At 38.4% G+C, this 521,731-nt stretch overlaps 4 protein-coding genes and 2 long non-coding RNA genes across 14 annotated transcripts; 3 read left to right on the top strand and 3 right to left on the bottom strand.

Moving 5' to 3' along the window:
- Window positions 1-230,456: 230,456 nt before the first annotated feature.
- On the top strand, window positions 230,457-434,065 carry ADCY2 (adenylate cyclase 2). Of its 2 annotated transcripts, XM_053936034.1 has the most exons (25): window positions 230,457-230,750; window positions 249,631-249,828; window positions 292,966-293,127; window positions 328,212-328,361; window positions 361,923-362,071; window positions 363,156-363,267; window positions 364,350-364,477; window positions 369,250-369,408; window positions 369,794-369,926; window positions 370,256-370,432; window positions 371,743-371,786; window positions 374,056-374,136; window positions 378,250-378,319; window positions 380,644-380,741; window positions 386,399-386,483; window positions 398,390-398,527; window positions 407,160-407,279; window positions 410,968-411,152; window positions 412,641-412,725; window positions 418,404-418,562; window positions 422,806-422,952; window positions 423,948-424,055; window positions 426,089-426,203; window positions 430,590-430,714; window positions 431,242-434,065. In XM_053936034.1, the coding sequence occupies exons 1-25, from the start codon at window positions 230,523-230,525 to the stop codon at window positions 431,392-431,394; spliced, it is 3,309 nt and encodes a 1,102-aa protein (XP_053792009.1). In that variant the 5' UTR covers window positions 230,457-230,522; the 3' UTR covers window positions 431,395-434,065. The 2 variants fall into 2 exon arrangements, with proteins under 2 accessions (XP_053792009.1, XP_053792017.1); XM_053936042.1 differs by lacking the exon at window positions 249,631-249,828.
- LOC128784468 (uncharacterized) lies at window positions 426,874-439,638 on the bottom strand. The gene is made up of 2 exons (XR_008429499.1): window positions 439,326-439,638; window positions 426,874-427,206 (listed from the first exon to the last, which is right to left on the bottom strand). It is a non-coding gene; the product is annotated as an uncharacterized LOC128784468 (long non-coding RNA).
- CFAP90 (cilia and flagella associated protein 90) lies at window positions 439,626-447,455 on the top strand. The gene is made up of 3 exons (XM_053936075.1): window positions 439,626-439,820; window positions 443,512-443,628; window positions 447,137-447,455. Exons 1-3 carry the CDS (start codon window positions 439,668-439,670, stop codon window positions 447,281-447,283), a joined length of 417 nt encoding a protein of 138 aa, XP_053792050.1. The 5' UTR covers window positions 439,626-439,667; the 3' UTR covers window positions 447,284-447,455.
- Window positions 447,456-450,414: 2,959 nt separating this feature from the next.
- On the bottom strand, window positions 450,415-457,583 carry FASTKD3 (FAST kinase domains 3). Of its 2 annotated transcripts, none has more exons than XM_053936060.1 (7): window positions 457,519-457,583; window positions 455,676-457,136; window positions 454,491-454,576; window positions 453,920-454,082; window positions 452,857-452,926; window positions 451,461-451,575; window positions 450,415-450,698 (listed from the first exon to the last, which is right to left on the bottom strand). In XM_053936060.1, the coding sequence occupies exons 2-7, from the start codon at window positions 457,105-457,107 to the stop codon at window positions 450,600-450,602; spliced, it is 1,965 nt and encodes a 654-aa protein (XP_053792035.1). In that variant the 5' UTR covers window positions 457,108-457,136; window positions 457,519-457,583; the 3' UTR covers window positions 450,415-450,599. The 2 variants fall into 2 exon arrangements, with proteins under 2 accessions (XP_053792035.1, XP_053792026.1); XM_053936051.1 differs by lacking the exon at window positions 457,519-457,583 and adding an exon at window positions 457,426-457,513.
- A 55-nt stretch (window positions 457,584-457,638) lies between these two features.
- Window positions 457,639-486,451, top strand: MTRR (5-methyltetrahydrofolate-homocysteine methyltransferase reductase). Of its 6 annotated transcripts, none has more exons than XM_053957155.1 (16): window positions 457,639-457,742; window positions 458,558-458,672; window positions 461,482-461,643; window positions 466,092-466,245; window positions 469,338-469,455; window positions 470,393-470,765; window positions 473,650-473,772; window positions 475,424-475,577; window positions 476,364-476,452; window positions 478,141-478,321; window positions 479,688-479,730; window positions 480,148-480,334; window positions 482,585-482,703; window positions 484,149-484,241; window positions 484,329-484,508; window positions 485,443-486,451. In XM_053957155.1, the coding sequence occupies exons 3-16, from the start codon at window positions 461,500-461,502 to the stop codon at window positions 485,585-485,587; spliced, it is 2,103 nt and encodes a 700-aa protein (XP_053813130.1). In that variant the 5' UTR covers window positions 457,639-457,742; window positions 458,558-458,672; window positions 461,482-461,499; the 3' UTR covers window positions 485,588-486,451. The 6 variants fall into 6 exon arrangements, with proteins under 6 accessions (XP_053813130.1, XP_053813120.1, XP_053813111.1 ...); XM_053957145.1 differs by having other exon boundaries at window positions 457,639-457,786; XM_053957136.1 differs by having other exon boundaries at window positions 457,639-457,786; window positions 458,539-458,672.
- Window positions 486,452-494,997: 8,546 nt separating this feature from the next.
- LOC128800414 (uncharacterized) lies at window positions 494,998-502,506 on the bottom strand. 2 transcript variants are annotated; one of them, XR_008434969.1, is made up of 5 exons: window positions 502,436-502,506; window positions 502,015-502,340; window positions 497,510-497,607; window positions 497,298-497,411; window positions 494,998-495,096 (listed from the first exon to the last, which is right to left on the bottom strand). It is a non-coding gene; the product is annotated as an uncharacterized LOC128800414 (long non-coding RNA). The 2 variants fall into 2 exon arrangements; XR_008434968.1 differs by having other exon boundaries at window positions 502,015-502,500.
- Window positions 502,507-521,731: the final 19,225 nt, after the last annotated feature.

The raw sequence follows: 521,731 nt of genomic DNA, 5'->3' as shown, positions 1-521,731 counted from the left end.
TGCTGGTGTTGCATTGGACTTCCCCTGTAACTCCATCCTTGTGCACTGAGGCAGGGTAAGAAGACAGAAATGTGACAGCTGGTACTGTGCCCCTGATTCAGCACTGTTTCTTTCCATGGGAGCAGCCTCTTGCGAATGGGCATAGCAATACTCAGAGTACCATTGGAAAACAGCCTATCTTCAAGCAATGTGAGCTCTTCATCATTTGTTGGTAAAAAGAAAAGCCTAAATTGTGAGCTAACAGGCAACTGATCACTTGGTGTATATGTGTGGGGAAGAAAATGTGTCAGCTTCTGTGCTCTCAAAGACAGGACGCTGCCTACTTGCTGACTGCTGCCGGTATAATCTGATTATAAGTTTAGTAATGCCTGGACTAAACCAAAGTTATGACCTGCATTCTTCAGCTGAAAGATGTGTCAGAGCAATCAAGTAGATGGCTGCTCTTGTGCACTTACACAGTTTTGATTGGGGTTTGAAGTGTTGTGGAAAGCAGAGGTACCAAAAAAGGAGGATTTTGGAAGTAGCCTTAGAAGCCTGAAAAGTATCTTGGATGACATGAAAATGTGTGAAGAAAAATACCAGAGGGTGCCTTAGAACCTTAAATGATAGTGCCTGTCTGAAGCTCTGCTCACAGTTTTCAGTGTTGTGCTACTGCAAAAGTTTTGGCTTAGAGCTGCCTATGGCACAGTAGCCTTTTGGTTTCAAATCAATTAAGAATTCTCAAAAAAGTATTTGCTTTTTTCATAATACTTTTCTATTGACAGATTGTTGCCGGAGTAGAAAAAGAAATTATGAATGGCCCATGTGCAGTGCATACTGATGATATGCATGGCTGTGTGTGAGGTCAGGAAAAATAAAGGGGGCATCTCGTCCAACACCAGCTATTTTTTTCCCCTTATCCATCAAAATGTGACGTGTTCTTCTGACGTGAATTCTTAGGAAGCAGCAAGCTGCTTCCTGCTTCAGTAACTTAGGAGAGGTGAACAGTAGGTAAATTTATGGATTTACTAAAACATGGCTTCACTAAAACATAAATACACATTTACTAAAACATAAATACTTCACTCACTCATATTCAGACCTAAACCAAACAGGATTTAGGAGCTCCTATTACAGGATTTTGTGTGTCACAGAATGAAAGTGATATTTAAACTGTCTATAACCTCTGTGCTAAAATTACCACTTTTTATTAGTGAAAACTTTGGCACTGATCCTCGATGGATGTTCTGTTGAGAACATTTTTGTCAGAAAATTCCTTGCTTCATGCTCCTCCTGTCCAGAAAAGAAAAGCTGAATCTTCAGATAGGCTACATCCACTCCTTCAGGATTGCCATTGGACACATCTGGCTAATTTCAGGAGCCAAAATGAATAGATGCAATCTCACCCTTGTTAAGGTTTGCATGTCCAGGTTGTAAAAGTCACTTGGGTATCGATTACTGTGTAATTGTGGGTGAGATCAACAAATTATCTTTGTTCTCTTAGGGAAATTTCTTAAGAACAGACAAGAAGATCATTCTGTCAGTCATTCATACATGTGTATGCAGTCTTCTGTAGATGAGCAGAGCAGTGTTGAGGTTCCCAGCTGCAAGAACAGGATTTGTTCTGTCCTCACAAGGGCCCTGGAGGGAGGCAAGGCAGCCCAGCAGGTTTGTTTGCCCCTCAGATTAGGGGGTAACAGCAGGTCTGTGCAAGAGTTTTCTGACCTGTTCCTTAGACAGTGGTTGAACAAAATTATTTGCTGTTTTCCTCCCATTCCTCTGTTAAAAAGGAATAGTTAGGGAATGGAAGGTTATGGGAAATGTGCTGTGTGGGTGTGAGCATTAGTAATTATGAGTGGTTAAGCACTGGAATACAAGTGCTCTAGTCTGGTAGTAAGATTTGAAGTTGTAAAAACCTGGCTGGACAAGGCTTCAGGTAAACCATTCCAATTTCAGTCAGTCCTGTTGCACCACTTCACCTCTGTAGGGCTTTTCCTACTTAAATTTTTCTCTGATACCACAAAAAAAGATAACTGTTTTTGGTTTTTTTTTTTATTTTTACTTTCTCTCAGCTGGATTTATGAAGTTTTTTAATGAGGACATAAGTCAGGTAGGTATTGTTTGGTTTTTTGCTTTGTCCTGCACTTGTGAAAATATATCTACAAATTCTAGGACCAATAGACTGAAACAGGTAAAAACCTAGTGATTTCTGAAGTTGATAATCTTCAGAATGGAAATGAGTAGTCCCCAGTCAGAAATTACTAATCAAGAAATACAATTTTTTGTATCTTCTCTGTATGATGATGATTACTACTGGTAACAATTTTTGACTTTTCTGACTTCAGTCAACTTGCATTTGCAATGGTAACACAGTGAAAAGGTGTGTGGGAGTAGTAGTTTGTGTAGGACATCAGCAAAATATTCCAAATTGACAAGTCCTTCACCTTTTTTCCCAGGGAGTTGCAAAGATTCATCATGGAAACTTTCGATAATTAAAATTAACTTATTTGTCTTTATTCTGCAATTCATGAGTACGTAGATTACTTACACTCCCTGAAAATTTGTAAAACATTGCTGATGGAGCTGGAAGCATCATGAAAAGGCTTTTTTAGCGGTAAGATTTGGAAGCTGCTATTAGCCTAAGTTTTATCTAAATAACTAAAGGTTGTGTCTGTCTAGGTCAGAGTTGCTCCTTACAATGCACCATAGAAGTGTGAGACTGAACAATGTTTTTTAAGAGTGGATATGTAGAAAAGAAAATTTCCACCAAGAAAAAGGAAACAGAATCCAAGACTTTAATGATCTTTACCTGAAATATAAAAGAACCATTTCAGCAGAATGGAAATTGTGACATGCCAAGCTGCAGATCTATTAATAAGAACTTAATCACCCCCTACGACTGTTAGTGCTACTACTAGTTGTATGGAGCACAGCACCAGGATGCCTAAGATACTAATAAGGGCAAGATATGTCAAAAGTCCTTATCTGGAAAACTCATATCAGTATTTAATTTTTATGTCTGTCATATAACAGACTAGGGCTAACTAGAAACAGAGGCAAATTGTAACACTGATTTATCAATTTTTTTAAATGCCTAACCCAGTATTGCTGCTATTAATATCTATATATTTAAATTGTTTGGTAAAGCCTGTGGTGTGGTTCAGTGCTAGGTGGTGACTGAGCCAGGGTGTTCTTAACCCGGAGAGCATCAATAGATGGCGCTGAGTGCAAATTTTTGGGTCAAAGTGGTGCAGTTAGTTGAAAATTAACTTGGGAAACAGATTATTTTATCTGTGTTTACTAATGATTGTGACACAAGAACTGCTGTGCATGAGCTGAGTGTCCTAATGTGAAAAATATGGGAAACATGACCTGTACACAGAGTTGGAGTTTTGTAGTACTGAGTAAATAGATATGGGATGAAATATAATGCACAGGGCTGGAAAATGAGAATTTATAGCTACTTCCAAACAGTGAAAGCTGATGGGTTAGAAATTACGAAGAGGAGAGACACATGGACATATTTATTAACAGTATGATTAAATTCACCAGCTTGTTTTGCAGAGTTGATAAGTGAACCAAACAGATGAAATGTTTCCATTAGCATTAATGATTTCCTTTTATTGCAAGTCCAGAGTTTTACTGGTTAAATTACCTGTGGCTTTCCTCATTTCAGGGAGGAAAAAAGAAATGGACAAAAAAGAAAAGAAGCATAATCCTCTTGTTTTCATTATTCAGTCATGGCAGCAGCTACAGACACAGGTTTAAAGAATTTTCTGACACCTGAGAATCTACTTCAGCTGGAGATTCATCAAAGCACAAGCTAGCTTTTATGATGCCATGTCAAAATGCTGTGAAGTACTAGAGATGACAGATACCATCACCCAGCTTTTTGCACCCATTTGCACTGTTCTTGTATTGACAAACTTTTGATCTTTGGCTTTGGTGTAGGAGTGACTTACCTCCTGGGGATGGCTGAATGTTCTAGCTGGCTGTCACTTCAGAGCTCTGGTGACAAGTAGATCAGACTGGATGTAATCTGTCTAGGGACTGTGGTATGACTGAGGTAGTTGGCCTTCCTTTCTCAATTTTGTTGGAGAAATATATGTGGTTTTATTCTAGGTTTCCTGTTAGATGCTTTTGTGGTATCTGGAACAAAAAGGAATGCAACATTTCAGACCGCTCCAATAACCCTGATCACTTTTGTGGATAAAATTGGATGTGAATTTCATGACACAATTTGACCTAGCTTGGCATCCTAGCTTAGTCCCTTATAGCTCCTGCTTCCCATTCCTGATCATTGGCCTACTGGCACAGATAGGCCTGAACTCAAAAGTAAAGAAGGGGGCAGGGGAAGGCATCTGACATTTTGAGGAATGTAATCCTGTAGGCATGAAAAGTATTAAAATTCTTATTATGTGGCACCTGGCTGTCTGCAGTGGCTTGAAAATGGCTAAATCTTTATCAGTGAGAAGGGTCCTCCCACGGGGAAGAAGAGGTCTACCCCAGGACAGCTGTGTCTAAATGGAATAAATGTTGCTGCTACTCCCACCTACTTGTACAGTCTGGTCTTAGTGTCATGAAAGAATTTTCATCTCCACTGTTTTAGTGTATTTGCTTTCACTTGGAATCAATAGCCCTAATATAGTCTATACTGTCCCAAAGGGGACAATGACTCTGTTAGGCTGACTTTACTTATTACTTAAGCTTTGACATTCTCAGATTTATGCAGGACATGGTTGAGGTTTTTTTTTTTTTTTTTCCCCTTTGTACATTCCCTTCAGTTCTAAATTTGATGCTTAAAATAAAAATCTGTCATCAATGTGTCCTTAGATTATGGCATGGTCTTACAGCTTTATGTAGCAGAATTTCTAGCAGTTCTTACCACCAATGTCTCTATCTCCAGTGGGTTCAGAACAGCCAGATGGGTTGTCCAGATGTGTCTTCATCAAACATTGTGGAAATGCTGAAACATCTAAGTGTACAGCAGCATTCTGCAGGATAGTGCTGAGATAGCTATTTAATTGGAAGACTTGGAAATGCCTGGGCAGACCCCAAGATTCAGGATACTGCCTGGAGTATCTGAGGCTGTAAACAGTCATGGAAGCCAAACTTTAAAGACAGAAAAGGTTTATAAACACTTCTCAAGATGACCCACCTGTTCATCCACCTCACAGCTTCCTTCTACTTTTACCTGCAAGCCTTTATGTTCTGTAAGAGCTAAAAACCTGTGGTTACTGGCTCTGGTAAACTCCTGAGAGGAGAGGGGACCGTGGGGAAGGAGAAGCAGGGAGGCATCTGATTGTGAGGACTGTAATACTCCAAGCATGAATCCTATTTAAATTATCAAGGCAAAATGCACTATTCATTATGCATTTAAATTTCAGAGACCCTTTTGATGCAGGAGGTAAAAAGAGGCTCAGCAGGATCTTTCTAAAGATGTTTTATGAAAAGGATTGTGGTGAACATGAATTAATTTTCCAGCATTGTTTGAGTAGATTGCTGTCGATAGTTACTTCACAATTAGTTTGTCCTTGTGTTTTTCTAGGTGAGTATTGCATCTGGAGGGAAAAAAGCTTTTTTTTCTGTGCATTTTGCAGAGTTTGGGTTGTTTTATTATTATTATCTTATGTTTAAGTGAAAGTCCCTGTGGAGTTGGGAAAGTGAATGTTGCTCATCTAGCAATAAGACTTTAAATTTACTTAAGCATAGGATTTTTTTTAAAGTTTATCTTCTTACAGAGTATTACAAGATTTTGCTGCTGGTAATCAGGAAAATGCGATTTGCTAAATTCAATTTGCTCCAGCGACAGGGAGGGTGCGCTCTTGCATCACTCTTATTTCCCACTGCAAAAGCAACAGCTCGACAGTCTCTGGTTTGGAGGTGGTGCTATCTTGATGGGAAAACCTTTCCTTAGGCACAGGGTAGCTTTAAAGGTAATTTTGTTTTTTTCATACTGATAAAACTCAGAACACTTTACTTATAATCAGTAATGGATGTCTGAGCAAGGTAGTTGTTTTTCTGTCTATCAAAATTGTACTTGGGAAGCCCACGTTTGATTTGTGCTATGCAGCTGTATCAATAGAAAAATGTTTAATTCTTCCAGAGGTTAAATTGTCTTTTCCTTCTTATGGTTCTCTCAGTCCCTTAACTACGCTCATCCAGCTCAGGTGCATGAGCTCCTAATTGTTTTAGCATGCAGAAGAGGTTCTTTTTTCCTAAGTGCTCTTGGAAGTGGAACTGGGATGCTGACAGGTTTTCTCCAGCTAGCCTGAAATGGCTGTTTCAGGTTGGTTTTTTTTTCCCCCTCCCTTCAACTTTAAGATGTTAGCTAAAAACATAATATACTCAGCATGGATATAAAAGATGCTCTTGAAAATAGCTCCAGGCATCATCCAGTTTGGGGATTCTTGGATTTGTGCAAACCGGTAGCTGTGTTCAGATAACACAGCTCCTTGTGTTACCCAGCTTTAGTTCAATGGTTAATTTACCATTAAAAAAGTTTTTTAAGATTAGAGTAGGTAGATCCAAATCTTTATTCAGTAACATAATATCAGCAATCACCCTGGCAAACAGGTTTGTGTTCACTAACTGTGCACGGGAAAGAATAAATAGGAGTAAGATTTCTAACACAGAGCAAAGATGTGCAACCCAGAACTTTATTCAGTTCTTGTGTGCAGTTCAGGCTGAATGCAGGGAGTCTGTGTTACCATCGACTTAAGAGTGAAATTTGTGCTTTTAAAGAAGAATTGGAATTGCAAGTGAAACAGGCTGCATTGGTAGGCATTGTATTTAAATAGGATCTTATGTTTAGTCGAAGAACTTCTAAACACAACTGTGTTTGTTCACAAGGTTAGGTCATTCTTGCAGATTAGAATCAGAATTATTTCAATCAAGGTTTTGGTGCTGGTTTTCTGTTTGGGGTTCCCCATCCCAAAAGCTTCCACCCCACTTCTCCATGGAAGTAACTAGAGATAGGAGTACTGATATTCCTGTACCATTTGCTGGGGTAGTGCCTCCATTTAGACTCACATTCAGAATGAGCATCTAAGACTTCAATTTGCTTGTGCTTATGTTAATGCTGTGAGTAATGGGAGGGGCGTTTGCAGAGCTTGGCTTTCACTGTCAGAAATAAGCATTTGTTTTGCCATAGCAGAAGGACTTAATCTTTCCTAGAGCCTGTATCTTTCTCCAGCAACTTCATATGCTGTATAATGAGTAGTCCTTTAGAAAAAATCATGGCTTGTCAGTCCTCTGTATCAAACCTTCTGTGTTTTACCAAACTTTTGTATGCTGAATGTTCATAAAATATTTTAGATTTCTAGTTTGGTTACTGTTTATCTTAATTTGAATTCAACACGCATTTTAAAAAAGCTTTCAGCATTGCAGCCTAGAGCAGATGTCTTTTTTTTTACCACATAATTATATATAGTTCCCAATAATTACATGCATGCTTCAATTCAGATGAATTTAAGAATCTAAGCCATCTATTCAAATATGGCCAGATTTGGAGATGCCAAAAGTAATACCCTGTATAGTTTCTATGTAAACTAGAATAAACTTTTTTATTCTATCGTTTCCACATAAGACTGCATAGGATACACAGATAGGACTTTTCACCTATGACAAAGGATAAATGAAGATGGATTTGACAAAGGTCTAAACTATCAGGTGAGGTAACAGTTGCCAGTCTATTCTGACAGCAGTTGAACATCATCTAATAAATCATGTAGGTGCAGGTTGAAAGAGAGCAAAGGGAACAATATTTGTAACTCCTGGTTTAGTTGCAGAATTTTTTCCTGAAAGATTTTTGTATGTGAAATCTTGAGCTTGAGGATCAGTTGGACAAATCCCAAGAAAAGAAGCCCATTCAGGCGTTATCTCACTATTAAATGTGAGATAACGCCTCTGGATGCAGCTGCAAAGGAGTTGCTTTGGAAAAGGAGCTGTGTGGTGCAGATGGAAGTATCTCTTTTCAACCCCCTCCAGAGGCAGGCAACTGTTTCCAGAGCTTTGTCTGCCTTCAGGTTGAGGTAAACTGTCTCCAGATAAACTGAAAGTGGTTTGTGTGGAGAAGGAACGGGACAGACAAGAAGGAGTTTTTACAATGAAAAGGATCCAGGAAAAAACATAATAAGATTAAATTAAAGAAAATGGCATTAGAAGAGTCTGGTGATACTGACTTCAACCGTACAGGAGAGTGGAGAGCAGTAAAAGGCTTTAGATTGAAGAGAAGAGAAAAATTAAGAATAAGCTAATTGCACAGAGGTGCTGGAGGGGGGAGGTGGAAGTGGGGAGGAGATAAGCGGAGCTTGTGAGGAAAAAGTGGAAGAATAAAAAGAGAGAACATTTGCAGCTGTTTATGAGGCTTAAATGCTTTGTTTGTCCACTGTGCCCCAATTGCCCACCTAGCAGGAAATGCTGTGTGGTTCTACAGCCTCCGGCTACCGTTTCCTCTGCCATTTCTCTCTTCTCTGGATTGTCTCTGTTGCCACCACTCTGCTTGGGTGGCCAAGCTCTGCTCTTTTTAGCTCTGCTCCTGGCCACCTGTGGGATTCACATCAGCAGTCTGGGGTGAATATTAGTAAGGCTAATACACTAATGTATATGAAAACAAGCTCTCTGTAGTAGAAGCCTCTTTAGTATGAGTCTGTACCTTATTCTTTCAATGTACCACTGATTATTTTAATTGCATCAAATTTTTGAGTGTTGTTTACTGGGTCTGCCCTCTGGCTTAGGCTGGTGTCTGTTTTGATTTGGCACAGGTTTGGGCAGCCTGAGAGCTTCTGTAACCTCTATGGTAATCCCTTGGTCATGCTTTTAAAGAGTTTTTTTGATTTTAAGACTAAATATGTTCCCTCTTTCTATGTATTTAGTCATGAGGTATGCAGCAATACTCTCAACCCTTGTGCTTAACAATGTCTGCTACTAAACCAGTTTCCTTCCAATGATTTCACATGCAGGGAATGACTTCATTTTTATTCCATAAGTACTCTGTCTATACATGGACTTTGGGGGATGAAATCTAGATGACTTATTTTTTCATTATAAAAACATTTAGTATACTCCTGTACAGAAAGAAGAATTATATCAGATAGACTATTTAATGCATCAGGGTAATTCTTTTCTCCTTAGCTGCAGTGTTTATTTTTTGTGGGCATTCTTCCTCTGTTGGTGCATGTCAGAATGCCACTGTTACAGCAGCTAAGAAAGGGCTCTTAAAAATTTGAATGCAGGATATAGTGTTTGTAAAATGTCTTGAGAAGTGTAAAATACTGAAATAATCAGTAAATCCTTATAAAAATCTGAAAGGGTGATAGTAGGATTTAAAAATCAGCATCTTGTCAGTGGTTGACAAACGGTGTGTGGAAGCTGAATTCTGCACTTTCCCTTCCCAAGAAGGCTGCTGTGATCAGCTGTGCTGTGATTCACTCCTGTGAATTTGAGTAGCACGATTATCTTCTTGATATTCACACCTCTTCAGCCTGTCTGAAGTTGGCCAACAGAATCAAATCTTCTAATAGAAGATATGTAGCTGGATCAACTACAAAGTGGAATTGCATAAACTTTGTTTTCTTAGGAAACTTCCCTAAAAATATGGCCTTTTAGACCTTTTCATGGGTCTTGCATCCCATCCTTACACCTTGAAGTGCAGTTTTTCTTGTGTGACAGATACCAAGATTTGGAAGCAGAGAACAATTTGATTAAATTTGTCTCCTTTGTTGCCTCAGGTACATTCTGTGGTGGTTTAGAATATAAATCCTGCTGCTAATTAAGTTGTTCTCTATTTGATATGATTTCCTTAAAAAAATATAGTTCACCTCAGGGAATCTCAGAAAATAAAATGTCCATACACAGGATTGTAATTTACCAGGAATAACTACCGTGTATTCTTTCACTGGAAACAACTGGAGCTATTTTCATTTTCTTATAAACTCTTTTCAGTTTGCAGAAGTTACTTTTATTCTCAAAAGCTGGAAAACAATCATAATTCTGAGAAAGTCACATACTGATTATTTGAGTTGAACAATGGAGAGTAAAATTGTTCAAGCTGATCTCTGCTCCATGCTCCATTTTAACTGTAGAGAGGTGAACAGTGATTAAATATAACATTTATGCAGAAGCAACATGCTCAAAGGGTAACAGCGAATACAAATCTTACATAATGAGTTTGAATTAATTTTGTTTCTGAAGAAAACAAAACCCAATAGAAACAGGTTGTTTTACGAGCAGCAGAACTAATCCATTCCAATCTGTCTGTAATGTTCCTGTTTCTGTTCTAAACACCAGGTTGGAGAATACCTTGGGGATTGTTTTGCTGGTCCTATGTTGATCAGAGGTTGTATAAGATGACCTTCAGAGGCTGAAGTCCCTCCCAGTCTGTGTTATTCTATGACCCTATTTTTCTGTCCAATTTGGTTGACTTAGTGAGGTAGCTGCATGGAATATATAGGGAATAGCATAAACAGGAGAGTGTTTTCCCTCTTAAAAAGACCCCTTCATTTTGCTTGTGATAAAAATAGGTATAAATTTTGTTTTTCTTCTTCACATCAAGCTCATAATATTTGGAGGGGAAGCCCTTCCTTCACCACATCCCACACCCTCAGCAGGTGAAGTGAGGAAAACTTCCCTGTTTAAACAGGACTGTGCAGGGTGAACTAAGAAAGCTGTTTTCTATGCTTTGGTATTTCAACTTCTCTGCCAAGGAATTTCAATGGATGTAAACCTCTCTGTTCCCACCTACTTAACAGTTCAAATATTTATTTATATAATTTGCCTTTAAACCAATAGTTATTTTATTCATAGTAGGAATAAGAAACTAAAGTTCAATCCTCTTATAATCCTCCTTCTCTCAGTAGGAGTGTTTGCTGCTTTCTAGACTGACACCTTACTGAGCCTTTTTACTTTTACAACCACTCTTGCAAGTGTGTCCCAAATCATAAAATATAGGAGTCAGCTTAGCTAATTAGGAATATTCCCCATATTTCTTGTCTATTTGCTTCATTTAAATATGGAAAAAGTCTCAGAGGCTGACTGTGGCTTTCTCTTTGAGGTTATTTTTTATTGTATGAATCTGCTACACCTGTCTTGAGCATTCTTGAGGTGTGGTGAATGCTGTTCTTTTTCATATCCTGTTTTATATACCCATTCCCTGCTCCTCTGTGGTTTTACCCCTGTGGATATGCTGGGTGCTATGATGAGTTGTTAGCAGCTGATGTCCTTTGCCAGGAGGAATATGATGTTCACATTGATAATTTTGTCTTCCTCCTCCGAGGAACTACTTGGGGTCATTTCTGTTTGCTCTTTAACGCACCTTTGTCTTTCTTAATTTTTCTCCAGCTCAAGTGTTACATCAAGATTTGCTGCATCTCGTGTCTTTTATGTATTGCTCTTAATAAATGTATTATTGTTCTACTATCTTATGAGGCATATATTTCTCTATACTTCATGATTATGTTACAGGCATAAATATCGCATTCTGCTTAGAATAACTTACTACTACTTCTAGCTACATAAAGCTTTGATTGTACAATACAAAGATAAATGAAAATAAAACAAATTAGCCATAGATACGTCGTAACCAAGTAAACTAATTTATAACAACCAAGTAAAGCAAATTTACAGGCAGATCAGGAAAGCTGAGCCAGAACTGAGCCATCTGAGAAACTTGAGGTCTAATGCCTTTTAAACTCATTACAAAGCTTGTGGCCTGTCAGTGACCATGGCAAAATGGTGTAACAGGTTACATGGTCAAACTATTAATAATTTTATTCCAGATTTTCTAGCTTTGCATCAGTAAATTGAGATTTGGTTCAGTGTCTTCAGATCTGTTGTTTCTCCCACATGAATTATGCATGAGAAACAAGAGTTCCTAAGTATAGTAACTGGCTGGCTTCTAACATCATCACATTTGGATGCTACACTACTTCTGCCATAATGAACTAGCCTGTTTGGTTTAATGGCCATGATGTCAAGCTCCAGGAAAAGCCTATTATATAGCATTAAATCTTTGAGATGAAAATTATGCCAGAATCATTTTTTCTTATGCATAATAGTTCTTGAGTTGTAGCAGTACTTTCTGTACTTGGACTGTATAAACACCGTGAAGTGCTTTTCATTCAACCTCTTTACTATAGGCTGGAGAACATCTCACCTCTATATATCAAGAGAAGCTTCTTGCATTACTACTTTTGAGGTCAAGGTTTTATAGTGCTCTTAGTGTCAGAAATAAAACTGTTTGCATTTTCTCTCTTTTGTCTTTTTGCCCTTGTTAAACACCAGGTAAAGAGGAGTGCAGGTGAGCTACTTAGTGTTTACATTTTCAGATTATCTGCACATTCTAGTCACTCTGTATTTACTCTTTGTCTTGTCTAGGGGAAGAGCCATTCCCACGGGTATTCTCTGATAGGCTTTGAGTGTTTCAATATCTTGTCAGTCAATTAACATTCATTAAAGACATAGCCTTCAGGAGAGTCTGCTGGGAAAGGTCTGCTACTGCCTGCTGCATCTAGTTGTGGACCTGAATAGAAATCTGTCACTTAAGAGCAGGGATGAAGCTGGATAGGAATAGAAAATTATCTCTAGAGGTTGTTTAAGATGCACTTTTAATATAAATTTAGATGCAAATGTCTATAAATAGAATAATATGCCTTTAATATACCTTTTAATATAAAGGTAGTTAAACATATTTTAAAATGCAAATGGAAGACTCCATTTTCTGAGAGTTTTCTTTAGCTTGATTCTTTCATTTCCCGCTTCACAAAGTCCATTCTCATGAGTTTAAATTATTTCATTTTCAGCTTCAAAGTAATTTACAGACAGGGAAACATCCATGAAATGTGCTTATGGTCATACCCAAAATGAGATTGCCCCTGTTAATGGAACTTTGTGAGCAACCCCTGGGTGGCCATATCCATCCAGATGTATTGCAAGCATGAGCTTACTAAGACAAATTTTTTAACTCTTTGAGGTTTTTGATCTTGCTCTTATAAGAATCTGTTTTCAGAACATGATTGCATCAATAGTGTAGATATCCTACTCTTATTACAAATGGGTTTTATTCACAGCTCATTAAGAGTCATTTGTTCTTGTGCATAATAGTTCATTTCCTTCCCTAACGTTTGCTGAAATATCTGCCATTCTGTTTATAGGTATAAATGCTAGAATACCTTTTTGCCTTTTAGAGAAGGATTGCATGGAACCCAACATCAAATACTTTCTTACAGTTTCTCTTGAAACAATCCCCCTGTGCCTTTCATCTCTCAGGCAGGCCTTCTCCACATGCCTTCTAAGATTCGTCTTTCTTGAGTATAGGTCATCAGTCCTGGATCTGCAATTGAGAGAAATTGGCAATCTACTGGCAATACCTCTGGTGACAGACTTTGTTTTATTCTTGGTTGTTTTAGGGTTTTATAAGTGCTGTATTATACCAGGCATTTATGTGGGCATACCTAAACAACGTGTCCCAGTACTGTGTATAGAAAGAAAAGCCAGCATGAGGCTGGCTTTCTGCTTATAAAACCAGAGCAGCTGTGCCTGGTCTGTAATATGCACTGACCATGTTCAAAGCAAAGCTTTGCACCAATCATCTTCAAAGCAAGCCTTTACCTACTGCTTCTTCACAGTGTTGGTACTGACAACAAAGTTCTTCCAAAATCATTTGCTGTCTTTCATAAAAGCGAGAGGAAGTGAAATGAAAATCTTACGTAAAGCATTTTGCCAGCAAAAGCTCTTCTCTCTTGCAACAATGTGTTGCAAGAGAGAGGAGATTCTGCATCTGAGAAGATTCTTTATGATAATGATATTTCCTTGTTCATATATTCAGAGTTCTATTTTAAATCTTGCTTGAAAAGTTTCTGTACAGTTTGTCAGTTTTATGCATTTACTTGTGCCAATATGCATTGCTATACTCTAGGATAGCAGATCTGAAATGTAGTTTGCAAAATTCTAGTTAGGGGAAATTTGCCTCTAAATTCTTACGTAGGAGAAAATAATCATCTGACTTGGACTGCACTGTCAAATCAGTTTCTTTCATGTCATTGCTTTTTTTAAAAAAATTTTATTTTATTATAAAATATGTAAGGATCTGGGTAGTGTCCCTTACCAAATGTCTCCCTTCTGGGTGTTTTATCATATCCATCACAACAGTACCTGTGTCTGCCCTGAATTTAAAAATCCATGACCTTTGGAAGAACATGGATTTCAAAGGGTAACAACAGAAATTAATCTTTTGGGTCATATCTGAAAAGCAACTGTCTGGTTGTAGATTTTCTTTCTGCATTGTCACCTGTAAAATTAATGTGATATTTGGATTCTTGACAGTGCCTGTAAGGGGTGAAAGCTGGGTATGAAAGAGTATGGAAGTTCCAGACAGAGAATTTTAAAAATTATTTTTAAATGAATAATTTAAAAGAAATATGTGAATACTTAACAGTAATTTCTTATTAATCAATAACTACTGATTCAATTAATAAGAAACAATATTATTCATAGTAGAATATTAAAAGAAATTCTTAAAATGCACATCATGTTTATCAACATACTGTTACAATTTTACTTACATTCATGCATACATACACAATTGTATGCATAGTTATTGTCATATGTTGTAGTGATCCTTTGTCAGAAGCTGGCTTTTGTCAAAATTATTTGCATCTATCCCCAGCGAATCTCCCCCTGTGAATGACTGGCCTTGTTCATGTAGAGTGGCACTTGGAGATACCCATGCCTCAGAGAGTGCCCTGCAGATTTTGCACATGATTTTTTGCTGGTCTGCAGTGCTTGTTGTGCTCAGCATTCTTGTGCCTCACTTTGCAGCAGCCGGCAGCTCATTACTGTGTTTGTTGCTGATAGCTGCTGCTGCTGGCATTCCTTAATTGCTGTGTTTGCTCCTGTGCTCGAGTAGGCTTCTCCCTGTATGACACAAGCAGGGTCATCCATCCCAGGGCACCTGGTCCAGGTTGAAGGACATTTCCAAACCACCCAGTCCTGTAATAAGCTTACCCAGATGTAATTCAGTGGAGGCAAGTGTGAAGCAATGCGCTTTGGGGGAAGATAGATGTCATGTCAATTGTAAACTCTGGGCTCAGAGCTCACCTGCACAACTCAGGGGCAAGATGGTGGGTTGTGCTAAATGATTCCATAAAGACATTGGCTCAGAACCCAGTAATGGTCCAAATAGAAACCAAATGGGAATATTTAGGAAAACCATTCTTCCATTGTATAATTCTATTCACTTACCATGTAACTTGACAGCCTAGCAAACATGGGGGATATAATAGGGGAGTACAAATCTCTTCATTGCTCCACAATACAAAACCTAGAGGCTTAAACTTCCAAAGCTAGCAGAAAACCAGTTCAAGAGCAACAAAAGCATGTTGAAAGAGTGTTGGAAAGGACCATTCCTACCATTCTCTGCCCTGCCTGGGCAGAGCAGACCGTTAGGTTGGACCTTTTCTTCCCTGAAAGCGTGGCCAGGAACTGGAACAGGCTGCCCAGGGAGGTGGTGGAATCCCCATCACTTGAAAGCATTTAAAGGATGAGCAAATGTGGCACTTGGGGGCGTGTTTTAGAGATGGACTTGGCAATGCTGGGTTAATGGTTGGATTTGATGATGTTAGAGGTCTTTTCCATCTGTAATTATTCTGTGTTTCTGTGACTCTGAAGCAGAGGATTTACCTTCCCTCATCTCTGCTGTGTCCTGCTTAACCCACCCCCCGTGTCACACGGGGCCTCTCGGTGATGTGCTGTGGGTGACAAACACCATGCAAAAATGCAAACTCCAGCAGCAGGGAGGCTTCAGCAATGGTTTGTGTGTGCATCGGTGGTTTTGGCAATCTGCTTCTGGAATAAGCTATTACCAACTGTTTGTCTATTTAGAAATGATCAGTTTGACAAATGGTGGCTATAAAATGAAGGCTCTTAAATTGCTGACCTTAGGAAGGCCGAGTAGGAGGCAGCTTTAGAAACTATGAAAACTGAAGACATCTTAAAATAGACAAAATCATATTTACCATCATGAAGGTTATCCATCAAAAAACAAAATAGAAATCAACTTCTTTTCCTTTTGAAATTCAATGCATACAGAGAATTTGCAGTTATATTTAAGAAAATAAGAAAGGAAATGAACATCATGAATATATCTCTATGGATTTTATGTCAAATGACTGCAAATCTGGTAAAAATACTTCTACTGAATTGGAACCAGACCTCAGACTAAGCTTTAAGTTTTATACGAATGTAAAATAGACATGAACTTCTAGTGCATTTATCACAGTTCAGGAGAAACCACAATTGAGGAGTTTGAATTTAGAATGTGTTTCCATTTACTATTCAATTTGCTGTTTTGTGTATCTCCCAAATATAGTACAGCTGGTGTGATTTTATTAAACCATGACTTTATTTAGTTGGTGTGGTCCAGCTGGTCAGCTCACAAAGAGAAAATGCTCAGAAGTTGACTTTGCCCAGACTTTGCCCATCTTTCTTTATTATTTATTCCTTAAGTCTGATGAAAGAACTGTGGTTCATTTTGAGGACAATGTTTAACAGTGTCTACTCTGACACTCTCATAATTTTCCTGAGGGATTCCAAATGTATGCTATTAGTTATGAAGATGGCATAAATGGCAGAGATTATATATAATAAGCTGGCAGTAAAGTAAGACTTTAATGGACAGCTGAGAGATTGTACATTTAAATTCAGATGGAGATGAAAAACTGTATAGTAATAAACATTTAAAATAGTGGGGAAATGAAAAACTGTACTATTCAATTTTAAAATGAAATGTTCTGCTTCTTATTAAGGACCACAACAACCTTCTGGTTTTCCTCTGCAGTGAGAAAAGATGGGAGACACACAAAAAATAACTACTGATTTACTTCAGTCACTCTCCAGTGTACATGCCAGGTACCCGTGTATCCACAAATAATTTTCCAACTTCCATGACTACAGGTGTCATTTGTCATGACAAGGTACCGATTAATAATAACCAGAGCTAAGATTGTGTAATTTCATGCTGTATTTTTTCCCTGCATACATTCTAACATAAAGCTTTGTACAAACTGAGAATATACTGACCCAGCATCCTGTAAAATCTCACTAGTTACACATCCTGAAGTACATCTATTCCAAGAAACCAGAACTCAGTAATGAGGCATTTTTGAGTGTTTCATTGTGTCCTACTGCTGAATTCCAGATTTATTGCCCATTAAAAAAGTCAAGTGTTGCCCAAATCAAAATGACAAATTTTTAACACTGCAGTCACTTCCTATGAAGGTTTTTGCCCTCAAGAAAGAGCTACAGTGATCACATCCTTCTCCTTACAGGAGGGGGAAAGAAAATATGGAAATGACCCCTTACCAAGGGGTAAATATCTAGTGGTCTTTAGAGTTGGTATAAGTAGCAAGAAAATCTGAGTTCAATTATTGAAAAACTTATTCTCCTTGAAAATAAATATCAAGAAAAACTGCAAACCAGAGGAATTGAATTCCATCATGACAACCCCATCATGACTAACACCTCTTGTACAGTTTCACAGGTGCTGTGCAGAACCAGTGCTTGGATCAGGATTGTATCTGCTGTGGGTTACAGTGGATAGCCATTAAAATGGATTCACTGGTACTATAAACAGTCACTGGGGAGAAGCCACCCAGAAAGGAGGGAGAAATCTCTTCTCTTTTAACTGGGGGGAATAAGGGAGCCATAATTGTTCCCAAAATCCAGCCAAACACTTTGAATTTGAAGGTATAAGACTCTGAATCTCAAGTCTCTGGTTGCCTAAGTAGCATTCAGAGCTTTGCATGGAAAAAAACTCATCATCAGGTACAAGAAAGCTTAAAATTGAAGAAAAAAATATTATGCTTTGTAATTTAATGCGTAGACTTTGCTTGAATGTCTTGGTTTTCAAGCTTTATACTGTAGGTCCTTTTTCCTCCTCTGGATGTCGGGGTGGTGTCACCTGGAAACCTTCTCTCATCATTTCTAAAAAGAGTGCAGCAGATCTAAGGCTTAAGCATCAAGGCAGGCCCATAGAATTTGTGATTGTGGAGTCTGGTATTAGAGGGCAGAGGTAATACAGGTGGAAGAAGAAATAAAAGGGATCAAACACAACAAATCAGTGGTATGTCCAAGCTCAGGTTGCTCTTTGCATCCAGTTTCTGTAGTGAAAATCTAGATGGCATTGCATATAGTCTTACTGCTTATGGCCTTTAGTGCTGCTTTGAGGATCGGTGCATGGCTGGGTTGACTAGGAGCAGCCTTTTGGGCAAGAATGAACTTTGTAGGTCCAGATTCTCAGGTGCTTTTGCTTCTCTGTCACCATCTTCTCATGGAAAAAGATTGGGAAGGGAGTTTATTTATCAACGTGTCAGCTGGGGTGTGCTAGAAAAGGAAAAAAATTAGATTTTTAAAAGGATAAAAATCACCAAATTTACTGAGCAAAGAGGGTGTATTCTAAAGGCAATCATATTGGGATGATTTTGGATATAGGAAGATAGGACAGCTGAACATCCAAATAAGCCATAAAAAATAGTTTTTGCAAGCATCAACCAGAGCTTGTGAATTTTTCAAAGTACATATCTATAGAAGAAAGAAATTAGGATAATAAAGATGAAAAATATGAACAGACGTGAAATAGCAAAGGAAGTACTTACAGTGCTTCCAGAGTGTATTGGCAGTGAAGAGCTAGTAGAGAAATCATTCAATGGAGTTCAGTGTTCTGGTTTTGAAAAAGTAAACATTTTTTTGGCTAAAATTGGGATTGCTCAACAGAACAGAATTCATTGAAAAGTAGGTTATAATAATTAGGACAAAAAATTATTTCTTTGTTGATTTTTGTATAGTTCAGTCTGAAAAAATTTCAGTGAAAAAAATAGGAAAACATACTTGGATTTTTAAACTGTACTCAATAACAGATTACCTTTACATCATGCAGCCAATTTTGATAGACCATTTGTATTATTCATCCATTGGTATATTGCTCCTGCACATGTTAGCACCTCTTGGATGGATATTCTCTATCTATTTCATTTAATTTGTTGGTTGTAATAAATCACAGTGGGTTTGCTTGTGTGTCCCTGAAGTAAGACAAATAACTTTGCCTCACTGCACTTAGCCCCAGGCTTCCTTGTGGGTGATATGTATGCCTGGAAATTTAAGTCAGAAGCAATACTTGTTTTTTCATTATCCAGCTGCTGTCTGTACAGCCCTGGAGAATGGAAAATTAATACTTCAATTTTCAAATATTTGGGACTGAGCTGCAAAAAACCAACTTCCAAGCTGGAACCTCATTGAAAAGATTTCACAAACAAGTAGATAAGACCTATTCTGAAAAAAAACAGGCTTGAAATATGAGGGTAGTACAGCCACTCACTAACAACTCTCAGTGTCTAAAGAGCCATGGTCAAAATTAATTGAATTTAAACAAGCTAATTTTGTGGTAACCCTATCATCATCCAAGCTGTCTGTCTGTATTTAGGGCAGAACTGAGTAATTTTGAATATGGTTTTAAATAGCTCACTTGCTAAAATATGCATGTGTAAGAGACCTCAACATAGCCAAAAAGTTGTGTAGAATGGTTTTGTCTGAAAATGTTACCTAAACCTGAAGAGAAAACAGTGTTCTCCTCGCTACAGGAAGATCTGGTATTTTGGATGTTCAAGACCCTGAGAGCACCAATAGGCTTTGATGGCCCCTGCCAGCCTCACCCAAGGGACTCCACTCACCTCTTTGACCAGGGCACCCAGGCCCTCATTTAAGCTGAAGCTTGGGTCCTCTGTTCTTGCCTGAGCCATGTCATGGACATAATGGTCTCCAGTTCCTCCTCAGAACAGACCCTGGACATATGCATCAGGTAATCCTGCCTGTGGCCCTGCCAGTCCGAACTGGACCCCCAAACCTGACTGAGCACTTTCCTTTTTCTGGGGCTGCTGAAGGAGCCCATTACCAGCATCCTGCCCTGTCCACTGTGTGCAGGTCCTGTGGTACTGTGCCCTGCTTGTGAGGATACTGCCCGGGCTGTGGTCGCCCTCACTTTCTGGTTTGTTGCCTCTGAGCAGTCCCACTCATGTTACTCCTTGGCACTGCTTTGGCATAACCAAAGTACAAATCATTCTTTGCCTGTTTCAGAGATGGTCCTTCACAAAGCCCTTTTGTTTTCCAGGATAAGCTCCTGTCTCACAGACTCATGGTATGATGTCAAGAGGAGGATGCTACAGGATGCTCTGGGTTGCAGTGTTTTGAACATTTTCTCTAGAAGACATTTAACTGTGCTGACTCTAATGTGGTCACAGGTGTAAAGAGCAGTCAATCCTGCTGTACCTCATTAAGTCTTTATTTAATTGCCAATTCATATGGAACTCTGTTCTCTGTCCCTCAGTGAGGGCAACCCACTACACTTAAATGCTGTTTGGAACAGAGCAGGGCACTGCTTGTTACGTGCACTACATCCATGAGACTTCAGAGACCTGCTCACTGCCTTCTTCACGCAGCCAAAACTAGCAGGATGCTTGGTGACATGCCACCTTTTGGTTTGCACCTTTAGCAAAGCAAGCACTTGGGACTGGGTGCTCTGTCACTGACAGTGACTGCTCTGGCTCTGGAGGATAAAGAAGGGATGCAGCACTCCGTCCTCACTGTCTCTCTGAATGCTACCTAACACTGCTCTGATGGTTTGCTTTAAGATTGCTTCTTTGTGACTCTGAAGGGGACAAATGGAGTATGAGATACCCATACAGACAGAGACGACGATGCTACAGGTTTGCCAACAAGGTGCTCTTATGGTTTGAAACCTCTTCTAAAGAATAAGAAAGATAAAAGCAGGGTTGATGGTCATTTTTCAGGATAGAAAAGTATCAGCAGTGGCATCCCAGGCATTGCTACTAGACCAAGATCTGAGATTTGTCCATCATTTTCATCACTTTCATTAGACATGGCTGTGCACAGCGAAAACTTGCAAGTGATGTATTTTGGTATTCAAAGACTGTTTAAATTGCAAAGAACTCCAAGGCAAATTCATAAAACAGAGGAAGTGAATACCCATGCCATTTTGACGGGGAAATGTGAAGAGGACATGGACAAACCTCTCTAGGTGATGTGGAATTCCATGAAAATCAGTATGTGATTGTCTCTGGTGACATTGAATCTGCAGAGGATGAATCTTGGTGCCAAGTGGGCCAGTCCCTACAGTTGCAAAAGACAGTACCCAGTGAGCTTGGGATGAACATCAGTGAGTGCAGGGCTCTGGGATGTGAAGTCCCCCCTCTTCAAGATATGACCACTGGTGGCTATTTTGGGACAATCACAAGCAACCCAAACACCTGAACTTAAGGAGTTTAGTATTATTCAAAAACTCAGAGATTTCATTGTGGATTTCATTCTCTAAATTGGTTATAAGCATATTGAATAGAATAAGTCCCTCTACTGATTCCTGCTGGGAATATAAACATAATTTTGGGAGGACAGACACTCAGACTGTGACTATACTAGTGAATTAAACTGTGACTAAAAATATACTCCGACACAGTTTGGGCCAGGAAATGTGCCCAGCTCCCAGGATTAATGACATCATGCCATCTTGGCAAAAATCCCTCAGCTTCAGTCATCCATCTCTTTCCCATTAGGTCTTGTGTTCCCATGTAGATCTGCATGTCATAAAAAACACCCTTTGCATTGTGTTGTGAAAACCCTATTCACAGAGGCTGTTTTTTTAAGCCTTTGACAAGAGAAACAGCTTAGAGCTATGTGGGATCCTGAAGAAGTGAAAATCTTCATTTTGAGGACCCTGTGTGGGAAGATGGACCAGGAGTGTGTGTACATGGGAGGGGGAAGGTGTGTGTAACATGAAATGAATGTTCCCAAATCTATGTGAAGTGCCAGTGTGTCTATCTAGAGATAGAGATCATCAGTGATTTTCCACCCGCTATAACATGTCCAATACTGATTGTGAAAACCATATTCTCAGAGGCTGTTTTTTTAAACCTTTGGCAAGAGAAACAGCTTAGAGCTCCAACATTCATTGGGTTACAGGCAAGAAGAGAGGTCCAGTGAGCATTAATGGGGTTCCTACACTTGCTTTTGGGGTAGAACGTGGAGCCTTTCTAACATCAGCTGCTTGGTCACAGTGGACAACATATGCAGAAATTTGGCGTGTGCTTTTGCGGGTGGTGGAGAGCTACCATCTCCTCAAATGACAGTCTCCCATGGCAACCAGAGCAGGCATAGCAGCAGCTGCTGGGGATTATGGATAAACCAAAACCAGCTACCTCACAGACCGGAGCACTGCCTCCTGAGAAATGATAACGCAGCATCTGTAAAGATGTTCAGATGCTTGTCTTCCTAACCATACTGACATGGCTGTCCCTGCCCAGGGACTCCAGCCAGCTCCTTTACTGCTGGAGCACACAGGACACCATTAAACCACCAAAACTGGTGTTTTGTAACTTGGCCACACAGCAAAATTCACCTCTGCACTCCTGGAAGCAACTTTTGTGGCTAATCTGTGGAGCTACTTCCACCCAGTGGAGGACCTACCATGGCAAATACCCTCTCTCTCCCTCTTCTCACACCCAGAGAGGACCCAACTTGCAGATTTGGCATAGTCCCAAGGCAGCCTTGGGCATCATCCTCAGCTGGTTTTGCCTGTTCTTTCCTCATGCAGCTCCTTCAAATAACTGCTACCTTCCAGTACCCCTGCTTTACTTTTCAGCCAGCCCTCTCTGGGGTCCAAACTGTCTCACGTGCTGTGTGAGGAGGTTTGTGTCAGAAGTGTGAGATGGACTGTCTCAGCTCCTCATGCAGGGGAGGTGCAACACCCTTATCAGATGCTTGATTTGATCTACTCCCATAGATGAAACAGAGAAGCATCTTTCTCATGCTGACCCTCTATCAGCATGGGTTGTCGCCCCTTCCCAGCTGTTGTTCCACTCAAGGTGTTGTTAGAGACAAACACAAGTTCCTTTTATTTGTTACTAATTAAAAATCTAATGAAAATACCACAGACTGGTTATTATTAGTACAGTTACAATATTGCTTACTCTTGAATACAGGAAAGCTTCATTAAAAATTGTACCCCTAAAAGGGGGAGCTGGATAGAAGAAAAAGCTTTTTCACCATGAGGACAAAAAAAATCAGTGGAAGAGGTAGCCCAGAAAGGCTCTGCTGCTTCCATTCTTGGAGGTTTGTGAAGTCATGTGGTAGATCAGACCAAACCCTTGGCAATGCAGCCTGGTCTTATGGCTGTCCTTTGAGCAGGAGGTTCGACTGCATGAACCTCTGTCTTCTCCTCCAGCCTGGATTATCCTCTGATGATGAGGCAGATGGCACTCACAGGAAGCTGCTGGGTGATACCCAGCAGGAGCTCAGGTGCCCTGCTGCAGGGTGGGCTGCTCTGATGCTGGGGGAATGGGTCAACAGGAACCGCATCAACTGCACAGATAAAAGCTGGTCCCTGCTCCAGAAGCAGCATTATCCCATGGAACAAGAGAGTTTGGGCTCCTATCAGCTGGGCAGCAGATTTGCAAAACTGGTAACCCAAGTACAAAATCAGCCAGTGCTGGGCTGCTGTGGCAAAGACCATCAGTCTGTGGTCTCTGGAAGAGGAGAGGAGCTCCTCTGCAGAGGAGCTGGTTGGCTGAAAAAAATTATTCTTCCCCTCTCTCTGACAATCATTAGATGCCAGCAGAAGGACCAGGCTCACTTGGAGGCACCAGTGATCAAAAAGACATCTATAGGCAAAAGAAGCAGCTACAGGGTACAAAGGATGGCTTTTGAAATATTCCCCAGGAATGCAGGGATGGTTTAGAAAAGTCAAAGCTCAGCTGAAGTTGAAACTAGTGAAGGACATCAAGGCTGCCATGAACTTCTAATCCTACTTTAGTAACAAAACATGGCCCACTTGCTTGGCTCACAGTGGTTTTAATAAAATAGACACAGGCTAAGGTACTCAAAGCCTCACTCTTCACCAGCAATGTCTGCCAGTCCTCTATGCTTAGTGAAAGGGTTCAAGGAGGAGAGGAACTTCCAGTAGTAGGTGAAGATTGAGTCAGGGACTGTATGTGAGAACTCAGCTGCCACAAGTCCAAGGGACCCTAATGGGCTCTATCTGAGGATACCAAGGCAACTAGCCAATGTCTTTGCATGAACAAGCTCCACAGTTTTGAAGGTCTGGGAGATAAGGGGAGATTCCTGATACAACTGAAGTTGCACCCAACTTCAAAAACTACCAAAAAGTCAACACAGAGAAACAGAACCTCACTTTGGTTCTGTAAAAGTCATGGAGTGAGTCACCTTGGCACTTCTCCAAACATGCAGAAGATCACTGGAAACAGTGAGTATGGAATTACTTTCCAAGGGTAAGTCATACTTTACCCACAGCTTGCCTGCTGTGATTGAATGACTGCATGTGTGGAATTGGGTGGGGGGAATCAACAAATGTCATCTCTCACAACTTCAGGAAAGCTCTCAACACTCTCTCCCACAGTACTGAAAGGTAAAGGACAGGTTGGAAGTTTAAACTCAGAGGGTAGTGGTTAATGGATTCCCACATCCCACCACATTTCTCTTTTGGATCTAATTTTTCTTATGATCCTGTCACAATCTGGTGGTTGCTTAAGGACCCATCAGATAAACTCCAGCTTCACTGCTCAAATAAAATGCAGGAGAGAAGAAGGAGGGAGTGCAGCTCATGGTTGGTATGGAATATATATGTCAGTGGGAATTAGCAGTTCAGAAATTTAGGGCTAGGGAACAGTAAGAACAGTTAAAGGAATACAGATTTGGTCAGGCACTGTTTCGCTGCTTATAAAGTGGTTGTGGTAGGGGGAATACATCAAATCTTTGAGCATGGAGTCTATGATTGGTGCTGTCCTGAAGTTGTCAGCATGCACAATTTTTTATTCTGCCCCCTAATAAATCTAAGCACTATGAAGACATTTTTTAAAAGGGTCACTAATCTGCATATTGGTAGGGTGGTTTTTTTAAACCACTTTGTGTTTGACTTCTACTGTTGTAAAAGCATTCAGGATACTGTGGGCAGTCTATCCTCAGTTCTAAGATTATTGACAAGTAACAGGAACACTAATATCAGTTTTGCTGCTAGTTTCACAGCAGTGACAGATCTGACAGCTCCAGAACTTTCTGACTTTCTGAGTGGTACAGAAGTTCTACATGACTGGTGGGGTGGTCCATGAACTGGAAAGGCACACAGAGTAGTATTCCCTTGCTGGACTATCTGCTATATGTTAATGTCATAACTTTGTGTGACAGGAAAAATGGTGGTGGGCTTTCTCAAGTCTAATATCCCCAACCCTATTTCCTCCTTTTACATAGTGGTCATTAGGGCTAAGGTGTCAGGAAGGATTTTGGGCCGAGACATTTTTGTGAAGTTTGTCACTCATTGTACAAACATGTCTAAGATTGTCAATATTACAATTAGCTCTACCTGCTGAGTGCTTGTAAGGATAAGATGGGCACAAGAATAAGGTGTCCTCACCCAAGTGCTTGGAAGTCCCCAGACCCAGCACTCATTTTTTAGACTGTTTAGATATTTTTCATTCATTAAACTAAACAGCCATTCCTAAGCACAGCAGTCCTAGACCTGTGAGCATCACTCCTTGTTCTACCCTTTGTTTAACGCTGTTCAAAATGAAAATTATACAATCCATTCCTCAACAGGAATATTGTGTGTGTCAGGGAGCACTGATGACAGGCTTCTTTCTCAGGGAGGATGAGCTGAGCAAGACAATGGAGTCAACAGGGCTGGTGCCTTACTTTCTGTATCACAGTCCTGCACTACCTGAGCAAGATGAGCAAGGCAGCCCCAGAGGTAGAGACCAGGTGGGACTGTGAGTCCAGATCATAAGGGAAGACAGGTCCAGGGCTCAAGTCAAAAGAGTCAGGTCCAGGTAGAGGCAGGAAGCCAATCTGCAGGCCAGGGTTAGGTTTGGTGAGGGTAATCAGGATCAGTTACAGCCCAGTGATTGTTGTCTGATGAGAAGAAGCAGTTCTTGGAACAGTCCATAGCAATGAAGGAGAAAATTTTGGTGTGCAAGTATCAGTGCTGGGATCCCCAATGCAGGAAGAATGATATGCAGAACTCCATGGTATCATAAGGCTAATTAATTACTTTACTATATTATACTAAAACTATATTACACTAACAAGAACTATCACTAACTAACTAGAAAACCTGTGACTCTCTCTGCCAAGAGTCCCAACACAGCTGTGACCTCATTGATCAATCAATCCAAAACACCATCACCGGAATCCAATTAAGAAATCACCTTGGGTAAACAATCCCCATAACACATTCCACATGTGCACAACAAGAGCACATAAAATGAGGTAAGAATTGTTTTGATTGTCTTTTCTTTGCTTCTCTCACAGCTTCTCTTGAGAAATCCTGAGAAAGCTGTCTCTCTCTATTCAGAGGACATGTGAATACCACATGCATGGACTGCTTTCTCTCCTACAAAAGGCAAAACTTTTGAGAGGCTACAGGAGTGAGACAATGGTGAGGATTATCTCCCATGCTATGAGAGACATGGTGATGAAAATGTGTGAGTAGAATGCCGGATGGAAAGCAATGCTGCATCTGGATGTTCTTGTTTGTATTTCTCATGCTTAAGACTGAAGGCCCAATAGGTAAAAGTATAAAGGCACATTTCAAAATAAAATTCGAGTAGGAAGGTGTTCAGTGAGCTTACAGTGGCCTTCCTCATTTCATGTGGCTCGTGTACATTTTTGCCAAAACGCTATTAAAAGTTAACTTTGTCTCAGACCATATGGGCTCTGTTTGCCCCCAACCTGAATTATATCTTATCAGTTAATAGGTTCCCATATTCCTAGTCTTTTCCCAGATTACTATACCAAATGCATTTAATGCAAATTATAACAGCTTCTATACTTGCCTCTGAGGCTGTTTTTTTTTTATAGGGTGTCAGCCATCTCACTGAGGCTGGCCAGTATGAAATAGCATCTTGTTTTGATTTTAATGGAAATCCCCTGCAAGCACAATGTTCCAACATCTATAAACTGCATTTGCACCACAAACTGTTTCATTGCAGAGCAGCTAAAAATACTGGTGCACTCTCCTGCACTTTGTGCCTGCTGTCTCCAAACAGCAACCACCACATGTAGATACTGAAATAAACAGAGCTGGGTTTTGGTTGGTAATTGGACTTAACATTTTTTACATTTCTTTTGTGCAGTTTGGGGTGACTCTAGCAGACCTAGTCAGAAGACTATTGTCCATCAGGAAAGTGGTGATCCACAGAGCAATTGACCTGAGCAGGCACAAGCCTGTGTTCTGAGCAATGGGCCCAGGCAAGGTTAACAAGACAGGTTCAAGGTCAAGCCAGGAAAGACAAACAGCACTCCAGAGATAAGGCTAGGGACAGGCACACTTAATGCATAGCTATGGAAGGGGCTGAGAGCCCAGAACTGAGCTTAAAGGGAGCACCTGGGCTCTGGACGTGAGTGGAGGCTGTGGATATGCTTGGAGGAATTAAGGATTACTTGTGCCTTCACAAATTAGTCCCTGAAAAATTCTTGGCATGTCACACAGCCAGTAAGGAGGAAATGTGTGACCTTCAAAAAGAGCTGAGTTGCCACTGCTGCCGATCCCTGGGATGTGCTTCTGACCAGAGGGACTTGTGCCTTTTCTCTGTATGGTGGAGCAGACTGGTGAGAAGATACATTATTTAGATTTTACTAATCATCAGCACTTCCTCAACAGAGCAATACTGTTTTGGACACCCCAAAGTTATTTCTGAGAGTTCTAATGCCTTGATGGCCTTTTGGGCTGGTAAGAGCAAACACTATTGCTATCAGTGGGGAAAGAACGAGATGAATTGTTTAAGAATGGTATTCTCCAATTTGGTATTCACACTGAAAGCACTCTAAACCACGTGCTGCTACCTCCCTCCCTCCTCTCTCCTGCAGAGGGCTGGAAAGGAGAACTGGAGGCACAAAAGGTGAAGATCACAGGTTGAGATAAGAACACTTTACTGGAAACAGCCATGAGATAAGAAAATTAACAGTAACAGCCACAATATGAATGACAGAGGGTACAAGAAAGAGGTGAATGATTCACATGAAAACAATACCTGACCATTCCCTATGCCACCCTGCACTGACCCAGAAGAGATCCCTTCCCCAGACCCAGGAAAAGATGTGAGGTAGTACAGAGTAGCTGCTGGGTCCTTGTCATGGCCTCTCCTGGCTACTGCAAAAATCAACCCTGTCCTGTGTGGAACCAAGGAGACTGCCTCTTTTCTTCCACTTTCACTGTGTTCATTTGTGGTTTTGTTAATGAGGATGTGCATGGCAAAGTGTCAAGAGGGATGTGACCCTAGAACACAGGTATCTTGGTAACTTGCTTTGCCCCTGCACACATATACTTAGAGCTTTATGACATCTTAGGTTCCCTCCAATGACACCAATTTTATCATAACACAGCCTCTGAAGGTTTTCATGAATTGTTTAGGGGACCAAACACACTGAACTTGGTGACTGATAAAGTGACCTGATGAATGAGCTGCTGCTAGACAAGCACTTTACTGTAGAGTTTGTGGCATCAGCACTCAAATCCTATGGTTGGCTGTGATGTGTATGAAAGTTAGAGGCATCACTCTAAATGAAACAAAGAGAAAACATGAATTTTGAATTGCTGAGGGATCCCATCTTGGACTATGGCACAAATACAAACAGTGAGGCATCCCAAAAGATCTTGAGAGCAACAGTGCTGTGTTGTCAAGAACAAGAAGTGTGTCATAGGAGCAAAGCACCTTCTGAAGATGCAGAGATAATATGTGTCAAGAAGGTAGTCATGAATTCAAAATATTGACAGCCTTCCCAACTGTTTTGGATCACTTGTCATTTGGTCACTGTTAGGAACATTCTTTTGCTGCTATTCTGGCAAGGCACAGCAGCTGTGGAAAAAATTGCTTTTTACAAAGTCCTGGAGAATGCCAACTGTTTGCTTTGTGCTCTGCCTGATAGCCTCATGTTTAGCTGAAATTGCTGGCAACTGTTGTATCAGAACAGCAAGTCAAAGAAAAAGAAAACCCTACATCTACTCTGCAAATATTTTTGTAATTAAATTTGTGGATGATTTAGCTGAAGATATTAGTGACTCAGTATGGGGAGAGGCTGAGAGAGTTGGGATTGCTCAGCCAGGAAAGGATTAGGCTTAAGAGTACTAAATGTGTATAAACACCTGATGGGAGAATGTGAAGGAGATGGGGCCATACTCTTCTTGGTGTTATACCATGGATGAACAAGAGACAATTGTCACATACAGAAATAAGAGGCTTTTAGTAAAAGAATTTTTTTTTCTGTCAGTGCATCTATTTATTTACTGACTGAAAAAAGCTACTGCCATTTGGTGCTAAAGAGGAAGGACCAAGGCCAACATCCTCAAGGCCAACATCCACAGCCATTTCTAAAGTCAAGCTGCAGTGGTTTCACTAGGGTTTGTTCATGATCCACATATAGAACCACAACATTTATATCTTACCATTTGAAGTTGAAAGGGTTCTAAGCATAATTACTGCCAAAAGCCTTGTTATCTGTCACCATAATACCAAGAAGCTCAAGCAGCTGTCTCAGAAACAAATCTTCCTGGTTGCTGACATGGCTGCCTGGCCATTTTGTTGAATCCTTTCATGACAACCTGGTCAACCAGGTATTTAATGCTGGCTCTGTGTAAAGACTCAGAATGTCCCAAATGCATCCTCTGTGCCACCCACGCTCTCTTCACACAGAGCAGGCCATGGGTAATAACTGGCTTGCAGGTCCCTGTTGCCAAGGAGCACATCAAAGAAATGCTGATTTTGCTGCATGAGCCTAATTTTTCCATGTGTTCAGATCTCTCTAATCTTCCCTAGTCCTGGCTATGGAGAAGCCCAGAGGTGCAGTCTGCCTTGGTGGAAAGTGGAGTCACTGTCCCAGTGCTTCAAAGAAATCCAGCTTTGATTTGCTGTACTACTGTTCCTGAGGAGGCTTAAATGTAACTCATCCCTAAGTTATCTATCTCCTTTACTAGTCATAGAACAGCTATTTTTTTCCTAAACTTTCAATTTCTTTGGTACCATTTGGCCTGGGTTGTTATTTTTCTTCACAGCCAGACTGCTGTCTGATGCCTCCTGTCCTCAGTTTTTTAAAGGACAGAAATAGGCTGTCCCATGCCAGAAGGCATGAAAAGTCTCTCTTTCTTTTAAAGTTTTCCTGTAAATGTAAATAAGCCACAAGGCCTCCTTGATTTTCTGCTGCTTCCGACTTCCCCAACACAGACTAGGAAATTAATCCAAACATATTTTCTGCAGTACCTTGAGTGAGACTTGCAACATGTGACTTTATAATTCTCAAAGCCTTTTAAAATGTCTGGCCTTTCTCCAGCTGAAGTGTATGGAATTCCACATGGTATATGGAATATACCTTCTGTGTATTCTTCATACACAGAATACATGGCAGGCTGCAGAGCTTACCACCTACACGTGGCATACTTAGCAGGAATGCTTGGAATACCAGGTACACCATGGCTAGCCTGGTCAATATAGTTAATTTACAGCACTGGATCCCTGTAACAATTTGCTTCTGTCATGTTGGTGTGGTTTATTAAAATACCAGAGACTTACAGGGCTGCAGATTCTATGTTACAATCAACTTTCTAAAACAAAGTGTGTTTGTTGTGGTCAGTCTTTATTTAAACCCTGACTGTGTCATCTCATAGCAGCAGGTATCTGGCAAACAGTGCAGTTATAGGTGTTTATATGGCCTGATAATATATTTTGTAGCAAAAAATGTTGTGCACTATATGGTTTAGAGTGCTCAGTTAAAGTGCTCTATGATGGAGGCTTTTACTTCACTAATAGTAGCAAGTGTTAAAGGTTATACAGCTTTTATACAGCTTTAAAACCCTTTTTTGAAGAACAACTTAAAACATCTTTTCCCAGTCAGTCTGTAGCTTCTGAGGTGGTGTGCCCACTGTAAAAATGGTTCTAAATTGTTGTTCCTGGCTATTATGCAGTGGCCTGCAGAATGTACCTGTCACCTTGAAGATGCTCTTAATACCAGCCTTGTATTTGGAAAATTGTTGCAACATTCACCAGGGCAACCAATGTACCTCTACATCTGCCACAATTACCTTGTTTACTTTAAAGTTCTTGCTGCCTTACCAATGCTTTAATCTTGTTTGCAAGCCGCATGATGCTTTACCTACTCCAATCACATGATTTATCCCGCCCAAGGTCCCCATTTTACCAGGACCATAGTGTCTTCTAACAAGGGTTGTGACATAAACATGTCTTTCAACACACCATTACTACTCATGTTAAGAAATGAAGCACTGGGCAATGTCATATGCAGAGGAATTTTATTAACTGGGTATGAGGAGCAATGGCTGCTGCTCAGGCTTCTCCAGCCCCAGCACTGAGAAGCCTTTCCTGTGTGTTCCTCATCATCTTTCCTGTTAAGGATTTACATCACAGTTTATAATGGGTATGGCTAGAAGACACCAGTGTCTTTCCATTACTTAAAGCTGAATTACAAAGAAGCTGCTGTAGTAAGATGGACTTCTCTCCCTTTGTTGATTGAGATGAGTATTTTCCTTCTGTATCTAACAAGCTACCTCCAATGGGGTCAGTGGAGTATGTATTCAGCATTTTGGTAGCTACAGTGATTCACAGGAAAATTAGTTGTTCATTTTGGGGGAAGCAAAAGGTAAATTGTTCCCAACTTACAAACAACAGCAGAGAATATGGTCCCTAAATGATGTGCTCAGAAGGGAAGTTGAACACATGACTGTAAGTCCTAGACCTTGTTTGTTTTAAGGTTTCAATGCAGACGAAAAACCTGAAGGCTTCACAACTGGTTTTGCAGATGAGTGCACTGAAATTTTCTGTTGTTCTCTTTTGATGCTCTGTTATTTGATAAGCTGTAATCATACTTATGTTATCCCATTTGTTCTCCCAAGCTAGCATCCTAACGACTTGGATAATGAAATATGTAAATCCTATATTTGGCTCAGCAAATGTTTTAAAGAAGGAAAACACAAAGAAATGAAGCCAAGCAAAAGTTTGAATTCTGTGTTTTGATGTATTAATTTCAATATCAATTTCATGCTAATTTTTAATATGGATTGTTTTTTTCTTTTTGAAGTGATCATTTAGCAGGCTAGTAATGAATGACTGTGGTTTTAGTTTAGATCTCTAACAGATATCCAGAACATGTTTTTTTTTTTTATCAAGACAATTTAAAAAAATAATTAAAAATCTTTGCAATCAGCAAGGTGAAAGAATTTCTATCACTTGGTACTATCACATCACTGTGATATTGAGAAAGAGCTTTTTAGCCAAGCTAAGTGTTTCATTCCTTTTTCTTAGATTTTCCATCTCACACAATCTCATTCACTACTGGACGGTGAAAACAGCCTTTCAAATCTGATTGTTTAAATGAAAACTGAGATTCATATTTTTTCACCTTCCAGCTGCCATATTAACCTTGGTTAATGTCAAGAATGAGAGAACATCACTACAGCTCTGTATCTGCTTTTTAGTGACCACACTTCAGCCTACTACACAGGCAAAAGGATTATTCCATTATAAATGGAATGTTACTTTCTTGCCTTGAATGGCTTGTCTAAGCCTGCAGTAAAAGAATGAAAATATGCATTGATTCTCAGCAACATACTTTGTCCGTTCTGGGAATAAATACAAAGGTCCAGTCTGTGAGTTTGTAATTTCACGATCTTACATGAGCATTCAATTGACATGGATTTCACAATGTAGTCACACCACTAGAAGAACTACAGTGACAATGTTAATTTTTTTTGAAATTCATTTGAAATTGACATTCATTTTATTATGCCCAGCCTTTCCTGCTGCAGGAGTGAACTAACTGACATCTTTAGAAAGCTTTTCTATTTGATCACGGCACTTCATTAGGTGAAGATGAGGGTCTGCTAGAAGATGGTATCCACCTAACAATGAGAAGATCCCTGTGAACAGACTTAATAATGAAAGAAGACATTCTTGAAGTATGCTCAAGAAGAGAGACCTCGACATGGAGTCAAGTAAGAAAGTGCTGCTTGTGGCGGAGGTGGCATGAGAGAAGATTACAAGGAGGACTTTTCACTTCACTATTCAAAATGAAGGACATTCAAAGGACATATCTCAAATGTGTGGATACTGATGCTCAGAGTTCGAGGCACAAGCAAGAAGCAGTGGAGTCAAGGATCTTCTTCAACATCAGAGCAGTGAATATCCATGTAGCTGATGACAAGACACTTTCACTCATATACCAACTTCCTCAAGAAAGGAACTGCAGATATAAAGACATTTTGCCTGTCTTATAAGTGTAATTGCTGTAATAATTTTCTCCATTATTTTCATCCATTATTTTGCTGGATAAGTGTACCTACCACATAGGGAAGAAGAGATCTCTCTCTTTTTCAACCTGATACATTGCCATTGGAAGACTCAAACTGAAGACACCTTATATCTCTTTTTACATGAGTTCTGTACGTGGAAAATCAAATGAAAGGTAATACCCCCAATCCATTTCTCTCCTGATTTCCTGTTAATTTTCTTTTCCCACATTTCTCTCTCAAATTTGCATGTGCTTTACCAGATCTTAGAAATGACAGGGAGAAAGAGCTGTTATCACTATTCAGTAGATTTCACTGAGCTCTCTCCCCTTTACTTGATTACATGGTGCTCTAAACCTAAATTTCTCCTCACCCATGCATATATTTTCCTTTGGGAAATCAGAAATTTTATGCAGAAGAAGTCTATGCTTTCTAAAAGAGCAGCCTTGTACTGATGAAAAGAAAAACAGTGTTAAATGCAGTGTGGTGGGCTGACCCTGACTGGATGCCATGTGCTCATCCAAGTCACTCTGTCATTTCCCCTCCTGAGCTGGACAAGGGAGAAAAAAAGGCTTGTGGATCAAGATAGGGATGGGGAGAGATCACTCACTAGTTACCATAAAAAGCAAAACTGACTTGATGAAATTATTTGATTTTAAATAATACAATCAAATCAGAGTAGGATAATGAGAAATTAAACCAAATCTTAAAACCTTCCCTCTGACTCTTCCCTTCTTCCTGGGCTCAACTTCATTCCCAATTTTCTCTCAGTTCTTCCCCCACAGCAGTGCAGGGGAATAGAAAACAGGGGCTGCAGTCAGTTCATCCCATAGTGTCTCTGCTGCTCCTTCCTTCTCATGAGGAGGACTCCTCACACTCTTCCCCTGCTCTAGCATGTGGCCCTTCCCATGGGAGGCAGTCCTCTATGAACTTTTCCAACATGAGTTCCTCCCATGGGCTCCAGTTTTTCCTGAACCGCTCCAGTGCTGGTCCCTTCCATGCCTGGAGCACCCTCTTCCCTTCCTTCCCCTCCTTTCTCACTGACTTCAGTGTCTGCAGGGCTGTTTCTCTCACATACTCTCACTCCTCCATTCCCTGGCAGCATTTGCTCTTGTAAAACAACGTTTTTTACCCTTAAACATGTTATTGCAAAGGTGCCAGCAGCATCACTGCTGGGCTCACCCTTGGCCAGCAGCGTGTCCATCCTGGAGCCATCTGACACTGGCTCTGTTGGATGTGGGGGAAGCTTCTGGCAGCTTCTCACAGAAGCCACTACTGTAGCCCCCACCAAAACCTTGCCACCCGAATGCAACACATGCACATATTTATCTTCAAAGCTAAATACAATTGTTGGTTATTTTTAATGACCTGGACAAATTCTAGTTAAATACGTCTCGAAACCAAGTTTTACTGGAAGAAATCTGAATGACTGAAATTGAACACAATCTTTTTTCTTTCCATTGAATCTGCTGCTCTTCTATAGCTTATATATCCAGAATGAAATAAAATTGTGGTGTACTTGAATGTCAGCTAATGAATTTTTAATAGGGAATTAAGCTTTTTAAAACTAAAGAATGTGTTTTTTTAATTTAATCATGGACCAGATCAATCATCTTCAATTGTTAGTCTTGCTTGATTAAGGTTTTTAAGATGTGGTTGTTTAGGTAGAGTGTGGTGGTCTTCTATGTAGGGCTACATGTCACTATGCACTAACATAATGTTGACTTGTTACTTATACATTTCACCTCCTATTCACAATGATTACAACTTCATGCTTTCTCCTAGCTTAGATGAGACTTAAGCATGGCAGAAACAAGACTAAGATCCATTTTGGGTGAAGTGGAAATGATGTTACTTTGAAATATCAGTAGTAAATCAAAGCAAGCAGGGATTATTCCACACAAACCTTGTATCAAATGTTTTTTTTTATGCTTTAAACTGCATTAGTAGCTACAGCACAAAAGGCACCCATGGGTCCCTTAGTCCTGTCTGTGAGAGACACCTAGGATATTCAATGCATCCAGGGTTTTCTAATATTAAATTGAGTAGGCATGGGTCAAAGATATTTTGACTGAAATGTGAATGTACTTTAGATCAGGATTTTGGTTTCAGGTAGGCAGATAAAGTGCACAAGCATTTCAAGTGCACAAAGAGTATCAGTTATCTGACTGCAGTTTTTATGTACTTATTTCCATTGCTAGTTTCCTCTTTCTTCAACAAAATCCATCAAAAGAAGTGGCTCTATGCAGGTTTCTCTAGTTTTACTACTGTCTCTTGAAACTGCAAACACAAAAGATTTTGCACAACGTCACTGCTAATATGAAACACTTCTCAGATTTTTTTTGTCACAGGAATTCTACTAGGAATGAGTTGCATGGATACCCTTTAACAGTTAAATTTTAATCCTGGCCTTGCAGCTGATGGACCTGGGGTGATGGAGGTGCAGCAGTGTCACTGCTTTAGGCAATTTGGTTCTTTATTCAAAATTTGAAGACTTTGTTTCTAGATTAACACTTGGATCTCTTGACTTAATTAATTTATCTAGATAGGTCAATGAACAACATATTTGCGATATGAGATGAAGAAACCATGGTTTGAGATGAAGAAACCATGGTTTAGTACATCTCAATTTTCACGTAAATTTTCACGTAAATAGAACAAGCTTAGCATCTGAGTCAGTCAACGACTGAGCACATTTCTTTTCCTGGCTATAATAAGGACATGCTGGTATGAATGATGGTTTTTAGACCTAAAGTTGCCTAGTTCAACTATTTAACAATAAAGAATTTCATTAAATTTTGATGTGGATTTTCTAACTAAATCCTTCAGGTGTTTCTGCCTTCTTCATTAATATTGCCATACATTTATCTCTATTTGCTGTGATATTTTGGTAATTTAGTGACTAAACTGATTTTGTCTTTTTCCTCTAAGGCAATATATTTACCTAAACTTTTTTTTTTTTACCTTCTCATTCTTCAGTATTATCTTCATTCATTTAAATGAACAAGATTAGGAAATCAGTACATGGAGAACTGAAATGCAGCTGTTTATGGTACCTTCTATTCACACAGATCTGCATGGAGTATCTGCTTCTTGTTTTGATGAAGATTGCTCCAAGGATGCAGTTACAGCTGTTTGATCCCACTAGAGACATAAAGACCCTACAGCAAGAAGACCTGATGGTTCATCAAACATGGGACAATATTTTGGAGGGTTCAAGAGAAAATAATCCTTTCAAGATAATGAATTCCTCCTTAAAAGGATATGAAGGAGCTTGGTGTCAGAAACCATATTGGACAGTAATTGTCCCAATGTTAGTAAAAAATTCATTCACTTTCAGAAATGTGTTGGGAGTTTCTTCTCCATTCTTCTCAAAAAAGAAGAGTTCATCTCTGTTATAGTTTTCTATATGCTCTAATCCCAGCAGCAGTGTTTTTTTTTGTTTACACAAGCTCATGTGCAGCTGTGTATTGATGGTGTTCTGATGATCTGTATGCTGTAAGATGTGTTTATGACAACAGTGCTTTTTCTTAAACAAATATGCCATTATTTTTGAAGTATTCAGCTGTTTTCTGTCTATATTTGGAGTTCATCTGTTTGTGAAGTTATTTGTGAACTGAATTAATTCTATTTTATGTTTGGAAGTGTTAATTTAAATCTTCTTTTAATAGAAATATTATTTTTAGGGTGAAACATTTAATATATTCCCTTTATTGTCCTTTAATGTTTTTCCCAAAGTTGCTATCAGCCAAAGGAACATATTGGTACAGCTACAAGGCAGCCTATGCACAATTCAAAAATAGATAAGTTCAAGTGAGCAAACCAGTGTGAGTTCATGAAATAGTGATGTTATTTTACTTACTGTATTAATGGTTGTTCTCTTGACTATCATTCTATCTGTTGGACTGAAAACAGATACAGATCTGTGCACCTGGTTTCAAACCTGTCCCTACACTGCTTATGAGTAGCACTCCGCCCATCCAGCCACAACCTACTCACACTGATATCACCAGTGAAAGCAGAAGCTATCCCAATGAAAGTTCTCTCTAAGGGCCTTGTTTATTCCAGTACTCTCCCACCAAATGAGGCCATTTGCTTCCTGAGAGATGACTCCTTCTGAAGGACCATCTCTATCCACCATCTCCATGTGGTTGCAATTGACGTAAGGGCAATAAAAATCATAATCGTATTTTAATGCATACAGTGAGCCAAATCTGGGCATTTTAGTCATTAGTTGAACTCAATGCATGTGTACAAAATCATTTTGCATATCTTCATGGGTTATGCTGTATCTTAAAATGTGTGGAGTGTTGCCATCGACATTTGTCCTGCAGTGAAATGCTAGCTGGTTAAAAAGAGTTTTGAGGAGATTTTTTTTTTTTTAATTACAAGGTTTAATAAAGTTTTAAAAAGTATTTTACCAATGCTTCAGAAATTTGCTGCATGCAAAAGCAGTGAATAAGTCTATAGAACCCTTCTGTTTCCACAATATTCAGTTATCAGTGAAGTCAACATGCAGGGGAAATCTGTGGAGCAAATGAAAATATGAGGAGGCATACCCACACAATTTCTCACTTACCTAATGCAGGAAATGAGAGTAATGAGGACATGATCAGTTCTAGCTTGGATGCTGTAGTGCAGACAGAGTTTTATGAGCAGTCTAAGCTGATACCCGATTGTTGTTGACGTCGGCGAACCCAATGGGAAGAATGATGATGTCTAACTCCATTTCAGAAGGTTAAATGATTGCTTTATTATAATTATGTTATAATACATTAATATGCTATATAAAAGAGGATACTAAATACTACATGCTACTTTCTCTAACTATCATATCTAACTAACTCACAACTCGTGACCCTGTTCTCCAGAGCCCAGACACAGGTGGATCTGATTGGCTCTCAGGCCCAAACAATCCACCATGATCCAACCAAGAGCTCACTCCAGGTAAACAATTCTCCAAACACATTCCACAAGAGAAAAACATGGAGCAGAAATAGAAATTGTTTTCTCTTTCATTTCTCTCTGTGCACCTCAATAAAAAATCCTGAGAGAGAGAGAAATGTGCTTGCCACACCCGATATCTGCAATACTGCATATTCTGTTCAGCTAATAGGTACTGAATAGATAAATCAAGCTAAAGTCAGATACAGTGTCAGGGCAATAATCTCTTGAACTACTTCAGTAAGGTCTCATCTGCCACAATGGCATTTCTGTCATTACGTATTATTCTTACTCAAGCTAGAAGGAATGATTCTTCTTGATTGCTTCTTCCTATCCACACCACCAATGTTAATTTCTTGACAGTGTTGTCACTTGTACCAGTTGCATACTGGGATTAAAATTTAACTGTTAAGGGTACCAGTAGAAAAATAAAGCTTCTTACTAAGTCACTAGGTATTTTTGTAATAATTTATTCTGAGTAGAAGTTGACAAAGTCACAGTAGTTTCTGTGTGAATTTAATATGCTATTTCCCTTGTTCTCCTAAAAGAAAGGCTTTTGGGTTAAGCAATTTACAGTTCGCTAGGCAGAAATGGAAAGAAAAGCAGAAATGGAGAAAAAGGCACTAGAAAAGTCCATGTTAGGAAACGTACCCTATGTTTGTATTTCCTTTAGAAATGTCAGTGTTAACTTGAAACTCAAGTCCCTCTGGAAGCTTTTATACCAAAATTTTCTTGTTTCCAGGTTTCTTCATAGTATAATGTGAGGTTAAGAAAACTCCCCTTTCCAACATCAGCTGATGTTGTGTCTTGTTCATGTCTGAAGCATACACTGGAAGGGAGTTTTTATGTTATACTCAAGTAGTACACATCTTTAGAGATGATGAGGACCCAAAGGTTATATCATAACTACATTAAACCATTCTAGAAAAAAGTCACATCTTCAGCAGTGCTATTGAAGACACAAGAAAGTGAGGGAAAAAAATACTCCTTCCCACTTTCAGTTTTCAGATATGTTTTTAGGAACTTACAGCAGCAGATATATTGAAAAATGAACAGTTATGTAATGAATTATACCAGGGACAATGCTTTGTTGACTTGCACAAGCATATAAAGGTTTTTCACTGAACTATGGATAACTATTCCTTCAGGTGTTTTTATATTATCACTTCTGAGCCCCAAATCTTTACTTTGTGAAAACAAGAGGATACTTTTAATGATTATCACTAGTTTTGCTCACTGATTTATTGTGAAATTAGTGTCCTTATAGATCCACTCATGGCCTCTATTCTCTATTTTGGAGAGCCAGACCTCTTAATGTTACTAAAAGTAAGGTAATTATACTGAAGCATATGAAGGATTTGATGCTTTCAGCCCTCTCCTAAATTCTCTGTCTCTATATCCACCCCTGGGACTGAACTTTACCTTATAAATGAGGGAAACAGCGCTTATGGTGTGCCTCTGCAATCTCCCTGCAGGGAATCTGGAAGGTGGGTGCTGGGGACTGTGGCTGAACCCAGAGGAGGCTGCAGAAAACTTGGGACAATCCAGCCACACTCCAGGGCTGCCCTGGATGAGCACCATCAGTGTATCCCTGAAGTGCAGAGGGGTCTGTTTTGGTGTAAGTCCTGCTGCTAGGCTTGTCTTCAGGCTGGATCTGAGCCTGGCTTTGCTCTGGATCTGCCCATAACCCTGGTGCTAGTCAGTGCAGGGCTGTGCAGGTGCCTGCTGGGAACACCTGCTCAGCCCTGCTGCTGTTGGACATGGAGGCCTGGGGCTGTGTCTGCCATGCCCACGTACTGCTCCTGCCATAGCTCCTGTGGGACTCACCAGAATTCCCCCATGCTCCCAGTGCCACTGTAATGTCAGTTTGCCTGCACAGGGTGGTCCAGAGATCTGGTCTTCCCCTTATCCTTGCCATGTAGAAATTAGTTCATCCTCCTCATCCAGTACAAAGCAAACCAGTGAATGGGGGAAGAAAGGCAAGTGCAAAACCTAATTTACTTAAGTCTTTATATAGAGATGTAGAAATGAACTTCCATTATCCAACTAATTGCTGTATGGGAAGACCTCTTACACACTAAGAGATCCCTGTAATAAATCCCGGCATTGGAACATGCACCATGTTCCAGAGCTATGCTGAGCTGCAGAGAGAACCTCTCACTGTTCTGCCTTCTGTCCTATTAGCTGCAAAATAATGAGGTAGCAGGAGTAGAAGAGGATTTAGCTGGGGGCCTGAAGATTCCTGGTCTCCAGCTGTGACAATCCTGATGACTGGCAGTTTAAATGGGAGCTCAGTTGTGCAGGTGATAGTAAAGAGTGTGATAGTAGGAAGAAAGGCAGCTGGAAGGTAAGGATGTAAGAGCAGGATTGGCAGCTCCTTCAGGGGCTGTTCAGACCCATCGGTACCTGAGATTCCCACTGCAGCCATCTGGGGAATTGGCTGAGGGACCAGGGCTTCCTCATGAGTGCAAATCAGGAGAATTGGTATCTCCTTCTGTTTGTGGGTACTCCCAGGATAAGCATCAAGACCATTTTCTTGATACCTACAGGCCATCTTCTCCTGCAGTTAGGAAAGACATGCAGACCATTTTTTTCTGCCTGGTATTGTCAACAGAAGGCTCAGAGAGATAGCTGAGGGCTGCCTTCCTGCAGCTGATGTTTGCTTCAGAGTTTTAAATAAAAGTTGCAGTGGATTTCCTGACCCATACCTACCCCAGAAAACCAAGCAGAAGTCTCTAGAAGCAGTCCTGATGATGCTCCCAACTGTAAACAGTGAGGGTAGAAACTGTTTTAGTCTCTAAATCATAGTCTAAAGGAGATCATGTGCAGCCATGATGCTTCTTTTTTTTCAGTTCCCTGCTGTGAAATTACATTAAAAGGAAACTAAAAATACAGTTTCTATTACTACTTTTTATGCAAACAGGTGTTGTACTTACTACAGGGATGTTATTTACCTGTCAGGCTAAAGACAAGTTTGGTAATGGGAAATCCTGAACACGTTACTTCTACTTTTAGGGGCTCCAAACTTCAGTGTTACAATTAGCACAATTAGGATTTACAAGCTGAAAATTAAAATTGTGATTTTTTTAAAGAGACTTCTAAAAAAAAAGACATCTAATTACTACATAATAAAATGAAAGTACTGGCAATCTCACTGGTTATTTGTATTTAGAATTAGAATAGAAAGCATACTAAAAAGGAATACTGGGAGAAACTGTCCTGTCCTTTCATATTTTCTTCAGATATTGGCAGACTAAAAAAAGCCTTTTTTTCCCTGGTTAGATAATTAGAGCAATTCAGACATTTGCATTCAGGAAAGCAGTCACTTTCAAATGTGCTCTACAAAGCCATTTTCTGAAAAGAGCCATTTCCAAATCATGCTGTTCTTCTAAGTGCGCTAAAGCATAAAGTGTAATTAGACTTATTGCCTTAGAATTTAGTGGGAAACGTTTAAAAAAAATTTAGCCCTCCTTAAAACATGACTCATTGGCTTGCTGGGGCCTTGAAGAGCCGCAGCACAGTCCTCCATGGCTTTGTTAGAAGGGATGCTGGTATAAGAGCTTGCCCTTACAAAAAAAATCTAAAAAGACAAAACCAAACATGTTTTGCTGGTGGTATTCGCATCTGTCTGCAGAGAGATGCTGAGAATCTGTTCCTGTCTCTGCTCCTGGGATTCTATTCCCATTACAAAAAGGACCACCAGAGGAAAAGTCTGGCTCTCCTTAAGTACTTTGCCACTGGAGGGAGTCCTGGGGGACTCAAAGAAGGCCTTTCTGTTTTGTCTGTTGTGGGGAGGATCAGCAGGCAATGTCCTTTCAGCCCAGCACTGAAGGGAGATGCCTGAGGATCTGCTCAGTAGCTCATGGAGCAGTTGCCATTTGCTTAATATGTAAAAGAGCAAAGGAGTGGACAATCCTCAGTGAAAGCCCCATCTTTGGTAGCCTTTGAATGTATGTGAACTTCTGATTTCTCATTTCCAAAGGATTATCATTTTAATGTAATTAGGCAACCTCAAGAACCAAAAAAGCCTTCTTTTTATGTATGTAGTGACTGTAGCAACTCCTTCATCTGCAAAAGTACTAGAACTTCTAAAAGAAAATGGAATAAAAGGGATTTTTCTTCAGATTGGGGGAAAATATGTTTTGGCACATTTGTCTTGGAAACATCTGTATTAAACGAGCTAAAACCCAAAAAGGTAACAGCCAATTGCAGCAAACACATAAATGAGGGAATTCAAGCCCAAACAACTTAAGACTCACAAAACTGTAATTAGCAGAGACCTAGTCTTACAACAAAAAAGTGTTAGGCAATCTTAACTGTATGCTTAATATCCAATTTGAGGCTTACTTATGAGCATAAAAATTTTAAAACACAGCCTGCCCCCACTTCCAATAAAGTGTTAGTGGATGCATTCAGTGTGTAATGTGGTAGTCACGACTTCAACAGGAACTCTAATTTTCACTTGTGCCATTCAGAGTAGTCTCTAGAGAACACCTCACACTCAACTCTTCTCAGAGTCAAAGCAGTCTCTGCCAGCCAGTGTAAACTCACATGGAACATCGTTGGGTTATGTATCAGAGGATGAGCTGTTTAATACCAGCCTCCTCTCACCTGCCTCCTAGATTCATGGTAATGTGACAATTTAAAATACTGAAGAAAGCAAAAGCGTGTGCCATATGTTTCAATCAGGAATGCCCAGTAACAGACTCCACTTTTCTTTGAGGCCTTTTCTAACCTTGGTGCAACTTTCTGTTCAGGTTCAATTCACTGGAGTGCTGCAATATATTGACTAAGAAGGAGAACCCCAGAAGCATCACACAGAGGTAAAACAAAATGGTGACCTACAGAGGAGTTACAAGCAAAATTTATAACAACCCCTTAACAGTTTGGAGATTTAGGCAAGGTGTGCATGTACCTTTCCAAGAATTGGGGCTGTTTTATTTATAAGAGAAATAACGTGTGCCCAGACAATGCATAAAGATGGCGTACACTTAAATAATGAAGGAAAATATTTTGTAGTGACATCTTCATTTTTTCAAAAGAGGGATGTTGTTTAACATTTTCATGAGGTGGAACACTGGCTAACCAACTGACTGGTTAAATTTTTCATCAAAGATAGACAATCCTCATGCTGGTATTTCGTTCTGACAAAATGCTTTTTGCACCATTAAAGTTAAGTTCTGCTGAATGCTTATTTATTTAAAACAATCTGTGAGCATTTTCTGTAGCTGACTGAGTGTGGTTTTAATAGTGTTTTACCAAAGAGTATAAATGGAGGCTGCAGCATACATAGAAGGGAAGCATGCTGTGGAAAGATAATAGAGTCTAGATGTGCATTTAGCATCTCCATTCTATTCAGCTGTTAGCTTTATTATGTCTACTATCAGAGCCTGTATTTTGGTGTTATTTCTCATCCAAAACATTATCCATTTTTTAAAGTGTTCTGCTGTTCAGTGAATATTTTGGATTGACTCTGCAGCAAAAGACAAGTTACCAGCTGCTTCTGGCAACTGATTATATTCTTATTTATTATGGTCATAATGCATGCAATATGCACTAATCACAGTATTACTTTAGCTTTTGAATCAGTCTAATAAGCTTAATGCCATTGAGGGTTTTGCCTCTTGTCAGATCAAATTTTACAGCTTATTGTACTAAAAGGATCAGAGTTTCTGAAGCAGAGAAAACTTTATCGGTGAAATCCTGATTTTATTGCAGTCAGCTGGAGTTTTCCCCAAAGCTTAGATGACAGCCAGCTTTCTAGCAGCTTTCTCATTTTTGAGAAAGAAAAGGCAAGAAAGGTGTGCCAGCCATTTATTTACATCCCTGACATAACACTTAGCATAAGATAGAGTAGCTGGCTGCATGATAATTTTAGATAAATATGATCAGTGGCCCATAACAAGTGACTTAAGGAAGCATATGACATTGTTGAGACAAAGACAAGACTGATGAAGGAGCTAATTACTCTTTATATCATAGTGGGCAATTGCAAAGTGGATGGAACACTTCTTGTTAGTGGCAAGTAATAAAACAAGAGAACTCTCTAGAGATATCATGTGAGTGCTTTGCACTTTGCTTAGTAGCTGACCCTTTCTAGCCCCAGGAGCATTCCAGGCTGATCCCTTGTGCAGACAGGATTGATGACTCAGCTTGTTTATACCATAGCAGCAAAGTTTTCCAAAGACAGCTCATTTCTGTTTCAGCCAGCTCATTGAAAGAGTTTGAGACTCTTTCTCCAATGTATGTTCTGTGCTGTAACCCCTCCTGAGGAGACCACCCCAGCAGGGTGACAGCGTGTGCCACTCTGCATTTCTGGTGTGCCTTCTCTGACCAGCCTGTGACGACCCATCTTGGAGTAGGATGGCCTTGTGTGGCACAGCTGGAGTTACTGCTTCGGCACCCTTGTGTTGATCCCAGTGAACCTTCTGCTCAGCACTGTAAAGGTGAAGCATGCTCCCAAGCCACCTGTGACTGTGTAGCCTCCCCAGCACACATCCTGCATGATGCAAGTCTTGCTCCTCCCTGTGATTCAGAGATTTCCCTCTTTGCAGGCACTGCCTGCAGGTGTGATGAGCCTCCTGTGTGAGCAGTACCTACTATCCATGCTAAAGAGTCTTTGGAAAAATGAGTTGCCTGTTAGATGGAAATATCCTGGGGACATGAGAGGATGTGAAAGTCACATTATCTTTGGGATATTTACTGGAGAACAGATCTGCTTCAGCATTAAATATTCAAAGGCGAGAATCAAGGTCAGAGTCCAATGGCTCGAGACACTCCAGAAGGCACCACAAAGGCCAAGCAGCCCCAGCATTTCATCAGAGCACGCTCACCATCCTTGTGAGCATCCTTTGAGACCAAGCATGCTGCTGCTGCTTGAAGAATTTAGATATATTGGTATTGTGTGGCATGATGAAAGCATGAGGTATTGCAATTGTTTGTCATCCCCTTTGAGCACTTTAGCCCGTTGGTTATATGTACTATTAACATGCTCAAAGTCACTGATGTCTGATTCTTTGTAAACCTGTACCTCACCAAGTTATCCACATTTCTGCTGGTGGCCTGGCACAAATGCCTTAAGGCTGAAACTGTTATGCAACTAAAATGTAAAATGCTGCTTGGTGGCCTTGACATGCCTGAGGGAGAATTCCCAAAGGCTGTTTCTCCTACATAATCTGTCAGTGTATTTTATTGCTATGACATGTAAGAGATGATGCCACACAGAGTGGAGGTGTCATGTTACAGTATTGTATTGCTGGATGTCAGGAACTCCTGTGTGAATGGAGTCAGATCCTTTCTGCATTAGGAAGTGGGGCAAGCTCAAAACTAAAAAAGGGTAAAATAAATCCACAACAGCCAGTGACTTTGTAATTAACCTCACTGTTCAAATATTCGAGCAAAATTCTTACTCTCAACCCCTTGAACATTTCAGTTGTACTGTTCCATTTTCATGCTGCTTTATGTGCTTCAGTCCTTCTAAGATAAAATAGCTTGCAAGGCATGTTTTATTACGGTACATGTTTTCTTTTCACACTTCATTATATATTTCTGTTTCCATATTCCATTATGCATCTCAGCTACTGTACCTCCTTCAGCAATTCCCATGCCTTGCTGCATTAGCATTTCTGTTCTTGTTTTTGCTTGTCATTATGAATGATTGTTATCGCAAATCATTTTATTTCTGATTTCACATCTCATTACTCATTTTCCAGACCCTCACTGTGGATTTTAGTGCTCATATTACAGTATATACCAGAGGGTTTGCTTTCCATCAAGCACTGATTTTACATAACCTGTTACAGATTTTTCTTTCTGTACTTCTTCATGGATTTAATCTTTTTTAATTCGTTCTGCATTTTTCCTACTGCATCACAGGATTCACTACTTAATTTTGAAACTTATTTAATTTTTCCTCTTTGATCTTAGAGGTGCATTTCTGGTCTTGCCTATCGTTACTCTCTCTGATTTTGTATTTCTTGACTTACTAAAATTTTTAAACTTATTATATACTACTGATGGCAAATCCTGTTATGAGTTTTCCTTTTCACATCTCATTACCCACTTTATTTTTTTTTTTTTATTCTGGATCTCTATATGAATGTTATTTTGCATCTTGTTTCCAGTTTTGATTTTTGACGTGCATGTTTATTTTTATTTCACTGCTCGGTTTTGTTTCAGTGTCTCATTATGTGCTTTTAGATCTAATTAGGAATTTCATGTATCATTGCTTATTAGCCAATTTCCTTTTTGCTGCCCATTACAGACTATGTATCGTATTCTGAGTGTAAGCTTTCAGATTTCCCTGTGCATTTTTCTTTCCTCACATTTTTAGTTAACTTTTTACATCTTCTGAGAAATTTTATATATTCCTACTAGCATCCTACTATGATTTTTCAAGACTGTAATTTTTGTTGCTCCTGTGTAAACTTTCTTTTGCACCTCAAAAATATATTCTTTTAATATCTCATTAACATTTGACTATCATATTGCAAATTTTAATTTTGTATCTCATACTTCCATCTTTGTATTTTTTGAAACTTGAAGATGCAGGTGATGCCACTTAGAATACATTTTCATATCTGTAAATCCTGCTATGTTTTCTTTTCACATTGTTCACTTTTTCTGTGTTTTCTTTTTCAGAGCTATTTCTGCACTTTCCCTAATGTCTGAAATTTCATGGCTTGATTTATTTCTAGTGATATTTTATAGGTCATGACACATTTCTGATTTTGAATACGTCAAGCTTTCCCTCTTTATTTATTTATTAGTTTTTATTTTTGCATTTTTTATTAATTTCCTCTTTCAGATAAAATTTTCCCTTTATGTTTGTTACCAAATGTAATTTTTCTTATAAGTTTTCCTGAATGAATCACCTGGTTTGATTTTTTTAACTTATATTCTTAGGTGTGTAAAATTACCAATTTTAGATTTGTGTGTCTCCTCTTTTAATGTTCATAATTATACTGTATTCATTCTGCAGCTTCATTATTCACATCTTGTCCCCCATTTCTCTTTAAAATGCCATTACACATTTCCATTTTACAAGTCCCTATGTGTTGCTCATATTGCGTTTTTCTACTTATGAGTATTTGTTTGTGTTTTTGAGAAATTTTGTGTGCACCAGATGTGATTTTTGCCCATCTCACAATCCATGCCTCAATTGTCTCATTATGTTTTTTCAGGTTTTTCTTTTTTTATCTACATTCTTACTGCATGTTGGGTTTTTTTTTTTTAATATAATTTATTAGGTCTCAAATTGCACCACATCTCATTGTATTTTTCCATTCACCTCTCATTGAAGCATTTCACTTTTTTGACTCAGTATGTATTTTCACCTCTAACACAGCCTCTTTAAAGACATGTTGAGCTCTGTAGCTCAACATTTATTTTAACTTTCTTATCACATGGAGTCATATTTCCCTGCATGTATTCTTGCACCTGTTGTTTCCCACTTGCCATTATGTTGCTTCATTTAATTTTTATTTTCAAAGAACAATTGCCTTCTTTGTATCACATTGCAGCTTTTCTTTTCTACCTCTTTTTTAATCTCATATTTGTCACCTAATTTTGACTATTCTTTTCCCTGGGATGTTTTAATTAATTTTTTGTAACATTATGTGTCTATTTATTTGAATTTCCTCTTGTTTACATATTTTTTATTACATATCAATGTGCAATATTTTCTGCATTTTTTCCTCTGCTTACATGCTTGCATTTTGTCATGATTTTTCTATTTCATAATGAATTTTCCTCCTCACTTACGACTTTTAAAGGTTTTACTTTTCACTTTTACATATGCACTTGTTTTTACATGTCATCTTTCATTCCACATCTTGTTGGTTTTGGTTCTTATTGAATGTGCTCCTTTCTGCAGCACAGTAGGTTTTGTCAGTAGAACTCATATACTCCTCCTTTTTCACTTGAACTTGCCTGCATCTCATCATGTCTCTCTTTCTGCCCCTCATAATGTGAAAATTTTCACGTGCCATCACAGATCTGGTTTTCACATCTCATAATTAGTTTTCATGCCCTCTCTCTCACAATGATTTTGAGTAGCTGATCACTCAGAGGTAGTTATTTTGCCTTTGTGTATAGCTACTTAATGCTGAAAACAAAGTTTACTTCTCACATGTTTTTCTTGGTCCTTCTCATTTTCTAGTTGCTACTTGTGTATGCAAAACCAAATAAATTGATACTTTCTTTTCTTTCTACTAAGTTCCTTTGGCTCACACAAAAAGTCAAAATGAAATATGACAGAAAACAGATGTCAGCGCAAAACATACATTGCAGACACCATGGGAACACAGAAAAGTTGAGGATGAACATCTGCTTAAAAGTGTACTTAGGGAACTTTGGTCAGGTTTTTTCATTAAAATCATACACATTTTGAAATGCTGATTGCATTAGCAAGCACTTGCTGCTTTCAGAATCAGATTTACTTTATGAAAAGCAGATCAGGCAGTCTCTCTGCCCTCCAGCTTATCTTGGGGGATAGGAAAAAAAAAGGTAAAGGAAATCTGGTTCTCCATCTTTCTCCATGGATTCAATAACACAGATGAGGAGAACAGTGGTGGAGGTTATGCAGCTGCTGGCCCTGATTAACTGAGCTCCATCTGAAGAGCCCCAGAAGTGCTGACTGGAAGACACCTCTGGAGGGCTCTAGTTCCTCATCCCATCAGAAGTGTGGGTGCTGTCCAGACTTCTGGCCCTGACCAGCCCCTCCTGGGGCCTCCCCTCCCCTGCCTATGGCCCTGGAGCTCCACTTCAAGCTGAACTTGCTCCTCGACCTCCTCCTCTAGTGCAGAACAAGAGGTTGTGCCAGTCGGGGGATTTCCCAAGCCCCAGCTTGAGAGCCTCCAACTGTGCATCCTGCACCTTTCCCTGGGCAGCCTGCTCAGCTCTCCTGCTCTCCTGGAGAAGCCCCAGGGTGCTGGATGCAGCTGTTTCTGTGGATGACATGGCCTGGCATTATGATGGGATTTTTTTGTGCTTACCTCTGTAGCTCCCTCTTTAAGCAGTGTAGGCAGTGATTGTGCAGTCTTCCCAGTGTCTTTGCCCACTCTTGCTTAGCTGGAGAGGGGAGCAGGACAGGGCCATTGGTGCTGGCTGTGTGTGCCTGTCTCTGCTGACGAGCTGTGGTGTGGCTGTGCAGCGGTGTCTGTGTGTGTGCACACGTGCTGTTCACCTGTGTGTGTGTGTGTGTGTGTGTGTGTGTGTCTGCACTTGGCCAAAACCTGCTCAGCCTTCATACCAGTTGGTCCTGCAGGCATGAAGTGGCAACAGAAATCCATTCCTGGACTACTGAACTTGGAAAATCCTAATAGCCATACCCCTGGTCAGTGTGCTCTACAGATGTGCTGAAGATGGACTTTGCCACCATCCAGGCCACAGATGGAAATGTAGGGCCACAGGGGAACAGGTACAAATCTCTGCTTCATTCACTGTCATCTTCCATATGGAGCTAGTGAGCAATTTAGTCAGACAATTTAACAGTCTTACCCTTTACATTCAGCTTTTAAATGAGAATGCTCTTGGAGGAAGTACCTCAGGCCAAGGTACATCACATCCACCTCTCTTCTAAAGTTTTGTGTCCTTTTCCACTTCCTCTTTCTTCTGTCTCCAAGAGGCATCTTAGGAAAGAAAGCCTCACTCTCTGATTCGAGACCTGCCTCTCTGATCCCTAGACCTTTCCTGTGGTGGAAGTTCCAGACATGTTCATATTAAATGTTTATCACACTAATTATTATTTCCATGCCTGACACAAGGTGCTACAAGCTGTAGTTGCTGAGATACATATATGGTCTCCTGTATCAACTATATGGGGTTAGAAGTTTGGAAAGGAGTTGTTACTCTGTTCTGGCAGTTAGGAACTTGGCAGCATTGTTGCAGAAACACATTAGAGGGAAATTAATTGCTTTGAATCCACAATAATTTGAACCCACCCCAGTGGAACAGTTTGATCAAGGACTGTGACTTTTTACAGTTTTCTGTTATCATTGCTACTAGTTGTCTAAATATTCTTTTAAAGTAAATGTAACTGAAAAATTATATTTACAAGAGAGAAAACAAAAGATGTCATTCCAAATAAACTTGCTTATTGAAGATAAATAATATTTCAAGCTGAAAAGGGAAAGAAGCAGGAAACAACCAAACTGTTACTTTAATTTATCATTAAAATGAAGATTTTATTTTGGTTTCAGTTGTGAGAGTGCTGTCTCAGCACAGGACTGATATTCTTGCTTCATTCCATGGGCGTGTAGACTAAATAAATTCACTTACGTATGCAAAAATTATAAACCAATGTAAATACAATACAACAAAGACTTCTGGCTCACGATAAAAGTGGGTCCAAGATCTATCCAGCATTCATCCTTTTTTTTTTTTTTTTTGCATAATTTCTGAAATTCTTCTTAGAGAAGATGCTAAGTCTTTGAACATTCCTTTGTATCTGCCCTTAATTCCTGCATTTCTGAGTGCTTAAGACCAACATGTTACTTCTTTACATACTACTGTTAAAATGAAAACCTAGAATATCCAATTATAGCAATTTAAAGGGATGTGAATAAATGAGATTATGAGGGAAATTTTTGTTCCCAAATACTTCCTATATTGATATTATCTTCCCTAATGACAGTTCATTTAGTTTCAGACCATGCTAGGAAATGTGTGTTTGTCTGGACAGCAGTTTCCTGTGAATCTGGAAGGCACTTGGTTGCTGCTGTGCATAATTTATTTCCTGGCTGGCACTTGTAGCACTGATGTGTAACCTGAGTATGGCTGCATTCGCATTTGCTCTGAGTGAAGGTGAGCAAGAACAATTACAATAACTTTGTTTAACCTCTGACCCCTTTCAAAAGAGCACAGAAGATCAACAACCTTTTCGTCATGTGTTCCTTTTGCAGTTTCTTGCAAGCCGTTAAAAAAAAAATTAGTTGTATGAAGAACATGTGGAACTTGCAGTTCCATTGTGTCTTCCACTATATCCAATATAAGAATTATTTTCCATTTTCATTCACAGTATGTTAGAAAAAGAATACCTCCACTTGCTAACCGGCAGATAGTCTAAGTAAGGCAACCAAGAGATCCCTCAATTGCAGATTCGAATTCTGGATGCTGCACAGTCTGGGTTCTGGCGTTGAGTGCTGGTTTTATATTCACTGATGGCCAGATGTTTAAGCCAGCTGATGACTTTTACATATGTACACAAAACAAAAGGGAGTATTTCAGATGCTCAAGGTCAGCCTAAGCTGGCATGTCCTGGGATCAGTGCCTAGGATCAGTGTACTGTGCTAGGCTATTATCCAGGGTAAATATATTTGGGAAACATTAGGTCATGATCCAAAACTGGAGATCTGGCATCCCCTATGGGTGTAAAAGACCAACATCAAACAAGCAAATCCAAAACAAAGTATTGCATTTTATTATAAACATGATGGTCTAAAGATATCATTAGAATGAGACCTATAAGAAGCAATAACTTATTTAACTATGTAGTATGGTATAATGAGGAGAAAAGCAGACAAGTTCTGAGAGGACAATCCAGTCCCCAGGACATCGTTAGGAATTAATTCCCTTGAGGTGAGTTATTTATCAGTAAGTTATCACTTATGAGTGAATTATTTGTCTTTACAAGGAAAGGCATCTGCAGTCTTTGGAGCAGACAGGATATAAGTGTTAGTGGGGAAAGAAAGAGGGAGAGAGAAGTTTTGTGTTCTGTGGAGTACAAAATATTTGCAGGGTGAGGAAGTACACTATAATGTGCCATAAAAAGTCTTTATTGAGTCCATAGCTCCAACTGTCTGTCACGCCTTGGAAGGAAGAATTTGCAGCAAACATGCATATGCCAGCTTGGTGCTCTAAGGTGGCTGAAAAGCAAATGGAGCCCTAGAAGCGGGGCAGGCGGTCCTCCAGCTGTCCTCTCTGGGGCAGGAGAAGCAAGATACTAGAATAAGCACCAAGAAGATGTATTTTAGGTTTGACCCAACATAATCATCTTTGTATTGATGATTCTGTCACATCGCAGTGTTAGTGGTGTTCTGTTGACAAACTTTTGTTTGTTTGCAGCAGATTTCTCTCAGTCTAGATCCTTTTGCTGTATTTTGTAGAGTGGAAACGTGCTGAATTCTACAAATTTGGGAGGCTTCTCAGAGGTTTGTAGGAGGGTTTCCTAAATGTTCCAGGGAAAGACCTTTGTGTTCAAAATCTGTGTCATATTTCCAGCTTGGTCACTTGGAGCAGTGGTCGGTAATCATGGGACTGAGGGGCCAGGACTGAGTAAAAGCCTTTGGTTCAACACTGATCACATGCATCACATCACAGGTGTGCATCCATCATGCAGCAATGCAGTTCCCAGCACATGGCAATCACATACCCATCATGTGCCAGGCACCTGCCAATCAGATGCCTGTCAAGTGCCTGGGTGTCTGTTTCATCTTAAACTAAAATTGTCCTTTTGGAAGAGATGGCCTTTCTACTGTGTGGCTTCACTGGCATTTGTGGAGTGACACAGTGAAGGGAGTGGGGCAGGGATGCAAATGAGACTCTGGGGTTGAATTGATTATTCAGGGAAAACAGGCTGGTAGAGAGCTTTAAGTAAGAGGTTAATGGGTATTTTAGAAACCTCTCGTGGTTTCTAAATGGTGAGCTGAAGTGCCTATATGTTCTTTTACTTCCACTTATCTCCATTTAAAAAAGGTTTTTAGAGTTCTTTACTTCATCCAGTCAGTCAATTGCTCTTGTCTTTACCTTTCCTGAGTGCTTCAAGGTACAGAATAAAACCAGAGTAATTTAATTTGAATGAAGCCATTGGATACCACCTAGGCTGACCTCCTGCTTCAAGCAGGGCTAACTTCAAAGCTAGATGTGAGATACTCCTTAAAATACATTCTGCAATTTGTTAAGATGTTAAAAGCAGTTCATTTTAATTTCTTGCTTCTGGGCACTCTGTGCTGTTTGAATGCCAAATGGTATTCTAGTAATAAATTCTGTGTCCATATGCAAAAAAACCCTCAAAAAACGACTGCCTTGCCTGCTCTTTGTTAGTTTGTGACAGCAGTTTCACTGTGTTTTTGCATCCAGAGAGCCATCTTTCAGCTGCTGCTGTGTGAAGAAATTCCTAGTTAATCCAAACGTGGATTTGGTACTAGCCATTTGGGATAGAGTCACATGCAGCCACTGTATATTGCCATTGCCTACTGAGCTGAACTCCCACTGGGGAAGATGGTTAGGAGGCAGGAGCATGTCGTGTGTGTGGAGAGGCTGAGGGAGCTGCATTTATAAGTCTGGAGAAAAGAAGTTTGGAGGATGAGGGGGAAACCTCACTGCAGTCTTCCTTTATCTTAGGGAATGGCAGGGAATATGGAACAAGATTCCTGGGGTGTGAAACAACATAAAGGTTAGTCCTGTGTCAAAATTTTGTTTACATTAAAAAATTCTTTGGACTGTCTATCTCTGACTATTGCCTTCATGGAATCCATAGAAACAAACTGTTTTTTCTTAGCAAAACTTATGATCTTTTGCCTATTTTTACCTTTCCCTAAAAAGAAAAGATTTAAATAACAAAATGTTCTTGTTTGTGGGCGGGCTATGGAAGCTGTCTCTTTTACCTTGTGTTCTTATCCCAGCCAAGTTTCTGCAAGGAGAAATAAATTATTAATAGTCCACTTTTCAAATTATCTGATAAGAACAAAGTTCCCTGTCATAGAAATACACATTCTGTGCTGGATGAAGTATGAGCTGCCTGTTGACTAGATTTGCAGCTATTGTGAATCATGACAAATGACAGAATAAGTGCCCATAACAATTTAAGAAAACCAGAACCCAGCCTATTAATTTTCACTAATTAGATACTGTTGGATTGAGACACAAACACCAGGATTGAGTAATATTAAAGTTTGGATCAGACCCTTGTCTGTGCTTGAAGAACACTCCAGTTTCATACAGCACATTTTCAGATAACGTGCAAAATCTTCAAAGCCACAAAAGTAAATTAACGCCCCTCCCTGGGGAGATATCTCTTGCTATCTTCAGAAGTCTAATCTGGAATTTCCTGACCCTTTTAAGGTTTGATGTGACTGATGCATCTCTCAAGGAGGAGTATTTTTCCATCCAGTTCAATAAAGGGTACTGTGATACAAAGAGGTCTTAAGCACAAATAATTTTTGAGACCCAATGTTGTTTTCATTCTCAGATCTTTCCCAATCCCCAAGAAGACCATGTTTTCCTCAGACTTGAAATTTGAAGCAAAAATCCAGGACCGCATTTGAGGCAAGACAAGGAGTTATCCATGAATGTAGGCCAATGTTACTTCTTGTCAGATCCAGCCCAGCAGTTCTGAGGCAGGTGACAAGTCTGAGATCAACCCAGGCAGTCAGTCCAGAGCTCAGATTCACAGCAATCGGGTTCATGGACAGGCACACAGTTGTGCCCTGAAATGGCTACATACAGGGGAACCTGCAGCACAGGTCAGACTGACAGGGACTAACAGCACAGGATGGGCCCTAAAAGGGCCTGGACTCATGAGCAGAATGGGTGGATGGAGCCCACTGGTGAGGCTGACCAAGGCTTCTTAGTGCCCTTAGTGGTCTGACACATCTTGGAACTTTCAAGGACTGTCAATAACATTTTGCAAACAGAAGAAAATGAGATTTTGGGCCATGAAGCTTTCTCTGAGTTCACCATGAGCCTTAGAACTTCTTTAGATATCTTCCACTGTCATCCTCCGTCTTTCAGTGTGCAGTCTAGGTGGAGACAATTTAAGCAATTGCCTTCATTACCTGCTTTTTCTCCTTATTTTTCAATAGTATCTTGTTTATTATGTACCATTTTCTCTGATAAAAACCCAAATAGTTTTTATTCATATATTATTGTCCTAAATGTATCACAGTATTATGAACGTGTATAATACATTGCTATTGTATCTTCACAGTACCCCTGACGGGAAGAAAATTCTCATACAGTAAGAGACGTGGGATGTGCCCATGGGGAGGACAGTGTGGGAATGCCATGGGAAACTACAGTTTTAGCATAAAACATAAATCTGTTTAGAAACTACAGATTTAGCATAAGGCATTTCTCCAGAGTCCTCTGCCCCCCAATGCAAATGAGCACATGCCCATCACCTGTCAGTTTGTGGTTGTCATCTCCCCAGGTTCCGGAAAGTTCCCCGTTCTCATTGTTACTAATGGTTCCCTCTGTAAACCACTCCTTCCCTTTTCCCTCAATGGCCCAGTTTATGTTACCCCATCCCTGCTCCTCCCTTATACCCTCTTCCCATTGGATCATTTGTACCCTAGTTACTCCTTCCCTCCCCAGTTATATACTCTGGCCCCTCCTTCCCCGGAGCTCTCAGAGTCTGCTTCCCCAAGTGTGGTTGTCTCCCTGCTCCTATTTCTGCCTCCTTACTCCATTGATCAATCCTCAATAAACCCACTTGGATTCCAGCAGCTCAAGAGTCCTTCTGTCTTCCTGGTGGGGATTTTAATTACGCTATCCAGGCACCTGTTGACCAGACAACTGAGGGTCACCCTGTGGGACTCGGTCCGGGGCAGCCTATAGAGACATTGTACAATTAATTTCATTTAAAGCTATAAGTACTTGGTACAGTCACAAATCAGAAAAATATATTTAAATTAGACAATAGAGCCTCAGTTAAGGAATCAGACTCTAGAGGAACATAAATGAGTTATTACTTTCAGGTAACTTAATTTACTAATTTAACAAGTATCCTTACATCAACACTGAAGAGGCAAGACTAAGGCTACTAATCAGCACTTAATTTCCTTAATCAGGAGACCAACGTGGTCCCACACAGCCCTGTGCCTTGATGACACCATGCCTTCAAACTCTGGCAGTTCTACTGTCTCTGTTATACTGTTCTGTTTTATCCACCAGTCAAAGACATCTAGTGTGCTGAACTGGATATTGAAGAGAAGAAGAGGATTTTTGCACTGAATATAAATGTTCATGCTTCTGAACTTTGTGTGTGAATCTACTACTTCCTTTGTGTGACTTTTGGAAGCCTTTCATTTGTTTTTGAAGAGCACAGATCCCATCAGAGAAGGGACAGTCACAGAGCCCATCATAAGCAGATCTCTTGAACACCTGTGTGTCACTAAAGATAATGGAAAGACAAACATCAACAGCTGCTGTTATCTTCTACTTAAATCAGCCCTGATTTCACAGATGTTTGTTGACACCAGAGGAATGATAAAACTTCAGAGTTGTAGGCACCATTAGACTTTCCAGAGTGGGAAGACACACTATTTGCCACTAGCTGTCATCTCAGCACAGTCTTTTTTTTTTTTTCCAGTTCTGTTTTTTTTCTTGTGTACCTTTTTCTGTCTTAGCTCCCCAAGGAATGAAAACAAGAAATACCATTGCATTTTGAGGTGTAGGGAAGACATTATGTTCAAGAGACAATGATCTTCATAAAGCCCTGACAGCCAAACTGTATCTTTGGCTTAGTATATCTGTATGTTTGCATGAGCGACTGCTGCATAGCCCCAAGGATATAGCAGTGGAGGGCAGATGTATTGAGGCATGCTCTGGTGGGCATAAAGAAAGAGAATTTTGGAGAAACAAATGTCAAAACAGGATGAATGGTTTTGTTTCCTATACTAAGTATGAGGAGACATGGTACTGGGTGTGAATGAACCTCTCCACAGGTAGGATCATACCATGGCCCTGTCTGGTGCAGCAGAAGAGTGGGATTTCCAGCACCTGAAAAAGCATAAGGTTTACTTGCTAGCTTGTATTTCTCTTCCTATTTCTGTTGTGGGTTTTTTTTTTTTTTTTTTTTTTAATTATTATTAAAGCAGTTTTGTTACACCATAGGAAAGGCTGCTGTGCCTTTCCTACTGAGATTCAGAAAGAATGCTGTGCCCCTCCAGGAGCACAGCAACTGTGCAGCTGAGTGAGGAGGAGGGGAGTTAGCAGCTCCCTCATGAAACAAAATTAGTTCATACTGTTTACATTAAGAACTTGGATGGGGCATGTCATTTAAGGCTTTGAGGGGTAGAGTGCCTCCTGTAATATGGAGTTGTTAAACTGTACAGTGAAGGAATGGTGAGAAACATATGTGTTGTCATGCCACTCCCCCGTGACACTTTGCATCTTTTTGCATACTGAAGAGGAATAGCTCAAAGACATTATGGGGAGGTAGCATCATACTTCATGAAGAAAGCATTTCTGCGTTTGCATCTAAGCTTAGAATTGTGTACAGCTCTTTAAATAATTAAAAAAACAAAATAGGTGCAAAACATTTTTGCTGCACTCCCTGCCTGATTGTTTTATTCTTCCTGTCACTTAGAAAGACCTTTCAGGATGGATTACCTGATTTTGTACTAGTAGAACATGAAGTTTTACTATTATGTTGAACTCCAGTGAATACGAAGCAAGTCAGACATTTCACTGCAATCCTTTGTTCTGTTTCCAGGGATATCATCAGTGGAGTTCATTAAATACCTCTTTCAGTTCCAGTGAAGACTATCTTCACCTTCTCATCTGGAGAGAATACTACATTCCTCAGCCTGCTAGATAAAACAAACAGGAAAAAAAAAAAGCCCAGAGAGACTGAATTATTGCTTAAAGGAACTTTCTCTCTCTTTACCTCTCTTTATTTTTTGCCTAGATTCTCTGTTTTTTCCCCTGCTAGGGAGAGACTTTTGATTGGGTGGTGGGTTGTTCTCACACTGAGCTCTCATCATTGAAGAGATTGGATGATGCAACATATTGGCATCTCTGAGCCTTAGCTGATTGTTCTCAGTCTTTTTTATTCAGACTGTGCTTTCAGATTAACCAGGAAAAAAGGAAATTTTCCCTGGAATTTAACCTCTCTTTTAGTTCCTTGTCAATAAAGAGGAGAAATAAATCAAGGAGGTAAAAAGTCTTAGATAAGCTCTTAGATAAGGTGAAGGTGCACTTGAGTTCCCTGAAGTCTTGTGTCTTGTTCTGCAAATTCCTACCAGAACTGAGTTCAGCAGGGTTGAGGACTCTTACACCAGGGTCAGAAGACCATATCGTGTCTCCATGGAAATGATGGAAATTTTTTACTTTTCTTCTGAGATCAGATTGTGGTCAAGTATTCTGCAGAGTAGCTCAGCAATTAACTAGTCTTAAAAAGCAAACCTCTAGTATCCAAACATTCATGAAGCTTTCTGGAAATAAATGTCAGGCCTGGGAATGTACAGCATAATTTCTTTAGAGAAGTCAGATGCCTTTTTGTTTGGACAAGCTCATACATTTTCATGATACATTTCGTTCAGACATTTGGATAGTGTAATACTGTGCGTATAAATACATGTTGCAAATTATTGTATCCTCTTAAGAAAATACATAATGCAAAGCAGGAGGGGTAATTTTGCCAGCTTCCTATGTGGTAGACTATGGTGCAACAATGACTCTGAATGAGTGATTCACTCAGAGATTTGCAAAACCTGTAGAAAGTTAACAGAAAAAAATATCACTTGTAGAACAACTCTTACCTGAGAAATCAGAATTAGTGACACTAACAGGGACTCCTATGTTCCAGATATTTCAAGAATAGTATATTTTTCTATATTTGTTTTCACCCTGCATGAATGTTCCAGTTCTTGTATCACCCAAAGGGTTATTAGAGAAAACAGGAGGTTTGAATTTTCACAAGTACAACAGAGCAAAGGAAAGAAGCAGCACTTACAATGAGAATTTTGAACAGATGTAAGGAAGAAATTCTTCAGCACAAGAGCATTGAATCACTGAAATACATCGTTTGGGGAGGCCGTGGAATTGGCATCCTTGGAGGTGTTCAAAACTTGTGTGGACAAGACCCAGAGAAACCTGAATTAGTTTTGAAGACAGTCTGGAACTGTGCTTGAGTCAGAAGACTTTCAGGGTTTTCAATTTAAATGCTTCTCTTATCCTATGATCTCAGTTATGCCACAAAGTGATGAATAATCAGAAAACAGCAGGACAAATTACTGGATTTTCTGAGAAAAAACATGGGACTGCAAGAGTACGTAAGGATTAAACAGCAGAATGTGTTGCATCCTGAAAAGAAAGACTGAAAAGGAGTAGAAGAGGGAGCATATTGTGGCAATGATGGCTGCTGAATTCAGAAAAACATGGAAGTATTTCACATGCTGTGGATGAATGTGTGGAATTTTCTTCAATAGGAAGTCATGATGTAAATTATTGAGGTAAAACAATGTTTAGATAGCTGTATAGAAAAATGACGACATTTGCTTTTCCATAATGCTAAGCAAGGTCCATTCCAATATTTACATTTTGAGATACAAACTGATTACTTGCAGCACCTTCTGTATTTAATACACTAAATATTAGCCCAGATGCTTTTAGATATAAAGGTGCTTAAATATTTCAGTTCTGCAAATCTCTGTAGTAGAGGAGAGCAAGAAAAGCAGAACACCAATGTAAGCAAGTCAGTGGTAAGATCCTGTCAAATTTACTGCTATCTTTCTTTTTCTTTGTCTCTGCAGATTAGATGCCTGTAAGCAAGTCATTTGAGACTCATGGGAAAGCTTTCTCCAAGCCCTGTGATAAAGGTGGGTCTTGTTGCTATTCAGATTTTTTCTTCTACACTTTCTTCTACACTTTTTTCTTCTTCTACACTTGCAGAAAAGGAAAAAAAAAAAAAAGAAAGTTAAAAGATGCAAGTAGCAGTTTATAATTTGGAAAAGTGTCCCTGCCTGCAGTACTCTGTACACTGCTATGACTTGTTTTTCTGAGCATGGTGTGTGGCTGTTATGTCTTGCTGCAAACTGTCAGTCTCTTGGGTTGGCAAAGCCAGCAGTTTCACTTTCTTCTTCTAAAGAGGTGTTTTGTTCTGTTCAACATTTGGAGAATTGTAGTACAGGTGAGCTAATATGACTGTAATTTTGTAATAGACATCACTGATTCATGGCATCAGAACATAACACGTAGACTGGAAGGAACCACAGCATTGATCAAAGATAATAAAGCCATAACATAGAAAAGAACTATTCAAATTTTTTAAATCTGGGAATGTCTGTTAAGGTAGACTGCTCATAAGTTTGCTTTTACATTAATAGCATAGATACTCTATCTTCTCTTTTCTTAGTTATAATAATTTTAATTATGAATGATTGGACTGCATTCAACGAGATATTATAAATGGCTTTGATACTCTGAAAGTCTTTTGGCACAGAATTTGAAACAATATAAAGCCTCTCCTCTGCAGTGTGCTCCAGAGCCATCTTTCATTGCAGTCATTACTTGAAGCATTAGAAGATCTGGAACCAGTTTTTGGAGCTGCAAGAAACTGAGAAACACCTGTCTTACAATGGGACCCCAGGGTCATCCAGCCTGCTTCTCCCATTTGGTTTGTTACTTGGTTTTGATTTTTTCAGTTGGTTGGGGGGTCCTTCCTTCCTTCCTTCCTTCCTTCCTTCCTTCCTTCCTTCCTTCCTTCCTTCTTCCTTCCTTCCTTCCTTCCTTCCTTCCTTCCTTCCTTCCTTCCTTCCTTCCTTCCTTCCTTCCTTCCTTCCTTCCTTCCTTCCTTCCTTCCTTCCTTCCTTCCTTCCTTCCTTCCTTCCTTCCTTCCTTCCTTCCTTCCTTCCTTCCTTCCTTCCTTCCTTCCTGCCTTCCTGCCTTCCTGCCTTCCTGCCTTCCTGCCTTCCTGCCTTCCTTCCTGCCTTCCTTCCTTCCTTCCTTCCTTCCTGCCTTCCTTCCTGCCTGCCTGCCTTCCTGCCTGCCTGCCTTCCTGCCTGCCTTCCTGCCTGCCTTCCTGCCTTCCTGCCTTCCTTCCTTCCTGCCTGCCTTCCTGCCTTCCTGCCTTCCTTCCTGCCTTCCTTCCTGCCTTCCTGCCTTCCTTCCTTCCTGCCTCCCTCCCTCCCGCAACTTCCTTCCTCCCACACCAGGAACCCAACCCCAGATTCACCACCTACTACTAGAAGCATTCAACTTTTGCCTTGAATCTGGAGCCCAACAAGCCTTCCTCCCCCACCTACAGTGTGCTCTGCCTCAGCCAGTGCCACATGCCAGGCCCGGAATGCAGACACCAGGTAGGATCAGAGCAAGCCCCACTAGCTGGGACCTCACACAGCAGTGAGCATGGCTTGTGTTCTCATAGCATTTTCAGAGATGCTTTTCTTTAAATTCTAGATCTTACTTACACGATACCTTACCTGACACTGACTATGTCCGGTCCTAGTTTTACTCTGAAAAAGACTCACTCAAATCTTCTCTATGCACAGCAGAAACAAAAGCTAAGCAGGTTAGTACTGAGAAGCCTTAGGCACTCTCTCCGTGTCCAAGAGCAGAAATCAAAGGAGCATAATAAATCAGCAGAAGCTGAAGCAATGCGACTGGTAGTTTAACAGGGGTCTTGAGGGATTCAGGATTGCTTCTGTACTGTAAGTGCTGATGATTCTCTTAAAATTACTATTTCTGGGGTTATAGCATTTTGTCAGAAGTCAGTGGGCACACTATTCTCTCTTATTTCCTCCAACTTTTTCAGAAGTGTCACATTTGAAAGTGATATCTGAAAAAGCTCTTGTGGTGCCAGGAGACATTTTTATTTCCAATTCTGTGATAACATTTCTGGAAATAAATTCTGCCAACAACAGTAATTAAAGAGACCTTCCAACTGTGCCTTAGGCTGCCCTTTCGTGTTTGTTTTCTGTTCAGGCAACAAAACTGGTCCTGACAGTTAAATATTCTGCTGGCATATCTTAGAGGCACATGTTCAGCAAAAAGCCTTGCTCAGTTTCTAGATCCTCAGCTCAAATAATTAGCAGCATTTTCTATTAAACCTGAAATTGCTGAAATTTATAACTCCATTTCAGATGTTTAAAGAGTGTATATTACAAAGGTCATGTCATACATCCAACCTTACTACAACACTTTCCCAGGGAACACCTTTTTTCCCCCATTTCTGGCAGATCACTGTGCCTGTCTTCACTAGCTAAGACAACAGTTTTAAAAAGCTTCTAAGCTTCAGGAGTGGGAGCAAGTGCTGTGCCTTTTCTGCACTCTTTCAAGAAATAGACACCTTTTCTTCTCACTGAACTCCCTTGAGAGTATCCCAAATTATGATCATCCTTACTCTTCTCACCTCAGGTCTTCTCACTGTGCACCCCTTTCTAACAGCTTCCCTTGATTCTCTTAATTTTGCCTGGTAGTGACTCTCAATCTAACCAGTGCAAAGCAGAGCAGCAGACGTTCATTAAGATTTTCTTGTTTCAATTTCAAATGCCATGGCCTCTATTAGAAACGAATAAGCAAAAATATATATAAAAAAAAACAAACCCTCAAACAAATCCCAACACCATCACAACCAAAACTAAAACCAAAAATCAACAAAGAAAAAAGAGAACCCAAACTAAATCAAAACAGTCATGCAAATAAAGAAAAACCCCAAATCCCAACACATATATATTTTAATACTGTATGTGAAGTTTAGATTAAACTATAACGAATCCTATTTCAAGAAAGATGTTTGCAAAATAAAGTTTTACAATTCAAGTTTTCCATAATTCCTGATATTACTCCTGTACCTTGGTAATGTGACAGAAAGTAGTACAGAGCCCAGCTTTTCAATTACATTCTTTCACTTCTCTTAAGATCTTTCTAAAGAAATCTGAAACATTATCAGTAGAAAAAATGCTATTTGGTCTGCATTTAAAATAATGATCAATATCAGGAGTAGTCCAGAACACTTTTTTATACCTTTGAGGACCACATGCAACAGCCAATGTCTTAACTGAACAGCTCAAAAACAGATTGTGTAGGTTCAGTTTAAAGTTTGAAATTTATCATGTACAGCTGAGAACAAAATTCTGAGAGATGAAGTAATCTCTTCAACATACTCTAATTGAAGCAGAGCAGGAAAACAAGTTCAAAGCTGAGAGTTTTTAAATAATCAGAAACACAAGGTTATTTGCATAATGTTTGACTAGTTCCTTAAAATGTAGCAGAACAGAATATCTAAAAGATGATGCGTGCTGCAAGGTCACCACTGATAGCAACTGTTTTCTTTAATACCTTTAAAGCTATTTAAATCAATTAGCATGACTTAGAACTGACTTACAGAAATAAATAGTGATACATTTTCAACTTCATACCATGGGGAAAAATGACTAATGACGTATCTGTGAAATACAGAGGGCTTGGATGGGTGATTTATATAATGGATATTAATTTAAAATAGCAGTTAAAAAATAATCTGAAGTTTTACTCTTGCTTCTGAAAGGAAAGATTTTGTTGAAAAAAGAATAGCAAAATGAGATTCTAGGACTGTAGGAAAATTCAGTCTGGAAGGTGACTCAGGTAGTCATCTAGTTGACCCTCCAGCTCAAAGAAGGGTCAGCTGTTTTTTTCTCCAGTTTGACCTTAAAGATCTCCAAAGATGGAAATTGCAAAAGCTTGGGCAACTTATTCTGCTACATGACTCTTTGTGGTAAATAAAGTTTGCCTTTTAGCTATTTTGAATATCTTTCATTTTAACTTCTGCCCTTTACTTCTGGGCCTCCTATAATGCAACACCATGAAAAGCCTGGCTCTATCTTCTTGTCTTCTTCAGAACTTGTGTCAACTGTCAGTAAAACATTTGTCTCAGTCAGCAACACTTCTTTGTCAGTGAATATCAGATCCAACTGTGCATCACCCTTGTTTGCCACAAGTGTTTTAATGAATAAATTATCTTTGACACACACCAAGAATTTCCTTAACTGCTTGCATCCTACCATGTTGCTACTCTACCAAGGATCTGCAATTTATGGAGTTACTGGAGTCATTAAAAAAGGCTTCTCTGCAAAGCTGTTCTCTAGTCAACTGTCTCCCAGCATATATTGGTTCATAAGGTTATTTCTCACCATGTGCAGAGCTTTCAATTCCCTCTCTTAAAGTGCATGAGGTTCCTCCTCACTGATTTCTCCAGCTTCTCAAAGTCCTTTTGTATGGCAGCACAAACAACCACCGGGTGTATTGGCCACTCTTCACAGGTTTGTTTATTCTATGAGCTAGTCTGTCCCATTATCCAGGTCATTGCTAAACAGGATTGGACCCATTACCAATGCCTGGGCCATGCTGCTAGTGAATGGCCTTCAGTAGAACTTCATGGTCCTGATCACAACCTTTCTGAACCTTGCCAGTTTTCAGTACACTTCCCTGTGTACTTAACTAGCCGCTCCTTGTTGGGATGTGTGGTTGGTTGACTCTACCTCAGTGCAGGTGCCCACCAAAGCCAATCTGTTTCTCCCCTCCTCAACTGGGCAGGGGAGAGAAAATAAAACAAAATGCTTGTGTGTTGAGATAAGGGCAGGGAGAGTTCTTTTATCAGTTGCTGTCATGGGCAAAACTAACTCAGCTTGGGGAAATCAATAGAATTTTTTGCCAGTCAAATCAGAGTAGGGTAATGAAAAATAAACCCAAATCTTAAAACCATCTTCCCCCCACCGTGCCCTTCTTCTCAGACTACACTTCTGATTTTCTCTCCCTCCTATCCCTCAGAGGTGCAGGGGAATGAGGGCTGTGGTCAGTTCATCACGTTGTCTCTGCCATTCCTTCCTCTTCAGGGAGAGGACTTCTCCCACTCTTCCCCTGCTCCAGTGTGGGATCTCTCCCACAGGAGACAGACCTCCATGAACTTTTCCAACATGAGTCCTTCCCATGGACTGCAGTTCTTCCTTAACTGCTCCAGCACTGGTCTCTTTCCACGAGGTGCAGTCCCTCAGGAAAAGGGATCTCCACGGTGGGTCCCCTGCAGGGTCACAAGTCTCGCCAGTAAACCTGCTTCAGCATGGACGTCTCTCTCCATGAGTCTACAGGTTCTGCCAGGAGCCTGCTCCAGCGTGGCCTTCCTGTGGGGTGACAGTCTCTGCCAGGTATCCCCCTGATCTGGCATGTCCTTCAGGGGCTGCAGGTGGATGTCTTCTCCACCATGGGCCTCCATGGGCTGCAGGGGGACAATTGCCTCACAATGGTCTGCACCATGGGCTGCAGGGGAATCTGGAGCACTTCCTCACCCCTTCTTCCCCGCTGGTTTTAGTGTTTGCAGGGATGTTTCTCTCATATATTTCCACTCCTCTCTCTGACTGTAGTTGCGCAGGTGTTGTTCCTCCTTCTTAGATATGTTATCCCAGAGGTGCAGCCACCATCGCTGATAGGCTTGCCCTGGGCCAGTGGCAGGTCTGTCCTGGACCTGGCTGGCATTGTTTGTTTAATATGGGGGAAGCTTCTGGCTGCTTCTTACTGAAGCCACCCGTGTAGCCCCCCTGCTGCTAAAACCTGGCCAGACAAACCCAATATAAGATACTATGGGAGGCAGCACTGAAAGCTTTGCTAAAGGCAAGGTAGACAACATTCACTGATCTCCCCATACCCTCCAAACTCATCATCTCATTGGAAAAGGTTGATTAAGCATGACTTTCCCCTCATAAATCCACACTGAGTGCTCCTTCTTCTTTTTCATCTGTCTGGAAATGGTTTCTGGAATTAGTTGTTCCATCACTTTCTTGGTGAGACTGACAGATCTGTATCTCCCTGGGCCCTTCTTGTTGCTTTCTGGGTGACTGGAGTGACATTTGCTGTCTTGGCATCTTACGAAGCTTCTCTGATCATCACAGCCTTTCAAAGGGAATTGAGAGTGGCCTCACAAGTATGGTATTATCATAACATCTGCTGTTATGAAGTGTGTCATAAAAGGGGAGAGCTCTTCCGTGTTATATAGGCTCTAGCTTTTCTCTCTCTGTTAAGTGCTTTTTGATTTTAGACAATATTTTCAATACTTTTTTCGATGAGATTGTAAGACCTGGAAATGTATTGTTTTTTTTAAAGAAACGAAATCTAAAATAACCTCAGAACTGCATGCAATCAAGCAAAAGGACCTTTAATCTCTGTGTCATGTATTGTGATAGTTTGATGAAAACTTGAGTTCTGACATTGCTACTGCTGCACAAGTCAAATATAAGAGTTCTCATTCAGCCAAAGTGGAAATTAATCTTTAGCACGTTTATAATTTTTTCTCATCATTAAAATATCTGTTATTCAAACATAATATTTAATGAGTTCACAGAAAAAATTGCATTCTAAATACTTTGAGATGTGATACTTAGACACTGCCTTTTATTCAGATCTTTTTGAATAGTTTAAAAAGTAATCATATTTTATTGTGCTAACTGCTCGCTTTGAGCTCATCTAAATGGTAATAAGGGAGAAAATGAATGAATTTTTTTCATTAATTTTTCATGGTTTCCCTAAGTATTGAACCATTTCCCTTAAAACTTTTCTATTGATTTGTGCACTCATTTCTGTGGATCATCACCTCCCATGTATTGAATTAATTAGCTTAGCAAAGTAGCTTTTTCTTAGAGGAAAGTCTGAAAACTTCCTGGACTTTTCATATCAATGAAGAGCAAAGCTGACTTTTAGCCTCCTCTCTGAGATCATCTTCCTGTAAAATCTGCTTTCTCAGATTCCTCAGATAAAACATTTACCATGCCTAATTTTGTACCATGTACCTTGCTAGTTCTAATGCTAGAAAAATGCTTCCAATTTTTATCAACTCCAGTCCACTTAATTGCTAAAATACCACTTCATTAATTCCTTTGCTCTTTGAGTAAGAACCATGGGAATCTGTGGCAATACCCATTCAATTTTGAAAGCTCTTTTTAAGAAGCAGTCTGAGATGCTATCTCAGAGATGCAACTGGGCCTTTTCTCACATAAAATAATGACTAATATACCAATCTAAAATATCAACAGTGTTAATTATGAAGTAATTATGATTGTCAAGCTCATCCACCACCATCTCTAGAAGAGCACCTTTCAATAGCTGTCTCCAATATTAGTAAAATTCCTGACTTTCCTAACTACACAGCATGGTTGCACATTTTCCAAATGAAATCATTGCAAACAGTAGAGCATTATGGCCCTTGGTAGGCCTCTGGAAGGGGTTTTGCTTGGTGGAAAGAAAAGAGTAGAGACCAAGGACAAAACCTCTTTTGAAAAATCTATTTTTATCAGCTTGCTGAAGAGCCAATTTCAGAACAGGGTGAAAGGCTTGCCTCAAAGCTGACCTTTCTGAGATGAGATGTCATGGATCATAGGGGAGCACAGATGCTTTGCAGTTTCAGCATGGGTTTACAGGAGCTTCTAGGAAGTAGTCCTTTCTACAGGAAAGTAAAAGCCAAAAAAAGAGTAAAATGTAGTATATGTGTATCACCTGGACTCAGTGAGAATATCACCAAGCTGTAAGGAGAGATCTCCACAGGCAGCAGAAGAAAGAAAACATACCTGTGAAAGCCTTATATGGATATTGAAATGACAAACACTCTTGTAATATGGGGCAATGCAACCCAGAGTAGAATCATGTAAAAACAGGTTCCTGCAGTTCAGCAAAGTCACTACACATCATCTGGGAGGCAGTAACTGGCTGTTCATGTACCCACATTCAGTTCATAACCTTAGGCACCCAGAGAGATTTAAGCCAGTATGTTGAGCATCGCAGCTGTAATAAGCTAAAAATGTATTTATGGTCTGTTATGAAGCATTGAATGACAAGTGATGCATTCTTGATCAAGTGAGCTTGATCACTTTCTGGTAGGTGACATGCCCATGGTGAAATATTAGGCAAAAAAAATAATTCTTTAAATCTTTAAATCAAAATATTCTCATGAACTTTCCAGAACATTTTTATCCTTTTTGGAAGAACATCTTCACAGATTGTTTGTAATTGCACTGAAACCTGAGGGATTTATTAATATAGAAATTGAGTTAGGTACAAATAGCTTAGCATATATTTTGGATTCTTTCCTATTCTAGACAATTTGGAACCTGATAGATTAAATTAACAATGAGGAATGACAGAAGAAACAATCTTAAATCACTATGGGAATTCAGTTACTAAAATGATGTAATAGTCTTATGAAAATGTGTATCATAATGGGAGCATCCTTTGAGACAGTTGCATGCAACTCTGATATGATTCATTCACCATTTAACTTCTTCAAAATATTTGATTTGAACTTGGAGTTCTTTCACATTTGAAATATTTCTGCCTACAGTTCAGGTGATAAATACCATTTCTTCAAAATTAAAGCATTTGGTTAAATGTGAAATATCATGTTAATAAAATATTTCAAATATATTTTATGTCATGGCTGTTAACTGATAAAGAAATCGAGGAAACTTGGAACTATAAAAAGGAAATGTTTAAAACTATTTTAAAAATTAAATTTAAAAAATCTTAAATATGGTTTCCAGTTGGTAGGGAAAATAGTCCTTCCAGGGAACTGACAGACTTTCTGAATACAAAAAAAAAAAAAAAAAAAAAAAAAAGGTAAGCACTACAGGGAAGTGTGTGTCACAGAACAGACGCGTTATATAAATTGGATTAAATTAGGTGAATGGGCAAACAGAATCTGTACTGTAGATTACAAGGATAAGTAATGATAAATATGCTAGTTTTTCTCTGAAGAGTTTAAACAATGTCTAGCATTTTGATATTGAAAAATAATAAGAGCTAGGTATATGTGTAGTGTACCTGCAGTGTACACTCTCCTTCATTGTCTGCAGCTAAATGCAAACATTTAGTCTACATTTATACTATTTTCACTGTGTACACAACACAGTTCTTGGATCAGATCGGATAGAATTTCTCATAACTATCCTTTTTATCATGTAGAGAGTCCTGACCAGGACTAAAGAATTTACTAGAAGCCTTTACAGTAGAGAATTTCACAAATATATGCTTGTATTTGAAACTATTTTGGAAAAGGGCTGATGCAGCTTGCTGAAAGTGAAGGCATGGCAAAGTTGCAGCTTTTGCCTGTTCAGTGGTTCTGCATCTTCAAATAGGCCATTTTAAATTCTTAAGTTTAAAGTAGCATTGTTTGGTGCTGTGCTGGGAACTGGCAGTGCTGAACTGCCCAGCAGGCTTTTCACAGCGCTGCCAGCATAGCCTCATGATACAGCAGAGCTCTGGCTGACAGCAACTCCTTTGCAATTGCATACCCTGACTCCTGTCCCTTCTGGATTACAAGATTTTTTGCCCTGGTCCTATCACAATTAAGAAGTACAGCAGTACACATAACAGGAGTGCAATTTACAGTGTGCCAGACTTGGTGTTTCTCAGCCCAGTGACAAGCACATGGCATGTTTATCAGGGCATGGCATAGGCTCTGAGCACAGAAGACATCACTGGGTATCTTAGAAGACTGCATAACAAAGAAGAGGACAATCTGGGACCAAACTGTAAAACAAGGACCATGGCAGAAATCATCTTGGCAGAAAACACCCATGTTTCCCCGTGGAAAGAATTAGCTGGCTTGGTCCAAGTCAGAGCTGTGTGGATAACTAGACGATTAAGTGACCAAACAGGGAATGAATTAACTTGACAAACAGATTTGAACAATTGCACAAATCATCTTAATTTTGAACACTGGCATTCCCAGGCTACGTAAGCTTGGGCTTCTGAGTGTGCCTTGATCTGGAGAGAGAGGGGAAGGCTTGTGCACCTGATATGATTCTAAACCAAGGTCAGTTCTGCTCAAGCCTCCATGGAACACAGAAAATTACACATACTCAAGGCCCTGTGTCGTGGTTTGACATGGAAGTGAATTTTTTTCCAGGAAGTTGGGTCAAACCAATCAGTGGTCAGGTTTGGATATTGGCACCTGGAGTGACCACTGGAAGTATGGACACGCCTCTGAGAACACAGGGGGTTAAAAGCAAGAACTCCCAGGGGAACTGTCTCTTTGGTTCCTGTCTTCAGAGAGTGCAGACTCTCCCCTGCCCAGCTACGGGCTGGGTGGGGGAGGGGAAGCCACGCGGCCTTGTCCAGGTAGGCCAAGGGGCTGAGGGTCTGGAACCGAGCCAGCTCCTGTGGACGGAAGGGTGGAGAGAAGCAGAGATGCCTTTGTTCCCCCCCAGAGGGAAAGAGACAGAGAGCCTGACGGCACCTGGAAATTTGCCGGCAGAGGAGAAGGAGAAAGGGGGGGGGATGATGTCCAGCGTGGGAGACAGGATGCTGGACCGAGATATCAGCCGTCCAGGGAGTCTGAACTTTTAACCCTTTCCAGGAAATGAGGGCTTTGTAAAATATTACTCCTCCTTGATTTGTAGTGGAAGAGAGACAGTCCGGGACCTGAGATGTTAGAAGAAGAAATATTTAGGTGGGAGGAGATAATGAAGTAGCTTTTGGCTGGACTTTTCTTGTTAGCCATGGACTGAACCAAAATCTCCTGCAATAGAGACTGCATTTTAGGGGGATGCAGTGGTGACCCAAGGAGACCTGCTTCAGCTTCTAAAAGCACAGGAATGGCAAGAACAGAAGAAAGCTGAGGAGGGAATGGTGATGCCCTCTGTCTTCGGGAAAGAAGATGATCTCTGTTCTTGGACTCTTGGCCCCAGGGGAAAATGGGGGGGACTGTAGTCCCAAGATGAGAAGCTGAACTGTTGTATCTTTGGGTCTGTGGCAAAGCATCCTTAAAGGAGCCCTATGGGCAGTCTGTCCATGCACGGTGGTGAGAGCACTGTGACATGGAAAGGAGAGTGTCACACTGGTAGATTTTCTCCAGGCGGTTGCCATGTGTGACAGGGAAACACAGGAGGTGGCACCTGTGTTTCCTGGGGGGTCTGTGGTGCAAGAGAGACTTCTCTCTCCCTTGATAGTTTAAGCATAGATTACCAGAAGGGCGGTAATTTGATCAGGAATCCCGGGTGATGTTTCATGGTGGGTGTTTTAGGAATTGGTGGGAGGAGGAGTGTTTTAAAAGGTCTTCATCCTGGATTTAGTTTATGTGTTTTCTGTAGTAGTAGTAGTTTAATAAAGTTTTTTTTCCCCTTTGTTATTAAGCTTGGGCCTGCTCTGTTCTGTTCCTGATAACATCTCACAGCATTTATTTGGGGAAGGTGCATTTTCAAGGGGTGCTGGCATTGTGCCAGTGTCAAACCATGACACCCTGCGTACTCAGAAGGTTTTCAGCTCACTTAAAACTAGATTTTGATGCTGCAAGTAGCATTTTGGTGTAATTATCAGTTGTCATTTAAGAAGGAGGAACATTAGGTTCTATGCTTTACTAGTTTGAAGATGGTTGAACCACACTCTTTACATTCCAGGAAACTAATTTCTTCATTTCAAGGACCTTGAAGTGCTCCCCGTCCACAGATATATCCACAAGAGTCATGACCCTAAAGAGAGATAGAAAAAAAATTTAAAGAATGGAACATGACTCAGGCAAAAAGAAAATTCTTTCTTGGAGATAACTGTGAGTTGCACTTGTTAAACTATTGTTATAAGACATAATACCTTCAAGTATAAAATCACCCATGAAAGAAAATGAAAAACACAGATTAACAAGAGTAAAATGTTAGAGAAATACAACACCTTATGGATTATCCTTACCTCAAGAACTGGAGAAAGTTATGGAGATTTAAAAGGACTTTATTTTAATCCTAACCAAAGACAGGTGGGTTTTCATAATTACTTTCTGATATTTGATCCCTCTCATCTAGCTCCTTCATCCTCTATATTAGTATTTCTATCCATTCTTACATTAAAAAAATATGCTTAATTTGATTATTGTCACAGTGAACCAGCCATGACAAACCAATAGCTTGTCAGATCTATTAAAAAATCATGTGACTTTTTAAAATATAAAAAAAATCTCTTTTTCACTTCTAATGAGCAGAGAAGTCAGACAAAATTAATTCACATGCTGCAAAAGCCAATTCTGATAATAATTATGATTTTAAGTTGCTTTATTTGCATGCATATATTTCCTCTCATCTGGAAGCATTCCAATGTACTGATTAATTGAGTATAAAAATCTAATTTTGAATAGACATGGAAGGAATTATTAAAAAAAAGCTAACCTTGATGCCCTCATGTAACATTAATTACAGTTGAAACACACTAGTTATGCCTATTAACAAGTAAAAATTTTATCATTCAAAAATCCTTGTGCATTGCAACATTTTGAACTCAATCATTATTTTCAACATAGAAAATTTTAGATAAATCTTTCTGTGCTGAAAGTAAAGAAAAGCAGTTCCATACTTTTAAGGCAGGGATCACAAAGTTGGTACATTTTCCTCATATGAACTATTTAATCTCTTAAGCTTAGAATTCACTTGAGAAAACAGTTATGAGTATACCAACTATCTTTGTCAATTCATGTATTTTGGATGAAATTAAAAATATCAATGTATGTATCTGTAAACCCAAACCCCTTCAATACAGAAATGTTCTTCAAGTTTTCTTGTTAGAAACAAGTACAACACTAGGGATATTAAAGAAAAATGTAGTGAATGAATTCCTCTTTCTATTCTGCTCATATATGCAGCTTTCGCTTCAGTCATTAAATGATAGTGTCTTGATCCATGAGTTTTCTTTCCTTCCTTCCTTCTGCTTTCTGCCTGTCGTGGTTTGACATGGAAGTGAATTTTTTCCAGGAAGTTGGGTCAAACCAATCAGTGGTCAGGTTTGGATATTGGCACCTGGAGTGACCACTGAAAGTATGGACACGCCTCTGAGAACACAGGGGGTTAAAAGCAAGAACTCCCAGGAGAACTCTCTCTTTTGGTTCCGGTCGTCAGAGAGTGCAGACTCCCCCCTGCCCAGCCTTAGGCTGGGTGGGGGAGGGGAAGCCACGCGGCCTTGTCCAGGTAGGGCGAGGGGGCTGAGGGTCTGGAACCCAGCCAGCTCCTGTGGACGGAAGGGTGGAGAAAAAGCGGAGATGCCTTTGCCCCCCCAATGTGGGAAAAAGAGACGGAGAGCCTGGCGGCACCTGGAAATCTGCCGGCAGAGGAGAAGGAGAAGGGGGGGGGGAAATGCCCAGCGTGGGAGGCGGAATGCCGGACTGAGATATCGGCCGTCCAGGGAGTCTGAACTTTTAACCCTTTCGAGGGAATGAGGGCTTTTTAAAAGTATTACTCCTCCTTGATTTGTAGTGGAAGAGAGATAGTCCGGGACCTGAGATGTTAGAAGAAGAAATATTTAGGTGGGAGGAGATGAAGAAGTAGCTTTTAGCTGGACTTTTCTTGTTAGCCATGGACTGGACCAAAATCTCCTGCAATAGAGACTGCATTTTAGGGGGATGCAGTGGTGACCCAGGGAGACCTGTTTCAGCTTCGAACAGCACAGGAATGGTGAGAAACGAAGAGAGCTGAAGAGGGAATGGTGATACCCTCTGTCTTCGGGAAGAAGATGAGTCCTGTTTTTGGACCCCTCGGCCCCAGGGGAAAATGGGGGGGACTGTAGTCCCAGGATGAGAAACTGAACTGTTGTATCTTTGGGTCCGTGGCAAAGCATCCTTAAAGGAGCCCTACGAGCAGTCTGTCCATGCACAGTGGTGAGAGCACTGTGACATGGAATGGAGAGTGTCACACTGGCAGATTTTTCTTCCGGGCGGTTGCCATGTGTGACAGGGAAACACAGGGGGGCAGTTGTGTTTCCTGGGGGGCCTGTGGTGCAAGAGAGACTTCTCTCTCCCTTGATAGTTTAAGCATAGATTACCTGAAGGGTGGTAATTTGATCAAGAATCCCGGGTGATGTTTCATGGCTGGGTGTGTTTGGAATTGGGAGGAGGAGGGGTGGTTTTAAAAGGTCTTCATCCTGGATTTAGTTTATGTGTTTTCTGTATTAGTAGTAGTTTAATAAAGTTTTTTTCCTTTGTTATTAAGTTTGGGCCTGCTCTGCTCTGTCCCTGATAACATCTCACAGCATTTATTTAGGGAAGGTGCATTTTCATGGGGGTGCTGGCATTGCGCCAGTGTCAAACCATGACACTGCCTCATGGGAGAGAGGAGTGGGTGACGGACTGGGTGGGTGTTTGGCTGCTGGCCAGAGTAAATCCAACACAGCAGCCAGAGAGCCACTGGAAGTGTGCACACTTAACTGTGGTCTGTATCCCAGACTTTTGCATAAAAAACTTCCAGCTTTCCCTGTTAAACTGTATTACTGAGAGGGGTTTTTCTTGGCAGAACCAGAATTCTGTGCCTTGTTTTCTGGTTGTGCCTGGAGATGCTGCTTGCAGGGGAGCCACAAGCAAAGAATATGGACACACATAAGGCCCCTCACTGATCTGTTCATGTCCCAGGTGGCCCCTTGGGCCCAGTGCTGTTCTTTCCCATATAAAGGCAGAAGAGTTGGGTATTAATAAAGCTCATTTACAGCCTACTACACCTGTGGCTATATACCAAATCAGCCAATTGGTTCTCTACAGGAAACACCTCAGGAGTGATCTACTATCATGTGGACTTATAGCATAGTGCTAAATATGTTAACTGCATTTTGGTTTGTGGACAACCATATTCTGGGCTGCATCAAAAAAAAAAAAGCATAACCAGCAGAGGTGATTCCACCTCTCTGGTCTTGTGATACCCCACCTGGAGTCCTGTGTCCAGCCCTGGGGACCTCAATATAAGTACATGGACCTGTTGGATTGAGTCAAGAGGAAGGTCACAAAGACGATCAGAGGCCTGAAGCACCTCTCCTATGAACACAGGCTGAAGTTGGGGCTGCTCAGCCTGGAAAAGAGAAGGCTCCAGGTAGACCTTGTAGCAGCCTTACAGTACCTGAAGGGAGCCTAAAAGAAAGAGGGAGTTTTTACAAGGGCATGGAGTGACAGGACAAGGGGAAACATCTTCAAACAAAAAGAGAGTAGGTTTGGATTGGATAGTAAAATAAATTCTTCACGCTGAGGGTGGTGAGGCACTGGAACAGTTGTCCAGAGAGGTTGTGGATGTCCCATCCCTGGAGGTGTTTAAGGCTAGGCTAGATGGGACTTTGATGAACTTGGCCTCGTGGAAGGTTTCCCTTCCCATGGCAGAGAGACTGGGTCTAGATGATCTTTGAGGTCTCTTCCAACACAAAACCACTCAATGATTCCATGATTTTATGACTATGACTCTGAAGGCAAAGTGCAAGCAAATCACAATGATTTAGTGATACACACACACTAACAGTAGCTTCTGTTTGGAATATTTGCTTCTGTAAATTACTTAAAGACTTTATGTTATGGTATCTCTACTTCAATTAGTATATTGCTGAATAAATTTTAGCGCCAGCAGAAAAAAAAAGAGCTTTATGTTTGTTGCTCTCTGGGTAGCACTTCAGGTTGAAATATGCTATAAAAATTGTGCTGAGGTTTTCACGCCAAAAAAGGAGACAGAAATAACAAAAAAAGGGAAATCCTGCCAGTCTGAATTTAGCAACACTCCTTGATCAACTTCTTTCATCAACATATAAATTTTAATTCAGAGCTTTCAAGCTATTCTGAAATTCTACTATAGGAAGTGAAAATTGACTAGAACTTTTAATTCAGTTATTGATTTTTGAATGTATAAGAAAGCGTAAAATTGTCAAAAACAAAGAGTTAAGTTCCATTACTAATGTCTGCTGGTGACAAAATTGTCCTTTCTATAACTATGTAAGAAAGTTGGGCAGGGAGAACTAAATGTTGAAACAGTCAGAAGCTTCATATAACAATGGCTAGTAGGGTAGTGGGTGAAACAAGCTGCTGCAGGGATGCACTAGAGCCAGTCACCCAGTACTTCCAGCCAGGACAGTTTTCCTTTAGGTTCTTCCTAAGTCTGCTAAACTATATGTTCTCTGTAATTTTGTGCTGTTGTTAGGATTTGGGTGGCTTGAACAGTCCCATGGGCAGGAAGGAGTCCATACACCTGCATCCTCTAGGAGGGATCTGCTCCTTTTCAACACACAGGGTCAGCTGCATAATAATGTTACCGAATTAACAATAGATTTTCATATATCAAATTGATACACAACAGGTCCTTAGAAACCAGTTAGAGATTGTTATTTAGACACAGTATTTGTTTTATTGTGATGCTTTAGCAGAACATATCTGTTCTCTAGGATGAAGACCTTGGTAGAAATAAAGTATCTGATGTATGGTTCACACATCCCCTGCCCCCTAGTTATTCTGGAAAATCCTTATGCCATTTTGAGAGACAATAGGTTTCAAAATTAAAATCTAAGTAAGAAAAAATGTCAAAGTATCATATTAGGACATAAATAAATGCATAAATATTATATGTAAATACAAGAAAACAGTGTAACAGTTTGATGAGGAAGTTCTAGTCAAATCAAACCTACAAATATGAATTATACACCTTTTTTGTTTGTTTTTCAGAAGAAAATCCTTATTTTTTCCTCTTGAAATGCCAAGACTGAAAATTTTTTTGGTAGTCCGCCTAAAGCGAGTTTGATGTTGAGGAACTGAATGGAAATGCACCTGCAGTTCCTGCCCCAGCTCTGCAGCACCTAGCTGTGAAAGGAGGTGACGCCTCTGCTGCGATCGCAGAACTCCTCCTGCTGGTGAGAAACCACCCGAGCGGGACGCAGCCCTAAGACAGACTGGGACAGACTGATGGTGCAGGAGCCAAGTTTCTAGAGAAGACTGGGAATAATTGCCTCATCAGGGAGAGTGAACCTGTGAAAAATCCAAAGGGTGTGGGGAAATGGGAATAAAATGACAAAAGAGTTACGTAGAGATGAGAGGAGAGCCTTAAGTAAGAAGAGGTTATGGCCCAGAGGATAACAACACCAAAGGACAAAGGTACAGAATGGTGAAAGACTGAACAAGACTTAAGATCTCTGGCCAGTATAACTCACCTCTGTCGAAATAGGTGTAAAGTCCACTCGTTGAGCCTTCCTTTTCAGTGGTTAAATAAAAAAAAAAAAGAGGAAAATGGTTTTTTTCTTGCCAGTCACTTTTTTTGAGACAATTAAAAGAGACCTCTGAAAAAATTCTAAACTTCAAAATCTGTTATCACACAAGTTACTAAATAGATATCACAGTTCTGATACTATAAAAGAAACTTCACAGTGAAGCTGTTTTAGCAGTGGAGCAGCTTGCCAAGCGAGACAGTGAAATTTCTATCATTAAAGATGTCAACGATGTCCTTGTTTGCATGTGGCTGTGAGCTACCTGTTTTAGCTTCAGTAGTGCACTTGCTTGTAGCAGAAGGCTTGATAGAAGACCAGCAGAGGTCTCTTCCAATCTTTATCATCCTGTGAATGCAACATGCATTTTCTGGGGGAGCTTCTGGGGGAGTTTCTATTGGAAGAGAAAAAAATCTAAAACTTGCATGCACCACTGTCAAGCAGACAAAAGTTTGCCTTAGTCCTGGCATTCCTTCTCTTCACAGCCTTGGTTTGATAACTTCTAGTAAGAATTCTTTTAGACCCTTTTCAGTCACAGCCTTGCACTTCAGCAACGTGATCTCTGCTTCCTGTAGGTATTGAGCTGACTTGGGCTGTGCAGCAGAAAAAGCAGTTTTGTCAAGCCCGTGTTCTGATTCGTTGCAGCTACTCAAGTCAATGAAGAAAGCTTTGTAAGAAGAAAAGAAGTTTCCTTGAGGCCCAGAGAACTGGAACTTATCCATGCTAGTCTCACTGACATCAACACACTGCCTACTCAGGGTAAATTTTTGACAAATTCTTTTCTATTTTTCAATATGTACAGCTTCCCATCCAGGATCTATTTTACGGATGTGCTGGGCACAGGACAAAAAAGCAAACACATGTAAGAATTTTTACACAAGCCGAGATTAAGTGAATTTAGAATCATTGAATATAGAAAAGAAATAATTGCATGAGGTAGTATAACAAAGTCTATAATGTCATGATGCCCTAAAAAAGGTGAATAGGGAATGATTCACTATTTTCAACAAGAACTATAGTAAACATCAAAAGAAATTATCAAGCTGCAGATCAGAAGCAAGCAAAGGACTTCTTCCACAAAAGCTGTAATTAAACTATAGAATTCTTTACCCCAGAAAACACCCCAGAAAGCCATACTTGCCCAAATATATATATAATTCATAAAAGTGATTAGACAAATCCAGACAAGGTCATCCATCAAAGGTTATTACAATGAAAAAGGCAGATACAACCTTTGACTTGGAAAGTCCTCCAAAGAAGTGTTTTAGCATGACAACATCCATTTTGCCTGTTGACTTAAGTGCACCCATGCTAAACTTTATCATCTATTCACAAGGACTACACGAACAGTCTGGGCAGAAAACAACTGGCCTGTGCCTGAAAAATAGCAGTGTCATCTGCTTTGACCAGATGCAAAGATAGATCCTATGATTTAAGTGCCCCTTCGCTTTACATAAAGGATATGACATGTTGCAAAACAGACTCACTGCATTGCTGTGAATCCAGTCATATTAAAGCCCAGGCCATGGAATCCTGGAGCAGAGCCAGATATAATGTTAAAAAAAAAAAAAAAAAAAAAAAAAAAAAAAAAAAAAAAAACCCAAAACATGGAAATATGTTATCAAAATAGAAGTACCAGTTTTGGGAGACTGAATTTACCACTGCATCCAAAGCATTTCCTGTTCTTTCTTTTACTGAAGTTACTGAAGCTTGGCTAAAGCTTTTTTATTCACAATAAGTGTAGGATAATGAAACTTGGTTTTTTTTCACACAACAAGTGGGTTTCCTAGTATTTGACAGAACAGTATCACTCTGTACTAGCCCTGTTCTTATTCTCTTTCCCAAACTTTTAGTTCTGGCTGCTGATGTATGTGAAACACATTTTTGTCTTCACACTTGGAACAGTAACTGTCAGTTTTACTGAGGGTTTTCCATTACCACTTTAGTAAAAAAATTATTAACATTGCAAAGAAACAATTAAAATGCTTTCCCCTAATTTTCCCTCTTGTATTTTGGCATGAGAGAAGTATTGTTTTGCCTAAGCAACCACAGTTTTCCACATATGTAAAAGCTTTTGCAGCTTCAAATATATAAAGTTTAAAAATTCCCATAAATGACTTGGTTTTCTGATATCATATTCAGTGCTCTTGCTGCTACTTTGAACCATTGCATTGCACTGTCTCCCCATCTCAGCAGCAATATTCCTCTCAAAGTTGTTCAGGGACAACTGGGCTGTAGGAATTAATGAAACCAGAATGTCTGGGACCTAACAGCTGAAGAAAGAATCTAGACGGAGTCCGTGTCTCTTCTCTGAGGTATAAGGATTGCTTTTAAAGTGGGGTGGGACTGTGGATAGATGCACAATATCCCTCTTACTAGTAAGTAGTGAGAATTGAAAATCTATCAAAGGAACAAGAATGAATCCCAAGAGGTGACCATTTGCATTTTTGGACTCACATATCTTCTTGTGAGTCTAGCATTAGGTGACAAAAGGGCTGATTTCTGACACTGGCTGTTCAAAAGGTCACAGAGGTAACACATTAGAGAGACATGCACCCCCACACAGGGGTAGTCCAGATCTATAGCAAACCAAGCGTGGTATTAAGTACATCAATGAAATCCCATCGTGCTGCTGACTGCAGTGCTGCTTCTCCTGCCATGCTTTTCTCCCTGGCAATCTCTTCCAAATGCCAAAGCATCCAAAGAATTTGCTGGATGTTCCCAGCTCACGGATTTCATAGGACCATGGGCCAGCAGTGTTGGAAGCTGTGTCGGAAAAGTTTTTCTTCTCTTCACTGGAGCAAAGGTTTCTCCACTGGTCTGAAGCTTTCCAGGCAGTTGTTACACCTGCCAGATTCAGAAAAGCCAAAACCTGGTGATATTGGTGGTCTCATGCAGAGCAGACAAGACCACGGCTGACTCAAGAACAGTGCCTCCTTCTGGCTCGGATGTGAACCCAGGCATTACTGTACAGCATATTATCTGAAGAGGGTTTCTCATGCTAGCTCCTAGGACCCAGAAAATGCATCCCCAGAGTCCTGATGGAATTGGCTGACGTAGTTGCCAAGACACTTTCTACAATACTCAAAAATCATGGTGGTCAGAGGAAGCCCCGGGTGACTGAAAAAAGGGAAACATTTTTAAGGGAAGAAAGGAAGACCCTGGGAACTACTGAACTGACAGCCTCACCTCTGAGCCAGGAAGATCATGGAACAGATCTTCCTAGAAGCTGTGCTAAGGCAATGGAGGAGAATGAGGTGGTTTGAGACAGACAGCATGGCTTCACTAGGGGAAACTTCTGTCTGAGCAAACTTGTGGCTTTTTATGAGGGAGTGACTGCATCAGTGAACAAGAGAAAGGCTACAGAAGTAATTTCTCAGTGAACAAGAGAAGGGCTACAGAAGTAATTTCTCAGGTCTTCTGTAAAGCCCCTGACATGGTCCCCCACAAAATCCGTCTCTCCAGACTGGAGATTCACAGCCAGACGGTAGTGGTCAACAGCTCAGAGTCCCAATGGGCATCACTGACAAGGGATGTCCCTCAAGGGGTCATACTGGGACCAGTGTTATTTAATATCTTCATTAATGGTATAGACAAAGGGATTAAGTGCACCTTCAGCAAATCTGCAGATGACACTGAGCTGAGTGGTGCAGCTGCCACACCTGAAGGATAGGATGCCATCCAGAGGGGCCTGGATAAGCTCAAGAAGTAGGTGCATGGGAGTCTCATGAGGTTTAACAAGACCATGTTTAAGGTGCTGCACCTGGATCAGGGCAACCCCCAGTATCAGCACAGGCTGGGGGATGAACAGATGGAGAGCAGCCCTGCCCAGAAGGACTTGGGAGTGCTGGTGGGTGAGAGGCTGAACATGAGCTGGCATAGTGTCTTTGCAGTCCAGAAAGCCAAACATGTCTTTGGGCTGCATCCAAAGCAGCGTGGCCAGCTGGGCCAGGGAGGGGATTCTGCCCCTTTGCTCTGCTCTGCTCTGGTGAGACCCCACCTGCAGGGCTGCATCCAGCTCTGGGGGCCCCAGCACAGGATCTGTTGAAGTGAGTCCAGAGGAGGCCATCAAGATCAGTTAAGGGATGATGCACCTCTCCTATGAGGAGAGGTTGAGAGAATTAGGATTGCTCAACCTGGAAAGGAGAAAGCTTTGAGGTGACTTATTTTTGGCCTTCTAGTACCTGAAGGGAACTTACAGGAAAGATGAATCAAGACTACTTATAAGGGTATGTAGTGACAGGACAAGGAAGAAAGGACTGAAAGAGAGTAGGTTTAGATTAGATATTAGGAAAATTTCTTTGCTGTGAGGGTGGTGAGGCACTGAAACAGGTTGCCCAGAGAAGCTTTGGATGCCCTATCCCTGAAAGAGTTCAAGGCCAGGCTGGGTAAAGCTCTGAGCTACCTGGTCTAGAGGAAGATGTCTCTACCCACAGCAGTCAGGGTGGAACTAGGTGATCTTCAAGGTTCCCTTCCAAACAAAACCATTCTATGATTCTATGTTATACTGCATTTTGTCTATTTAATTAAGCTATAATTAAGACAGACAGTAAAAAAAGAATTATGTTAACAGCAGGAATGAGATAAACTAGCTCACTGTTAAAAACAATTGAAAACAGATACTCTTTTTGGTAGACTGTAGCCTAGGTAGCAAACTGTTGCTTATAACACATTTTCTATTATTCTCTGAATTATCTGAATCTACAAGAGTGTAGATTTGTGTGCAGAAGCTCTCAGGAGGAAAACTACTTGGATTACAGTTTCTTATTCAAAGAATATTGCTATAAAATACTTAAAATTTTATCAGAACAGCTATTTGAAACCAGGCAAGCAATCTAAACAAGTAGAGCAATTGCTATTCTCTGTAGATTGACAATAAATTTATTAAAGTGTCTTTTGATGTGGTCAGAACTCCTTCCATAAAACCTGTTATCCCCTTAACATGACAGATGTTCCTCAAGGAAGGCTGAGGAACAAGAAAAGCTGAGAATCCTGATTTCAGTGCACCACTGAAGAGTTTAGTGACTCTGCACTTCCAGAGCAGGTTCTGCGAGAGCCAACCCTTAGATTATACCAGCTCCTGGTGCTTATCAGGTGGCACAGGAGAAAATTTGTTCAGGAAGGGCTCTGATTTCTACTTATGCTTCCTCCAACCTAAATGAGTCCTTTGGACCATTATGAGTTAGACTCAAATGATGAGTAAATCTGACTGTCAAAATATTGTAGAAAGTTAGAATGAAGCTAATAAAGAAGTTAAGGTATCTCTGCAGTTCAGCCTATTGTCCTGTAGATAGCAGGGCTTCCTGAAGAGTTTGTCAGAACTGGGCTTTAACTGCTTATGGCAGACATTTCCAGAGCCTAATTTCTCATTAACCGGAGAAAAAAGGCAATGAAAATAACCATTAGAGAAGAACAAAAAAAATAACCATGGCCTCAGGCACAGAAAAACTGTGTGGCTCTGAGACATAACTCTGTCTCTGAAGCTTGAGAGCTGTCAGAAAATAAGCTAAATTAGAGCTTTTGTAGTGCAAGAAAACAAAATTATGTGCCATTTTGAAAGATTTTTTGTTAAATGGATAAGCTGCCTTCCATCATTATTTTCTCTGTCTAAACCAACATAAACAGTGTGTAGAGGCCCAAATATTGGCTAAGTACTTAGGTCTACTAAAGTTAATATTATGGACCAAATGTTTCACTTGATGCAATTATAACACCTGATGGAAGTTCTCAGATCAATACAATGTTATTGTTTCAAAGACACAAGGCAAAACTAAATTCTCTAAGAAACATTTTACTTTGGGAAAACTATATTAACACACCCTGTTCCCAGTGCAGAAATAAATACATAAAGACAGTCAGACAAACATATCCTGTTTTATTTGCACTAATTGCCTATAGCTTATTTTGTAATTCTATAGAACATTTTCTGAGGACCAATTTATATACAAACATATGAAGTATGCAAACACAATCTAAAATGCAAGAGCTTTCAAGATAGCTTTAAGTATCATTCCTTTTGTCTGGTGATTAAAAGTAAAGCAGAATTAATAGACAGGAATATACAGCCTGCTCTATCACATACATTTTAAATAGATTCTTCCTAAAGAGATCTGGGATGGGATGCAAAATTTACTGAAATCCACATCATTGTCTGCAATTTAAAAGTGAGCAACCCTCATCATAACAGACAAGTAAAACTGCTACATCTTTACATTAAGTAAGCTTTTTTTTGTGGCAAACTTTTCAGTTAAAGAAACTAAGGAACAGCTGACCTTTAAAGGACTTTTTGGTTAGTTTTGCTGACTTCTCAAACTAATTTTGCACTTACTTTATTGAAATCTAAGGTCTTGTTTATTTCTATGGACCTTCACTCAGACATCTAAAAAACTAAAAAATATATTTAAAGCAAATGAACAAGTATATTCAAAGGAATATACTGAAACAAACAACAACAACAAAAAAAAAAACACCCCACAAAACCAATAACAAAAACCTCCCAACAAAAGAACAAACGTCTTGTGACATTCTTGTTAGGATAAAAGCTGCTAATTATCTACATGTATAAATAGATATCTATTCAAAGCAGTACAAATATATCACATTAATATGCATTACTTATTTAATGCAAGTTGTAGATAAAATGGGCACTGTAGTGACCAAACCAACACTTCCTTAAGGGCTTTTGACTGTTCTCATAAAATGAATTAACTAACACTGAGGAATAAAGACATCAAAGTGCGATTTTTTTTTTTACTCAGTATAGAATTGATATTTAAGGTTATGTCTCCTTTAATCAAGAGGATTCTGGTTTTATGACCCTTCACCTTCAGCTCCCAAGAATTCACTATCAGATTTTGCCAATTCTGCAATATACAAGTGTTTACAGATAGAGCTTGTATAAAATTCTGTGACAAAAAAAAAGGGTAAATTTCACATAAAACACAACAGAAGGACAATCACTGCTGTCTTAGGATAATGTTTGTTGTAGTAAAAGGTGACACCGGCAAATTGTTTCAGTGCTTGTGTCTTAGTTATCAGCAGTGCCCATGACTTGACTTATCTATGTAAGCAGAGGCTCAGTTCAGGGATACAGTCAGATGGATTTTTTATAATCAGTAGACAATGTGATAGCACAGAATCATATTCTTTTGGGACAATAAAAAAGGATGAGGGTCTGGCTGTAAGAATACCTCCCTATAAATATGAAATCACAGGATAACTACTGGACTGTGAGCAAATGTATACAAATGCTTTTCTTCAAACCATCTATTCTTCTTACTTGGTTTCCTGCTTGAAATACAGATTACTTCTTACCCCACCAGATCTAGTTTTCAGAGGATGAACAATCTTGTGTTTAGTGAAAGTGCTTGTGGCCAAAATTCTATAGTGAATACACAGAATCATAGAGGAAGGGAAATTTTTTATTCCATTCACTTGGAATTTTCATTCTTCCAGCCTGAGTATTGTCTTCACTCCTTTCTTTGTACTCCTTTGAGCAGAATAACACAATTGGATTCCCTGAGCCCCTCTTTAGGCTAAACAATCAAATTCCCAGCTTCTCACTTTATATCATGTGTGCCAGCCCCTTAGCCATCTCATTCTGGCCCCCTGCTAGGTTAACTGCAGTTCTGTAGTGCTGCAAAGTCTATAGCAGCCATTGCCTTTTGATTTATTTGTGCCTCTCCTACTATCCAGCTGTGCAACTCTGAGATGACCAAACCACAATATTTTTTTTTTTCTCTTGCCACTTTGTTAACTATGTCCTTTTGGACAAGTAGGAATTGCTTCTACTACTTGTATGTACCAAGTGTGTTCCAGATTTATCAGGATTCTGTTCTCTGTTGGCTTCTGGGCATTGCTACAATAGAAAAAACAATAGTACTTATCCACAGTAAGCACAAAGGGGAAAAATATTGCAATGGGACAAAAAGAGAATTACTTAACTGTAAATAAAAGCCAAAGTATGAAGTGGGGAATGATTTATTTTATTGATCCCAGGTGGTTATTTCACAGAGCAAAAGCAGAAGTCCATAGAAGCTGGAAAACCCACCCATTTTTACTTCACTACATGAAGCTGCCCTAATTGTACCTTCCATAGCCACTGGACAAAGATGTAGATCTTGGGAATCACATCTCCCAGTTCCTTTACCCTGGAGTGCTCTCTGCAGGATGGGTTTCACCAGAGTCTCTCTCTGGTTTTATGCCAGCTGATCTTACCTGAAATGTTGGTGTTGTGTTGTCGTAAGGATAATGGCTGAAGACAAAATCAGGCTGTAGATGTGACATGTCTTTCAGAAGGTTCCTGGGATGCCAGATTTTTTTTTTTTTAATCTCATTGTGAAAAATCTGGCCTCTCATTTTTTCAGTCGACTCACTGAATGCAGATGAAACCCAATGTTTCTCAAGTCCAGGCAGGATATCTGGGTAGTTATCCATGTTGTTACGCAAGTGATATTGCTAATCTCATTCGTGTAAACGGTGGCCAGCTGAAGAATATAAAATGCCATTAAGTGGAGGTTAATGTTCCTCACTGTATTGTTCAAGGGTAAACAAACTTTTATCATTAAATGCAACTTTATCTACATTACTAGTCATTTAGAATTTTTATAAGTGTATTTATTTCATATTTCTGAGTGAAGCAAGCAGAAATTGTGTACAAATTCAAAGCACAGTGAATGAGAATATTGTTAGGTTATGTTACCAAACTTTTTCTCCCAAATATTTTCCATAAAGTTTTCTTTTCCTCCAAAGGGTTCAAGTAAATTTTCTAATTTTCAGTTTCTAAATGAAGTTTTAGAAGCATATTCTGTTGTTTATTTCCCAGTTTTTCAGGGTTAAAAATGGAAAAAAAATGTTGAAGAAACATTAGTGGAAATGCACAGGAACAGAACATTAAAATTACTGCTGGTAGAAAAAGGTTTGTTCACTTTCATTTTTTCCTGTGTTTCATAAATAAAAAGCTTGGATCGTTTCAATTACTAAAGTCATAGAAGTAATTAAATACTCATCCTCCATGCTGGAGTTCAAAGCCCAAATTCTTACTTTCTCTCATAGAACTAACATATATTTAAGCCAGTAGATTAAAAGATACGGAAAAATAATGAAATTTTCCTGGAACAAAATTGAACATCAAATTACTAAAAGCAAATGAACACAAAACCCAGAAGAAAATCCCCTCCAATTCAATTTATTTGCTGTTGAGATTGTCTTGGGTGAATTCAGAAAATGTGACTCAACTTCTGCCTATTTTAAATTATAAAGTTCTATGTAATAAGGTAAAAATGATCTGTGAGGTTTCTGAGTTTCTTCCTCACAGTGTTTTTTGACACAAAAAAGTACAGGATTTCTGACTTTCCTAATCTGAAAATTTTGTTTACAGAATTTTCCTTTTTGTCTGGATAAAAACCTGCAGCTTTTCCTTCCAGAAATAAATAAAACCATACAGCATTTTTTCCCCTTGGAATTATCTAGATTGCTCTAAAAATTCCATTCACATACAGCAGTCTCTTTTAAATTAACAACTTTTAATGCTTCTTTGGTATGCATATGATAGAGTTGCCTGTTCTGTGAAATGAATAGTTCCATGGAAACATCAGATCAATGCTCAGTAATGGCCAAAATCCATGGTAAGTGCTGGTAAATTACTAGAAAAAGAATAGAGAATAAAAGATACTGCTACTCTACTGCCATGCAGTTCTCAAACAGTTCCTTGCCAACTTCCTCCTCTAAACAACTTAACAGCAAAAAAAGGCAAAACAGGATTGGAAAACATATGGACATGGTCAACGGTGAAGATAAAGGGTATGAGAAGCCTCTGTATGAGAACAACTTGACAATAACTCCTCCATTTAGGTTGGAGATGACCAAGGTAATGGAAAGTACCAAAAAAAGCGTACAAAATCAAAAGTGCCCAGGGAGAGAGAGAGAGAGGGTACAGGTCACTGCTTCTACCAAGAAAACCCTTAGGAGCCATCAAATAAGGCTAGTAAGTAGCAGGTTCAAACCAATCAAAGGAGGAGGTTCTTCACCCGATGTTAAACTGTAGAACTCTCTTGCCAGCTGCTGGTGAGGACTGGGTTGCAAATTTGGTACAGTATTTAGCACTCATTGAGTGAAAGAGATTGCAATTTATGGTTAAATAAGATTGTTGGCCCAGCTTTGAAGGGAGAAGGGATAGTGTAAAAGAGATACATCCATGGAGTGGTAAAACACAGAGATTTCACTTCTGTACTGGCAAGTTTCCAAGCTATAATTCCTTGAAGCTGGAAAAGTATTTGGGGCATTTATCACTCGATTAGTATATTCCTTCCCTGGGTATCTTAGCTGCTGATAGGGAAGGCAGAAGCATGAGGCCTGTCTGGCAGTGGCCAAAGAACTCCAATTCCTGCATAAGAACCCATGACTTTCAATCTTTCCTTGTATCTGTGGGTTTTCTCTGCCTTCTACCAGCCACTGCCAAGGCAAACGTTTAGCCCTGGCCAAGTTCACTGCATTTTGACTTTCCTTGGATTCTGCATTATTCATGGGTTTGTACCAGCCATGCAGAGTCTCTCTGCACACTGAATTTATGCAGCTCCAATTCATCCTCTTGGTCTTAGTGTTGTTTAGAAGCCAACTCAGAGCTTTTTACACCTGCCCCAACTACCACTGCTGTCTGTCTGTGCTGTCTGTCTGACGTAGCAGAGCAGCTGAGCCTTAGGGGCCCCTTAGTAGGGTGCTACAGATTCTGCAGGTGCCATTGGGAAGAAAGAAAAGGCAAAGATGAAGGGAAGGGAGGACATTTATTGTTATTGTGGCCATTTTGTGTGGTCTTGCCAAGCTCAAACTGGTCCTTACTGACTTGTGGAGGGCTCTCAGAAGCGGGTGTGCATGTGCCATTGTGTGTATTCCACATGCCAAGGAGAAATTCACTCTTAGACTTCTGTGGGCCCTGGCTGGAGCAACGACTATAACTTATCTCCCCAGGCCAATGCCACCGGTACAAAATGGCATTCAGATTTTTCTCATTAATGTGACACAAAGACTGAAGTAACGCTCATTTCCTCCATCTGGAGTCACAGAATCATGGATTCATAGAATAATACTGGTTGGGAGTCACTTCTGCAAGTCCAACATTCCTCATCTTCCTGAAAAAAACCCCATAAATTAAGCCAGAGAATTCAGGCTCCAAGGTCTCATCACTCTTCCTGGCATTTCTTGCCAGCTCATGAAAGTTACTTCTGGCTTAGTGTTCTGGCTTCTGTTAAGATTTCTCAGGTGCACAATGCTGCCCACACATTGCATGGCTAAGCCCGTATCTAATTCAGATTTGAGAATTCATTTGAATCTGAATGGTACAACAGCCAAAGAATTTCTGTCATAAGGAGGTTAAGGAGTGGATTGCAAAATGGTGAATGCAGAGTGTGTAATGCCCACATGGAGACAGGCTCACATCCAAGCAGAAAAGTCTATTAAATCATTTTAACACAGCGATATTTACAGCTGTGGAAGGCATAAAATATTTATTTAAATACTATTCCAATAATAGGGAGCTAGAAAGGATTCTCTCTGGTTTCTTTATAAGAAAAATTGAAGAGGTGTTTATAACATAAATTTATTTTTGAAAGCTCAGTAGATCACATCATATGCAGTCTAACTGTAGTCTTCATAAGCTACAGATTTTCTCAGACACCATATATTTTCTAAAAGGATTTTGCACCATCCTGTGTTATTTCTATCTTCTATTCCATGTTATTTTTCACCTTTTATGATGGTTCATCTGGTGAAATTTAAACTTGTAAGTGTGTTATTTCAAATGAACGTTCATGCCTATGAACGTTACACAATGTAATTTGATACTTTTCAATACCATTGAACTAGAGAGAATAAAATAAATTGAAATATAAAACATCTAATTAATTTCTGCTCTTATGTGTCTTGTGTGAGGTGATACATTACATGAAGGCAGGATGGGGAGGCAGAGTGATATGCAGATGCAGGTGCTTTGGTTCCAGTACCATATGGAAACAGCAGTCCTAAGTTCCTCAGACAGTATTGGGTTGCAAATTTGGTACAGTATTTAGCACTCATTGAGTGAAAGAGATTGCAATTTATGGTTAAATAAGATTCCAGAAGTGTAATGAGAAGAGGAAGAAACAAAAGGGGGTTAAGTTGACCAGTGCTGTAAACTTGCATTTTTGAAAGATACTATTACTCCAAAAGTAAAAATACACATTATTTAGTCCTTCAAGAAAATAATAATAAAAAACCTTGCTCATGACTTTTGCCAGCTAGCTGGTGACTCCCATTGGGAATGAGCACGAGAACAGAACAGAAAAAAAACATGTCCTGTGTGTGGTTGTATGGATGGGAAGGAGTTGAGTTTAAAGTTCCTGGTTCATTCTGAAGGACTGAAATGTGAGTCTGAATGGCTAAGTATACAGGACAAGATAAAGTGACACTATAATCAGCACAACTGGTATGTTTTCTTTGTGAATGGCAAGTACCATAGCAGTTCATACCACAGCAAGGTTTGTTTTTGTCTTACAGACCAGAAATTTTCTATTTTCTGTTAATTCTTTTGTCCAGGAGAAACGATGTACACTATCAAGGTATTATTTGATAGCTTACCTGCTATGGATATTTCATTGTGTTTAGTCTCAACTCAGGACCTGCGAGTCTGAAAATTCTCTGGGACATCAGACTTAAGCAGCAACTAGCTAAGTACCACAATGTACAGATTTATTTATTTATAGATTGATTGATTTATTTATTTAAATTGAAAATATTTTGGAGAAAGCCTATAAAAAAAATGAAAGTCTACACTGAGCTAAAATTACTGGATGCTGATCCTTGTCCACTTGTCCATACAATTATCTATATGCTTTGGCAAAGAAAGTCCACCAAAAAAAACTGGCTGGTAGATAGCATTTTGAATTTGTTATTTAATAATCATGTTCAACCAGCTCAATCCAATATATAACATTCCTTTTGGAAGTTTCCTGCCACTTGTTCCCCTCTTATTTATTTTTAGCTCCTGTGTCAGACTGCCACAACTGCTCCAAGGAGAAAATGATCTTCAAGTTAAATTGGTTGTAAACTTTCATGTTGATGAAAACATTAATGACATTTGTCAGAAGACATTACAACTTGAGTTTGGTATACCATTACAAACTCACCCAGTGTTATTATTTTAAAAATACATAAATGCATTCATACATAGATACTACTAAGTTTCATGAATAATAATTTTTATGATTCTTTTATCTTCTATTTTTTAGTACTGAATGGCTTCAGGATAAGAAATTTCCTATAATTCTTTTTTTTTTTTTTTTTTTTTGTGGCACAGAAATGAGGTATTTCACATCCTGTCTACTCAGGTGTGAAGGATGAAAATGGCTTTTAAAGAGGGCAGTTATTTCACAGAAAAAGCATATGGGATTTAGATATGCTTTTAACTGAACAGTTTTACATTCTTCATTTTGCATTCACTTGTCACATTTGTTGTGCCAAGAGATGGTCTGAAAGCTCGCTTTAGCTAAGCATGTGTTGGTTCCATGTTTGTTATTTCAGATGTACAATTTTCCTCTTTTTTTTTGTTATTAAGTTACACTGTTTCTTTTCCATTTTACACACTTCTACCACAAATAACATTGATGGGAAGTAGCTGGAATGCCTATGGATCCATACCTGAGAAGGGTAGCAGAATCCAGCATCTTTGACATGCTCAAGGGTGGAGCTAGCATTCAGTAGAATTTGGCAGGGTTCAGGGAGGGTCTGGAAGGAACCTTAAAAGATTCAACAAGTCCTGTATCTGGGAAGAAGGAACTGCTTGCAACAGCACAGGCTGGTGATGTTCTGGCTGGGGGAACAGCTTTGCTGGAATGGGAGTCTTGGTAGCAGCAAGCTGAACATGAGCCAGCAGGGTGCTACAGCAGCCAAACAGGTCAACTCTACCAAGGAGTGTATTAATAGGAGTGTAGCTGTCACATTGAGGAAAATTGCTGTTCCTTGCTGCTCAGCCTTCATCAGACTGCATCTCAAAATCTGCACTCAGCGTTGGGCCGCACTAATGCAAGACCTTGACGAGTTGAAGCACTCTGCAGAGGCCACCTGATCAGTGAAGGGATGGCAGCATTTGCTCTCGGTGGAGAGACTGAGGGAACAGAACCTGTCAGCCTGGAGAGAAGAAAGCTTGGGGTGGGACATATGCCTAATAGAAGCCTTCTAAAACCTGCAAGGATGTCATCGGGAAGATGGAAGAAGGCTTTCCACAGATGTGTGTGCCAGTGGGATGAAACAAGTTGTGTGAGTTGAAAGGACAGAGATTCAGACTGGATGATAGGAGATGCTTCTCCAGCATGAGGACAGTCAAGCAGTAGATCAAGTTGCCTAGAGAGATTATGCAGTTTTCATTCTTAGATATTTTCAAGGCCAGTCTGGGTAAAGTCTTAAATAGCCTGGTCTGACCACAGAATTGATACTTTTTTGAATAATAGGTAAGACTGGATCACCTCCCGAGGTCACTCTTGACCAGAATTTTTCTATCATCCTATGATCAATCTAGAAACCTTCCTGAATTTGCAAAAGTGCAAATAAGGTTCTTTTTTTCCCCAGTATTAGCACTGTTCTAAATATGGCTATTAACACTGTGCAAATAGGTAATTTCCTTTTGCACATAATTTTCCCCTGTATAATTAGCTTCAGAGACTTTGTAACTCTTGGGCTATATAAAACAAACTATATTCACTACTTTCTCCATGTGCATTTAGTAACAACATTACAAAAACTATTAAAATTAATTCCTGTGAATCTATTTTTAAAAACTACTTTGGCTTCTGTTCTCCAAGAATGATCCACAATTTTTAATTATATTTGCCAGAGGAGGAAAATTGGTTTTGTGTTTACAGGCATTCTGGAGGAAATAAAATGTATTATTTGGTTCAACATCTAATGCTTAATGATAGAACAGCAAAGTTGTTTTTGGTTTTTTTTTTTTTTTGGGGGGGGGGGAATTGCATGCTTTTTTGGTTTAGTTTTAGGTTTTTTGGGATTTTTTGAGACGATTTTAACATAAATATCTAAAACGTATTTCCTACCCAGATTCTATAGCTACGATGGCAGAAGAAGGAAAAACATTCAGTCTCATACTAGGCAATTCTACTTGAAATGTCAAACTTGAGTGTTCATTAACTAAATACATGTTAAGAGAAAAAAATCTCTTTAATTTTATAAGATAAAAAATTATAAACCTATTGGTTATGATATTAATTTAGAAGACTGTGCAAACAGACATCAATACTTATTCCAGAGGTGTTACTTTATAGAAGGTGGATCAGGTTCATTGAAACAAATGGGTAGCACCATTCTCCCCCAGTATAAAATGCTGGCCATTAACACATCTTTAGGGATGTTGCAGATGTAGAAGGATGTCCTTAGAAGAAATCATGAAACTGGAAGGTGGGTCTTCTAGTGAATGCTCTGATTCTTGACCTGCCAGCAGACACCAGCTCTTCTGTTTGCACTGCTTTTTTGCTTCACTTATTATTTTTCATATTAGATCTCAGATTTTTTTAATCCTATCCCAAGTAATTTCTCTCTGGAAGTTATTTTAACCATTATTTCTAAGCACCAATGCAATCCCAACATAGAAAAAGAAAATAAAAATGTACAAATAAACCCAAGCTAATTTCTAAAGCATGAGTTCAGGAAACTAACTTGAAACAAGGCAAATTGGGCAAAAATATCCAAGTTTCTAAGGCAGATCTTTGATTTGCCAAAATAGCTTTGTTCACCTTTATTCTAAAACACAAATAAATTTCAGTAAAATCCCATATTTTAATACCTTCCATTAAAATGCTAGTTCTTCTATGGTGTATTACCTCATACTCAAAACTGTGGTTCTCTTTGAGAGCAACAGAAAGTCTGCACAAGATAATCAGGCAATGACACATTTATAATGGCTGTAACTTGCAGTTGAGGGATCACAGACTCTCAGAACAGTTAGAAATGTAAGCACATGGTGGGTTGACTCCCACCAGCAGCTAAGCCACCATCCTTTTGCCTGCTCACACAACACCAGTGGGATCAGGGAGAAAATCTTAAGGGCAAAAGCAAGAAAAACTTGTGGATTTAAATAAAGACAGTTTAGTAAGTGAAGTTAAAAAGAAGAAAACAAGTGCTGCACTAGCAATCACTCAGTATCTCAGCACTGTCATGTCAATGCCCAGCCACAGTGGTTAGTTCAGAAAAACTCACACATACGCACACACACAAGTTTGAGCACAGTGTTATGTGTTGTGGAATGTGGTCAGCCAGGGTCAGCTGTACTGCCTGTGTCCCCTCCCAAGCTCTTCCCTACTCAGCATCCCAGTCTACTCACAGTCTAAGAAATAGAGGAAGCCTTGTTGCTGTGCAAGCAGTGCTCAGTAACTGCTGGAGCCTTCAAAGTTGGGCGATGAACTCCACCAGTTCTGAAGAGGCTGACACACGTGACTAGCTATTTTAATGAAAAATATTCCAGGATGTTCCAGAACAGGCATGATTTCTATGAAGAAACGGTCCTGACAGAAATAACTTCAATCATGCTGAAACAGAACAAAGTTTTTAATAAAGAAAATCAAAAAGTAAATACATAGACGTTTTCAGAAGCTCTATGCAAAGTATTTGTCATAATACACAAAAGAAAGTAAAACAATTAGTACCATGCACAATCTAGACTTAACTCAGTTTCACAGATCATTCCTTAAAGCAGAATGAAACTATGGATTCTATGTAAATAAAAATCGACCTCAGTACATGAACAGTAATTCTGAATACTCACTGGAGAATTACTTGTAGTACGGGAAGATAACATTCAAAAATTAAAACTAACTCATGAAGTATTGATAACTTGATATCAAATAGCAAAAGGAAACATATAAGAGGGAAGCAGTTATTTGTTCTTTGAATAACTACATCATTCTAAGCTTTCTATATTTTTAATAATTTTTCTGTCATTCTATCTGTGATGATGATGACAGAGATGTAGTCCCTGTGTCCCTCCTATAACTAACACCCCCTACATTCACAAACAGTGGAATTCTAGGACAGGTTTTTTTAACATTGCTCTCCTATTCAGCAAAATACTTCAGAATCCTGCATGTGAAATGACATGACACAAACAACATCAAAAGTGAACCCATTAGCAAAAGGAATCAGCCATTATTTGATAATCACTAAGCAGTGCTATGCAATTCTCAAGTGGCCATAACGCGCCCTCCCTTGCTGTAGATAAAGAAAGGCAATCGTAATTTCCCTGAACAAAGTGGCTGGTTATCTGGGAGTGCCTGCCTAGAACTCTCAAAAAGAAGGAAATGTTCCTTCTTTTATGGATATGTGTTTTTGAGCAAAGTTTTGAAGCTTCAAATGCACCAAAAGACCAGGTGACTATATTGCTACACCAAAACCCAATCTTTCTTTATCACTTTTCCAACTGGATATGGAAGTCTATTTTGAATAAAGCTTTCCAGACTTCCAGACTTGCAATGGGATTGTGATCATGTATCACATAATGTTGAATGTACAGTCTAGAACTTGGCTATAATTTCAGAAGTTACCCTTTATTTATATACCTTTTATCATAGGCTTCAAGGGTTCTTTCTTCAATTAAAGAAATATAATGTCATCACAATTAGCATAATTCATCATTTGAATTGAGTGCTTGGTCTCAGTTCCTGATTTCAGCATGCAGGTTATAATGCCCAAACCTGAAGTTCCTCAGAATGTCAACTTTGTTATTGACAGCCACAAAAAATGACTGAGACAAACATGAAACTAGAATGACAAAATACCACATCAACTTTTCCATGATGATGCATTCTTTGTTTAGAACTCTTTGTCTGTCAAAAGTGAAGCAGAGACATTATTTGTTGCACATATACTTTTGTTATACAGAAGCACAGAACAATTTCTCCGGTTGTGTTATGTGTGAGTCAGTAACTGCACTAAAAATACTGTACCTTTACCAGTAAAGATTCTTTGTAATGCATATGATACCCATATGCAAATACTATCCACAACCATCTCAAAAGGTTTGGTTGACACTTACTGCCCTCTAAGCATTCCTTGTCTGGAGCTGCAGCTGTCAGCTCCATCATTTCTAGATGGGGATAGTTTGAAGTTAGCCACTGACCTTTTAAGGTCATTCAGCTCAAACTACATTTTAGCATTAAAGGGTAGAAAGAGGTTGAAAAGGTTTGTTTCAAATAGTTGCACAATGCTGCACCTGAAGAAATTAAAGAATAAAAAAGTTTAATTTTCTTATGCAAAAAGGTGCCTGTCCTACTGCCCCCACTGCCTTACTTATTTTATTCTTGAATGTAAAATCTAATGCTAATGTAAGCAACTCAAGAACTAAGTTGGGCTCTGAGAAAATTATGTGACTCTCCTGTGAGTGAAATAAAGACATGCCACGTTTTAAAAATAAGGATTCACAATGGGGTTACTTCTTTACACAATTCAGGGAAAAAAAATCATGTTTGCAGATAATTTTGAATTGCTGTTCAGTTTCAAAGTAGTCTGTTTCATCAGAGCTAAAAAATACTAAATCTAAAACCACCTCCTCACCCAAATTTCTCTAAAAGCCTAAACAGCTTTTAGACAAGAAGAAAAGCCTTGGAATGATGTAATTGCTGTGTTCTTCTACCCAAGGGGGTGCTAAAGAGAAAACAGAGTCAGACTTTTCTTAGAGATACATGAAGTGAAGAATAGAGACAATACTCAGATTGAAGCAGGGAAATTCCAAGCAGACAGAAAGAAAAATTCAACTCCACAAGAGTGTGTGAGCACAGTCACAGGCTGCCCAAAGAGAAAGGGCAGTCTCCTTCCTTAGAATTTTTCAAAACACGCCTAAATAAATTCCTGACCAAGACCTACCTTTGAAGTCCATCCTGCCTGAAGCAAGAGCTAGAGTCCAGATGACACTATTTATTTACTGTGGGATTTTGGAGAACATTCATACCAATACCTTAAACTCTAGGTCTGGTAGGGAAGAAAAATAGCTGAATTTCCAGCAGAACCAGGGGAAAAAGCAAGGTGCTTTGGGAGCAAAGCAGCTCTACATATTTGCTTGCCCTCCACTGTCTTTTATTGCCATGGTATTTCAATTCATTACAAACATGAATGCTTTTACCTCTTACTAGCCAAATATAACATTATCACCACTTCCCAGACAGTGAATTAACACGCAAAGCAAAGCCCTAATTATCTTGGCCAAGGGTCAAATGCAGAAGCTATAGCAAATTCAAGAGCAGAAACAAGTCTTCTAAATACTATCCTAGAACCTTAAGTTTAAGTATTCATTGTTTGAAAATTATTTATTTAAACTATTACCTCAAAATGGTGAAGTAGTACCTGAGGTCACAAAGCGTGCAAAGTACTGTTTCGCTCCTACTTCAGGTCTTGTAGCATAAAAATGTGTTATTTATGTTGGTAATGTGATTTAATTTGAAAGCTAATACTACTTAACAAGCTATAACTTCAAATAATCCTGCTGATTCTATTCACTACAGGCTACAAGTAAAAATCAGATATAACATTTACAATATTAAAATATTTACACTGTTCACTAGGAACCTTTGCATGAAGCTAAATACTGAGTAGTGGACCAATTAGCACCTATAAATGTTTTATTAAAGCCCACACTTTGAAACAAATTTGGAATCAGAACTTAGCTCTGCTACCTGGTCATAACTGATAAGGCAGGCAGGGATTCTGTAGCAATTTTTCACCAGTATACCATGACAATAAACTAAACGGATTGGAAGTGGGGGGAAAAAAAAGAAAAGAAAAAAAAGAAAGAAAATTTAAAGAGTTAGAAATAGTTTTCCAAGAAAAACGACAAATTAGTTAACTTGCAGAAATTCAAACTCCTATTTAGGTTTTGATTTTGACTAGAGAAAGAAGCCTAATCAATAAAAACAAAGGAAAACAAAAAATAGTCACATAGCTTTTCCATTATTTCATTTAAAAATATGTAATTTTTTATTTTCTTTCAAACCAAAGTGTTCAAACATATTTGTCCCTTAAGTGACAAATCAACTGAAGCCTGTTTTCCTGAGGAAAAGCATCACATCACATCCCCCACAATATTGCTGTGTACCTCCCCTGTCCCATCAGACAGCAGCCTCACCATCACATCCCCACCATTTCTGCTTCCTTCAGCTCACCCGTTGCCCTGGCAGCGCTCTCAGCCCCTTCTGTCCCCCTTGGCCACCAGAAAAGGTGGCTGCTGGTCCTTCCTGTGCCCTTCAGACCCACACACAGATGCCCAGTGTGGACATCTGCCATGAGGAGCACACTGCAGCTCTGCTGCTGGTGCCTCTCTGCTCACCTCTCCCCTAGTTCCACAACACTTGAAGCAGCTGTCTGTCTTTGGTAACTCTATCATCCTGTCCAGCCAGGTTTAAAGGGGATCAAAAGCTTGTAGGATTGAATGGAAAACTAAAAGGTCACTCAAATAAAATTTGTTAGGAAATTAGGATTTAAACACACAGTACTATAAGCAACATACTATTATTTGTATTTTTTTATTAACAAGAACAAAGTGATATAGAGGGAGTGTAGGATTTTAGCCAGCTGCACTGTGTATTTTAATTAAAAGTTACACACAGAAATCCAAACAAGGCAGAAAATCTGTTCCCATAACGCAGTCACTGGGAACTTTAAAATGAACAGAAAGGCAGTACTGCTGCATCTAAAATAAGTGTGGGACATCCTGATCTTACAGAATTTGAAGGGTGAATGGAAAATGTGACTAAACCTTTTCTGGTTTACCTGGTGGAAAAGAGACAAATGTATATACTGTTGATTATAGTGCTAAATTCATTGAGGACAGCAGAGATGTGTGAGTCATAATTGTCTACATGCTGCAAGCTTATGCTTTAAAGCCAGTCTCATAATCCCCTTGCTGCTGCATTTCCTCACATCAATATTTAGGAGTTTTTTAATGACTTCTCGCTAACAGCTTTTTGTACCAAGGAAAAGAATGCTTTCAGGAAAATACTGCATGCAGAGGAGGGGCCACACTCACCTGGTCCTTTTCAAACTGTCTTCAGCCAGGGAATTTATTTTCTTCCATATTTGTTCACAGTAGACTAGAGTCACTGAGAAAAATTTGTAATTTTCAGAGAAAACAGCAGCACAAGAATCTGGCAAAGTGCACATGTGTGGTAGTGTGGGATGGTTTGGGTTTTTTTTGTGGTTTTGTTTGATTGGGTTTTTTTTTAACCTGATAGAATTATACCATAATGGAAATACATATGAGCAAGAAAAGTAAAGATTACAGAAAACCAAAAATGGCATAAGAGACAGAAAGAGAATTTTTGTTGAACCAATTCTTAAAATACTTCTGCTCCAGATGTTAAAATCAACCTCTTCAGGGAGGTCTTTGTCTTCAAATGCTCATTTACAAATATCCCTCTACAAGACCTCTTGTCCACCAAGAGAGTCATACCCTATCCACGTCTACTCCTATCTAACCACTTTTCCTGTGATGGTGTCTACATGCATAGAAAATGAGGACTTTGTGCACAAGACCCTCTCATTATTCATTAATATTGATTGTGCAATTTAATATTTGAAAAATATGTACTTGTAGAAATGGTTTGTCTGGAACTAGTTTCAAACTGTGCCTAAATGAGACAGAGGTCAAGAAGGCAGGTTACAAGGTCATCTATCTTCTCAAGAACAGAATCATGTCCTCAGTAAGGACAGTATGAATCCCATATTCAATTTTTTGCCTAATTCTTCCTTGAATATTAGATGGAGAGGAGCATATCTACCAGCTGTTTACAGGCCATAACTAAAAGCTTCTGCTCAGCTTTTTGCATAAAATTACATGTCGTGCTTTAAGGTGGTAGGCAGCTCAACACCACACAGCCATTCATTCATTACCCCACAACAGTGGGAGAGGAGAGAGAATGAGGAGGGTAAAAGTGAGAGCACTTGTAGATAAAGACAACCAACAGGGAAAGCAAAAGCCATGTATGAAAACAAAGCAGAACAAAGAATTCATTCCCCACTCCCCACGGGCAGGCAGGTGCTCAGCCATCCCCAGGAAAACAAGGCTCCATCACACGTAACCATGACTTGGAAAGACAAACAACATTACTCTAAACATGTCTTTTCCTTCCTTCTTCTTCTCCCAGGTTTACATGCTGAGCATGATGCCATATGGTATAAGATGTCCCTTTGGCCAGCCAGGGTTGGCTGTCCCACTCACAAATCCAAACTGTGACCTCATAGTAGATGCTGTGAAAAAACTCAACTCTATCCCAATCCAAACCAGCACACTTCACAAAGATGAAAGAAAATGAGACAATAAACCTTTCCTTCCTTTTGTCTATTGTTGAAAAGGTACAAATATTAGAAACTCTGATTTTTGAAAGTATTCAGTAATGTTGCACATCCAGCTGTGGTTTTGTGGACAAATATTACAGCACTTTCTATTATGCACCCAGCTCCCATCCTTAAAAATGCTCATCCTTTTTTCTTTCTTGAGATATCCTAATTATTTTATTCCCCTCCAGAATCTCCCGATTCAGAGCTCAGCCACAGTTTCCCTCTGATTCTCTGCCCCTCACTCTGTGACTCACTTTCAGAGTCAGCCTTCTGTTGCTGACTGCCTTCCACATCTCCTCTGCCTCCACACTGATTTACAAACCCAGCCCCAGGTTGCCCAGCAGGTCTCAGTCTCTTCATGGAAATTCAGCTCTGTGTTCTTGACACCTCTGCAGTGAGAGCCCTCCCCATGGCACAGTTGCTTTATTCCTGTATGAATTGCATTAAAAATGCCTTCCTTTCAGCCTAACAACACTGTGTAACAACTCTGGAAGAAGAAAATAATTTAGTTTAAAGAAGAAGAGTAGTATTGACATTACTGCCTCTTATATATGAGGATTCTTATATCACTTTTCCAAATATACAAACAAAATGGTCTCAAATTTCAGCATCATTAAAGATGAAGGCTTGCAAGTACACCATTATCTTGTGTTTTGCTATCATTTATGGGCTCCACTAGGCTGATGAAAGATTTCTTGACAACATTTTTTCCCCCTTTTGTTATGGTGTGCTTGTCTAGAAAAGCAGAGGTTTAAAAAAAATGAATGGTTATCCCTTTTCTACATTCTGGGAGCTGTTGTCAAGCATCTCAAAGAGCTCTTTGTTAACTATTAAATACTATGGAAGAGTGGTTAATTAATTGTAGTGATGTAAAAACACTTGGGAACATTTAGTTATGAGCAGCCCTATAAAGTCACCACTTGTGTTGCCTGTTTATGTTTTCTCCCAGCAGAGTATTTGCTTTTATGCTGTCTTCGCATATTCATTGTTTTAAATCTGTTTGCACATTCACCTTTTGTTCCTTAATCCATGATCTGAAATTTTAAAATGAACATGGGAAAACTGTGTTGTGTGAGTGTTACAATATTTACCTGTGATGTTCTAGAGTGAAACTATTTTGTGAACAAAAATCTGTGCTCATTAGCACAGCCCGCTTTATGTATTTCCAATGACTGCAGATTTTACCACTGGAAAAATGAGAGTATCTCAAGAGTAACTGTGTACAATGTGCCACGTGGTAAAGAAAATTGCAGAATGTAAGTCTAACTTGGTCATCCATGTCCCCAGCATAAAAATATAGCTCTTATCTCTGTTATAATTCTGAACAACCACATTCTTCCCTCCTGCTGGAGGATTAAGAATCCAAGTATTGGGTTCTTAATTTACTAGTATAAACATACTTCCCAATTCAGTGTGAAAAGAGAGAAAAAAATAGAAGTAAAATCTAAACCAGGAGGGGTAAAGACCTACGGGATCCTGACACATGTGGGTTTTTTTTACTTACATAGCTGTGCTCCAAGATATCATTCTGAGGCAAAATGCAATAGCAGTTTATTGTATCACAGGGAAAAGTCACTTAACTCTTCTTCTACCACACTTATTCCTCAAGATTGCTGATAAACATTATTGTCTAATTTTAGCTCTGGACATATATCTAATGATTTTATTTCAAAACATGTTAATGGCTGTCTCAGTGTCAGATCAGCTACAGTCCACGCTACAACAATAACCATTGTAACACCATTGACCACTGACATCACTGTCTCAGCCAACACTCTTAAGTAAAGAATGGTAGCAATATACCAAATCAATATTTGCACCTTGTTCTTTATGGCTGCTTAGATATTGAAAAAGCATATTTCTTCTTGTCAGAATCAATAGCTTTGATTCCTCTATACTATAGCATTGTGATTCAAGTTCCCAAGCTGTACAACAAGTAAAAAGCACATAACCAACGACATCAAAAAAATTATAGCAAAGTATGAGTTGGTATCATGAAGCCTTTATCTGCAACTGCACTTAATTCCTGGGAGATTAATACCACGAAAGTGTGTGAAAGGGAGACTCCATCCTCCCTACCATTCATGTGTCCTTGACACAGATTTTCTTCTGCTTAATTAAGGGGAGCACTGTTTCTTATTTGAGCAAGAGACAAAACAGAAAATATGGATACAAATAAAATAAATGGATGAAGAAAGAGAATGAGAAATGTAACACAGGAAAAACACCAAACAAACAAGCAACAAAACAAACAACAAAACCCAAACCCACAAAAGTAAACTGGGGAGAAGAGTTGGCCAGGGTGCAGTGATAAGAAGATGTCAGGATGGAAAAGACTGACCCACAAGGGACTGATGCAAAAATGTGCTCTGAGTGGAAACAAGACTTCAAGCAACCAAAAATGTGAGATACAGTGGAAAAAGGAGCAGGAACAGGATGAGTTATATGAAGACTGAAGTATAAGCAGAAAAAGACTACCCCTGTTATGTCCTTACGATCTCCTTGACAGACAAATGCCTTCTCTGGCAATTGTTCCAAACAGATCATGTCTATCCCATCCATGGCTACTCCCAATTGATGTGAAATGAGCACCTTCATGTTGCAGAACACCTGGAACAAATTCCAGTTTGGTATCTGTTGCAAAGGCCTTTGCATCTACTCACTCACAGGCTTATCTACAAAGCTATACTTCATGTTCAGCATGCATTTGTTCTACACAGGCTGTGTGAGAACATCTCTCTAGATTTAGCTGGCCTGCTCAGAGTTATATTCAAAAAACATTAATGAGAAGTTTTCCTGGCCCTTGCTTGTTCATTGGCAGGGGGATTTTTTTGGTTGAGAAGAACTCCAGGTTCAATACAGTTTAAAAAATAGCATGCAGATACCCTGGCCTCCAGTTTGCCTGTCTTTCAGCTTGGGGTCTTTTAAGGTGTTTAAGGTTCAGTGTGTCTTTATAGGTCACTGTCCTGGTTTTAGGTCACTCAGAATAATGACAGAATAATTTTTCTCTCTGTTACTCTGGGTTCTCAGTGCTTTCTACTGAGGATATATGTTCAATGGACATATGTTCTGTGCAGAGGGTCCTGATATGCTATAAAAAACATTGATAATCATATGATAATAATGGCTACAATTGGGATCTCTGATTGTAACTACATATCTTCATTTAAATCTGATCATACTTTGTGTTTTGACTATTGAGGCTGTGTATTCCTTGGGACAGAAATATACAGGAAGAGTGTGCTAGGCTCACCTAGAATTTACTCCATAAAACCATCCAGTGATTCTTGCTCCAGTTACTTTCATTCACTTCCACTTTTGAGCAGACAGGAAATCCTTGTACGTTGTTCATAGAATAACTGGAATTGCATAGGTATCATGAAGACTATATACTTGACATCTAATATGGTAGATGAGGTTTTCTGGGAGGTGTTCAGTAAGAAGAAGTTGAAAGTTGTGCTAACAAAACCATATGATACAAATGGTAAACAAAGGGATAAAGAAATTTTCATATATATGTTCTCCGATTAATGAAACTTGTGGAAAGCAAAGGCAAAGATAAGTTTCTTAAGTGGACAATAAGCCTGCACATAGAGTTTCATAGCATGAAAGGAAATGTTCAGGTTTTAATGCTTGATTACCCACTTCTTCAGGGCAGCCTTCTCATTATCTGTACAAAATTCTAGTGTTTCTCAATCTTTTTTCTACCTCTATTCCCAACACTGCAGTCTACTACCTGATAAAACATTCTCCTTCATATCCTTGCTTACCACCTGATAATACATTCTCTTTTATATCCTTACTTGCAACAGTAAGAAGATACATGTTCAGCTCAGAAGACCACAGGAGTGGAACAGGTATATATCAGGTCCTTGCTGACTTTAGGAACTCCCAAAAATTGGTCAATGACTCACCTTCAGAAGAGTTCTCTGGTTAGATGCTCTGACCAGGCTGCAATGGTTTGAACTGGTGAAGCCTATGGGTACTTTACTGTTTTGGCTTAGTACAGGAGAGTGTTCTCTAAGAAAATTAGCCAGTAGTCACCACTTACCTCATATAGACCCATAGAAATCTAAAATTGGAAGATCCTCTTCAAGTGCTTTACCAGGTAGTCCCCATTTCCTGAAGTGGGATGAAAATCCAAAAAACATGTTGATCACACTGAGGTGAACTACTCCAGAGTTTACAAACCATTTAACTATTAAAAACTCATGCAACATTCATGCAGTGAATTTCAGCCAATGTTCACGTGCCTTCATATTTACTGAGGAATCACAGCCTACAGTTATTTACAGATTCATTGCTCCTTTCTCACCTATCTATCCACCTTCTGTTTCAAAATACTTTCTCATCTTTACCTAACATACCTTCTTTTACCATGCCCTACCAAATCTTTCATCACCTTCAATTTTCATCAGTAGGAGTAACACTAGTATCTTTCTCCATCTTCTGTTATCTGCTTCAATGGGATATCAAAATTGGAACGAATATGAAAAAAAAATAAAGGGATAGGTTGTTAATTCAGGTGGCATTTGGATGGAGAAAAATTACTGCAAGAGCTGTGAGAAAGTCCATATAATTCAGGAAAAAAAAAGGAATATAAGGCATAAAATTGTCAGAAGGCAATCTTAAGGCAACTCTCTGAGAGTAGCAATGTGGATGCCTACAAATGATATTGATACTGACCAGCAAATAACACCTCTGGAACTCTGTGTTTCTGAACTGGGCACTTGTGTGGACACCCTCATTCCCAGAATCACCAACTCTTTCACTACCCAATATAGGTATGTGTACAAATAACTTGCCTACACTTCATCTGCTTAAATGTAGAGAGTAGATTATGATACATTTTGAGAATCCCTCTGTATATCTGTAACTGTAGTACCTGAGTCAGTAATTCTGATACTCGTCATATTATAACAGTAGTCATATTTTAATTCCCAAATATTATTGCTTTGCAGAACAAATTACAGTTTAAATCTGAAATTTGGTAGGTGAACTAACAGGAAAATAAGAAATATTAACCAAATGCATTGCTGTGGTATCTTTCTCAGTTTCTGTTCAGTAGGTTTCCTTTTCATGTGTCTTTAAAATAAATGAATGTGTAGATATAACAGATGAGACAAATAATGCCTTTCTTTATAAGTGTGGTTTAGATTCTGAAATTCTTAATTCTTCCTATTCAGTTCAAACCCCATACATACAAACTTTTCAACACATATTCTTTTGCCTCTCACTTCTTAAGAAAAAAAGAGAAGAGCAGTAAACATCAGATGATTTTATTTTGTTCTCCTTTGTGCCCCCTCAGACTCCTACCATAATCTGAATAGTCTCCATTGCCAATGCAGATGTGTTGTGTGGCAGGAAAAATTAAAGTTCAAAAGAAATTCAAGAACCACATATAAGCAGTGAAGATGAGCACATCCATGAGACTGCTTACTTTATTGAATTAAATTCTCGACATATATGCAATATCTGTTCTGAGTTGATATGGAGTAAATAAAACCAGACCTGACTCTTTGATACAGACTACTGAGCTCATTCCATCTTGTGACAAAATAACACTTTGGTGACAACTTCTCTTGTTTTCCCATCAGAGCAGTGTTACAGTAGACTGTGAAGTCAGAAGTATATTTTCTTCTCGCATCAATACTTCCAAATGCTTTTTCTCTGAGTGAATATACACTCCCTTTAGCACAAATGGTCAAGGGCATTTAGTGTGGGAAAAGTGGCATATTTTGCCAGTAATTATTTATTTGTAACTAGCAGTTGAGAGTGGGGTTTTTCTGTATCTGTTTAAGTGACTTGGTTAGTAGGTTTCTGAAAAACGTTGTGTTGTTTTTAGTAATTTGACATTTGCAAAGAAGCCATTATTTAGTTCCCCAAATGATTTCTTTCTATTTGACATTTTAGGAGCTGAAATTCCATTTGTGTGCAACCTTTTGCATAATTAATATACTAAAAATGATTATTTGAAAGATGAGTAAACCTGCCTTCCCATATCATGACTCTGTAACTGAGGTCATAATTATCATCCAGCTATTATTTATCCTCTATTCAATTTCACAACTCCTTACACAATGAGTCCCAGCTCCAAAAAAAAGACCTTTTGTCATTTCTCTTTCTTTATCTGGTCTAAGCCTCTGACATGCTTCCAGTGTCAGTTTTGCTAAATCAGTTGTTTCAATAGCTGCAGTCATAAGAATTGAAGACACAAGCAGTATGTTACCGCAGATCAATCATTATAGATTTCAGGTTTAGTACCTGTTGTAGGCACTGTATATCTGTTTCTGAGGAAGAATCATCATTTAACTCTACTTTGGCACTTGGATACTAATTTCAGTAATGTCAATGAATGCTGTACTTGATACCCAAGGCCACTATGAAGAAATGGGTATAACATATGAAAGCATAGGATTACTAGAGATATTATCATTTGCCAAATGATATGTAACTATTATATATTATTATGACAATGGGAAAAAGACCAATGCAGGGAAAAAAACTTATTAAAATTGGAACTACTAATCAGAATCATGTGGTGTATATTGTATTTAGGCTTCTGGAAAACATTGGGTACATTTTGAAGGGCTGTTTAATCAGCACTGTGTAGCCACACCTTAATCTGCGATAAGTAGTTTAGCAAATATTAGCTAGAGCTTAATGTTGAGCCTTTGGTATAGAACGTTTATCTAGGCAGAACAAATTATAAACATCTCTCATGCAGAGCAGTGTCTCACCCAAAGAATATGGCTCAGGGACAGAGCAAAGGATAAAGCAGTAGATTGTTTTAAAGGATTTTAGTACCACCGATATTCTGATCTTTACTTGTAGGTGACTAGGTGGTACTGTAGGACTCCATTCTAAACCAAAAAAAAACCAAGCAAACAAAAGATTTAAAAAAACCCATCACAATGCATAATATTTGAGTATGTAACACCCTATGAGTAATAATTATTCATTGATTATATTTTTTGTCTGTGTAAAACAATCTAGAAAAGGATTTTGATGATTCAGAACTGGGGCAGTCATGGAATAAATGGAATCTGAAGAGAAGATAAGCAATTCCCTTAAACTGAAAGACACAGAAGCAGTTTGAACTTTCAGTTTAAAAATAAATAGGTAAAAGGGAGATTCATAAAGACAAGGACAAAAATGTCCTGCATTTCTGAATTCCATGATGCTTTTCTAAGATAAAGAGGTCTTTTAAAACAAACAAAAAAAAAAATTTAAACTCATGTCAGACTTTTCCTTACATTTACTTCCAAAGTGTTAAAAAGGTTGCTTTCAGAAAAGCCCTGGGCTTGCACTGAAACTGTGGTCTTCTGTGAGATGCTTGGATGCCTGAGGAATGGGAATGTTTTAAAAGATATTTCATAAGACCCATGCCATTTCATTTCAATTTCTTGCACCCTTGGCTTGCTGTTGGCTATCAGCCATCACTGTCAGAAGTGAAGCTTAGAGCCCTAGAAAACAAAATATAAAAAGAATATAGAGAAGCAGGAATCCTACTGAAAGCATAAAATGAATCAGATTTTTAAAGATGAGAAGAAAGAATAGGTACAAAAGGTTATTAACAGAGTTAGAAAAATTAAGGCAGAGCTAGAGAAAAGGGTAAAAGAAAGTTAAAAACTAATGAGAAGTAACATCAAGAAGGCAAATCTGCTAAGGATCTTTTTTGTCTGTTAGTCTATAGCCAAAAGACTACCTTGTATTTATATAACTAACACCAGCTTGGACAAGAATGGAAAGACAACAGGTTGGAAAGTATCAGTACTTGATTACTTGAAATGGGCATAAACAAATGAAATTCCGCTTGTGATACATTGAGGATTTGGTCTAAGAAAAGCAGTCAGTTAACTCTGAGAGCTGTTGAATGGATGAAGGAGGTTTTGGAAGATTAGATATAGTGAAAGGGTTTGTTTGTTTTTTTTTTTTGTTTTTCTTGGGGTGGTGCACCCCATGAGCTGTCACCATATGAGTAAGAGAATCTGAGTCTGATTCCCAAAAAGCTGTTGAAACTGATAACAGTTTTTGAACCAGCTAGGAATTAACACACTGAAAAATATCAACATGGCCTTGTCAACAATGAGTTATTTCAGAATAAGCTAGCTCTTCTCATATATGAAACCCTATCTTACAATTTTAGCAAAAATCTTCCATGATGCTGTTAAAAGGAAGTTAAGGAAAAAAAATACAACTCAAATGTGAAGAATTGAAGGACAGATACAGCTTACTAAAAATGCTACAGCTTACAGGAAAGCTATATTCATGGCTTAACATCAAATTGGAAGAGATGTATTGTGCAAGGTGCCACTACAGCTTTTCTTTAGGTAGGAATCTAGTCAGTGCATTCATAAATGTTTTGGCTGAATAAAAGTAATATTTGGTAAGTTGCATATTAGAAAGCAGGTTGAAGTAGTTTAGAGGAAAGGTTTGTAATTGAAGAGGGCAGTGATGTGTCAAGAAAGCAGCCTGAAATCAGGTGAAAACCAGGAACTATGCATTCAGAGTACATTCTATCAGGGTGATGCAAGTGAGACTTCCACCTTCCACAAACAAACCCTCCCGCCTGTCTAGGAGCAGCAAAGGTAAACCACTCCTTCAAGGACATGAAAATATGGTCAGCAGAGCAGAGGCCACTCCAGCCAGTGCCCAGTCCCACAGCATCCAACAACGTGATTAAAGAAAATATAGCTGCCACATTCAGCCAAGAGCCCAGATCCTCAGGCATGTCTGGTATTGAGACAGGAGTAAGGTCAAGCCAAAATGTCAATCTGCAGCTCAGGTTTAGTGGCAATAACCATGGCTGGGTACCAGCACCAGCAAGATGCCACCTCTTATAGGTCTGGGCTCAAGGGACCTTGATACAAACTTATTTAATTGCTGTAGGGTATCAGTGGGCTGAATCAGGGCATATGGAGCTGAGATAGGAAACTGAAAAAGGGATGTAGCAATGTGGCACAGCATGGCTTGAGAAATTTCAAGCTGGATGGGGTTTTCAGGTGTGAGAGCTCAGGCACCAGTGGGAGACTTGAGGCCCCAGGTGCTCTCCATGCTGGGTCTGGTCTGCTTTTGATTGGAAGGAGTTTTGGAGAGGATAGAGAACATTAATTTTTCAGTTACTATGGGTAATATTTCTTCACATTTACCCAATGTTGCAAAGCAAAGTGCAAGAGACTCATCCATTCTGTAATAAAGTTACGCTTGAGCTCCTGCAGTAAAACAGCTCAGATCCAAGTCTTTTTAAGATTTTCTATTGTACATGTATTTGTGATTGCATCACTTGTGATTTCAATAACCTACTGACTCTGAGAAGACTTTGCTTTAGAGGATGTCAGGAATTAGGTGAAGTTTTGCCTGTGCCATGGTTTTGGTAGTTACTTGAAAGCTGGCAGTAATCTAAAAGATGTGGATGTCTAATTAAAAACATAAGTGTTTCTACTCTTCTTGTGAAGAACAGCTCATAGCAATGACACACCTGAGCCTACCTGGTGGCTGAAGGCAGTTGCCCAAAATTGGACTCCATTTCAAGGTACACAGTTGATCAGTCTCTTCTTTTCATTCCTCTGAGGGGCCACAAGGTAGGATGGGATAAAAAAAGGAATGTGGACTTGGACCTTCCCCTTCAGAGACCTGGACACCCTCTGCTTCTGCAGCTTGTTTTTTGTGTTAGCCTCTAACTCAGGTGAAAGCACAGGGGAAACTACATGCTCCTCCATTGTTTTTTGTGAGAAAAATTTTAGGATGGTAAGTAAAACCATTAAGCTCTATTTTGAATGTAGCTGTGCCAAAGTAAAGATTCTGTAACCATATTGGTTCAGGCTAAGGAGCATTTTAGTTATATAACAAATGTACAATGCAGCGTGCCAAAAAATAGCATACAGTCATGTGGAGCTTCCCTTTGCCTGTTGATAATTTAAAAGACTGACACTAATGAGGTCCCTTGATAAGCAAAGGCAGAACTAAAAGCATCCTAACTTCAAAAGGATTTTGTTCCTCAAGTATTAAAGTGATGCAGAGGAGAGAAAGGGCTCATAGTTGTGGAATCCCATGAGTTAAGTCAAACTGCTTGAAGATTAAAAGCCGTATCTGACCTTGTATCTCAGATACATAAATGATGGAAAATCTGTTCAGAGATTATTGTCCCAGTTTCTATACGATTTCTAAGGGAACTTCCCACAGGGGACAGTGTGGCTGAAATTTGATAAGGCCAGACATTCCTGAGGATCATGTGAAGGATATGTATGACTTTGTGAGCATCAGGCAGGAGTTTTTCCCACATGTAAAGCCTCATAACCATCAATGAGGAAAAAGAAAAAACATCAGTCACGCTTCAGTAAGGATTTTATGGAACTTGCAGGGATCATGATAATATCCTAAATATAAAGCCATAGGAAGATTTAAAGTTCTATACCAAAATATTTGATATAGAGTATTTGATAATATAAAAAAGAAAGATAGGCCAAGAAAAATAGAGTGATTTCCAAGGTGAGATTTTACTGCCCTAAAATTACTATGTGTTTCTCTCTGCCTCTCTAAATTTTTGCCAGGCTATGGCTACTGCGAGCGTCTAATATCCAAAAGTCCTGGCTGCTTATGGGTGTCTGATCCTGGGGACAAGTGCTTCTGTGCAGGTACATCACTCATTCAGGTTACCTAAACCAGGTGACTGTGAAGGACTTAGTGTTCTTTGTTTTTAGCCATTGAATTTCTTCTGCTGTGTTTCACAGTCCCTGCATGAGCCTGGCCAGGTACCAGGAGTGCCTTCCTCAATAGTTGAATGTTTAGGCACGGGACAGAAATAGTGTAAGGGTGGGAGAACAGAGTTGGTGAGAAGGTGTATATGCTAGATGTGGGAAAGAATGGGAAGCTTGGTTGGCACAGGGAGAGGAACAGAGACAAGGTGCTGGTTTTCAGTAGTAGGCAATAGGTGGGGGGAGTAGGTGTGGCAGTGTGGGGCTGGGGCTATGCTCTGGTGCAAAGGGCAGGAAGAGCATCATCATAGAATAATAAGGGCCAGAAGGGGCCTCAGAAGGTCCAGTCTTTACTAAAAGCAGGGTTAAATTACATGTTAAGACAGACTGCTGCTGAATTCTCAGAGACTACAGGATTCTCATCCAGGCTAGGGGAAGGTGTACAGATCCCAAAAGGCAAAGGGCTGAGTTGGCTCCACTCTGCAACTTGCCATGCAGTTGGACATTAACAGAAACTGAGCATATGGGGCACACATCTTCCCTAAGTGGGTTTATGAGCTGTCATGGAGCCAGCAGGGACTGACCTTTAACTTCTAGGCAAGTAGAATAAGAAAGCTGGCTAAATTTCTGAAAATACACATTTGCTAATCAGTTTTGGGAAAAAAAATTACTCCTTTATGAGGGAAAATAAAATATAGAAGAAATTAAGTGTTGTGTTCAGGAAGATTCTGATCCAAAAGTGGAATTTTGGAAAGTTTGCTTTTGAAAATCACGTATTGAAAAATCATAAGCAATTTGGAGAAAAACAAGATTCCAATTCTAGGCAAAATGTAACTCTATTCTTAAATCTTGAGTATGTCCCTTGGCTTCTTTTGAGGCTTCTGAAATTTACTTCAGTATCCAAATCTTTGTTGACTTGTGTTGTGAAGTCATTTTATGAAGCTGACCAGTGTGTTGCTCAAATTGGAAGGAAATTTTTGTTTTCCTGAAGGGGAATCAGAACACATTTTGGTTAGGTATATAAAAACAATTTAAAAGACCTCCAAAAATACAAAATATTAACTACTTTCCTGGTAATTAAAGGCAGATCTGGGTAGCTCTGATGTCCTAGATTTAGTTACCACATCAAAGGGACTTGAGGGGTGTTAGCAACAGATCATTAAGTGTTTTTTGATACTTATTTTCTTATAAAATACAGATAACTTAGATACAATTTTCATAATTGTCCTTCTGCCATTATAGTAATTGTCAAATGACTTTGTCCTTAAAACTTTTTCACTCTTACTTATATAAAACTCTCATATTTGAGAGTCCTGCAGATGATTGCAAATGGACAAAAATGAAGAGTTTGCACACCTTTTATGTCTTTTCTTGGGAAGCCAGACTGCAGAGGAAGTGGCTGTAGCCAGCTGCAGGTCGTTCTCTTCTCCCAAGCAGCTAGTGACTGGATAAGAGGATATGGTCCTAATCTACCCCGTGGGAGGTTTAGGTTGGACATCAGGAGGAATTTCTTCACATAAAGGGTGATTAGATGTTGGATTGGGCTGCCCAGGGAGGTGTTGGGAGTCACTGTCCCTGGACTTGTTTAAGGAAAGACTGGACGTGGCACTCAGTGCCATGATCTAGTTGCCATGGGGATGCTGGATCATAGGTTCGACTCAATGATCTCAGATGCCCTTTCCAACCCAACTGATTCTGCCATTCTATGGCTAAGATGTCTCTAAATATGCTACCCTTTTTATGAGAATGGACTAATTACATGCTGAAGGACTGGCCATAATGTTTAAAGGCACTAAAACATGAAAACCTCACGTGTTTTCTTGCTTTGTAGTTAGTTGTCAAAACCAATGCACAGTTTTATGACTTAAATTTTGAGGAATTATTGTTCGTCAATTTTTGGTTCCCATTTTTACAATTATGTATTTTTAATTTGGAAGGGAAACAAATGGAATCCAGAGTTTTAAAGTTTAGCATAAATGGGTAGGATTTTTACTGCTTGGAAAGTGCTAAATGCCGCTTTCAGGATTAGAGTTTCCTTGCAGTTTGGAAAATCTCAGTATCAAACAAAGAATTTAATTTCCAAGAATGTATGTGGCAAACAATATTAACATGGAAAATCTGTATATAACTAAGCAAAGAACCTGTGCATAGTGATAGATTTAGCTTTCATGTTGATAGCAAATTTGATTAGGGAGAAGTATAATCAAGGGATGAAAAAAATGGGACATAAAGTGAATTAGAATTAGAAATTATATGAATAATTGAAAATTATGATTACAATTTATTATATCTCTCAATCACAAGGAAATTCACTTCTCCTGACCTCTGCTCCATCTCTTCTTTCTGTATAAATAGAGGGTTTGGATTCTAGATAAAGAAACAGCCATGAACATACTCACAGTAGCAGCAATAAACTTATATAGTATTCAACAAATTGAGACAACCCCTGCTCAGTGGAGTAAGGGCTTTTATTATATAGTCAGTGTTGGCAGGTAGACATAAAATGCTCTTCCAAAGGACATGGATTAGATCTCTAATGGGCTTCAGAGAGGTCTTCCTCTGCAGCCCTCATATCTGCATCTGTGTGCTTACCTCCTAACAAGAAGAGAAGGGAAACAGAACTCCATGTAAGTAAAGGAAACCTTTTTCTTTGACTTGGTATTAATCTCTTGCAAAAGTCCATGTACATTCTTGCTGGAATGTTTCTGCTTCCAAAGGAGGCAAGCAGTGCTTTTTGATTTTCACAGTGAATTGTGATCATACCGTGATCTTTTTAAGACATCACATGATGCAGCTACAGAATCTTCCTCTCTGATGTGAAATATTTGTTGCATTAGCACATTATTACTCCACAAACCAGAATACTGCTTTCTTTAATCATTGATATTGTAATTAAAAATAAATTGAACCTTAGCTATACCTTTCCTAAAAAAATTGAAGGGGTGCACAGTTTTTTTTTTTTCCAAACCCTGTTTTCATTTAATAAAAAGAGAAATAAATAGCTGTTTACATTTGCATTTTGAAGCCAAGCATTTAGTTTTATAACAATTTCTTTTTATTTCAACATTTATTAAAATAGTTTCATTTGCTAAAAGCCTTTGTGCACTTATGTTAAAAAAAATTATTTACTTTTAATTATGCAATGATGCCAGAAACTAACTTCCCAGAAAAAATGTCATTTAGTCTTAGTGTTAAACATTGTGTGTGCATACTCCAGAAGAGAAATGCAATACCTTGATTTTCTGAAATGTGTTATTGGCTTAGGGGAGGATAGCAAACTGTTTGACAAATGAGCTCATTATTAATGCAATAATAAGATAAATATACTATAAAAAGATAGAAAAAAATATTATTTAACATAACTATTTCTGTCTTTGTAAAAAATATTGTTATAGGCATTAAATCTGACTTTCACCCCCTCTACATCTCCCCCAGTTTCTTAAGGATCAGGCTTAGATACTAGGAACTGAAAGAAAAGAGACATTGAAAAATAGATTTGTTATGCCTGGGATAGTGGAAATGGACTAATTAGTGAGGTCACTGTCTGAACTGAATTATGGCCTCCTTCTCTGCTACTTGCATTAGGCTCTCTAGTTTATAAGTGATCACTGCTAAAAGCTACAATCTAATAATAATAGCAGTAACACTAGTACTAGCACTACAAGCTTCAAATGATGTTCCCTTTGTGTTAGGTATTACAGAAACACAGTCGAAAAATAGATGCTATTATTTTTCCCATTTCTCATCAATGAGTCACAATACATTTAAGAAAATATAAAATGTTCTCCTGAGACAGGGTTTGCTACTGGAGTGAGGCTTAGAGCACCCTGACTACATCTGAATGACTCTTTACTTGCACCCTGCACTTTCCCCTGTCTCCTTGCAGACATTTCTGGTAGCATGTGCAGGACACATCCCTGACTTTCTTTGAGAAAGGGGGTGCAGGAAAGGGAAAAGGAGGTTGTAATCTTTGTGGCTTCACTTAAAATGGAAGAGGATTAACAGGAGAGCTGTCAAGGATTGAGTGCAGCTGTGTTTGTTCAAAGGTCCATTCACAGCATCTCATCTTCAGCCCATGATCAGTGGGAGGTGCTAATGGTGGAGTACAAGAGCAGAGAAGCACACTCCAAATAGTCACTTTTTTCTTTTAACACAATTAACATCTTCTGTATTTCATAGTTACTGGTGGTGTTTTTCTGGTTTGCCCCACACCAGAAAACATTCAATATCTTTTAAACCTCCAGGGTCCCTAAAACCTCATCAGTTCTTTTGGGAAGGAGCTACATATCATAAAGCTACCTTTTGTGAAGTATGTGGGGGTTTCTTGGTTTTGATTTTGAAAATTTTGTTCTGAAAGCATTGCACTAAATTTCCTTTGCTAATCACTGTTGTTACTGAGACACATAAGAGCTTTCTATTGTCTGCAGGGCATGATTGATTGCATAGCTGTCTAACATATTTTGTCCACAGTCACTTCTGCAACTAAAAAGAAAACAAAATCAAATCACATTTTATTAGCTATTCATGGACAAAATCAAAGCAATATTCTGATAATCCTTATCTATCTATTATTTTTTCTTTATAGCTTCTTTGAGCAATTTGAACTTCACAAGTTTCTTGTTGGCTCACTTTTCTGGTTGTCATGGTCTCTCTGAGTGGGAGCCCTGTTTCTTGGAAATGCAATATTGCTTGCTCTTCCTAAGAACTGCTGGCTCAGCATCATCTGCAAGCTTGTTAAGTGTGCACGCTGTCCTATCATAGGGACTGTTTATAGAGAAGATCAAAGCTGTTCAGTCACTTTTCCTCCTCTCCTAAAGATTTTCAAAGATTCAGAAGGTGTTTTCTTTTATCTTTCTCAAATATATCAACATTTAAAGTTGTTTCAGGTGATTCTCTCTGCAGTCTGCAGTGGAATATTAAAACACTTCCATATGTTGGAAGATTTTTGTATTTTATCTATCACCCAGTTGCAATTTTCATTGTAATAAAGATGGAGGTGATGGAGCACAGTCTTTCTGTTGAGCAAAGGTTTGGATGTGGCTTGTCTTTCTGAGGTATACTGCCTGAGAAATTCAGTAGAATGTAAAAACATGTTTCAGATCCTATATTAGAAAGTGGGCTCATACTCCATATCAGTATTATACTCTCAGTTTTAAAGTGTGTTATCTTTATTATATCTGTTTTATAGGAAGAAAAAGAATTATTTGCTGCATTAGATTGGAAAAATAAAGGTATGTTGAATTAAAAAACCTCAAATAATTGAATTAAAATTATTGATGCATATTAAAGAAGAAAAATAAATAAGAAAAGTATTATAAGAAAAAAATCAATATAAGTAAACATTAATAAAATATTATAAGAAAAATATGATAAATTGAGAGACATGTTTCCTTAAAATATTCTTTGAATGTCCTTTAGTCTTCTTGTGTTCATCCATTTGTTTTATATTATAACAGGATCTTCTAACTATTGGACTAAACTTACAGATTGCTACTCAATGTTCAAATGATCTTCCACCAACAGAATTAAGTTATGTCACAAAGAGCTTCTCCCTGTTGTTTACTGCTCTTATATTTTAGTTTTCTGCCAGCCTGTATCTTCTTAGGCTCAAACCAATTTTTCAAGAAACAGAATAGAGAGCAGATCCAGTTATGTTGCTAAATACATATAATAAAAAATAGATGAATTGAAATGGGTGGCCAGAATTACAGCAATATTCTAGATGAGCTTGTACATAATAGTATCTGAAGAAGAAAACTGGAAATAGTTTGCTAAATACATCTTAGCTTTTTACTTGCCTCTTCTATAACTTCAAGCTGATGGTTCACAGTTTCACTAACCATAACTGTGAACCAGTTCACAGACATTTTCTTTGTCCTACAGCTAGTTTCTGAGGTTTTGCTGTTGCTTCACCAATATATGATGGGAAACTGCTGTACTTTGACATTCAACATATTGTTGCATTTCTATTCATCTATTGTCAAACCCTTGCAGGTTTTTTTGTTCCATTTCAGTGCTTTTACAAAGTGTTCCTGGTGACTTTTAAGACTTTCTCCTAGTCCCTGCTGTCCTGGCAGATCAGAGCAAGAAATTGCTCATTCCCCTGAGGACCAAGCTGACAGCTCTGAATACTCCACTCTACTCTGAAAATCTAGGTCTCTCACATTCATTCCCCTTGGTTTGACCTCTACTTTTTATTTTTTCCTTTAATTTTTTCCCAAATCCAAAGTTCTATCCCATGACTTTCCTAGAAAAAGGTGAAAACAAAGCAAATACTTAAAGATATATCAGGCTTTCTGTGGGCTGCACTGTGCCTAGAATTGGCAGGAAAGTGATTTCTAGGAGCACAGGAAGTTTAGCCCCCCAATTCATTGTTGTTGTTCTGAGATAACACCAAGAAAGAGCCAGAGCAGGGAGGGTGAGTGATAGCAGAGGGTGGTGGTAGTGCAGGTGGGGTTCTGTTCTCCCAGTGAGGTTACAGACCCCCCATATCTGAGCAGGATGGGTCATAGCAGGGTGACACCAAAGCAGAGTGATTCATGAGGTCTGCTGTCCCATCAGGGATTGCAGTTAGGGGGAGGTGCACCCAGAGAAAAAGAAGGCAGGGCAGAAAACAAGTTAATAGGTCTGAAATCAATCCACAGACAGAGCCAGAAACAGAGAATAAGATATTACAACTACAGGTATCACAGACAAAGCAGAGCAAACAACAGCCATAGCAGATCCAGGGGTTATTTAAGGAAGGAAAAAAAAAAAAAAAAAAAAAAACAAAAGACAAGATAATAGATTTCTTACTCTATTTGATGAATACATACTTGGTGGCTTCCCTTGCAGGGTTGTGTTCACCAAAACCTATGCAGTCTACACACAGGTGGTTTTGTCTTGCGTTCTTTCACTAATCAATAGATTCAGAATTTGCTTCTTTGGTTTAGATCAATTTTTACCAAAACTTACAAGAATCATGTGTTTGCTAGCAGGTTCCTGACAGAAAATTTAAAAGATCAATTTCAGCTAGTCATCCACAGCAAAGTATCTGCAGCCTCTAAAGCATTAGTAAATTAAGTTATATTTGTCACCTACAAAAGCATCACAGCTCAGTCTAGAACTGAGGGCATAAGCCTGAGCTTAAATGGAATTCTGGGACCAATCTGCAGAGCTTGTGTGGGTGGAGAGCCTAAGTGAGGCTGGTCAAAGCAATTTAAGCCTATTAGTGCACTCATGGCCCTGCATTTATGTATCACCTAAAAAATTGTATAAAATTCTTCAACTCAAAATACTATTGGTAAGCTAAAATTTTCTGCTCCATTTGACCATTACTTTTAATGTTCTCTTCCTATGAGAATTTCTTCCTGAATTTTCAGCTCTATCCATCTATCTAAAATGAAGAATTAATCTGCATATATTCTAGAGTAAACACTGGCTGAAGTCACCACTCGCTTCTTGGTTTTACACGTGACATAAAAGTATGCTGTATTCCAAAATATGCTGTAGCAAGGGATTCCAAACCACAGTCAATTGGGGTAGCCAAAAGAGTTTTAGTAGACCTTGCAGCTTAGTCAGCTGCAAATACACATGGCCTTGAAGGATCTTCCTCTGAGTTCATTTTGATCTGGTCAGATGCAAGACACTTCCCAGTCAGACGCTATGTAGGTGCAATGCACTGGGAGTAATGGCAAAGCAATTTATCTGTGCATGATAAACTAGTCTGGAAGTAATTTTTTTTCTGAAAGTATTCCCTCCTCTAGGAGATGCTGATACTAGATTTTCCAATCTAGTAAATATAGGAAGACAAGGTGCTCATTAAAAGCAATGCTCCTTTCACCTTGGCCATATGCTGTTTATAAGCAACTGTAGTGTATTATTATGCCAGTGACAGCAGCAAATCCTCTGGGAAATGTTCCTGTGAAAACACAGTCCGCCTATGTCTGCAAGACTGGCAATCACTGCAGTGATTAACATAGAGATACCCTTATGCTAATCCCTCAGTATAATTTTTATTGCATCAATCTGCCTCCAACTCTGGATAAATGTTGCTTATGTATTTGTCTGAAAGAAAATAAATAAAACCAATAATGTCTTAAAAAAAATAAATGTTCCATTTCTAAAAGGAAAATAGGAGAGTGCTGTGATTTCAGCTTTACCAGGCAGCTGATGGAATAATTTCTGCATGATGTAGGATCCACGTGCAGAGTACAGCTCAGTAAGCAATACCTTAGGGTGACAGATAATTTATGTTGTTTGGCTCAGCATCAGCTGAGAATTGTGATTCTTAGCTGGCTGGCCAATTAGAGTAAGCATATTTCTAAGTGGCTAGTTCACTCCTTCCAGATGATAAGCATGCCAAGACACTTATCTGTTTTCCATTTCCTGCTGTTTCAGGAAGTGCATGTGTAGGATCTTATCTCTGTGCAGGTCTGTTGTGGTTTTGCAGGCAAGTGAGCCTGTCAGTCCATACAATACTAGGTTAAAAAGACTTTTTTTTTTTTTTTTTTTTTTAGTTATTTGGGTAGAGAAAAGGGACAGAAGATTCTGGGGGGAAGGGAAGAAGGAAAGCACACTAGTAAAAAAGATGGTGCTGCCCACTGTGGATAAATTAAATATATTTAAAAGTTCACCCCCTTGTTCTATTTGACATGTGTGGGCTAAATTCATGCAGCTGTCCCTTCATTAGCTATAGATGGGTGACAAACAGGCAATTATTTCAGAGTAAAATAATTTCAATCTTTAGATAAAATAAGGAAACAGAATATATCTTATCCTGCCTTTCTGAACAATTTTAGCCATTACACTTATAATATTAGAAGGTCATTTCCCTTTATAATTGCAAATCTTTGATATTGATTAAATTCTGTCTTCTTGTTAAGAAAGCAGTTTTATCCTATTGAAATGGTTGAGAAATTATAATTTTGCCACTCTTTAAATGTTAAAATGCAAGCATTGCTATAAATATGGCTGCTACAGACCTGGTCTAATGCAGTGATTTTTACAATTCAGCTTAGCTGTTCTTAATACATTCAGTGATACTTTAAGCAATCAACTTTACATGGCCTACAATATTCTTGTGCATAGAGAAGAAAGATTACTGTTTTAGAATTTGCAAAAGCAATAGCTGATGAGAAGATGTCACAGAATCATGTAATCACAGGATAGTTTGGGTTGGAAGGTACCTTTAAGTTCACAGGGACACCTTCCGCTAGACCAGGTTACTCAGAGTCCCATCCATCCTGGCCTTGAACACTTCCAGGGAGGGGTACTCACAGCTTCTCTGTGCCTCACCGCCCCCACAGTAAAGAATTTCTTCCTAGGTATTAATCTAAACCTACCCTTTTTCAGTTTGAAGCCATTGCCCATTTTCCTACCACTGCATGCCCCTGTAAAAAGTCCCTCTCCAGCTTTCTTGTTGATCACATTTAGGTACTGGAAAATGCTCTAAGGTTTCTCCTGCACCTTCTCTTTTCCGGGCTGAACAGCCCCAACTCTCTCAGCCTGTGCTGACAGGAGAGGTTCTCCAGCTCTCTGATATCTTCTTGGCCCTCTTCTGCACTTGCTCCATCAGTTCCATGTCCTTCGTATGCTGGGGTCCTGAGAGCTGGACACAGCACTCCAGGTAGGGTCTCACAAGAGGGAAGATATCCTCTAGCTGCCCTCTCTTACAGTTTTCATTTCCTCAGCACTTGAATATGCACCTTGCCATATCTGTATTTGGCATAATGGATGGCAGAAACCCCTGTCAGGACAGAGAAGATGGGAATGTATACGTAGGTGTAGACAAAAGACATAGTATAGAAATGAAAAAAAAATGGGGGGAAAAGTCATGATTGGTTAAGCACTGGAACAGATTGACCAGAGAGCTGATGGACTCTCTGCCCTTGGGGGTTTTCAAGAATGAGCAGGGCAAGGCCCCAAACAAGCTGATTTAACTTAGGAGGTCAGCTTGCTTGGTGACAGGGTCAGAATGGATGGCCTCTGGAGGTCACTTTCAGCCTAAGTCTCCTGCTGATATTTCTGAATCAGCATTGTCAAACAGTAACCTTCTGCAGAAGTAAACTATCTTCTTCAGCAGACTATCTGGCTGCTTGTTTTATCTCACTAGCTCCTAATGTGGTTCCTCAGTTATGTCAAATTAGCAAAATTAGCATTCCTTTGACACAAAATTAGCCTTATTCATGTGCCATAATTATTTTCACTTCCCACCTTGAAATCTAGGCAGACATCTCAATGATTAGATGTTATCGCTCTGTTTTTAGTGTCTGACTGCTTTTGAACATCTTTGTTTCAAGGACAAGATATTGACTTCTTGTTTGTGGAACATTGCAGAAGCATGTAGCTTAGTCTAGGGGCATTTCCAATGAGTCGGGTTAATGGGAAACAGGAAAGAAAGCAATTTTCTCTTGCTCCTTGTCTTGTCTCCATTTTTCTTTTTCTCTTCCCCCTCCACATTTTGTGTCATCTGCGGGCTTAAAATCAGCCCCTAACCTCTTTGTTCTCTCTTTTCCTAGAAATTCCTGACCCTTGTTTCATTTCTGGGGCTCGATGTTTTGCTCTGCAAGCTACAGTTCCCAAAGGCAGCAGGAAAATACGAAAGTTTTACAATGATGATGCAATTCGTTATAAAGGAATAGATCCAACTTAATTCATTCAGAAATTTCCTTGGCAAGCAGTAATGTCAGCTATCACATGCAGCAATCTCCCAACATCTTGCATTTTAATTCTTTTGGTGCTTGTTTTTTACTGAAAGGCTCTGGATGAGTTTTTTTTTCCATAATACATTTCTGTGTGCTTACCCTCAGTCTACTGCAATCTATGCAATTTTCGAAACTACCCACATTCTATAGACAATTGGGCTAATCAGAGATTTCAGATGAAAGGACTAAATCTTGACAGTATGAATAAGGTTTCCTTCAACTACTAGATGCAAATTCATGGGAATCAGAATCCAAATCCAGAGTGTTTTCCTAACTGAGGGTATGTTTTTCACCATCCTGATAAATTCCACCAAGTATTTTTGTAGTATACAGTTATATATGACAACTGCATCATTGACATAAATTATGTTTTTAAACTGTACAGGTTGCACATCCTGGTCACCTGCTCCTGAAATCCCTCCTGTGAGAACCAATACAAATGTTCCCTTATAAGTGACTGCTGAATGGAATCACTCTTAGAGTGCTTAACAACTCATACTTATAAGAAGACAATTTGCAGTCTTGCAAATTCTATTTTATTGAATAGAATATGTCTCTATTGAAAATGGATAGGATAAATGGGACTGTTAGTCCTATATTTTCAGGTTTGGTTCACAATTGGTAGAGCCTGTAGTTAATGAAAATTCAGTCATTGTATGAATGCTGCTCTTTAGCTTCCCAATACAAAGTGTTATACTTTGTCAATGGTGTGCTGTATGAATTGGGGCGTTCTTCATATCTGCCTATAAAGATGTCTCAAGTTCCAGGAGAGTGTCAGGGCCCTGACAGGCTTCCCTTGTTCTGGGAGTTCAGCTGACTGCCCTTACGTCCAGCTCACCGATGGGAGTTGCACTGAAGAAACAGCAAGACTCTACATAGGTGCCCACTGCTTGCCTTAAGACCTGCCTTCATGCTAAAACTCTCTGTCTTGTTTTCCACCAGTCCCAGAATTTTTAAGATTGATTTGTGCTTAACTTGAAGAGCCAAGGAAAAATACTCCTTGTTACCTGGTCCATGAAATAAAATGGGGAATTGTGACTTCAGTGCGCACTCTAGGGCTCACCCCTTTAAGAGAGATGCGCTTTTAAAAGTCATGCAGACAACAATGACACTGACATGGTCTTTAAGCAAAACAAAAGCATTTTAGTATTATGTAATTTGGATTGCATGAAAATCAGCTCTTTGCACTAGTCACAATTTGTATGTTAGCCCTTATGTCCCAGCAGTGCCATTGGGTTTGTTTTTGCTAGTCACTGTGAGATGTAATTCTTGTGCAGCCACTGGAAAATCCAGCAGTTATAGAAGACATTTTAAAAGTTTCTGTTTGAACTCTTCTTTTCTGTCTTCTTCTATCTGTTTGTAACTGGTAATTATGAGTTCATGCTGATCTACAATTTCAGTTTCCACAGCAGTACTTTTCAAAAGTTATTTGGTTTTAGTCTGTCTCATTCTTCTCCAGTAATATATTTCAAGGTTTGGGTGTAGCACTAAAATATTCATAAAATTCTTAACCAGTTGCAAATTTTTGGACTGTATTATAGTAATGGAAGCTGCCTGAATGACAAATGAGGCACAACAGAGCAGAAAGAGAGGTGAAAGAGAGCAAGAGAAAAGAAGGGGAAAAAATATACAAAACTGAGCACAAAGGAGCAAGAGACGTACAGATTGTGTCAAAAGGAAACCAGAATAAGGAAAGGTAAAAACCATTGAGAAGAGAGAGGCATAGAAACATTAAAAATTTAGTATAATTCTTTGGTCACTGCCTAACAAAATAGGTTAGAAAGATGTCAATTTTTATCCAATCTCATACCCATATGTTTGACACACTACAGTAGATGAAAGACTAACATGCCAAGTGTGATACTTAAGTTTCTGAAGAAAACAAAATACTTGAGGTCAAATACCAGATGTTAAATGAAAAAACTTGTTGAGAGACTGCCATCAAAACAATTACAGGAGCTATCTGAATGCAAATTATTAGATACTAGAGCTCACACTAGTTGAATTTTAAGAAGTGGTGGAGGAGTACTTTCTTTAGGATCTGTTGCTTTGGATAACCACTCCAAACTGAATGGCCTGCTGTGTTTGAAAATCAACTTTTTATTGATTAACAGTTGCACTTGTGTTAAAGACTAAATCAGATGTGTTTAGTAACACTTGCCTTTCTTCGCAGCCTGTTTATCAGCATTAATGTTACTTCTATTCTTCAATTTCTCTGCTGTTGTATTCCATGGTTTTAGGGGCTTCATTTGTGTGTTTTCTCTCTGGGATTATTATCACCTCCTAGGTTTTGTCAGCACAAATTCACATGGAAGATCTCTCTCTAAGATAGAGAAAGGATCCTAAGGATTTTTGAACCATTGAAAACAATAATAATTGAAGCATTTAAGTGAAGGAAAAGGTGCTGGTTGCTGTTATTCCTTAAGCAGCCCCACTGGAGTCAGAATCTTGGTGTGTTTTCTTCTTACAGTTAGCACTGCCATTTTAAAATGCTGGGAACTGGATGAAGGATTTCTTACATCTTACTAAGAATTTAGAAATAAGATGCTTGTTGCAAATTGCATCTGCCTCTTGGGTTTAAACCTAAATCCAAGTGACACATTTAGGAGGTTCAGCCTTGAGACAACTTGATTACATTGAAGAGTGCTTGTAATTGCAGGGCTGTTTGACTATGTGTCCCTACTTAATAGCCTTTTGGTCCAGCTATTAGTAGTGAATTTCTGTGAGAACATAGCACTTAGTACTCACTACAAAAATGTGATGTAGAACAACTTTGCTACATGATTTTGAACTTTGTGTCATATCAGAATTTTGTCTACCAGATCATAAATAAGACAGGAGGTAGATCCTAGATGATGGACTTGCATTCATAGAGACACAACTGTATAAATTGTGACTTGACAATCTTCATTCATATTTAGATTAATACCACTGTAATCCATGTTTGCCCCCAATAGCACAAAACTTTGCACCTCCAGAGAATACCAATGTGCTTTTACTAACAGTAACTCAGAGGTTTAGCTTATATGATAGAGTTCTGAAACAACTGCTGATTGAAATTTCTGATCCATTTGTAAGCTCTGTGTGTGAATTTGTTTTTAAATCAAGTCAAGGAACAGGAATAGCAGAAAAATTCCAGTTTGCTTTTTTTCCACATTCACTGCTGTCATATTCTTCTCTGGGAGAATATGGATATCAGTGAACAGAACTTCTTTCCTGAGTCAGAATTAAAGACTGCAATCAAAGGACATCATTGCAAGTGGCTGGCAGTGGAGCAGTCAGTACCTCAGTACCCACAGTCATGTGTTCCTTAAGCAGTGCATGGGAGAAGTGGAGATCCCAGGGTGGGCTCCAATCTCAGAGACTGCACCCCAGTAGCAGTTAATGGGAAAATAATAAAAAATAATGTCATTACTTGAATTCTACTCCATTTCCTTGACGACTAACTCAGGGTCACAGAAAGGTCTTGACCACTATATCATGTCCCCTTAAAATAGGCCATACAAGCTTGAAATAAACAGGGATCGCCCTTTTATTTCAAAAAGAGCTAGTTGGAGGATGGCAAGCTATTATTGTCCTGAGCACTCTCTCCTACCCTCTCTCATTTCAGTCTTGCATATATGGCAAAGCCAATCTGCTTTCCTTCCTCTTTGCAATCTCACACTCCTATTTCTGTGTCTGGTTTAGTGTATCTCTGTTGTGTAAAGAAAGGGGCAGGATTGGTCAGAAGAATATTCCCTTTCTGTTGTCACTAGTTCGCCATGAACTTGTACACACTGAACTCTTACTGATCCAGAGACAACAGGAACATCTTGTATTATGTATTTAGGAAACTCGCTGGGAAAAGAAAGTAGTCAGTTGCAGTCCTTTAGTAGAGGTAATGTATGACCTTACTCAGAATTAAATACTGCCAATGAAACACAGACTAGAGACCAGGTCCTCTTCTCCCATGAGTACTGAATGTTAGCGATTCCATTATTTTGGCCAAGAAATTTGGAATGTTTCTGCAAAATGGGATCGTATCAACAAGGGTTGTTTTCCAGTCTGCTCTGACTAATGCTTCAGGCATCTTTTAGGGGGCATGCAATGAATAGTAGAATCCCTTCAACACCATGCTACGTACAGAAATATAGTGGACCTAGGGCTCCCACACTTGCTCTGAAAACCTGAAAAAAACCCCACCATATATATATAAAAAGGATGAAGGGAGAGGTTTTTTGTCTTCTCCTGAACCCACAAGGAAAAAAAATCCACTGCAAGAAACCCTCTCTTGCATATTAACAAGTCTCAGATTGCATCTACTTTACCAACTCCTAAGACTTTTAGAGGAACATTAGTCTTTGTGTTAGCTACATTCTGAACTGTTCAGATGCGTTACCTCTGAGGCATGTCTAGCATGCCAAGAAGAAAAAATGTAGAGAACTGGGAAATACTAAAGTAAAAATAAACACAGGACTAAATACTAAAGGAAAAATAAAGTGTTACAGACTTTTTGTAGTTCCAATAGCAGAAAGCAAAAAACCAAAGATTTCATTAGTTCAATTTTGGCCATAAATAGCTGCTACTTATGCCTTACTCCACAGAATCACAGAATAAGCTGAGTTGGAAGGGACCCTAAGGGATCATTGAATCCAGCTCCTGGCACTGCATAACACCATCCCCAGAATCACACCCTGTGCTTGAGAACATTGTCCAAATGCTTCTTGAACTCTCTCAGGCTTGGTGCTGTGACCACTTCCCTGGGGAACCTGTTCCAGTGCCCAGCCACCAAAGGGTGAAGAACCTTTTTCTAACATTCAACTTAAACTGCTCCCCTAAACAACTTCAGGCCATTCCCTCAGGTCCTGTCACTGGTCACCACAGAGCAGAGATCAGTGTCTGCCCCTCCTCTTCCCCTCATGAGGAAGTTGTAACTGCAGTGAGGTCTCCCCTCTGTCTCATCCAGGCTGAAAAAACCAAGTGCCCCCAGCCATTGCTCATATGGCTTTGACTCAAGGCTCTTCACCATCTTTGTTGCCTTCCTCTAGATACTCTCTAAAAGTTTAATGCTTTTTATATATTGTGGCACCCAAACCTGCCCCCAGCACTCGAGGTGAGGCTGCCCCAGTGCAGAGCAGAGCAGCACAATCCCCTCACTTGCCCAGCTGTCGATGCTGTGCCTGATGCACTCCAAGACACACTTGACCCTCCTGGCTGCCCACTGCTGGCTTATATTCAATTTGCCATTAACCAGGACCCCCAGGTTCCTTTCCCCAGCACTGCTTCCTAGCATCTAATTCCCCAGTCTGTACCGACATCCCGGACTGTCCCATCCCAGGCACAGAATCTGGCAGTTTCCCTCATTGAACTTCACATGGTTGGTGATTGCCCAGCCCTCTAATTTTTCAAGGTCTCTCTGCAGGGCCTTCCTGCCTTGGAGGGAGTCAACAGCTCCTCCCACACTGGTATCATCCACGAATTTGCTCAGTATCCCATCCGGTCCTGTGTCCAAGTAATTTATGAAGATATTAAAGAGCACAGGGCTGAGAATGGGGCCCTGAGGATCCCCACTAATGACAGATCCCCAGTCTGATGTCACTCACCCCATTCACCGTAACCCTTTGTGCCCGACCTGTGAGCCAGTTGCTCAACCATTGCATGATGTGTATGCAACTGAATGCTGGGCATTGTCCAGAAGACTCCTGTGAGAGACAGTATTCAAAGCTTTACTGAAATCCCAAAAGATTACATTCAACTGGCTTTCCTTGATCAACTAGACTGGTTCACTTGTTATAAAATAAAATTCAGGTATGATAAGCAGGACTTTCCTCTCATGAAGCTGTGCTGGCTGTGACCAATGACTGCATTGTTTCTCAGGTGTTTTTTGATACCTCCCAGAATAATCTCCTGCATAACTTTAGCAATCACTCAAGTGAGACTGACAGGCTTGTAGTTTCTGGGTTCCTCCTTCTTGTCCTTCTTGAAAACTGGGATAATGTTTGCCAGCTTCCAGTCAGATAGGACCTCTCTGGATTCCCAAGACTGATTAAAAATAATAGAGAGATGTTTTGTTGTGCCCTGCTTCCTGGAGTTATAGTCTGATGCTTTATCTTTGTAAGATTTGGTCCTATGCTTGACAAGTCTTCTTAAAAATGTTTCTATAGTAGCTTTTTAAAAATGATTTAATACATCTACTCTAAAGTCTTTGGATCACAGCTTCTGTGGTTTGGATGAATCTTATATGCTCAGCATGTTTCTTAGTCTATTCTGAAAGGTGAATTATTCTACATTAGTTTTTCATGGAACAAAGAGACACTGTTTGTTTCCATAGCAAAATCATAGTTTCTTTTCCAGTAATCAGTTTGCATATTTGTACTCATGACAATCTGTTTAAAAGCATAAGAAATAAAGTGTGCTAGCCAAAATAAAAGTGAAGGGCAGTCAAACTACAAATAAAATTCAGAAGATACAGAGGAGAAGGTACAAAGTAGGCTTTAAGTAGGTGGATTTTTTTTTAAACTGATCAGTTATTTTCAGAGAGAGACCAAGAACTGTCTGAAATACAAATAGAATCATTGATCTTATCCTTTGTGTAATTGTATTGTTTGAATTAGTGCGACACTTCAGAACATGTAGCAAACCAACACAGGCATTTTACTTTAATATTCCTCTGAGCAAATCTTCTTTCACTGTAACTGTTGAATCTCTATTTGAAGAATCATAAATTTTGAGCATGATTATGAGCAAATAATGAAAGTTAGAGGTCATTTAACCCTTCAAAACCTTAGAGCACCTGCTCTCAAGTACAACCATCAGGTAACCATCACCAGCTTCTGAGAAGGAGCAACTGACAACTCCAAAATGAGATTTGAGGTTACAGGTAGCCATGACAGATTATAACATTATTCATTGCAGTCACACAAAAGACAGTTTTTGAACAGTGATGTCAGCTGAAATTTGCTGTTTTACAAAATGAAAAGCCAAACAAAAAGAACCCCAGCATGAAAGGATCAGACTGCACGAGCAGAGAGTGCTGTGCTGAGGGTGATACAGGCAATCTGTTAAAGCTTTTGCAGCCAGCTGGCTTGCTTCAGGCTTGGCTTAAATTTACTGCAGGGCTGATTTAGTTCTGGTTTTGGGAGACCACCTGCCCTTTAGTTGGGAGATGAAGAACATATTTATCTGCTTTATCCTTTCTTTTGAATTGTATTGTAACACATCAAGGAGAGGACTGAGGTAAAGCTCCTGGTTTAGAGCATTAGAGTAATGGATTTTTATAAAACACATTACAGTACATCAAAATAAAAGCTTCAGAGGGCAGGAGAATGGGCTGGAGTCTCAGCTAGTTTGCTAACCTCCACTCACACAAGCTACAATCAATCTTCCCTTGAGGCTATTACAAGTACAATTACTCTTATAATTGCTACAGGGATGTATGTGACCAACCCACGCATGAACAAACAAATGTGGAAGGACACATCCAAGGTCAAGTAAGCAATAATAATGATTTTATTAATTACTAAATTCTAAGAAAGGAGGGACTAGAGGATCACAGGACTGGAAGGAATCTCAAGAGATCTTCTAGTCTATCCTGTTCCTCATAAGAGCTCAATAGCTAAATCTAGGTCACTCCTAAAGACTATCTCCCTAACCTCTTTTCAAGGAAGATCTGTCCTGCAGCTTCAAATGATGAAGATATTCCTGTGCTATCTATCACAAGATGCTTCACTATTGTGGTCATTGCAAGATGTTTTTCCATCCTGAATATTCCTTGCTACAGTTTACTTCACTGTCTCTTTCCTGTGCTCTATTTATGCAATTTGTTATTCCTCTCTCAAAAGCTTAATAGTTACTTTGTAGTCCTGAGAATTAAGTAGCTGATGGATTTGAGCAAAAATATAAGAACTGTATCCACTTTCCTCAATGCCGAGAACTGCTACCATAGCAGGAGTGGCTGCCTACCAGTAGCATATGCCTCCTCCACATTTCCTTAGCTGTGCTTTACATTGGAAAAGACTCCTCTTTGATACTTGCAGCTGCAGAAGCAAGCAAGCACACAAGATTCAGATGCATGAGTGAGGAAGTAGATCAGAGGAAATAATCACAGGCTGATTAGATAGCAGCAACACATTGAATAGAGAAGAGGAAAAAAGTTCTGGGTTTTTTCTCCAAAAGATCCAAAGATGATAACATTAATGTTGCAAAACATGACAGAGAAATATGATGTTTTTCTGGAAAACATCCCATCAAAATGCAGGGATTGCCTGCTTGTTTCATCACATGACAACCCAAATGATTCTATGATTCAGTGAAAATGTCAGTCCTTTCCTATGAATTGACATAAGCCTTGCATGATTAATGTTCAGTTTCTTGTCACATGGGCAGGCAGGACAGGGACTGGTGGAAGTCAATTCCTATCTCCGTGGTGATTCCTGGTAACATGAGTAGGAGGAATAGAGCACGACCATTACCAGCCTGCTCAGAGGAGTCTGTTGGCAAACAATTGTCACTTGTTGCATTGCACAACCAAAATCATAGTAGATCAGTAGGATTTTCCAGAGTAGGAGCCTTGCGGAACAGGTTGCACTGATTTAATAGTGGCTTTTTCCAAATCTTGATCTCCAGGTACTCATACCTGCAAAATTTATTCAATGTGACACTCAAGATTTCTCTAACTCTTCATATTTTATTTGGTTAATAGAGACATAAAGGCAAAGCATATATTCTGGGGAGACCTTTTTTCCTTTTTTCAATTCTTATATGGAGCTTATAAGAAAGAGGGGGCCAGGTGCCTGTAGCAATCAAACAAGTTTTAAACTGGAAGAGGGGTGATTCAGAGTACATATAATGAAGAATTTTTTTTTCTGATGAAGGTGATGAAACACTGGAAGTGGTGTCCTAGAGAAATGGTAGATGCTTCATCCCTGAAACAATCAAGGTCATGCTGGACAGGGGTCTGAGCAGCCTGAGACAGTTGAAAGATGTTGCTGATCATTGCAGGGGACTGGATATTTAAAAGTCTCTTCAATCCCAGACCGCTTTATGATGTTTCACAGTGGAAACAGACTTTATATTAAACTAAATCATATTATCATAATTTTCCCCCAACTGATATAAACCCATCAGCTGAGAGACAAAACTTTGGTGGTTCCTACATTTGTAAATGAAACAAGTCCTATGCTAGTAAACCTTCTGTCTTCCAAAACAGGGTCCCTGTTTTCTGGTTACTCATTTGATTTTACATGAATCCTTTATCACACTCTAGTCCAAAAAGCCCTGCTTTCTATGCACTTATTTTATCATTTTTTGGTACAACATTGTGCCACAGGATGTTGCCTGTGATTGCTGGCTCACCTCGAGATCTTTTCATCCTGTTCTAGTTCTCTATGGTCATGCCAGACAAGATTAGATGACTGCTCAGGTTCCTGAGCACCCTGCTTATTCAGGCTGACACCTGGATTTCGGGTTCAGCTTTCATTTGCTGAAATAAGATGTTAATCTGAGTTAATTTCAAGAGATTCTAAGTGAGAGGTATGATCACCTTTCTTCCTGGATAAAATAACAGTAGAAGTCAACTTTTCGAATCACTAGGAAATGACATACGCTGCTGATAAATTAAATTAAGTGCTCTCTTAATTTAAGAAGAACTATTTAAATTCTGGTTTATGTGTGTGTGTGAATTATCTTTGCAGTTCTTATTATGCTATCTTTTATTTATATTCTAGCAGCAGGTCTGTGTTGCAAGTGCTCTCTGACTGTCATCAGGGCTACTTTTCAGGTGCTTCATACCAGCCAAACTGCAAGGCTACTCAATTTTTGCAAAGCTGTTGGTGGACTAGCCCTATTTTTGAACCTGGGGCAGCAGGAGTATAAATACTCAAATAAATACATTCCTATGCACTAGAAGGTGTTTGGTTTTTTTTTTTTTGTATTGTTGCAAATCAGCACAGTGTATAAGTCATCAGGCAGTCAGAGTATCATAAATACTGAACTCCACAAATCTGATGATGTACAATTAATACAGGACTGTTTGACATCTCTTTGCTGAGTTAACCCTCTTTCTTATTGCCTGTCAGAAGTCTTTGGTTCAAAACATTGAAAACTCAATACCTGTTTATTTTTCCAGACAATAATGCTGAAGCAGGTACACTCAGAGGCTGTGTTCAGCTTTCTGGTAGAGGAATGTGTTCTACGGAATAGCTGTGAACATATTCTACTGCTACAGCAATTGTTTGACAGGATCCTTTCAGAACAAAGGGTTTTTACAAATATCCTAGTCCTCAAGGATGTGTGTTACCTCTCTCAGCCCAATTCTTGGCAAGAAATTGATAACGGGAAGAAGATCCTTGAAATATAATTTCTTTGTTCAGGAAAAATTGAAGTCTTCTTGGATTCCACTGTTAAAATAAATTGAGATTAAATTTTCTGTTAGTTTTGAATAACTGTTGAGTAAAGCTATTCATAGTCTATGTTTACTATTTTTAACCTTTTAAAGAATGCAATATGCTATTTCAAGGCTAGCAGCCCTTTTTTTCCAGCACTGACCTGTTACAGATCCCTCACATATCTATCAGAAAAATCAGGTTTTTTTCCCAAACTTTGCTTGTATACAACTGACCAGCAGCACCATGTATGCTCCTCTATCACCTAAACCAGATTTCTGCTCTGAAACAACTACCAGCTCCATTAAAAATCATTACTTATTGCTAATATCTAGGCTGTCATTTCCTTAAGGAAGTATTATTTCTGTGCTCAAACACAGCCAGCATTAGCACTAAGTCCTTCAGGCATGACTTATTCTGTGGAGTTTCATCAGTGAGAAACTTACTCACAGAAGGTAGTTCATTTTCCATTAAATAATCTCTACATCCTTTACTTCCAGGTTTTTTAGATGCCTTGGGAGACTCACTTAGCTGATTTGTCATCTGTCAGTCAGACTATTTGTTCGCAAAAACTAGATTATAAAAGTATCATGGTTTAAAAAGACCCAGTAAACAAGCAAGAAAACCCTCACCACAGAAAAACCTCCACAAGAAAAACTGAAGAGGATCACTGCTCAGATAAACCAGGGTCCTGATCATTCCCTACTGACATGAGCTTTGAGGCAAGACACTACTATAAAAACATAAGTTTTGATGACTTTGAGCCACACTGGTATTCCATCTTGCTAAATTTAATTAAGTGGATTAGTGACATATACGACCAAAATTAATTTATTTGCCAGGGAAATCACTATTGAAATGAGAGATTTTTGTATTGTGACTATGTGAACAAGTTCCTAAATAAGTAGGAAAAGGAAGGAACTCAATATTATCACTGCAGAAGCAGGCAAAAGAAAGAGATGGTGGTGGTGCAGAACTTGACAGATGACTCCATACAGACCAGTTAATCATGCCTAGTCTGGCTCTCTTTGCAGAATGCTGTTTTGTAACCTCCAGTGAAAATGTGAGACCAAGTCACTTTTTTAGGGACCCAAGAGACTGAGGACATAACTCAGAACTCCAAGACCCCAAGCAGACAATTCCTACTGTATATTTAATAGTTATCATACAACATAACTCACTGCTGTGAAGTCTTGATCTTACAAGAATACTTGTTGAGCATGAAGCTCACGAGTCTCCATATCAGTTTAATTGCTGGATATTAACATTTCTCCTTCAGTAACTGTGCCTGAAGTAGTTTACAATGATTGTTACATTTAACAGAAAACAGATCCACTTTCAGAGACCCACAAGGTGACAAGTGCTAATAACTGTATCCAAGGGATCTTATTTCATGCTTCTTGTTTTAAGAGATATCATGAATTCATGCCAGAGTAGTGCCACCTACTCTTTCTCTTCCTTATGGGGTCAAATTTCAAAATAGATAGGATATCTACTCGTATTGCACAACAGTATTTCCAAGACTTTCATCTGCCTACAGCATGAAAATTCTGGCTTGCAAAACTAAACACACACAGACTTTGCTTACTGATGATTTAGCTCCTATATCCCAGGGCTATCAGGTGGGGAAAAAAGGAATAAAATAAAAATAATGAAAGTCCAGGTGCTGAAATGTGTTTATATTATCAGCTTTGCCTAATTAGTTCAATTTAAAAAGTGTCTATGTTTGAGAGAGAATAAGGGAATGCCGAAGCAGTGTTTTATTAATTTTTTTTTTTACTTACTCTCAGATTAAGTCTTTGAAGCAGGGCTAAGTACCTAATTTTATTTAGCAGTACACTGGAAATTAAACCTTAAGGAAATTGCATGTAAAATACAATTATAACTAGGTGTTAATACGTCTCAGTAACCTTCAAAGAGGATAGCCATAGATTTTCTTAGTTAAATATTGTAAATAGTATTGAGAGATGGGAATGCATTACAGATTGCATAAAGCATAATAATGGAATCTGAATACTATGAGTAATTTTTAAACAAGCTCTTAGAAAACCTAACATTCTTTAGCAAAAATCTGTATGTTACACTGTTCAATAATAGGTTTCAAAATAACATTTACATTTTACCTTAGAAAGTAACAATATATATTCCTTAAAACTCGGCAAAATACAGTGCCTATTTTACTTTACTTCCCTTCTTGTTATTAACCAGCTCCATATGTTTATGCATGATCACATTTTCAATGGCAAACAATCCAAGTATTTTGCAGGCTCAAGAATACTGGAATTGATGAATTATGTTATTGTATTTTGGGACATGGCTGTCCCACAGGGAAAATAAAACATCTGAGACTCTTCCTGGCTTCTTCCCAGCCTTCTGATGGAAGAGGGAGAAGAATCACGTCTGAACAGTCCCACTGGGCATGTAGAGCTCTAAGTTAGAAGTCCAGAAGGAGGTAGGGCAATCTCAGGACTCAGAACAGTTTTATACCCACAGTCTTTGTGCATCTTGCTCCTGCTGAAGGCCTACAAGGATCCAGAAGACAGACAGATAGGCAGAAGAGCGATCCAGAAGTGATCCAGAAGACAGGCAGAAGAGTGTTGCTTATCCTAAGTTCCCAGTTCAGGAGGATGTTTAGGCTTCTCTCAGCACAAATTCAAGTCTCACTGCTGGAACTCCCTCAGCAGTAAACAAAACTAACACCTTGAGAAGATGCCACATGCCGTCTTCATAAAAGTTTCCAGTTGTGAGCACTTTCCTGAGTCCTATAACCTCATTCCTGTGCATAATGTATAGGTGGCACATCAATGGAGCCAGCTGCCCTATGGTAAGATCTAGGAACAAAGGACTCAGTCTTCAAGTGTGTGTACCTCTACTGGCAAGGCAGGCTGGAGAAGTTTTCAGTGATGCCAACTTGTCTCATTAGCCATTTGGGCCACTAGTTGGGTCTCATTAATTGGGCATCGTGCCTTGATGAATAACAGGGAGCCATTACAATCTGTATGTGTTTCTTATTGGTTCTCTATAATTTATATAAAACTTTTACCTTGCAACTGGGATTGATTACATCAGGCTGCTCTACTTTGTAAGCTTCAGGGTTGATACAGAGCTCATGAATTAATTTATGCTATACTAATTATTTTCACACCCTTGATTGCTCATTAACTTTAATTAATTTACAAGGTTGATGGCTTTTCTCTGCACACATACAAATACAAAATATATTACATACAAAATGCGCATCACTCCTGAATTTTTTCCTAGCATCAAGTCTCATACTTATTTTTTTAATTACTTCACCTACACCTATATTCATATCTTTTAAACACCTAAGACATGAAACCAGACTATTCAGTCTGTAACTAAACCTTACTTTAAATTTCTTACATGTTAGCAATTTTCATTTGTTCATTCCAGTGCCTCTCTCTTCCCCCTGCTAAGGAAGTTTAGGTAAACATATTTGGAATATTTAATCTATTTACAAAATTTTGCTTTGCACCAAGAATACTGCTGTAATAAAGTATGATCTTGTCACTTTAATTGCATGCTCCAGGGATGATGACTAACTTTCTGACACTGTATATGGAGCTATCAACATATATTCAGAAAGCTTTTGTTTAGTCAGTGTTTTTTACCCTTAAATACAGAGGCCCAGAGATAGCTTCACGCTCAACAACCATAAAGTCCATTTCAAGCACATATTTGGAGATGAACATTTAAATTTTTTTTTTGTTCTTCTTCAAGTGTTCATAGGCCAGGATTGTATCATTTTTACTTAAGAGCATTTTTAATTTACCACTACTTTACAAGATTTTAGGGCACTACTTCAAGACTGAATCTCTGAAATAAAAATTCGGCCACAATTTTTAAAAAAATATTTGTGTGTGCTGAGGTTATGATTTTCTTGAATGACAGTTTTGACTTTAGTACCTTTTTGTATCTTCCTTTCATCTTTTTCAAACATGTCCTCACAATACACATATCCATTGTTATTCAACAGCTCTCATAAGAGCACCTTGCTGGCCTTTTTCTGAACATGAAAAGAAGAAAAGTCACCATGGTACGAGTCTCATTTCTTCCTTTCCTTTCAGTGGATCTGATTCAGCATTTGTCTAAGAGGCTCAGATACATCCAGTATTTAAGAAAGGTGTGTGGGCTAGGCCTGCCCATTTCAAATTCTCATTCTTCTTACTCTTCCCAATCATTGGCTAAAATACTTACGGACAAGAAGAGTTTAAAAGCAATATAAAGGACTCCCTTTTCATAATTTACAACAAATATTTGTTTTTCAACACAAAGATTTTGCTGTTTATTTCATTGCTTTTTCAATCTCATGCCCTTGAATTTGTTTTAACTAGGAAAGATCACAGATCTCCTTCCCACTAAATGCCATAATCTCAACTAGACATAGAAAAAATGCCAAGTTCGGCATTGTATTGTTTGAGAAGTAACATTTGGGTTATTCACACTTTTGAGCAGCTTGGTCCTCTGTAGGAATAGAGTCAACTTACAAAAAGACAAAATCTCTAAGAATGTAGACCATCACCTCCACTTCTGTTCCTCACCTACCTCCATGACCATGACAGCACTATACATAAGTAGCCCCATAAATACTGTTTTACCCTTTAGCTGTAAAGCACCACAGGCTTTGTACTGAGCTCTCAGTACAGACTCTGCATCTATCTGGTTAAGCCTTTTTTGACTTTAGCTGGTGTTAGCTGTTACACCAGTTGCCTGATGGCCACGTGCCTGCTGCCTTCCTGGGTTGGCTCCAGCCTGGGAGTGCCGAGGGCTGGGGGCTGGGGGCTGATCCCACTATGTAATCAATGCAGGACAAACTGCCCCCTCTGGGGTGAGGGGGCTGGGGGAGGACTGCATTTAATTTTCAGTGTTTAGTTCAGAAGAAGTAACAAGGCTATGCCCTACGATAAGGAAACATATAAACATAGCCAGTTAAACATGAATTGGCCCAAAAATACAAAAAAAAAAAAATCCTAGCTCTACCCTAGTTTGTATACCTCTCTGCTCTGGACAATATTTTGAGTGTAACCATCTAGCACACTGTGGCTATGAGAGCCACAGTTCATGTGTGCAGATATTCTAGAGATAAAAGCAGCAGCTCAGAACTATTAGAAGTTGTCAGGCTCACCTGAGAAAGGACATTGCTGAGAACTACCCATGTTGTACTCAAACAGAGTTAGCAACTAAAACTTATCTTTAACCAGCAAATAATCTAACGATACTGAATATTCCCAGTCACACACTGATTCCTGGGAAAGGAATCAGAGAAAAACCTGAACAGAGGCAGAAGACCTGTCTGGCTAGAACAAACACAACTTAAAACTGAAATATTACAAACTTATTACTTGCCCCTTAGGCCCCAGAATTAAAGGACATCAAACAGAAAACTTACTTTCAGATTGTAAGAGAGTGACTTTCTTCCCCTCATGACTTTGAGGAAAAGCTGAAAATTTTAACAAAGTATTAACAACGCAGAAATGTCTGGTTTCCTCCAAAGAGCCCATGCCATGCTCCTGAAAATGGATCTGATACTCATCCATCATTGTTTTGGATGTGATACATGAGTATGTAGTACCTACCTGTTTTTTGTACAGATATGAGATTTTTTGATAGCTCTCTTTTTATCACCAAGATACCAATGCCACAGTTCCATTTTTTTTTGTGATTGGAAACAGCTGTAGTAGAATAAACTCTGTCATTATTACCCGTGTCTTTGAAAGGGATGAAAAAACACTGTCACACAATTGGTAATAGAGAATCAATAAATGCAACAGAATTTAAAAGAAAATTCAGTTTCTATTCTCTATTCAGGTTTCTTTCTGGTCTGTCAGGGAAAACAAATACCATGGATTGAATAAAGTGAGAAAGACAGAAATGGTTGGCAAGAGTAATATTATGAAATAGAGTAATATATTATTAAGTAATCCATGTTTAGTGGAATATTTGCCATATTTTAAATCTCTGGTCACCTAAAATGGTGAATTTGGGCTATCAATAGCAGAAGAGTCTGTAGTCAGGGAATTTTAACTGAAGAAGTCAATGACCAAAGGCAATTGTTAATCACAACTTTGCAAAGTTCTTTTGAACAGGACAAACAGGTGTAAGGCACACACATTTTGGACACAACCTGGTATTTTCTGAGATTTTGAAATTTCACTGCCAGACCCTCAACTGGTTTAATACTGCTTTGACAAACTACTTGGTCTCTCATTGATGGTAACTGTGTCTTCCTGAGCACATGTAGGCAGAAGATATATCATCTATTTCAAAGACACAAACCATATTTTCTGCCATTTTGATTGCTTTGACCTCACAATTTGTGTGTGTGTGTATGTAATACATGTATATTACATTATATCCCAGTGCCAGTGCAATATAAAGCAAAAAGAGAACTTTGAATAGAATACAGAATTGCAGTAAGTGTATGTGGAAAAGCTAGAAAAGAAAAATTTTTAAAGATTTCACTATAATCCCCAACACTCACATAACAAAAGGGAGATTTTCCAACAGCGCTGTGCATTTTTACTAGTTTATGCAATGGACTCTAACTCTTTTACAGGCTCTGTATTTTTAACATATTTTAGTTTTATTTTGATTGTCTCAGGTTTTAAGGGATTGTATATGAGATACCCGTACTTTGCACCACTTAGAGGGAACAAGAGGGAGAGTGTCTTACCCTGTAAGTCTGTTTACAATGGTCAAGAGGATAAATCCCAGTGACAGCAGGGGCATCAGAGCAGTAGGTGCAGGGGTACCAATATCACCTATTTGAACGAAAGGCTTCTTCCACTGGAGTCAGATACTTCTCTCCCCAGAGCCTGCCTGCCACATGCCACAGCCCTGAGAGGGGTAACTACCTCTGTTTTGCATAGGGAGTTGCTCCTCCCACCAGCAAAGAGTGTGTGTCCAGCCTCCAGCAGCTTTTGGTTTCTTTAGGAACTGTGTTTGAGCAGGGACACCATGTGCCTCTGATTGGACAAAGTTTCTGTGTGTGATAAATAAAGTTTTATATATTATTTTTTGTTTTCCACCATTGTTTTCATGCACTTCAGGGTTGGCTGAATTGTCTCACAGACTGTAATGTAGGCTCATTCCATAGGCTCAGTTCCTCATGTCCTATGTCCCATGTTCCCATCTTGAAAATAGTGATTTAACTCTTCTATTCAGGCTAAACATATACATACATATATATATAATACACACACACATATATATATGGCATATGCAATGCAATTTACTGAATTTCACATCTCTCTTGACCATTTAGGAAAACATATAATATTCCACAATTCAACAAAATTACTTCTTCTGTACTGATATGTTTGTCTTCACTTACAATCATCAGTCAGTGCTCAGTTTTAAGGAACACATTGGAACTGATTTTCTCTAATGTTTGCTTGGGCAAGAGAAGGATTTTTCACCAGTTTGAGTGTGACTCAGTGTTTGGTAAAGATTTTTATAGCTGAGATTTCTGGCAGTATTAATTAGAGACAATTATAATGTGATAGACAGGTTTTGCCAGTTTAAAATTCTTAACAGAACTCCCTCTGTCTCTTAAAAACCAAATGGAGATTTTGATTGCATTTGCATGCCTGAATTGTTAAACTCCTTGAATGTTAGACTCCATGAATATAATAGGATATATGAAAAATTAAATAATCAGAACGTTACTTCAGTAAATAATAAGATGCCCGTGTGTATGTGTATATAACATCAGGATTGAAACAATATTAATAAATATTTGAGACTGTTACCCATGTCATTGTTGCTAACAATGATTTTCAACCAAAGCTTAAAATTTTCTGTCCAGACTTCCTATTATTGATACTTAAGTAATTTTTCAATTATTGTAGTTGGTAATTTCATGTTTCTATTTGATTGGAGTTGGTGCTAAGCTATTAATTGGAAAAATAAGTATATTTTAAATGAAATATTTTCTGTCATTATCTGCTCCAGTGGCTTCCTAGATCCAAACAAAGACACTTAATTAGTGTTTCATTTTCTCTCTGGTCCAATAAATATTTTAATCAAATACAAGGAATAAGAGCCAGCAAGAAAAAGTCAAAAATCAGCCAGCATACATTCTTAAAGTACCTCATTACTTTGGTTACTTTCTCCACACACAGCTTCTTCATGAAAATCTGGTGTGGCAGGGTTTTTTGAAACAGATGTCAAGAGCTATTTTTTGTGTAACATTGTTTTCTGGCCAACCCTATTACTAAATTACAGCTTCCAAAATTCACTTTTTTAAGATGAAGTAATCTTTAACACTGTCTTATCCCAATATGAGTGTGTTATCCAGTGAATCATAATATGTTTTTCTAGAAAATTCATTTTTTCATATGCAAAGATATGTTCTTTAACCATGTATGGCATCTACCAGGGTCACACAGTGACTGGCGTGCAGAGTGCTATGTATGCTTTCTTCATCTTCTAAATGAAATGACTACAACAAAACTCTTGTTAGACAGCATATGTAGACATAACATTAATTATTCTAAACCAGTTTTCTATGCAAAACCAGTGGAACTCAGATGACCAAAGTGCACTTATGCACTCTCCTTAATTAAGCATTAAATTATTATTATTATTATTTATGTCATCTATTGTTAATTAGTACATCTTTTTAAACATGGATCATCTGCTAATTTGACCTTGAATTTTTTGTATACTGATCTTTTTTTTTTTGCAATTTCTGGAGTTTCCAAATCATCATGTTGAGCACAGATACTGACTATTTTTCCTAATTCACCATATACATTTCATCATATTCCATGAATGCCATGGCCTAAAGGCTCAGTATGCATAGACCAAAGCTGGAATAATTAGCCCTGTGTTTCTTCCATTCTTTTCAATCTGCCAGGGCATATCTATTTCTCTACTTCTCCTGATAACTGCAGATGCAGGGAATAGGTAAGCTTTAGTATGACAGCTCTTTGTTAGTGAAAGTCACTCGTTTCATCCACTATACTATTGATTTTAAATATATGAACCATTAACTCAGCTATAGAAACTGATATCAGTACTGATTTTTCATGGTCTCAAAACAAAAAGTACTGTTTTTCTTAGAGTTTATTCCTTGTGGCATTAAGAACAGGGGAATTTGCTCTTAGATTTTAAATAGCAGGCCTGACCAAAACAGTTGATCTATTTTTAATTCTGTTCTTGGTTTATATTCCTGAGACATTTTTTTAAACTCCTTTCTTCAGTGACACTTGTCAAGTGAATGTATTCAGGAATATCAGATCCTTGGTTTCACATTTTTAGAAGCTTATTGAGACACCAAATTCTTCCTGTGAATACCTTCAAAAGTGCAACCAGCACTACTGGTCTGCTTGTTGCTTGATGAACATCGTGGTGAAAATCACAACTGCAAGCCAAAGGCTCTTCAGGAGGAGAGAGCTGCTGTTCCCCTGGTAGTAGAGAATTTTCTTGAAAACATTTGCTAGAGCTCATACAAAGTATTATCTCTCCTACCCTTGTAACCTGCTCATCATCACAGTCCAGTAATGTCCATGATCCCCTTCATTCAGATTGCTCACTGAAACATGTCCTGGGAACATGACAACACAGTGGAGAAGCAAGGTAGGAACATGAGCAGTTTGGTTGAGGTACTGGAGACAGTATATACAATTCCTGCCTGACTGAAGTTGCAGGAATGCCCCAAAGGGCACAAAAATAATTCTGCCCCTTTAGAGTTAGGACCTACTCAATCACTGGTGTTTCTCCCACCCTTTAGACTGCCTTTTCTTCTTGTACTTCCATGCCATATTTAACTGTAAATCCTTGATCCAAAACCTTTGCTGAGTTTTGCAGTACAGTTCTGTATCTTGGGTTTGGTGTGAATTGCAAAGACTTTCTATCCAGATCCATGCCCTAGATTTAGGCCTAGTCATGCTGTTAATTTTTGAAACCTGAATCTGATCTATCCTTTTTAGCAAAATGTATCTCAGTGGGAAGCCCATGTATAGAAACCTCCTTTTACTCTCTTTATCACATGCAGCAGGTGAACACATTGTAACTGGACATTGAGCATTCACCACAGGCATACCTATATTCAGGGTTCTGCAGGACTCTCTGATTCTGTGCACCCTGTAATCCAGGTGTAGATTTTACTTTGCATTTATCCTTCTCTCAAACATCTGCATGAATTATTCCAGCCGCACATTCCCCATGAACTTGAACAAAGAAGGGTGAAATGCAGTTCTGCAGCTGAACTCCTTGTTGCCAGTCTGCAGTCAAGGATGGAAAACACTGACTGAAAAAGCTCATGCAGACCTGAGGGGCAGACTGCACGCATAATGGAGCATTGTCTTGCATTTGTGGTTTTGCTCCAGAGGCTTTCTGTGTTTCCCCTGAAGTAAGACTGTTAATTTACTGCCTATATTACTTCAAAGGCTAAGAATAAATCAGACCTTTCTAAATGGGCTGCAATCTGAAATTCAGTATGAAAGAGCCACAGCTGAGAATTTTTACCTTTCACAAACATAATTTCACTCCTTCATCTCTCTGCTTCATTATATTTTGCAGACAAGTCCCTTTAAATAATACAAAGCCACTGCTTACAAACACACTCCTTTCTCCAGATATAAGGGGCTTTCATCATCTTCCCTCAGTATTTCATCAGCTTGCCCAATATTAAGAGTAGTGCCCCCCAAGCCAACAGGCAGCTCTATGAGAAGTACCCCTTTGAGTGGCAGAAGCATCACTGGAGTGACATAGATGTCATCCCCACCGGCCCCGCTTCCTTACCTCAGTGAGTCAAGAATTCACCAAGTAGTTCTGTAAATCTGTCATGCTATTTGCTACTCTTAAGTAGTCTTCTGAGGAATGTCTGGCAGGACTACAAAGAACAGTGAGATCTGAAGCCTGATTCATGATTTATTGGGTGGTAAGTTGAAAGAACTCCATACTTCTGAAACTACGTTGGCTTCTTAACAAACCCTGTCATAACTGTGTCCCAACAGCAGCAGTTATGTCCTCTGAGAAAAAAATAAACAACAACAAAATGCCAACATATTTTTGGATGCATTTATTGGTGCCTCTTTCCTCTTGCACTGTGTTTCTCCTGCTATTTTCCATGCAGCTCACTAAGATGTCTAGGATGTTGCTTTAGGCAAGACAGACCATTCTTCACAGAGTTAGTTCCCCTCAGTGACTTCAGACCTTTCATAAATTTTCCTTCACCACTTTAAGGGAAAGAATTGTACTGGTTTCTATTAAAAATACTAAGATTCTCCTGCCATCATCCAAGCTCAAGAATTGAGGCCTGATGTATGGGAATGAGCCAATGCTTTTATCTCACTATGGTTGCATCCGACGCAGTTCCACCCATCCCTATTCTTCTCTGAGTCCTGAAGATGTTGTCTTGGCCTCAGTATTTTGTCCTCCAAGGCTTAGTTGGCTTCCTGCAGTAGGCATTGTTTGCTAAGAGGACATTTCAGGAAAGTGAAATGCAGCACTGAGGAAGCTTAAGATGTCTGGCTTTGGGGATGCTGTAAAGACTGCCATGTCTTGACTATATGAAAAAATTTTCTGTGAGGCTGTGAGAATTTGAGAGAAAAGAGATAAACAGGCAGAGGAACTATTTCTTAAGCCTTTTCTTTTACATGTCTGCAATATTCAGCCCACTGGAGGCTGATCTCTCTGGAAAAATTCAGAAGCTAGAAGTAATTCAGAAGTAGTAATGCAGTAATGAAATATTAATAATAATTGAAAAATTGAGAGAAATCAGGCACAGAAGATGTAGGCACAATCAGGTTTCCCAGTAAAAGAAGCCTGGTGATTGACTTTTTTCACTGATATGCCTCCCATGATGTTCTTAGAAAGAATTCATTTGTCCCATTTACACAATGTCTATCACAAGGAACTGCTGTGCTAATAAATCCCCGCCTCTCAGAGAAGATAAGATATATCTATCATACAAATAACACTTGAAGTGAGTTAAAGCCACAGGAGGTTAAAAAAAGAAATTAAGCCAAGGGAAAACTAAAAGCTCAAGAACAGCAAATCAGCATTGGAATGCTCATCATATGTCTGGGTAAAAACTGTTAAAGTGGAAAAGAGGCTGTAGGTTTGGGATTTTCCTGTCAGATTCACTACAAACAAGCTTTCAAAAAATATACTGCTACTGGCAAGTATAGCAAATGATATTTTGTTTTGTTGTTAAAGCTGCTGTGTTACAGTCAGTGCAATGAATATTATCTTAAGTTTCCTTTCAGTGCACAATGTTTTGAACTCTGTGGCATATGATTACAAGAGCAGGAACTGCATATCTCTTTGTGTGTGTATGAAAGCAGGTGAGTCTGCTGTCAGGGTATGGCAGGCACAAATGACCTCTCTAACAAACCTAGGTCAAGTAACAAAAAATCTGTGGTCTCAACTGCAAAAGAGGTACCAATTTAGCTTCTATGCTTGTCACTGTTGTGTAATAGAAGCGGACAGTTATCTAGTTCATCTGTCCTCAAAACAGAAATGGGAATAGCATAATGCAATTCTCATCTTTCTCTGCCAAATACCCTGGTTCTTAAGTTTCCAGTTCCTGAGTGTCAGTTTACAGCACCAACCTTCAAGTGTTCCCATCTCAAGTTCCCCAAATTTGAACTTCCATACTGCAACTATACTAACACTCTTCTCCTAGAGTCACTTTCCTGCCAAGATTCACAGTCACAGAAGGGACCTTGTCAGGGACCTCTAGAGTTCATCTTGTCCAGCTTCCCATTCAAGCAAGGTCCCCCAGCAGGTTGTTCAGGACCATATCCAGACACCTTTTGAACATCACCAAATTTGGAAAGTTCACTATATCTCTGGGCAACCTCTGCCAGTGCTTGGTTGTCTTCGCAGTGAGAAAGTGTTTCCTGATGTTCAGAGGGAACCTCCTGTGTTTCAGTTAGTACCCTTTGTTTCTGGTTCTGCCACTGGGCATCACTGAAAAAAATCGGGTTCCATCTTCTTTGCACCCTCCTTCAGGTATTTATATACATTAATGAAATCCTTCCTGAGCCTTCTCTTCCCAAGCCTGAGCAATCCCATATTTCTCAGCCTTTTCTTATATAAGCAGTACTCCTGTCATTTAATCATCTTCATCACTAGACTCTCTCCAGTACCTCAGTCACTCTCTCATGCTGGGGAGTCCAGAACTGAACACAGGACTTCAGGTGTGGCCTCAGCAGTGCTGAGGAGAGGAGAAGGATCAGCTTCCTTGACCTGCTGGCAACGCTCCCCCTGCAGCCCAGGATACTGTTAATCACCTTTACCCCATGGGCACATTGCTGGCTTATATTCAACTTGTTGTTCACCATACCCTCAGGTCCTTTCTTCACAGCTCTCTTCTATCTGGTCAGCCCCCAAGATGTACTGGTGCACGTCCTTCTGACTACAGGGCTGCATCCTTTTCCTCACCACAGTCCCCACATTCATCCCATTATCTTGTCTCACCCCTCGGCTTCTGCTCCTACATAGACCTCCCTCCTCCCCTTCACTCCCAGCCCCCATCCTCAGCCCACGTGTCTACTGTCTGCAGTTGCTCTGCAAACCTCTTTCTTTCTATTTTTAAATAGCTGACAATTCTTCTTTCCTCCCCCACCTCTGGACTCAGATTACTCTCCAGCATCCATTTGTCATTGATTCCACCTCCATTCCTGACTTTCCCCACAGGAAAAACAAAAGCTGGGTACAGGCTGCAGCTATCAGAAATCTGCCTGGATGTATTCAGAGGAAAGAAAAAGAGCAGCTGTCTGAGAAAAGAAAAAAAAAAAAAAAAAAAAAAAAGGAATGATGTATGATAGCCTGTATTATACAAGCAGGCTGCTTTTTTTTTTTTTTTTCCGAACTTATAATTATTGTCATCAAGGCAGAATCTGTACAAAACTGACTGGAACTCTTTCAATTAAGAATGAATGCCAACACAAAGTTTGAAACACTCAGAGATTTAATATGATTTTATTGCTTTTGTCCTGTATCTATTCCTACAAATAATTATTAATGCACTTGGACAAAAGTGGGAAACATTGCAGCATTTTTAACCAGCTTTTCTCTTCTTCTGAAGCAAATCCTGTCAGTCTCTTAAGCAGGGTTAGCAGATGTGCTATCTTAGCTGCCTCTTTGCCAAATGAGCAAACCTCTCATCCCTGCAATTCACTTCTTCCCCAGCAGTCTATCCAAGAATACTGCTTTTAACACGAAAGCAAAGCATTCTTGAAGAAAAGTCAAACTCTTCTAAAGTTTAGGATTCTTCAGTTTCACTACACACTCCAAAAAATACAGATACTTTTCATTCAGCTGGTATGTTATTTCCATTTCAGTTTAAGAACAGGATGATTTTCCAGACAAAAATAATCTCTCTTAAGCCAATTGGCTTAAGAAGTTTAAAATACAGAATTCAGAAAAAGTATGTTGCATATGATTTTGATTAGAAAAGAGCTTTTTCATCAAATTCTATTAAAACATGCAATGATTGGCACAAAACTGTCAAGGATAAAACAGCCAAGGAAATTGCCCAGAAAACCAGCAAATTTCACAGAGCAGTGCTGTCAGATCACAAGACTGTGAGTGAATTATAATATACAATGAAAGGGCTGTTTCAGTCTCTCTCCCTTTGTGTTTTTTCTTCTCTTGTGCAGACCTAAGGAATGCAGAAGGCAATATGAAAAGCAGAGGAGAGAACAAGCAGGAATAGATATGATGACTTAGCAAATGTCTGCAGATTGAGTTTACAGCAAACCTTCAGAGCAAAGTGAGAAAGAGGCAGTGACAGGGAAAAGGCTGAGGGACAAGATGCACTTGTACTTGACAAATATATATGACTTAGGCTCGTGTGATGACTGAAACCGAGCAAGTGGATAAAATCAACAGATGATATGCAGATGAGGATAAGAGAACTTGGGAAGACTTGATAGAATAGAAAAATAGTGCAGAGGTTGGGGTCTGGCTGCAGAGGCACAAATAAGTCCAGAAGCAAGAGGACAAACAGAAATTAATATACGTAACTTTCCTCATGTAGTCACAGAAAAAAAATTACTGGCTTTTATAGGAGATTAAAGCTCCTTCATTAGATGAAAATACATTGAGTGTTTTTGCAATGTTTTGAGTTTTAGATTGTCATTGAAAATGTTTACAAGGTGTTCCTTTGTCTTCCATGTTTTCATGTCTTCTTTCTTCATGTAAACTCCACCAAAATGAGATCTTTCAACAATGAATTACTGTTGCTTGTTTAACACAAAGAAAATAGTTATGGAAGCAAACTGGTTACAGTATTTGATTCATCCTAAATCAATAGGTAAATGAGATTATTTTAAAAATCTTTTGATTTCTAGATACTCCCCATTTCCCTCACATCTATTTAATTTTATATCATGGGTGCAGACTGAGCTTTCCTCTATGAATGCCTGTCATCAATCAGGATGATGCTCTCTTCTTTTCCTGCACTCTATTTTTAAAATGGAAAGCGTTACGTTTGGGAAGAAGTAAACAATTCCAGTAATCATAGCCTCCTAAAATCTCACATCACAAAATCAGTGCCAGTACCATCCACAAACATGTATAACCAGCACAATGACAGTACACATGACCATTTTAAAATTTAAAGTTTGTGTGTGTTTGGTGCATGTGAAAAGGAGCACTGAAAGTGTTGGACAGCTTCCATTTCTCGATACAAGGGTTGGATGGCAGGAGATTGAGCACAGGAGCCTTAACAGTGACCTACCCATTCTTGGATGCTGATTTCCTGCTGTTCCCATCTTGCAGACAAGATCGCCTTCAAACTGAGGCTATAAAGACACAGGTCTTTCATTTCTACCAGTATTGGACAGTGAGTCTCTTCATGGACATCCCAGAGCTGCAGGCTTACTGTGATGATCCAAGCCCCATGCTGCAACACAGCTGTCCAGAATGGCTCAGGAGAAATAGCAGCAGAACTCTGGAATACACAGCACCTCTTATGTATCCCCTTCACCACCACAATAGTGTGCTTTGCTAGTGGGATAGTTGTTGAGAATATATCCCGTATGCTTGATGCTTGGGGGCTTCCTGTAAGTGGATGCAGACTTCCACACGTGTGGAAGTATAATTCCTCAGTATAATTCTTTGGGCAAGGAAGGGACAAATCTTCAGCTCCTTGAGCATTTCTGTCCTCTGCCCTCTTGCTTTGTGAGGAGACATATTGACTCCCTGGAGGGAGAAGTTCTGTGCTTGTGCAGGAGTCATTCCAGGGGTGACTGATAGAGATCACCACTCCTTGTGGGTGGCATACAGCCAGGAAGCTGAAATGCAGGATTTAGTCTAAACACACACACAGTCTCTAAAGGTTTTGAAAACTAACTTTTTCCTCCTCAGAGCAAGGTTTAAGGGAAAGGTAAGAAATTAGAAAAACATATAACAAATGGGGACAACATAACCTTTTTTAAGGTGATACTTTTCTCAGCACATCTGTTTTGATACCCAGGTTCAGGAGCAGCACTCAGCACATCTCTTTGCTGCCCACTGCATTTTTTCACAATTATAGGGTTCTGCTGAAGAACTGCTGATGTATGTTTCATTTTTCTCATTAATTCACTTCTATGAGGACAAATTTGAAATATTCATTTGAATGTTAGGAGGTTAAAAAAAGATTGAATTCGCTATTTATCAATAAGCAAAATTGAAGAAAGCAGTCCCATAGCTTTTCACTCATCTTCAACTCTGTCAGTTGTGATTCAAGATGTCTTACCTAGCAACTGAAAAAAATCCACTTACTTTAAGAGCATAAACAGTCAGGGATTCAAAAATATGAAATAATGTGCCATACAGTAGGGGATAAAACAAGTGGATGTATCTGGAAATCTAATGTTTTAAATTGTTTGACAAAATACTGAAGAAATATTTAAAACTGGGTCATGAAACTTGACACTTGAGTGCCAAATTAATTTTGTTTCTGTTTCTTCTGTTTCGTCTGTTTCATAGTTTTGGATCCTTTCTTGTTTCATAAAAGATTTTTCTAATGCCTGTTCAGTGATCTGTATTACTCTGAAAGATGCTAGAACAGTCTCACTAGTTTGCTTAGCATTTAATTTATGTGTGGTATGTCCTACTATAAAAACTGTGTTTCTGTTTCAAGGCAAGAGAGTCTCTCTTTGCTTTTTAGTGGCTGCCTTGCTCCAGATTGAGCAGAGACTTGCAGAGAGGAGGAAACACAGCCTCCCTCAGAGCTACGCAGCACACAAAGCACAGGGAGGCCCCCACCTTATTGGAAAGGGCGAGATCTTCAACATCGCAGAGGTACTGGGAGCCTGGAGAGAATGGAGAGGGAAAGAGGGGTAAAGTCTCCTCTTTGCAGCACAAGACAGGCTCAGGCCAAGCTTAAGAGCAGACCTCAAAGAAGAGGTGCTCTTAGAAATGCAGAAGTGATTATGCATGGTGTGCTCCACCCAGTAGGCTGCTGGAGAGGAGCTGGATGGCAAAACACAGCAGGAAAGGCTTCCCCAGCACACAGAGTGCCAGAGGAGGAGCTGAGTTCTGTGCCAGGCAACCAAGCAGAGCGGTGTTTAGTATTTTTGTCCTCTAATGAAATCTGACTTAAAAGTTCAGAGGGATTTGACTTTTAGGTAGCACCTTTATGGGAATGTTTCTGCCTCCAATTGATGCTCCATCATGGCTAATTTACTTTCTGCTCCTGGCGTGCACGCTCATGGAACTGCATCTACATTATCGAGAGTACAATAATAGGAACATTTACTTGTCAGCTGAACAAAGTCAAAGGATTCAATAGATGTGAAAACTGAGCATGTTGTAAATGTAAATAAGGGCTGAAAAGGTTTGATGCACTGCTGGCATTTTGTGCCTAGCCAGATATAGTCATAAAGGGACTATTTGGGCAGAAGTACTACATTCACAATACAAAATTAAATCTGAATGCATTTGTCCTAAAAAATTAAACAGACTCCTCTTATTTTCTTTGCCAGAAAATCATGAGGGACAATTCTACCTCTGAGAAGATGATGTCCCTGAATGGCAGGAAGGGAAGGCAGGGTAAATGAGTTTGGAAAGTATAAACTATTTTATCAATGGAGAGGATGGAGGGAAGGCAGCAGTTGTAGGCAGCAGGGAAACATGGTGCTGTGAAAGAAAGGAGAGATTTGATACATGTAAACACTCACAGATAGGAAGAGGCTTGTAAACGTGCTCATTGTAAAGTGTCCCTCACTAGACATATTCAAGAACTGTCTGGCCACCATCCTGTGTCATGTGCTGTGGGATGACCCTGAGCAGGGAGCAGGGAGGTTGGACCAGATTACTGCTGTTGTCCCTTCCAACCTGACCCACTCTGTGATTCTGTGCTGCTGTGACTTTTACCTGGTATGTCAAAAGGTGTGTGAATAGTGGAGGGGTGGCAGTGACATAGTTACACGTGTGTGCTTGGAGGACAGTGTACAATTGCTCATTGCCATTGGTGATAGTTTCAATTAAGCTTTCCTTTGAGGTCAGGATAGCTTAAAGTAAATCCCCACAATTATGGAGCTCAGCACAAAGGACCCTGAAATTGGATGCTTCTAGAGACTGTCAGAAAGCAAATCACTACAGTAGTGAAACAATGTAATAAAAAGTTTTGCAAGCATTTCCCCAGTAGAGCACAGCCAAATATGCTTTTTGCTACGTCTTCTGACAGCACTACCATATCTGTCACTGAATTATTGGGGCGCAATGAAGTTAGGAACAAGGAACTAAGATTAAAAGCTGTGTATTAAAATACCTCCTCCTTTAGGAACATGAAATAAATTGTGATTTGACAGGACATTAGAAAATCATCTGCAGAATCTGCAGTAACCACTAATATTTATAGTCCTACCTAAAGGGACTCAGGGCTTAAATTCTTTATGCTACAATATTATTTTCTTTGCTTTAGCTAATTATTTCTCTATAAGGTCAAGAGACCTTTTTCTGTCTGTACTAACGCTAAGGATGCCTACAAGACAGTTGCATATTCCAAGTTCCTTTTTCATTTTCTTTATGAATATAGCAAAGGACTGAAACATGTTAATTAAATATTTGGCATCAGCCAACCTGTTAAGAAAAATGGGGACCCTTTGACAGACAAAAGTCAATCACTCCACAGGGACAATGAATTTTTTGATCAGAAGTGCAGTTTTCTCATTTCTTTCTTTCTTTCTCTTGTTATTCAAAAATAGAGTTGTAGAGCCATAGAAGAATTTTATTTGAAAGGGTCTCTGGAGTTGTCTAGACCCATTCTACCTTTGAGCAGAACTAAGTGAAAAGCTATGTGAGGTTGTTTAAAGCCTTGCTCAGGTGATTTTTGAAACATCCTAAGGATGGTGAGTGCAAAAACTTTCTGGATGACCTGACTGTTACAAAGATACAGAAACTCTGAAGAAGAAATACAGAAAAAGATTCCTCATTTACATGAAATGGAATAAATAATTGCACACTAATATCACCAATGCCACCATTTTATTAGTTTTCTGATTCTTAATACTTAGCTAAGCATAATACTATTATGATATCTGAAAAAAAAATTGAGATTAAACCTGAAGCAATGCTTTTTTTCTCTTTTAAACAAAATTAGATGTATCTGTGCTTCAGCTTTAACAAGTCTTCGGCTCTGCTTGGAAGAGGCTTTTCCTCATAGCAGCATAGGTCCCAGTGAGAGATGGGCACTTTCTAAACAATCTCAGATTTTCTAGACTTTTTAGCCAAGTAGCCAGCTCTTTTTCTTGCTGATAGTCCTGATAGGCCATCATTTGTCCTTGCATGTGCTCTTCATGCTAATTTTTTTCTGAACATGGGGCAAAGTCTTCAGTCAGTTCCTTCCATCCTAGCCTATAAATAGAACACTTACCCAGTTATCTGGAAAATTTTGACATTGTAATTTATTTTATTTCAATATCATATCTTACATTTTTATGGTTTTTTCTGCACTGATTTTATAGGTATGACATTTGTCAACACAAACACACAGATGAGAGGATACCATATATCTGTGATAGATGGCTTATCTCCTGTTTATTTGTAGACATTCAAATACAATTCTTGAAGAGGTCTTTCATTTTATAGATGATCAAGACAGGTTTTTTTCTCCTGTCAGAAAATCCTTTGCAACTGGAGCTCTCAGATAGCTGAAATTCTCCTTCCTGACAGAAAGAGTGGTGTCTAGAATGAGAAACCCTCCTTAAGAGTTTGTCTGAGATCCCAAGGGAAGATTTCCAGGTGCCTGCTGACCTGGATGTGCCACGATTTGAGCAGGAAGGGTTTGCATGGTGCATGACCACTTTCCCAACTTAAAAAAACCAATCAAGCCTCAGCTGGGCATACTCTATTGAGTTATAGATAAACAACCTCATTTTCACCGCAAACAGAATTACTACACAGAATTATCTGTGATTTTTTTTTCCAGGTAGGTCATTTTGAAAGTACTTAATGATCCTGACACAAAGATTGAACTGTAAATTGACACAAAGTGTTACCAGACATAATTGGATACAGAATGGCTTCTGAAACCGAAAGCCTGCAGGTCATTAGGCTGTGAATTCCAGACACTTTTTGTGACATCCATCATGTGCTAAATAACGTGTTCAGCTTGGGCTGCATATGATCTGTTGAGAGGAGTTAAAAGGGCCTGAGAGCTGGCAGCTGCAGGCACCTTAGGTAACAGGGAAAATGAAGTCAGTAAAACTGACAATGTTTTATTCCTATAAAAATTAGGCTACTAATGAAAAAAGCTTTGCGAAAATGCATGTTGTTGAGGTTAATGTTTTTTACTCCAAAACAGATTGCTAAATCATTGAAAATGGTGGGGGTTTATGATCTGCTATCTATACGCCATGCAAAAAGATATTTGTTCATGAAGGTCACTATGTTCTCTTTTCTCAGAATTAAGAACAAATTATTCTGTTTATGCTTGTTTGCTCCTCCTTTAGTAAAGAATTGCTACTGATGCACATTCTTTCTCTTCAGACAATTGATCTTCATGTGGTGTCTCTCTCTCTTATATTTATTACTCTCTTCTCCATTCTTGTGAGTGATGAGTTTCCTTCCTCAGACCTTGTCAACGTTTAGATTGAGAACATGCAGATTGTGCTAGTGCATCAGGTTAGAAAACTTTATTTTGACAGAACAATCAAGTTGGTTAATTTTGGAAGAAGACATGAGTGCTGTCCCAACCACCTACGTTTTGGCAGAAATCCTGATGTCAAACAGGCAGTCTGATTTGTGTCAAGATTTTTGTTTGTTTTGTACCATATGGAGAAAATTCAAATAATTTCACTTTGCAGTCACTTGATAGTTCCTCCATATCTTGCAATATTGATTCAATGCTGAAACAAATGCCTAATTAAAATGTTCAGGGGGAAAATGTACATAATTATTTGAGTTCTGCTATCTGTTATTAACTTAGTCCCATATTTTTTTTCCTCCTTTTGAATGCTATTTAAAATATTCTATTTAAAAATCACAATGTTCTTTTGTTTTTGTTTTTGTTTTGTAAAAAAGAAAGACTGTGAAAAACCATTGATCATACCTGTGGAGATTACATTTTCCATGACATATTTTACAGATATGCACTGTAATAATGAACATCAGTTTTTGTCTAGATTAAGAGAAACAAATAAAAAAGAACTGGCTGAAATAGTTCTGCAGTACTCTATTTCACAGAATTTTAATGACAATTTTCATTTTCAATTAATGCTTTATTATAATGCTTCTAATATCCTAATCCTTCAAAAGGAAATAAAGATGCATAAGCTAGAAATACCATTAAGATAGAGTTCTGTTTTCTTTGAAAAAAATTTCATTTCACAATCAAATCAAGGAAGTTCTGAATGATAAAATTAATCTTCAGGAAAATGCTTAAAATCAATTTGGTTGGATGATGCACAAACAAAAATGAATGTATGTGTTTCTATATACAGAACTGTAGAACTCACAGGTCCTGTGATTTGATATTTTTCTTGAGATAACTTGATATCTCAATTTCTGGTATTTGAATTTTCTTATTTCAATCATCTATGAAAACCTTCCTTCTGTAATATAATAATTTCAGAGAAGAGGTCTGCAGAATCAGGACAAATGGCCAGTTATGAGACACATACAGCTTGATTTTGTTCAGCCACTCTTTTGTACTTTCATGTTGGGAGAGTCAGGCTCTGGTCTGACACAATAAATATGTGCTCAAACCAGTCTTAGAGCTTTTCTGTTTTCCAGTGGCAATAGTGGTTCACAGGGACTGTGCTGGCTGACCACTTAAACACAGTGCATGTCAGTCATAATTCATTCCCACCCCACCTTATCTGGTGAGTTCATTGAGCAAAATGAGGTCAAAACCAGATGATACAGAGCCAACAGCCTTCTTATATACAGCACCTGGAGGTGTTGCTTCTATAGAGGAGTTTGTTGTTGACTCTTCAGGACAATTCCAATTTTTTATAAACTGCTTAGCATACAAGGTACAACTGAGGAAGAACAAAGCCAGGTTCATGGCTTGTTGTTAATATAACTATTTGAAAGGTTCAGGCTTTGCATTACACAATGCATCTATAAAGCAGGCCTTCAGAAAATATATTCCATAAAAACACTTTTACTAGTACAAGCTGAAGGATGGTAAAAATAACGAAGCTGTTCCTCCAGTAAGTGAACAGCCAAAAACAAAGTCTTCATTTCCTGGCTTTTGTGTTGTCTATTCCCCCTTCTGCCTCTCTCCTTGTTTCTGCTGTAGTATCCATTGTGGTGCTCTATAGCATGCCAGCCCCTTTTCTCATGGCTCTCCTTAAATGGAATCTTCCCAAATCAGATTTTTCAGCTCTTCCAACAGATGTCTAAACCATTGTAGAACCAATTGTCTTAAGTTTAGAGAAAGTTCTGCAGTTTAGATGACATAAATATTATTGCTAGTATTATTAGTGTCAGACAGCTGAATGACATCACACTACCTAGAAGGTTATGCAGTTATCTTCCCTCAAGAAGAAATTATCTTTATTCCCTTACCAGGATTCACAGAATATCCTTAGCTGGAAGGGAACCAAAAAGATCATCAAAGTCCAGTTCCTGCCCCTGCACAGGACAGCCTCAAGAATCACACCATGTCCCTGAGAGTGTTGTCCAAATGCTTCCTGAACTTTGTCAGGCTGGTGCTGTGACCACTCCTCTGGGGAGCCTGTTCCAGTATTCAGCCTCCAGGTGAAAAACCTCTTCCTGATATCCAACCTAAACCTCCCCTGACACAACTCCAGGCCATTCACTGAGATTGTGCCACTGGGCGCCACAAAGAGGAGATCAGTGTCTGCCCTCCTTTCATCTCATGAGGAAGCTGTAACTGCAATGACATCTCCCCTCAGTTCTCTCCAGGCTGAACAGACCAAGTGACCTCAGCCCCTCCTCATATGGCATCCCTTCAAGACCCTTCACCATCTTCATAGCTCTCCTTTGGATGCTCTGTAATAACTTAATGTGTTTTTAATATTGTGGCACCCAAACCTGTCCCCAGCACCCGAAGGGAGGCTGCGCCAGTGCAGAGCAGAGCAAGACAATCCCCTCCCTTGCCCAGCTGGTGATGCTGTGCCTGCTGCCCCCCAGGACACAATCCTGAACAACCTTGCATAGCTACGAAGCTGGTCCTGTTTAGAGTACATTTAGACTAGAAGACCTCCAGGCGTCCTATTCTACATGAATTTTTCTATAATTCGTACCATACAACCTTAACATGGAAGACAGACACCGTCCGTATTTGTGACATTAACAACATCATGCAAAACAGCAGTGTGGAGGGGGAGGACTGTTAAAAGGCTTTGACAACTGCATAGGAATTATACCAACTGTGCAGGCCTCTCTTTTTAAGCGTGTTCAGATACAATTCAGTTAATTTTGATAATGTTATTGTGTTCCTGGTATAGACATAACTATGTTAAGGCATGTAGTTAGGAAACTGCAAGAGACTAATGCAAATCTTTGCACCTGTGGCATTCAGAATCATTTACTGCTTTATAATTACCAAAGTAAGCAATATGCCTTTTTTCAAATATTTTCAGCAACAATGAAAAGCGCATAAGCAAAAGAAAGAAACTGAAGCTTTGAAGTCAGACAACCACATGTACAGCACTTGCTTAATGCAAAGAAACATATTGCTTCTCTAAAACAGATGCTATGGGGAAAAAAAAAGAAGAAAAATATTCTCAGATGAGCAATAGGAGAGCACTAGAATTGTGTATTTGAGACAAAAATTAACCCCACAAAAACAGCAATATTCCCTAAACATTGTGATCTTGTATAATTAATTGGAAATGTGGTTAGAACCCTTTTTTTCTTTTGTATATATATATATATACACATAGGAACAACTAAGACAAGTTCAACCCTACCTTAGTGTCACTAATAATTAATAGGCGAATTTTTTTATACTTGTAGGCTAATTGCAGAGCATGTATTGGGCAGTAACTCTTTACCTGGAGTTTACAGATGCTCTACATTATGTTCCCTTAAAAGGGTGCTAGGAGGACAGCAGGGAAAAGCATGGTTTCTTTCTCTGGATTTTTATGGGGAAGGAAGGGAGTTGGGAGTCTGCAGCACAGTGTACACTAAGAAATTGCTGGAAAACATAGGGATGTTTCTTACACACCCACAACTGGAAATCTGATGAAATCTGTCTGAGCAGGACCGGAAAGGTCAGTAAAAGGAGACAGTAGGTAGAGGGGAGGCAGCTTTGTAGAACTTTTTGTTGAAAAGTTATTTTGCTCTAGTTGTGCTTGTACTAGCCTAGCATCTACAAGTACTGTAGGTGTTCAGAAGAAGAAAATGGTGAATGTCAGAAGTCTGGCCAGTTCACACACAGATAAGAAACAGTGTCAATCCCTAAAATAACTGTGTTCCACTGGATATCTCTGGAGTGCTGTGTGGTGCCTTACTAGCAGGGAAATCCTACCATATCCACCATATCCATGCACTCCACCATATCCATTTCAACAGGTTGCTTTTGTGACAGGTGAGAAGGTAACAAAATGCATGAGCAGGAATGCAGTATTTGTGTGACCTTGCCCGCGTCCTCCGAGAAGCATGTCCAACTCAGCCTGCAGGACAGAATTTATCACCTTTTCTGATGTAATAATTTTACCTTTGAATTGGCCTCTGATATATATGTTAGTGAAATTAATTGTGTTTGAATAAATAATACATTGATACTTGATAAATAATACATTTCTCCATGCAACTAAGTGGAAAGAACAAAGATCAGACTGGATCAGAATTCCATTAGAAAGACACAGCATTAAACCTACAGCTTCTTTCCTCCCTTGTTCCTCAAAAGTAGGATAAACCTCCAGAGGACCTCACTAATATATGAGCTCTTCAAAGACTTCATCCTCTGAGAAACCATTGAGCGTGGAATATACAGCAACATCTTGGCTGCCCCTCTCTGGACTTGCTCCTACAGGTCCATGCCCTTCCTGTGCTGAGACCCCAAAGATGGATGCAGTGTTCCTGGTGGGGTCTCACTGGATTGAGGAAAAGGATCTTTTGTGTGTAGATGTGCTGCATCAAAAGAATTACAAATTCAAATAGGAACCTTCAATTTTGTATGAAAAGCACCCAATGAGTCTGGCTTGATATGGTAGAGAAAAAAAAATTCCTAAAGAGAATGACGTTTTAAGAAGTGAAATACCAATGCTTCTTATCTCAATTGGTTTACTGATACAGAAAAATGGATTATTAAGCAGAAATCAGCTGAAACTGCAAACAAACTGAGTTGAGATATTTTCATTCTTTCCTAGGATTTTATTTCCTTCTACAGCCTTGGGAGCAGCTATGCTTTTTATCTCTATACATATATCTTGCAGACGTAAATAGGTGGTGGGCTAGTCTTTGTTAACAACCAAACTCTCATCCAGCTGCTTAATTACTTCGGCACTATGCTCCCAATGGGATGGAGAGAGAAAATAAGAAAAAATAAAAAATCAGGAATGAGAAAACTCATGGGTGGTGATAAGCTCAGGGACATTGCTTTCCAGTTATTGGCACAGGCAAAACAGACTTGACATGCCAAGAATTAATTTATTGTCAATCTATTTTACAGATTGAGGTGATAAGAATCCAAACCCCAAACACTGAAACAACCTTTTCTCTCCTTTTCCCCAAGAAGCTCTTAATTCCTTTAGACCCCTTTATTCCTTTACACTGGTCTACCCCACCCAGAGCCACAGAGGGATGTGAAGGATGCACAGAGGGATGCTATGTACAGCCAGTAAATAGCAATAGCTCTACGCTCTCCTTCCTCTTCATTCTTTTCCCCTGCTCTGGATTGCAGTCCTCCACAGGCTGACATGTGGATTTCTGTTTCTCTCTATAGCTTCCCTTTCTCATCCCACACTTGGAGCCTTCCACCACTAACACCTCAACATCTACATGCAATATAAAACATCAAAGACATGGAGAATGCTTTTTGAAGAAACCAAGACAGAATGGTGGGCAATTGTGGGTTGAGCAGAAGGCAAACTCTGTGATGAGCAGAAGCTGCCTGAAAATTGTTCTGGAAATTTGCATATCAGCCCTCTGACAGCCTCCAGCAGAGACCAATACTGTGCCAATAAGTTCTGCATTTCTCAGAAGCTGACTGCATTTCCCATGGCTTTGATTCAAGTTTTCAGGGAAAAAAAAAAAAAAAAAAAAAAAGTTTGAGGATATTTGGTACACATTTGGCCATATTAATCAGGCAAAATCTTACTACTGGGAGAGGGCTCTATGTCCACCACTGGTGTAATCACTGCTGCAAATAAAATGACAAGTTATCGTGTCATGGTATGGTGATGCCATACCTGGCAGTGCTGAGCTCTGTGGCTCTGAAACAACAGAAGCATGCACCTCTACTCTCTTTGGGAAATCATACCACTGCTTATAGCAATTGCCTTCCATTCTGTTGTTCTTCTGCTGCAAAACCATATAAGGCGGGATGTGCCATGGGACTGCTGGTCGTGCCTGGGTCAATGGCTGCAGATCTTGGTACCATCACATGGTCCTGGAGACATGGGATTACTTCAGTGTCACACAGTTACTTTTGGCTGTCTTGTTCTTAGAGAGGGAGCTACAGCCCCAAAGTCTGTTGCCTGACACCAAGTCAGAGGCCGTAAATAGGGGATCCACAAATGCAGTATGTCAGGGGATCTCTGGGATAGGCACAGGCTGTATCTTCAAATTTCTTCTGTAAGACTGAAAACAAGATGAAAGAAAAATAATTTATAAGTATGGTAGAGAATAAATGAGATGCAGTGACTGAGCTGCTCAGTAGTTGATAGTTGTTGGATCCTGGAGGATTTTCCTAGTGACAATTTAGTTATTGGTGGACTTGAATTTGCAAGTAGTAGGAACAAATAAAGGGAATTCTTAAAACACCTTAGCAATAAAAGCTTTTTTCCTAGCAAGGCAGTCAGCTGCCCAATATCTTTCAAGAACACAAAACAAATTCTGACTTCTCTCTGTAGTTGGAAAAGTTAGTTCTATAGTTCATAATAGTGATGTAGAGGTGTACCTTATTGTATTTAGTGTGGTCTTAAATAGTCACTCATAGTATTATGTTCAATAAGAAGCAGTACAGTATTATTTCAATAAGAAAATTGTTAGGGCAAAATGCTTAATTTTCTGCAAGACATTTAACATAGCAATTGCCTTCCATTCTGTTGCCCTGCTAAAACAATGCTGTGCACAGTCAGCATATAAATAGTTAAATAATGTCTGCAAAAATAAATGTGAATTAGAAACAGCCACTTATAACAGTTCTAGTGAATAACAGTTCTAGTGAAATCCTGCAGAGGTATGTTTAGTAGGGCTTGTTGAGTTCTAGCCTTGCCTTGCATATGCACAAAATCTGACAATCCTCCTCCGAAGCACATGAAATTTTATTTGTAAAAGGAATAAATACTGGGAATAGACTGACCTTCTTTTGGAAAGGTGGATCAGGATTTCAGTGCTCTGATACTTGCTACAGACCTTTTTCATCCAGGTACACTTGCATATCGACCACTTTTATCCATTTGCTTTTATGATAGTTTTACCATTTTGATTTTCTCTCCTTCTGGTACTAAATACTCTCCTCTATTTATAGAAGGAAATTGTTTCAGCTAAGTCTTTATTTTACAATATTAGGAAGAAACAAGCTCTTTTAGTCTCCTTTAAAGGAATCTTTTTCCAGGTTCATTTGTGTTACTCACTAGCAATATTGATTTTATTTGCATTTTCATTATTTCGGTCCTGGTCATTCAGTTACTGCAGAACTCTTTTATGAGGACTCTCTCATGCAGTCCTCTTCTATGCATCTCAGCCTAGCACGTTCCATATACTTTATAGGGCATGTACTTTTGCTTTATGACAACATCATTAATGAAAATATTGGAAAAGCTTAGTTTCAGGGGCAGTACTTGAAAAACTCCACCAATCACCATCTGCTGGCATGGTATTTATTCTTTCAGCAGTACCTGTTGTAGTCACCCCTCCAGCAAGCACCTCACCTGCCCTGCAGCTCCTGTACTAACTCTCTAATTCTGTTACTCATTCCGATCTTTTTGAAACAGAGTGCCTCAAGTGAGACACACATCCATCTTGTATTTGGTACTTCTGGGAAAAAGAGAGGGGGAAGCATGCCAATGATCATGGAAGATAGATAGACGTCTGCCAACCATTAAGTTAAATCAGCTGTATAAATGAATAATCTTTGAAATGCTGTTTTGTCTAAATTGTTTCTATTTTTTTTTTCTGACAATGAATTAATTTAATAGCTTTGATTCTATGTTGTATTTAAAGATACTACTCCTTTTTAATGTTAACTGCACTATCTTTTAATATAAAATTTCATATTCAGTATATGATGAGCACTTTTCTCTACATCACCATTCCTAAAACAGATTATGTCCCATATAAACTGACATCCACTTTTGCAAAATTTTCAGTCCAGAAAATCATATATAATTCCAAGTCTTTCACAAATAAGGGACACACAGAAGATAGAGGTGCTAACAGCCACTATTATCAATGTTTTTTTCAAAATATTGTCTCTAACTTGTTGTTTGATTTTTCAGAATTCTGATCTTAATGCACATGTAGTTGGTGGCCCATTTAAAGCAGGAGACACTTATGTCAACTTCAAAATTAAAGAAGATAAATAATTTTGGATATTCACACTTTTTTTTTTCTCAGAGCAAAGTAAATTAATGAAAGAAAATATGTCAAAACAAAGTTCATAATAAACCTGTGCAACCTGCTGCAAAAAATAAAATAAATCCTTTACTGAGATGAAGAGCTTTGTTGAATTCAAGGCTGGTACATATCCGTGAATTCATGTGGGGCCCCTCTAATTGTCACTTTGTGAAGTCAAAAGTTCTTACTCCACTAATGTTTGACAGCAATCTGAGCTGCTCAACTAAATAGAAATAATCCCCTAAGGGTTTTTCTGACTGCCCTCTCTATCTCTCAGCTATCTCTGACAGATGCTTTAGAGGGCTTGAAATTTTAAAATTGCCTCTTAAACAATGAATGAAGCAGGGATTTGCATGGTCAGCTATCTCACACTTCTTTCTCTAGTGGGCAGTCTATTTCTGAAGCAATTAACATCACACACAGAAGATAGAACTTCTCAAAATCATTCCTGGATTTGTAAAAATATCTGGGAAAAGTGAGTGCACAGAGAAATAGGCATATATTCTTTAATATATCATGAGGTGGCACATTGTACCAGCATCTCAGAATTGCAGCATCTCCAGTTTGCCTGAGGGAGTAGAGGGGAGATCAGCAGATTATCATGTTATGCAAATGGATCTGGAAATGCTTTCTATGTGGTTTCAGTAGGTACAATTTTTTAGTATACAGCCAAGGCACTCAACAACTTAATCTTCTACTGAAGTTATTTTACCTGTCCTCAGTATTAGTTGGATTAGTAAAAACTCTATTTGTGACTGACAGATGATGCTCATGCCCAAAGTCATCAGAGAGATGTCCCAGGGTTCTGCCTGCCAAAGAAAAATGCGTGTTTGGTAGCATTGACTAAATACATTTAATTTAAATGGATTGGAATGCATTTAACTTCTAAGTATTGGCCTTATTTGTTCTAGTAGCATGGTTAAAGCCAATTTGAGATAATGTTCCTTCCAAAATGTAACCATTACATCCAGCATATTAAAGTCAATCTATTGTCATTGATTTTGGTTCTGTGCCACACTGGGAAACACAATAGTCACCATTTCAGAAAGTATGACACAATTCTTTGATATAATTTAAAGAGCTTCTCTCAATCAAAATTTTTAACATGGTATGTATCTATTTCCTTAGCTCACCACTGCTATACTTGAGATTCAGTTAATTATATAAGGGTATAGTAAGATGTTTCTTAAAAAAGAAAGGAAGAAAAGGAGATAGTTTATTTTCTTGCAATTGCATGCCAATACAAAATAAAACATTAATTTAACAGGGAGTGAAGTGTACCTACTTCATCTTTCTTGCATTCCTGACACAATGCCCACTTGTCTTGCTGGGTAGAGAATTGATTTGCAGGCTTGGGATTCTGAATACTTGGAGACATCTTACCAGATGAAGAAATTCCTCTTCAAGTTATAGTAGAGAATCTTATCCAAGGGTTGATGCAAATAATTCAGAGCAATAAAAACATGCCTGTATTCCGAAAAATACGCTGAGAGGAACAAGAGGTGGCCAGGTGGGGCAATGAAGCATGGGAGACAAAGTTCTATCTGTATCTGTACATGCGGTGTGCCAACAGTGGGGCAATGACTGTTATACTGCCCAACTAGAAGAATTAAATTGAATGCTGTTACCTACATCAGACACAGGTTTTACCTTTGCTCGTTTTTATATTTGTGTAGCAATTCTTTAACCTCTTCCAGAGCGCAGCTAGGGTGCCAGCTATCTCCCAAAAAGCCCCTCCTTAAGCAGACTGACTGACCAGGCAGGCAATGTGATCCTCTGCCCTAGAAAAAAGGCTGCTCCTTCCTTGCTTGCATCTCCCTCGGATGTGCAAGTGGCCTGTGCAGTGTTGGTGTGTTGGCTGCATGGCCAGCTCATGGCTGATATCTAGGTGTGTGTTCAGGAGTCCAGTGACACTGACTGTCAACACTATGGATTCTCCTCCAGCAGCACCTCCTGTCCTGTCCTGAGCCTGTGCCTGCCCTGGTGTGTTTATGTATCCTTCCAATGATGTGCCAGCACTGCGTAACACGCTGTTCAGCAGAGCACACTTATCTTGCTCAGAGCTGGAGTGTCAGTGGTGGTGCTGACTTGTCTCCTGTAATGCCAGCTCTGAAATGGTTCTCTTCCAGGTGGGCTTCATTGGGCCTTTAGTGGGATAGGAAGCTTTCAGCAGTGTTGGATAAGGGAAATCCCATAATGTCTGAACTGGCTACATTTACTGTTTGATGGAGTTCATGGTACATGACTTCTCTAGAAGCAAGGATTGGGAATGCTTGCAATATCTTTTGGAAACTCCAAAACATGAAAGAGAATGACAGAATAGAGAGTGTCATGGTGTGAGGAATCATGCATGTACTCAAACTGTAGTACAGATGCCTAAGTATTCAACTGAGATTAAGGGTTTTTTTCACATGGAATGAGGCACTGGTTGTTTAGGTTAGAGTTTGTCAGATATTTGGGGAACTTGCCACCTCTCTCAGGGCATCTTTTCTTCATCTTGATGCAACACTAGAAAATTTAAGTCATAAGAATCAAATTGAAAGAGCAAGAGGACTATTTTGGGAGCTATGTGGGTCGCCATTAAGACCCCTGTACAGTTCTTATTTTACTGTTAAAATTAATATTGTGCTTTAAGCATCAAAAAAAAAGATATTTCTATGTGGAAATACTAAATATGTAGCAGATATTTGCTACCATCTGTCTCTGGAATCTCTACTAGACTCTAATCTTTTATGCTTTACCTAGCTTTTAGGAAATAAGAAATCAGTGGTAGCTGCAAAATTAATAAGCAGGTGAATTGAGAAAGAAAAAAATCCTGTATGCTTCCACTAATAGAGAAAATTCACTTTGATAATTTTTTAGATATTCAGAACTTCAAAAATCTAAGAACAAGTTTGTTCAAAGGGGCCTACATATACTCCTTTAAAGACAAAACAATGAAGATTGTGAAAATTGTAGAGTGCAAATATCAGCAGGCAAATTTGGGGCTTCTTTAAAAATAAATAATGCTACACTAATGACTACTTTCTGACTTTAAATTTTCCTTTGCTCCTATAGTTGTGTCTGGTATATGAAAGATCTATTTATGCCAGACTTACTTTCAGTTCACCCCTCTTTGAACTTTAAAACCATTAAATTATGAGATGATTTCCTTGGATTTCCTACTCAGTGTAGTTCCCCAGCTGACTTTTAAGGTAACAATGCTCTGCATTTCTAAAGGAAAATGTCCATATTAAATTTTGATTTTGACAATCATAAAAGTGCATGAAGCCTTCCTTCTTCTAGCCAAAATTCACATTCTGCATTTCCAAGTCTTTACTTGGAGATAGATAGATGCCTGTGAGTAGTGGATAGGTGCCTGTGAATCTCTGTTCAAGCTGAGGATATGCTCTAGGTTCCTAAAGATGCTGTTGGAAGATGGGACACTCCAGATTCCCAAGGCCTTTCTTCTTCAGATCAGGGAAGCTTATTGTCTCAAGTCATAAGCCTATTCTGCCAGACAATTTTGGTTCACATTTCCCTCTGGGGTTCTGCTTCTCTTCTTATTCACATATTTTGATGCAGCCTCAGGATGTATTTTGGAGTGTATAATTTTTTTGCATGCAGAACAAAACCCAGCTATGGTCCTGGGACACATCCCAGCCTGCAGTAAGGATGAGCAGTGTCAATGCCTGCTACCACGTGCAACACCTCAGCCTCATCTGTCATAAGCAATACATCGGCCTTATCTCACAAGAGTTTGTGTCTCAGTTGTAGGATGTGTCTTCACTTTCACATTAGAAAATAACAGTTCTGCTAGGCTGCAGCACAGCCTTTGCTTTGTTACTACCAATGTCACAATGCCATGGGACAACAGACAGGCCAACAGAGAGAAGTTGCACAGCCAACAGACACAGTCAGAGTCCTCTAGAAGGAGATAAGGCTTGTGGGCCCACTTGGACAAGGGCCATAGTCTCCTGCTGAAACTGATGCATTTAGCACTGAGAAGAGAACAGATGTCTGTATCCTGTAGCTCTGGATTAATCCCATCACCTGAGTCACTCCAAACTATACATTTCTTGATGTCCATCCTTTGGAAATGGCTAAGGCTTCAAGCTTCCAAACTGTTTGCCCCAGAAATATTAGCACTGAAACCTGAAAGATCAACAAGGCCTCTGGTTGAATCAACACACATACTCATTAGAGCTCATAAACTATGGATCCTGGTTTCAAGAAAAGATGCCTTTACACATATGTCAGCACTCTTAGCAGAAATAATATTTCAGACAAAAAGCTCTGAGGTTCTTGTTATTCAATGTTACTGCAAGAATTATAAAGCTATGCTTGAACCTGAGCTCAGAAATATTTCTGACTTACAAAAATTAAGATCTAAAATATTCCAGGATACTTGTATGTTTCATGAAGGTTCCATTATAGAAGAGCTACAGTTCTCACTGTCACAGGGTTAGGCTGTGCTCAGGGAGGTAGGAGTTGAGTAGTTGTTAAAGAGATAACTCTAGGATACGTGTGCAATACCCATCTTTTAACGAACATTTCACCTTGTCAGTTAATAAATAAGCTATTGTGTTGCTCTTGCTGATGTATCTCTGCTTTGCATGTATCCTTGATATCAAAGTCCAAATTACGATGTTCAAAAGAAAAAAATTAAAATAATTAGTCAGTAATATATGTTTGATTAAGTGTTTTCCTTGGAGTGCCCTTGAAATGCTTTTTTGCCTAAACTCATTTCCTCTTCGTTTATTCTATTTCATCATGCATAAGTTGCTCAAGCATTGCTCACTGGATCTTTGACAAATGGCTTTTATTATTAGAATTAGAAATAATTCTTTGAAAGTTAGAAAAAAATTCCTGAAGAGGTTCATTATTTCTTGTCACAACTTCCCAACTTGATTTCATAACAGTTTTCAGAGATGCAGCAGGAAAGGATAATGTTTATTTTACTGATAGAGGAACCATAAAACTTTATATATATATGTATGATATATGTGCACTGATATATACACTATGTAAAGCTACAGTGTTTAAGCTTTCATGACCAAGACCAGGTATTTAAAAATCAAGTGATCTTATTTTTCAAGACACTAAACACACAATTTTCTCGACTTCAGTAATACCTACTTTTATTAAAAAGAGATCTCAGAGTGCAACTTTGGGCACCCCTCCCTAATATATTCAGATAATTTCATTTGTACAAGTTTTAGCAGCGTCAATGGCAAAGAAATTTCATAACTCATGAAGCTCCTAAATCCAGTTGCAGGTACTTATTTTAAAAGTCACAGTGAAACTGTTAAACATTCAGCACTTCTGAATATCAAGTCAGGTACATGTCTAATTCTTGCATATAGCAGTGATTTTCTTGTCAGGGTCAATTCACTGGCTTAAGTGAAGTTATACTTCCAGGAAATGTGTTTGCTATGAATTGAACTGTCTTAGTTGATAGTGCTGTTCATTCCCACACACTGTTGTCATGTCACTAAGCCTCAACTTGTGTTTCCCAGTAAAAAAACTTTAGTATTGATGGGACTATCTAGTCAAAGCAGTATTTCTCATTGATAGCAGGACTTTCACATAGAAATTGCAATACTGCATAAACAACTAATCTAGGCCTAGCTTCACATCTGATTTCTTACCTCCTCCACCTGAGTGGCACACGGAAATAGAAATGGGGGTTGTGGTCAGTTCATCTCACATTGTCCCTTCTGCTCCTTCCTCTTCACACTCTCCCCATTCCAGTGTGGGGTCCATCCCACACTGATGGGGTTGCGGTGTTTCAGGAACAGTGTGCTCCATCTTGGGGTCACAAACCTTTGGGGTCACAAGCCCTGACAGCAAATCTGCTCCAACATGGTCCTCCATGGGCTGTACAGACAGCCTTTCTCACCGTGGTCTTCACCACAGGCTGTAAGAGCCTCTCTGCTGCAGTGCCTGGAGCATCTCCTCCCTTTCCATCTTCACTGACCTTGGTGTCTGCACAGCTGCTTCTCTAGTATATTTTTACTCCTTTCTTTGGATGAAGTTGTGCAGCTTTCTTTTCCCATCTCCTAAAATACATTTTCTCACAGGTGCTACCTCTGTCACTGATGGACTCAGCCTCGGCCAGCAGTGGGTCCACCTTGGAATCGTCTGTCATTGGCTTTGTTTGACATGGAGTAAGCTTCTGGCAGCTTCTTTCATAGAAATGGAGTCATCTGGATTGAAAAAAACCCTAAAGATCATTGAGTCCAGCCTTTAACCCAGCATTGTCAAGTCCACTGCTAAACCGTGTCCAAAAGTGCCACATCTGGACATCTTTTTAATAACCTCCAGGGAAGGTGACTCAAGCATTCCCTTGGGCAGCCTGTTCCAGTGCTTGACACCCATTTTGGTGAAGGACCTTATCCTGATATTCAATCTAAACCTCCCCTGGTGCAACTTGAGTGCATTTTCTCTTGTCCTTGTTACTTGAGAGAAGAGACCCATGCCCACCTGGCTACATCCTCCTTTCAGGTATTTGTTGAGAGCAACAAGATCTCCCCTGAGCCTTCTCTTCTCCAATCTAAGCCATATCTCAGACCCTGCTCTACCAAAACCTTTCCACATAAACCTAATACAACCAAGAATAAGTCAAATGTGCTGTACATGTTAATTGCACACAAACACAGATTTACTGCTGCTGAAAATCATCTTTGCCATGATGTTTTAATTTTGCTGGTTTTAGTTGAACATTTAAAATCAGATTGAAAAATTACTTCCGTGCTCTAAAGCTATATCAAATCTTGTTGATACATGTTAGGAATCATAGTTTCATCTGTCTTTCCAGAAATACCAATTTGTTGACTCAAGTGTAGCATAACATATGCTGTATTTCCAGAGGGATGAATTCCATCATCTTGGGATTTTTGCATTTCTATCTCAGAATGTTCTGTACATCCTTACTAGATGCATAGCAGTGGCAGATGCATTTTTAAAAATCAAGGGTTTCTGTGATACTTCCTGCATATTTTTTCTGTATATAATTACTTAAAATGAAGTAAGATTTGCTTGTGGTCTGTTTCTGTATATTAGTGATATATGTGATTCAGCATCCAAAATTATCATATAAGTTGTGAAATTTAGTATGAGATCACAGCTTTTGAAAAATACCTGTCACTGTCAAAATCCTTTTATTTGAAAATCCTAAAGGTTATAAAACTGTGTTTACTTCTTGTGTTAGGGTTATTCTCTGAATTAAGGTTATTCTATGATGCATTCTAATTGTGCTTAGGAACTTGATAAATGTCAAACTAGCAGAAACTAAAATGTGTGGAATTTGACAGCTTTAGAGGCAGAGGCTAGGAAACCATTACCAGGATGAAAAGTGCAGGACTGCTCTTTTTTATCTACAAATGATCAAAGAAAGACACCTAAATGAAGACTGATCCTGAAAATGTGGCTGCTGCTTTTATTTCAACTATAGTCATCCATTGACCACTACACAAAGGTTTCAGATAGATGTAGACATTCTTTCATAGTTTTAGATTCTGGTTTTTGTCCATCCAAATCTGATAGAAGACTTCAGGATACATAAGCAAGTATACTGCATAATGTTAGACATGAAGCAAAGAGCATTTTTTAGATTCTATGGGAAAAGAGAGAAAAAGTAGGTTTAGTTGATACCATTTGCTCAAACCACGTGCTGAAAAAAATGTTGAGGTGTTCCAAGCCCCAGACAGTGTAAATGGGAGCAAGGGTGCAGGTAGGAAAGAAAAGTTATCAAGGATCTTTCATTCTTCCCCCTGGATTATACAAGGCATGGTGTCTTTGTGAAGGAGACATTAGTAATTTCCTTAAGAGCCTTTTCTGCTGAAATAGGTTGTGTTCACTCCTTATAAGGTCTATTTTCTTTAGTTTGAGTTGCCCTCATAATTAGCAATTAAAATGATAAAAAGGAAGAGTGTCTTTCATTAACAGTTGTGGATATATAGTCTCTCTATCACAGAGATCAGGTAGATCTAAACGCTACAGTGTATATTTGTAGCATTAAAATATGTATTTTTCCTTCAAAAATATCTCAATTGACTCATTTTTTTTGTCCTTGCCTTTTTGCTAGCAAAATCTGTGGAGTTTTTTCACACCATTTATTTACAGTCTAAGTAATCCACCATGTTTTATCCAGCATTGCATAAACAGGCACATCCTTATTAGTGATTCTACAATGGGAGGAAAAATAAAAAGAATGCTTGGACTAGACGCCTATTTTTGTTTCATAGTTGTACAAAGAAGGTACTAAATCACCATCCAATTCAAAGACGCTTCAGGCCTATCCATGTGAACAATTACACAATTTTTGAGATTGTTCCTGGGTTCACACTGTCCCTGAAAAATGTATTTCTTCAGAGGAAAAGAGTCTTTTAAGTAACACTTTTGGAGCGATTTTATAAATCTCCTTTTTCTCTTGTTTTAGTGGTTGTTGTTTTTCTTGGCCTGTGAAAATATCTGTCATTTCCTGATGAGCGTGGGATTCAAAGTGACAGAGCAGAGTTAGACAAGTCAGGTAGCAGTAAAAACCCAGAATTCTGCCATATCTCTCCTAGATGTTTCTAAAATTGGGAAAGAGTTGTTAAAAGGAAAATCAAGTTCCTGTAACTTTATTCTTGTGGGAACTGGGTTTATCTGCAATATTTCTCCGTAATAACATTGTGCTTCAATGCTTACCATTTTTTAGGTTTAATTGATTTGAACTATTACAACTTTTGAGTAACCATTTGTTCACTGTATATCATGTCTCCTAACATTTTATGACCTTTTAAAATTCTAATCACTAAAATACAGAAGGAAAGAACCATCTTGGCGTCATCATAGATAAGGAGGGATCTGTGGGTCCAAGCAAGGATCAGCGCTCGCTTCAGCTGCTTTCTCGCAGTTTTCACACCCAGATCTGCACTTAGAGACCCTCCCAGCTCTTGCTCAGGGACAATTTCACCAGCTCAGTGACTAGCCTGGATTGACCTTCACTGGCCACCTCTCCCTCTCATGCACACACCTGCATTGACAAGCTCCATGGGCACACCCGTGGTCTGACCTGTGGCTGCATTCACACACCCTGCCCACACACAGGTGCCCACAGCATCCACTCCTTTCACCCAGGATACGCTCTAAAAAAGCTGGAGAGGCATTTAATGGCAGAACAATGAAAATTCCTCTTTTTCTCTTGCTCCAGAATACAAGAAAAGCAGTAGCCTTAACTTATACCTAAAAGAAAGTACACAGGTCAAATTATAATGGGCCCTTTGCAAAATGAGGCAATATGTGGTGCTCCCATACAGCAAGCACCATTGGATTGCTATGCTGGATTTTATAATAATACTTCTGTTGTTTGAAAAATGGAGGAAAAGGGCAAAAACATTTGAGCTGTGAAGTTCTTTACGTTTAATTTAAAATAACACACACCTCCAACCATATTGCCTATTTTTCTTGACTCTACCATCCAACTTGCATTTTTCTAAGTGAATGAAATTCACAGTTTGAAAAAAGAAAAGACTCTTTGTTTTTAAGGTGCTCTCTCTCTTTATTTACATTATGCTTTTAACCCAGTTCCTGTTTTAATTCTGTAGTGATCCAAAAACCCTAGGCACATACATAGACACCGGGGCTTCCAGAGGAGAGGAGACTGAGACGTGGCATGGGAGACAGGAAGGGAAAGCAAAAAAGAATGTTTATCTAAATTAGACTAAAATCAGACCTTACTGGATTGGGATATGAGCCTAAACAAGCAAAAGATGAAGACTTTTTTGAAAAGTGGTGTTATTATTTTCATTCTTACTGTTTTGTAGGTCTACTTTCTATTTGTTCTTGTACCTGTTTTTTTTTTTTTTTTTTTTCACAAACCTGAGTTTCAATGTAGTTTGAGCTGCATGAATGAGAGGCTCCACAATTTTACTGCTCACTCGCATCTTGGAAATGAAAGATGGCTGCAGACTGTATGAAAGTAGCAATTAAAAACCTACTATTTTATATGTTGCATATATACAGTATGATTGTGGCACAATTATGACATAATTACTAATTTAATTAACAACATGTTCAAAGCTAATCATTTTTTGAGTCAAGAAAGTACTGGAAACAGCACCTACAGAAATTACTGTACTCCTGCACCAAGCTGCTCCAATCAGAACCCCAAAGCATTGTAAGTAATTAGAGAAATATCTTGTGTACAAGAAGTGACATCAGAGTACTGTTAAGAGCCATAAGCAAAGATTTGCCTCTCATATTTTCAAGGCTTGATATCATGACCTTCCACTGAAAACCTTCAAAGGCTCAGAGCAGATTAGATTTGGTGCCTTATGAAAAAACCTTGGAAGAGAGAGTGCCAAATTTATGTTTGTGAAAATAACAGACATTGAGACTGTCTAACTGGTACAGAAGAGGAATGGTATTTTACCCTGAGCAGCAGTTGAATGGCGTGAAGATGTAGCTGAAACATTTTTAAATGTAGTTGCAAGTGAAAAATACCCCTTTTTCTGCTATGTTTCAGCCCAGTTTCTGTTTAAAACTCATTGATTTCTATGAAGGTAAATGACACATGGAAATGTCATCTTAGTGGACTAGAATAACCTACATCATTCTCTGAAAAAAAATATATATATATATATAATCTGAAGCATCAGTTTTTCTCCAGTTATTTATTATTTCTGTTAAATCAACTTACAGCATCTGGTTGGAAATCTAAACAGTGAGTCTTCTGCAATTATGTTGATTTAGACCTAAATTTTTAAAGGTTTTAATACTGACCCTGCCTTTTATAGGGTAAAAGAAGGCCATTGTAGGGATTTCAGTAGCAATTAAAGTTATTTTTTAATTTTCTTTTTGTTTTGTGAGAATTTTTTTTTGCTCTCCAATTTTCATTCATTTTCAAGCTTCTCTAGGAAATTTATCACCATTTAAATGATAGAAGTAATCATCTTAGTAAGTATCATGTTCTAGATCCATTCCATCCAATCTATCTAAAATCCAAAGAGATTTTTTTTTCTGACAGAATTGAAGCGTCTTGGCAGCCCTGCTAAAGCATGCAGAGCATCCAGGAGTAATGTAAAACTTGCACAATGAGCTGTAGACACTCTGGTTTGCCAGTCCAGCTGACACAAATTAAGAACATGCAACATGATATAGTAAATATTTTCCCTCTTAGAACATGAAACATAGTTAGTCCTTGTACTGGCAGTGAAAGTATACACCAGTATGTTACTGGATGTGTCCTAGAAAAAATTTTTAACATGCAAGAAAACTCAAGTTACATCCTACAAAGTGATGTTTTGGCACAGGAAGAATAAAAGGTAGATTTGGTTAATGCACTGAGCAATCAGAGCCTTCTTATTCAATTTGTAACAAACCAAAATACACATCTGTCCAGGTCCCAATATTGTCCTAAGTATTATGTGCAGAAAAAAAGAAAATAATAAAAGTTTGGCTGAATTGTTATACAATTTGATTTTTTTTGTGTAAATATGCTCCACAATACCTGAAGACCAGAATGACAAACACCAGGATAATTCTAAGCATGCTTGCCTTTGGAACCCATAGTTTGCCCAAAGAATTAAGTAGCTCAAGCCATGCAACGCTCCGCTACACCCAGCACAGCTGCACGAGTGCTACACACCACAGGGTCACAGGGCACATATCTCACCCTGCTTGCAGCAGAATCACACAATACAAATGCCAAAAGCAGCCCAGGATCTCACACTCCCTCCTCCTGTCTGTCAATAATGCTGAGCTCAGAATCCATCTGATATCCTTTTATAGAGAGGAAATAAATATATTTTAGTGCAAAGCTTGCACCTTTATCATGGCTCCTGGACCAAGTCTAAAACCCTGGTAGAACCAGCTAATATTCTTCATCGACATCTGTGGAAGGTGCTTCTGGGGAAAACAGTTCAGGGATGCCCTGGGAGATTGCATTTGTTTAGGACACTTTCCCAGAATTCCCTGCTTCCCCATGTCTATCATCTGTCAGTACATGCTTGTCATCTCTCCAGTTCTAGAAAGTTCACTGTTCTCAATAACCCACAACCACTCCCCACAAACCACGCCTTCCCTTCTCCCTCATTGGTTCAGTTTATGTCACCCCACCCCTGCTGCTCCCCTGTGCCCTTTTCCAATTGGACAGTTTATACCCTGACCACGCCTACCCTTCCCCAGTTAAATACCCTGGCCTCTCCTTCCCCAGTTGCTCTTGGAGCTGTCTCCCCCTGCATCTGGTTGTCTCTCAGTTCCTGTCCCCGTTTCCTTTGCCCTTCGACTTGCCTTCAATAAACCCATGTGGATTTTAGCAGCACGAGAGTCCTCCTGTCTTTTGGTGGAACTTCATTACGCCATCCAGGCACCTTTTGACCAACCAACAGTGGGTTGCTCTGCAGGACTTGGTCTGGGGCAGCCCACACACATCAGTAAGAGCTTGAAGGGCTGCACAAAACTGCTAATTTTTTTTTTTTACGAGGATGAAGAGAGGCAGTTAGTATATCACATTTGATATCAATAAGATATCTCTATTCTGTCAATACATAATTTCATTTATTGGTGGAATTTTTTTCTTTACATACAAAAGAAACACTCCCAACCTCTGAACCCATGCAAGAAGGAGGAATAAAAGGAGGTGTATCTTGTTACCATAAAACAGAAGTGTTAGTACAGAAGGAGAAGTTCTGTGTCACACCATGCATTCACATTATACTTATACAAGCTGTAATTCTTCTGAGAGTCATCCTCCACATTCCCCAGAGGAGATGCCTGTGTGTAGCTGCAATTTATCTCTGGGACAGATATCTTCTTCCCTTGTTTACACCATAGGAGGCTTTAATGGCTTCTGGGCTCATTGGGAGAGTGATTAAGCTCACTGACTTTCTACAAGGCATAGAGTGGTCACCATATCCAAAGTAAACTCACCACACCCATTCTGTGCATCTGTAGCTGGTACTCGTAACGCTCTAAAAAATCCCCCACACCTGTTATGAGGAGGAGGTGATGAATTAAGCAACACCCCAGTGACAAAAGGACTCCTGGGACAGTAGTTTCCCAGCTTTCCATACTAAAGAAGAGTCTGCTAAGGACAGTAGGTCCAACATGCTGCTTTTTTCTCCAGCACAAGCCAAGAGGGTAGCAAATAAAATAAGTCATTACCTTGGTAGAGCCTTTACCTAGTCAGAGCAGCACAAATCCCATCCTGCTTGGTGTACTTCAGATGAATCACAGCCTGGAACTACTGTCTTATACACTTAATCAGATGAATAATTCCTGAAAATTTATGTATCCCAAATGAAGTTGAATTCCCCCTTTTTATTTATTTATACATTGTTCATAAAATTAATTTTAGAAAAAGAAGTTTGTATTACTCATTAATCATTAATCTAAAATAGTCTGCTCTAGGTAATTGGGGATCATCTGTAACTAGTTGTATTTAATTTTTTCCATGGACAAGACTCAGTATAAACTCAGTAAGAACATTGTTAATAAAGTATATAATGCATTTAACACTTAGTTTTGATATAAAGCAACATGGTACAATATTTTCCTCTCCCATTTTCTTTCTTTTAAGCTAACTTTGTACTAATTTTTGAACAGCATGAGGGGTGTTGTCTTTATACGGATTGTCCTGAAGCTGATGTTCACATAAACAAGCAAAGATTATCCTCCTTGGGTAGAGGCTTCAGGATAATCCATATAAAAGTGACCAAACCAAAATCAACACATCAGATGTAAAATGGAAATTAGACTCCTTCCTGGGGTTTTGCTAGCTTAAAAATCTTGCCATTCCGGCTTTCTTAAACTGTGGTGCACAGAATATTTATTTGTTTTTAACTTCACTGTACTTCTTCCTTTTCTAGGTCATGCATTTCATTATTTCCTAGCTTTTTCACTCATTTCTTCCTGCTTTGATTATGTAAGGAAGTAAGTCTGGTGCCACACACCAAGGACAGAATTAAAAGCATTTCTTCTCTGGTTTTAACAAGAGGATCCCCTTTATCAAAATGCTTGTGGATATTGCAGTGTTTGCTTTCATCTCAGTTCTAATAAAAGGGTGACATAAATCATATTGTACAAGAGTAATAAAATAAATTATTTGAGTTAAAGGTATGGGACTTTTACCAGGAGTATAACCTGAAGTAAAACAATATTCACAAGTTCCTGGAACATACTGAATCCAAAAGAGACAAAGCAGGCAAGAATAAAAATAATATTGTCATCCAAAGGAATACCTTTGGGGACAACAGGCGAAGTGTATGTGTGCATCTTCCAGTTTCTGAATGTATTTGAGCATGTGGACCAGCACCATGAGCTGTCATGAGACTGGAGGGACAAATTGCAACTATGTCAAGCTGGTCTTCCTCTCTGCTGGTAAAACAGTATTCCTAAAAAGAGACTTGGAGGTATCACAGCAGGTTCTCGTCAGTATTCAGTGATGTTAAAGATTATCTGTCCTGTTGGTTCCAGACTGTGCACATTGTATTTCAGTGGCTTTTTTTTTTTTTTTTTTTTTGTGGTGTGCAGTGGTTCTGGTCAGGCAAAGGACAGGCTGGTTTAGATGCAGCCAAAAGGATGAAGCAGATTATGTCTCTAGGCCCGCCCAGCTGTGAATCAGGAACCTGCCATGCTCCGTCATAGCACCCCCAATCAGTCTGACATAAACAGGAATAGTGCTTTTGCATGCAGAATGCATTTAATAGTTACCCTTCTGTCTGCTGTGGCCACCACAATTTTTCTTGTTGGACTGGAAGAAAACACCTATAAAGAAAGATGCTTCCTATACCCCTCATCTCAAGCAAGATCTATACACAGCAAATGCTGGCCACAAGACTCAATCTAATTACATGACATGCAACTTTTATGTAGCTATTGTTGGTTACTTGAAATGTCAGATAGTTTGATCTCCATGTATGCTACTCCACAGTACATGAGATACAGCTTTTCTCAGGGACATAGAGAACAGCTAGAAAAAAAAGTTTACTGAGGCTTTTGTGTGTAAACAGAGCAAGTTATGCCTAGAAAATGATTAGATTTCATAGTTCTAGTTTCTCCTCCATGGAGCAACAGACTTGCTGACTTCTACAGCTGTTTATTACTTAGCTGAAAAGCAGACTCAAATTAAGCCCCATGATTTGAGTGAACATTTAAAACTTTTAGCTACACTCCCCATCTTTCCCTTTCAAAACGCTACAATTTCTGTAGTGTCTAAAATATGGTCAGGAAACTCACCTGATCACAGTCTGAGTATCACTACTACTGTTTTATTTTGTGAAACGTGAAGGAATTTGAGCCCTTGGGCCATTCCTACAAAAATATGTGCTTTCAGTTCTGGTCACTGGTGATGTATTCAGCAGCCCAGAGAAGGAAGGAAAAAAGCCCAAAGAACTGAACTACATTTTGCTTTGTTAAGTGCCCTTTCCTGCTAAGTACTGAATCATAATGCAGAACAACATGTGGCACTTTGCGGTGTTGTTTTGCGTTAAATGTTCTTTCTACAGAGAAGGCTAGTCCCTAAGTTTTTCAAGTAGTCATTGATGTGAATGATAAATCTGAAACACCCAAACAGAACTTAGAAAACCACACCATTATTTTCAAACAGACTGATATCTAGGTAAAATACTTTGAGAGCAAAGCCAATATGAAGACATTGTAAAAGTGGGTTACTATATTACATTGGTTGTATATGGGAAAAAAATTGGTTGTGTATGGAAAAGTATATTTTCTTTTAGCCTTTTCCACTACTATAAAGAATAATTAATCATTAGACTTGTGTGGTATGAACTATTGCAATGCTAATGATTCAGAAGATTAGTTCAAGATTGTTTCTCTTATCTATAGAGTCATTTTAGGGGCTGCTGTCCTTCCTTCATCCTTCCACATTGCTTCTCATTTTCGCTTCTTATCTCAGTTTATGTTGCTGCAACTCAGGGCCAGTGGTGTGTTTTCATTATCGTCCTTCATTAAATGTTTATTGCATTATGGCCTTAACAAAACAGTAGAACAACCAGCAGACCTAACCAGGGTTCTTATCTAAGATTAAAACAAAATCAGAGAAAAAAGTAATTGGCAAGCAAAGGTGTTATAAGATTAGCATGATGCTGCATAAGTTCTTAAAGCGAGATTTATTTTATTTCAAGGTGGTTTTGTTTCTTAAACACATGAAAAAATACAGTAAGACATTTCTGAAACGAGTTGTTTTATAAAGCTAGAGGGTTCTTTGAAGGTAAAATTAGGGTAGAACCCTGAAGACATAAACAGCAAGCATTTTAAGAAACAGGTAAGAGATGGAGACTTTAATGTAAGTGCATCAAACTGCCCTGCAGGGAGGCAGGGTAATGGAATTGTACTGATTTTCTGTAGCACTGAAGAATGTCACTGTATGTTACTGCCCTGACCAAGATAATCACTGTAATGCTTTTCTGCAGTAATTTGCTTTGGAAGAGACAGAACTTTGATTTTTATCTTGGGACGATGTGGTACAATGCACTTCAAATCTTTTTGCATTGCTTAATTCTTTGCTACGCACCACACTGCAATGTCATAGTCTAAAAAAAACTACATGTAATTTATTGTTTATATATGTAATAATATGTGTACAACTCTCTAGCATTTTGTTAAACTTCTTTAGGTTTGTCATCCAAATATTAAGTTATATCTAAAACATATAATCTCAGATACAAAATATTGCCCTTTGTTTTTGTAGTGTTTGTCCACTCATGGTAGACATGTCTTGTGCAATTAATTTAAAGGAAAATAGTATTTTCACTCAATTTTTAAATTAGGTGAATAGAAAAAAATTTTTTCTTCTAAATGCTTTAGATTTCCTCAGCCATGAAGGTGCTACCAACAAGAGATTTCAAAACCATAACTACTGATTGCAAAAGCCTTTTAAAATAATTTGAACAAATAGGCTGTAGAAATATTATTATTATTATACATGTTGAATTCTATCAAGTGCATATTTAATATATGTAAGCCACTTTCAAATGAGCACAAGGCCCTTTCTTATTAATTTGACAAAGTTCTTTTGTTAAATATGTATCTGGACATGATAAATAACCTGTTAAGTTTAGCACAGACAGAGGTTCAGGACTCTTCACAAACATTTGTAGATCAATTTGTGACACTTTCTAGCTCAGTCACAGCCTCAGCTACATGTCCTGCTGGCTCAGTATGCCTGCTCCCCAGGAGGGCAGGGAAGAGATTAAGGGGAGGCAAGGAAAAGAAAGGAAAACACACCCTTGGCATAGGGAAGACACTGGATGAATCAGGAGAGGAGTGAGAGCATCCCAAACCTCCCCAGCATGGAGAGCAACAGCAGAGTGAAGAGCACGAGTTCTCTGGAGCTATGAAACAAGGGAGCTTATGAGGGAAGTTAATGGTAGAAAAGAAAGTCCAGGACTCAGCTGGGCTAAGCAAGCTCTTTCCCAAGCGGGCCTAGTCCCAGAGCTGGGTGGAGCAGGGAGCTGGACTGAACCCCAGGCTGGGGGTGCTCCAGGGACTGCAGCGTGGAGCAGGGTGCTGCCGAGCACACCGCTGACCGCCTGGCATCCGCGTTAAGTCTGCAGGTGTGCAGCAACGCTGCCATCAGCTGTGTCCCTCTGCACTCAGGAGGGGTTTCTCAAATGAAGATGGGCAGCAAATTAATTCTAAAGCTGCCATATATAAAGAGCTACTCTCAGCATTTTCTCTAATACTTTAATCCTTATAATCAAATTCCCAAAGTGTAAAAAAGACCAAACTTTGGCCTAGGATGAAAACCCAGTTTCACAGACACAGTCCATGCACAATTAATGGCTGACAAATCTGTCAAGCACTGTGAACAATTTCAGTTCTAGGTCTAAGGTTCCCACTGAAGCTCATTGGATTTTAATGCTAAACTGAAGTTAGAATATGAAGCTAATTACTTGCATCCACTTAGATATGAATTCTCACAGAGGATTTAAAATTCTTATTAGCGGAGGACTTGTAAGAATCTAATTTTTTGGTATAATAATTTAATATTATGCTTATTAATACAGCGCCATGTAAAAAGAGGCAGCACTCTAATTACAGATTTTTATACTGCATGTTGGTACATGTTTTAGAAATTAGTATATTAGTAAATTATATTAGGTACAGTGAGGAGCAAGAAGCTTACTCACTGTTTAAATAACAGACATAAAAATAATATTGAAGCATGAGGTCTTCCATTAATGACCATAGGATTTTGCCTAAATAATTACCAAACTAAGACCTAAAAAGAAATAATTAACTGAATAAAATAGAATTCAAGAAACAAAAATCCAAGATTATTAGAAGGAGAGACAGAAGCATTGAAGGAAATGCAACTAAACTATTTTGAAGTTCTAAACTAAACTAGTTTGAAGAGAATAGTTTTAAGAATTGCTATAAGAAATGAACTAGATATTTGAATTATGTTTTCACCTTAAAAGCAAGGGCTAAAATTTAAAGGCATGAAAACAGACATAGTGATTTTGTTGATATTGTGGATTGCTAAGTAAAAAAATGAATAAATAAATAAAGAAATTCAATTATTTCAACTTAAAATTTGTGACAATTTCTCCAAAACCTATTAAAGGAATATTTTAAATTCTGTTATTTTAGGAGATTTTTAGCATGTACTCTGTATTAGAACAGTCCCCATTTTATCTGTGCTGAATTCTCTATTCTTCTCCAAGACCTGCACAAAGAATTGAAGAATAACATGTTCTTGGTTTCTTTTACACAACAGTAAGCCCAAGAATTGAGACTGTCACCAATGTGCTGGTTTTGCATAAAATATAAAAACATAGGCTTGATTGCCTTTGAAGAAAATTCACTGCCCAAAAAGTCACACCTCTCATCATTGTTCTGTCTACTTTATGTCTCGTATGTGGACCTTCATATTAGTTCATAAGGGCTCTTTTTCTGTTTTTCAGAAACAGATAATTTAAGAGACATTTTTTAAATGCCTGACAGATGCTGAGGTTTTCCTGTAATTACTTTCTTTGGTTTGGTTTAGTTTTTGAACTGAAATACTGAAGGCAAAGAGTCTGCATTTGGCATTGCTCTGTAGCAAAGTTAAAACCAGTTAATACCCCCAGACATACCTCTCCATAATACCCTCCAGCATAACAGATAACAGATCTAGGTTTCACATCATAACAAATCTTTATTCTTCCTGAAAATTAAACCTAAGCATGCAAAAAAAAAAAAAAAAAAAAAAAAAAAAAAAAAAAAAAAAAAAGCATCAAACCTAAGCCTTTGTAAGTAGGAAAAAAATAATTGAGGACAAAAACAGATACATGTTAAAAAAACCCTCCATTTTTGTATAGTGTGTGAAACAAGCATGAGCAAATGAGCAAATGAGGCAAATGAGCTTCAAGTTGATATGTCCTGATTTTTATGTGCATTTAAAATATATTCTGCTTGAACATCAGCAGTCAGAAATGTGCTGTATCTATTTCATGATTTTTGGATGCTGCTGTGATTGATACTGCTGACACAGACTAAAAAAGGCTCATTTTTCATTTTTTGGCTATTTACCACCAGCAATTGACAGCACTTTGAGCCCACTCCAAAATCAGTCAGAGCCATGAATAATCCATCTCCTTTCCCAGTTAATAGCTTATTCCCTTTGTCCTCTCTTGTACCAATTCATATGCAAACCAGAGTAGTGAGGTAACTTCAGAAGCAGCAACAACAGCACCAGAGGTGGCCCATTTGAGGTCTAGTCACCTCCAGATAACACCTGGAAAGAGCATCCTCTAAGCCCACTCTCCAGTTTGCAAGGTCCCAAAGTGTCTCTAAATATCATAGCTGGAAGCAGACACAATGTAAGAAAGCATTCAACTTCTTTCTGTCCAAGCTGTTAATGGAAGCTGAAGAAAAGCCAAAGGGCAAGGAAAAGCAAAAATATAAGGTTCTCTCAGCAGATCAACCTGGTCAAGGAAAACAGAGAGAAGAAATGCTCCCTGCTAGCCCCAGGAAGAGCTGTGAGCAGAACTTCAGATATCTAATCTGGAAAGGGGTTTGTTTATGGCTGAAGACCTGAGGATGCTTTTCAACAATTTGTTCGAAATCCTAGCCTACAGCATTTGTAGCAACTGAAATCCTGTTCCTGTGTCGGGAGCTTTTCTTTAAGATCCTTTGGAATGCACTATTACCATCTGTTTTCTGTTGTTAACAGATCTACCAAGTTCTGTGTGGCTCCACATGGGACAGTTTCTCAAACTCATTGAGGCATGTTGCAGATTGATATGTGCCAAGTGTTCGCCTTTAATTAACTCAACCTGCAAGTGCAGTGTTAGGGTAGGATTCAGAGAACGCCCATAAGTGTGGAACAGGAAAGCTGGTAGCTGCCTTCCTTGGAGAAATGGGCAGACATATGGGGAGTAGACCAGTAGGTGGTTGGTAACATGAGTTGCTACAGGTGTGGGATGTATCTGGCTGTGGGAGGCAATCTTTGCTAGGCTTGCTTGGTAGCTGTAGGATGAAGATAACTTGGAGTAACAGAATGCTCTGGGAATGGGAAAAATCTCTTGGACGGACTGGGTGCTGCATTTGTTTGGCTTCTGGAGAACTTGGAAGTGGTGAGAGGAAGTGTTTTGCAGCTCAGGTAACATCGCAACCACTGCCACAAAGACTGCTCCTGTTTCATGCAGCCCCTTTGCAGCTGTGAACCACAAGAAAAACATCACTTTTGAAAAAAACAGCAGTTAGAAAGCAATTCTTCAGCCCAGCATAGGAGTTAAGATGTATGGCAGGCCATGTCTGTCACTTGAACATCACAGCAGGAACAGAGCACTGCTGCCAGTTTCTGAGCTGCAAAAAGCAAAGAGATTGAGAATCTTGCTGGCACTGCTTCCTCACTACAGTCATAAGAGGTTGCTTCTCTTGCTGCACAAAGACAAATGCATGAGCTGCCTGATCAAAATTTTTGGCCCTTTTCCTGAATATTTATAAAACATATCTGAATGTTAGGTTTTATTTTGCTTCAGAAAATGTGTAGTTATTTCTCATTTTGAAACCAGTACACAATTTCCCTATTTTCTGACAGTTTCTTTTTTTCTGAATAAATTAGGATCATAGTTTCATACATTACACAGTTATTTTCCTTTTTTTTTTTTTTTCTTTCCCATCCTTAACAGCTCCAAAACAGAGTCAAAAGCTTGATAGACAATTCTTTGCACCCACTTAGTTCCATCAAGTCTTCCTAACTTGTGCAGTTTGCAAGTTTAAGTCCAGCCTTTGAATTTTTGACTGGAAGAAGGTGGCAAGTAGATTTGAATGGCATGGACACTGTGTGTCTTTAGCCCTAAATTAGATCTCTGGCTAGAGAACAGAAAGAGCTCTAACCAGTGCAAATGTCTCCAAGGTCCCTCCAGTGCTGCAGGGGCTTTCCAGCCAGAAGCTTTCCTCCACCAAGATCCCTATGACCTGCTGGAAGGACTTAAAGAAAATTATTCCTGAGCCCTGAAATATGACCCATAATGGCACTGGTGGATCTACAGATATATTATCTTTAAAGTAACAGTGATGCTTTGCTTATATATATTTGTCTTTTGGATAGGTTAATATGGAAGTTTCTGTACTTTGGAAAGATAAAGAAATTAACTTCAATAAATCTCTTCTTTTATTCTCCCCTCCCCCAGCAGCAGTGGCTTTATTAAAAAGGGGGGAAAAGGATTATTTTTAATTTATATACTTGAGACACTTTTAATGATCAGGAAAATTTTCAGACTTGCAATTTAAACCAGTCACTGATATTTGAGCAAAATGAGACTGTAGTCATACTGCTAAAGTGGGTACTTACTATAATAATACAGTCTTGATTTCTGATTTATCTCTCATATTTGGTAGAAAAGTTCTTATAGAAAAGTATTTCATAGAACTTCAAATACTTAATGCAGACATTGTTGCTCATTATGAATGATTGTGCTGCAATTGTTGTTTTCTTTCTTGGTGCTTGGGTCACACAGTGTAAAAGTTAGCCTGTGAATTAAGGTCTCATACTGTTTTTCAGGTCTCAGTTGGCTTGGTGTATTCTGATTTTACATCAATATATTACTCCACCCACTTTAGGAAATGCCTGTGTAAATCTGCTTTTCTGGCAACAATAAGTGGCTATATTGCATAACTTTCCATTACGTTTTCTGTTGGGCCAATTTAGACATGATTTATCTGTAGGCGTTATGTCCAGATGGGATGCTCAGCCCTGCAGATCAGGTGTAAAATGTAAAAACATAAGTTAAAAAAAAAGCAAAAAAAGAAAAATCCTCAACCAATTCTTCAGAAATGGTAAGATTTGCCTGAAAATAGGAAAAAAATCCAACAAAAATCAAATACCTTATGGATTTGTAATCCTTTTTATCATAAAGAAATGTTTTTTATTTGGAACGTCTAACCAAGTTCCTCAAGCAAGAAAAAAAATTAATCCTACTGTAAGAGTTCTATTAATCCAGGCAGTAATTGCATTTTCGCAGTTTCCCAAATTCTGTGCAAATAATTTTCTGTTGTCCTCACCTTCTGCAGTCAAAGGTTAAAAGGGTTAATAACCTTCACATATGCTTTCCTAGTATTTGCCAAGAGTTTTCTCCCTGTTTCTCATTGCAGACCTGATGCTACAAAGGCGGAATGGGTGAGTGTTATTCACTGAAGATGGTCAGCTCTGCTTTCACCTCCACTGCTCAAATAGTTCTGCATTCCTGAAAGGATGACACGTACTGCTCTCTACAGTAAAGTGCCCTAGGAAGAAAAAAAAAATTTGGAAGACAACTTTTTAGATTGGATTCTCCTTTTATAAATACAGCAAATTTCTGTGGGGGAATCTAAAGAACTTGATGGAAATTTGTGAAAAGTTTAAGGCAATAAATGTCAGCAATTTCACTTCAAAGCTTTTCAAAATCCTTCAAATTGAACTACTTCCTCCTGGCTTGGTAAAATGACCTGAAGTGCTTAATGTGAAGTTATTTTAATGTTAATTTAAATTTAACATTCATCTGTATCTTCCCTGGTGGAATATTACCTTGAGAAGGGAAAGGACTACTGGATGAAAATAGAGATTTCCAATGTCTCAGGTATTGTGGCCAGCAAACTCTGTGTCCAATGCTCACTATGCACCGAGAATCCCACCAGTGGGATCTAAAAATGTGATCTAGATCAATGATGATCTGAAAATGTTGTAGCTTAACCCAAAGAAAAGACCAGAAGGTAGAAGTACAGAACTAACAAGGCAAAAAAGAAACTATTCTGATTAGAATCAAATCAAGCTGAAATGAAGTATTTTGCTGTGAGCTTTCTGATGGAAAATCAGGACTTAAAAAATTTACCAGGATGAACCACATTGGGTACAAACAGCTTGTTGCATTAGTAAAACATTTCATCAGAAAATCTGAGCTGCCTCTGATCACATCTGCTACATATATTTTCTTTGCTTTCCTCAAACACAAATTAGACTGTTTATAAGGAGATGGACTGTTAAGTATGCATAGGAATTTTGGAGGACAACTGGAAGACATTTCTGCATTATTAATGACTAAAATTGTTCCAAAAAATGGAGATTAAACATTGAGCCCTTTAGTCTATGTTTAGGTTTTTGTTTGGTCCATATTTAGGCACGTTAGTGCAGAATCCAATTTTCTGTATATGCTGGATGAACATTAAGTTGTTTTTATTAAGGCCCCAGGTGTGGATTTCATCAAGATGTTGTTTATAATTTTTTTCTTTTTGGTAGGTCAGAAAGAATCCCTGCTTAAAAAACACTTTGTATTTCTCATCATTGTGAAAAATTGTTTATTACAATCCATTCCCAATGAAATTACATTTCCATAATTGATAGAATAATTAGTCATAACACAATACAAAACTTATTAAGCACAATATGTCTTCATTGTCACAAGTCCTTCTGAAAATGGAATAGAAATTAAATGCATTTTTACTAAATTGCTGGCTTTTAAAATCTGTATCATTTTAATGAAGAAAATAGATTTTTTTAGTACAGTTAACATTTGATAGTGTTGGTGATCTAACATAACTGTATGTTACCAAGAGATGTGCTAAATAATAGAATTACTGTAATTTCAGAAGCAGAGATATTCGTATCATCCAGAAGGTCAAGTGTCACAGTAGACTGGATTCACAGGTAGCAGAACCACAGCTATTTGTATGAAAACTAAAGACAAAGAAACAGTTTTTAAATTTGCCACATTTTCTAGGGTTTTTTTAAGAGAAGTGTTCTCAATATAGCAAAAGAAGTTATATCCAATTTACTTCAGTTTAAGTGGACTGAGATAAAACAGCTTCAGAAATAATAACTAAATGTATCAGATGGAGAATTTAAGACTCTCACAGGCCTTCTTTCATGTCTAACTGAGTCTATATTTATCATGTCTGTTCTTTTTCAAGTAAAAAATACATCAGATTTGAACTGTAATTTTTCTTATTCAGCTCTAAGAGAAGCAAAGCACAGATGTGGTTCTGTGCAGAGCCTCTCTCCAGGGCCAGGTCATTAATATTCACAAGAAGAGAATTAGTCTTTAGAAAGAGTTTGTTTCTTCTGACAAGGCAAGCTGATAAGAAACATTCCAGTAAAGAAAAGACAAAAATAAATGAAGGAGAAAAGATTAGATGGTGACATTTCATCCTTGAAAGCAGCATATTTTTACAGGGTAGCTATTATCATTAAGTTACACCCAAATAGGAATGGCTATTAACAAAAGCACTGAAAGTTTAATTAAAGGCTATGGAGAGTTTAATTTAGCAAAGGTAGTATGCAATTCTTCTCAAGCCAAAGGAGAAGTGAACTGGGAGGGATATGATGGGAGAGAGGGAGAGGGAGGGACAGCTGTGCAGAAGCACCTCTCATCTTCTGCACTGTAAAAATCACAATGCATTAGCTTCCAAAGCAGGGCTTTGCTATGAAAGAAATAGGAATAAAAAGCAGATGAGAATAAGCTGTGCTTTTACTAGGCAGGAATGAGAGCTTCAGTTGCAGCTGGTTTGAAGGTTAGAATATTGGCTAGGAAAGAGGAGATACTGGCATTTCAGCAGACCAGAGCTTTCCAAGACATGTCTGTTTACTACATCACTTGTGCTGTCAGTAAAATACTCAGATGCTGACAGGAACTGATGTTTCCTGAGCAAATACACACTGTTGACACAGTGAATACATCATAAACTGGCAAGACTGGTAAACACCCTGGCAGTCATAAGCTTCTTTATTACAGCATATGTGTATTTATGCCTCCAAAACAAATATATATTAATATTTCATTTTGTTGTGGGCTTCTTCTTTTTTTTTCACAATCAACAATGTATATTTCACAATAAAACAAAAATTTAATTTATATTAATGTCCAGGTAACACCTGGTCTGTAAATATTGGTTTACACTTCAGATGTAGTTTTACTAAGATATGAAAAATCACACCTTTTAATCAGACCAGCCAAGATAGTTTTCAGACAGAATTTTCCTCTTTCTGGAAAAAAGAGACATTTCAAAGAAAATAATACACAGGGATTGTTGGCCCTTGGGTATTCTGCTCCATGTGGTGTTAGCTTGAAAAATGCAAATATCATGATTAATTTTTCATAAAAATGTGTGTATTGACACCGCCTTGCTTCATCACTGAGACAAAGGATTTTAAACTATTTCATTTGTTAATTGCAAAGTTTAACATCTGATATTTGTCTTAATGCCTGGGTTATATGATTGCCTGAGAATATCAGCTTTTGCAGGTGGGGATGAATCTTTAAATTAAAATTCTACAGGTTTTGGACGATGAGATAGCATATTAAATCTTTGAAAAAATATTATCAGGTAAGCAAAAAAGATCTTATTGTTCTTGTTACAAAGACATAGTTTCAATTGCATTTTAGAAAAAAAAATCATAATTAAAATTCTTACATATCTGGAAATAGTGTGGGCATGGGTGCTCCAGACTGAGAGAAAAGAACAAGCTAAAAATTATTTGGAGACAAGCTTTCTCCAGGACACTCCCAGAGCAAGATTTATTCAAAGGTGACTAAGAGAAAATGGAAAACTTGACTTTATTTTTTTTTAATCTTCTGTCTGCAGTATAAATAGAAGTGGTGACTTTGCAACACCAGCTAAGAAGCATTATATCATTCTGTGAAAGATGTTCTATGAAAATTGATAGTAACAGTCATATTCAATCAACTTAAAGATTTATTTGTGTACCACGAGGATGGCACAATCTTTCAGTTGATTTTATTTTTGATGCATTCAATCCTTATGAAGGAAGAAGTTATATAAAGAGAACAAAGCATATCTAGCTGTGCACCTTGACCCTGGCCATTCCTTGGAATTTTTGTTGCTCCCAGTGGTGAGTAATTTCCTGAAGACCTATGTGTGGCTGGTAGGTCACATAGTACATTCCTTCCAGATTGTCCAGGACCATTTGGCAACCTTTTTCATTTGTTCCAGCTACTGTTACCTCACAAGTGTTGCAAATGGAAAAATTGCTCTGTGTAGCTATTTCTATGACAAAGCCTCTTTCATGACCTGAGGATAACTTTTCAAACAGTTCTCGTTTTGGCAACTAATGTGCTAAGGGACATTAGTTGTGACTCACAGGCTCAGCAGAAGAGCCACAAAGAAGTGCAGGTAATTGTGGGATCTGACCTGCAGCAGCACTATTGTATAATATGTGATTTGAAGGCAAGCCTAGTTTCCTTTTTAAGATGATCTGACAGATCAAAGCAAAAGATCTAAACTGTGTTCACAAAGTCTGTGAGTATTTATACATCCACACAGAATGCAAAAAATCCACACAGCATGCAAAAGTTAACAAGGGGCTTCAGAACTGCTGTTGTGCTTGACTTGTCTAACTGTGGTATTCTTCTGGGTTAAATTCTAACTCTTAATGAAGCTAACAGGATTTTGCCACTCACTTTAAGGGAAAAATGATCTAAATATCTGAAAATATTATTCACATTTCTTCACTTGTTTAGTTTTAAGAATTCTAACATTCTTATCCCGTGGTCTAATTCTAACAGGTTTTATCAATTTTGAAGCTGTTAGACGGTCAGTTACATTCTGCTGTTCCAGGTATTATAATATGTTTTCCCGTATATGCTTAAACCAGTGCAATGTGCATCACAGACTAGAGTGGATGTATATTTTTATTTGGGAAACAACAGAGAAGAAAGAAAATTTAAAACAGATCAACAATAAAAAAATGTAGTCAATTTTTTTCACTTCATTTAGAGAATGCGCAGAACATTTCAAACATTTTAAACAAGAAAACTGACAAAGAGCAATTACTACATTTGTTGAAATAAAATTATAAAACTGCATCTAGAATTTAAAAGAAATGTAACATGCTGACAACAGCAACATGAGGCTTTCTCCACTTCTCCACCTGAAACAACCTATTTTTCACTTCCAGCTTATCATTTCTATGTAGTGACTGTCCATATCCTGCACCAGACACAGAAATTCTGCCACCTCTTCTGCTCCAGTTGGGTTTCAGCTGCAGGAGCTAATGACTGGCTTTGGCAAAGTGCTTGTGTAGCACCCCAGATCTCAATGTTGTGCAAGGGGCACACAAGAAGGAGCTGTAAGATTTTCTGGGGTCTCCATCCGTTAGTTTGGGAGCTGCAGTTTGTCTTAGGCCCTGAGCTATGTTACAGCTGCACCTGTGTACCTTGCTATCCCTGCCTTGATGGCATGACTTCCTGGCTTGACTTGGCCCTTTCTGATTGCTACAGCCTTGTACTGCAGCAACAGGTCTGTCAGCTGAACCTTTGTCACTGCTTTTGCACATGCTTTTCAGTGTTGGTTGGTGTGAGACATACTCCTGTAAGTGAGGGGACTACACCTGTCCCCCTTGCTGCCTTGTCACCCTCGGCTCACAGCTTCTCTATGGAACAGCCCCACTCTTCTGCTTCTCAAAATGAAGTTTGTCTGTTTACATGGGCATTAATACCTTTATGCACTAGCCCTTGGTGTTGGAAGATGAAAGTCAGTGTAGTGCAGTCTACCACTTCCTCATGACAGGAGGAGGAGGGGCAGACACTGATCTCTTCTCTCTGGTGGCCAGTGACGGGACCCAAAGGCATGGTCTGAAGTTGTGTCAGGGGAGGTTTGAGTTGGACATTAGAGAAAGGCTCTTCACCCAGAGGGTGGTTGGGCACTGGAACAGGCTCCCCAGGGAAGTGGTCACAGCACCAGCCTGACAGAGTTCAAGAACTGTTTGAAAAATACGCTTGGGCACATGGTGTGACTCTTGGGGATGGTGCTGTGCAGGGCCAGGAGTTAGACTTGATGATCCTTGTGGATCTCTTCCAACTCAATTTATTCTGTGATTCTATGATTCTCTGAAATCAATTCTGCTCCTCATCTCAAAATAATAAAGTAGAAACAGTAAAAGGTTATACAGGTGATCAAAGGTGTGGAGTAATTTCTATACAAGGAACAACCAAAAATCCTGGAAAGGATCCTTTATCCTGGAAAGGAAATGACTGATATGAAACTTCAAGTAGTGAATGACCTAGAGACCTTCAAATAAATGTAGTGTTGATGGATTTAAAAGACATAGAAGGACATGGCTCATGACACATAGTGTCACCAGATTGTGGAAATACTTGACAATAGGTTGGAGAGTCTGAAAGCTTATTCAAAAGAAAACAAAGTATGAAAAAAAAAAGCTGGAAAAAAAAATCTACCAACACTCACTTACTTACTTCCAAGACACTTTTTTCAATGATAAAAATCTCTGTGCTACAAATCACCAGATGTTTGAAGCATCATTATAAGCTTCTGTTCTCATATACTTTCCTAGGCATCCGCTGAGGCACCACCAGACAGGATGCTGGGCTAGACGGATGTCTGCTCTGACCCGATACAATTGTTCTAATGTTCTTAGCACCCCCGGTTGACACTGAGGAGTCATCCGTGCCGTCAGGATTTGCCTGTGAAAAAAGGACTTAGCTGTTTTGAATCTCTGGGGAGGAAATTTTCCCATAAAGAATTCTGCCCAGCTTCTTTCAGTTCTGCAGTACCTGGGGGCTGAATGCAGAGGGCTCTTTTTTTAAACTCTTACTTATCAGTTTTGGGGGGGTTAATATGAGTTTTAAGATGAATATTTTCAACACTTCAATTTTGGAAAATGATTCCTATTTTAGAGTAATTTCTGTATATGAGAAGAAATTTACAAAGTTTCCCATCAATGACCTCAAATCTATCCAGGGTTCACACTATTTGGAGTATCTGAGGTCTGGAAAAGAAGCATAGATTTTGTACTGAGAGGTAGCACTTGCTCTTGGCCCTTTCCCTGGAGTTCCAGCACTTCACTGGGCAGACTGGACACAGGATGAGAGCTGAGCTGGTCCAGCATATTTGTCACTTTATTCTTTCAGTGTGTCCCTGTCCACACAGGAAACAGAAGAGAAAGTGCCTGTAGAGAGGTGAGAATGAGAACCACCAGCTGTGTCATCACCACTCCATTTTCTGTTCTTTGAGTGGAGTGGAATGAAAACTCCCAGCTTCCTTCTTTTTCAACTAAGCCATCCATCCCTGTGGGAGAGGACACGAGCATTTATAAGGCTGGGTGAAGCTCATTTGAAGAAATTATTAGAGACCAGATGCCAGAAAAGTATTTCAGTGGGGGGAGGGAGGGGGGAGTTATAAAAATAGAGCAAGCTATCCAGGCCACTATGACAAATATAATGTACAGAAAGAGGCAGAGAAGAGGAAGAAGGCAAAAGAGCAGTGTGAGTTAATTTAAATGAACTTTTTAGAACATTTTGACTAGGTCTTGCAACATGACTTCAATAAGATGGTACCTACAATGGTACTCAAATCTAGACTAACATTTCCATATTTAACATACAACTTTCCTGCAAATTTTCTCTTTTTGCATTCTGTAAATTTTTTCTATTCTCATTCAGCCCTATGAGGTCAGGTTTTCTCATTACAAAATTTTATAGTCACCCTGAGGTTTCTATATTCTGCCATTTGCCTTTCCACCATTGCTGATAAAGAGCACAAACTACCTCTAAAAGGAGAATTTTAAGTTGCAGTGATAAGTTCTATGAAAATATATCACACCTCCAGAAAACTGAGGAGAACCCAAAATAAAGGTCCTTATCATAATGTTAGGACATGCTTAGGAGATTATTGATTAAAAAACCAGCTGTACTGCTTTAGACTAGCTGAGTGTCCAGCTCAGAATGGTTTAAATACATTGGTTTATCTGTATTCAAAGTGTAAGAGCTCGATTAGCTGTACTTCCCATTCACAAATGGAGATTGCCTAGCTGAACATGTAAGCAACCGGTAACTTGAACTTGCTGTTGTAGCTCAGAGACTTGTACTCCTTTCTATAAAGACAAAAAGAAAGATAACACCTATCCTTAAGTAGTACACACATACACACTGTTTAATTAAAACACCCCACACACTGTTTAATTTAAAAACTTCAACCTGATATAAGCTTCAGCCTGATATTCTGTAGTCCAATTCCACTGGGTATATTTGCAGCTGGAAATTTCAGCAGTATCTGCCATCTCTATGCTATGGAGTGATGTCACATTAGTCTTTCTCATTAAAAAGAAATGGACAATAAAAACACCTTACAAGTGAGAAGTATAAAATAAACCTTACTAGATATTGTGGCAAGGAGACATTTTTAAAAGAGCTGCATGAATCTCCATTGAGTAAACAACAGTAGGAAAAACTAAGTAAGAAAAAGATGCAAGTAAAAGAACTTGTGATGATGAAAAATATGAGGAAGAGAGAAAAGAAGCCCTAGACATCCAAAGGTTGAGAAAATATGTGTGAAAGCATCAATCTTGAAACCCAGTGGGGCACAGCATGGCAATTTTACCATATTTGAGAGCATCAGTTTAATACCTGAAAATTAAGTATAAACTGAGCATGAGCACATCAGTTGAGTACAGCTGCCTCATCCAAATGCTGGATCACAGTCCTCAGAGAAAGACTAGGCAGGAAATTGTTTATCTTAAAAGACACTAAATAGAGACATGGAGAGGAAAGCAGGATTCAGAAAGCCCAGGCTTATGTGTTGGTTTAGAGCCTGAATCTCAGTGTGGGAGCAGCAAGCCCAGCTCAGCCCAGCTCAGCCCTGAACCCAGGCCAGGTGATGTGCATCAGTGGCGCTGCAGCATGTGTAGATGCCAGTGGCTACACTGCCAACATGCTTGACCTGTGCTGGGACAAGGAGTCACCTTCTGTAAGGATCTGAGCCTCATTAGGCATCCCTGATTTACCCTTGTAAGTGCATTACTCAGTTTATCTGGAGTTTGCATTGAGAGCAAGCATCAGCTGACACAATATTGCAAGTTCAAACTTGAATGTAGAAGGCAATTCTGTGAAAGACCGTGAATTTCCCTGCACCCAGTGGAGAGTTCATGCTGGAGCAGGGAAATGTGGGAGGAGAAAGGAGCAGCAGAGAGGAGCTGTTATGGACTGACCACAGGCCCCCATTCCCCATCCCCTGTACCTCTTGAAGAGGAGAAAGTAGAGGAGTTGTGAGTGAAGGGCTGAAGCTGGACCTCGGAAGAAGGCAAAGGATAGGGGGAAGGTAATTTTGTTTTTGCTTCTCACCATCCTGATCTATTTTTAATTGGCAATAAAGTACATTTAGTTTTTGTCCCAAGTCTAGTCAGTTTTGCCAGCGACAGAGGTTGGTCTTTCATCCCATGAGCTTTTCCATCTTATTTTCTCCCATGTGCTGTTCAAGAGGTGGAGTGAGAGAGCGACTGGGTAGGGTCTGGCAGCCAGCCAAGGTCAACTCACCCCAGTAATAGTAAATTAACCCCATATTTGGCATGTCTGGGTTTATGACATCTATCTCAGATTCTGAGCATAACTCAGAATTTGTTGAAAGAAAGCATGAGGAAGCTCGTTTTTCACTGGACTCTCTCATTGTTGCACTGTCACCTAAGAGGTAGTAGAACAACGTTTAGAAGACTTTGCTGAGAGTTTCATGGGGTTAGTGGAAGAAGCTGCTTTGCTCGCAGAATACAGGGTTTAACCTTAGTAGGGTGCATAACATAGGGCCACATGGCACACAGATGCGACATTCCCTGGCAGAACTTTGAGCGTGTATTACCAGGTAAAAGTGTTGTGGTACTCATAATGCTTCAGCCACAGTTTCACTTTCTTTGCTTCTAAGCTTGTTCATGGCAAGGCAAAGTTAGCACAGCCCTTACTACAATCAGAACAGGAAACAGTTTACTGAGGAAACATATGTTAATTTAAATAAGCTGTTCATAGTTTCCTTTACTGGTACAGTCTCGTTGCTCGTTCACCAACTGAATGAGTCATGAAAGCCAGTTAGAATCAAGAGTTAATGTCAAAATGCTTTGGCATTTCCACTTCCACATCTCATACATGTCCCTTTTTCTTAAGTTACTTCAAAATCTGTCTTAACTACACTGTATGAGATCAGATTGCTCATGGGCACTGGTCTGACATGCAAGAGAACAGACTGATGGCTGATACAGAGGAAATAAATCTTAGGGAGTAACTTACTTAATTTTTTTTTTAAGGCTTAATTTGCCAGAGATGACAGAGAAATAATTTCTACTCAGGAAACAATCAAATAATGAGGAAAGGCCTGAGGCTTTTTAAACACGGCACCTCTCCTTCCCTCAATGAAATTGAGAGCAATGGTAAATTTCTGGCAAGTGGTCTCTTGCAGGAACATTTCTGAGTCTGGAGGTGGTTTATTTTATTTTTAAGACAGTTTTAAATAATTAGTAAAGACCCTCGAAATAATTATTAAATAATTAAATAATTAATAAAACCACTACTTCTATGGGCATCAGGTTCTGTTTTCAGCACTGATTCCTGCTCCTGACCAGGAACCCACATCTTCCCAGCAAAAGCATCAGCAGCATCCTGCTGAGGTCCCCCCGGCAAGTTAGGAAGTGTCTTTGCAAGAATCACTGCAAGCAGTCCTGAGCTTGTCCTGTAAGCTATCAAAAAGTGCCCTGTGTTGGTATAGCTCTGGGCTAGGGTACTAAATCAGGCACAGACAATCCTGTGTGGGACTCTGTGTCATCCAGACATGAGCTCTTCCAACACCAGATGTGTTTTACGGCCTACTCATAAAGACTATCCTCAAATATATGTCTTGAGGGACTTGAAAAATGCACCTCTTTTGAAATTCAAAGGAGAAAACAAAGGAAAGGGAAAGGGAAAGGGAAAGGGAAAGGGAAAGGGAAAGGGAAAGGGAAAGGGAAAGGGAAAGGGAAAGGGAAAGGGAAAGGGAAAGGGAAAGGGAAAGGGAAAGGGGAAGGGAAAGGGAAGGGAAAGGGGAAGGGAAAGGAGGGAAAGAAGGGAAGGAAGGGAAAGGGAATTTATATTTCTACAAGGTAGTACTGTAGGATTTTGCAATCAAATAGCCAAAAATTGTAAAAGTTGTAGAAAATCTCTACAAATGATAGAAAAAGAAGTAATTTTGTTTCCTTTAAGAATATGATTGTTGTAAACTTTAAACACATGTCAGATGTGGAAACACATTTCCCCAAGCTTCTTTAAGTCATAAAACACACTCCATTTTATAATATATTTTCTGTATTCTCTTTAGTAGATTGAAAAGTTGACATTTCAGTCAATTTTGGCTTTCAATACTTGCTGTCAGGGAAAGAAGAGCTGTTTCAAATAAAAGACATGAGATGAAAGAAGTGAATCAGAAGTGAGGTTCTTTAGATAAATGACCTTTCAACTTATGACAGACATGATTATTATTTAATTGGGAAAAAAGGTAGCTTATGAATATTTAATCAATAAAACTCCAGTGGAAACCAGAGACTGAAACAGGTAGATCTTTGTGATGGTACTGATTTCTCCTATTAATTAGAATTCTACTCCATGCTCTTTTGTTGTGTTTGTATTAACTCTTGTGGTAATTGTAGTTTGGCTTTTTCTGTGGAAATTTAATTTGCATTTTGTAATGTTTTATGCTTTAGCCATTCATCTCTTGTAGATCCCAGCTTATAGATTTTGAATTCAATTCATCTATAACTGGATGCTATAAGTCTGTTGGAGTGGCTATAGCCAGAGATATATCCCGGTATTTTTGATTATGCTATCAAGGTTTTCTTGATAAAACTAATAATTCAGCACAAGTTTCTTTAAAACAGTGGAAGAAGAAAGGGATTGATTTGGAAGATGGAGAACCCTTATGAAGGTAACATTTATTGCTTATCTGTTCTTTTATAGTGAGCTAATCTCCAATTCCACATAAAGCTAGTGCTAGTCCAATATCAACAACAATTTGTTGTCTCACCAACCAGTGGAAAAATAGCTGGTATTTTTGTGTAGAGTCCTTTTTCATGTAAAGTAGCCAGACATTTCAACAATTAAAAATGAAACACAGCACAACAAGGAACATAAGTTAGCACTACAAGTGGCTTCAAAATTTGTTTCCAGTTCAGAATGAATATGTTAGGCTTCAGAAAATTGACATCTTGCTCGTTGCTGATTCCCCTATGCAACAACTATCTTTAAAGGTATTGGGCTGCTTCTGTTCTCTTTTCTTATGAGTATCTGTCAGCTGCTTGTAAAGTTTAATCAAGTAAATGGTGAAGCCTTCCAACTGTATTCCTAGGATTTTTGTACAGCAACCTGCTGCTCCAGAAATCTCACACATGGGATGGAATCACTCTGCAGCAATACAGGCTGGGCACCTGCTGGATGTTTGCAGAGGGGATGGGGAATCCTGGTGTACAACAAAGACTTTAAGTGAACATGGGCAAGCTGTCTGCCTCTGCAGGGAATGCCCAACAGCTGTGGCAGCAAGAGCATAGCCAGCAAGCCAAAGGAGGTTTAAAGTTCCCCTCTGTTTAGCACCAGGGTTTCACAGCTGGACTGGTGCACCTGCCTGTGGGCTTCCCAGTGGAAGAAATACATCACTGTCCTGGTGCAAGTCCAGTGGAAGGTTATCAGGAAACTCAGGGTACTGAATTAAAATCAAAATAACAGCCCATGATGGAAAGCAGAATTTTCAAAGGAGATCCTTTCATGTTTAGCATGGTTAGAAAAGCTTTATTTTATGGCACCTAAGAACGTTTATCCAAATTCTGGAGTTTTTGCTGTTATTTCTCTCAAATCTCAAATAACAATTGTAAACAAACTTGGATGTGGAGGTATTCAAGAACTGGCTGGGTGCAATCCTCTGCTATGTGCTCTGGTATGAGCCAGCTTGAGCAGGGAGGTTGGACCAGATGAGTCCAATGGTGGTCCCTTTCAATCTTACCCATTCTGTGATTCTGTGTTTCTGTGAGAGGTTTTGAATAAGACCTGGTCATGAAAATATCTAGAACCCAGAACTTCTATGCCTTTAAGTATGTGGAGATAGAGGTAAACAAAAACCCATGAAAAAGCAAAAAAAAGCAAACAACAAAATGAGGGTTTGACTACACTATGGTATAGGCAACCTGTATTTACAACATTGAGATATGCTATTGAGGGGATCACAGAATTCCAGATCAGTTCATTACAGTATTTAAAAACTGTAATAATTACACAGGAGTGACCTGAAGCCATACATTTTCTAGAGAAAGACAAGCTTGTCTTGATACTTGTAATTCACAGGAAGTACAAAAAAAGAAAAGATACAATGCTTGGCATTCTGAATATTCTGGAATTACATATCACACCACCTTGGGTGGAAGAGATGGTTTATATAAACCTATTTCACAGGTTATGGGCAATTACTGCCTGCCATAGCTTTGGACAAAAAGATTGCTGTGACACCGAGTGAAACATTTCAAAATAGGATGACATATGAAGGGAGGAGTCAAAATACATATGTTCCATGGTTGCAGGAGCTTAAACAGTTTGTTTTCTAAGATATAAAACTTGGAATCAAACAAATTGAATCAAAGCAATATTGGGGCATTGCTGCAGAAAACCCAGGAAACATAAGCAATATTGTTGTCATAAGCATTAGTTCAATACATCATGGTTTAATTGCTTGCACAGTGAATGAATGTGATCTCGAATATTTTTGTAACTGTAATATAATTGCTATGACTTTTATTATTATTGTTATGTTCCAGCTCCAATGTTCATATAGTTAAAAGTGATAATATTAATAGCACTGGTTTACTTGTATCTATGCCAATAATATTTCATACATAGTTATGCTTTGAAATGTTTTTATTAATGGTCTGAAATGCCAGACTGGGAGACAGAGATGCCTAGGATGAAGACTGAACCATTGCTGGCAGAACATGGCTCAAAGCAGTCTAAGCCACAGTGACATGAGAAACATTCAGAACATTTTTTAAATGTTCCAGAATCATATTATAAAGTACAAAATTTAGCTGCCTACAGTTATTCTAAACATTCCAAGCAAACTGGCCACTGAGGCAAAATTAGTGAATGATTAGATAGCAAACCAGATAAAAAGTCCTCTGGAAAAATAAAAGTTGGAGGCAGATATCGACAATTTACTACAAAAATTTTTTTGTACATTTTCCACAGAGATCTGAACATTTCAGAGTGAAAGCCAGAATGTGAAAAGACTAATGTAAAATCCTGGCTGCTTTTGCTTGAATGAAGGGACACCAGCATTGGAAAGACAGCAAAACATAAGAAAAGACAATTAAAAATAGGGAAATATTTTACTATGTCTCAGAATAAGAGGAACAAAAGCAAGATATATTTCTCTCAAAGCAGTTGTTTCAGCATTTGAAACATAAAATAGAAAAATGCAGTCAGTACTCATCTTGTGCACACTTTATTAGCTGCTGTTGCACATTTCACAAAGAAAATTCATCTCTGATGGGACATGTTTCAGGTTATGACACTAGCATCACTTCATTTGCTGGCACTTGATCTGTACGTCTTTACAAGAGGCTGAGGAGACTGGTGGAGGCTGTCTGGAGCTGGGAGTGCCTCGGTCTGCTTCTCAGGAATCCCAGAGCTGCCAAGGCTGGGAGAGAGGGAACAAGCAGCTGGCAGTTTGTAACCCACACAAGCTGCACATCTGTAGAGCCTTACAGGTGTGTGGCAGGTTTATTCAGAACTGAAAGCTGCATACTTTTCATCACCCTGCACTGCTTTCCACTTTATTCACCCTCACTTCACGGCTCTCCTTGGGATAGGAGTCAACCCAAACATCCCTCGCTTTTGCAGCTGGCCATACAGCACACGAGCTGTGCCTGTGGGAGTCAGTGTCATCTACAAGAGTTTCCCATGGTCTTACCATTCTCCTGGAAAATGTTCGTAGCAGTTGCAAAATGGACAGCACATGTTTCCAGAGCTTTTTTTCTGAAAACAAAGGGAGTCTGAATAGTTTGACTGCATGAGAACATCTGAGTCCATTTGATTATTGATTCTTAATCTCCAATGCCCTTTGGATCTAACTGTGGAAAGCTTAGGGAGGGGTGTGATTATGGACAAAACAGCAGAAAGAAATTAATGAAAATGACTATGGAAGTGAAATCCCAAGGAAGTCCCAAACCAGACATCTCCTTCCTCGTGATTTGCAGACAACGTGCTTCTGCTGTTCTGATTCACCAATAATTATAACACTTCTCCCTTTCAGAGTGTTGTGGGAAAGGAAAAATGTTTGCTGCTCCTTATGTCACTTGAGTTCTGCTCACTACAAATCAGTTCTAGATGAGACAGAAAATAATACAAGGACTGAAACTTTGGGAAAGAAGAAATGGCACTTCTCATATTATTTCCTCCACTGCTTCATATTGTTTGCTACCTGCATAACAGGGTCTGTTTAGAATCTGACAATATTATCTTTACACAGAAGTCTTTATACTATGATTTACGTGATGTAAAATGTTTACAGCTAGAAGTAGCAGAAATTTTTTAAAAATATGATGATTGAACATTCTTGATAACTCAGCCATAAATCTACATCCCCATATGTTGAGTAACAGAAGCAGAACTCTTAGTCAGTATGCCCTGTACACAGACTGGAAGCACTACCAGCTTTACCATATGACTGAATGCTTAACTTGCATTAAGACCTTTCACCAAAATGCATTCATTTACAAGTAAAAAGAAAAAAAGTATAAAATACCCTTCTGGAAGATTTAATACTCTGACTTAAATATTATATGATACTCTGTAAATTACCAGAAGTAGTAAATTTGACAGGTATTTTGGTATGTGACATATGAAAAATATTTGCCCCCATGCCCCCAAGAATATGTAACAGAAAAAGAAAAATTAGCTGAATTTGTCAGCTATCCCAATAGTTTTTCAAAGGTTTTGGGAGAACTTTCTTAATATTTTCAGAAAATATGTGCTCTTCCTTTAAAACACTCCAACCCATGAAATATGAAACTCAAAGACTATACATAATGATCGTTATTTTACCCTCAAATAGTTGGCAGAAGTCCTTATTTTCTCTTTGAAAGCATTCCTGTGTTCATTCAGCCTCTATATAATAGATAATGAATCAAAGAAATAAACTTCTGAAATTTAGAGAGATAAGTATGACTTTCTTCCCCATACCTCATCATTAAATAGAAAAATGCAGTGCATAACGAGCATCTTTATTTTTTGTATGTGAGTTGCAGACAGCAAAAAAATGGGAGGGGAGGAAGGGACCAAAATACAGAACTTCTTTTGTCTGAATTTAAAATTCTGCTAGAATAAGAGGGAAAGACAAAATCTGGGATTTTTCCTCTCTCCTCCAAGCCCTTCTGAAATCATGACTTCTAGCTTTGATCTTTTTTTGTCTCCTTAAGCATACAACTCTACAAAATAATTCTGTTTTTCGTGTCTGAAAATATGGAAATACACCTGATGAAGTTATGGCAAACAGTATGTCCTTTTAGAAACTTTTAAGAGAAAAAAAGTTGATTTTTGAGTCTTATATAGATCACCTACCTAAACTTTTATTAGTATTCAGAAATTAGTATTCAGGTGGCTGAAACAAAATCTGATGGTGTCTAATATGTGTAATATTTTTCTATTTTCAGACAATATCTACAGAAAAATAAGTGCAAAAGGGATGCTGTATCACAAAGCTAGTACACCAGGAAAAATCTAGATGCAGAACAAGGACCTTTGATTAAGACTCTATGATACTCTACTCCCCAGAATGTACTGCAGTGACAGGTCTGTGCCCAGAATGAAGACAGGTCTTTAGCTTGCCAGTGAAAAGATCCTCTTAATTAAAGATTTTTCTCTGTATTTTTCTTACGCCCTTTTTTTTTATTTGAGAAAATGTGTGGAATTGCTCTGTGCAGTATTTTGTTATTTAATATTTGTAGCTTTTCTGCAATTTTTACTTACTTTTTGTTTATATGCATGTTACAACTCAGTGCATTTTTAAAAGAGGCAAGTATTTTCTTATTTATTCCTGAACAGAATAAAGCAATATTTTTTCTAACCGTGAGGAAAATATATGCACTACAGTTTGTTGTTCCTTCACTGTGTCATTCACTGCCCTAAACAAATCTATGGATTTCCAAATCCATGAAAATAACCCCTTCACGCTGCTGCATACGTTTCAGTAATTTATTAGGCTGTCCTTATTTGTTTAGTATTATGTCATTTGTTTGTCCTATAAGCTGTCAATTATTTTTAACTGTAGCCAGTCCAGTACATTGATTTAACTTCTTGAGTGTAAAGGCTTAAGAAAATTTCTTTTCACAGAGAAACAAGGCTTTGATGCTTCCAGTGTTTGACGCCTATTTCAACTGAGGCAGATGCTTGGAGCCTGTGAGTAATGCTTCCTTTTACTTGAATGCATTTAATTTAGCAGTCTTTCACAGTAGTTTAATTCATTCCAGCTAGTTAATGAACATTCATACCACCAGTATAGATTTATTTTTCCTCTAAAAATCAGTAAAATGAATATAATAAAAATCATTTCACCAACACTTGCCGCTAAGAGTCTTCAATGGAACTTGAAAATTAGTTTGGGAGTGAGCCCATGTTCAGAACCAATATAAAAAGGAAAGTACTTTATAACAAAATATATCAGTCAGCAAAATCTGAAACAAAAAGAGAAGGCTACAGACTAGAGGCAACTCTAAATAGTAAACTAATATTTGTTTTTAATATGCTGTTCAGTCTGCATGTGACAGTCTCACTTAGGTTCTCTTCCAACAAAATCTTGAAATTCCATATCTGTTATTCAGTGTTCAGTGTTTTTTAACTGAACATTAATGACTGCCATATTTTTTCCAGCGATACAGCACAGCTCAATTTAAAACTCAGTCTACCAAAGAATGGGTTATACAAACAGCCTTTTGGGAAATAGGTTTTTTGAGCAGGGATGGAGATCTTGGTGATACCAAGGATGGGTGTTCTACCTCAAGGACATCTGTGACACAAGCTCCCCACTGAGCAAGCACAGCTTCTGCTGGGAAAGGCTTGCTGAATTTCAGAAAGAAAGACTTGGCAGTGTCCATTTCTATATAATCAGTAGGCCATTCTCTGAGGGATACCCCACTATCAAAAACCTAAAATTATTCTTCAGACAAATTACTGTAAGACAAACAAGGAAAAGTTATTTGTGATCTCCAAAGTGCTCTGATTTCTGCATCCATCAAAGTAAACATCGTAACTGGAAACATCTACATTATTGGTGAAATAAAGGGAAACAAAAAGAAAAGAAAGCTACTTAAAGTGAGAATATATATGAGACTTTTTCTTGTTCTGTCATTTCTACCTTACACACCTCAGGGATTTCCAGTCTGCCCTGTGATATGCCAGGAAGAAATTCTCCCTGAAAAGGAGCACCATATTAGCTTTTTATAGCCAATGTCAGCTCTGCTATAGCATCCAGACAGGTAATCTCTCTTTATGAGACTAGTTGGTCTTCATTGTTCATGACATGGCTTTGCCTTGTTAAGTCAAGATTTTTCTGATATGACTTCTATGTTTTATACAAGTGCTGTGGGGAAGGAACAGACAATCAAAAGAGGAAGGATGAATCTGGAGCAAGATACATGGCTATGCTGCCATACTGCAGCTCATTAAACATCTTTCTGGGTTAAAATATGGTCTTGCTGGAAACACCTAACTTAGGTAACTTTGTGGTTCACTATCTGCAGCTAGGTGCAGTTAAAATCATCATGAATTATCTGTCTTAAAATTATAGTGTGATTATAATAGAATAGAATAGAACAGGCTATTTCAGTTGGAGGGACCTACAACAATCATCCAATCAAACTGCCTGACCACTTTAGGGCTGACCAAAGTTTTAAAGCAGGTTATTATGGCACAGTCCAAATACCTCTTAAACACTGTCAGGCTTTGGGTTTTGACCACCTCAGCAGGAATCCTGTTCCAGTGTTTGGCCACCCTCTCAGTAAATAAATGCTTCCTAATGCCATCTGAACCTCTCCTTGCACCACTCTGAACCATTGCCAGGAGTCCTATCACTGAATCCCAGGCAGAGGAGCTCAGCACCTCCCTCTCCCCTTCCCTCTGCAGGGAGCTGTAGAGAGCAATGAAATCACCACTCTGACTCTTTTTCTCCAAACTATAAAAGCTCAAAGTCCTCAGCCGCTCCTCACAGGACATTCCTTCCAGCCCTATCAACAGCTTTCTTATCTTCCTCTGGGAACATTCAAGGGCCTTTATGGCCTTCTTAAATTGTGGGGCCCAGCACTGCACCCAGTGCTTGGGCTGAGGCTGCACCAGCACTGAATGCATCAGGATAACCATGTCTCTTGGCCGGATGGTGATGCTGTGTGTGATGCTCCCCAGGAGGGGGTCTGGGCTCTGGGCTGTCACAGAATGCACTGCTGACTCATACTGAGCTGCTGATGCTGACCAGCACCCTGAGATCTCCCTTCCTACAGGGCTGCTCTTCAGCCTCTCCTCTCCCAGTTTATTGTTGCGTCTGGTGTTACTCCGTCCTAGGTGCAGGATCCGGCACTTTGACTTGTTAAATTTCATCCCATTTATCATATATAGCCCAGTGTGTCAACCTACCTGTATCCCTCTGCAAGGCATCTTGTCCTTTAAGACAGTCAAAGGCGCCTCCCTGTTTGGTCTCATGAGCAAATGTGCTAGTGGTGCATTCAGCTCCTGCTCCCAGGGTGCTCACAAGCATACTGGGCAGAACTGCCCAAGAGTGGAACCCAGAGGAGCACTGCTGGTGACCGAGTGCTACACAGGTGCAGCCCCGTGCACTACAGCTCTGTCAGCCTTGCCCTTTGACCAGTTCTTCATCCATGCACTGTGCTCATCCCACAGCCAGATAACTTGCCCAGAAGGATGCTGTGAGGAACAAAAAAACTTATTAAAATCAGGAAAAATCACATCCACTGCCTTCTCTTCACCCACTAAGACTTATCATAGAAGGATATAAAATTAATTTTATTTTCCTGTTGTGAATACATGTTGACTTTTATTGCTGGTGGCTGGCTCAAAACCACTTTTCTAAGACTCAATAACACATTCTTTGCAGTTGATGATCTGGTGAACCTAGACTTGCACTCAGAATTCCAATGGTGATGTTTTTTCAAACTGGCAGCAAGACCAAGTTGATGAGTTATTCAGGCTTTTTCCACCTCTCAGTTCATAACACTAAAGTGTGGTTTTTAACATATGCTTATCTCTGATTATTTAAAAAAAGGGGAGGGAGGAGGAGCATATGGCCCCTATTTTTTGCAGCTAATCAAAATAAAAAACATGTAGCAAGAAGCCTGTGGACATACTGGAATGAAAAAGAGACTCATAAGGACAAAGAAAATGTTATACACGCACCACACTTTTGAAAGTTCATAAAAGTTAGTGATCTCACTCTACATGACTGAGCCAGATACAAAGTACTATTAATTAAAAGGGAAATATAAGCTATCTTGATAGATCCAACATAGGGAATATGTGTTGAAGGAGCATAAATGGTAAAACTCCTCTGAAACACAGATCCTAGTTCTCATTTGTCCTTAATGGTGTTGTTGAGTTATAACTATGTAATCATAGGTTTGGTTATTTAGTCAAATAAAATATATCAAATTACATACCATTTTCTAATCATTACTCATCTTCTTTTTCCTTATGAAATTTCTACAGTGGGCATGAATTGCATGAAGAGTTTAATGGTGGTCTGATGTTACTATTTTTCAAGCCAAACCTATTTATTTGCTGGAGTTTTAATTCTTTCTATTTCTGGATTAACACTGTCTTATAAAAACAGATACTCGAATATTTCAAGATAACTGCGCTTCTTTTTTTGATTCATGCTTCTGTATGGTACTTTGACTAACAGCTGTCACACACCAGCTGTTAATTTCTTGATGTTGTGTACTGGCACAGTTATTTGGAGGATTTAGAAGTTAAAGATGTAAGACAAGAAGTTAAAGATGTAAGTTAAGATGTAGAAGTTAAAGATGTAAGACAATTTCTTGATGTTGTGTACTGGCACAGTTATTTGGAGGATTTAGAAGTTAAAGATGTATGTTAATATTTTCTATTTACTCAAGTCACAATTTCAGGTATTTATGTCTGCTTTATTACATTTCTTGTACCTCTCTTGCTCAGCAGACACCCCTGTGCTGCAAAGTCATTTTGCTCGTTTACATTTCCTTGAGTACTTAAAATGCCATTTATTTTACACCACTGCTCTCCTGATAGAGCTCCTTGTGATAGTTCTGTCTTCTCGGGTTTAGGTTAACCTCTCACATGCAAGATAAAAGCTGACCTGTGACGGCTTCTGTGAGGTTGTTCAGATCCTGCAGCTGTTTCATAAGCAGAATGTCAGTGGGGTGGGAGAAGGGAAAGAGGAGTGTAAGTTTTTGTTGTTGTTGCCAGTACATAAAACCATTTCTTCAGTTCAACAGTTTATTAGCAGCAGTCCCTGGCACTCACGACATCGGATCACATGCATGGATTGGGAAGAGTGGCTTTCGGGGCACCACTTACAAACAGCATCAGCAGTCGGAAAAAGCAGCATTCAAACTTGTTTAGAGTTTCCCTTCAGAACTAAAATAAGTGTTCATGCTTTTTACACTGAGTTGCTCATATAAATGTACATATCTTTGAAATGTATGTTATGCAACATTATACCCCTGTTAGGAAAATGGCCTAAGGGTTTAAATACAGCCAGAGTAGTTGCATGGAGATCTCCCATAATCTGAAAAGAAAGTAATTACAATACTGTTAGGTTCATTTTAGAAGCACGTATTCCCCTGTGTGTTAGTCTATTCCCAGTACAGTTTTACAGCTTTTTGCAGCTTGGCTCTTCTACAGCAACGCTGCATGAAATCCTTCTGGCTGGTCTCAATCATATTTTTGGGAATTAATTATTTTAAAGGAAAATTAAGCAATCTTTAAAGAGAAATTTCAAGATGTAAAGGTCCCATTTTGCACCTACTCTTTCAAGTTTCAATATTGTATTTGACTTGACTTACAGTATTTCCTAGAGAAATCTGCTATTTTAAAATAAACATTCTTTCCCAAAGCTCTATGAATTTGCACCCAGTATTCTTTTGGTCAATGGTACACTTTCTTTGCTGCAGAGCTTTGAGGGAAGAATCTCTGCACAAAAAAAAAGCAGAGTGCAGTTAATTTCTGCATTGGCATTTACAATAATTTCACTATATTTTTAGTAGTTATTATATCATGACCAAACTAGTTAAACCAGTATTTTTTTACTTACAGATACCCTTATGTTATTTCTTTCTTGCCACTGTACATTTCATATTATATCAAGATCCAACCCTGTAAAAGGATCCTTTTTGCTAGAATAAATAAAATTTAAAAAAAAAAAAGAAAAAAGAAATGAGTTATTGTGAGATTCAGGTTAACTTCTTGATCCCGTGAGGTAACTTTGCTTGCAGTAGGCTTTCAGGTTTTGAATTACTGTTTTCAGAAGCACAGGTTGTTTTGCAGAAACCAGAGTATAATAATGAAGCACTGCACTTGAAGCATTACCAACTGTAGAGGCCAGGCTGCTCTCCCCTTCCACCCAACCTGCTGATAGTTGCTGCATGGTTCTTACCATGTGAAGCGTGAACTTCATTTTAATATTGCTATGAAAACTTATTATTGTATCACCTGGTCTTGAAACTTTCTGCCACTTCTGCTCAACTGCAAACTGAGATTCTAAATCTAAAAGAGAAAAAGCCACAAAGAGGTGGGCAATGTCTTTCTGCAGAAGTGGAAGCAAACATTTGAGCATCCCTTAAAAGATTTTAAATCAAAAATTAAAAATATTCAACAGCATTACTTGTGGAAAAAAAATCACCTTTAATGAAAGATAATTTTTGATGTCCTGTCTTTATATAAATATATTTAAAATATTTTCAAACAATAGATTCTGTCTACATACATGTTATATTTCCAAGCACCTGATGCCTCATATTCTTTGGAAATCCTTATAAATTACTTTTGAAGGCCACATGTTGACAAATGTAATTAAAATGTAGTTTTGTTCTTTTATCAAGACTTCTTTCACTTGCCTATGGTTAATTTATTCTGCAGCCTCATGCAACTGCAAGCAATTATTGTTTTCCTCTGTGCAGAGAAGTATTGGAAGCAGCCTCATCTATTCCATTACTGGCATAAAGCACTTTTGTACTTGTACTTACAGTGTTACTCACTCCTGACAGATGCCTGTCGATCCTGATCTGAAAGGACTTTAGCAATGAAGATTTTACACCCACTCTATCCCACATTTCTGCTGTTCTTGGCAGTTAAATTCTTTCCTGAATATCTAATCAGAATGTCCTCTGCAAAGGTCCACTACTTCTTGCTCTATTTGGACAAAGAAGAAACTACAAATTTTGCTTACTCTGACTCCAGTGAAGCTAATGAAAATAAAAAAAAAATTACAAAATTACTGAAAGTTATGAAATAAATTAAATTCAAGGTGGTGACAAGTAATCCTATGCAGGAATGATAAACATCATGAAGATTGGATGGGATAGTTGAAGTGTGTCCCTAGCAATTATGCAGAAAAACATACAAGAAACTATGGAGGATGATGAGAAGACTGTGACATCACAGTGTCAGGGTAGTGTGAAAAGAGATAAACATCACTCTGGAAAGTATAAACAGACAGGCTATAAACAGGAAAGTATAAACATAAAGCCTAGACTAGCTTATTCTACTAGGAAAGCTTTATTTTCCAGAAAGATGTAAAGCAATTAATGGAACTTTGATGATAAAAATGGAAAGCAGCTAAAGTGTTGTATATATCATCTGAAAAGGTTAAACAAGCTGGGACTTCCTAGCTTAAAGAAAAGAAAGCTTAAGAGGAAAATGACAGCCTTCATCTCATAGATGAAATAGAAGGCGAAAAATATATGATCATTTGAAGAGGTTGCAGTTGTTCTCTTATCTCTTTCTAACATATTTTGCATCAGGCTGCAATCATAAATGTGTTTTCTGGAAGTTGGTCACATGTCAGGAGTGTCAGGACAGAGGTTGAGTTGCCATCCTGGACACATACATTGACCAGCTTTGAGGGTGTCCTCAGAGATGTCAAGACTTGAGTGAGTCCATCTTCCCTGCATCCATCTCCCCTGGGACACACCCCAGTTTGGCCTCCTTGTGTCCTCAGGCATCTCCTGTGGCCTGCTCTGAATTCTGAAACCAGAATCCTTAAGTGGATTGTTGTCAGCAGCATCGAGTCCTTGACTGGGTCATACTGACATGAAGGATTCCATTATTTGTTGACTTGTTGTGTGCACAGTTTCTTTCTCTCCAAAGCTGTGACCCTGGCCTGACTAGGATGAACAGCTTTCAGTAACACTTCAGACTAAACAAAAAAACTGGGGCAAAGCTTCCTCAGCTTCCAAACAGACAAGTGAATGCCGTGTGCATTCTCACCACATTGCTATGAAAATCAGTGCCCAGCAAACCGTGCTGATCATTGCAACACGAGAAGCTACCAAAAATTATACAAATTAAAATAAATTCTTTTGAAACTAATATTGAAAAATTCTTTGAGACTTTCTGCAAAGTCAAATTGCCATGAGATTTATATCACCTGCATTGCATTCTCTCATTAAAATTGTTTCTATGTAGGGCCAGGGATCATATATTTCACTCTTTGTGTGTGGATGTCCTGTTGTGGATTAGGAAAGGCATGAGGTAATATGTCATGTCCCTCCCAGCTACTGCAAAAATTAACCCTGCCCTGGCTGGAACCAGGATTCATGTTATGGGAGAAAAATGCCCTCTATAACAGTAAGAAATGTAGCTTGCTCTTTATATTATTTCACTCTATCTAGAGCAGCCACCACTGAAATAAGGAAAAAAATATTTAATTTGGTAGAATAAACATCATAAGGAGCCATTAGGGATTAATTTCAGTAATTAATTTTCATACTATTACCATAATTAATGATAGCTAGCTATTACCATAACTAATGATGGCTTGCTAACTGAAGATAAATACTGAAATAACAAAACATCCATGTTGGTCTTCCTTCATTTTAAAGCAATGATATAATTCTCATCAATTCTTATATACTTCCCAGATGAGCAAGCTGCTGAATTGGGGATACTGACAGGGCCAGAGATTTGAAAGAAACTTTAGATAATAGAACTGGAAGCGGTCCACAGAGCTCATACTATTCATCCCCATATGCATGTTTAATATAATTGCTGTGAGTAATTCTGAGAAATTAAGTGGAGGAGCTCACCTGAGTAAATAAAAGGATATATGTCTATAGGTTTGAGAACACATTTTTAATTACTAAGCCACAATTTTAAATTTTTCTTAAGTAGGTTAAGTTGCTGATTTAAGGAACACTGAACTGGGCAACCACTTAAAAGCAAGGAGTTCCACATATTAATCAGTAAAAAATGGCAATAGAAAATGATACGGGAAAAAAAAACTCCAAACTGTTTCAAATAGTGGTTTTGTACATTTAAATAGCAAGCATTAAGACAATCACGAGTGCAAACAAATTAATAGCAGAGTGTTTTTTAGGGCAAGATTTATCTGCCTGGAAATTTTCAAATACTTCCCAATTGCTCAGCTGGATAATTATTTTCATGTTTATTGCTGGATCTAGCTCTTATGGCAAAGTCAGCTTCAAACCAAGTGAGAATTGCCATTATGGATTGCTTTGATGTTATTCTTTCATCTAATAGCTCTACATTTGAGCTATCATTAACAAAAGTGTATGTAAAAAGCTATATATATATTTTAAAATGCCTTCAGTTGTCAGTAAGACATTTGCCTTATTCAAATGCTTGAAACAGAATAGATATTCATACATACTATTTGTATTCTATAGCATTTTTTAATATCAGGGCAGAATTGTTAATTCTTCTCTTATTCTGGTCAACAATAATCTACAAAAGAAAGTTTACTAAATGCAGTAAATTTTTTGTGACACTTTCTTAGGGGTCTGGTAAATCATGTGTCAATCTGTACAAAGACAGTGTGGCACTGGATTTGCAGCACTCTAGGTTGCCTTAACACTTGAGAAAAAGATCTGACAAATAACCAGTCTAAGTAAGCCAATTAACACTCCTATACCTCCAAAATTCTAAGTTCTTATGGTGACATTGACCATCACAGAAAAAAACTACTTCCTATTTAGAATTACAGGCGATTGCTCAGAAGCAGCATTTTGGGTACATTTGAGTTAGGATTTTCAGGACTTTCTTGATCTACACATTTCTTACCTCTTTCAAACTACATAAAACCATTTACCAGCCATTTCATTTCAACCTTGAAATTTAAGATCTTTTTCTTCTATGAGGACATACTCTCTCTCGCTCTTCTGTCCATCAGTTGATCCTTTACTGACTCAATGTGTAATTCTTGAAACCTTTCTGACAACTTGCAGTACTTGATCCAGTCGTTTTTCTAGCCTGCTTTGTATGTGAGTGAGAACAATCTTGGCCTTTTGCACATACCAAAATACTAATTTATATATATATATATATATATGTATATATCTTCTAGAAGTAAACGTAGAAGAGATCAAGAGATCAAAAGGAAGATTGTAATACATGATTCATTTTTAGTCAAAAAAGTCAAATAATTCACAGAAGTTAACAATTAGGGAAAAAAACCCATACCTTAACCTTTGCAGGCAGGTAAAGAGTTTCACCCATTTAGAAGTCCTGAGTATACATCTCATATAAATTTAAAGATCTGTGAAACTCATCCCTCAGCTAAAGGATTACTCAAAAATCTGTATTATTTATATCTGACTTAAGCAATAGTATGAGAAATTAGTTTTAAGCCATTGGATAGTCTTCAATCACTATAGTCATGAACCAGTTGTGACCATTTAAATACAATATATTTTATTTTGCTTTCTCTGTATCCAAAGGTATAAGATAACATTTGCTTATTGTGATAAAACACATCACCAGGAAGATATAATGCCATGATATATAATGCTTTGAACAAAATTAGATAAGTAGCAGAAAAACTTAGCATGTGTGAGGAGGAGTTAATCAACAAGCACATATTAATTTATATGAAGAAAATATTAAATTTGTCCTATGACCAAATTATAAATAGCTGGACTTACTACAGCAATTCAGAAATTCACAAATATATTAGGTGGTAGAAGGACACAGTTATCTCTCTGTCAGTTTTCTTTGCAGTGAAATGATATCTCTGATATTTTTAATACATTTAATGGCCTACCTTTTACCTTTAAGAAATTAAGAAGCTTGTCTATGCCATTTAATTTGACAAAAGACACAAAGCCTTTAAAAATTTTACTGTCTTTACTATTTTATGATGATGGCTTCCCTAATATTTTCAGGTTTTAATCTCTGAAAATTTTGGTAGGGTACTGAGCTTCTTTTCCTCTTTTTTTCCCCCCTTTCTTTACTTTTTTTCCCATTTCAGAGATTTGGGCTCCCATAGCAGTTTTAACCATTGCCATGTTCATCTGTGCCATGTCAGAGCCACAGAGTGTCTGCTACCAAAGTGAGATTTCCAGCCTCCAAGTAGCTTCTAAAAGTTTCCTGAATGACATTTGAGACCTTGGCACTGAATGTCACAGAATGCTGCAAACTGATGTGGGAATGGTAAACTTGCTGGCATAAAATGAAGACAGGTTGAGGGAACGGGGCTCATTCAGCCTGGAGAAGAGAGAGGTTTGGGAGAACCTAACAGCAGTCTGATGGTTTCCATGAGGAAATTATTTGAAAGGTGGAGCCAAGCCGCTCATAGGGATGAGATGATGACAAACACCAGGCATAAGTTGAATCAAGACATGTTCAGACCATACATCCACTATGAGGACAATTGAGCAGGGGATCTGATTACATAAAAACGTTGAGTGCCGTTTCCAGCCCTGGAAACTTTCAGGACCAGACTGGGCAAAACCCTCAGTAACATGGTCTGATCTCACAGCTCAGCCTATTCTGTCAGCAGCTTTGACCCTGCAGGAGATGACCTCCTGAGGTTGTCTCCAACCTGAATTATCCTGTGATCATTTTTATTTCAAGCTTGTACAGAGAAACAGATCAAATATTTATTGATCTGTCTATTTGCTGTCTGTAATTTAAAGGTAAATATGTTTTTAACAAGCAATTAAAGAAAGGAAAGTCCCCAGTTTCCATCCTAGATAGATGTTATAATGTAGCTACAACACTGAGAGATGCTCTGTATAACTTGCTATTTGCAAACAAATTTGCCAGATAGTGGTAAGGCTGTTTTTAAGCTTTGTCTGCATTAATCATCTTGGCTTTTAAAATCCCCAGAAAACTGAGCAAAACAGTAGAAAGATGAGAACCATGAACTTCCAGGTGTTAGAATGCAGTTTGTTCAGCCCTCTGTACAGAAAAAATTCCATAGAAAATTGATCTGAAGGGCAAAGGAACTCAGGACAGCTGGTAGTTCTTCAAGAGTGTCCTCCTCAAAACACAACAGGTCATTCTCTGCATATGCAGAAGGTCAACAGGAACAAGGACCCCCTGATTGAGGTCAATCATCAGAAGGAACTCCACAACAGACAGAGTTGTGCACAGTCTACTCAGAAGGAATATAAAGATGTTACCTAAACAAGCAGGGTTGGAGTGAAGAAAGCCAAAGCTCAGCTGTAATGGAAATGAAAAATAGATGGAAAGAATAGGCATGATAACTTTTGTACGTCCGTCAACATACAAGGGAACACAAAGGGCCAAGGTACCCAATGCCTTTTGTCTCAGTTTTCATCAATGAAAGCCCTGCTACCACCAGGCTTCCTGGGTCACTGAGCCTACTGGCAGAGTCTCTGGGAATGTAGCATTATCCATAGCACAGGAAGTGATTAGGAAGCAATCAAGTCAGTTTTGCATTTGCAAATCCACAGCATTAGATGGACTTTACTTAAGGCTGCTAAGGGAGCTGAACACAGTCATTGTAAGGCCATGCTTTATCATCCTTGGAAGGTCATGGCAAATAAAGGAGGTTCCTTATGAACAGAAAAAAACAAATATTACACCCATCTTCAGGAAGATCAGGAAGGCAAACCCAAACAGTAACAAACCTTCGGTTTAACATCAGTCCACAGAACTGCAAACAAATTTGCCTGGAAACCCTGGCCAGGCAAATGTACGATGGGAGGGTGATAGGGAAAAGCCAGCATAGATTTAGCTGGAGGAAATCCTGCCCACCTATATTAATATCATGCCAGACTCTGTGAGAAGGGAATAGCAAGTACAGGATATTTACCTTGACTTTTGATATAGTATCACACAGTATTCTTGTAGTCCATTTGGTAAGGTAAGGACTAGAAAAGATGGGGATCAATACACTGGACAGGACTGTTATTAAGAGGGCCCTCAATGAGCTGGACATGTAAGTTGAGAGGAAGTTCATGAAGTTCAACAAATACAGATTTATGGTTCGACAATTTTATGTAGAGTAACTCTGTGCAGCAATTCAGGCTGGGCACCAACTGGCTAGAAAGCAGCTTTGCAGGAAAGGAGTGAGAAAGAATGATGTAAAATAAACATGAGACAGCAGTGTTTATTATAGGTGTTCCTTCAGCAAGAATGGGCAACAACATAGCAGGAGTCTAGCCAGAAGGTCAAGGGTGGTGACACTTTCTGTGTGGGCTATTCACAGCTGGACTGCTTGTGGGCTTCCCAGTAAAAGGAGGACATTGCTACAGTGGTCTGTATCCAGTGGAGAGTCATCAAAATGCTTATGGGACAGCAGCACATGGTGTGTGAGAAGGCATTGAGTACTATTTTCTTTGACTCTCAAGGGAAGAGAAAGATGAGGAGGCATCTTATTGTTTTGAATATCCAATAAGCACATGTAGAAAAAGCTGTGGCAGATTATTTTCAGAGATAGATGAAGATGGGACAGGCAGCAACCACAGAAGCACAAATTGCATCTTAAAAATGTTGGCATACATGAGTGAGTCCAGTGGAGCTGATGAGGGTTGTAATGCATGCAGGAGAGAATAAGACAACAGGGTTTTTTAGCCTTAGGATGACAAGTCAAGACAGTTTCTTATTTTTAAAGTTCTTAATAGAATGGCATAGGGAAAATTGAGCCAGGCTCCTCTCGAAAATGCAGAATGCATTGCATAGGGGTAATGGATCTAAGATGCGACACAAAAGAGTCTGATTAGATTCAAGGAAAGCAATTGCATATGAAATCTGTTAAGCCCTTGAAGAAATTGCCCAGAGAGATTGTGGAATCTCTATCCATTCATCTGCACAAGGCCCTGGGCAACCTGATCTAGCTGGGTGACCAGGAACCTGTTTGGATTACATGACCATTGAAGTTGCTTCTAAATTGGATTTAAAGAGTCTATGATTTTTTTTTCATAGTTTTAGTGAAAGTTTGTATGTTCTCTATGTTTTTATTAATATATCATAATGTCCTCATTTTATAAAAGAGAACATTTAGAGAACAATATAAACATTTTCTGTATTTAGAAAGCAGAATTATGCAGTCTCCCAAAGCTTGTTTGGTTTAATTTAAATAAATATAAGGCTTATATTTGTTATCCATGTAACACAGAACACTTGTGTTGTTGTGCTGTATAATGAAAATAGTCCCTAAATGAATTAATCTTGATTGTGCTTTTCATGGTACATTCGCAGAGCATGTGTTTAGATTTTACAACTGTATATGCACCACTCATGGATGGCAGTGTTCTGCTCAGAGAGGCTGTATGATCCTTCTGTGTATGTCATATCCAGAGGCTATATGTCATATCCAGGACTTTGAAGGACAGAGAGATCAGGAAAGGAAATATATCTATAAAATTACACACAGACACATTTACATACACAGAATTCACCATATACTTTACACAGTCCAGAATTAAGCCTTCCAAGCAGCCTTGTAGACAATCCCTCTTTCCATAACTCCTTCAGCGATATCAAACCCTAAACGCAATTCTGCCTCGAGGGACAACTTTGCAGGACCCACAGATGCTTTCCCAAGACTGCCATGTGCCCGGGGGGTAGGGTAAGGCTTAGAAGGTTATGTGTAACAGCACCACCTGGTGAAATATTTCTAAAGTCTACATAACACAGAATACATTAGTAGACAGGCCAATTGTCTGCATAAATCAAGACTGTGTTGAACCAAGCTTTTTCCAAAACAGTGTTTCTGTTTATCACATCAGGGTTGCTTTAAAGATTCCAGGTATTAGAATAAACCACATAATACAGAACTTGCCATTACCTGAATTTCATGGTGTCCTAGGGTGACTTTACGATGCTTGTATCCCCAGTCATCTGTTCTGTTTATGGATATTAAATTCTGCGCCTTTAAGGCTGGTTCCAAGAGTGAAAGGGGGCAGAGAAGAAGCGCGGAGTTTGTTATTAGAAACTGCACTTGCTTCCCTGCATCCTTCTCCTGGCCTGTGCTGTCCGCATCACGGATAGATGGTGGGATAGAGCTCTCCTTTGCTTTTTAGTCAGTTTTTTTTTAGCTAGCTGAGGAAGACAAGTTCCCCAGGCTATGGCTTTTCTTTTTCTTGGAACTGATCTGGACTGAAAACCCAGAAAAACACCAGCAGCTTGCACCTGTGGCCCACTGGGCCCTGGGACATGGCATTTTCCAGCACAGGAGAGACTGATAAGAGACTGAGCGAGACAAGCTGCACTCCATGAGAAGGACTTTCTGTATTTGTCATCTCTTCAGAACAGCAAGAGGTTTTATTGTTTAATTTATTCTTTTTTTTTATCTTGTGAATACATTGCTTGTTAACAGTTGTGTAAACAGGTTTTTTCCACTTTTCTCCAAGAAAATATTTTCCCAAACCAGTTGAGAGAGGGGCCTCTTGAATTTGCTTTCTAGAGAGACCCCTTTGGAAGTTTCCTCCCAAATTTGCCCTAAACCGGAACACATGGTCACACCATTGCAGCAGTCATCATAGAACTGGAAGAGAAGACTCAAGAGGTCATTTAGCCCATCCCATTGTCCAGAATAGGATCATTTATCATTGTTCACATCCTGTCAGCTGCTCTCTAACTTGTTCCAGTGATGTAAGAATCTTTCTAGGAAAAAGAAAAAAAAATTAAACCTACAATCTATTCCTTCTGTCCCTGTTCATCACATGAACCAACTATTCCCTCAGTTCTGAGAGGTTGTTCATTCTCTTTCTCTCAGCTGCCTTCAGCATTTTCCAGGCTTTTATTCAATCTGTTTTCTGCTATAGATTATCTTTTCTCTGGTCTAGCTCCTCCTGTAACAGCAGTGCCAGGTTCTGAAGAGTGCTCTAATTTTTGCCTTCCCAGTGGTGAATGGGGCACCAACAACCTTTAGATTCGTTTTTGCATGTCTGTACCAGACCAGAAGGTTTTTGTTTTCTGTGTGAAGTGGATTTCTCCCACCTAATTCACTCTGCACAGAAGAATTCTACCTTTTTGTATCTCATTTCCAGCAGCTTAAGTTTCATTTTCACTTAATATATAACTTGAGTCCTCTTCCTGCTTGATCTCAGTTGCAGATTTAATAAACCATTCTCTTCTCTCATCCCCAGGCTACATATGAAAATATGAAAATATGAACCAGACTTAGGACAGACTTGCACAGGATTTTTCTAGATTGCTCCAATCATTCAGATACTGAGACAGAAATAGCTGCTCCCTCGGTGGAGACTTTCTGAACACAAGCAATACTGTAATCACTCTATAATAATTTAATCTGTGGATTTTTTTTCCCCTGGTTTGCCTATGAGAATACCATCTGAGATGGATTTAAAAACCTTACTCAACTATTTTTTTTCTCTGAAGTCTGTTACGCGGTCATGGACAGAAATCGGATATCATCGACCAGTGCCTAGGATGAAATTACATCAGGTCTAGGTGGATTGAAAGCATCTTTTCTACCATGATATTCCCTCTCTATTACAAAATAGACCCCTAATTTTTTATCAATTATCCTTACTTTGATAGCTATCTGATTGCAACTGACTGAAAAAAAATTATGCCTAATCATTGGGCCTCTCCACAGGGCCTGTCACAGCATCCCCTCATATTCAGTAGGCCTTTGGCTTTGATTTTACAACTCAAGTAATTAAAGTAATAATTTTTCATTACAGGTTTTACTTTTACATTTCCTACACATAATTTCATGCCACTTTTTTTTTTTTTTTTGCACTTTATTTTTCTACTCATCTTTTTAAACTGGTACAGATTTTTCTTCTGTGTTTTTTTTTTCTCCCCAGAGGGAAAGTACATTTTCTATGAATTCATCACATTGATTCTTATAAAAGATGTTGTGTGCCTTTTGTTGCTGGGTTTTTTTTCCCAGTGCCATGAACTGTACTGATCCCAGGAATAATTAAATTTGCTGCCTTTTCCTATAAGTGCCTTCCCAGATGCTGGGAAGATTAATATTTACATTACCTACATGTAATATGCAATTCTTAACACTTCTGGGTCTACCTTTGTTACACAATGAATTTATGCTTTCTGCCAACAATTTTACAACAAAGGATTGAAGTTGCAGGGTTTACTCTTCCACAGCCCAGTAGACTGCATAGCTCTTGATCTATAATTCACACTGCTGTGGATTTTGATATCAACTATATTTTTTTCTTCATACTTTGTACAATTTTATTGCATATTTCCTTCTCATGAAGCTATTCAGCACCAGTCTACAACTTATTTTTTGTCATTCCAAATTAGAAACCCATTCACATAATAAATCTTGCTCACTTTTTTTTTTCCTCAGAATAAAAGCTTCAAGCATAAGATGTTTCTCTTCTAAAATTTAAACTATTAGTCCCATATTATGCTATTCTACAATTTTTCTTACACATGGGATCTTTCTAGATCACACAAATCTATAAAGCAAACACACTAAGGAAGAATATATGTTCCATATATAGGTTTGTTATACTAGATAAGATATTCCACATTGTTTTATGGTATGTTATGGTTTACTGGGGATACTAACAAATACCTGGAGGGTGGTTAAAGCTTTCAGCCTTTGCTCTGGAATTTTCTGCACTTGATTTTTCATCTTTGTGATTACATTAATGCTATTGTCTTGCTTATAATAACAGTAACAATGTTATGATAATCATATCCCCCTGTTTAAGCAAAACAAAACAATATTTTAAGTAATAAAAAAAAGTGAAGCAGTTATTTATAGATGAGGGATGAATAAAAGGCTACCTGTGGCAAATATGGCATGAAATATATTATATTAGGAATGCCTGCCTTACCAGGAGAATATATTTATCCAAATGGGATTTCAGTCAGGATAAATATTTGTTCTGAGTTAAAATTTCTGGTTTCAATCCTCACATCTGGAAAACCAAAATAAGTTTTATTCTCACGCAGAAGACTTAACATACCTCATTTTTAATTTGTGTCCATGCAAAGCCAGGATTTGGTGTCAAAATTCAAAGGGTCTGAAGACCTTCAGACTCAACCATACAAGACATGGTTCCTCCCTTCCCATGTCTGATTTCGTCTGACAGTGAGGAGGCCACTGTCTTACGGGAAGACACTTAGTCCCTATCCATTGGCACTGTACCAGATATATCATTCATGTAGCCTTTCTCATAGCTTCTCTGCTACTGATGCTTCACCCTAGTTTGCAACATCAGAAAGCATGCAGTGTTAATGAAAACACATTTCCAGGCTCACTTAGTTGCTCCTTAAGCTAATAGGTATTTAGCACATTTTCTGTTACAATGATAGCTAAAGGATAAAGTGTAATTAATATCATCAGTATCTTCTGGGGAGAGGGTGGTGAGTTGGTACAAATCCTCTATGATCTGTCATAGCTAAATTTTTTAAGTCACAGTTGCTTTTCTTAAAACTCATTTTTATCTCAAAATATGTCCTTATCAGAGAGGGAGAGTGAGGAGTGTTAGAATGTTATCAACGACTGTTTATACCACTCACTGTGTTTCTGGCATATAAAATAGTGATGTCTTTTCTCCCAGAAATTTCATGCATTTTCTTTTAATCTGTTTAATTACTTTTGACATAAACAGAAGAAAATATTTAATTGCCTCTTCCACTTTCATTTCTGAGATTCTCTACTTTATATAGCATTTGCATCTCACAAATGTACTTTTTCTGCAATTCTTTTTCTACCTGTTATCCAACCTGTGTTAAAAAATTCTTAAACTATGTCCTTGACATTGGAAATTCAGCTTTTCACTCTGTAATGAATGGCTGTGATCACCAAGAGCATGTTCTCAGATATTCTATATTTTGCTGTAATTCAAATGAACAAAGCTGTTTGCCAAGGAACACTCTAGGAGTTTATAAATTGAGTGCTACTTAATATAGATGTGACATAAGTCCATTTGTAGTGTTCCTGCAGAAGGCTTTCTACTTTTTTTTTGGAAGTCTGTATGGCTGAAAGAAAACATAAAGCCACAGGGATGTGACTTTTCTTTTGGTCAAAGGAGTTCTATAAATCATACTCCTAGGAATGCTGAACATCCCTGAAAAAATTTGTATCCCAGAAATTATTTTTATCAAGGTGTTTGGTGCCTTTGAGGACTGAGACTTATTTCAGTGGGATTTATCAGTATTTACACAGACTCAGGAATTGGCCCAACAATAATAGAAGAATGAACTTATCTTTAAATTATGGTTTCTTGCAGTAATTGTGTAATTTAAATGTTTTCTCCTCTAACTAGTTCTTCATATTTAAAAGCTTCTGGCACAATGCTAAGACTAATATTTTTTTGTGCTTTTTTATCATTGTTATGGATGTCTGTCTTTTTTAGAGAAGAAAGACTGTTCCTGTTGTGATGTAACTGTGCTTGTGCTATTTCTATACAGGAATCCGGGGGAAGAAGGAGGAAAGGAATATCTGACCTAAAATTTTCTTGGACAACATAGTCCCATCTTCACTGGCCAGAAGTCATCTGCAAAGGCAGGTCTTTTTTTAGCTTCTGGATGTGTTTCGCTTCCCTAAATAAGGGCTGTGTTGTTTTGGTTCATCAGTTAATTAACAGGTACTTCTTTAAGAAAAGTAAAAGAGGGAAAGGATATGGCTTTGCAGCTCACTTTTGTGTGATGTTTATGCAGTACTGATTTTAACTCTTGTTTTTGTACAGCTGGAGCCTTCTATGAGAGTAGAGCATGGGTGAGAACTTAAATTGCATCCCTTGATCTGTTTGTTGAAAAGATATCTGTTTTCTATTACCAGTCTTAATGACTATCCTCTACGATTTCTGAAACACTCCAGAAACTCCAATTATAATAGCAGGAACATTACAATGCATGCAGTGTGCTGCTCTCCAAGATGAGAAAACTTCAGAATGGTTCTAGGAGAATAGTTTGGGTGCTTCATTGAGATAATGTTTTGCAAAGCCTCTTCTCTATAAAGGTCCTACTCCTTGGAGTAAGATCCAACGTCCAGGAACCTGTCTCCAACACTGGCCAGTATTATGCTTAGTATTATGCATTGAGGTTCATGATAAGTAATAAGAGATGACAACTTATATGAAGATCCATGACTGGACTTTACTGCTGATATGATGCTGTAACAGTCTAATCAAATACAGCAAGCACTTAGTCCAGTTACAAGCGCTTATATTCTGTATTTCTTAATTCTGCTAAAGATCATTAGTAATATAATAAAATCAAAGTATTTAACCCTTTAGGGTCTCACCCTTCCCATGGATTATTGTAGGAAGTTGTCAGTGACCTGACTTTTTGTTAAAGAGGAAAACAGTGTTGAAGCTTCATTCCTTGGGTTTGCTCACAGTTATTTTTTCATGTTTTCTAATTACACTGGGGCCAAATATACTGTGTTTACTTAGCTGTGGTACATTGTATTGTCATGATACCTTTAGAAGCAGAAGAACTACATAGCTGAACAAAGCTATGCAATAATGAAACTAAAACAAGCTGGGCAACACCATATATAAAACAGGATTAAAACTATGAGACATGCAGCAGACAGCTGGAACCTGGATAGTTTGGCTGCTGCAGCTACAACAATCTGGATGACAGTCATCTGATCAAGAACAAAAGAAACTTTTTGGACTTTTTTTTTTGTAGCCATGCTTGAAGCCAGCATAAAGCACCAAACCAGGTGGACTATAAGACTGCAGCAGGAAGGTGTATAAAAATTGCACAAAATGTGTAGTAGTGATTCCCCTTTCAGACTTTGGTAACTTGAGGCTGGGAAAAACTAATTGCTCAGGAACTTTATGAAGTGGAAGTTGTTTCTGAGCCTAATGCAGATTTCCTCCATCAGCACACATTTTATCCAGTTGCTACTCGAACACTTGCAAATATTTAGAATTCACAGCATCCTGCAACAAAGAGTTCTGCACTTTGCTTATACACAATATAAGGAAATATCTCATTTAAATCTCCAATCTATATTTAATATCAGTTTTATAGCTGTTGATTCAGACATGAAAACTGATGTAGATAAAACACATGGCCCTGAATGGTCTTCCTCTTCTCCCTACTAAAACCTGTTACCCTAAAATAAATGAGTTTAAGATCAAGTAGTGTCTGTGGAAGAATAATACGTTTAGGTCTTGATTTCTGTTATATCGTATCCCATCTTTTTCTATAACTGAGATCATTAGCCTTATTGGAAAAAAATCAGATGCAAGTCATTTTTTCCAACCAGAGCTGTGAATTTGGAAATAAAAGGGACACATGCATGACTACTTCAGGTAGGAAAGCAGCTCCCAAGCTTTATTATGCATTGATAGCAGACAAAACTAGTGCTGACCTTCCTAAACCTCAGAATGTACTACTGTGACTCTTCATAACCAAAATATTTGTTCAGCTTTTATAATTTTATTTTTCCCCAAACAGTCAATGACTAGATATATATATTTTATTTTAAAACACAAGCTTTTCATAGATGCAGAAAATTCCTATATTTCTCTTTTGTTTAAGACATAAAACGACCATGTAATAACAAACTCAGGATATCTTAGCTTATGAGATAGTAATCATAGCAAAAGATTTTTATTACTTTTTCTTTTCTATTTTCTTTTTATTTTTTTTATTGAGCAAATTATCATTCTCTGTTGCTTTAGATATTTTCAGATTTTCAGACCAATGCAATCAGTTTGTGAATTAGATAAGGTTGCATGAATTTTTTTTAGTTCTTGCTCTAAGTATATCAGCATGGAAATTATGACATTTCACGCTTTGCTCCTGGGAATTCTGATTGTCTTTTGTGATTAGACTTGCACTTAAACTTACTCTTAAAAATTCCACTCTTTTCTAAATGTCTCAGCTGCATAGGTAATGGCCAACTTTTGTTTTGGAGTTTTTTGTTTTGTTTTGTTTTGTTTTTTAAAGAAACTTGCTTCATATGAAGGACCTGTTTTATAACTGGATAGTTTCTGTGACTGTATGATTTTATCCTAATTTTATTCATTATTTGATTGCCTTCTAATTCATATATTTTTCTTTATATGTTGATTACTTTCCAAAATGCTCCTACACCTGTGGAATCCTTTGAACCATTCCACTGTCACTGTTGGCTTTGATTGTTTTCCACTGAGTTGGAAGCATTCTCTTCTATTTCTTCATCAGTTTATTGCACTCTTTTGACTTTTTCACTCTTCAGGAGCTTGCTATTACACTGTAGTTTTATGTCTTTTATGTAAAAAGAGAAATACAATCCAGACTGATGCTGGACTTTGGAAAAATGTTCCAATGTGTCCAATCTAAGGTCACAAAGTCAATTAAGCAATTGAAGGATTTTTCTTCAGAGGAAAGCTCGAGAGTCTTTAGTTTGGAGAAGAGAAGGTTCAGGGGGATATAAGAGTGTATAAATACCTGACAGGGGGCAGAGAACAGAAAAGTTGGAGACAGACTCTTAGTGCTGCTCAGTGAAAGGACAAGAGGCAATGGGCACAACATGCAAAAAAAACCAAGTACACCTTAGAAAAAGCTTTTTTAGTGTAAGGATGATCAGACACTGGAACAGGTTGCTCAAAGGTATTGATGAGTTGGCATTCTTGGAGGTACCTAAAACTCAACTGGACACACTCCTGAGAAACCTGCTCTAGATGACCCTCTTTAGAGTGGTGGGGGTGGGGGGGCAGAATAGACAATCTTTGGAGGTCCCTTGCTGCCTCACTTGTGAATTTTCTTTCAGCCCTAAGGAGTGAGAAAGCTCTTGTGAAATGGATAGGTCTCTAGTACTTTATTTTTTGAGATCTCGATCTCAAAAAATGGAAAATTTTACACAAAGTCACTTAGTGATAAGATGGTGCTCAAATATCTGAGGGAGTGCTTTAGCAGCTATTTAAAAGCTTCCCCTCCAAATACACATTGTGGCTATGCAGTTGAGTATCCAGCAGCAGGTTTGAAGAAAAATTCTAAAGCTGGAATATTTTGTTGATTAATATAAATACCTTTTCTCCAAAAGCTACAAGAGAAGTGTTCCCAACATAAGGCAGGTTTCCCCAGCAAGGCAAAGGGCTAGACTGGGTTTGCCAATGACATTTACTCTACAGCTCCCCACTCCTTAGTGCTAAGTAGGGTTAGGCTGTGCTGCTGCTGCCAACCCACAATCTCTATTTAAGGTGTGACACTGTGCCAGGACCTGACTCAGCCCACACACCTAAAGCCTCCCTTCAGAAAATCTCTCCAACCTCCTGGACTCCAGCACCCTGGTCTGTCACTCATTCAGTACCAGGGGATCTCATGGCCAGGGTGACCTCTTATCCTCAGCAGCAGCTCAGTGTCTCCTTTCTCACTCCGGAAATAACACTTTCTCCAAAATCCTGGTATCCATTACTCTTGGCAGAACCCTGCAGTCTTGGATCCTGGAACGTTACCAATTCTTACAACTTTCTGCTCTCAGCTGGGTGCTCTTATCAAATATGCAGCTGAAACCATTACCTCACCCAGCTTCACACGATTCTGGAAGCCATCTGTGGTTAACATGTTTTTACTAAGGTCACAAAGTGGCAGGACAGAGGTCTGAAAGCAGGCAGTGCCAGCTCCATCTCCAAAAGGAATATGCAGCATTTATCTATAAGAACCTGCTGAAGCTGTGAAGAAGGAGAGGAAGAAATGCAGGACCTCTGCGGGAGTGAGAGAGAGTATAGCCCTGGCAAGTGGAAAAAATACGGATAAAATTTAACTGTGTTCCAAATCTGGAGTGATGTTCAACTCTCCTGTAGTTTTGTGTTTAAGTCCAGTCCAATTAAAATATTAACTTGTTGATAACATTTCCTAGAGTTTTTTTTTCTCAGTCTAAGCAAAACTTTGGCCACTAAAGAAATAATACCACAATAATTATAAAAACATGAGTCGAGATGTTTTTTCTTGGAGCCCAGAAGACTAAAAAATTAAAAGCAGGAAATTTTTGTCTAGGGAAAATACTTGTCATGCCAACTTGCAAAAACCTATTTCACTAATTAATTCCAAACTTTCAAAAAGTTTCACAGAAATCCCAGAATTAACATGTACAGGCTTTTGTTTGCTTTTAAATATTTTCAGAACTAGGTTCATATCTTGAATTTTGCAGGATTGTGCCATTTATTTGCACTGCCATTTGCAGCTTCTGTTGGGAGGAAGCTTCCTTTAACATAACTATGACAGCTACTGAGGGAAAAATTGAAGCAACACAGAGATTTTGCAAAACTGCTTTTCTATATACACATGAATATGGTCTTCTTGGATATCAATTTACCTAGGTGCATTTCTCTATTTCAGCTGCTCATTTGATATTTAGATTTATGTGTTTCTGTTCTGTAGTATGAGTTAACCTGATTAACCAGAATAGGTCAGTAAATGCTTTGTATCTGATTTAATCATTGGAATGATTTTGAAGCATTGCGCAATTAGGAGTTTGCTTTAGGTGCTTTTTTTTTTTTTTTTTTACTTTCAGTGGATTTTGCAGATGAAGTAAAGATCATAATAAAATGTCTAGAACCAAAATAATTTTACTATATATATGCCTTCCTTATTGAAGGAAGAATATGTAGACTGTGTTGTGTGATTCAGTAGGCTTTGAATCAATGGTCTTGCCCTTTATTCAGGAAATCAACATTTATTTTAATCAATTAAATTCATTGGAACACCACTGACCCCAACTGAATGACAACAAAGAATAACCCATGTTAATAACCAGTCTTTGATAATAGAAAAAAAATAGCTGCATCATTATTCAATAGAAGGTGCAAGAAAGATATTTTTACATAATCTGCCTTTTGTATTTTTTTATCTCTGCATTGCTTTGTACTGACACTATTCGTGAAACAGCAGCATCAATATTCCTTGTAATTTATGTTATTATTGACAGTTATCAAATTTACTTTGACAAATGTATAAAATCAAACCAGTTTTGTTACCCTGAAATTCTTGGTTTAGAAACCTCTTGTGACAGAGTTCTGCTCTGACAGATTAACTACCACAGTGAAATAACATATGCCATTTACTAATTTTGCATTTTATTCCTTTAATTTTCAGTGTAACCTTTTTCTTAAAAAAAAAAAAGAAAAAAAAAAAAGAAGAAAAAATAATTCCAAGCAGTCTTTTTTGGAGTAATGTTATGTGCATTAGTATGGTTCCTCCTATGTTTTTTGTTTTTTTTTTTGTAGATAACAGTCCTATATATTTGCTAAATAGAAGAAAACCTTCCTTGTTTTTGCCTAACTGTTCTCTGAAGAATCTGTCTCTAATTCTGCAATGTTTTTTATGAGGTAGGATAAGTAGGGTAATAAAACTCAAGATGGAGGTCTATAGTTGATCAGTATAGAGGTATTATTGCGTGTTCTAAATTATTTATTATCTTATTCTTTATGCACTCGAAAGCTGTAAAAGTGTTCTGACTGTAGTTATATAATGAATTGGTATTCACTGAGCTGCCTATGGTACTTGTCTCCAGTTTGTCCAGTCAATTTGCAATTTTATAAAACCACCTGAGCAGTTCCAAATTTCTGAAGTTCTATTGCCTTCCTCCCACCTTCCCTAGATCTCCCACCTGAAAGCAGGTTATCTAGGAAGAGTAGGTGGTTTCCTAAGTAATACCACTAAATACAAACTGTCCCAATATGAAAGATGAGGAAATGTATAATAGAAGGCTAATGCCTTGAAACAGAAAAAGTATAATATTATATAGAATTTGGAAAGAAAGTCATATTAAAACAGTGAGTGCAAAGAATAGCACGATCAAAATAAGAAAAGCCAAGGTATAAGCAGAGAGAATGCTGATGCACTTCTGGATAATTTTTGTTTGTCACATGCTTTTTGAAAGAAGACGACTCTGGAAATCATTGGCCCACCATTCAGCTAATAACAGATGGTCCAAAACCTTTAAAAATCTTATCTATATTTTGCTTCTATCTTCAATAAAAAGGTTATCTATGATTAGATGACCAAAGTAGTCACCATCTGTGAGGAAATAATCCAAGGAAAGAGGTTACTGAGGTACTTTCAGATCATCTGAATCTCAAATAGTTCCTTCAATAACCTCAAAACTTTTTAGTAAACATTCTTAAAAGTTTATGGAGGCTGAGAAAGGCCTAAAGTTAGATACTGTCTTCAAAAAAGGAGGAGGGAGAAAAATTACACATGGAATTATAGAACAGTCAGACTGTTATTTAGCACCTTAAATAACAATGTTAAACAACTCAAGCAAGTCTATATCTAAAACAAAAGTGAATTTCACCTGGTTCCAGGTGTGTGAAATCCAATTTATTTCTGTAGGAAATTGTGTCCTCATTTTTTGAAGAGCAACAGTAACACACAGCTGCCATTAAAAGATTTGAAAGAGCAAGTCCTGTTAACTGAACTCAGTAAAAGGAATCCAGAAAAATTCAGTAAAAAATAGCAGTCTTCAGTCTTAAACAACAACAACAAAAACAACAACAACAAAAGTTATGCATCAGTAGTGGACAAAATAATGTTGTTAAGACCTGGTCACATTAGATGTATTCACACATTGATCTTACGGCAGAGATGGTTCTCCAGAGCAACCCGAAGCAGGTCTGGCTGCCCTGCTGCCACATCCAAGCTCTGAAGTGCCACTGAAGCACTGGCTATGTGAAACCTTACTGGTAGGACAACCTGCCCTGCAATCTCAGCTCAGTGTGAGGTGCCCTGGTGGAGCTGGGCCGTGGCAGTACAGCATCAAGGCTGCAGCAATGGGCAGCTTTGGTGGGCGCCTGCCAACGGGGGCAACCTGACCACCAGTGAACGTGGGGGCAGTGTTTTGCTCAGGCCAGTTGGTATGGCTCTTTTGTGTGCTTGCTATCTTGCAGGACTGTAGGATTCGGCAGCTTTCCCTGCAATTTATTTCCCATGGCTCAGGTTGTCCTACAGCTGAACAGAGTAGCTGAGAGCAAAGGATCTGTCTCTGCTGGGAGCTAGTAGAGCTGTATCCCTGACCAGAACACTCATGAAGAAGACAACAGAGAAGGGAAAGTGAAGGAAAGATGTGATGGCGATTGAGCCAGAGGGGCAAAGGGCAGAGAGCAATGTAGGAACAAGAGCTTCTCCTGTATGTCCTGCTCCTATTTATCGCTTTCCCTAAGACTTATCAGAGATCCCTTTACACTGGAAGTAAGCTGTGATAACACAGAATCACAGAACAATTGAGGCTGGAAGGGACCAAGTTCTCTAAGTTAATCTGCTACTGCAATGTGTAATGCCTCTGGCTCACAGTTGCTTTAACAAGCAGCTGTGGACCTCAACCTTTTGTTCTCTGTTGTTTTGCTTCTCCAGAGGGGTACAACAGATGCTTAGACACCAGCTGGCTAAGGAACAAATTCTTTCATGTTGTTGGAGTCCCAAGGGTACACAGGAGATAGTTTCTGACAATCTTAAGTGCTAGCTTTGCTTTTGTTCCCCATTTAGAGAAATAAGGTAGAATACATGAAGAGTTTTTTTTTCTGAAAGTCCTTTGCTTTTCAACCACAAATTACAGAATTCACTGTACCTTCCTTTTCCCTGAGGCATAGCAAACTTTCAGGTTGAGCCAAGTAAGGATGCTTATTTTCAGCTGCCTAGGGTAATTGGTCTCTAAAAACATATGGCATTTCAACTTTAGCAATGACATAATTGTCATTCAACTGCAATAATGTTTGCTTAATTAAATGCATCCTGTGTGGAGAAAAAAAAGTGTTAATTTGTTAAATAAAAAGTAGAGCATTCAAATTAGAAGTTCAAATTCAGATTTGGATACTGCACAGTTTTGGTTACCTTGTCCATATATAGAATTTTGCAGTTCTTATTTACATGACAGTGTGTTTTTTTTTTTTCACTGGACCACTGCCTCTATCTAGAGATCTGCTCTAAGAACTGATGAGGGTTTTAGACATTAAGGTGTAGGAAGTTTCTAGCTGAAATTTGAATGGAAAGATGCAGGTTTCTAGTTCAGAGAGGGAAAGTAGAGCAAGGAAGTCCATCAGCTGGACAAGAAAACACAGGAGTCCAATGGAAACACACCATAGAATTGTACAATCAGAATCGTAGATTATGCTGAGTTGGACACCAGCCTGATGTTACCCCATTCACTGTAACTCTTTGTGCCTGATCTGTGAGCCAGTTGCTCACCCATCACACAACATGGTGATCCAACTGTATGCTGGTTCTTTTGTCCAGAGGAATACTGTGAGACACATCACAGGTTTGCTGTGATATTTGCTCACCTCCTTCATGAGATATCAAAAACTTTGCTGAAGTCCAAAAAGATTACATATAATGACGTTTCTAGATCAACGAGGTGGGTTACCCTGTTGAGAAGGGAAATCAGGTTTCACAAGCAGGATTTAAGCTGTGCTGGCTGTGCTGGCTGTGAGTGATTACTGCATTGTCCTGTAGGCGCTTTTCAATACTTTCCAGAATAATATGTTTCATGATTTTACTGGACACTGAAGTGAGACTGACAGGCCCGTAGTTTCTGGGATCCTTCTTCTTGCCCTTCTTGAAAATCAAGACAATGTTCACCAGCTTCTAGGCAGATGGGACCTCTCTGGATGCCCAAGACTGCTCAAAAATCATCAAGACAGGTTTTGGAATGACATCAGCTAGCTCCTTGAGGATTCCTAGATGAATCCCTTCAGGCCCTGTAGATTTTTAGGGATCCAGCTGGAGCAGCATATCCCATAAAATTTCAGGGCTGACTGGAGTTGATAATTCTCTCAGTCATAGTCCTCCAGCTCAGGGCACTGAGATCCCCTTGTTCCATCATCCATGCAGAAGACTGAGGCAAAGAATACATTAAATACTTCTGCCTTCTTCATGTCCTTGTTTGGGAGGTGATCATCTTCATCCTCTAACTGACTGATGTTATTTCTACTCTGCCTATTCCCATTAATTTTTATTTCCCCCTACAGTTTTGGCCAACTTCTACTCCAGTTGAGCTTTGGCCACACCAATTTTCTCCCTACAGTGACAAGCAGCATCTCGGTTTTCTTCCTATGTCACCTGACCTTGCTTCCACTGGCCTTCCTTTTTCATCTTCCAAAAACAGATCCCTGTTCAGCCACGCTGGCCTTCTTGTAACATCAAGGAATTGCCTGCTCCTGCGCCCTTAGGAGGTGATGTTGCTACATGATCATTTTGCTTCCTTTTGTTACCATGTTACTTTCTCTTGCTCAGCTGTTGAAACACCTTACATCTGGTCTTTCAGAAAGGAGTTATGCTTATTCCATTGTTTTGGAAAGGCATGAGACACCACTGGGCAACCTTTGGGTTAATTAAGTTTTTGCTGTGCAACTATAATTTTATTTCCTGAGAAATTGCATGAGAGTAATATAATGAGGAATTAGCTGCTACAGGCATAAGATCTTACTGAAATAACAAACAAATTACATGATCATCATGGTAAACTCTTTGGAATGGCCTTTCCTGTTCAGGTTCAGGGAGATGGAAAGCATTGGAAAGCTATTAAAACAGAATCAGCTGGGGGAAGAAGACAACCACTTCTACCATCTATATTAATGTACTGTCTAAGTTTCAAATGCTTTTGCAAGGATGGTTGTTGTACTCATGGAACAGAGAACTTCCTTCATTTTGCCTGTTCAGATATTTTGCATTTTTGTGATTACTTACAGGATCATGAAATTATTCTTGAATTTTTAAGAAGTGTGTATGTGATACTGGTCTTTCCACCTTTGAGAGATCAAAACACCTTCAAATACCAAATTCTGAGATCTGCTTTTCCAAGAGGTTTTATGCTGTATTTCTGGCTCGGCTCTTGATTTTTTTTTTTTTTTAACTCCCTGTGCTTATCTCACTATATATGTGTGTGTGACAGTGAGGGTGGCCAACTCCATAATTTTTGAAGTGACTGCAAGTAAAGCCTTTTCATGTTGCAAAAATTCTCACACCCACCTCTACTGACTCCTTCCCAGCAATTAATTCTGCCAGAATGTTCTCCCCACATAGATTTGTGTTCATCCTTCAATCTTACCACTGCTGCTTTTGAGAGTTTTTCACCCTCTCTCTCCCAAAACAGTGGGTGCGGTTGTAACTTTTCACTTCTCCTTTATGTGTTCCTCCTGCCCCAGAAAGTGCTTCAGGGGAAGGAAGAGTGATAAACAAACAGCTTTTCTTCCATCCAGCCAGTTCAGAGGAACAGGGGGCAGGAAAGCTCAAGTCTCATCCATTTTAAAAACCTGAAGAATCTTAAGAGGTGCAAATATATGGACAGGGCTTTGGAGCTGTACGTGCTATTGGTTTCTCTGCATTGTTACACTCGTGGAGGAGGACCCATCTCTTCTTTTTCTGGGTAGAAAAATCAGTGGCACAGAAGTTAGGTGTTAGATATAAATTAGTTCACAGTTTTGGTCTGTATAATCCTAGTTACCTGCCTTTTCTTCCACTTCTATTCTATTCTTCACCTCTATTCACAGCCCTCTATTCTGTCTCTCATTTATGACAATTTATGATCACTTATGTCTACTCCAGTTTTCCCACCTTTTGTAGTAGCACAGTACTCCCAAGTCTCTCTTGTTTCTAACATTACTCCAATCACCAGGAGACACCCTTGGGACATTCAGGCCCATTAGCATCTGTGTTGCTCTGTTCTCTTCCTCTCCTGGGAGCGTTTTGGCAGCCTCTATGAGTTTAAGGATGTGACAAAGCAACAACAGAGGCTGGAGGGTAGATCAGGGAGGGCAGAGACCGACTTAACCTATGGGGAAGGACATTCAGGGAAGCAATGGGCTGGGAATGCAGAACTGCCTGTAAATGCTGTGCATGACAGATATGTAACTTTATTGTGTTGGATGTCCAGCATCTTTCCAGTCTCTGCTTTGGCAGGAATTAAACAAATCCTTCGGAACATGGTAAGCTGGGGAAAAAATGTGTCATGCTTCTTTCTAACTTGAATGCTCGTTTTGACAAAAATCGATGTATGATTTCTAAAAAGGGGATTCCGCCTCCGGAAAAGGTACCCAGTGAAACAGTCCTGCAAGAGCCCTCCGCCCGTGGGAGCAATTTCAAAGCAATCTCCAAATGTCTCTCCCTCCCGAGCCGTGAGATGCTGCCACACACCCTGGGGAAGGCAGCGCCGTCCCCGCGGGAGCCGGGCAGGGCTGGGGGCGGGCCGGGAGCGGCACACGCCGCGCTCTCCGCCCCACGGCGGCCGTCGGGAGCGGCACCTGCGGCGGCACCGCACCCCTCCGGGCGTCGAGGGCTCCCGGCCCCACGCAGATGGAGGCCGGGCAGGTGGCCCGACCCCCGGCTCTGGTGCGGAGGGGCGCGGGCTAGGGACGATTTTCACGGTCGCCCGCGAAGGCACCTCCCGCTGCCGCCGCCGCCGCCCTGGGGCGCTTACTCTGGGCGGGCACCCGCTGCCCTCCCCGGCGAGGAGGAGCGCCTGCCGCCCCCGCCTCCGGGGGAGCCGGGCAAGGCATGTGCGTGCGGGGTGGCGCCTTCCGGAGGCGCACCAAGCCCCGGGCGGGCTGCGCGGCGGCCGCGGCATCCCGGCGCACCGTGCCCATGCCGCCGCCGCGGCTCCTCCTCTCCGCCTCCCGCGCGGGAGCGCGCCCCGCTCCACTCCCCGGCTGCCTCCTGCAGCAGCGGCGGCGGCGGCGGCTCTGAGGGAGTTGCGCGGGCTCTGCCCGATGTGGCAAGAAGCGATGATGATGAGGAGGAGACGACGCTACCTGCTAGAGCGGGCAGAGCAGGCGGGCGGCGGCTGCGGGGCGAGCGGCGAACAGTCCCGCTCCCGGGACTGGCTCTACGAGTCCTACTACTGCATGAGCCAGCAGCACCCGCTCATCGTCTTCCTGCTCCTCATCGTGATGGGCGCCTGCCTAGCTCTGCTCGCCGTCTTCTTCGCCTCTGGGCTGGTAAGAGACGCCCTCCCGGTCTGGGACCCGCTCCATCCCCGTGTTCCCGGGCATCCCCGCTGCTGCCGCCCGGCATCCCCTCTCCTGTCGCCCCGCTGGCATCGCCGTCCCCGGCACTCTCAGCCGAGGCGGACGGGGCGGGACGGGACGGGGCGGCCGCGAGCCGGTGCTGCAGCTCCTGCGGCGGAAAGTTGGTGGCGGGAGGCGCCGAGGTGGCGGCGGGGTCCGGGGAACCCCCGCCCGAACTTTGCTGCCCGATATTTAGAGGCGACGCTGGAGCAGCGGCCGCGCGGCTGATGGAGCGAAAACTGAGTCAACAAGCGCATCGAGTTTAATTCACTTAATTCCTTGGCTCCGCTGTCTTCCAACTCGCGGCTTGGCCGTGGTGGCCTTTGTAGTGGCAGGGTTTTAGTCACCGCACAAAAATGCAGACGGTACCTGTATCTGAAGTAATATTTTTAGTGCAAGTAAGCAGGGGCTGTGCCCCTCCTTGTGCTAGCCCCCTCCATCCCCTGTGATACCATTTTCTAGCATTTGACCCATTTTCTCAAGAAAGCTTTTGGGACCAGCACAGCCTTCGTTTTTAAGGAAGGTGAAGTTGTTCGGATGTCTTTTCTGCGTGCTCAGTGTGGGGTTTCCAGGCTTTGGGAAGAAAAATGTGTCACAGCAGCAGGTGACAGTCGGTATCAGTTTATCTCCCCTGAAATGGGTGGCGTTTTGCCCTTGCAAAGGAAAAGCTGCAGAGGGCAGTAAAATTCTTGGTCCTTTACAGAGTTTTCCTGCTGTTGATGATGAGGCAGGCTGTTTGCATTACTGTGTACTTCTGAAGTAAATGGGAATTTGAGTGGTCTCAGACTATTCCCCTCCCTTAAAAAAAAAAAGAAAGAAGAATCTTTTGATGGTCTTCTGGAAAGCTGAATGTTTATTGAATAGAGCTAGTTATCTCTAAAGGCAAGGATGAGCAGGTCGGTATAATCCAATGGATTCTCCTAGAGGCACTACAGCTAGTGTTTGCTTATCCTGCTTTCTTGCTTGACCAAACTTTTGTCTTAAAACCTGCAGGAACTGCCTGCAGGATTAGCTAAGCTTTGAGTCAGTTGGTGGTTTATTTCCTTTTGGTGTTTGTATTAGTTGTACTTTAAGCTTTTTGTTCAACCATTCCTACTAAATAGAAAACAGTTGTACAAGTGAGGCCAGTAATGGTGATGCTTCATAATTCAGTTGTTTAATGTCCAAATGTTTAAATTTTGGAGCTCTGTGTGCAAAATACAGGCTTGACCACTTATCTCTTTCTAGTATGTTAATGTGGGTGCTTGCCCATCAGGGCTGAAGGGACTGTTGGAAGGTGGAATTGGATGTCTGTTGGGCAGAGTTAACTGTGGATATATACACTGTACTTGCCCACAGTCAAGGTGGCAGAATTCGGGCTTGACAGTGTTTAGTACTAAATTTTGTACTTTTCAGCTGTGGTATGGTCTGCAGTTTGTTTACAAGTTGCATGTGGTTATTTTGGTAATTTCATCTCTTGAGGTAAATAATTTGCAGTAATGGAAGTGGCATAAAAGTGGACTCGATGGAAGGACTGCTGAAAGTTATGGAAACAAAACTGTGAACTGGCTGAATCTTGCCAGGCGTTACTTCTTCAGAAACAGTGAATTCAGTAGTTCAGTCTGCATTTGGAATTCCAGACATACCGGAAGAGGAAAAAAAATGCTTTTAAAACCGTTTTCCTGAGCCTTTATCTTCCTGTAGTTAACAACTGGATGGGTGAGTGGAGAAAGAGGTGTGTTTCATCCAAGTTTCCAGTCGACAGATGAAAGAAACTTCAGGCAGAGAGAAAGCTTGCCTGTATGAACTTCCAGCCACAGGATGGTGGACAAAATCCTTTGGAACCCTGCCCAGAATTTCACCTAAAAGTGCTGTATTATTGTCTAGTTTCTAGTTGCATTTGTGATTATAAAGTATTCCTGAAGGTTTAGATCTCTTTCTCCTGCGTCTGAGTGAAGGTTACATATTTTATAGAGCTGTGGATTTTTAATCTTTTTTTTTTTTTGTGCCTGATGATATAAAAAGGACATATGGTTAAGAGTATCTGAGCCACAAAATCTGGTATTAATATCCTTATCTTTCATCTTGCACAACTTGTACAGCTGTGATTGTTTTGACAGAAAACCTAATTTTGTAGAGAAGGCCCAGTGGAAGTGAAGTGGGATAGTTCTGTGCAGATCTGTGCTATGCATCTGAAGTTAAGGGAAATATTTCTTAACAGTTTCCTTTAGATTTTGTACAAAGCAGTTAAGATTTCACTGAAAATTACTTAAGCCTATTGTGGAGAAAAAACTCCAAAATGACTCACTATAACACTCATTTTGGATTTCTTGCTTGTGCTTCGTAGAACAGTTTAGAACATGGAACGTGGGATTGGACATTGTTAGGATGGATATTCATGAAGTGTGAAGAATATTCATGTTCTAGGCTGTCTTAAAAAAAAACTGGAAACCAATGGAAGTGAGAGGACACTTTCCTTCTATTTTAATGTTTTATTTGGTTGTTAAAATATATCACTGTGGTGTCTGAATTGCCTTTTTTTGGTGTTTTTTCATGTGGCAAAGTATTCTTAAGTGTTTCCAAACAAAGCCAGCCACACAGGGGATGTGTTTTACTTATTCAGCTCTTTCAACCTGTCAGAATACAAGCGATAGCCTTCCTGATTTCAGATGAAAAATTTATGAAAGCTGTTGCAAAATTACAGTAAACAAGATTACTTACAAAGTGTGCCTGGAAATCAGATTACTTTTCTTTCAGACAATGTACTGCTATTATTACCGAGAGAGGTTTCTTGGGAGATTTTGCTTTTGTTTCAGAGAACTATTGTGATTTTGACCTTTGGAATTAAGCACTCTATCTCTCCAACACTAGATATAAAACTTGAGTCAGCTTGAACGATGACCATTCACAGCTTGTAGTTTAAAATAATGTAGTGATTGTATCAACCTTTGAATTTCCTGTGTCAGAGTATCCTCTGTATTTCTCTACCTGGCGTGAACTGCAGGCTGGCAAAATGAGATCAGTCATCCATGTTTAGCTGCTGCTTTAATCGATAGAGAGTAAATTATTTTCCCAAACCTGCAAAAGCCTTTCAGGGCTTAAAAATGCCAGAGGTCAGATTCATTTTCTCTCTGACTATTGTGTTGTTCTTTCAATATAATATGTTTGAAAAACTCATTATTTGCCCGTCTCTCCCTTTTTAGTACTAAAAGCTTATGACCATTTTTAGTGGTATCTAGAACATTTTTGTCTCTGGCAAGAGCATATCTCTGCAACTGCAATTTGCAGGAGATTAAAAAAAAAAAAAGAGCAGTTTTTAAATTCATAGTGTAAAATATGAGTGTACCTGAAATATCTGAAATTGTGATGAATTTCTTACATGATTAAACAAAAACTCTGAAGATAGGGTGATGCCCAAATTGTACAATTTATTGGAAGGCCATAACTTTCCTTTATCCATGCATTTTTCTAGACTTAAAAGAGTGCCTAGTCCATAGATAAAGGCTTCAATAAGTACCTACACTTCAGGGATATCAAAATATTTTAGCACTTGTGTTGTAAGTGGGATTTAAGTAAGATTTAAACCTGTTGTGATCTTCTTTCTGTTCCTTTTCTGAAAACCTATGGTTCACCAGTCTGCTACCAGACACACATGTTTTCTTTCAGGCTGGCCTGTTCTCCTTGCTCAGGACCTGTAAGCCTGCGGTGTGATGTTAACATTAGCTGCAGCCCTTATTTTCCTCCCAAATTCTTGCTGCCATGTGTGACCTTGCAAAACTCTTAAGATGTGGTTGCTGGTGTGTAGGCTCTGGTGTGTCAACGTGTGTTTCTTGAGGGTGTCCTTGGCCAACCGGAGCATGTGTTGAGCAAAAAGTGCTTCTGCAAGGTGGCATGGTGTTGCCTTGCCTCTTCCAAAGCACTCTGAGATTGTACTGGATCAGCCACCTAAGGACTGTCTGTAGAGCAGAGGTATTAGTTGCCCCCTCAACCACTTCTTTGAAGTTCCTGAAAAGCTCAGGATTGTGCTGGTAGGCTCAGTTTAGATTTGTGAACCTTTTTATGGATTTATAAATTCAAGAAACTAAAGGTTGGCTGCACATCTGTTTTACTGACATATCCAAATACCTACTGTAGCAAAAAGGGGAGCAGTCGGTGGTTCTTAAAGAGGGGGTACAATTAACTACGTAGATGTACCTGCAGCATGGCAGATGTACATTCTGCAGGAGTTGGTTTACTGGCATCAGACTGACTGAACTTACCATCAGCTGATCCTGCATTGAAGAAGAAGTAGCTGCCTCATTCTGAAGGAGTACGTGAAAACTTTCTGGCTGCCAACCTGACTGGCAGAGAACTGTTTCTGTGCAAGGAGAAGATCAGGAGAGTCCTGTAAGCCTCTTGGGGTTTGAACTGAGGTGTGCCATTTCTTCCCTCTAATTGATGTTATTCCTAAAATAAATTCTTGCTGTTTCTGGTAAAAGCTGGACATCAGCCAAGCCCTTCCAGATTTCCATGATCAGAATCTCATCTTGAAATGAAGGGGGAAAAGTCTTCCAGGTCCATGTGGAAAACGTAATCTTAGCATGTTTCATCATTCTCTAAAAGCATCTGATGTGTACCTCTGGTAATGTTCTCATCTCATCAGTTTGCCTCTGAAAAATTCATGCATCCACACCAAAATTCATCCATCCACACACTGACGACGTGATTTTGTATCTGTATTCTTGAGATGCTCCGTTATAACCTAATTGCATGGAATAATACAGGCATACTATAAGACCATTTGTACTCTCAATTTTAGGATATCTTTTGAGATCAACCCTGTGCAATTTACAGCTTTTTTTAGTTTAAGAGCACCAACTGTTTTCCCAAAGCCAAAGAATAACCAAGGTCTGAAAACCTTGGAATCTTTGCAGACTGAAAGTAAGCCAAAGCGTCTGTTAACAGTGTTTCCAAACTCCGATATACTCATTCTCCCAAGAAGAAAGCAAAATCACAGCAAAAGTAATGAAGTAAAAAAATCCTCACTAATTGAAGGACAAGCAGAAGTTTTTTGCATGCTTGGTGCTATGGTTGTTGTGCTCAGGTGGTATCCTACCTCTCCTTAAACTCTTTCTGCCATACTGCTGCTACTACCAACATGACAAGGAATTCAAAATAAACATCAGTGTATTTACAATGCCTTTTCTTTCCACAGTTCCAGTTATAATTGACTGTACAGCTCTGATTTCAAGTCCCTTATTAAAATGTTCCATGAGGAACTCCCATATTTCTAATTCTTTTTTTCTTGTCTCTAGATACCATATAGCAGTATATTCTTCTAGCTATAGTTGCTGGTTACTTGATGCAATCTTAGGATATTGCTATCCCTGCCAGATGTTCCTTCTGATGTTCTCTGAGAGTGACTTTCTAAAGGCAGTATTACCTCTTTAGTGAGGCAGGAAAGGTTGCTGTATCTTCCTGTCTGAAGCAGGAATTGCCTGGCTTTCTGTCTGGTTTCAGCCCTCAGTACTGCATCAGTCTGGGCTGCTACTTCTTTCATTCGCTAATGACACTCGCAGTACATCTGTGGTTACTTTTATTGCTGCTAAGAGCTTGTCTCATTTGCCAGTCCCTAACAAGTCTGGAAACAGAGCCATCAAGTTAATGAGCTGCTGGTGGCAACCTCACTTTGCATGCCTCTGTTTCATCTTTCATATTGAAAAACCTAAATTCTGGATAAGAATTGGCTAAAACTATGAGTATGGCAATATTGGAAAAATGCTTAGTCTTTAATTGTAATCTTAATAAATTGAAGTTTTATGAATACCTTGGCAATAGAAAACTTATTTAATGCCACAAATTGTGCCTCAAAATGGTGGCTCCACAACTGCTAATCATTACTGCAGCTGACAGACATGATAAATAACATTCTGACTAGAGCTGTTGTTTACTGGTGTGCAATGGGAATAAGACAGATGATGGATTAGGCTCTGATTGTCTGCTGTCTTTATCAGCCTCAAGCCAGGTATGTGGATTCACAAATCCTGTACTGGGAACTTCACAGTGTCATGTGACTTGTGAATACCAGTCTGCCTATCTTCCTTAAATTTTTATAAATTGGTTTCAAGTTCCTTGTTGTGGACAGCTACATCCAGCCCATTTGTTGGCTCCTACAAAATGGTGAATATATTTCTTTGAACCTTCAAGGGCTCTTTTAGATTAAGGACCTTAGCCAGAGGTCACAGTCTCTGCGTTTACACTGTGATTAAGAAAAGTTCTTGTTATAACAGTAGTGGTCACTGGAGCCTTCCAGTGACTCCAAACTGATGGACACTGCACACAGATAGATGTGTTCTGCAAATCTCTTGAGCAGCTGGGTGTGGTGGGGAACAAAGTGCAGCTGAACACCTGTAGTGTTTGATGCTATGCTTACCTCTCCAGTCACAGCAGAGCTGTGATCCCAAATAATTATGTGCTGCCATAGTAGCTTCTGCATATTTCAAAAAGAATTGAATCAACTCAAGTCACATTGATCTGTGATGATGAGAAGATACCAACAGATTAAACTTCTGTTTTGGGGGATCTGGATCCAAAAATAAGTGAATTGGCACAGTTCTGCCCTTTTTTCCCTGACTTTTTTTTTTTCTTTGAGCATCAAACCTGATGAAAAAACCTAAAACTCAAAACAGCTCAATACATTTTCTTTTCCATGTCTTTTGTTTTTATATCTTGAATAAACAACCTTCAGACACTGACCCTGATTCAGGTGATGCTGAAAATTGAAGGGACTGTTGCACCATCTGTACGGGGGAGTGTAAGGCTGTGTCTACACTTACTCTCCCAGTTGTCTCTTTTACCAAGCTGTATAGAAACATTTTCTTTATCTCTTCTCTAAACAGAACTCTTGGTTTTAGTGTGCATATAGGATATAAAAGCCCCTTGCTGTTTCTGGTGTGACCCTGTTCCTGGCTTGTGTCTGGGAGAGGCAGAGGAGATGACCACAAATGATGATGGTGTTAGTCTGAACATTTTCTTCTTTCGCCATCCATAGTTCTAGTTTTGAAGGTTTTCTTACCTGGAAGGTGTGCTCCAGAGTGCAGGAGCAATGGCTTCTGGTTGCATACACCAGAGACCAGCTGGGGGTGAGAGGTGCTCTAGCCCACCTCTCTGTTTCCCAAATAGCTTCTCAGAGCTGCTCAGTAATGTCTGCAAAAGTAGGTAGAACTTTTTTCCACCTGCCTCCCACAGCTGAATTGTGTGCTGTGGGACATTTTAAAGACCCTAAATGCTATGGCTGGCACAGGGGATCTGCTCACTGACTGGATAAATGGGATTGCTGTCCTTCAATTCCAGGTAAAATTTCCATATCCCTTTCTCCAATTTGCTAGTACTTTGGTCAGTCTGGAAAATTCTAGGAAGACTGGATTCCCCCCAGCTCCTTTTCCAGCAACACTGATTTCAGGCTGAGGACTTGGACATGTTACTTCCTTTGAGAGAAGTGTTAGGAAAACAGATGCTCTTTGAACTTGGCTCAGCACCTGCTTGGTAGTGCTTCTGTTCTTAGAATTGTTTAGGTTGGAAAAGGCCATCAAATCCAGCCATTAATCCATCACTGCCAGGTCCACCATTAAGCCATATCCCTAAGTGACACATCGACATGTATTTTAAGTACCTCCAGGAATGGTGACTTCAGCACTTCCCTGGGTAGCCTGTTCACCCTTTTGATGAAGGGATTTTTCCGAATATGCAATCTAAACCTCCCCTGGTGCAACTTGAGGCCATTTTCTCTTTATCCATATTTTGTTATTGGGTGAAAGAGACCAAGACCCACCTTGCTCTGCCTTTCAGATAAATGTAGAAATATTAAGGTTCCCCACTGAACAACATTTTCTCCAGGCTAGACAACCTTAGTTCCTTCAGCTGCTCCTCATATATCACTTCAGTTGCTTCATATACCTTGGCAGGTGGGTGGATTCTATTTCCTTGCTGCAGGTATTGTGATGGTGCTTTGTAGCAGCACAGTGGTCTGGGAACTGTCTAGTCTGGTCAAGACCTAGGAGGACACGGTAGGGGAGCTTGTCTAGACCAGTAGCTTGTCCTGTAAGCCCCAGTGGGGATCCCTACCCTGCTAACTCATGGCAGACAATGGCCACAAACTCTCACTGGGGCTTGTTTTCTACACCAGTGAGCTCTGGGAATTTTTAGACCTGACTGATAGGTGGTGGGATTTTATAAAGTTGTAATGTGACATCTATTTAACAATAAAATAATTTACCAGATTGATTTTGTTTTCTTTGATTTTTTTTTTATTTTCTTACCTGTGCTTTAATGAAATAGGGTAACAGTACTTATGAATAAGCTGCCAACTAACACAAAAATGTCTGTATTTGCAGTGAGTTGCATGTTGACACTTTTTCTTGATTACAGCCAGATCCTCAAGTTATTATGTCAGGAGGAAAATGGTGAGGGAAAGCCACCTTTTCACTTCGATTTAAAAGTGACAGCCAAAATATGTAACTGTCACTATTAAATAGCTCAAAGAGTCAGATGAGTACTTCTGACTTCTACAAATCTAAATGAATATTTCATACTTCCATGAATCTATATGGGTACAAGAAAGGCCGTAATTTCACTTTTAATATATGTTACAGTGCAGTTAATCTGAAAAATATGTCTTTGAGTCTTGTGAAGTATTGTATTATCCATAATGTTTAGCTGATGGAGCTTTTTCAACTACATGTTTTGAATATATTTAACTAAAAAATACATGTTCTTCCTAAGTGTTGTACTCATTTTATCTTCCATATATTGTGATTTGTATAAATAGTAGTTGCATTTATTGGAAAGTGTTTTTATAATATAAGGAAGGATTTTGAGAATATCTGAAAAGTAAGCCAAACTGAGTTATTAATCCACCTTTTTTTGAGAGGAAGTCAGAAGCAATGCATGTAGAATAAAGTACACAAGAAAGATATTTTGATCACTATATTTACATTAAAAATTAATGAATTATGTGAGTAGGTTCTAATTATCTCTGGAGCCTGAAATAATTAGTTTCATCAAAGTACAGATTTTTGCTCACTTTTCTGCTTGCTGTATCCCCCCTCTTCTGAGGGGACACTTCAGGGAGCAGGATGTAATTAACTGTCCTTGCTCTGGGACGTGGTTTGTCTTCTGTGGCTGCCAGCTACTGCCATTGAGTAGGACAAGTTTAGAAGTGCACCCAGCTGAGTGTTGTAGCCACTAGTAATTGGGCTTGACCATTCTGGTTTTCTTATGCTGTTACATGTTTTAAAGTAAAGCTTTTGATAATTGCCAGCCTAAGAGAAGGTTGAGATGCTGACTTAAAGGCATGGAAGTCCTGTTCCTATTCCCAGACCCTGTTCATGGGCCCTCTGAACCTAAATACATAGTTGTATGCACTGACAGATTTTATCTGACATGTGGTTAACCAGAGGAGAGGACACAAATCGATGGAAAATAAACCAAGAGAAGAAAACTGCTGTTATGGCAAATGAGGATGTAAAAAAAAAAAAAAAAAAACCCACTCGCTGTTGAGGTTGAGTACATGGTGTTTGCACGGGGCGTATTTTTGAATATAAAATATAATATATGGGCCCACATATCCTGGTTCTACAAATTATGTTTTTGGCAGGGATAGGTGTCTGTTCTCTATGGCATATGATAGGGTAGGAATGGTCAGGAGCTCATGGGGTTCTGGCTACATCTTTGCATGCAGATAGCTCCAGTGGAGGTTGTTCCTGTTGGCCTGAGATGGACACTACCTTTAAACAACAAAAGAGCTGGATTAAAGGACAGTTGTGCTCACTCCATGCAGAGAAGAGAAACCTTAAAACCAAGTGTTATTCCTTCACAGTCTAGCCACTGTATTGCAGCTTTGACTATTCTTGAAAACTATCTTTTCTTCCTTTGCATTCATTTGGGAATGGTGATTGAACCATTATCATGCATTCATCATGCATTGAGGTGGCATTGTGATGTTCTCTCTTCTTTATTCAATTTTCCTATGTTCTGCATTTCAGGTTGTTTTTTGACTGCTGGTGAGCACCTAAGTGATGTTTTCATGGGTGTAGCTATGATAAACACCAAATATCTCTAAGTATTAGTCGCCAGCCAAGAGCTTGTTGTCATGTGTATAAAGTTAGGATTGCTCTGTCTGAGGTGCATCTCTGCACACACATCTCTGCTGAAGTTCATCTGTGATTTTCTTGCTCTGTAGTGACTCCTAGGAGATCCTTTTGTCTTTCTTCGTAGCTGACCTCCATCTTTGCCAGATTGCTGTTCAGCCAGACCGTTTATGGATATTTTGAACATATACCTTAGGATTCCTGAGGACTTTGGTACCTTTGTTTTTTGCAATTTTTCCTGGCAGATGCCAGATGTGCTGGTACTTCCCTTTGTCTTTGAGAGAGGTCCCAGGAGAGATGGCATTACATCACATGCCTGTCTTTGGACACTGGAACTTTTGGGTGCAGGTTACATGCTACTGTAGTTCTAGCTCTTTCTTCTTTGAGTCTTATTGGCCCTTTCTGGTGAATCCTGACTGCTTGTGGTTATTTGTTTTTTTTTTTACATTTCATGTTTCTGCTGTTGTCTGTAATGCCTTACACTAATGCTTCAATTTGAGACAGACTTTCTGATTTATTCCCCTTGCATAGATGATTTTGGAATGAGAATTATCCCACACTGAACACAGATAAAAAAAAAAAAAAACAAACAACCCAAACACTTTCTGCTACAGTCTGTTCTTTAGTTGTTCTTTTTAATACCTGCATAATCTGTTTGTTTGGAAGTTCTTTACCAGGCTGCCAACTCCTGATCATGTTTCAAAAAGAATTTACTGTTTATTTGTATACTCTTAAAAATAACTTCTCAAGCAAGTTCTTTTCTTGGCCTGCATTATTGAGTCTTTATATTAACTGAGCCTTTATATTAAATCCTTTTTTATCACTGCCTTTCAGGTTGTTGTGTTGTTTTTGGTTTTTTTTTTTTGTTTTTTTTTTTTTTCCTTTACAGAAGATAAATTTTAGAAGCTTCCTTACTTGGATGTTGAGACATTCTGATTGTATTTTGATCTTTCTCAAGTCATTTAGGGGAATTGAGTAGCTGTTGTCCTGTGCCTCTGAGTTTTGTAGTGTCTTCAGGCTACCTACAAAGATTTTAATCTGTAAGCTTATAGCTCCCCCTTTCAATTTTAGTGTTTAGGTTTTGTTTTCCATTTGTTTGCTTAACAAGATTTATCCTTGTTATAAGGAAGCCCCTCAATAGCAATATTTTGTGGACCAGATTCTTTCCCTTTCTTGAGATCAGACTGATCTCAAGATTGTTTTCGCTTTCTTTGGGTGGGTTTTTTGTCTCTGTACTTGTTTGTTTTGTTTTTCAGCAGTGCATGAGACACAGACTGTGGTCTCAGCTTCCATCTGCTGTTGTGATGCTTAGCAAGTCCATCTGGGAGTCACTAAAGTATCCCTTGATCTGCTATGTTTTCTTCTTTGACAGCCCTCCTTATATCTGCATGATAACCAGTCCTCTAAGTAATTTATTTTTATGAGGCTTTGCTGTTCAGTCTCTTTTTTTTGGCTCATAGCCACTTTATACTATTTGTTAATTCTCTTAGACTGTTAACACAGGCCTTTCTTCAGTCTCTGGTGAACAGTATGGCTTTCAGTCTTTTTCTACTTTTTCATTATTCTGCTGATGATTTTTTTACACCAAGTTTTCAGTAAGACTATTGTGTAAATAATGCTTCAACAACAGGCATTTTCATTCTTCCATCTAGCTTCCTAGGCTTGTAGAGAAGAGTGTATCCTTTCATATGGTGTCATATTGCTCTGCCAGATTTTAAAAAGAGATTCTGTTCTGCCTTTCCTTTGCTGAAACCTTCTTAGCTGAGTTTAATCAACTTCTGTCCTTTCATTTAGTTCAGACTCACTGGTCTCCTTGACGTTACTGCTTCTCTTAAACCATGTACTCTGTTTCTGTAACTATCAATCTATAGCATTCAATTTGAATTTTTTCCTATGATGTTGCAAGTACCAGAAAACTCATTCTTATCTTTGTTAAGCTCAGCTGCCTTCTAGAAACAAAATGCCTATTCCCCAAATATCTCGGTTTCTTTGATTTCCCTTTTGAACACATTTTCATAGCTGCTTATTGAACTTTTACTTGCTAACCAGTTGGTGTTTTTTGTTGTTGGTGTTTTTTTGTTTTTTTTTTTTTTTTTGTTTTTTTTTTTTTTTTTTTTTTTGTTTTTTTTTTTTTTTTTTTTTTTTTTTAATTATTTTTTTTTTTTGAGGATCATTTCTGGGAATGCTACAACTGTTCTCTGTTTTCTTCACTAGGAGCAAATATTTTATCTCCAGAAGTTTTCTTCCAATTTCTTATGTTACTAGTATTTGCACAGAATCCATGGCACCTCCAAAGAGCCTTTCCAAAGCTTCTGTGAGGTCTGATGTTTTTTGCATTGAACAGAGAAGTCTTTGATCTCTGGTATGACTTTGCATTCCTGATAATCATTGCTACAACACTGAAGCAGGCAAGGTTCACTAATAGCTATCAGGCAAACTTGGAAAAATCTGGATACCATCATTTTCTACTGACTAATTGAGAAGATAAATAATATCTATATGTGACTAGACTTACTGAAAAAAAAAACCCACTGACCAAAACTGCTTGGCTTGGTAGTCAGGCAAGTGTGTGGTCAGACAGGTGTTCACAAGATGTGCAGGATTGGCCACTGTATTGTCACTGTTAGTCCTGTGTGCTCACAAGGAATTTCCTGTAATGCCAGAGAACAGTTCCTGTTGGATTGAAGCAGAAGTGCTGCACTGTTGCAAAACTGCACACTTCTCATCTGGGAAACACATTTACAGCACACATGGTTCATGGCTTTCAAGCCTGGGGAAAGGCTTCAGGTGGCCACAATGTCATCTGAAGGGTTTGGATGAAATCTTGCTGCTCCAATTATGTTCCCATGTACTAGCGAATACAGAATGGTTTAGAATGGGGCCATGGATGCAGAACTGCTTCTCATGGTTGCATACACAGTATCACACAGCAGCTGGGCAGCTGTAATGCCACATGATCCATGTGATGTGCAAATGGCTGGACTGACATTCATCTAGTGTGGTGTCAGAGATCTCTGTGCACTAACAAGTGTAGACTGCACATCAGACTCATTAATAGACAGAACTGAATTTCTCAAGACAACAGACATCATGAGACAACTGGATTTGGGCCTGATGCTGTTATCATTGATCTGCTAAGCCAGACGGGGAATGTTGAATCAAAGAGAAAAAAAAAATTCAGGCATGCAGTTGCATAAGGCCTTAGTGAAAATGAAAAGCTTCATTGACACAAACTTCCAAGACAGTTTGATTAAAAGATACAGGTCAGTTAATTTTCTGCTAATGTCCTTGAATACGCTGCACAAAACTCAATAGAAGATTAAAAAAAAAAAAGAAAAAGACATAAGAAAGCTTTTAACCAGGCAGCTAAGCAAGAAAAACAAGCAAAGTTTTATGTTATGAAAGATAAATGGTGGGCACAAAAGGCAGAGGAGTCTTTCTGAGTTGTGGATCCAGAAAACATGGTGTGGTATTGGAAATAGCATCTGGCCTTAAAGACACTGCACAGTTTCTGAAGTAGACATGGACTAATATTAATGGAATTGATGGAAAAGATACCTTGGACTGCTGGCAGAAACTTTTCAGTTGTTGTCCTAAATGATGAAATCCTAGATGAAACAGGCAGCTACTTGGCCAGGAGCAGGGCACGGCACCTCTTAATAAAATAGAGATTTTTCCAGCTGTCTAGCAGATGGCACGCAATGCAGTCAGCCATAAGCAAATTCACTAAAATATAAAACCACAGGAGAGGGGTCACAAGTAGCCAGAAGAATTTTGCAGATTTTGTACAGAAATATTTTTTGTAATATTAGAGAATTTAAATGCTGTCCAGTTTTACAAAGAGAAGGGAGATTATGTCTTCTGAAAATCATTGTCTCGAGTCCTGGAAAAGGTTTTTACAGGAAAAATGGGCAGTTTTTGCTGCAGAGACAACTCAACAGATTCTTTCAGTCAGTCCTGTTAAAGGAAGATGTTTAATTGAGAGGTCAGCAAACTAGTAATCCTTGAGCCCTGTAACATTTCTTCTAACACTCAACATTTTTGAATAGCTGCATGAAATGGAAGATACTGAAAATTGAATAGATGTATGAAATAAAGTAAATCAATGTTTGAAGAACATTAATCACTTGGTTTTATATTTACATTTAGAGCGTGTTTCATTGATCTCAGCAAAAAAGGATTTTAGTAGGAATTTAATGTAGTAAATGGTTTGAGTTAATTCAAAGTGTGTGATATTTCAGATCCCAGCAGGAGTCCTCTGTATACAGACTACTGTTGAATTCCATTAAACAAAAAGAATAAAGAAAAAGTGTCAAAAGAATGAGGGACCATGTGAAAAGATTTTATGCTAAAACTTGGCATTTTGATGCTTATTTGTTCATTTTTATGGATTATTTCATCTGACTATGTTTTTATATATAACACTGAAGTGCTCTATAGCAGCTTTGCTGTTTAAAATTAAACTGAGGGCATGACATTATCTGAGAAAGTAAAAGATGTAGACTGAGAGAAAGGTGTGGGTTTTGGAAAGATGATTGAAAGTGACTTCAGATTTTACTGGTGATAAGAAGATTATCACACTTTGGAAGAATTTGTGGGGGTTGGAAAATTTCTAACGGTAGACTTTTTAATTTCTTCAGTAATTAAAAGACAGCAAGACAGAAAACACTCAGGGAGACAGAACTGTCAGGTAAGATCCACCTATTGCAGGCTTAGCCATTATGTTCAAAAGTGTCATGCTGATATTTTAATTAAAGGATACAAATTATAATAAAGCTTATTTTCTCATATATTTTATAAATTGCCTAACGTGTACACTGTTCTGTCTTTAAATTTCAATTTTACTTCAGAATTTGTACAGGGTATGGTGTGATGCAAGCAGCTTGTGACAGCAGAAGGATGTTTTCCTGTGTCAGCTCAGGGAGGTCACCTCTGCTCAGGAACTGATACTGTGTGGTCTATTTTTTTTTTTTCCTTTGCATACATTTCAGTCAAAATGTAAAGTTGTGTAGTAGGCAATCACAGAAGGAGAGAAAGCAGAAGTAAAATTTTAGATTTAGTGATCAAAATAGTTCAACAAAGTGTTGAGATCAGTGTATGCATAAAAAAAGGAAATTGAGTAGCTCTTAATTTAGAACAAACATTTTGGTGGATTGATCTAATTGTAGAATACATATAAATATATGTTGCTGCATGAGCATATGTGTGCTCTAAACAGACATCTAAATATTGTTGATCTATTATGGAGCCAATCCTCCCATTAAATACAGTAGTTTTATTACTTTTTATTACTGATGTGGAGAAGCATGTAGTTAAAGTGCATCTGGATTTTCTTGCTAAATGTATGTTTGTAGCATGATCCTTATCACTGAAATGCCAATTTTCCATCATTTAAGTATGTGGTTTTCCATAGTCCTGCCTTACTCCAGGAGTTTGTTGTTTCCTGTGGTGCTGTGACTTGGGCTGTGTGGCAGATGGTGCAAGGAAGTTGATGTTGTCCTGTTGCCTGTGACACCTGTCTCTTGCAACAAGAGTTTGGCAATCCCACCTGGCTGAAGTTAAACGCTTTTGGTGTTAACTGAGCTGACATTGGTTGTGCCACTTACTAAATCGATTAATTGAAACAAGTTCCTGAGATGGGATTGATCAAAAATCACAACATTTAGATATATAAATCAGTAGCTTTTCCTACTAGTAGGTGAGTTTTCTATTTTTACTCTTACTGTGCAGCTCTGTACTCTTGCAGACATTTAGCCCTATGCCTAAATTTAAGGCCGTAATTTTGTTTTCAGTGTGACTAACCAAGAGCTTGAAAGCCTTTGTGTGTGTATTTGATATTTGGAAGCTTAGTGTTTGCATTTCAGGGTTAGCATCACCACTTAAAATTTCCTGACACTTCTTTTGCTTACACCGTGATTGTCAGTGTTGCAATAAAAATTGCTTAAATGTGTGCCTTGATAAATTTAAAAGGGAATTAAAAATAAAAGGAGTTGAAAGATGAGCTGACTTTTGCCAAGCAGGGCAGGGTATATTGTGGCATTTCCCTTGGTTTCAGCCTGCCAGGGTGGTGGGTGCTCCTGAGCTGGAGCTGGGAGCAACTGGGTGCCACAGTCTGCAGTGCACACGCAGGCAGGGCTGCAAGGAAAATGAAGAAATGGGAACAGCGAAGGGGGCCAGATTTTCACAGCAAGTGTCTCTAGGTATCAAGCTGTAAAATTTACTAGATCAGGGTAAAAAACCCAAACAAAACAAAACAAAAAAACCCCACACACTGATTTTTTTTTGTAAATGTAAATTTACAAGTTTATTTGTAAATTTTTAGTTTTGATTTAATCAAAGCAAATTTTTTATACATAGGAAAAAAGTCATATTAAGATACTTTTAAGTAAAATGTTATATATTTAAGTTGAAAACCCATCAATAAACAAGATTTAACAGGGCACTAAGGAAGCAACTACAAATAAGGAAAAAAGAAATGTTACTTTGTGTTTAGATGTCTTACAAATCATCAAATAAGTACTTTCAAATTCTCTTGAAGATTTCACCGTGAAAAATGAATCTGAGGCTTTTCTGCATGAAGGCTGTGGTTGCTGTTGCAGCAGTAGCATTTGGAGCCTGCTTTTGGGGAATCCTTGTTGCTGCAAATGAGGCTGTTAGAATTCATAACAGCTGGGGAATGACTAAAGATCCTGTGACTGTACTTTGATATAGCGCTGTTGTATTTCAACCCGGCGTACTTTTGAGCATGTACAGCAATAGAAAATCAAATATTTATTTTTTTTTAATGCACCCATCATTAGGTCATTTAAAGATGTTAGTGTAGTAGCTTTCAAGTAAGCTCTGTATATAAATTTAAATATTGAATATTCTGAATCTTACTTCACATTATATTCTAGTCCTTGCTCTGGCTGTTGCTTGTACATTTCAAAGTAAGCAGTTGCTAGGAGAAAATATATATGTGTAATCTAGAGTCTGTACTTCCAGATAAATACTTTAAGCAGAATCAAAGCATGTAGTACCTTTCAACTATCACTGTCAAAAAGGCTTTTATAGAGCTATGGACATTTTGTGAGGCATTTTGACAACTGCATTGTTCAGGGTGATTTACAGTTTTCTCAACTTGCTTCAAATAATATTAAATCATAGAGTGCTTTGGGTTAGAAGGGACCTTAAAGATCACTAAGTGCCAGCCCTCCTGCCATGGGCAGGCACACCTTCTACTAAAAAAGGCTGCTCAAAGTCCCACCCAACCTGTCCTGTATCACTTGGAGAAAGGAATTCTGGTCAGTGCATTCCAGGAACTGCCTGGATTGCTCGTGCCCTGCTTTGTTGCCCCTTCAACAGGCATTGGGGTGGCTGAAGTTCCTCATGAGGACCAGGACTTGTGAACACAAGGCTGTTACTGTCTGTCTATAGAGGGCTTCATCTTCTCAAGTCTTCCTGGTTGGAGGACCTGTAGCAGGCCCCCACTGTAATGTTGCTGTCCCTTTAACCCAACCTATAAGCCCTCAGCTCCTCATCCATCGCCCGGCAGGGGATGCTCCATGCATTCTTACTGGTCATTGACATAGAGAGAAACACCCCTTCCTTGTGTCCCCTCTCCTCTCCTTTCTGAAGAGCCAGTATCCTTCCATTCCAACACTCCCGTCATAGGAGCCATCCCACCACATCTGTCTGACAAGGTCCTAGGTGCACATCTCTTGTTTGCTTCCTGTGCCCCCAGAGCCAACATACTGGCTAGAGTGGCTGGAATTTCTTTTCCTGCTGACTTGCAATCCCCTTTCAGACTCAGGGCATCTCTTTCTGGTATTGGCATCAAACCTGGAGAAGTGGAATGGATTGAAGTTCTGTTTCCCTGGGAACTTATCTTTTGTAAAGATTGGTGAAAAAACTACTTGCATTCCAGAGTGCCTTACCATCACCCTCTGCAATCCATCTTGGTATTGCTCAGACTGTTGCTGGCTGTGCCACTGGTGCCCTTGTGAAACTGCAGCAGTGGGCAGTAGTGGCCTCTGTGAGGCTTGGGAGTCTCTTGGTGACATCCCTGCAATGAGCCCCGTGGGAGCAGCACAGCTCTCAGGACCGTGTCAGAGGCAGACCTCTGTACCTCTCTCGGGAGGGTCCCTGCTGCTGTCACCATCGCGTTCTTCTGGTTGCATTGGCTGTTACAGAGCAGATGGGGCTGCCTGGCTCAGCTCCAGCACCTCTCCTGATGGGATTGGTCTTTGCAGAGCAGAGAAGAGGTTCTGCAGGGGCATGCCAGGCTTCAGGGGAAGTTTCTTTCTCCTGTAGATTTATGCAAGCTCTTGCAAGCTTCTGTTCTGCATTTTGCCCCTCTCTGTTCTGTGTGTGCTGGCGGTGGAGTTGTTGGATGGCTGGCCATGGGCTGGGGGCCCACTGCAAACTGAGCTTGGAGCCAGCTTTCCAGCTCAGCCCCCCTCATGCTGCACACACTTCTCACAGCCTGCTACAACTCAGAGTAGTAAAAGAAGTGTTGTGCTGTTGTGGTTAGTAGTTACAAGGCTGATGCTCTACATTACAGTTTTTTGCCATGAAAAAAATCCTGTTTTGAATTTAACTCACTTTAGATATCCAGTCATGTCTTTCTGCCATCTCCACATACAATAGGTTTAGAGTATGTTATTGATGTCTGACATTTAAGTATATTTGCTTTTAACTTCCTTTTCATTTTCCTCTATTTTCAGGAAGTTGAAGACCACGTGGCATTTTTAATAACTGTTCCAACAGCCCTAGCAATTTTTTTTGCTATATTTATCCTTGTCTGCGTAGAACCTGTATTTAAGAAGCTGCTTCGTATATTTTCTCTGGTGGTCTGGGTATGTCTTGTTGCCATGGGATATCTTTTTATGTGTTTTGGAGGAATCATCTGTCCCTGGGACCAGGTAAGACTGTCATTATTACTAATTTTACTTCCATTTGGTATGTTTCCAAGAGCCATTCTATACAAAAGCATTCAAAAGCTCCTTTAATTATGAATACTTATCCAATCACCAGCTTCTTTGTAGGGTGAATATTTGATTCTAGTGACCAGTTAACATGGCAGAAATACTAGTTTTGTTCAACACTGCTTATTGCCATCTTGTTCAGTTTAAAATGTTTGAGGTCTCAGTGTAGGCTTTTTGTGGTCTACAAGGTGTTCTCTAGCAATGCATGAGAAAAAAGGACTGGGAGTCTCCTTACTTGTCTAGAAAAAAAGGATGAGTAGATAAGAAGTGAAGTACCCTTCACATTTTTTAAATTTTATAATGAAAAAAAAGCAAAATATAATTGCAGCCTAATAGCAGCACTTTTGAAACATCAATAAATGATGTGCAATATCCAGCACTGTGGCTGGATCAATTCTTTTGAGTTCTGTCACATTATTTTCTTTTCTCCAAACTGCTCTACATGGGAATATGGCTCATATAATATTTTTATAACTCTTCAAAGGATGGGAAAAGTCTTTTAAACATATAAATATATCTTCTGAAGATTTCATGCTGATTCTACGAGTTTAACCTTTAAATTGTATTACTCTCTCCAGAATGCACTCTAGGTCCTTGAGACAGACTCGGAATAAATTCTCTGACTTTTTATTCAGATCTTGCAAAGACTTGGGCAAATACTGAACTTTAGTTCCTTTAAACTCTTAAATATAATTTTTTAAAATTATTGGTGCATATTGGTAATACTTTTGGAGCCCTTTCCTTTGTGAGTGTCTTTATATTTTCATTTTCTTGGAAGGTTCTGGGATTAATTATCTAAGAAACCTCCTACCTGGTTTGGGGTTTTCTTAGGTTTTATATCTTTGGTAGTTTAAACTACCAAACCAGATCACACTTACATGTAATAAAAAACATCAGAACATGAAATACTTTTCTTTAGGCATGGATTTCACTCTGGGAGTGCTTCTGTCTTTGTGGTGTCTCATCTAGGTAATTTACAAGGTCTTACTTTTTTCATTTGTTTTAATTGGCATTTGTGTCATGTCATGCTAGAATATTTCAGACTTTCAATCTTAGATGCAAATATTTAGTTAGTCATATTATTTATTAATTGTAAATGACACTAAATTTAGTTTTGGTATTTGAAAGCTAGGATAAGGATTTTCAAAAGCACATGGACTGAAAGAGATCTAAGAGGGATATTGATGTCTCAGTCCTAGAGTCGTGTTTAGCCTGTGATGATTTGCCCTGCCTTGCTTTCCTCTTAGGAAAAACATAGGCATTCCCACAGCATGCAAGGGATGTGTCTGGCTCTACAGAGGAAGGACTGTAGAGCTCTGGGAAATGGCATTGTCTTTCTCTAGGTTGCCAGGACACAACTCCTCTGCTACTCAGTCTTCTCTTTGCTTTGCATGCAAGAGCTGCTTGGAGAAAAGGATATTTGGGACGGAACTGCTTCTCTTGCTCTGCCAGCAGCAGCCGGCTCTGGGCAGCCGCCTTGCCCAGTGATTTGCGGGCTCCAGCTGAGAGCAGGCAGGGCTTTTCCAGAATGCAGATGTCCTTGGCATCTGATGGGAGAGGGGCTGTGCTAGAGTAGTCCCTGGCCACTGCTGAGAGTCCAAGGTCGTGTGGCTCCTTGTAGTGGAATCCTTCACTTCCCCAAACCTGATTTTTTTTTTTTTCTTTGAATAGCAGTGCAGTTTTTTGGACTGCTTTTGCAGGAGTACTCTTCCCTAGTGTCAGTTAACAGTAAACTGTGGAAATATGGGAATCTTTCTGGGAATTTGATGCCTTACACAAAAGACTAACTGAAGGTTTGATGGTTTCAAACATTTGAAAAAGAGCTGTGAGCAGTAAAATACTGCCTTGTATTCATTCCTGTGATGAAAGTGTTTTGTTTGCTCTGCATTGAGAATATGTAGGTCCATAACTGGTGTTATCTATGTGAAACCAAATTGGAAAAATCCTTCCTCATTGATCATTGACAGGTTCTTTGTTGAAATTTTACATTTTGTGAACCTTTAAACAGTTTTACTTGGCATATTGAAGTGGTTTTGTGATTCCTTTATGCTTTTTATGAAATAAAGGAGACATGATGTAAAATTTAAATTAGGTTTCAAATATATTTCTGTCAACATTAACTAATTAGAAAAGGATGAAAATGAAAGAGTCTGTTCATGCACAGTAACTTACTAAACAAGTGCTTTATTTGCATTTACTTCATGTTTATATATATATTTACTTTAATTTAATTTACTTCAAATTACAGCCTAACTTCTGTTCTGGTCCAGGAGAGTTTAAAAATGTCACAACTTTCATGTCCTCTGAATCTTAAGCTTGTTAAGAATATGGCATTTCTTAATTGTACCAGTAACTATTGAAAGATAGATTTTCTTCATACCACAGTTAGCAGAAAGAGCATGTTATTGTGCCATTTGTGGACAGCCCTTTGACTGACACCCCTGTATCTTTTAAATTTTGGCTTAATGATTTTCTTGTGCCTTTTGGCTGTTTGCAGCTGCTCAATGTAGTTTTTCTCTGTTGTCTTAAAAAACCTGAGGTGTGAACTTCACGAATTTTGTTTACAATAAAAATACCATTTGAGAGAGATTATTTTGGTTAGGAACTCAATATATATTTAATGCAGAGCAGTTTTTCCTTAGCCTGCAGGCACATAGCTCAAATAATCCACAATTAGTAGAGGGCTGGAAATTAAGTGGTTGATCAGGGCCATTGTTTTGGGTTTTTTTTTTTTATTAGAAACATGTAGGCTGATGTGAAATAAGTGCAAATAGTAATTGGTTTCAGCTATCTTATTGCTGTCCCTGCCCAATGATAGCACACTGTCCGATCAGTCTCCATTTCCTTGACTCTCTTTGGTTGCAGGTACAGCTTTGGAGAAAAACTCTTATCAGGTGGGTATCTGGCTGCTGTTTGAAGGGGAGGGACAGTGTTGCTGTGGACAGTTACTTTGTCCCTTGTGCCAATCTGCCAGCTCCATGCTGGCTCTGTAACTGCCTGCTGAGCCTGATCCAAAGGCTGTTATTGTCACTGGACTGCCTGGGCATCATCCCTAACCCATCTGGGAGAGCAGCCAGCATGTTTGCATCATCAGTGTTAGTAGCTAACTTACCTCTTTAGTTAGTCCAAGCTCCCTTACTCCTCTGTGTCAACAATGAAGAATGGTGAGTACACTCAGAGGGAGATGGAGCGTGCCTTAGGGAGACAGTGGGTCACTTAACATGAAAAAAATTGAAACAGTGGTGGCAAAAGTCTTTGGTACCTGACAATTTTTTTTAAAGAAGTGTGGCAAACCTCCTTTGTTGATGTCAGCCCAAGTTTTTCTGGTATTGGAGCCCCTGGTTTTCCTTGGTGGCCTGGGGAACTTGGATCCTGACTTTCATGTGCTACAGTTTGCATGAGCCAGGAGGGAGACTGGGCTGTGTGCTAGGAATCATGAGACACCTGGGTTGGTAGGAAATAAGTAGAGCAAGGACAGTCATGCTGAGGCTGAGAGAGAGCCACTGCCTGCTGGCAACTTTCTTCCAAGTCTAAGGTGTGAGCAGTAATATGTGAATATGTTTTCAGTAAGGGAAGACCCAAGGGCGATGCTTGCTCAGCAAGGTCTGTGAGGAAATCTGTGGACGGTGTGTTGGTGGAGGGCCAGTGATGCAAGGCAGGCAAGCTGAGAAAGGAGTGATGGATTGATTTTATTGTGTTAGAACTCTTCCTTACTATAGTATGAAGCACCTTTCCTTTCAAAATGTAAATCCAGTACCTGTCTGTAGAGTTTCCTGCCGGGGAATGAATCAAAATTAGTTTTCTCTTGTTTCGCTGACAGTGTAGTTATTGTACAACAGCTGCCTTTCTGTGTCACCCTCTGACATGTCTAATACTTCCTCAGCCTTTTCTATGGGGTGTATGTAAATATGATATAGCACATTGATATCAGTGGGTAAAAAGAGCTCTTAAAGCATGCAGTGGATGATATAAAAAAAGAGTAATTATGCAGCATTATACTAGTCTAATGAATTCTATCATTGCAGGATTTTGGTATTCAATTCTATTTAATCATAAATATGTTTGCACAGTGCAGACACCAGATGTGTTCCTCCTTCTCTGTATTCAGTTACAGCACAGAAATTACTTCAAGCGGAATTTGGCACTTACGGTTTTGAAAAAACTCCAGAGTGATGTGCTTAGAATATATATTTGATTATTTTAGCCTAAATTCTACTTTTTGAGATGAATTTAAAGTACTTCTTTGTTTTCTTTTAATCTGTTGATATAGAATGGTTTGATTTGGCCTTGGAGCAGTCCTGGCTTAAGAAGTGTGAGCAAAATTTTATGCCCTAGTATTTATTATTATCTTTTTTTTTTTTTATACTGTCTTAGCACCTGGGGATATCTGTTGTGTGCTGAGGGGTAAGGGCCTGCAGAAAATTTCTGTGGTTGTGGTAATCAGCTCCTGTATTAGGCAGTTTGGTGAAACAATGGGTCTGCAGAAAGGGAAGACTTGTCTTTGTGTGAATTACATTGGGTCTGATTTCCACACCTTGCCTTATCTAAAGTCAGCCCTGCCCTAAACTATCAATGACATGATTTGTGGTTAAGCAGTATAAAACAAAATACATTGTTAGCTATTTGAGGAAAGCAAGGCGGGTGTCAGTGAAGTCCCTGCAGCACAGGAAGGTGAGGATGCATTGATGCTATACCACTTGTTCAGGATCTGGAGTGTGCGGGAGACTTACTTTTTTTAAAGTTCAAGATTAATCAGACTCTCAGGAATGAGTATCCTAAGCAAGGAACCAAAACTTGTAGGAGCATGGTTCAGTACCTTGTAGGTGAATATTCACCTGAAAAAGGACATGAAGAAAACCAGAAGGGTTGTATAAAAGGGAAAGATACTGCCAAGCAGGTGATTCTCTGCTTTAGGAATAGGTGTGATAGAATAGCAAGAGCCCCTCAATCCACCAGAATATGCCATATTTTCAGTCATAATCTTGGAAAAAAAACAAATTATTTTTATCTTAATACTTTTTAAATTATATATAACTCATTTTGCTTAATAGCAAGGCATTTAAGTGGTTTTATCAAAGCTGGTATGGTTATATCTGTATAGAAGACAGGAAAAGATGAACTATTAGACACACCTGCCAGTTATTAAAATCAGTAATACAGTAGATTAATATAATACAATAGTGTGTGAACCCCTGAAATACCAGCTGGCATAACCAGCGTGCCATTGCTAACCTTTGCTATGGCAGTGCATTATGAGAGCAGTTAGTGAAGAAAGGACTGACAACTGTTTTAAATAGGGAATGTATATTTGAAAGGAAAAAAAAAAAATTGTTCCAAACAGGAGACTAGAAGCCCTGCTAAAGGAGATGACCATTATTAAGGTAACTGTACATGTCGGTGAGAGGAGATGGCAGGTAGTGTGACTTTAGAGGGTGTCAGGCAGGAGGGAGATTTCTGGCTGGATTTCTCAGAGAGCTCTCTGGAGAATGTTTCCCTTTATTAGTGCTTTTTACTTGTGAAGGGGTGACTAAATGTCACTGCTATAATGAAATTTATTGATGACCCAGTTCAAGGATTCCTAATACAGGAAAAGATCACAATGTTATGGGGAAGAAAAGCTTGACCTTGAGGACTGCAGTATAGCAGCTAGATGAAATTTAATAAAAGGAAATATAAGGTGCCTGCATTTGGGGACTAACAGCAGAAGTTACAGCTGTAGGCTGAGTTTGTCAGTAGAAAGAGAAGCAAGGACAAGCAGAATGAAGAGACGAAGCATTAGCTGATCACTGGGTCATTTGGACATGTGTCCAGAAAAGCATTGTTTATGATGGCAGAGTGTCCAGCTAAAAATTAATCCTTGCCTGAATGACTATGTAAACTTATAGTCACCTTTATGCAAAAAATCACCAGGAGAAAGGAGGGTTTTGTGAGAGGAGGTGAGAACAGCTTGGCTTGTGTATAGATCTGCACAGGAGAAGAATGTTGAGAGTTGTGTGACTGCCATCTACAGATAGTCCATGGCTGCAGACATCAGATTTTTGGAGAAGCTATGGAAGAGAAAGAATTAGTGACGCATACACCTACACCCAAACAAAAATAAAAATCACCTGGCCGGTAATGAAAATTAAACTGAAAATTAGAATTTATCCCATACCCATTGGGGCACTTGGTTTGTGGAGGTTAATATACTCAGGATATTAAAGATTAAAATAATGAATTGGTGTCACAGTGGGATGCTGTCCTTAGCTGAGAGTCAGTCAGTGTCTTCATTCAAAGAGAATGGACTTCAGTGGTTCAGGAGCACCCTTTTAGTTCTTTATTTCTATGGACCACAGAACATCTGGAAACTACTGAGATGTTTTAAATGACAATTTCCTTTGACCTGTGCGTGAAATTAATCTAAAAGCTAAAGAGATGCATTTTCTGAATTTTAAAAGTTCGTGGCTTTTTACTATCTGAATATCTTTTATCCTTCCGATGTTCTGAAGAAGTAGTCTCAGAATTTAAAACATCAGCGGATAATAATTTCTGATCTCTTTAGGCATTCATTATAACATTTCTGAGAGAGGTTTGATATAATATAAAGTGGAAGGGACTGGATGTGTCCTGGAACTTACTTTCATGAACCTTATGAAATTCTTTTTTCCTTGACTCCATTTCTTAAAGTGTGTTTTTCATCTTGGAGGGGACAATTAAGTATAAAGGCTGAGCTGATTGTAGTTTTCATCAAGTTTATTGCTTAGTTCACATGTAGTGTGAAAATTGCAGTGCAAGTCATGTGAATGAACTTTGCCAAGGCAAATGTACATATTGATGTACAATAGAAATGTAAGACTCAGATAAATATGCACAAACTGAATGTGGCAAGATTCTTCTCTCTGATGGAAAATAACATTTATCAATAAGAATATTAATGTTTCAGAAAGTACTTAAAATAAGCAACGCTCATTTTAAATATCATCATATTCTTCTGATGTTGCTGACATTGAAAAACCAAGTGATAAATGGAAGTGAATAATTTAAGCCCTTCATATGACTTCTTATGTGTTTAATAATTGATTTGACATCAGGAAATAAACATTTAATAATTTCATAGTACACATATAGTTAACAAGTGCTTGTATGATGGAGCTACCAGAGAAGCACTGAAGCAGCTATCCAGTACTTGCTAGCAGGTTTAATTTAGGAAGACATGCACATGTCATTCATTGGAATTGTATTTTACTCAGAAATCTAACAGTTTGCCCGACTTCCAGGAGGAAAGGTTTTGGCATGATACTGCATTTGTCTCTTGGTTTAAGCTGATAGACCTTGCATACCTGCCTGCTGTGGAAAAGCTTGTACCTTTACATGGCCATTGCACATAACATTGTATGTTTTTATTTTTGTGAATTGGGTGCTGAAAGCTCATATCACAATAGAGCTTGACCTTTGGTCAGTTTTTTGCCTTTGTCTCAAATGTGATTCAGTTTGCAGGTTTCTAGTGCTGTAAAAATTTAGCTAGTGAGCTATTGAACAAAGAAATAGTAAAATAGATGGTGAAAATGTTTCCTACAAGCTGCATAAGAAGATATCAGTTTAGTTGTTAGGGGTGTTCCCTGTTTCTGTAGATTTTATTAAGTGTTAAGTACAACTGTGGTGCTAAATAAATGAACCTAAGTATTCGGATTGTCAGAGGATCACTTCTCTTTTAGTCTAGGAAGCAGCTAATAGGATTTTTCCCCATATCTCTGCAGTTTGTAGTATGCTGGCTGTGACATCCTTTCCATTTCCCTTGTTAGGATGCTGACCTGGTTTAGGGCAAATGTGGGAGAGAACCTCCAAAGGGGTTGCTTCTTCTCCCACTTATTAATGAAGACAGCCTTTATTAAATCTATTATTTGTTACCACTCTATTTTTTTTTGCCTTACAACCAGCTGTAGTCTTCATAAAAATATTTTTGTCTCATTCAATATAGATGACCTTTCATAGATAACAATTTTTAGGCATCATTATGACAATGATAGTGTGGCAAGTTCAGATATCTGAGGGCTCAGTTTGAATTCAGTTTTATTCCCCTTGACCACACTTGCAGTTCTGCCTCCCTGCCACTCCCCAGTAAAAGGAAAGAAAAAAATCTTTGTGGCAAGGTGGTTTTTTTTCGGTTTTTGGTAATATAAGCAAGCAAAGTATTGCAGCTTTATCTTCCAGATTCTGTTAATTTTTTATATTATTTGTAATTTTGGATTGAACTGATCCTAAATAAATGTGATAATAACTACTGTATGCATTTTCTTTATTATGCTATTGTTAGCCTTAATCATCCAATATTTTTTTTCAAATAATGTACAGTTAGTTATGAAGGAAATGGATTCAAAAGCCTGTCATGTAAAAAAGATGAACATCCAAATAAAACATATTTAACATACATATGTCTAAAATGTTCCACTTTCCAAAAAGAAATAAATCAAAAAAGTATTTTATTGCTATTAAATGAGGCAGAGATTTGATTAAGTCTCTTTTTCCCTTGTCACACTCTGATTATCCATTATGACTGCATATGTTATCTAATGCCAGTTCCTAACAATGTGCACATATTGCTTACACACCTGTACAAACAAGTATAAATTGATGCCTTAAATGGCTTTCACATAGAGGAGACTATGGTCTTTGTTGGTAGATATGCATGCCTTTTATTTTCACTAACCTGAACTTTATCACCAGTTAGAAACTTATTTAAGAATATCAGTTACAATTTTGGGTCTTTGTTAGGTCTGATGTAGATAAACTGCCAGGTCTACTGGATGACCCAGGGTATTGACAACAGAAGGAAAGTATGTGGTGTGAATGACATTAATTTTTATATTAAATTCCATTAAAATGCTGGCTTGGTGTGCAAAAAAAAAAAAATTGAGAAAAGTCATATTTCCTTGGTCAGATGAAGACTGGAAAGAAATCTTGATTTATGGCAAAGCCCCAAATGCAGAAAAGTACTGTATAAATGCACATTATAATGTGTCATTCCTGTGATTTCCTCTAGATTAACCCAAGAATTCCATGCTCATTGATGATGTGGGCAGACAAGACATGTTTCTCCAGAGAGGCTAGCAAGAGAATCTGTCCTTTAGAACCCTTAAATTTCTTTTCTCCTCATCTCTCCTTGTTTAGTTTTCACTGCATTTCAGTAAGCACTACTTCTCTCAAGCCGTGCGAACATTCCAGGAATGGTGCTTTACAATATTTCAGGGACATGTGGCCACTGAAACTACAAAAGGAAAATCTTTCTGGATCCATAGAATTTGCACAGTATCTGTGATGCATTATTTAGCTGGTGGTTTTGATCACATAATAGTGATTTCACATGATGTAGAAATGTAGAACAAAACTTTGCTTCTTGTGCTCTTGTAGAGTTTGTATTCTCTTTTACTTACCATGCTGAGCAACCACCTATCTTATGAATTTATAAATAAAATGGGATTTACTTAGTAAAATGCCAGGTTTCAGTTTTCAGTACTTTTGCTATTTTGTTACAAATCTTACACGAGGACTCTCTTGGGTAGTGTTTGGACTTGTTTTACCTGTTTTGTCAAAAGTGAGATTGTCAGGCCACATGTACTGCTTTGCTCAGGATGGCTGCAGTCTTAGGGAGAGTGGGAGAGGACTGAAATCAGGACAGATCCCACAACCACTGTGTCTATGTCTCTCAGGAGCTGTTTCTGTGGGATGAGACCTGTGCCCATGGGCCATTTGGTGTGCATAGGCTGAGCATCAGATGCAGCAGAAATGCTGGGACAAAGCCTCCTAGGAATGTGATGTAAGCTGAGCACCTCTGCTTGTGCAGTGTGGAGAGCTGGGCATGCAGACAAAGGAATGACCTGTGTGAAAGTGGTTCCTCTTGGTTTTACTAACAGATGCTTTTTCACTATACTCTGGTGTTTTCGTTCTCTCTGGGAGCTGTGAAAGTTGGTCACACAGCCCTGGACAACAGATGGTTCCTGGCCAGCAGCATGGATGGAAAATGGCTGAAGGGAAAGGTGGAGAAGGGTTGTGTTAAGACTGAAGGAAATAGAGTCCTTAGGTCAGTAAGCAGACAGCTGAGTGGGCATGGAGCAGCATGCATTTTGTTTGTACAGAAAATAGACTTTCAACTCTTGTCATCTGTATACTCAGTGGCACTGGATAGAAATGGGATGGCAAACAACAAGAGCTATAAAAACTGGAATGATTTTGAAGTATTGAAGGTCAATGGGATTGTGTATTTCAGGCTGCTGTATCTTACTAAAGCATACAACTCTAGTAAGGTTTCTTGCTGTTATGGAAATTGCTTCTTGAATACACTGCACCATCAAGACCTTTATATAGGAAAATTTATCTTACGTATATTTAAATACAATTTAACACTTGACATACTAATATTAATATAGCTCCCCAGGTGTTTGAAAAAAAAATAACATTAGCAAGAGGGAGTTTGTTTTGAATAGATTAATTTTAATGCAGAATATGCATAAGGATGTCATTCTTTTTAGGCATGGTCTGTTGAAGTCATGCAATATGAAGTAATACATTAAACTTGTCACAATTTTGGAATATATTTTAAAGCAAAGAGATTTCTGGGCAAAAAGTATTTGTCTAAAATTGTTCTTCTTATGAAATGTGTAACTGAAAATGTTATGGATTCTGTCTCTTACTGGTAATAAAAGTGAAGTTTTTTGCTTTTCTCTCAGTTTACTTTTCTGCATTTTGTTATTCTCAGATTTCAGAAAAACAAAAAAAAAAACAAAAAGAGAGAAAAAAAAGTTTGCAAATATAACATAATTTGATTTAGTGACTTTCTCAGTATCTCCTTAGGTGCAAAGTAAAATAATCATTATTGAACTACAGAGCAGCAAAACGAACTCCCAACATTTGTTGTTTTGTTGTTTAAAACTGCAGTGCTCTAACCCTTCCTTCATCCTGAGAAATTCTATCCTTTAAATCCTCCAAAAGAAGCCACAAACTAAACTGTAACTGCATAGTAAAATAGCTGTGTCTGTGCAATTAAGATATTACTCTAGTTAGGTTTCTTCTTACAATTAAATAAATTGCTACTTTCAAATCCCATTTCTCAGGTCGTAGACTAGTGACATTTTGCTTATATCATTGGTTTTTTTTGACTAGAGGTATTGGAGAATTTTAAAGATTGAATTAATTTAAAAAAAACTTTAATATTTAGGGCTATATGTTTTTCACAACTTAAGTCCTGAGTTAGGGGAGAGGCTGTGCATGGCAGCTGGTGGGGTGAGAAAACACGGTAACACTGATGCCTGAGCAATCCCATAGAAACCCTGATCCTTGTTATCCAGAAATGTCTCTGCTCCTGAGCTCCCACTTCCTTTCCTGAAAAGCACAGATCTCCTACTCCTCCAACACACCCCAACTCCTGTACCCCAGTTATGCAATATTAAGATATAATCACCACTGATTGTGAAAGCTTCTTCTTGACCTGTTGCCTATTGATATTGTGGTAGGAAGTTCTGTCTGGTTCCAGAGGTTTGGGAAGCGCTGACAGTGGACTGTGTTGACACAGTACATGAACCTGGTTATAAAGTTTTGGTTAGTACCTTGATACAGCCTCTGATAATTGAGGTAATTTAGATGTAGCTGAAGCATCTGTTTCAATGTGTATCACATTGTGCAGGACCTTCCAAAATGGGCCAAGTGTGATGTAGAACTGTGATTCTCTCCACCAATGTATCCAGAGCAGAATCTCTTCTAGAACAGTATCTGTGATCCAATCTGTCTATCTAGTCTCCTCCTAGAAGGCTTCGTTCTGTCCCCAGTCCAAAAAACGGGCTTAAAATCTACAAAGAAGCCTTCATTGCAGTTTAAACCTTTTGCAGTGAAAAAACAATGTTTTAAGGTTGTAATTAGACTGCTATAGCTAGAAATTCCCAGACAATACATTGTTGTTGTCCACTTTTACATGTAGTTGTTTTAATTTTGACAAACTACCACAGAAGAGCTCAGTTGAGAGTGTTCTGCAGTCATTGATCCATTGTGCTTGGTCAAGCGTTCTGTCATGATTATCAACAGGTATTTGTATGAATATAGGCAGAGGTTACACAGCCTCACACTTGGGGTAATGGCCTCTAAGGGAGAGCAGCCGAGGTACCAGCTGGAACAATTGCAATGTTTGCTGGGACCTGAAGTCAAATAGGAAATTATCCCTGGAGCATCGGGTCCCTCTTCTGAATATTCAAGACTGGCAGGAGTTCAAAGCCCTTCTGTGCAGTATCTCACACTCCTATTTTGTCCTTTTTTTATTTTTTGGAATCTTAGTATGTAATTTTTTATGTAATGCAGTATTGGGTTTTGCATTCCATGTGCTTATTTTTATTTGACTTTGGTTGAATTTTGGAGGCTGCATTATGTACCCATTTATTTAATAGGTCATGATGAAAGTAATGCTAAGCAGGGATCATTAAAGGGGATATTGTGTGGGATAAGTGGAAAGTTATTTTAGCCACAAGACTGAAGAGGAGTCTCTTCCATCCTAGTTCCCTAAAAGACAGGAATGACTCATTTACATTTCAAATGAGATACAGATACTGTCTGTTACCAACTTCATTCAGATTTCTGATGAAGCCTTCAACAGATTGCTTTTGCATGAATAAAAAAATGACTGGTTATTAAGTCGATCAACAGTAATGTTTGTTCACCTTTGATTACACTGGATTTCTGAGAGATAATGTATGTCGTAAAATTGCATGCTCTATTGAAAATTTAAAAAAAAAAAGTTATATTTATTCATATTTTTATTTTTGCCTTTTAAAAACAGTAAGGGGACACAAAACCCCCTTGGTCTCAGAAGCCAAGAACTCTCAAATTTGGGCTTAGTATTTCAGCTGCCCACCTGAGGTGTTTTGATGTGAGAATCAATTTAACACTTGCAGATTATGAAGCTGAAGAAAGTATTTTCTTTCTTCTCTGGAATAGTGCCCTTTTTCAGGTAACATGCAATAGGTAATTATATTACCTAGCATTTTGTGTATGTTTGTGTAAAAGAAGGAGTTTTATGGCCAAAAGGTATCATTTTGTCTATATTGATAGTCAAAAGTGAAGATTTAACAAATTCAGGTACTCATAACAGCAACTATAATTTTACTAGAAGTACTGAAAATTCCTTGATGGATTGTATTTGTGGATTTAGAGAAGCATTTACATCTCAGACTTTTCAGGGAGCCCTTGCGAAGCAGAATCGATTGTTTTCGCAGCGGCGTTTTGACAGCATCCTGCTTTATTGCAGTTCAATAGCAATACCAAACCTCCAAGGACCGCTTCAAAATGGATCAAGGTAATGCTGTGGAGAGGGTGTTCCTGCCAGGTGTTGATTTCCTGGGAAAGTATGCAAGGTGGCAAGCCTGAGAAAGGATGAAGTGGCAAAGATCATGTGGAGGTGGTGTGAAACAGGCAGAGGAAGGAGCCTGTGGTGCTGGAGATGTTTGGGCAGTGCTGACAAACTGGCAGTGGTGTTGTACAACTGATATTGCCACTGTTTGCCTGCCAGTCTGCTGGTCAGGAGCCAGCTCAGGCAGCTCCTCCAGCTGGACAAGCCTTTGCAGCTGCATCAGAGATGTGTTCTGGTATTGTCTGAAGTAATCAAATAGTCTGGGAGAAGAGACAAGAAAGAAATTGGAGCATTCCCATTTGGACAGGTTATCGCAGGTGTGATTGCTCACCTTCAGCAGCAGGACGTGGCAGCTGACACTCTGGGTAACACAGTGGCTTGTGCAATGCACACCTCTGCAGATGGTTGGCTGGAGGACAACTGAGATCCATAGGTGTGGGAGACAAAGTGCATGGGAGGAATGCAATGGGTTTTAGGTCAAAGGGGGTTGAAATGAGGTGAGGGTCAGTCTCCTCTTCCAAGTAACAAGTGATCGGACAAGAGAGGAAATGGCCTCAAGTTGCATGAGGGGGAGTTAGTTGGATATTAGAAAAAATCTCTTCAGCAATAGGATTGTCAAGCACTGGAACAGGCTTGAGGGATGTGATGGAATCACAATCCCTGGAGGCATTTGAAAGATGTGTAGATGTGGCACTGAGGGACAGACACATGGTTTAGTGGTGGATTTTAGCATACTGGGCTAATGGTTTGACTTGATGATCTCTGAGGTCTTTTCCAACCAAAACAGCTCTGTGATAATGAGCTTCTGTACCATGAGGAAAGGAAGACCAGCAATGTTCAAATTATCTGGTCGAAGAAATGGGATACCTTTGTTGAATGAGGATATGTGGAGGTGGAGTTTGGCTGCAATCAACTGCAGATAGACCTGTTCTTCTCCGCTTTTCCCCTTTGTCCAGGCTGCACCAGCCCCGAGTGGCTGTGGAGTGTTTGGTTTATTCAGTGTTGGCTCATGGGCTGAGGGCTGCCAGCTGCTCTGCATGGTGACCTGGAGGCCTTTTGGGGAAGGGCCTGTAGGGCATGGCGGAGAGCAGAAATGGGGATGCTGGTGTTTGTACTTCCTAGCAGAGTAAGTCTTAAAATAACAGCAGCTGTTCAATCTATATTACAGTAGGAAAAAAACCACACGTTTCTGGGACTGTTTTTTCTGTGTCTCTCACCAGCACTGATCAGTTCTCACTGCTAGTGGAGAAATGCTCCGTTAGCTCACCAACTGCTGGTTGGTGAAATGCTCCGAATGCGGCAACTGACGTGTAGCAACCCACAGAAGGTAATTCTACCTAGCTGTGGTTGTGTTGAAGGTTTCCCTCAAAGAACCCAGTCTATGACATTGACACCTAAAAAAAGCCACAAAACCTCCATTACAGTGTTGGTGAATGTAAGGATAATATCAAATCCCTGCTCAGTATGGAAGCACTGAATTTGTTTATCTGCCATCATGTGACAGTGGATAGATATGATAAAAAAAAACAGAGAAGTAACCTTATGCATACAGGTTTGGAGCAGAAGGCAAACCCACTGCTCCTGTCAGATGCCTCTGAGCATCTCTCCCTCTCTGAAGCTTCAGAACTGTAAATACTAGTTAGGGATTTCTCTCTTCTCAAGGGCAGGGAAGGAATTCAGATGGAAGCAAAATAATGAATTGCCAGTTAATGTACAGTTTTCCTGTCAGTGCAATATAAAGTTAATACTTGCTCTGCTAGAGGTGATCTCTTTTTTGAAGCAGGAATGATGGAGGAAATTAGCATAAATTTTGTGTTTATTGTCAGAGGTGTCTGATTACAAGGAACAAGTTAAAGTAACAACAGAGAGAAATGTCTTCTTTAGATATAAAGAAAATGATTATGTAAATGGTATTTGGGTAATGCAGTTTCTTCCCCCATACTGACACTTCAAAGAGCTACACCAGCACTGCAGGATAAATGGGCTGAAGCAGGCACATATTCAGATCTTCCTCCACCCACTGTCCCCCGCTTTACTGTTTCTAAATGTTCGTTTGAGTACTTCTGAGTTCTCATTTTCATCACTAAAGCAATCTAAATCTAGTCCAGGAACTACTATCAAGATAGCACATCAGGAATCAATCTGGAAACATCCTAATAGTTACTCTGCTGTGAAATCAATGTAATGTAGACTAGAATAATTACTTTCACATGTTTTTCAGTTATGTCTGTTTAGTTGATTTACCCATGTGAAAGAAATAATGCTTAGGAGAGAATCTTTCTGTTGTGCTGCCTTATGTAACGTTGGCTGAATTGCTAGAGAAGTAACAGGGTCAGAAGGCGCAGGAGGAAAGCAGTTGATGTTTCAGATACCAGTCTGAATGTCTATTTGTAGCTTATAGAAAAGAGCTTAAACAGCTCTAGATCAGGGTTTATAAAGCATTCCTGCTTGAATGCTTCATCTGGCAACAGCAGCAGCAGCTCTAGGATCCTGGAATGTTTATGTGCCATTTGCTGTTTGGAAACCCTTGTTCTGGATTTGTCAGGAGTTCAGCTGATGAAAAATTAAGAGTGAGCACTCTTGTTTTGGTTTCATATCTATATTCATATTGGGGTGCATATACTTGGCCTTGTTCTGTGCAGCTTTAAAGTATATAGTGTCCCTTAAAAAAAAAATTAAAAATCGTGTAAGAAAAAGAAATATATCAGAGCTTTCAGTAATTCTAAAATAGCTGTCAACCTGAAACACAGGGAGTACTCTGTGTGTCACAGAATTTTCTTCTGTCCATAAGCTGTGTCTCGTATAGTGAAGGATATGGCTTTTTCTGTATTTCCCAGTTGTGTTTGCTGATCCTTCTGTCACTACAAGCATGATGGATTAGCATCACATCTTCCCATTGTTTTGTCCCAATTCCTTACAACCTCTTTCAGGTGCAACTGCATTTTGTCAAATTCAAAATATCTAACTATCTATATAGATGTAATGTCTAGATAGTTTCTAGATAGCTGGAAAGTTGTCAAAAGAGTCAAAGATATCTTTTGTCTGATGCCAGATATCTTTAATATTCCCAGCCTGTTTTCTTTGCCTAGGGATATTCCATTCTGCATTTTTATCTTAGCAGGTTGGAGGAATTCTTGGTTCCCCTTATCATAATAACTGTTGCTTGAGGTGATATCAACAGTTGAGAATTTGCAATTGCCCTTTAGCTGCTTGAAGCTATTGGAAGCCTCATGCCAGAGAGAGCTTCCTGTTTTAGTTTTAAGCAAAGCTACATCACAGAATTCATCAGAATTAAATCATACATAGGTTCTAAAGTTCATCACTAATGATTCAATATTTTAGGAGAAAATGAACACCAACTCTCAAACAAGCCAGAAATTATGACACTGAATGAGAACCAGGTTGGTTTCTTCTTTTGTTGTTTCTGGGTTTGTCCTCTGTAGCTGCTTCCTTGCACAGCCCAGTTATGTCTGTGTGAGCACCACATACACTTTACTGTAATGTAACAGATTTTATGGGTATAACTTCTATCTGTGTATCTGCTTGCTCATTTTAGCTAATGATAAGTACTAAACCAAATCATTCAAAAACCATTATTTGTATGATGTGATGTATTGAGTTTCCTATTTTCACAGAACAGGTGACATTTTCTTGCTGATACTACTTGGTCAGTAGTGAAAATCAGGACTGCCAAGGAATGATTTATTCAATATCTGAATTTTATCTTAAAAAAATGTGAGAGAAAGCAACCAAAACCTGCCAGTAAGTCTGAAGGTTAAACAATTATTCTGTCTGACATTTCTGACTGATTTTAAATATCAGCTTTTAGAGGAAAACAGGACTGCAGGTACCATTTGAAGCTGATTTTAGAATGTCAGACTTAAAATAGAGTTGTTCCTAGGCACTTCTGTGAGGTTTTTGTGCATTCAGAGATTTGAATTGTTTGGAGAAACCATATGGGTCATTGATTTACCTGAATTTATGTATGTTCTTTCATAAAACTGAGAGACTAAATCTCTCCTAAGACCGTAGCCTACCCTGTCTTGCAAACCCCAACCCACTGAGGGCTGAATTCCTCTGTAACAAAAGACCAGTGTAAGACACAACTGACTTAGGAGTAAATATTTTACCTTGTATTTAAATTAATGTTGCATGAGCATTGAAGGCCAGACACCAAGTGTATTTAGACTGATACACTGCTGTAGCTTTGTTAAGTGAATACCATACTGGAAAGTGCTGAACTAGAAATGAAAGTCATTAGTCTTGAAAACAGGGTCAGTGAAAGAAGTTGTGCCAACAGCAAACATTTATGGGAGACAGGCATCTTTTCATTCACCATGGGCAGCAGCAGTCCAGACAGCAAAATAAACAGAGAACTATGTTAGTGCTCAGTATTTGCCTGGGTAGAACTGACTCTGTTGCTAGTATATATTGATTTAAATCTAGAGGAGGGAAGAAAAAAACAACCAGGAGTGATGAGGAAACTATTTTAGAGCTCTTTATGAATAATTCAGTAACATAATTTATTTCCATCTGAGTGATTGATAATTGCTAATTTTTCCCCAAAACCCTCATATTGTCAGTGTGCAGAAGTCTTATGCATATGGTTTTCTTCTGGACAAATACTGCCATGCCTCATCTTGTTCAAGTTTATGTATAATCAGCATGGCTTTTAATCCCTGTATAAAGTGTAGAATAGGGCTGTAGAAAGACATATGTCTTTCTAAAACCCCAAAAATGGGCTGAGCAGAGTTTAAAATTTTAAAATATGATCTCGATGTTATTTTCCCATATGTAATCTGGTCCTGAAGTTGCTAGGGGATATGTTGAACAGTTGGGAATGAATTTGGTCTCTGCAATTACCAATAGGTGAGTAATGGCTTTGTGAGATAAACCATCCCTATAAATATATTGCCTGTAGACTAGGGATATCTGAGAGCTTTCAGCAAAGCACTAGATCTTCCTGTTTTTCTAGGACAGTCTATAAAAGAGGTTTCTCATTTCAAAATAATTATCTTTCAAAATATGACTTTTAAAGAGAATATTCCCATGAAATATTTTGTATAAATTTATAGTTTTTTCATTCATTTGCAGACTAACATCAGGAATAAGAGAAAACCTGGTGTTCCCTGCTGTTCATGGATCATTTCAAGATGGACTACTTAACAGAAAACAGTCCTTTTTACCTGATTGCATAAATGTGAATCCGACAAAGCATTGAGCTTTGCTTGTCTTTGACTTAGAAGAAGACTGATTTTTGTGTTACAGATTTTTTGTTACTTACTTTTTGTCAGTGTTGAAAAATAAGTGCTATGTGGCATCAGTTCTCCTGAGAAATGTGATCACAAGTGACATCAGTAATGGAAGGGAAGCAGAAGCATAGCAGATGTATGTACCATGTTGATCTTAAGAATGTAATTTCTTTAATTGTGTTGAAAATATAACTTTTAATATTTTCAGTGGATGTGGAATTAATTTTTTTCCAGTCTTTAGTGGAATAAATTTTTAGTCTTGATGGACAGCTGTCGTTCATAGGTAAGGGAAAGAACTGGTTTGTAACTGGTGTTTTTACTGCTGACAAGAACTTAAGTAGGAGGTTTCATATGATTAAGCCTGGGTGAGTTGAAATAATATCTTCTGTATGGTATGTGGGGTACTTAAAAATAATACTATTCCACATGGGTGTTCCTGGCCATCTGGTATGGCTGACTGCAGGTGTATTAGCTGCTGGATCATTCACCTCAGACATGAGCTATCAACTTTCTCCCTCTATGTTTCCTCAAACCTTTCCCCTCCTATGTGGCCTCGTGGGCCCTCCCATGTTTGAAATATTTCATAAATTGTTTAGTTTTGGCTTTGAGAATTTTCATTTTGACAACAGGTTGAGTCTATCAGCAGGTTAACAGTGTTACATGGTTCAGATTGTTAAAGGCTCTTTTGAGGCTATTTTCACTGTTTCTGACAAATGACTGGCCATTGTGATGTTGCCTAACAATTTCTTAAATGTTTTTTGCTGATTCTGTTCTTGAGCTAGAAAAAAACCTTAGAGAAAGAGAGCAAGAGACAGAGAAAGCAAATCAGCCTTCATATTGCTTAGGTCTGGGAGACTGTATCTTATTTTCTCTGTGGTAGATCTTGTAGGTCTGATATTCACAAGTGAACCCTCACAAGTGGCCAAATGGCAGGTTTCAATGAGACCTGGGTGCACATCATGCTTTCCACATTGCCATTTCTTATGGAAGGAAACTCAGACATGTGGGGAAGGGGGGAATTGCAGTGTGTTCTACCAGGAGGAATGGGTTAATCTTCCTAGGTAGGGTGTGACAGCTCCAGGGGCCCATCTTTTCCACCCAGCACAGCAATTTTCACACAGATGTATGCCGTGCATGTTCACTACCTATTTTTCCAGATGCACTGCTTGAGCTGTCTTCACAGTTCATGCTGTAAACTGAGAAGTCACTTTCAGAAGTAGGCAGATCCTGCTTTCCTTCAGTAGAAGATAGCACTAGAAAGGGAAAATAATGCTCATGATTTGAAACATTCACAATGTTGGGAAGAAATATGAAAGACAAGTGCAAAGGAGATGCAGATTACTTTACAGGTAAATCAATGAAGTAAAAGGCAAATTTAGAAGGAGGTGAGAAAATGCAAGTATTTTAATTTTTTGTGTGTTAGGATTGATTCTCAGTAAAAGGCCCCCTAGACTCTAGCATCAGACAATCCTAGCTGTCACCTAAGAGAAATAAATATCTGGCCTTAATGAGTGCAAAGAGAAGAGCTACAACAATACAGGGTATAATCTTCATCTGAGTAGTAAAGGAGAAATTGGGGGGAAGGTAGTTTCTTTCTTTCTGAGGCCAAGCCAATCTGAAAATTTTGGTTGTTTGGTCTTAGTTTTTCTTTTTTCTTTTTTTTGGTTTTTTTTTTTGTTTATTTTTTGTTTTGTTTGGTTTTGTTGTGACTACTTGGGAAACAGTACAGCAATAAGAGATAAAGTATATCTTTGGTTTGGCAGCAGAAAGATTTGTGTGAACAAACTTGAGCCTCAAGATGCAAGGACTTCAGTACTGTGCTTGGGAATGGAAAGTTTGAGAAATAATCAGGATGTGCAAAAAGAGCCTGGTCTTTTCATGAGAAAAAACACCTTCCTAAACTCATCTGGGACCATTTTCCCTTCTAAATCAAGTTTCACCCTCTTCAAGAAGTCTTTTTTTCAGAGGACAGCCTTACTACGCAATACTAGTGCAGCTGTACTGCCACACACAGGGAAAACTGTTGGATGGATGGAAGGCCCTGTTGATTTCCATACCCTGCAAAAGAGCAACCCTACTATGCCATAGCATTGTTTATCTATTTCCCATCTTTCACAAAACAGTACAAAACATAGAGAATTGCATCAAAAAGAGAAGATGGTGCCATGCAGCATGTCAAAGCAAACTCCATGGTAGTTAGTGATTTGTCTTCAAAAGCAAATCAGCACTTTTTTTTTTTTTTTTTATTTTTTTTTTTTTATTGCCCTGAGTTCTAGGTAAGACCTTGAGACCATGTCTCAGGAGTGGAATATTTGCACTGGAATGAATTTGATCTTGGCAGAGATGAATAGGGAACTTGCTGGCAGAATGAGCATTTCTGAATTCTGCATCTTGCCTCCTTATACCTGGAAGATATATATGGAAGCAGCAATCTGAAAATGGAGAAGCAGTAGAATTTTGCATTAGCAATCTTCTTTTGAGGAAAGTTACGGTGACATTTCATTAACATACAAGATTACTGCAATACCTTGATACTTCTCCTAAGAAAGCATTTTACCAGATTTGTACAACTGGATTCTTCTTGCATATCAGTAGTAGAAGGCAGTTGTGCTAGTGTCAGTAATGCCAGCATTCACAAAGTCAGCGCAAATAAGGAGAACAATGGGATTGTCTGGGGGATCCTTTTCACTCCTGTGAGTAGTGTCTTCTTTCAGCAATAGAGATGCACTGAAATATTCTTGCAGCCCTCACAAGATGAGTTCTCTGAAAGAGCAATCTTGGGAGGTTGTCCACTAGTTTTCCTTGCATATGTTAGCTTGGGGATATGCTGTGGAAGAAGAGGACTGAGGGCTCAGGAAGGTGAGTTTTACTGCTGCTGAAATATAAATACACCACTGAACTGGCAGCATTGGGATGCTGCTGCTCTTATTTGCCCTGAGGAAAGAAAATAATCACATTAATGAAGGTGGAGTGATGACCCTCAAGCGTATTTAGCTCCCCTCCTTCTGCTTCTTCTCTGTTAACTCCTTAAGGCTCTTTATCTCTCCAGTCTTACATTTAGTAGGAGGTGGTCTTTTTTCTGCACAGCTTCAACCCCAGGTTTTAATAGGTCTTCTGTATGATTTAGCTTGCTGGCTTTTTTGAACAGGGAAGTATGTCAGAGAGCAGACAAAATAGACCAGAAATGCTATAGCAGTGTCTTCTTGTCACTGTTCTCATTCTTATCTGTTTATCTAGTAAATGGGGTCCTGGAGAAAGACAAGAAAGAGAAAAAGATGTTTGGGTTTGTTTGAGCAGTACAGCCGCTCAATTCAAAGCCACGTTTAACCAACTGGACACTGTAACACCTGTCTTAAACAAGCCTTTGAAGAAGTAAGTTGCTGTGAAGCAGTTTAAATGAGGACAGGAAAGAAACCACGTTATGCGCTGCTGGTAACTAATCATCCCGCAGTGTGGCTTTCGCTGGAAATACTTTTAATTGTTTCAAATGACTTGGTGTTCTGAAAACAGTGCCTTTGTTTATCCTTGCTTCATAAATCCAAAAATAAAGAAATAAATAAAGGAGAAAAGTATAGAGAAAGGGGTAGCAGAGAGAATGCTGCAGAGCTGAATTTACTGTTCCTGGGGAATTTCAGCTACATTTCTAGCATTGCTGCCTTACATTAATTCTTCAGAGACAAAGCCAACTTTCTGTAAGATTTCAAGTGTTGTAAAGTAAAAATTAATGACTCAAAGGGCAGATCTTAAGTGATTTGAATATTCTTGTAAAAAAAGTTAGGTTTTTTGGTGGCAAATTAAAAGAAGAATCCTTTCAATAAAAGCAGAATCTGTTTCAGGCCTTTGTTTGACATATGGGCTAGCATTTCAAGAGCATATTTTTATTGAGTGGAGATGTGGGTCCAGATTTAAAGTTGACACTTTAAATCAAAAAGCTATTTACTATCCCCATTAAAAAGTAGTGACCATTGATTTACACATTTAATAAAAGGAAAGTAACTAAGACATCAGTTGGTAGCTAAGGAAATGGGCTGAAATCTGAGACAGTTTTCTTGCAGTACATTAATTATTATTTTTCCATAACCTCCCCAGAGGATGGAATTAATGACACATCAGGAGGTGTGAAGTGTTTTATTTCTAAGGTCAGTAGGCCTACTTGTTTGTCTAAAGGAAGCGACTAAAGCAGCACATATTATGTTTTCCAAGGAAAGCATTTAAAAGAACAATGTCATTAAAAAAAAAAGTTTGAAATTATTTTCCTAGTTTATTATTGATGTAATCAAGCAGACTTAGTTTTGTAAACAGTGAAATTTTTATTTGGAATTTCATTTCCTTATTTACTAAGTTCAAAAGGAAAATTTGAAAATCAGTTTGACTTTTGCTTGTTTTAATAGCTCATTTCAGTTTCTGCACAAAGAAGGTCACACTGATAGAGTATTTGACCTTGAAAAGTTAAATTTTTTTTTAAGTTTCTTTCTACATAATTAGTGGGTACTTGTCATAAATACTGAGTTACATGAATGAGACCTGTGGCTTTGCACTTGACTGTGCTTAGCTTTGCTTAGTCTTTTCTTAACATTGATGCTCTTGTTGTACTTATTTCTGCTCCGTAAATCTGTAATATGGGTTTTCTGATATGGAATGGCTCATTTGGCAGGCAGACTAGCTCACATGATCCAGCAGGAGGAGCTTTTTGTTACGAATGAGAAACAACCAGAGCCCAGAAGCCTCAGTGGAGCACAGCTAGGGTGCAGACTTTGGCCTGCCCAGCCATTCAGTTTTAAGCTTTTCTGTAATTCAAAGCACAAAAAAGTGGGGAAGGGAAAGGTTCCAAAATACTGATTGTTGCAAATAATAATTTTTCTTTAATTAAGTAGCATTAGGAATATGTAGCAATATTTGTTAGCTTTGTTCAGTCTTGTAATTAAATTATTATCACTCTTTGTTTTCAGTTTCTGGCCTTAAAGGAAGACTTTGTGTCCTGTTTAGATTTCATTTCAGTGCACTCTGATAGTGCATGCAGAGGTATCTGTGTTGCAGCATATTTAGAAGAGTAGGCATTTTTTGTGATAAACAGTTCTGCCTAGTACTGACAGCTGTGTAATTCTAATAGGCTTGTGTGCGGAAGTGCTCAAGAACTTTTAATCAGCTTCCTTAGAAATAAGTTCAAACATTAGCAGAGGTATAGACTCCTGTAAATATGTATTTGTACATTTAATGATTTACAAATCAGAAGAGTTACATACAAATTATGTCAGAAGATTTTTTTTTCTAACAAGCAGCAAGATAACAATAACCACAATTTCAAAGAGAGCATTTTGAGGAAGCATATGGGGATATGTGGCGTGGACTTACAGCAGAGGCTGTGAGATTCTTTGTCCTGGTCACAGTGGGGTCCAGATAGCTCTGAAACCAGGGTGAGCACCCTGTTGTGTGCCAGACACTGAAATGGCTACAGGTGCTGGGGGAGAGGCAGGCAGAGAGATGATCTTGAGGAGATAAGGGGAGGGAAAAGCTGGCAACAACACATATGGCTGGAGGTGTCCACCTGGAAGGAGACACTCCATCAAACATGGGCATCCTTCTGAAGCATAGAATCATGACAGAATGGTTTGCATTGGACAGGACCTTAAAGAACATCTAGTTCCAGGCCCTCTGCCATTGGCAGAGACACCCTCCACTAGATCAGGTTGCTCAGAGCTCCATCTAAGCTGTCTTTGAGCACCTTCAGGGATGGGACATCCACAGCTTGTCTGGGCATCCTGTTCCAGTGTCTTACCACCCTCGCAGTAAAGAATTTCTTCCTAACATCTATTCTAAATCTACACTCTATCAGTCTAAGAAGAGACTGGCCTTCCTAAGAAGGACAGTTCTGAAGAACAGTGGCCATGGGTAGCCTGTGGCAGGGCAGTGCTGGCTTAGCAGTTTGCTGTCTTGTTTTTTGTTTCTCTGATAACCAAAGCAGTGATCACAACTGGCATTAGCTGGCACTGAATTAAATGAAAAGCTCACAAGTGGAGATCATTTTGGCCCCAACAGAATTTAAAAAATAAGAGCTTAGGAAACTAGGTAGCTCAGGTCCAATATGCTGCCATTAAAAGCATGTATATTCTTTTTGCATTGACTGTGTCATAGCCCATTAACACTACAGCTATTTCCCAGCTACCTACTTTCTTTCGTTTTCTGCAAATTATTTCACATTCTTTGCCTAGGTCTGTGGGTTTTGCCTTTATTTTTAAAGCAGAACTAACTGTTTCTAGTATCCATCTGTGCTGCTGCCAGGCTATCAAAATCCCCAATTTCTCCCACAAGCCCCAAACCAACCAGTGAGTGGAAAAGGCAAAGACGTAATGTAGTCTTGAAGGATGGAGAGCATTTGGGAAGGGGGATATCTCTCTGCTTTGGAGGCTTAGGATCTTGTCTGTCTCTGTAATTATTTTTATGAAATTAGCAGGCATTTGAGAATAGAGGATGGAGCATTTGGGATTAGAGAGCAGGATTTTTTTACAATGAACATCATTGTCCTTCATACTCTTACACTGAAAATGCAGAGACGTTTTCTTTATATGTAGAATAAGATACCCAAACTAAAAATAGTTATTTAGTTCCCTTTGAAAAGTGAGAGTCCTGTTTTCTTACTACCAGTCAGAACTTCTGTCTGTCCATAGAAGGACTGAATGTATTGAACCTTTGAACTGTGACTGTAGATACTGATAAACCATCTTAGGTAGCTCAATAAGAGCTATAAAACCTGTCAGTTCTTTGCCATATAAAACTTCCAGTCCTGGTAGCATATGCAGAATAAGCTGAATATTTTAAGGATATGTTTCTGCACAGCATGTGAAATGCTACAGTACAGATGAAACCATTTAATGTTATAAGTTACTGGAGTAATGTAGACATTGCCTTGATTTGGGGTGGATCACTGGAAGATTTACATCTCAGTAGGCTGCCTGTCAGGCTTCATGTTAGAAATGATACTGATGCTCTTCAGTCTTCTGGCAGATGATCAGTTATTCTTTTGGTTAGGTGAAACTTGCATATGTAGCTCAGTAATGGTTTCCACACTGAAATGGGAAGAAGTGTGAGGAGAGAAGATAGAAAATAAAGCAGGCTGAAAATGTTCAGTTCTGCAGAAACTGATGTGCAGTTCATTTATTTTAGTGCTTAAGTGAATAGATCAGTGAGCCTAAGGTAAAAGCACGGGAGAAATATAAGTGCATTTAAGGAAAAAAGCACTGCACTATATTGCAACAGAAAAGCTTTGTTGATAAAATTACCCTCAGGGTAATGAATGCTGTGATTTCTCATTCATTTTAGACATACAACTTCATTTTATCCCAACTCATAATATTTTTACTTAAAAGTTTTGGTATCTGTTCCTCTATGCATTTGCATTCAGAAGATCTGGTGGTTGTGGCTCTTCTAGCTGCAGTTTCACCGTATTGATGAATTTTCTGAGTTTTGAGTTTTTTACACTATTGGCCAGCTACTCAAATTAGTTAAACGAGAATACTGAAATATTCAAAGTCAATAAATTTAAAAATTGTAAAACATTAGAAGTTTGTTTTATTTCCTGAATCCAAATCAGTTCCTAGCTTTTCAAACTTCATTCTGCTCTCACACTCTTGTATATCAAAATTAACTCTCCTGCTATCAATTAGTATAACCAGTTAAGTGAGAAGTAAACTTCTACTTCTTCCTTCCCCAAAAAGCTTTACTACTCTGTATTTTTTGTAAAAGTAAAATATGGAATAAAAAGCCTTATTATTTAATGAAGAGTGACAAGTATAGTATGTAAGATGCGTGACTATCATTTTGAGATAAATCAAGCTTGTAAAAGAGTTTGATTATAAAGTTTCAAACGGCATGACAGATTTGGCTTTTCATGCATGAGGATGGAAGGAGTCTTTGAACTCTTGCATACTCAACATTTCCTAGTCCTAGTCAAACCCATCTGGATTAAATTCTGTCTTTTTTCCCCCCATTATCTAGTTTGGGAAAATCTGCCAGAGTGTGGAAGCAACAGAGGAATGGTGCCTTTTTTTTTCCCTATGTGTGGGATGTGTGTTGTGAGAAGAGTCAAGTTGCTGTACTCTTTTATAAAGTTTGATAGAGATAAATTGACTCTGGAGGGTATAGTTTTTGACAAACAAACCCAAACTCTCATTTTATAACATTTGATAACAGTTGATAACACTTAAGAAGAGGAAGGCAATTACTGAGAAAGAAGTACATTGTTGTAATTTTACATTATAACAATGGAAGACTGGTATATTCCAGTAACATTGTCAGGAGTGAAAAGAACCAGCAAATTTAATACTTTAGGCCATGAATCTCCGGGATGCAATCTGAGGGAAAATCCATGCACATCTATAATAGTATCACTGGACATTGTACTGCTGGGCTTTGGTGCCAGGGATTGGGAGGGGCTTCCAACTCAAAGGGGTATAGAAGAGAATATAGTGTCTCATAGGAAGATGAAATGAAAATGCCCCGATCTGGAAAAGAAAATTTTGCATGGCTTTTATATACACTAAAAATGTGTTAGGAATAAAAATTACAGTATCTGTGGTCAAAAAGAAAATTGTAATTGCCATAAAAATAATTTCACCTAAAAATAGGTGAGGGGGGTACATAAATTATCTTTTAATTCAAGTTCTGTACAGTGATGACAAATACTGCCTGTCTTGTAAATGTACTTGACTGTCTCTCTTTTCAGATAAGCAATGATTGTGAAAGGGGCCACTGAAAGCCCCACTTTTTATAGTGGTCTGTTTTTACATTTTATTGCTGTCATCTTTAATTCATGCTTCTTTCCATTTTTATCTAAAGCTTTCAATAAACTATTCCTTTATGAAAAAGCTTCTTGCAGAGATGTACTGAGTGCGGAATGAGATTTGTCCGTTAGTACTTCAAAGTGTAGAAAATTGCATCTCTGAGCTGTGGAGTTCTGCTTCAGATTTCTCCTGTCATATTGGCAAAATAATAACATTGTCTGTAAGATGTGTATAATTAGAAGTTGTAATGGGAGTTCAGAAGCACTTTCATGATGGTTTAGAAGTATGAGTATGGGGATGCTGGAGTCTTGTGATACCTGATGTTCTCTGTTTCCCTTTCTTTTTAAGGACTGTAATAGCGCTGTTGCTGTTAGGGTATACTGGCATAGGCTGTTTTATTTCAAGGATAATGATATTTATCTAACCTGTCTGTGATTCCTTAGAGCTTATGAATGCTAAGTCATGTTCCTGACACAGTTATGCTGCACCTTAAAATAGCAGAGTCTGTAAAATTGGGAGGTACTTAACTATCAATGGACTTGAACATCCAGTGTATTAAAAATAATTGTTCTCCGTTTCCTGCGTGGCATTTTGGTGCACCTCTGTTGCTTTCATTGACAACCTTAGCATGAAAAAAAACCAGATGTGAATTATGATTCTAGATGCAAGAGAATAGATTAAATTAGCTGAATTATCTTCATAGGTACTCCAAACTTGCTGGAAGACTCTTGGAGGTAAGGTCATTGCTCACGTGTTTGTGTGCTTATCACCAGACGATATCTCTGCCACACCAACTCCAGCTGGCCTAGTTTCCAAACATTTTATTGAGTGTGACACTTCTTTTTACAGTCTCTGGAGTTGTAGTGAGCACTGTGAGATTGTGATTGAGTATCTAATTTTTAAGGATTACCACTTTGGCAGGGATAGGATTTGCTGGTAACCTACCAATTGCCCGTAACACAATTCAGGTTAAAATAATCGTAAAATAAGCAATTAGTTTACCAAATAGAAATACAGAAAGCTGTACACAGTTGCAAATGTTTTTGAGATGGGATGCAACAAGTAAAGGAAGATCACACTTAGATTGAGTTGTCCTTAGATTAGCCCCGAAGCTTCTCTCTTTCTGTCTGGTTGTTTGCAGCATCTGTCTAATTGTGTGGCTGGGCATCATGTTCTTATGCAGAGGAAAGCTCTTCTTACGCAAGCTCTACATTTTTATTCATGGACCAGAAATTTGATCTGGACTTCTGTTTTCTTTACATCCAATCAGGCCTACGGTTCTGTTAAGATTTACATCATCATCCTTTTGTCCTTTCTTGCCTGGATAAAGCTGTTCCTACCCGAGGGCAGAGAATTATTAAGTCCCCTCTCACTGGACTATGCAGAGACACAGTGCTGTGTTAAATTATTAACCTACAAATTGCCAGCCTAATGTGAGATGCAACATTCTCCTTCAGTGGTCATGGCAGTGTTTGTGGTCCATGTACTGTCTTTTCGGTCTTTGAATCTTACATTGTATGTTACAGCTGTAGCTTGCCAATCTTTCTGTATCCTCTCATTTAAGTGGAATTAATACCTCTGGTTCACTGGGGTGGATTAGCCACAGTCATTGACAGTCTCTTTGCTGACTTTTAACCTGTCCCAACAGCTGGCATGATAATGGGTAGAAGAAAAAGTACATCCCATTGCTTCCAGAGAGCTCCCCCCTTTTCTTTTTTTTCTATCTGAAAAATCACAAAGCAAAACAGAGGAAACATTTCCCTCTGACCTTTGTGAAGGTTTCTTTGTGCTAGTCAGATTCCTCTCTACCACTGAGCAGACAGCTGTGTATTCATTCAGAGAGAAGGGAGCTCAGTAAGAATGTATATTGGTATAGGTTTGTTGGTAATGGTAATGTGTTAATCCTGTGGATAGGCTGCCTGGGAAAGAAATGCAGGATGCAGGACAGATATCTAGTTTAAATTTTATTTTTTTCTCTGGCTTATTTAAATGCTCAGGGATTTGAACTGACTGCAAGAATAGATTTGTTCACTTCAGCTGTCAAGAAAGAAAGTGGTATCAAGTCCAGCAGCTTCTCAGGTGCATGGCATAGTTTTCTTTTTTTTTTTTTTTTTTTTAATTTACTTTGTTAGTAAATTAAATCAGGTCAGCAGTGACTTTGGATTTGATATAGCATGCTTACTTGGAGTTGGCCAGTCTTCTCAGAAATATATGAGAATATCATTGTATGACTGTATTCTTATGCCATGCATGGTTGCCATTGGTTTCTATATTATGATCCACAAGCATTGACTGGGAGGTAGATTTTAGCCATTTCTGTTACTGTGGCTGCCTCTGTGTTTGCATCTATTTCTGTGGACGTGAACAATCAGATAGCAAAATAGGAGAGAAGATCTCTACTGTATTACTTCAATTACTGCAAGGAGTTCATTTGCATATCAGAATTCTGTTGCAGTGTCTCTGTCATTGCAGTATCTGCAAATTCTTGCCTGTGTTTTCCTGCTATTTTTTTTTTTCATGGGCAAAGTTGTGTGGTTCCTTTAAGTGAGACTGTAAGATAATTTAGGCAGAATGTGACCATGTATTTTTTTACCATTTTGTGACACATCTAGTCTTGGCAGGTTCTTCTTGACAGGTTCTTCTTGTAGACTGAGTTTGGGAATTTCATTGAATTTGGGGGTTTGAATTCAATAGTGTTTGGGGATTGGGTATTTCAATAAAGAGATTAAAAGTATTCTGCTCATTTTAGAGGAATTGCCTTGTTCTGTTCACCTGCAAAACTGAATGTCATTATTGATAACACAGATGTTATTTCATACTGTAAAAAGGAATATTAAAGAGCAGTTTTGGTTTTTATGTCATATTTCTCTGTTTAGTGTCTCAATTAATTCCACACTCCATAAAAACACATACAGTTTTGGGTTAGCAAAAATAAATTAATTGAAATTTGTGTCCATTATATGAAGTAATTTGACCATTATCTGTCAGGAGTTTGGACAGGATGACCTCCAGAGGCTCCTTCCAACCTAAAATTGCTCTGATTCTATTAAGTGAAGAAATATACCAAATATTTCTTTGTTTAATTCAGATAATTTTTCTGGATGTGTGTGGTATATATTACCTAGAGAGATTTTACTGTAAAAAGGTGGTATTCTGATTCTTTTGGAAGTTGTGAAATGCTTTCTGGGATTTTGAGTACGCTGTTTTTTTACTTTGGTATTCAGACTTCCATGCAAATTGTTCCACTGAAAACTTTTGAGGAGAAAAAGCTTTGTACAGTGAAAGGTGTAAAATGGAAGGTGTGAAACAAGGAAGTCTTTTCAGCAAGCAATGGCAGAACTTTCTGCAAAATAACATGTAAATTAATTGTTGACTAATTTTAGTACTTAAAATGCACTGAGATATGAAATCCTATGCTTGTTAAAACAGATTGGAATAAATTTCTCTGTATTCATCCTACTGGGATTAATTTAACTAATCCTACAGCTACATAATTAATTTCTTTGTAATTAGAAGACAGCAACATTTAAGAGTTACAGATGGAATCACATCACTAGTTCATGAGTATCTGGGACTACCTTACTCATTAAATCGATGAACTTTTTATAAAAATAGTTGCAGTGTTTCCAATATGAAGGACTCTGAATTTTAAATCAGAATTATAAAGATTAAGATCACCCAGCTTAAGGAAATACTCAACTGCTGTTCTCTATTGCAAAAATACTTTCATTTTACATAACATTGTTTTAAATATAGATGTTACATTTAAGTAATATCAGTCTATATTTATTTACTTATATACTGAAAAGATGTTTCATTTGATGTATTATGTTTTTCATTTCCATAATAAAGTGTGTGTGTGTTTTTGAAATTCATCTGAGAATTTCTCACTTATAAAGAAATTATCTATATTATCATTTTGATTTATTTCCACATTCCTATATTCCCCAAAAAAAATAAATCTACAAAAATATCTGGAGACACAGCTACAGTATAACAAAAAGGTTGGATTCTAAATGAAAAGAAGCTCACTGTGGAAAACCTAGACTGAGGAAAGCATGTGACCTTGAACAGGACAGAGGCAGGCAATGAGAGAAGTTTGAGATTACTTATGTTAATGGTGAATCTGCCTGTCTGTCAGGTTAAATTCAAGCCTTCGTGTAATTTCTGTGTAACCGCTTTCCATTTTAATCCTCTTTCTCCTTTCAGTCTTTACGTAAAACAGGGTAAACCTCTGACAGATCTCAAGTGAAGGTTTATCTATGTTATTAAAACAGGTCAAATTTCTACAAATTACCATGAAATTATTTTACTGACTTTTTTCCTTTAATTTCAATTGAAATGAAATCTCTGTAAGAGAATTAACAGCTTTGATTTATACCATGAATCTAGTAGGGATTAGCATTCCCAAAAAAGGCAGTTTGAAAAATGTGGCAGTGGAAAATAAATGTATGAATACCTTCTCTCTCATTCTGTTTTGCTTGGGAGAGTGTTATGAGTAAAATATGTGGAACTTTTACATGTCAAAACTGGAGAAGAGGTGATGATGATTTTTATTGCTGTTATCATTGCTAGATTTGGTACATGTGTCCATTCCTACATTTCTATTCTACTTTTGCATGACTTTTACCCTGTGGAAAGGTTTGTCTGGAGTGAAAGAGAACCTGGACTGCCTCTTTCTCTACTTCCTTGCTAAGGAAGCAGCATCCAGGCTGCTAGCGGTGTTGGTCCCTGATGTTCATGTGGAGGCTGGCACTTTAGTGGCCATCAAAACCTGACTGCATTCTGATGTAGAAAAAAGTGATTTCTGACATTAGAAATACACTTTGTAGAGTTCAAAAGTTGAGGGAGAAGACAATGTTAAGTAAAAGATGTTAGGACAGGTTCTCATGCACAGGGAGTTATTGGCAGGGTTTGTAGCTGATGGCATGTGTTGACTGTAATGGTGAAGAAGGAAAACAAAACAGGAAAGAGTGAGAAAAGGCAAAAGACAAACTCCTCCCAGTGGCCATCTTGGAGGAGTAGCATCTGGGGCACTCCAGATCAACATCCTTTCCTGTGTGTCACCTCTAGTTCAGCATGTGGCTCTCCCTGTGACACTTAACCCTGTTGTGGCTCTGTGGTTCTCTTCAGGAGCTGTTCAGGCTCCCAGAGGATGGTTCCTGCATGGGGTGCTGGTAGTGCTGACTAGAACACCGCGATGTCGGCGGCTGCTGAGATCCCTGCACGCTTACATTTGAGTCCCCTCATATAGATCAAACCCCACAGCTGAAGAGGGGGAGAAGGGCATGGGAGAAAAGAGATGATATTGCCAGTGGCAATCCTTTTCCATGCAATCCAGCACAGTAGCACTGTTTGGGCTGGCATGGCCCATATTATGTCCCATGGGCATAACAGCCAAGGTTACAAGTAGGAAGCTCTGAGCAGCTTTAGACTGAGGGCCTAAGGGCACTGTGCAAGAACCAGAGTGGTAATTTCATCCTGTATTAAAGTCTGTGGGAAAGTTTTAGCAGATGATTTGAAAGTCTTTGGGAAAGGCAGGTGTTACAGGAAAATAACACAGGTTTTTGAGTAAGTGCTACAAAACCTGTTTTAGCCTCATGACAACTAAAAGCTGTGATTTTTTTCTCTTTTTTTTCCCCACACAATGTAGTTTCTCTGAACATGGTTTTGTCCACTTTTTTGATGTCATACACTTCTAGGCATGCTGTTTCTATGATTAATGAGTTTTATCAAGGAGGTGTTGTGTCCTATTTTGGCAGCTCTCCTAAAGAAGATATTTGTTTCCTTCCTTTCCCATTAACATTATGCTACTACCACTCTGTACATAAGTCACAGTATTTCATGACAGTCATCAAGAGGCTCCATTTCTTGGCAATGTCTTGTGTTTTTTTTCTGTTTTGCCTAAAAATACATGCTTAGATTAAACCATAATTTGCAAAAACCCATATTGTCAGGTTATCATCTTTCTATAAGCAGAGTCATGTAAATTTATAATGTTTTTCTTTCGCAGCAGTTTCTGACTTGAGCTGCTATATGAGACTATTGATTTGTGCAAAGGAACTCCAAGTTTCCTTTGTTCAGGCACTTCACTCATTTAAATTTTTCTACCAGATATACCCCAACCATGACCCTTTATCACTGTCTGGTTATTTTTCCTTCATTCTGACACCTGCCACATCAAATGTCAGTCACCAGGGAGTGCTGCCCTTTGCTGACACTTGAATATCTCAAGGAAAGGAGGGCTTCTGATCTGTAAAGGAAATGGCTCCTCAGAATTGCCATCTGTATGCTCCTGTTTTACCTCTTTCTTTATTTTCAAGCATAGGTCTTGTTGGATTCTCTGACAATAATGAACTCAGATTTCCAGGGCTTCTCAATGTGTTGTTAAGGCTACTCTGGTGTCTTTAATGTTCCTGTGGGTCAGTATGTCAGAGGCACAGGTCTGTCAGGGCTTATACTTCCTCAGGTTTTTGGGTGGTACTGGACATGGTTGTGTGATCATGCCCTGGGCTCCTTTAGGAAGAGCTATGCACTTTCTAATGGTTGAGAGGTGATCCTTTTTCACTGCTTGGCACAGGTGACATCAAATCTGAAGTTCTGGGTCCAGTCCTGGACTCCCCAGTGCTCAAGTTCTAAATTTTAACTCAGTTTTAAGTGAGTGAGTCTGGTGAAGAGCCACAAAGATGACTGAGAGACTGGAACATCTTTCATTTGAGGGCAGGATGAGAGAGCTGGGGCTATTCAGCCTAGAGAAGAGAATGCTGAGGGGGGGGCGGGCTGTTACCAACATGGTTTCTTTTTCCCTTGATGTTTTCTTAAGATGGGGAGAGAAGTGCATGAACTATTCAAGAAATGCTCACATCATGGATTCATACAATGTCATCATGAGTCTTGATTCTCTATTCTTTTCCTAATAATTGCTGTCCTTTTATTTGTTCTTTCAGCCCCTGCTGTCATTCATTTTTTCTAAGAGCTATTCACAGTGAGTCTTGTATCTTTGTCAGAGGATGTAATAAGTAAGCTTAAGCCCACTTCTGGAGGTGTTTGGTTGAAATTCTTTTCTTCATTCCTATTTTGCATTTATCGTGTTGGATTTCATCTGCTATGGCCCAGTCACAGCAGTGTGAATCACTTCTGCAACTTTTCCCACGTTTTGCTGATTTTGAATACCCTGAACAATATTAAAAACCCATCAGTCATTGCCACATCACTGCTCCACTCCTTTTTAAAAACATTTAGGATGACATTGAATAAATTCGAGTCCTCGGAATTCATCCTCTCAGTGTAAAAGTTGACCATTTATTTTCTGGTCTTACTTCCTACTTTTTCTTTTTATCAATCTAATTTTACCTCAGTTCTCTGGAGCTGGCCTGGTGTATAGGCAGTATGGAAAATAAACATACATAACCATGAACCCTTATAAGATGCTGGAGCATGTTTTATTGGACCTGCTGTTCCAAAATTTCTCAGCACTAGTATCTGTGGCTTTATATACTTGTGAGCGAATATTTTGGAACATAAAAATGTATCAGAATTATTGTTTAGCATGATGTAAACATATCCTTTAGTTTTTCCCTTGATAGAGAACAGGTATTTTTATTTGATTGTTCTGCTTTTCTTTGGTTGGAATTCACAGTTTTACTTTCTCTTACAATAGTTGATAAAATTCACTGTTAGGCTTCTTTTATGTTTAATATGTAGAAAAAACTCCTTGGATCTCCTGAAGTGTGGTATATTCTTCTTCTGTGGTACTAGCTCATATGATTTTTTAATATAAATTAATTGCTGTCATTGCTCATATTTTCTGTGTATGTGCAAGCATGCCTATCTTAGCATGGATTTTCACATCGTTTCTAACTAGATTCAGGTTTTATGTATTTTATGTTTCTTTCACAGTTGTGTATGTCTCTTCATACAAACTCTGAAAATGTTTTCAACATATGTTCTTATTCAACTACCTTAAAATTTGAGGTATGGTGCTTGGGTGTTGTAAAATTACCTCCTTAATAGTCCACATGATAATGGAGTTCATTGCTTTGGACTTGAGTCTGTTTACATATACTGTGTAATTATTTGGATCTTTCCACTTTTAAAATGTGTTAATTTAATTGCAGTTTAGACTTCTGAATAGGATGCAGCATGGTCTTAGCCAGAATTAAATACATTTGCTTTTATGATGGCATAGAAAGACAAGGCTTTAGTTTTCATAACATGCTGTAATATCTTTATCACTGTCCTTAGATTAAACAAAAAAATTAATTATTAAGATAGCATGAAAGAGGGTATCAACTGTCCCTTTTAGAGAAAGTGCTTGCTGTGATGATCTGGAATTATTGCTGCAATTCTATGTTTCTGACCTTAATATTTAACACAGTAAAACACAGGAGGGAAAGATAACAAGGATGAACAATGAATTCATTATCTCTGATGGTTTTCACTTTTTTTCATCACTGAAAAAAACAAAGACATGGATTACTGTCATCTGGTCCAGTTAAGAGTGAAATCACTGCCAACAGATGCCATTGTTGGGCTGTATGGTGCTTCATGAAGTTGTCTTTCTGCTTGCAGGGATTTAGCAATGGTGCAGCAGAACAAATCTGTCTTCTTGACTGCTTAGACTATAATGTGGCTGAAACAGGGGTGGAAAGATACAGCAGAAAGATGAGAATTAAGTGAGGAAAGGAATGATGGTAAAAACAAGTTGTTAGGAGGTAAAAGAAATGCTTTCTTTTCTGAGTGTGTTCAGGAATAATCTCAAATCTACTAGAAATGATAGTAGCTCGGTCTCCTCTTTTTGTAGCAGGAAGGACCAAAAATTGTTATGAATTAGTGGGTCACTGCTGATATTCCTTGAGTCACTCCTTCAAAATCTCATGTCTCTCTTACTGGTCCCATGCAGTGAAAGAAAAGGTTCTGTGACACAGAAGGCAATCACACAGTAGACGGCATGCAATCAGTTTGTTTCTTGATTATTTCAAATATGAATTTTCCTTCCTTTCCAGGAGTCTTTCATCTTGCTATCACATTAATATATGACTTTAGGAGCACATTTGAAAGTCTCTTATTGTAAAATTATTTTAAAATATCCATTTTAGTGCAATCAACTTGCTTTTATTCTGTCCAGTTTTGCTAATGGTTGTTGCTAATTTTTTGGCAGAGGCTGTAATGACTGTTTCTGATGACATTTAAACCCAGACCCATGATCAAAAGAAAGGGATTATTACTTTGAGAGTTCTCCGTGATCAAGAATAAGGCATGATTTGCAGAGTTGTTTACTACTTCTATGACAATTATTGGAAAATAAAACTTAATGTTTGGTAAAAACTGTAAAGTAGTAATTTATTTTGGACATGATTTTGTGGAGTATATCACAAAAAAATCTTCCTTGTTGACTTTATTCTTGAGGTTTATGGCATACCAGGCACTTGGGAACCATTATTTTTATACAAATTAATATTCAGCTTCTTTTGTGTTTTATCCTGTTGTTGCTCAAAGTTCAACTTTCCTCTCCCAGTTCCCTTCTAACTAGGGAATGGTTCCACAAGGCTTCTATTCATAGTCTCACTGGGATTTCAGTTCTTTTTCTGAATTGTCTTGCTTCATTTTCAACTCAGGGAGGGTGCTGTGTCATAACTGCTTTGTCTTTTTCTTTTCCTCTGAAGCACTCTTGACTCTTAGCACCAGAACACAAGAACGTCCTGCAGGGCAAGGCCATGGTCCATCTAGCACAGTAATGTATCTCCAAGAGTTGCAAGAGAAGCTGCTACTAAAAGGCAGCATGCCAAATTGATCACTTTGTGTGGTCAATTTCCTTCACACCTTGACCAGCCTCCACATGTTAGTGACATCAGGGTGTGCATTTCCCTGTCGTGTTTTTTTATTGTTGGTTTATGGATAAGGAGTCCATGAATTAGTTTAATATCTTTTTGATCCTGATAGTGTAAGTTCACGAGCATCACTATCCACTAAGGATAGTGGCTTCCTTTTCACCTTTTTTCAACCAACCTTCTAGTTCCATTAAGTGCCCTTTCTTCTGGTGTTTCAGGGTTTGGTGAACATTTCCACCTTCACTTATCCAATGCTTTCATAATTTTGGCCCTTTTATAGATGACTCAGAACAGAAGCTGGTTTTCGTACTCTAATTTTTTTTGTTTTATGTGTGTAGCTTGTTTTATTTTTTGAACATTGCTCTGGTAGAAGTTTAGGGGCTGGACTTCAGAATTACAATGACAAAGAGTGTTACATATTTGCAACCTTTACACTGCCAACACAAAATTTTTCATATACAGTTTATAGCTTGTATAAATACCCTTCTGATGCCATAAAACTTACATTGTATTAAATATAGTATTTGTAACTAGTTTTTAAGATTAGTAGGTCGTACCAAATCTTATGAAACCTAGCTATTTCTTTAGAAAAGCTAGAACATCTTCTGTGCAGTAGGGTATACAGACAACATTTGAAATCAATGGCTGGAATCTAAGAGTCTTTCCAAGGGAAAATTCTTCAGTTAGCTGATGATTTTTGCTCCTTTTACACAGTGATATGGAAGCTGATCTTGAAAAAACTCTGAAAGTGATCCTGTAGTGGGCTGGCTACTTAGTTTGAGTTTTTGTAGTCTTACCAGTTTAATTATGGTTATACAGTGAACAACCAGCACTGTTGCAATTATCCTAAAGAACTACAGATATTTTATTAGCTGTAGCCTCACTACTGCTGGCTGTGTCCAAAGAAGTGCTTTTCCCTAATTCATACTGAAATGGTACATTTAAATTTGCAGGCTGGCTTCAGTGCCAAGGTATCATGCTCCTCAGGGGAAAATTCTGGTCAGAGTAACATTAGCTTGAGTGAATTTTACACATGCCAAGCCTGTTATGATTAACCATCTTAACACAGTGTTAAAAAGGCTGTCTAGGTGGGAAACTGTGAGTCATTGTTGGAACATAATTTGTATAAAATGAATGATTAGTATCTTTTTCACAGGTCTCAGTTCCAAAGCAATATCCCCTTATGATACCCTGTGTGCAAGGAAAGACAATTTTAATTTATAAAATATGTTAAAATTTCTACTCCACGTACTCTTTACGTGGAGGTAAGGCAACCCCACTGAAGAGTAGAAACTGGTGACACAATGGAGACAAGGTGTCTCAGAACAGGTTGTATCCACAAAAACCAGCATGGATTTATGGCTTGGATCCACTGTAGTTTGTGTCATCAGTCCAAACTAGTGACATTTCCAATAGCAACGTCTGCGAAACACCAAATATTATCAACTTCATGCCAGTTCTCCTAGCTGACAGTCAAGAGAACAGATTAAAGGCTGTAGAAGCCAATGTACATCTAGAGGTACTGGGGCAAAACTGCCAACATGAAAAATGCTCAGAATGGGTTTAACTAAAGAAGGATCTCTACTTCTCTATCTTGTGCAGCCTGAATCTTTCCATTTTGCATGCTGAAGATGTTTAGTCATAGTTGTGTTGTATTCTGTGACAATAATGAGTTTTTGAAAGGGTTCATGATCAGCATATCCCACACCATGGTGTCATTTTACCATTTTGTATCCAGCTCTCTCCAGTGGCATCACTGCAGCAATCTGTATGTGAACTTTTGCTGCCCTTCTGAAAGCAGCTGCACAAAATTTGCAGGAAAATCATCTGTTACATACCCATCCAGGCAGCTACACTATGGCAGCTACTTTAAACCCTTTAAATTGCTGTGGAAAGAACTGCTTACATAATAGATGACAATGTGACCCTGCTGAGGTATGGGAGAAGAAATACAGAGAGCAGAAAACCCACTCAGAGTTTGCTAAGCTCTGACAGTCAAGAGTGATGGGTCAGAGTCCTGGATAATCCTCAGTCAAAGCAGGAAAGCCACGTACTTGTGTGTAAGATGTTGCACCAGTGTTAGCCAAAGTGAATGCTACATTCTGTGATGCACACCATCACTGCTCAAGCACTCCCATCTCCAAGGTATGGATAGCATAAACTCATGGATAAAGTATCTGAGAATCAAATTCCTAAAGCAGTGTAAGTTCAGATCGGGACAAAAAGCATATTTCAACTAGACAGTTGTAGTGATGACCTGCATGAAAGACTGCTTCCAACATAACAGCAACAAGCCTTGTGATTGTGGCACAGTTTGGTCAAACAGGCTACTTTTAATAGTATCAAAAATAATTCACTGTAAATTAACTCTGTGTTTACTGGCAGTGTTGTTTACACACACCAAGTGCAGGCATGCTGTGATCACTAGCATTAGCAAGTCTTGCAGTGACATAGTGGTGTGTTTCAGAGCTTGGCATCACTGCTTTTTAATGTTGCTATCAGCAATATTCTGACAGTTCTTACAAAATGATAATGGAAAGGGCCATTCATGATAAAGATCAATGGTAAAGGCAGACAGTAAAAAGGCAATGTTGATCGTTCTGCAGATTGTGACTCAGACCAAGAATTCTGTTCCTCTTTCTACCTGCTGAAAAGCCTTTGAGTGTTAACTTCTACAATATTAAACTTAAATACACTGGCATTTTGAAAAATTGAAAATTTGAAAAGTCCCAAGTCTTGCATACTATGTATGTCTGTGATCAAGATGAAGGGTAGAAGCATCTTATTTGAGGCTACATGAGAAAAACAGTCTTTGGCCATTGTGAAATGAAAAAGCAACCTCTGTGATAAAAGGAGCTCTCTTGGGTCATTAGACTACTACTAGAAATAGGGGAAATGCAGTGTGACAAAGATTTAAAGAGCTATTGATAGGTGCCATTTCCTACATGTATTTTGGAGGAGAGTTTCTGCCTTAGCATGACTGATAGATGTCCTGCTTTGCAACAGCATTCTCATACCAAATTTCAAAACTGCAAATATATGCAAATATAAGAACTGATGGGTCAATTTTTTAAAATCAAGTATTCTTTGACACAGTTCCTGTGCAACCCAGCCTATTTGAATATGTAATGTCAACAGGGGCTGAACCTCCTAAAAGTGTTCTCTGTTTGTAGTTGTTGAATGTTGAAATTATCCATTTATTTTGACCAGGAAAGAGGTGATTTATAAAACAGTTGTTTACAACAGTTGATACAGGGAATTTGGATCTGATACAGCTGATATCACTAGAAGCATTGCAAAATGTCAAAATCTTGCTCACATGCTTAGTAGCCTGTTTTATTTCAAAGTTGAAAAGCAACAGCATCATACTCCGTCCTACATCCACTTGTTAGTTTGGAAAAGTACTTAACATGTTCTGCACAAATGGAGTGGATCCTTTAGTTTGGCTATAAAGTCAGATGTTAAAAAATATGCAAGTTATATTTTTTGAGACACACCAGTTAAAGAAGAATAATTTTTTATTTTCTAATAATAAAATTTTCACACATATGTGAATACCACATAGGCAATGAGAAAGTTAAACTTGGAAACAACAAAACCTTGTTTACATGAAAAATCACTAAGAATGGGGGCGTTTGAAATCCTTCTTCCAGGACTTAGATCTGGGATTCTTCCTCAAACTTTTTTTTTAATATTAAAATCACAGAACAGTTTGGGTTGGAGGAAGTGTAAAGATCATCTACTTCCAACCTCTCTGCCATGGGAAGGGCAACCTTCCACCAGAGGAGTTTGCTCAGGACCCCATTCAGCCTGGCCTTTAGCTTGAACCATATTTTAGGCAGCTGGTGTTACATGCTAGTAGGATACTTTGCCTTTGGCATCTGTTCATCTTACACCTGCGTTAGAGGACCTTTCACATCCCTTGTTGCTGCCTATCTCATTATTTGGGTTTTCCCTATACTGATGCTGGTTTTCATGACAGAAGATGTAATTGCTTTCACATGATTTGTTCTCAGCAAAATCACATTTGCTATTACCTGTGTTTTTCTTAACTTTTGGGACTCTTGATTATGAATTGCTGTATATGCATTATTATTGGCTGTTATTTCTACAGGAATTAAAGTGAAGCTCATGAGATTTACCCTTTCTCCAGCCTTTCAAAAGTACATGCAATGTTTCTTTTTTCTAGTCTGCCAGTCATTTCTATACCTTTCCCAAGTTTTAAAACTCCAGTTTAAAACTTCCCAGTTGGTTCTATCAATAGCACAGTTGATTTTTCCTCAGCCTGGACAGTTTTAAAACATGATACTGGTATAACCCTTCTCTTACTAGACCAAGTTTGTACACCCTTTTCTTTGCTGTTGGTTTTATTAACATCTGATCACTGTGAAAACTTCTAGGGAGGACTGAAACCAACCAGATATCAAACACTTTTGTTTTCTTGTGGTATCTGTTGGTAGATTAGAAGAGTAGAGAGGCAATTTCTTGCTGTATTTTCTTGTTATTCTTAATTTCCGTTGTAGTTCTCTTTCATTTCATGCCTTTGAACTATTTGACTCTTGAGTATATGGGAGAGCTGACAGCATTGAAAAGGGTACGAGAGATCAAGAAGGAGCTAGATTGATCTTAATGGAGGGATTGGAGAAAGATGAATGGATAACAGAAGTGGACATCATCTCCATCTGGTTCTGTCCCCATGATAGAAAAGAATGTCTCCACTGTCCTACAGGGGCACATACCTTAGACTTCAGTTTTGGCTATGGAGTTGTCACATGCAGATGTGAAGAATACAGACCGGCACTAAGGGAAGTGAGCAGCAAATTACTCCTGCTCATACCTGCCTGGGAGCTTTCTGTGTTCTGTACTGTGTGTATGCAGCTGCTGGATGGTGAATAGGCTTGCAAGTCAACTCAAGCTGATGGAAAGCCTCACATGGAGATATAATTATATACCAGCTGGCGCGTTTTCAGAATCGCCTACTTACTTATGTGTGCAAAACCTGTGTCCCAAATCTAGTTACATTTTCTCCAGTGTGTGGTGGGGTTTGGAATATAAGCACAGCATCAAATATATATTTTCCTATGTACAGCAAAGGAATCCCTTTTGCTGTTATGTGTTGAGCTGTGCATTTGTTCCATAAGGTTAGTTTGGACACTAGTACCCTTTAAAAGAAGCTGACAGGAGATTCTGCATATGGACTGTGATTTTCTGAAGCTGGTTTTCATGATTAAATAAATGTATTACCTTAAAATGTAGTGATTTTATGGAATTTGACATAGGTCATGTAGATACTTATGAAATACAATCTTGTTACATCAAATTTCTTGGCTGAACTTAAGCTTTTTTTTTTTTTTTCCCCATAATTTCATATATGATATTGTGAATTTTTAGGTCATCAAGATGTTCAAAATCTCTCTGTACTGAAATTAAGGCTCTGTGAAGAGTTCGGCAGATTGTTTTGTAATGCAGGTCACAATGAGAATTGACCAGTCCTGGGATAATGCTTTACTTGTAAATAAAGTATTAATAAAAATTAAAAATTGAAAGTATAAATTTGAAGTAAAATTTGAAAAGTCTGGAATATTCTGTAAGTCTGAAACCATGATTTAGTATCTTGAAACTACACTTGTTAAGTCTAATAAAATGTAAATTTTCCAACGCTTAAAAATTATTTCTTCCTAAATCAGTTTTCTTCAGTGTTTAGCAACGATTTTCCCATGAAAAACTGGTGTGTAACTTTATACTGAAGACAGTTCAAAATCAAATGCTATTTTTAAAATCTTATTCCAAAGTGAATTTTGACATGCTTCTTTTTTTTTTTTTTTTCTTTGTCTTGGTGTCTTGCACAGGTATCATTCTTCTTGTTCATCATTTTTGTGGTGTACACCATGCTGCCCTTCAACATGAGGGATGCTATAGTTGCCAGCGTCGTGACCTCTGCGTCTCACACGATTGTGCTGAGCGTCTGTCTGTCAGGCACAGCTGTTGTAAAGGAGCACTTGGTTTGGCAGGTAGGTGCTTTGTGGAGTTAATGATTAACTGCGCGTTGAGTTGCCCGGTAAATGAGCCAGGAGTGCCTTAGTGGGTGCTTGGAGTATAAACTTATTTCTGTCTTGATTTCTGAATTGCTAATTCACAGGTAATTCGCTTTCTAATAATGAGGGTGTCAGTAATGTTATGTCTTCCTGAATTAGACACAAAAGTGGTGGAATCTACAGCCACTTACCATGTGAAAACTTAAATTCCTGAAAAAATACGTGATGCAGCTGTTTTGTGGTAGGTGCCCTACCCCTCTGGTTTGTAAAGAACATTCATCTCCTCACCTCATTAAGGCCTTCCTTCCATGACCAGGGAATTTTTCCAAGTAGCAAAATGTTATCTTTGACATTGTTCCTTTGAATATGCTCAAGTCAGCTGGGTTAAAGTTCTGCTGTGAAGACATTGCCCTCTACAAGTTTGCTCTGGGTCTTGTCCTTCCTTCTGTAACTCTCAGCCATTTATAGGAATTTTACTGCCTAACCCTGATTGGTCCCAATGATTGAACAAGACCGGCTGGCTCCAGACTCCATGACATTTTGGGAACCCATCAGTGTTTGCAGTTGCATCTTGGATTGTAACTCAACTCTGATAATCTACCACATGACATACTGCAGATTAATAATTTGTAAAAATCAAAATATTAGGAGTTGTTTTTCCTTACTCTTTTACATAAGATCTTTTAAATGGTGAATTATTACAGTTTTAGTTGTAGTGCTGTGACGATCCCAGCTGACATTGATAGACATTTGTATTTTTTAAGGAAAACGTAAGATTTCATTCTGAAAAAAAAGAAATGGTTTTTTAGTATAGTTATGCCATGTTAAGGAAACAGAATTATTTTAACTTTTGCGTCAAAATGATACTGAATCTTTTAAGTAAACACATTTTTATAAACATACTAATAGAACAAGAAAGACAGACATCATACTATTTATTATGAATAGCATTAAGAACAAAGCAAATAATAGTTTTAGCAAATAACCATAGCAAATAACCTCTTGAGATACTTACGGCTTACTTTGAGAAACTCTGTGCCTCAAAGTGATTTTACAAATGTCCTGCCTTGTAACTTGTTGTTCAGGAAAATACATTTTATTTCCAGTTATGGCTGCAGGAATATGTTCTACGGAATACTGAAATTGAAGTCTGGTAAACAACATGTGTTCTTAGATGTAATTCTCTGTAGAAATTTTAAATTATGAGCAAGGTAGTTTTGCCTTTTCTTGCTGATTTGGATTAGTTGAGTGGTTTTTTTTGTGAAGGCTGTGAAGTTGTGCTGCATGTTAAGCAAGAACTCTGGACATCTGCAGTTAATGTAGTATTTAAATAATTCAGTAATACAGTTATTGATATTTGTAGTGGAAAAAAATCAGAGAATATTACTCTTCAGTTTTTTTGTTAACCTATGGCTTTTATTCTGGGTATAGATACACTGCTAAAGCAGTATTAATGTTTGCCACTCCTCTAAAATTATTTTGGGTTAAACTTGCTGTTTGCAAAAATTATTTGTTTTTCTTACCTGAGTAGACCATTAACACTTGGTATATCTAAAACAATACTTTCAGAAGATGTATTTTTAGACACATCACCTCCACAGAATAAAAAGAAATAAATCATGGTCTGTGAGGCAAAATGATTGTCTTTCATCTCTTCTGTAACTTTCTGTTTCATTATCAAAGAGTGGCAGTCTTGTCAGTTTGTAAATTTGTTAATAATGTTTACTTTCTGTGTTGTTACTAGTTTTCTATTCTGTCTTTGTAAAATGTGTTAAGTGTTATGAATAACTTGGCAGTTCCTGGAGGTACTGAGTGCACTGCATTCTTGCAAATTTGTGGGAAGGACTAAATGATGCTCCCTCATTCCATTTCATTTTTACATGTACATTTTTAAATTATTATCATTTATACTTTGGAGTGTAAGCAAAAAGTGTTTGTTTTGTGCTCTTTGCTTTTGAAAATTGAAGCTACAAATAAGGGCTTAGGCTAGAGATACTGATTGTGCTAAAAAGAGAAATAACATTTGTCAGTGATACACCTTAAGTTCATAAAGGATATTATAGTATATATATCTTGTATCCTTCAGTAGAGAATACCTACGTCTCCCTTATAATTGCTTCCTATGTTTTGAGACTTCTATTTTATCTTCTCTGAGCTTTCCTTTGGCTGAACAACCATTCTTTCAGTCTTTCTTCTTATGTCAGGTTCTCCTGCCTTATAATGCATTTGATAGGCCTTTGCTGGACCTTGTTCAGTTTTTCAACCTCTTTCAGTGACTGATTTGCATCCCATAACATTTTAAAAGTTAATCATACCTTCAGTCTATGAGAGAGAAAAATCAATGTTCCGAAGCATCTGCTCATTTTGAAATTTGGCAGAGCCTATCTGACTGGTTTTGTCATTCCTTTGTTATCCTCTGTAAGATTTTACATTAAAAAAGTCACTTCCTTAAAGCTGCAAAGCTTAGAATGCTCTTGATCCAGGGTGTGTTGCAATTAGAGATACTGAGATGAAGCTTCCTGCTGGGACAAAGAAGGATTCTTCAACAGACTCTGCTGGTTACATGAAGTAGTCTCTGTTTGACCTACATGTCTTTCGGGGAGAGGGAACACACCTTGGTTTAAAAATCAGGAATGGTGGAGGTGCGCTTCCACAAGCCTTCATATTTTTTCCATGGCTGTTGAGCGCCAGTGTTAGAATTCTGTTCATCTTTCTTTTTAGGAATTTGTCTAGCCTTGTCATCCAGCTTTTGGATCTCATTTTTCTGGCCAGTAGGCTGACAGACCCAACAGGATCCAATTTCTGTTCCTTCCATGAGAGTGCTTGTAGACTATCATGAATTTGCCTCATAACCTTTTTGTCAGTAAAATAAACGAGTTGCCTGCTTTTGCACTAGCTAAGCCTTTCATCACTTTCACAGTTGTTCTTTGAGTCCTCGCTTGTGCTTCATCAACATTTTTCTTGCAGTGTGGGCATTTGCCTTAGAGCAGCGTGCCAGGAGCAGCTGCAGCCGTGCCAAATGCTAATAGGGGCCAGGTCTACAAAGGGGTCAGTGTGCTGCCGTGCCCAGCAGCACGGCGAGACACAGCCTCTACAGTGAAACGCCCGGCTCAGCCTCCCGTGCGCTCCTGTGGGGAATTTAATGCACAGCTGCGGGATCTCTGACGGGAAGGGGGGAAAAAAGACTCCTGTGTTCCAGCCTCAGTTTATGAAAAAAATAAAAAAAACTATGTATGTATGTTTTGGGTTTTTTTTTCTGTTGAAACATTTAATCCTAACCTTTATGAGGTGCACGATCTGGAATCTGGGACTGTGCCCCCTCTTTCCAGGTGAGAATCCTACTGCCAAGCAGAGGACGTTGTTCTGTGTGCTCCAAGACTGCTCTAAGAGAACACGACTCTAATTCTGAGGTAAAGGCATTTGGCTCAGAAGACTTTCACAACTTTAACATCCCTTTCAGTTATTCCTGGAATGGAAAGTATTTAACTGCCATATCTTCCTATAAACACATAACCTGTTTTTCCCCAAACCAGAACAGATTCTTATCAAATACTTGTGTTTTATTCGTTCTATTATCAACTAGTCAACCAGTCTGATCTCTAAAATAGGCTTGATACTATCATTAGAGATACTTTTGTTCTTAATCTGTTAAAAAAAGAGGTAACCAAAATAACTGAACATCCTATAAGCTTCCATTTTTCTTTTCCCCTATGATTTATGTGAGGAGTCTGATTTTTTTATTCTAGTCTTCTAGTTTTACTTTCTCAGCAAGCAATATTGGTGCTCTTGCAATCATTTTTCATGAGCTGTGGCTAAGTGTTTTCTAAACCTTGGCTAAATCACTAAAAACTGCCCTTTTAAATTATTTTTTTAAGTAGTGTTTTTTACATTAGAGGATTTTTTTGGTGGCTTCTTACAGCTCAGTAAAAGGGGTCGCTTTTAAAAGCACACAATTATAGCTAGGCAGAATGCATGTGTGCATACATACAACTTCATATTGGCTTTGGACTATGTTCAGGAATGCATGCACCAAAGGAGATAATTTGTAACAACTTCTGTGAAAGTCTTTGTGTGATCTCATAGCCTTAAGATAATGTTCTGTTGTGGTGGGAGAAAAACAAATGGTAAATGAAAAATTTATTTTCAGGAATGTTTGAATTGGGAAATTCCACGACTTCATCCACAAGATCTTGTGCATTTGCCATCAGCTAAGCTGAAGTCTCCTCTTATAAAATTAAAAATCAGTGGCTATGGCCTACTAAAGAAAAAAAAAATAAATAAACCGAACAAGAGTGACTTGATAAAGGGAATTAGCTTTATTAAAAAAAAAAAATCAATTTTTTCATCACTACACATCTTGAAACAAATTATACCAAAAGCTCATCATCAGAAGTGTAGCACGATTTTCAAAGATGGACAACTTTGGTTTTGGTTGTCATCTATAACATGCAGCATATCATGCAAAAGGCTTATACCTTTTGTTTAGAACATTGAGTTAAATTCATCTGTTAACTTAGTAAATTGAAGAGTTGATGATATTTGCAAGAACTATATTATGTAATAGAGTGCCACAGCAGAAAAATAAAAATAAAAAGCACCAGTATTCATTGGCTTATAAAAGAAGAAAATGTACAGCTCTAGGGCTCAGAAATAGAGTAGAAATTGGTTTATGCTGTTATCACACAGTGCAAGAAAAAAATCATGTTTATTAAAAAAGTCTGGGAAAAAAGCCCATGTCTTTAAGTACATCCAGTGCTGTACAACCCCTGAGGCTGTAAAGCTGCACAGTGAAAGTTTAAAGCACGTAGGAACTGCATTCAGTCTGAGTGTCAAAATGCTGTTACTGGGGGCTGAATTTATCCCTTTTCCTTGAATAATTTTATTTTGAAGGAGATGGGGAAAGGTTATTTGTGAAGGTAAAGCAGCTTAAACAACTCCTGCTTTCTGCTGCTCAGTTTCACAAGGTGAATTGCTGTTGTTCCTTCTGCAGGTGTGGACGGCAGTGACTGCCACGGAAGGAGAGAGGCTCTATTCCTTGTACTCCTTGTAGCAGCAGCTGCCACTGTCCTTCCTGTACCTTGTGCCTTTTCCCCTCTGCTCTCCCCACCCTAGCAGCAGTCTGGCTCAGCACATAGTGCAGCAGCTGGGAGCCACTTTGAGAGAGGAAGGCTCTGTCCTGCACTGCACAATGCAGCAGGCTTATTTTTTATTACTGCACCTTTTCTTTACTCTTGATTTTATGCTTTATCTAGGCAAATAATTGAAATGCCATCTGCTGTGGATTTTTAACTAATTTTCACAATCAGCAGATGCACTTTGTGTTTCACTCCTTCTTTAAAGCAATCTGGACAGTTTGAGTGTGCTTATGAAGAGGTCACTTGCCTACAAGAGTATAGATATGTAGGAGAACATATAATTGCATTTCAGAGTGTTTAAACATAAACACGGAGAACATTAATGTCTTCCAAAAACTCCTTGAGGCTGTAAAGGGAAGACCTGTAATACTTAGTGTGATGGAAGATTCAGCAAAATCCTAGAATTGTATTGTGAAATGAAAGCATGTGTGCAGGTGGCCATGTGGGTTTTCCAAAGCACCATTTACCTGCAGCCCAAAGTCATCATCTGAGAAATGCATAGAAAATAGTCCTGGTGAGATATGTAGGAAATCATCAAAGTACAGAAGATAAGTAATAAATGCCTCCTTTTTTTTAAATCATGGAAATATCTCCAAATAACTCATTAGCAGTGATTCTTACGCTTTACTGAAAGGATTAGATTGACATTTGTGTTAACTTTGTTTAAGTTAATATTTTTATCAGCAGTGAATATTTGTTTATCACTTTCATACTACTTTAGCTTTTCCTATTCTAAAAATGACATTTTCTTGTAGCAATTTTTAGTTTTCCAAAATATAAATTAATTTGTTGAACAAGCTCCCAGTCTTTCAGTCTGTCCTTGAAATTATAAAATGTCTATGTCAGAATGCTCAACCTTGAGGCTACTATACTTCCAAAACTGTAAAAAAATTAAAACAGGTGCTAGGAAATTCGAATACTTCTAGGCTGAAGCAGCAACTAAACTGTCACCTATACAGCATACCTTTTGCAAGGCAGTTGTATGCCAGATCTTTCTATAGATGACTTTAATGTAAATAACTGACCAGTAAAAGGTTAAACCCATGAATTCAGAATTTTGTAATACTGTGCATCCAGATGATTTTTCTTGGGTAAAGAATCCTAGTTACTTCATCTGAGTTAGGTTTGCTGGTTTCCTTCCATTTTCACAGATGTTGGCCAGCCTTTTCAGTCACATAGTACTTTTACAGACTGGTATTTTTTGTTAAATTTATTGTGAATTAGTTCTTTTCTTAATGCAGCTGGACCATTAAATTCTGTGAATGATACTCACTCTAGGCATGATGCTTTGTCATTTCATATACTCCAAGAATTACCGTATAGCTCTACATATCATTTGGAAGGATTCTGTAAAAGAAAAATGTCTTTCACTATCAATATGTGAATACATTTCCTCATCCTGTCAGCCACTTTTAGTGTAGCATAAAACATGGATCAGGAGCACAAACACCTGTTGTTGTGTAGAGAAGACTTTGGTGAGTCAGAATCCACCTTGCAGTGGTTCAAGACCCCATCTCTTTGTAGATGCCTGCAGTAGGATGTGATCTTTCTCTTTGTCATCTAAGCCCCTGCCATCCACCAGTGCTAAGCTGCTGGTCAAGTAGAAGTCATTCCTCTTCCAATCATCTTCTAAACCATGCACTCCTGTGCACTCATGGCAGTGTGTCCTTGTGCAAGTCCCTGGATAGCCCTTGTTTCCCTCAGCACACTTCTGCCATGTGTTTCAGTAAAATGCTGGCTGCAGAACTGCCTTAACTGCAGCCTCCAAGTGCCCATCTTGTAGGTCCTGTGGTGGAATCAGTTAATGCTCCCAAATAAGCATGTGGAGGCCAGGAGCAAAGGAGGTAAACTTCTGCCACGTTTTTGGGGTTTTTTCTTAGCAGCGACAGCTATGCTACTGGTGAAAGGGGAACTGTTCTCTGGCCCTGGAGTTGGTAGCACAGCCCAGCTTCTGTTTACTTGCCTAAACTCCCGCCCCTTTCCCTTCCCCAAACACAGTGGTCAGGTGTCAGCTTCTTCCAAAACACTCCTGACATATTCTGTCCTCTAAGACATGTCAAGGCTCTGGGAAAATACTGCTTTGCCCAGACCAAAATGGTGCTAGTGAGCAAGGTAACAGCTATACAGAAGCAATGATCATGGAACTCAAAAGTGCCTTCCACTCTGGTTTACCAGCAGAGACACAGCTGGAGGACATCGTTTGTAAACCTTAAAGTAAACCTGGATCTGGTGCTGGGTGATATTGTTTAGTGGATTAGGGTCTACAGTGATAGTTCTGGGTTGACTGCCAGTTGGACTGGATGATCCTGTAGGTCTCTTCCAGCCCTGATGAATCTATGATCCTGTGCACCCATCAATTCCTAATTCTTCAGAGGGATTGTACCTTTGGAAATTGCACTGCATATTCTTTTGCCTCTCAAGATATATGTGTCCCTACATACCCAGTAAGTGGCATCATTATTTGTTATCTGTGGGCCTGAGAAGAAATCATGTCTCTCCTGTGCCTCTCTCTAGTTATGTGCAATAAATTATGTTTATCTACCATCAGTTTAGAACTGGTTCTGGGTATACTAAAGACTGTATGCTGCATATTTTCTGCGAAGGTCACCTGCCTGAACTCTGCTAGCTCTTACCTGTTTCTGAGTGGGGCAGTATGAGTTACAACTTTGATTGCAGCTGTGTGCAAACAGGAAAGGGTACAGTTTATCAGACATAAAGTTATGAACATAAAGTCATGAACATAAAGTTATGTTCATATATCTATTTGCAGTTTTATTTTCTTTGTTCCTTTGAGGATATATTTTCTCCTAGATGTGTGGCAGTCTATCAGCTCAGAAGCCACAAGAACACAGGTCTGAAGTCAGCAAGCTGTCTCTGTCCCAGGCCGGCTCAGGTCCGCAGGCTTTGGGAGTTCAGGCTGTGTGAAAGCACTTATGCTGCTCTGGAAACACAAAGCTGTGCAGAGATCTGTCTGCATCTGAACCTTAGGCCAGCTTCCATGTCTTTGGATATACAATAGCATGGTTAATCCTAAGCCCTTTAGTCTTTTAACAAATAATTACGACTTACCAATATTGAAATAGCATACATCTGCAGAAGATTCAAATGCTTATGGGTCCCCAGAACTAAGGCTGATAGGGCATCATTGACTGAAGACTCAGCAGGACAGGAAACAAACAAACTAAAGGAGCAAAATCACCCTAAGGGATTGCAGCAGATGTTTTGTTCTTGATGCATGCAAAATGCTAGCTACTCAAGATCCCAGTGCCTGTTGTTCAAACAGTTGTTGCCACTATGTGCTGGTGCAGAAGAGGATGAAAAGAAGGACTTGAAAGTTCATTGGGTCAGTTTTAAACTGGGGAAAATGATTGCAACATTGATGAATGCAAATTATGAGGTCAGATTCTGAAGCATGAGACTCTGAGTTCTTCAACACAGCTGGAGCACAGTTTTGTGTTTTAGAAGCCAAAACTGAGTTTTGCTCCAAAGAGATAAATCAAGCTTTGCTGTGAAGAAATTTGTTCATTTAAAAGATTTCTAATGGCCTCTTAAACAATCTCCTTTGTCTTGAATACTCTCTCATTCTTTATGGTCCTACTTTTGTAGCCTCTCTGTCACAGTAATATTTCTTCAGGTTAACTTCAGCAGGTTTGTCTGTCCTAGTTACTCCTATTACTTGCTACACTTTGCCCCTAGATATGTAGAGATGAGATCCTACTGAAGTTATTTATAGACAGGAAAAGACTGTGTCCAGATGAGCATTTACTCACATATGTACTTTTAGTAAAACTGTTGGGATTATTCAAGGAGGTTTGCAACAGCTTGTGTGAGAGAGCTTCACACTCTGAATGCAGATATGAGGTATGCAATTATCCTGTTTCCTCTGGTATGTAGGGGATGAGATAGAATTTTAGCTTTTGATGGAAGTCAGCTGGGGTTTTGCTGATGATCTCTGAATGCTGACTGCTGCTGACCTCAATGTACACAGACACACACACACTGCTTGGTCTTTGGTGTGAGTCATTAAAATTTGGCCTCTGGAAAGAGCAGGACAAATAGTGACATAGTGACAAGGAGCAATGCTCCAGGTGGTCTGCCTGCTCCAGCCAACTCACACAGGCCAGCAGGCAGGAGCAGAGAGAAGAGATAGTACTCTCCCAGTGTGACACCCGGAGAGCCTGTTGCTGTTGTGACGGTGTCCTCAGGGTCTAGCAGGGCAGCGAAGTGGTGGCATTCCAACCCCAGTTCTTTTGCCCTAACAGACTATTTAGATCCACTCATTTATCATGTTTAATTTATTTCATAACATCAAATGCAGTCAGGTGGGTTAAAATCTTTAGGGCTTGCCTTGCCTTCCCCCCTTCCCTCTCCCCCCCTTCTTTTTTTAATAAAATAAGCATAGAATAACAATTCAAAAGTCTTGAAAGTGGAGAAATGGCCACAATAAAAAAAAAAGTATAGCAAAAGGAGGGGGCAGAGAAGACACATTAAATTATCTGTGCAAAAATGATACAAAAGCATAAATGCTAATAAATAGGAGAAGTAGAATACTGAAAAGTTGAAAGGTGGGTAATGAGGCACCTTTAATAATGTTCTCTATTATTTGCTCAAAGATTTTGCTTTATTTGCTGTTCAGGCATCAACGATGGTGCTGGGTTTTTTTTTTTTTTTTTTTTTTTTTTTTTTCTGCTATCCAGTCATGTAGACAGTAAATGTTTTCCTTGAATATTTGGAACTTTCTCACCTCAGTTCAGTTTATTGATGCTGCACCAATGATGTCTCTGAATGCAGAGATTATTCCCATTCTACTCTTATTGGTATTGACTGTGTCACTTCAGAATCTCTTTCATATGGTGCACAGATAGTCCCTGAAATCATTATCTAGTTATTTTCTCTGAACTACATTATTTCAGCTTCCACTGAGCTGCATTTGCTAAAAATATTCTTGAGTCAAATCCTGGGGTTGCACACAAGCAGAGCTGGCCTGCCTGGGACAGTGGGGGATCAAGCAGTAACCTTTTAAAACATGTTCTGTATCCTCCCTGGACCTACGTGTGCTGTCAGTCCTAGAGTGACCTTTAAGCTCCTGCAAGGTTAGAACAGAGTACAAATACAGATCCCACTTTCCAACTCTTTTCCTCAGCACAGTTAGTGTTAAACCCAGCTCTGCATTTGAATCGCCTGGTGCAGGTCTTGAATGAGAGACTGATACTGATGGGTCTTGAGTGGCCAATTTCTGCCCCTTTCCCTCCTCTGAGAGGGGAAGACTACAAACATGCTGGAAAGGTGTGCTGGAGAGCCATTTTAGTCTAGCTGGAGCAGCCTCAGCAGTGACTCCAATCCTTCTCATATTACTGCTGGGATGATCATTGCAGCTGCAACCAGCTGGTCCTGTCTGGAAACAATGTGTCTCTACACACTGGATTTGGATATTTTAGATATTTCCCTTGTCTCAACCTTTGGCTGACATCCATCATCTGTGCTTTCTAAACTCCACTGACTCTTAGATTGGATCAGCTGTTACGTCAATGTTAATTAAAAGCTAATCTTCAAAAATATGAAGGAGCAGGTAAGCAGTGACAGAGGAATCCCAATAACCTAATCAGAGCAAATTGGATACTTAACTGACTTAGGATGGGATGTCTGGGGGAGGAACCAAAGTGGGGAAAAGGAGGGTGCATAATGGTTTGGAGGAGGAACAGATATGGGAGGATAGATGAACAAGGCAATGAAAGCAGATGACCATGTATTAAGAGGCTGTGGTCAGTGCCATTATCTGGCCATGCCCTGTCCCTGACCCATGCTGTTTGTCCTGTCTTCTTCTCAACCTCCATTCCTAATACCCATTCTGTGTACCCATATGTGTGTGGGGAGACCATAGAATGGAAACCTTGTGTCACAGGGTCCCTCCCAGGTGTTGTAGTGGAGCAGCTGGAGAGAATGGAGAGGTCTAAGTACTCCCTAGTACTTAGGGGCTTGTGGGTCAGAGGGGCTCAAGAGCTGGGGCACATGTATTTTGTGGGTGTGTATCAGCACGTATGATCACTGGTCAGCCCACACTAGTGGTGAGTAGGAGATGAGGCCATGAGCCTGGGTTGGATTCTGGAGAGGTTAGAAGCCATGTGGCCTGACTACTGGAAGAAGCATCCAAGCCAGACCAGAGACATACTTGTTTGTGCAGGTGGATGATGATCCACAGGTCTGCTATTGAACAGATCTGTGGCCGGTTACTGGAGGGATATAGAATGTAACTATGTATGTATTCTATACTAAATTTCTTTCACCCTGGTCAGCCAAAGAGGGAGCAGGACCAGGATGTTGGTGTAGCTTGTGTTTGCCCAAGTACTGCATTGATCTTGTGTTTTTCTGTCTGTGTTGATCTGTGTGGCTGGCTATAAGTATGTGTATAAATGCACTGTATGGAGTTGTGACTGGATGGATGTGGGGATGTGGTGCTGCAGCAGCTTTGCCTCTGTCAGACTACCAGAGTCAGAAACCTCCAACATAAACCAGAGCCATGTATTTTCAAGAGGAATTCCATATGTTCATAAACAGCATTATGATTTTGCCTAGGAAGTGGTTTTCTTGGTGAACTTGATGAAGATTTGACTTTAATATCTTTGCAGTGAATAACACAGGGACAGTTTCTCCTTTGGGCATCCCTTCCCTTCATATTCACATGTGGGATGTGGTAAGCCCTGAATCCATAAGCTGTGGTCATCATGAGAAAACATTAAACTTTCATATCTCCTTCTGGGAGTTGCAGACGTGTGTATTACTGCATGATGAGGTAGTTGGCTTTTGACTTTACATTTGCTGATCAGCATCAGGGTTCCAGGCAATCGCAATAGTATCAAAGTTAAAGAAGAAAAAGTGTGGAAATGCTGCTCTGTAATGAACTGATATGATACCTGGCAGTGAAGGATTGCTGCAGGCAGATGCTATGAGGGTGCAGAGAGAAGGGAAAGATTTTCTGATGCAAACTGCCTAAGCAGGCAGTGCTGTCCCTAGAGAGACATTGAGCATTCAGGTAGCAGAGCACATTTTTTTCCTCTTCAATGTCACTGAAAGAAATATAAGGGTACAGAGCAGAGGTGAGCCCAGAATGTTAGAGTCAAGCCAGAAAGGTTGTTATAAATTTTTGAGAAAGATTGAATATCACTTGTGAAAAGGGATTTACAGTAATGAATGCTCTTTCCATCCCTGAAATATCTGACACAGTTCCTTATGTTCTTATTAGAAATTTATATTAGCTGTTATTTAGTTTTTGAAAACAGCACAAGGAAGGTAATGGTGCTGAGATTCTCCTTCATGCTAGGCTCAGTTTGGATGATTTGATACGAAACATAATGGGATATCTCAGAGAACTGAGGAGCTGAGAGGTAGGACAAGAGTTGGACTTAAGTGCTTCAAGGTGATGCTCCTCTGTGTCTGCAATGCTTCTTTGCAGTTGTGATGTGTGCAGCTAAATTGGCTTCTTTTGCACTTCCCTTAAATAAGTCTTCCCTTCCTGAAAACTAGAACTGTTTGCTAGAATGTTGATAGCTCTGAAAGTGGCACCCTTTGGTTAGCACTGACTATAAACTAGCAGAAGTCAGAAGTCCAGAGATATTCAAGAACCATCTGGACACAGTCCTTTTCTATGTGCTCTAGGATGACCTTGCTTAAACAGAGAGTTTGGGCCAGATCACCCATTGTGGTCCCTTCCAACTGTAACCATCAGTGATTCTGTGAAGTCTGCCATTTTCATTTAGCTTTCTAAGTTCAAATTGCTCCTTGTAAATTGCTGGAAGTTTTCTCCCAAGACTTGTGTCTTTCTATTTCCCTCACACCTTGGTATAAAATCAATTTTTGCTTATTTTTTTGCTTATTCTTTCTTACAAACCTGTTTTTTACTTCTTTTTCTGACCTAGCTGGGCCTTTTAAAAATTCTAATTTATGTGGGTTTTTTTTATTCTTCAGTATAGTTCATCCTGCTTAACAGCTTCCTGTGACAGAGTTCATCAGCTTACCTGTGTTGTAAGAAGAACCATCTTTTGCTTGTTTCAAACCTGTCATCTGTTTGCATCCCCCAAATTCTTACACTGGAAAAGACTGAACTTTCAAGCTCAGTTCAGCCTTTCCAGATCATTTATGATCTTATAAACCTCTGTCACACCTCCTCTATCATTTTTTTCTCAGGCTGCAGAATTGAAAATTATTTATCTTTCCTTGTTTAGAAGGCATTCCATACCTTTGATCTTCCTTATTGCTTTTCTCTGATCTGAAAGTTTTCTCTTACACAGTATGAAAGCACAGTCTCGAAGACAGAAAATCCATTAAGACTTCATAACATGCTTGTTCGGTAAGGAAGTAGGTCATTGTAAATTCTGATGACCCTGAATAAAGAGGAAAAAAATGACTAGCCTGATGCTCAAGGCAAGCACAAATTAGCTGAAATGTTACTAGTGAAGGAAATTAAAAATCTGCGACCTGACCCATGCTATCTTGAGGGGAAGACTTGGAGCATTTTGCTTAACAAAATGCACATGATTCTGTAGCTTGTGAAGGAGGTTCAGAAGAACTGTTATGCATTAATTAGGGTGAAGTAAGAGAAATAAATATGTTCGCTTTTCATGTCAGAAGCTAAAATGTTGAGGTCTGCTTGTACTAAAAATAATTCTAAAGGAGAAAATAGTGGTTCTGATTATACTGTATTATGCTAAGACCTGAGCAGCTAGGTTTGTTTCTGCAGGGCTGTTGCTTATTGGATTATTATCTTTTTTTTTTTTTTAACAACTCCAATTTAAGAGTTATGAAAAAAAAAATTATGCTTCTATACCCATATTACTAGGGATGTGGGAAATGAAAATCTGTACTTAGAAGCAAAGAATCCTTCCTAGACCAGGAGGGAAAAATTGATATTTCTTTTTTTTCTAAGTAACTCTATTCCTCTTAAAAAAACATGTATTCACCAAAAGAACATATAAATAGAAACGAATTAAAAAAAAATTTAAAATTGCAGTGTATCTGAATGATACTGCAGTTACTGTCTCATTAACTGGATGCCAAAAGAAGGCAGTGATAATTGTGTAGCTGCTGCTAAGAAAATTTTCAGAATGCATTATGGATGTTGTGCCTCATCCTGACAAAGTCAGTTCACAAAAGAGCAATAAGCACTGTCTCAAAGGAGTGTTATGTTTCAGATATCAAAATCTTCCCTTAACAAGCTTCCAAGACATAGATCAAAGTAGAACTACAGTGGGTACGGGCTTGAAACTCATACATATTTTCTTGAACTCGGGATTGCAAATCTGTTCCTATTTTGGAAATGAGTTAATTCCAGTATTTTTCAGGGAAAGTTCATGGTATGTTCTGTGGTATTCAGCATTTTAGCAGTGATAAAATGCTTTACATTATATGATGTCTTGACAACATTAGTGCCTGTATATGTGTATATATAATATGCAAAATTATATCTATATAATGTACATAAGATAGATAAATATATTTTTTTTCTCCTCATCTACACATGTTTTTTTTTAACAGCAAATCAAAGTCTCTGGACTATACTCTTGTTTTTCAGCTGTGGTTAGTGAGGTGTTTTGATTACACTTGTGTCCAAGTACCTTCCATTTTATTTCAGTGAGTCCAGCTGGAATTAAACTCATCTCAGTATCGCAGGACATTTTCATAAGTCTGAACCCAAGTATAGAGGCCTTCTTTCCACAAATTCTGTTTCTTCATCAAGTTCTTGTACTTTGCCTTGATGTCAGCAATGGGCCATCAAGTTGGACTACTCATATGAACACAGTGCTGCCTCTGAGAGGGACAGAATAGGCTTGAACAAGAAAGCTGTGTGTGTACCTCCTAGAAAGATTGAGACTGTCAAGGTTCAGTTTTCTTTTGCTGCCATTTACAGTGTTTAAGGGAGGTGGAGAAAGCTGTGGTAAGGGACAGTGCTAAACCACAGTGTACATGGAAAACTAATAATTTATTTTTAAAAGTTGTTAAGCCTCCTACAATGTTACACTTATATAAGCAAGCTCTTGGAAATAGAACAGCAAATATGATTAATGATGTTTTGGGTGGTTCTGTTTTCCCCTTTCCCTATAGTGTTGTAGAGAAATTCAAAGACATTTAACAGAAAGTTAAGTCTCCTCTACTTCTATGAAGTTTGTTGAACTGGATGAAAAAAGAAAATAAATCCACAGCTATATTCAGTTACATAACTACTTTAAAATTTTATGCTTTCCAACGGTAGACCAGTAATAACATTTCATCAGTGCCAAAGTGCCATGTTACGTTGCTTTGGGATTCAGAAGAGTGTGTCTCTCTGGCTTCATCTCTTGAAGTCCTGTTGATTTACTTGAAGTCCTTTGAAGTGTCATCTTTATGCTGTATGCCTCCATCAATTCCATTTCTTCATTGGTTAAATGCTGCTTTTAATATGTGGTGTCATACAGTTTGACCTCAAACATCCTTTGTTACATTTGTAGCATGAGGACAATTAATGCAAAGAAAATGATCAGATCTGGAGTGGAAAATAACATCTTGTATTTGGCCATATTCTTGTCTATTCTGAACAGATCTGATGAATATCATTATGTATTTTAGGATCTTTCATATGGTACATTAAAAAATCATCTTGCTTTCTTAAAGTTTTAAAAAATTCAATACAACTTAATGGGTTTCCTTATTTTAATTTTGTTTGTTGTCTCCACCTGCACTGCGGGCAATTTAATCACTTTGCACCTGAAACATGAAGTGTGTTGTATCTTCAGCATGAGCCTGGAAATCATATAACCTTAACTTGTCCAGGGCCAGAAAGTACCTTAGGGTCTAAAGTGTGCTGTTCAAGTAGAAGTAAAGACTAATGTGTAGATTACAGAGCCAGAAGGAGCTGCAAGGATCATCTGGTGCCACAGTGTTTCTGAGATCAATATTATGTTCCTCACCTGACAATTCTCATCAAGGCTTTTGGCTCCCTCCCCATGCAGTTAGTGTTGATGGTGATTGCCTTTGACAACCTTTGAAAGCAGCACAGAAAGAAGAAAAGCAAAATCTGTTTGCTCATCTATCACAGAGCTTCTAAAGAGCCTTTCTGTATCCACTCTGACGCTGCTATACCTGCTCTTTAAAATCCAGATTGATTTGTGTCTCAACGTGGAGGAAATTTGATTCCAACTTGTGAATGGACTTTCCCGTCATCATTAAGGCTCGGAGATGTTTGCCACGACCTAGGTCATGCTGACCTTAATTAAAGACCCAATCACCATGTCTCAGCTAACGTCACACACTATTTTCATAGTCCCTTGCTGCAGTAGTTCCTCAGAAAGCTAGCAACTGAGCACAGCACAGGCAAGGAAAAGACACGCAGTTAACTTGTTTCCAAAACATCTTTATTCAAATGTGATTTAAATTTCCTCAGTTATGGAAACATTTCCCATGATATGATAGAAGTTCCTGTAACTACCATAAACATGCTAGATGGGAGGCAAATCTGGAGTATTTAATTTGTTTGTTTATTTTTAACAGCAGTAACATGCATGTCTCATCCAAAATGCAGCACATTAAACTTAGTCATTTTCCACCTACTCTCCCTTTTGTGGTGTTCTTTTTTTTTTTTTTTTCCTGCAGCTCCTGTATTACATGCTCTTTTGTGCAGCCTGTAAATTTCTTCCTTGTCTGGGGACCCACTCTGGCATGGGATCAGGGGCAGGCTGCCTGGGGCTTACAGAAGAGAGGGGAATGCAGCAGAGGCAAGGGCAGTGTCCTTGTAGGGCACCACGTTCTCCTACTCCCTTCCCCAGAGAAGGGAGTCCCAGCCAGCAGGCACCACTGCATCCCATCACATGCTTCAGAGCAAGATAGTTGGCAGCTCCGTAATCTTCTAAATTTTTTCTACTTTTTCTGTCATGGATGCATCATGAATTTTGAAAAACAAGGATTGTGAAGAAGAGAGGTTGTTTAATGGAGGGTGGGATATAAAGCTATTAAAACAAGCAGAAAATCCCAAATGTGGAGAGCATAAAAATTATTTATGTGCCACAAAGTATTAATTTTGGGAAATGTTTAGCCTCCAGGATTCATCTTGCAGCCTCGTTTATAACGAGGGATTTTCTTAGACATGCCCATGACAATCTTGGTGTTTTTATAACCATCTTGGTCAGCACCATGTTTTAATCTGAGTCTTTAAGGCAGTCGATTTCTCTCAAGTATGATTAATAAAGAAGTTAATAGATTGAATATAACAATTTCTGTGTTTTAAAATTGTATACATCTTCCTGTACTTCAAGATAATTTATCAATAATTCTAACAATTTTTTTGTTTTATTATCTTCTGTTACTTGGCAGTAACTCAGAGCAACTCAGTCCTTAATTATCCATCTGACACTAGTCTCTAGTTGAGGTAGGAGATTAATTTTTTCCTTCATCCATAATAGAAATTTGCAGTGTATTTCCAGCTATTGTGCTATAGTTTGTTTATTTATATGTTTTTAGCGTATGAAATTATAATTTCATGTGTTGTGAGATGGTTTATTACTATTAATTTTGTTGGAATTGACTACTGGTGGTTGTTCAGATTTATCCCTTGAGTGAGCAGGGAGGGTGTCTCACCCAGCTGCCTACAGGTGCTGGCCACCTGCAGTACCTTTGACCAAAGAACTAACTCACTCTAAGCATGCTGCTTGTGATGGGTTCTGATTAATTACTAAATTAGTGTTGAAAGACTGGTAGAGAATCATTTAAATATCAGATGAATATTGCCTCCAATATATAATAGCAGGCAAGCCTCTAAAGAATTTATGAAAGAATAGACTGCTGAATAAATGTCCGTTAAATCCAGCTAGATCTTTCTTGAGATGCTTTTAGAGTAACTTTTAATTTGCTTTCAGTGCATAGGCATTAAATATATTAATGAACTGTTGTAATTCTGTTTTTGTGTCTTACTAGTTTAATTCCTCTTAACTCTTTGAGTATTCTTTGACCATTGTGGTAATTGTTTTTAAAAAAATCTTATTTTAAGTGACATTCATTTAATCATTTATTGAACACATATATTGTTCAACAAGCAAGAAATGTCAAAAGTCCTAGTAAAACCTGCAGTATTTAAAAGCACGGAAGCACTTACTGTCTTTTCAGCGAAGTGTGAATATTGATTTTTAAAATCTAGATAGATTTTGGCCCCCTCTCATCTGATATTTAGTAGGTGTGAGCCAATCATTTCCATGCCTATAATCTGCTAAAACTGCTTTTAAAATAGCTCCCTGTAATACCTGCTTAACATCTTTTATTTTTACCAATTGGTTGCCTAGATTATCTGTGAAGAAAGCAAAACATAAAGATATTTCATTTAGTAGCAGCACAACTTTGATGCTGTTTGTAAACAAACAGAATTTTACTCCAGACTTACTTTCCAAAGTCTAATATTTTTTTGCGGGGGGGTTGGAAGGTGACACAATGTTGAAGTGACCTGCATGGGAGGAGTGACTGCATGATGTCTGTGTGTACTTCACGTGTGGTTTTCTGCCACAGTTCTATATCCGTTAAGCAGACAATTACTCTTTTTGCCTGGAAACAAAAAGTTCTGTGTATAAACACTTAGAAGATTATGAGCTTTCAGGTATTAGAAAGCAAGGCAAAAGTAACTTTGTAGTATTTTTTAGCACTTTCCATTACTCTATAAAAGATGCTTTTGAGCTTTAAATGCAGGAAATCCCAGAGGAAAAGCTCTTTTTTTTTTGTAACATTTGAGTTAGTTACATTCCTAGCATACATGATGCAGAAACACTCCATCAGATTGCTACCTTTGGTGGGTTAGAGGAATAAAAATACAGAGGCTGGTTTTGAATTTCTCTCGTTGCTTGGCAGTTTTGGCAGCATGTGGCACAAATCTGAGGGAAACCCAGATGTGCAGCAGCTGCACTTCAGTGGAAATTGGTTGATCCATTGGCTGTGTTGTTCCATTTTCATTAGATTGACACAGTACATTTTTATATCCTGACTCCTACTACACCTACCTGTGTGTGTGAGGCTGCATCTGTAGTTCTTTGGTCAAAGGTACTGCAGGTGGCCAGCACCTGTAGGCAGCTGGGTGAGACACCCTCCCTGCTCACACCTGGGACAGCTTGCTCCAGCTGAAGGGCTGCCTGGCCACCAACCACACTGGCTGGAAGAATGTTAAGGACAATACTATCCTTCTTCCAACCTCTTCTCTCCGTACATTTTTTATCTTGTTCCATCGCTTTTGAAGGGAGGTGACGACTACTGTGTGTAATACTTGAGGTATGGTCATGTTGCACTTTGCAAAAGCAATGTTTTTGGTTCACTGCTATGAGCTACATCAAGCAGTTTCAAACCTGGATAGTTTCCAGTATGGCAGAAGTGGGATTCAGGGTAAACTACACTCATGATCCTGAAGAAATTCTTCTCTAAGAGTGTTTTGTACACGTCAGTAGTTCACCTCAAAACAGAATTGTATGACCATAATGTGCAGCTACATCTCTGTCCCAGAGAGGGTAACAGCTTTACAACATGTTTTTTGTGACATCACAAAGAACATCTGACAGAATTAAGTTTAGGCAAGTGGTAATGGGATTAAGAGTTATCTGTACTGGAGCATGTGATTTAATTTGGTAAGGGCTGCTGGGACACTTAATGCTGTAGTGTGCTGGCAGTGATAAACGACCACTGCTTTACTGTTGAGTTTGGTGTCCTTGGTCAAAGAAATTTATGCCCTGAGGCTTTCAGCTTTGGGGCTTTGGGTTTTGGTCTTGCAGTTTTGTGGTTAGCAGATCCACCTTGAAAGGATGAGTAGTACATTTTGTAATACACCAGTGTCTCTCAGTCATACTCATTAGTTGCAGGCTGTGTAACTGATTTGTAGTGTTTGCCTTTTAGTATATGGCAGTGCAGCTCGTTATTTGCTAAAACGATGTTTTGTTTAAGCTTTTACCAAGCTAATAAAACAATGCTTTTTAAGCAGGATGAGTTTTGATTAAGATGAAACAACCATTATTCATCAATTACCACTTTATATGTGAGTTGCTTTAGTATTGTAGGCTTTCTTCACAGCAGTGTTAACTGTTTGATCATTAAAGAATATTTAGGATTAGATAGGTATAGATACATTAGATAGGTGTTTTTGGTAGTTTTAGAATTTTATCTTTTCTGGTATTAAATGGGCCATTTGTTTTCCCAAACTAAATGTAGCATTCTAAAGTCTAAATATATTTTTATGTATAAAAATTATCTCCATTGTTTGCAAACATACCCTAAGTTATATGGAAATTAGTGAAAGATTTGATGACTGTATCAGTCCTTTTATGTTACTTAAAAAAAAAGTTTCAACATATTTTGTAATTTTGCCTTCTTAGGGAAATAAGTCTCAAAGTTAAAAAAAATCAGCTTTCCTAGGACTTAGCCCTGCTTTTAGTCAAAACTGCACTTTGCTTAAGTTCCCAATATTACATTATCTGTGCAGTTTAAAAGATGAACTTATTAGTACTTCATGTGACAGTTCATGAACTTTTGGATTTTCACCAATATATGGGTATACAATGAAAACTCTTTTGCACATATCAGCTAAAGCTGATAGTTACAATTATATTTTAGTATAGTAAAATAATTTATTCTGCAAGATAATGCACAGATGTAACTTGTTATTCATAAAAGCATATATGAAAGCAATGATTGAAGCCCAAGTTTGGAGACATTGGTGAGTTCTAGAAATGATGATATAAATGCAGCTCTTCAGTATTAATACACATGAAACATTCCTGGTGTGTAATTACAGTACATGGAAATTATGTTTTCAAAAACTATAAATGCTTCAATGCACATTTATTCTGTAAATAAAAGATACTTTGATGAAATATGGATACAACTTGATGTGTTAATTGACCACAATGTTCCTATTGACGGGTCTTCACTATGGAGGGAGGCTAGATAGCATTGACATTATGTCCTCTTCTTACCTTAGTGTGCTATTTTAATGTGTAGCAAATAGAAATATATCTCATGAATTCATTCTTCCCTGTCATTGCTTATTTATAAAGCTCTTACTTTGTTTTCAATACCTGAATCCAGTGAAATTGCTTGAAAATATTGAAGGCAGTGAACTAAAGTTCATGGGTGAATCATATTATTTTAGTGAAAATTGACTGAATTGAATGGCATTTCTTTTCAGAACTCTTTGCAAGGAAGCAAATAAGGGACAGTGCAATAGGGCCAGGGTGACTGTTCTGATCTCAGCCCTACAGCATTTGAGTAAGGCAAGCCCAGAGACCATAACAAGGTTCAAACAAGAGACAAGACTTATAAAAGGCAAAATCATAGCAAGAAGACAGGTGCAAGGTCAAGCCAGAAAGCCCTGCATAGGTCAGGATCACATCCAGCAATTTATGGGTGCATTCACAGTGACAAGGCAGGGCTGAGGTCAAGTCAGTCCACAGCTCAAGGGTGTCTGTGGTCAGGCACAGCTTAGCTGGAGACCAGCATTCCTCGAGCACAGCACAGGCAGGAACTAAAGGCCCCAGGCTGTGCTTGTGTAGAGCTCCCGGGCCTAGGGATGTCAGCAAAAGCCCCAGGTGAGGCTGGGGAGGGCTGCTGTGGTTTATGAATGTACTCAAAGCCCTGTCACATCAACTACTCCCTCTTCAGCCACAATGCCAGTCATTTCAACACAGAAAGGTTGTCCAGGCATGATTTCTCCTTCATAACTCTATGCTGGTTAATCCCAGTTATCTTCTTGTCCTTTATAGAGTCGAAAGTTGTTTCTAGGAGGGTTTATACTGTCACTTTCCCAGGGATCAAGGTGATGTTACCTTCCTCGAAGACAGGAGTGATATTTGCTTTCTTGCAGAACTCAAGAACCTCCTTTGGTCCCCATGAGCTTTTAAAGGCACTCAAGGATGGCCTTGTAATGACATCAGCAGGCTCTCTCAGCTCTTGTGGTTACATCCCATTGTGTCCTTCAATTGGACTGTCAACTGGATCTCTGAAAGGTCTCTAACAAACTAATGAGAAAAATACTGTGCTGAATCTTTTGCATCTGAGGCCATCTATATCGTGCTGATTTAGAAAAGATGATCTGGATTCTGTGATAAGCAAACGTGGAGAGAATACAAGTCAAAAGAGAGTTTTGATGTAGAAATGGCAGGTAGCTTTTGGAAAAACCTCACCAGTTTTTCTTAACAAGAGAGGACAATTATCCTTATAGATAATTTCTGATTTTAGTGGTGGTGTTGTTGAATGTAAGACAGCAGTCCAGAATGCTTCTCCAGTTTCAGAGCTAATGAAACTCCCTTTCTGTGATAAAGTTTTGCTAGTATAGAGTGCACTTCATTTTTATTAATTACCTTCTCTCTTTAGGATGAATTCAGACACTAAATGACAGTTTCCTATTACCTGGGAGTCTGAAACTTCCCAGTGCAAGATGGGATGAAAGGAAGAGTGTGAAGATTGTGCTAGAGGGAAAAAATACATTTCCAGAAAATAATCTCTGGGGCTCTGTAGCAGTGCACTCTCTTGGTGTGTTGTCTACAAACCTTTTTTTTTTTTGTCACTTTGGCAGGCAATAAGCATGTTCATCACAGTGCTAATTAAGAAAGGTCTGTACATGCTGGAATCTGGAGTGGGGATACACCTGCCCTCAGCCATACTGGCAAATGTTGGCAGATATACAAAACACCAATAAAAAATCATACAACTCTTTTCTTTGTCAATATATGAAGTACTTTTGATGAAAATTGTTTCAGAGTAGGAACAGATCAAGAATATAAAATATTTATTTTCTGAAAAGCATGGATTTATTTTCTATTAATTGCTGGTTTCTTCTGCAACTGCGTCTTCATTTGCATTGATAAAATGAAGTGCCTCATGCACAGCTTGTACCCCTGTACTTTCCTTGCAGTGCTGCCCAGCTAGCTGTACCTAAGAGCCATAATATTGCTGCTCATTTCTTCTCCTGAAGAGTGCCTTGCAAAAGACCACTTTGAAGCAATTCACTGTCCATTACTGTGTTACCTCCACGGACACTATCTACACCACCTATTCAGTGCAAAGAAGTGGAGGTGGAGGAAGATGAAGAAATCTGTAGGAAGACTAAAGAAAATCCCAATTTTGAATATATACACATCAGCAAATCAAAGAATCTTCAGTGCAAGCAATTGAAAAATCTAGGCAAAGTAACCAAATAAAGGAGCATTAATACAATACAGGAATTTTTAAGCCTTGGCTAGAGGAAGCAAAGTTCCTTACTCATTACAATCCTGTTCTTTAAGTGATTACTCATTTTGTCCCTTATTTGCCATTTTAAGCAATGAAGTGTTGGGGTGTTTATTATCTGTCCTATGACTATTGCATGTGGTTTCCATCATTTTGGTTTGGGGCCAGCATTTAGGAGTTCTGCTGTGAGCTGCTGATCACATTCTTTCTTATGCTTCTGCTTCAAGAAGCCCTGATGGCAGGGGCCAAACCCATCTTTGTGCTCTTGCAAAAGCCAGACCTACTGGTGTTGCCCATTTAACTGGCCATTCAGCGACTGACCTGCCTGTCAATTTTGAAGTCTTCTCTAACAGTCAGTTATTTTCCATGAAAATAACTCCTGTTTGCAGGCTGTCTCAGAAAACTGCTTGGAGAGGAGTTCTGTGCAGAGAGATAAACTTGTGCTGAAATGAATTGGGAGAGTTGGAACAGCTTAGGTTTTCCAGCGTTGTTCCTCAGCATCCCACGGCTCATAGAAATATCTGATGAGCAGTGGGAGTGGGGAAGGAAAGGAGTCAATTTGTAGGCTTAGAACCACTGGGTAACCATGGGTTCCTAGCTGTGATTTTGTCTTTTCCTCGAAGAGAAAAGTATATTGAAAACCTTTCTCTGCAGAAGATGGTCAATAACAAGGTTTTATATAACATTCGTGGATCAGATTGGGATATTCAAAGCAGAGATAAAGGATGCCTGTTGGAGAGAACTGAGAAATACTTCCATGAATATGTTTGAGTGGTTAGTAAAACAGAGCAAGGGGTGTTATACAGTCCCAGAGGTGAACATGGGTAATGTCCATACACTCAAATTCACTAACTTGAATTTGAGATGTTAAGTGAAGAAAAATTAACTTAGTATGTATGTGGACTTACAGATTTGGGAAATTGTGTTTTAAACATAAAAACTGAAAAGCACAGTAAATCTGTTATTCTGTGTGGTGCTGAGACCTGCTTCCCTTAGATAGCACATTACTTTGCAATATGTTGATGCTCTAGCAGCCTTCTTTGATTAAGAAGGGTTGGTATGTGAGAAATACTTCTCCCAGGTCTTCTTTCATGTAGTATTACTTCATACCTTCATGATGTATTATCAAATCTTTCAAGTGGCAGGCTGTACTATTAAAAGGTAGGTTGGTTGCAGGGTGAAGCTTACTTTGCTGTAAAAGATAATTTGTATTAGCAACCGAAACTAATAGGGTTTAAATAGGAATTTGCTTTTTGTACAGGATTGTTTTTCTTGTGGAAAATAAAAAAAATAGTCATTCCATAAAGAAAAAAGTCCTGCAAATCATATGCACTTTCTGCATTGTTCATATGGCTGCTTATGAGCACTTAGGATGTAATTTTTCTAGTATCTTAAAACATGCCAGGTTCAAAACAGGCATCTTCTATAAAGACAGACAGGAGACTAAAAACATTAGAGAAGGGAAATTGTTTTTTTTATTTTTGTTGCGACGTGTGCATCAGAATTTGCAAAAAGATATTGTATTTTCATGTGACTATTTCTAATTTATCCACAGTATTCCAATAATATTCCAGTCACATTTGGAAATGAAGTCAGAAATTAATAAATACAATATAACTGCAATTATCTGGAAATTGTATTATTTCCTTCATATTATTAGTAACTTCTCTTGGTACATAGGAAAGCCTTTCAGTTTTGCAAAACATCGCGATATATTTCAATAATAGTTTCACAGCTTTTTGTTTCTAAAATATGTAGAAATGTAGTATACAAACTTTAAAGGAATTTGTAAGTGTGTTAAATGCAAAATCTGGTAGTAAGGCAGAGATGTAGGTATTAGGGAAGGTTATAATGTACATGGCATTATTGCCACTTTAGTGACTTCTATTTGTCTTTGTGTTCACACTATTAAACACATTTGATTTTTGAAATACAATCTTTGGAAGGGAAATCTTTGTTGTTTAGCATTTAATCTGCCCTCCAGCAATCATAACCTAAAAGCCACTTCTTGTATGGTGCACAAAATTTCTAGGTTTATTTGCCAAGCAAAAACCTCTAGAGAATATTTTGAACGCAGGAAAGAGTAAAGTAAAATATGAGCAAGAAAATGACAGTAATGAAATAAATTTTTTTATGTTGAATATTACATAATCATAAGCAGTTTTAAGTTGTAATTCAGTTAAAATAACATTTGCCTTAGATGCACAGTAGTCAGGCTATAAAATACCTTATGGAGCTATCTCAGTCCACCTTGTGATTTTGCCTGCTGTAGCTGCAATTTTTCCTGCTATTCATTCTGCTAATTAGCATGCTTTATCAGCAATTTCGGAATCTATTTGCACCACTAAACTTAATTAGCCAAAGTGAAAACATTTCATCTGTGCAAGTGTTTTTTCAAGTGTTGCAAAATGCCTTTGTATGCAGTTGCACTGGTCAGATAGGAGTTTGAAGATCATACACCTAAAAAAGTGTGTAATTTGTTTTAGATAGCAACTCGAGCTATGGCAGTTAACCAAACCAATTCCCCTGCCCTGCATGCTGGGTCCCTGCTTCAGCACTTGAGTAACAAAAGGACTTTCATCAGAGAGTCTGTAAGGACATTTGACATCCAGCTTACAAAAATACTCGGGGAGGACAAGGCTATCACAGAGAAACAATTTCTGCATGCCTGTTCAGTGAAGAAGAAACGGAAGAAAATCTCACATTAAAATCCTCTCAGAGGGACGGGTGAAGGAGAGCATGGTTGGTCTGAAATAGGCCCTGGTTCCTGTCGACAATAAGATAAAAAATGTGAAAATAAACTTTAAAAAGGTTCTAGAAAGGGTCAGGGGGACTTTAGGTCTGTAATCTCAGTGTCTTCATGAGGCAAAAAATGAAACTGTAAGAATAGAGAATGAGATAAGCACATTCTATTTTGAAAGAAGCAAAAGGTAGTATTTCCTTAAAAGTACCTTGAATCTGACTGAAGGCATCAACAAACAAGTAGATGAGGCTGATTTCATTGGTAGCAGTATGCCTTGGAAGGAGTCTTTTGCCCAAACCTTTTCAGTGAACTGAGAGGGGAGATCTGTGTGTGGATGAGTAGTTCTTTAAAAGACAAGGAACAGAAAGTAGGAGTAAAAGAACAAGTCTGGAGGGATGGAAAATTTCCCTGGACAAGTACCTCCATTTGTTTAATCATTGCTCTCAGCTAGTTTGAGAGTAATAGCCTATTCCTAACAATACTGTGTAGTATTTTGCACTGCAGTGCCTGCAATGAATATGCTGCTCTGTAGGGGTTGTCACTAATGCTGATATGTATAGAAAATGATGGAGAAAAGGAGGCTCAGTGGAGACCTCCTCACTTTATAAAGTTACCTGAGAGGAGGTTTTAAACAGATGGGTGTGGGTCTCTTCTCCCAAATAACAAACAAGAGTACAAGAGGGAATGGCTCCAAGTTGTGCCAGGGGTGATTTGAACTGGATATTAGGGAAAACAGCTTTGCTGTAAGGGTGGTCAGGCACTGGAACAGGCTGCCCAGGGAATCAGTGGAATCATGATCCATGGAAGTGTTCAAAAAATGTGTGGCACTTAGGGACAGTTTAGTGGTGAACATGGTGGTGCTGAGTGAATGTTTGGACTTGATGATCTTAGAGGTCTTTCCCAACCATAAGGATTCTATGACTCCGATTTTGCTCTATGAATTGGAGGTACTGTGCTAACTTTTAAGGTGTTACTCAGAATATATTCCCACAAACCATGTGATTTAGAAAAAAAACTGTTTCAGGGTGTCCAAGATGCTTCACACTAGGGCTTTGGAGTAGAAAGCTTGACCTGATAAATGTCATCTTGACAGTTTTGCGGCATGAATGAGAGAAAAATTATGTGTTTTATGTACAGATGGAATGAATTGGCACCAACAACATGAAGAGGTTTTAATATTTTCTTCATTCCTTCCTGAATGTAACCCAAATTTAGTACTTTCTTTGTCCCACCTTGCTTACTCTTGACAGCATTTGCCTGACAGCAGAAAATAGAACTTACAGGTTTCCTGAGAGCAAATTTTCCTGTTAGATGACTTCCAATCAAGAATTAACCCAAATACTGATTAGAGATCTCATCATATTTCAAAATGGTAACCAAGTTCTTTAAAAAACATTAAAAACACTTGTAAGATTGTCATAATTACTAACTCCAACTCTGAGGACTGTCATTTAATCCGACTCTGTAGGTCATCACTTTCCTCACTTATACACTATCATTATCCTCCTTTCTGCTCCACACAATTCTCTGTGAACTATATAGCCAAAAACCACTGATTCCTAGCACAGACTGCCAAATTATGAAAAATGAGCTTGATTAAAGTTTGTCATAATCACCAGACTAGTAGAAAAAATTCTTAAGTGTATACAGTTAAAAAGCTTATCAGGTCGCTGTGAACACTGATAAACAAAAATATTACCTGAGAAAACCATGCTTAAATAAATCAGAATTTCATATAGAGATCATAAAAAATACAATTTCAAAATGTTTATCAAATAGATCAAAGCACATATTTATTGCCAACTGTTTGAAATGCAGTAGAAAAATTAGACTGAATATATATTCCTACTGTAATTTATCAGTGTCATTCTAAACTGTCCATTGACTTTAATTTCCATATATATTGATAACTGAGAGTATGTAGCATAATAATATGCAGTCCAGTTACATACAGTATAAATTACAGAAATTAGGGGAGAAATCTGAAATCAAAAGTAAATTACTGAAGTTTAGGCATATCACTACATGAATAATGAGCATATATGTGAATATCAGTTCATTTATTTCTTTGTCTTTCCTTCTCCTGGGAGCTTTTGCACCTATTGGTTAATTTCTGTAAAACTTAACAGAAGGGGAGATGTTTAGAGATATATGAAGAAATTTCAATAAGTCTGGTAGATAATAAAAAGAAATAAACTTCATGAAGGCTGCTGGACAGTGCAGGAGAGATAGCCTAGTAGTACTTCCAGTCAGGGCAAGTAGGGACTAATCTAGTGGTACACATTAAACTTGGCAGTATATTGCTGGTCCTGTAAATGTATTTATAGTAGAGATTTTAGTTTTGGGTTGTTTTTTTTTTTTTTTTTAAGAGTAAACCAGATTTATTGGAAAAGACTGAAGGTATTTTAAGATCAGACATAGGATTATTTCTGTAACAGGCCAAAGATTGATGTATTACTGCATAGATTTTATTTTTGGGGGTTTTTAAATTGTTTTAATTTTATGGTCTTTTTTTTTTTCCTTATAGTGCAGTAATACTCACCACTACATAAGATCCAGAACCTAGAAATTAATCTCAGTCTTTTTGAGAGAACATTTGAAGATCGGTTTTAGAAGTAAAGAAATGAAATGATCCCAGAGGTACATGTAAACACAAAAGACCTCTCTGCAGGCAGACAGGAGAGTGCAGTGGCTGCCTGTTTCCTTCTCACTGAGGAGAGCATGAGTTCCCCTCTGGCAAAAAAACAAAAAAAAAATTAAATTCAAAGTATTAAAAGTCATTAATTAGAGACAATGATATTGATTATATGTATTACACAGAAGTGATCTAAAGGAACCGTAACTCTTGATTCTTGTTTCTAGTTTATTTTTCCTGGGTTTGATTAAAGAGCTTAGAGTTTATGATCTCTTTTTATCTACACTGGCGTATAGATAGGGTCTGTGTATGCCCAGAGCTGAAGGAAATAATTCCAGTCATTCCACAGAACAGCTTAGATGAGAAAGTATGAGTAAACTATGAGAAAGTTTAATCTGTAATAATGATAAAAAGAAAATAATAAGAAATAACATAGATATTGCAAAAAAGGAATATCTTGCTGCTGTCCTCAATGCTCTGATTGCAAAAGCTACAAAGAGAATTACACATACCAATTAGAAGACAATATTACAGCTTCCTGGCTTGTAAAATGATATCAATTCCCCTTCCACAAAGAGACTCTTTACCAAATTTATTTTAGCACTGAAAATATGGAACCATCTGGGATACTGAGTAATTCAAATCTTTAGGGGTTTTTTTTTTTGTTGCTTCTCAGTTATTTTGAGAAGTCTTAAATTGAAGGGGTTTTTTTGGTTGGTTTGTGGTTTTTCTTTTAAATGAGTTGTTTCTTGCAAAATTGCAGCTTTTTTTCCTACTTACCTTGCTGTAAAACATTTGACATTCTCCTTGATATAGACAAAATATCTGAGGATACTGGGTCTTCCTGTTTCTTCTCTTCATCTGTAGTGTTTTCTTATTGTGGCCTTCATAAGTATTTAAGGATTTAAATATCATTGACCTTTTAGACTATTAAAATAATTTTGCAGTGATTAAAGAAATTAATTTTTTACTTCGAATTCGTGAGGAAGTATGCAGTTGCCCATAATTTCTCTGTCCTTCAGCCAGTCATGTTCTGTACCTGAATTACTTGAATTCATAAACTTTTACCATCATCCCTAAAACAGAAATAGAAATCTAAGAGGTTGCTACACTTCTTCATGAAACACGGGAGCTTTCATAATAAAGACCTCAACTTAGTGGTGTCACTAAGTACAGGAAAAAGCCAGGTGTTACTTTCTGTAACAGCAGCTGGTAGACCAGGCACCGCATGATCACTCGTTTTTGGCCAACTACAAAAATTTTTGCCCTGTAATTTTGCTCCTCCCCTAAATTCCTTGTTTTTGAAACAAAGGTTGCCATATGGCAAAATGTCTCCCATTTTCAAATTTGCCATCCTAAATGTGCTGTGACATAGCTATAAAATCTGTTGGCACTGAAGTGTATTCAAATATTGGACTTCTATAGGTTTGGAAATCTGAAAGGAGAAAAGGCAACATTGTATGACTGGCCAGAGCTCCATGTGGAAGAGATTTGCATGGAATAGCTGGAGAACCTTCTGAGTACATCTACTTAAAATAATGGTGTTGGGCATTAGTGCACGGTGACCAAGTGAATAACTAATTTACATGGCAGCTAGGTGTTTCATTCTAAAATGCTGCTTTTCAGTTCTACCCAGTATTTACCCCATTGTTTTTAGCTGAATTATATCTGACTCTAAAGCTCTACATCTTACAAAGCAGCACAGACTTGTTCCATTACTTGGCTGGTCACACCACAAACCATCACATGAAAGATCAAATGAAGGGAGAGACAATTCATCTTTGAAGAGCTAAAGAATTTGAATTTAGGCAATGACATAAGAATTTTTTTTTCTCTAATTTCCATGCAGAATTCATAAATGATAGCAAATTTTGCCCACCCCTCAGCTTTCATGTCCTCAGTTTTCTTATCCAGCAGAAAAGTGAAATTTAACTATTGAAAAAAAATTGTTAATAGTGTGTGTTGGTTTTGTTGTTGTTGTTAAAAATTCTGTTCATGCAGTATTTGGGAAGGACATGTAAAATATCTAAGAGGAAAGAAATGAGGCAAAGTAACTCATAAACTGGAAGTTTTCAACGCAGGGAAAATCTATAGAGGATTCTAATTTTTATATTCAGTATTTGAACAGCAGTTTCTAAGATATTTAACAAATTATTTATGCTTCAGTCAGAATTAGCAGTCTTTATTATAATTCTTCTATTTTTATATAGCATAGTACTTCTTTGTGTGTGCATACCTTTGTGGGTACTTTTCATCAGTTAGCTTATATATGATGCACTACATTTTTTGAGCAACTCAGTGAACTGTAGTACTCTCTTGAGAAATTAGTCATAGCTACTTTACTTTGTCTTCATTTGCTTTTAAATACAGTCTATTTTGATAGTGAAGCGCTAGACATCTGATTACTTGATATTCACTGATACTGAAAAAATACCTGTGCTTGAATGTAAAATTTCCCCATTGCCAGGAAGCACACAGAGTTTTCTGTAGGTCAGAACAGACTGAGGAGACATCAGCCACGATTATGTTCCTTAAGTGATTAGAGATGCTTCCTGGTGGTATCTTGGTGTTCCTTGTGTTAATTTTTGACTCATATTTAGATCACTTTCTGTAGACACGGAATTTATTCATTGATAAAACAGAAACTTCAGCACAGTGTACAGTTAATGGATATATCTGAAGGGATGCAGATGGCCTACAAGATAGATTTGCCTCTCTCTCCACTCTGACTGTACAGAGAGATGGGAACTTCTGCTGTGTTGCTCAGTGTTTCCATATGGTGAATTGAGAGGGAGCTTAGTAGAATTTATGTATACTGTGGGTTTTTGGGGTTTTGGTCATACAGTGCCTGTTCGTAAAGGGTGTTATCCCAGATTGCATTTCAAACCAGAACAGGTGTGAACCAGGTTTGTGCAATACTGTCTTTGAGGTCACTCTGGTCTTTTTCTCCTGTTGAGTTACCATCATTATTTACATTCTTTTCCACAGCTAAGGCTTGTCCTCCTGGGAGAAATCCCTAACCATGTTGTGTCATTGATTCCTGAATTCCCTACAGACATTCTCAGCTACAGTTTTATCTGCACAGTTATCAGAGCTATCACAGAAAGATGGAGAATTTTTACCAGAAGATCCATCACAGCTTTTCTTGTTATCTAATACACATCTAGGGTTGGGGGGAGGCAGGGATGAGGCAGGAAAAAAAAATAATGGGGGAAAAGACAGTGCAGAGTTCTACCCTAGAGAATTGACAAAGTAGAAGATTGGTCTGACTCAGGATTTCATCCAAGTGCTTTGGTGTAGGATTCACATCATGGCATCTTCTCAGAGCAGGTGCCTGAACAGAAGAAATCTTTTGTATGGTTGCATATTGATTAGAGTACTTGGTTACGAAGTGGGAAGCTCGGTTAAGTTTTTTGGACTGAGGAAGACTTTGAACCTGTCTCTTCTGGGAGAATGCCTATGAGACCTTAGAACAAACCTGGGATGGAGGTTGTGTCTAGCTCATGTTGAAACTGGGCTGCAATTCAGAGGAAAACACAGACTTGGGAGGGGAGAGATATTCAGCAAGAAGTATATAATGTTGCTTATTTTGTTTAGTAATGTTAATTGCACTTGCTATTGAACTCTCTATTGGCAGGATGCATTTTACTCAATAGCAGATATATTCACTTAAGCCACAATAAAGACAGGCAAAAAAAATCTGTTTAGAAACCAGTTCATCCATTTCTTGATTTTTTTTTTTTATTTTTATCCCCTAATGACAGATTTCCGAATGAGCTCCATGCTAGCCTAAAGAATCAGGGTGTTTTAAACACAGTTTCTACCTGCATATTCACTTACACATTTACTTGTTAGACCTACATTAAGTATGGCAGTGGCTGAGATATCTTGCACTGTCTTCCAACTGCTTAATTCAGGTACTGGAAGCCATTGCAGAGCTTCATGTGGGCTGAATTACCCCACTGAGTATCTGAAAAGCCTGGTTAATTAGCTTCCTTGCCTGTCACTCACTCGTTTCCATCTATTTTCTCACTTCAGCTACTTCAGTCATAAAACTGTAATTTGTTTTTCTATGACTGTGAAGATGATACTCATAATTTACTCCTCCATCTACCCATTACAGTATATTTTTTAAAAAATTTGATTGATTATATTCCTGAAGTTTTGCTTAAATGGTCTATGACTTTAGGAAGCTGGACAATTAATTTAGTGTGTGTGCAGGCTTTCAACAGTGACATCTACCTAGAGATTATGACAGCACACTGTTGATTTCAGTTCAGTTTAATGATAATTTCATTACTAAACCTTCATGCAACGTATCTCAGCATTTTCTATGCCCAGCAGTCTTTATTTTCAGGCATTTTTTTCCTAATTCATAATTTCATTTTAAAACCCAGCAACAACTGCCAGTTGGAAGACCCTTACCCCTGTACAGTGATCGGTAAGATTTTTGTTCACTAATCCATATCTGCTGACATCAAAGCAGAATTGAGCAATTGTGATTTACAAAGAAATATAAAATATTTTAAGGTCAAATGTTTTGCTATACATCACAATCTCATGTGTTCATGGCTTTTTTTTTAGATTATTGCCTGTTGTGAAATGTTTAATTTAAACTACTTCTTATTTCTGTACTTCATAACAGAAGTTCTTTGGAGGTGAAATATATAGATTTTTGCCATTGTTTCTAGATTTATCTATTTTAGAAAAATTTAAGAACTCAGATGTTGCTTTTAGAAACATTACAATGCCATGATCTTAAAGCTTTAGGGACAGAAAAAAAGTTCCACCGAACTGAAAACATTGATCATTTTTGCAGTAAAAGTGAATAGTTCCTGCCTTTAGCTTTGTGGAGCCATGAAAGGTGAGATGTCAGAAATGTCACAGATGGAGGAACAAGTATTGCATATAATGCTGTTAAAATGTGTGAGGAAAATAAAAGCATATATTTAAATCTTGCATTTTAAAGTTTCCATTTATTAAAGAAACAGTAAAACTCCCTGGGAGTTTTTTTGTGAATAAAATGTATTCCACAAGGATTTCTGTTAATAGGACAATATATCTTTTTTCTCTGAACCACCGTAACACACTGCTGGACTTTTTTTCTGATCTCTTTCACTACTAGCAATTCACAAAAGATTGCCTGGTACATAGGTACACCAAAACCAACCCATGAATGATCACCAGGGAAATCTATCGTAAACTTCATTATTAGATTAGCTGTGGAGAGTTAACAAAATTTTTGCCCCCTTTCTTCCTCCTTTTCTTCCAGACCACGAGTGCTACGACATCATGTAGTGCTTGTAATCCAGGGTATATGATACACTAGGGCCTCACAAGTAGAGACGATAGAGACCTGCTCTGAGCAGACTGCAGCTGTATCTCAACTTCAATTTAATATTATCTTTATTATTACTTTTATTATTGAATTAGGAATTGGCTTCATTACTTTACTGTGTTTCTTTTGCTCTGAGTGAGCTAGAATGGATAAATGTGTTTCTTGTATTTGCAGCAATAAGCTGGGTAGAGTTAAAAGTATTAGCATCACCACATAATATTGTATCCTTTCCAAAGGTCAAGTGCAAAAAATGCCTGGATTTTTAAAGCAAACTTATTTCTCATGTTTGTGGGTTGTTTCATGCAGAGGGCATCTGATGCTGCAAGTGTGACCCCCAAACTTAAATCTTTAAGTTCTGTGTTTTAGGCAAATGTAATTTTTTGGTAGTAAGGAAAAGTATATTCTAGTAGACAGCTGTCAGAGCTTGCTCCTTAAACACTGCTTATCATCACCAAGGTTACTATTTATAGCTGACTGAGGGATAGCAGTGGATCAGGCTGAGGTAAAATGCAGGTCAGGCTTTTCATGTGTGTAGGTGAAACTTTTCACCCCTTAATCATATGGCACTGCAAAAGAAAATGTTGCTAAAAGAGCATAGCAATAACATGGCTTCCAGTATTGCTATTAGGAGCTGTAGCTATTGTTTTACATGAGTAGGTGATGATCCCACCTAATTAATACTTAGCAGTGAGCTCTAACATGAGCTGAAATTCTTTTTTCAGAAAACGTGTACCTCATTGAGTGGGCAAACATGTTGTTCATTTTCATTCTGGTTTAAACCTAAATTAAAAAAGTATCCAGCCTAACTGATTCTGTCATTCTGTTATTGCTTGGGATGTTGCCACAAATTTTAAAGGCTTTTTGAAAGGTTAACCTTGGCTAGAAACAAACAAAAGCTGAATACGTAACTGCAGCAATCATTCATTGCAAGCTAGGAATAATTTCTGTTAATACATTTATATAAATTACTTGACATTTTATTTTTTTTAATCCCCCTAGATATTGGCAAATGTAATAATTTTTATCTGCGGGAACTTGGCCGGAGCGTACCACAAACACCTCATGGAGCTCGCACTGCAGCAGACGTATCAGGACACGTGCAACTGCATCAAATCCCGTATCAAGCTAGAGTTTGAGAAGAGGCAACAGGTAAAGGAACACCCCTGCCTGGGTCTGCTTTTCTGTTTGCACACAGTCCCCCTATTTGTCACTATGTAATCCAGCTTGTTAATGGGAAAACACTTATTGAATTACTTAAACTTCATGAAACATGCCAAGTCTTTTGAACATGGTTGTGCACAATTTCCATCTGACTGTAGGAAAGTGTTACGGTTATTTCTGTTGTCAAAATATGTTTTTTTCTCACTTGTTCTATGAAAATATTTATGATAAAGAGAGTTAAAACCACTGTATAGATTCTGTTTGCACACTGTCTCTTTTGTTGTCCTCATGGAATGAGCTGTGAGATGTACATGTGTGCTTTTGGGAATCTTCAATTCTTCATGCCCAAGACCAGTCCTGCAAATCACTGCAAGGAAGATATTACTGCACTGTTTTTGAAAAATATTTGAATCCACAATACTGATGAATCATGTGATATAGTTCTAGAGGTCAGGTTTGTTAAGAGGAGCTAGGGAAATTGCATAATGATACTGTAATTTATTGCAGCAGTTGAATAAAAGAATTCTCTGATTGCTTTATATAGTTCTTTTTCTCTTTGCAAGTTCTGTACAGTGCCTATCATCCTGACAGATAGGTGCCTCATTTATGGGAATTTGAAATACAAATCAGTTCATCAAGTAGTAAAGAAGATAGGTGCATTTTGCTTTGAAGGTCACCAAGACTCAAACTTCCATGAACTGTTAAGGATCGGAGAATAGAGACACTGACAGGTGTCTGTGGTCACAAAAATGTTTGTGTGTACCTTGTGTGTCCCAGCTGACCTTAATTGTCATGTCTGTCTCACACATGCCTGTATCTGCTTTAAATTAAGGTTTTCAAGATCCATCACCAACACTTTTTTCTTAAAATAAGCAAATGGGAATTCCACACCAGGACTTTACCAGGTTGTGTGTTCAGAGGGCTGTCCTTATTCTGCTGGGCACTTGGCTTGCATACTGGCTGAAGTTGCTACAAAACATTTCAAGTAATCTTAAGGAGAACAGTTTACAGTAAAAGCAAGTTTTGATGATTAGATACAAAATTTGCGTAAGGTGCTATTGCAGGAAAGGTTTGTAAGAGCAGTCACTTATGTTTGCACCTCTGCCTCCAAAGCTGTGTGCAGGGAATGGGTTGAGCTCAGTTGTAAGGGCCTGAGTTTCTCCTATTGGTAGATTTTCCCTCCAAGAATAGGAAACACATTGGTTTAGCTGCAAGAAGCAGGTGAGTTGTGTTACTGGACACTGAATTCAAAGAAGTAAGGATGCTTTTTTTTAAGAAAACAGTACTTAACAGCAGACATGGTTCTAGCTGATGTTCTCTGCAAATGTGTATTATTTTGCTAAACATTACTAGTTTCTATGGAAAGACATAAATAAGTAGCTTTGTTGTACTGTCACTTCTGAAGGTCTTGCAGAAATGATTGAGAACCTGACAGTGAAGAGAAGCAAAACTACCAGGAATTCTGTGACAGATACTTCCTCTTTGGGGTTTGTAGTATTTATGTTTTAAAAATGCTGTGTCCTAGCAAGATGGAAAGAAGCAAAAACCATCTTTCACTGATAAATGTTCTTCTTATTGAATAATCAAGGAAACTATACATAATCTGTTATAGATATATTTAAGTGTGTGTTATCATGTTTGTGTTTTGATAGGAAATAATCTATCAAATTATTTAAGACATCTACACAGCCCTAAGTAGTGTATTGCAGGGCTGGATTAGTAACAGATGGTATCAATGTCTTATTGAAAAAGTCAGGTATTCTGTGGAAGTCAGTGATCTTTTAAACCTCCAATGATCTTTTAAACCTCAAAAAGAGCTCATTAGCTCTTCAGATCTTCTTCTATAGATTTCTTTGGCCTTTATCCCCTCAACCCCTTAATACATGGCTCTTATCTCCTGTCAAGTTTTTTCCAACCAAAAAACGAAGACGTGTACCTTCATATTATCACACTTAGGAACATTAGGTATTTAAATGTGAAAAGGTAAAATGACGATTCATTCCATAAGGTAGCTGTTTTTTTTTCCTCAGGATTAACACACGTCTTTGTTTACAGACAGTAGTTCAGAAGTGGATGTACTTTAGTCTGCTTTTAACACTGGTTGTTTTGCCAAGAAGATACAAAAGATCATCCACATCGTTAGTATTCAGGAAGCAAGTCAATCATATTGGTGACTGTTTTTAGAGAATGGGGATACAATGAAACAGTAAGAGCACGGTGCATTTTAAAAAGCACTGGTTTTGATCAAAGCCTTTATTAGCCTGTAAAAGGTTGTAGCATGACCCTTGATTCTACATCTCTGTAACAGGAAAAAAAATTAATTTAGTTTAATTTACTTTACATAAGCTACTTCTGTACAAGTGCAGAGCGTAGGATGTACTTCTAAATGGTTAGGGCTCCAGGTCAAATTTGCACTTTTTCCCAGATCGTGGACGTCACGTATTTTATAATTGTTTTCGAAAGATGTAAAATTTATGTTTCAAATTATTCTGTGAATTTTCTTTCATGTTATTTGAGAGAGAGTAGGCTCATACAAATGTAGACTACTGTTGTTTTTCAGTTATTGGGGTTTCTTTTGTGAGTCTTTGAATAGCGTTTTTGAGAACCCCATTTTGATAGATCAGTAGATAAGTATATTAAAATACCACTCAACAATTATGCCAAAGAACTCAAGAGAAGCCCCAGATTCATTGTTTTTGAGTGAGACCAATGTGCATTAGAATCTGGTGAAATGGTGGGAGGGGTGTGTATACTGAGGTAAAAGTTGGACACACTGTACCCACACCACTGTGTATTTCTGCTGTTGGGGCACAGCGAGGCTGGCTGCCCCCAAAGGGATGGGAACCTGTGGGTGGTGACACCTCTTAGCAGGGCAGGGGCCACTTTTGAACTCTTGTGGTGAAAAGCAGTAATTTCTTCATGCCCAACTTCATGCCAAACACTTTGGTGTTTCTCACACACCTTTTATGTCTTTTCAGAGTTTATAAAAGAGAAATGTGGAACTATTCTGACCTCTTTTTAATTTGCAGCCTTATTCCAAGATATGTATTTAAAATAGCCTCTCATAATGTTATTTGTCTCCCTGATAAAAGTCTGGCTGACAGTTTGTAGGGGTAATGACTCACTAGTGCTGAGTGCAAGATCTTAACGCTGACAGCAGTATAATTGCTCCTCTCTCTCTTCTGGGGCTTTGCATCGTGAGACACAGGAATATACACTGGGAGGTTCTTACAACATTGCAGGGAGGTGTTCATAAGGTGTTGGTGTTCAGTGAGTTCTCTGAAATGCTGTCTTTGAGAAGGAGGCAGTATAATGATGGTTTTAGAAACAACACTCAGGGAGTAGATGAAAATGAATGAGGTTTCAAATCATTGAGTGGGATTTTAATTTTTTCACTGAAACATGGTGAAGCAATGCCATTCATTAAAGGAACCGAAATACTTAAAAATTGTTTTTAAATTAATCTAAACAGAGAAGCCTCATACATTTGTGAGGCTTAAGGCTGTTAGTAAAGAACAGAAACACTGAAATACATTATTTGGAACTAATATATGAAATGTGGATTCCTGCAAGTTTAATTAATGCATTTTAAAAGGTAAACTAATATTTTCATGAATATACAATAATTTTTCTAAGAGCTCATTTTTCTTTTACTCATCGCTTCAAGGCTAGTAAATGAGAAAAAACAAAAACTAGCGTTGGTCTTTTAAATTTTAGACTCCATTTATTACTTCGGCAGTGTTTGTGTGCAGACACGTGTGTGGTGTCAGTCCTTTCTGTTAATTGATGTGTCAGTACTAGAAATAAAGGCTGTTCTGAGGAAGTGTTGAATTTTGCATGGTGGACCCTGGGAAAGATGGATAGAATATGCAAATAGAAGCTGGACAGGGTTCACTGAAAGGCTACCGGGGTACTTAGTGGACTGCTGGTCATGACAGATGATGACACTTGGGGAACTCAAGGTATTTAGCCTGGAGAAGAAAAGGCTTGGAGACGACAACCAACATCTGCCTAGTACCAAAGGAGCTTACACAAAAGGTGTGGTCAGATTTTTCTGAAAGGCACACAGTGAAAGGATGAGAGACAATAAGCTTGAACTCTGACAGGATAAATCCTGGCTGGAAGGAGCTAAAAGATTGTTCCCCAAGAGAAGGGTTAAACACTGGGAAAGACTACCTGGAGAGATGCTGGAATCTGTGAGCAGGGAGATTTTGAAGTCCTAATTGTATCAGATCTTATGCTTCAATTCTTGTGAGCAAAAGAGAACACATGATAAATATAGAGCTCAGAATCTCATTAGGCTAATTAAAGTCTTAACAATCTAATGAAAATACAAAAAAAACCTAGTTACAATAATAATAACAGTCACAGTCCACACTAATTAACACAAAGAAGCATAAATATAGCTAAAAATGTTATTCAAAATATATTCAAGTATATCCCCCTTTTTCTCTGGTATTACCCTCAGTCTTCTGTAACCATGTACCCCCACAATACAGTACTGCCATTGCCATGGGCTTTGTACTGAGTTTACAAGGCCCCAGGGTTAAAGCTTTTTTTTTTTTTTTTTTACCTTCCTGGAGCTTTATTTTTACTTAACTGTAACAGCAGTATTTCTAATGACAATGTGGTTATAGGTAATTAAACTTACTTTTCTTATGACACAGCACAAACATAGATATTATATAAATAATAGTAATGAACAACTACTCTGTGAAAAATGAGATATTTACAACTGTAACATAAGGTGGAAAACCGCAGACCTGACATGATGGTGGAAGTCTTAAGAAATGAACACACAGAATGAGGGAGGAGCAATACATGCACGTGATGATTGGAGATGGTACACAGTCTGGTCACTGCAGATTCCAGATCTATGACTGTATAGATCTATAAGATCTACAAGTGACCAGTCACCACTAGTCTTCTGTATTTGAAGAAATACAGACCTGGACCTGGACACAAGTGTTTTTAGGGGGAACAAAGCAAGAGCATAGACTTGCAGACCAGCAAAAAAAGAGCAAGGTATAAATGTGTGTGATCAGATATCTAAAAAGTACTGCAAAGAGATCCTAGATGGAGGAAGAAGTAACCATCAGCATCAACATCAGCATCATATTCCTCCTCATAAAGGGCTTCAGATGCTTATGACTTGCTGAAAGTCTTTCACCACCACTGCCAGGCTGAAACCCATCCACATTAGGACCCACAGGAACAGTTAAAGCATGAGACTTTTTTACCAGAAAAAAGGTTGTAAACTAAGAAGTGTATGCATAACAGTTTAAACCATATTATTACTACTGGGACTTTGCTTTGTTAATATAGAATAATTTCTTTCTTTATTGTTATTTTTCCTAATAATTAGAGCAAGAGTAATACTGATACTTGAATTAGACTGTTAAGGTTTCAGTTATGCTATAAAGAAATGTAAACTAACTATAAATTCTTAGCTTTAGATGTAGGTATGTGTGTAAGTACATTATCAGGCTTTTTGCCTTTTAGTCAATAAACAAGATTTTGGGTATTATGCTTCATGTGTCCCTCTGGATCCTGAAATGAATGATATCAGTGTTACTAAAGCAGAAAAAAGGCGTTTCACAGCAAGATGTCTCAAGTTCATTAGGAAGATGTAAATGCTGGTGGTTTGAACCCCCTTCCTCTTCAATTTTATTCCAGTTAAGTCTGTACACTGCTGTCCCCCAGTCCTGTTACCCAGAGGGATTGTTTGTCCCACAGTGTCAGGCCTTAGGTACTCCCAGAGCTAAGGCAATGCAGTGAGGCAGCAGGCACGTGGCCACAAGACAACTGCTGCCACAAGTAAAAATCAGGCAAGGCAAGCTCAGAGAAGGCTGGAGACCCAGTGTCGGATACAGAGCTTGTGATGTTGTGGTAAAATTTTATTTTCTGGGCTACAGAAGTCCTGAGCAACTTCATCTAATTTTGAAATTAGCCATGTTTGGAACAAGATGTGGGACTATGAATCTCAAGAGGTCACTTCCAACCTGAATTTTTCAGTGAGTCTCGGGTTTTCTTTAATGTCTTTCCTATAACAGAGTGCTGTGACATGCAGGAATACTATGATTTCAGATAGAAAGAAATGAAAAGGTAAATAACACTTTGACTCATATCCTATAATTGCAAATGAATGTTTTTTGAATCAACAAAAAGTCCTATCAGGTGCTACTGAAACTTTTTCCAAGTTTCTCTTACTGACTTTGCTTGCAGAAGTAATACCAGGAATAATTTAGCTATTTTTGCTCCTAATTATTGATAAGAATAATAGTAATTTTGCAAGGGGAATATGTGTTTGTTATGAAAAGTTGAGTGATTTGATAATCAAATAGATACCCATTGTTACTTCATTTTGTTCAGGTTGTCCAGTCACTGAAGAATTTGAAATAGACTAAATAGTCATGATGATACTACAAGAACAAGAGTCTGCCATTACTTTTCCCCCAAGGCTCAATGTTTACTACAAATCTGAAACTTTAATTCAAGTTTTATGTCACAACCAAGAGCTGTAGATCAAAAAGCTGTAACAAGGTAGGATTGAAAGGTACAGAGGCTGACATACAGAGGTATACAGAGGTATGCCTGGCTGACCAGAACTTTTGTAAAAGGTAACAGAGGTAAAAAAAGGTGACAGAGGTAAAAAAGATCTTCAGGTCCTTGTCTGCAAAAAGATCGGGTACTACATTAGCAACCTGCATTTTGCTTTTATCTCTGGAGTTATTCTTTCATAATACTTCACTACTTAAAAATTGCTTAGGAGCTTCTGCTCTGTGGAGATGGAGAAGTGAGGAGGGTGGTTGGCAGCTTTGCAATTTACTACTGTGAAAAACTCCAGAGGTCCAACAAGTGCGGGATACTTTCCTTGTAGTGCTTTTTCAGGGATCTGGGAAATTACCTTGAAATTTATAGCAAAACACTACTGATGGATGGCCACTTTAACTAAGCATTATTTTCCCAGTTTTTCTCTGCCGAATTGTTTGTAGGAGCTATGAGAGACTCCTTATGTAGAAATAAGGCTTTGTCGTGTTTTGAAGTGTTATAAAATGTGCCTTTCACCCCAGGGAATGTATATTTCACTGTAAGGGGAAGAGATGCCAATATTGTAAGTCTAGTTATTTATATAAAGACACTCATATTGTCCACAATTCTGAAATTAATGGCTTAGCAAATGCCTTGTGCAAGTATCTACTTCACAGATCAATAGAGATGCTCCAGGTCTTGCATGTAATCTTTTTTCCTACCTCAGGACTTCATTGTGAGAAAAGGTCATTTACCATTTGCAGTGAACTAGATGAGATTTCAGCTGCTTCTCTGTGTGTTGATCTGCAGTAATTTATTACATCTAACATACTCAGATAAACTGATGAGTCATGTTGCTTTGTTTTATGAGGAAAATGTGTAGTTTAAGCAGATGCTAAGTACCACATTTTCATAGATATCCTGATAATTTAGATGAAATACATAGTTGGCAGGCAAATGTTAATTTTTGTCATGGCACCTGCAATTTTGTCAGCCACATTACAAAAGCTAAAATTAATAGGTGAATAGTCATTATTTTTAGAAAGATAATGTCTTTTGACAGCGAGTCCAAAGTTTTCAATTGTTCATTATTCTCATAATTGCCTCATTTTTAAACTGCCATTTTATTTCCAGATAAAAGTTATTTAAGTCCAACTAGATACCTTTGTCCTTTACTAACCTTACTTTGTCTTTTTCAGATCTCCACATTAAACATTATTCTCCAGAGATAGGGATTACAGGATATTGTGCCCACAGAAACTACACATAGATCACACAGATTTTGATAATCCAGAGGCCTGTTTGTTTTTTTTTTTTAACATATAGAATTGCTCAGTCATGTCATAATTATTTTTATAATATTGTAAATAACTTAAAACATCTTAAAGGGTTCTCTGTAATGAGGATTTTCCAGGCATTTGTGTGACCTCTTAATCATTCATGATTTTTGGTATCATTTTTATAGCAAGTATATCTGAACACACTGTTGTCAATTATGTTCACCTAAGGAGATAAAGATCCATAAAAAAATCTTCTTATAAGTCTCTGGGACACATTGGCCTTGTTAGCAGCAGCATCATCCTGGGAGATCCTGCTCATTGTGTTACCAGGAACTCTCTATTCTTTCCAGAACTACTGCTTTCCAACATAAACGCTTCCTTATTGTAAATAGATGTTTTAATTCTGAATTCATTTCCTTTGCATGTTTTAAATGCCTTGTGTGTCTCTGCTCACAAAAAGTTACATATTTTTCTAACATTAACTATCGTATCACTTCTAAATATCTTCTTTACATCAGTCCTAATACATTTTGTTCTTTAAATGATTGTTCACATGGACATTCACAGTGGCAGTGCACATACACTAAACAACTTTAGTTGGGTACATTTGAATCCTGTGTGTCACTGTGTTCTTCCCCCTTGCTTTACTGTGCTCAGGTTATGATGGAAAGGTGTGGTCACTGTCTTGAAGATCTTCTTGGGAATCTGGCTATATTGGGACTTTTCTAGAAGTTCATGACATTGTCCATGGCCTAGTTAGATATTACTTCCAACTCTCTTCAAATTGTAAATCAATTACCTTTCTCTTTTTGTAATATTCTCTTTCTTTCTTCACTCCAAACCCTTACCGCCCTTTAGCAATTTTCTGTATCTGAAAGGCTTCATACTATAAGAAAAAACATAAGGAGAAAATACAGCTCTGCAAAATGTACTATTCCCAGGTGCTTTCAACTAAAAGCACGTACCAAGTGGTAGATGTCAAGTATAGAAGCCCCCTCAGTTACCTTCTAGGAGCTCAGTTGGTTGTGTTCAAGACCAGCTTCCAAGGCCTACTATGAAAGCTGTAAGAACTTAGAGCACAGTCTTTTCACTCCTTCCCTTAGGAGTTGCTTTTTGCTGGGGCTGTCACCCTTGGTCCCCCTCTGAGGTTCATTGCAGCTGCACTGCAGTCATGTCAGTGCCTTCTAACTTGTCAGTCTGGACCACAACAACCACAGCCCACAGACAACCACACAGTTTCTTCTTGACTTTCTGAAGAAAAACCCTTTTGTCCAATTTGGAGTGGTTGTTGGATTCACCTGTTCGTGCTCCAAGATGGTGTTAGGAAAATTAATTTTTTCCTGTAGGTCATGAGGCTTCTCTTCAGAAAATCCCATTTCTTTTTGAGGTTCTGGTAAGAATTGTACATGTGGATGCTTAAGGAAATGAGAAAGAAAAGCAAAGATTCTTGAACTCAAAGGTGCTCACAGCACCTTTGAGTTGTTGCCCTCAAAGGTGCTCACAGCCTGCGTGCCTTGCTGACTCTTAGAGCCATTTTTCATGTTTTATTATATTTTGCTTTCTTTTAAATTAAAAGTCTCTCAGAATGAGAGGAATGTGAATTTATATGAGGTGGAAGGGAAGGTGATACTGTCAGTCTTTGAGCTAAAAGGTGCATGTCCAGCCTCAGATGCATGGGCATATGCACGCCTACAGAATGGTTCTGTACAACAGCTCTCAGAGTGTAGGGACATTGAGGCAAATAGGATTTTTGTTAAAAGCATTACATTTATTTGTTCTTCCAGTTTATCAAGTAGCTTGCTGGAAACTTGTCATGTCTCAGGATTGCTACACAAAATACTCGACATTAAAATATGTTTCTCAGTAAATTGCATTTAGAAATCTGCCAGGAAGTTCGATTGCAAGCCATCCAATCTGTGCTACTGTGCTAATTTTTAAACCAGAATGTTGTATAACACTAAATCATATGTTTGTATAAATCTAAATTATCACATGAACAGTCATTATCGTAGACAAATGTCCTCTTGTTAAAAAAAAAAAAAGTCTGATTGCCTCATTAAGGGAAACAAACCCGAGAACTACAGCTGCATTGGTTCATGAGGTAGTTCCAGTTGACATGAAGCATTGTGCATTATTATAGGTGAAAGTAAATGTGACATCTTCATGAAAATTTAACTTTATTGAAATGCAGTAGCAATGACAGTAAACACCTTCTCTGAACTTCCTCTCCCTGTATTTCCTTATTCCACTGAAACCTGACACTTGCTTTCTAAATCCTTACAGAGCCACTAATGAATTCTTTCCAGCCTCCTCCTCTGGTTTTAATGTGTTTTCAGATGGCAGAGATTCAAAAAGAAATAAAAAGGAAAAAGAGAAGTGAGAGAGAATGCAAAAGTCCCCTTTTTAACTATTTACAACTTTTACGTTCATCTCTTTTGGACCTACTGAAACCTATTTTGTGAACTTAATTTGTTCCTTTTAAAATTTGTGTCTAACTGAAATGTTCAAAGAATTTTCATGAGCAGAATTGGAAGTGTAGAGTGTAGAGACCCTACTGTATCTGTTTACAAAATATAATTTATAGAAAGTTTTATTCCTACTTCAGAATGTTTTTTGTACAACGTACAAAAATAAGTCTAAAATATGAAAAGGTGACTTCATCTTTCTCCTTGCTGGGAGACCCAGCATACTGGGTGGGACCCAGAGTACCTAAAACATCCTCAGCAGGTGTCTGGAGTTTCAAATACCTTTTCTAGATGGTGTGTTCCATTCTGCTTTTATCTTTGGGGAATATTTTCCCTTTTGCCCAACTTAATAAGCCACAATTCAATCTAGGCCTGTGAATTGCATTGGATATAAATGGGGTTTATTCTTTTCCTCTTTATTGGAACCTTATGTGCACCTGAAGGCTATTGCCCCCTCTCAGTTAGTGCTAAAGTGATGAAGTCCTAAAGTAAGGCAAACAAGCCCAGTTTCCTCCACTGTGGCTTGTAGGACGTTTTCTTGGCCTCTGATATTTTGTATTGTCTAACTTTCTGCAGCTGGTCCAGGTGATTTTCTATAATGCTAAATACTTTGGCAGCATTATGGGTTTTTATAAGTACTATCTGACATTTCAGAGGACGAGGACCTTGGAATATAATTTGCTATTGTCCTTTCAACTTTGCATTTCCAAACATTTGTTTAACAGTCAAATTACTGGAGGTCACATAGAATCCCTAATTAAAACAGTTCCATTGTCTACCAATGCGGGACTGGAACTGTCTCCATGGTTTCACTTCTCTTTGACCACTCCATTCTAGCAGTTTTCCTGCTTTTAGAGTGTAGTTACATAAGCCACAATGCACTTAATTAAAATAGAGAAGTGATTTTTGATTATTTGCTGTAACCAAAATCTAATGTAAATATGTAGTATTCATCTTTTTCTTTCTGAAGTGAGAAAAAGAAAATTGCCCCAGGTGCTTTGAACAACTGCAATTTAAAATGGTTTCATATTTTAAATGTTATTAATAAAATTCAGCTATCTGTGTATGATATTAAACTGATCTAAGAAAAAACAAAATAGCTGCAACACTGATGCCCTTTTTTAATCAATTACTGGGAAGTCTGCAAGATCCCTCAAATCTTGTGCCCTGGAACTGCAAGAAAATATGTTCTTCCTGCCTTTTTGTAACTTTAAATTCCTCCTTAACACCATGTAGTGTTTTCTTTTTGCAACTGGTTGTGTTTGAAGGCTCTTTCAGTCTAATTCTGTTGACTATGTAAGAATCTTCTACTTCCAGCTGTTGTTCATTTGTGGCTGCTCTGTATTTTAATCAAGTGACCGTTGCCTTTCTCCTGTACTGTTATTTTTATCCAGTGCATTGGATTTGATCTTTTACACTAAGTAATGAAATCCGATGGAGCAAAGAATTGCAGCTTTTTCCAAATTCATCACTTTGAGTACCCCAAACCATCTTGTAAATAACTTCATCATGGAGCATTCCTTCTCCTGTCATTTGCATTTATGCATCCTTAATGTTTCTCAGATGTTCTTGTTAAAATTATCTCAAAAGGAATTTTATACTCTTAAATATTCCATTTCCTTCTTTCATGTCTCTCTCTGCCAGTAAATAGGTGTCTTCTTCCATGCTTCCTTTCATCTCTTGGGACAAGTCTTACATTCCTCATGTATATCTCTTCTTTCAAAGTACATTTTATTTCCTGTGCAGTCTTTCACAGAGACCTTTTGCCCTATGAAAACTTTGACCGGTTTATCATTGAAAAAAAATAGAAGTTTGACATCTACTACTGGATTTATTTTGTTTGGTTAATCAGTGTAATACTTTTAAATATTTGTGAACATCTGATATGCAGGTCCTGTTCAAGCTGTATTAAGCATCCTGCTCCTCTCATACCATTTTTTTAGTTGGCTGTTCAATGAAGACATCAAAAATGTACAACGACCTGCCTGCTACTCCCCCCCCCCCAGATATTCTGCATAAAGAAGGATAATCTATGTTGAAAACACTAAAATGCAAAAAATAAGATCCCAAATACTGAATGTTCTCAGCCTCTCCGTGAGTATGAGGAACTGCTTATAAAATATGAGAGAGGAGACATGAGAGTGTATTTATCTATGGCAAATTTAACAGCAGCAGGAGCTTCCAGTCACAAAGGTATGGGCTGGGTAAATGTTATGGGCCATGGTGTGTTGTGGGTCATGCTACAGCAGGTATAAGCTTACTAGGGGAAAAAATTTAAGTTCCCTCTCAGTTCTTTAAGTTAATTGTAGAAGTCCTGTAAGTAAGCCTTGATTTATTGCTGAACGTTGTCTGTGAGCATCCCTGCATGGTCAAAACGGGGAAAGTAAATCAAAACAAAAGTATATGCCTATGAAAAAGTGGAATAGATAATCTTAGGCAGATGCTTCCCCAGTGATCTGAGTGCAAGAAAATGTGTGACCCAATTACTTAATGAACCAGAATTGATGTTGCATTTAACCAATTTTGATATCCTCAAATCCCATGGCACACTTTTTCAACTCAACTGCATAAAGTGTGAAAAATTATTTCCTTTTGATTGTTTTAGTTATTGACTGCATAGTTTTATTTTGTGACTACTTAAGTAAGTCTCAGATAGTCTAAAGCTCAGATTACTGTGTGCCTGTTTTAAAGCTTCTTCTTCCTTGCTACTTTCATTGGATTTTTCAAGTTCAGTAGTTACCAGTTTTCTCATTATAGGTCATCAAATGCGACTGCTCAAGCAATAAGACAGTGCTAAATTTGTGTAGCCTTTTTTTAATTTTCTGCTTTTAGCAGCAGCACTGTATTGATGACTTCACACAGGATAATAAATTTTCAGGCTCTAATGGTGCCTAACAGTCCCAACCTTTTTTTCAACATGGAATAGGAAGTTTCCTGTAGCATTTAGAGAAAAGTGTAATACTGAAGTGTTTAGCCATGGCTCACAGCCAAACATCTTCTGAGCTGCTCACTCACTGCCCCTCAGCCCCAGCAGGAAAGGGGGAGAAAATAGAGGGAAAAAAAACATGAATGGGAAAGCCTATAGTTCCAGAGAGGGAAATAATTTACCAATTACTGCTCTGGGAAAAACAGATTTAATCTCATGACAATAGCATAGTTTTGGCTAGTTGAAGCAAAAGAGACAGATAATAAAGCCACATCTTTCCTCCCACCTTTCCCAGGCTCATCTTCACTCCTTCACTCCCAGCTCCCCTACTCTGTTCAAGCACCATGGAGGGGGATAAAGGGTGGTCAGTGCATAGGAGCTCCTCTCTGCTGCTGCTGTTTCTTCCTCATGGTTTTCCTCTGCTCCAGTGATGGCTCTCCAGTGGCTGCAGTTTCATCAGGCATATCCATCTGGTCTGGCATTGGGCTGCAGCATGGATATCTGCTCCAGATTGGAGCTTTTCCTCCTCTGCTGATCTTGGTATTCCCTCTGCTGGATCTCACTCCTTTTGTTTCCTCCTCTCTCTGTCTGACTCTTCCTGCCCTTCTTCACACGCATTTCCCTGGAGATACCACCAGCTTTGCTGATGGACTCAGTTGTGTTCTGCAATGGATCTGTGGCAGAGCTACTGACCTTCTTTCCCAGAGGCCACCTCTGCAGGTCCTCAGCTCGCCACCCATGCCTGAGGGAAGCAGAGGTCTCACAGAAGGGGCATGGGGACCGTAACAGCTGCAGATGGGGCTGGCTGGAAGGGGGCTGTTGGTGACAGCTCATTGTACACAGTATTGTGTGCCTTGTGAAACCATGGCCTCGGTCCTCTGAGACCTTTCTTCAGCTATTCCCAGTCCTGTCTTTCTCCTGGTTATTACAAACAACTTGGTATCATCAGAAAAGAAAATGGCCCCGATGATTTTTCCCACTCATTTTGTCACTTTGCTCTAAAACCTGTTCTACTCCAGCATTAATTTGTATCAACTTCTTTGATTTGTACCCCAGAATTGATAGTTTTGCATCTTGCCAATTCCCTCCTTTTGGTAGGAGCATTTAGTTGCATAGTTTTTATGAGTCTTTCTGCAGTATATTTCAATCTTCCTTTAGCCCTCCCAGCTCTGTGTTAAACTCCTTGAGATCAAAAATCCTTTTTTTTTAGAGAGAAAGTTGTTTCTCCAGAACTTTGTTTTTTATGTTTTTTAATGATTTCGTGCTCTTCTCTATTCCTAATGTTTGAGAGGAATATCAGGTTTGGAGGGGTGCCTTTCTCCAGTTACATATATTTGATCCTTTAGAAATGCTCTAGCCAGAGTAGATCCTGACACCTGCCTTCCTTCCCACTTCTGAGCTTTATTGGCTACTGTGATCTTTCAAATGTGAGAGGACTGAGGGAAAATAATGGTATAAATAGGTTTGTTAAATTCCCTTTACTTTATAGGTCACATCTGGTTTTGTTTGTGAGTCAGTCCGTCACAGATACCTTTAATATTGCCCTTTGCAGCATTGAAGGGAACCCTCAGGCAGCCCAGGGCTGATAATGCTGCAACAACTGTGGCTGCACGTCTTTTTTTACGTAATGAAGAAAAAGGCCTGGTGCTCACAGGGATTATGTGCAGCAGTAACACTCTCTACACTGACAACACTCTTTAAAAGCACAGTTGCAGTAAAGAGATTTACTCCAGGGGAGTGACTCCTCATCACTGATTTTGAAGTGTAGGGATTGCTGGGCAAAATCTGTCTGTGAAGAATGGAATTTTAAATTGATAATAATTCCACTTTTTCTCCAGATTTACAAAAAAAATTAAAAATTGCGTCAGTAGTCTTTCTGCATTTTTAAGTTATTCTTCCAGGTTATTTTAAAATACATTCTTCCACAGACACCTCACAGTAAGAAGGAACATTTGTTTACTGATACCATGGGCAGAAAATGCATTCAGCTTGTTAGAGGAGTTATAAAAATAGAAAGCAAGAGTTAGTATGCCTGGTGCTGTTATTGTGACATGCAAATACTTTGCAAATATATCCAAGGATTTCTGAGGTTTTCATTGTTCTATCAAGATAATATAATCAAAATCACAAGCCTTTGGTTTTATTTTTATACCAGCTTTTTAGGTTAAGCCTTTCTTTTATACATACTCACTTCTTACTCTAATAATATATGCCTTCCTAATGAGAGTTGATTGCTTATCTTGTGTGTGTCCTGTGATAGAGTTTCTCTCCATTTTCCTCATTTTGTTTAAACTGTAGGCCTCATTTTTCTTTCCCATATGCATTTTCTGGAGTTCTTGTAAATTAATGTGTGCATCTTCAGTGAGTTTGAGGAACAAACAGTATGTCACAACCCAATTTAGAATCAGTAGCATATTAATAACATATTGCTCTTAGCTGAAGCCCCATTGATTTTTGCATATAAAATGCAATTAAATATTATTGTTGTTGTTATGTTTTTGTTCAAACTCTGTGCAAGGATTCTTAATTATGCCAACAGACTATCATTAAAAAGCTGTGTAATGCTATAAATAGATGTACTCTGACTTATTCACATAAATCACTGCACCACAGTTTCTTCCTAATTTTTTCCATTCAGTTAAAATTTTCATCTAGCCATTAAAAGACAGAAGCACCGTGTTGCATAGCATGGAATACATTAGCATTTTAAAGATATGACTGTCTGAAGGTGAATTGGTTGACAAGTGTGAGGAATATGAATGATGATGCCCCTGAAAGGAAGTGGCAGAACTGTAGTATAATATGCCTGTAATGCATACATGGATGCAGTAGGTGATTCTCAGGAAACTCTGATGACAGTTAAATAGAACCATGCATGTTTAGGATACTGTAAAATGCAAGCAGTTGTAAAATCTGCAAATTTTCAGCTATACTGTCAAAGATATACTATAAAAAAAGGAATCAAGTCAGCTTGATGCTGGTGGAGACTTTGGTAAAAAAATTGTATGTTGTACAAATACAACATGTATGTGTAGGAAAACAGCTGTCCATTTTGAGAAAGAGAGACACTTTTCTACATTATGATGAAAATGTAGAAGCCACATGATAAATGTCCGTTAGTCATTGTGAGAATTTATGGTGTTTTCCAGAAAAAGCATCCTATTATTTTCTATGCCAGTAGGAGTAAACTATGTACTCAGAACTGCAGTGACGAGGTAAAAAAATGCATCCTATGGAAATGGATAAGGACTTCAGCCCTTTTGTGATCTTACCTAATCCATGAAGTAGGACAACTAGACAATTAAACTGTGGAGTGTGGAGAGCCATGAGAAATACAGTGAACCTGTCTTGAGCTTGGGATGGAGGAAGCTGAAGGACTGGCCACAATGTACGCCACTACTGAAAGTACATTGCAAGTTTTCAGAGGAGATTCAATATCCTTTTAACCCCCAAAATCACATTAAAATGTGGTCCTGCTCACTGACATCACTGTTAAAATTAAGAAAGTCCTAACAGAATTCAGCATGCACCAAAGGATTTTTATCTTCTACAGGTGTCCCAAAGCTCCTGAAGATGACTGATCCTGACAGAGCATTATAGTGGATCCCTCAAACTTTGTTCCAGAAAGCTTCAGGTTGATCATTAATTGATCCAGTTCAGTGATATTTCTCAGATTTAAAAACATGAAGATATGCAATCCACATTGAAAATGATTGAGACATTCAGAAAACCCTATTTAAATCCTAGCTAAAAACTGTGGCTCAAGGGCAAGAGGAAACTGACATAATGTGTGTGCACAGAAGATTTCAAAACCACTTTAGTCTGTGGTTTCAGATCTGAAAAGCTTGTTGCTGAGTACATTTGCTCTGTATAGGATGGGATAAACATTTAGTCTATGAAAGGACATGACCAGAGTTCCCCCAGTTACCCACTGGTACTCTTTTTTACAGCATCTTTGTCCTTATACGCCTGCTTCAAAGGGCATTCTAGCAGTGCCCTTTCTGGGAAAGAGATTTACTGTGGAGTTCTCAAGCAATTTTGGGTTTGTTAATACTCATGAAAAATTCAGTACAAGATCAGCATATGGTTCAGTCACTGACTTTGTTTAGTATATCACATTTTTTAGAGAAGAGCTGCACTGCTGCTGGATTCAAAGAGAGAACCATTGCAAAACTCCTCTGTTTCTTCTTGATCATAAGCATAGACTCTACACATCATTGTCTTTTAAGCGACTCACTGTCTCACTTTCCAGGCAAAACATCTGAAATGTTCTTTCATAAAATAAAAATAACACAACTAGGCAAGTATCTGCAGTGAAACACATTTTCACTGAGAGGAGAAAACAGAGGGTAATGTAACTGAAAAGTTCAGCTTTAGTTGACAAGAGATGCACAAACTCACTTGCAGTACTGCAGTATGGTGGCTTTTCTTAAGTGATGCTGGAATTGCAACCTGGGTAGGTAATAAGACATATTTTTAAGAAGCAGGGAAGGAAACAAAATGATATGATAAGACTGATATATGATATGAAATTATATGATTGGTATGAGATATGATATATGATATATGATCTTATATGATTGATATGATACAATATTATATGATATGATGCAAGTTTTCCATTCCATGGAAATGTGTGCTTGAGTTGGTCATGTGATTGATTAGCCCAACTTTACTGAATGAATTGGTTCCTTAGTCTGGAAAACCACATATTAAAAAAAAAATTAAAATACACTCTAAAGAGGTTTTTATTTTTTGAGATAGGCTTGATATCGGGAACATTCTGGCATCAGCTGCAGGGTAGGTGCAATGAGAGCTTCTTCTGAGCCACTAACTGTGTTTACAGTGATGCAGGGTTGTTTACCCTTCAGTGAAAGATGTGTTCTTGAGCAGATTAATAAACAGCCCTGCAGGGACTGCTGTAACCCCACTGTACCCATCACTTTGTGATAATTATACCTGGTGCTGTGTTGCCATTATATCCCCACTGCCACATGTTCCTAACTTGTCTTGGATCTGATATCCATGTGCAGGGCAGTGTCTGTGCAGGAGAATTTGCTCACAGATTTTCTTTTTTAACAAAAGGAAGATGTTAGCCTTTCAGCTGTAGAGCCAGGGTTCCTTTTTTCAAAGGGAATAGACTTAAATCCATAGAATGGTTTGAGTCGAAGGGACTTTAAAGATCTTCTATTTCCAAGCCCCCTGCCAAAGGCAGGGATGCCTTCCATTAGACAAGGTTGCTCAGAGCCCCATCCAACCTGGCCTTGAATGATGAAGGATAACTTATATTTTGAATATGTAACATCCATTGTTGAAATACACTGCATTATTGAAATGAACAGTTTTTTTCATAGATAGATACAGAGATATAGAAAGAGAGTAGTTTTATAATGAATTACATGAGAATGAGAAGATGACATGGTAGGATTTTGTTATTTTGTGTTTTGATTTCATTTTAGTTTTGTTATGTGAGTCACAGGTTTAAGAATTTGGAAAAATACAAATTTGAGACATTCTGTTGTACCTTTGAACTTGTAAATTGGTATACACTAATTAATTGTATATAGTACAAATAGGACAAAGTGTTAGGCACTCCCTCAAAAAGCTATCTGTAGTCATGCCTTAAACACACTAAAGTTACCTACTCTTGTAGGCAACTTTTGTAAATCTTGGGTGCATTCAAGTACCTGTTGATAAGGAATACATATAAAAAGAAATAGTAAATGTTTTAAAGGATGACTGTGTTGTGTAACTTTCCTGCTTTGTGTCCTTAAAAATTCATTAAAATGTTAAAAATCAATCATAAGAAAACTTCTTTTCCTCCACCACTGAAAACAAAGTATTAATTTAGTTTGTTCTAAACCATCTTAAAAAATGCTAAAAAGAAATAGAAAGGCATTCATTTGATTTAATCCATTCCTAATGTTTAATACTTTGTTAATGTGTGTGAAAATTGGTAATAATTGGTAATTTTAAATAAGTACAAAAGCATCTGAAATTTTGCTTAGATGAAAGGGAATGCTAAAAATGAAATTTTTTTTTAATTGTCTTTTTAGAAAATTAAATTGTCATTGAGAAGACAAATGTTACTGTAAGTTTAGCAATTACTAGAAAGAAACACTTAAGTAATTTTTCAACTGTGCAGAAATTAACTGATTTATCTTTTTCCGAGTAAGTTCTATTCAGAATTATGCCATGCGATTCACAAGAGCAAATCTACTGAATCCTTTTTTTAATACTTCTGTGCTCATTGTGGAGGAAAGGGATTTTCTACACTTATGGAAGACTAATTGCAACAGTTATCTAAAGGTGAAGCATGAGGAAGAGAGGTCAAGGAATAGATAGATAAAATAAGTGGTAACGAATCCCCATGTCTATGTATTTAGCAGAGAAACCTAAAGAAGTTCAGGGATTAAACAGCTGAAATGCTCCAGGCACCTCTCTCTGGAGTCTGTCACCCAGAGTTGTACTGATAGCTCAGGGCAAGAGGGAGGCAACTGTAATACCAATTTTTGCTGAGCTCCAAGGGAGGTCAGAGGACTACTGACTCAGAAACCCACTGTCTGTTTGGGCATATTAGTGGAAGTAGAATGCTAGATTTGGGTGAGGGTGATAGATGAAATAAAGTCAAGACTTTGTAGATTAAAAAAATAGGAATTCTCTGAAGGTTTCAAAACTTTTGGGTTAGAATGATCCACTTTAACAGGCTGCCTGGATTTCTGGAAGACAAGAGCCCTCACAAAAGGGTCTTGAAGAAACTAAGCAGGCATAGGACAGGACAAATATCTTTGCATGATCAAAGACTTAAAATTTTATTACTTATCCCATTGAGAATTTTTTTAAATGTTGGATTTTAAAAAAAATCCCATATGTCCCTTCAGTTTTGTTTCATGATCAGATTATTTTAAAATAGCTTTCTGCATTGCTCTGCAACTTAAACATTTCAGTGAAAGTTGCTTATCAACCACAAAATATCTACAAGTCTCTGAAACAATAATTTCTTATTAGAGCATGTGCCACTAGTCTGCATACTGTTATTTACAGAAGTGCTGTAGTGCCACATAGTACAGCACAATGTGAAGCTCTGCCAGCTTTTACAGAGCTTTATGCTACCCAAAGGAAATCTGTAAATAAATTTGCTTTGTTTTATAAGATACTTTTAGATGTCTGTTCATGTATATAATAAAGCCTGAGTATGCAGGTATACAGACAGTAGTTTATGTACAATTCTAAGAGATGAAAAGAATACTCAAGGAGTAATTTTACTGGAATTCATAAGGGGCAGATTTACAGGGCTTTCTTTTCTCACTTTTATATAACTAGATAGATTTGTTTATGAAATACATGGATATTGAGGGTAGAGCCAATTGTTAGTATGAAATAAATAGCAGGCATCTTCCTTGCTTCTTCATAGAAGAGTTTCTGTCTAGTGTTTGCAAGTAGCCACTGTTTTTACTATTCCATCTTGCAGCATAGCCTGGGCTCCAGCATTTGGTGTAGCCCAACATATTCTTGATGATTTAAAAAAAAAAAAGCAGAACCATCAGATTTAGGTAATTGAAGGTATTTTAAATCTGGGCATCTGGCACAGCTATTTTTCTGTCTCCTTTGTCACACTGAAGAAATATGATTTATTGCTGGTCTTTCAGTTCTTCCTGGACCATATTTTGTTCCTTTCTGTTTACTCCCTTCTTCTGCACTGGGAGCAGAGACAGGAAAATGCTGTATTGCATATACTGTTGGATTTTTGTATCACATACCACTGTACATGTTGTCCTTTCAATATGCTTCTGTTAGATACTAGAAACAAGCATCTGAATAATGCAAATGTGAACCAATAGATGAGGAAAGTTAGCTGAAACCAGCAGAACTTGTTATCAAAATGTCACCTTCCCCTTAGTGTTGAGAGAAAAACAAACTTTGAAGAAGTTGTGCTGGAAGATGCGAGGTGACTGGTCTGGGTAGCTTTTACTGTCCTGAATCCAGTGAATTTTGTCCTGCTGGGAGAGCTGTAGGTTTGTGCAAGAAAGATTGAGCTCCTGCCCTGAAACAGCTGTCAATATTTCAGCATACAGTCTCAGACCAAAGCACTGGGCTTCCTTGGAGACTGCAAAAGGAAAACGATATGGGAGAGTAGCAGAGGAACTCGTATCTCACCAGACACATGAGATGCAGACCTGTATCTGTCAAACATTAAATAATAATTGCCTTCTGTATGTGTGGTGTCCCTCTTTGAATAGCAGTTAAGGGATGAGCTTCTGCAATGGAAGTTTCTCTCCAACTGCCCAAATACACAACAACATTTTGCCCCAAATGATTTATAGAGTTTGCTCACTGCATGGGCTGCAGTCCATACAGGAGTAGGCACAGCTGCAAAAGCTTCACCTGCTGGATCACTGAGAGAGATTATTCCAACTTTAAACCACATTTGGTATGACAGAGCATGACTCATAGGTCCTTGGATGGAATAGCTGCCAGTCTCAAAAAAAAGAAAAGTTTTACTTACAGCAAAATTACTTAGAATAAGTTAGAATAACTTTACTCTCCAGCCAAGGAAAGCTCCGAATTGCTGATGAAACAGAGAAAATACCAAACTTGAAAATAAATCTCATACTGAGTCCTTGCAGAGCAGACTTTCCTACAGCCTTCTTCTAGAAAGCCCTTCTGCTTGCAGTGGCTTCCATCACTGAAACATCCTCAGCAAGCCCTATCAGTGTCTCTAGGAAATATTTCTGTCAACAAAGTGGGAAATGCTGAAGTCGGGTGCACTGCAGCAGAGTAATATCACACTTTGTTCTTTTTCCCTGATTGCTCCATCCAGTCTTCTGAAAGGTTCTTTCTGCTGCGGCTCTAAGTGGCTCTCATTTAAATGGATCCACCTGACTCAGAGTGAAGCATTCCCTTGTAGGGGGCAAGAAAAAAAAAAGGTAGTTTTATTTTTTTTTTTTAACTGATATTGCAACCGGCAAACAAGCAAGTTCTGCAATGATCCAATCTGAATATGTAGGATGGCCCTGATTCATCAGAGCACATCTGAGTATTGAGCATATGTTCTGTAGTTTCTTGGCAGGACTCAGTATTTGAAATGTTGCTAGATTGTGCTGGATGTGGCAGTGCCAGTGCTGCTAAAGACAGCTATGAGGCTCCGTGGGGAGGAAAATATTTTGAGGTGCACCTTGGACTCAGGATTGAAAAAGAAATCAGTTCCCTCTTGCTTATTAATAAAAATAGTGTGCTAACAAAAAATCAAAAAGAATATTTTATAGCATTTCTTAAAATAAGTGGCTGAAAACATATAGCAGTCTCATATTTTGACTACTTTCTTCAAAATTATGTAATGTAAATGGTGAGAACAGCAATGCCAGTCTAAAAAGGAAGTACATAATCTGTAGCTGTTGCTAATATCATACAGAAAGAGTTTTCAAGCAGTAAAAAAAAAAATTACCAAGAGGACTGGAGCAGGAATTAAATATGAAAATAAATGTTACATAAAGATGTACATTTTTTGTTCTTTATTCCTTTCTAGGAATTACAGTTCCTGTAGCTTAAACAGTTGGTATTATGTGCCTGTATGCTGAGGTTTCAGTGATGAATAACAAATTTTGATACTGTGAATTACATGGTAAAATATTACCAGTTTAGTATATATTACCTTCTGGTTTCTTTTAATTTTGTCTCTTTGAACAGCAACACAATACTAATTGTCAACATATTTTTCTGATGGATATATCTGTTAATCCATTTTTAAAATGCAGTGTTTTAAAAGGAATCAAATTACATAAAGGCATGGAGCATATTGATGATGTATGCTGGAAATAACCAAAACCAGTGATGGGTAAAAAAAGTCACAAACTATTTCCAAATTTCTAGAAAGTTTGGAAGCCATTTAAGTGCAGTGATCATAGATTAGATTTCATTAATCCATAGCATATCTGCCATTACAAATAACTGCCAAAATCAATCAGCTGCAGCTATGGTATTTTTTTTTTTACAGTATGCATCTTCACATGTACAAACATGCAGGCGTCAGTGTGTAAACCAGGATTCCAAAACAAGGGACATAGAATATGGAATTGGTAAGATTTTTAACCCTTCAGCATGTGAGACCAAGAATTCAGACACAGCCCTAATCCCTCAAGGAGACAAACTGGGCCCCATCTTTTGCTGTGCTGAAGGACATTTGCCAAATGTCTCCACTGGATTGCACATCTCATGAGAGAGAAAGAGGAAGCAAAGCAGCCTTTGTGCAGGAGCCTGGAGATTAGGGAATTCACCTGGAGCACTGCAGAAACAGGAAATCTAGTACTTGCTTCAGTGATTTTTTAAAAGGTTTCATTGTGGAGCAAATTAGTTCCACCTGAAAAGGCTGCTAGGGCTCTGCCTCATGCTCACTGATAAGCATTTCTCTGTGGAGATGGGAAGAGACTTGAGGTCTCACTTTGGAGAGGGCTGTTTTGATGAAGGTTTGCACATGGGGAACACTGTTTAACCTGTGGATCTCCTGTTAAAGCTTGAAAACCTCCGGAGCTGACACCCTGTTTCTGTACCACTGGCCACTGTGGCTTTCTGTGGAGCCTGTGTTGGTGGCCACAGGTTGCAGGGGGCTGAGGTGGTGAGCTGGAGGAGGGGTCATTGTGAATCACTTCATGTCTGCCAAAGCTGCCTCCAGCCTACCGTGGGGCATATGAAACAGTCATGGAAAAAGCCTGCTTTGTGTACACAATCTTAGCTATTTGGCATCAAAAAGTTACCTAACTAGGGACCAAAGGTGCCCCTGCCCAAACACAGTTCAGAAGGAAACAGGCAGCTTCTGGAGGCTGGAGACGAGCTGATCTGTGCAGAGGACTCTCTCCACCCAAACAAGGTACCCTCGCCCCTGAGGAGCTGTGGCACATGGACAATCTATGCTGGAGCAGGGACACACCAGAGGGCACTGCTGGCCATCAGTGTTCGAGGCTGGATCAGAGATGTGGAGGACAAGGGCAGCAGAAACCCTTAATCATAGAGCAGCAAAAGTGGTTAAGCAAACAGTGACAGAAAGAAACTATCACACATTTGCTATCTCAGCTTCCTACCCTGCCTGCCACCTCAGCACAGGAATTTTGATGGACAGAGCAAAAAGAGGGAAAACTGAGGCCAGGAAGTTCAGAGCATAGATGGTTAAGTGTCTATCTCAGTGTTCATCTTCATTGTTTTGGTTTTTAAGTTTTTTTTTTTTTCAAAACTGCAATCAGCAGTGAGAGGTTTGTTTTTGTTTACAGTAAATTAATTTTATTAAAATTACCTGACTGCAGACTGTTTTGCCCACAACAGAGATCCAAGCACATTAAGGTGCCTCCTTCCAGCCTGGAGCTAATGACCTGGTGGCTCTCTGTGCAGAATCATAAACAGCACCCTCTTCTGGGAATTTTCTTCTTATGTGGCTTCCTCCTGCAGATCTAATTTTTTCTCAGTTGCATTTTTAGGATTCCAATTTTCTCAATGCATTGCACACACAGACAGTGTCCCAGGAGGACAGGCTTTTCCTAGGTGACAAGGCACTTCAGGGTCTGGTAGTTACCATTCCTGTCTTTCTGTGATTCAGCCTGAGTTCCTGTCTGCAAACTTACATGTGTAAGTACATCTGGAACGTACCACAGGAAACACTTCCAAAATTGTACACACAGTAACATGGAAAATGTTCAGAAAATAAAATGTACAGAATAAAATTCAGAAAATATTTAGAAAATGAAACCAGGCTAATTCTGAAAGCTTTAACCCTTGCTATGATTTATGCTAAATTCTGTTTTGTGGTTAGGCCTGGTAATGAGTGTTAATTACTAGTTTAGCATGTATCTGCTTTACAGTAAGTTGTTGCTTTTCTTCCCTGGTCAGATTCCTCAAAATAAAGAGAATTGGTTTTCAGAAGTCTGTTTATATTGTTTTTTGTTTTTTTTTCAGGGGGAGCAAAGTTTTTCATTGAAAACTTTCTATCTTTAGTAGCTGGTGAATATAATCGTTAAAGAGCAGTTGGGAGATTTCTACAAGAAACTGTCACTCCTGAGATGGAAATATAATGCAAACCATACTTGTTCCCTTTTATTTAGACCATTGTCAGGAAACAAGAGGTCTGCTTTATCAATGCAGTAACAGCATACACCCTCCAGACATCTGCCTGTTCTTTGATTTCCACCTAGTGTGAGTCAGCCTCCTCTGTCTTCAAGGCTAGGAAGTGAGCTGTTGAATAAATAGTGGTGCTCAGAAAAGAGGTGTTAAAGTATACAGCTTGCAACATTAAAATTTATCATCACTGTTTCACAAGAAGTACCACAGCTCCTTACTGTAGGCTCACTTTTCATTAATTATGGGTGAAATAAACTCTTACTTCTACTTGAATAAACTTTTATCTCTATTTGAACTGGCTGTTTTATGGGCCAAAACTATGTTTAACTACTTCCACTCTTGACAAAGATTGACTGTTTTGATGTATTTCTATTGCTGTGTGGCTCTACTTCTCAGTGCTCTTGTCTGACCCACTTTTAAGTGTTTTTGAGCTCCTGACAAGTGCAGCTAGGTACCTGATAAGAATCTTTATTCTTAAAAATCTAGATTTTGATCTTTATTCTGTGTGGTGAGTAACATTTGGTCACTCAAATGTATGCTATCTGTAGACTATCCAGTAAAATATTAGCAAATCACCAGTGAAATACAGAAAGAAATCCATTCTTGCATGTTTACTTGGCAATCTGTAAGCAGATGGCTAAAACACAAGAGGCAATGTCAAAGGTAAAAACTATCAGTTTCATGCTATCTAGAAGGCTGTGGAGGAGTGATGCTGTCAATGTGCTTCAGATATGATCTTCTAACTTAAATGCAGTGCTGTGCCTTAGAAGTGCTTTTGGTTTTGCTTTGGATTTGATGCTTTTAACCACAAGGTTTGGCTCTGAACTGGGCAGATGAACAGGAAGCTTTGGTCTTTGAAAAAGTTACCTTTCAAGCAGTACTCTTGAATATCTTCCCTGACATGTCTCATAGATGGCTTGGAAGAAGGAAAATATGCAAAAAGAGAGATGGATTTGGTTTTCTTCATTTTTGTTGAAAACATAACAAAATTCTTCTCATCAGAATGTGAAGTGAGTTGTACCAGAGTGAAATAGTTTATTGTTTAAAAGAATGGTATTGAGTAATTGCCAGCACTATAATACTTCACCTCTATTAAAGACTGATACAGTAATAAACTCATCAAACTGATTCTTTGCAAAATGCTGCTTCTGTCTGTTCATCAGTTCTTGAAATATATGAAATTTAGAGCAAGAATTAACACGATCAGACAGAAACAAACCTTGAAATCCTGTCAGTTAATTAGGCAGGTCTGGCTGTGTATGTTGGTGTGTTCTCTTTTACTCTATTGTTGTGCTGTTTGGTGACTCGTCACTTGAAAAGCCCCAGGATAGGTGCGCTTTCTGAAGGTGTAGTGAACATCATCTGCAAAATTAGTCATAAACAGGCTGCATATGCAAATTGTAATCTATGCATAAACATTAAACATCCCCTAGGTTCTGTGAAGGAATTTGTCTTTGCCAAATATGTGGTAAGCCTGTGAATCTAAATGAGCTTTCAGTCCCCTACATTGAAACAGTGGTGGTGCTTTTGTGTAGCTTTAGTATTTTTTTGATGTGGAGGTGACTGGTGAGATGGCAGCTCTACACTCCCAGAGCTACTCTACAGCAAACGAGCTGGGCACACTGAGGGTGCACAGTGCTGAATATTTAGCTTGCAAACCCTTGCCTTAAACTGACAGCCTGCATTGGATTTACTGCTCTTTGTGAAGTGACCGAGTCACTCCAATGGCAAAATTATTTGAAGACAACTGTCCCCTTTCTGAAGGCAATGACTGGAGCTCAGGGACTGAGTGGGGAGGGCAGAGCCTCTTCCCAGGCAGAGGTTCCCAGGCAGCACTGTGGGAGCAGATCCCTGTCTGGCACCGACCTCGGCCTCACCCTGGCTCTGGTCCAGTCCCAGCACCTGGGTGGACACAGCTCATCACCATCTGAGCTCATGACCTTTCAACTGCCTTGGGCCTGAAAACTGGCAACCCCCACTTGGGGGTTCCTCCTATTCTCACAGGAGCAGCTCCTGGACAGCTACAGCTTGTCTTCGGCAGAATGAACTCATGAGGGCATTTGCATTTCATGCCTGGGGAACTAGTGAGGAATGAGAGGATGGTGCTTTCATTTCCCTTGTGCGTGTGTTGATATTCTGGTGTTGGTATTGTAGCTCCTGGCATTGCACACTTGAAATTTCACCAAAAGGGTCATGAAAACAAAAAGCTTTATGGTACTGTGCTTGGGGAAAAACTCATTTTCCAAGGAGAAAAAAAAAAATCAGAAATTAATGTTGTTAGCAGTGCGGGGGGAGGGGGTGGCATTTACGAGAACAGATGAGTACAGATGACAGTTCATAGTTCTGCCATCAGGAAATATGTTATCTGTGTCATAAGGCCTGTATTAGCCACAAGCAAAAGCAGCAACTAGATATATAAAAAAAATCAAAATTACAAGAGATGTGATATGTAGGAGATTTCTAGATGTAGTGAGAAATCCTTGATCCTTGTCTGGTTTTGTCAAGGCCAATGAAAGTGCTTTGGAAGTTTTCCAGGAAAAATGCCATCATAACCAAGGAAGGGGCTGCCACTAGATAGAAAAAGTATAAACAATCAGTATGAAATAAAAGGTGCTGTTGTGATGGGATTGTATTTGGAAAGAAATAGAATGATGCACTCAACAGTTTGGTAGGAAATCAAGTCATAAGAAAGTGTTTTTTAGTATTTAACGGGTACAGGTTTGGGTTAAGTAACTTTGCATAATCAAAAGATTTCAGTGATGTTCAACATAAAAGTACTGATGCTTCCCAGCAAGAAAGCACAGCCTAATAGATTTTGAGTGGAGTAACTGGAAGTTGTCACTGGAGATGTTCAATGAACTGGCATGTGTATTATGTTCTGCAAGAAGCTCATCTCATTGTTTATGCTATTATGTATTTTTTTAATGATCTAGGAGGTATGTGAAGACATTCACAGTCAATAATTTTTGCAGAAAATGTAAATACTGATCTGATAATAAATACCATAATATTGAATACTTTGTAAACAATATTAATCAATAGTGTTTTTTGTAACTTTCTGAAGAGACATAATTCTGAAAGAGTATGGGCCATAGCTAGGATATTGTAAGGCTGCAACTTCGTACAATATTTTGGAGAAAATAGGAGACATGGAACAGCAGACAGGAAACTCCGGGGATGTTACAACAGAAGGTTGCACAGAGTAAGTCATGGACATACTGAGGGAAATAAATGTATGCATGTCTTTGTTCACTGGAGCAAAATGTTAGGATTTGTGTCAAGAAACCCTTAAGAATGCTTGAAGCTTGTTGAGGATTTTGAGAGGAGATGTAGAAAATACTTAGGAGGAGGAGATTTTTACACCTAAGTCTGTTTACCTGATCAAAAAGACAGTTACCTGTGTTTACAGATATAAGAGTAAGGACATTAATCTTGAGCTGAGAATGATATAACAGGTCCAACGCTTCAAAGTAAGAAATACAGAACACATTTTTAACAGTTTTTAACAGTTCAGATGGTCAACCACTAGAAGTTGGTGAATTCTCCGTCTCTCAATGTCTCTGTAGTCAAGATTGAATACCTTTCTTGTTGTGTATAAGTAAAATGAATGTATTGGCTTCAGCCAAAGTAATGAGATTGATGGAGGTTATTAACATAGGCTAAATTTAAGGAGATAGTGGGACATAATTTTTAGGAACTTTCTCATCTCTCACTTAGAAGTCCAAGTTAGCTTTAAGAAAAAACAATTTACAATTCTTTATTCTTGTAGGTGTGTTTTAGAGGATGATCATGATGTCTGGGTTAACAGTACGGTACTTAGACAAATACCCTCTAGATGACCATCTCTATCAACTCTTGACCGTTCCATCATGCTGTGATGAGGAATCAGAAAATTCATTTATTTTAGGTTATTTTTTATACATTTCAAGGGCAGCTTAAAATTTGATATTATTTGTGTTTATGTCTAAACGTTATAGTGAAGCAGGATGCGTGCATAGGCTAATTGCTTCTGGAGCTCTTACTACTGACTTACGGACCTGATTTGTCAAACTCGCTAAAGAGATTATTAGATATATGCCACAAGAATCTGAAAACAAAATCCACACCACAGAAAAGCAGAATTCAATATTCAGTGCCCTAAATGACATTGAAAGGGGCAAAAATATCTCTATGCGGGATTATAAGGACAAAAATATTCCTACAGTCCTTTACTGATCTACAAATATATAGTTTTTCTGCAGACTTCTTGAATATCAGAAAAAGCTTAACAACAAAGATGGACATTTCTTACAGTAAGACCAAAATTTGGACCTGCAGTTCTCTCCCTAAATAACAGAGAGAGAGAGAGAAAGAGAGAGAGAGAGAGAGAGAGAGAGAGAGAGAGAGAGAGAGAGAGAGAGAGAGAGAATTGCTACGTCAGGATTTCACTATTAGATTCTGTGAATTGCCTAGAAGGACAGTTTCTCTCCATTGACAGCAAGGCACAAAGTTGATTTTAATAGGGTGAGTCCTATCAGAGTACCTTTATTTTTCCTTAATGACATTTTGTTAGCTATATTATTCAAGAGATCAGACTAGGTGAAAGAATATTTGGCCTTTAAATCTATAAATGCTTACATTTATGCTCAGTAAAGCGTTGATCATGGTGTAATCTTGTACACGAGTGAATCAGTATTGGTAGTTTGCATAACAAAACAGGAATAAGCAAATATAAAAGTATTATTGCCTCAGGCCAAGAAGAGGTTGATTTGTGAAATATTCACTCTTGAAAATAACCTGTACCCAGTGTTTGAGGATATTGTGCTTGTTTGCTGCAGAACATGCTGTTGTATGATGTTTTGTGAGATACTCACATGCAGCTGCCACCTTGCAGAAAACAGCACAATGCTATGTTCTTTAACTGAGCTCTGCCAACTTATTCTAGCTAAGAAAGCAACCAGAGTTTATCAAGCTTTAGAGGAGTGATGTGTAACTAAGTATCACTGCTAAAGTCATCTGTATGTTTCAGGGAAAATTCTGACAAAGAGATCACTTGGATGTGAGAGATTGAGAGAACAGGAACTCAAATAACAGTTTGACATATATCACAGACAATCTTCAGCTGGAGAACCCAGGGGGGATGCCTACTTGCTGTCCTTCTAGTGGGGTCCGGGTGGAGAAGAGAGAAGTACTTAACATACAGTATTGAAAGGCACTTTAATGTTGTATTCAGTATAGGTAGTGGGCTCCATCTTTTAGCCCTAGGATTTTAAAGGTATCAGCTGGAAGTGACTTGAATGGTTGAGAGGAAAGCATAGTTCCAGGGAATAAGTCAGGAAGCAGTCTTGTGTGTATAAATCCCCTGTATAAGTTGTTAAGGTCATGTTATTAATATTCTAGGGAAGGACATTTGTGAGGAGATTTTCATTATTGTCATAGGACAGCAGTTTCACCAGAAGCAGGTATTCTTATTTTCAGTCTGAAGACTTTTAAGTGGTACCTCTTGACCTGCATTCAGAATTATTTCAGCTTTTTTCTTACAGACTGTAGTTCTTAAAGTGGCTTCTCTGTCTACTACAAATAAGGAAGATTTTTGTCTAAAAGTCAGTGTCTTGTATCTCAGTTCAACTAGTTTTGATGTGTAGATTTTCTGTCCTTTTGAGAGAATAGTACAGAATGGAATGTATTACCAAATATAAAGCCAGCATAAGCAGCAGTCTTGATTTGTGGTGTTCCTTGCACTGTTCCAGTCTGCAGGAGTTTCAGTGCAGAACGTCATGCACTGCAAGCTGATCAGTAAGTGGTTTTGATCCTTCCACTGTGCTCTTTTGAGCCAACAGCAATGACAAAACAGGCAGGAAGAGGTGTTCTCATGTGATTTGCATTTCTTAGGATCTTCAGCTGACCAGACCAGCCGCAGTGTTTATCAGTAGTTGAGATTCACCTTCTTTCACAGCTGTCTTTTAGTGAAAGAAATGAAAATGAACAATCCACATTATCACACAAGGAATAACGTCAGGACTGAAGTGTGAATGCTTGCAGCCTGGAGGATGGAGAGGGTGGCTGAAGGCTGTATGTGCACCTGGGTGTGGCAAGGTGTTCTACAGTGTGCTTCACCAATTGCAGTTCTCTAAAGCAACCTCTGGTTGCAGCCTTCTCTTTTGTACAGTGAAAATGGAGGAAGAAAAACGTTCTTTGGAGGGAATTCTGGTGTAGTGAACAGCTTCATCAGGATGTTTAAGCAGAATGAATAGTGGGCTGGCCTGAAGAAAAAAAGAAGGGGAAATATTCCATCTCTCCTGATTTTCCCTACAAAATGAGGGCATTCTGTTTTCCTTTTCCTCATATGATTCTTTAGCTTGTAGTTGACTTTATCCTGCTTTCTATGAAAACTTTTTCTCTTGGTTATTTTTCTTGCTTCCTTGAAAACATTTGTTGCTTTATGACCTTTTACCATCCTTTCTGAGTTTCAAAGATGTAAGCAGTAACCTGGACATTGAGTGTCTGCATCACTCTGTGTCTGGAATCATAACAGTCAAAGGAAGATAGTGAACCAGCTTGCATTTACAAACCATGGTATAAAAGGAGTATAGTGATGTAAAATTGTAGCTAAGAGCACTCACCTCTCCATTAACTCTGTAATTACAGTTGTTAACAAGTCTGAACAATCCTGTACTGTTAGATAAAGAGCAACCTGGAAGAGCAGGTTTTCATTATGGAAAAAATTGATTGGTTGTACAGATATTATTCACAAGTTAGCAAAATACCTCCACCAAGGAGCAGTGGAAGTGAAACACTGCCAGTGAACAAAAGCAATGAAAATACCCCGGTCTCTTGGATGTGGACTTGCTAAAATGCTTAAACATACTAAATTAATCTTGCATTTAAGAAATAAATTATTAGTTCAATATTAATTAGCAGCAAAGCAAGATTCTGTCTTGATTCACTGCAATAGAAGTTTTTTGCCAAATATGTGCATGCAGGATCAGTTTCACAGGGCCTCGTGTTACTGAATGCTATGCTTAAAAGTGCACATATGCTATGAGGAATGTGAATTTGTCACTATCTTTGACAGAGACAGATAGCCAAGGTTGCTGCAAGTATCAGAAGAGTTTATAGCCCCGTTATTGCCTTGCTCTACTCAAGGTCATCAGACCTGAACAGGAATAATTATACTAGGCAGAGGATTGGATTAATGGCTACCCTTCTTCTGGTACCTTCATGAACAGAACTGCTAAGTCTGCGAAAATACTCTTGTTAACCAAAGAGCATGCATCATTCTGAGTAGCACCTGAGAATCATGCACATTTTGAGGTCAGCATCTTTTCTGGTGTAGCTGTTTCTCTCTCTGACTCTGTTAGGGGCTTTTTCAGATGCCTTCCCCCTCTTCACTGGTTCAGGCTTCTGGTTTTCATCCTTAGCCAGATGGAGTCTCTCCTGTCTGCCTGTCAGAAAATGGGAAATTCTTGTTCAGTTTCAAGATGGAATATGATAAAGCAAGAAGGATTTTTTTTTTTTTGCAGAGTTCTTGTTGACCTGATTACCAGTGAATCAGGAAATCAGTCTAAAGCTGTCACAGGTGAAATGGTCAAAATGGAAGTGTCAGAGAGCTTTAGAAGAGGAAGACCATAATATCAAATGAAGAGGAAGACCCTAATACCAAATGATGAGGAAAAATATGTAGGGTTTGGATTTTTTTAGTATTCCATATGCATTTAGGTTAATTAGAAAAGAAATTGTCAAATGCCATATTAAAGGAGAGAGTACCTATCAAAATGCTTTGCATAAGTTCAGCATTTTCAGCATATTCTGTGTATTTTATTTTCAGTCTAACTGCTAAAATTATGGCAGAGCATTTAAAATGCATGAAAGAAAAAAAGAAAGATGTTGCTTATTTCTGCTTGAATGAGACTGCATTTCCGTGAATGTCTCCTGGACTGGCCTTGTGACTCTTGTTTTGTTTGCTGCATCCTACTCAGATATTGAATAGATTCCTGTAGATAACATCATCAAATGTTAAGCTTATCTTAAGCTTTTTCTAATATACACAGAACCTTGAAGAAGGCAGGTATTCCTTGGAAATGTGTGTATGTCTCTGTCAGACTCCTCAAGATGCTGATTAACTTTGGAGTTCCTACCAGGCCTGAGTGCAAGGCCTCATCAAAATGTTCTGTGGTATTGACAATAGGTGTGCCTTGCACAGTATTGATGCCATACTGAATTTATTCTCCTTAAAAAAAACTGTGGATTTCATTTTGAATTTTAGGAGCGTCTTCTACTTTCTTTACTGCCTGCTCACATTGCCATGGAAATGAAAGCAGAGATCATTCAGAGGTTACAAGGTCCAAAGGCAGGCCAGCTGGAAAACACCAACAACTTCCACAATTTGTATGTCAAAAGGCACACCAATGTAAGGTATTGTACTGTAATAAAATGTATCAACAACATTTAGGAAAAAAAAAATGAAAGAGTTAAGGGAGGAATTAAGAAAATATTTTTTTAAACATGCTTTTCAGCAACTTAATATGTAGCACCCCTTAAGTTGGTCGAATGCTGATAACGCTCCATTCTAGAAGAGCCACAAAGGTGTTACTATGAAGGAGTTGTTGAGAAAAAGCCACACAATAATAGGCTGTTTTTCATAATGTCTTGATTTTTCAGATTGAAGTACCAAATCCTGTTTCTGTGTATGCTAGTCAAATTTGTAATTCATGTCAGTGGTATGATTCAGATTTTGCAATTTTCTTAATTGGAACAATTTCTCAGGATTTGTATCATGTAAACAGAGGCAGCTGTATCACATATGTATTCTACACAGTACCTGAGACAAAATATTCTGCTGACAGATCTGATTATTTATTATTTAAAAATTTCTAGTAGCTGGAAAAATAAATCACTTTCATCCTGTGATTCTTTCTTTTTAACATGGTTCTTTTTCCTGTTTTTGTTTGGGGTTTTTTTGTTTGTTTTCTTGGCTTTTTTTTAATTTTATTGGAAAAGTTGGTTTGAATTATATTCTTAGAAACTGATTTATTAAAAATGTTGCAGGACTTTCGGGAAGCTCATGTTCTCTTGTGAACACAAATACTCTTTGAAACTATTATATTATAAACTATCATATTGCTATTATACTGATGATTTGTGACTTTAAAAAAATATTTCTATTTTTTCAACCCCGTAACAGATAGAGGTATAGAATATTTATAAATACCTATAAATATAGGTATGCCTATAAATGTTATACCTGTAGAGGTAATACCCATAAAGGTACATAGAGGTATATATTACCTATGAACACAACACCCATAAAGGTAAATATATGTTTACCTAGAGATGTAGTTATATTTATTGCTCTGCATTTAGTAGTGGCTGCTTTGGGTGTGGGCATATCCTTGTGAAGTCCAGGGCACTTGCTTTCAGGTTTTGCTCAGTCCAGGTCGATGGATCTGAGTGCTGCAGAAGGAAGCTGTGACCAAAATTCTGTTCCTTTCTGTTGCAGCATCTTGTACGCTGATATCGTGGGATTCACTCGCCTGGCCAGTGACTGCTCGCCAGGGGAGCTGGTGCACATGTTAAACGAGCTCTTTGGCAAGTTTGATCAGATTGCCAAGGTGGGTTGCTATGGGCTGCTGCTGTTAGTTTGAATAAGAAAGACATCTTGAAAATGGTGAGGTTTTTTTTTCCTCTTGGGGTCTTCGTGCAGCATTTCTGAGACTTTGGCAGGAAGATTGGATTTGAAACGTGTGAAGAAAACGATCTGGCTCTGGTCTGAGTGCAACAGTGCATTTCTGCCAGAGTGACAGTCTGTGAAACCCAAGATAGCTCTCTAATAGGACCAATAGGGATAGCTCATAGAGCCCAATAAGGCTTAATGGCAGATGAACACTTCTTTAAATAGATTTTTTGCAATATCAAGATTAAGAAACTCAAGATAGAAAAGTGTTAGTCAGTTTTCTGGTCTCAAAAAAATAATTTATGATACTGAAGGAGAAGAGACACAATATTGATTGAATCAATTTTAATTACTGACCACAGGCTCTTTATTACTCAAGAAAAGAATCAAATACAATTAGAATTTTTTATTCTGCTTATTTAGGTGTCATTTTTATAAAAATTAAGTCAAACTTCATGTATAAAGGTAAAATCAGAAACCTCAGAACAGATAAAAATTTCCTGTGTTCTTATTTGTTGAAAAACTATTGTCAAGTATTTTAAAAATTAAATTAAATTAAAATTAAATTTCAGTTTTTAAAAAATAAAAATCTTTACATGGCCTTAGAATATAAAGTATAGAAATACTATTCTGATTGCTAGCTTCTGGAAGCATTCCATAGTATATCTTCATAGACATAAATGAGGAAGATTACATCTTTTGATTTCATATTTCAAACAAAAAGGCTTTATTTAGATTGAGGACATGATAGTTTAGCTCAGCTCTTTATTCTCAGATGTGAACATGTTTTGCAGTGAAATTACTTCCTGCTTTTGTCCATTAAGGACCATAACTGGTGGAGGGATCAACCATACAAAACTCTCTCAGCGTTTCTGTTGTAGCAAGCCTTTCTCTATTGAAACAAGCTTTAGTAGAAGGACTTTCCTAATGTCATTTAAGGCAGTCTTTGCAACAGTAACACTTCATTTATGTATTTCAAATTGAAAGTCACTGTCTTCAATTTCCTTTTTTTTCCTCCAGGAAAATGAATGTATGAGAATTAAGATCTTAGGTGACTGCTATTACTGTGTTTCTGGACTACCTATATCTCTTCAAAATCATGCCAAGAATTGTGTGAAAATGGGACTGGACATGTGTGAAGCCATTAAGTAAGTACTAAACTTAAAAAAAAAAAAACCAAAACTTTAAAACCAGTCTTTCACTAAAATTATAGTAAAATTATAGTATATATATGTGAGCTACACTTGGCAGAAGTGTGTATCATGTAGAGGTCTGGATATCTGGGAATCCTTTGTGTGATTTATTTTTTCTAATAAGCTGGACTTTGACTTTAAAACTTGGTGTGCTCTTCTGTAAATTTAAGTTCCAATTTTTATGTTTTTGTCTAGATCACATTAACCACTGTCCATTTAGCAAAGTGAGAAATTGGCCCATCCTTGTGAGGTATATGTGTGGTGTGCACCAGATCATGAAATCGATAATGTTGAATTGTGTTGATTTTAATGACTAATGAAGTAGCCATACAAAATTATTCCTCTAATCCTTAAATGTGTGTCATTATAGTCACAAAAGGGATTTGGATTCTCATTATCTGGTCTTCTAACTCAATCCAGGATAATCACTGTATGGGTAGGTTGACTAAAGTAAATTTGGTTCTCTTCCCTTTTATGTGTTCATGGAAAAGGTGTAGTATTTTTGGAAACTAGTGTTTTGATCTCCTTGCCTTAGCAATCTTTTGTAAAACTAACCTCAGTACAGGAATCTGGTTGCTGCATTCTCTAAAATGTTGTTTCTTCATCCAAAAATGGTTGTATCTTACAAAGTGAACAAAGAAATCTAATTTTTAAATGGTACTTGGGAGAATTTCTCCTTGCCAAGCAAGATAAAAGTCTACAGATTTGGTTGCATTTCAGTTGCTTTCACTTGATGCTTTCTCTTTTTCACTTAATATCACAATTAAGCCATTTGCTTTTTTAGCATATTAGTTTTACTAGGAAGTAAAATTACCATCCCTTCTGTAGAGCAGTTGGTAAAAGGGTGTCAGTCCCAAAGTTCTGGCTCTCCATGTTTGTTGGCTTAAAAATGTCACGATTTTTTCCCCAGCCTTTGAGTAAAAATGAGAGCTTTCTGGCTTGCATTTCAAAACATCTGTGTGATGTGTGAGAAAAGTGAGTTAAAAGTATTTGCATAGAGTTTCTGATCAACCTGTTGCTTTGTTACTTAAGAGGAAAAAAATATAGGAGGTTACAGGGTGGTGGAAAAACAGCCCTAAACTTGAGCCATAAAGTGCCCTTCACAAAGAACCAAAGTATATCACACTTCATAAAGCAATGTTTTACTTGAGCTCAGAGAGCAATCTGTCAGTTCCTCACACTTCAGAACTTCCAATCTTCTCCTAAATAGCTTTCTGCTCAGGCTGCTATCAAGTAGGTTCATTGTTAAATGCTGTACAATCAGGTTCTTGGTAAGAGCAGCCTTATAGACTAGAAAATTATATGTTACTTGTAAAGCATATTCTGATCTGACTTTATAACTGTAGTCAGAAACCACAATGCTCCCATAGACAGATGCCTGATTACCACACCCTGCTTACAGAAGGAGTGAGGAATCTGTACCCTGTGTTTTCAAATCCTTTCAAAGTATTATGTCAAGTGTCGCAGCCTGCAGGTGAATGAAAATTGCTGATTATTAACCAGCTCCATATTTTGTCGTGTGATTGCTGCATCCTTGTATGGAAGCATCTCCTGACATACTTCTGTGCCCTGTAAAATGAGAAGTAGTAATACTATTGCTATTGGCAATGTGTCACTCAATATGTTTGACTTGCTCTATCTGAAATATCTTTTTTGTCAGATAGAAATTATTGTTATATTCAGTCACTGAGGTGCAAACTGCCCCCTCTGTGTAAGCTACTGAAATAAAGTCATTTGCTGTTTATATTAGGAGTTCTATATAGATTTTACCACCTGAATATAGTTTCAGTTCCAGTTCTCTTTGAAGCAAAAAAGAAAGAATTCTGCCAAATTTCCAGGTGATCTGTACTACAAAGTCTTATTCAGTCTTCTTACCTAATGTTGTGTAGCTCCATTTTGAGCAATTCAACTTTCCTATGCTATGGATTGTTCCCATGAAAACTTGGATTGTAGTCCCATTGATTAATTGCTTTGCTTCTCTGCTTTATGTTGGAACAAATCCAATGTTTCTTATAGTCTGCAGCCTGTTTGCCCAGGAGTGGGATGCTCACTTTATCAAGCCATAAATGCCAGTGCTGCCTGTGATGCTGAGAGCTGGCCACCTTAACTGGGTGCTTCAAGGACAGAGCTTATCTCTTGAGGCAAAATATTTTTGTGTGTGAATATATGTGTTGTTTCCATTCAGCTCCAACTCTACCCCCTTGTCTGTCTGGTGACTTCCTTATTTGCATGTTTCTCAGTCACACATTCTCAAAGACTTCCTTTGATTTGATAGCATGAAACAAATTCCATTTCAGAGGAAAGTGAAAGAAACTGTTGGATATAAGATGGTTATACCATTTTGAATGCTAGATACAAAATAAAAGAATTCTTTTAGGTATGATTTAATTCCTGCAGGTCTGATCCAAAAGGAAACTATGCTGTTAAAGCTGGAAATTTGCAGGGAATTAAATGCCTAAGGCTCAATGTGTTAAAGTGTGTAAGAAAGGGCTAGGTGAGTCTTAGATACCTTGGTCCAGAATTATAGATGAATATAGCTCAGGTAAAGTGTATAGATGCTTTCCTAATGACCTGAACGCTTGCTTGTATGGAGTAAAGTTGCTACAATTACCTGCAAGCTAACCATGCCTCTGAAAAATGCAGAATGCTTTCAAACTCAAATTCCACACTGCAATAGGAAAAATACAGTCTTGATGGGTATTTTGACTGCCCAGCCAGGCTGGGCACTGGGCTGTGCTGAAGGAAACCAAAGAGACAGGGTGAGCAGAAAATGAAATAAAGGTGGGAAGTTTCACATATGCTTCTGTAGGTAATGCAAACGTCCTCTGGAGATGTGATAGCCTACATTCTTGAATGCATTCAGTGTCTGCATTGTCATGGCAATTGTTCAAGGAGATCAGGAGAGAAGAAGTGGTAAGCCCTAATTTGGTCTGGAGTTACACTGCTAATTTAATGTCTCCTGTGGTTTCTTTAATTTGTGAGACAGAAGAGATGCAGTCCTGTTGCTTGCTCCTCTGCTTAAATTCTGAGAGCTTGTTATAAAGCAGACTTTATTCCGCTTGCTCTTGCTTTATTCCACAGAATATGGAAGGGTGGTCTTTTGACAAGCACTCTTAGGGGATAAATGTTCCACTTCCATTTTGACCAGTATTTTAAAACACTTTTTTCCAAAGTGCTAGGCTTGTGTCATGCTAGGCAAAGTGGTGTTTGTGATTTGCAAACTGCTTACAAAGACCATTTACAGGCAGTTCATTTTCAAGTGTGTCAGCTACACAAGAGCAGTGTAAAATGGCAATGTGAAAAGAAATACTAATAAACACTTGAGAGAGACAGATGGAATTAAAATACTTTCAGTCGTGGTCCTGTTACTTTCATTTCCTAGGAAAAAAAACACTTGAGAATTACTGCTTAAATGCAGGATTTACCATATCAAATTAGGCCTATTGCAGTATATGTTCCCTTTCAAAAAAAAAAAGAGAAAACTGTCACATTAATTCAATAATTCAGAAGGTAGAAAACTGATGATTCTTATCACTGAGATTGAAGATGTTGCTAGAACTATGCACCCAACTTGTATACAGGAGCCATTTGGTTTCCTTTTTCTGTGGTTGTTTCTTCCATTAACACCCTGAATTTCTCCAGGTGTGTGTGCACGTTCCTTATTACTGGCTAGTTTTGGGTCCACATCAATTGGGGTTTAAATACATAAATCTGGTTAAGTTATAATCTTCCCATTTCTTAGAACTGTCTAAGCCTGTAGATATCTGAATGAGTTTTATTACTCTTTACAAATGTGGTTAGGTACCCATGTGACATATGTCTGGAAATGTTCTGGTTGTTTGACCTCAGTCGCTCATCAGTGATTCAGAAGAACTGCTTCTGCAAAGATAATTGCCTATCTTAAGTGTAAGGCTCTTCTGAGATTAGGGATGGGGTGAACAGATGCTTAACTCTGTGACTGGAAAGGTTTAGATGTGGTCTGGACAGTGAGGGTAGCTTTTCATTCACTGTATAATGTTCTAGAGGGTGCAGCACTCACTAAGCATGTGGAAGGTTGTTGAGTCTGTGTTCTCCACAGCCTGAATGGCACTGAGCCCATATCCCGAAAGAGTGTACAAGCCCCAGCCTGTGGAATATCCTGAGGTGCTGTGGTTTTCTTCCTTCTTCTCAGATATGACAAATAAGAGAAGGTCTTCAATGTAAACATTGGGGTCTTTAGATGGAAGGGTGCATAACAGCAGCTCCAGACCTCCAAAAGCAGCATGTAGAACAAAACCAGTCCCTAGATTCTACCATGAGACTAAACATTTCCACTATTCATTGCAGCCCTCCCAAATAATTTCAGATGAATATAAAAGAAGGAATTTCAGACATAGACTTGAAAATTAATATTTCTACAAATTGTTGCAAATACAGATAATAGGAAAGATAATATATAATCATAGCATTAAAAGAATGGAGGCAATGCTAAGAAGAGGTAAATGTTATTACTGGTGTTACTGCTACTTTCATAGAACCATCGAATGATAGGATGTTTTGGATTGGAATGGTCCCTAAAGACCATCTAGTTCCAACTCCCCTGCCACTAGAGCAGGTTGCACTGAGCCCTATCCAACCTGGCCTTGAGCACATCCAGGGGTGTGCCATCCACATAATTTGACTAGTAAATTAAAAGAAAGCCAAGGGCCTACAATGTATATTAACAAAGACTTTATTCTCAATCGCAGGAAAGTGAGAGATGCGACTGGAGTGGACATTAACATGCGCGTAGGAGTGCACTCCGGGAACGTGCTCTGCGGCGTTATTGGGCTGCAGAAGTGGCAGTACGATGTGTGGTCCCATGATGTTACCCTGGCCAATCACATGGAAGCTGGGGGAGTCCCAGGGTAAGAGTCTTCTCCGTTAACCTTCGGACACGTGGATTTTTCAGTCATGGAAAAATGCATAGGCAACGTGTCTTAAGCCATCAGCCTTCATGGAGATGCCTGAACTAATTCTTAGGTGCTGTCTTGAGGGAAAAAAAAAAAAAAACCACAACCAAAACTGGGGCACTCAGTATTTCCTCTGATTTAAGGAGCATTTTTTTTCTGGATGGAAACCTTTCGATTTATGCCCATTAGAATTTTTAAAATTTAGATTAGAGAGACTGCAAAAGAAGTGAGCAGCAAATAAAAGGTGTATCCAAAAGCAAGCAAAAAAGGTTGATCAGGTTTAAATTATGCTTTTGATCAGTATCTGTGACTTTGTCCTTCTTTTAAAATATTATTTCAGTCGTGTTCACATCACCTCAGTCACCTTGGCACATTTGAATGGAGCTTACAAAGTGGAAGATGGGGACGGAGATGTGAGGGACCCATATCTGAAAGAGCATAATGTTAAGACTTACTTTGTAATCAATCCTAAGGTTAGTAGTACTTTTATTTTGTGGCCAGTCATACTTGTTTTTGAGCAGGACCACTAATCTCTTTATTGAATAATTCACTACAATAAGATATTGATCAGGACTGTTACTGATGCCTACAAATATATCATGTTTGCAGTGCAAATGTTTCCCGTTCTTCAGAAATAAGTCTCTGGTGTTTCCCAGCAATATCATTAAGAATTGCAGGTTCTTAGCATCTCTCCATTTATAAATCCCTTATCAAAGAGATCTGTGGTGCTAGATGATGCACTGCTGCTTCAAAAGGTCGTGAACACAAAGGCTGACATCACCTTTTGTCCTCTGTCAACCAGGGAGAGAAGCGAAGCCCTCAGCACCACATTCGGCCTCGGCATACTCTGGATGGAGCCAAAATGAGAGCTTCCGTCCGCATGACCCGGTACCTGGAATCCTGGGGAGCAGCCAAGCCATTTGCACACTTGCACCACAGGGACAGCATGACCACTGAAAATGGCAAGATAAGCACAACAGTAGGGGCCTACTTATGTCATTTCGTACAATATAGCAATATTTGAAAGGAAAAAGCTGCTCACTGCTGAATACCTGGTTATTTCTGCTGGAAGAAGATGCATGTAGTTGTACAGGGCATAAATGCAGTGAATTTGCTGGAAGCTTTTCCAGTTTTGGGTTAGGTTCTAAGAAGCCATGTCTTCCTGTAAGTGCATCTCTGAATTAAGAGGAGTCTGGCATACTTACTAAAGCACAAAATTTGACCCTCTGAGCTCAGGCCCACCCCAAGTCACAGCATGTGCAGTGCCGCTCTTTGTCTTGTGGAAAGATATTTTGAACATAAAGCCAGAATTCAACACCTTTAGGAAGGAAATCCTTTAATAGGGAGAAATTCCTAGAGATTTATTGAGTGCTTAGCTACATTCTCCATTTGGAAAACGGCCAAACCTGGAGCAAAGGCTGTGAAGTTAAAATAATCCCTGTGATACTTTGAATGGACTTTATTCAGAGTACCCCAGGAACCAAATCCATACTTACTGTAACAACGACCTTTTGAAGTTGCACCTACATTGGCTGTGGTTGAAGGCCTGAGTTTTAGAGTACTGTATTTCAATGTTGCACCTTTTACACTGAACAGATTTCTTTTTAATTTTACTAACACTGTTGTACTGCTGTCAGTAAGATACTGACAATCTACAGCTTGCACATTGCATTATCTTCTACTTCTTAAAAGAGAATGCGTGAAGGTAAATTCAGATAGTTTTCAACATTGGTATTCAGTTTCCTTCCTGTACTGGTGAGACATATTCTTGTTTATAATAAATATAGTGCATCAGAATGTGGATTGTGACAGGTTCATTACAGGAAGTATCCAGCCATCACTATTAATCACAAAATAAATGTGACTGTGATGGCTGCTGTTGCTATTAATTAAAAAATAATGACCATTGTCTGTATTTGGACACTCAGGTCTGTTTTTTCCGAAAACATTTAAAACTGGTTTTTGCTGAAGCTGGCAAGAGTTTGGGCTACATCCAAACAGTGGTGGCCTTGAAGTCTTTGTGGTAAAGCAAACACTCTTGGATTCAGACTGTTGTATTAGTTTATCCTGTGTTTATCCTGATAGATGAGTTTTATACCAGGTCACTCCATCTTCACTTCTAGCTAGATTTTTCTTTTAGACAGTTTTTATCGAATGCTAAAAATATTTACACTGGAAACTTTTCTCCTTACTTGACCCTGTTTTCAACACTGTTTTAAAAGCAACTTAATATTATTAAAGTTTATTGTAATTAATAGGGGTCTTTTTGTTTGTTTGTTTGGTTTTTAGGATGTTCCCATGGGGCAATATCATTTTCAGCGTTGCAGAGAAAGGTAAATCAATCTTAAAAATTGCTTATTCATAGAAAGTCTATATAAATAAATATACATTGGTTTGCTTTCAAATACTGAAGGCCATTGCTCACACAGACTATTTTTTATGTAAGTGCTGATACCTCTTACATAAAGAAGGGCTATGGAAACAGATTTTGCAGACATGTTATTTATGAATTGCAAATTCACTTCCTGGTAACAAATAGCTTTATTCTGAGTTGGTATGTTGGTGACCTACTACAAAGCAGGTACTCTACCAGTTGGAACAAAATTATATACAGGAAAACTGCGAGGAAGCCCAGAGAGGGGTAAGAAAAGAGAAGATGGAAAGGGCTGTTAATTTTCTTACAACAGCTAATAATAGGTACTAAAAGACACATTTTGTATATTTGTTTAATTGCTTTGTATTTGTATTTTGGTTTATTATTTTAAAGCCTTTAGTATGTTTGCAGTAGTAGATATTCAGAAGGTATTTTGTGGTCTTTTATAGTGCTCCTGCTACACAAAACGTTTGCAAGATCACAATAGCTTTAAGTTTTCATGGTGTTGCTTGGTACCTTGATGACTAAGACAAGATGGTGATATCATAACTACTGTAAAGTCATTTAAATGAACTTCCTAAAATTTGAATTGTTATTGTCTCTGTTAGCAATTATCTAAAATATTGCTAAGTTCCAGAAGGTGAACAAGTTTTGACTGAACATGAATGATATTAACAAAAAGAGTCTATTTCAAAAACTTCACATTTATATTTGGACAGTATGTCCAAAGACTTTCTATGAGTCAGTGAAAGACCATTGGACTGTGGCATTTGGAAATAATGTAGTTCTGAAGTGTTCTTGCTTTTGTGTTTCTAAACACCACTCCAGAATAGATTCAGAACACACAAAAAATGTGTCTTGATATCATATCATGGAAGGAATTTCTTCCATTACTGGTGTGGAATGTCCATAGTGAGACATAGTGAGAAATGTAAGTAGGACGCTAGATAAACTAATTAATCATTCTCACAGGATAGAGCTGCAGTGATCATAAGCACTTTGAAAATCAGTATTTTATTAGAATATGCAAATGTAGGGTTTGAAGCCTGACTGTAGGCTTCTGTTTGTGAAAGTCTTAGCTTTTATGCGTTACACAATAGTCTTATGTTGTTAAGGATCTGCCAGGAGGATAACTGTGGTTGGACAATGTCTCCTCATCTGTCTGTGCATTTTTCCTAGGTTGTTTCTATGATTGATTTCTGTGAAAAATGAGTTTTAGCTCATTTAGCTTACCTAAATTCACTAGCATTGAATAAGCATGAAATGATTTGTGTTTTTTAAAGTTTCTATAGGTCCCCTAGTACAAATGCTGTATTAATTTGAAACTTGCAACAGGTTATCAGTGTTAGAGAAGTAACCCAAAAACTTGATGTTGAGGAAAATTCATGTTTGACTGGGTTCAATTTGTAGGTTAAGAATATTTTGGTGGGGAAAGAGTCAAATTTTAGATCCAACTAATGACTTCTTAGAAAACACTGGTTTTAAGTTAGCAGAGGATTTAAGTTTTCAAATACAGACATCACCTGTCAATATTTGAGATATGTCATTTTCAAGGAAAGCACAGCTACTGAAAGGATTGATGATTGCAGCAATTTATGTTTGCAAAGGTAAAACCATTGTGATGATCCTCTGGTGGTTTCATGCTGAGTCCAGTCAAATGTAAAGAAGCTTTTTTTATTGCAGATGAGTTACAAGGTTCATAAACAGAGTAATATTATGTATACTTGAAACTAATTTCAGTCATTGCTTAGTTTTCTTATTATAAATAGTAAAGTACTTCCAAGAAAAGAAGACTTAGCAGGATTTTGCTAGGGGATACCTATTACGCCTCAGTGCACTAAGACATTGTGCTCATCATACAATTCTGACAAGGTTTTTTAAGAAAAGAAACCTGCAAGAAACAGGAATGCTTTATGAATTTGAGCATATTCCCATTATTTTTCATGAATTCATAACACTGTGGAAGACTTTCCTTAGACCAGAATTTCTTGAGCTCTCTTGGTTATTAATGAAATAATAACCCTAATAGCTAAGCTCTAGATTTGTGAGTGTGTGTGTATTTGTGAGCGAGACTGTGGCTTATGATGTTTTTTAAGAGCTTATTATGAGGGTCATTGTGCCTGATGCCTACAGTTGTTACTGCAGTATAAATGTTAAAAACTGATTATAGACTTACAAGTTTATGATAGCTGTTTTTTTGACATAACTTCCCACATTTTTCATTTCAGAACAAAATCACAAAAAAGAAGATTTGAGGAAGAACTGAATGAGAGGATGATTCAAGCCATTGATGGAATCAATGCCCAAAAGTATGGCTTTAACCTCTATCCTTTGTTGTCTTTGTCCATTCCAACTTTGACATAAATCTGCAACAGAGGGCAGTGTTTAATATTTTTTGCTCCCACATGCACACCAAGTCTGAAAACAGTAAAGGTGTTACTAATACTGACGTAGGAAGCCCTGCACATTTTGAAGATAGGCTGTAAAGTAACATTTTCTACTGTATGAGATAAGACAGTGCCTGTGAATCATGGTGTGACAAAAGTATTGACTTTTCTTGATCTTCCTAGCAGAGGGAGTCTGCTCTCTAACTGTTTGTCTGTAGACTCATGGATGTGATACTACAGATTTATTTTACCTGGGGGCAGAGAAGTAAGACACACGAAATGACTGGCTCAGAATGATTTTCACATCATTCTGATGTGAAAATTGATGCTTCCTAATTGTCACAGAAACAATTCCTCAGGATTAGAAACTTTCCCTAATACCATAGTTTAATGTCTCTCAGTTAGTTGGTTGGTTTCTTACAGAAGTCTAATTTTGATGGCATGTTGGAATTGCTGGGCAAGACAACCTGCCATGTATTTTTTTCTGTGTCCTAGGAAGAGCTGGAGGCAGTATGATGTTTTCTGTTTCCTGGTGAATAGATAAGGTTAGAAGGACATTAATCCCAGCCCAAAATAAGTGCTCAAGCTTCTTATATTTCTCTGATGAAATAAGGGACTTGCCATTCAAAAATGCGGACAATAACTGTGATGAATTATGTTTCCCCCCCCACTTCTGTTACTCAGAATCTTAATCAGCTGAGTATTACACCTAATTATTAAATGTTCATATGTCACATTTTGGGTTTTTTTTATCTTTTAGTCCTGTTAAATGGTACTTTAGGAAAATGGATTTAGGATTTTTTTTTCAGTAATTTTAGAAGAGTGCTGATACTTATAGGTCACAGAGTGAGCACAGTGTAATAAGGTAGGTGATGTGATAGGTAGATCATGTGATTATTCTAGACTTGCCTAAAACAGCTATATAACTTTTGGCAGGTTTTTTGTCTCTTTAGGTATACTTGCTCTGATAAAAGGATTTCAAAAATGATGTTTTGTTGTCAAAAGTAAAGCATCTGTATAAATGCATTAAAATATTGGTGTGACCCTGCTGTATGCTTTTTTATCTTAGGCAATCCCTGTCTTATCTAATTAGTACATAAAATTCAGAGAAACTTGGGGATTTAAAAAGTTTGTGAAAATGTTTCATTGCATTTTGTGAATTACATGGGAAACTGCAGAAATATAAGAAATTATCTTATATATCAGAAAGTCTGAATGTCACCTTCCAAAATGAGATTCTCTACCTAGCTCTGTATTGATTTGCTGAATGAATCTCTTAAAAGCTATGATTCAATTGATTAATACTCACGTATAAGTTATGAAAAGTGATGATTCCTCAAACATCAAGGTAATTCAATAATATTTCAACCTGTGAAGGCTAAGCATACAAAAGAGATAAATAAAATATTTTCTACATTTAGGACACAAAACCAATCACATTTTTGTCTTCTTTATTATTGTGCATATTTTTGTGCCTCAATTTTTCATCCGAATGAAAATAACATTATTAGCTAGAATGAACTAGTGGTTGTGAAGCTAAACAAAAGGGTTTGTGACTCAAAGAGAAAGTTTTAAGAAAGTCTATGAGAAAACTGGCATTTCTAAATGTTTTTAAGTGTAACATTTGGATTATATGGCAAATAGGTCTATGACTAAATGAAGAAAATTTAAAAAACATTATTACAAGAATGAGTGAAGAACAAAGAGCTTCTGTGCCTTAGCCATTAGGGTGTAACATCACACTTTCTCCATGGGTTTCTTTTCCCTGTATCTTGTACAAAGCTCTCCTGGTTTCAAGTGCTTGTCCTGCACAGGCTGGGGACGAGCAGCCCTAGCTAAGCCATCTCAAGCCTTGGTGTCCTGTAGGACATGAGATGGAGGGATGGCCATCTGCTAGCTAAATATGTACCTACAGAGGGGGCTAAAGTAAAGCCACTTGTTCCTCGGTGATGAGGTTGCTGTGCTAAAGGGACACACTATTTTTGCTCTTTTTTCCTTTACGTGACAGTGCTGCTATGTTCTGTGCATAATTTCTTGCTGTACATTGTCAACCAGTACAAGCCCTATGAAACCACACCCCTCTGGGGCTACAGGCAGAATTCAGATGTCTGTCTGTGTTGTTCCTGGAACTGCAAAAGAATTTAAGCCAAACTTTGGTACCTAGTTTCCCAAGAGACATGTCCTCGTGTACTTGCAAATACTTTGGCAATTTTCAGACTCATCAGGGAGCCGGGCTGAAGGCATAATTTTTAGCCCTTATGTCTGTGCCAAAGGTGTGTGACTTTGTGCTCCCTCTTCTGTACTCAGTCTCCACTTCATTTGTTTCCCTCATCTCAGACCTCTCAGTGTCTGCTCCGTAAAACCAGTACAATTTTTTTTATGAACTTTTAAGAACTAAAAGCTTCTGAAAACGTGAGCTTGTAATATGGAGTGTGAGGCAGCACGTGCTCTAAATGGCACTCCTGACTTCACATGCGATCAAGTGTGTAACCAAATTGAGCCCTTGGGAGTAGATCTGCAGAGAGAACTTTTTAGCAGTGTGCTGATGGTAATTAAATCAATCCACCTGTCAGATACCATAAGGAAAAACAGGAAATTTGTTAACTATTTGGGGAAGAGGGTTACTTCTTGTTTAATTTTTGTAACTAAATGGAAAAAACCTTTCATTTTCACAGTCTATCAAAAATATTCTGCAAACTGAATGTTTTCTCCAGTAGATTACAGCTGAACCCAAACAAAATCGTGCTATATGTACACCAGCCTTCCAGTTCTCTTTCTTCTCAGAAACCTGACTGTGATCACACACAGATGGGAGCCATTGCAGAGCAAAAAGGGAAATATATTTTTGAATTAAGCATTCCGAGAACTGAATATGTTTACAGACCCTTTTTTTAATGCAACTGGTTGCACAGGAACAGGGACAGTCTCCCAGGCAAGGAAACAAATATTTTCCATTTCACAAATTAAAGCTAATAGCTTACACTCCACTCTGTCCACTCTTGTTCTCCAGGACTTTAATTTAGGATATGTTCCACTGTGGTTAACTGCTGCTACTTATTTGCATTACAGACTGTCAGTTGAGACATTCCCTTTTATTTAGAAGGCATTAGCTGCACTACTAGTTTAGAGCCTAATTTAAAGTTATTGCTGGAAATGTTGGAAAAAAATCTCAGTCCCTGCTATTATTGTTCAAGATCAAGTACTGCGTGTCCACAGAACTAATCTGTATAATTAATTTTTTGTTTTCAAATTTGTGTTGTGCCCTTGATTTACAAGCAGCCAAACCCTCTTGACATTTAAATATTCTATATCTTTTTGAGTGTCTGTTAAAATAAATGTAGACTTCCATATTAGAACATCTCATTTTGTAAAAGTTATGTCAAACTTTTGTCATGATTCACTTAGTTTAAAATAGGTTTGTCATTTAAATGCAAGTATTTATGCTTTTTCTCATGTTAAAGCAGGGAAGAAGGTTTTATAATCAGCAAAAAGATCTAAATCTAAATAGGGCTGTGGTCAAGAGAACATAACAGTTCAAAGATTAAATCCCCCCCACCTCTTTTAATAATTTTTGTTATATTTTCATTTGCACTAGGAGTTTGTGAAGTGCAACTTACCTACCCACCACTCCTGCATATTGTAATAGTGCCCTTCCTAAAGGTACCTTGTCAAGGCCTGTTTTGTCTCAGGTCCTCTTCAGTCCACTGGATATACTACAGTATTTTGGACATGAGTGGAATATCACCGTTAGAATTCCATTATATAAATCTCTCCATCTGTTCTCCTTAGGCATGATCAACAGAAAAACAATAGTTCATCTGAGCTTTTTTTTCATGTGTACTTTAGCAATAGAAGCCAAAAAGGAGAGGGGATTTTCAGTCTCCATTTTTACTGTCAGTGAAATTCACCATATACACTGCAATACACGTGAACTTGCTTAATTCCAACTTATTTTCTTATTTTGCTGCATTTCAGTAATAGAAAAAGACAAGACTTTCTTCCTATATTAGTGATAATGTTCCTTCTCTTTTCTAGGCAGTGGCTTAAATCTGAAGACATTCAAAGGATATCACTTCTTTTCTATAATAAGACTCTGGAAAAAGAAGTAAGTTATTTTCAGTAAGTTCAATAAGTCAGGCCTTTTCATTGTTTTATGGCCCTGTGGACCTTGAGTGTGTTTCTACACACTGACACAGCTTCAGCAGGAAGACTGGGGAGTTGCCTCTTTCTGCTTTCTCACGAGCAGCTGATGGCAGCTGATGGCTGAACAGCTATGCTTTCCTTTGGGGAAGTAAGAGGTGGGTTGGACCACAACTAGCTGTGTAAATTGGTGAATTTGATGAGAAGGGGCTAGAGGAAGTATTACCATGCTGCGCTCACACTGTCCAGCAAGTATCCTCTGTGGACCCTGTGGTGGTTAAATACATACTTAGTTATTTTTGTAGATATTTTTCAGTTCAAACCATCCAAAATGATTTTCAGATTCTTTCACAGTTCAGCAGAATAGTTGTTACGGCCATCTGACAATGGCATGTGTTGCTTGGCGATGCATTAGGGTGGAAAAGGTTTCAAGGCTCCTTGAGCCTGTTTTGAAGACTTCCTAAGAGAGAAGGTGTGGTCTCATCCTTAGTGTTTGGGGGAATCACTGACTGGATCAAAGCTGTGCCTAGCAGCACATGAGATTTTAATGTGGTTGTTACTAACCAATGAATTCTGAAAGAGAACTTAAGAGAAATACATCATTATGTGTACTTTGGACAATGACTTGGGAGAAAATTTGTGAGCTAAGTTATTTGGCTGAGTCAATGCTTCCAGTAGAAGTCCAATATCTATATGTAGAATGCTGTGGAATGGCAAAGAGCTAATTGTCATTTTTTGATCCAGCTTTTTAATATTTCGTTGCCTTTTAATGACTCACGAGTCCAGTCTTGGCTTTAAAGAACTTAGTAAGAAGTCTGCTTTTGATTTAAACAGAAGCTTTTCTGGCCCTATGGGACCTGAAAGTACAGAAAGATAATAAAGCAAAATAATTTTTAACCTAAGGAGTGAGTAGCCTGCCTTCATTAGGAAATGCCTGGAGAAATGTGAAACACTGAAACAAATTTAAAAGTAGATTGGAATTCTGTGAAATTTTAGTAGCAGCTCAAGGTTCAAAATTGTTGAACAGGACCACTACAAACATATTCAACAGGTGGAAGAGCAGAACTAGCTGCAAGGTACCCACCAAGCAAAGACATATTTGTGCCTTGTAATTCAGTTAGACAAGTGATAAAAATTGCTTTTAATTCGTCATACAATTCAAAAGTAAAAAAAGCTGTGTGTTGCCAAAGTGAGTTTCTACATATTCATGTAAAGTTTGGTGCACTGGTTTCATAGGCAGAACTTGGCATTAAGCACAGAGACACAGCTGTGTGCTTGCAGTTGGAAGGCACAGCTCATGCACTTTCCATTTTCTGAAGTTTGTATCTCCAGCACTTTGTGAAAATAATCTTTGGGGTTTTTTTTGGTTTTTTTTAATAATAAAATCTTGAACTTTTATCATTTGGAAAAAAAACCCAGAAAACTAGGATAGGGTAAGTAACTTCAATAGCTACTCAGATAATTTCCCTTTGAGTATTTAATTGGTTTCAACCTAGATATATCTATCTCAAATAGCAGAGCAACTCTGATAAATATTTCATTGCTTAATTCTCATGTCTCTAGACAGACTAATTAGAGATAAATAAATTTTTCTCATGACAAAACAGATCAAATTGACTCTCTCCTAAGAATATCAAGTATTTAGTAGTAACATAACGTTAATAGTGGACATATGAGACCTTTTAACAAAGACATAAAATATTTTAATTGAAGTAATAATATAGGTTCAGTAAATATTAGTGTGCTTCCTAGCTATGCTCTGTAGCGCAGCTTACACATTGCTACTTTTTGTGCTCAGAAGTTTCCTGTCTAAATTAATATTGCATTTTTTGTAGCTGTTTCAGCCCATTCAGTATTTATCAATAATTGAAAATCAGTTTGAGGAATTAATCACAAAAGAATTTTGGAATCTTTGAAGAATGCTTGGCCATTCCTAAAAATATTTTAACTTATGCTTTAACTTCTTCTTTTTGGTGGGGCTTCTTTTTTTGGGGGAGGGGAAATTTTTGTTAATTAAATGTTTGACAATGAGTTTGGGATAAACTGTTCAGTGGAGGAACAAGGCAAAACCATTTGACATGACTGTTCTTCAATAAGCAAAATATTAATACTATGTCTTATAATCCCTAGCCCTCTGTGAATGGATGTGTAGTCACTGAAGAACAGGAAATTTACTGTTGTTAAAAACTGCCTATACATAGGTGCATCTTTAAGCTGAAAATTCAGTTGGATGCTATTTTATCTGCTTTGGCAATTGTGTTTTTAACATTTGCTTTTATTTTCTTCTAGTATCGAGCAACTACTCTGCCTGCATTCAAGTATTATGTGACTTGTGCGTGTCTTATATTCTTCTGCATTTTTGTTGTACAGGTTCTGGTATTGCCAAAGTAAGTGATATTTAATGTGTACTTTTTCCTATGTATATTTGCTAATTACTGTAAAAAAAAAAAGAAATATAAGTAAAAAAATTTGGAATTATTAGTTTACAGATGTCAATTCATGGAAATTAAATTGAACAGAAAAAAATGGGGATTTCAACCAATTTTCAAAGTGAGGCTTGTTTCTAATTTTAAACACTATCGATAGTGTTATGCCAAACATTAGTAAAAATTCTTCATTCCTTTTAGTTTTTTTCTTTGCATTTAAAAATAAATGTGACAGTGGGACATTGGAGTAAGACAAAATGGATTGCAGAGTTGGAACTGTGGTAAATAAATGTATTTAATGTATCACTATGATAATACTGCTATACTAAGAATGAAAACAGCATTAATAGCCATCAATTGTTTATTTATAAAGTTAACTTTGGAATATTAAAATGCATTTCTGGAATAAATATTTTTATTAGAATTTATATATTAAGAGATTATTTATATTTGTGCTTATTCTAGAAAGGCTGAAAACTGGAAGACAATTCCAATATAGGATGTTTTATTAGACTTCTTAAAATTAAATTTTGTGTTTGATTGTCTACACAGTGAAAAGTTGGTTTTTGTTTTATAGCAGTTGTTTCTAAAGCAAACACTTCATATTCCCTGTCATATAGTAATTCTTAACTCATAGTCCTTTCTCCTGTAGAGTACTTCCAAGGTTATTATTTATAACCACAGTTGAGTGATTCGTCTTGTTCCGTAGTATTTACTCACATTTTAATTCAAAGCCAGAAGGAAGCGTTAGGAAATTATAAATTGACTTTCCATGCTGTATACTTATAACACATATAAAGTTTTATGGACTTCTATTCAGATGTTACAGCAGCAGTTTCCCAGCAAATTTCTCAAATGAAGGCACAAAGCAAGGGACACTCTTCCAAGAATTCAGCAGTATCCTGCACATGTTTGAGTGTGACTTTGGGCATTATTAAAAATATGAAATTAAGACATGGTAAATTTTATTTTACAAGCTCATACTGTATTTTGATAAGTAAAAGAATTGATTTAGGGAAACTCATGTTTTGCCTCATCCCAAAAGCCAAAAGTGGATCTAACTTCTCCCAGCCAGCAGTATGATGTTTTTGGTTTTGATTTTAGTAATGACAATGAATCTAGATATATCACCTATCTTACATGTGGTCAGATATTCATTTTGCTCTATCCTTTACTATGTTGTTAATCCAATTCTTTATCTCATTGAAATAGATCACAATATCAGTGAACTCTAGGAAGCTGTATTCAGCTAAGGAAAATATCCTTCAGCTTCCTGGTATTTCTGGTATTTCTAACATCAGAGCAAAATACATTTATAAATGCTTTGTCATTTTCATTAACAAAGTGTTAGGTGTCTTACAATCCTTTTATAGGGCTGCATATTAAATTGTAAAAGCAAAAGTGTAAAATAAATTATTACAAATACATTAATGGTATTCAGCTTCAGGTGGTCTGTGGATTATTTTAATAGATGCAAAAATGGAAGACAGAAAGGCAAGGTATTATCCTGGAACCTGCATCTTTTCTGGAAAATTGGGAGCATTGCAAGTTAAAACAACAATAACAAAAGCTGAAAAACCACCATTGTATGTAGTCATCACAAATGCAACTTAAATTGAACATACTCTGATGCTGCAAATGTTATTTCCTACTAAAATTCTATCTACCCTTTTTGATTTCTTCCAAAAGTTCCCCAGGATTTTTAAATGGTGGTCTAATGAAGACAGGGAGATTAACTAAATCTGTCATGGGGTTTTATTGATTCACTATTCCATTAATCTGTTTTTTCAGTAGTGTAATATCATTGATTTCTGTGCAGGCACACAGCCTGCTGCTTAAAAGTAGATTTGGAGATACTTGATGATGGATAACATCCAGCAAGTTGCAAGAACTAAGTCATTTCTTCAAGATCACCAGACAATTTTTCAAGGCTGAAAAGATTTATTAATGTTTTAATATTCTTAGGGTTAGTAAAGTGATGTGGTGTTTTAATAATAAGCTTTGCACAAAGTGGTAATTATAAATTTAATCAAGAAAACTATTGTCTTCATGGGGTGAAATGTATGATGAGGAGTAGGTCTTCATTGGCATTAAATGAAACCAAATCTTTATCATTACATTTCCTTGGAAAAGGCCTGCAGTAGCTCTCTAGAATTCTTGGTTTCCAAGTGAGAGATATATGTCTATTAATTCACAGCAACTCTACACTCTTTATTTAAGCAAACAGAATTGATACTAGCATAGAATTGGTAGTGTTGGTTTTTTGAAATACAGACTGGTGAATTGATGAAAGGATATTTCTATTGAATAAGAGCTACTTCTTGTAGTATTCAAGTAAGGGATTGTATTTAGGTTACATTTAAGATTCTTCCCAAGTCTTCACTCTCTGAGGCCATTGTGTTCAAGAAACTGTGTCCTTTTTTCCTGAGTCATGCCAAACTAACAGTCACAGTCAGGAGGCCTTCACATAATATTTTTGATCAGGCACAAATTAATTTCTACATAGGAGCGGTAGTACTTAGAAATTTTGTCCGAAAGCAAGCATGGAAGAGATAAGATGGTATAAGTGAAAGGAAATCATTATTATTAGCTATTTTTCTGCTGTAATAAATCAAACACCAACAACTCAAGTGGAATTATAAAACTGAACTGATACTATTTGAACATTGAAACTGCCATACAGTCTCCATAGCTATTGAATCTTTTGATGCCTTAGTGAAAATATTGATTCCTTTAAGAAATAAATAGCTACTATTAGATACCAAAAAAGTCTGAATTCAGTAATGGCTTGTATAATTGTCAGTAGCAGTGGCTTCATTGTGATTTTATCACCTCAAGAGAATTTGCAGTCCTGTTGTTCAGAACATGGGTAACAATTATCTACAAGCTAAGGAAATTCTCTGCATGGAAGGACATGCGCCAAAAGCCACATATTTTCCTAAAATTTACAAAATTGTAGAAAAACCACATTCTTTTCTGCATTTTTCTGTATCTTTATCTTCACCAGTAAATTTCTGGTTTTCAGTTAAATAGTTACCAACGAGATATAAATAAATATAATTTTTTCCAATCTCGTACCACTGATAAAAAGGAATTGTCCAAAGCAGATACATCCTAATGAAACCAGAAAAATGCAAGTTTAGCTAGGATCATAAATTATTTAGACATGGAACTACCTGAAGCTTGAAAAGTTCTCATATTGTTTCCTCACTTTTAAACTGGCTCTCTGTAGCTTATGGTCAAAGGTTGTCCTGTTTGGATTTCTGGTGGGGGACTGTAGCAGAGAGCTACAGTCAAGGTCATTCCTTGAAGCATAGAAGAGGCAGGTAAAAACTTACCTGGCTTATGCAATTTCATGTGTTCCTCTGACTAAATATTTTGCCCAAATCTGTCAATGCAATGCATTTGGTAGCTCTACACAACAAAAGCAAGGTTGGTTCACTGTAAAGACCTGTACTGGTTTTATAAGTTTTCAGTGACAAAAAAGAAATCATATTATGTCTTTCCTATGGTCATTGCCTCAAATGAGACTTGGTTATGGTGGCACATAATTTTTAGCATTTTGCTTCCCTTTGTAGCATTTTCAGCCCACTTCTTTCCTTCTAGGAGCAGCATAAAACTATTTTGTCTTAGCTTAAGTGAAGCAGAAGTCTTGCTGTTTCCAGAAAAGAAGGGGGTGTGGGGAGCAAAAATACTACGGGTTTGTTTCTCTGTTTTCACCACTCAAAGCTGGATTCTAAGACACCACTTTTTATTACCCTCAGTCTTTTTCTCTTTGTCCTGTTCACCTTGCTGTGTAATTCTTGTGCTCCCTCAATAACATCATTGATTATGTGAAGCTGCTACAAAGACCTTTTGTTCTTGCCTGTTGCCCGGGAGATTAAGTACTCTTTGCATAAGCTCTCTTTATGCCATGTTAATTTTATTTCCCTTGCTCTCCAGTTTCTCAAACATCTACATTTCTTCTGCTAAAAGGATGCACTCCAAACTTGACTGATAAGGGTATTCCTGTGTTGAGTAATTTCTTAAGATGTGGAGACCCCTTTCTTGTATTCTTCATGTCAGAGAAAGAATAGTTAAATTTTGAAATGTAGGAAGGGTTGAATGTTAATTGAGGACATATATGATTGGAAGTGTTTATGCATATGTAAAAAATAAGCCTGTTTCTTTCCTAACTGGCTCTGGTTTTAGTTTCCTAGTTGTTTTTTTTTCCCCTTTTTCTTTCATCTCTTATGTTGCTTATTAGATTTTCAATTCCTAAGAGTAGAAGCTAGTTTTAATACTCTGATGTACAGCTTACTGTCTCAGTCTCAATAAGAAGATCTTGGAGAATGTGTATTCATAAACAATAATGATCTTCAATGACTTTTAAAAGAAATATTATTTCATGATTAATATATGTTGTGAATTACCAGTCATTTGTTTTTCATTAGCTGTGTTGATGCAGCCCAAAATCTGATGATTAATGCTTAATATATAACAAGTTCTCTGAATGAATGGAAGGAAAGCTCATCAATTGCTCTCCAAAATACTTTTAATGGCATCAGATTGGTTGGTGATGTTAACGCTTTTTTGTTCTTTCCTGAAAATATTTTGTATAACACAGTTGTTAAAACAGATCAAAATGTTTCTTAATATTTCTGGCATATAATGTCTGATAAAGTAAGATGTGTTCTGAGGCTCAAAGGAGTTGAGAAATATTTTTTAATTCTGTAAAAGTGTCAAATCTGTGGTTAAACCTGAAAGCAGGTACTGAAGTGAGGGACTTCATGACTGCGTCTAGCTCCCATGCTTAAAACAACTCCATTGATCCAGAGCTTCTGATCTTCTCTTGGCATTCATTAAACATAATTAGGTTGCACTGGATCTTTCCCTAAGCAGATGTGCTGAGAAGCTCTCACATGGTGCCTGATGGAGCAATTATGCTCTACTGTGGTATTCCTATAGAGAAATTTCCACGTTTGCAGAATGAATCAATAAAGGAATGAATGAAGGAATGCACAGATTGTTGCTGAATCTCTGTTTACTGAGTATCCAGGGATGCTGCTTTGGATAGACCTTCCTATTTAGACTGTCCTATAACACACAAGAAAAGGATGAACAGTAGCACTGAGTAAGGTTGATCAGCATCACAGATATTGCAGCTTCTGCTGAAAATGGACATCACTGACCTGTGCAATTTTCTTTTAGGGGTGAATGTACACCACCAGCAAGTTTATTTTGTATGTCTATTAGGATCTTATATTATTATAAAATCAACAACAAAAAACTAAAGCAATGAGGATCTTCTTTAATACAAGCTTCCTAAAGTTAAAACAAAACAAAGCATTGCTTCTCTTAATGTACTCTGTCTTTATACATGTGGAAGTTATTAGCTTCTAATGGTAATAACTTTGCAAGTCAGAGGTAATTTAATTCAACCATTCCTGAATTGAGAAAATGTCAGGGGAAACGCCTGCCATTCAGGTGAGGGTTTGAGTTGGTTTTCCATGGTATTGATGTTTGGAAGTTGCAATTTGCAGGTTGTACTTCTTCATATCATCAGTATTATAGACAAAGAAATGTCATGTTACAAATGTGTAACCAAGACACTAATACCTGTTTTCATTTTCTTCTAGAACCTCTATTCTTGGAATTTCATTTGGGGCTGCGTTTCTCTTTCTTTCCTTCATTTTGTTTATCTGTTTCGCTGGACAGCTTTTGGTAGGTATTCAAGGAAATCTAATCCATTAGTTGATGGTTTCTTTGAAATAACATATTCTGATTTTGCCAAGTCACTCTGCCTTTGCAGAGTACCAGTTAAAGGAGAAAGGATTTGCATGCTCAGGCTTCTGTGGACATTGTTTTGTCCATGTTGGTTTTCTGTAAAATGTCCTGATTTATCTGAAAAGCAGAAAATGCCAATGCAGTGGTTGTGTGTATCAACACTAATATTCTGTTTCTCGTATGAAGCTGGATCATCTGAGAGGTTTTCATTATTGTTTGATAGATTGCCTTTTCAAATTTTTTTTCCTGTTGTGCTTATAGGAGGTGACTCATCGTATGATTACTTTAATTTGCAGGACTGTGTGTTTGTTTAAGTATTGTATAAGACCATTTTCTGAGTTTAAAGAATATTTCACCATAACAATTTTGTTTGAAATATAAAAATGTTCTAGTAAATTTCCATTTTTTTCACTGTGTGGTCCAGGTGTTATTATGATACCTATTAGTGTATGTAATATTATACTGAGTTTGAGAATTTAATTCACTATTTGAGCAAACCATTCAGCCTTTCAGCATATCCCCCTTTCAGTTCCCAAATAGATATCTATAATAAGGACAAGGAGTTTCAGGATTCGTAAGAAAGTGAATGCAATCTGAATGTGGCATCCCCACTTCTCCTTCTCTGTCTTTGCATAAGCTTGCATAGAGAAAATTGAAAGATCTTTTATAAAAAAAGCACATGTGTAAGACAATTATTTCAGTATGCAATAAAAGAGTATGACAAGGTAGTTAAAGAAAAAAACAGAGGAAATAGGTTTTTATAATTTCCCTGTCTTCTCTTGTGAGTCTTGTAATTAACCAGGACATATTTTTAAGAAAATATAATTAATACACATTTCAGTTACCTTTCCAATAAGTTTGGGATGCTGCCACTGCTCAGGAATTAATCTGAAATGTAATTCAACGATATTCTTAAATATTTTTAATCATTAGAGTGAGGTCTTAGAGGTATGCTATGACTTAACAGCAAAAATTAGTTCTCATGAAATGTTATACTTGACTGCTGTTTGTTATAGACAGTAAATTGAGAATAAAATGATGAAGTCAGAGGACTACTCTTGAATAAGCAAATTAAAAAAAAAAAATCCTTCAAAGAAAAGCTAGCCTTTTCCTGTAGGAAGAAAAGGTGCTAATGAAATGGTATCAAGAAGTGCTGACATATACATTCTCCTGGGGCTTTTATTTATAGTGTTACTTAGGAGGAATACAAATACATTTTTCTTCATTTAAAGGGATGGCTAAGCAATATCCCAAGACAGAGTTGTATATTTGTACCATTTGAATATCTAACACCTATTTTCAGTGCCTTGTTGCCCACGTCACATAAGTACTGTAAATACTGTAAATAGAAATGGAGACCTATCATTGCATTTCTGATGACTTGCCAGTTGTCATGTTCTAACCTAAACAACTTGAAGAGGAGCTATTTATGTCTATGTCTTTTTGAGTTCAGCTGCTCTAATACAGAAACTATGCTGCTAAGAAGATTTCAGAAATTTATGACTGTAGTTGATGCAGTGTTGTCTTTCTTTCATGTGCATGGATGTAGTTTTTAGGGTGACAGGTGGAAAGCAGCTAACAAAAGAAGCAGTAGGTTTTCCTTTCCCTTTTTCTCTCCCTAAGATTTCTTCCTTTGTGTCAAAATCCAAACATTATTTTGCAGCTTTATCCACAGTGACACCCTATGTTATATTTTGGTAGCATATTTATTGCACTATCTGACCCATCACTGTAAATGTTTTCTTTTTAGAAGAAAAAGTCTAAAATTTCAAAGAAACTAATATTGATATTTGACACTGTTAAAATAAATCAGGCTTTATCATCCTAAGGCTGAATTGGTTTGGGTTTGTTTGGGGTTTTTTCACACCTCTTTTTCTAAAGAGGTACATTTTGGATTCCCTTACAGAGACATGTAGTAAATGTAGATTTGCTTATGTGTACATGCACTTGCACACAATTACAGAGTTTTAAATCACCAAATATCTCTCATCTTAAAAATGCACCAAAAACCCAAGAATTTTTTGTGCCTGTCTGACCCTGGGAGATGAAATGTGGTGAGTTGGCTACAGGCCAGACACTCACCCAGCTGCTCACTCACTCTGCCTCACTCAGGATGGGGTAAGAAAATAGGATGAGAAAGCTCAAGGCTTGAGATAAGGCAGAGACATCACTGACCAATTACTTTTGTAGAAAATGCCGACTGAACTTGGGGATAATTGATTTAATTTATTGCCAATTGGAATAGATTTGTGTTGTAAGAAACAAAACCAAAATATTAAAGCCACGCCATTATGCCTCCCTATCCCAAATTTACCTTCACTCCCGTGCTCCAGAGTCCTCTACCTCCCATCAAGCAGTACAGGTAGGGGTGGAGAGTGGTTGGTGCATAGACATTTCTCTCTGCTGCTCCTTCCTTTCCCAGTTCCACCCTGCTCCATTTTAAGGACTCCACAGGCTGCAGTTCCTTCAGGAACATCACCTGCTCCAGCACAGGTCTTCCATGAGCTGTGGTGCAGTCATTGCCTCCAGCATGGAGTGCCTGCTCCTCCAGCCTTGGGATTCCCTCTTCTGTTTCTCTCTTTGTGTTCCCTCCTCCTCTCTCTGCCCAACATTTTGGGCTCTTTCTTGCCCTGGTGTTCCCAAGGTGCCTTAACCAGGGTCAGGCCTTACCACCAACCTGAGCACCAGAGCCTCATCCATAAACTTGCGGTAGCAGTCAAATATTTACAGGACTGTAACAAGATTTACAGAGTGGAACCTGAAATGCCAGTAAAGACAGCAAAATCTAAGTTCAGTTTAGGACACCTGGCTATCACTGTGTTATATGTCTTAGTACTTCTCTTAGTACTTTTGACACTTGGCACTCTCAGTCTTCACCTATTACAAATGGCTGTAACCACCACAGAGAGTAAGTCTCACAAAAAACAACATTGTACAAATTTCTCTGTATGATTTTCATTTCTTTGGCAAAAAAAAAAAAAAAAAAAAAAACGATCCAGACTGTAATGCTAAAATTACTAGCTCTTATGGAATTTAATTGCAATATTGTAAGAAGAGATTTATGCTCACTGTTTCACTCTGAGTTTATTAATTGATTCTGCTGTTCAGCAGCACTGCAGCATGGCCCAGCTCAGTCTGGGATGAAGTGATAATTCAGCCATTAGAGAAGAATAGGAATTTTTCCATCCAACAATGCAGCACCGTAGTAGCACAAATAAGGATGTTACAGACTTCCAGAGCCTGTCTTTGTGGCATCCCCAGCAGGTCCTGGGCAAACAGGCCAAGAGCAGGGAGAGCTGACAGTTCTCACACAAACAGTCATTTGCCCATGGGCATGAAACCTTGCTCAATCCTAGCTAAAATGGCATATATCCTGAAACTTGAAAGGAATTTATATCTTCTATGTTCTAATTACTTTTTTGTGCCTATTTAATTTCTTTTTATATTTTTTGGTTTTGGATAGACACAGTATTTAGAGTTACTCATAGTCTTACAGATTATGAGTATTTTTGGTCATAAAGATCCTTTTTGTCTTATTTTTTAATATTTTAAATGTAGGCCCTTCTTTTTAATTAATTTTGAATCTTTTCTTTGAATTTTGCTTGAGGAATTTCTTTCCCAGATAGAAGAATAGAGGACAGTGAGTGTCCTATAACTCATGTATTTTCTGTGTCTTTTCTCTTTATCTTCTTGAAGTACAGATGAGTTCATAGAATGCATGTGGAATGCCTCAGACCTGGTAAATGTTAGATGTGTTTTACTTCCTGCTGTGAATGCAAGGAAGCAGACATCTGGTACCTAAATGTTACATTGGAAAATATAATGCATTCAGTGGGAAAAAAAACACACTAAACATGTGAAGGAAATATCTATGGGGTAGCTGGGGTAGCTGGCCAAAGAAGTATTAATCTCAAGCAGATGTTCTTTATGCATTGGTGCAAGTACTGTCTCAAAAATCTATTTGCATTACCTGGGACATGCATGCACTTAATTGATGTGACATTCTCTTTGTGCCAGTAACATTTCATTAATATGAATTTTTTTTTGCTGCATATGTTTATACCTTGCAAACCAGTTTGACTACTTAAGCTAGCAGAGAAGATACAAGTAATATCATCTTATCTGAACATGTTCATAGTCTCTCTTAGATGCTCAATTGAATCATGGAATTAGCAGAACACGATACCAACAGAAGAAACAGCAGAAAATAACTGGCTTCACAGTTGAGAAAGATGTTCTGATTTGAGGTTACTGAAGTCTCTGACAAAGGGCAGCCAGTACATGAGCCCTGTCCCTGCTAGAAGAGAGCACGTTATTTACACCACATCACTGTATAAAGAATGATACACAATCTTCACCTTTTTTTTCAGGGGTTTGTATTTTATTCTAAAGCAAATGGCATTGGTACTTAGGTACAGTCAGAATGACTGTGTACCCATAAGATATTTAAAAGCTCTGTAAGGAGAGGAATGTCAGCACCAGCACTACTTGGAAATTATTTTCAGTCTGGAATTTTACCTTTGAAATGAGTGTCTTTTAATGTGGTTATAGATAAAATATCTAGGCCCTTTAATTTCTTCAGTAGTAATGCTTTGCCTGTAAATGAAGATTAAAACAGGGTTGTTTAGACAAGGAGAACCTAAAGAGGCACTTTGGCACCTACAACAGGGTCCATGAAATGCTCATCAGTCCTAAAAGTCATTCTGATGAGTCTCTGGCAGAGGCACTACAACAGCAAATCCATCACCACTTAGTTAAGTACCATGTTCAGACTTCAAGAATTGTTATAAGTGTACTGATTTCAAACAAAAATCCTTCTTCTTCCTCAGCTTCTTGAGTTACAAGTTTACAACATTAGTTACATGATTGAAGCCAGCTGAAGAATTTCTTAACTTGATGAAAACCACATTCTTTATGTCTGCTTTGCCAAAAAATCTGTTTTATTAACTTTTTTAAATCCAGCAATGCTGCCCTTTAGTGTCTTTGCCCATGATGAGATTGTAAGTTAATGTCAAATACCCAAGTGTGCTTTCTAATGTGCAAACAATTTTTCCTACAGTTACTAAAAAAACAGGAAAGCAGAGAGCATCCAGACTGTTTTCAATGGTCTGTAGCTATATTATCTGAGAGCTGATCCCCATAATGTGCTAGTACTGGAATATGGGCTCAGATCAGAGCTCCTGTTATATGAGACAGTTTTTGGATGGTAGAATCTCACTTGGAGATCGAGACTTGGCCTATGTAGAACGTAGCATTCGGAAATCCTTCGTCTAGTTTCTTGCCCTGAGCATTGTCCTTAAAATGTCATTCAGGTTTGATTCTTCTCAAAACTAGTGGTTCTTTAAATATTTCCTGAGAAAAAGTAAAACCTTGATGGGAGGAACTGAGACCATCTTAAAGTAGCATATAACACAGTGATTGTATGTTTTCTTGAGTAAGGAAAGCAGCACGGGAAGTGCTAGGACTGAACTCTGACTGCCTAAAGGCATATTTTTATTTACTGTTAGATATTTACTGCTGTTAGATATTTACTGTTGTTAGCTATTTCTCTATTATTAATTACCTATTATTAGTAGACATTTAGAATAGACACTCAACAAGGTAAAGGCCTTGTCAAGCCTCTCTGGGGGGGAAATGATGCCTGAAGTTCGAGCTTTCATATTTTTCAGATTCTGTACTGCCTTAGTGTGTGACTCTGAACTTCATATAAAGTGTTAGCAAGTTCTCTTCACAGTTTAGTTAGATAAAACAATCCTTTTCCAGCCTGAGAACCAAGGACACCATTACCGCTTCGGGCCTAAAAAGTATAAACATCAGTGAACTGAGGAGAGCAGTCTGGGAGGATGGGACTTCATGGTCTGAAGCTGTAATTGGACAATTAACCCCAATATGTAAATGGACCAAAACTTACAAAAGTGCGAAAACTCATGACCAGTTGTCCACCTTACATCCATCTTGGGTCTGTCTTGGGTAGAGCTAAGACTGGGTTCTTGTACAGCCCAAGGTGTATGTTTTGAAGGCCTTTTAATAAATACCTACTTTATTCCTTCTTAACTCTGTCCAGCCTCTGTTCCAGATCAGCCTCTCTAGGCATCACACTGATATGTTCTTTCCTTTGAATGACACAGCTGAAGTGAACCACATGGCCATTTTAACATGGCCTGTTGTAAAGGATAATTAACACTGCAAAATATGGTGAAATTAAAAATGTGACGCTGACTTTAGTTTTGCTGTTATTTCTTTATTCCGGATTCTAGATTTTTCCAGTCAGTTGCAAGAAGTAGAAATTGAGTAGACTTTTCACCTGGATGCATTTTGTATGATTCAAAATTCCTGGCTTAGATTTACAGGTGCCACTGTGGAATTCAAAAGCTTGGTGTTACAGTACTTGTTTTAGAAGTACTTTGGTCCTTTTTGTCAACATTAACAGCATTAATAAGGATGTAAAGTAAAAGCTTGTGTCTGTATAGCAAAATCCCCTTTCTACAAGCTTAGGTCGGTGTAATTGCTGTCAGCAGTTGAACTTTGGTGTCTTCTTCAACTCTGAGTGAAAATGATCATGTAAAAAAACCTGAATTTTGTTTCTCATGATTGCGTTCTTTGAAACATCAGTATTGGTAAAATATCGAGTTGTATTTGAATGCAAAATGAAAAGAACAACAATAGAACTGTAGAAATGTGATTCATTGGCTTTCTGTAAATAAGAAGTTTTCAGTGAAGATGTTCCAACCCCAACTAGCATATGAAGGAGAAGTGTGACAGCTCTTGAAACACTGTCTTTCATCTACAACATAGCTGTCACAATTAGTTCTCGCACCAGTTCCTTGATCCCACTCAGAAAGACAGCATTCATCTTACTAAATGCTGAAGTAGGTTTTTGTGTGTGGAAAGACAACACAGGATACATTTTAATGTCCTGAATATTCAAAATAGGTTATTACTCATTATCATGCTGTGCTGTCATATCAGATTTAACATGTTCAGATGAAAAGGTAATACATTAGTCACCTCTCATTCTACAAATACCTATTATTTCTAGTCAGTAAATCATAAACACTGAACCATATTCTGCAAGCTCCACTTAAAATAAATACTGGGATACTCTCTAATGCTACTGAGATCTGATGTTTTATCCTACTTGCATGCTTTCAACAACTGATTCTTTCTTTTATCTCATTCTCCATTTTATTCAGAAAATTGCAAAGGAGACATAACATTTGCAACAAAAATGTATGATGGAAACAGCAAAATAAACCTGCCTATGTCTGCTTTTAAGAATGGTTTTAATGATTACCCTCACCCCCCCAGTTCTGCTTCCAGGGACTCCCCACATTTTCAGCCATACTGAACTGCTGTAGTAGTACTACATATGGGCTGGATCTGGGCAGCTCAAAAGTGAAGTTCAGCAAATTTGTTATTCACACAGAGAATTATTATTCAACAGTGTATTCTTTCATGTTTTCCAAGGAATATCTACTCAATGGCTTAAAGATTTTTAGGGTTTTGTCACAAGTTCTCCTTTCAGGACTCTCACTGGCTTAACAAATAAGGTGGGCAGGGCAGATGTGCTAAATAAACAGGGATCTTCCCTCTCCAGAACTCAGAGCTGTGCATAAACAGACTGGTAAGAGATACATCACTCTGTTGTGCTTTTGTTTGACAAGTGGAAATAACTACCTAGAACTTCATTTTAAAAGTTGCACTCTTAACATAACTCACATTGTTCTTCTGGTTAGATCGATCAGTGTCTTGTAATTTTAGCAAGAGCAATGGCAATAATAGAATCTCTTTATTGATTAATCACATTGTCTGAATGATATATTATTTCCTGAAACTTATGTTGTTCTCCAGACCTTTTCTAAGTTGGTTTTTTTTTTTTCCCTTAATGGTAGCAGGAAAACACTTTTTTAAAGAAATGTAGAAAATCAGTCCAGTAAGTTCCTCCTTGCTAAAATATATTAGCAAGGTCAGGTGACATTGTTCAAAAATCTTGTAAGCAAAGAAAAAGTGGAATTATTGCAAGGCATTTTAGTACAGAAGTTACATAAGTCTGTACCTGTTTTCCAGGTACTTTGAAAACAAAGGGAGTTCTCAGCAATACATGTTCTCAGCATGGGCATTGCTAAGTAGTCTCAGCAATTCTATACTGTAATTTTTTTCAGTTATTGCTTTCAAATACGAAGATAGTTCAAATTTAACAATTGGAAGCATTGATGTTAAAGTAGAAAAGTTTGAAAAGTTACCATCATTTGATGCCATCATTCTTGTATTTAGATACTGGGGTTAAGCAAAGATATTTCTGTGTGAAAGTTAATTTTATCCTCACAGTTAACATAACACAAATTGTTTCTATGAGTCGAGAAAACTCAATTTACATTGTGTAGCACTACTAAAACACAAAAGCACCTTTATTCCAACATTGTTTTGCATTTTTTACTGAGCCGTGGTTTTTAAAGTTTTGAAATTGAAAGTAAGGGCTTCTAGAGTTGGGTCCAGTGGAGTTCAGGAGCTGGGAAGTGCTCCTTCCTGACCCACTGAAGCAAAACTTTATAGAATTTAAAACCCAAGGAGGGGATCCTCCTGTCCCACTCCCATTGAAATCCAAGATGCAACCTATAGTGAGGTTGGGCATGTGTTCCCAACAGGAAAATGGGCATATACCATACACAGAGGACCAATCACAGAGATCCATGGACTGAACAGCACCCACATAACACAAGCACTCACATAAACATGATCTACACTGATCTTCCTTCTTTCTGGAGGATCAGGACTGATGGAATGTACACTTGCTGACCGTCATCATCCACACTTTTACTCGTGGGTCTGGCATGTGGAATTTTAGTCAATACAATATCCATACCCAGGCTCTGCCCCCTTTACAAAGTGACTAGCTCAAACCTTGGGTCTTACCAGATGTAGATCTCCTACTTGCTAAGCAGCTCTGTTTGAATTTTCTTTATGGTTACACACACACTTCCCCACACCCCTGTGGGTCTCCCAGGGACTGGTCTGAGACAGTTCAGCTACTGACACCCACCTGTCTGTTTACTCACCCACAGGAGTCTCTCTCCAGTGCCCATCCCGTGCCCCTTGCCATCCAGTCCAGCATGAAGTGTGCTACCATTCACACACATGCAGGCTCAGAATAAGGACTACACTTACACAGAGGATGGTTAGAGATAGAATTTAATAACAATATGCAATAGACTCATTTAGAAAAGTGTTCACCTGCATCCATTGCCTTTCTACCATCTACCTATATTTGTACCTCTCTGATCCACATTTATGCCTTCTTTTCCCCTCCTGTGTCCCATCCCCTAAATACCATGTAAGTTTTCCACATACCCACAATGCCCTGAAGATATACTATAGTGTTTTACACAATTCCAAGTTTCTGCCCACCAGCAAAATTAACTATCCTGTACCAGCTGCTAGCCTTTTAGGCAGGAATCACCCTGAAAAGGCAGGGCATCCTGGAAAGGAAGATTTTTCACTGAAGCTTCTTGGTAGGTTTCCCATCAGAAATATCGACTGCAGCAACCTCTTTCAGTCATCTTAGAAGCAGCAAATTCAGTGGCTTCTTTTGATGATGTTACTCATCAACTATCATTGCCCTTTTGATTATCACCATTTGTGTTTGATTTGATTAGCCTCTCATCAGGTAACATAAACCCTGTAAAATTCATAATAAATTATATCTTGTTTAGACCAGATAATTTATTTCCATCATTAACTTATTTTCTTGGAATTTCTAATCCTAAAGACTTTCCTTGAACAGTACAGTTCCCTGCAATATAATTCAGAAGGAACACAGTGTACAGCTTTACATATATATATATATAACTTCCTAGCTATTTTATATTCCTAGTACTTTCTCAGTGTACTTGTCTAGTTTTCTGTGTCTAATGCAGTTTAAATTTATCCAGCTGCTTTTAAATTTCCAAGAAAATCACTGAACAATGTAGGTTAAGTTGTAGTAAAGCTCCAGGTGAGCTGTAATAAAGGCAAAGAGTAATTAGGGCACGATTTCATGACTGTTTTAATTTGCCATAAATCCATGCTTCCCTGACTAATTGGGTTTTAGGCAGACTAGACAGGTAACTGAATGATTCATTTTCACACAGATCCGTTCCCTGCATCCATCGGAACACTTCCCTTCTGTATAAACAGCAGCAATCAATACTTTGTGCTTTTTACTATATTGAAGTGGGAGGGATGACAAAACTTTTGTAAAATCTATATGTGGATTCAAATTATCTTGAAATTTGCTATGTACTTAGGACTGAAGAACAAGGTTTGGGAGTTCAAAAAGGCTTTTGAGCAGGAATTTTTTGTTCACAAAACTTTGAGTTTATGTTTTTGGGTAGGTTTTTAATAAGGGAGAGGAGTAATGTGTATATAAAAGCTGCCTGTTTTCTCCCCCTTTTTTTAATCCATCCTTAAGATTCCAGTGATTGTTTTGACCTTCCTGGAACTGAATTCAGAATCTGTCCAATACAGTATGCAAAACTCCCTGTTGTAAAAGAAAACAATATGTAAAAAAAGCTCTGCATAAACAGTGGATTTATCCAAATAATGTATAATTAGGGGCAAAATACTTATGTGCAGTATGATAAAGACTGTCATGCAGAGTGCATCCCTCGTGTGTAATTTAGCATGATGTGCCATAGCTATTGAACCTGAACAAATAGATCAGTGCTGTAAATTAAGTCCTATATTTGGTCGTTTTTTGCGCTTGAGTTCTCATTTTTGAGACTTCCTGAGCTTGTGTCTCTGCTGATGGCTGGGGCAAGGGTGAAAAGAATGTGCGAAGCCATCTCGGATAATATCAAGTAAATAGAAAAAACACATTGAAAAAAAACAATTATTTTTGTGGGATTGTCCTGTTCCTTAAATTGTCCTTGCCTTTTTTACAGAGGTTTCCATAAAACTGAATTTGATATTTGGAAAGGGCACAAGATGCTTCTAGGCAACCTTATCTCCTCATTGCTAAAGTTTTGGGAAAATTAATGTTTATTGGTTGTGTCACAAATTGTTGTTTATTCTCTGTGAGCCTCTTGTGCCTCTAGGCACTATGCATGTATGAATGGAGACTTTGCAATGTCTTCTTAGAAGCAGATTAAATGAGTCAGAGTTTTTTTTGTTAATTTTTGTCACTATATAAGAAAATTTTTCTATTCACTAAATACTTTTTGTGTCAAATTTTTTTTTTCATAAAAAGCCAGTTTTTTATGAAATGCTTATTTGCATTCTAGATAGTTTTAGGGAAGGTTGATTTGCTTTGCTGAGTTTTTTTTCCATTTAAAATAATTATCAAATAAGACTCCAAAAAGATGAAAGAAAGCCTGGAAACTCTCCTGTTTTATGGGCTGCCAGGGATACATCTAGGTTTTATTCTGTGTCAAAGACTTTGCAGAGTCATTATTTACATCTTGAAGTTTCCAGAGGCTACTAAACATGACTCTTTCAGTTCAGTCAAGGCAGGTCAGTTCATTTTCGAGGGTTTTGCTGATGTTAAAGGTAGTGACACTGCTGTCAACTCTGTATTTTGCTATTATTAGTAATATGTATTGAATGTTTAGTAAGGTACTTGCAAATCACAATTATTTAAAGGAAGTGATATTATGGCAGATATTTTAAATAAATGTTTCTTTATTTTCATGTTTAATCATGATCTGTAATTCTGATGAGACTATAATAGTTAAACAGTTCTGTACAATGTTGTAAGATTAATACTGCCCTTAGTCATGAGAGATCTTAATTCTACCCCTGTTTATACTAATTAAATATACTAAGGATCTTTTTTTTTCCTCTTTCTTTTTCAAACTGTTTGCACTTAGCAATGTAGCAAGAAAGCATCAGCTTCATTGTTGTGGATCCTGAAATCATCTGGAATAATTGCAAACCGTCCTTGGCCAAGGATCACTCTTACGTTGACAACTACTGCTATAATATTAACCATGGCTGTATTCAACATGGTAAGGGAAAAAAGGGGTAATTTTTCATGGGTTTTTGTCCATTTCATATTTGTTGTTGTTATTCAGTATTTGTTTAGATGTTGAATTTATGGCCTGTGGCTATGCCAGGAGCCTGTGTGATAACAATTACCAGAGACAAAAATGTAAAGCAGAGCAAAAGAAAACATACTATGTAATTGAGACCTCTACAAACAGGATGCTCAACAAGAGCTCAGACCCTCGCTAAATTTGTTAAAGAAAATTATTATTTATCATGAAAAGAAAACAGTTAAATCTCAGGTTTGAATTGTACAAGTCCCTTAGTCATCTGTGCATTGCTTAGAAATGCAGCATTGCTGAAAGAATGAAGTATCTCCTCACAGGATTTGTAGAAGACAATGTGTGAAACAAACTAAGCTTTATTCAGTTTTGTGATGCTCCTCTGCTGACCCAAAAAATATCATAATGTATACATTATCAGTTTCACATGCTTGTCTTTTTTTAAAATAAGAAAGATTTCAAAGTTATGTCAAAACTTAAAGAGTACTGACCTACAAATTCATTAGGGCTTACGTCTACTTAAGTGATTTCAACCTGTGCTTTTCTCTCCTAACAGAGAAAATCCGTGTAATTTAATTATTCCTTTGCAACTATAGCAATTATAGAGTAAATCTGTCATTAGTTTGCCTAAAGCATGAATCTTAATGATCTCATTTAGTCTGAAGGATCTGTTGTCTAATGGGAAAAAAAGTCTTTGTTTGTTTTGTCCTGTTGGCTGGGGCGGATTCTGTCTGTAAACCTGTGAAAGTGTTCCAGTTCAGTTCTGCTTCTGCAAAGTGGGAACTCTAACATTTATTTAGACAATGTTTTCATCACAACATCAATGTATAAATATTCACATTTCAGTGAGTGAGATTCACATTTCAGTGCTTTTGAAATTGCAACTCTAATGCTTCCTTGAGTTGCTGGTACTTTTGTCACTTAGGATTCATAAAGGACTTAGAGATTGATAATACCTACACTATTTTATTTTGTTTTCCCACATTTCAGGGGACCCTTAATCAACCATTTGTTACACTAGGTACTAAGCTTGTCCAAATGATGTAATGTGGGCTTTTTAAATGTGAACACTTGAAATTTCTGGTAGAGTGTTCTCTCCATTTTACTGTTAAATTTTTCTAGTCTTGTTAATGTTGGTTTTCTGTTCTTTCTTTTTCCTGCATTTTTTTTTTTAAAGGAGAGGAGAGAAACACAAAAGCAATTTCATTTCCAAAATCTAAAATTCACCTAAGTGCATAAAATGTGTAAGGCTGGGAGAGGATAAACTCAAAGAAGCAACAGCTGAAAATAATATAAAACTGAATATAAACTCACTTTTCATCTGTGAAAGCAGTTAGCAATGGAAACAATTATTCTGAAAAGCTATTAATTCTCCATTAGCTGAAGACTCTCTTTGAATTACAACCTTTAGCCATGCAAAAGTTATACAACAGCAAAAACCTCAGACATTTAGTAACTTGGAAAATGAAGATCAGTCTAGATTTTCTCTTACTTTGAATGCTGTAAATATATCAGAAGAAAAGAAAGAACCTACTTGGGTTTAAAGTATACTTTGAGTTAGACTTCATGCATATGATTATTTATTAAGTTAAAAAATGTAAAAGGAGATATGGTCAGCAACTGTTTTTTTTGCTTAGACTAAAGTTCTACTAGTGTATACAGCCCACTTCAAACTTGGCCTTCAAGCAGTGAAAGACATTCTAGCAAAAAAAAAAGGAGCTGTTCAGTACATAACTTTTAGACAAAGCTTTTAATTTTATTGGCTCATGTCCAATTTTATGTGGACTGAATGTTATAGTAATATCTAATAGGGTGTATTTTAAAATCTTAGTGCCTTATAATCAATGTTACAGAGTTACAAATAATCATGTTCCATGAAATTCATGAGATGATAATTTTAAGTACAATTCCCACCTTGAAACTACATCTTAATAGTTTGACTAGCAAAAATTACTTTAAATGTGATTGCGAAATTCGCATTAGCAAATTGTGGGAGAGACTCTGAAGTATCATTATTATTATCTCCAAGCAACATGTACTTTAATAGCAGAGTCCGTTAACTGCATTTACTTCCATGAACCATTTCAGTAGCAAAAGGCAAAATGTAGCCATTAAGATTTAATGGAGGTAAAAAGCATCTAACCATGTCACACCTAATAAATTATCATTAAGACCAAAATGCCAAATAAAACTCAGTCTTCATGGCCAAGGGAGACTGGAGAAGAGTGGGGCTGCAATGTTATTTGAAATTAGCTGTTTCAGCTGATGTTTAAATCTCTTGATCAGGTTTGAGACATATGTGGTCCTGATTAGCAAAGGGAAGTTAAAAATCAGCTAAGTAAGTATCAAATAGTTCTGAGCTGAAGGCAGAGGGTAAGCATTATTTCTGGTGCTATACAGACAGTAGGACATCTATCAGTGGCTGAGGAAAGCTGTTTTTGTCAAGCTGACCTGCTTTAAACTGATCAGGAGAAAGTATCATGCATGGAGCAATACAGGAGGCCCAGAGAGAAGATAGGACTGCATGACTGTGAAGGGTTAATATTTGAAAACGGAATGAATGACTGCATGCAGTACATCAAATGATTGTGCCTTATCATTCTCTGGGATTCAGTAGATCTCAAGGAATAGTGCATGATAAAAGAGTCCTGCAACAGCTCTTGGTTTCAGTGACTTCCACATCAAATGCATGAATGGTTCTTGGCACAAGCAACAAGATCTCAGGCTTGTACTGTTCCACAAACTCTTAATTACTCTAACTACCAGTTTTAAGATTCAGGATCATAAAATCATAGAATAGTTTGGGTTGAAAAGAATCTTAAAAGGTCATGTAGTTCACTCCCGCCCTCCCCCCTGCCATGGGCAGGGACAACTTTAACTGAATCAGATTGCTCAGAGTCCTGTTTAACCTGACTTTGAGTGTTTCCAGGAATAGGACATCCACCACCTCCCTGGAAAGCCTGTTCTAGTGCCTCACCACCCTTGCGGCCTTTTTCTATATATTACTTGCTTTCCTGTCTTTTCATCCTGTGAATTTTCGCAACTGCACTGTTTCCTCTTAAAGAACACATGTTTAGGAATGTGAATACTGAGAGAGTTTTGAGTAATTTTGCTCCATTGATTAATGTACGTCTGTGAGTCCAAGCTGCCTTGAAAGATACAAGTATTGGCCCTATCTAAGTCATGGATGATCCTGTGTTCAAATAATGACAAATAATTAATCAAACCTGTTTTCATTTTCATAGTGGAAAATTGGTTTCTTTAATAGATCTTCCTTTTAGTGTAGCTGACTCTGTTGGTGAACTTGTATTTTTAATTGTCAAGCTCTTTGGCAGATACACTCTAATTATACATCCCCACAGTGCCTGGCACATTGAAGAGCCTGTTTTGGAGGGTGCCTAATGCATGTCTTTCAAGAAGAATAAACAGGCACTGTCCAAAGGTTGACCTGGCCAAGGGGTTGGAAGGAAAAAGCACAGCTGAAGTAATGTCATTTAAGTGGTACTTGCAGGGCTCAGTCATAAATCTGTTCCAGGATTTAAGGAGCTTTAAAAAATCAGTATCAATCTAGGTACACTGGATTAGCAGAGATGCACTAGCAGGTAGACACTGCTCTGAAATCATGTTTACAGCAGTTCTAGTTTTTTTCAAAGGTGTGGGAAAAGATTGAGTCGTGCTGTCACTGCCTTTATAAGTGAGCATCTCTCCATAGCTGTCAGATACAAAAATCATGCTGTCTGAGTCTGTAAAGAGCCAGCAGGCTCCTCATCTTACCTGTTGGTGGGAGCTTTGAACCAGGCAGTGACTTGCCACTACATATTGCCTCTGCAGGGGGCTAGGAATTGAATATGTGGTGGCACAAAGATAATTTTGCATTTTTACTTGCACACAAACATTCATAAAAAAGAAATTACTGAGCAACCTTAATTTGGTCCATTTATGCCACAAGACACCAAATAACACAGATGCATGAGCATTTTGATGTTAAGAAGCCTTGTACAAACTCAGAGGCAAAATGCTCTAAAAGTTCTGCTAAATGCATTTCAGTATTCTCTGGACTTTCATTATCCTTTTACAACTTGCCAATATCTCAGCATCACCTTTATTTGGTAAAAAAATTGCATAATAGTCTGGGTAGGAACTTAGCATCCTAGGCTGTGCTTAAACCTCTTCTTTTGAGCTTGGGAAGAGGGGAAATGAGGGGAAAGAGGGGAATTTGTGATTCTTCACATTATTCTTGGGGCATTCTTGTAAAGATCTGGGAATAAAAGTCCTGACTCAACTGCCAGACAAACTGCCATTTTTCAAAGGAAGCTGTGATATGCATTCTACATCCAAGTACTTTCATTCCTCAGTGAGAAAGATGGCTTCTTTTCTAATGAGATATAAACTAGTGTGTTATGTTGTTTTCAGACAACAAAAGAGAAGTACTAGTTTGCTTATCCCTTGTTTTGGGGGGAGGGTCTGTCACCATGTGGTTCCCATTGAAAGCAAGTATTTTCATAATGTGAGGCACAAAACTGACAACGGAGGATTGCAGATCATGTGAACACGAGAAAAGAAAAAACTCAGAATATATGAAGTTAAAATAAGAACGTAATGGCAGCATGCTCAGACGTTCCCTGGCAAACATTGGTATTCATAAAAAATACTGCTTTCATTTGAGTCATTTGAGTAGGTGTGACTGCTTAGTAGGACTGAACCTACTCTTACAAAAAATACTATGTTGAAGAACAATATGTATCTCCAGAGCATGATAGCACATATAGATAACTGATGAGAGACAAGAAAGACAAGTGCAAACACATCATTCAGAAATAAGTGTTGTTTGGCTCATGGCAGGTGACAACACTTCCATATCCTTTTTTTTCTCCTTTTTATATTTATTAATGTATGAATAGATATACAATATTTCCTATAGTGCTCTGTGTATGCAGGTAGCATTTACAGGTCAGAAATGCTTTGTGCAAGGTTCAAAACCCAAATTAAAATGCCTTAATATAAATTAACATATATAAATATGCGTGCCATATGTGTTTCTATAATATAATTGTGTTTGAGTTCTTCATGTTATATAATCTTTGCTCTGGGGACATGCAAAAAGTGGGATTCTGAAACTAAATATTTCATGTTTATAGAAAAAATATATGCACTGTTAGCGGGATGTGGTTCTTTTGGCAAATGCCCTTGTTAAGAAAAGTTATTAAATAACTGGAGGCAGGGAAGGAGAGTAAATCCTCAAAGCTGTCTGAAGGGCTTTTGTCCGAAGTTGTTCCTGTTAAAAGAGGCAGGTGAGCATCAGCTGGTTTAAAAAGTAACCAAGCAACTTCAGAAAATCCTTAAGTAAAGAAGGAAATAGTGTGAAAAGAAGCATAAAAGAAACAGAGTCACAGAATGGATCAGGTTGGAAAGGACCACAGTGGTCATCTGGTCCAACCTCCCTGCTCAAGCAGGGTCATCCTAGAGCACGTGGCACAGGATTGTGTCCAGACAGTTCTTGAACCTCTCCAGTGAGGGAGACTCCACTCTCTGGGCAATGTGGAAATGTGTAACAGGAGGCAGAGAGCTATGAAACAGATGACTGTCAAAAAACTATTTGGATACTGTCACAAGTCACCTCTCTGGCATCACACCTCTGCTTCAGCCAGCAAGAGCAGCCTGCCTGTCGGATACTGTGAGCTGCCTGCCATGCAAATGGGCAGGCAACAGCACAGGCTGGGAAAAGCAGGGACCACTGCTCAGGTTTGTCCCTGCACACAAACCTGCAGGGCTCTCTTTCCAGCATATGCATTGACAGCTTGCAGGGAGCTGCACAGATGCACAAAAACGAAAGTTTCAGCAGTGTGTGCCGGCAGGGGAACCTGCATTCCCAGAAAAGGGAGAGTGTGCATTTCACCCACACATCCTGTGGGAAGAGGCAGATGTGCATGTAACTCTCTTCATGTGCACGTCATTAGAGCTCTTTGGGATCAGTTATAGAAGGATGTTTCAAAATCTGTAGGTGTTCATTAACATTTTGTAGGGTCTGTTTTCATGGTTTATCTGTTATATTTCTGATATCGATCCTCATCTGTAGCAGCGTGGGGTATTTCCCTGAGGGGAAAAGATTCAGAGGATTCACCACTCATCCTGACTTTGTAGTTCACTGATGGCAGGTTAATTATATGCAGTTTGACATACACAGTTATGTTGGCAAAGCAAGGGAACCCAGAAATGCAACTGCATAAACACAGGTGAGTGTGAGCTTGGTGTTGGTAGTAGGTGGCGTATTGATAACCTTTGCAAATCCACAACCTTGGACTTCTGTTGAAGGGGGGGTTAAGAGAGAGAATGGCTTCAGACTCTTCTCTGCAGAGCTATAAAACATATCAAAGGGCACTCAACACAGGTGGTGACATGGGAGGTTGGATAGTCTTTAGAAAGATAAAAGAAATCATTGTGCACGAACAGTGCTGACTGCTGCCAAGGGGGATTGTGGGTCTCCGTCCTTGGAAGTTTCCAAGACCTGGCTGTAGAGAACTATGACTGAATGACTGACCAGATCTAACATTAGTAAATCAATAAACCATTTTGACCCACATTTAGTTGCTCTGAGTGAAGCAGTTCGGGTTTTCTCTGTAACAGTAGTTAAAGACAGAAGTGGATAAAGAATTTAGAGGTGGGTTACTCAGTGACTACCTGAAGAGAACAGCTTGTGAGAGGGAGGTGACCTCTAGAGCTCTACTCTGGTCAACCACGCGTGGATTTTGCTAATAAATGAAGGTGACAAGTCAGTGTCTGTGAGGTAAGGCTTGGGATTTTAGAAAGGAAAAAGTCAGGTATGAATTTGAGAAAATAAAAGAACTAGGATGAAATTTAGTAGTAAAAAGCTCAAGATTGTAGTTGGTCTGACAAATTAGTGACAAGAAATTCTGATACATGTTGGAAGCTCATCAGATGGATAGTCAATGAGTTCAAGAATTTAATTAATTAGGTGGGTTTAATGTCAACTCAGCTGAATCACAATAACCATCCATGTGACTGCTTTTAACTCATGGTAAGTATGAGTTGCATTTACCTAAGTGAGTCCCAATGAAGGAAAGCTACCTCACATCTGCTGAGCATGATGTTAATAGCTGGCATGATATCCCTGTGCAGAATGTTTTAAGCTCCTGTAACATCAAGATCTGTCTGAGCCCCAGCTGCATCAGGTACAGTGAGCTATTAAGGTTTTGTAGCTGTGAGCAAAGGAGCATTTGTTCTAGATATATAAATTCAGTTTTTATATTCAATTTATTCAATACATAAAAATACCTCAAAGGCAGGTGTCAAGAGGATGGTGCCAGGCTCTTTTCAGTGGTGTCCGGCAACAGGATGAGGAGCAATGGTCATAAACTAAAATACAACAAGTTCCACCTCAACATGAGGAACAACTTCTTTATATTGAGGGTGGAAAAGGCTGCCCAGGAAGGTTGTGAACTCTTCCTGCCTGGAGCCGTTCAAAACCAACCTGGACACATTCCTGTGTAACCTGATCTAGGTGACTGTGTCATGGCAGGTGTGTTGGACTGGATGGTCTCCAAAGATCCCTTCCAACCCTAAAAATTCTGTGACTCTAGGATGTATGATAATATATTTTCTGCAGAATTAGTATTAGTGCTATTGCATGACTCACTGATAAAATCTGGGAAGTGTGTTGGCAGTTTTGGTCACCCAGAAGGTTGAATTGAAAGAAATATATACAGAGGATGACTACTAGACTAACTGAATGAATGAATGAATGAATGAAGAGCTTGTTTTCAGGAAAGCAACGAGAGAAAACATAGATTGATGAGCACAATGAAGCCTGAGATGACACTAAATATTAGGACTTTAAATACTAGGGAGAGGAAGAAGCTATGTGAAAGTTAAAGGATGAGATTATGACAACAAGAAAAACAAGAGAACTGGCCATGAATAGTGGTTAAATGTAGAAACAGCTTAAGAGATTCAAACTACTGGAATAAATGTAGTCACCGAGATCCAAATTGTTAAGAAAGCATTGGATCACTGCATCAAGGGGGTCTGTATGATGATGGTTTCCTCTGTGATTACTGGCTGAATTTAATGACCCAAGAGATAAATGGATCCACTTTTCAGTTTCAATTACATTTGTCCCAATATTAATGTCAGCATTATGATGTTATTCCATCTGTGTAAACCAACTTCAGTAAAGACCTATTATTCTTTCTTTAGTTCTTCCTCCCTGTGTTTAAATAGGACATTCAGTTGAGGTAAATCCAAGAATTATTCATATTGAGTTTATTTCTTCATTGTCTCTTGGTTGTGTGAACTTCTGATATATGAAAGTAATATAAAAAAGAGTCTTTTGTCTTTTATTCAAGTAGAAAGTGTCAGATGAAGGTTACCAAAGTTCTTTTTGTTTGAGAATGCAGGAACAAGTAATGATGGTATGTCATCTTCCTTCTCTTATTTCAAATTAAAATTAAAATATAATGAAATACCAAAGTTAAGTGGTTATATGTAAGGCTTTCTCTGCTTTTCCAGTTCTGTTCTCTATTTTGACCTTAAACATCTGTCATGCTAATGGACTATATGTTGATTTTTTTTCTAGTTTTTCCTGGATAATACTGTGATAGCTTTTCCCTCCATTCTTAATTCATCAAATGCAAGTTTTCCTAATTCAAGTAATCACACACGGTGGTGTATACAAAATAACTGTTTTTTCCTCCCGGTAAGTTAATTTCACATTTCTTTGTTTGTTTACAACAATTATGCTAAATTGACTGTTACCAGATCTGCTTGAAGTTAAACACCCACCCATTTTTGAAACTGCAGTAAAAGCTTGATTTTTTTTTTTTTAGTCAGCTGCAACTGCATTTTGAAGTAAGTGGGAAGTTAAATGAGATTAGTTCTTCTGAAAATAGAAGAAATTTAATGTCAGATTAAAAAAGCAGGAAACATCATAATAACAAGGAAGCTTAACTCACCCATGCTAACACATTACAAAACATCAAGATAACACACAGCATCTGCAATACAGACTGTGTGTTGAAAGCCAGGTTAGTCTGCAAGCAGGTTTCCCATGGTGGGAATATTTTCACGTGGCCGACCTGAAACTATTCCCCATTTTCATCAAGTGTGAAATTGTCACACTTCTGTTGTTGCATATTTCGGGAAAGCTGCTGTGAGAGGGACGGAAATAAAACTCTCATATATAAACTGCTTAAGAGACCTGAGCTGATCTGTAGAAAATGTCTCAGTGTGAGCAAAAGCACAATGGCACATGCAAGAGGGGGAAGGACATTGCTGCAAAAAAATGGGACCTGTGTCCTAGAGAGAAGTGATTCTTAAAAGGATTACAAAAGATCTACAGTTGAAAATATCAAGCCATATATTGTGTCAAAATAGGTCAGCTGGGTTTGGGTGAATAAGCTGGTGGCAGCAAGAGGAGAAGGGAGTTTATTTCATCTCTGTGGCAAAATAATGAGACCATTACCAAAATGGTTTGTCCTGATTTCAGGATTTATAAAGTATTAAAACAAATTCTTTCATCAACAAAATTTGTCTTTGATAGATTGGCATAAAAAAATATGTTAAAACTTCACTTCTGACATTAATAAATGAAAAATTAAAGTTAGCTAAAGATTTTAAAGCGTTAAAACATCTCTCAAATACGCATTGTTTTCATCCCCAGACACTGCAAATACTTTAGCTTGAAAAAGCTGTAAATTCCTTTTGAGTTACCACTTTTAATTTTTTTTCTTTAATCTGGGATTAAAATTTCTCTCTCTTCACTCTATAAGATATTGAATACTTAGGCTGACAAATGTTTGTTTCCTTAAATTAAAAAATTGTTATTTTGAATCTCTGTGTTAGCTTTAAGCTTTATTCATGTCAATAAACTTGATGTGATTTATGATAGTAAACCTGACATCTATTGACTATGTAATCTAAAATGAGTACATAAGAGCTTTGGGAATTACTTTAGCCCCGATTGATTTAAGTTCATTTTGAAGCAAAGCAATTTATTTGCCTCCTTCTCTACCCCCCAAAATAACTTTTTTGATTAGTGTAGCTTACTTTTTAAAAAGACTTAGCAAAGATTTCTCAGTAAATTATAGCAACATTTTTGTGTTAAGTTTTGTTTAGTTTTGCTATGATGCTTCTGTAGTTTCTGTGTAATAGAAGTTGATGTGTATAACTACTCCTGGGACAAAATACAGTCTGGTATCAGTGCTGTCACCTCCACATGTTAAATAAATAGAAGTTATAATACTGACATCTAAAAGATGAAGTTTTGGAATCTATTTTATTTGACTAGAATTTTTTTTTTTACAAAATTACTTCGTCCTCACATTTCTCTCTATAGACATATGGGAGTAGAATTCCTTCTTCCTTCAGTAAAGCCCTTTATACCCACAGAACTGCAGGTCTTAAATTTTAAGAGAAGAGACCAAATACATTGGACTGGATCCTAAGTGTGTACTACCCTGGTGCAAGACACCAGACCTGTGATCCCAGTAAGAAAGACACTCAGACTCAGTAAGGTGCTGGTTAAAACACCTTTGTTAGCTAGCACAAGAAAGAAAGAGAATAGATGGAGTTACTCCCCTTCAGATGCTGAGAATCTTGATTTGTCCAGCATGAGGTGCAGATTCTGTCTGTGGAGAGGTTACTCAGGATTTTCCTCTTTTGAGCTGTTGGAGTATTTTCTTAAAAGGAAACATTTATATTCACTGCTTCAGCTGTCAGACAAAAGGGACCTCCATGAGAACTTGCTGTTGCACTGTTGGATAAAGCCAAGGCTGCAGAGGGGGCATCACACTGGTACCAAGTGGGAGCTGCCTGCAGGCTCCTGGGTTGGAGGCTGAGCTGCCTGAGGTTATCCGGGCGCTGGGGGATACACTGAGCAGAGCAGTGACCTGCACCTGCTCAGCTTCACTGCTCTGTGGATTGCCAGATTCTCCTGATCTGCTTGTTGCTTACTGAAACACTGCACTGATAGCAAGGTCTGCATTCTTAAATGTGTTGCTGTGCCACTCTTCTCTAATTCATCCACCCTTGTCTGAAATTTTCAATCTAGTCTATATATTCCTATGGAACAATGTCAGAGACTGTTGCACTTGAAAATTTCTGGGTCTTTGTCAAAGAGTATCCAGTTGTGGGTTCAAGACTGCCTCTCCTTGTTTCTTTTTGGAAAACTGATTTCAACACTAGAATGCCTTATTGACTCAAAAAAGGATGCTGCTATTTTTATGTAGCCATGAATTTGGAGTGTGACCTCCTCTGAAATGCAGCTATCAGAGAAGTTTTACTTTTTGGTGATTCTGAACAGTAGTTCTATTTATTTCTTATTTCAACCAGATCTTTGAGCAAATTACAGTAGCAGCAAAGATTGAGATGGCAGATAAATTCTGTCTGTTGGATGCTGTGAAAATTATCCTTCTTAGTGATCCTCCAAAATTAGTATACAGTGATTCAGGTTCTGTCAAAAGTGCTGCCATCAACAAGTCAACAGTAGTCTGAAAATAGCATGACTAGAAATAGAATGCTTTGTAGTTTCAGAAAAGAAACTTCCTTGCAAGGGGCAGGACTGCAATTTTCAGGAAGCATTTCTGGCAAAGGGGTTGCATATTAAAGACTAAGATAATTATTCTAGAGATGATTCCTGTTTTAGCATTAATGTTGATGCCGTGATCAGTTTCCAGAAAGTATTAGGAGAAAATATTTTTCCAGGAACTTAACTTCAACTATATATATTTTTGTTGATATATATAACATAGGAAAGAAAAGGCTTTTTTTTTATTTTCTTTTTAGCAATTGAGTGTGTTCTTATGCAGTTATTACTCCACAGGATTTGAGAGAAGGGTTTTTTATATATTTATATTATGTATAAGTCCTGTTAATAGCTTTGTATTTTTCCTATCCTAGCTGTATTTCTAGAGTTTGTTAAATTGCATATCTATGAAATTCATAACTGTGTACTGCATCAGTTTATAACAACTGAAAATATAGGCAATGAAATTATTGCTTCAGGTATTTTACCTCGACCCAAATGCTAGCAAGGCATACAGGGTAATCCTGGGACTCAAGCATGAATGAAAATTTTACAGTGGAACAGGAGTAAATCTTATGTCAGTCTGCTGGCAACAAACTCCTACATTAGATTTCAACACCAGCAGTGGTATCCCACAAATGTAGATGAGGAAATCTAAAGTGTCAAAGGGTGAAAATTAGGGAGTATAAATTTCTTTTTATTGGCTGCCTATAAACCATAGTGTCCCAGCTTGTGATAGATTGCACACTTCAGTGGTCAGTCAATAATTTGTTTTTTAAAGTAGTCTGAGCATTTTATTATGCATGATTTCCTACTCAAGAGCCAAATTCTAAATATTTTCCATTTGATTTCTCTTTGCCAGTATTTTATATACAGCTGCATATTAGGGCTCATTTCCTGTTCCGTTTTCCTGAGGATAAATTATGAGTTGAAAATGGTAATAATGTTGATTGCATTGGTGGGCTACAATGTTATCCTTCTGCACACTCATGGGCCCATGTTGGATGACTACAGCAAATTTATGTATGCAATGGCACCTCTTAGAAGGTAGGTGGCTAACTCCAGTCTTTCTGAAGTTAAATAATACCCATGGTAGCGCTTATGTCATGGAACATACGTCTTTGGCTATGTAATCTGAGTCACAATGTAAAATCATTGTCATGCTGCAGTTAATATTTGATTTAATGTCACACCTCAGAGCATTAGAATAAAAGTCTGGACAAGGCATTTAAACAGCACACTATAGGAAATAGAGTATGGTTTAATTTGCATTTTTGTCACAAAGGATGTTATAAGAAGTCATCACCAAGTTTGTTAAGATCTCAGGCTGCATATCATTAAGGCTTTTAGAGCATATTTGTTACAAGCTGAGGAAAATCTGCTTCCCCAGAACTAGTACATTGTCTGAAATGTTTACAAATGAAGTCTTAGCGATTGAAAAAATTCAGTAGACCAACAGTTTGGAATTTTTTTTTTCCTGTGCCTGTGCATTTGTATCTTAAGTTTTTAGTGAGACTGCTGAAATCTTTGTTACAGCTGATAGTATGTAAGACCAAAATTATTACTCCAGTTCTTGTTATTGATGTGTAAAATAATTTTTGGACAGCTGTAATTTCTAGCTCATTTTCAAAACAAAGAGATGATTCTCTTCTGTGTAGGCCAAGTGTATGACATATGCCACAGCAGAAAATCTGGATATTCATAGTGTTGTTTCAATATCATTTTTCCTATGCTGTAGCAATCATAGAAAAGGATCTCAATTGAAAAATAATTTTTTAAAAAGTGTAGGTTTTTTTTTGCACTTAAATCTAAAGATTAAGTGAACAAACCCAAGTCTTTGTTTCCATTTTATTAATGGAAAGAGTATGTGTGTGATGGTATGGAGAACAAGGGGACAGGTTAAATTGAGCTTGTGCTTCTGGCAGCTTTGGTTTTGTCAAGCAAGCCCTGTGTCTGTTGGTATTTTCCTTCCTAAATCTTGTAGCAAGGTTTTTGTTTCAGTGACATGAGTAGGAGAGTTCTAGTGTGAACTGTTTTCCATTGCCTTTAGTGACTTTTGCCAAAGCAGAGTTTTTAATAAACTCTGTACAAGATCTAGTTTGTGCCTCCTCAGGTGAAAAGGTATCTTGGGAGTTAGGTGCTTTAATTTCTTAGTTTCTTTTTCTTCATATTCATTGCATATGGTCAAGCTGTCCACGGTGGAAATAGTGTTATTGCATTAAAAATCGATTTTTATTCTATTTGTGTAGAATAAGCCACAAATGCTCTCCATTTGCAAGTAAAAAAGGATATTATTTTTCCTAAATACTCATCTTATTATTGGACTTCAAAATGTAGGCACATTTGCAGAGAATGTAGTAGAGGTAATTAAAGCTACATAATATAAATAATGCTATTTCATCAAATAATATATCATATCATATTTAAATGTTCTTAGTTTATGTACCAGAAAGTAGAACATATAAATTTTTGTGCCTGAAGTAAAGTTGGTTTAACTTTTGAGCAGCCTGCTTTACTTATGTTTTTATTTTATAGGCCAGGAATACTGAAGGACCTGAAGACAATGGGCTCAATTTCCTTGTTTATATTCTTCATCACATTATTGGTTTTGGGTAGACAGGTAAGACACACACTTCTCTTCACCTGCACCAGTGGACACAATGCCAGCTGTCACCTTCTCAAAGAAACACCTTTGTCCTGTTCTCTCCCATACCCTTGCAAAGGGGTATCAGGAGCATCTGTAAAACTAATTTTTTTTCTTGCCTTCCAATTCGCCCTTAAAACTCACCAATAACTATCACTGGCATTAAGCTGATAGTGTACTGTGCCCATTGCTTTTCATTCTGACCAATACTGGCTTGTAGCTTCCCAGCTTGTTCCCATCTGTCTGCATCCATCTGCTGTCTCCCTGCTTGCTTAATTGCAAGCTATTTTCTTTACAGTTATTACAATTTGGTGTAGACACAGAAACAATACAGCATGCACACAGAAGTGCACCACATGCTGAGGCCACGGTTGTACTAAAACTGTGACCCAACAGGAAACTACTCTTTTTATTACCCAGTTGTGCTTTTCCAGAACAAATGTGATGTCAATGGTCTTAACCTGTACTAAGCTCAGGGAAGATGCAAGGGCAGTTCTTTCTTTAAATCCTCAGGCCCATAAAGGATTGACAGCTAAAAGATGCAATTCCAGCCCATTGTGCCAGAACAATGCAGTGCACAAGACAGGGCTCTGAAATGGAAGAGGCAATCCATATGAGATCTCATGAACAGCCTGAGAGCCTTCACAGACTGCAGCCTTGGGAAGGACTTTATCCCAGACTGTCCTTAAATCATTCATTTACATTACAATTCCTCAAAGCTGATGACTGTCCTTTAAATTGCCATGCAGGCCCTGCAGGTTGCTACACAAAAAATTCTTATCTGGCAGTTTCTGCAGTATTCATTGTAGAGGTGAACATCCTTCTTGATTTAGAAATAACATCTGCCTTGTCATCAGCAGCACATTAGAGTTTATTCATTTGATGGTGGTGACAGAGCGGGTCTAGGGCACAGCTACTTTTTGTCAGAAAGAGGGATAAGTTCTTCATTGCATCAGTGGCGAATCTTTAGTCCCTGTCAACCCAAATTTCAGATGGAGACAGAGGGTGCATTACCAAGAATAAAGGAGAGAAGGAACATCATCTTCAGTGGGAAAGATTTCTTTGTGGGTTCAGTCACATCAACAAGAAAGTTTGTTTTGCACACAGCTACAGGTGTCCTCTGTCACACCAACTAAGAAATGATCGTATAATGGAAAAAGTCTTCATTTTCAGAGTTCAGGATTCTTGACATGATAGCACTTGTAACTCTTCAGTCTTTTGCCTTTGATTTTTCTAACTTATTCTCCCTTAAAGAAGAAGGAGAAAAAATTGAATTTTCAAATGCTCTCAAGCAAAGTCTAAATACTACCGAAAAAATGTTATTAACTAATTTTAATACATACCTGGCATAAGACCTGCCATTTTATATTACTGTTGGTAATATTGATTGGTAGCAAATGCTTTGAAAAAGAATAGGGGAGGAAATCAAACCTGCATAGAGTGAACTCTTCAGGGATGTATAATTCCCACCTTCTGCCTGTTGGTATTTCTGTGGCTGTGTTTAATAGCTATTGGCTGTCCTGCTTTCTGTTTCACTGTCTGATCCCTTTTTAACCCATTTTATCTTCCTGGTATTTCCAACACCAATAATGAATTTCACAGTTTGATAAAAATCCATGTGACAGTGTCTATCTTTCTGTTTTTAAACTTCGTCTTTTCTACTTTTATTGAGTGGTACTTGCAGGATGCTGTTGAACCATCTTGGCAGTGTCAACAAAGTCAAATTCTTCCTTACCCTTCTTCCACAGAGGGTAATGTGCAAGTAATTTCTCTGTTAGTTATTGCATTTTTTTGCAGATAACTAACATATTTTTTCTTCTTTTAATATCTGATTATTTTAAAAATGCTAAAGATAATAGCCACTGATGATAAGGATGGCCTTTCTACTTCCCTTCAGCTGCCATTGGTGCTCCTCTGTCCCCAGGATGAGTAACCAAAACATTCATCCAAACAAAAAGTGGATGCTCTCCTTCAAGCCTAGCTCTGTGAACATGCTCACCACTGGTCACAGAAATGCCTCTCCTGAATCAAAAGCAGAGGCAGGGGATCAGTGCCTCTGGTTCAGTGGGGATGAAGAGAGGAAGAGTTAGTGTATCATTACATGGTTTATGAGCCTATTTAATTATTTTAGCTGCACAGCTAGCATCACCACTGGAAGAAGCAGACCTTCCCTCACCTGCTTATTCTTATCCTTTTGTCTCCTCATTTGTACTGGCCCAGCTCACTGTGTAGATGTATAGTGGATCAAAATAGGGAAATGGTCAGGATTAAAAATTAATCCTGCAGAAGTAGTTGGTTTTGAGGCAGATCTATTTTCAAGATTTATGGTGTGGCCACAGCAATGCTAGTGCCGGAAGAATGGGGGTGAACAGACAAAAGCAAGGGGAAAAAGCAGAACTGGGTTTTTTTTGATGGCCCTGCCAGCATAGGTGACAAACATTTCCTGACACCGAGATGAAGTGACTCATTTCACCCTGCATACAGATCCCAAGAGTTACTTGATAATGGGCTGGCAACAGGCAGACAATGTGTTGAGAATGGCGATTCTTCCACCCTTCCCAAGGGAATCCAGATTGGTATGGGCTTGACTGTGTAAGGAGAGTGCTCACATTTAAACAATGTTGAGCACTAAACCTTTCTTATGATCTGTTTTGAATCCAGTATTGACATAGACTGTGAATTCCTTTCTCAACAGTACCTAAAATATTATGTGTCCCGTTACTCTGTAGGCTGGCTGTATAGTTTTTCCATGAATTATATTGTAGTTATCCACACTGAATTTCATTGTTAGTTTTACTATTGAGGTGCTTGTGGCAGCTTCCCTGAGTTGTAAAAACTGTTTCTTTGTTGTCTCTGTTCTGGTGTTTTTTGGGTTTTTTTTGGGTTTGTTTTTTTTTTTTTTTTTTTGTGATCTTTTATTTTGTGAGGGAATTCTTCTCTTTTTGAACAAAGTAGTCTCTTCAAGAGCCTCTTCTGAAAGAATTCAATGAAAACTTATCTCAAATTTCACTGCTAGTCACATGACCATTTGCTTCTTTGTAGTAGAGGGAGGCATGTTTACAGAAAGTATGTCAGCTCATCCAATTGTATCAGCCTTAGCCAGTATGCCTAAATAGCTCTTTTCCTTAGCATTTACTGGTTTGTTTTTTTTTTTTTTTTTACAAAGTACCTTGCTTGTTCCTGCTTCTTTTCCAAAGATTTACCTTATATCCGTACCCTTTGTCAGTTCTCTAATACTCTGTCTCTCTTGACTGATCGGGATAAGTTTTGTATCATACAAACAAACAAAAAAACTACCATCACCACAATTCAAAGTAAGTTAATAAGCTCGTGCTCTTCTCTTTTTGACATCTTATATGCTGACTTTTCTATTTTCAAAGCAAATTGTAGAATACATTCTGATTTTTCTTTTCTGATCTCTGAGTTCTCTTTGACCTTTTTTGGAGCAGCCTAAATTTAATTCAGTAAATAGTAAGGTAGTAAATAAATTATCTTTTTGATACTAGCTTTTAAAGAAGAAACTTATTTTTGAAAATTTAGCTACCACCTTTTCTTTTCACTACAAAGTTGGTACAATGTATGGATATCTAATTTCAGTAGGCATCCATGTTACTTTTGTCAATTTATGCCAATAATTTTGACATTTTGACATCTCAGGGTTTTATTGGATTTTTTTCTGCATAAATACCATTTGTAGTATTTGAATTTACCATCTATGTGTATTTCTATTTATACTAATCCAAGTTCTTGGATGTATAAATATCAAACATATATATAAAAAAGACATTCTAAAAAAGTGACTGCCATGTATTTTGCATCATGTGGACGGTTCTGAAAAAATCAAATTCATGACTTCAAGCTTTATAGGACTGATAATTGCCATTTAATACAGGCACAATGACAGGGCAACAATAAAATCCTATTTCCGAATTCCTGCAGAAATCTGTTCTCAGGTTCTCTGTACCTTTATGATTGTCTGTACAAGTATTCAAGTCTCTGCCCGCTCTTCTTTTGCTTATAGTTTGCAAATATCCTTTAGTAACATGTAATTATTTAAAATATCCAGCTTGTTTGTTTATTTGACATTCAAAGTCCATATTTCTGCAATGCAGCATGATCCATTCTAAAATGTCAAGACCCCTTTTACTTTCAGAAGAATGTCCCCTTTCAGTCAGAATAGCCAGAATATTTCTTTTGCGGTGCATTTGAGGTCTGCATTCTGTCCTTAGTAGTATAGGTATCAGCAGAAAGAGAGTATGTTAACAGAGATTTCATGTGATGGATGTTCTCTTTCAGTTTTGTAATTAAATGTTTAAATAGTACCTGGCCCTTATCAACCAATTCAAAGGAAACCTGAGTATATTTCTCTCTATGCAGTTAAGTGGAGGAATCATTTTCCTTTTATTGTTTTTTCATCCTGCAAGTATTTGGCAGATACAGTTTTGCTTCATCAGTTTTTTCTTTCATTGCCTTTAAAAGCTTGCCAAATCATTTTAATATCATCTAATTTCAACTTCCTACTCTTATCTTTGGCTGTGATCTCAGTAGAATACCTATGAATCATTTTGAACTGTGACAGCCACCGTCCAGTCAGAAGGACTACTCTCATTTTTTATGTCAGTGCTTACTGACTGCTAATACCAGTAGCTAGCACTTCTAAGTTTTTCTATAATAAGATTGCCACCATAATCATATTCTCCTAGTTAATAACATAGTCTTCATTGAGATTGCCTGAGAGTGTTAAACCATTAAGACCATGTTGAAATAGCTCTTGATTTTTATCAGGTCAAATGAGATAGGCCAGAGGAGGATTTACTGTGGAAATAATGCCATAGAATTCATGACAACACCTTGACAATACTGAAAGCAAGTGGAGAGAGCTCCACAAAAGTGCAGTTTTATTAATTTTCTACCACCTTTGTAGTGAAGTTAGATGCCAAAACATACTGATACTACTCCACGGTTGTTGCGTATTTTCATATAGTTCCAGGTATTGTTGTTGTGGTTACTGGAAAGCTACTGTGAAAACTCTGTGACAAAAAGAAAAGTAGGATAAAGTATTACAGAAAGGAGTGTAAAACCAACCAACCAACCAAAAAAAAAGCAACTAACAAAACCAAAACTCAACTGAGTTGGCCCAACTGACTGGGACATTTTTGATAGTCTGATCATGATTAGATATACTGAATGTATATTATATCAATAGGCTGTTTTCTTTTTGCCAGGCTGGTGGCATGATGTAAGTTCAAGTTAATAAAAGTTAGGGTCTTCCTGAAATTCCCATTATTGTAAGTGAAATTCTGCACTTAAAAAATAATATTAAGCTGCAAAACTGTACATTGTTTCCATTACAGTGTTTGATTTCTGAAAATAATTTCTACTCAAGATTAAGAGTAGATAAATAAATCTTCCATTGTTTAAGGCACCTTGCAACTTTTCTTATTTTCTCCTGGGCTTTTTTGTTGGATTTGTTAAAATGTATGTCACAAAGTGTATGCTTGGGGTTTGACCTCTGTGGGACCTGGAATTATATTTGAGTAGCCAAATAATAGCATTGTAGGAGTTGTGTATTGTGCTTATTTTGTCTCTTAAACCTGTACTCCAGCAGGACAAGATGCCTATTGTTTCTTTACTTCTGTGTCCTCTTGTAACAGAATGAATATTACTGTAGGTTAGACTTCCTGTGGAAGAACAAGTTCAAAAAAGAGCGGGAGGAGATTGAAACCATGGAGAACCTAAATCGGGTGCTTCTGGAGAATGTACTTCCAGCCCACGTAGCTGAACACTTCTTGGCAAGAAACCTGAAGAATGAGGTCAGCTGTCTCTGTATATCCTCTACTCTGTAAGAAAGCAGTGTACCCTGGAAATACCACTTAATGCTGTTTTGAACAGTAGGTCCTTACAGCAAAAAGATAAATTTACAGACACTTTCATTTCCCCTTTCCTTCCTGTAAGGTTTGCTTTACAGCACTGAATGCACCATAATACCCTGAAATAAAAAGGTGAAATTTTCCTAAGTGGTAATGCACTTTGCCTATTGAAGGACAGTAAAAATAGATGAGGAGGAGGAAGAACAGAATGGCTGAATCAACATGGGTCTAATTTTAAATCATATGCATTCAGATACTTTTTCCTCCATGATCAGAGTGGAGTTGCAGCCGGGTTCTGAGTTTTCTTTTGTTCACTGGAGAGCTTGTTTATTAGAGTGAAAATTAACCTTTTCACTGAAACAGTGGCTATGTTAATTCTGGAAAGATGTTCTGAACACTGAATTACCTGTTTATTCACTGCTTAATGGACCTAATCCAAGCACCAGAAAAGTCACCCAAAAGATCTATCTTTACTTTTCTGGAAATTAGATCTGCTTCTAATATTCCTTTACAGTAATAATAAAGCAAAAAAAAAATATATATATATACAAATCCATTTAGAGAGAGTAGCAGCTATAGAGATCTTAAATGTAAGATTTTTAATTACTTGTGCTTGCCAAATAATTGTTTCAAAAGTGAGAAAAGAGGGCAGAGGGCAGATTTAGGGGTTCATTTTTGATCTCCTGAGTTGAAAAGGACAACACCTTCCCTTTCACTGTGGTTTGCATTAAGCAGTACTAATCAGGACTGCATTTCAATACTTTAGTATTCCCTGCAAATATTCATTTGGTAGCTAACAAAACTTGCTATGGGGTTCCTTTGAATACAGTGAAGATTTTGGCTGGAAGCCAAGTTGACTCAGCTCCAGTTCTCAGTTAAGGCATTAAACACAGCAAACCATCAGGAGATTGCTTTCTTGATTATGTGCTACTCCACCTCAGCTCCCCAGCAGAGCAACACCATCTGCTTACCTTTGTATCAGCTACCAGATTTATCTTGTCACCCCTCAAGATTCTTAGGTTGGAGTGAGTTTACTTAATTTAATGAAGCACAGAAATTGTAAAGTGCTGAGCTCCCCAACGCATCACGTCAGGTGAAGTAAAAATGATTTGACATTATTTTAATGACATCCATTGAAAAAAAACCCAAAAAACTGAACTCAAGTTGTTCCTTGTTTTGTTTCTTTCAACAGTTTTCAAAGGAAGGCCCTTTCAAATCTCTGGAAGTATTCAGGAATAAGTATCTGTCATGTCTTTAGATTTGTTTCAATATCAGCAAGGTTCAGTATGTAGATACAGATGTTAGGGCACATTAGGCCTTTGTTTTCTCTGTGTGGATACATGTCAACAGATACAACATTGAAATTTGTCCACATCTTCCTTAGCTGCAAACATTCAAGTTAGTATAGTTTTATGTGTGTTCTTTTCTGTTTAGAACAGATTCTGAGATTAAGAAAATGGATGAATATTCTATTTCAAAATACTGCTTCCTTTCGTATTTTATGCATGCAGCTGTATATGGAGAAAAGGGGGAAAAAAGTGTGCTGCTGAAAAGCAGGCAGAAGAAATGAAAAGGGAAAAAGTGAGTGGATGAATGCTATCTGGAAACAGTTGGACTAAGTTTCAAATGACCAACAAAGGTCTTTTTATAACAAGATATATATATTGACTAATGCTAATACACTAAAAGCAAAGGTCCTTCAGAGTAAATAATAAAGGTTTGTTTGCTTTACCAGAACCTCCGGAGCTGGGTTCTGCTTATAATCTGCATGCTGGATACAAGACAGGTTATTTTCCAATTGAAAGACAGGCTCAAATCTAAAATGAAAAGCAGGAAACAGGGCCAGGATTAAATATATCTGCACCTGGCTTTTGCAGCTTTCTCCTTCATGTTTTTATCCTTCAGATTCCCTATTAGTAAAAAGTGTTTGGGAGCTTTTGTGCTGCAAGCTAACTGGCAAGCCCATCACTAAGCAAGAGGAATCGTGCTTTATTAGCTACAGCATGGAGCTAGCACCTTACTTAGAGCAAAAATTCTGCTCCAGAGAAGCTAACCGCCATACCCTTCCAAGGGATAGAATTGGAATGGTTTGCCTTCTCTATCCCAAGAAGATTTTCAGGCACTGGAGATGAGGGGACAGTAAAAGGAACATACTTGCAGAATTTCAGATGTTATTAAAGAGGAAAAAGGATTGAATGCAAAAGACAGGATGATTTTATTTCTGTTAAAATAAGAAAAGCTGTTCCTTCCTAGAATAGTATTGCACTTAATTTTCTGACTACACAATCTGGAGAGAACTGTTTCAAGAGAAGAATTCTCAGGAAAATTAAGGCACTTGATTGTAACATTCTTTATTATTATGATCAAAATAAACTAGATGGGGATGACTCCTTGAAATTCTCTGAAATTTATTGTGATAGTCACAATTACTACTTATCTGGTTATAAACAGTGCCACTTGTTTTTTCCATGATGGTTATTGAGCATTCACTAGTGGGAATGGATATTGCCAGTATTAAACAGGAAGGAGGACAAATGGGTCACTATAACTGAAATGAAGTCACAGGGAAGATGACCTGAGGAAACAGAAGTAAAGCTGAGTTAACCACAGAATGTAGTCTCTGTACCTTGTTAAGGAAATACTCCCATCTGACCATCCAGGAGCCACTCTGGCAGTCACACCTGCCTCAGATGAGCTGGGACTGAATCCCCTTCACAGTGGGCAGCTCCAGTGAGCCAATAGGTGCCCTACTTGACTCTCCACACACCACACACTCACAGTCAGACCAGATTTCCTTACTGGCTTGACCCTTGGGTTTCCCACAGCAGAGTCTCTGAAATCTGGATTTAACATGGTGCGACAAGAGAATAAGAGCTGGAACTGTGAATCAATATATTCCATCCCTACAGCACACAGTTGGGATGGAGCTTCAGCGATGCTATGGGTATAAAATCCTTAGAAAATACAGGAGGCATAAAAATCTAGTAATAAATAATTTATCTTCTCCAGCTGCTCGTGTTCCTACCTGTCCATCATTATTTTCATGTTTGCTCAAAAACTTCCTTCACACCTGTGATGCGATGAAGCAGTCAGCAGTTTTCCCATAGTTCTGTTATTTTTCAGTTATACATCAGCAGTAAAGATCCACTATGTCTGTGCACATCTGTATACAGGCACACCACATTCTTCCAAAAGGACACACTGACTGTCAAATTGCAAAACCCAAGCTTTGCTAAATAAAAAGGAAAATAATATTTTATCCTTCTTGAACTCACAGATTAAATCCTTTTCATGTGATTATTGAAATCCTTTTTTACTCAAATAATAATTTGAAGGTAGTTTTACATTAAAGTAGGTAACAGCCTCGTTTACTGCTGTGTCTATCTTTGTGTATAGATGCTATTTCTTTTTAAGTGTTAATTTAATAAATTTTCTTTCTTTCTTTCTATCTTTTTTGGGGGGATGTGAATTTGTCCTGAAAGAAGAGATGGTGTAATGTTCAAGGGCAGTGGAGAGGAAAGTGAAGGGGGTAGTGGGAGGTGGTCATTTTTAGCACCAGAATCTTTCTGTACAGTAGAGATGCTCTCATTTCAGTGGTCACAGAAGACAGTTCAGGTGATTTCTTTCTTTTTGGCCCAGCTCCTTGTTATGCAAAAGAAAGGATAATTATTTTGTCCTCTTAGGCATATTGTCATTTTAGCTTAGGAACTATCAGTCAGGGTCATTTTGCATTATGCATTTGCAGTACATTGAGTTTGTGATTTTGGTTCAGTTTTTTACTTAGTACAATAACAAACAGCTAATAATAAATTGGATATTGTTTTACAAAATACATTTTCAACCATGCAAGCCAGACTAAATTCTCTTCATAAGAAGTCTCAGAGATGGGCTCTATCTAATAAATTAGTGAACATTTTATTTTCATGGAGTTAATGTTCAGGAAGAAAAAAAAATCATTACAATATTTTCAGCTTTATATGTTAAGTCTCTTTTATGAACAGGTTTATATATTGTTTAAAATTAAGAAATGCAGCTAAATGCAAAAAACATCCAACCTCCATCTTGAGGCATTCCAACCACTGCAGCACCTCTGTTTTTAGATCCTGGATACTGCATGCTAATAAGGAAACTTATTTACAGCTGGGTATGATAATTTTTTTTCTTTATACTGTTTTCTTTTGGACAGGATCTGTATCACCAGTCATATGACTGCGTCTGTGTCATGTTTGCCTCTGTTCCGGATTTCAAGGAATTTTACACAGAATCTGATGTAAATAAGGAAGGGTTGGAATGCCTCAGGCTGCTAAATGAGATCATTGCGGACTTTGATGATGTATGTACCTACAACAGAGATGGTTTCAATCTCACTAACTCATGATATGCAACAGTCAGAAAACATACTTGGGCGGGAGAGTGGAAGAGCTGTCAGAAAATACTTACAGGGACTATTAAAGGAAAAAGAGATTTGCGTGAGATAAATCAGATAACTGATCTGACATCATATTCAATTGCTTTTGGTTTGCTATAATGAGAATCCTATGATTTTACCCTGTAACTGCTGCTCTTGAGACAGTTACATTACATGCTAAGGTTCTAAATATGAATGTCTAAAGTCAGGTGTAACTTTGTGTTATATCTGATCTGCACTGATGATTTGATACACAAGCAAATAGAAGCAAGTAGCGAGTATAACTACAGATGGATTGGGAAAGGCCTCACTGAGAACAGCATTTCTCTATAGGGAAGTTATTAGTGATGAAGATAAGAGTAAAAGGTATTAAAATAGTGTCATGACACAGAGAGCACAGTCTGCATTTGTGGATCTGCAGCTATAGAGGGTATTTTAGCAGCAAATCTCTTTGGAGAGCATTGGATGTCCAGTGTTCAAAACAAACTGGGATATATGAACTAAAATCTTTGGATTTTAGTCCTATTGACATGGACTATTCCACTGGCATGGAATAGATGCTTACTTTCAGAAAGCTGCGTAAAGCTTAAGTGTTGGCTGGTATGGTGATCCAGTTCCAATATCACATGAGTACGAAATCTACTGACTTTTAAAAGCTGTATGTAAAATAAGATGGAATTTATTCTCACAACTATAAATTTCATCCCTTTATACTAAAAAGGTATTTTAGAAGACAGAAATTCCCTTTCCTTGGAGTTCTGTAACCATTGTTTTATCCATCCTTAAGTCCTTTATCCTGTATATATTTGTGAAGCCATTTGAAGTCCATACAGAAACTGTTCTAAGACTTGATTCTCTGATTGGTATAAGTGTAACAGGGCTGCTGATCTGAATAATGAATGACTGTCCTTGTTTTGCAGTTACTGTCAAAGCCAAAGTTTAGTGGAGTTGAAAAGATAAAGACCATTGGAAGCACTTATATGGCAGCAACAGGACTGAGTGCTACACCCAACCAAGAACAGTGTCAGGTACAGGAAAACATATTTCTGCTTAATAAAAAGCATATTCAAATGAAGGCAAAAATTTTGTTCATTAAGCTGCAGGTTATGTATAATAATGTGACCTAGTTTTTTCTTACTAGCATAGTATTGTACTGGACAAGCATATACTTTAGTAATCTCTGTGAATTTTTCTTCATATTGCAGTTTGAAAATGCCACCTTTGCTAAAACAGGCCTTCTACTCTAAATACAGTACAGCACTTTATTCCTATGTGCTGCATCAGGACTGGATTTATGGAGCATACAAAAGATTGCAAGAATTAAAGTTTTCCATTGTGAGCTGGGAGAGATGATTTGCTTTACTAACTATACACTTATAGAACCCTCAGACTCAGCATTGAGAACATGTTCATTTCTAGTTTACTTAATATGGTAAGATTAGGAACTGCAGTCAGTGGAAATCCAGATCAGAGAAGCAATTCATAACTTATTCAAAAACCTTGCTTTTGCCATGATCTTTAGAGTACTACAGGTTAGTGACAGAGAGTCAGCAATTATGAATCAACACAGTCTCTGCTAAGGATTAATGTGCTCTTGCCAAACTCATGTTCCTTCTAAACACAAGCAATTATACATGAACTATAGACCCTAAGGATCCTGAGGACAAATAATTATTTTAAATTAGCTCTGACATTTAATGCAGGGAGGTGAGGGGGATGAAGAAAATGCAGAACTGCTGACTGAAGATGGAAGACATAGAGAACTCTCAATCACAACTAAAACTGGTGTATGCAGAGGAAGAAATTTATCATTTGAGTTATTTCCACAATCAGGAGATCCACAGTTTACCATTCCTTTGGTGATTTAGTTCACATTCTCAAAAGAAATCCACCAGAGCTCAGCAGCCTTCATTCCAGATTCCCAAAGATGCACAGATCCTGCAGTACCTAGTGTGGCAATGACTGACTGCTAGACATACTGCTGGGAACCACCCCCAGCTTAAAACAAGCATCCAAGGAAGACTAAGCACCTAAGTAAGGGGTCTGAATATATCAGCTGAACAGAAAACCATCTGTTTTAGCTAGGAGTGAACTCCAAAGGAAACAGGCTTCATTTATCTAAACAGCTGCTCCAGCAAGCACCACTACTGTCCCACCCTAGGCTGATGCATGCACTCCGTGAATCATCTCTGAAGTTGTCATCTGTCCATCTCTTCTGTCCCTTTATCTCAAGAAATAGGGAAGATTCAGTAATTTCTCATAGAGATCAATGAGTCCATGTCTTATGAAATCAGTCACTTGTCAAGATCCTACCTTGGGCTGTGGGACACCAAAATCAATTTTCACCTCAGCCGGAAAGGACTCAAAATAGCACTTAAAATAAGGTTACTTTATTATGTATGAGGAGAGATTAAGTCTACAGCCTTGATAAGTGGTATAAGCTCTGTAAATAAAAGTGCAGAGTGGGGTTCCCTCTTCCTCTTGTGTTTTAGTCATTTTCAGGTCTGTTAAATGTTCTCAGATGTACTTGCTTATCTGCAATATGAGATCAGTGGAAGAGTTCTTAAAATTGTGAATTTCACTGGATCTTCAGCATTTTATAAGGGTGCTGAGCTGTGCAACAGCGAGAGGAAAGAATTTCTGTGGGGGCTGTCCACAAGCATTATTTATTATAAAAGGGAATACAATAGAAGCAGACACTTAGAGAAAATGAATTAACAAATTCTAGGCAGACATAGATATTGAGTGCTTGTGGGATTATGCAGCAGCTAATCAGTCACTTGACAATCAAAATGTTAGATTAGGCATAGTTTGGATCTGTCTCTAGACTGCCTGGTTATACACAAGTGAAATGCATCCCATCTCTCAGTCATTGTTTGATCTAACTGATGCTGGACAGGTTACCACCTTCTACATTACTTCTGTGCATCTGCCTGCTCACACTAGGACATCCCTAAGGGCTTAAGTGTCTTCAAGTGTTCAGCATATTTTGGTTGTATTCTCACAGCAACCGAGGCTCACAAGAACGATTCTACACTGTTTGTTTGTCTTTTGAATTCAGGAGCCTGAACGACAGTATATGCACATAGGAACCATGGTGGAGTTTGCATTTGCCTTGGTGGCAAAACTGGATGTCATAAACAAGCATTCATTCAATGACTTCAAGTTACGAGTAGGTGAGTATCACAGGATTATTAGGAGAGCATCATGGACAAGGTGGGGAATTCAGTGTGACATACCAGCTGATTAAAGTAGTAGTAGAACTGCCCAAAAGGGTCATGATAGTAAACAGCACCATCTTTACCCTGTTAAAAAGCAGCCTACATGGTATTGCCCATCACCCCCTAGAATGTTTCAAGGCTAGACTTGGAAAAGGGCAGTATTCCTATTTAAAGAATGGTTGAAAAAAATGTGTTCACATGGCTCTGAATGGTTTTATGGTAACTCGGTAAAAATTACTGTAGAGGTTATAAGCCATACATTTTTGGAAGTTTACAAATACCAAAAGAATACACAAGAAAACTCTAGACTGGGCTTTGCAAAACTATATAAATGGTTTTTCAGAGGACAAGGGGTCAGTGAGGCTGGAGTTTGAAGTATTTTGCATGTACTAAATTCAGGCAAGCACACAAAAATGCACTCTTTCCTTTGAACTGTTAGACAAGGGAGAGTATTTGCCTTTGTGGTTCAGGTAAGAGCAAAGATGACTAGTTATTTATCTTGGAAAGAGATATCCCTTATGTTTCAGTCTCTAATTGCTTCTTCTTGTGGATCCTGGTATTTTTAAAAAGAAACAGACAGCTGCAGTAAGCAGTAGAAAGAATGATAAAATAAATTAATTCAGAGCTGGTCAAGAACCATATGTTCCAAAATGTTTATTTCCTGATAGCAGTACACAGCAGTTTCACAATGCAATATGTAATGTGGAAAGTGTGAAATTATAACAGTAAACAAATATTGAAAACCCATAAATTCTGTAAATGTGTCAGAAGTATTTGATTTCCAACAGTTATTCTCCTGTCTTGTCTTTTTCTTGCTGTACTGCTTGCTTTTCCTTTTCTCTGCTCCTCTCAAGTCTATTTCACAGTGCCACCCACTGGCAAAACTTGCTGTCTTCTGACTTGAAACGAGCTTCTTAGGGCACTCCTTTGTCAGTATGTTTTGTATTCCTTGCTAGAGCTAAAAATGACAAAGCAAATCAGAAGTATGCTTCCTTCTCAGAGTGTTACAGAACTTGATGGTTCTGGCCATAGCTGACATTGCACATACCAGCAGCTTTAGTACAGACAGAGAGCTGTTGGGTGCTGGGGCTACATCTGCAAACTGCTTAAAGCAGTACTGGGTCTTTTCAAGTGGGGACCATGAAGCAAAACAAAACGCTTACTTTGGATTTTTACTAATCTTCATAAAGACTACAGAGAACTTAGACTCCTTTGCTTCATGAAATGAAAAAATGTTTTAATTCTAAAAAGAAACACAGGCCCCAAAGTGGTATTTGTGCCACCATAATGCAACATAGGCACCACTGAGATCTTCATTTTCACATCACTTCTTCTCCACTTCCCAACACCTGATGATGAAAGATTCTGATATCCATACTAATTATAGCCACAGAAACATTTTAACAACTACTTCTGATCTAGTCCCCACTGTAAGGATTTGTACCCAACTGTCCTTTGTAAAAGGCTTCCTTGGTCAGCATCTAAGTCAGAATTTTTTGCAACTCATTAGAGGTTTCATCTTCCATAATCTTCTGTGAGTGCCTGAAATGCTAGCGTGACTTAGGAGGTACACACTGCTCTGATCTTGTCAGACAAAGGAGGAGAGCATCTAGATGACATTTTAGGCATTCCTCCCCTTCTACAAGTTGAGATGTTTGATTTATGAGACAAGCTCATATATGCTTTTGCAGAAGGTTTTGCACAGGTATTGCTTTCTTTCAGAAGAGAGGCTGGTGTGTTATTTTCCATATAATTTCATAGTTGGAACATTTGTCTGTGTTGTAGGTGACTTAATTTGGTTCCTGGTTTTGGGTGAGACTAGGCCATGCGCCCAGGCGGTAGGATACTTCAGAATGAGATATTCTCTGTCATTCCTGCTGAACAGTGTTGCATTTCATAGAATTATTAATTATTGCTTTGGATATGAGAGAAATAGATAGACAATATCACCTTCTGATAGAGCATTCACCTGTAGTGAGAGTACTACTTTTCCAGCCATGCCCCAAAAACATTCATGTGTGTCATACAAAAAAGATGGAACACCAGCAGGAATGACATAGAGCAGCATATCCCACAATGCTTGGGTGGCCAGAACATATCCCTAAGATATACTGGTAGAAGTTTCCTCAAAGGAGGAGGGATCTGAAGGTGAGTCCTGAGCCCCTGAGATATTTCTCAAGCCCTCAACAGCAGTGGTTCAAGAAGGAGGTAAAAAATAAAAATCCCTTCCTGCCCATTGTATTTTGTAGGAAAGTCCTACTGCACTGCCCCAGTTTCTGGACCATGGCCATACACATCTCTTCAACATTCCCTGCTAACCAGATTGGGCTATCCAGCAGATGGCTTTTGTGGATTCCAGTCTTAGTTCCCTAGTATTTTCTACAAGTTATATGTCATGAAGTAAAAAAATACATCCATGGCTCTGTTGTTAATGCAAAGTGTTGCAAAGCCCAAGTCCCTTCGTGTATTGAACCATGAGCACTTAGAAAAATATATATCTATTATGTTTAATAATTCACGTGTTCTGTGAGGTTGGTGGTTGGAGACAGGGACAGCACACACACCTCCAAGCTCCATGTGATAAACAACCTCTTTTATTGTTGAGAGCCTTCTCATATAGAGAGTTCAAGACTCCTTAGTCTAGACAGCTCATTGATCTGATCCTCCCACAGCCCAACTCCTGACCAGTGAGATGTCTGCAGCCCAGGATGGAACATGATAGGTGAAGTTCCCTGTCTATCAACCCAGGGCCCAGTTTACAGAACCAAGCTGGGTTTCTTATTTATCAGTACAAGCCAGCTTGTACAGTAACATATATCAGGTTCCATTTGTTATCTTGTAGTGTTTGCATCTTTCCCCAATTTAACTTCTACAGTCACATTTTCCAGGTTTTCCAAGTGGGCTGATAGTGTTGTTGCTAGCCTGCACTGCCATGTTACATAGCAGATGAGCCAGCTCTGAGATCCATGTCCATCCTACAACCACATTTTCAGTTAACTGCGCTGATAAATCCCTAATCATGGTTTCTGTCAAGGAACTAACAGAAATCAGTTATGATCCATTGAGATAATTTTTATAAATCCAAATAACTCACTTGTTCAGGGTTTATTTCTCACTAGGCCTAACTTGGCTTTCCTGCTCATTGGTATGTACAGTTATAATTATAGTACATTTGATGCTGGTTATCAATAGTACTTTGGATTTTACCTCCTGGTTTCTTTCCTTACTAGCAAAGTAAAACTCATTCCCTTTACAGACATAATATAGGTTACAAACTGACCACAAGATAAAAAATGCCCAGAGTCTAATGAGAGACTGTACTGTTCTATCATATTGTTCTACTCCATGCTTAATCAAATTATTTGAATACATATATTTATATTGCAGATCTTTAGGACAATTCTATGGTCAATCCAGCCTTCAGAACAAGGCTTCAAATTCTTTCAGCTCATTCACTTTAGTTTATTCTACATTTAAGAAGTCAAGAATACTATAAAAGTAACTTGATTGGGTCATCAACCATTGCAGAGGAGAGGCCCTTTTTACTACAAGTAGAAATTTAAAAAAAAATTCTTGTATATCTGTTTCCTCAGAAGCTGCTGCTCATCCACAGTGTAGTTCCATACTACATAATAAAGGCAGCAGCAGGTTATTATTAGGATGCCAGTGGTTGAAAATAGCAAGTTACTCAGGATGGGAGGGAACTGTAAAACTAAAATTAGATGAACTGACTTTTGGCATTTTTATGACTAACATTCTCCTGCCATAAATGGTTGATAAAACCATGATTAATGATTGTTTGCTGCCATACTCACTATCCAGTGAGGGCCAAATGCTGTGTTTATTGACTTGCTGTATGCCAGATGCACTGTGTGTCCTTGTTTGGTGGATCTTCACAGAATCACAGAATCAGTTAAGTTTGAAAAGACCTCTGAGATCATCAAGTCTGGCCCATGTCAATTAGACCATGTCACCAAATGCTATATCCAGTCTTTTATTTAACACCTCAATAACTCCACCACCTGCCTGGGCACCCATTCCAATGTCTAGTCACACCTGAATGTGAAGCAATCCTCGTAATGATCACCTAAATCTCCCCTGGCCCAGCTTGAAACTGTTATCTTACACTGTCATTGGTTGCCTGGGAGAAGAGACCAACCCCCACTTACCTACAGCCTCTTTTCAGACAGGGAGTGATAAGGTTTCCCCTAAGCCCCCTTTTCTCAAGGCTAAACAACCCCAGCTACCTCAGAGGCTCCTCACAGGACTTGTACTACAGGGCCTTCACCAGCTTTGTTGCCTTTCCCTTCATTGCTAATGTTAAGTTCTGATGCTTTTCAGGTATAAACCATGGACCTGTAATAGCTGGAGTAATTGGAGCTCAAAAACCACAATATGATATATGGGGCAATACAGTAAATGTGGCCAGCAGAATGGACAGCACTGGTGTCTTAGATAAAATACAGGTAAGCCTTGATTTTGTGCTAGTGGGCTTTTACCTAAAATGGGAGAATGGCTTAAAGTTTGGTTCACAGACAATTATGTGAGAAACTGGCAACAGCACCTCTGGTTAGCAGGTGATGCTAACCATTAGCTTACCATCACTTCATTTACACAGCCTTAGTAGTTGTAGAATGATGGGGAAGCTGGGGTCTACTCAAGTGAAAATAAGCTCCTGAAGATGAGGAAAGTGCTATGTGAGGAAGAGTATTGTCCCTAGTTTCATTTATCTATCTACAAGCTCTCTGCTGGCAACCCTGGGTACAGATGTGGTTATACCAAATTTGATACTTGGTGTGATTAGAATGGGCATCCAGCAACAGACTGCTTGAAAGCTTAGGTGTTCAAACCTCGCCTGAGACCCTTAAAGGCCTTATAAGCATTACAGCAAACCCCTTAAAGGTGATGAGAACATAATGTTATCTTCATGCTCTGGAAGAAGATTCTGCTCGGCTTTGTTATCAACACTGGCTGTATTACTGTATTTTTGCAGGTTACAGAGGAGACGAACAATGTCCTGCAAACACTGGGGTACATGAGCACCTGCAGAGGAATAATAAATGTAAAAGGAAAAGGAGAACTGAAGACATACTTTGTACATACAGAAATGACAAGATCCCTTTCACAAGGGAATATGGCATCTTGAAGATGCTTGTATGTGTCATCAATACCATATTTTCAGGAAAGTATCACGCACTTTTTAACTACATTTTGGCCCTTAACATGCGTGCTATTTTCTGGTATGTGGCACTTATTTTAACATGGCTGCAGAATAGTCCCATGAGCCATCATTTTGCACCTTGATATTTCTATGTTCAAGGACAGTTGTGATGTACGCTATAGGACTGGAAGATTGTACTGCTACTTGCACTGTTATTCAAAGACAAGAAAAGAAGAAATAGGAATCAAAAGGAGGTGATGCATCCTGAAAGGACTAAAGGGAAGTGTTAGTGACAAATGCGGGGAAAAAAGGCAATAAAGCTAGGGGTGCATACTATTTCCTGATGCATGGTGTTTTCTGGAAAAAACAGTCGCTCCCCAATAGCATCCACTAATCTGGTATTAAAGTATACAGTATTGTAAATAAGTTTACTCTGTCCACACATGATTTGGATGTGATCACCAGTTGCATCTCATAGCCAGGGACACGTTGGGTGGTTTGCTGGCATTCTTTCTGAAGAGAGAACTAACAATGCTGGAATAGTTTTGTACAAACGTGTCAAATGTTTTGAAGCTATTGTCTTTTGTAAGGTTAATTCATTAAAAGTTTATATGTACTTTGTCTTACTGTTGCTGTCTCTTAGTTTTGCTTCCTTCCTTGGCTTCTGTCACTCTAAAGCTGCGTGTTTTCTGCTGCTGCCACTGCTTTTTATTCAGTAGTTAGATGTTGAGGCAGGCTATGGCCAGCTATATCAACTGCCTTGGTCAATAATATCTGCTAGACTTGCTATTACCTTTCAGAAACTAAATCACCTGTACTGTCTTCAATCATGGGTGGCATTCTAGGCACTTTGCAGTCACTTACTACCTAGGTGATACAAAAAACTGACCTCAAATCCATAAACACAAGCAAAGTGGAGAATACTGAAAACAGTAGGAGTGCTGCTACTTAACAACTGGCCCACAGTGCTTAAAGAGTAACAAGGAGAAGCTGTACAAGAGAAGTTCTGTTTTGCACTTTGACAACCTCTTTTGCCCTTGCACGCACTTAACCTTCACAATGCTGAATTCTGTGGGATATTTAAAGTAACAATCTCATTAATCATTTAAAGTAATAATCTCATTTATACTCACTAGGACATGAGTAAAAATGCTATTTTGTGGATATTTGAGATTAATTTAAATCCCTTTGAATTAAAAAGTATCACACTTGCAGAGTTTCACAAATGAGCCAGGTGAAAGACAGTAAAAGTAAGTAGTTTTACTATCTGTGATCCTTTGAAGCACAGATAGTAACAATTAAGTTTTGCATTGTTGTAATAAATTATTTTAGTCATAGCATCCTAACAAGAAAATAATACTATTTACAAAATAGCGAATAATTACAAGATTTTTTTCTGAGGGATACCATATGAATATGGAGGTCAACTTATGCACTACGTTACCTCTAGCATGTTATTGAAATGTAAAAGCATTCAGACTGCTCATTCATGAAACATACATATACATTTGTATAGCACTGGTATCCTTGTGGAAGTCCTCAAAATTATGGGTCACAAATACATGGCATCAGTCCAGTCTCAATGAATGTGGCACAGTTTAATCACAGCAGCCATCTGCCCACTAGTGAATTGGAATGACAGTAGATTTCAAAGTGCCTAATTTCATGTAAAAAAGACAATCTGAATTTTGATCCCCTTAAGTAAGCCTAAAAGCAAAATGCAAGTTATTTCACTTATGTTCAACATAACACACTTAATTTTTCATCCAGTCCTGGAGACTTTTAATCAGTAATTTTCAAGACAGGTACTCAGTCTAATAAAATCTCATGAAAAATATTTATGTTGTCTTTATGATTTCTTCCTTTTAATTAATAAGATAAATGTTTTCCAGTGGAATTAAAGACTGTTCAAATAGCTTACATGGCTGCAAACCCAATGTCTCAGTCATTGGCTAGCTGTCAGTTAGCTATGTCACTTAAGACTTCTAAATCCCTCCTTGCCATTTACTATAATTTGTCCTAGAAACACTGAAATAAGTTATTGATCTCCTTCTTAGACTTTGAATGTACTCTGGGCCTTTAAAATCACTGTGGTATTACCACAGCTCAACGCAATAATTTCTTACTGTGGATGAAAACCCCTATGTAAAATTGATTCTATTATATTGTCATATATATGTACAGCTTTCAGGTATAACCTGTGCATTCAGGATTTTGCTTTGATTTGTATTCTTGCTCATCATTAACAAACCTTGTGCCTAACTCCATAACCTTGTTTCTGTGATTTTTATAAAAGTTAAACAATTTTATTTCTGTAAGCTATGTAATGTTAAAACATCTGAATGTTGGGGAATTGACTAGTCTAATGAAATATAAAGAAAGATGTATATGTCCCCTCCAAGAGCATGTTGAAAATGCCCATGTTCAAAGCACTCATATTTCACTGGTGTTCTTCTCTCATTTTGTAATTGCATTTAGATTCTTGCAGCCAAATCCTGATAAAGAACAAGAAATTGAGCAAAAGATACACATATCTTTGCCCAAAGAAAGGTGCCTACCTTCCTCTCTAGCCTTCAGTTGCTGAGTATTACTATCTTTCTAGTGCTGAGAAGCTATTTGTATTTAATAAATACCTCTTGTCTTCCAATGCATTTTACATCTACTGTTTATACTGACTTATTTTTCCGCTGTCTAGTTTCACTTAAGAAAAGAACTTTATTCCCTCCTCCTGCAGCAATTTCAGCCTCAGTAACTGGATATAACACTACTCATGTATCAGCCCATAACCTGAAAAACTTAATGATGTAAATCAGTATTTGACATTCCATATATTCCACATCACAGTAAGAATCATCAAGTTCTACAGCTTCCATGTTGGTGACATAATTCACAGCTCCTTAGTGAACTGCGGAGTGCGACTTCCAAAAGTACAATGCAAATGCATTTCACACTGTGAGGCAGCAGCCAAAAGATCAATGTGAGAGATGTTCACTGTGGTCTGGGGAAAAGAGAATCAGATGGGAACACCTGGTAAGCCTGCTGGAATTCTTTTTCAAAGTCAGTGCTTTGCTCCAATTTATGGAGGGCTACCAAAGGACAGGAAGAAAGATTAGACTTGCAGATGTTTTTATAAACTATGGAAATAGTTTGTATTACCTGCAAGTTAATGCTATTTAGCTGCTGTTTCTAAAGAGAGAAATTAGTGTCTCTCTCTATTATTTATGCTATATAAAAACCATTTTCCATTTTCTTATATTCATACATGCTTCCTCCATTTTGCAAAATATTTACAAACCCTCCCCTTTTCCACTGAGACACAGGTAGTTCAGTCTGCTTGTCTTTAAAATAATGTGAGGGAAGAGCTGTTGCAACTCTTTCCTGTTTTGTTTTTAGAACCTCATATTGGAATAAATAATAAGCTATGTTATCAAGAAGCTTTTTATAGCAGAAGATGTACTGTTAAAAGATGTTATTATCTTGTACTTTAATACATAGTTTTCTTTCTTGTTGTGATTATATATGAACATACACTCATTTTTAATTTTCAGGTAGCAGATTCTAGGTGTAGATAGTACCCCTCAAGACTTTTTACAGGTGAACCCCAAACAATTTTAAGTCTAGGGATTTTTTGTTTTCTTCTTTATTTTTTGTCCAAATTAGCGGAGTGATTCTGAGGAGAAAATGTAGAATGAGATGTATGTGCCTTAAATAAAATATGTAACTAAGAGATCATTTTTTGTTCTTTGAAGTAATTCAGATTTGTGTGGATTTGTCAAAAGTGGTATATAAATCAGCTATAACTAGTTCACCCTAAAGTTTGCTACATGTAAATTTTAAGCATTTTCATATTTAGAAGCAGGAATTATTCAGGGCAATGTAATTTTTGACTTGTCAAAATGCAAGACAAGGACATTTTATGAATGTTTGCAACTACGAAGATACGAACTCCTTTATGTTATAGGATGCCCTGTTTAAAACAAAGATTGTGCCAAGAACTGTTAGAAATTTTTTGGATGGAGAATTTTTCAAATCTATTTGTAGCCATTGAGATGCTCTTCATGAAAATCTCAGTTTTGACAGGAAAAAAATGCATGTGAAGTATTTCTAAAGGTTGATATTCCTGGGCTAGAATTTTTCATGTTTGATTCCAAAAAAGCATTACAAATAGCAATTTTTATGAAAGTTATGTCACCTCATGTATAAAAATGTATGCTACTTACCAAGAGAGTTATTGAACAGACTATTGATCTGAATTGGTGCAGGTATCAGTCAGCTATATTGGCTTGTGTGGCAAGGTTTTGGTAGCAAGGAGAAGGGGACAGGGCTACAGGAGTACTCTCTGTGAGAAGCTGCCAGAAACTTCCCCCACGTTCAACAGAGCCAATGCCAGACAACTCCAAGACCAACCCAACACTGGCCAAATTGAGCCTGTCAACAACAGCTCTGGAATAACATATTTAAGAAGAGATAAAAAATGCAGCAGAAATAGCAGCTGAAGAGAGGAAACATCTCTGGAAATACAGGGGTGTCATGGTTTGACACTGGCGCAATGCCACTTCCATGTCAAACCACGACAAGGGGCAACAAGGAAGGACCAGGAGGAGATGTTCCAGGCAGTGGAGCAGAGATTCCCCTGCAGCCTGTGGTGCAGACCATCATCAGGCAGCTGTGTCCCTGCAGCCCTTGGAGGTCCATGGTGGAGTAGAGATCCACCTGCTGCCCAAGGACAACCCCACACTTGACCAGGTGGATGCCCCAAAGAGGCTGTGACCCCACGGGAAACCTGTGCTGGAGGAGGCTCCTGACAGGACCTGTGAGGCCATGGAGAGAGGAGCCAGTGCTGTAGCAGGTTTGCTGACAGGACTTGTGACCCCATGGGGAACCCACACTGGAGCAGCCTGTTTCAGAAGGACTGCACCCCATGAAAGGGACCCATGCTGAAGCATTCATGACAGACTGCAGACTGTGAGAAGGATTCACATGGGAGAAGTTCTTGGAGAACTGTCTCCTGTGGGATGGATGCAATGCTCCTGAAGACCCTTCCCATTTGAGGTGGGCATTCAGTCAGTAATTAGGATCTAGAAGAAACAAGCACTTCTGTGAAACAACTGGCTTGACCCAAAGCTATGGGAGTAGAAAGGGGACAGGTTTTGAGCCATTTTTGTTTCAGCCTCTTTCAAGGGCCATTGAATGGAACACATCTGGCAAAGACTGTCTCCCCTTCATGGCTCAGCTGAAGGTCAGGGCCACATGGCAAACTGATGCATGTTGAGGTCAAAGAGCTAGGACAGGAGAGGGCTTGCTAAGCCTTAATTTGACAGCAGGCTGCCATCTCAGCTCTAAGTGACATAAGGTTAAAACAAGTACCTCAGCTTGTAGTTAAAAAACAGCTACTGTTTTTCCTGTGTATCAATGCCCAGTCCAGTTATATGTCACCTGTCCTCATGTCCATCCTGTATCCCAGTGTTATCATTGTCTCTTTTGTGTCTCCTCTCCCTGCCTCCATTATTCCTTTTAGGAAGTTTTTTCAGAGTTATTCTGAAATGTCAAAAGAGTTTGACATTTCAGAACGGTGACCCTGCCTTTGAGACACGCTATGGCTATAAAAATACATACCAACGTGTTCGAAACTCTGATACCTTAGCAGTGGAACCTGAGGGGGTATTACTACTCTCCAAAAGGGCAGGCAGTTGAACTTCTCAGCCTTAAGACATCAAATTCAAACCAACTTTTAACACTTTGGTCTCTTAGCTCAGCTGTATTTGAATGCATAGTTTTCACCATATAGACTAAAACTGCACTATTGTTTACATGTTCATATTGAAATTACTAAGGAAACACACTGACCTTCCTTCGTGCTATTTTATAACACAAACCAGCATATTAATAAAGTCTGGTTGCAACTGGAACAAATGCCCCTGGGCATTCATATCCTGCTTCTGGGGAGTCTGCAAAAGGTGACCAGGAGGAAAAGCCTTTGGAAGTTTCAAATAATTCTAAAAGGATTTATACCTTCACTGGGAGGGAAAAATTAAGTGAAAAGCATTGTTTTTAATTGTTTCATATGGGGGGGGGTGGTGGTATGGCAAATCTGTAACAAGCACTTAGCAATATTTGTGACAATCTGTATTGCATCCAGATGCTATAATTCAATTTAATTCCATCAATTTAATGTTAATAAAAATTAGCTACATGAGAACAGTAGAAAGAAAACTGGAGAGAAATCTTTCAGATCTGACTTCAGAGCTCTTGCCTAGCTTAGTTGGTATCTCTGGTGAACAGTTTCTTATGGCTCTATTTATAGCTGCAGTTTCAGCTGAATTGCTTTTCATAAATGGGCTTGCTATCTCTCTGTGCTTGGACTAAACTACAGAAAAGCACAGTGGCAAGCAGGTCTCTGCTTAGGAAGCTGATGTAAGGCAGCTGTTGGATTTTCAATTCCACTGCTCGCTTACACTGTGCTAATTTGGCCCATGCTACAGAAAGAAGAGGGTCTTAATTGGTAGAGGGACATTATTAGATAAGCAGATGGAAATTGTCACAAATGATTAAAAAAAAAACCACCCACACCAGTCTGCAGATTATAAAGCCTCCATGCTACACTTGCAGAGAAGCTAGAGTGTGTGTAATTCAGTGGATTTATAAAGGGAGAGTGGTAGCTACATAATAGCAATGATACTTTTGTAGGCCTGAATTATTGCCTCCAAGATTGCCATCTTGTCTCCAAGATGCTTGAAACAATCAGTTGTGAAGATTTACAGTACTCTGAAAGTTGTAGGATTTAAAATAACTGTTGAATGTTTGGTAAAATTCAAGATGCCCAAGAGTGCTATTGTGAAAGTGCTTACCAAAAGATACTGGTAGCATTAATAACAGTAATGCAGTGCCTACAGGACAGTAGCTCTACACCTGTAGTTACAGACAACAAAGGTAAACTAAACCAAACTACTCACAGATCCCTAAGGACCACAGAAGAAGCAGCATGGGCATAGTTAGATATATGTATTAAACCAGGATAACCATGGGGTGAATATCAAAACTAGGAGCCAGGTGCTACTAGGGCAGAACAGTTTTACAGTCAGAGATTTATACCCAGAAGACTTATTTTCAGTGTTCCCAACACAGGTATATGGAAGAATTTTCCAACTGCACTGCAGGAAATGGCTGAGCATCCTGTGCTGCGTTCTGCACCTGGGACAGGTCAATGCTGTATGTACATACAGCCCAGGGAATGAGATGCAGGAAAGCAGTGCCACCTGGGGGTCCTGGTAGATATCAAGTTGAACATGAGCCAGCAGTGCCCTGGCAGCCAGGAGGGCCAACCCTGTCCTGGGGTGCGTCAGGCACAGCATCGCTAGCTGGGGAAGGGAGGGGATTGTCCTGCTCTGCTCTGCACTGGGGCGGCCTCACCTCGAGTGCTGGGGGCAGGTTTGGGTGCCACAATTTCAGAAGGACATTAAGTTGTTACAGAGGATCCAGAGGATGGCAACAGATGGTGAAAGGTCTGGAGGGGAAGTCGTATGAGGAGCAGCTGAGATCACTTGGTCTGTTCAGCCCAGAAGAGACTGAAGGGAGATCTCATTGCAGTTACAGCTTCCTTATGAGGGGAAGAGGAGGAACAAACACTGATCTCTTCTCTGTGGCGACCAGTGACAGGACCTAAGGGCCTGAAGCTGAGTCTGGGTAGGTTTAGGTTGGATATTAGACAAAGGTTCTTCACCCAGAGTGTGGCTGGGTACTGAAACAGGCTCCCCAAGGAAATGGTCACAGCATCAAGCCTGACAGAGTTCAAGAAGCACGTGAAAGCCTGTGCCCGAGTAGGTGAGCTACTATCCAGAGAAGCCCAAGGTCCTCACGACACTGGCTCCTTATTCTGGTGGAAAGTCCATGCTGCGGTGTGGTTTTATTCAACTTACCCACTTAGAGGGGGATTTAGGGCCTAGTGCAAGCTGTCACAGGAAAAAAAGTTAGTCCCGTTCGGCTAGGCTTTGCTCCAACCTTCGTCCCCAGCTTCCAAGAACACAAAGGACCAGGGAGCTGGAGCCGCTGCAGAAGACTGAGACCAAACCTCAACTACCGGCTGTGTAGGAACTCACACTTCAGGCTTGACAGAGCTCTGCGGAACGCCCCGAGTCGCCGAGCACCGGACCCATCCGCGCCCGGGGCCGGTTGCTGCCCGGGCCGCGGGGCCGCGGGGCCGCGGGCGGGCCCGGCGCGGTGCCCCGAGGGCGTTGCCGGGTAACGGCACCCGGGGCAGCATGGCCGCCACCGGGACGCGCTTGGCACGGGAGGCGCTCGGCAACGCGCCGGGGAGGAGGCGGCCTGCCCTCGCTTCCTTCTCAGCCTTCAGCTTCGTCCCGCCCAAACGGGAAGGGCCTCCAGAGCTCAGCTATTTCGGCCGGCCGCACAAGGTGAGGGGGTGAAGGGAGCGAGGCGGGGACAGGCGGGGAGCAGCGCAGGGGGAAGGGACAAGCTTTCCCCGTAGGTCTTTGCGCAGTGTAGACCCTCTGCTTGGACGCGGTGCAAAGCTCCGCCCTCATCATGAGCGACCTGGTCAGACAGGTACCAAAAATCGTCATAGCATGATAGAATGGTTTGGGTTGGAAGGGACCTTAAAGATCATCCAGTTCCAACTCCCTGCCATGGGCGGGGATACCTTTCACTAGACCAGGTTGATCAAAGTCCCATCCAGCCTGGCCTTGAACACCTCCAGGGATGAGGCATCCACAAGTTCTCTGGGCAACCTGTTCTAGTTCCTCACCACACTCACAGTGAAGATTTTTTTTCTGATACAGAAATGTGGCACATAAATCCATATCACTAGACTATCTAACGCTAAAATAACAGGTTTCACCATCAGAGGCCTTTGCAAAGTGTATTTGCTACTTGTGGATGGCAAATGAGGGTAAGGTCTTTCACTGGAAAACAAGAGAAGGCAGAGACATTGCCAAGGATTGAGGATGAACACTTGTATCAATGAAATGTGAGGCATTTTTAGGAGAAAAACTAGGAAAGGCATCATCTGTCACTAGGGTTTGATGCAGCACCAGTGGATTTTGTCGTAACACACACTCTTGAGACTCCTTTAATAAGAAACTTCTCCATTTTCATTTGAGGGAAAAGATTTTCCATGTGCATTGCATAAATTTTCTGCATGGTCAGCTTTAATAAAATCAATAGAGCTACTCAAAACAATAACATCAATATATGCCTCTGTAACTGGATGCTTCTGAAGGTGGAACACTGCCACTCAACATGTGGTAACTCAAGTTCGCTGGCAGGGAGCCTCACTCCTCACTCTGCTGAGTCACCATTGTTCCTCATTCTGTGCTCATAATTAAAATCAGAAATGAAAGCAATATTACACATTCTGCCTCAGCTGAGCTACAGTTCCTGGGTGGTGAACTTTTCTATAAAGTGTCATATGCGACATTGAAGTTAACAGGCTTTTTTCTCAAAAAAAAAAAAAAAAATATATAAAAAAGTTCTGAAATGCCTATTATGTCAGTGTAACATAGCAATTCTATGGCAATTTATAACAATAAATACAACCCATGAGTCCTCTCCTCACCCAAGTGGCAAGCTGCTGAATGCACCAAGCACCAGGCAGCAATGACTGGTGGTTTGTGAGAGTTTGCAGATCCTGTGTCCCTGGCATGTGGGCAGGGTACAGACCAGAGCACTGTGCTGGGTATTGAACGAACAGCAAATTTCCTGCATTGACCAGGAGGCCCTGCTAAAAGACAAGAAGATTTCTCTCGTGACTCTTTTGTGTTGATTCCAGCATTACCTTGGCAAGGTGATCTGAGCCAAAGGTGAGTGGGCACAGTTGGTGCCGTGCTTCACAAAACAGTAGGGAGAGCACAACAAGAGTAAGGCAAGGGCAGGTCAGAGCGCTGGAATGGTGCTCTTGGGTCTGGTGGAGCTCACCAGTCTGCACAGAATTAGCAGCCATATGGTAGAGTTTTTCCTTACAATATAGTATGCTTTTACACTCACAACGGCCTGGTTTGTGAAAAAAGCTGCTCCAGTGGCATGGAAACAAAAAGTGATAACAGCTGTTTAATAGGTTTCTTCATAGCCCAGGCCTTGGCCACAGGGGAGGAAGCAGATTCAACCCATTCTTCTGCAAAATCTAGGAATTAGATAATTCGAATATTTTTATTTATAGAGCAAAAGGAATCTCATTCCTTTTTGCAGCTGAAATACCTAAAACCAACCATGTGTCAGAGAATGAAGCAGAGAGAAGTAGGAAGAAGATGGGCTCATTGCATGGCCAGAAGCCAGAAATTCCTGCCTTTTAATCCCTTGGCTGACAATTGCTCCCTGGATTGCTTTACATATATTACTGTAGCCAGTGTGCCTAGTATTTCCTCTTCTGAGATGTGGAGAAAGCTATTACCTATTTTATGTATGTCTGGAATACTAATGAATGCTTGCAAAGCATTTAGCTTTAGCAGCAATACACAGGGGATGCCTACCCTGAGTGCACATTTATCATCAGCTCTGTGTGACTCACTTGCTCTGATGGGTTTAAGAAACAGCTTGCCACCACCACTACCACCCAGACCAACCAAGTTATCATTTACAACAAAGAGAAACAGCTGCAGAAAGTTATCAGTGTATTGAGCAAAGAAGTGTTGTCTCTAGGAATCTGGCAGAAAATCTTAAAGAGATATCTGAGAGAGCTAGTTTTTGATATAACAGACTGGCTGTCTGCGAGTTCCAGAAAGGATGAATTTTCTGCTCTGACATGAGCAACAAATGACACTTACTCTTTCTTACTCTGAAACAAGTAACAAATAATGCCACATGAATACCAGCAAAGAGCAAAGAACATTTCTGGTGGTGAATACAAATTAAATGCCCACTGAATGAAACTGGTACCCTGGGAAGGAGAGGAGAAGCAAGGAAGCACAGAAATAATCATGGAGATGACAAATCACGTGCAGGGTGCTCTTGAATGTGCCTGAAATCCTCTGAAGCTCAATGATTTCTGAGAAGTGAAGGGATAGATAGGGTAAATACAGAATAATTTCTCCTCTTGGCAGAAGCAGGTATTGGAGATACCTTTATAAATAAAGCCTGAAATTACAGCAGTGTCTCACTAGTGCTGTTAACTATGGTTTCCTTTTAATGGGACCATTATAACCTTCTTGACCTGCCATGACTTGACTATATTTGGAGAATACCACTGTAATTTGAAAATCTCAAAGTACATGAGGTTTTCAAAGGTTAAATTAGACACACTGTAAAATTAGAGGACAAAAAAAGCCCAACAAAATGCACCATTCTTTTAGTCAGCCATGCACAAAGCCAGTGATGATTGATATTTTTAACAGAATATCAACCCTTAATGAAGTTCAGTAACAACTGGCAACATATTTCAGTAGGGGATTTTCTTTTTGGTGTTTTTTTTTTAGAAGTTTTTTTAGTTTTGAAATTGCTTTGATTCCATTTATGAGAACTTCTTGACTGGATTTCACAAACACCTTTGTTAGAAGAGCAGATCTTTTATGTTGCTTATTTGGATGCAAACTATGTTAACAGTTGAACAATATTATGGCTTGGGGTGTGCTTTATTTTAATGCCTGACATATGTGTTTCATGCATACCACTGGATCACAGGATTACCTCTGTGGCAAATCTCTCAATTCTACTTTAATCAGAAATTAAATTATGTTTACAGTGCAGGGTACCTTTGTCTATTTGAAAGTTCCTGTTTTGCTTTTACATAATTGTGCCAGATAATTTGACAAATACACAAATTTAGGAAGGAGAATATTAAGTGCAGAAAATTAAAACAGATCAGATCAATTTCCAAAATTACAACAGATTACAGTGGGGGGAAAAAGAAGTAAATTGCCACAAGGGAAATTTCAGAGCTGAACAAACTTAATAAATGATACCACATATCATTAGGTAATTTTGCAAACTATTCAAAAGGACTGGCCCAAACTTCCTAATGAGGTCTGTAATATTACAGTTGTCATCATCTAATGCAATATATGCACTATTTAAGTAATGATTTGACTACATGTATTCTGTAATCTGTAAAGTAAAGCAATTATGTGAATCAGCCATTTTCCCCCTTTTCTCAAGACAGGAGATTTTTTCACCTATGATGCTGTTTTTAGAATACCAGAAGGTTACGACCAATATCTTCCACGATGTGACAGAAAACACGCAAAAGGCCGTGGCCTTAAAATTAATGAGGAGGTAACCCTTTAATAAATTCATAATTATCTTTGTTTAAGGTGTTTTGTACTTTTTGACATGACTGGAGGCTCTAGGCATTGTTTTACCCTTTATAATGTAGCCCATATGATAAGGAATTGGAAGGAGGACATCAGCCTGCAGGTTTAGGAGAAAGCATTATCCCATGAAGACACCCAAATTAGCTCTTGCTCTTTCATATCCTGAAGATTTCCAGGTGACAAGACATATGCAAGTTAAAGCTAAGGGGAAGAGGCAAATCCTCTCTTGCAGAGTGCAGGGTGTACTCTGAACCATCTGTGCCCCTCAAGAGTTGTACTTCAGGTGGTTCTGCAGTTATTTCTGTGGTGCTTAAAAACTCTTTTCCCTGAGAGCACTGGATTCAGAGGCCATGACATCACTACTGTCCTCTGACACCCAATGTGCCTATGCCAGCATTTGCTGAGAAAGCCCAAGTCTCTGAAGCTGGTGAATTTGTTAGGAAAACCTACACCAGATTGCCCTGCAGGAAGGAAATTCATAGGGAGCTACTGCAAAGGTGTGGTCAATCAGAACACATGGACATGCCTGGGAAAAGATGGGCAAGCATTTGAGGCCAACAGAATCTGGGTTTGATGTGCAGCCTGAGAGGTAAATACTCCCTTGGAAACAGAAATACTAAAATATATATGCATAAATGTATGTGGATGTATTTTTGCAAGCAGCATCTGAATAATACACATACATACAACTGTCTCTATATATAATTATATTTATGCATACACACACATAACTGCACATAGAGGCAGAGGCTATCAAAAAACAAATGAAGTGTAACCTCTGTGTACTAATGACCTCCAAATCCCAACTGGTTCATGGATGTAAAAGTGATGGGTAGGCTAGAGATGGCTGCCTGCTTTGATGGTTATATATTATAGAGAAGGAAGAAGAAGACTGACACAAGAGTTCAAATTACTCTAATTTCTGTGCAATAAAATTGTTGGTTTGTTTTTTTTTTCTGACAAAGCCCACTGCTTGGGATTCAACTTACTAGCAGTTATATATGCCAGACATTTCAGTGCAAGTGTGTAGCCATAATGCCCTTCAACTCTATCAGACAGTGCAGGAAGCATTAGATGCTCCCAAAGGAATCCCAGGAGTGCCCATTAGCATCACCTGCTCATGCCTAATAACTGCAAATCTGTCTATCTATGTAAATTAGAAAATAAACTTTTTATTTAAACAAAACAAAGACAACCTCCCTTCCCTAGTACCAAGCATATTTTTCAAGTGGGAAATTTATGTAGAAAGTTCATCAATATAAAGTTACAGCTTTTTACTGAGTTCTTGTATCAACAAAACTCACTTTCCTATTGGCTTTCTTCCTAGAGCAAACTTGTATGGGCCAGAATTCATACCAGCTGTGCTGGGCAGTGCACACAAGGGACTGTCCAAACAGGTGTCCCTTAATCCAGCCCTTTAATTAGCATGGATACACATCAAACCCACAGTTATTTCACACTACAACATGATCCTCCTGCATGTCATGACACCCAACACTGGATGTAACCATAACTAAGTGCAGATCACATACTCAATTCATCTTTATCACAGTGGCCCTCTCAGGCTTTATGTAATAATAACTAAATTATAAAATATAATAAATAAAAATACCACAATTGACATCTTTCTAGCTCAACACTGAACACAGACAGACTGAACCCACAACAGCTTTACTTGAGCTGGAAAAAAGCAAACCACTGCCAGTAAGCCCCTCATTTCCTGCAGGTAACCTGGGTGCAGGGAATTCAGGAGGACAGTTACAGAAGCTTGGTTTAGCTACATGCAGCTGAGTAACTGCAGTAGAGTGTGTGCTCAGGGCTGCCATTGCTGATTGCAAGTGCTAACAGTGCTAGAATTACACACTGCGAGGGAGGGTAACAGGACGCTTCCCAGCCAACTGTTGGAAAGTCTGAAACCCACTGAATGCCAAACCAACAAAGATGAAATGCCAGTGTGCACAGTCAGTACTGTGCTACCAAGGATGCTGAAAACTGATTTTAAATAAACTTACTAATTTAAAAGGAACACAAACTATTGGAATTACATATTGCTGCCTGTTATTAGCACTGTAAACCCTGAATTTCTAGCAAAGTCTTTCTTGATGGTACAAAGATTTTTTAGTTTCTCAGTTTTCAGCATTTATCTACAACTAGGGCAAGGGAGGAAATTATCTTAATTTTGCCTGCCAGTCTTCTTGACCTGATTTTTGTTCAGCTTAGGGTTAAAAGTTGGTGAACTCAATAGCTTTTAATAGGGTGGAGTAAGGTGGGCAGGAGAACTGGGAGATAAATGGTCATTTTGAAATGAGCTTTTGTATTGAGTGGGTTAGTTAGTTAGTTTGTTTGTTTTTAAAAAGTGTTTACAGCATCTTTCCAAGAACCTCAGGTTCTATCCATGAGGCTGGAAATGTCTCTTAGCTGACTGCTGTGCTGTGAGATCCTGCCAATCTGTGCTCTCACCAGCATCCTTGCAGGACATAAGTGCTGATTTGCTCAGGCTTGTGTCTGTTGCAGCAAAGTAGTCATTTGCTTGGACTTGAACTATGGTGTGGCATCTGCATTTTGTTTCACCTTTTAGATACTATGTATATTATAAAACTAGAAAAACACATTGCAGACCAAGGCCTACTGTGTTAGTCAGTGTGCAAACATACAAGCAGCCTGATAAATCTGAGACCTTTGGCTAGGGAAAGAAAAATAAACAAATCCTGTCTTTCCCTTCTGACTCCATAGCTCCCTGTTCCTCTAACACAGGAAGGAACTGCAGATTGCAGATAGTGATTGCACAGCCACTTAAAGTGCAGCTTACTAAGAACAAGTTTAAAATCTTTTCTTGGTCAGGTTGTTTTTCATCAAGTCCACTTTCAATCATGGTGAAGCAGTTATTTCTGTAATCTTACAGCTACAAGTATTTTTAGTAAAACCTTTCATTGTGCAGAAATAAAGTAGTATATGCTTTATTTCCTTCAGGGAAAGCTTGCATGGGCTAGTGGTTGCTCAGGGTTTGTCTTTAGGCTTTGATTTTTTACATGCTGTGCTTTCACTGAATTGTGCAAGCAGGGTGGGTGTTCCTGTAACAGGGGGCACAAATCTCTCCTATTTTTCAAAAGAATAATGCAATTCAGTGGATAAGAAAAATAAAAATAAAATTTGTGCTTTTCTAGCATTTAGTTACCTAGTAATCACATGTGTATGTATGTATTTGTGTAAAAAAATTACCAGTCCACAGCTCCATATCTTATCATCTTGTCATCTAGTGACACATTCATGTTTCACTAAGATAAAAATAACATAAAAAACGAAGGTAGGGATAGAACAGTAAGCTAAACAAATACACATGCATATTGCAGATGCTGTACAGTTCTGTCAGTTATTTTACCCCTGGCCACAGCACATTTAGCAATAGAAAACTGCCATGTTTTCTGTTCACCCTGTGATTTTCTTCTAAGGCGACTTTTGTGTTTTCACAGGAAATGGCAAGACCTGTTCCTCTGCTGACATCTTCAGAGTATGGGAAGCGCATACATAAGCCCTTAGACCCAGCAACTGGAGAGCATGCAAGGGTTTATAGCGTGTACGCAGCAATCTATGGGGAAGGCAGCCGCCCTGCTCAGTGAAAAAACCTTCTCCAGGCCTGGATGCATGGGAAATCTCTTGTATCTGTCATCGCCAGTAACATTTCTCTGGGAAAAAATCCTAACACTTTGAAAAGCAATATGCTGCTTTTGCCTTTTCCTCTACAGTTTATTTAATGAGAATGATCTGGATTAAAAATAGGGTGAAATAGCAGCTGCACTTTTTCTCATGCTAATTAAAATGCATGTCTTCTTACATTCTCATTAAAATCTCATGAAGAGCAGCACCAACAAGAAATTTTTAGAACATTTTAGGCAGCAATGCTGGGAATGAGACCTATTGGGTCAAAAGCTCTGTCTGCAATTCTGGGCACTGCATCTACCTAACCATTCACAGACCTAACATTTTAAACAAGCTTGTTCATCAAGATATCAGTAGTCACAGATTTTTCAATCCTTACAGAGTTTCTAGAGAATTGTGAGACATTGTTTTATGTACACATAATGTGTGAAATGAATATTCACCTCAAAATTTTCAAAAATGTATGGGCTTATGTGCTTAGCAGTTTCACTAGACTTCAAGTGGAACTCGAGTTAAAAGGAACTTCTGAGCACTTAGCATTTGAAGAGACAGAATCTGGGTTTAGCTAAATTCAGACATTCATTTCACTCTGAGAATGGCGTCTGACAGATTTAACAAGAAAAATCATCATTGGTTCTATATCCAATCTAAGAAAAATAGGAAAAAAGACTAAGTAATACTAGCAGAACAAGCACTAAATAATTTGATAGAAAGGGTGAAAAAAACAGGGATTTGAGCAGTAGCCATTTTAAAAGCATGTTTAGCACAAATGTCTAAATCTGATTAAATATTTGATGTCTTGTACTTTCATAGAATCCAGTACAAAAATTTTAAGGTAACTTCAGAAGGAGTTTCTCCTGTAGAGTATGCATCAGTTTGGCTCTCAAGAGCTGTTGATCCTGTTGTTTAAGGCTGAGGTGGTGTTGTTCAGAAAGGAACAGCCTAAGTGATCATACCAGAAAAAGGACTGTAAGTCCACAGCTGTGACTGACACTGTTTTTGTCAGGTATTTAGACACAGGAAATCTGTGTCATTTGTAAATACAGTGAGACACCTAGTGAAAAAAAAAAAAAAACCAGAAACAAAAACCTTTTAAATCTAGGACCTGAAAAAGTAGTAAATCAGGCAGTCAATAGCACTTGTTTGCCTATGATGTGAGAAGCAGAGCACATAGAGCAGCCCATTCTGAGAGGTGTTCATTACTTTCATTATTCATGACCTGCAGTTCTTCTACACTCAATGCACAATGGACAAAAGGACATTAATGGCTACATTCCTTTTCAAGATAAGCACTTCTTCACTTAACAAATTTAGCAGCATTAAATGAAAGGAATCATAGTAAGAACAAAGGGAGAAGGAAATGTTTTCTAATACCACAATGTTTTTCCAAAAATCAGTATCAAAGTTATTACTAGTGAAGAATGAGATGGAATATGGCCATATTCTTAGCAGGTTATTTTTACTTTGGGACAGTCAGTACAAATTGCTTTTTTTAAGTAGCCTTACTATATTTACAAACCATCTGTGTTTGAAAAATTATTGGAAATCAAATTTGTTTGAGAATACCACCACCTTCTGGCCTATGTGAGAAATAGCATCACTTCCACCACGGAGAAAGTCCAACATCAAAAGACCAGTTTGAGTTTTCCTATCTGGTTTCTTTGCTTATGTCACACCCTTCTTATCTGTACTCACTTTTGAAGGTCTTTCACAGGTTGTTCCTCCCACTACTTGTTTCTCATTCAGTTCTGAATGGTTCATTTCTTCCTTCAGTGCTCAGTGTCAGAAGAACACCCTGACAATTTCTTCTGTATTAGTGATAAGTTCCTTATAAACATTCACAAAGCCATTTCAGCTCTCCTTCAATTTCTCGCTTGCTAGAATGACAAACTCTCAGATTATTGATGTTCTGAGCTTACTATTACACATTGGAAAACACATTTTGGCGCTCCCTCACCTGTTAGTGTTGACATACTACTGTGAGGAAGAGTTTTATACACACAACAAATTAACACAAACAGAATGGACAGTGTATACAATGTAAAGCATATTCTAGATCTGGATTTTGCATCCAGTAATCTCCAGAGATTGTTAGGGCAATTGACAGACAAACTCACAAAATATTGGAAGGAAAATCTGGCCACATTCTCTGTCTACTGGTGAAATATACAGAATGTCAATGATGTGAAAGTTTCACCTTTTTTGTATCAAAACAACAGTGAAAATCAAACTAGGTAATGCTGGGAATTCTGCTTTGCTACTCATAAATAGTAATTCCACACCGAGAGGAAGCATAAGCTAACATGAAAATATGTTACATGGCCATTCATCAAGAATACATGATATAATCAGAACTAAAGCTCTTCTGTTTTCCCTTCATCATCTGCAAAGCAATGCACTGACCCAAGTTAGGGCACTTGTTCTGGCTGAAGTGGATACTGGTTCTGGTTCTCACTTCCAGAATTTTTGTTCATAAGTAAAAAAGGGCTGCCATGGGACATGGCAGAGCATAGAGTTTCTGTAACCCAGAGGAACTCTGGAGTGCATACATGGCCCCATTTAGACAGTTTAGCTAAAATTATCACCAAAGGCAAAACTACAAATAGAATACATCTGGAACATTGGGCAGCCCCACAGAGACAGTTGTACAAGTCCATTATCCTGTGGCAGCTGTTACTTTACAAAGTAAAGCAAATCTTTTTTTTTAAAAATGCTCTCAGTTTCTGTAAGGCATTGCTATTTATTGAACAGCACTCTGCATCTCCTAAGTAAAACCAATAAACCAATACTGCTTCTGCAGCTACTTCAAATTTTAGTTTTATGAAACACTTGGGAAATTACATGAGCAGCTGTAAGTAAATTGCACAATTTCTTCTTTTACTGTCAAGAAAAGCTCTGATTAGTAGGTATTCTGTAGGCATATACCTACAGAATAGGTATAAGCTGTACATCCAGACTGGCCAGTCTCCTTCAATAGTCACACGTGGCTGTTTGCAGCTGTGAATTAGAACCCGTTAAAATACAAGGGAAAAGCAGCACTGACTGTCTGGCACTTATACCTGTAAACTTGTAATAAATATTGACACAAATCTTAAGAAAATATGATGCTCTTTATTACTCTCTACATGTCAATTGTTCCAAATATTGGAAGGTTTCACACTCAGCTCACTTTTTCTGAGGTGCAGTTACTTAGAAAAAATAATTTTTCTTCCATGCACAGAATTTACACTTTGTAGTATAGAAGATCAGCCTGTTATCCAGTAGTATTCTCCAGTGTCAGTTGCTGAGTCCATATGTACAAGGAAAGATTTTTTTGTGTAGATAATCTGCTATTTTTCTGATATTTTGTAGACTTTCTATCTCAAAAAATGGAATCTGGAAACAAAACAGAAATGATTGCTGAAAGTACCTTTTAATAAACAACAGGGTAAGACTGATGTTCATTAAGCAGATGCAAAACTACGTATCAAATACTTATTTTGTTTTAAACTAAAGATTTAATCCTAAATGTACTATTGATCTATAAATGACCTGAAGAGAGATTACTATAAAAAAAAGAGTGATATTTATTACAGCTTAAACTAAGCTAAAAATTATGGAGTTAGGCTTATAGAATAAGTGATGATAAGTAGAAAATAAAATCTCAAGAAACTAACAGTTTTCATTCAAAGTAGGTTTCAAGAAAAATATACCTCTATTAATTCAACAGTCAAAATAAAGGTTATACTCTGTTGTGAAAATATTATTTACAATACAAATCAGCTTTTTTTAAACTCCTCTTTTTAAACTCCAAACCTTTTTAAAAAGTATTTAATTAAAAATTCCAATTCTAATGAACTCTTAGATAACATTTTCCTTTAATTCAAGATTTGAATCTTAATCACTGAAGAGAAGCACTCTTCTAAACAGCACTATGCAGCAAAAAACACAGACAGAATACACTAATTGATCCAAGAAAGAAAAAGATAGTTCTGTACACCCTCAAAAAGGCAAAAAGTAGGCAGAGAGAACCTAATATAGAAAGAACAAGACTACATCTGCTTTAGGAATTAATTGAAACTACAGTTTTAAGTATTATAAAATAATTTTTTACTCCTTTTCTTAGAGCAAAAGTATATCACTGTCTTTGAACTTTACCTGCACAACGTCATAACCAAGTAACTGAAGGTGTCTCTGTTTAATAGCTTCTTCTCCCAACAGATTGTGGCTATGAGCACAAAATCTATTTTGACCATCAACACACAGGGCAATTCTAAAATTAAGCATAAATGTACAATCAAAAAAAAACCCGCAACAAACCCACAACAATCAGTTATTTTAATCACCTCAGCTACTAAAATTCCTAAGAATCAGGAGACAATACGTCCCTCTTACACCTGTTGAATCAGATGTAGGATGGGAGTTATCTAGTTCAGGATAAATTAAATCACTCAATTTAAAGGTGGGAGGTGAAACCCTGAAACTTAGTGAAACTGATCTGAAAAGCTTTTTTATTTGCTCTGAACAAAAATTACCATGCCAGTTAATGAGAGGTTTTTTTTTTAATGTTATGATTAGTAAGCTGTTTGAATTCTTCTAGAAAAAAAAATATAAAAAAACTTGCCTCAGCTAGAGGCAATTTTTAATTACTAATTTACCTGTTAAATCCATTAGAGTTCAAATTGAGTTTAAGCTACGTCTGTTTTAAGTTAAACCGGTACATATGGTTGGCAGTATGGATTATAACAATATTTTTTCTTCGGGGTGATAAAAATCCCATAAACTTAATCCAAGGTTTTTACATCTACTGTTAAAAAGTTGCTTACATTTTCAGTATGTTAAGTATACTGTGACTTTATTCACTTTATGAAAGCTGCCACTTAAAACAAAAAACATTGAAGCTCATTCTTAAGCATTTAAGCATGGGGTCTTGGAAAGATCCTGTATTAGTCTCGGAGTCTTGTGAACATGAATGTATCCTGGTTTCAGCTTAAACCACAACAGAAGGTTACACTGGAGAAAGCCTAACCTCTTCAAAGACTTTTGCTTTGTTCACACAGTGCAGTTGCAATTATCACGCAGGCAGGTTGCTTAACTTTGTATCCAAGGCTTCCCAAAGTATCCCTTGTTTAATATACTTTTAAACACCTATGCATTTCTCAGTATCCTTATTATTCAGGATTCCTTGCAGAAGTAAATTTGTGAACTCAAACTCTGTTAAATCTGTGCAAATACACTCAGTTAGAATTTAATTTGAAAATTAATTACAGAATATCAAAATAGATTACTGTAATCCAAATAAGGATGACTTGATTCTGACCGTCATTGAGTAAAGAAACCAGTTGTTTGACACTGCATAGTCAGGTGGCAAAACAATGAGCAAAAAGCAGATTGTTAATTTTGTCCTTCTGCCAGTGGTTTCAGTGTGAGACCTGAACTTTGTTGAAGTTAATGGCAAAACTGCAAATATCTTAAATTTTGCCATGTTTTCACCCTGGATGCTCTTTCCTAGTGTAAATCAACATTTTACTACTGGTTTCTTTTATTCTCTTACCGTCTGTGTACCTCTTCAAGTTGGGCCGCAGGCAATACAAAACCTTCTTCATCTAATTTAATCTCAATATCTTATGTAGATGAAAAAAGAGAAGTGACATTAAACATCATTTCTTATAACAAACTTTCTGCTGTAATTCTCATCTTCTCACAGTTTTATTAAACAACTATAACACTATCACAATTTTTTTTGAATTACATAGGCTGGCAAAAAGTATAGACTTAACACAAATGAGTGATAATTAGTAAGAGTTCAGCCTTTCATGATGCTAACAAACAAAGTAGTATTCCAAGCCTGCTCAAAACTGTAACACAGTTAAATGGTGCTTCGCTGTGCTAGCTGGGGTCTCTGGAATTTTGAGGGCTTTGGGGAGAGACACATTCTCTCCCTCTGCTAGCTTCAACATCCTTGTGAGAGCTGACACACAGAGTAACTCTGGAATCATCCCCCTTTTTTATTTTTTTAAAATCCCTCTGACATCCATGGTGTCCAAGACTCCCTTCCCTCAACATCTTATTATCATCCACGCCTCCTGGGCACATGCCTTTCCTCATGACTGCCTTCTGTTTCCTGCTGCACACAACACTGTTTTGCTCACTCCTGTCTTACAACCCACAAACCCCCACTGACGGTGTTGTCAGCAGCTCTTGCTGAGGGGAGAGGAGCCCAGCTGAGCAGAGCACACAGCTGACCACCTTCCCTTCTCTACTCACCACTAAAGCAGGGAGATCAGGCAAGTGGCGTTGCCTCATTTTGCTTTACATTATACAAATTGTTTAATGGACAAGGAGCTGATAATACAAACAGAATACAAGCAGCTGTTAGCAGCTGTTTTCAATGCAGAGTGGCTGAGTAAATACCAAACTGCAGTGCTTTTCTCTCCATTTTCCTGACTCTAAAAATTATTTATTTAAAGTTCTCAAATTTCAGATCTTTTACTGAAATTGGTATCCCAGTTTACTTTTTCTGTATTTGCAGAATTTAGACTGCCCACAAAGGAAAAGATAGCTTTGGCACCATACACACACATATTTAATTACTAATCTAAAGAAATGATACTTACCAACTACATAGAAATATGGTGTTGATACCTCTGATGCAAAATATATTCTTTTTTTCAGTAAATAAAGTAATCCTGTCTTCACCCTTTTAAAGAGGTGAACATCAGGAGAACTCTGAGGTGTGGGAAAGGCCTTTACTTGGTACCTAGAAAGGAGTTTCGGACCCTAGATAGGGACAGAAAACCAAATCAAAAAAGGGAGATAACATTTTTGTAATTACCTCATATTAACATAGCAAAATATATTCTGTGCATTTCAAAGCCAAGTCTATTGAGAGACCTACAGTCTGAGGTATGACCTGCTGGAAACTTAAAATCACCCAAACAACCACCAGAACATTCTCAGGAAGCTTCAACGCTATCACATTAATGAGAAATGCACAGCTATTTCCATTCATACAAATATATCAAGTCATTCAATCAGGTAGAAATGCTCCATATTTTCATCAAGGAAAATTGGTTTGTCCAATTCCAATGCTTTTTATAGGAAATAACATGCAACTAAGTATAAACAGGGCCCCAATGACCTTATCACCTCTTGTTAACATCACTTCTGGTTTCACATGTACTGTACCTCATAAAATGGGCACTCCAGGGTGACAGTCAGAAAAAGCTGGGTTAGCTGGAACATAACAACTCTGTTCAAACCAGGTGGCTGAGCTGAAACAACAACATTCAGGTTTTCAGATGTACCTTCCATAAAGTATCTTTACACAAACCATATGCAGAAATTAGGAAAAGCTATTCAGTATGATATGCAGAAAAGCTACTTAATCATTAAAATTCTCAGCATTTGTTTAAATTAACAGAAAGATCAGTATGAAATTACACAGGTAGAAAAATGAGAAAATTATTTACAGAAATATCAACACAAATATTTACACAATATCAACAAAACTAGCAAGATCTTAGTTAAAACTGTCATTCTTTCACAAAAAAATGAGTATCCAAAAGATGCACGGCATACTACACAGAAGAATAAATTTGAGTTGAGGTCTTAGATAAATATCTCCTTCTTACAACCACTCTTCCCCAAGTTATAATCCCAGGATCTCATTGTTTCACTCTCATTTTTTTTTTAAATCTGCATATTGTGGATAATACCAAATAATTTCTGGAGATTTGTCTGCTTTGTAAAGATCAACTCCTTCAGGTATTTCATGTTGTTGAAAAATTAAGTTACCAAAATTTCTAATCACTTTGAAAACTTTAGCTTAGTTCTATTAGTAGAGCAATCTTAGCTGATATCTTATTAAGTCAGTCATCCTTCTGGCATAGCTTACATCTCTTTACCATGACCCTAAAAATGCTTCAGTATCAAATAGAGAATAACTGAAAATGAAGTATTGTTCATAATAGATTTGTGTGCAAAAGCAGTGAAATATGCAATAGTTAGAGCCAAGAACAGGCCATTACATGGGGGATGTTCTAGCATCATGTATAAGAGAAAGGACAAACACAGGGAATACCAGGTCACTGTTTTTTAGAAAACCAGAAGGATTAACTGAAATAATTCTTTTAAGGGAATTCAAGTCTGTGTTTTAAAACTCTGCAATTTTCAAACTCAACTAAATGACATACATGAAAGACAATGGCAACTGTGACAAGGAAGCATCACCCTTTGGCCTCCTGATCGCTATTTTCCAGTCACTTCGATTAGGTCACTGTTGATTTCACAAATTAAATTGATAAAAAATAGATGCTTGACTACATAATAGAAAGAAATGTGGAACATCCCAGGAGAAGTTCTGCTCCTTACCTTGAAGCTTTTGCAGAAAATAGGGACTAAATATTTTTGGCAGGAAATTTATCGGATAACGTTGAATAAGGACACACGAGTGTAGCAGGTTCAGCAAGGTGTGAGGCTGAAAGTGCCTCAGGCGGGTATGCAGCACAGCCTCAAGCTTCCTAAACAAGGAAGAAGCACTTGGAGGCAGGTAATTAAGGGTCCCAAATGGGATAATATATGCAGCAATCTGGTCAGGGGTAAGTCTGTCAGCACTGGAAATGAAACCTTCTGCCACTGCATCAAAGATGGGCTTTGAAAGAATCATCTTTTTGCAGCAATACTGCATGACCTTGCTGACCGTTTGAGGATGCATAGTGTGGATGGACTTGGGGACATGTCTTTCCAGTGCCTCTGTAAAAATTTGCACTCTTTGCCCAAAGTATAGGAAAGCTTCCAGTACATTTACCAGTTCCTGATCTGTGAAATAGGGAACATGCTTCACTGAATGTTTACACAGTGCAGTGACTAAGGGAACTGCCTGAGTCTGACGAAGAACCACCAGTGAATTCAGTATTACACTTGCAAAGTTTGGGCTCAGGTGGGAAACTGTGCATAAAGTGACACTGTTCAGTCTGTTTAGCAAGTTTTGGCATTGTTTCCCTTCCCCCACAGTCACTTGCAGTATCTTATAAACCATCACTATTTCCCTGGGACTCCAACTCTTAATGTCTCTTTCTTGCATGTGGTTCACAATTTGTTCCAGCGTTGCACAACTTGGGCCTTCTAACTCAAGCAAACTCTCTCCAAGAGCACACAGATTTTCAGCAGTCAGCTGTCCCCTGCCAAGCCGCTCCTTGCTCTCCGAAAGCAGGCTTGTCATCAGCGTGCTCTGCGGATCTATACGAAGCTTTATCAAAGCCTGCAATGCATTTAACAGCCCCCTGTTTGACAGTTTTGAGGATTCAAACTCAAACTGGAAGCATAATGCCCTGAAAACTTCATTCTCTAACAGTCCAGGGTTTTTAAGACCATTGTCATCCACCTCAACTTCAGAAATCTTCTGCAGGGCTCCTGAGGCCATTGTATCAGACATGACCTCTACAGAGCTAAGAAAATCAAAAATCTCTTTTGATGTACAAAAGTTGTTCAACTTCTTGAAAAATAATTGTTCATCCATCCACACATTATTTGATTTAGTACAGTTCCTCGTATCTCCACAAAGATGCACAGCTTCATTAACAGAAAGTGGCTGCATCTGCAGTTGTACGTGTTTTTTCCTACAAAACGTATACTGAGATTTATCTTTGACACACAGCATCTTCATGGCCACGGAGCTACGGTTTTGGGGTTTTCGCTGCCCACTGATGAAGTTCAACCTTTTGCTTAGGGTCATCAAAGCAGACCTGCTTGCTGGTGTGCTGGATGAATACAACTGGAAAGTTTTTCGGCTAATCAAAGCCATTTTGAATCAAGTGAGCTCTGAAATGATACCTAAGGGAAGAAATGTAGATATGTAGTCCGGAAAACACCACCAGGTTCACTAAAATGCAGAAAAAACACAACCCAATCCTTCTGGTAACTGGAAAGACGGGTAGGATCCCTCTTCCGCGACCCCGAGCCCAAGGCAATGCAGAGAGCAGAAATGTCGGGAGCGGCGATCCCTGTGTGACAGGCTGCCCCGCGTTCCCGCAAGGACACTCTGGCAGACGAACAGGAGACTTTGCCCGCCACCCCCGCGGCCGGGGCGGCACCGGCGCAGCCCCTCCATCCCCCTCCGCACCTACTGCCGCTACTGCCGCTGCCGCGGGCCGGGGCCGCGCTGCTCCGCCCCGGGAGGCAGCCGGCCGTGCCGGGGCAGCCGCGGCGGCCTCACCTCGGCGGCCATCACGGGCAGCGCAGCGCCTGCCGGGACCTTCCGGCGCCTCCGCTCGGCCCGCCCGGCTCGCCCCGCTCCGCCCCGGCCCTGCCTCCTCCCCGCGCTGCCGCTGCCTCCGGCCCGCTGCGGCGCTGCCCGGGCAGTGGCGGGACAGGGGCCGGCTCTGGCGCTTTGCTTGGAAGTGGGATTCGCCTCCGTGTGCACCGCGTCCTGCAGCGCAAGTACTCCCGTTCCCTGCTCGAGGGGCACCGGGGCGGGGCGGAGGGTTTGTATTTCGCTTTTATATTTGTCTTGGCCCTAGAATGGTTCTGAGCGAGTCGCAAGGTGTTGAAAAAGTGGCTTGGGAATGGCTTCGTGGTTTAAAGCACGGTCCCACAACCTGGGTTAAAGCCACGGAGGAGTGCGTGAAGCTCTTCTGGTTGCTGGCAGAAAGAAGACGTTCTTCTAAGTTTCAGAAGGGTGAAACTCCTCCATGTGTGCAGTTCAGGTTGAATGAGGATCTAAGGAGTTTATCCATCTACTGATTACATAGTTAGCAGTGTGTGCACTGAAGTTTCTTGCCTTTTTTTTTTTTTTTTTCCCGGTGTGTGGCCGCGCAGTTCATATTTGACGGAGCAGGTTCATGACGTGCGCGGTCTGGCCTTGCCGTGCAGCTGCGGCCCTGCTGGGGCGGCACGTGTGGTTCAGCGGCATTCCTGCATGGATTGTCCTTAGGTGCCTTAGGGAGCTGCTGGACTCCCTGCTAATCTTCCGTGGACTGTTAGCTCTCTGACTTTTCCAAGTATTGGATTAGGAGAGCTGTAGTTTAGAATTTCATCCTTAGTTTCCTGTTAAGCCCTGGTGTGATCCAGCAAATCATAGGTTGTGTTCCCAGCTTAAACATTGTATTTTGATGTGCATCTTCCAGCACGACAACGTGTTAAAGGCTGCTGGTGTGGTAATATTATTAAAGTTACAGTGATTCTTCAGAAAGCTTGATAGCTCAAGAATTGCCTTTTTTTCCCCTATTTATTCCAGTTGAACTTGTATCATGTAGGTGCAAATGGAGTAGCGTCTTTGAAGAGTGTGTAGAGCAGCAAAGCAAGAGCAGTGTGGGCAGCATGCTCGTCTGAGAGCAAGTGTGTTCCTCGTTTATGGTTGTTCATCTGCAGGTAGGCATGACTGATTTTTCTCTCTTAGAGCACCGTCACTTGGCAGTCTGTGCACAAAGATCTTATGGTTGATGACAGAGAGAAGATGTGTTCGCAGACTGAAACTCTTCAACTTGAGCAGTTTAGATCAAATGATCAAAGGAATTTATTGGTCTATTGTTGACAAAATTAACTTTTAGGGAATTAAATAAACCAGTCAGTTAATTGAATTATGTATTTAAGATGAATAGCAAAATGCAACACATATAATACTAGGCTCCTGGAAGATGTTAATAAATGCCACAAATATTTAAAACAGCTTTCTGTATGTAATTCCAAGGAATTGTCTAATTGTATTCTCCCCCATTGCTACAAGGATTCATTCACACTGTTGCATACGCATGCCCTACCCTGTCTCAGGCAGTCTGTATGTGCATCTCCAGCATCATCAGCTTTTCTGGCTGTGTGGGTTCTCTTTATTTCCACATGCTGTCTGTGAGATGTATGATTGCTCCAGATTTTTGTGTCTCTGTACAAGCTACTGGTCCATTCACCAGTGAAAAAACCTCTCTCCAAGTTCACATCTATGCACCGAAAATGTGTGTAGCTACTTTTTGCACCCTTTATTGTTGCTATGCTAGCTGGAGTAGAAAACTCACAATGTCTTACAGGAATCCTGGCTGCTCTGCCTGACTTAGAGATCATAGCACTGTTAGGACACCATCTGACCATGTCAGACCACATCTTGGCTGCTATTCCATCTCTTGCCCTCTCCATTCCCCCTGCTGTTGGAAATTTTTGTGCTTCTCAAACAATAACAGCTTCCCAAGCTGACTCTTGTTCTAACAGACTTGTTGGTAATGCCTGGTTTATAATGTTGGCAGCTTACTCCTCAGCTTTTCTTGCATAGAAGGTTTCTGTACTATGGTGTGGTCTTTGTGGGAAACTGATTATCTTTCTCCCTTTCTGAAGTATGAGGAAGAGTGTAGTAATGAAGGACTGTTTGTCTTTATTGGTTTTATTCATTTGTGGTCGGGTGATGCCACCTGCTGACAAAAGAGGTGAAAACACAACACATGACCCGGATGAATCTGTATTACTACAAGGATCTGAGGGTATTTAAACAGTATTTATGCTATCTTATATGAATGACCATAATTATCACATTTTTTTTCTTTTGGAAAAGGAAGGTGAAAAATCATTTTCAGGATTGTTTTGTTGTATACACCTTCTGTGCACACATGTGCATGAAACCAGTTATGTAAATGAATTTATTTAAAGGTTGTTGTTAAGGTAATTACTAATAATTTTAGATAATATATGTCATTAATTTAAAATGAAAACTAAAATGGAAAACACAGTAGAAGAAAATACAATGAAAACTTCAACATTTTCTAGTAATTACATTTCTCATGAAATTCATGTATGATACAGGCATCTTAAGAACCTTTCACTTAGTTTTGCTACTTTTGATGTATAATTATCAAAATTATGAAAAAAATTCCTGTAGGAAAAACCTTCTGCAGTACTATGGGGAAAAATATCCTGCCATGTCTATGGAGTACAGTGTTCTTATACAACTCAGCTATGTTTGTTTTCTCTTGAGAGAAAGAGAAAAAAGAGATACCTCAAATTATGTAGCCACAGGTTTCCATAACTCAGTGTGTCTGGCTGGGACACTGAATGCTTTGTGGAAGCAATAGGTGAAGTGCAGCAAACTGGGCCCAGGTATGGGAGAGGTACCTCAGATTGGGAACTGAAAATTTCTCAGTACTAATTCTAGGTATTTGAGTTCTACTGCACCTCCTTAGCAATGACAAAATATTGACAAAAAATAATTTGTAATATCCACTCTAAAGACATTCTGCTTCTCTCTCTTATTTACTGCTGCCTGAAGTTAAATCTGTGGTGTTCTCTGTGTCAAAATAATGGAAGAAAACTTCTTGCATTTAAATTTTCATGGGACAGGTGGATGGATAAGGATATGCATCTCATTCATCCTGCTGCTTGCGAGGGACTTGGTGACACCGTGGCAGATTTCTCTTAAGATTGTTTCTTACTTTTAGGAGAATAAAACCCCAGAGAGTCAATTCTGTAGTTCACAGAATCACAGAATAGTCTGCGTTGGAAGGGACCCAGAAGTATCATCGAGTACAGCTCCTCCAAAGTGAATAGCCAATATGGGGATCAAACCTACCACCTTGGTGTTATTAGCATCGTGTTCTGAGCAACTGAGCTAATCTCAGGGTCAGGTTGCACTTCTGTAAGGAGCTCCCCTTTGAAATATGAAATTAAAGTCAGTGTTTGTGCTCCAAAATACATAGTGGGCAATAAAGTGTAAAGTCATTGCAGCAAAAAATACTGATTTCAGAAAAGGAGAAACTGAGAATTTAATTTTTTTTCCTCAGGCTTTGTAGTTTGACTTCATCAGGTCTATGTTTTGTTTTCAAAGACAGCTCGGAAAAGTAAACAAAGCAGTCACTAATTTGAAACGGAAAATATATAATAATATAATAAAAAGAGTATATATTTTTATTTTAAAAGTTCTCATGTTGTATTGTTTACAAACTAGATTCTTGATACCAGAGATATTGTTACATTACTGGAGCATCAAGGCAGTACAGCACATAGGACCAACACCACACATCTTTTGCAACCTGATCTACAAAGTTTGCTTGTGAGAAATTGCTTCACTTCAGAGCAGATGCCTCATTTCCAAGTTAAACACTGATGCTGCTGTCTTTATCTCTTTTTAATCTCATAAGCAAAGTAAAATCTTGCTTTTCTGCTTACAATAAATTCACTTTTAAAATTCTTTTTTCCCCTGCAGTTTCTCTAAAAAAATAGAATGTGCTGTGAGTCAAAAAGGAGGTTTTTGCTCCTCTATGCAACACAAAAGGGGCAGGCAAAAGCCATAGCTGAGGAAATATGGCAGCAAGCAGGTGCCCATGGACTTGAAGCTGATATGCACTGTATAAGTGAAATGGATAAGGTGAGATACTCCATGCTGTTTTGAAAAATATGTATTGAAGATCTGCATTCTTCTTCACATGCTAGAGTGGTGGTTCTTGATATCATGAAAGGTAGCAGATGCACCCACCTGAAAAACACCATAGAGTGTCAAATTTTTCTTCTTTGTGAATCAGTAACTTCAACCAATACTCACAGTTGCTTAATAGCCTTCTGCCAAAGATAAGTCTTCAGATTTTTCTTATTAGAACTGTAGATTAATATGTCTTTATCTCTCATCTAACAATGATTCAGTGACTTCTTGAAAACTTTTTATGTATGCAGTAGTGAATGAATTCTGGACTTATAGGTCACGTCTGCTGTTACTAGAAATAATGATTTTTTTCCTTGGTTTTTTGTTTGTTTGGTTTTTGTTGTTGTTGTTTTAGTTTGGTTTGGGGTTTTTGTTGTTTTGTTTTTTTTTTTTTTTTTTAGTTTTTTGGGGTTTTTTTTATTTATTTTGTTGCATTGGTGTTCTGTGTTAACTGTGGGCTGCAGCATGTCCCAGAGCTTTTGTGGGTCTTCTTGTGTTGCTTAGCATATGCACTCATTTCAATTTCACAGAACTCACTTCAATTTATGTTCTAGAAAAAAATAAAATGCTTGGCTGGGACAAGGAAGTGGCTTTTTATTACTTGCTGTTATCCAAGGGTAAGAATGTGAAAACTTAATTCTGTAACTGAAAGCATTATGGACTGTAATTTCCTTCACAAAGTACTCTTAACTGTATGCTCTCAAACAAAAACATATAAAAACCAAACAATCAAAACTTGATAGCCTGGTATTTCATATGAGATGAGGAGAAAATAAGATCTAAAAGAGTTTTTTACATGCACTTGAAAATGTGAGACATTTTGAATGAATGTGCAGTAAGTATGGAGCTGAGTGTTAGAGACTTTTATGCAGCCATCAGGGAATGTGAAGATCCTTCTTATATTCTTTCATTTAATTTCTTCTGCATTTGGCAGGTTTGGAGATTAGTTTCAGGAAGATGATAGTCAGAACATTTCTAGCCCTGTTATTGGCCTGCCACTTAAATAAATGTATTTTGCCAAATTTGGCAAGACAATTCAGAGCTGGAAATTAATTATGAATTGAGAATCTGAGAATTCGGCATTGAGGAAAAAAGTAACTTCTGCAGCTTTGTAAATTTCGTCGCATATAAGCTTCTGTTTTTTTCCCTACTTGCCAGTTAGAAAGTCTGCCTTATTTAGCTTTTGTGTATTTTCAGACCATGTGAAGGTCTGTGGATGGACTAGGTGGTTACAGAGCCAGTAATAGTAATTCTTGCCATTCAAAAGTGAATGGTCAAATACTGCTCAGGTCTCAGGAACACTGGCTGTTTCCAAGTAGTGTCTCTCACCTACAGTGAGAGACACTACTTGTGTCTCAAGGGGTAAGATAAGGTCATAAATCTTTGGTTGGTTATGGTGGTTACGTTTTATGAAGACTGAAATGAAGTGGAAGTGAGGTAGGAGCAGTAAAAAATGGGAGGCTAAATGGAGATCATCTTGGGTCACAGTGTGTGTAGTCAGCCTTGGATGAATTATCTGAATAAGTACATTTTCATGATAGGTATTATTTTGGATGAGACAAACCTGGCTGTCTGATCCCATCATCTCCTTTCAGCAACTATGCACAGCTTGAGCAGGCTGCTCACTGCTCTTGGGTGGCATTGCTGTTCTCAGCTGAGGAGAATGTTTGAAGGAAAGAGTGAGACAAACCTGAAATACAAAGATACAGGAGGAAGTGGAAGGTAGAGTAAAAAACTGTGTAGTTGTGTTAGGTTCTTGCTGGTCTGGTGATGTAGCAATCCTCGCAGTAATTGACACAAATTATTGCAGAACCTGTATCACCAAATGTTTAGTTTTCAAAAGGTGTCTAAGTTTGCAGATGAAAATCTGCAGTGGAGTAAACAAGAATGTAGTGAGCTAATCATTCCTCTGTTCTAATATGCCATTTCATAATTCCTGAGCTTGTATCTTTTTTGTTTTTTTAATGGAGCTCATTTTAGTGTATATTCTCATGTGATACCAGTAGACCCTTACTTTCTTTACTTCAATAATTTGCCTTTCTTTGTAAATGCAGTAGTCACCTGTGCCAATGCACTGCAGAAGTTGTGGGTCTGTATTATCAAATCAGCTGTGGAAGTTTTGAAAATCTGAGTCCTTATTGCAACAGGACCCTTGAAGCCTTTTTTTGTTCAACTTAAGCGTTCAGTTTTGAAAGTCTCAGGATTTTGTGAATACTTGAAGTTTGCCTGAACTTGTAAAAGACAAAAGCTGTGTTTGGAAGATTCCTGGGCCACAACTCATTGAAGTCTGGCAGAGTGTCCTGGGAATATCCTTGCATGTTTACTCTGTTTACTTGTGCTTCTCTAAGTTTCTGCTGTAGGCCACTGTCGGAGGCAAGACGTAGTAATTTAAGTTTTCCATGCAACTGCTTTTAGCTTCTTCAGGAAAGATTTGGAAACACTGCCAAAAGCAAAAGCACTTTAGTCTGTTTCTATGTGTTCCTAGGCCTTTTGGGTTGTAGGTGTCAGGTAATTTTTTACACAGCTTGATAAGGAGATAAAGTTTGAGTGATTTATTGAGGGAGGTGTTTAGAACATAACTCCTCAAAATCTGGAGTTTTGCATTACAGTCTTGAAACTGCTCTGAGTGAAACACAGCACCTCTTGCAATCTATTTGTTCATAGTCCTGTTATTTTTATTAAACTTAGAGTGCTGGGAGATGATTTAAACTGCAACCCACAGGGAGCAGTAGAAGGGAGCTTAGATTATTATGGCTAAAAGGAGGCTAAGGAGTGCTCTAATAGCAGCCTATGTGAGCCAAACTGGACAACAGGAGACCAAATCCATTGGGTGCTGCCTGATAAACTCAGATTTGACACTGGTGGAGAAGTTCTGCATGGAAGAAGCTGCCCAGAAAAGGGAAATCTCTACCCTTAGAAGTGTTCAAAATTCAGCCAATTATACCTGACTGAGTGTGCACTGTCTGTCAGTCATACTTGAGGCATGGAGTGGGATTAGGTCTCCAGAGGTCACTCCCAAACACTGGACTGGAGCTGTGTTTCACTACCCGTAGGCCATAGGGGTGCTGTGAGAGCGACTTGTGGGGGTGACCCCACTGATAGCACATTGGCACAGTGCTGCAGCCTGCTAAAGATGGGATAGTCAAAGGTTCTGAGTGCTTTTTACTTGAGAAGTAATTAATGGTTGCATGAGATCCAAATTTATGGAACTGACACACAGTCCCTATTACAGGCAGTTCTTGTCAAGCTGGAATAATGGGAGTAGTCCCATGAAACTCTGGGAAATGTGGATTAGCAAAGGAGAGAATTAGGGGCAGGGTGAATGGGCCAACATTAATCAGATTGCAGAGCAATCACTGTCTGATTATCACTCTTCAGAGATACCTTAGTTCCCTGTTGCCCTGGTTTTTAAAAGTGTTAAGTTTTTTTATAGTTCTTTTGAAAGTTTTAAAGTTCTCAGAAAACTTCTTTAGCCTTCTGCTAATGTTTACATATTTGAGAGTCAGAGTTCCCACACAATTTCATGTATAAATAGAATAGTTTACATATTCCTCTGTGGTGGAGAGAAATGATTGATTGTTCTTTAGACCAGTGTGGTTGGAGAGGTGATAATTCCATCCTCCAATCCATGGTCACCTTTGGAGTTCTATAAATACCAGATGTTTGAATAAAACTGGCTCTTTTTCTCTTTTGAACTTACCAAGCTTCTGTGTACTCATTTCGTGTCCAATAACGACAGTTCCCCAAAAGGACTGGGGGGTTTTTTGGGTGTGATCATCTCAAAGGTCTTTTCCAACCTAGTTAATTCTGTGATACTGTGATTTTGTAACATGGAAGTTATCAGACCCAAATGATACTTAATGGAACTTAGAAATGATCCCTTCAGTTTGTGTGGCCACACCCCACTTATCTGTGTGAAATCATGAGGATTATGTCTGTGTGACTGTGATCATATATACAAAAATACTTTTTCCACTTGACAAATAAAATACTGTAAGAACTGTGTATTTAAGCTGAGTGCATTTGTGAAGTATTCTTCATATATGTACTAGCCTGCACAAAATGCTGCCCTTGGACATCTGTATATGGGATCATAGGATATTTCAGGTTGGAAGAGGCTTTATGATGTCATCTTGCAGCAGGGTCAATTGAAGTCAGAGCAGGTTCTTCAGGGCTTTATCAAATTTGGTCTTGAAAACTCCAAATATGATCATAAGTTGCATCCCCAAAATTGCTTGTAATTACTTGAAAGCCTTTCTGTGGCTTAATATAGGTAAAACGTGATTAAATGGTTTTTGTGTACACTTGGGGAGAAGAAAGGTGGGAGATAGAGTATCTAAAGCTGCAATTATGTATCAAATAACACCTTGTAACTTAACTTGTTCTATTGCTTGTAGTATAACCTGGAAACAGAAAAGGATCCTGTAGTTATTGTTATTTCCACTACTGGGACAGGAGACCCACCAGACACTGCCCGCAAGTTTGTAAAGAAAATTCAAGACAAGACTTTGCCTCCTGACCATTTTGCACATCTCCAGTATGGATTGCTAGGTGACTTAGTATTTTCTATATTACTGCAGAACTTGTCTGTCAGTGAATAACTTTTATATTTCTTTTATTTCTGAATAGGTGGTTTGGGCTTTTTAAAGTGCTTATAAAACATTTATTTTTATAAACAGCAGTTTTATATAATGTCCTCTATGAGCAATAAAGGAAAAACATCACAAAATTATCTGAATGTAAGCTACCAATGTAATTTTTTATAGCTTAATTTTCTCTCTGCATAAAAACTATATGATATAAGCTATCTATAACTGTTCGAAGTTTAAATTTCATGTCAAGTCTCTACAGAGATTAGTAAACTAGATTAGTTTACTTGGCTGTTTGAGTCATTGGACATTTTTCCCTACAGAGGGAAAGGCAGTATAAAATGTTCTTAAAAGTAAAAACCTTGAATCTTCCCAGCCCTTTAAATTTGCATTAATACTTTAGTTTTGAATGTTGTACTCATCAAGAGAATGAATGTACCTTCAGCTTAAAGATACATAAGCAAAATACAGATTTGGCAAAATACATTATATATCTTGAGCCGATTGTAAGGTTAGTTGTTCAGTTTTCAAATTACATTTATAAATAAACTCCAGAAATGTCTATGTTAAACCCATATTATTTTTACCTGATAGATGGGAGTGAGGAAATTTCTACGTTTCTAATAAGAAAGGGACCTATTAGAAGGGAATTTCTACTGGATTTATAATGTGTAAGTCTGAACTATATGCATCGTAATCATGTAGCATTCTGAGAAGCTGTTATGCTATTGCCTAGTTACACATAACAATTTGTGAAATAGGCAGGTTTTTCTTAGCTGACTGCATGTATATGTGTGTATTTCTGTAAAGATAAATATTATATTAACTCTGAATTTTATTATGGCAGAAATTATTATGGTGTCTAAATTACAATGTGATTCAAGTTTAACAAGTTATCAGTCTTAAAGTACATTCATGGTATCCATCTAAACTGGTCCAATGAAATGTTTGCTTCAATTAACTGTACTTGAGAGAAAGCAAAAGTCCTCTTAAAAGGAAAAAAAAAAAAAAGAAGAAAAGGCTGTTTAAAAGAAGAGGGGAATGCTTCATTATTAGGTGGCATCATGGTTTAACTACAGCCAGAAACCAAGCCCCACCAGCTGCTCTCTCCTTCCCCCAGCCACTCCCTGGTGGGATGACGGAGTGAATAGGAAGGGTAGAAGTGATTACACTCGTGTGTTGAGATAATGACAGTTTAATAGAGAAGGCAAAAGTCATGAACACAATTAAAACAAAACAAGGAATTCATTCACCCTTCCCCATGGGCAGGCAGGTGTTTCAGCCATCTCCACCAAAGCAGAGCTCCATCACACATAGCAGTGATTTGGGAAAATAAATGCCATTACTGCATATGTCCTCTTCTTTTCCCCAGCTTTATGTGCTGAGCATGATGCCATATGGCATGGGATGTCCCTTTGGTCATTTTGTTGGGGTCATCTGTCTCAGCTGTGTCCATTTTGTGCACCTCCACCACGCTCGCTGGTGGGGGGAGGGGAGGGGAGAGGCCTTGGCTCTGTGTAAGTGCTGCTCAGCAATACCAAACATCCCTGAGTTATCAGCACTGTTTCCAGCACAAATCCAAAATACAGCCGCATACTAGCTGTGATGAGGAAAACTAACACTATTCCAGCCAAAACCAGCACAAGTGGAAATAATAAATATCTAGTGGTTTGAAATTCCACACAAGAAAGGGTCAGGCTGTGAAAAATTCCAATAGCAATAGTGAACCAGTGGTGTGGTTTACTTAGATAATTTGTGAAGATGGGCCTAAAACCAGTGGTCTTTAGGATTGCTGGGCAAACATCTCTTAAGGATAATTGATCATTTTTGTGGGGTAGGTCGGTGAATTGGTTGACCTCTTAAATTCATGGACATACCTCCTGAGTGCACTGACAGTTCAACTGGTAACAAAGAGCATCTTCATCTAAAACAGCTTCACAACATTTAAGGAGCAGAAAACCCAGTGCAGGTGAAACAAAATCTGCAAAGAAATCTTTGATTCCTGCAGAGGAAGTTGCTGGACTATAGTCCCTCATGCAGATGTTTCAGCTTTCTTCTTAAAATCACTGCTATGTTTGATCCTTTTTATTTTTCCCCCAAGTTTCTAACATTTTTAAATTTCTTTTAGTACTCTTCTCATGTTGCTGGCATTATTAACAACTTAATCCTGAAAGATAATTTCTTTGGGTAATTGACACGTAGTTTATCAGTTTTCAGTTCCTTGTATTTTTCCTATTAGAGGAATTTTGTGTGTTTTAAAAGCCTCAAACTAAAAGCAGTATTCTTCTGGTATGTGAAATATTGAAAGCAAAGTATTTTCAGAGTATTTCTCTGTCTTACATTTAGGAAGGAGGAACCACTTCTTCAACCCTATTTTGGGACAAACACAATTTTGTTTGAAATTCATATACATGTGTGTATATTTCAATGTAGCATCTGAGTAATACACTTACATATGCAAGTGTTTAAGTATTTATAGATATTATAATTATATTTATCATAGAATCATAGAAGGCCTTTGTTGGACAGAGCCTTTAAGATCATCCAGTTCCAACCCCCTGCTATGGGCAGGGACACCTGCCACTAGACCGGGTTGCTCAAAGTCCCATCCAGTGTGACCTTAACCATGGGATGAGGCATCCGTAACATCTTTGGACAACCTGTGCTGGTGCCTCACCACCTTCACAATAAAAAATTTCTTGCTAACATCCAATCTAAACCTACTCTCAGTTTGAAGCCACTCCTTCTTGTCCTGTCACCACATGTCCTTGTAAAAATCCCCCATGTCTTTCTTGCAGGCTCCCTTCAGGTACTGGAAAACCATAATTAGGTCACTCCAAAGCCTTCTCTTTTCAAGGCTGAACAAACTCAATTATCTCAGCCTTTCCTCCTAGGAGCGGTGCTCCATCCCTCAAATCATCTTGGTGCCCTCTTGTGGACTTGCTCCAACATACCTGATTCTTCTGTTTGCCTGCAAGAAAAGTCTGTCCTGACTTTGTGTAGCCTGGGAGGCTGCCTGATTTGACACGATTCCTCTTTCCTTGAATTTGCTAGGTCTGGGAGATTCAGAGTACATGTTCTTTTGTAATGGCGGAAGGACAGTAGACCGACGACTTCAAGAACTTGGTGCCCAACACTTCTATGACACAGGATTAGCAGATGACTGTGTAGGGTAAGAGCTGAATGGGTTTGGATTTTATTTCTTCATCATGCAATATTTGTGTAGGCATTTGGCTAAATGTTCTGAACTGTCCATTGAAACTGGATACTCAGCACCTCATAGAAATGAGTTCTGCCTCAGCACAGTATGCCTTTTCAGTCTCAATTGCCATTAAGTAAAACTCCATTTTTAAAGTGTGAAGAAACATCTGTAAGGCCTGGAAAAATAGTATTTAGCAGTTCTAGAAATTAAATAAGTCAAAGTAGTGAGGTTTGAAAATGTAGGGGTTTTTTTCTTTTTTTTTTTTTTTTTCTTGTTTTTTTTTTTTTTTTTCTTTTTTCTCTTTTGGGGATGGGCAGAGGATCACTTTAGAGTAATTATGTAAGACGATTTCTGTCTTTGCTGTAGAGGAATTACATAAGAAAACAACTCCCTGTTCTGCTATTCTTTCTGGCCGGTAGGCTGCAGTCTTGGCTTAGTTATTTTGAACTGCTGCTTTTATTGGTTCTGTGTATGATGATGCAAGGCAGTTGAACACAAACATTGTCATAACCATAAAACTTATCTCTTGTGTTCTGAAATAATAAAAATGGGCCATTAGTGTAAGCTATTGATGTTGCTGTTGCACAATGAAATGTTGCATATTCTGCTGCCATTCCTTCAGCTTTCTGTCATAAAGGTCAGGATATAAAAAAATAAAAATGAGAAACTGTAAGAAGGGCATATACATTATACATTTTAGACTCTATAAATTTACATAGTGGTAACAACTAAATAAATTTTTTTGACAAAGAAGTAATCTTCATAACAGCTGCAGATATATATTAGAAATGGAAAGTGAATAGTGTTTTTTGCTTTTGTGGTCTTTCATTATTTCTAAATTAACAGTCCAGGAAGTCACAATAATTCATCCATGCATGTCTTCTTTTTTTTTCCCCTCCATTCCCAGTTTGGAATTAGTGGTTGATCCTTGGATTGATGGACTTTGGCTTGCCCTCAAGGAAGCGTTACAACTGCAGAAAGAGAAAGAAGGCATGAACAATGCTGTCAATGCTGTTTCCAGATCTCTCTCTACAGCTCCACATGTTGTGCATGAGCTAAAGCTAAGCTCTGAAGTACAGAACTTGAAGCTAGAAGATGAGGGAGCAAGGGGTTCTGATAATCTGTCACAGAAAGTGGATGACATCAATCTTGTGGCTCCAGCTAGAGACACAGAACCTTCACTTGCTCATTCTGTCCCTCCTGTCTCTCAGTCTGCTCTTAATATTCCTGCCTTGCCACCAGAATATATAGAGGTGGAGTTTCAGGACACCCAGGGTGAGGTAAGGACTTCCCTTTGAGTGATGGAAGCCTCTAGCTCTTGTAGGAATATGAGTGTATACTCCTACATAAGGCTCAAAAGAGCAAGTGAATGCTTACATAACGGAGATATGCAAGCCTCCCAAATGTGGGAGGCTTTTGAATTTTAAGTAAAAAGTCAATTTATATTGGATGTAGGTGCCACCATGTGGGTTATGGACATTTATGTCAAGATGTAATTCAGCTAAATAGTAAGTTGGTATTGCACTGTCAGGAAGGCAAGAATTCAAATCCTCTGTGGCTTACAACAGTGTAAATATCTTAGTGTAGTGAAGAGTACAGTAAAGTTTCTGATCAAATTTTTTGTACTTTCAGAATGCACTAAGAGGCTGTAAAATTGCTCAAAATCTTGCTGCATACTTAGTAATGGAGAAACTTGTCATTGTGAAAACATTATCATTATTTTGCTGTGGGAAAGGGAAGATGAACTGTAGATCAAAAGCTGATACGCTTTTCATGTTGAAGCCACGTTGAACAAAGACCTGCTGTACTAAGAGAAGAATTAGCATGAGCTGGAAATCATCTCCAGTTGGCAAGAGTGACTCAAACTTTTCTGGTTGCCTGCAGAGGGTAAATGTTTCAGCTATCCATGCAAGGAAGCAGTGAAGTCTGGCTGCTCTTTAAATGACAGGGAGTCAGGAGCTGAGTATAGTAACAAATCCAGCGTTGCTACCCACTACCCAAGCAATGCAAAACAGGAGGTTGCAGCCTGGATCAGCCAGGAGTGCAGATTACCAGGCAAGTTTGTGAGAATCTTGGCCCAAACCAAGAAACTAGTCTCAAGATCCAGGCCTGGATCAACAGGATCTGTGTCCAGTCATGGGCATGGTTGTGGTTGTGCTGCTGACCAGTGCTGCTGTAATGTAGCTGTGGCCAGGGCTGAAGAACCAGTTCTGAGCTGAGGTGGGGTTTCTGGTCCCAGATCTCTGGTGTGGCTGCTCATGATCATGAAAGCCCCTTAGTATCCTCAGACTCTGAAGCTCTCTGTTGAGGCTGTTAATGGAAGTGCTGAGAGAATCACTTAGTCTAGCTAATATAGTTGTGGAAGGGTGTATGGATGTAAACACTGGATAATTTTGCTTTTCTTTTAAACCTCGTATTGTTGGTTTTGCTCAAGTTATTGAATTTAATAATCCAAATTCTTCAGGTTTATGATTTAGAGATACTCTTCTATTAAAGAGTAATATCTGGGTTGAATGTGCTTCTACAGTCCTTAGAAGAGCCCGTTTTCTTAAAATCAGCATATATTCAGACTGCTCCCTGAAATAGTTCGTCAGGTTCTAATACTGATGCCTTTTATGTATATAGAAAAAAAAGTTTGCTTTGGAACAGCAAATGGAAAAAGCTGAATCTGCTAATCTGGAACTCAGTGACAGATTAAAGATTATAGTCCGGATTTCAGATATAAAACAGGGTGGTCATCTTGAGCCCTGGAAAGAATCAAATACATGTTTGTGGGTTTTTTTCCTTTGGAACTATTTTTGACATAGTTGGTTAGATCTCATCAACAAGTAGGTTCTATGTAGGGTCGTGTTTGGTTTTGCAGGTATCACACAATTCATGTCCTTTTTTGGTATCTCACATTGCAACAGCAGGTATGGATATTTTTTGCAAAGCAGAGCTGAAGTTGATGTGTTTTGAAATTCATCAAGGTGAGTTTTGGATATTTCCAAACAGAGATTCCCTGCCATTTAAACAAGGCCTGGAACATGATCTTTCCAGGTACTTAAATGATTTTGTCTTAGGCTGTTGTGTCTCAGGATTGAATTAGCAAGTTGCTGCATACTAATAGCAGAGCAGAATAGTGAGTTGGTCTAAGGCATTTCTGGGAAGTGTAAGATAATACAATTTAGCTTAAATCTTGATTTCATTATGCCTGAATTTGACTTTGAGGGAATACAAATGTAGACAATTACAACAGTCCAGCTGATGCACAATGACTTAATATGGCCCAAGCTATTAATCACCATGTCAAAATCTTAAGAAAACAAAGAAACTTCCAACTGTTGGTCTCAAGTGATTCTCTTGTCTCCTTTTTTAAATAGGAAATCTTCAGATTAATGAATATTTTCCTGTTGGTGGGATGATTCCTTTACATTTGACGGAGTATTGTTAAAGGCATTTGGTATCCCTCCTGCCTCTTTTTATTTTTGTCTGCATTGATCTCAAATGAAACTTTATAGTGATGAGAAGTTAGGGTTGTATTCTGATCTTACGTGGCAGCCTTTGATGTACGTGATCTGGAATTATTCTTGGTGCCCATTTGTCATACTTGGGGCACATTCTTACCTGTGTAGAAATGTTACAACTTGATGCTGTCTTGTAGAGTGGGTTTTGCTCATTAGCTCTAATTTAAAAATCCTTTTATAAGTTGCCTGTAATAGTAGACCCTAAATGGACCCCAAAGCCTTAAGCTGTAAACCTGCAATGATGTAACTTCTGTTCTTACTTCTTATGTCTATTCTATACACCTAATAATCCTTTAATTAGGCAGGAGTTTTCTGGGGTTTAACATAAATGCCATTGTCTAATTGGCTATTTTCAAAGCAGTTCTTGAAAAATGAAGCATCTCGCTGCATTTGATAATAATGTAGGCCCATTAGACTGTTCAAGCCTGCTGACTTTTTGTAATTGAATATATGCCAGTTATTGCTTAGATGTGATTTTTTAAAAAGAGCAAAACATTATATGTGTATAGAAGATTCATGTTTTTCCTTATTGTTTTGAGTTGTTTTCTAAGATTGTTTCAAAAACAACCTGCACCAACACCAATTCTTGTATGTCATAGTAAGATGTCATGAAACTGATTTGCATTTTTAGTGTAAGTTTTTGTGTCATCTTTTTCAGAATCTGCATCTGTCTTCACTTACCTCAGAGGGAACAACCTTTGAAGTGCCAGTTACAAAAGCAGTTCAGCTCACTAGGGAAGATGCGATAAAGACTGCATTGCTCTTAGAGCTTGATATTGCAGTAAGTTGGTGATGGCTTTTTCTTTAGTGGGTTAAAATAAAGGGTGAAAAACATGTGTGTTATGTATACAACTGAGGGGGAAAAATTATTTATTGGACTGTTTAAAAAAAAAAAAATTCTCTATTCAATAGGATATCAGTTTACGCTGATACATTTTGTAAATGTAAAATCTGATTTATTTGCTGAAAAATAGGACTCTGTGGAAGTCAAAACAGGAACAAAGTGTCAAGTTAATTTCTTTGTTGTTCCACGGATATCATATTGAGTGAAATACCTTTATGAAGGGAATTTGCAGAGGAGAAAGGCAGTCAGAAAATATTGCAAATGAATAATCTTTCAGTTTATACAAGTTGAAGAATATTCAGAAACTGTATAGTAAATTGTGACTATTTATTATGGTGGGTAATCTACACAAGTAATAATTTCACTAATAGTATCAAGCAAAAGGAATTATTAGCTCTTGAGCACTGTTTCTGCCTTTGACATTCATTTGCTGTGCCTTATTAACATGCTACTCAAACTGTCAACCTTGGTTGCCCTCAGTTAAAAATCTGGTTTAGTTTGTCCAGTGAAGATCATATTTTGTATACTGGTTTTAAGATGAAAGGCAGGCAGAGAGTGCTCGATATTGCTTTATAAGAAATCTTGAAAAGGAAAGGATGTTGGTTTTGAGTGGTTTCCCAAATTGATAGAATATTACTTTTGGGATTTTGTGATTTTTGGCAGTATCTTTTGTTGGACTCTCTTAGCCTAATCTGTTTCAATATACATGAGACATCTCTAAATCTCAGTTATAAATATATTCTATTAAGTTTTAAGCAACTGATTCTTTAAGCAACATGGGTTTTAGCATGTGTTTGTATGTATATATGCATTCTGTCATCAGCACCCACTGAAAATTTAAGCATTTTATTGCATTTTTCATCTAACATTCTTGCCAGTCTCTGTATGCAGGTCACTCACCTGGTGCATAAGGGAAATATGATGATGCAAGTATAATTCTGCATGTTCCTTTAACAGGCAGAAGCTTGAGTTACACACAACAGTTTGAGCAGTTGCACACAACAGTTTGAGCAGTTGCACACAAGAATCTCAGGCAGCTAAGTAGAATCTAGGTCTTAAGATTTGAATTTTCACTGTGCTCTTGTCTGGTTATTTTTCTTCCTGTCTTCCAAAAAATAAAAGCAATTCTGGTCATTTGTGTTACAATTCATCAAATAGTTAAACTAGCAATTTTTCTTTTAGTGATGATGTGTAGCTATTAATTGCATTAATTATGAGGACTTAATTTCTTTGCTCTTCTCAAACCAGAAAATGTAGAACATCAGTAATGAATGATCTGGGCTGATTATGTAACACAACCTCTTAATACGTATTTATTTTCCTTCTGTTTGGGCTGCTCAGCAGTTCTCATTAAAGAGTGTCCAAATATTTAAACCAGATAAGGAAAGACTTTTTCTAATTAGTAAGGTTAAGCCTGAAAAGAAAACATGACTACTTCATTTCTGATGTGCTCAAAACAGCAAAGTGTTAGTGCAAAGTAAAAATATTTGACTTATTGTAAGCACGATAGTAGGAAGGTTGTTGTCAGGAATGGGAATGCCTTGGTTTGTAGTAAGATTTAATAGAAGTGTTTCATGTTTTAAAACAGGATACAGCTTTTGAGTACCAGCCTGGAGATGCCTTCTGTGTAATATGTCCCAACAATGTCAGTGAAGTGGAAAAGCTTCTTCACATTTTGGGGCTTTCTGAAAAAGGAGATGACTTTGTTTGTGTAAAAGTTAAGCAGGGCACTAAAAAGAAAGGTATGGCTTGATGCACTGGTCATGGAACAATGCTCCTTTCCGTGTTGGTAGGAGTTGGTGTACATACTTTTGAATATTTTCACTGTTAGTATGGGGGAACACAGCTGTCTTTCATGAAGGCATATTGGAACTCACAGTGATGTGTTAAAAAAAGAGGATGCATAAGAGCACTGCTGCTGGTTTTACTGTAGATGAGTAGATGAGCCCTTGACTGGGAACTGCAGCCTGGCATTGGCAGTCATCCATCTCATTCTTAGACTGTGATCCTTCATGTTTGTGGAGATAAGGCTTTAATCATATAACCTTACAATCCCTCACTTGAAAGTAAAATCTCGTTGCACAACACTGCATGTCAATCTGTTTTACATCCTAAGAGGGCTGCACTCAAGGACAAGCCTTAGTGCTGTTGCAAGGTGCCTTTTAATGGACTTGCAGGTCTATGGATGTGTTCTGCTGAGTCTTATGATGTCATACTTCAGAAGGAGTGGCTTCAGGTTCAAAGCGTGTCTGTGTACTGCCAGCTGGACCTGTGTGAATTACTCTTTTCTTGTATTGCAGTTGATGTCTTAATGGTGCTGCTGAGTTGTGTCTTTATTTCCACAGGGTGGTGTAGGGGGCTCTTCGTTGTTCTGGTTTATAGATAAATCAGTTCTCACTGTGAGATTCCCTGCACCTTTGAGGGCTGCACACATTGTCCATTAAGTATGAGATGTGTGATGCCACTTTTGTATATTAATAGATGCACATTTGACTTTGTTTTTGTTCTCTTTTCTCCCACTGAACTAGGAGCATCTCGTCCACAACACATCCCTGAAAGAAGCACTCTCAAATTCATTCTAACCTGGTGTCTGGAAATAAGAGCAATTCCCAAAAAGGTGTTTATGTGTTTTTTCTTCTAAAGAAAAATCAGAAATTCTATGCTATATGGTCTCTTACAGATCTGTCTTTGCTTTGTGTGTAGTTATGGTATCTCTTGGTGAATAAGGATTGTCAGTTTGTATGCTACTGTTTCTACTTTACTCTGAGAAAAGTCACTTCTTGTAGTTTATCTGGCAGACATTCCTGTTCTGCGGTATCTTGATTCATGACTAGTCTGGAAGTAGAAAAGTATTAGATAACTTGGTGCCAGATAACTGGGAAGACTGACTGAACTTAGCTAATTTACTTTAAAAACTTGTTTTTAAAGTAAACAGTCTTTTTATCACAGGGAGCCACACCTGTCAAGTTCTGTTGCTAAAGTACACATGTTGCTGTATGCAAATGTTCCACAGTGTCCTTTACATTAGCTCAGTTGGTCAGAGCATGGTGCTAGTAACCCTGTGTGGGCCATTCACTTAAGAGCTGGAGTTGTTGATCCTTGTGGGCCCCTTCCAACTCACAATATTATACGAAATCTGTGAAATTTTAAAGCTTTACTTTAACATTTCTGTAACATAGCAGTATTTAAAGGAAGATTTTTGCTTTTTTAGTGTTTGTACTCACAACATGTATATATTTTCCTTTCATTTTGTGCATGTAAAAAAATCAAAGCTTCTAACTGGAAATGAATCTGTATTTCTGGTATTGTCAAAACATATTTTAAAGATAACTTTATGTGAAAGATGAAGCTGAACGATTGTGTGATCAGGTCTCTGCAGGAAATCAGTTTTTGGGAGGACCTTTTTACTCAATTTACTGGATTTTGCAGCAGAAGAGAATATTCCTGTTGTTTCAACCTTTTCAAAACTGCATTTAATGTTTTTGAAAATTTGTCTCAGCAATAAAGGTAGCCAGAGAGTACTGGCTGGGGGAATATCACTGAAGCCAGTTTTTATAACCTGTCTGCTGTATTAAGTCTTCAGCCTAAAATGTGCTTTATGTGACTCACTCAAAACTATTGTTTGGAAGCTCTATGGTTGAGCACACATTATTTTCCAAGTATTCCTTTGTGTAGAATGTGTCATCTGATTGCATTTGGTGTTTTCTATCACTTTTCTTTTATGCACTGTGTCTATTTCCATCTTCCTTTTTTGAAAAAAAAACCTTGTAACTACTTACATCTGATCTTCACTTTATCTTACAATGCTCAATTTAACTTTCCTTTAAGAAAAGTTTACCAGTGTGTAGGCATAAAGTATAGAATAAAACACCACAACAACATTAATATGACTCATTTAATACCATACTTTATTTATAGTCATACCTCTTCTAAGATTTTTGTTATTTGTTTCCTGGCTTCTGTACCCTAGCAAACGGTGTTTTGTCTTGAATTGTGTTATGGAGCTGCCTAACTAAAGTGTAAATAGGGGCAATAAGAACACCTTTCAAAAACCTGGAATTTTGGGGGGAATGACTTGTGCCTGTTTTTTTTGTCTCTTCCTTGCTCAATAGGAAAAGTAGGATTTTCTGATGTGCCAACCTGTTGCAGACATTAGAAGAGCAATAAAAAAATATGATAAATAAAGTTTATTATCCATTAACCTAATTCCTGTCCCCAGGCAACCCAAGTTTTCCCCAGGTTTGTGATCATTTTCCCAAATTGACAAGTCTTTTTAGCCTTTACTCTTTCCTTTCTTCCCTACAGGCATTTTTGCGAGCTCTTGTAGAATGTACCAGTGATGCAGGAGAAAAACGGAGGCTTCAAGAGCTTTGCAGCAGACAAGGAGCCTCTGATTATACTCGCTTTATTAGAGATTCTAATGTTTGCCTCCTGGATTTACTTCATGCTTTTCCAAGCTGCAAGCCTTCACTTAGCCTGTTAATTGGTAAAAGACTGATTTAGATTTAATTAGATTCGGTTTCTGAAAATGCGTCAGACTAAATGTTCAATTCCCAAAGAAAAGGGAGTAACTGTTCAGTTAACTGCTTTAAGAATATAGTTTCTATAGTGATCAAGCTGAAATTCTTGTTGGGGAGCAAAGCTCTGTTCTATAGTTCATAGTCTTTGGTTTTCTTTCTGCAAATATTTAGGTTCATACCAATGCTTTGACTGCATTACTCCTGTACATGAAAAGTAAGCATAAGGTGCTTGCAGGATTAGGGTCTTTATGAATCAGTTCATCAATTGCTTACAATTGAAAAAGACATATTTTTACAACTCCTAATTTCTCTGCCTACATGTTCTTTTCTTGCACTTTTACCTGTTAAAACTGAATGGTCTTCCCAGCATATCTGTATTTATGCTGTCTAACACACTCACTGGGTTCCTGATATAAAATACTGAAAGGATGGGACTATAGCTATAACTATGTCAAATACATCTGAAATTGCTGGCAGTTACTTTTCAAATTAAAATCCAGAGTTTCTCAATATGTTTCATAATATGAGTCAAAGTAATTGCTTTCTGTCTTCTTGCAGTCATTTTGTCCATCCTTACCAAAAATTGCTGAAGGGGTTTACTGTCTTGTTTAAGGGATTTCACTGCACTACCTTTTCTTAACTCCGCCTAGCAACTAGCACCTTTAAATGCTTTAAAACCTCTCGTGTAGAAGAGCACCTTTAAAATATGTCAGGGTGTGCATGTACTGGCAAAACGAGTAGTTCTGCTTATGTACATACATAGATACTAATGTGTGTGTGTGTGATATATAGGGGGTTGCTTGTTCAAAAAATACCCCATGAACTCCTGTGTCTTGTTTTTTCAGCTGAGATTTCAAAACTTCACATAGGTAATCAGTGGTTTGAAACTGAGCTGACACATCTGCTTCTAGGACATTATATATAGGAAACTTTCAATAAAGCAATCTCTATTGTGAGAGCTTTTGAGCTTATAGTGGAAAGGTGAGGAAAATTAAATTTCAAGCTTCACCTCATCTGCTAGCTACTGGCATCTCTTCTCTATACCTTACAGTCACTTTTGTTTGACCAAGAACCCCATAAATTAACTGTTATGGTCTCATTGTATAGGATCTCTAATTGATGTTCCACAAAATCTAAAACCCATTCAAAATAGAGTTCAGGTTTTAATTGCTTGTTTTTAAACCACAATCACTGAACGTTACTGGAATAAAATTACGGTTAAATTAAAATAACTTGTAATCTGTTATAGTGTAAACATTCATTATACAATATCTTCATTGGGGTGAATCAAATAAGTGATAGTTTTTTTGTTTTTTTTTTTCTGTTCTTTAGAACATCTTCCTAAATTACAAGCCAGATCCTACTCTGTCTCAAGGTAATGAAATATTCAAATTGTGTCTTCTTAGTTATTTAGGTATGGGGTTTTCCTCAAATATGCTTGTGTATGTTAGAATCTGAGGAAGAAGGAGAAAACATAGTTGTGACCCTATTGCAAAAAAACATTGACTATTTCAAAGAATATTGTTTTGAGTGTGTGACAAGCCTTTGGTAAAACTCTTAAGAACAAGCTCACACACAGGTAAATGTGGTAGGAATTCAGATTCCCTTCTGTAGACGCTGGCCTTTGAGTCCAGCCTTAAAGCAATTTCTAACCAAATATAAATACTATGCAGTTAGCTGAACGTTGAGAATCTTGATTCAGTTGAAATGGTTTGGGCTGCAAACAGACCTGCTGCAAGATTGTACAGCTGTCTCTCAGGTTTTACTTTGGTTTTTAATATTTTTTTTGCAGTTCAAACTTATATCAACCAGGAAGGCTGTGCTTTGTATTTAATGTTGTGGAGTTCCCTGCCAGTCCCTCTAGACCAATCTCACGGAAAGGAGTATGTACAGGGTGGCTTGCTGAGTTAGTTGCACCTCTACTGCACCCCAGTAAAAACTCTCAGGATACAAAAGGAGAAAGTACTTCTACTGAAAAGGTATGAATATTAGCTCTAAAATTATTAACTGTTAAATCTATGCATGTCTGACACAACTGCAGGTTTCTTTGTTCGCTGCTGTGATGTAGTGCATGTGGTTTGGAGCATGCACCTTAATTTTGCGGTTCGACCCTACTTCTGTATAACTTGTCCTGAACTTGATTCCTAAACACTAAAGTTAAATTTTACTTATCTATGCCTACCTAAATTGTGAAATTTCCCATTGCTGAAAGGCCAGAGTTGTTTTCCACTCCTCTGTAGTTCTAAGTGTTTCTTGAAGGATGTTTTCATGGACTAAACTACCACTGTGTAATTAAATGGTTATGACTGTTTGCATCACAAGAGAGAGGCACTTGGTCATTTCCAGGAAACAGTGGCAGGTAATAGGGGAGAAACTGTAAAACTCACACTTCTTGTCAGGTCTTCCAGAGTTTGCAAAGGCCAAGTTACTGAATATGACTTAGGGGACAGTCCTCTGTGTTTTTTTCTGATGTGTATCAGTGATTGTTTGGCACAGTTGATATTACTGGGAGAAGGTACTTCATTATTTTTTTTCCCCTCATTTCATTTTGTGGCAGAAATTCTATGTAATTAATCGATTTCAAAGTCACTAGGTCTAATCTAATTATTAAAAGATAGGAATTCTACTATATAATTGATATGTGTGATATACATGTCTTTTCTCAAAAAGAACTACTGGCAGCCTAATCTATATTTGATTATGAAAAATGGAAACAAGAATAGAATTTGGTTGAAAGAAAACTGTGCCAATCATTCAAGGTGTCAGACAAAATGGGGAAAAACACCATACAAGTTATCTTCATTTTTTAAAACTAATGCGAAGATTAATATGTGCATCATATATCTTATTTCAGTGTTCACATCTGCTCTTTATTTAAAATATAATTGATTTGAAATAAATTAAAGATCAAACAAGAAAAAGAGGTGGCTAAAAGAAAAAAATTATTACAAAATGAGTCGGGATAAAGTTTAGAAATTATTTTGTCTACTGCACAAACTAGAATTCAGCATAGATAAATGGGCAGCAATGCGCATAGACTGCAGAAATATATGGGATAACCATACAAAACAGATGAGTGTGATCTTATGCAAAAATATATTAGATTAATTGAATACACTTTACAGTATAAATGTGTTTACCATTTGCAGTCTGTTTTAAAAGAATGACCAGTTTGGAATCATTAATAGGGTAAATAAACTCCTAACTCAAGTGTGGTGTGAAGTATATATATATAAGTATTGTTCCCCACCAGCAAGAATTATTCTATTTTTTTTATCATCATGAAACTAGGAAAACAATGCTCTTTAACGTTATATCTGTAGTAAATTAAAGTATAAAAAAATTAGCAGTGCTAAACCATTCAGATTTCCACAACGTTTAAATGACTTGGTCTAGTGCCCTTCTCCTTTGTTAAACTTGAAAGTAAATTCAAATCCTTTCATAATAAATGTGCAAAACAAATTAGATATTTGCTTATGACTTTAATGTATGCAGCTCTGCTATGGCTGCTGCTGAGTCTTGAATAATCTTTCTGAATTAAAAATAGTAATCTCTTGTTTTCTATAGATTATGTTGGCCATGTCTCAGAGGATAGGTATGGAGCTCATATGAAAATATGACTTTCTTTCTGACACAGATATGAAAATTAGAATTACTGTTTATTACTGGGATTATATAAAACATTTTCCAAGATCTTTGAGCTGTTATGTGCCTCCCCTCACCCATGTACTTTCGGAAATCATGTCAAACTTTCATGAAAATTAAGAAAGCAGGCTCTTTACCAATAGGCTTCAATTCACTATAAACAAATCCTGACCTCCCACAATGTGAAAAAAGGTTGAGTTGCCCTTGATAGCTATAAACTAGCTTTACTTCCTTTTGAATGCCAACACGAAACTTTATATGAATTCTGTATCACTATTCCCCAAATTTGTGGTGCAATCAATTTTCATATTCAGCAAATCATGTGTGTGTGGTTTCATCAGTCCTCCAGATGGATTAATAGGTTTGTAAATATGGTGTGGTTTTGTTGGATTTTTTTTTTTCCTCCAGAGACTTCGGTGAGATTTTTCTTCTAAATGTCTGTGTGGCATTAAAGATGAACTCTGAAGCTCAGGATTTGGAAGGGTGTGTGGTACATATGCTGTGTAAATATCCTGAAAGTTCTAAAAATGTCATGGTGTTTTTACTGCTTGAGAATACCCATATTTTTCCTAATTTTATTTTAGATCTCTATTTTTCCTCGTCCAAACAATGCTTTCCACTTACCTGCAGACCCATCTGTGCCGTTCATTATGGTTGGTCCAGGAACAGGAATTGCACCATTTATTGGTTTCCTACAACATAGGTATGTACCAAGTTGTTAGCTGGAGAGCAGCCTTTTTATGTTGAGGAGAAATACAGCCTGAGGGTTTGAGTATTAATGCAGTTAATTTTTTTTTTCTTTTTGTAATGGTGGTATGCTGATTATAAGAAGTCTTAATAATTTTAAACAAGCATTGTTTGTGTATTTATTTGTTTTTCAAAGTAGTAAAACTTGTATTTTTGTCTGACTGTATTTACTACTCATAGTAAATATATGAGAAGTTGGGTGAATTGCAGAAATAGTAATAAGAAATTAAATTGTTTATCTGATTGTGTTGCTGGTGAAAGTCCTGTAAGAGTATGATAGTTTTTATAAAGTGTTGATTGGCTTAAGTTTGTTATTCGATCTGCTTCCTTGAGAAATGGCATTTATATTAAAAGGCATGGTGAATGTCAAGTCTTCTCCCATATTCTCTTATTTCTGTGTGGTTTACATTTTGGTGTTTTAAGATAAGGAGCTTGGCACCAGAACCTTCAACTCAGCAGTAGTCTTGGTGTTTGGGAGTTTGTGTGTGAAGGAAAGTGGATCTCTTCATAATTTTGCAAGGCAAAGAGATGTTTATTCAAAAAGTGACATCACCAAGAATATGTAAAACCTTGATCATTCTGAGGAAAAGAAGAGCAGGAGGAATGAAGTATTTGGGTGGGAATGATTTAAGTTTTAAAGGTAACCAACATATATTCCAGCGTGACTCATTAGTTCCAGCAAGGTAATGGAGTTTCTTGGGTCCTATAGAAATTTTCAAAATATTTTATTTGAGAGAAAATTGAAATTTTGACATGATGTTTTTAACTCTGTGCTTTCCTTTAGCCAAATCATTGTGTATTCCTTAATTTTGATTCTCAAATATACCTTTTCCTCTCACAAGTTTTTTTTATTTTATTTTAAAGTATAAATGAAATATTTCTCTCTCAGTGTAACTAGAAAATAGCAGCTAAAACTCCTTTAAAATAATACTTCCAGCATTATTTCAAGGAAATGAAATAATTTTTCAGATGATGTGGTAGTTAATAAATTGTTATTCATAATATCTAGCAGGTATCTACAGCTAAATGGAAAGCCTTCTAAAACTGCTGAGCTTTCCCAGGTGGTTTTACATAGCTTCCAATGAAGGATAAAAGGTAGTGATTACCTTATTCATCAGTCTGGATTATTTTTTGAGATGTTTGGATGTGTCAGTCTTGACTATTCCAATATCAAACTGTGGCAAAAAAAAAAAAAAATTGAAGTTGATTGATCTTGAGCTGGTCTGAAAGTGAGTAGTCAAGAAAATCAAATGAGGGTTTGACTTTGATTTACCTAAATTGTTTAACGTTTCTGCTAATCCAGAGTTTTTTTGAAAATATTACTTAAAATGAAAATTAAATTATATATGTTTCAGATTCTGCACTTGATAAAAAAGGATTGGATTTTTTTTTTCTCTTTAGGCAGAAGCTCAGAGAACAGCATACAGACTGGGAATTTGGAGAAACATGGCTGTTTTTTGGTTGTCGGCATCAGGATCGAGACTATTTGTTCAGGCAAGTTCACTATTTAACATCCATTTTGTATTCATGAGGGAATGCTCATCTCTGAGCCATTGCTAACAGGTTTTTACTACCTTTCAGAGATGAGCTCCGATGTTTTCTTGAAAATGGAACCTTAACTCATCTTAAGGTTTGTTTCTCAAGAGACTCTTCAACTGCGGAAGTGGCCCCACCTAAATATGTGCAAGATGTCCTTAGGCTTTGTGCTAAGGAAGTTGCCAGAATCCTGCTGAAAGAGAGAGGTTACTTCTATATATGTGGGTGAGTAGAGTGGAAACTGACTGTTCAGAAGTTTGAGGTTTTGGGAAGACTTAGAGCTATTTGAAAGAAAGGACCAGTATGATGCTGAAAGAGCCTTCCTGGAGAGCTAGACTGTCATCCGTGTCCACTTTTTTCCTGTATAATCTGGAAATACAGCTAGTAACCACACAGTTCCACTGATTTAGTTGCTTATTATTTATTTTCCTTTTCTTGTTCTGTATTCAATTAAATTATAGGAGGCTTCAAGCCAGTAGATTTCTCCTTAGAAAATGAGATATATGACTAGATGGGATGAGAAACTGCTCATCTGTGAGACAATAGCAGTCTTTTGTGTTCCAGGTTTAGGTGCTCAAGAATGCTAAAGCTCTGTCATAGTAATAAATTTTATGGTGGGAGGTTTTGTTTGTGGATGGTAACTTAGCTGGAGGTTCAAGATTTTTAGAAAGTTTGTTGATAAATGGACAAACTGAATATAGGGCCCAATGTTAATGCATTCTCCTGCAGGTTTAAATGCCAGCTATTCATATTGAAAATAGCATTATTAATAAGTGAGGGGTTTGGTACCAATTTTTTTTTTTTTTTTTCTCTTTAATATTGGAACTGTGTAGTGATATAGGAATCAAAACTCATTCAGCAGGTCCAATTCTTCCTTAAAGAAACCAATTATTCCCTGCCAGCTCAACTAGGGTTGCAAAGTTTTTTACTTATGAATTACAGCATGCTGAAAACTATGTAGTGTTTGATTGAGAGAAACCCTAGTTAATGTCAATGCTCAGCTACAGGAAAACTCAGAATCGTGCTGTACCATATAAAAGCTATATTTTTGTTTGGGATTTTTTTAATGATTCTTTCCTATATTGTCCTGCCTCTGAAGCTATTGATAAATGGAAAAATAAACAGTCATGCTTTTCCTCCTCTATTTTTTATTTTTCAGAGATAAGAAGCGCATGGCTGATGATGTAAGTGATGCCATAGTAGACATTTTAAGCATGGAAATGGAAGCTGACAAATTGGAAGCAATGAAAACCCTGGCCATGCTTCGAGAAGCAAAACGATATTTGCAGGATGTTTGGAGCTAAATATTTAGCTTTTCTTTGTAATGCAAAATACTTCCTTTTACACATATGTTTTTGACTAAAAGTTACTGCCAAAAGTTCTGTCAGTAGTCACACAAAGGTTAACTTTCTCTATTGACCTTTCCAACAGGAACATGAAACCTTTTAAATGACAACAAACCAGGCTGGCCTTTGAAGTGTATGGTTTTTTAGAGAAATTTCATAATGGACTGTCTCAGTGCCTTGATTTTCTCATCTTAAGATTGGGTTGCTGTATAAACTAAAAACTTCTGCACTCGTAGGAGCATAATTGTATGCTGACATTTTATCATGTATCTTTTCCTGTAATATATACATAAAGAAGCTACAGAGTAAATATGTTACACACTGATCTGTGCATCATGAAATACATTACTGATTTGCCAATATTTACTTGAACACTTCCTAGATACTTCCTGAGACTGCTTGCATTTTTTCTTCTTGCACAATGACAGTAACTGCCAAAAGGAATGAATGTCCAGAATGTTGCACAGAAAGGTTACTGAAAATTTTCAGCTCCAAAGTTCTCTTTAAATCATTAGCTTTTCCATCACATCATTACATCCTGTCCCAAAATTTGCAACACGCCATCCTAATGCTTATTAGATCTTCCTGCATAATTCTTTTGAAATTGTTTTCACTCCCATCTCTGAAATGTTTGTGGCTTAATTTATGAGAAAATTCACCAATTGCATTGAATTTGGTTGATGGAAGAATATTGCTTGGTAAATACTTTCGCAGATTATTAAATCAATCTTAAGTTGAAGACATAGAAAATACAGTGTTTTGAAAGTAGTTGCCCTTACATATGGTCACCCACTGCAAAATAAAGTGGCTGAAAGCAAATTAGTGAAGTGTCTGGTTGTCTTTCTAACAAGGGACATTTGGAGTACAGATAGGTCTTTTCTTCAGAGCCCTACTATCTTCCTTCTGCTTTTTCTAACTTCTAAACATCCATGTTGTCTCCTCAATTCCAAGTAATACTTAGACCTTTAAAGATAAACATGAAATGTGACTGAATGTTTAGACAAATCATTATTTATTTCCTGGGGGGAATTGTTGTTTTGTTTTGACTTACACATAATCAGAAGCACATCACTTGCTGCAGCTTTTGTTGTTTTCTAGTGATTATTAATTAACTGGTAGGTAATTTTTTAAAAATTGAAAAGTTAGGATGATCACTTAGAATAAAATCATGTGTTTAAAGAAGAAACATTCCAATGAAGTTCCTGGAAATAAGGTTATGATATAATCTGTGCAGTGATTATTTAAGTAACCTTGGAAGATACCAACTAAAATTTTGTGCAGGAGTTCTTCAGCAGAGTGATTATATCAATCTCTGTCATGTAATCTCTACAGAAAAAACTCCATAGAGAGAGGTGGCTTACAGTAATTGCAAACTACATTTTTTAATCTTTAGCACATAAAAGAGGACAGAAGTGCTTCTTTTTCAAAAGTACTCAAGTTTTAAATTCATGGAAATGATGAACATAATGCAAATGTCAACATTTTGCATCAATGAATCAGCTTTACATATTTTTGAAAACTATTAATGAAAGTAAAATCTACTAGTTTTGGAATAGTAAAGATAAATCTTTACCTTCTGTTGGCTGGGGTTTGTTTGGAAAAAGCACTTACTATATCATGTGCATTCTCATCTTAGGGTTTTCTGTTCCACTCAAAAGTGCTTGGAGATGACAGGAAAAGCAATGGTTTTCTGACTGCTAGCTTCAGCTTTCCCCATATCTCTTACAGGTATTCATTTTCAGGCTTACATCCCACAGTCCAGGAGTTGCAGTGACCATTTTGGTAATACTGCAGGTTACTGTGTGGCACCCTTTGGGATACTGACAGCTGAGTCTCCTTTTCTGATTGTGTATGTTGCATTTGACAGGGTCGATATACAGCTGGTATCCATGCATTTCTCCTCTCCTTTATCAATCTCCTAAACTAAAATATTTGGGTGATTTAGTGGTGAATCCTTAGTTAAGCATGTGAGCTTTATTATGATCTCTTAGAACCACAAAAAATGGTTGCAGGTTATTATAAATTTATAACTGCATGGTGCAAAGCCCAAAGCTCAAATAACTCCAGCAAACATCACTGTGTGTTACCTGAGGAGGAAGTTTCTTTAGGTGACATTGAACATGGAGGACTTCTGAGATACAGGAATCATGGAGATGGAAAAGGCTTGCAGTACAAGCTCTGTTTTTCTTAATTGTGTTGTGTTTCTCTGTAATTAGATAATGTTGATTTATGACTCAGTGTTTCTTTTAGAAAAGCATACAGGGTGGGTTTTACTAAATTTTCTAAACTTAAGGAGGATATTTATTCCAATATATTCAATTAAAAAAAAAAAAAAAAAACAAAAACCAAACATTTCTGCTTGTTAGGTGTTCTTCAGTTTCCTGCTTGTTCTTTGCCCTCATTCATATTGCTGCCCAGGGCAGGAGATTGCATGGAATGCTGCAGTTAGTGGCACTGATGCAGGTTTGATGTAACTCTTCCATTAACCAGTGTCTCACTGCTCTTAGTTACTGTATTGTATTTCATACTCTGAAAATGCCATCTTTTTGAAAACTGCCATGAATGTAATGCAAATTCTTTTCCAGCAGTAATATTTTATGTGGCCTAATAACAATTACTGTTACTATACAAGGATGTGTTGTCACATAAACCCTATGGAAAATACACACTGCATGATTTTTCTGAATGTTATGCTGTATCCTTGCTGATGCTGCTTCCCAGATGATAATACTTCTGTGCTGTTAAGGATAGAAATACTCTGTCAGGCTCCATGCTTGGCTAAAGTAGTGTCTATAGCAGATAGCATATCAGGTGCCTATATCTGAAGACTTCGTGCTTTTTAAAACCTTGGTCAACACCATGCCAGAGATAATTTTAAATGTATCTGACTCACAAATACCCTGTTTAGATGGACAAATTCAGTTGCAGGTCTAGGTAGTGATGAATTGTACTAAATAGACTGATTTGGTCCATTATTCTGTAACTGAGTTTTTTAAAAAGAAGAATAAAAGAACACTTACAGCAGCAGATATGAGATGACCTGCTTGTAACTCAACTTTGAGTTTTATGGCTCCCACAAAGTCATATGCTTGCAGCTTTTATTTTCTGTTATGTAAAAATTGATGTTCTCATTGCATATTTATACAGTTAGCAATTTGGTATGTTGATGGCTTTGAACAATCAATTTATTAGTGTCTCAGTTTCACTGCATGTCCTTTGTATAAAAGGGACTTTTTTTTTTCTTTTCTGAGTAGCTCTGTCATTCTGCATCTTAACCCGACAGCTTCAGATTTATCTCTGCTCCTCAAATGGAAAAAATTTATGCCTCCAGCTCTGGATCCATTTAATTCAGTTATGCATCATCTGAGTTGGGAAGACCAACACTGAATCCAGTACTTTAGTTTCAGACATGACCATCTGAAAAATATAAAAAAATATATTTATTTATATAATAAATAGCAACAATACTCTCAATATAATTTTTTATATTCTTTTATGGGTTTTGGAGTGTCATGGAGGAATGAAAATGGGAGAATTTGGCATCTGGGTGCCTGCTAGTGATTATAGGAAGACTATTACATCACTGAAAGTTAAGATCTAGAAGCCCTGGTCAGTTATGGTAAATAAGAGATTAATCTACATTAGTAGAATAATATGAAAAATTGATTTGTGGAAATTGTGTTATTTGAATAACAATGGTTTACTATAAGAGCTGTAGATAATTTTAATTAATTTTGAGTCTGTTCTCTAGTTGAAGAAAATGTAAATACAAAAAGCTGCTCAGTATTATTAGAATTACCTCACATAAAGAAATCAAAATGCTTTTGAATTGATGGAAAAAACAGTGTATCAATTTGTTTAGTCTGAAAAGCCTGTTCAAATATATTTCATATTGAAAGAATCAGAGTTTTATAGAAATGCAAATTACAGTCTTGAAAAGTTGATTCAGCACCACTACAAATTACATTCACTTTCATTATCATTTGAATAAATGCTTCACTTCTGGTGGAAAAGGTTTGTCACATTGACAAAGCACTCCAAGCCAATCGTGCTTATTAAAAAAGAAGAGGTTCTGCTGTTGGTTTGAAAACAGCAGTTTTGTAGAGCTCCATCAGTCAGGAATATTCATTTCTAATCTGCTTTTAACTCAATTGCATGGGTGATTGATTAGGTTTCCTTATTTTTTTTTTTTTATGCATTGTATGGTAACTTGATGGAAGATCAGCAGGGCTGTTTCCAGTACTTACTCCTCAATGTTTTCAGTCTTTCGCATGTTGTGAGAAAATGGTGTCACTTGCCCTTGATTTATCAACATCAAACCAGACCAAAGCAGATTTATGGGGCTGTAACTACGCAGCGTTTTTGGTTGGAGGCAGATGTTGAAATAGGCACTTCTGTGTGCATCTGTACATCCTGTGTGTCTGTAGAAACTCCTCTGTTTTCCAGATAAATGCCAGCTCCCTTGTGATTCTTACAGGTCACTATTTTGAGACTAAGATAATACTGCACTCTCTTCCTTATGATAGGAACAGGTCCTGTAGATAAACCACTCTTTATGTCACCTTTCTGTGTTCTGCAAGGATGAGAAAGGAGCAGTATATGAGCTACCAAAACTGCAGTCAAGTATCAGCTTGTGGCATTTGCAAGACACTGTTTTAAAGGCAGAATCTCTTTCCCTTTTTTCATGTTACAGTTCCTAAGCTTGTTGGGAAGGGGTGGCATTGTAATGGACACCCCAGAGGCACAGCTTAATAGTAGTAAATTTTTTATATTTTCCTTGCCTAAAACAGCTAGGGCAAACAAATGGGAGAGGGGAGAGATGAACACTGTAATGTTTTTAAAATAAATTATTGGATGCCCAAGAATTTCCCACACATTAGTTTTTAAAAGATCTGTTCCTGTGAGAAGCAGAACATACTGATATTTCTTAAAGCTATTTTTGAAAAATTCCCAAACAGAAAGGTAATTCCTAAGTAGAAAATGCTATATTTATCTACCCATGGGCAAGTTTGTTAAGGCTCTTACAAATTTGCACACAGAGAGTATTGCATTTTAAGGTAAATGCAAACATTTTTCATGCTTGTACAACTTCCTACCAAAGTCCATTCAGAACTTTCATTGCCCATAGGTCATGGGAGTAATAATTCTCTCGGCAGTTTGTAGTTGTTTTGTTTTTTTTAATGGGTGTGTACAACATCTTTTTTGTCTTCACAGACATGCATGTATATATCCAAGTATATAAAATAAATATATGTATCTTCAAATATAAATATTTATCTTTTATATATGCATTGCTAAGATCTGCATACAGTTTTTGTCTTTGCTTTACAGGTAAGATATATTTTGAAATGCCTGTCTGGATAACTGTATCCTTCAGTTTACACAGCTATATATACTAATAAAATATATGCAAACTTTAATTCAGAAAAGGTCAAATGAATGCTTCCAAGAAAAAATAGCTTCCAGGTAGTTTCCTCCACTTATTGGCATCAAAATAATATAGGCTTTTTTTTTTTTTTTTTTTTTTTTTTTTTTTTTCAGAGAAAAAGAAAGTTATGAATGCACAAATGGTAAATAAAAGTGAGGGTATAAATCTGTAAACTGCTCTATAGATGTGGTGGAAATATTTATTTCTCTCATTTCTTACAGTGACTGTTTCTTACAGTGCCTGTAGCCTGCTAGGGGCTTTCAAACACATGAAGAAACACAACTGATCTTGTTCATATTAATTTCACTAACTATAAAGACTTTTGTAGAGTTTATTTAATCAACTGACATGGCTGTCAGAATTTAGGGGAATGAGGGAAACTATTCTGTGAGTACATTATTATCCATTGTTTCTGTTTATGTATTCAACATGTAGATTGTGACTCTAGATTAGAATCTTAGAATCCACTCTAGATTATCTCTGAAAGATCATGACAACCAGCAGAGATTCCTGAGGGCTGGAGGAAAGAAAATATCACTTCAAGATGAACCACAAGGAAGATCTGAATAAGGTCAGCTTTGCCTTGTTCCCTGGGAAGGTGATAGAGGAAATCCTCCTGGAAACCATTTCTAAGGGGAAATTGGTGATCTGATTAGTCACCATGGATGGTGAGGAAATAGCAACTGACTGATGTCATAGCCTTCCTGAATCAGGGCAGAGCCGTGGAAATCCTTGGAGCTCAATTGTAATATGGATTTTACCACTGTTCTACTGAAGAAATTGGGTCTAAAGAAATAACAGTGATGTGGCTTGAAAACTGGCTGAACTGCTGGTTTCCAGAGATTAGCTGAGCTGGATGCTAAAATGCCCCAGGGGACAGTATTGGGTCCAGTCCTGTTTAGCACCCTGGACAATGGGGCAAGTGCAGGTTCAGCAAGCTGACAGATGATGGAGAACTGGGAGTGCAGTGCTGTTTGATAGAGGAGTGTGCTGCCTTTTAGTGGGGGGCTCTGACTGGAGCACAGAGCCAACAGGAATCTCCCTTGCAAGTGACCTTTGCATGTGTTTGTCTCCAGTTTACATCAGCTAGCACCTCTCTTACATGGAGTGTAGTTTCACCCACATGGCTTTGAACACAGTCTTCAGACATTGAAAAGATATTCCCCCAAGAAACCTGCAAATGAGGAGGGAGTCCTGTAGAGGTTACCCAAAGCTTGCACACTGGGGAGTCTGAGCTGTTCATTCATGCCTCTGGTATCTACAGCATTATGGTCTCTTGCTTTCCTGACACTTTGTGCTTTCTCAAATGTTCAATATTACACATATTTGGAAGGGATGAGTTGGGAGAGGGGATTTAATGGACCACTTCTGCCATCTATCCTGTAGAACCTTTTCCCTGATGTTTGCTTTAAAAATTACCAATTTGTTTCCTAATAAAACTTCTAGGTTGAAATTCAACAATATTTTTCCATTACAAGATTTTCAGCACAGCATCTTAAGCACTGGTATGTGACTATATGTGATTTGTGCTCCTGCTTTGTTTTGGTCCAAAGCCAGATTAATCTCCTAAAAGAAAATATTCAAGGCATGGTATGAACTTCTGCAATTCAGTACATCTGGGAAAGTTCGTCCCCAGCAGAGCTAAATTAAAAATAAACTGGTTGACTGTGAGTCAGGCTGCAAAAAAAGGGTGCATGCAGGCTTCAGAAAGACAAAGTATACATGCCAGCTGGCCTAATAAACCACATTTTGTTCTATACTTTTACCGCTGGGCTTGTGCAAGGAATGATTACATTGCTATTTTTTGAGTCATTTATTGTGGCTCTGCAGCACTGGAGAATAGTCAGCTTTGGTCTGAAAAGAGATCCAGGTAATTGTGAGTTTCAGATGATCACTTATATTTCTAAGACATCTGAAGAGAATGGTTGATACTTGCTTGTAACATTGATGTGCAGGGTAGACAATATTTTTTTCTGTTTTATGGCAATAATTCCAGTGGCATCGTCGAGGTTGTAATTTTGTCTTTCTTTTCTGGCACTTCTGTTGCAATAAAGTGTCAAGCAGCCAGGAGTCAGCAATGGAAAAACCTTTTTCTGTGTATTACAGAAATAATTGCTATAAAATCCCCATTTTTAATAGAATACTCTATTTGTCTCTTAATTATTTTGTTTCTGAACTCATACTGGGCAATTTATGCAGACTCTGGGTTGACCTCTGCAGAGGATATGCCCTTCTTTTTCTGTGACAGAGCATTCAGAATAAAGAGATGGAGTACTATTGTTTTCTTTAGCACTGATACTGGTAAACACCAAGTGAATATGATGGAGGTAGCCATGTCATCCTTTGGCTTTGTTTAATTCCAGGTTCAAATAATGCCCTGTCAGGGGAAACAAAAAATACACACACATGATATGCACACCTCCAGCACCACTTGTGAAGAAGATGACAGGAGAATGTGTGTGCATTCTCTTATCATGACCCATGCAGGGGGGTGTGTATGTAAATCATTCCCCAGGCTAGCCAGCAAATAAGCAATCAATGATCAATGTAGCATACAGAGATTTTTCTTGCTGTGAATCTGCCCTTGGCATATTCATCAGCCTTATTTTTTTTAAGAAAGGAGGAGAAGGATCATTAAAGCAGGTATAATGAGTATTAGTTTTCAGTATACATGGTTTTCATTCTCAGATTTTTGTCTCCTTGCTGCATGGTAGGGCTGAGAAGATTCCTTGACGGGGTGCCTGTGATTCATTGCCTGGATTGTTCAGAGTAAATACAGTGGCTTTCCTAAGGCAGACAGCCCAGTTTATCTCTGCTGGCAAACTGTAGCAGAGGAATGAAGGCAGTTCTGCCACAGGTGGACTTACTCTCTGAGGATGCAGAGGATGCTTTCACTGCTGTCAGGTGCTGCAGACTCTGCTGTCTTGCAATCAGCTTTAATTTGTGGCTGAAGTTAGATAAAAATTCCACCAAAGTCAGCAATATGGGAAATGTGCTGAACTAACACGGTCAGTCACCTGCTTTGAAGGATGCATACTTTCTGGCCAGCTTATGTTCCTGGTGAGATACTGTTTCGGGGAGTGCTGTGCACATCTGCCTTCAGTGACTTCTGTGGCCTCGTCAGGAGAGTGTGTCCCTGTGTCACATGCTACTGAGGATATCAACAGCTTCCTGCACTCCTCAAACACTCTTAATATGTTACACAAATACAACATCATTGTATTTGTGGCCCATGGCTTAATTGCCCATGGCCCTCATTGCCCGGGCCATGGGCAGTTGCAGCACCAGAGAAAACACTTTGATGGTGTTTATAATGCCTGCTGCCTTTAAGGTGGGGAATGATGACAAGGGAAAAATGCTTCTCGAAATAGCAGCCTGTGTGATGTTAAAAGGAGTTGTCTGACTTTATCTTCTAGAAAAAAAAACAAAAAAAAACCCAAAAAACTAAGCATAGTACAGATTTGCTAGGGGGAAAAAATCTAATTGCTTTAGAGGAAATTGTTACTCAAAATAAGGCAAAATATGAATATCAGAAGTGAACTGGGATGGAACTTCTGAACAAATACTACTGTCAATGAGCAGAAATTTGTACTTGGACACCAGCATGCAGTTCTTATGTCCTAAATCAGGTCATGAGTGGGTGGCACAACCTCTCCATAACTTGAATCTTTTTGTGAAATCACTGGTGAAAAAATTATAATGTTAAGGGTGAAGCATAAAATAAATCCATTGTGTCTTAATTATTTTAGATGATTAAATATATTATTTTCAGTGTGACATCCTCATTGTGTCACGATGAATAGCTATTACTGTGATCCATTTTTGTCTGTGTTCTAGTCTAGCTGATACCTGACGTCCAATTTCTGCACATTTTTACATTCAATCTTTTCTACCTACTTGCCATTAACTTTATACTCGTCTGTATTTTTGTTACAGTTTTATTTTGCCTGAGTGGGTCAGAGAAAGAACCCAAGTAGTTTTTCTCTTCTTAATTTTTTGGTTGTGTTCTTCTGCTCCTGAGGACATGTCTCAATATCATCTGAATCATACAGAGAGAGAGCAAACAAAGAGATATCCATTGGGATGACATTTGTAAGGAAAGTTGAAAGTATCATGACAATGTCCAAAAAATAAGTAAAAGAGTGCTTTAAAATGAAATAGTAGGAGCAAAGGCAAAATGAGGCTGTCCATTGATTTAAGTTCAGAACCATTTTAGAAGAGCTGAAAATGATTGCAAGTATAGAGACTGTTTAACAAATTTAACCTCAAGCACTTCTATTTATCTTTTTTGGCTGGTAGAATTAGCTTCATTTCAGAAGCAATGACAGATGGACTTCTTGATTTATGATATGTTTCAGCTGAGGCCTGAAATAGCTTCTTAAAACCCTTGTAGCAGAAGTCTTATATATTGATCTATGGGAGGCTTGATCTCCAACAGAAGGTAAGGCAAATTCCTCATGTAGCCACTAAGTTGCATCTTATAAAGATTCATCAATCTTGATGCTCTGTTTATTGGGTTTTTTTAAGAGATATAATGTTTTGCAGTGATACTGCTGTTAATAAGGTGAAAAAAAAAAAAAAAAAGCCAAACCAAATCATCAATGATTTTGAAAATGTTTTAGAACAGCAACTTATTTTCCAAGACTGGTCATTTTTGTCCAAACTTGGATTTATGCTTCCTTGTAGGGTTTAATTGTAGTGTTTAACAATGGCCATTTAACACTGGCGACAATGACTCAAAAGCTAGGCAGTGAAAGAGTCTGGGAACTGGAATTCTGTGCCTGTCTGGGAAACTTCTGTGAACATTTGTCCTTCTGCTCTCCCAAAAATAAATACATATCAGAAGTTCAAAAGATTTTTCAAGTCAACTTAATTATTTACACTTCAAATTTTCTTGGATGTACATAGAAGATTGACCCTGTCCTTAGCATTTTAGCATTTAAGCATATTTGGTTTTCCTTTCCTTTCCTTTCCTTTCCTTTCCTTTCCTTTCCTTTCCTTTCCTTTCCTTTCCTTTCCTTTCCTTTCCTTTCTTTCCTTTCCTTTCCTTTCCTTTCCTTTCCTTTCCTTTCCTTTCCTTTCCTTTCCTTTCCTTTCCTTTCCTTTCCTTTCCTTTCCTTTCTTTCCTTTCCTTTCCTTTCCTTTCCTTTCCTTTCCTTTCCTTTCCTTTCCTTTCCTTTCCTTTCCTTTCCTTTCCTTTCCTTTCCTTTCCTTTCCTTTCCTTTCCTTTCCTTTCCTTTCCTTTCCTTTCCTTTCCTTTCCTTTCCTTTCCTTTCCTTTCCTTTCCTTTCCTTTCCTTTCCTTTCCTTTCCTTTCCTTTCCTTTCCTTTCCTTTCCTTTCCTTTCCTTTCTTTCCTTTCCTTTCCTTTCCTTTCCTTTCCTTTCCTTTCCTTTCCTTTCCTTTCCTTTCCTTTCCTTTCCTTTCCTTTCCTTTCCTTTCCTTTCCTTTCCTTTCCTTTCCTCCCTCTTTCCCCTTTCCCACCTACTCTTTCTCATTGCTTTTATCTGTTAAAATATGTGCTAGATTTGTTTTTCGGCAAAAACAAACAACAAAGGAGGATTTTAGAGACCTTGCTCACTCATGTAAGAATGCTATACAGGATGTCAAAGAACATCAGGAATTAACACTTGCAAATGATGGTGAGGGCGTCAAGAGAACTCTAAATCAGTAGCAAAAGGCTGATCAAAGAAAACATTGCTGAGTAGGGCAGGTGCTCTAGTGCCATTTGAACTGCACTGGGTGGAGATACTCAGTTGCTGTTTTGCCTCAATCTTCAGCAGCGATGTCTTCCAGGCCTCTCTCCTTAAAGAGAAGGAACCGCCAGCAGTGGATGTGGATCAGATGAGATCAGGAATTGCCTGAGATCAGTTCATTCAGACCCAGAAGTCTGGACAGGCTGTGTGCAAAAGTACTGAGAGAACTGGTTGGCGTGCATCATTTTGCAGATACTCTCTCTCGACTTTGATGTACTGAATAGAGTGGGAAAGATCCTCAGTGGCTGAAGGAGAGCAAATATTCACTGGCTTCATTTCAAACTGAAAGGACAACTAGAGAAGTGACAGACTGATCAGCTTCTCTTTTTTCTCTGCAAAAATCACAGAGCAAGTCTCCTTGGAAAGCACTTATGAGCAGAAGCTTGGGAAAGTCAGCATGAATTTAACAAAGGTATAGCATGTGAATTCCTTTTAGAATAACATAATTGAGTTTGTAGATAAGGAGGCAGCAGTAGATGTTTTTACCTTAACTTCAGCAAGGCTTTTGGCACTGCCATCCACGGTATTTCTGTATCTAATTGCTATGAGTTGACCCTGGTCAGCTGCTAAGCACCACACAATCCTTCTTCCCCAGCAGGACTGGAGAGAGAACAGCAAGAGCAAAAGTGAAGAAATGCATCAATTAAGATCAACAATTTTATGAGTGAAGGAAAGAAGTGGGTAAACCATCCCCATACCAATGGTGCAAAGGCAATTACTCATCACCTTCCCCCAGCTCAGCAATGTCTTGCAGGCCTACAACTGCCTCAGAAAACTCAGTGCGTGGAGAGCAGCTCTGCAGAGGAAGACACAGACATCTTAGTAGACCCCAGCTAAATATATCAGTGTACTCTGGTAGCAAAGAAGGTCCATTTCCTGGATTGTATTATCAGCCAGTAGGTTGAGGGAAGCAACCCATTACTCAGCTCTTTTAAGACCACATCTAGAATGTTGTGTCCAGTATTAGCCCCTTAATTCAGGAAAGACTGTATTAGGGGGACTTAATAGGAACTGCCTCATACTTAAGACTCAGCAAAAACAAACCAACCAAACAAAAAAACCCAGCAGGATGTAGGTGACTTTAGGTCTGTATCAGGATATTAGTACATGGAATTAGCCATGATTTTTCTTTCACTATGAGGAAAATGGTTTGCTGAAGAGCGTGGGTATGCTACTACCTAAGCCAAGCATTGTTTCTTCACAGAAGATCACCTGTAGGGAATTCCAAACTATCAAGGCAAATCAACTTGGATACACTTTAGAATGCCTCCCGAGTACCATTAGACAGCTACAGACTGTTTGTATCATGTGTGATATGCCTGATTGCCTGATTTTTCAATGTTTTTGTCTTATTCTTTGTCTTATTTTTTGTCTTATTCTTTCTTATTCAAAAATATGAGGGGAAAATGTAAGGTATGAAATTGAATAAACAACTAATATCTTGTGTTTCACTTCTGAGCTTCTGTTTACCTTTGCATGAAGACAAGCAGCTCTGCAGTGCTGCCCTTGCAGTGGGCACTGCTTAAGGCAAAGCTTGTCAGCACCTGGGTTCAGCTCTCCAGATCACAGGCAACAATAAAAAGACTGAATATTCATTTTGTTATTGAAGTAAAGTGTGCTCAGATTCTACCCTGGGGATGTTTCTCCTTTTCCACCAACAGCATAAAAGCTGTTAATTTTATTACTGCCCCTGAGGGCTGGAATTTGAACCATTCCACTAAGTAAACTGGAAAATACCAACAGTAAAATACCAGATATTCTGTATGGTAATTGACCTATTTACTTTTCTTATTTCAAGAGAAAAAAGTAATTAACTAAACAGGTTTTCTGATAATCGTAATTCTTTGTTTGGTTGGGGTTTAAGGATGGTATAATTCTTACTTCACATCAGTTCTTGCCTGTTAACATTATTACTCCATTAAGTACTTGCTCTGGGTCCTAGGTAGTAAGAGCCTATTAGGCATAGCCACACAGAAATATATGTATATACATAGAAATATATGAAAATATATGCAAAAATCAAACCTCTGTGGTGTAGACTCAGTGAGTTAGTATTAAGTCATCAGGGAGCAAAAAATTTTACTTATTCCATCTTCAGTGTGAGGTGCTTCAGGAGCTGTACATCAATTTTCCCCCAGACTACCCTACCACAGTCAGCCATGCTACTGCATGAAGTTCTGCATAAAGCTGCCTGGAGTTCCTTCACTGCTGGACTAGGCTGCCCTGACTTATCTAAGGTCAATACAGGGGTGCAGCCTTTTCACTTGGCAAGATCATCATTTTCAGTGTGATTACTTCAGAAACAGAGGGGGAAATAAGTCAGCCATCAGTCAGTGACTTTCATTTAGTAAAAATAAACCATGGCCACCTCTCCTGTTCCCACACAGGGGAGAGCAAATTTACCCATAATGTCTATTTCCACATTTTCAGTAATAAAGAAGTGTGGTCTGCACGAGATGGTAGTCTGAATATTTCTGCCTTGTTGGGCATGGCTATTTGGTGTGTCTTCAGTAACATTTTAAGAGCTTCATTTTAGCTCTTAACAGGACTGCAATCTTTTGCAAGCAAATATGTTAAAATCAACCACTAGCTTGTGTAAGACATTTCTGCAGAAGACCATCAGAGGAATAGTTTTTGGTCCTATTTCTTTGCATGGGAAATCATATGCTTTCTACCTGTGAATATAATTAAAAAAAAAAAAACAACAAAACAACCCAACAAGAAAAAGCAACACAAATAAAAATACTCAGTTACAATGGATCCCATTATCTTCTCAGATATGGTTTTGGATAAAACAAGAAGAAGAAATAGGTGATGCCAGAATATCTGTGGATAGTTTAGAGAGGGCAGTACCTTCTTAAGTACATAGAGTTTGACTACTGGAAAAGAAAATTACAGACTTAAAATGTGTTCTAATTTTGTTACCTTTAAATAGATCAATCTATTTTATTGCCAACTATAATTGCTAAAGGTCATCTACCTTCAGATACTTAGTCAACGGTGTATAATTTTATAGGTTTCAATACTGAGCAGCAAGAAGTTTTACCTGCATATATCCTTCTTTTTGCTTCCTAGAAATGCAAGAGTTTGGGCTGAGGGCCCGAAGGAAAATTATCCTTAAAACTCAGAAGCATTTACATAATCCACATTGATTTAAATACGACTTGAGAAGTTCTCAATTATTTACAAAAATAAGGTTTGGAGGTGTTAAGCATAGTTCTTGTGGTAAAGCCTATAAAGCTGTTTTCATTCACATTTAGGATAGGAAACAAACACGTTCAATATTTGGAAAAAATAATTTTGAGTTCTGTGAGGGTAGAAAAGGCTAAATATTTGTGTGTGTATTGCAGTGAAATTATTGCACTACTTTAACAAAAATCAGCTAAAATTCAAAATTTGAGTCTTGGCACATAATAACCTGAATATATTCATCAACTTTGTATTTATTTATTTGGCATTTCTTTATTGTTTATATTTTTACAGCAATTGTATTGGTGAGTGACATTTTCCCCTTTCTTGTTTTCTCACTATGCTTTTCAGACTTAGAGTCAGCACTGTTTAAATAAGCATTTTGATCTATCAATGAAATAATAAAAAGTATTTTGCACACTGTTGTAGTATTATCAACATAAAACTTGAGTCTGTGTAAAATCTTATGTCCAGAACCTGATAAAGTGAGTAATAACATCTCTTATACATTAAAATATAAAAGCTACAACGGAATGGCAGATGAACCCATGCACCTATTATGTTGCAGTGTGATTCTGAAAGCAGTCAGGTTTTGCTAACTGAGCATAAACTAACTGATCTTTAGTACACCTCTGTTCTCAAATATTCTTCAAGTGCTCCACAAAAAGCTGAGAAGGCTCAGACAGCATTGCAATGACTATCTTCACTTTAGCAGTTTTAGTGTGGAAAAGGGTCTCTTGGACCTTCAGTCATATTATTCTTGTGAAAAAAAAAAAGTTGAGTATGTAACGAAAAGTGAATTTTCTGCAGTTTTTCTTTCACTTAGAGAAGCAGTGGACAAATACAACTGTTTAAGTTACAAGGCTTCAGCTTGTAAGTCTTAAGCTTGTAATTTCTTCTAGGAGCTTTCTGCTACTCAGAATTACTGTTTGAAGAGTGTCATAATCATTTCAAAACCACTTGGTTTGGGTCCTGGAGGTTGGTAAGAGCTATTGGTAACCGTGTGCTACCTAAGTCAGGCACATTGCACAAAACAACTCTGCAAGACATTTTTAGACACAAACAGCTGTAATAAATCTGGTTGCTTGAGCACTGGCAGCTGCTGCTTCTTTCATTTCCATGCTAACCATGCATATGATAGCTCATCCAAAAAACATATCTCACAATTTTGCATTGTCAGACTCGTAACAATGGATTCATAGGGACTGTTTGCTTTCAACTTGTGATATCTTTTTGATTTTTACATACTGCATAGAAACACCAAAATTGAATAAATAACAAAATATCCAAGAATTAAGGGTTTTACAGCTGTGACTTGTGGTAGTCTTTTCTTAAGACATCTTCAAAGGCAGTTTTTAAGTGATTACCACACTGAAAATACTATGTGAATATTTATGATATTGATAGCCAACACTAACGCACAGGAATGGATTGTGGGAATTCCCTCTCATCTGTTTACAAAGAATTTACAAGCCATTTTTCTGGATTAAATTCTTCAAAAAGCCTGCTTTTCTGTACTGATCTCAAGTGTCAATTTACTGCTGTTAGTGATTATCAGCTGCCTTTACTGCTGTTTAGTTTGTTTAGGTTTAGTATTCGGTGTTATCAGACCACTGAATCGACTAGTCAGACAGATGTTGTGTCTGTGCTTGCTGCAGCCATAATAATCACCTGGTCTCTATAACTCGAGGAGAGATCCCTCCATCACAACATTTCATTCTGTTCAACCTGTTTTCTCTGGAAAGGGAGAATTCGCCAATATTTACCTCAGCATAAGATATTCCCAGTTAATAACTGGACCAATTTGATGCCATGCTGCAAACATATCACAGCATCTCTGTTTATTGCTTTCAGTCATTTTGCAAAGTCTGCATGAAACAGCCTTTTCATTTGCACTGTGACTGAAAATCATTACAAGATAATAAAGGGAGATTTAAATTGAATACTATTGTTAAGTGGAGATTATTGGCCGTTTCCTTCAGGCTTGGGATAGAAACTGACACAGGATTCTTACTTCATCCACCTGGATGCTCCTTTTCCATGCTGGGAAAGTATCTTAATCCATCCCTGCATTGATCCTTCTGGCCACAAAAGCTTCTCTGATGGCAAAGCAATTGCTCTCTAAATTGAAGTGTTCGTTAGAAAATTCTGGAATAACCACTGAAGTTCACACACACAGATTGGTGTTAATACTTTGCTCTGGAAGGAGGATGCCTCTCTGCAGGTCTCAGGCTACAGGGCATGCCTGGAACCCCTCACCAGGCTAGTGAAGTGGGAGACAGTCTCAAAGCGGGCAGGACATGGGCACTTATTGAGGATCTGTGCTGCCAAGTAAGGGAACTGTGGGAGACAGTCATAAGACAGGCCAGTGCTCAGTAGCCTGCACACTGCATCCAAAGCAGTGTGGCCAGCAAAGTCTGCAGGTGGGGTCTCACCAGAGGGAGAGGATTCTGCTTCTCTGCTCTGCTCTGGTGACACCTCATCTGCACTGCTGCGTCCAGCTCTGGGGTCCCCAGCACAGGAAGGACTGAGTCCAGAGAAGGGCCTTAAAGATGATCAGAGGGATGGAGCACCTGTTCTATGACAACATGCTCAGAGAGTTGGGGTTGTTTGGCCTGAAGAACAAAAGGCTTCTGGGAGACTGTATTCCAGCCTTTCAGTACCTAAAGGGGGCCTACAAGAAAGCTGGAGAGTGATTTTTACAGGGGAATGTATTATCAGGACAAGAGAGGATGGTTTTAAACCGAATAAGTGTGGATTTAGGTTAGACACTAGGAAGAAATTCTTCACTGTAAGGGTGGTGAGGCACTGGAACAAGTTGCCCAAAGATGCTTCATTACTGGAAATGTCAAAGGCCAAGTTGGATGGAGCTTTAAGCAGCCAGGTCTAGTGGAAGGTCTCCTTGCCTATGGCAGGGAGGTTGGAATTAGATGATCTTTAAGATCTGTTCAAACTCAAACCATTCAAAGATTTGAACTCTTGATGCTTTCCAGTTGGACATACCCCTTGAGAACAGGCTATCATGTGCATCTTATCTCTCTGACAGTGGTCATGATTCCTGTGCATAATCTCCCAAATTTTCAGTTCCCTGTCTCAGGTGCTGCTGTTTCTTCTGCCTTTATGGAACATTATATTCAGTCAGAACTATGAAATGTTGGTGTGGGAGAAGTTTGCAATCTAGGGGACAGAGATCTGTTACAGCCCATTTCTGTAAATCTGTGTGGGCAAGGAAAGTACTACTGCAAGTGGAGCATCTCGAGTGCTGCAGAGCAGTGGTGGAATCTCTGGTTTTGGAGGTTTTTGGAATGGGCCTGAACTAGATCTTAGACAACCTGATCAAGAGGCTAAGAGATAATGTAGATGTAGAGAAAATGTGTATGACTGAGCATATGACTGAGCATATTTCTTACCAGCTGTCATCACTGCTGCAGGGACTGACTGTGACAACTCTGTGAGGGTTTCAACAGTCTGTCTCCTAAAGTGAGGAAGTAGAAAGCACTGCTGTTTCCAACAAATAAACAGCCCAGTTTTCTTGTCAAGTCTTTTTTATTCTTTTACAGTTGGAGTCCATTTCCATCATGAGTTACAGAGAAATATATAGTTCATAGTCTTTTTTTGCATTGTGGTACACACTAAAATGTTTTTGAAGCTCACCCTTTGGTCTTGAAAATTCTGTATATTTAAATGTTTGCTTTAATTTTATTCTGTATTTCTCTAAGCATAAAGGATATAGTGTATTCAAGTGATTAACAAATATTGGCAGGTCAGGTCTTTGTTTTTTCAGCTTGCATGGTAGGTGTTAGCATTATTCAATTTAAAATGATTGAGATAATGATCTCTGTCCTTTTAACATGTTACTTTATCTAGCCTGTACAGCCCACTTTTCTCTCAGTCAGGCTACATGCCATGGGATTTCTTGATCCTGATAAATAATAACATTGAAAAACTGTTTGATTTCTTTGTACCTGTGGCAAAGTCAGCTTTGAAAAAATATTCCTGGATTTAAATGTGTAAGTGCAAATTTTTCATGGAATTTTTGTTAGAAGCATGTACTAACAGAAAAAGATAGATTTCATTGGCTTTAAAAGGAAATACACATAATCATTTTGAGTTGTACTCAAGCAAAACTGTGAAATCAGTTTGGTTTCATATTTTAAAGAAAATAATATGAATTTAATTTTATACTGTGTTTGAATGCAATTATTTTATATTTATAGCTAAAGTTCAATAACATATTTTATTATAATGAGGTTTTTGCTTTACTGTTCAGAAGATATCATTTCACAATATGTTCTTTTAGAACCACTCAAAGGCTTTTAAACTAGTGGTTCCCTTTGCAACATTACTTTTTCCCACAGTGAAAATATGGTAGTATTGGGAATTCCTAGTTGAAAACCCTCTTTTTCTGGAAGTCTCTAGTCCAACCTCCTGCTCAGAGCACTGCTACTACAGTCAGCACTACCTTGGGTTAACTGTGACACTGTCCTGCTGTCCTGCTGTCTTAAAAACTGCTAAGGGTAGGGAAGGACATGTGTCTATACATACATCAGTACAGTTTTTCAAAGTTTAGATTTCCATTTCAAATTAGATTTTATATTTCCATTTCTGAAAGTATTGCAGCTGTAGAAAGATAATTAATGTAGCAGAGTGAAGATGATATTTAATAAATTCTGTTTTAATTTTAGAAAGTTTCACAGTTTTGATGATGGCCTTCTAATAAATTGTTCAGGATCAGTTCTAAATCCTTCTGAAAACAGGGGAAAAGAGCAGATTTAGATGCAGTCAGAGCCACCTGCTTTAGCATCAGCAGAAATTTTCCATGCAGGTACATTTCTACCACAGACTGCTGATGCACGAAAGATGAAACACCCTGTGGAAATGTGTCAACACTAATAAAGTTTTCAAAGGATATGAAATATCTTTCTTCCTTCTTTTGGACCAGTTTGGCTGCCAGCCTCTTTCCTCCTCAGCAGATCACTCACAGGCTGCTGTAATGAAAGGCTTCCAGATTCCCTTTGGAACCAAACCAACTCGTACAAGTGTTTCACTTCCATTTGATTTTTTTAGCCTCTTGACATTTCCTCCTCTCTGCTGGACAGATTTGTCTCAGAGTTTGCAGGCAAGTAGCAATTGCTTTCTAGATCAGGCCTTGATCGGAGCTTCTGTGGGCAAGGTACTCTACAACATCTGTGAAATCAATAGAAGGGAGGAGATAAGCTGTTTTTTGTAGGTATGGAATAAGCATTGTAGAAATTGTTCAAGATGGAAACTTGAGTATAGCAAACCAGTCAGGATATAGGTACTTCTTGGAGCATAATTCTAAGCTTCTGAAACAGGAGACATTTGAACATAAAGAAAATATGTGCTTTTAAGCATACTATTTAGTTGACAAACAAGAAATAAACTAATTTATGAGAGTCTGTAATATCTCAATGTGTCTACACTACTTATTATGTGTGATTTCTTGCCTGTCTTAAAAATGAGAAGAAAGTTTCATGACTGAAGATCTCATTATATGTTATTGAACCTCTATACATTAAATATTTAAACATCTCTGCAGTGTCTTGATTTATGTGAAGAACTGGTCTTAAAAGTATTGCTTATTCTTAGGGAGCAGTTTTGTTAAATATTGTATCTCCTTATTTCCATTGCTCTCTGCAAATATTACTTTAAATTTTGTAGTATACCATTCTTAATATGCACTGGTGTTTTTCCTGCATAATCATACATTTTCTCTACTTAAAGAATTGTAGTTTTTGGAGAATAATCAACTGTTACCATCTCTTGCTTAACTAGAAAACATTAAAAGAGGCATGCATAGTGGTTCAGAAATTGGCCCTTTTACTCCACTGCAAAGGGGGAAATAGTAAGTATATTAAACTAATACCAATGAAGTTTTTGAAATGGATGGGATAAATAGTTTTTTTGGTAGTAAGACAAGAAAGATGCATGACCATATATTCTGTGACAATTATTAGAACTATTAGCCTGTTATTAGAATTTCAAAACTTGCAGACTTGTTTCTGGTATTCAGACAATGAGATTTTTTCAGAGGAACTTTCTCTTGATAATGTGTGTAGAAGTAACTTTTCTGCTTTAACCAAAATCAGGTTTCATTTAAGTCACTGGACACCTTCTCTACGAATTCCAGTTTATCCCCGGATGTCCATTTCACAACAGATTTCTTTGCAAGTTTTCATGTCTTACTGTCTGAAAAAGTTTGCAGGGAAACATCACATGTGAAAGAAGCAGCGATTCTGTGGCTGCAGTTACAGGCAGAGATATGGGTTCTTACCATGGGTTCAAAAGGACTATGATGGCACTCTGAAGGTGCTTGGGAGTAGTCAGCATAGATTTATGAAGGGGAAATGGGGTCTGACAGCCTGACACAATTTGATGACTGTCTTGGCAGGTGAGGACAGAGCACTGGATGTTGTTTATCTTGAATTTAGAAAAGCTTTCAACATTGCCTTCTATAACCTCCCTCTTGGAGAAGCTGATGAATTACAGTGTAGACAAGTAGACAGTGATTGAAAAGTAGCTGAATTGCTGGGCTCAGACTGTTGTCAAAGGCAGCACAAAGCCCAGCTGGAGGTCAGGCACTAGTGGTGTGCCCCAGGGGCCAATACTGGGTCTGATCATGCTTAACATCATGAATGACCTGGACAATGGGGCAGTGCACTCTCACCACACTGATTGATAATGCAGAGCCAGGGCAGGGAGGTTAGTGATTACTTAGCAAGCTGAATGTCCTGTTTTTCACAGGGAGCTCGACAAGCTGGAGCATGAAGCCAGGAGTCTCGTGAAGTTTAGCAATGGGGAATGCTGAGTCCTGCACACTGGGAGGAATAGTCTCACAAACTTTAATAACAGGAAATACGAAGTCTTGAATACCAGGAGGAACAACCCCATGCACCAGCATAAGCTCAAGGCTGAGTGGCTGGTGATCAGCTCTGCAGATAAGGACCTGGGAGTCCTGATGGAGAACAAGATGAACATGAGACAGCTGTGTGCCCATGCCACACAGGCTGCATTAGGAAAGCTGTTTCACAGAACCACAGAAGGGACCCACAAGGATCATCCAGTCCAACTCCTGGCCATGCACAGGACCATCCCCAAGAATCACACCCTGTGCCTGAAAGCGTTGTCCAGAAGCTTCTTGAACTCCGTCAGGCTTGGAGCTGTGACCACTTCCTTGGGCCCTGTTCCAGTGCCCAACCACTCTCTGGGTGAAGAACCTTTTTCTAACGTCCAGCCTAAACGTCTGCTGACTCAGCTTCAGGCCCTTCCCTTGGGTCCTGTCACTGGTCACCAGAGACAAGAGATCAGTGCCTGCCTGTCCCTCTCCTAAGGAAGTTGTGACTGCAATGAGGTCTTCCCTCAGTCTCTTCTCCTCCAGGCTGAACAGACCAAGTGACTTCATACAGCTTCCCTTCAAGGCCCTTCACCATCTTTGTTGCCCTCCTTTAGATGCTCTCTAGTAATTTAATGTCTTTCTTATATTGTAGCACACAGGACTCAAGATGAGGCAGCCTCAGTGCAGAGCAGAGCAGAACAGAGCAGGACAATCCCCTCCCTTCCCCAGCTGTGATGCTGTGCCTGATGCACCCCAGGACAGGGTTGGCCCTCCTGGCTGCCAGGGCACTGCGGAGTCATGTTCAACTTGCCATCAGCCAGGACCCCCAGGTCCCTTTCCATGGCACTGCTTTCCAACATCTCATTCCCAGTCTGTACCTATACCCAGGATTGACCTGGGGCTTTCCTTTATTCTACTTCCTATGTTTGGTGAGTGCCCAGCCCTCTAATTTGTTGAGGTCTCTCTGCAGGGCTTCCCTGTCTTCGAGAGAGCTGACAGCTCCTCCCAGTTTTTTATCATCTATCCCTTCCAGTCCTGCATCCATGTTGTTTATGAAGATGTTGAAGAGCACAGGGCAGAAGATGGAGCTCTGTGGAACCCCACTAGTGACAGGTCACCAATCTGGTGTCACCCCATTCACTATAACCCTTTGTGCCTGACCATTTCCAGCAGGTCAAGGAAGATGATCAGCACGGGTGAGGCAGATCACGTCTGCTGTGTCTGGTTTTGATCTGTTCAGTGCAAGAAGGGCATGGATAAACTGTAGCATGTCGAGCAAATGGTCATGGAGCATGTATTGTAACAACAAAAAATTGTTGATTTATATAATATTTATTTTGTTTGTTTTGTTTGCTTTTATGAACTGGTTTTGTTTATTTCTTGTTTTGATCTATTTTTTCACTTCCTAATTTAACTTGCAAAATAAATTTTATTATGTAAAAAAATAATAATTCAGGCCAAAGCAAGAGGTAAAAGTAGAAATAACTGATTTTGGTTTTAACCTCTGTTCTTTTGAGAGCTATTTTGGTTGAGATACATGATATGCCCTTTTTTCTTTTAAATTCAAAAAAATGATGAAAGACTTCAATGTTTTGAAAAGTGAAGGGGGTTGGCATGCCTTAGGAACTGCTTCATCATAATCTGTAAAATCCAAAGCATATGACACCAAATTTTATTTTAGAATGAGCTGTTTTTACATCAAGATTGAGCTCATAATAAAATAATAATGAAAGCAGATATTTCATATTTTTGATATATACTCTAAGAATAATTTTAAATCATATAAAAATACTGGTTTCCTAGGGTGTCTGTGTTGAAAAGAATTTCAGGGAAAGACAGGGTAGAGTTAGGAAAATGAGAAGTGTAGCAGACTCCTAAATGTGCTTTCCACACTAAGCAAATAAACCCCAAATTTGTTGTGCCCTAAAGCCAAGTGTTAAGCTTTAAGTTTTCCCTCAGGTGGCAGCTAACAAGGAGCAGCACAGTTTTAAGACAGGATCCTACAGGCACAGCTCAAGCTTATCAAAAGTGATTTCTTGTCCTCCCCTGTCTCACCCCAGGTCAACAAATAAAGTGAATTCTAAGTTAAGTGACCTGCTTCTGGCAATACTCACTGTCTTAGGATCACACTCTACTGAAAATGTTTGAATTAAAAGGTCCAAATATAAATGTTTTATAAACTGTGTGAAGAACCGTGTCCTAAAGAAACAACCTGTTTTGTTCATTTGTGATGAATTGCTGCAGACTGGCTCCTTTACCGCTGTATGTTTACACAAAGAATGAAGCAAAATTAAAGCGCCATTAAAGTTCTCTTCATTATGTGCTAGAAAAACCTGGCGTGGTATGTGTTTGAGTACACTGTTGTGGTACTCATATTTGCAGTCTGCCACTTCTTCATGATAAGCAGACAAAACTTAGATTAGACCTTTATTTTTTCTGGAAAAAGATAGCCTCATGATCTCTGAGACTTGTTTTCTCTCCCTCTCTGGGTGCCTGTGGACTTGGTTGACTGCTCACTCTAAAGTCTGTGCAAAACTTGCAATGGTTTTATGGGGATAGTGAGAAGCAGGTGGTGGATGCAATTGCACTTCAAACTTCATTTAATCAAGTACCACTCCTGGATACAGGGTACAAAGGGAGCTGGAAGAAAAGAAGGGATCCTCTCTGAGACCCCCAGCAAGTCACCATAGGATCAGTACTTGGCAACTGCAGCTGAGCTGTGGCATGCCAGCATTTTGAATTCAATTTCTCTCACAGTACACTACTTGTGTCTTCTCAGCTTTCTAGTTCCACATAAATAATTATGAGCTTGGTTTTGAAGGAATTGATACCACATAATTAGGCCTCAGGACAGTGAGGAAGACCAGGTAAGTCTCTATTTAATTTAATCGTCTAAGTGATAAAATGTTAGCTAAATTCCTTCAGAAGTGTTAGAAGGGCACAAGAGCACTTGGAGCACAAGGAGAAAAATATACACAGCAAAAATATAGAAAGACAGCAGCAAAGAGACCTCAAGAGGTTGAGTGTATAAAAGAGACAGCAGAGCTCTCTGTCTCAGGCTGTTACTAATTTATTTGTGCAAAACTATGCTTTACACGTTCCTGAATTTCTGGAAAGGTGCCGTTTATCTAGCAATATTGGATATTGATGGTCCCATAATCAACCGACCAGAAGAGGCCTATGGTTGCTCTTTGAGCCTGTCTCATTTTCTCAAGTTTCTTTCAGTTCTTTATGTCTCCCTCATTTTCCTGGAGAAAATTACTGAAGCTTGTTATGTTTCACTTCAGAGGCACTGTCTCTTCCGTGCTACTTTTTCACGTCTGTCCCAGAGGTGTTGAAATGAAAAAAACTTCAAAGTGATAGGAAGATGGAGATCTCACAATAAAAGTAGAAGCCATTGCAGAATATTTTTTCAGTATTGTTTATTTAACATATAAAGGGAATTCATAAAACTATATTTCCCATATGCCACTTTTTTTCAAGTAAGATTATCTGTTGGTTGTTGGAGACAATCTGGTTTACCTGGCAGCCTAAAAATTAAAAAACACAAAATCCCTCACATTTATTTAACATTTAGTTGCCTTTCTCCTTATATCTAAATAAATAATTTGTTTGAATGATGTATGTTTTGGAATAAGGTTATCCCTACACACAGAGGCTTTATCAAAGTACAGCATGTGTATTTATATTAATGGGATGATTCACTGGCAGGATTTTCTGCCTAGTGCCAGAGTTCTCTATCTCCAGTGATTATTTCTGTCATCACATGCTTTACTTATTTATTTTTTGGCTGACCTTTTGTAAGCATCATCTTTCGTTATTAAGTGTTAGTCAGGAAAATCCTGACTTGTAAACCGCACGTTTCTTCTGCACTTACAAGCCATCAGTTGTTGATGAAAAACAGAGAAAACCTGAAAGAATTGCCTTGTGAGTAAGGCTTTTGTATGTCTTTCAGAAAACCTGATTAATTTGTGGTTTTGCCACACATTTCTTATGTGGCCGCTGGAAATTGTGTAGGCTCAGAATCCAAGCTGTGCAAACATGATAGTGATAATTCCTCCACTTTGTATTTACCTTGCTCCTGCATTACAACCTTTTCAGAAAATGCTCTAATTTTTACCGCATTTCCATAATGTAGAACAGTGGACTCCTTTAGGCCCACAGTAACACAAAGAGTTGTGTTAGAAGCAGCAAATCATCCCTCTTTATACAAATATATTCAATGGAAAACAATAAGTGGGCCTGCCAAGACTTATGCTGTAGGTATGGCATTAATGTCTTCTAGAGTCATACACACCACTATTTCTAATTTCCTGTCATTTGTCCAGGGATGTCTCTAAGAATCCAAGGAAGACAGTGAAGAAACCTTTTCTTCATCAGACTCAATCACTCATAAATAGATCTGTATCTGAACTGGCAATGTTTTATTAACTCTTTATCGGGGATAACATGCAGCATTGTGTTCTTCTCTCCGGTCCCGGGCGGCTCTGGAGCCCGGCTAGGCTCTGTGCTTTGTCTGGGAGGCCGGGGCTGCCGCGTGTTCGGAGGCTCTAGCGCTGAGCCTCTGCGTGGGTTAGCCGCGTTCCACAGCCAACGCTGAGAGGAGATAAAGGGATGAAGGAAGGCACACCTTGTCCTGCGTGGCTAGCGAACGTTTATTCCCGCGTGGCTACCGCGGTGGCTGGAGCGGCGTCCGTCTCCTAGTGAGCGTGTGGTCAAGATGGCGACGAGACAAAGGAATAATGGGATTATATAGGGGGCAGGCAGAAGCCCCCCTCGCCCAATGGGGACAGGCAACAGGGGAGTGACGTGGACCACGGGAACACAACAGGGGTGGGTACAGGGTTCCAGGATGAATAGGAATACAAGGATGAGGTAGCTGACACAGAACCTTCAGGAATGAACAGGGGGTGACTACAAGACTGACATGGGAAAGCTCCAATGGTGAGTGATTCAGAGTGAACCATCGTGGGGGGGAAATGGGGATATATAGAACCGGCTAACTAACATTTATTAAAACCCCTAACTGAACCAACCCGGGATGCAACATATCCCTGTTTTCTAATATATAAAAAAGACAGGACAGTGCTCTAAGTGTGTGGAATGAGTGGACGGCTGAAAAGATTCCCTTGTGCATCAGTTTGGAAAAAGTGCTTACAAGGTTTACATGCATTTAATGAAAATTTTGTCCAGTGTCAGAAATTGAAGTCGCAAAAATTATCAGGTTTATTGAGAATTACATAGAATTCCTCTAGGATGGAAGGGATCTAATATCTATCTGTATTTATTCCATGTGAAGCTTCAAAATGAAACTGAATCACATTCCATATCTTCATTTTTCCTTAATAAACATGAATAAAACTGTATTTCTGTCATGAGAAACACATGGATTTACACTCAAAATGTAATTCTTATCTTCCCAGGGAAAGCTCTCCAAATTCAAAGAACTAATGAAATAATTTTGCCTTCAAGTTACTTTGAAATTCTTAATTTGACTGTCATATACTCAGAATCCAGCACTGCCAAGAGCTAATTTCCAGAAAAGTAATAAAAAGACTGGACTGTTATACCATCCCCTCTACTACCTACTATTGGATAGAATATCCTGTCCTAGCCTCTGTGAAAAGTTAGCACCTGACATGCAATAAGATACCTGCATCCTCTGTTTGGGTACTCACAAACATTGGTAATGATGACTGGGATTTTTTCCAGTTTCTCCAGAAGGTGAGGCTTCATGCTGTTCTCCCTGAATCTGCTGAAATCCCTATGGCTGTTTGTGAAGCACATCATCCAGTACACTTGCCTGGAGAAATGTGTTACACATACAGGCTAAGAACTAGGGAGTTTCTCACACAAATCAATTTTGACAAGAGCAGACCAGGAACAAATGCTCAAGTTAGTTTAATACTCCACCTGGGCAGATCCATGTGGAGAGCTGACAACCACCCACTTGCCTTGAACTGTGAAAAGTGTCAAAGGATTTTCAAAATTTGGCAGCACTTTGGGCAATCATTGACCAGACAGAACCTGAGCCCTGGCAGTTCCTGAAGGAGATTCTGCGCATGAAGTCATATTAGAATGAAGGCTGAAGCACTTACAAATCTAATTTAAAACTTGCAACTCTTAATGGTGCAATATTCAAGAATTCATGTTAATGTAATTGAAGATTATTAGGGAAGCTGCCATAAAACTTTTTCTTCACCTGTTAAGAGAGCTCATGGTGTAGCAAAATGATTTGACTCATATGAGATCCTACCTTTCAAAGGGTTTTTGCATTTTTGAGATATTTTTTTTGCGCCACTGAAGGAGATGGAAAGCAAAAGAGATGCTGAAGTATGTATTGTGTAGGCCTTAGTCAAATCATGCACATATAGCATTTGAGTTCCTCTGGTTCTGTCCTTCTGAGGTCCTGTGGAGGAGAAATCTTGATTAGAGAAATCTAAATTGAGAAATCTTCTGTCTTCTCTAGCAGAAGACAGAAAGAAGACTCAGTAAGGAGTGACAAAGCACAAGCATTTAAGGCGTCAGCTTGAAGTTTAGAAATAGATGTTGCACTGGCAGGAGCTGAAGCAGCCCCAGCATCATAAAGAACACCTACTGAACCAACATGTGGAATCATGTTGCACAATTTCTCACTTTTGGTATTTGGAACAGAGAAAAAAGTTTTCAAGAAGCTGCAGAAGTAGTACAAATGAAAATAAAGGCTGTTAGGTGTTATCCTTTGACATAAACATTCTATGCCTGTCTAACATATCTGAAATGTCTGTTTCCCTGCCTTACAGAATAATTCAGAGTAGTTCATTCTAGCTTTAGTGTGTATTTGACCCCATGTTTCTTTGTTCTTTATTCTTTTCTGTGTTGCTACAGTCCTGCTGTTTCTCCTTGATAAGCTGCTTTCATGATCCTCTTTTTTCAACTTCTTGCTTGCCTGGAGCATTGACACCTCTGCTGTTCCAGGTATCCCAGGTTGTTGTCCACCATGTACTACAATGTCTCCTGGACTGAGAACATTCCCCCAATCCCTTCCACTATCCCTCAGCACATCTTGCATGTCTTCCCATCTCTCATTTATTCTGCTCTACATGATGCTTGACTGAGGCTTGCAATAGGTGAGATTGTAGGCAGCAGTGAAAACCAAGGCAGCCTGGAGAGCAGAAATTGCATTCAAGGTGCACCCCTCTGCAATTCTTTCCTAATCCTATCAAGGTTGTTATCAAGCTGGAGGGTGATGGCTCTGTTGGGAGATGCAGTGTGCCAATGACTTGGATGTGCTGGAATCTGAGAGTCTTTCATTGGAAATGACACACTTCAGAGTACTTGTAAGTGCTATGACTAAGGGCCTGTCAGAACTAATTTTGATGAAATGACCCTTAGTTAAAGTTGAAATTACGTTAATAAAAATTGAAAGGAGGGGAAAAGCATCTGAGACATTTTTCCAGCAATGTGAGTGGATTCTTCTTCCCCATTCCCTGGCCAATTCACTTCTTAAAGATAACATTGTGCAGTTTCTGCAAGAATTCTACTCTTTAATGAAAACAAATTTCAAGGCATAACAGTTGATACCCTTCAGGCTGCTTTACCTCTAGGCCCTGCTAAATTTTCTTTCTTTCTACTCTCTCCAAGACCATGCATAATAATAATGTCCAGAAGAAGTAGCAGTTGTTTACAGCATATTTGACCCAAGAAGACAATACTTAAATATACAAAAAACCAGTTTGATTTTTATTTTAAGATTTACTACACTGGTTTTCTTTGCTCTTAGGTGTATGCTGTCTATTCAAAAGAAAATAGTTTGGGTACGAAATAAAAATAATTTAACAGATGCATATGATGGAAGTAAAGCAACTCAGCTCAGTTTATTGTATAAATTATCATCAGCAGGGAGTAGGAGGAAAACGCTCATTTTAGACAAACCATCCTCTCAGTAAATAGCTATTATTTCTCATCTCAGAATTTTTCCTGTAAAGTTTTACTATAAGGAAGAAGACACAGATTTTCTTTTTAAAGCTCTTTGTGTGCTTGAAAAATAGGGAACTACAAAGATAATTTATGTTGGACCAAAATGCAAATTGTAGTCCAGGGATTTCAGTGTGTAATGGAGAGCATCCATTTGTTTGCTTTTTTTTTTTTTTTTTTTTTTTTTCCAGTTTGTGTGTTATATGCCTCTAAAAAGCAAGTAAGTGGATCAGACCCTCCAGTTCAGATTGTCCTTTCTCTTGGAAGTAGCTGAGTCTGTTTCTGGAGGACTCTTGCAGCCTGCAGGTAGAGGCAAAGAACTGGAGCCTGCATTTCACAGGAGGCACTACAGGCAGCAGATAAAACCCACATCTGAGGTATGACAGGGAAACCCCAAAGGCTCAAGAGGATTTTGCAGTTTCCTGCAGTCCAAAAAGTTCTTGATTACACTGAAAGAAAGACTACAATAGATAGCAGGAAGTGTGATTTATGAGCTTTTAAATGTTTTAGTTTGCCCATTTTTATAATTTAGGAGGGTTTTTTTTGCCACCTTTTATTTTCTGTTTAGAAAGTAAAGTATTCTCATTCTTAGATAAAAGAGAAAACCTGCATTCCTTTCTTCTTTTTCTTACCTTTTCTTAGTCTCATTTTAAAACCTGCCATTCTTACAAAAGTTCACTGTAAGCTCATTACTGAGTTCACTCAAAACTGTAGTTGTTACAGAGTATTTTATAGATGTTAAGAGCACTAGCATACAACTATTTCTCTTACATATTCTTCAAATAACTCAAATATAAATAGAACACATTCACAAAAAAATATAATAAAACACCTATAAAGAGGAAAAAAAAAGTAAATAAACGACCAATGCAATAAAAAAAATCAACCAATTTGAAATTCTTGCTGATTTTGCACATTTCAGTCTGCTGAGTTATTACAAGGCACATTCTAATTTTCCAGCTCTAGCTGCCTGATTGATCATGAAGTGTGGATTCTGCATTTCCAACACATTATAGGTCTCTGGTATTTTAACTCACTCCATTCCACTATCTGATCACTGATACAGTAACAGTATTACTGTGAGCATTCTATTGCTCTTATTCAGGTATTGTTAGGATTAATGTCAAACTGCAAGTGGCTTTACTTCCCATGTTGAATTTCTGAATGCATTCATGACCAAACAATTCCCAGTCATCAGCTCTGGCAGGAAATGTCAATTGGCATTGGCAAGATAGGAAGTCTTCCATTTGCTGTAACCTGCTGTTTTGATGTTAAAGGTCAAATGAGCACAGCTTAATAAAGCAGTTGGGAATTTGCAGTCAAGTCCAAACATGTGACTGTTGTATTGGCTGGGATTCTGTACTGGGGACTTTCAAAAGATTTAGACATTTGGCATCAGAGACTTGAGGCTTTCAGCCAAGAGTTGGGATTGTTATTCCAGCTTTCTGTCCTCTCCTGCACAATTAATTCACTCAGCTGTGCTTGATCCTCCAGCTCTTCCTTCTTAAGGGGTCCTCCTGCCTTGCCTTGTTTTCTCTCATTATTTACTCAAGAGCTCTCTGCTTTTTTCTCAGTGAAAGGAGGAGTTTTATATCTTCATTTTTATGTTTGAATGGACTTTTGCCGACCCATTTGATGAGTGAAAGATCTGTGAAACATCTGCCACAGCTTAGTGCAACTTGTTGAGGCTTGGATAAGCCCTTCCCTGCCCTACCTGAAGGCACTAGAAACAGCATAAATGAAGTGACTTCTTTTTCATTTTAAAGTTCTGTGATCTAAAAAAAATTGTGTGTGGACAAATAATTATTAGGCAACATCTAAGACAATAATTCCCATCAAGACAGACAGAATTTTCTATTGATGCATGAAATCTTTTAAAGAGAACAATTGATAAAAATGGTTTCTTCTTAGGCATTTTCTCTAACAGTGTTCTTTGCTGTCTTCTGGTGATATTAAAAGTTCTGAAGCACCATTTAAAAAAAAACCTGTAGTAATATTTACAGATAAATTTCAGTAAAAGCTTATTTTAGGTGTAGAAGAAAATATAGCCGATAAATATGATGGCAGTTAGAAAATTCCTCAATAAACATTTATATATTTACCATATGACTCAGTGTGACAGAAAAACTCACATCCAAATAAAAATACACACAAAACACTATTTTTTTCCACATAAACTTATATTTCTAGAAGCTAGGTTTTTATAGGACCTCTAGTTAATAAGGGTTTTTTCACTTGGGTCTTTAAGGTTGACTGCATTTGTTTTCATCCAAAAGAACTGGCTACTGCTGCTGCTGGGAATAAATAATAGCAGTCATGCGGTGTTTGCTCTTTACTCCGTCTCTGTCTTAGTCACAAAAAAGATGTCTTTTCATGCACTGGAAAAATGTAAGTTCATTTTCTTTTGCTGTATGGTGATTATAAAACTTCTTCAACAGTAGTTGTGGTGGGTCTCTAACTCACAGAAGTTCTTAATTTTGAAAATTCCTCTTTCTAAAAATTCCCCTTTGAAAAAAATAGGTCAAGAATAGGCAGAATTCCACTTAGATATGGGACTTTTAAAAAATACTTTTTCCTTAACTTCTGCTAAATTCAGAGTGTCTTGAAACCTAGTCTTTGCTGCCAGCATACAGCAGCTATGTGCATTCACTCATTGTGACTTGTATTTCCCATCTGCTGGAAACATTTTCTTTAGATTGTTTAATTTATCCTTGAAAAGATATACTATCTTGCATTTAATTGCCATTACCCCAAGTCCTCATAACCCTGTGGCTTGAGGTTATGGCTCCCCTTCCCCACTCCTGATCTCTCTCCTTCCTCTTTGCTGAGATTGTAGTATATGGAATATATGCAGAATGCTTCTTCCTTTCTGGCAGGAGTCAGTCCTCAGGAAAGTAGGAACTGGCCTTTCAGCAGTCCTTTCTGCCTGAGAGGCAGAGGAACCCCTATGCTGCCTTGTTTGAGCTCATTTCAGACAGCCCTCTCTTGAAAGGGTGCAGGTGGTGCTGCAGGAGGCATCTGTTCATAGATTACTGAGGTCAGCTCATCTTCCCTCGCTCCCCTCTGCAGCCAACAGCATCTGACTGCCCTGTACAAACAGGCAGCAAAGCAGAGCTGATTTAGGGGGTCCTGAACAGATCTTGTGATCACAAGTGTCACATGCAGAAATCCCTGCTTTAGAGTTTTGTGGAGAAGGGCAAATTTTCATGTGCCTCTGCTTTCTCTAAGCAGTGGTTTAAAGTTGTACTTCAACAGAAAATATTAGAAACTATAGGTCAAATCACTGTAGCAAATCAACAGTCCTCAAAATCTAGCTGTAGAATTTGCTTAATGCCAGAGAATTAATGTTTTTCTCACTGAACTGGAGAAGTTAAATCTCTCTGAAAGGCAATATTTCTGAAAGATACATGAGCCTTATTTTAAAAAGCTTCTTGAAAGCCCAAGAAATACCAAGATCATGAGAAACAATAAAAACCTACTTGTCAGTGCAAATCCCACCAGCTGCAGCTTGTTTTTCCTATCATCTTGGATGCAAAGACCATCAGAAAGCTAACAAGCCTCCTTTTTCCATAACAATATCACCTGAACCTTTCTGCAATGTTGTGCCATGTAGAATTTGAATGACACGAAGCAATTTTAGCAAGATTCATCAGCAAAATTTAAGCCCTTTGTGCTTTGAAGATCAAAAGACTGTCACAGATATTATCATTCCTATTTTTCATGTTATCACATTCTCCATTTTCACCTTGTACTTCAAAATGATGGCAAATTCTAGTTTTGATAACTACAGCTTCAGGATTTATGATTTTATTTCATACCTTTCAGTCCTGAGACCTTCAAATCTAACTAACTGCATCCCTTTTATCTGCTCACTAATGACTCTCTGGCAGACATGTTGTTACAAAAGAGTGAAGCTTGAAACATCTCTGTGGGTTTTAAAAGTTGATCATTCATAAGGGGGTGTTGATGAATACAAGTTTTGTCTGCAAAATTTGAACCCTGAAATCTTTTCAGCATCTATGTTATGGCCAGCCCTTTTCAGATTTTTCATCCCCAGAACTGAACTCAGAAACTTGTCAGCCCATTGTGAATTTTGAAATAATAAACAAATACAAATGAGACCATCTGATAGAGCACCCCATTCTCCCCTCTCCACACCCAGCACAGCACTGCTATATTAAAACCTGACATTTCAATCACAGCAGAGGCACACTGCTGATACAAAGGATCACCTAAGTGGAATAAATGTAGACGAACATTTTCACAGCCAGACATTAAATGTGCAATGTGTGGGACTAAATCTGGGCCACATGTGAGACAAACATAAATACCATTAATCAACTTCAGAGTAGGTTTTCCCCTTTGCATCTCAGTTTTTTTTTCCTTTTTTTAACAGCTAAAAGCACAGGGGGAAAGGGGCCAAAGAGAGTCTCATTTGCTGATGAACTATAACACTACAAATCATCAGGGAGAGAGTTCTGGTGTCTGAGCACTCAGAAAAATAACAAGGGCTACTTTTGACAGCAACATAAAACATCACATTTTTCTCAGTAAATTAATCACAGTAAGTTAAATGATGGTTGAAGGCTGTATCTGTGGGAGACAAAAATGACACTTTCCTCCTACCTAGACAACAAAGTTTAGACAAGCATGCAAGTTGCCTGCTGGCTTATTGCTTCACAGCCTGTGTGGCTTCTCTAGATGAATTAACATTGCTTCTCTAGAGGCGTTAACTCTGTAGTGGTGTAAAAATGGTCATTGACTTGTGATTGCATTTAGCACCTTGAAAATACACATGCCAGACAGACCGAATAAGGGAGCTATGGATGCCAATAATGCTAGGCTGCACAGTGCTGAATTCCCAGATGCATTAGGGAAGGTTGATACAGTTCCTTGAAGGAAGGAAGATGGGTGAAGATGTGAGCAGCAACATTATCTCACTTCTTCGAATCTGCTTGCTGAGCACTGTCTCACAGTGCAGAGGAGGCTACAGCCATGCTGGCTGAATTTCTTCACTGGCAGTGTGGTGAGACCATAGATCCCAGCTGAATGCTTGGGCTGGGCTGCCCAGGCTGTCCTTTTCTCTATAATGAACATCTCTGAAAGGAGCTTTGCATTCCAATGGCTTTTTCTGTCAGGTTTTCTCTCAGGCCAATTCAGAGACTATATTGAATGGTCTCTATTAAATCCTGATCCCACCTACCTTCTGCCACCTTGGCATGATATATGCATTCTCCTCTCCTCCTCTGCCTGGAAATCCTTGGCTCTGTAGAAGGCTCCCAGCTAGCTAGATCCTTTCTACCCTGTCTTCTCTATCTTGGTGGGCTGGAAACATCAGTCTCCCAAGCACAACTGGTCTCAGAGCACAACTGCTCTGGAGGGCACCACAGAGTGTTGCACACAGCTGCCTGAAGAAAGAAACCATTTGTGCCTGCAGAAGAAACAACTCAAAGCAGCAGTGAGTACAGACATTAATTCCATAATTCACCTGAAATAATAGTGGCTATGTTCTTTCAAGAACTGAAATTCAGAGCTTGTGACCTAGTCATTCAAGTACCAGGAAGCTGGATATCAAAATAGTCAACTTCTTATGCTATTCTGCACTACTCTTTGCTCTTTCAGAAATGCTGCACACCAGCAAAACTTTGCCTCTTCAATATTCTCAAATGATCAAGAAATTTATGTTTTCTGTATCCAGATTAATGGCTTACAGATGCTGCATTTATTATTAACTCAATCTACGGTAAAATTAGCACGGTAGAGTTGCTAATAGCTCTTAGACACACAGGAAGATGTCTCCTGACACAGTCACATCCTTACATGTACATGCCAGCTAAGTTACAGCTAATTTAGTTGAAAAACAAATCAAGAAAAGATTAAATAAGTAGGGTGTCTAGTGACATCAAATTCTTGCCCACAAAATATTGCTTCCTTAAGTGCAGTTTGAAGCCAAATGTAAGCATTTGTAAATGAAGCAGCTAATTAACTGCTCCAGTGGATGATAATAGTTGGAAGCAGAGTTTTAAGCAAAACCAGTGTGCTCTCTACCATAATAGATAAAGGCAATGTGTTAAAAAGGCATATTTCTAAGTCCATGAGCAGAAGACATTTGAGTTTTAAGATAGGAAATACTGGACAATCAAGTCAACAAGTTCTGGTAACCATTAATTTTCAAAGAGGATTCCAGATGTTTTCTCAAGATTCCTCACCCTGAATCAGCTTCTCACCTATTTTTTCTTCCCATTAGTGGCAGTCTGTTTGTTGCAAAGATAATGAAAGGAAGAACATCCTAGAAATTATGTAGTGGTTCTTACCCAGACCTCTGCTAATGAATTCTTGTGTGATTGACTGTTTAGAAGTGTCGAATTAGCTTCTCAGCTTGGAGGCTTATATTGACTTAAAATACCTCACAGATCAAATGTGCAACTTCACTTTGATTTGTTTGTTACACCCAGCAGTACAGAGTCTAACAGCATGAAAAGGTTTCAATAGTAGCTCTGGGGCAGTGAATTAACAGAATGACTTGCTAGATTATAGCATTTAGTAGTGATCACAGCACTGTCAATTTTCATCATCTGTGACGAAACTACAGATGTAAACAACAGTATTGGGTAGGTGTTTTCTCTTGGTCACAGAGCAGCCTCCTTTTCCTAAGACATGCTTCCAAGAAGTTGGACCACATGAACAATGAGTAAACAATGTGTGGAGCATCCTGAAGGGTTTCTCATATCAAACAGAACTATATAAAAATAATAATTATATCTTCAGTAATTCAAGCAACCAGTGGGGATGTATGAAACTGAGAAGAAAAGGACCTGTGTTCTGCAAGTTCCCAATCAGGGCATTCCTGAATAGGAAAGAACAGACAGGTCAAAGAGGCTGAAAGGCAGAGTTAGAGGTAAAACATCTTTCCCCATGA

This window comes from Vidua chalybeata, chromosome 1 (assembly GCF_026979565.1).
Source record: "Vidua chalybeata isolate OUT-0048 chromosome 1, bVidCha1 merged haplotype, whole genome shotgun sequence".
Classification (NCBI taxonomy): Eukaryota; Metazoa; Chordata; class Aves; order Passeriformes; family Viduidae; genus Vidua; species Vidua chalybeata.
Note: the sequence above shows the minus strand (reverse complement) of the source record. Positions and strands in the feature narration are given on the sequence as shown.

What these genes read in the sequence shown, in the direction of transcription:
- ADCY2 (XM_053936034.1), top strand. Translation starts at nt 230,523, where the DNA reads ATGTGGCAAGAAGCGATGATGATGAGGAGGAGACGACGCTACCTGCTA. An exon ending in TCTTCTTCGCCTCTGGGCTG is followed by an intron (nt 230,751 to 249,630) that starts GTAAGAGACGCC and finishes CTCTATTTTCAG; the next exon opens with GAAGTTGAAGACCACGTGGC. An exon ending in GATGGAATCAATGCCCAAAA is followed by an intron (nt 374,137 to 378,249) that starts GTATGGCTTTAA and finishes TCTCTTTTCTAG; the next exon opens with GCAGTGGCTTAAATCTGAAG.
- CFAP90 (XM_053936075.1), top strand. Translation starts at nt 439,668, where the DNA reads ATGGCCGCCACCGGGACGCGCTTGGCACGGGAGGCGCTCGGCAACGCG. An exon ending in ATTTCGGCCGGCCGCACAAG is followed by an intron (nt 439,821 to 443,511) that starts GTGAGGGGGTGA and finishes CCTTTTCTCAAG; the next exon opens with ACAGGAGATTTTTTCACCTA. An exon ending in GCCTTAAAATTAATGAGGAG is followed by an intron (nt 443,629 to 447,136) that starts GTAACCCTTTAA and finishes GTGTTTTCACAG; the next exon opens with GAAATGGCAAGACCTGTTCC.
- FASTKD3 (XM_053936060.1), bottom strand. Translation starts at nt 457,107, where the DNA reads ATGGCTTTGATTAGCCGAAAAACTTTCCAGTTGTATTCATCCAGCACA. An exon ending in ACCATATTTCTATGTAGTTG is followed by an intron (nt 452,927 to 453,919) that starts GTAAGTATCATT and finishes CATCTACATAAG; the next exon opens with ATATTGAGATTAAATTAGAT. An exon ending in CTTGAAGAGGTACACAGACG is followed by an intron (nt 451,576 to 452,856) that starts GTAAGAGAATAA and finishes GCTTAATTTTAG; the next exon opens with AATTGCCCTGTGTGTTGATG.
- MTRR (XM_053957155.1), top strand. Translation starts at nt 461,500, where the DNA reads ATGTGCTGTGAGTCAAAAAGGAGGTTTTTGCTCCTCTATGCAACACAA. An exon ending in TTCAGGACACCCAGGGTGAG is followed by an intron (nt 470,766 to 473,649) that starts GTAAGGACTTCC and finishes CATCTTTTTCAG; the next exon opens with AATCTGCATCTGTCTTCACT. An exon ending in GATCGAGACTATTTGTTCAG is followed by an intron (nt 484,242 to 484,328) that starts GCAAGTTCACTA and finishes ACTACCTTTCAG; the next exon opens with AGATGAGCTCCGATGTTTTC.